This window comes from Mesoplodon densirostris, chromosome 1, assembly GCF_025265405.1.
Source record: "Mesoplodon densirostris isolate mMesDen1 chromosome 1, mMesDen1 primary haplotype, whole genome shotgun sequence".
In the NCBI taxonomy this organism is placed as follows: Eukaryota; Metazoa; Chordata; class Mammalia; order Artiodactyla; family Ziphiidae; genus Mesoplodon; species Mesoplodon densirostris.
In genome coordinates this window covers 217,189,219-217,765,934 of record NC_082661.1, presented here as the reverse complement: position 1 = coordinate 217,765,934, position 576,716 = coordinate 217,189,219, and the positions used below count along the sequence as shown (strand labels likewise).

General features: G+C 37.9%; 1 protein-coding gene and 1 pseudogene across 3 annotated transcripts; one reads left to right on the top strand and one right to left on the bottom strand.

Annotated features, from left to right (window-relative positions):
• The first annotated feature begins 170,170 nt into the window (after positions 1-170,170).
• UNC5C (unc-5 netrin receptor C) lies at positions 170,171-576,316 on the top strand. Of its 3 annotated transcripts, none has more exons than XM_060115244.1 (17): positions 170,171-171,175; positions 411,318-411,539; positions 439,050-439,193; positions 456,670-456,773; positions 503,765-503,945; positions 509,333-509,500; positions 512,455-512,619; positions 529,593-529,649; positions 531,643-531,834; positions 532,862-533,194; positions 536,256-536,343; positions 546,576-546,744; positions 550,919-551,152; positions 565,464-565,613; positions 567,568-567,732; positions 573,568-573,746; positions 574,510-576,316. In XM_060115244.1, exons 1-17 carry the CDS (start codon positions 171,052-171,054, stop codon positions 574,673-574,675), a joined length of 2,841 nt encoding a protein of 946 aa, XP_059971227.1. In that variant the 5' UTR covers positions 170,171-171,051; the 3' UTR covers positions 574,676-576,316. The 3 variants fall into 3 exon arrangements, with proteins under 3 accessions (XP_059971227.1, XP_059971221.1, XP_059971232.1); XM_060115238.1 differs by having other exon boundaries at positions 170,172-171,175; positions 532,850-533,194; XM_060115249.1 differs by lacking the exon at positions 170,171-171,175 and adding an exon at positions 313,189-313,271 and having other exon boundaries at positions 532,850-533,194.
• LOC132483179 (ubiquitin-conjugating enzyme E2 A-like) lies at positions 272,931-274,588 on the bottom strand (annotated as a pseudogene).
• Positions 576,317-576,716: the final 400 nt, after the last annotated feature.

Here is a 576,716-nt window from a genome sequence, read left to right as displayed (position 1 = left end):
TATTGGTTGAAGAAGTTACTAAGGCCTGCCTAGGTTCAAGGGGAGGAAACGTAGACTCTGCCTCTCAGTAGAGCAGCATCCAAGCCATATTGAAAGAAGATGTGGGATGGGCTGTATATTGATGCAGCCACTTGGGGGGAGGTGCAATTTGCAATATGTTCCATCGATCCTATACCAGAATGATCTTTTCCCCCAAAGCCAGACTGAACCTGACATCTATCTTTTATAATGACTGATTATTAAATTGAATGAGTTGGAAAGCCTTTGAAGGATTTTCATTGCAGTTGATCTCTTCCAAACATTCGAGGGCAAAAGAAAGCAGAGAAATAAAACAAGTGGGAAAAGTGATTTTAATCATGCATTCTACCATATTCACCTCTTCAGATTATTATAGCGTTTCCAATAACATTTCATCTCTTTAAAATTACTGTAGAGCTCAAATAATTGAGTTGCTATGTTTCATGTATGTTTTATTTAAACTGTAAAGGAAACAGCATAAGCAAACAGTAGCACCAATCTTTGAGAAACAAACTTATGTTCTCTGAATTTCCAATAATGAGTAAATTCCTTCTCCTGAGGGAATGTCCAATCACCCATACCTCTTCAGCATGATCTAGGGTCCATTATGACAAGTTGATCTTTTTTTTTTTCTTTGAGTGACTCCCCTTCCTCCTAAAACAAGTTTTAAGGAATTTTATGGCTTAGATTCCAAACATGTTTTTGACTCTTGAGTGAGTTTAAAGGCACTGGATCATATCTGATACAGGCCTAGGAAACTAATAAATTAATTCAATTTATGATTCTTATTAGTTGTAAATGATGCTAAATATGATTGTTTTATTTTTAACATTTTCATATTTACTATTTCATTTAACATTTTCATATTTACTATTTCAAAATGATAATAAATCTCCCCCAAATATAATCAATTTAAATGAAAACTAGCTGCATACTAAAGACAATGAAATATTGAGTACTCAAAAGTGAGTTTCGGGGGAGCTTCAAGATGGTGGAAGAGTAAGACGTGGAAATCACCTTCCTCCCAACAGACAAATCAGATATACATCTACATGTGGAACAACTCCTACAGAACACCTACTGAATTCTGGCAGAAGACCTCAGACCTCCCAAAAGGCAAGAAACTCCCCACATACTTGGGTAGGGCAAAAGAAAAAAGAATAAACAGAGACAAAAGAGTAGGGACGGGACCTGCGCCAGTGGGAGGGAGCTGTGAAGGAGGAAAGGTTTAGATACACTAGGAGCCCCTTTACTGGCAGAGACTGAGGGTGGCAGAGGTGGAAAGCTTTGGAGCCACGGAGGAGAGCACAGCCACAGGGGTGCGGAAGGCAAAGCGGAGAGATTCCCACACAGATCATCGGTACTGACCAGCACTCACCAGCCCAAGAGGCTTGTCTGCTCAACCGCCGGGGCGGACGGGGGTGGGGAGCTGAGGCTCAGGTTTTGGAGGTCGGATCCCAGGGAGAGGACTGGGGTTGGCTGCGTGAACACGGCCTGAAGGGGGCCAGTGTGCCACAGCTAGCCGGGAGGGAGTCCAGGAAAAAGTCTGGAGCTGCCAGAGAGGTAAGAGACCTTTTTTTGCCTCTTTGTTTCCTAGTGCGCAAGGAGAGGGGATTAAGAGCGCCGCTTAAAGGAGCTCCAGAGACGGGCATGAGCCGCGGCTATCAGCGCGGACCCCAGAGACAGGCATGAGACGCTAAGGCTGCTGCTGCTGCCACCAGGAAGCCTGTGTGCAAGCACACGTCACTGTCCACACCTCCCCTCCCAGGAGCCTGTGCAGCCCGCCACCAGGGTCCCGTGATCCAGGGACAACTTCCCCAGGAAGTTGTGCGCCTCAGGCTGGTGCAACGTCACATTGATCTCGGCTGCCGCAGGCTCGCCCCACACTCCGTAACCCTCCCTCCCCCCAGCCTGAGTAAGCCAGAGCCCCTGAATCAGATGCTGCTTTAACCCCATCCTATCTGAAGGAAGAACAGACACCCTCAGGCAACCTACAGGCAGAGGCAGGTCTAAATCCAAAGCTCAACCCCAGGAGCTGTGCGAACAAAGAAGAGAAAGGGAAATCTCTCCCAGCAGCCTCAGGAGAAGTGGGTTAAATCTCCACAATCAACCCAATGTACCCTGCATCTGTGGAACACCTGAATAGACAACGAATCATCACAAATTGAAGAGGTGGACTTTGGGAGCAATGATACATATATTTTTTCCCCGTTTTCTCTTTTTGTGAGTGTGTATGTGTATGCTTCTGTGTGTGGTTTTGTCTGTATATCATTGCTTTTACCATTTCTCATAGGGTTCTGTCTGTCCGTTTTTTTGTTTTATTTTTTTGTTTTTAGTATAGTTTTTAGCACTTGTTATTGGTGGATTTGGTTTTTTGTTTGGTTGCTCTCTTCTTTTTATTAACATTAAAATAAAATTTTTAACACTTATTTTATTTTAATAACTTTATTTTCTTTTCTTTTATCTTCTTCCTTCTTTTTTTTTCTCCCTTTTATTATGAGCCGTGTGGATGACAGGGTCTTGGTTCTACAGTCAGACATCACAGCTGTGCTTCTGAGGTGGGAGAGCCAAGTTCAGGACACTGGTCCACAAGAGACCTCTCAGCTCCATGTAATATCAAATGGCAAAAATGTCCCAGAGATCTCCATCTCAACTCCAAGACCCAGCTACACTCAACGACCAGCAAGTTAGAGTGCTGGACACATTATGCCAAAAAACTAGCAACACAGGAACCAACCCCACCCATTAGCAGAGAGGATGCGTAAAATCATATTAAGGCCACAGACACCCCAAAATAAACCACCAGACGTGGACCTGTCTACCAGAAAGAGAAGATCCAGCCTCATGCACCAGAACACAGGCACTAGCCCCCTCCACCAGGAAACATACACAACCCACTGGGGACAGACACCAAAAACAACAGGAACTACGAACTTGCAGCCTGCGAAAAGGTGACCTGAAATTCAATTAGTTAAGCAAAATGAGAAGACAGACAAACACAGCAGATGAAGGAGCAAGGCAAAACCCCACCAGACCTAACAAATGAAGAGGATATAGGCACTCTACCTGAAAAAGAATTCAGAATAATGATAGTAAAAATGCTCCAAACTCTAGGAAATAGAACAGAGAAAATACAAGAAGTGTTTAACAAGGCCCTAAAAGAACTAAAGAGCAACAAACAGTGATGAACAACAAAATAAATGAAATTAAAAATACTCTAGAAGGGATCAATAGTAGAATAGCTGAGGCAGAAGAACGGATAAGTGACCTGGAAGATAAACTAGTGGAAATAAATACTGCAGAGCAGAATAAAGAAAAAAAGAATGAAAAGAACTGATGACAGTGGCAGACACATCTGGGACAACATTAAACCCACCAACATTCGAATTACAGGGGTCCCAGAAGAAGAAGATAAAAAGAAAGGGACTGAGAAAATATTTGAAGAGATTATAGTTGAAAACTTCCCTAATATGGAAAAGGAAATAGTTAATCAACTCCAGGAAGCACACAGAATCCCATACAGGATAAATCCAAGGAGAAACACACCAAGACACATATTAATCAAACTATCAAAAATTAAATACAAAGAAGAAACATTAAAAGCAGTAAGGGTGGGGCCTCCCTGGTGGCGCAAGTGGTTGGGAGTCCGCCTGCCGATGCAGGGGATGCGGGTTCGTGCCCCGGTCTGGGAGGATCCCATATGCCGCGGAGCGGCTGGGCCCGTGGGCCGTGGCCGCTGGGCCTGCGCGTCCGGAGCCTGTGCTCCGCAACGGGAGAGGCCACAACAGTGAGAGGCCCACATACCGCAAAAAGAAAAAAAAAAAAAAAAAAAAAAACAGCAAGGGAAAAACAACAAACAACACACAAAGGAATCCCCAGAAGGTTAACAGCTGATCTTTCAGCAGAAACTCTGCAAGCCAGAAGGGAGTGGCAGGACATATTTAAAATGATGAAGGAGAAAAACCTGCAACCAAGATTACTCTACCCAGCAAGGATCTCATTCAGATTTGATGGAGAAATTAAAACCTTTACAGACAAGCAAAAGCTAAGAGAATTCAGCACCACCAAACCAGCTTTACAAAAAATGCTAAAGGAACTTCTCCAGGCAGGAAACACAAGAGAAGGAAAAGACCTACAAAAACAAACCCAAACAATTAAGAAAATGGTAATAGGAATGTACATATCGATAATTACCTTAAATGTAACTGGATTAAATGCTCCAACCAAAAGGCATAGACTGGCTGAATGGATACAAAAACAAGACCCGTATATATGCTGTCTACACGAGACCCACTTCAGACCTAGGGACACATACATACTGAAAGTGAGGGGATGGAAAAAGATAGTCCATGCAAATGGAAATCAAAAGAAAGCTGGAGTAGCAATTCTCATATCTGACAAACTAGACTTGAAAACAAAGACTATTACAAGTGACAAAGAAGGACATTACATAGTGATCAAGGGATCAATCCAAGAAGAAAGTATAACAATTGTAAATATTTATGCACCCAACATAGGAGCACCTCAATACACAAGGCAAATACTAACAGCCATAATAGGGGAAATCAACAGTAACACAATCATAGTAGGGGACTTTAACACACCACTTTCAACAATGGACAGATCATCCAAAATGAAAATAAATAAGGAAACACAAGCTTTAAATGATACATTAAACAACATGGACTTACTTTATATTTACAGGACATGCCATCCAAAAACAACAAACTACACATTCTTCTCAAGTGCTCATGTAACATCTCCAGGATAGATCATAAAGTGGGTCACAAATCAAGCCATGGTAAATTTAAGAAAATTGAAATCGTATCAAGTATCTTTTCCGACCACAACGCTATGAGACTAGATATCAAATACAGGAAAAAATCTGTAAAAAATACAAACACATGGAGGCTAAACAATACACTACGTAATAACCAAGAGATCACTGAAGAAATCAAAGAGGAAATCAAAACATACCTAGAAACAAATGACAATGAAAACACGACGACCCAAAATCTATGGGATGCAGCAAACGCCATTCTAAGAGGGTAGTTTAGAGCAGTACAATCCTACCTCAAGAAACAAGAAACATCTCAAATAAACAACCTAACCTTACACCTAAAGGAATTAGAGAAAGAAGAACTAAAAAACCCCAAAATTAGCAGAAGGAAAGAAATTATAAAGATCAGATCAGAAATAAATGAAAAAGAAATGAAGGAAATGATAGCAAAGACCAATAAAACTAAAAGCTGGTTCTTTGAGAAGATAAACAAAACTGATAAACCATTAGCCAGACTCATCAAGAAAAAAAGGGAGAAGACTCTGATCAATAGAAATATAAATGAAAAAGGAGAAGTAACAACTGACACTGCAGAAATATAAAGGATCATGAAAGATTACGACAAACAACTATATGCCAATAAAATGGACAACCTGGAAGAAATGGACAAATTGTTAGAAATGCACAACCTTCCGAGACTGAACCAGGAAGAAATAGGAAATATGAACAGACCAATCACAAGACTGAAACTGAAACTGTGATTAAAAATCTTCCAACAAAGAAAAGCCCAGGACCAGATGGCTTCACAGGTGAATTCTCTCAGACATTTAAAGAGCTAACACCTATCCTTCTCAAATTCTTCCAAGGTATACCAGAGGGAGGAACACTCCCGAACTCAATCTACAAGGCCACAATCACCCTGATACCAAAACCAGACAAAGATGTCACAAAGAAAGAAAACTACAAGCCAATATCACTGATGAACATATATGCAAAAATCCTTAACAAAATACTAGCAAACAGAATCCAACAGCACATTAAAAGGATCATACACCATGATCAAGTGGGGTTTATTCCAGGAATGCAAGGATTCTTCAATATACGCAAATCAATCAATGTGATACACCATATTAACAAATTGAAGGAGAAAAACCATATGATCATCTCAAAAGATGCAGAGAAAGCTTTTGACAAAATTGAACACTGATTTATGATAAAAACTCTCCAGAAAGTAGGCATAGAGGGAACTTACCTCAACATAATAAAGGCCATATATGACAAACCCACAGCCAACATTGTCCTCAATGGTGAAAAACTGAAACCCTTTCTACTAGGATCAGGAAAAAGACAAGGTTGCCCACTCTCACCACTATTATTCAACATTGTTTTGGAAGTTTTAGCCACAGCAATCAGAGAAAAAAAAGAAATAAAAGGAATCCAAATAGGAAAAGAAGTAAAGCTGTCACTGTTTGCAGATGACATGATACTATACATAGAGAATCCTAAAGATGCCATCAGAAAACTACTAGAGCTAATCCATGAATTTGGTAAAGTAGCAGGATACAAACTTAATGCACAGAAATCTCTTGCATGCCTATCCACTAAAGATGAAAAATCTGAAAGTGAAATTAAGAAAACACTCCCTTTTACCACTGCAACAAAATGAATAAAATATCTAGGAATAAACCTACATAAGGAGACAAAAGACCTGTATGCAGAAACTTATAAGACACTGATGAAAGAAATTAAAGATGATAAAATAGATGGAGAGATATACCATGTTCTTGGATTGGAAGAAGCAACATTGTGAAAATGACTATACTTTGCAAAGCAATCTACAGATTCAATGCAATCCCTATCAAACTACCACTGGCATTTTTTACAGAACTAGAACAAAAAATTTCACAATTTGTATGGAAACACAAAAGACCCTGAATAGCTAAAGCAATCTTGAGAAAGAAAAACGGAGCTGGAGGAATCATGCTCCCTGACTTCAGACTATACTACAAAGCTACATTAATCAAGACAGTATGGTACTGGCACAAAAACAGAAATATAGATCAATGGAACAGGAGAGAAAGCCCAGAGATAAACCCACACATATGGTCACTTTATCTTTGATATAGGAGGCAAGAATATACACTGGAGAAAAGTTAGCCTCTTCAATAAGTGGTGCTGGGAAAACTGGACAGCTCCATGTAAAAGAATGAAATTAGAACACTCCCTAACACCATACACAAAAATAAACTGAAAATGGATTAAAGACCTAAATGTAAGGCCAGACACTATCAAACTCTTAGAGGAAAACATAGGCAGAACACTCTATGACATACATCACAGCAAGATACTTTTTGACCCACCTCCTAGAGAAATGGAAATAAAAACAAAAATAAACAAATGGGACCTAATGAAACTTAAAAAAGCTTTTGCAAAGGAAACCATAAACAAGATGAAAAGACAACCCTCAGAAGAGGAGAAAATATTTGCAAATGAAGCAACTGACAAAGGATTCATCTCTAAAATTTAGAAGCAGCTTATGCAGCTCAATATCAAAAAAACAAACAACACAATCCCAAAATGGGCAGAAGACCTAAATAGACATTTCTCCAGAGAAGATATACAGGTTGCCAGCAAACACATGAAAGAATGCTCAACATCATTAATCATTAGGGAAATGCAAATCAAAAGTACAATGAGGGCTTCCCTGGTGGCGCAGTGGTTGAGAGTCCGTCCGCCTGCCGATGCAGGGGACACAGGTTCGTGCCCCAATCTGGAAAGATCCCACATGCTGCAGAGAAGCTGGGCTCATGAGCCATGGCCACTGAGCTTGTGCGTCCGGAGCCTGTGCTCCACAACGGGAGAGGCCACAACAGTGAGAGGCCCACGTACCGCAAAAAAAAAAAAAAAAAAAAAAAAAAAGTACAATAAGATATCATACCAATCAGAATGGTGATCCTCAAAAAATCTACAAACAATAAATGCTGGAGAGGGTGTGGAGAAAAGGGAACCCTCTTGCACCGTTGGTGGGAATGTAAATTGATACAGCCACTATGGAGAACAGTACGGAGGTTCCGTAAAAAAACTAACAATAGGACTACCATACGACCCAGCAATCCCACTACTGGGCATATACCCTGAGAAAACCATAATTCAAAAAGAGTCATGTACCAAAATTTTATTGCAGCTCTAATTACAATAGCCATGACATGGAAGCAACCTAAGTGTCCATCAACAGATGAATGGTTAAAGAATACGTGGCACATATATACAATGGAATATTACTCAGCCATAAAAAGAAATGAAATTGAGTTATTTGTAGTGAGGTGGATGGACCTAGAGTCTGTCATACAGAGTGAAGTAAGTCAGAAAGAGAAAAAAAAATACCGTATTCTAACACGCATATATGCAAAAAAAAAGGAAAAAAAAATTCCTAAAGAACCTAGGGGCAAGACGAAGACAGAGACCTACTAGAGAATGGACTTGAGGATATGGGTAGGGGGAAGGGTAAGCTGGGACAAAGTGCGAGAGTGGTATGGACATATATACACTACTAAACTTAAAATAGGTAGCTAGTGGGAAGCAGCCGCATAGCACAGGAAATCAGCTCAGTGCTTTGTGACCACCTAGAGGGGTGGGATAGGGAGGGTGGGAGGGAGACGCCAGAGGGAGGGGATATGGGGATATATGTATATGTATAACTGATTCACTTTGTTATAAAGCAGAAACTAACACACCATTGTAAAGCAATTATACTCCAATAAAGATGTTAAAAAAAATAGTGAGTTCCTTTGACAATATAATAGTTTTAAGCTATTGGAAACAAGTTAGCTGTTAATATTCATGTAAAAAGAAAATAGTTAACAGAACTATTAATAGGTATGAAAATGAAGAGCAAATAGCACATTTATTAAAATTATTATATCTTAATGGAATAAAAATAAATTATTTTTGTGACAGACTCAGAAACAATGTAACACACTCAGAGAAACATGGGTTATGTAGAAAGTTTTGATTCTTTTCACACCTAATCTCATTTCTGAAACTACCTTCTAACTATTCCCAATTGCTTATAATTTTCCCAGGCAGATTGTCCGCAGCATCTTCATACTATATACTTCACCCTCATTCCTTGAATCAAAATTGTTTTGGACGATTCAAATTGCTTCTTGAACCCTCATTTACCCATCCAAAGTAAAACCGCCAATTATTCTTGTTAACCATGAATGTCCCCAAACCTGGATTCCTTTTCTCCTTGCATAAAATTACCAAAATGTGCTCAAACCATTTCTATGACCCCCTAAAGGAGATTATTAAATGCTTTTTGTTTAATACTGATTTTTCTTACTTTCAGAATGAGTCTTAAAGCATGGGCCTCTGTGTTAGTCTTGATGGATGTTAGACTGATATGAGGCAAAAAAATACAGTGTTCATAAGTCTGGGTGGCTTACCTGGCAACTTGATGATGATGAAGGCCTGCTTATCTTCTGACTTACTGCTCTGCATCCTAAAGATGCAGCTTTGATCCTGAGGTTCAAGCAAGCTGTGATAGCTTTGGCTCCCTCCTTCATAAAGGTATTCTGGCCAGTGGCAAATGAGAAAAAATAGAGGAGAGCACATTCTCTTTATGATCATAACTCACAAGTTGTGCTACCATGGCCCACAAGTGGAACCCAGTCACATGACCTCTCCTTGCAGCAAAGAAAGCTGTTACATAGTTAATCGTATGAAACTTCCATTAACATAGAGAAGGGGAGGTCTGATAATGGGGAGCAATCAGCAGTCTCTGCCAAAACTTTAGAACCAGATGGATTTGCACTTTAATCCCAGCTCTGTAATTTATTGGCTATTAGGGCTCATGAAAGTCTAAAAAGCTTCAGTATCCTTATCTGATTTATTTCAAAGCGGTATTAAGCAGATTGCATCCAAAATGAGTATAAAGCATTTAGCCCTGTGTTTAGAATACAGTATGTGCTCAATAAATGAGAGCTAGTATACACAGAAAAAGCATACTAACAAAGAGATATAAGGTTGAAGACTCTGCAGACAGGAACTATGTTTAAGAGGCTAGGTTGGAGAGATGAAGGCAGGAAAGAAGGATCTTTATTTAAGGTATAGGCAAATATGCCAAGAACATCAAGACTGAAAGTAAATCAGATGAGTGAAATATTGGGACCTAATTCAGGATTGAAATATATCCTTAATTTTTTCATTGATTTTTATTTTCTTCTAGTTATTTGTAACCAGTTGCCAGAGGTCAACATTTTTTTCCTCTTATACATATTGAATACGACACTCTGCATTAATCATGATTTTCTTATGCTGACTGAATATGGCAATTGCCAGCCACATTCAGCAAGTTCAGAGGAGAGTCAAAACTCAGGCCATTCTCCCCCTCCCATAGCTACTAACTTCTGTTGAAAACTGACTGATCTGAGCTCTCAAAGCATGGTATAGAAACACATCATACATCCAGAGTTGGTGGCAATTAGATGTTTTCCAGAGAGTTCTTAGCGGTTGGCCCCAGGGAAAATTATAGGTAAAAGGGGAAGACCAAGTAATCAAGTCAACCCTTTCAAGCAGAGCAAATCTGCTTTAAAATATTGGAGTCCTCCTTTAATTTTCTTTTGAGTTAAAGCCTTAATTCTCCTTTTAGAAAATAATATGAAACATTTTCTGTCACAAAATTCGGGTTCTAAGTGTTACACGGATTCTATGAATAATTTCTTAGGTCTTCACTTGTAAACTATTCATGCATTAACTACAAAGGGTAGTTTCCTCTACAGAAACTTTTTCATCTCCCACTATTCACTCATTTCTCCCTAAACTGTGCACCTCCTCCTTTGTTACACCTACTCTTCTCAACACAATACCTGGTATATGAAAATCTCACTACATTTTGCTGAACAATTAAATCCAAAAACCAATTAATATTAACTTTCACTGACTGAACAAAACACTATCAGAAGAATCTCACTAAAGATCATGGCCTAACTAAAGTGATTTAGCATTATAGCGTAGGAAGAACTCTGGGCTTGAGGTTAAAAAAATAATCTTCGTTAAATTTCTTACTTCTAAAACTCATATGAGTTCTGACATTATAGACAAAACCCTGTCAAAACTTTAAGTAACACTAAGCTTCACTGTCTTTTTCCGTAAAATGGAAATTCAACTAATGTATATAAGAACACTTTGTAAGTTGTAAATCACAAACCAAAATTAAGACACTGTTCATTACATCCAAACTGGAATCAATTTTGCCTGTGGCTGCACAGATCTTATGCTGATGTAATGCAGTCAAGTAAGTTTTCCATTATAAAAAGCCCACGTGTATGCTTGGTGCTAGGAGAAGCATGTGATAATATTTCCACTCTAGATACAATTTTTTTAAGGTCCACAAAGATTCTTATTTGTGAGAAATCGGTGCTCATACAACTAGACACACGAGTATTGAGCCAGTAAAACCAACTGAAGGGGCTTCCCTGGTGGTGCAGTCGTTGAGAGTCCACCTGCCGATGCAGGGGACACGGGTTCGTGCCCCAGTCCGGAAAGATCCCACATACCGCGGAGCGGCTGGGCCCGTGAGCCGTGGCCGCTGAGCCTGCACGTCCGGAGGGAGCCTGTGCTCCACAACGGGAGAGGCCACAGCAGTGAGAGGCCCACGCACTGCAAAAAAAAAAAACAAACAAACAAAAAAAAACAAAAAAAAAAAACCAACTGAAGAATGGGAGGAATTATCTTACACTTGAAGTCATTGTTTCACATTTCTAAAGCTCCCAGTGGGTTCTAAACATGGATGTTTGTTCCTCTCTGCCTTCCCATTATTCTTTCCCATAAGGCAATCCTTTTGATATCAGCATGGAATATATAAAATGCTTTGAGGCTAAAAGTTGGTTTTTCTTTATAGTAAATTTTTGTTTATCCAATTCAGTTCTAAGCAAAAACAATAAAATCAATAGGGGCATAAAAAAGAAAAAAAGTTCACTGTTAAGATCTCAATTATGTTTTGTTTATGGAATGTAGAGAAACTCTTTCCCAACACATTGTTGCTGTAGCCTGTTTCTCTTCATACATGTAATGCGAATCCCTGTGGCTTTGGGGGCAAACAGACATCTTGACTCTATCATATACTACTTTTGTGATCTTGAGTATGTTGGCTAAATTTCAGAACTTAAGTTTTCTCATTTTTAAAATGATGGTAATTATCCCTATGCTCTGATACTTTAGCCCCAAGATTAAACAAAACTTTTAGCACATAAAAAACTAATCAATAGCTTCCGGGTAAGATGGCGGAAGAGTAAGACGCGGAGATCACCTTCCTCCCCACAGATACACCAGAAATACAGCTACACGTGGAACAACTCCTACAGAACACCTACTGAACGCTGGCAGAAGACCCCAGACCTCCCAAAAGGCAAGAAACTCCCCACATACCTGGGTAGGGCAAAGCAGAGAGATTCCCGCACAGAGGAGCGGTGCCGAGCGGCACTCACCAGCCCGAGAGGCTTGTCTGCTCCCCCGCCAGGGCGGGCGGCGCTGGAGCTGAGGCTCGGGCTTCGGTCAGAGCGCAGGGAGAGGACTGGGGCTGGCGGCGAGAACTCAGCCTGAAGGGGGCTAATGTGCCACAACTAGCCGGGAGGGAGTCCGGGAAAACTCTGGAGCTGCCGAAGAGGCAGGAGACTTTTTCTTCCCTCTTGGTTTCCTGGTGCGCAAGGAGAGGGGATTAAGAGCGCCGCGTAAAGGAGCTCCAGAGAAGGGCGCGAGTCGCGGCTGAAAGCGCGGAGCCCAGAGACGGGCGTGGGACGCTGGGGCTGCTGATGCCGCCGCCAAGAAGCCTGTGTGCGAGCGCAGGTCACTGTCCACACAGCCCTTCCGGGAGCCTGTGCAGCCTGCCACTGCCGGGGTCCCGGGATCCAGGGGCGGCTTCCCTGGGAGAACGCACGGCGCGCCTCGGGCTGGTGCAACGTCACGCCGACCTCTGCCGCTGCAGGCTCGCCCCGCACTCCGTGCTCCTCCCTCCCGCCCGGCCTGAGTGAGCCAGAGTCCCCGAAGAGGCTGCTCCTTTAACCCTGTCCTGTCTGAGCGAAGAACAGACGCCCTCCGGCGACCTACACGCAGAGGCGGGGCCAAATCCAAAGCTGAGACCCAGGAGCTGTGAGAACAAAGAAGAGAAAGGGAAACCTCTCCCAGCACCCTCAGAAGCAGCGGATTAAAGCTCCATAATCAACTTGATGTACCCTACATCTGTGGAATACATGAATAGACAACAAATCATCCCAAATTGAGGAGCCAGGAGTCAGTGCTGTGCCTCTGAGGTGGGAGAGCCAAATTCAGGACACTGGTCCACAAGAGACCTCCCAGCTCCACATAATATCAAACAGCGAAAATCTTCCAGAGATATCCATCTCAACACCAGCACCCAGCTTCACTCAACGACCAGCAAGCTACAGTGCTGGTCACCCTATGCCAAACAACTAGCAAGACAGGAACACAACGCCACCCATTAGCAGAGAGGCTGCCTCAAATCATAAAAAGTCCGCAAACACCCCAAAACACACCACCAGACGTGGACCTGTCCACCAGAAAGACAAGATCCAGCCTCATCCACCAGAACACAGGCACTAGTCCCCTCCACCAAGAAGCCTACACAACCCACTAAACCAACCTTAGCCACTGGGGACACACACCAAAAACAACGGGAACTACGAACCTGCAGCCTGCAAAAAGGAGACCCCAAGCACAGTAACATAAGCAAAATGAGAAGACAGAAAAACACACAGCAGGAGAAGGAGCAAGATAAAAACCCAACAGACCTAACAAATGAAGAGGTAATAGGCAGTCTATCTGAAAAAGAATTCAGAATAATGATGGTAAAGATGATCCAAAATCTTGGAAATAGAATAGACAAAATGCAAGAAACAGTTAACAAGGACCTAGAAGAACTAAAGACGAATCAAGCATCGATTAAAAACACAATAAATGAAATAAAAAATACTCTAGATGGGATCAATAGCAGAATAACTGAGGCAGAAGAACGGATAAGTGAGGTGGAAGATAAAATAGTGGAAGTAACTGCTGCACAGCAAAATAAAGAAAAAAGAATGAAAAGAACAGAGGACAGTCTCAGAGACCTCTGGGACAACATTAAACGCACCAACATTCGAATTATAGGGGTTCCAGAAGAAGAAGAGAAAAAGAAAGGGACTGAGAAAATATTTGAAGAGATTATAGTTGAAAACTTCCCCAATATGGGAAAGGAAATAGTTAATCAAGTCCAGGAGGCACAGAGAGTCCCATACAGAATAAATCCAAGGAGAAATACACCAAGACACATATTAATCAAACTGTCAAAAATTAAACACAAAGAAATCATATTAAAAGCAGCAAGGCAAAAACAACAAATAACACACAAGGGAATCCCCATCAGGATAACAGCTGATCTCTCAGCAGAAACTCTACAAGCCAGAGGGGAGTGGCAGGACATACTTAAAGTGATGAAGGAGAAAAACCTGCAACCAAGATTACTCTACCCAGCAAGGATCTCATTCAGATTTGATGGAGAAATTAAAACCTTTACAGACAAACAAAAGCTGAGAGAGTTCAGCACCACCAAACCAGCTTTACAACAAATGCTAAAGGAACTTCTCTAGGCAAGAAACACAACAGAAGGAAAAGAACTACAATAACGAACCCAAAACAATTAAGGAAATGGGAATAGGAACATACATATCAATAATTACCTTAAATGTAAATGGACTAAATGCTCCCACCAAAAGACACAGACTGGCTGAATGGATACAAAAACAAGACCCATATATATGCTGTCTACAAGAGACCCACTTCAGACCTAGAGACACATACAGACTGAAAGTAAGGGGATGGAAAAAGATATTCCATGCAAATGGAAACCAAAAGAAAGCTGGAGTAGCAATTCTCATATCAGACAAAATAGACTTTAAAATAAAGACTACTAGAAGAGACAAAGAAGGACACTACATAATGATCAAGGGATCAATCCAAGAAGAAGATATAACAATTGTAAATATTTATGCACCAAACATAGGAGCACCTCAATACATAAGGGAAATATTAACAGCCATAAAAGGAGAAATCGACAGTAACACAATCATAGTAGGGGACTTTAACACCCCACTTTCACCAATGGACAGGTCATCCAAAATGAAAATAAATAAGGAAACACAAGCTTTAAATGATACATTAAACAAGATGGACTTAATTGATATTTATAGGACATTCCATCCAAAAATAACAGAATACACATTTTTCTCAAGTGCTCATGGAACATTCTCCAGGATAGATCATATCTTGGGTCACAAATCAAGCCTTGGTAAATTTAAGAAAATTGAAATTGTATCAAGTATCTTTTCCGACCACAATGCTATGAGACTAGATATCAATTACAGGAAAAGAGCTGTAAAACATACAAACACATGGAGGCTAAACAATACACTACTTAATAACGAAGTGATCACTGAAGAAATCAAAGAGGAAATTAAAAAATACCTAGAAACAAATGACAATGGAGACACGACGACCCAAAACCTATGGGATGCAGCAAAAGCAGTTCTAAGAGGGAAGTTTATGGCAATACAATCCCACCTTAAGAAACAGGAAATATCTCGAATAAACAACCTAACCTTGCACTTAAAGCAATTAGAGAAAGAAGAACAAAAACATCCCAAAGTTAGCAGAAGGAAAGAAATCATAAAAATCAGATCAGAAATAAATGAAAAAGAAATGAAGGAAACGATAGCAAAGATCAACCAAACTAAAAGCTGGTTCTTTGAGAAGATAAACAAAATTGATAAACCATTAGCCAGACTCATCAAGAAAAAAAGGGAGAAGACTCAAATCAATAGAATTAGAAATGAAAAAGGAGAAGTAACAACTGACACTGCAGAAATACAAAAGATCATGAGAGATTACTATAAGCAACTCTATGCCAATAAAATGGACAACCTGGAAGAAATGGACAAATTCTTAGAAATGCACAACCTGCCAAGACTGAATCAGGAAGAAATAGAAAATATGAACAGACCAATCACAAGCACTGAAATGGAAACTGTGATAAAAAATCTTGCAACAAACAAAAGCCCAGGACCAGATGGCTTCACAGGCGAATTCTATCAAGCATTTAGAGAAGAGCTAACACCTATCCTTCTCAAACTCTTCCAAAATATAGCAGAGGGAGGAACACTCCCAAACTCATTCTACGAGGCCACCATCACCTTGATACCAAAACCAGACAAGGATGTCACAAAGAAAGAAAACTACAGGCCAATATCACTGATGAACATAGATGCAAAAATCCTCAACAAAATACTAGCAAACAGAATCCAACAGCACATTAAAAGGATCATACACCATGATCAAGTGGGGTTTATTCCAGGAATGCAAGGATTCTTCAATATACGCAAATCAATCAATGTGATACACCATATTAACAAACTGAAGGAGAAAAACCATATGATCATCTCAATAGATGCAGAGAAAGCATTTGACAAAATTCAACACCCATTTATGATAAAAACCCTGCAGAAAGTAGGCATAGAGGGAACTTTCCTCAACATAATAAAGGCCATATATGACAAACCCACAGCCAACATTGTCCTCAATGGTGAAAAACTGAAACCATTTCCACTAAGATCAGGAACAAGACAAGGTTGCCCACTCTCACCACTCTTATTCAACATAGTTTTGGAAGTTTTAGCCACAGCAATCAGAGAAGAAAAGGAAATAAAAGGAATCCAAATGGGAAAAGAAGAAGTAAAGCTGTCACTGTTTGCAGATGACATGATACTATACATAGAGAATCCTAAAGATGCTACCAGAAAACTACTAGAGCTAATCAATGAATTTGGTAAAGTTGCAGGATACAAAATTAATGCACAGAAATCTCTGGCATTCCTATATACTAATGATGAAAAATCTGAAAATGAAATCAAGGAAACACTCCCATTTACCATTGCAACAAAAAGAATAAAATATCTAGGAATAAACCTACCTAAGGAGATAAAAGACCTGTATGCAGAAAATTATAAGACACTGATGAAAGAAATTAAAGATGATACAAATAGATGGAGAGATGTACCATGTTCTTGGATTGGAAGAATCAACATTGTGAAAATGACTCTACTACCCAAAGCAATCTACAGATTCAATGCAATCCCTATCAAACTACCACTGGCATTTTTCACAGAACTAGAACAAAAAATTTCACAATTTGTATGGAAACACAAAAGACCCCGAATAGCCAAAGCAATCTTGAGAACGAAAAACGGAGCTGGAGGAATCAGGCTCCCTGACTTCAGACTATACTACAAAGCTACAGTAATCAAGACAGTATGGTACTGGCACAAAAACAGAAAGATAGATCAATGGAACAGGATAGAAAGCCCAGAGATAAACCCACGGACATATGGTCACCTTATCTTTGATAAAGGAGGCAGGAATGTACAGTGGAGAAAGGACAGTCTCTTCAATAAGTGGTGCTGGGAAAACTGGACAGGGACATGTAAAAGTATGAGATTAGATCACTCCCTAACACCATACACAAAAATTAGCTCAAAATGGATTAAAGACCTAAATGTAAGGCCAGACACTATCAAACTCCTAGAGGAAAACATAGGCAGAACACTCTATGACATAAATCACAGCAAGATCCTTTTTGACCCACCTCCTAGAGAAATGGAAATAAAGACAAAAATAAACACATGGGACCTAATGAAACTTCAAAGCTTTTGCACAGCAAAGGAAACCATAAACAAGACGAAAAGACAACCCTCAGAATGGGAGAAAATATTTGCAAATGAAGCAACTGACAAAGGATTAATCTCCAAAATTTATAAGCAGCTCATGCAGCTCAATAGCAAAAAAACAAACAACCCAATCCAAAAATGGGCAGAAGACCTAAATAGACATTTCTCCACAGAAGATATACAGACAGCCAACAAACACATGAAAGGATGCTCAACATCTTTACTCATTAGAGAAATGCAAATCAAAACTACAATGAGATATCATCTCACACCAGTCAGAATGGCCATCATCAAAAAATCAAGAAACAATAAATGCTGGAGAGGGTGTGGAAAAAAGGGAACACTCTTGCACTGCTGGTGGGAATGTGAATTGGTACAGCCACTATGGAGAACGGTATGGAGGTTCCTTAAAAAACTACAAATAGAACTACCATATGACCCAGCAATCCCACTACTGGGCATATACCCTGAGAAAACCATAATTCAAAAAGAGACATGTACCAAAATGTTCATAGCAGCCCTATTTACAATAGCCCGGAGATGGAAACAACCTAAGTGTCCATCATCGGATGAATGGATAAAGAAGATGTGGCACATATATACAATGGAATATTACTCAGCCATAAAAAGAAATGAAATTGAGCTATTTGTAATGAGGTGGATGGACCTAGAGTCTGTCATACAGAGTGAAGTAAGTCAGAAAGAGAAAGACAAATACTGTATGCTGACACATATATATGGAATTTAAGAAAAAAATGTCATCAAGAACATAGGGGTAAGACAGGAATAAAGACACAGACCTACTAGAGCATGGACTTGAGGATATGGGGAGGGGGAAGGGTAAGCTGTGACAAAGTGAAAGAGCGGCATGGACATATATACACTACCAAACGTAAGGTAGATGGCTAGTGGGAAGCAGCCGCATAGCACAGGGAGATCAGCTCGGTTCTTTGTGACCACCTGGAGGGGTGGGATAGGGAGGGTGGGAGGGAGACGCAAAAGGGAGGGGATATGGGAACATATGTATATGTATAACTGATTAAATTTGTAAAATTAAAAAAAAAAAAACTAATCAATAAAAAGTAACAATTAGAATTATGCTCTGTAATAGCTGGAACAAGAGCCAAAGTAAAGGTTACATGGCAACAAAACTGTAGCATTATGGTAAAAATCAGGAAGTCCCCCAAACATGGTTTAACTTGAACAACTTCATCAGGATGATTATACCACTGGTTAAGAATTCCCAGCCCAGAAGGCAATCAGATTGGATATTTGTGGTTCTAATATAAATGCAATTGTTCAAGAAATATCATTACTTTATACACAGAGAAACCTTCACACAGTGGGTATCATATATTATTATTCCATTTATTCATGCCTTAGTCTAGTTTAATTTCAGCAGAACCCTTATATTGAATCCCTCATTAAATTTCTCTTCTTTAATCCAGAGATAATATTTACCCATTCATAAATCATTTTATGATGCTTGAAAATCAGGAACCATAAACATAATAATTATAAATATTTTTAAGCACAAAGGGATAAATATAACTAAGTGTCTTAGATTAGCTTTCACTTCTGTAAACTCAGAAGAACTGCACAGCCCTCATACATCTCATGTTCTCTATCAACACATAACTTGATATTTGTTATAGGCTATTATTTATTAGACCCAATAATGATTCCTAACATTTCTCAAACTTGAGTAGCTTATTGCTGTTACTTTAATTTCTACCTCTTGGTTTGTTTATTATTAATTAAGATTAAAGTTATTTTTAAAATCACCCAATCACTTCTAAGAATGCCATGTCCGAAATGCTGGAAGAAGTCATTCTGGTTTTGCATGTAATTGTACCTCAAAACAGCACTATTTTTCTTCTCCCAAGATTCAGAACAACTTTCTAACAACAAACTTCACCCTTTTATACCGGCACAGGACAAAATTCCTTTATAGCGTGGAAATATATGTTACCTTTGAAGTCAGGATATTCTGTGCTGATGAGGATTTTACTCCTGATTATTAATCTCAAGTTTGAACTACACACATTTCTCTATGTGTTTTAGATAATAGCAGTGTCGGCCCCAATCTCAGAATTTAGCTGACATACACAATGCATGCCCTATTCCAAACGTATGAGGGAATTTGGACGGACGAATCAATAACTCTGTATGTAAAATACAAAATGAAGCTCCACATATTTCCAATAAATATACACACCAAATGGTTTTTCTTGGTATCATGTTCCCTCTAATGTGGAGTGAGTGGGGTGAAATAAAATGGAGGCATAAAATGCATAAAATAAGATTTCTTTTCCAACCTAGAGGAAAACAGACTCCCTTTGAAGAATTTACTATCATCAGCAAATTTGGTAGCAAATCCTCAAATATTTAATATTAAATCACTGTTCAAAGACAGTATAAGCAGAAGATATCCTGTTTTTACAGGCAAAGCTAAATGACAGTCTCTACACTGGGAAACAAATTATAGCATTTGACTATTTTATTTATTAAAGAGTAGGAAATTTAGTTTGTTGGTGGAGGAGTTCTCTTCGCCTACAATGACTATTAAAACCTCTTTTTGTTTATGCCATGTTAAATTTACTTCTTGAACGTAGGCCAAACAAATGTCAGGTCTTCATAAAACACATTAGTTGAAAGATCACTTGCAGGAATAGGAAAGCAGAGATTTTCAAGCAAGAATGGACCATGGAGCATGTTGAAAACTGCTGAAGTTGTCTTCACTCAGCTAAGTCACTGATAGCTGTCGTTAACTACCGTGTGTTCATTGATGTTTCAGCCATAAGAGAACAGCCATATAACCATTAAGATCAGTTGCAAACGGCTCTTTTATTTTTATCAATTTTATGACTGATCAGTTCTCAAAGAAACATTACCAAAGCTTTGGTTTTTTATATAATAACTACAATAACAATAACAGCAACAAAAACAAATTAACATTGTCTAAATAAGTCCTTTTGATTTAAAATATGGTTCTTGAGGAATTAGGTAATCCACCCACCTCTTCTCTCTACTGGGTGGTTTTGAGTACAGAGAAAGAAATGCTTGTAGATTGTTCTGAACTTTGTTTCCAGCACAATGGAACAGCTTATTACTATGTTTTCCACAAAGAGTGCTTTGTGGTCTTAAAACACAATAGACACTATATTTTTATTAGCTGAGTAGATATCTAAAGCCAAATTGCACACAGCCACACTCAGTGAGAAGAGTAAAGCCAACGAACTTTACTCTCCTCCTTCCTCTGTGATCACAAAGCAATAGGCCTATTTAACCTGATTCTCCTGATCTTCCTCTTCCACCTTCTTCTCTAGAGTGGCTTTTACTAGTCCAGGTTACTGCCCAGACTAACAACTGGGCCAATTGTATTAGAAATTCAATAACAGAAATCCTGTTTGCAAGTCACTGGAAATGTCCTGTTTTTCTTGAGATCACTGGAGATCCTGGAGTCTTGGCACAGAGGAGTGAGAGGAAAGATAGAAATGTGTGAAATCCTTTCTGGGCTTGGTGGCTGCTATTTTGCCTAAACCAAAGTTCTCTTCAGATGTTTAATATCTATTTATCCATTTAACAGCTAGATATGGCCTTCAAGTCTTCACAGAACACGAAACATACATGTTATAGTCACAGACTATAAAAGTAGCATGTAAATTCTATTTTCCTTAACATTAGTAAGCTTACATGGAGAACACACACAAATATATGAAATCTTATGTCAAAAATTAAGTTGAAGTATTGATTTCACTTCATTAATAAAATAAGCTCTCACCATAAACCTTATCATTAATCATATATTTAAACTTGTGACAAAAATTATTTCATATTTTTATTATTTTTAAAGGTTATACTCCATTTATAGTTACTACAAACTAACTATAAATGGCTATATTCTCCATGTCGTACGTTATATCCTTATAGCTTGTTTTATCACTAATAGTTTGTACCTCTCACTCCCCTACTCGTATATTGCCCCTCCCTCCCTTTCCTCTCTGCATTGGTAACCACTAGTTTGTAACCACATATTTTTTAAAAGAGAAAAAATATATCGCGATTTTTCTTCTTGTTTTAGATGCTAAATTAAGAGTGAACTATCCTGGAGAGTTCTTTTAAGAATATTTATAACATAAAAGAAACAGCGAAATCGATAGTGAGATAACACACAGGTATAATATTGATTAGAACTAAGAATTCTAATAATGGAAAATTATCAGTCTTTGCAGGTGGCCTCTAGTCCCATTTTTCAACCTGTAGACTAATATATAAACATTAAAAGTCCTAAGTATTTTATCATGGCTTTTAAGGAGAAACAACATGCTACAGTAAAACGTATATGTAAGATCATTACACTCACAGTTTAGGGTCATTTAGAAAGTTCTAAATAGAACTAAGACTCCTCTGGTTCTCAACAAATGCTTCTAAATTCTTATCTTCCTAGCAAGATTAAATGCCTTTAGTATGAGAGATTGAGTCCTGTGCTAATTCTCAGCTCCCACATTGCCTTGCATTGTGCTAAACCAAAGAAATGAAATCAACAGATATTTGTTAAGCACCTATTCTTGCTTTTGTTAGGTCATATGAGGAACAGAATAAAACAGTATTTTGTCTGCTAGAAATTTACAATATCTCAGGGACGTTAGTTAGTTGATTCTTTACTTCTTTCTAAGCTGATCAGTTTACAGAAAGCCAGGGACTGACCTGTCCAAAAAGAGATAAATTGAAGCAAGCTCAAGTTTTATGTTGCCATTATCTATCCTTAGGACATCCAAGCTGTATTTCCCGTAATTCATCAATCAGAGAATACTCTTTTGTTTCACCAAATTGCAAAATATGTAACATACATTACATTATAAATATGACGGTTCTCATTCCCTAGGCCTTTAAGTGTAGAACTGTGTGTTCCTGATTTCTAAACCTTCATTATTTTTTTGATGTCGCTCAAATACAGCAGTATTGTCCTTTAATACTAATGAAAATTATTCCTCCTGATCTGTGAAATACTGCATAATTTACATTTCTGTCCCCCCCCCCCCCCACTTCCTAAGATTCTAGACATACAGAAGAGCTATAGTATCTTAACCTGGAATCTTTCCCTCTTTAAATTTTGACAGAAGTTGTTTCAATAACTTCTGAGAATTAATCTTTCCTGTGACTCTATCTAGGATGCTAGGTACCAGAAATGCAGAGTCAAATAAAATAGTATTTCTACCCTGATTTAGGATAGGCATGGCTGGAGAACAAGTTACAAGAGATTAAAGGATAAGAAATGAATCACAGAATCTAGGTCACATAACAACAACAAAAAATAGTAAATGTAGAAGTAAGCCAATTTGGGCTCAGGAAGTCTGCTATAGAGCCTGTACTCATGGGAACACTGGGAACATCAAAATAAAAGAGGTAGAAGAGAAAAGTTTGCTATCATAGTAAAATCTTGGCATTTTTAAAATTTCAAAGGTGAAAGAATTTCAAAATATGACAACACATTAATCATGAAGATTAATATGGTACAAAGAAGAGTAAATTACTTGTAACATACAATTGATGCATAAACTTCACTGTCCAAATTCATCCAATTTCCATATACCCAGAATGCAGACAGGATATGGCTCTGCTCCAGATGACTCTCTGTAGGGATGCTCTATAGTCCTTTAAGCCAGATTTGCTGACTTGTGAATAGCCCTTTGTATTTTCTTTTCTGTTTCTTCCAATCACCTCTCCCAAGCCCTCATTAAGTTATGTGATCTCAATATTCTTGGAATCACTCCTGTTATCCTCTGAAGCTTACTATCTATTTTCTCAGGCTGATTGGCTTCTTCTAGGTGACTCCCACACAAATATATATTAACTTGTCTTCCTACCTATAATCTTCTGCTTTGGGCTTTGATCTTTACCATATTGTTTACAATTTGTAAAAGTAATTTCCCTTTATTTTCAAATCACATGTAGGTATCATCACAGTCCATATTTGTTGAGAAGGAAAAAGACAGAATTGATAGAAATCATTTCCTTAAACATGGTCACGGATTGAAATATGGAGAATGATATCTCATCAACCTCTACCCTGGCATATGGTGATATACAATTGAGTCAACGTGAGAATGTTGAGATGATCACAAGGATAGTCTCTTTTTATCAGACATTCATGTACTTTGAAGAAACAAATCGCAAATAAAAGTGGATTCTGGGAAATTATCTTGGGAAGGAAGGAAAAATGAATAGTTTTCATAGTAAAGATCTGGATAACAGATATCCTGTAGAATAGCAAATGTAATATATTAGGGCAAGCTAGACTAATCTATGGTAACTATGATCTCTGAATATCAAAGACCTAACATTACAAAAATTAATTTCTTACTTAACGTGTACACCTTGATACAGGTTGAGCACTCTCAGATTTGTGACTCTCACCATTACATGTCTCTACCACCTCAAAGTCATTTGCTTTCAGTCACAAAGATGAAGCTGAAAGAAGATAGTGCAGAAAAGTTCATTGCCAAGCCAGGAAATGGTATATGTAACATCTATCTACATTCCATTGGCCAGAACTGGTCACACAAGAACTGGGAAACAGAAATACAGGGTTTTTTCTTTCTTTCTGTGTTTTCAGGAAGAGAACATTTAAATTTATAAAAAATTATACTTTTGTATTTAAAATTATCAAAACTACTTTAAATGGTAAATGACAAACTTGAGAAAACATCTGCAACAATTTTGAGTGATAAAAATGAATGCCTTTAATATATGAAGAGAACTCAGAGATTCATAAAAACAAATGTTAATTCTCAAATGGGTATTGCTCATAAATAAACAAACTGACATCACAAATATATGAGATTTTATTAGCGATCAAACAAAAATAGGAAAAAAAGAAGAGGCAATTTGTATTCATCTAATTATTTGCAATAACTTTTAAATGGTAATGCTAAATACTAATGATTATATAGTCAGATAGGGATTCTCAGACATTATGCTGGTAAGAACTTTATAAACATTTTTCTATGCAACATATGTTTATATGTTTTCATAGTGACATCCAGCAACAGCTTTATATTTTTCTCTAATGCAATAAATCTAGTTCTGAAAATCTAAGGAAATAATAATTGGAAAAAAGTTTATGTACAAACATGTAATAAAAGCAAAATGAAAAAACTGGAAAATAAACAAAATCTTCTAATCCAAATCTTCAAGCTAGTACCTTTTCATGGAGTTTTTCCAGAATATTTTTTTTTCTTCTCAGAGTCCCATAGGTTCAGTTCCTTCTTCTAGTCTAACTTTATCTAACATTATGGGCCCATATTTCAATGTGGGTTAACAAGATTTCCTTTATTGAAAATAGCTTACATTCTAATTTATATTTTTACTAATTATCAAATTGAAGGCCTTCTTTCTATTTTGATACATTAAACTTTTTTTCAAACACTGCACACTTTTTCTGAGTGGGTTTTCTAGTCTCCTGCAGCCTCTTGAACCTGAGTTAAGGGGTGGGGGGCATACAGATTTTTCAAAAAATACTGTAAAAACTTCACCAGTTCAATATCATGAAAATATTACCTTTAACTCACCTTATTTTGTAAAAACTAAAGTCACCAAACCAATTATATTAACATATTTCATTAGGTAACTGTTATCACTGTGTAATCAGGAGACAGTTAAAAGACCCTTTCCTTTAAAATGGTTATTTTTTGAGAAGGCAGAGTAATGATTTTAATAGCTATAAATATTTTTAAGGCTTAAAAACCCTTAATTCTTCTTCTTCTTCATGGAAAATGGCATTTGTTCTCTTTTTGTGAAGATAAAAATGTTAATAAGAAATGATAATGTGCACAATAATATAAAATGTAGAGACAATTTTTATTCATTATGTATAAAGGGGGAGACAGGAAATGTTAAGTCAAAGAATAAAAAGTAGCACAGGAAATGTAAGGTCAGCTGCATCAAGAGATATTTCTCACAGCACACTGCCTTTATTAAGAATTCTAGATTCATGCAACCATGGTACAATGGAAATGTTTCTTGAAGTAAATAACATTCTTACTCACTTTACAATTCAAAAATCACAAAATGACTATGAGTTCTAGCTGTGCCACAAAATGAGACTTTTATTCTTTTCTTCTTCTCTTTTATAATAGTTCTGGTACTCACAAAGAGTCTGGATGTCCAGTTCTCAAAATGAAGAGTTCTGCATTATGTCTATAAAGCAAAGCCCCAGAAGATGCAGCTACCTCCCATCTGTGTTCTACTATTTTCAGGGCTTCTTTCTTTTAGTTACTATTCTCTGTTTAGCTGGTATATGATGGGTACTTACAAATATTATCTTATTGTTCAATCCATTTTATAGGTATGTAATCAGAGGCTCGGAAAGCCCACAGAATGTATTCAAAGTCATACAGGTGATACATAGGTTTCTGTGACTCAAAGTTCTATTCCTTCAGTGTGACCAGAGGGAAATCATTTGCATGATTGTTTCCACTGGTTTACTGTTGCAATGGGTTCTACTGGACTGGTGTTAGGATGAACATTTAACTGCAAATAAACCAGTCTGGTGTATTTTCCCTGGAATATGTTTTGTAAATTTTGGAAACACAAACATGTATCAGGCATCATAGAAATATCACCAGGACCACAAATATTGGACACTGAACAAAGCAAATCTGGGAAAATTAATCCAATCCAAAGAGCTATCAGTGAAGTTAAGCTGATAGAGCTTGATTCTGATATGTGTCCCATAAAATGTTTATTGAAAGAAAACCCCCCTCATATATAGAAGGATTCTGACAAATGAAAATACAAAACAAAAAAATTAGGCTTAGTAGAACTGCTGTGCATCTAGAAACCCCTTTATATGCAAAAAGACTAAACTTTCTGAACTAAAGTCTTTTGTAATTAAAATACCTGTTATTTAAAAATGCAGAGTATAATTTTTAGTTTACAAAACATATTCTAAAAATATGTTACTGTAAATGTTGATTAGCAAGGCACAATACGTGATATTGTCCCTCTTTTTGCCTACTAAGATTTAAACTTAAGACTCTGGAAAGGCATGAACACGGAGAATAAAATCTGTGAGCACACTGATTAGAAAATGCTCTCTCTTAATTTATAAAGCAAAACAGGTCCTCAGATTGTAGGGTGTATAAGAATTACCTGTGAATCTTGCAAAAGCTGCAAATTCCTGGATTCCCCTTAGGGAGATTCTGGTCCAACAGAATGTCTTTGAGGCCAAGGGATCTGCAATTTAACAAATGCCCCAGGTGATTCTGATGAAAGTGGTCCTGATACATATCTTCTAGAACTCTGCCTTATAAAACACTGACTGCTTCATGAAATATTAACTTAAGTGGATCTTCCTTCTACATTCTTGGCACCCTTGGCAGTCCTTCAATGTCGTACTAATCTTTGCAGGGAAAGTTTCATGTAGTGACCAAATTTTCAATTAAACACAATTTTACTCAAATTTAAATCACATAGGCCAGTTACCACAGCTGCTCAATCTGCTGGCTAAATAGTTTTTATGTTCCACTCCAGAGGTGCCTCATTTCAGTGATAAATTAAGAGATCCCTATAAAGTAGCCTACCTACCATTCCTAGCTGTTGTGAGATATGTATATTATCCTCAGGCGCTGGTGTTGAAAGTGAGAGTAGAAACAGGAGTATGAGGGGAAACCTATCCACTGCTTAGGCAGGCCAGCAAGAGAGTAAGTGTTCCATTATCTAATTCTCAGATTTTCAGGTTAAAGAATTCAATTTTGTCAGAATGGCTCAAATTCAGAATGGAGATGGAAAAGGATTCAATAACAACAAAACAATGATAATATCAACAATATGACTCAAAAATTAATGGTTGCTTATATGGAAGGCATTTTACTAAGCAAAAGATATGCATTTTGTCACTTATTTTAATTTCGAGACTAGTATATAAGGTGGGTAATAAGATTACAGGTATTTGGCGAAAAAAGAAAACCAGGTTAACCAAATGCCTAAGAAACTAGTGAGTAAACCAGAATGCAAATCTATGAATTTACCATGAGAGCTATAACTAGCAAAGCGACCCTAGAGTATTCGCTTTCTACTGAAAAATCTGCAAGGGAAATAAAATTAATCAGAGCAAGGAGAGTTAGCTGAATGAACCTGAGAGTTAATGACATCAAGCTATGATAGCCTGAGGCATCTGTGGAGAGTGCTGGGGAAATGCTGACAAATTATCCTTCTCAGGGTCTGTTTTCTTCACACTTTGGCTAACTATACTGTCTTCAGGAATGTTAATGTCATTGATCCACCTATTTTTCTTTCATAACAATTCTATTCCCGTTATGCACTCCTGAGCCTACTTCCCAATCACCTTGATTACGTAGACCTTTCTCAAATCTCCTCCAAGATAAACTGAGACCATTTCACCAGATGAATTACTTCACCGGATGACTAACCTACTATATTATTTATTGATTCTTATTAGCATAGTTTTTAGGGATTAATACTTCCATATTTGTAAAAGCCTCTCACTTATACCCATCTACTTATTACATAAGAAAACCAGAACAAAGTAATAAGTACCTTAAGCCAAGGTGAAAAATAATTTGCAATCTTATTCAATCAATTGATAAACATTTATTGAGGGTTTACTTTATACAAGGCAATGTGCTGAGTGCTGTTTCACTTACTTCATTCTATAAACATTCTTTTCTAATACTAGAATGTGCTGAACAATGGAAACTGGGAGTTTGTATAGAGTTTACTCAGTAATACATTTTTTTAAAAAACCTATCTTATGGGCCTCCCTGGTGGCGCAAGTGGTTGAGAGTCCGCCTGCCGATGCAGGGGATACGGGTTCGTGCCCCGGTCTGGGAGGATCCCATATGCCACTGGGCCCGTGAGCCATGGCCGCTGAGCCTGCGCGTCCGGAGCCTGTGCTCCGCAACGGGGGAGGCCACAACAGTGAGAGGCCCGCATACCGCAAAAAAAAAAAAAAAAACCTATCTTATAATAAAAATTTGGTTAGGACAGTAAAGACCTCTAGTAATCTCTCTGATTTTTTTTCCTGATTTTTAAGATAAACTTTTAGTTTTAGATTTGTTTCATCTTTACAGAAAAGTTTCAAAGATAGTACAGAGAGATCCTACATGCCCCTTGTTCAGATACCCCTATTTTAATACCTTATACTACTACAAAACATTTGTCTTAACTAAGAAGCCAATACTGGTATATAATTATCACCTAAACTCCACACTTTATTTGGAATTCACCAGTGTTTTCCTCATGTCCTTTTCTATTCCAGAACCCCATTCGGGATAGCACATGGCATTTGGTCATCATGTGTCTTCTGGTGTGCGACTGTTTGTCATATTTTCCTTGATTTTGAAGACCTTGACAGTTTTGAGTCGTACCCGTCAGATATTTTGAAGAATGTTCCTCCAACTGGGTCTGTCTGATGGTTTTCTCATTTTTAGACTAGGGTTATAGATTTTTTAGAGGAAGACGACAGAAGTGAAGTGCCATTCTTATCACATCATATCAAGGATAAATTACTTATCACTCATGACAGTTATCTGGATCACCTGGTCAAGGTAGTATTTGCCAGCTTACTCCACTCTAAAGTCATTCTTTGTTTTTCAGCTATTTTCATACTGTCCTTTTTGGTAGCAAGTCACTAAGCACAGTCCACACTGCATAAGGAAGGGGAGGGTGGGGGTGTCAATTTCCATCTCCTGGAGACTGTGGGTAATAAATGTACATAAATTATTTGGAATTCTTCTGTATAGGAAATGTGCATCTTCTTCCTCATTTAGTTTTTTTATTTTTTATTTTATTTTTTTTTTATTTATTTATTTTTTTTGCGGTACGCGGGCCTCTCACTGTTGTGGCCTCTCCCATTGCGGAGCACAGGCTCCGGACGCACAGGCTCAGCAGCCATGGCTCACGGGCCCAGCCGCTCCGCGGTATGTGGGATCTTCCCGGACCGGGGCACGAACCCGTGTCCCCTGCATCGGCAGGTGCACTCCCAACCACTGCGCCACCAGGGAAGCCCCTCATTTAGTTATTTGTTTAATCATTTGTTATATTAGTATAGAGATTTGTTCTATGGATATTCATTTTCTATTGTGGAGTATATGTTTTTTATTTTGTTGCTTGAATTATTCCTGCCTCAGCCATTCAGAGTACTTTCACATTATATCCCATCCTTTTAACATGCTACCAGCCTTTTGTTTTGAGTATTTCCTTACTTTCTGCAATTCCTTGATTCTGTTTCTGAGTTGCTCCCTAACCTGCAACAAGTCATTTTACCCCTTCATGCTTTGTCATAAATCTGTAAATTCTCGTTTGTTATATTAATGGAAATCGCAATGTAGTAAATCTTGAGGAAAAAAAGGCTGAATTCATTTCAAACTTTTGCTGAAAGAAGAGACGGCACATAGAAATGCAACTTCTTTCTTAAAAATAAAGTGCCAGGATTATATAAAATGGAAGAAGAGAAGGGTAGAACTTAGATTAAATTTAAATGAGGTAAAACATAGTCACTTATTGTGTGTGTCCTCTGATCAAACAGGCTTGCTGAGTGTGGGGTACTCAACTCAAAATGGACTTTTCTGTGCCTTCTCATGTAGATGTCATTCATATCCTTCAGGACATAATTTAATCTACCACCCTGGTGGAAACATGGATCCAGGTCTTCTGGAAAAAATGAATGTTTTATTGTCAGTTCCCAATTTGATCCTCTGCTCAGGTCTGAGAAGCTAAAGACATGGTCCTGATCTCTCCACAGTCATGTTACTTCTCAGGAAAGGAGACAGTGGTTTGGTGATTTTATTCCATTTCTACTCATGACCATCTATTGTATCATGCGACGAGACAGCAGCTATGGGATGGCTTTTAAGACTCTGTACACCTAACAATTATTACTGTATTACAAATAAACATAATAGTCTATAGGAAGGGCCTGGAAATATTTTGGAATCATGACATTAGATTTCCCACATTAAACCAGAAAAATAGGTCTTACTCTTCCTCAGAATTTGTAGAGCCAGATGGTGGGATTCCAATAATATCCCCATGTCTTAAAAATCGTATTGGCTCTGTCTTTATTTTTAGTGATGGTATTAAAAAATTCTAAGACAGCTCTTGGGAAGTAGGTACAGTACATTTCTTCCAGTATAGGACAAATTCCATTTGTGAAGCAAATATACTAATGAAGTGGCTCTAAATGCTACCTGTTCAATCTCAGTGAATCAGTGGTGATAATTTGGGGACAAGTACATCACCTACATTGTGTGGCAAGTTGAGGGCAAAAGGACTGAGTGTTCAAGAAATAATGGAACTACACTGTAAAGCAACTATACTCCAATAAAAATTAATTAAAAAAACCTGCAACTGGAAAAAATTAAAATAACGGAATTAGACTTTCTTGCATACTTGTTGAGTATATCACATGGAAAAGAATGGAATTTTTTGGTTTATTTACAATACCTACCTCAAAATTAATAGCAAGAAAATAAATGGATTTTTATTATGCATGGTGAAATATTATTACAAACAGATCTAGGTAAAATTCCTATGCCACTACTTACTAGTTGTTTCACCTTACCCAAGTAACCTTTTTGAGTTTTTCTTTTCTTGTCTGTAAAACCCTTTTAGGGTTAATATGAGGACTAAAGTGAAATAAATGTGAAATGCCTAGCATAGTTTCTGCTGGATAGTTCAAGCTCAATAAATGGTGGTTGTTATGATAATTATCAGTCAACAAATATTCACTGACTGCCTTACAAATACTCATCTCAATATTAGGCCTGGATGAGACAAAGACAGATAGACAGAAAGACATACTCTCTGGATCTGAGTCTTGCAGGAAACAGATTTCTACTCAGATGATTTAACCGTAAAGCCTCCATTGAAACAATATTTAAAGGGATAGATTTAACGCAATCAATAAAAAGTGAGCAGGCATCCAGGTGAGCCAATTCTTTAAAATAAATCTCTCTCTCTTCTGGATATGTATCCTATTGGCTCTGTTGCTCTGGAGACTCCTAATAGCACCTGAATTTTCCTGGAGTTTATTTTTTAACCCCTGGCAAGCATGTGTCTTTCTAAGGCATCTAGGATATGTACTAGTTTCTGATGCCCAGGTCTCATTAGCATAATTCCATTAACATAGGTATTAGTATGATGTTCTTTGGATTATCAAGGTCATCAAGATTCCTGCAGACTCTATTATGACAGATTACAGGATATTGCTGCCACTGCTGGGTAAGTGCAAATGACTGTCTATTGTCTTTTAAAAATAGAATTGAATATCTGCTAAGTCAATGTTACATACCAGGTGTAAGGAACTGAGTTGATTTTCTCCAAGAAATAATACCTTATAGTTGAGATTATCACCATCTGATTAAGTTTGTGATTATCCAGTCTTTCTCAAAATCTCATTTAGCTTCTTCATAGATCAATCGTATACATTAGGAGGTGATATAATAGGAATCGCCACCTGTGTGTCTTCAAAGTTTTTACGGTGAAACTAATCTCTAAAATCCCTCCCTGGAAAGAGGATTAGTATTGGTTCATTACATTGATAAGTTTGTGAGAGGAGGCAACTCCAGGTACTTATACTTGGCTCTTCCTTCCATTATAATCATTACTTCATAAGTCAGGGAACCAGTGTGGAGATCCTGTTGCTAAATATGCATAAGGAACTAGAAAAACAATGACAGGATATCTGTGGGTCTGCTAGGCCTATTTTACAATAACCCTGAGTTAAGACTCCATTTATCTCCATACTACCATGGACTATGGTAGAGTTTTGCATGAGCATCTCCTCAGAACCATGTTTCTACCAATTCCTGGAAGATCTGGGTATTTTCTCAAATAGGCTGTCATCTTAATAAATGACCTTTCTGGTGAAGTACTGGAGGAAGAGTATATACACTTGGCCAAGTTGCAAGATCCTTCTGCAAAAGGATTCAACCCTCCTCAACTGAGGGCCTCTGAGTGTACAAATAACCTTAGTTCTGGAAACAGGAGGAACTACCTTGAATTTCCACACTAGTGACTCTCACCAGGATGCTATCCACCAGATCCCAGACCTAGATTATTTTTCCCCTTCTTGAAATATCAAGCAATACGGTGATGGTCAGTTTTGTGAGTTAACCTGTCTAGGCTATAATACTCAGTTTTTTAAACAAATATTAATTTAGGTGTTGCTGTGAAGGTTATTTTGTAGATATGGATAATATCTGCAATGTAGCTAATGATTTACAATCCTTTAAGCGAAGATTACCTTTGATAATGTGAGTGTGCCTCACCTGATTAGCTGAGGTCCTTAAGAGCAAAAACAGGTTTCCCTGAGAAGAAAACCTGCCTCAGGACGGCAGCATCATCTCCTGCCTGAGGGTCCAGCCTGTTAACCTGCCCTACAAATTTCAAATTTGCCATCCTGCAATTATGTGAGACAATTCCCTGAAACCTCTCTCCCTCTCTCTCTCTCTGCTTCTCTCTCTGTCTCTCTGTATATACCTCTCAAGACATGAAAATGTGGCAGCTATTACTGAGCAACTTGGTGAAGCAGGGAGGCATTGCTTAAATGTACCCATCAGTTCTCACAGGCCTTCTTGACCTTGTCTAATAGTTCCCTAATGAGACTACTGATGAAACTGTAGTCTGGTTTTTCAAGTGTGCCGAAGTTCCTAATAGCCTTCTCAACTCCAAAATGTGTGCTTCTCTAGTTTGTCTTCTTGATTTCCTTCACTCTGGCTTCTGTCCCCTTAAATAACCCTGCCTAACTAACCTTGAGAAAAGTAATTATGCCCTCACTATTGATTAGGAAGGATCCATATTTAATTATGTGTTAACATGTTCCACTATCAAACTTTCAGCTTGGTTCACCAATGCTTAGCGAGTCCTATTGCCATGTGCTATATCACCCATTTGGTTAATGAGCTTCCTTACAAGATGTTGAATTTTCCCCAGTCCCTGTATTCTATGAAAAATATCATATCTTAAGGTCATGGTTGGACCCTTTCATGAAGCTTTCCTTGAAAAATGTTTCTTTAATGCAAACAGAATCATTATTGAGCACATTGTGCATGTTTTTGCCTCAGCCCTGAGTGATTCACATGTGCCATTAGGTAAAATCCTGAGATCACAGTGCTTCAAGTTCAAATACTAGCTGTAGTCAGAATCATTGGCAAAGTAACTGATTCTGCTAAACCATGAATACAATCAGTTTATTTAGAAGACAACTGCTTCTTGCACAATACCTTTTTGTATGAAAATAATAAGATGCCAAACAACTGAATTCACTTCTAACAACTGAATTGAAATTTCAGTTTTCTTTACCTCTAGAACTTACATCTAAATGTTGTTAGTCTCTTTTGATGAAAGCTTGCAATGAACTATCCAAAGTAGTTTAGCTATAATTAATACATAAAAATGTTCAAATAATATAAAATGTCATGCTTTTACAGAGTTTGTATGATATGAATAGCATTATATAACTCTATTCTTGCCAGATAATAATTTTCCACTGATGCTCATTAAATTGCTTTCAATGCAGTAGACATTAAAGATGTCCGAAATATTCGATGGGTGGGGTAATATACAGTAGATCATAATGTTTGTAAGCAAATGAGCTCATTTATGATATTTAAAATTCTGAGCATAAATTTTAAGTAAATTCAGGCTATTTAATTTAGATCAGCTGTTATTTAGGGCTAACATAAATACAGAAAAGGAATCATTAAATTAATAGATAAAACTTTGATAAAAGATCTATGTTTTAGCAGTATAATCATTAAAAATATCATATTATTACTCAGAAAAGCTGAAAATTAAATTATTCAATTCTATCTTTGTATTAATTGAAGTTAATTGTATGATGAGATCCCTTAAAGACCACTTTATACTTACATTATTGTTACTGGATCCAGTCCTACAATGGATTGTAGTCAAACTCATTTAAATTTTTCTAAGAACTCTTTATGAACCATTTGACTACAGGTTAACTGGAAAAGTTCATTCACCCTGAAGAGATGAGCCCTTCACTTAGGCTTCATTTGTATATAACATCAAGTGTAAATATGACAATATTCCAAATACTTTGATCAACTTGGACAATCAAAATTTTATGTTAGAACCATCATATGGAACTGCCTACACTAATCTAATCTGACATACATTTACCAAATATGAGTCGACCACCATGAATATAACGAAACTTGGTGCTCAAATTTAGGAAGTTCAGTTGTTGAAACCACTAGGATACCATTTAATACCATCTTTCCCTATCAGCAAGTTTCACAAAACTTTAAAACTTCATAAAAATTATCTTTTTATCTTCAGACATCATATATTTCCTTCCCTAATTCTCCCCCATGTGTATCTATCTGTGATTTTGCTGGTTTCTGAGACTTGTAACATTCACCTCCTTATCAAAAAAATACAGAAAGCTGAAAAGGCCTTTTAAAGCTCCAAGGACTAATAATGCTGTGCCCACCAGTACTTCATAGTGTTGCTGCAATTCACACTCATGGGCCACCAGAGTCCTAAATTCTTTTTTTTTTTTCTTTTTGCGGTATGCGGGCCTCTCACCGCTGTGGCCTCTCCCGTTGCGGAGCACAGGCTCCGGACGCGCAGGCCCAGCGGCCACGGCCCACGGGCCCAGCCGCTCCGCGGCACACGGGATCCTCCCAGACCGGGGCACGAACCCGCATCCCCTGCATCGGCAGGCGGACTCCCAACCACTGCACCACCAGGGAGGCCCCAGAGTCCTAAATTCTTGATTCTTCCACTACCATGTGAATATTGTTTGTTCCTCAGGAATCAAAATCCCCAGTCAAAGCATCCAATTGGCTAAGCCATATGTCCTTGCCTTGGCTGCCAGGGAGCAATGAGAGGTACAGTCTGTCCCATTTCAGCCACTGTGGTAGGATTAAAATCCTGCTATGCTATTTGGGACTCCCCAAAATTTTTTGGTTCTGTAGTGACAAAAAACAACAAACATCCACTATCTTCTCTTTGCTTAAAGCTCTTTTAATATCACCCATCCCTTACTTAGATTAATCCCCAATAATTTAAGTATGGCCTTCAAAGCTACAATACCTGGGATGTGATCATTTTCCACCCTTATTTCTTACCTTCCAATTTTCCCTAATCTCCAATCCCGTGGTTTAGTATTATTAATTATTTGTAGTTTTCCCAAATAGTCATGATTTTTAATGTCAATCTCTATGCCTGGAGTGTCTGTTCAACTCACCTCTGCCCATTTTCTTCTTTTACCTCCTGTTCTGTCACAGAAACTCCACTTTCAAGAACCCTTCAAACCCAGATCTGTTGATGACATCTCATTCTTTTAAATAGATTAACCATTTTACTCTTCTTATTGTCTTTTTGATAATAGAAATGTTGACATTTTTCATATGTTTTCTAGTTCTTCATCTTACCATATTATAGTACAATATAACATAATGTCAGTACAATGACAATTTCACAAAGCAGAATCATCCTTTTTTCTTTTCTCACCACTCTTATTCATAATGCCATTGTTAAGCCTTCAACATTTTACGTATAAAAGATTCACTCATTTAACAAATATTCTTTGTCTGCCTTCTATCTACTACTATGCTTTTTTTGAGCCCAGTGCTTAAGAAAAAGTAAACAAGATAAAGTACTTATTTCTAAGGAGTTTATATTCCCATGTGGAAGAGAGACAATACATAAGCTAGTTAATACCTATATGATACAATTTAAATGTGATAATGCTGTGAATAAAATAAAGCATGGTAGGGGAGTATAGGGTAACATAAAGGAGAGAGAACTGTTTAAGTAAGGTGCTCATAAAAAGGACATTCAAAGAAACTTACATATGAACAGAGACCAGAATAAAATGAATTAGAATGACATGCTGCTATCTGGGAGAAGAGCATACCAACTAGAGGAAGCCATAATTCCAATCTCTGAAGAAGAACAAGCTTGATGTTAGGAGTCCACCACAGCTGAAGCAGTGGAAATAAAGTATCAATATAATTACAGAATATATTGGCAGAAGAGATAGAAGACTCTGTGAGCCTTGGTAAGGTCTTTAAATTTTATTTTGAGTAAGATAGCCATAGGAGGATTTTGAGCAGGACAGTGGCATTTTTATGTTCTTAAAGGTCACTCAGGATCACCATGAAAAATTTACTATATGAGGCAAGAATAGAGACAGGCAGATCACATAGGAGTCTATTGCTATTGTCTAGGCAATAGGTGATGCTGGCGGCTTGAACTAGAATGGTAGCCATGGAGTTAGTGAGAAGATGTAAGATTCAGGATATAGTTTAAGGAAAGTTCCAGTGGAGTTGCTGATGGATCAACCATGAAATATAAAAAAAAATAAATTAAATTAAAAGAGAGAAAGAGAGAGATGAAGGGAGGGAGGGAGGAAGGAAGGAAGGAAGGAAGAAAGGAAGGAAGGAAGGAAGAGAGGAGATACGATTACTAGGTATTTGGCCTGATGGAGTAAGGGTGCCATTACCCAAGATGAGTAATACTAGAGAAGGAGCAAGTTTGGATCTAGAGTGATCTCCCTTAAAGCATAAATATTTGAAACTCCATCTAAACATCAAAGGAGAGATTTTGAGTAGACAGTTGAACATATAAGTATAAAGGAAAAGGAAAAGAAAGGGTCTGGAGATAGATATCTGAGGTCTAATTATATGAATAATTTAAAGCTACTATTTCAGAGTAAATATTGAAAGACAAAAAAAAAGAGGTAAAGATTCTGGAGGATGCAATAAAGCAGAAGTAGAAAGAGAGGGCTATGAAGCAAATGAAAATGAATACCAGGTGGTTTCTTAGGGACCAAAAACATTCAATGTTTTAGAGTGGGTATTCAATTTTTTCAAATGCTGCTGAGATGTAGGTTGAAAATTAGCAATGCGGAAAGCTAAAGTTTCTTGGTAACTTTGACAAGTGTTTAGGAACTAAAGTCTGATTAAAGCAGACTGTAAAGGGAAAGGGAAGTAAGGATCACTGTATCAGAATTTTAACAGGTTACTTTCCTTCATTTTCAAACCTCTCATTATTCATAGGCCATCAGCATATTCTTTATAAGTGTAAAACAGATTGTGAAATTCTGTTGCTTGAGTCCAAATACTTCTACCATCTATTCCAACAATTCTCAAATCTTAATGCTTACAAAAACCTAGGCGTGCCTTTTAAAACAGCCTAGGTGTGCCTAGTAAAATGTAAATTCTTGACTTATGCTGTCACTGAGTATGACTCACTTGGCATGAAAGACACTGTAACCTCATTTTTAACAAATACTCCAAGTGATTATACTGTAGCTGATTAAAGATCCTCATGTAATGATTGGACCCTTCATTATTTCTCTGCCCTTTTCCCCTGTTCTTTCCTCTGCCTAGAATTCTGATTCACCTTCATATTTCTGGAAAACTATTGATTCTTCAAAACTTTTGGGTTACTCCCTCTTTTAAGCCACCCTCATATTGTCAATCACAGAGCTCAGTAAATATTTGATAAATAAATGGAATATCTATAACTAACTTTCCTTTGCTTTTTTGTTAAAGCCTCAGCTGATTTATAAATTTTTGCCTATCTCAAGGGTTCAGATAATTCAGTAAACTGAATTCCAGTTATATGCATCATGTCAGTAAATTTCCTCAAATGAGTGCGATTAACATTCTTCACAGAGCCGAGACAGACTCACTATCTTTAAAGAGGCTGTTTCTAAATAATTCCAAACATCTCTCTGTATATCTGAAGGAGATGTCAAATGAGTTTGTTCTGGAGTGCATTAATAATCACAGTACCTGATCAGACTTGTCTCATGAGTGAATCTAGGGACACTTCTTTGATACTGACCTATTTTAAAAATGGTTTCCCTCTAGTCTCATTGAAGAACCTAAAAGAAGTCCTCCAGCCATAAGTTGGCTTCCTTGGGGTTTTAAAAAAGGAGGAAATTACCTGACATATTTAGTTTTACTCTTTTGGAAGCAAGTTTTTTCCTTCTTCAGTCTCTTTTTGTTGTTATTCTTTCAGGTCAAAACTTCAAAGGAGTGATGGATCAGCCATTCATTTACTGGAGCTGAATTTTTGCTTTCCACTAGCTTTTCTACTCTGATGCTCCTTTGATTCCTATACTGTCTGCATCTTTTATGCCTTTAGTTCATGCATGTGAAGAAAATTATAGTGCACTCTTTGCTCAAAAAATTATATTCCATCATATCCCAAAATCTTAGAAAATTTAAAACACTTTTCCAAGTCTGAAAATACCTTTAGAAGCCTCCAGCACAGAACTTAATAAATATGTCGTTACTGTATTCTAAATAATTGAAATTTCAGAAGCTAGGCTTCAGAACAGACAAGAATCAATTTCACCAAGGATATCGCAGTCTGAACATCAAGGTAATGCACAGTTCCATGTATCTATCGCCTGACTTAGACAATACTCATTAAAAAAATAACAAAATAAAGACAGGTTGGGCAGGAGGCAGTACAGTAGTGACCAAGATCTTGGGATTTGGTAGTAGATAGATCTGATCCTGTTTCTGCCACTTCTAGCTATAGACCTTTTGTTAGGTTAATAATAGTATCTTTTTTTCTTCTGTAAAATGGTAATATAATAATACGGCCTATTTTGTATGTTTACATTGAGGTTATATAAGATCATAGTTTAGCACAGTCCTTAACTCATAATAATTAACAAACATTAAATATTATTGTTATTATTATTAGAAGGTGTTTGCTGAAATTGTGTGTGACCTTGTTTGTCCCCCATCAGGACCACCATAAAGCCAGTAGCTGCTGCCCTAGCCCTCAAGAATGTCCGCCAGGCAGCCACTAGACCCCAACATATGAGTTAAAAAGGACTGAATAAAAAAGATATTAACTTTATCATGTCTTCACAGAGGCAGGAGATCACAAATTATCCAGCACTATTTTTCTCCAAATTATGAGTCAAAGGGCAATGTTATATGTTATGTATGTTATGTATGTCTATGGTATATATGATAAACATTATTGAATTCTTGAGCTACTGCTGTGAATTCTTGACAGTCTCTGATTAGGTCTCTTTGAGCTGGAAACAAGCCCACCAAGGAAGTTGTCAGGGTGTAACTATCCTCATATTTCCCTTATGGCATCTTCATCCTAAGATATACCTGAGGATATACCTTAACCTCAGAATAAAATCAAATTTATGCAGAACTCCAGGACACGAGTTAGCTCCGAAGTTTATATGTCCATGACCAACAGTTTTTACTATTATTATGAATAATACATAATAGTAATCATTTTTAACACCAAAAGTTTTGGTCCCATTGTAGAGTATGGTTTTAATGATCATAAATTAGATATGGGTTTTAACAGCTATTAATAAATAATTTTTAGTCCAGAATACATATAGTTCTATGGCATGCATACACTCTGCATATTTTATCAATAATGACAAAATAAAGACACAGTGAGGGGTCACCAAATTTGTAAAGGACTAGAAATGTAAATATCAACATGACCTCTGAGGTACATGTAAAAGATGGAGTTAATACACCATACAATTAGAAAATAATTCAGGAAATGTAGGGAAATATAAAATGAACCAAGTAACTTCTACATCTTATGATCTTCTCTATATTTACTTCAAATGGTAGATTTTCCCAGATGACCAATTACTGAGCCACAACTGTGAACCAGGCACTGCTGGCACTTCACTTTACAATCTCTAAATCTTAAATATCTAGTGATCCTCGTTTTAGATAAATTATCTATTTAGTACATGAATTCTCAGGAATGTAAGGCTCTTGATCAAAATCTAATAGCTTAATGGGCAGAGCCTGAATGTGAACCCATCTCTACCTAGATCTAAATATCCATGTTAGAAGCTTCGATAGCTTACATGTAATTGTAAGAATTAATTTACTTATGACAGGTGATTTACATTGCTGAGTTGGCCTATATTCAGTTCACAAAAAGCAGACTTTTGATCTGTATACCAAATGTTTTAGGGAAAGCTATTCGGTCCCTCTTGACTTCAGGTTTTTTCCCCACTTGTCCAATAAAGAGGTTAGACTACATTGTTGGTGGGAATGTAAATTGATACAGCCACCATGGAGAACAGTATGGAGGTTCCTTAAAAAACTAAAAATAGAATTACCATATGACCCAGCAATCTCACTCCTGGGCATATACCCAAAGAAAACCATAATTCAAAAAGACACATGCACCACAATGTTCGTTGCAGCACTATTTACAATAGCCAGGATATGGAAGCAACCTAAATGTCCATCAACAGAGGAATGGATAAAGAAGATGTGGCTCATATATACAATGGAATATTACTCAGCCATAAAAAGGAATGAAATTGGGTCACTTGTAGAGATGTGGATGGACCTAGAGATGGTCATACAGAGTGAAGTAAATCAGCAAGAGAAAAACAAATATCGTATATTAACTCATATATGTGGAATCTGAAAAAATTGGTATAGACGATCTTATTTACAAAGCAGAAATAGAGACACAGACATAGAGAACAAATGTATGGATACCAAGGGGGAAGGGGGGTGGGATGAATTGGGAGACTGGGGTTGACATATATACACTATTGATACTATGTATAAAATAAATAACTAATGAGAACCTACTATAGAGCACAGAGAACTCTACTCAATGCTCGGTGGTGACCCAAATGGGAAGGAAATCCAAAAAAGAGGGGATATACCTATACATATACATATAGCTGCTTCACTTTGCTATACGGTAGAAACTAACACAATATTGTACAGCAACTATATTCCAATAAATTTTTTTTTTAAAAAAGAGGTTAGACCCAACTGAAGTTTTTTTTTTGTTTGTTTGAAATTGATGTCTTCATTGATGGGTGAGCTCTTCAAATGGAAGGACTGGCATAAGAAGAGCAGTAAGGGAATATCTGTTGTTTTACCTCACATAAGGTATTTAGGTTTGTCATCATGTCATTTCAGTTAATCTGCCATTTATTATGTTAACCCACATACATGATGAATAAAAATATTTGCACAAAAGATTTATGTTTTATTTTGAATTATTGAAGAGTAGTCCCTTCCTTTCTAAATTTAAAATTTTGAATAAAATTATATTCTTTAAAACGTTTCCTTCAACCCTCCCTGTGCTCATAAATTTCATCCTTAGAAATACTGAGTGTACACTTAGCCTACATCTTTCTACTCCAATATAAATCATGTTTGCTTACACATTTAGTTTAAAAGCCTGGAATATGTAAAGGCAAGATGTGCATTATATTTCCTTTCAAAGACACTGACTTAAAAACGTAAGTTTAATTCAAAATTGATAGTGAATTTGGATATCCCTTTGGCTATTTGCATCATAAAGACGAGACAGTATACATTTTTATAACAGGTTATCACTAATAAAGAAACTTCATGGATTAAAATGATATCAGTAGGCCCTCCCTGGTGGCGCAAGTGGTTGAGAGTCCGCCTGCCGATGCAGGGGATACGGGTTCGTGCCCCGGTCTGGGAGGATCCCATATGCCGCGGAGCGGCTGGGCCCGTGAGCCATGGCCGCTGAGCCTGCGCGTCCGGAGCCTGCGCGTCCGGAGCCTGTGCTCTGCAACGGGGGAGGCCACAGCAGTGAGAGGCCCGCATACCGCAAAAAAAAAAAAAAAAAAAAAATGATATCAGTAAACAACTCTATCACAACTTCAAAGACAATAAGGACATACATATATGTCCTTGTATAAAGGACAATAATTCTGGTCTAGGTGTTTTTAGCGTAATTTTAAGTCAATTGAAAAAGTAACAAGAAAAATACTATATTCATCCATTTATATGTCAGGATTCAGCTAAGAAAATAAAGTATTATAATGCAAAAAAGCCATACATATACCCACAAGTTTAAAATTAATATCTAATGGTAATATGGTACCCCAGTATGAAATTAATTTCAAAATCTCCTAAATATTTATTCAATTGTCAAAATAACCAAGATTGCCATAGGTTAGCTTTTGTAGTCATATTAAAGGTATAGTTATAGAATAGAAAAAAATTGGGAGAAATTTCAATAGAAAGCAGTAAGGATTTAGATGATAAAAACATATAATGAGTATTAAAGTAAATAACAAAAACTAAAATATTTGGTACTATTATCTGTCCAGCTACTGAGATTAATTATTTTACTCCCACTGAATTCTGTATTGTTTAGAGACACAGTCATGCCTCAAAAATATTATAAAATATACAATTGTGATGGTAATTAGTAGAAAATCCTTGTTTACAATCTATGCATTTGCTTGGTTTTTTCTTCACATGACTGGAAATAAATAGCATAATTTAACTCATTCATATAATTTTTATACTGTTGAGAATGTTACCAGGTGTAAATGCTGAGTATAAAAAATATTACAAAAATATGTGCTAACAATATTATATATAAAATACTAATATTTGTCCATGTCCATGATAGTTTCTGGCCACAGTGGTTTTTTGTACAGGTATTTCAATGGTGAAAACATTGTTTCTATCAGCTGGATGATGGTCACAAACGGTAGCATTTTCCATTTAAATATACTCTGAACTGCCAATTTTCAAATTATAAAAAGAATCTCAAGTGTCAGGCTCAATGCATTGAAGAATCATTTTTTCCTATAAAACAGTTTAATGGCACAGAGCTAGCATGAGTCAGACATATCCAGACCTTGAACTCACTGGTGCATTCAGAAGCCAGAGATCAATGATTAATAAAGAGAGGGTCAGCTCTGGCCATTTTAATTGCAGGATGATGGTTTGCGATCATTTGGTGCCTTAGGCCACTGTGAAATTCTTGCTTATGCCACAAAAGAAATCAATCTTGCTTTTCTAAACTGTTCTGATAATCAGTAGTAGAGGACTAGATTTTTAACCAAATTAGAAATTATTGTTCAGTATGATGTCATGTCATACATTTGTAAATGTTTCTTTTCAAATGAATTCTTTTCAAAACTTGCACATTGGTCCATAATAAGCCACAGGAGCAATCACTGTAACTTGTTTTGTGTTTTCAAAGTAATTAAAACAATACAGAAACCACGTGGCTAATAATAATAGGTAGTTTTTATTGAGCATGTACTCTGTGCCAGCAACTGTTGTAGCAACTTTAACTTTTATTACTTTAATCTTCAGAACACTTTTTGAGGTAGATATGACAAATATTCCTATCCTATAGATGAGAAAATTGAGCACAGGTTGGTTAAGTAATTTGCCTGGCTAATAAGAGGTGGAGTCAGGATTCAAATCCAGGTCTTCTGACTTTAGAGGCCACATTCCTCATGTTAGCTATGCATTAGATATGTAATCATAAGCAAATTACTTATCTTTGCTGATCCTGCCTTTCTTTTCTGTAAAAATGTGGGTAATAACATCACATTAGGTTATTTTGAGGACTAATTTTTTTTCTTAATGGTATTAAGGACATTTGTATTTGTGAATTCTTGTTGTAATGAACAAGAGTATACTTCACGTAGTTGTGGCCGTTCAAATACAACCATAAACCATTCTATGCATTTAAATTAGATGGAAATAAAGTAGAGCCTTTACTGCCCAGGTAATAAAAAAGAGGTGAAAAGCCAAAAGGGATGGTGGACAAACCAAAGATTAACAACAGCAGAGAGCAGCCTCCACTGCTAGGCTGGCAGGACTTAGGAGGCTGGCTGTGCTACCTGAGCTCAGTCTGCAGGAAAGGCAGAGAGGAGCTGGAGCCACCAAGGAGAAGGAGCTGCTGCTGAAGACACCTCCCAAACAGAGAGAGAAGGAAAGATGCACCCTTTCCCCCAGCGTCTCGGCCTCCTCCAGTCTCTCTCTGCAAGTCAGCTGACACAGGAGACTGGAAAATGAAAACTTCAGAGGTCAGCTCTCCTCCATCGGGCTCAGAGCAAAGCAGCCAGAGTGAGGCAGCGGTCAGAGTGCAAAATGTCCAGGATAAGAATCACAAGAAAATTGTAAACCCTAACAGTTCTCATGTTTCAAGTCTAATTCTTCTGTATTTTATTTCAATTTTGCCTGAGGACACTTTCTAGACTCTCTTCCATCTCTCATCGTCTTAACTGCCACATTGCACTGTAAAGATTTGTGTGGATTCCATCTTTAAAAAGTAGGAAAGTTAAGGGACTTCCCTCGTGGTCCAGTGGCTAAGACTCCATGCTCCCAATGCAGGGGGCCGGGGTTTGATCCCTGGTGAGGGAACTAGATCTCACATTCCACAACTAAGAGTACATATGCTGGAACTAAACATCCTGCAAGCCACAGCAAAGATCTCACATGTCGCAAATAAGACCCGGCGCAGCCAAATAAATAAATAAATATTTTTAAAAATCTTTTTTAAAAAAGTAGGAAAGTTATAATATATAGTAATCATATTTTAAGGATTGTTGTGATTGATATATAATGTAATAATCTTTACTTGCAAACAATCTCCATATTTAGTACTAAGGGTTTTGATGTTTTGTGTATTCTTTTTGTTTGTCCCAGTGATTTCCCACAGAAAAGTAAAAATTTGCCCCATGGTCTAAGTTAGAAATATGAAGCATATCAGTACATAAGAGGAAATAAACTTATTCACCTCTAATACTGGGTGAAGGTTTTGCAACCAAAGTTTCATTTATAAGGGACAGAAAGAATATAATGAATTAGATTTAAAATAGCTTTTATAGTAAATAAAAATGGTTATGTCTTATATAATCATTAGTGAACATCAAGGGCATGTTCCTGAATTCTGCTTAAATTATGCAGTAGGCCACAGTGCAAATTTCTGACATCTCGGCTTGAGATTCTTATAGAATCTCAAACATCCCTTTTAAGAGGTTTATAAGTAAATAAATCTCTACAGTCTCTATGTTAATATTCAATATTTATATGTTAGCTATTTCCCCCTTACATAGAAAAAGTTAAAGTATAGCTGTTACAGGTTGGGTTTCCTAGGAATCAGACTGCAGGTTAACAGATTTGAATCCAGAAAGTTTATTGAGGAGTGCCCGGGGGATAACCATTTATAAGGCACTGAAATAAGCCAGGTTGAGTGGAGAGAGGAGTTGGACAGCTATTAGGTTACAACAAAGATTTTAGCTGAATCTAAAAGCAGCCCTGCAGGTAAGATGGGGCTTCAGAGCTGTCCAACACTGAGGCAAGGGAGCTGGGCCTTTAAAACTCAGCATTGATTAGTCATTAGATGTAGGTTATCCCCAGGAAGGGGAGTGACCTTTGGCAATACAGTTGTAGTCAACTGAGGCCAATTTCCAAAAAGACACAGTAGAGAGGTGTCATCCACCAACACTCATGGCAGCTGGAGGAATGAGAACTTTAGTCTTCAATACGGCAAGAGGGTGGTGATTTGGGCATCCACTGCAATAGCAATGCTCAACATTCAGCAGGTACATCATACCAATGGAAAGATGAGGAACAAAGTTCATTAACTGTTATAAAGAGTGATTTATATTTTATATTAGATTTTTGGTTAGCTAGCATTTTCTTAAGGCTGGGTACAATTAAATGTGGTAGACAGCCTTCTAAGACAGTACTCAATAACCCCTGCCTCCTGGTATTCATGCTCTTGTGTAACACCCTCCTTTTAAGTGTGGGTTGGACCTAGGGACTTGCTTCTAACAAACGAAATATGGCAAAAAGGATTATGTTATAAAGTCTGTGACTTCCTAATGGCCCTCTATGTCTTTGTCTTGCGCACTTTGATGAAGCCAGCTGCCCTACCCCATGCAGAAGCTCACTTAGTGATGAACTGAGAGGGTGACCTCTCAGTAGGGAAACTAAGGCCTTCAGTACAATAGCCCACAAGAAGCTAAATCCCACCAAGGAGCACTAGTGAACTTGGAAGCTTATGCTACACTACTTAAAACTTGAGATATCTGTGAACTTGGCCAACACCTGATCGTAGCCTTGTGAGAGACCCTGAGTAGGAGGACCCAGCTACACGATGTCTGGATTCCTGAAATAGGAATTGTGAGATAATAAAAATCATTTTAAGCCAGTGAGTTTTGGGTTAATTTTTCATGCAGCAACAGAAACCAGGCAGAAATCGCTCTCCTTTAACTTTATTATATATTTATTTTTGGCCATGCCACAGAGCTTGTGAGATCTTAGTTCCCCAAAAGGGGATCAAACCCATGCCTCCTGCAGTGGAAGTGTAAAGTCCTAACCATTGCACTGCCAGGGAAGTCCCTTAACCTTATTTTCTTTCAGTGCCTGGCATGGTATCATATCAAAGGGTTGTAAACTAAATTTCACTTTTATCTTAGATTTTATTTATTTTATGTGTAGTTATATTGAGAAGATAGAATTTATGGAATTCCTTTTTGGGAATAATTTTTCTGGGAAAAAACACCAAATTACATACTTATGGTAGATGGATATCATCCCAAGGTCTCACTGTAACTGTAAAAGATTGTTAAAACATTGCCCTGGATGATAGAGAAAAAGAGGAATTTGAAATTTGGGGGAAACCCTGTAAGAAAAATAGTTGAAACTTAAAGACTTTGTGCTGTTTGGGGAAGAGAAATCCCTTGCACATTGCCAAGAACAAACAATATTAAGCAGAAATCTTTTAGTGGAATTCCATGTACTGCCTTAGGTTGTCCCTCTAGCAATCTCACACATTTTTTGTTAAGAGTACAGAAATAATGAAATACTTGGAGAAACAATACTTTTTTTTTTTTTTTTTTTTTTTTTGCGGTACGTGGACCTCTCACTGTCGTGGCCTATCCCGTTGCTGGGCACAGGCTCCGGACGCGCAGGCCCAGCGGCCATGGCTCACGGGCCCAGCTGCTCCACGGCATGCGGGATCCTCCCGGAACGGGGCACGAACCCGTGTCCCCTGCATCGGCAGGCGGACTCGCAACCACTGCGCCACCAGGGAAGCCCGAAACAATACATCTTGAAAGATGTTAAAAGGCATAGTCCTGTGTCAGAATTGTGGAGAATCTAAAGTTCTCATCCAAAGTGAATGACTGGGGTTAAGAGTCCCATGTATATTTATTATTTAGTGCCACATGGTCGCTGGTAATATAGTGTCATATCAGTGACCATAAAGACCTTGTGAAAGATATTGTCTGAGATGTTCTAAGTTTTGTGGGTCCAAAAGCTGGAGATTCACCCAATGAGATAATAAAGTTGTAACAGAAATTATTATTAAGTACTGTCATGACCATAGTGGTAATACAGTGCCTGCATCAATATTCACAAAGAATTTGTAGCTATGTCCACATAGATGCCACAAGTTCTGAATACACAGAAACTGAAAAGATCCTCCAGAATGGGCAAGAAATTTATAATACAAAAAGTCTGTAACACCTTGAGCTAATTCAGCAGGATAATACCTTCAGGGGTAAACAGAGATATTTTCTGAAAATTATATAGCTTCATTCCATCTTATATGGAACTTAAGTACAATATTTAGTAACTAAATATCTAATCTCAACATAATTCATCACTTAAATACTGAGAAAGAAAAAATCTAGAAAGATAACCTATGTGACTACTGGTTCAGTTTATTTCTGTTTCCCAAGAGGGTCTTTTTTTTTTTTATTTTGGCATGACCCACAATTTTATCCTTGGTTCCCCTTTTTAATTGCACTGCTCAAGACTATCTCAAAATCTTCCAATGAGCAGTGATGTAGGAAAAAAGAATGCTTAAATAGTGAACATAAACAAAAATTATGGAGCTAAAATCCAATACAAGAAGCAATGAAATAGTACCTGAAATGGGAGACAATCTAAATGGAATTTAACAGAGGAGCTAGTTTTTCAAGAAAGAACAGGTTTGATCTTTAAAATTCTAATAACAAACGCTGTATTTTCAATAGATCCTCACCCGGAGAGGAAAAGGTTTTGATTTCATTCAGTAACGGTCTCACCAAGTACCTCATTTCCACACTTGCTAAAGTAAGGGATACAGATCTGAGGAAGACTGAGATCCCACCTCCTAAGCCACAACCACTGAACCATATAGGGATTTCTGAATGCCAAGAACTGAAAGATTTCCAAAATGAGGCTCACTTTTAAAGTACAACAAGAACAAATTATTTGACTAATTCTTGTTAGCAGTAATGAGAACTGTTTACCCAAATGACAAAGCATGACTAAGGGGCAAGAAGGTGTTTTAAAATGAAATAATGCAAACAACATCATAGGTATAGCAAGCAAAATAATAATCAACTAGGATGCTCATATAATTATAGTTTCTCTGGATTGATATAAGGGTAATGATCATCTTAAAAACAATTTTAAGGTAGTAGAAATAAAGCAGGACTAGAAACAGCAACATAAAATTGAGTAAAAGAAAATTTAGGTTGAGAATCTTGGAACATCTCTGTATACTAATGTATCAGCCTATGGGACACTTTTTCAAAGGAAATCTTCAAAGTCCCTGTGGCTGAGTAACTTAAATATGAAGTAGGCAAAGGATTGGGAAACACACTATGAAGAACAACTTCTATTCAGCAAAGAAATATAGTGGATGACTTAACGACCATCTCTGATGTTGCCACTACTACGATTTTTAGTATACCAGTATGAATGTATACATCTATATGACATATATTAATATGACTATATATGCAAGCATATATATTATAATTATGTCTTTCTTAACTCACTTTATAATTTGAAAATGAATAGTCCAGGGAAAAAATATTTTTCTTGAGAGATTAGCATTTTCAGAGAAATATTTTATGAATGTAGGGTGGTTTTTTTCCTGCTGAATTTAAAGGGAAATGTAATTCCCTTGTCTATTTTCCTAAACATCATTAAGTTCCAGCATAGCTAATTTAAGTCACTATCATTAACAGAGATGCAGTGTTACTTGGCTCCTCAAATCTGTGTCAGAGATTAGTGTCAACTGTGGTACCCTTTCATCCTGGACCTAAAAATGAATTCTAACTTTATAAGTTAAACGAGATGAACCAAAGGTCATCTTTATTTAATCTTATCTCTCTTTAACAGCTATGAATAATTAGAGAACAATTATAATACATGAGAACAGTTGTCTGCCAGTTCTAAAGAGAAAAAAAAAGAGTACAGGAGAGACCCTAAACTATTATTTATATCATTGTATCTGCTGTACTCATTTGCAGTCAAATTGAATCTATCTATCTATATATATGGCATATATGTATATATATGGCACACATATATATACACAATAATCTTATCATTGGTATAAACTTCACATAAATATACTTAACTTATATGTGAGACCAGAGTTGGAAAAATAATATAGTATTCCTATGTCAGAATTTAACATGTGATATCACTAATGTTTAAATTTATTTGAAATATTACCTTATTTTTCTAAGCGTAAAGTTCACCCAAATCAAAAAATCAGTGAATATCAGAACTTTGTTCTTGTTGGCTTTCTCCAATGTAATTTATTTTTAATTAACAAATGGAATATGGTAAGTTGAGAATATGAGTTATTCTTAGATAGCTAAAATACAAACTTTAATAGCTTTGGAAATTTGTGGACAAATGCCTCCAGTGGGAAAGTTTTTAAGTAGCTGGACCTTTATCATTTGACATCATTGACATTTCATTCTTGACATCATTATTAATCATATTAAATTATTGGTCATATTAAATTCTAACAATATAGCATTCTCCACTAGTCCTTTTAAAATAATCAAGACTAGGTCCAATTTGAGATCACCTCAGGCCTAATTTGTTGACACCCTCAACAATTCTTATTATTCTTTGAGATTAGTGCTCCCATTTACTTATAATGAGGCACCTAGCATTACATAATAGTCAGGAACTTTTTCTATCATTTTATTTTCTTAATGCTTAGAGAGAAGTTCATAAAAGCGTCGCTGTCACCTCATATATTCACAAGTGACAATCCAGGAAATGAAGTGTTTTTCTAGACACTTACAGGACTTTTCTCTCCATTTAAGTTTTTGGTGTAGTATTATGTCACTTCCAGGAGAAGAACCAGGGATTTGCTTTGCAGAGTTCACTGCTCCACTCCACCAAAATGGGCAGAGAGGAACTGAGTTGGGAAGAGAAACGTACTTTGCCATTTTAATCCTAAATCCCAAAAAGTAGGAAAATGGTGATGATAGGGAGGAAGGAGAGCTACGTAGTGTAGCAGAAGAATCAGTGGAAGCCTGGCTCCTCCTCCCATCTCTCCAATGCCCTAGTTCTGTATAACTAAACTTCTGTGTATTCTGAATTCTATTGCACACAGGGGAAAAGATGGATTTGAAAAATAGTAATAACTGACTTCCTTATTGGCCACTGTATTCCACCAACCTAAGAAATAGTGCACATAGCACAGAGAGATGCTCAATAATGACTTAATGAAAGAAGAAATAATCTCACAAATGAAATATATTCCACTTAAAGATAGTTATTTTAGCTTCATGGACTCCTGGAGTATATGTTCTCTGAAAATATGGGTAGTTTCTGTCTTTTTTATTGAAAAACAATACCTAACATAATATCCTAGCACATGGTAGTAAAATGAAAATAAATGATCAGTTGAAAGAATTAATACTCATATGATGAAAAAAAAATATTTTGTATCTTGCTACTAAATCTCTTGCATTCTTATACACTAATGATGAAAAATCTGAAAGAGAAATTAAGGAAACACTTCCATTTACCATGGCAACAAAAAGAATAAAATACCTAGGAATAAACCTACCTAAGGAGACAAAAGACCTGTGTATGCAGAAAACTATAAGACACTGGTGAAAGGAATTAAAGATGATACAAACAGATGGAGACATATACCATGTTCTTAGATTGGAAGAATCAACATTGTGAAAATGACTACACTACCCAAAGCAATCTACAGATTCAGTGCAATCCCTATCAAACGACCACTGCCATTTTTCACAGAACTAGAACAAAAAATTTCACAATTTGTATGGAAACACAAAAGACCATGAATAGCCAAAGCAATCTTGAGAATGAAAAATGGAGCTGGAGGAATCAGGCTCCGTGACTTCAGACTATACTACAAAGCTACAGTAATCAAGACAGTATGGTACTGGCACAAAAACAGAAATATAGATCAATGGAACAGGATAGAAAACCCAGAGATAAACCCACACACATGTGGGCACCTTATCTTTGATAAAGGAGGCAATAATATACAGTGGAGAAAAGACAGCCTCTTCAATAAGTGGTGCTGGGAAAACTGGACAGCTACATATAAAAGAATGAAATTAGAACACTCCCTAACACCATACACAAAAATAAATTGAAAATGGATTAAAGACCTAAATGTAAAGCCAGACACTATCAAACTCTTAGAGGAAAACATAGGCAGAACACTCTATGACATAAATCACAGCAAGATCCTTTTTGACCCACTGCCTAGAGAAATGGAAATAAAAAGAAAAATAAACAAATGGGACCTAATGAAACTTAAGAGCTTTTGCACAGCAAAGGAAACCATAAACAAGGTAAAAAGACAATCCTCAGAATGGGAGAAAATTTTTGCAAATGAAGCAACTGACAAAGGATTAATCTCCAAAATTTACAAGTAGCTCATGCAGCTCAATATCAAAAAAACAAACAACCCAATCCAAAATTGGGCAGAAGACCTAAATAGACATTCCCCCAAAGAATATATACAGATTGCCAAAAAACACATGAAAGGATGCTCAACATCACTAATCATTAGAGAAATGCAAATCAAAACTTCAGTGAGGTATCACCCTCACACCAGTCAGAATGGCCATCATCAAAAAATTTACAAACAATAAATGCTGGAGAGGGTGTGGAGAAAAGGGAACCCTCTTACACTGTTGGTGGGAATGTAAATTGATACAGCCACTATGGAGAACAGTATGGAGGTTCCCTGAAAAACTGAAAATAGAACTACCATACAACCCAGCAATCCCACTACTGGGCATATACCCTGAGAAAACCATAATTCAAAAAGAGTCATCTAACACAACGTTCACTGCTGCTTTATTTACAGTAGACAGGACATGGAAGCAACCTAAGTGTTCATCAACAGATGAATGGATAAAGAAGATGTGGGGCTTCCCTGGTGGCGCAGTGGTTGAGAGTCCGCCTGCCAATGCAGGGGACATGGGTTCATGCCCCGGTCCGGGAAGATCCCACATGCCGCGGAGCGGCTGGGCCCGTGAGCCATGGCTGCTGAGCTCGCGCGTCCGGAGCCTGTGCTCCGCAACGGGAGAGGCCACAACAGTGAGAGGCCCGCGTACTGCAAAAAAATAAAAATAAAAAATAAAAAAAAAGCAGATGTGGCACATATATACAATGGAATATTACTCAGTCATAAAAAGAAATGAAATTGAGTTATTTGTAGTGAGGTTGATGGACATAGAGTCTGTCATACAGAGTAAAGTAAGTCAGAAAGAGAAAAAACAAATACCATATGCTAACACATACATATGGAATCCAAAAAGAAAAAAAAAAAGAAAAAATGGTTCTGAAGAACCTAAGGGCAGGACAGGAATAAAGACACAGATGTAGAGAATGGACTTGAGGACACGGGGAGGGGAATGGGAAGCTGGGACGAAGTGAGAGAGTGGCATGGACATATATACACTACCAAATGTAAAATAGATAGCTAGTGGGAAGCAGCCGCATAGCACAGGGAGATCAGCTCAGTGCTTTGTGCCACCTAGAGGGGTGGGATAGGGAGGGTGGGAGGGAGATGCGAGAGGGAAGAGATATGGGGATATATGTATTTGTATAGCTGATTCATGTTGTTATAAAGCAGAAACTAACGCACCATTGTAAAGCAGTTATACTCCAATAAAGATGTTAAAAAAATTTAAAAATAATTTTTAAAAAAAGAAAAGTGTTTGCAAAAGGCATAATTTTTTTCTTCAAATTAAGATGTGAGCAGTTTCAAGGTGGAATGATATTAAAATAAATAGTATATAAAAGGACAGATGTGTTCTTACTTTAAAAATATGTATATCACATTTTGGGGGGAACATAAAAGGAAAATTGCATGTCATTTTTGTTTTTACAACTCAAATTTTTATCAAAAATTATATCAAAGTTAGAATACAATGTTACTGTTTACTGTAACCATTAGAACATGAGGTAAACAAAAGCATGACTTTATCACCATTTATCCTATGAATTTTTAATCTTATAGATGAGATGTTACTAAATCTGATATATAGATTTTTAAAAAACACAATATAGAAAGGTATTACCTGAAAAAAATTATATTGATAATACAATAATAACACTTGTGAAAGATATAATTTATTTTTAAACTGGTGTCTTTTACAAAAAGGTGAAGGGAGGCCAAGCTACATGGAAGACACTAGGGTAAAAATTCAGGACACTCTCAGGGCAGAACAAGTGACCCAGAAAAGGATTTTAAATCAAAGAGTAGTTCCAAAAATTGGACCTTAGTAACTCCAGTCCATTGGCAGCCTTTTCTGAGATGGAAACTTTTTCTGATAGGACGCAGTAGGGTTGACTATTGGGACCAGTTGTAAATTAAGGAGAAGTGCTTGAACTTTGTCTGGCCCCCAGAAACTGTTTCACAAAAATGCAGCTGCAGAGCAAGTGCCATCTGACTTTCAGGGATCATAGGGCCAAAGCCTAGGAGGCCGCTGTGAAATCTATACCTCCCCCAAAACTAAACAGAGGGTCCAATCTCCTACAAACTTATTTAGGGACCTGCATTTAGTAATGTAGATGAAACACTAAGTGGTCAACTGAAGTTTCAAACATTTCATCCTAAACTGAGAACTATTTTCCAGATACCACTAGTAGCGGAATAGAAGGTTTAAGAAATTATATATGTACATGTAAATATGTACATATATAATTTATCTATATATTATATTCATCCATAAGATACATATATACATATAACATACCTATATAATATTAATAATAGTAATAATTTATGATTGAACAGTAACCATGTGTTAGCTTCATGATCACCACTTTGCATAGATTATCTCATTTATTCCTTACAATAATTTTATGAGGACTTACTGTCATTCCCATTTTATACATAAATAAATTGAGGTATAGAGAGTTTGAGGAATTTGCAAATTCCCAAGATCATTCATCTAATTAGTACTGCTGGCCTTCCAATCTGGGTCCACCTGACAATATGCGCCACACTAACACTTATTAGGCTTTATTTCAGGCTGGGCTTCAGAGCTATCCAGGAAAAGATAAGGCTGTCTACAGGCAGCAGAATACTCACTGTACACAGTAGGGCAAGGATTGGGTAGGGACTAGGGAGAAGTAGATAGCCAGGCACATTGTGAACTTAAGACTTGTTCAGATTTGATTAATATTGTTTTCTACAAAGATTATATTACTGATAATTAGTCCTCATTTATTCCTAATTATCTTTTTACTGTTTTGCTACTAAAAATATAATTTGGATTCCTGTAGTCCCCTATAACTTTCTTATTACAAGCCTATGAATGCATATACACCAAGAATACAGATAATCCAAAAAAAGATGAGCCTGAAAATACACCCTTAAAAACCTGTAAAACAAAACTGAAGAGAAATTTATTTATAGGACTGATTCAACATGTCGGGTTTATCCACCTCCATACATTTTCATTTGAACCATCTGTAATTCTATTTCTAGAATACTTAATTGCATTTTTTATTTGTAAAAACTGGGGGAAAATTATTAAATTATGAAGCAAGGAATTATAATAATCCTTTTAGTGTATGTTTAATTTATTTACTTTATTTATGTTATAGTAACGTGTCTCCAAATATTGTAGGTACCTTTAATCTTAAAAGCATTGGTAAATGACCATTTTCTGTACTTGCATAATGCCAAACAGCTGGATAACAACTGAAAATTTCAGTCAATCTTTTGGAATCTCTTTTTACTTGATGCCACTTGATCTAATACTGACATCTGATCTTTTGCAAGTGTGGTAGAGATGGCCAGCTATACACCAGGATCCATTTTTCTCTTTTTTGGGACATGTAGTTCATGTACATTTATTTGCCAGTCTACTTTGCAATTGGGTTGGGTCCAGTGACTGACTCTTAGCCAATGGAAAGTGAGTGGAAAAAATAAGTGCCACTTCAAGGCCTTGATCATCAAAATCTCCCGTATATATCTCTCCATATTTTTTCTCTTCTGACCAACTAGGGTTGTGACTGCAATCTCCCCGCTAGGGCAAACTTGGAAGCCACATATTTAATATAGTGGAGTTACTGTTGCTTGTGTGTCTCCTTGTTTGTGAGGAGCAGAGAAGAGCAATTTCTTCACCCCCACTGCCAAGTTTCCTATCACTAACCTGCCTTGTCAGCAACAAAAGTTTCTATTGTGTTGAGCCTTTATTTTCACAGCCTGGTCTACCCTAACCTATGTTCTAGATGACTGATTTTTTTCTATTCTTATACAGACATTTACATTCAATTCATTTTCAAGGACTGAATTCTGTATCAGTTTTTCAGTCACTTGAGCAGCATCTCTGAGGGCCATGAGCATGTTCTTCACAGACCTCCTTCTCCAGGGAGTGGAATTAACCAAGGGCCCTGAATTGCATTTGGAAATCCATCACTTCATTTGAGCTGAGGATCTGCCACAGCTACTCAAAGTCAGTGAATGAGAATGGCAAGAATACTAAGCCAACCTGTTCCTGGAAAACCCAAGATATCCCTGACAGCTGACAGCTAACTTTGACTAGAAGACAGTTCAGTGATTTTGCCAACCTGAACCTTCGTTAGACTGCAGGGCAATCTAGGATATATCTGTCCATGGTCTTCTCCATCTTCCTTTCACCCAGACTTGCACAGTGATCTGATGACTCTCCTAGCCTTCCCCAGCTGCCCTAGTCTTACCTGACTCCTCCCTCTTTTCTTTCACACAGGTATTTCTTCCACTAAAAGACCTTGCCTGTTCAATCCCTTCCTGGCATCTGTTTCTCAGAAGACCTGAACTAATGCAGACCCCCGCTATGAACAAATGATATATTGGGATACTTGGGATTCATCTTTTTTTTTTTTTTTTTTTGCAGTACGCGGGCCTCTCACTGTTGTGGCCTCTCCCGTTGCAGAGCACAGGCTCTGGACGCACAGGCTCAGCGGCCATGGCTCACGGGCCCAGCCGCTCCACGGCATGTGGGATCCTCCCAGACTGGGGCACGAACCCGTGCCCCCTGCATTGGCAGGTGGACTCACAACCACTGTGCCACCAAGGAAGCCCCGTGATTCATCTTTTATTACTTCCCAAGGGCTGGTATAACAAAGTATCACAAACTGGATGAAAATTATTGTCTCATAGTTATGGGGGCTGGAAATCCAAGATCAAAGTATTGGCAAGGTTGGTTCCTTCTGAGGGCTGTGAGAAAGAATCGGTTTCTTGCCTCTCTCCTAGTTTTGGTGGTTTTCCGGTGATCTTTGGTGTTTCTTGGCTTGTAGATGTATCACTCCAATCTGTCTTCATCTGTCTTCGTCTTCACATGACATTCTCCTTGTGCATTTCTGTGTACAAATTTCCCCTTTTTATAAGGACAATAGTCAAATTGGACTAAGGCCCAATCTAATGACCTCATATTGACTTGACTACCTCTGAAAAAGCTGTATGCCAAATAAGGTACTGGTTGTTAGGTCTCCAACATATCTTTTTTTTTTTTTTTTTTGGTGGATGGAGGGAGTACAAAATTTAACCTATAATACAGCTATCAACCAACCACAGGATTATGCTTAGGAATTAGTAGATGATACACTCATGGAACTGCCTTTTTGTAGCAGATAACTCAATGTGGTAAAATCCATAGATTATCATAAAGGTGAATATAAAACATTGTCTTTTATCTCTCAAAATACTTTAAAATCCTGTGGTAATATGACTAAATAGTTCATCAAGCCAATAAAATTCTTTCCATGATACAAGTTTTACTACAACACAATCCAAATATAAGAGCCAAAACTCACAAATAGACCAACTTGCTGAAGAAGTACCTAGGGGATAACAATTTTTAACTTGATTTGAATTACTTATCATAGATTTTTCCTTGATGCAATATGGTAAATAGAACCTTTAGTGGAAGTTTGAGGTGCTAAAAGTGATATATTGTTTACTTTTTACAACAAATACATAGTATGTGCAAGACGCTGCCCTCTCCCTGTCCCTTTCCCTTAGGGTTTAATCATCTGAAACAGACAAAACAGAACAAATGGCTAAGTGTGTATTGTTGGGGTTTTTTTCATAATGAAATGAAAACTTGTAAGCATACCATAAATCATAACATTACTTCAGGCAAACTGGGAATTCCATTCATTTATTCAAATACACCTTGGGATATCTTTTAAGCCCCAGTCTCTGGGCCAGGATCTAAAGATAAAAAGACTAAACAAACATGTTCCCTCAATGAGCTCACAATTCCTGTAGAGAATAAAAACATTAACTATATCATAACCTGGCAAATGTGATACTACGGGATTGTACCAGGATCCCACAGGGACAATTAAACAAAATGAAGAAGATCACAGTATCATTCCTGATAGTTTAAAATTGTTTTGGTTGCTGTCACTCTACAATCTGTCCAAACTTTCCACTAAAACAACAAATGAAACAAACACAAAAAACTTCACATGAATATTTAATACTAAGACCAGTGGTTCATATGCCTCAAGAAATGGTGGAGAACTTTGATAAACTTCAAAGTAGTTTAAGTTGGCCCATCAGAGTTCTACAGCTATGAGCACAAGGTCCATAGCTATTTGTTGCCTTTATTTCAATACTGTTTTCCACATTTGTGTGTGTTTTCTTTACAGGTGCTTTATGTCAAGGATTATTAATTTTATGTAGTCATATTTATTGATATTTTATTTTGTGCTTCAACAGCTATTTAAACTTCTGACTACTTCTAAAAGAGCAACCATTTTTTTCCTAACAGTAAAATATATTCAAAAGTACCATGTCTATTAAACATTTATTGTGCCCCAACTGTGTTTCAGGTATTGAATTATAACTTTTGTGAAACATAATCCTAGCTCTGAGAAAGTTCAGAGTCATGTGTTTGAGACAAAGAAACCAACAATAGCAATATAGAGTCATAAAGCCTTCAAAAAATGGTAGATTCATAGAGAAATAGTGTAATTTAGAAGAGAGTCCCATAACTTTGGGGAGTGATACTGTTGCTTTGGAAATACCACTCTGGCTATGGGAAGTAAAATACTTCAGGGAAATTCAGGTGGCATGATAAGTATCAATTTAGGAATTAGGCATGCAAGGATTGAGAACAAGGGCCATTATTGGCAGAGAAGATGCAATTTTCACAAGGAAGGAGAAAAGGAGAGAGACAGAGAAACAGACAGAAGAGGGGGAGGATAGTGGAAGGGGAGGAGGGGAGGCAGGGAGGCAGGGAGGCAGGAAGGAGAAGAGAAGAAAAGGACATGTGGTACAGCTAGAGAGATGGCAATTATCTGGAGAAAGGGGAACAATGTGTGGAGAGTGGAGAAGGGGTGTATGATGAAACTGGAGACAAAGCTTGAAGCTGGGTCATGAAGGGCCTTGCACACCATGCTAAGGAATAGTGTGTTAATCACGAAGATATCGGAGCCATGGACTGCTTAGACCAGAAAATGATACTGATGTTTTATGAATATCTCCCTGATAAATGATTCAAGTGGGGAAATCTGGAAGCAGGGAGATCAGGAAGGGACAACTGTCCTAATAAGCTAGGTGAGAGACAGTAATGGCCTGAACCAAGTCAGTGACAGACAGTAGAGAAGGAAGACCTAGATTTTAGAGTATTAAAAATAGAAAACTGGGCTTCCCTGGTGGCGCAGTGGTTGAGAGTCCGCCTGCCGATGCAGGGGACACGGGTTCGTGCCCCTATCCCGGAAGATCCCACATGCCGCGGAGCGGCTGGGCCCGCGAGCCATGGCCGCGGAGCCTGTGTGTCCGGAGCCTGTGCTCCGCAACGGGAGAGGCCACAGCAGTGAGAGGCCCGCGTACAGCAAAAAAAAAAAAAGAAAAAAAAAAGAAAACTGACTGGCTTTAATGACTGATTAAATACACGTGGAGTTAAGGGAAAAAATGAGAATGATTTTCAGAATTCTAACTTGGGCAAATGGACAGATTGTGGAAGCATTTAGGAAAGAAAAACAGATCTATATGAGGAAATAATTTATTATGTTGGTTCTTATTCATCTACAACACTAGCTTTTTCTGAAAATAAAAATGTGTCTTCTGTTTATTTTTAAAATTATCATGATTCTTTTCTATTTTCACTGCCAGTAGGATAGGCAAGTATTTAAGTATTTAGCATGCTTTTAGTAAACTGCTTACTGTTCACTGTTGTGCATGTTTGTACCTAACCAGGAAAAAGTATATGTGTAAAGAACAGTAAAATCTCACTAAAGGACTTCAAGGTCTTTGTTACATTTAATAACTTATCAATGCTAATTTAACATAGATGGTTCCATAAGCGTGCTTTCTCCAGAATATCTTCCAGTGTACTTCAGACTACTTACTATGCATAGCCAGAAGTAAAATTTCAGTAATTTAGTAATTTCTCATGAAATACATTTTCTCCCTTGAAAAGAAAACATTTTCCTTATAGACAAAATGTATTGAAGTAAATGGTTATTTTATTTGGCCAGAACTTTTGGCACATTCAAACTAGCTCATTTAATTCTCAACAAAGAGCAAGAGTACTTTCAAGGAAGTTAATATAATAATAATAATAATGATAACAACAACAATAATAATAATAAACAGAGGGTTTATGGCAGAATAAAATAACTATTTATACTGTGAGGAATACATTAAAATGCATGTAATATGCCATATGGTTAGGGATTATTCTTCTATAATATTTAAGCAGAAGGACTTAAAACATCTAATGTACTATTTTCTACCTATAATACAAAAAGTTCAGCAAAAAGACTGATCATTATATAGGGTAACAAACCATTCTTGGGGGAAAAAATACAAACTTCAAACTGTGTCATACATAGAGAAGGATTGGGTACACTGCAATCATTACTTTAAATTCATTTTATATGAATGCACACTATACCTTTTAAAAACACTAAGTACTTAGTACAGGTATAATAGGAAATTTTTCCCCAGAGATTACTTCTCTAGCAGACCAAGTGGTGCTTACAGTAATTTAAAGCTGAAGTGACATCTCCTCAGCTGTTATCAATTGCACTTTTTTTTTTTTTTTTTTTTTTTTCTGTACGCGGGCCTCTCACTGCTGTGGCCTCTCCCGTTGTGGAGCACAGGCTCCGGACACACAGGCCCCGCGGCCATGGCTCGTGGGCCCAGCCGCTCCGCGGCATGTGGGATCCTCCGGGATCGGGGCACGAACCCGTGTCCCCTGCATCGGCAGGCGGACTCTCAACCACTGCGCCACCAGGGAGGCCCTATCAATTGCACTTTTATGACTTAAATGTTTTCCTCAAAGACCAGATATAGCTAGTAGAGTTTCTAGTGTGTATACTTGAAAGCCTTCTATACTGGAAAGAAAAATTACCTTAGTTTATATGGAAATTCTCCCATCATTGAAGCCTAAATTTTCAAAAGAGCAGCCAATAAGCTTTAAAATAAATAAATATGACATTAAATAAAGGCTCATAATAAAGGCTTCCCTGTTTCTCCTAGCACCAGAGAACAACTAGAAGTCACTATGAGTCCTGGTCTATGCATAGTGAGGAGAATGGACATTCAGTCAGCAATTACCACTGTCATCATCAGTCAATTATGGGTATCATATCAACAGAGACTGACAGTTTAACAGAGAGATCAGGGAAAGAGACAAAGAGAGTTTTGCAAACCACTGTCATCCCAAAGAGATTGGACACATTCTCAATACTGTGCCTTCAAAGGAGCGAAATCAGAGGCTGCACACTGCAGGGGAGATAGACTTTACCAAACAGTCCAACCAAGTCACTAAACAAAAAAAAGAAAACAACTAACCAAAACAAATCTGTTAGGAGAGGATGATAATTATCCAGAGTTGCTACAATATACTATCTAAAAACCCCAGATTCAACAAAAAAAATACAAGACATGCAAAGAACAGGAAAGTCTGATCTATACACAGTGGGTGGAAGAGCAAGCAATATAACCTACCTCTGAAGGGGCCTACTTGGGGACCTAACAGGCAAAGACCTCATGGAAGCTATTATAAATATGTTCAAAGCTAAAGGAAACCACATTTAAAGAAGTAATGGAAAATCTGATGACAATGTTTCATCAAATAGAAAATATCAGTAAAAGACAGAAATTATATTAAAAAAAGGAAAAAATAGAAATTCTGGAGCTTAAAAATTACAATAATATAAATGAAAAATTCACTATCAGGATTCAAAAGTAGATTTGAGCTGGTGGAAGAAAGAATCGATGAACTTGAAGATAGAACAATGAAAATTAGACAATCTGAAGAACAGCATGACTAAGAAACTTTTTAAAAAATGAACAGAATTTTAGAAAAATGTGGGACACCATTATATATACTCACATATGCATAAAGAGAATACAAGGAGGAGAGAAGGAAAAAGGAGAAGAAAAATATTTAAAGAAATAATTGCTAAAATATCCCCAAATTTGATTAAAAACAATTCACACATCCAAAAGCTCAACGAATTCTAAGTAGGATAAACATAAATTGAGCTACATGCAGACACATCACAGTAAAAATGTTGAGGGTCAAAGACAGAGAAAATGTTGAAAGCAACAAGAGAAAAATGATTCATTAACTCCAAAAGAAACCCAATATCTGACTTAACATCGGAAAGAGAGGAGGCCACAAGGCAGTAGGATGACATATTCAAAGTGCTGGGGGAAAGAGAACACCTGTGAAACAGCAATCTTATATCTAGAAAACTATCTTTTATAACAGAAGACTTTGTCAGATAAACAAAAATGGAGAGAATCTGTTGCAAGTACACTGCCTTAAAAGAAATATTAAAAGTCTACTGCATAGGGTTTCCCTGGTGGCGCAGTGGTTAAGAATCTGCCTGCCAATGCAGGGGACACAGGTTCGAGCCCTGGTCCAGCAAGATCCCACATGCCGCAGAGCAACTAAGCCCATGCACCACAACTACTGAGCCTGCACTCTAGAGCCCATGAGCCACAACTACTGAGCCTGCATGCTGGAAGTACTGAATCTCATGTGCCTAGAGCCCGTGCTCTGCAAGAAGAGAAGCCACCACAATGAGGTGCCTGCTCACTGCAACGAAGAGTAACCCCGCTCACTGCAACTAGAGAAAGCCTGCACACAGCAACGAAGACCCAACATGCCAAAAATAAATAAATAAATTTAGTTTAAAAAAAAAAGAGTTTGCAACAATACTACAACTATAATTGTTGCAGGCAAAAATCATCAACCCTAGTTGCTGAAGAGTGGAAAAGTCATGATTGAGATACAGAGTATTCATACAGTTTCAAACTATCTCCCTATAAGCTACTTATTAATAACAAAGTGAGAAGTAGTAACTGTACAGTAGTGAATCCAGGCAGCCACCATCCTGTAAGGAAGCCCAGCTTGTCACACGTAGAAGATCTGAAGCTCCCAGTGACAGATGTCAAGTACGTGATGTATGTGAGTAAAGGAGGCTTCGGGTGATCCCAACCTTTAGATTTCAAGTTTTCCAGCTGAGAACTCCAACATCATGGAGCAGAGACAAGCCTTTCCTGATGTACCTTGTCTAAATTCCTAAACCCTAGAATCCACGAGCATAATAAATGGCTGATTTAATGAAAAATATGTGTGTTTGTATATATATATATATATATATTCCATTTATATGAAAAGTCCACAATAGGCAAATATGTAAAGACAAAAATTAGACTGGAGTTAGGGGATAGGAAGATTGGGTGGTGATAGTTGAAGGGTACAGGGTTTTCTTTTCAGGAGATGAAAATGTTCTAAAATTAGATTGTGGGGATGTTTGCACAACTCTGAATACACTGAAAACCTTTGACTTGTATGCTCTATAAAGGTGAATTAGATCTCAATAAAGCTATTAAAATAAAATCCAAGACAGAAAAAAAAAGAATAATCTGAAATTTCACATTACTTGCAAACTAGAAAATTAGCCTGCCACAGTCTCAAGGATGCTGGCAAAAGATACAGTCTTCCTGGGTGAGAGACAAAGACCTTTATTACTCACAGTGCAGAAAATAGAATGAGTACCATAATATTTGCCTTAATTCTTCTCAACCCTGAGTTCCATGTAGTGACACAGGAGGACCTAGATAGATACCTGCAAATGTGAATTGCATTACATGAGTGGAATCCTGAGCTCAGGAAACCTGAATTTTCTATAATGGGGCATTAAACCTGGCTGCTTTGCTCTTTGCTCTAGAGAGACATTATCTCCATCTCCCAAGGCTGTAAGAAAACTTGCCTTTTGTTCTGGAGGGAGACACTATATATAGTTTCCAAGGCTTTTTGCTGTAAATACATACATGTAAAGATAGTCCAAAACAAAGGGCAATCAGTGCCTCATTCACAAGACATACAGAAACATGAGAGACCCATGGAAAATTGTTCCCAAGTAGATGGTAGTTCAAGAATACTCCATGTTAAGAGACAAAGTTAAAAATTGAGTCTGGAGGGAGACCCAGAGCAAAAGTCCAAGAGAGTCTTTATATTTTCATGAAGCTGATACATAAGGCAGATGAATAGTTGAGTTAGAGGCAAGATGTAGTGAGGAACTGTGAAAGTCAACAGAGAAGAAAAGAAGAGGATGGAGCAGATAACATAGAGTAGTTCAGGACACCAAGTTGGTTGTTATTCTTCATAACATCTACTCTATTACTTGTGAAGCTCAGCGTGTGGCTCCCAAAAATACTGTGCAGTGTCTAACTGGTTACTCAGGCTGTAGCCACAGCTCTCCTAGTTCTAAAATAAAACTCTAATTCTATCACCCCCTTCACATAAAGTTCAAATTTCTTATTAACCCTGAAGTCCTTCCTTATTTAATGGGACATCCTCATAAAATAAACACAGCCCTTTGTATCTTAAACTCACCACTCACTGATGCATGAAATTTATATATTTAGTGTCAAATTTATTTTTCATAATATACAATATTTTCTCATCTTTCACAATGATAGCCTGCCTGGGACACCTAATCAACATTCAACTAAAAAATAAAGATTACAAAACCAGAAATGAATTAAAAGAAATTCCAGTGCTCCACTTTATTTGAACATACATCCTTGGCCAGACTGCCAACTAGTTACACTGTGAAACAAAACAATATTGAGGACACAAATGATGTAAGGTAGTAGGGGAAAAAGTAGAATATAGTTACCTTAGTTTACCTCTGTTTTATGCCCTTATCCACAAATTACAAGGTTTTTTTTACCATTTCTATGGCTAGAATATTGTTAAGACTAGTCTACCGTATCTTTAGCAGTCATTCCTGGTTTTCCCCTTCATCTATAATGAAGGCCTAAATCAATTTATCATAGGCCTGATTCCTGTTAATCTAATGGCTTCACTTCCTTTGAATTACAGCCTAAAGACTCCTTTTCAAAAATCTATCTAATGATTAAGTCCCCATCTGACCAAATGGCTTTTTAAGTGAGTGGCTTAGTTCCATCTTCATGAGGGGAAAAGGAAAATTTTGCATACAGCAAACCTGAAAAACTGACCATAATAAATGAAAGGAACCAACTAGAACTTGTTCTTCAATTTTATTAAATTCTACTCCTGTATATTCTCTGGAAGTAATTTGGATCTCTTTCACAGTATTGACACTAGGGAAGATATTCTTCACTATGAACCAGAGCTGAAGAAGGTCTCTTTAATTCTTGAGGGTAATTTCTCCAGTCTTATTTTCTATTTCACCATTTCTCACATGTTGGATATATCATTCCCCTTGAATATATATTAGAAATGGGACTACAATAAACACTCTCCCCACTACGAGAAATTATTTTTCATCTAATGCGCAATCATCATGCATTCCAATTAGGTTCTAATACACAAAGGCAGCGGAGTTTAAAACACCATATCCCAGTCTCCCATGCAGTTAGGAATCTGGATAATATACAGGTACTGCTATTTAGATCACATACGTGAGATTTAATTCAAATTAACAAGAGGATAGAGGTAGGATATAACACGTCTGTTTTGTTAGTATGGATTGTGGTTAGAAATTTGAGGTTCTTGAATCAGCTGGGGTCTCTGATTCAACAAGGAGCTTCCAATAGCAGCTTCACGCTAAAGGATTGGAGAAACGAAGGTAGCAAGGCTCTGGTGCAGTAAAGTCTGGCAGAAGCTTCTGTTTCTAAACTTAACATGGCAGAAGAAGTGGCAACTTTAGTGGCTTAGTTCTGTGATATGGTTTTGAAAGTTTATCACGGAATTATCACAACTTCACTCCTGGGCTCCTGCCTGATATTATGCAAAAGCATAGGCAGCCATGAGGCTAACGGAGGGAAATAAAAGCAATTTTAAAAAATCAATTATAATTACACAAATTTCATAATGTACAGAAATTTCAGAATAATAAAGACAAAATAATTCTACATAGTGTCATCAAATAAGACACCACTGTTAGAAATTTAGAATATTTCCTCTAGTCTATTCAAAAGTTTGTTTTACAGCTATTATATTGTAGAAACTATTTTATAAACCACATTTTTCCTAAAAGAGTAAGAACTTCCCATGTCATTTAAGCTCTTCAAAAGTTACATTTAATTACTGTATAATATTTTATAAAAAGGAATGCTTCTTTCCACTTACAGTATTTTGTATAGTAAGTGGAGCAATTTTCCAAAACACTGTGTCATTTGGAAACACCTCTTACTCTTCTCCATGGAGATTGAACAAATTACCTGGCTCATCCCCTCATTCATTCATATATTCATTGCTTCAGTCAAGAAATATGTTTTGAGGATCTGTACAACAGCAAGAACCATTTCAAGAGCCAAGGAGAGAGTAATGGAGAAAACAGAAAAGAACTGTAGTTTTATGTTGCTGGCATTTGGGGTAGGGTTTGGCGGTAGTTTAGAAAAAATATATACAAAATAAATAAGTAGAATATTGTAGGTTGGATGATGTCAAGTGCTAAGGCAAAAAGTAAAGCTGGTTAAGGGGACAGGGGATCCCAGGAATTGCAGTTTCAGGTGGGGCAGCTGTATTTGTTTCCTAGGGCTGCTGTAACAAAGCACCACAAACTGGATGGCTTAAAACAGAAACTGTCTCAGTTCTAAAGTCTGAAATTAAGGTGTCAGCAAGGTCACGCTCCCTCTGAATCTTTCCTTGCCTCTTCCAAAGCTCTGGTGGTTTGCCGGCAATCCTTGGTGTTCCCTGGCTTGCAGCAGCATAACTCCACTCACTGCCTTCATAGTCACATGGTGTTCCCTCTGTGTCTCTGTGTGCACATGGTTGTCTTCTTATAAGGACACCAGTCATATTGGATTAAGGGCCCTCCCTGCTCCAGTATAACCTCACCTTAACTAATTACATCTGCAAAGACCCTGTTTCCAAATTAGGTCACATTCTGAGGTACTGGGTATTAGGATTTCATTTTTTTTTTTTTTTCAGGAGGATGCTATTAAACCTATTCAACAGTAGTGAAAAGAGACCTCATGAAGAAAACTGACATTTGGATAATGGCCATAAAAAAAGTGAGAGGATGAGCCATGGTATATCTTGGAGAAGAATGTTCCAGGCAGAGAAAATGGGAAATGCAAACTTCCTGAAGCAGAAGCACTCCTGGTATGTATAAATATCAACAATATGAGCCAGAATAACTGAAAAAGATTGAGAAAAAAAGGAGATTGGTAGGAGACTGGATCAGGGAGCTAGCAGGGGCTCAGATGGTCTGCCTTTCAGGACACAGTAAGAACTTTAGCTTTTATTGTGAAATAGACTAAAAGGGCATTGGGTGACGTTATATAGATGAACAACATGATGTGAAGGGAACCCAGTTAGCAAGCCAAAGCAATATGCCAGGGGAGAGAAGGCTGTGCATGGACCAGGATATTAGCAGTGGGGGAGGTGAGGGGTGGTTGGATTCTGAATATTTGCTGATGGTAAAAATACAGTAGAAAGCAGTGAATTGATGATGCTGGAGAGAGACATCCTAGAGTCAGTGAGAGGATAGTATTTTGCACAATTGGAAGAATTAACCTTTGCCATGAGCATGGGTGTTGTTGACTGCCCATGGCCCAAAATTCTCAAGTGGATAAGGGTAATGTATCAAAGATCCAGAGAGCAGATTTTGGTGCCCTTCTCCTTCTCTCCTATTTTAGTCCACTTGTGCTGTCATAACAAAATACCATAGTTTGAGGGGTTTAAACAACAATTGTATTTCTCACACTTCTGGAGCCTGGGAAGTCTAAGAATAAGGTGCTGGCAAGGTAGTTAACTATTTCCCTTTTATTGGAAATTTTTGTTTTTTTCAAATCATTCATTTATCAAAAGAAGTTTTATAACTTGCTTCACATATACCCTACCGATTTCCTGCTAAATTTCTTAGTGTTTTGTAATTTATCGTGCTATGAATGAAATTTTTTTAACTTTTTAATGTTCTGATTGATTTTTTTTTTTTTTTTCCCGTACGCGGGCCTCTCACTGTTGTGGCCTCTCCCGTTGCAGAGCACAGGCTCCGGATGCGCAGGCTCAGCGGCCATGGCTCACGGGCCCAGCCGCTCCGCGGCATATGGGATCCTCCCAGACCGGGGCACGAACCCGTATCCCCTGCATCGGCAGGCGGACTCTCAACCACTGCGCCACCAGGGAGGCCCTGATTGATATTTTTAATAAGAGAGCTATTGTTTATTATACTTGACCCAAATGCTTTACCGAATTTTCCTATTGTTGACTATTTTTTTCAATTAAATCACTTGTTTTATAAGTATATATTAATATACTCTGTAAGTAATGATTTTTCCCCTAATTTCCAAAATTATAGTTCTTGTTTCTATTTCAAGCTAAATTATATTCTACAAAATCTATTCCCAAAAAAGTATAAAAAATAATGGTGTTACTGTCAATCATTATATATTGCTGATTTTATGGGGAATGCCTTTAAAGTTGTACTGTTAAAAGTGATGTTAGCTGCTTATTTGAAGCAAATGTTTTTCATAATGTTAGTTTAGAATCCCATTCCTGGGTGGGTTTATTCTTTAGTAGAATGGATTCAGTTTATAACAGGAATAGTTTAAATGTTATCAAATGTTTTAGGGGCTCTCTTGAAAAAACTGATTTTAATATATTTGATCTACTGATGAATTATGTAATATTAATCAATTTCTTGACATTCTACCATCCTTGCATTCCTGGGATTCTCTCAGGTCACATATGGGCATACCTCTTTTTATTTATTTTTTAAAATTTTTATTGTAGTATAGTTGATTTACAACGTTGTGTTAGTTTCAGGTGTACAGCAAAGTGAATCAGTTATACACATACATATATACTTTCTTTTTTTAGATTCTTTTCCCATACAGACCATTACAGAGTACTAGTAGAGCTCCCTGTGCTATACAGTAGGTCCTTATTAGTTATCTATTTTCTATAGAGTGTATATATCTCCCAATTTATCCCTCCCCCATCCCTAGTAACCGTGTTTGTTTTCTACATCTTTGACTCTACTTCTGTTTTGTAAATAAGTTCATTTGTACCATTTTCTTAGATCCCACATATAAGCAATATCTTATGATATTTGTCTTTGTTTCTGACTTACTTCACTTAGTATGACAATCTCTAGGTCCATCCATGTTGCTGCAAATGGCATTATTTTGTTCTTTTTTATGGTTAATATTTCATTGTATATATGTACCACATCTTCTGTATCCATTCCTCTGTTAATGGACATTTAGGTTGCTTCCATGCCCTGGCTGTTGTAAATAGTGCTGCAATGAACATTGGGGTTCATGTATTTTTTTTAAGTATGGTTTTCTCCGGGTATATGGCTAAGAGTGGGATTGCTGGTAGTTCTATTTTTAGTCTTTTAAGGAACCTCCATACTGTTCTCCATAGTGACTGACTTTACCAATTTATAGTCCCACCAACATTGTAGAAGTGTTCCCTTTTCTCCACACCCTCTCCAGCATTTATTGCTTGTAGATTTTTGATGATGGCCATTCTGACCAGTGTGAGGTGATACCTCACTGTAGTTTTGATTTGCATTTCTCTAATAATTAGTGATGTTAAGCATATTTTCAAGTGCTTTTTGGCCATCTGTATGTCTTCTTTGGAGAAATGTATATTTAGATCTTCCCCCCATTTTTTGATTGGGTTGTTTTTTTTTTGATATTGAACTGCATGAACTGTTTGTATATTTCGGAGATTAATCCCTTGTCAGTTGCTTCATTTGCAAATATTTTCTCCCATTCTGAGGCTTGTCTTTTCGTCTTGTTTATGGTTTCCTTTGCTGTGCAAAAGCTCCTAAGTTTAATTAGATCCCATTTGTTTATTTTTGGTTTTATTTTCATTACTCTAGGAGGTGGATAAGAGAGATCAAGGTGGCAGAGGAGTAGGAAGCACAGTTCACCTCCTTCCACAGAAACATTGAAAATACAGCTACAAGTGGAACGATTTACACAGAACAGCTACTAATCACAGACAGAAGACCTCAGACATCCGAAAAGACAAGAAAACATCCATGAAACCGGGTAGGACAAAAGGAAAAAGAAAAAGAAGGAATCAGGGTGGGAGCTGTACCCCGGGGAGAGAGCTGTGAAGGAAAGTTTCCTGCACCTTGGGAAGTCTCCTCACCAGTGGGGAGATCAGACTGGAAGGAGGGGTCGATTCGGAGCCTAAGAGGAGAGAGCAGTAACAGGTTTGTGGAAAGCAAAACGAAGAGTAACCTGCACAGAGGGTCGGAACCACCACCTTGTGCTCCCCAACCTGAGACACTCCTCTGTCAGTGGGTGCTGGGGTCTGGTGCTGAAGCTCAGACTCCAGAGCTCAGTCCCAGGGAGAGGACCAGGGTTAGGTGGCGAAACAGCCTGAAGAGGTCAGGCTGTGTTAACTGAGGGTGTACTAGGAAGAAGCCGGGCCCTCCAGAAAGGCAAGGCCCCATTACTGGGAGGCCCATGAGGAGAGGGGTGGATCACCATACCTCTTTTTATAGCATTTCTATTTATTGTGCTTCCCAGATACTGCATTTTTTTTAACAAATTGCAGGTTTGTAGCAACCCTGTGTCAAGCAAGTCTATCAGCACCATTTTTCCAAAAAGCATTTACTCACTTTGTGTCTCTCTATCATATTTAGGTAACTCTCATGATATTTCAAACATTTTCATTATTATTTTATTTGTTATGGTGATCTGTGATCAGTGATCTTTGATGTTACTATTGCAATTGTTTTGGGGCTCCAAGAACCATGCACATGTAAGACTGCTAACTTAATTAATAAATGTTGTATGTGTTCTGACTGCTCCACCAACTGAACATTCTGCCATCTATCTCCCTCACATTGAATGCTTCTAATCCGTGAGACAGAATACTGAAATAGGCCAATTAATAACCTTACAATGGCCTCTAAGTGTTCAAGAGAAAGGAAGAGTTGCATGTCTCCCACTTTAAATCATAAGCTAGAAATGATTAAGCTTTGAGAGGAAGGCATGTCAAAAGCCAAGACAGGCTGAAAGCTAGGCCTCTTGCACAAAAGTTAGCCAAGTTTTGAATGTAAAGGAAAAGTTCTTGAAGTAAATTAAAAGTGCTAATCCAGTGCACATATGAATGATAAGAAAGTGAAACAGTCTTATTGCTGTTTTGCAGAAAGTTCTAGCTTAGTCTAAAAGTCTAAATAGATCAAACTAAGCACAACATTCCCTTAAATCAAAGACTAATCCAGAGCAAAGACCTAACTCTCTTCTCTGTGAAGGTGGAGAGAGTTGAGGAAGCTGCAGAAGAGAAATGGGAAGCTAGCAGAGGTTTGGTTGATAAGGTTTAAGGAAAGAAGCCATCTTCATAACATAGAAATGTACATAGAAGTGTAAGATGAAGCACTAAGTGCTGATATAGCTGCAGCAAGTTATCCAGAAGATCTAGCTAAGATAACAAATGAAGGTGGCTACACTAAACAGATTTTGAATGTAGACCAAACAGCACTTTGTTGGAAGAAGATGCCATCTAGGACTTTCATAGCTAGAGAGGGGAAGTCAATGCCTGGCTTCCAAGCTTCAAAGGACAGGCTGATTCTCCTGTTAGGGGTTAATGTAGCTGGTAACTGAGGATGTGACTGAATTTGCTACAATCTCATGACAAACCCCTAACAGATAAGGAGTTGCTTCTTTATCAATGAGCAAAGAAAGTGGTTTGTTGAGATGGAATCTACTCCTCGTGAAGATGCCGTGGAGACTGTTGAAACGACAAAAAAGCATTTAGAATATGACATAAACTTAGTTAATATAACAGTGGCAGTGTTTGAGAGGATTGACTCCAGTTTTGAAAGAAGTCTGAGTGTGGGTAAAATGCTATCAAACAGCACTGCATGCTACAAAGAAATCGTTTGTGAAAGGAAGAGTCAATAGATTCAGAAAACTTTTTGTTGTCTTATTCTGAGAAATTCCCACGGCCACCCCAACCATTAGCGACTATCACCCTGAGCCATCAGCAGCTGTCAACATAGAGGCAAGACCCTCCACCAGCAAAAAGATGATAACTTGTTGAAGTCTCAGATGGTGGTTAGCATTTTTTAGCAATAAAGTATTTTTGAATTATTGTTTTTTTAGACACAAGAACTTGTTGAAGTCTCAGATGGTGGTTAGCATTTTTTAGCAATAAAGTATTTTTGAATTATTGTTTTTTTAGACACGAGGCTATTGCACTCTCAACAGACCACAGTATAGTGTAAACATAACTTTTATATGTGCTGGGAAACCAAAACGTTCCTGTGACTCACTCTACTGTGGTATCTGCTTAATTGGTGTGTTATGGAACTGAACATGTGAATTCTCCATAGCATGCCTGTATGATAATGAGCTAGGTTAAAAAAGCATATAGTCCATGTAATCAAACTCACATTAACTGCCACTTCCACATTTAGGCACTTCATTATTTTGATAAACAGCTGGATGGATATTTTCAATTCTATATTCATGAGTACTAACTGTTGATTTTTGACAAACATCTAAATGTATCCATTTGCAACAATAAGGGAAATCAAGTTACTGAACAGAATGAGTCAAATAATGGTGTGAGCAAAATAACTCAATGACTGGATTGTTCATTCGCCAAGGCTGTTTAAATGAATATGTAAGAAAATGCATGACTGATTCACTTTGTTATAAAGCAGAAACTAATAAAAAAAAAAAAGAAAAAGAAAAAGAAAATGCATGTGAATATGCCTTTTTAAGGAGTTTCTTTTTATTTCAGCATTCTCTAAAATTCACAAAGATAAAATATTTATTGATCTAAATTATAGAGATGCATTGACTAATTCTTTGAAATGTTTTACATCCTTATAATTTAAGAAAGCTAACTATAATTCCTAACTGTGATACAGAGCAAAAATAATTGACATCATTGAGTCTTTTATATCAGGAGAAATTTGGGCTGTGACATCTCAGAAAATAATTATCACTTTGAATTATTTAATTTATCTGTATATAACTATTCAAAACCCTGAGTTTAGTAACACTGGGAAGGTAAATAGATCTAAATTCTTCAACTGAAGTGTGTACTTATCTATTCGGCAGGTCCCAAATACAATTATCTTTATGCAATACCATATGGAATGCCAATACTCCCCAAAGTTTTATTTTGAAGATATTACATCTACAGAAAAGTTGAAATATTAGTACATTGAACACGTATACACTCTTCAGATAGATAAATCAAACTATAAACATTTGTTTATCTCTTCCTCTTCCTGTTTGTGTGTGTGTATGTGTGTTTCGGGGGATGGTATTTTGGAGATGAATCATTGGACAGAAAGTTGCAGACATCATGATACTTTAGCACTACCTCAGCATACATATCCTAAGAATAAGACAATCACCTGTGTTACCACAATACCATTCTCATATTAAGAAAATCAATATTCATGCAATACTATCCAAACTACACTATACATTTCAAGTTTCTCCAGAAGAAATATTTCATAGTCTCTTTTTTTGTATCCAAAAATTAATCACTGCCTTTGGTGTTCTGTCTCTTAAATTAGAACTGTACCTTCCCTTTTCATATTCTGGAATTTCTCTTTTGTTTTGTGTTTTATGACATTGTAGGGTTTGGGGGGGATTTGGGTTTTGCTTTAGCACTCAGACCAGTTGTTTGTAGACTGCTCTACTTTCTGGAATTGTCTGCTTGCTTCCTTATCATTAAATTCAGCACAAATAGTACCTAAGTGATCTTATATATTTCAGCACAAATATTACCTGTGATGTTATATATTTCTTACTGTACCATATCAAGAAGCATTATCAGTGATGGTGCTAAATTTGATGAGCTATTTAGGGGTCTTATCTATAAACATCTTCATCATAAAGTTGTAATTTTTTTATCAGTATTTAGTAAATTTTCTACTGGATTATACTTTGGTATCATACCAATACCTATTCCCTAAAAACCTTTCGCCCCATGGTTTTATCATCTACTTTCTTGCCTTTCGCTGAATCAATTATTATAGATAATGCCTGGTTTAATACAATAAAGATATTTTTTCAACATCCAGGGACAACCAATGAATTGTGTTTACAGCTGTCTTATTTATGGTGCCTCTTTGTACATTGTAATAGGTAATCGCATGCCAATCCACAAATTTATCACATCAATACCATAAACACACAACAGAAGTTTAGAAATGTTTTGTTAGCTTTTATATCAAAAAATGTAAATATTCTTATGGATTTCTCTGAACAAATTGAGCTTTGTTTAAATGACTATTACATGCTAAGAATGCTTTTCTCTCAAATTATGGAAAATAAAAATAAACAAAAGGCATCTCCTACCTTGGAGAAAACATTTGCTCCTTCCTATTTCAGTGGCTTCATCCAGGACATCATTGCTACATGACTCTTTAATTAAACCAATTATCACAAACTGATCCCAATTTCTTCATTACAGTCTTTTCCTTTACTTAGTAGTGCTCAGAATTTACATTCTCTTGACAATTAAGTCTCCAAAACAGTTACTAAAGCCTTTTATATCTGGTTTTCATTAGTTCATATTAAACGATTCATTGGCTTGATTTTCACTTCAGTGAGCCCTCTCATAAAATCTGGTTAGACATGATGGTGATATAGCACGTGAAACGAAATGAATTAATACATCAGCAAAAATACTACCAAGCAGACTATTTTAACACACTGTTTCTCATGTATATACTTGTCACTCAGACAAAAGATATATCAAAATGAGAAGAGTGAGGACTCTAAGCAGTTTTAAGATTGAAGATATTAAGTGAAGCACGAGTTCTGCATTCATTTCCTGAAGCATGTGTGTAGTCAGAAAGTCTCTCTGGAGAGGCATTATTCAGTGGATAGTTTCCTAGCATTATAGAAGTTCCCGTTAATGCCTCTGCAATTAAGTTTTTTATAGCATTTTACTATTTGAAGCCCTAATTTCAGATTAGTACATAAGTGGGTATGTGTATGTGTTTGCGTGTGTGTGATTATTTTAATTTACATAAAATACTATTTGCAAACTCAGCTGTACTATGGAATAAGAATATGTCTATATGCACGGCATATGTATATGTGTTCAAATATATATGTGTGTGTTACACAAATGTATGCATTTTTATATTTGAAATCATAAATATGAACAATTTAGAAATTTAGTAATGCTAAAGAATTATATTTTCTTAAGTCTGATTCATGGGAACTTAGAGAATGTACCAAAAACTGTACTTGTTCAAAAAACAATTAAAGAAGAGGGGAAGACAGAATGTCTGGATAACCTTCTAAATCTAAGTAAATCATTTCTTATAAATTAAGGAAGTTAATTATGAAGATAATTTAAATATTTTTGCTGATCATTAGTTGTGTCTGACAATATGCCTGGGTAAGATGGAAAGCAGGAAGAACATAGAAACATAGGTCCAAGAAATAGCATTCTATGAGATATAGCAACCATATCTATCATACTCTAATTTAAAAGAAAAAATCTGCTTTAGAATGACTAGGTCTTCAAGTCATCAAAGATATGACTAGGAAATTTTCACATATTCTAAGAGATAGGTATGGGTTTTTTAAACTCCAAAAAGCTGCAAACCTTTATAAGAATATAAATACCAGCAGCTGTATATTAACTCACCAAAGGTAAATTGCTTTCACATTTTCCAATCAAGAACACGAGTGGTTTTTTTGTCTGTAAATTGAATCTGGCAATAATGGCACAAGTAAGAGAAGCATCTTCATTTTACACTGATATGACGGCATAGGTTCCTTCCTGTGACCAAATATAAAGTATGATCATAAGGATATTTTTAAAAGCCCGTTTATTAATGAGTGTTAAAAATCCTTAAGCCTGTTTCTTGAACTTCTTTAAAGTATAAGACTCTTAATGGAGGCCGTTTTTTTCCATTTTTTACTCTTTATCCCAGGCTAGAAAATGGTATATGTTCAATAAATATTTGCTAAATGAGCATTTTTTCTCATTCTCAATGCTTCTTCTCTTGTTATAAATCCTCTTCTGATTGCTTAAGTATTGAACTAAAGTAGTCATCAGACGTTTCTGGCTGTTCTTCCTTCTCTGATCTCTCATCATTAATATTCCCATCAACTCACACAGCTTCCCCTAACTTCTCTTTAGACAAAAGATCCAAAAGATCCATCCACCTTAACTTCTCCCATAAGTTCTATTTCTAGCTTCATGTTAAAGGACTTCAGGACATGTCATAAAATTTCCCATGAGAAAGGTACACTCCCTGCACCAGGAAGAGAACATCCCCTATCACCAGAGACTGGGAGTCGACACTGAAATAGATCTATACAAACTTACTAAAATAATACTTGTCTTCCACTAGTTTTGTACCCACCCCATACACTGCCTAGTCACTTCCCCACAATTTACTTCCCCAGCCTAATCACTTTTGTCTTGCCATTTCTTCACAAATTTACTGTTTCTTTATCTAAAAGATATAAAAACTTTCTGTTCTGGTCACTTATTTGATAGAGGAGAATTTTTCCTCCCTTACAATATGTATCAGGTAGGCCCCTGGGCAAAATTAGAGGTCTAAATGGCTTCATTCACACAGTTGACAGCTGAGATTGTCAGCTAGGGACCATAGTTTTCTTTCACGTGGACCAGTCCACATGGCTATTTGGCATTCCTCATATATATGGTATATGAAATCCATGAAGAATATTCCAAGAGGAGAGATTAATGTTCAGTGTTAGTGTTGCATTGGCCAAAGACAGTCACATGGACATGCCTGAAGTTGATATGGGAGGGGACTCACAAAGGTATGACTATCAAGGGACATTGTCACTGGGGGCCTCCAAAGTTCAGTCTCCCACACACTGCTAAGATAATACAGGGAAAAGTGATCCATCAAAATTATATTCCTGAAGTAATTGCAAGGATATAATAAAAGCATCGATGAAATAGGAATAAAGATGAAAGATTTTGAAAATTTTTTGCAAAAAGAGAATAGGCTATATGATTTTGAAGGCCACTACTTTTTTATTATATATAACATTTTAAAATTATATAACCAATTCTGCATGACAGTGACATAAATCTCAGTCAATAAGACTTAAACAAAGAACATGCTTATTGGGGAAATGTCCAGAGTAAAGATAGAGTTTTGTCAAATACCCCTAAAACACAGACACAGACACACACACTCACACACACACACAATTTGTTCCTTGAGAATCGCATACAATAATAATATCAGGCATACAGTTTCTATGTAGACTGGATTTTATTAAAAATTGTAAGGAATAGTGAGACCAAGCAGGATCCTGTGGACCCCACTTAGGTAAAAAAGCCTTTCCATGTCTCCCGTTTCTTGTTTGTAAGAAAAAGGCTTCCATCTCCTAGACCTTCCCTGAGCTCCAAAGGGCAGATTCAAACAGTTACTAATTAGGGAAGTGAGTGAATGCAGAAACAAAGGAAAGACAGTCAAGAAACAATAGTGTAGCAATGAGGCAGGGTCCTGGTTCTTCCTTGGGGGATGTGCATAGCACTCTGATACATATCTTTGAGTTCTCCTACAGGAGTCAGGGTCGCCACTCAGGTGGAGGATGGTAACTTCAGGCTGAGCATAAGCATGCAGACCCCAGACCAGTTGGAACCAGAAGGCTGATGACTGAGACTTTTGGAACACCACCACATTATCTCACCACCAACCAATCAGAAGAAAGTCACATACCCTGCAGCCCTCCCCCCAAATTTGCCTTTAAACACCCTTCCCTGAAACCCATCAGAGAGTTTGGGCTTTTTAAGCATGAGCTGCCCATTCTCCTTGCTTGGCCCTTGTAATAAACTTTTCTCTGTTCCAAATTCTGATATTTAGGTTTGTCTGACCTCACTGTGCATCAGGCACATGAACTTGGTTTCAACAATAGGAACAGTATTTAAAAATTCAGAATACAATGAAAAATAGGATGACAAATTATGAGAGATATTAACGTGAGTAATTTTAGAGTTTTACTGTCTTTGTCCGATTTCATTCCTAAGAGTGCTCAGCCAAATACAGCAACTATATAAATAACCAAATAGAGTAGAAAATAGATCAAGATAAACTTTTGTCAATGTCCTTAGTGTTTAAAATCAGTAGAGTTTCAAGCTACAGGGCAACTGCCCTAGAAGGATTCTCTGTACCCTTAGGAGACAGGAGTTAGTAATGAAAGGCTGTTGGGCTATTTTGTAAATTTAGAAACGTAAGATATATAAGTTAAAAAAGTAAAGCAAATCACCGTGATAATTTGCTTTTGCCTAGTGTTATATCAAGCCAGTATAATAACTTTGGTTTTTATTTAATAATGAGAAGCTGTTAGAAATTTGCTCATGTCTTTGATTACTGTGAAATGAGGAAATATTTTTACCTCCAGAAGAACTATGTCCACAGGTCCTCAAATAGTGCTGGTTAATAGTAGGTAATCAACAGTATTTGTTTAATAAATAAATGCTGCAAATTAATATGGTGATTTGGTAGAGAAAATATCTTCAAACACAGGATGTATAAGGGAAAAAAACAAATGAAAGCTGTTGCTGAGAATATAGGGAGTTTCCTACTGTCTAGATACTGAAATATCCCATGATACATCACTAGAGATGTGGCTAAATATGAATCAAGGTGAAATTAACTGGTATCCCTCAACAGTTCTAAAGGATACCATTCCCTTATACTCCCAAAACCAGTGACTTAATGTTCACAGTGACAGACTCTAAATGTCAATTTGGGTATCACTGGACAGTGAAGAGCTGTAATTATTATCCCAGACATGATTTTATGACTCTTTTTTTTTCTTTTTGTATTGGTGCTGTGGAAGTTGAGGCAGAAGGCTTCCCATATTGCAACTGTGTGCATTAACTATGGCCTAACTGTATATCTCACACTTCATTACTGCTAAGGACGTAGAACTGTATCACTCCCGCCTTTGCACATAGCTACACATTGTGATTTGATCCCTGAAGAGCATTTAGATGTGAGAATATATTTTTTCTTTTCTTCAAGGAGGCCAAATTACTTAAGAACATAATTCCTTATATTTTAAAATACCCATTTCTAAGCCACTAATAATGCTTTTGAGGCAATATCTCACAATATCATCAAAAGAGAGAGATCATATACAGGTCCTCCTCATATAGCTCTAAGCAGCAGCTTGATGACTTGTCAGTAAGTCATTCTTGGAACCAACTTGAGAACATCACCTATTTTAGCACAACTGTCATAAACCCTGGATATGTAAAGTACTGAAAAGCATCACACCTGTAATTTTTTTACTCATTTTACTAACTTTACTCATTTTAACCAATGTATTAATTCAAAATATATGCATTTAAAGTATTATATCAGACATGTAATAAAGTTTAAAAATCAATAGCCAATAAACACTCCCAAGTAACAAAAATATGCTTTGTGAACTCATAAATCCTAATTCTGAGATGATCCACAACATACATAATGTATACATTTTTCTCAACTAAATTACGTAGGCAAACAAAATGTAAACAAATAGTTCTGATACTTAATGCAACTATAAAAAGACTTAATTGCTTAAATACATTTTGATATTTATCTTATATTTACATGAGCACCTGGAAAAGCTCTGTCAGCAACATAATAGCACATATGTTAAATAATACTATAGAATTTAAAAACTATAAATATGTACATTATCAGGAGGCAACTGCTCAGGTACAACATACATTTCAAAAGTGCATTATAAAGTATTAGTCTATCTTATATGATAATATATTACTCCTTTTATAACTTTATGTGCAATTTTTAAAGATATAGAAAAATCATAAAAACATGTAAGTGCTTCATGGACATACCCTTGAAACATCTTAAATATCTTTGCAAAAATCAGTGCAAAAATGTTTGCAGAACTGGGCATAAGCCCTTCCAATACACAAGTCTGTTCATTCAACAAGTAATATTAACTCTAGTAGAACATGATTAAACATAATTAGAGCCCCTTAACAACATAAACCCTGAATAATCCTTGTCAAATTGTTAAAGCATTTGAAAGGTTAAATATTGTAATGAATTATTTTCAAGTTCTGAATCTTATTTTTAGTGTTGACTTAAATATTATTGGGAAGGAAGGCTAACTAAAGGAAAATCACTCCTTATCTGGGAAGAACAGTTACAAAATTGATAAATCAAAATTTTACCTTAAAGGATAATTATTTTTATGTAAATTAGGATTCTTTAACTTGATCAGCTATTAGAGTATAGCACTTTTAAAATAAATATGTGCACTAAATGGAAATAACATTCGTGAATATTAATATATTTGAGTTGTTTCAAAATTAGTTATGGAGAGGTACTTTAACATCAATGAAGGTAAATTTGATTTGAACAATAGGAATTCCAGTTCCAGATACAATGGAATAGAATCCTTTCACCCTATTACTTCTACTAAGTACAAGTAAAACACTGAACGTAACAAGACAAATAACATAAGAAGAGTGTAAAAGGTGAAGAAAAGAAGACAGATCTTGGGATTTGAGGAATAACACAGTAGTGTGTTTTCTGGGTTATCTTTTTGCTTTTCATATATTCCAGACAGGGGTCTATAGAAGATGGCAACCCAGAAATGCCAATAGGTACGGACAAAAAAGGGCCAAGGAAAGACTGCTCTCTCTAGCCAAAGAATCAAAAAAAAAAGTTACCTGGAAGAACAGAAAACTTCTTCAACCAACCACACACAGAAAAACGTATTTTTACCACTTCACTACCACCATGTCTCCCTTTTCTCCTACCTTCTCCCTCTCCCCCTGTGACATCATCAGAGGCCAAGTAGAGAGCCTGGGTTTCCACCACCATCAGGTGGTAGTAGGCAGTGCTCTGCCTCTTCTGCTGAGCTGGTGTCAGTGGTAGCTGAGTGGGGAGTCTGGACTTTCAACCCTGCCCAGCTTTGGTGGGTGGCATTAAAATACCCCAATTATGCTAGTGTCTGCCGAGGCCAAATGGAGAACTTAGACCACCTTCCTGCATAGGCAGGAGGAACCTGCTTCCACTCCCAACCAGACTTTTAGGGGAGGGAGCTAGTGAAAGGGATTTATTAAACCTATACATGAAGTTCTATGCACACTCCTGAGTAGCCCACATAAGAAACTGACCAGATTTAGCATAGCAGAATATTTGAGAGCTGGTTTACTATTTGGAAAACCACTGAGGTTTTCAGACTAACCTCTGATACCACACAGACAAAGCAGAGCAGACTAGCACTGCAAAGACTGAAAACTAAACAGACCTGTATGCCAAACCTAAATGTGGTGACTATCTGATAAAACAGAAGATTTAAACAGGATCCAGAGTCTAATAACATAATACCCCAAATGTCTAGGATATATTTAAAAATTGCTTGTCATGTCAACAAACAGGAAAATCACAACTGGAATAAGAAAAGACAGTTCATAGACAGCAACCTGCAGGTGAATCAGCTATCAGGCTCATCTGATAATGACAGCAATGTAGCCATCTACAAATACTTCAATGAGCAATTACCAACACTCTTGAAACAAGGGGAAAGAGTAGAAAATTTCATTAAAAACTTAAAAAAAAATTAGAATCAAATGGAAATTAGGGAATGGAAAAACACAAGAATCAAAATTAAAATCTCATTGTATATGCTCAATAGCAGAATAAAGTGACAGAAGAAAGAATCAATAAATTTGATGACCAATCAATAAAAATTACCCAATCTGAACAAAGAAAGAAAATAGATTTAAAAGTAAAAAATGAACAGAGCCTCAGGGACATGCAGATGATAAAGAAGATCTAAAACTTATTCACTAAAGTCGTAGAAAGAGAAGAAAAAAAAAGTGTCAGTCTCACAAAACATTTGAAGTAATGGCTAAAATTTTCCATAATTTGGCAAGTGAAACAAACCTTCATATTCAAGAAGATGAATTCCACAAAGTATACATTTATAGAAATCCACACCAAAATATATATAATAAGATTTCTGAAAACTAAAGATAGAGGAAAAAATCTTGAAAACAGCTAGCACAATATGACACATTACCTAAAGGGAACAACAAATCAAAAAAACAGTGAACTTCTCATCTGAAACCATGAAGGTCAGAAGGAATTGGCAAAACATTTTTCAAGTGCTGAAAGGAAAGAAATTCAACCCACAACAAATTTCTTTAAACCTCAGAAATGAAAGGGAGATAAAAGACATTTTCAGATGAAGATAACTAAGATAATTTATTGCCGGCAGACCAGACTAAGTGAATGGCTAATGGAAGTTCTTTGATCAAAAAGAAAATGATAACAAAGGGAAACCTGAACCATCAGGGAGGGAGGAAGAACAATAGAATGGATAAATACAGGGGAATAAAAATGAAACAATTTTCACCTTTGAGCTTTTAAAATTAAAGAATTTTAAAGACTTAAAACTGCACTGTCCAACACACAAGCCACTAGTCATATGTGGCTAATGAGAACCTGAAATCTACTCTTAATGGAGAAGTGCTGTATGTGTAAAATCCACCCTGAATTTCAAAGACACAGTACAAAAATGTAAAATTTTCCATTAACATTTTTGTTAATTATATGTCAAAATGGTATTATTTTGAATATGTTGCATTGAATAAAATGTTATTAAAATTGAAATTAATTTTGCTGTTTATTTTTCCTTTCTTTAGTGTGGCTACTAGAAAATTTAAAATTACATATCTGGCTCACATTTGTGGTCTGCACTGTATTTCTACTGGGCAGTGCTAACCTAAAGTGCTCAACATTCACACTTACTCATGAAAAACTACAAAAGATGCCCTTTGATAAGAAGAAATCTGAAACTAGTGGGATCCAGTAAAATGAAATTTTTTGTTAAAACATTGATATATTTAAATAACTCTTGGCATAAAATTTTAGGAGTGTGTGATAGGGGACTGTTCACTGGGCATGTAAATTATCCTAAGTTAGGTGAGAAAGCATTGCTGCTAAATACAGGCCTTGTTTTTTAAAAAAACCTTTTTGGTAAAGATTTTGCATTAAAAATTTTAGGATAACCTCTAAAAGAACAACTGCAGATTGCTTTACACCATTCAAGGAAAAGAGCAGAGGGAATGTAGAAAGCTTCTCAAAAAAAAAAAAAAAAAAGTGAAAGACAATAGAAAGGAAAGGGAAAAAAAAGATTATAAACAGAAATAAATTGATGTGCTAAATGTAAATATAAATATAAAAGTGACAAAAATAAACCCACATATTAAAAGATGGAGCCTATCAGATAAGGTGAAGAGCAATAATCACACAAAAACATTTCATTCCACTTTATCAAATAAGTGCAAATGAACAAATCAATGAAATACCATTTTACCTATTAAATTGAAAAAATTGTGGTCAAGGTTATAAAAAGTGGACCTGCTTAAACAATACTGGTGATAATATAAATTGTTACACCCTTTTACCAAAAAAATTGGCTAAAAGATGCCCATTACATGTACTATATAATACCTAAAAATCGGATTTCATACAGATGCCCAACAATGGAATATGGTTAAACGTCTATAATACTAAATACTACAACACCATTAAAATCATGTTTTCAAACAAAAGGGAGCAAGATAGAAAGTGCTTAGAATTTAATAATTGAATAAAACATGATGAACAATTGAATCACAAGACTGTTAAGGAAACTACATATTTAATATAGGTAAGAGTGTGTTCATTTTTTAAAGCTAGTATAACACAATGTTAAAATAAAAATATTTTAGTTTTTGCTGAGGACCCAGGAAACAGATTCCATAATGAATCATGAGACCATCATGTAGAAGTTGCAAAAGGAGGTTGTGCAAAACAATTTGTTTCCAACCCTCTCATTCACGTCAAGAGAAGGAGAAGATTAGAAGAGTTAGCTAGAGTCTTTGGGGTGCTGGTGTATGTGGAGTACATACACCAAAGGAAGGACAATGAATGGGATTCTCCCTTGTCAACTAGAGAGAGTGGACGATGAGGAAACTATCAAGGGGCTTAATATTTGTCACCTGCAATTACTGTACATGGTGGGCCGGTATCAGAATGAGTTTGAGAAATCTGAGGATGAGTAAATTCCCTGACAAGTTTATCTGCTGAGGGAAGTAGGGGTACTTTTACATGGGTATCTGCCTGTAGCCTCAAGATTGTCCTGACCAGATACGGCCCTCAAGTGGGAGACAGCCTGTTGGGCTTCTGGTCATTGCAATCCAGAGGGACAAGGAGACCCCAACAGTGAGAGAAAGTTTATGTGGCAGTGGAACACTGAGAACCAGGGAGAAAAAGAAAGCAAGAGGGAGAGGCGAGGCCATTACCTGGGCAAGGGAATTTCAGGTAAAAACTCCCATTAGGCAGAGGGGTCATGCAGAGCAGTCTCCAAAGAACCCAAGAAAGTTTTCCATGAGGGAAAGTTTTAAATATCTCCCTGATAAAGAGCACATTCCACCTCTGAACAGTATCAGTCAGATAAAAGAGTGTCTCATTTCCTTTCTTCCTCCTCTCTCCCATTCCCCTGTAGGGATCAAACGCTGTGACTGACAAAGCTAAGAAAAAGGGGTAAAGACATCAGTCAGGGAAAGAGGGGAAAGCACCCTTCTCTCCCACTGCAGTCGCCTACCCTACAGCTGGCACAAGCTGGGAAAGGGGAAGTATCTAGTATTTTGAATGAGCTTAAAATGCTGAATATTACAGTGGACTGAAATATTACTGTTTGGAGAAGATTTCATTATCTGAAAATGACTTGATAAGCCTGGGGACTTGCCCTAAATTCCATCCAGGAAAAGAACTAGGACTAGGAGAAAAATTAGTCAACACACTAGATGAAGAAAGATAGCAGGAGACAAGAATGTGCTTTGTGATTATATCCCACAAGACATGCTTGATCCACATGGCAGTTACATCTGAAATAAAGAGGAGAGACTAGAAAGAAATCTACCCTTATTAGCAGTAATATTTGGGGAAGATAGTAATGGGATTACTTGTGACTTTTCTTTTTCTTTTCTTTCTTTTTGATTTTTATAAAATCAATAAGATGTTTTTTATCCTGTAACCAAATGGGATTTGTAGTGCATGGCTGCCTGGGCCCGCAGATCATAATGAATTATTTCTTTTTAGTTAACTACATAAGTTTCTTTCAGAAGATGGATGGTTTCACACTGAAGAACGATTGCAATCCTTCTAGAAAAATGCTAAGATGTATGTAAACTACAATTTCTTCTGTAAAATCTCAACATTATACATTAAACATATATTTTTTACTATTATATAAAAATAATAAGTTGCATTAACAAAAAACAAATCATTCACAGCGATAAAGAGGTTCATTTTTAGTCTGTAGTTACCATAACTGAGTCAGGAAACAGGGTTAGGCTCAAGGGAGAGGAATCTATCATATATGCACAGAACTAACGCTTCATAGTTCCTCATTCATGTTTTCTAAGTGCACTTAAAAATGTTACACACACACACGCAGTATTTTACATATTCTGTAACCTCTTTTAACTCACAAAATTATCACATACTTTTAGAAATTTACTATAGAAATAAGTATATTTTATTATATCATTTGCTATCAGTGAAATTTTTTAAATTATATTCCTATAAGTCTTCAATTTGGAGGCATGTATTCCTGGACAATCCAGATGCCTTGATTTAAGACCTTAGCTGTAATTTTTCTCTTTATAAAAATACCCAATCTCGGGCTTCCCTGGTGGCGCAGTGGTTGAGAGTCCGCCTGCCGATGCAGGGGACACGGGTTCGTGCCCCGATCCCGGAAGATCCCACATGCCGCGGAGCGGCTGGGCCCGCGAGCCATGGCCGCGGGGCCTGTGTGTCCGGAGCCTGTGCTCCGCAACGGGAGAGGCCACAGCAGTGAGAGGCCCGCGTACAGCAAAAAAAAAAAAAAAAAAAAAAAAATACCCAATCTCCCTCATAAGAGTGTTAGGAGTTAATTAATCACCTGACACATTGAGAATATAAAGTGCAGATTCGTGTGAAGATTTTTCAGTTACAGTTTCTTTTGTCACCAGAAATACAGAACTGTTAATTAATTTTTACATAACTCTCACAGATGAAGAAAATTCTTTAATAAATTAATATTAAAATAGATTATCTGAAATGTTAGTCTCAATAACTGTGTGGTTTTTGTGATTATGGGTATGCAACTGAATGCCATGAGGGAAAGAATGCAGAGAAATTCTATATTCTTTACGGTGTTTTCATGAATCAGATGGGATCTGATAATTTTAAACTAGTAAAAAACATTTAAAAATCAATATAAGAAGGTGATATGTCTATACTGATAAAATAAACAAATGTGTGTGTGTGTGTGTGTGTGTGTGTGTGTGTGTGTGTGTGTACATCTGCATAGAGAGAAAGAGAGAGACCTAGACAGAATTCTGAGAGTGCCCCCAAGGTTCCTGTCCCCTGGTGTAGTCGCCCTGTATATGTATTCCTCTTGAGCGTAGGCAGGACTTATGACTATGAAGGGATAATTGCTTTGATGATTAAATTACATTATACAAGGCACTGTTGTAGCAGGCTGGAAAGATTCTCCTGCTAACTGAAGAATTAAGCTGTGTTATGAGAGGGCCAAAAGGTTAGGACCTGAGGGCAGCCTTTAGGAACTGGGAGTGACTCCTGGCTGACAAGAGTGTCAGCACAGCTGTGTTCCTTTCTTCAGGGTCTAGGAAGAATAAGTTTCCTTACTTTTTCCAGCTTCCAGAGGCCATTCACATTCCATGGCTAGTGGCCCATTCCTCTACCTTCAAAGCCAGCAAGGATGGGTTAAGTCTTTCTCATACTGAATCACTCTGACCTCCTCTTCTAGCTCCCCCCTTCACATTTAAAAATCTGTGTGATTACATTAGACCCAATCAAATAATGCAGGAAGAGCCCCCTATCTTAAGGTCAGCTGACTAGAAACTTTAATTCCATCTGTTACTTTTATTTTCCTTTGCCATGTAATGTAATATATTCAGAAATTCCTGATATTATGGTGTGGACATCCTCGGGGGACCATTATTCTGGCTATCAAATACTTCAACAAAAAATGGGCATTAGAATGATGAAAGAAAAACAACATAAACATTAATTTTAACGTTTTATTCTAAAATTTTAATCACACTGCTAGGATGAATATTTAGAAAATTTTCTAAGTTACTGAAATGCAACAAAACTGAACTTTCTTCATATCTATGTAAATTATTCTACACTGGTATAGTTTTTAATAAGTTAAACCAATATTATAAATAAAAATAATGTTCATAACACTTTCACAAAAATGAAATATATTTAAAATTCAACTAGTATTTAACTTTATTATCTTCCAGTTGATTTGTGTACCTTAGTAATAGAACCAAAAGTCTTTCCTTATTGCTCAGAGTAATTAGGAATATTGGTAGGTACATGTTTCAGCAAAACGTTCCTTTTTTCATTGAAAATTAATAAATGTAACTGTGTAATAACAATATTATCACTTAGCTGTTTAAATGAAAAGCCAAATAAACCATTAATTTGGATTCCTTAAGATAAAGTATTTATGGTGAAAAGAATAGGAATAAAAGGTATTATGTTATTACTCCAAAATTTTCCTTCATTAAAAAATCCAAGTCAATACTACTTAAAATTAGCACTAATGATATTTGTTATTTTATAAAACTATAAATCCATTGTTTCCAAAGCCTAGTGGAAAATTTCTGTTTAGTGAACATTATTGAATACATATACATGGTCTCAGAAAGCTTGGTTTTTCTGTCCGTCTCTGTGAACCAGTTTAACTATGCTCATAACACATCATGAGCAAAACCTGCTCTAGCTCAAGCAGTGTTTCGTAATAAATACATTCATGAAATAAAATAAATCCTTTGATGAAAACAAATTGGACAATGGGGCCTTTTGCTCTAAATAGGTAAAAGTAAGCGTTACCTCAAGGAAAGAAATACATACAATTAGCTCAACAAATCCCTGTGGTCCTAGCCACAGGCAAACAAGAAACATGTATCAACCTTTGGGGATATCTCAATAATACATAGTACCTAAAATATTATCAAGCATATCAGGCAAAGGAAAACTTACTTCAGATTGTACACTCCAAAGTAGGTGCAAAGAGGGAAGAAATACTAAGAGATTCATTATAATTTAAACTATACAAATACTATCTTAGAGGAAGACAAATTTGTATTCTAAGACTGACATGATCATTATAAACAATGCTCTAGTTTGCAGTCTCTGATGAGTGTGGCATGGTTTTGTGTTTGCATTTTTGCTTGGTTGCTTTTATTTTTAATACTGCATTATGCCTTTTTGCTTTATTCATGCAGATTTGAAATTTGAAATTTGAAAATGCCTTGAGAGATGACATCAAAGGCTTTTTAAATCTACAGTCTAGCTAGATTAAACAATGGTGTGGAATTATAGGTCTCAGAGCAATTATTGCTCTGCTGTAGCCCTTCCAGTGTTCAACAACTATCGGGTTTTGAGTTCCAATCTTATACAATGATATCCCGACTACAGGCAAGTTCTTGTGGTTTAGAGTTCTCAAGAAACCCCTGGGACAGTGAATAAAATAAAATAAAGTCATATTTTATTAAATCTTACTCATTATGTCCCCATGAGTAGGAGTGGTTCCCCAAAGAAAATTTTCAATCTCACTTAAGTTAGTATGAATTATAGAGTGCTAGAAGTCTACTATGTGCTTTAAATGAAAAGTGTCTACCATTAATATAGGGCAGTTCTCCCGGGACTTTGTCTTCCTTCTGGCCAATTAACTTGTTTTGTCCCCCTTGGCTAATTTGTTTCAGGACCCTCCCGCTAGGTGTGCACTCACCTCTCAGCCAAGATGGATCTTGATGCAAAGGCGTCTGGGAGAAGCAAGATTCATTATGGCCTGGTGCTGTCCCCTGACTTTTGACCCCCAAGGAGCCTTTCTGCCCATGTGTAATGTCTCCCTTGCCCCAAGGAAGGGCGGAGGGAGTGGTGTTCTCTTGATCCTTTACTCAAACAAGGTTTTGCCTCTCTTTGTTCTTGCCATGACTGTTATCTTAAGGTGTCCACAAGAAACAAAGCCTGGCTATTTACCCTGTTTCTGTTGTTACTTCCATTTTGGAGGGCAAACAGGAGGCTGATTGTAAATGCCTAACCTGGAACCCACCTATCTCCTGTCTCAGGAAATACAAACCAGAGGCTAGTTGTAAGTGTCTGGCCTGAAGCCCCTCTATGTCCTCCTGCCTTAATGTTAGGACCCAGTGAGACGGTACCTGTCTGTACCTGTCTGCAACCCAGGAAGAGAGCTCTCGCCAGACACCAAACCCTCCTGGACCTTGATCTAGGATATTTAACCTCCAAAAATATGAGAAATAAATTTCTATTGTTTAAGTCATCCAGTCTGTGGTATTTTGTTGCAAAATAATATAATGTTGCAAACTAATACTTGGCTCTTCAGTCTAAATGTACATATATATGCTTATTTCAAATTTCGTCTCATAATTTTTCTTTATTGGTTAAGTCATTGTTTAATTCCATTGTGGACATTATTTTCAAACCACCACTTTATGGGCTTCTTCTTACATTTTCTTGGAATTTTCCATTTTATGTTATAATCTTATGAGTAATGGCACTGCTTTTTTATTGACTCTCCCCTAGTTCATTTTCCCAAAGCAGCCCTACAGCTTTTGGCAACAATGTCAAATACTTTCAGAGAAAATTCTTACAAAATCCCATTGAATCAGCCACGATTATTTTGAGGCTTCTAAGAAACTTTATCAAATCTACAGACTATCTCCTTTTCTTATTCCCTATGATTTCCCTAGTGCCTAATAGCATGGTAAATCTTACATGATATTGGCTAAATCAATGAACAAAGAAAAGAGTATGCTTTTTCATCCTTCTCTTGCTATCAAAGGTAGCATCAACCCAATCTAGTTTCCAAAAGCAGCACAAGTCAAATTTTCTGCAGTAGTTTGCAGTGTTGGTGATACAAGCCCTGGGTGGGCAATGACATACAGTGGTGTGTTTGGGGCACTGTTCTGAACTACATAGCCACCAAGCCTAATTCTCTGACCCACTCAAAGATTCTGTAAGCTACTTACAATCTTTTAGTAAGTCGTGTCTCTGCTTTAGCTAACCAGAATTGGTCCCGGTGGTTCACAGTGAAGACTTTGGTTGACATAGCACTTTTACCTAAGCAGAGGAGTCACCACTTTCAACAGATATCAAAGAGGATCAGTGACCCAATAAAGGGTAAGAACTACAACTTAAAGGAAAACAATTTGCTTGAGAAAACTGTGGTGAAATTTTTTTTCCAATTAAATTGGGTTTTAAAACTTTGAATGTGAAACATTTAAGAAAAGAGACTGTAGAGACAAAATGGCAGGCTGTAGTAAAAAGATTAATACTGGAATACCTTCTCTATTTTAACCAAATAAATGCCTTTATTCTTTTAATCACGTAACACATTAAAAATGTGAATAATTTTATTTTATAGTCACTCATTCATTGTGAAACACCTGCCTCTGTTGTATAATAAATGCTTTGTCTTGGGTTTGAACCTGAGTTCAGAGTCCTATATATAGTGGGAACACAAAATATCAATATACTTGAAATTTCATAATACAGATTAAAAGAAGGCAAGTAAATTCTTTATCTTTACATCTCTAGCCATTTACAAGTGAGCCTGAATCAAATGACAATTCCTTTCTCTAAGGAGCTATAGGAACTTGACAGGCATTATCTAATTCATGTTCTCACTAATCTTGGTGTGATATTAGTTTCTTATTTTAACACTGGTGTAACTAAAGGACAGAAAAATTAAACATTAGTCCAAAGCCTCCCTCTCACATACACACTGTCTACTCCTCTTAAATCCAAGCTCATGAGAAAGGAAAGAACAAGTGAAAAATGAATCCTTTCTACAACATCATCTTCAGTTAGTATGAGTGTACCTATGAGTGTACCTAGTGGTAGGAAGGAAAATTATCTGCTCTGAAAACTTGAATTTTATTGTTAAAATTTCATCTTGCTGATTGAATTATGAGACTACTCAGAACATGTCTATACTGCAGTTAATTTTAGGTTTCTTGAGTTAACAAACTGTTATTACGTTTACTCATCATCTTGTACCATAATTGCTCCTCCATCAATCCATGAAGAATAGAAATTAACAGACAGTTCAATAACATCCAGAGCTTCTGATCTAGTTTCCTGTCTTCTTGCTTATCCTAATGTGACAGCTAGCCCACAAAGCTAAAAGTCTTCTTTAAGCATGTAGAAAAGTGCATGACACAGTGACTGGCACACAGTTAGATTTTTCTTTTCTGTAAATCTACAACCATATCTAAGCAGTTAGCTCTTCATTTTATTTTAATTTGGTCTACCCCAGATAAAAAGAAGAAGGTATCCTACCTTATACTATATAAGAATAAAAATAAGAAAGGAAAATACATTGTTTGTTTATTTGTTTGTTTTTTAAGCTCCTAATGTTTCAATTAATAGCTGAAGCAAATTCAGAAAACTCAGCAGGAAATTTCAGGGGAGTTACCTGTGTGGCTGAAGGCACTGGACTGCAGGAAGCAGTGCGAAGAAGAGAGAAGGAAAGGGGGTGATGGGAGAAACACTTCAGCCTAAGATCAACTGACAGCTTTCATCACACTCAGAAGTCAAAAGGGAGTTCTGAACAAGGAGAATAAATTTATTCAACAATTGTAATTTGAATCTCAGAAAGGTGAAAATAGAGCTGCCTTGTTCCTAATTTGTACTAGAGTCCCTCAGTGTCTACTAAGTGGGACAGACAGGCAAACCTCCTGCAGCAGAGGAAGAAACAAAAATCCAAGAACAAAACTCCCATGCCCTTGGGTTTGAGGATCATGGGCAGTAGTGTGGTGGCAGGAAGTATGGAAAAGGGAGAGACATGATAGTAATTCAAATACTCAACAAACTTCATAAGCTGAAATCAAAATTAGTCATCATTCCATTTAATGGGATATCTTTGAAGTAAGTGGAGCTTATAGGTTTTTATTCTCCCCCTCTTTCTCTCTCTCTCCCTCTCCCTCTTTCCCTCTCTCTTCCCCTTTCTCCCTCTCTCCCTCTCTCTTCCCCTTTCTCCCTCTCTCCAATCTTGGCAAAATTCTACAACCTTTACATTAAAACAAAAACAAAAAAAGGATGTGACTTAATCTTTCACAATTTCACATAGCCAGTTTTTGGAATATTAATATTTCTTTTCTTCTTCAGAAATGGTCAATATGCAATTGACCATTGAGGGAGGTGGACTGGAGAGAGACTGAAACAACAAAATTGTGATATGCAGGTAACCTCAGGACTTTAAAAAATTTAGCTAATGTGTTACTCCTAAAGAGATAAAGGTTATGTCAATTAAAGTATTTTGAAGACCCTTCTTACCATGCAGCTGTCTATCTCCTAATGCAGTTACATTTCCTAACCATCTCAAATAGCCCCTGGGTTCCACTGAACATCAACAGAAGGATCTCATTTATCACTTCCTAATCCAAACCATAATTCATGTTTTCAGTGCTGTACCCTCTTCTTAGACTAATCTTCTGGGACAAAGGACCTCTCTCCTTGAGGCTATTCCATTTAGTGATCACTCCTGTATTGTTTGTGACTTTCTATAATCAATCATATCAATAATGGAGAAGTCAGCCATCACTAGGTTCTTTATATTTCTGCTCATGATTGTTTGTGGGAGCTTTATGCCTATTCTAAGGCTTTGCAAATCAACATCAATGACTTGTTCTTTGAAAGGCCCTGTAGCCATTTTGACATGGCATAACCTGGCAACCTGTGCCCAAAGAATCACATCTTAGAAATTAGAAAGAGATATAAGTGTGCCAGACATTTAAAACTACAGAAATACATCTGGATGCAAGGTCAGTTCTCTATTTTTACCACATTATTTGGCCCTATTTTTACCACATAGATGCCTAGATTTCTCTATACAGACAGAATGAGTCTAGTTAGCTCACCTCATATGTAACTTCATCTATTCCCATTAAATATGGTGTGTTTACTCTTCAAAGGGATGATAAATATACTTAAAAGTACTTCACCTCTAATCCTGCATTGAGACTGCAGAGCTATATTTAAAAAGGAGCAGAGCAGAGCTCTGAAATCCTATAAACATTGTTTGAATCTTTGCTCTGCCAATTATTTCTCATGAGACTATGAACAAGATCTTCACCTCTCTGAGCCTCAGTTTCCTTAATATGGACAAGTTAATACCAATTTTCAGAGTAGTGAGAGCTCTGTGAGACAATGTATATGAAGCATATATCCTATATTTTTTAGTTTCAAAATTTATTATTATTATTAATGACACGTTTCAGAGTTCATTGTTTCCTCATGTGACATTCTAAGAAGTCAAAGTTCCCAGAGCTCAGAGTCTTTTAAAAGGATAGCAGTCATATTATAATGCAAATTATTTACATATGTAAACATATATACACAAATGTATATAATATATAAATATAAAGTATATACATGTAAATATATATATAATATGAATATATAATATATTCATATATATATGTGAATATACAATATATAGATATGGATATCTATATGCATATATATATACATATATACACATATGTATAAATACATATGTGCAGAACCTGGTTTAATTATTAATAAACTCAGGTCTACAAAACTTGGAAATTAAATAATTTTTAACTGATCAAACTGACTTTCACAATATAGTCAGTGATATAAAAGTAACATCTAAGAAATTGTATTTTTAATGATGGATCAATAACACTGCAGTTCTTTACTCAAGAAAGCTCATGATAAAGTATGCATTACTGAAAGTGCTGTTAAAAAATGTATAAACAAGCTTTTTTTTCCTTGTCGCTTTAAAATGTCTTCTATTGGTCCTAAAATGGAAGTGGCTCCAAAGTCATTTTTAAATCCCTCCATACCCTCCTATAAAAACAGAGTAACTAAGATAACTAGACTAAAATTAACAATAAACAAAAGCACAGGCCACAAGCACAGGAAATAAAAATTACGCTGGAAATGAATAAAATGGAGAATAGAAAAACAATAGTGATAAATAGACAAAAACAAAAATTGGGTTATCAAAAAGATCCACAAAAATGACTCACCCTAACTATACTGACAAAAAAAAAATCCATATTAAGAAAATCAGGAATGAAAGAGGTGACATCACAACTAACTTTACAAAAATAAAAAATATTATAAGGAATACTATGAATAGTTGTATGCTAACAAATCAGATAACACAGATAAAAAGGATTTATTCCTAAAGGGACATAAAATACAAAATTAACTCAATAAGAAATAGAAAATATGACTAGACCTATATCAAGTAAACAGAATTAATTAATAATTAAAAACCTTTCCACTTCAAAGAAATCCAAAACCCAGATATTATCACTGGTTAATTTTACCAAACATTTAAAAAGCTATGACCAATTCTTCAAAAACAATAAGAATGGAATGCTTTCCTACTCATTCTATGGGGCTAGTATTTCCATGAAGCCAAAACAGGATATTACAAGAAAAGCAAAACAAAACAAATTTTTAAAAAACTACAGACCAATGGCCTTTATAAATATAGACAGAAAAAAATCTTCAAGATAATACTGGAACATCAAATCCAGAAACATGTAAAAAAGAATTATACACCATTACCAAGTGAGATTTATGCCAGGAATGCAAGGTTGGTTTAACATATCAAAATAAATCAACATAATATGCCATATTAATAGAAAAAAGTGCAAAAAACACACGATAACTTCAAAAGACACAGGATATATATTTGACAAAATCTCACACCCTGTCATGATAAAAATCACTCAACAAATTAGAAATAGAAAGGAACTCTATTAGTCTGATAAAGGGATCTATGAAAACCCCAGAGCTAACATCATACTTAATGGGACTGACTGCTAATAGGTTTCCATTGGGGTTGATGAAAATGTTCTAAAATTGATTGTGGCGCTGGTTGTAAAATTCTGTGAATATAATGAAACCCATTAAATTGTACACTTTAAATGGATGAATTGTATGGTATGTGAAATAAAGCTATTAAAAACAAAGAAGACATGCAGATGGCCACCGGGCACATGAAAAGATGTCCAACATCACTAATAATCAAAGAAATGCAAATCAAAATCACAATGAGCTATCATCTCCCACCTCTCAGAATGGCTATCATCAAAAAGACCACAAATAACAAATGTTGGCGAGGATGTGGAGAAAAGAGCTCCCTTATACCCTGTTGATGGGAATGTAAATTGGTGCAGTCACTGTAGAAAACAGTATGGAGGTTTCTCAAAAAAACTGAAAATAAAACTACCTTATGACCCAGCAATTTCACTCCTGGGTATTTATCCAAAATAAGCAAAAACACTGATTGAAAAAGGTACATGCACCCCAATGTTCAGAGTAGCATTGGTAACAATTGCCAAGATATGGAACAACCTAAGTGTCTGTCAACAGATGAATCAATAAAGAAGATGTGGCATATATACACAATGGACTACAACTCAGCCATAAAAAAGAATGAAATAATGCTACTTGCAACAACATGGATGTACTTGGAGGATATTACACTAAGTGAAATAAGTCAGAGAAATACAAATATTGTATGTTATCACTTATAGTGGAATCAAAAAAATACAACAAACTAGTGAACATAACAACAGAAACAGACTCAGAGATGTAGAGAGCAAACTAGTGGTTACCAATAGAGAGAGGGAAGGGGGGAGGGGCAAGATAGGTATAAGGGATTAAGAGGTACAAACTACTGTGTATAAAATAAATGATACAAGGATATACAGTACAACACAGGGAATATAGCCACTACTTTATAATAACAATAAATGGAACATAACCTTTAAATATTGAATCCCTATATTGTACACCTGAAACATATAATATTATAGATCAACTATACCTCAATAAAAAAAGAAAAGATACATGCAGCCCAATGTTCATAGCAGCATTATTTACAATTGCCAAGATATGAAAGCAACCTAAGTGTCCAGCAACAAATAACTGGATAAGGAAGATGTGAGATATACACACACACAGACACAGACACACACACACATATACATGCAATGGAATACTACTCAGCCATTAAAAAGAATGAAATTTTGCCATTTGCAACAATATGGATGAACCTGGAAGGTATTATGCTTAGTGAAATAAGTCAGACAGAAAAAGACAAATACTGTATGTTATCAGTTATAGTGGAATCTAAAAAATAAGACAAACGAATGAATACAACAAAACAGAAACTGACTCACAGATATAGAGAACAAACAAGAGGTTACCAGTGGGGAGAGGGAAAGGGTGAAGGGTAAGATAGGGGTATCAACTATATTTCTATTTTTTAAAAATCCGACAGACAACTTCTACAGCAAGATCAATGATAGAGTATTCTCAAAATAACAACATACGAAGGTGAGGCCAAAGCACAACTGCCAAAAGGACTGTGTGGTAGCAGCAACCATGCAGGAGGACACAGAAAGAAGCCAAAGAGATTCCCATTGGCCGAGAGTCAGAGACATCATGAAGGGAACTATCAACCATACTCTTTCCCCAATAAAAAGAGTCTGATCAGCATGCAAAATTTCACAGGTGAATAAAGGAGACACTGGAAAATGTGGACAGTACATGGCAGTCTGGACCCTATAAATTCTAGAAACCAACCAAATGTAGCTGGTTTAAAGGATTCAGTCCATTTTGAAAAAAAACTCCTGGAAAGAGAAACTTCATTGAGCAGGAAGGAGACGCTGGTGCAAAGGAAAAAGAAGTTCCATGTAAAAGGAGGGAGAGAAGCAGATGACACAGATCTCAAAGAACACATGTCTATATTGTTGAACACCTAGTGTTAACAACAGAGGAAGGAGCCCTAGAGATGTGAAGCTGGAGAACATATCCCTCCCCAACTAAGAAAACAGAAAACCGGTAATCGTGCCAGTCACTGATTTATCAACCTTTAGTTTCAAATCTGTCCTCCTGTACTCCCCCCTTTGATGCTGTATCGGGGACTCTGCAAACTATCGTCAAATGGCAACCCATTACATTCTATCAATAGTAGTAGGACTTGAAGGCAGAGGAGGGGAGAATGAATTTACTCTGTTCCTCTCTTCATACTGTTCCTGATAGAAATGCCCTAGTCGGAACATTTCAACACAACAGTAGGAGCTGGTTCCAGCCTCTAACTGCCTTGAGCATTCCCAGAACTGCTCCATTGTCCCCACTCACCACTATCCTTGGCAGTTGGACAGGCGTCCCATAAGAAATTCTAAATTATAGCTACATGATGCCTTCCCTTAATCGTCTATGTACTGAAAACCTCAAGCTCTTGCCTGTAAATGTAGTAGTTATTTTCTGCAGTTATTATCATCATCTTACCCAAGGGTTCCATTTCTCATTCAGACTTTCAACACCTGTGTAATCAATTAACTTATTAAATTCCTTCTGTTGAAATACCTAGTTTGGTTGCTCTATTCCAGTATGAATCTTGACTGAGAAGATTACTGGGTTGGTTGGCAATGTGTTTGAATGCAGGCTAGATTCCATGTCAATGTGAAATAAGATTCTAGCAATCCACAGTATTCAGTCATCATGGTAAATTAAACTGTAAGCAGTTGTTTGTAACGAAGTGCCTACTGAAGTAAGTACCTTAAGAGATCAAATGGTTGTTGCACTTTACAGTTGTAAAGTGGTGGTAATGGTCACTTTCAAAGCTGTGAGGAAGGATAGATATTTCTTATTGCACTAGAGAGCTTTACAAAAAGAAGACAAGATTGGGGCTTTAAACTCTATTTAAATCAGATTCTATGGCAGACCTAAAGAAATTACTTATACCTTACAGCCAACAGAGCCAAGCCTGCTGAATATAAGACCCAACATTTAATTGTGCAAGTTAAAGAAGTTCAATGTAAGTTGAACTAAGAGATTCAGCAACTGAAGGTTAGAGCATTGATTGGGAAATATCGGGACACTGTGATCTGAAATGGGAACACATGGGTGAACTTGAATAATGGTGAGCATCCTGAACCCCCCAGTTCAGGGGGGGTTGCCACAGTATTTAGAGCTGTGGAACTGACACTCCAGAAGAGAAAAGAGCAGCTGTAAAATGCAAAAGATGTGGCAAGGAGCTTGAAAGATTCAAGGGAAAGAGGAAAGGGCAGTGTGTGTGGAGCACTGTGAATGAGGCGAGGCTACGAAATGAGACCTCTTATCTCCTGAGTTCCTGTCACGTTCTAGGCAATTTTCTGGGAGCTGGAGATTTTGTCTGAAAATGAACAGACTCTGCCACCACCACAAACGTTCAGACTCAGGTACAGTTATTGCAAATAAAGAACAAACATTTAGTGAGCTCCACACTCTCAGGGACTGTGCCAGGAACATTATAATATGAAGTCCTCAAAGCAGCCTTGTGAACTGGGTTTTATAGTATGTGTAAAAACACATATAAAGCAAATAAGTCTCAGAGAGGTTAAGAAAATTGTCGAGTGCAACCACTTCAGTGAAACTACAGCCCACATTCTTGCTTCTACACCACAAGCAGCTGGAAGTTTGGAGCCTATGTTCCTGGCAAAGCCCACTGAGGTCTCCGGGAAAAATAAGATGGAATCTAAATGATAAAATAAGGTCTAACCTCTTCTTTTGTCCTTAGTCTAGTTTCACTTGCCTGTAGGGGGCCGTGTGCAGAGGCCTTGCACCTGACTCGTCGGACTGGCTTTCCCAGCGCAGAACCGCCGCGGGGACACACCTCGGCGTCTGTGTGAAGAACCGCGGCGCACACCACCTCAAGCCAAGATGGCGGCGGCCGGCTGTGCGCAGGGACGCTGCGTCAGCTCTGCGCGCAGGCGCAGGTGCTGTGAGCAGCGAGACTGTGCCCGCCGAGAGCTCCACCCCCTCCCCGCGGAGGAGAACCCGGGAAAGCATCTCTGCCTGTGGGGACAGCAATGTGCTAGAGCGTGAGCTCGCACCTCTCCATTCTCTGATCAAAGAATAACGCTGTCCTTTGCTTCTGAACCGAACTCTGTCTATTGGCGAGAGTGACACCGGGCAGGAGGGCCCTTGTTGGAGCCCTACTTGAAAGGGTAGGTAACAATGGGTCATTACAAATTAGGGCGCAAAGCTAGAGAAGGCCCAGGCACTCAAGTGACGTGCTGTTAAGCTTCTTCCTCTTCTCTACCTTTGTTTCAGGAGTGATTTGCGAGTGTTGGAAGATGCTGAATGGATGGCAATAGTCAAAGTGGCTGATACCGCAAACGCTAGAAGCTGCTTAAGTTGGTAAGCAGATTGTGACTCCAGTGAGCCTCACAACAGCCCACAAAGTGCCCAGGTCCTTTGCCCCTGGACACCGTGAGATCCTATGCCTCACCCTGTACCATGACTCAATTTTATGCCCACATGGTTTCAGAAACAACGCTGTTTAAGCGAACATCTTTAACTGGAACACAGTCCTTTTTAGACGGATTCATAACTGATTAAAAGAAAGAAGCAGGGGCTTCCCTGGTGGCGCAGTGGTTGAGAATCCGCCTGCCGATTCAGGGGACACGGGTTCGTGCCCCAGCCTGGGAAGACCCCACATGCCGCGGAGCGGCTGGGCCCGTGGGCCATGGCTGCGGAGCCTGTGCTCCACAACGGGAGAGGCCACAACAGTGAGAGGCCCACGTACCAAAAAAAAAAAAAAAAAAAAAAGAAAGAAGCCGTAGGAAGTGACAGAATAAGCAAAAGCCTAAGACTGAAGAGCTCGGTGTTATTAGCCTGCCTCAGAAATTAATTTCTGAGTCTTCCTTGGTGATTTAGTACATCTTCTCTTCAACTTTGGTTCTATTTTACTAAGAATGTTAACGTATCAAGCCATGGCAAAAAGAAATGTGTCTTAATGTTTTTATCTTTGAAATGGGAATGCTATATACTTACATTAGAGAATCTGGGTGAGATAGAAGCAATGCGTGTTGCCTAAGTACAGAGGAATCTGATTATACAATAATTAGGGTCTTTTTCTGGTCTGAATATTTTTCCTCATTGCTTAGAACATTTCCTAAGGCTCAAGGGGAAGGTCCCTATTACCACCTGCATTTGTTATAATATTTTTTTCTTGCATACCATCTTCCAGGCCTACAAAGAGAATGATTAATATTTTAGAGCAGCAGCACACAGTGTTATTATAGACTGTCATTCTACCCGGGGCATTTTAATGCAATTTTGCAATGTGACTGGAGTGGAGACCTCAGGTTAATGTCTACTGTCTTTCACTTTCAATTTAAACAGTAGATTAAAGATGATTTGCTCTTTTTGAACATGACAGAGACCTTTTGAGATGAAATGTCTTTAAGCCAATTTGGTTGCTGGACTTGTTGGGCCCAGCTCCCTGCGGGTAAACATTATGGTGACTGCTGGGGTATATCTCTCAAGTTCTTAGAAATGACTGCGTTTCAACTGTAGCGGTGACAGACAGGAGCACCAAGACAAGACTCAGCATCAGCTCCTTCTTTTACCAACTTATCTATTCATATCAAGAGAACGTTTTCCTTAGGAAAAGAGGTTAGAGCTTCTCTCCATTCACCACGTCTTTTACTTTTCCTTGTACTGATTGGCGCATCACTGATTCCTTTTTCTTTCCTGAAAATATGCTATACATCCTTATCCACCATAGTTATTTAAGCCTGCATCACCCAATTCTTAGTTGGTTTCCTATTCAGTTAATTCAGTGTTACCACAGGCTGTCAGGCATTACTCATGCAAGCTTAGGCAATTAACCCCTCTTTTGTATTGTGTTTTTCTCAATTCTTTCAGTGGGGTGAACGAATATAAACTCAAAAAAAAAAAAGTCAAGACACCATGAAGTAGATACATTTTGTGCTAGAAAACCATAGGAAAAAATAAATTATTCTAGCTATTCACATGCAGATTGATTTTTTTTCTACTGTTGTAGAAATGTGCACAAATGAAGTGCTCAAAAATTATCTTTTGCTTTATTTTGTTTGTTTTTAAGGAGCATAAATGAATGATGCACTTTTATCAGAAATTTCCCTGGATTAATTTAAATAAATCTAAGCCTATACATTTGATCTCTGATGTTTTAGTTATTATAAGCATAATCCATTCAGTGACTAAGTCACTTATATTTCATAATCTAAAATCCTTTAAGAGTCAAGTTTCATGACATTCTCACTACTGAACAGCTTTCAAACAAAAATGTTGACAGTGTTTAAAATTGTTAAAAACAGTGTTTAAAACAGAAAAGAGAATACAACATTAGAGAAAGTACTCTAAAGAATTACAATGAAGGGGGGAAAAGCTAAATCCACATAATACCTAAGACTAAAATAATCTAATCTTTTCCAACTTGCTCAGTGAGAAATGAGAAAATCCAGCAGAACTTGATTACAAAAGATTCATTAAGGAAAAAGGTAAAACCGTGCCATGCATTTGCATTCTATCTTAATTTTTTTCTTGCAGTAAGTTTAATATATTGTTAATTGAATCATAAACATTCCATAATAAAGTTTTTTAATTGCTTTTATACTTTTTAATTTTTTTTTTTTTTTTTTTTTTTTTGCGGTACGCGGGCCTCTCACTGCTGTGGCCTCTCCCCCCACAGAGCACAGTCTCCGGACGCGCAGGCCCAGCGGCCACGGCTCACGGACCCCGCCACTCCGCGGCACGTGGGATCCTCCCAGACCGGGGCACGAACCCGTGTCCCCTGCATCGGCAGGCAGACTCTTAACCACTGCGCCACCAGGGAAGCCCTTTAATTTTAATTTTGAAAGATAGCTTATTTTAAAAAATCAAATGTGGATTAAGAGTTCCTACTAGAAGAAATCTAGACTAAGAAAAATAAGTAATGGCTTAAGTAAGTTCTTATTGGTTTAAATGACATTATTTCTCTTAATTCACACAATCAGATGTACATCCTTTGTTCCTCTTGCTTCTAGTTTCAGAAGTGTTAACTTCATATCACATGCAAGGTAGGATGTTTCGTAGTGTAGTTCCCAGTTGGAGAGGGAACATGGGGTGACTTCTTGACTACCTCTCCTGGGCATGCTCCTTCTATGGCTTTTGACTATATCACAGTGAGGTAAATGGCAGTGGGCCTTTTTCATCCTAGTTTCCTTGTGATCAGACAAGTAGCTCAGTCAGAGCAACAACCTCTGGAGCTCAAAGTTCTACACCTAACTTCAACTTGATCTCAAAGAGTTTTTTATTTGAAAAGAAGCTGGCAATACTATTACTTCATAATACACAGTATTGTTTAGGACAATATTTAAAGGTAGAAAAAAAATCTCTAACTTACCTATGCTGTGACTGTCTCCTCTATATTCATTCTCTCTCCTCCTCCCTTCCTTCTCCCCTTACCCCTCTTGATGATTGAATTCCTGAAGGATGCAGAAGGCACACACAGCTGGGCCTAAGAAAGTTGTATGCAATATGGGTTGTGTGTGTTAAACTATTTACACTGGTGTGTGGGAGGAAGCGAGAGATTTTGTTGCCCGATAAAGAGCAAGGATAACACAGAAATGGGAATTGGAATAATAAGTGTTAAGAGCCTCGACAGCTGACATTTAAAATGTTTACAAACCACAAAATTTCCATTAACATAAGCAGTGTTATTATAAAGCAGTAAGGCACCACATAAAGAGACACACATGCACAAATAATCTCTCTGCATTTCGTACATCAGAACAAATGGTACAAGATGACCTCTAAGATTCTTATGGGGCGACTCTAACTTACTCTTAGTTCATGTGTAGTGTGAGTATTGGTAACGTTCAGAAAAAGCATAAAGCATGAGGACATTTTCTTTTCAGATTGCAACTGATTTTTTCCACAGAGCATTATGTTCCTGTGTTCCCTAATGGCACAGTCAACCCCTATAAAGTATCTATTTATATTAGAAGATTAAGCTCTAATAATGTGTTTAAATTTTTTTTCTTAGTTCTCAACAAAGTACATTAGTTCAACGCAGACTCCTTGATTTTTATAATCATGTTTGCTAATCTGCAAAATTCAGTAATGTGCAATGGATCTCCCAGTCATTAGTGTCAATTAAGGAGGCGCTCCCTTATACCAGATGGTACAGAGGGAACAGAACAAGAGAGTGGGAATAAAATGTGTTTTCTAAAACCTCCTACATACCAGTTTAAACAAAACCTGTGTGATTTTTTACGGAAAAAAATATAGTAAGACTTGAGAACATAACGCCTTGTACTTATGGAGCATCTTAAATCCAGGAAATCCACAAAAAAAGAGTTCACTAATGCCACCCTTATGAGCTGGGTGTAGAGAGTCCATATGGCAATGATTTCCCTTTGCATATGAAACAAAAATGGTAGTCTACACAGACAGGGTCCTGTTTTAGCTCTGCCCTGTGCTTATGTTTAAAACCTCCATTATTTGTAAAGGAAGAATTAGCAAATCCCCCTTATTCCATCTTGTCAATTTAGAGTTTGGTTCCTAGCACAGGGGAAAACATTGTAATAGTGTCAGCCTTTTAAAGCCTTTAAAGGCCAGATATTTTGTTAACCGTGAGCTTCCCATGAATGAGAGTGAAGTATTATTAGTCATTACAAGGTCTACCTTAATTATGGTAGCATTACAGACTCTTTTCAAGTAAATGATGAATGAGAAAGTGAATGAATGAATAAATGAACAAATGAAATGGTCTACCCTTATCCGTAAGTTACTCTTTCTGAAATCCTATCCACAATGCTTCTGCATCTTTTTATGACTCCATGTCTTCAGTTAGGATCCCTCTGGGGGGAGAGCTAAAGATAATTATCTGAGTGAAATATCAAGAGTTTATTTGATAAGTGATCCCACGAAACGTAAGTACTGGGGTAGAGGAGTGAGCCAGGAAAGGAAGTTTATACGGAATGTGTAATGGGTAGGTTGTCAATGAGCAGATTATCACAGTGTGCTGCACAGCTAGGGCTCAGTCCTGTTGGGGACTTCTGGGAGACCCAATAATGTAAGCATCATAGTTATCCCACCCAAGGGGAAAGAATGCTGGGGTATTTATCCACCAACTCCTATCCAGCATTGGTTAAGGTCTACTCCTGGAATTGTTAACAACCAGGCAATTCAAGCTTGTCCCACAAAAAACAGAGAGACAAGAGTCACAGGTGTTTGTATACACCATTAATGTATACAGATGATGAGAAGAAATGGGCAATGCATCCAAATTAACTGGTATACTCTCAAATTTCAACAGACCTTGCAGCCTTTTTCCACCACTCTATGACAAAAATGGCATAGACTTAAATTTTGGCAATCCAAACCAATTACAATTTTACTATCATTTTGAGACAAATTACCTATACAGGTATAAATATGTATGCAGATAAGTGCAGCATCCTTTTTGCCCTAATAAGCAAACAACTTAACTTCATTGCTTCTTAAATTGTTTTCCATTAAGACCAACTGAATCAAGGCCCAAGTGTAAACATCATGATAGCAAAATAGGTCAAAAAATAAAAAAGACCATTTTCTTTTGTCATCAGTCCTGTTAAAATCTGTGAAGTCATGGGAAAATGGGCATCACATCACAACTCCTGTAGGAAGATCAATTTCACAGACTCATCCAATACTGGTAACATTTTCCTAACCCTTTTTAATTCTACCACTCCACACGCCTCCACCATTTTAGGACCCGTCATCCCAAAAGACTTCAATAAGATATGTTTAATTAGTATTCCAAAGTGAGAAATTAACTCCACCTTGGCACACAATTGACTTTTGGACTTTCTGTTCCCATCAAAGTTTACTAAAATAGCATCTATAATAACTTGATTTTCTCCCAGAATTATCCCACATATCTTCATACTTCACCTTCCTATTGAGTAAGTTTAGAGCTCTCAGCATGGAATGATTTATCTGCTGTGGTTTAAAGGAGGAATGTGCACCAAGTAGGAGTTTTTGGATGGAAGAACTAGTCTGAGAAGGTGTGTTAGTATGCCACTATACTTATAGTCCACGGGCCCATCTGGCCCCAGCAATCTGTGTCTGCCCACGTAGGAGCTCCCGAGGTGCTTCAGAATGTAGTCAAATGTTCCCTGAAGAACACACATATTTGAGGCATTTGTTAAAGTCCAAATAGTAAGAACAACCACAGAAGGGCTTATTGATGTAGTTACTAATAGATATAACAGCTTTTTTCTATTATAAAGGCTGCTGCTGAAACTTAAACCTGAGATCCATGTCATGACTTTAAAATTCACTCCTTTTGCTAATTGTCATCAAGGTTAGTCTGTGAACACTCCTTTTTATGATTTTCTAATCCCCACTGTCTAGCCAAGGTAAGTTTTGTGATTCCCTTTTTCCTATATTCTTTCTCTTGCTCTATTCTAAACTGAAAAATAAATTTTACAGGTTAGAAAAGACTAAGGCTTAAAAACGTTAATCAAGTTTTCCGAGGACACACAGCTAGTTAGTGGCCGAGTGAGGAGCTCACACGTGACTGACCACAGAGCTTGAGCCATTGTCACCACGCAGCTCTGGCTCCTGCGTCATGTTTGCAGCAGTGACATGACAGTGCCCAACAGAGATGAAAGAGGAGATTTGTGGTGGAAGTAATAAGAAATTAAGGGAGCACTCATTAACAGTTGGGAAGAAAGGAAAGGCCCACAGGAGAAAAATAATCAAATAACAGAGAAATAAGGAAAGAGGTAATTGCAATAAAATTTTTCATGTAAATGATAATATTTTTCCTTCATTGTATCAAAGCATTTTGTTCATGTAAATTATCCAACATCCATACAACAATATTTGTTAGTGCCTACTGTGTTCCAGGCACTATTCTAGACACTGCTGATACCAAAAAATACCCTGACTTCATAGATTTTCCATTATAATGGGGCAGAGAAACAACAGGCAAAGAAATAAATGGATAGCTTATATAACTTCGGATGGTGAAGAATGGATCATGGTCAAGGAAGAAGGGATTATTGAATTACGCAAATTTATTGAACTAATTATTTAATTTATTTAACTATTGAATTAAAAGTACTCAGTGCATCTAGTTTACTACTCCAATTCCAGTTCTAGTTTAAGCATCTAGTTAAAAAGCATCTAGTTTAGGCATCTAGTTCATTGTTGCATTAATGAACTTGATTCTGTTTCAGATAGGCTGGCTTCACTGAAGAAATAGCCTTTAAATATCACTTTATTGTTATTGTTATTCACACACTGCTTCTGGGAAGCAGAGCAGAGGAGAGGATTCTTATTTTCCTAAGAGGAACTGAGGTCCCAGATCAGTAAAATGACTTGCTTACTCTGTCATTATAAAACCTAGAATGAAGTAGAGAAATTCAGAAATTCAATTTGCTGTTAATGATAATTGTGTTTGTTTGTTTGGTATATATATTGTCTCATTTGCAAATGCTTAGTCAGAGCTTATACCATCATCCAAAATTTTTTTTTAACTGAGGAAAGAATTATTAAGAAACTTACCCCAAAGTCAGAGAGGGAAGAGTCTGAGTCCAAGTAGAATTCAATCCTCACACCTCTGTGTTCTTACCACACACTCCAGTACCACCCAATGGAGCAACAGGCTTCTAGTGAATACTGACTTGACCTTTGTCCCATAGTAATTTAAAGTAGTGGATATATTTCAACAAGTCTCACCCACTCACCCACTCAAGTTTCTTAAAAAGAGCAGTGCCGTGTTTCAAAGGAATATATGAACATGTTTCTTACCAGCTTGTCATGTTGATCATTCACGAATATTTATTGATTTTTCTAGAGTTTTAGGTGTTTAGTCATCAAAGATCCTTGTAAGAATCTGATAAAGGCTATAAACATTCTCCCTAAATAAATGTATAAAATTTCAGGAAGTTCATAGGCACAAAGCATATTCTGGAACCCACTGGGGTCAATGACCTCAAGTGAAGAACTTTTGATAAGGTGTGAACCCACACCTTCCATAAAAGCGGGGAAAAAAATTAGCCAGATATCCTTATATATATTTTCTGGGTTTTTTAATTAATGTAATGTCCATCAAGACAAATGTCCATCAAGATTAGGGGAAGGCAGGCAGATATGCATGCAATCTAGAACGGGATAAGACCTGAGTCACAGAGACTTGGTTTGATTCGGTGAGCTTTATATTCTTGGATATAACGCTTAATAGCTTTAATTTAGTTTCCTCATCAATGAAATGTGAAAATGATCACCAATCATTTTCAAGTAGATAATGCATGTCAAGTACCAAGGTCACTGCCTACACTTCTATAAATGCTCCATAATTGATTGTTATTTGGTTTATTTTTTTGTTTGTTTGTTTGTTTGTTTTTGCTGTACGCGGGCCTCTCACTATTGTGGCCTCTCCCGTTGCGGAGCACAGGCTCCGGACGCGCAGGCTCAGCGGCCATGGCTCACGGGCCCAGCCGCTCCGCGGCATGTGGGATCTTCCTGGACCGGGGCACAAACCCGTGTCCCCTGCATCGGCAGGCGGACTCTCAACCACTGCGCCACCAGGGAAGCCCTATTTGGTTTATTTTTAATGTTGTCATGGTTTTATGTCTGTATGAATATGGATTATGTTACTACATTACTGTACATCAATGTGATCGAATTTTGACAAAAGCTTCTATTTGAGATGAGAAGTTATTACTAAACAAAAGTTCCAAATTTGCCCAAAAGGAAAAAAAAAGGACATGATCAGAAGATAAACCTCTACACATTGTACAGATATTTTGTAAGCACAGAATGCTATTTAATTGTAATAAGTTATAACAGAACACACAAATAGTGCATGATATTTCAGCCTTTCATCTTTAAAATTTTGTGAGCAAAACATGTTTATGTGGATGAGATTTTAATTAGGCACATTTTCTATTAGCAGGATTATATCTCCAAATTTTGAAACATTATACAATGATAAAAAGGATTAACCGAGGGGCTTCCCTGGTGGCGCAGTGGTTGAGAATCCGCCTGCCAATGCAGGGGACACGGGTTCATGCTCTAGTCCGGGAGGATCCCATATGCCGCAGAGGGGCTGGGCCCGTGAGCCATGGCCGCTGAGCCTGCGCGTCCGGAGCCTGTGCTCCGCAACGGGAGAAGCCACAGCAGTGACAGGCCCCGCGTACCAAAAAAAAAAAAAAAAAAAAAGGATTAACCGAAAGGAAAGAACACCCCCAAAATGTTTTCCACTGCATCTGGGGATATGCTAAACAACATCTGAGCAAAGATAGCTGACTTTTCACTGCCCCCCTTGATATGTTTGGATTTATCTATGAGAAAGATGAGACAGTCAGTGTTTATATATTTGGATATATTTGTCTTAAATATTTACACTGTCCAAACTGCTTAAGCATTTTGAGGATGTTTTATGAATTCCTCATTAAGTTTTAGTTCAACTGAAATTTGTTGAAAATGTCAACATAAATGAAATCATTTGTTGACCAGAATGAGCCTTATGTTATTAGGGTGACAGGAAATAAGCAAGTGTGTAGGTACAGATATTCATTCTAACTGACCTCATTTTTTCATTTATAAAATGAGATATAGTGGAGCTCGTCTAATCAGAACTGAGTGCTCAAGACTTCTAAAAGGCGGCTCATATTTGTTCTACTCTCTCTGTTTTCATTATAGCCACCATATGGAACAGACTGCTAATGGTCCACACCCACACTCTCATTCTCTCCTTCTTTCTTGATAACAGAACCCCAATCGTTTCTGGGAAAACATACTCCTAGAGCCTTTGAAACTACTTATGACCACTTAATATTTGTCCAACACGATGTAAAGAGACGTGTTCTGTGGAAGTTCTGGAAAACCTTAAAGAGAGGGTGCATGCCCTTTGCCTCCCCTTCCATTTCTCTACTGCCTGGGATGTAGCCCTGTTGGTAGAATTTGTGTGCCCATCTTGGTTCAGATAGTGGCACACTTGGGAAAGCAGGGCAGTAAAATACATGGCAGCTAGGAATCTGATGAGTGTGGAGCCGCTGTATTTGTCTAGGACCACCTACCTCATGAAATGAAAATGATAATTTTTTTTTTTTTTTTTTTTTTTTTTGCTGTACGCGGGCCTCTCACTGTTGTGGCCTCTCCCGTTGTGGAGCACAGGCTCCGGACGCGCAGGCTCAGCGGCCATGGCTCACGGGCCCAGCCGCTCCGCGGCATGTGGGATCTTCCCGAACCGGGGCATGAACCCGTGTCCCCTGCATCGGCAGGCGGACTCTCAACCACTGCGCCACCAGGGAAGCCCGAAAATGATAAATTTTTATCTTGCTTTTCTATAACATACAATTGCACCAAATTCCAACTTTCACTATTTTTTATTACCAAGTTTTTTAAACAGATTTTCTTTCTTCAAACTCGATACCTGGCTTTCACATCATGGACTGTCATTCCTTTATTCACTTATTCATCAAGTTTTAAGAAGAACCTACTTGTGCCAATCCTTGGGATAGCAGCTAGTGATTGATCAAAAAACAGAATAGATATGATTATGGAGTTTATAATCTAACAGGGGAGCCAAACATTAAATCAGCAAATAAATTAATATATAAGTATAAGCTGTGGTGTAAAAAAGGAAATGATGTGATGAACGTTAAAACAAGGTCTTAATTTGAATTGCGATTCAAAGCAGAATTCTCTAGGAATGATATTAATTGAAACCAAAGGATGTTTAAAGTTACCAGAAAGAGAGTTGGAGGAGAGGAATATGTGAAAATACCATCAGCTAGGAAAGAGCTTAATTCATTTCAGCAACTGGAAGAAAGTCGGTATAGCTGAAGATTAAAGGGTAAAGTAAGGAGAGGCAAGAGATGCCACCGGAAAGGTATGCAAGGGGCATATAACACAGGGCCTGTTGGTAATGTTGATTTGAGATTCTTTCTAAGGATCATAAGGAGAGACTGAAGGAATTTAAGCAGAGCATGCATGAGCTTACTTTGGCTTTAGAAATATTCTTGCTGTCATGGGAAAAATGGATTGAAAGAGGCAAGAGTAGAAGATGGAGAAAACTAGGTTAGAGTCAGTTGCAAGGATCCAGATGAGAGCTGGTGACTTGGGCTAGAAGTGAAGGCAGGGAAGATGTAGATAAGTGTGCATATTTGAAATCTGTTTTGCTAGTAATGTTGGCACAATAGAAAAAAAAAAGCTAAATATAGAGGGGTAACTGGAACAAGGGCATTGTGGCATGAACATGTAAAGGAAAGGAAGTGCCATTTCCTGGAATAGAGAAGCCCGAGAGAGAAGATATGGAAGGAAGTCAAGAATTTACCCTTAAACTGGTTTAGTTTACCTGTCTGTGAGACATCCAAGTGGGAATGTCAAGTAGGAAGTTGGATAAACCAGCATGGTACTTAGAAGAGTAACTTATGAAAATGCATGCAATTTATATCTCTTCCCTGCTCAGAATCTTTCAACAGCCTCTCATTGTCTGCAAGTAGGAAAATATCCAAACTCATAAGAATAGTGTTCTTTTCCATTCATGATCAAACAACTTTTCTTGTTATATATCCTGCTATGCCCTCCAAAAGCCCTATGCTCTAGTCACACTGGTCCCTGAAGACAACAATTTTCACAACTATGTGCCTTCTTTGTTCATATTGTCTGCAGCTGGTATACAGTTTCCACCCCTGCCTCTCTCCCATATTCTTTTGTCTAATCTACTCACATTTCAAGGCCCAATTCAGAACCGAAATCCTCTGAGAAGTTTTCCCTAATTTCTCAATATAGTCTTCCTTCTTTACTATGATGTTGTTAGTCTACTTATCTGAAAATACAGAAAATATTTAACTGCTTTATATTTTCCAAACCGAACTCGGTTTCTATTTCAAGCCCTTCTTCCACATGATGATAGAAAACTTAACTCAGTTAACTCCAGTTTTCCGAGTCAGTTTCTCAAACATAATAGATTTAATTCAATTGCCAAAATGTTTTCAGTCAGTTCAAGATGGATGCAGTCACTTCAGGATCTGACACCCCTTCCTCTTTTCTCTGAAACACATTTGACTTCCTCAAGTACATACATGGTAATTGGGAAGTCAGTTACCTGTTATTCTATAACCTCCTCCATATTGACTGATAGTTCTGTATTTCTTCTGACATCAGGTTATCACCATCCACCTTTCCCGGTCCCTCTATTTGATGCCCTTTTACTCTGCATTCTCCTTATCCTAAACTTGAGTCTACCCCCAAATTAAAGTCCCTCTTACCTAACTTCCACACACTCTGTGACGGCACAGGAAAAATGAAGTGTTCTTCCATGTTGACACAAGTTCAGAAATTTGTGGAGTTTGCCTCCGACCCCCTGGTTCTTCTATGGAGGCATATTCACTCTAGATATCTATTTCATAGATATCACCATTCCATGAGGATCTTCTGAGAGGCTGACACTCCCAGGGTTCCAGCCAAAAATATCAACCTACATCTCCACTACTCTCTAGTTCCCTAGAAGAGTTATTTGGGGCTTCTATCACTTGCTCCTTCTCCAAGATTTTCAGACTCAGGAGAATAGGTCATAGATCCCTTTTCCTCAGCTCTAGCTCCCTTCCTTCCTTTCTGACTCTTCTCTCTGTCTAGGCTACGGTACCTCCTAATTTCTGAGTAAGATGTAGACTGGTTCTCATGCCCTTTTAAATCCATTGATAAAGACATGAACTTCATTTCAATACTCCCAGGAACCTAACTGTTTAAAAGTTTAAAATCCTGGCTCTTACATATCACAAATGTCTGACTCAAAAACTAATTAACTCACTATAGTTTAAAAAGTCAATTTAGATATTCAGAAGCCAAAAATCTGGCTCATTGTCTATAGTCTACATAATCATTGCCCTGAAGAAATGCTTGCCTCTTAAGACTAAGAGTAAGGAAATTACCAGGTTTATAAAGTCTCAAAATTTAATCCCACCACAGATATTCATTAAACAGTATTTCATTCTACTTATATTATAATTCACTCTACAATTCTCCCCACTCTTTGGGAGAGGTAGTCTTATGAGATGGTTAAGAGATCTCAGCTTTTGTGTCAGATGGCCAGGTAAGCTCCACCGCTTACCAACTGAGATCCTCTGAGCATTTTAAGTAGCTTTTTAATTGTCAGTGTCTTTATCTGTGATATTAATTGTACCAAAATTCAAAGGGTTGTTGTGAGGATTAATTTTACATAATCCATATTAAACACTTATAACCGTGTTCTGAAATGTAACTAGAAGAGCTGAAAATAAAAGGTTAGTTTTAAATATTGTTGGCCAAAAAAATATTCCTTGAGTTTCAGAGTGAAAAAGAGCATATGGATCATCTAGTCGAACACTGTCAATCTGTAGAGAAGGAAAACAATTTTGTAAAGGACAAAAACAATTTTGCAAAGAACATAAAGCCTGGATGCACTCAGCCTCCTGAGTGTTGTGCTTTGTTTTCTCTGCTTTATCTATTATACCACACTAACTGCTGTACTTAGTGGAATGATCACAAGGTCTGATTCCATTTGAATGATTATATTATATTTGTCAGTGACAGTCATGACCTAAAGATGTATAAAAGGGTCATTTTTAATACTGAACATTGATAATGAAAATATATAAGAACATTTGGCTAGATCCTGAATATGCAAATCCATGAGCAGTCCTCTTCTCTATATCCATGAGGAAAATGTGCTCAAGGGCACTCAGGGCAAATAAATCCAGATTTGTTGCTGACCCAAGCTTTGGAGTTAATTCCCCACCCTCTTTTGAAATGTTTCTCAAACTCTAGTCCTAGATTTAGGAATCTAGAAATTGTGTGAATTTTAAATATATTTTCCTTTTGGTGATAATCTAATAATATAAATGTGTTCTTGGTCAATCTTTTAACAGAATGTGATCTATGTTTAGAATTTATATATACAGTGCATAGAAAAAAGTTGGGGCCATGATATTCCATTAAGTGACCTTGTTAATGCATATGTGTTGGCAATATGTTTAATTTTAATGTCTAACTGAAGTAAAATTAGAACGATTGAAAAATGAGGGTAACCAGCCCTCTATTAATTATGTGTATGTTGTTTGTTTTGCATGGAAAATATTATATTGTGTTTGCAAGCTAGTGGGAATAATCCTTTAATAGGAAAATTTTGATGATGCAGAAAAGAGGTAATATATTTGCAGGAGCAAAAGTCCTTGAGTAGAAGAAATTGAATGAGATCAAATATGTAAGTATAGTGCCCTCAGTAAGAATAGGACTGTTCAATGCTTTGTAGCAGGAGGAAACATAGAGTATACAGATACATAGGTATGTATGTGGTAAAGTTGTTGGCAGGAGGATAAAGTTTTCTTCTCACTAATATCATATTCTCGGTGAAATAAAAAGCAAAGTCATCAGCTGAGTCTACTTTAAGAATGTTAGAGTGAATTGACTGGGAAATACTGTGGATATTACCTGGAAGTGCTGAGAACCCACTTGAAGTTTGACCTAAGCCACAGAAATGTTCCTGTAATAAACAGAAGTACTCACTGAAGGAAAAGAGAGAGTATGAATAGAAATGTAACCAATCTGCTGTCCCTAAAATATAAAATGTTGACAAAAATAATTTGTATATTTTTTGGTAATAATGTGGTAAAGGCTGAATGCAGAACAGCGAAAGCACTCAGATTGACAGTAGCCTTGCAAAGGTTGTCTGTTGCCAGTTGATGATGTACTTGAGAAAAATGGGGACAGCAAAGTAATCTACTAAATGGCTCAGACAACTGACAAGTATAGGAAGTGGCAGAAATGCCAAGCCAGGAATATAGACAAATTCGTCCAGACATATACTAGAGGCATAAAAGCAAAATCAATGTTTGCAGTGGTTTGCAGCAAGTGAAGATCTTGATGTAATTGATATCCATGACATGTTTATTCAGTTTCAGAAAAGAGAATAACAAAGTAAAAGTTAAGCATTTAATAGGAGAAAAATGAAAAGAGTGGCTCTGACTATCTAAAGAAACTTTTACAAATAATAAAGAATAGCAAGACGAGTGTGAACATTTAGGCACCCCTAGCTGATACTTGCTATGTGAGATACAATCTTTGAAAAGACTTTTCTCTAAATAAATTGAAAGGTGGAATCATTGGGACCATTTGGTCTTTATGGTACCAAATTTGTGCTCAGGAATGACAAGGAAATAGCAAACACTCTATAAACTCTATTTTGTTACTTATTGAAGAAAAATTACAGAGCATTCCCATCTCAAATAATCTTTTAGCAGATGTACAAAAACTGCATCTCTAACCAAAATTTTGGGAAAACCATAAGTATATATGTATAAAACATGGTTAATATACATGGCCTTGATCATACAAGTAGCAACTTTCTGAGAACCAGAGACTTGCCAAGATATGCCCCAACTCTCAGAAATCTTCCAGAAAAAACAACAGATAACACAATTAAATTAACTTTACCTCCATGGCAAGGAAGTTATAGGCATAGAGCTATTTTTTGAAATGCAATCTACTGATATAAAGCAACGTTAGTTTTCACTAAGCTACTATAGTTCTTTAGAAAAAACAAGTAAATGGTTGAAGAAGGAGGAACTTGAAGGTAATAGTTTTTGACAGGAAAAATTTTCAAAATGTTATTAAACCTATAGTAGAATAGATTATATAATAAAATCCCTTTTGTTGTCAAGGCAAGAGAGAAAGTAATTTTAAAAAAACTCTGTAGGGCTTCCCTGGTGGCGCAGTGGTTGAGAGTCCGCCTGCCGATGCAGGGGACACGGGTTCGTGCCCAGCCTGGAAAGATCCCACGTGCAGCAGAGCGGCTGGGCCAGTGAGCCATGGCCGCTGAGCCTGCGTGTCCAGAGCCTGTGCTCCACAACGGGAGAGGCCACAACAGTGAGAGGCCCGCGTAATGCAAAAAAAAAAAAAAAAACTAAACTAAAATAACCAGGTGAACCTAGACTTCTAACTCACCTCACCTCCAACCCATTCCAGATCCCAAAGGAAATTTGTAATATAATATAAAAATAGGGATCAGTACTTGAAAATATTACCCATATTTCAAAAACTTAATGAGAAATAACTACAATATTGTAGTGCAATTAGTTTCAAAATATGTCATAACTTCTTTGCTTAAGAAATGAAGGAAGCAAGAAGAGGCAATTTTGATCCCTATAATTTGAAAATATAAGAGCTGGAGTTGAGAGAACGTCTTAGTACAAATTGGATCCACTCTTCCTGGTTCATTCTCCCCACTAGAATTCCACAGCAGTGTGCTGGACAGACAGGTTCTATAAGCCTCACCTAGTTGAACGGCGGTGGGCTTGCACCAGACATGAGAGTGAAAGTAATATCAATAAGGAGGTCAGATATCATCATGCCACACATTTGGGGAAAAAAAGCCAGCCCAGACAGAGTATAGATATTTGATCTTTCAACATAAATTCACTGAGCATGAAGTCTCCTGGAATTACACACCTAGGCTGTGCTCCCTTCTCACACTCTGGCTCCAGGATCTCTGTACTAATACTATAAGCTTACATCAACCAGCCCTTCAGTCAAAAACAATGAATTAATTTTAAAAAACTTTAATAAACATGCACACCAAAAGGCACACACACACACCCCTACACACAGAAATAGAAACTATATAGATCACAATCTGCGACTTATATTCAAAATAGAGATCACAGAAGGAGAAGCAGTTTTAGGAGCAATAACAATGAAGTCACTTCTGGACATGTTGAGTTTCAAGTACCTGTGATACACTGGAAAGAAATGTTCGGTTCATACGTGTGTTAGGCTACCTCTACGATGGCCCTGGATGCTCCACTTCCTGGTATTCAGGCCCTTGAGTAATCCCTTCACCTGAGGGGGGACTGGACCAAATGATTTACTCCTAATGAAGAGAATATGGCAACAGTGATGGGGTGACACTTCCAAGACTTTTTTTTTTTTTTTTTTTTTTTTTTTGCTGTACGCGGGCCTCTCACTGCTGTGGCCTCTCCCGTTGCGGAGCACAGGCTCTGGACGCACAGGCTCAGCGGCCATGGCTCACGGGCCTACCCGCTCCACAGCATGTGGAATCTTCTCAGACTGGGGCACGAACCCGTGTCCCCTGCATCGGCAGGTGGACTCTCAACCACTGCGCCACCAGGGAAGCCCCCCAAGATTATATTTTAATAAGACTGGCTTGTTGCTTGCTCTTCTCTCACTCTCTTGCTCAGAAGGAAGCCAGCTTCCAAACTATGAGCTGTCCAATGGAGAGGCCTATGGGGGCAAGACACTGAGAGAGGCCTCAGGTCAACAGCTTCATAGAAGTGAATCCTGGAAACAATCATGAGAGTGCTCTTGGAAGCAAAGCCGCCTTCAGTTGAGCCTTTAGATGAGTGCAGAGTCAAGGCCTACAAGTGATTGCAGCCTTGTTTTCTGCAAGAGACCCTCAGTCAGAAGACCCCGCTAAGCTAGGCCCAGATGCCTGACTCCCAGAAAATGTGAGATAATTAAAGTTTGTTGTTTTATGCCCTTAAGTTTCGGGTAATCTGTTACACAGCAGTAGATAACTAATACAGTACAGTACAGGCATACCTTAGCGATATCCAGTTCCAGACAGTTGCAATAAAGTGAGTATTTCAATAAAGTGAGTCACATGAATTTTTTTGGCTTCCCCAAAAAGCATATAAAAGTTATGTTTACACTATATTATAGTCTATTATGTGTGCAATAGCATTATGTCTAAAAAAATGTACGTATATTAACTAAAAAATACCCTATTGCTAAATAATGCTAACTATCATTTGACAATGCAGATTTGTCACAATCTTCAATTTCAAAGAATGCAGTATCTGTGAAGTGCACTAAAATAAAGTGCGATAAAATGAGGGATGCCTGTAATTGAATATAGCAGTTTGGAGTTCAGGATAGCGAATGATTTGAAATCTTAGTTGGCATTCTAGGAGTATCAGTGTATAGGTGATAGCTGAAGTCACGGTTGAGAATGAAATAACACAAGGAAAAAATAAGAATGGGAAAGGACCAATGATAGAAGCTTCCACACTAATCTTGTCAACTTACCTGCTAACAGCTTAAAAAAAATAATGTCTTTGTCCTTCTATGGGGTTCTCTTGTTTTAAAATGGATTCACCACACATGTGAATGCACAGTGATAAATAATCTCATTCAAAGACATGTCAACTTCACGTGGTTCATGAATCTTTAGCTTTAGATCATACTCTTTCATAAGTATGTAATGAGCACAAATATCACCCTGGGTTTTTCCTCTCAGGACCAACTATAACATATAAAATTGCTAACATTGGGATGTCTTTATTTGTGGACAGAGTGCTCACCAAAAGTGCCTTTGAGTTGTTCTTAATCAAGGCTGCTTTCTGAGAAAAGGCAAAATGTCAGCAACAGCCAGTTAAACAGGGTTTTTTTGTTCTCTTTATTTTGTGTTTTTGGATCATATGCTATGCTGTTTTGGGAAAACAATAAAGAATAGAAAAACAATGTCAGTGAAAATTAAATCATTTCACTTTTTTCCTAAATGATGGTAGGAACAGTAAACCTTATACTATGATGAGACTTTAATTATCAATATTTCCATGCTGACATCCACAGCCCATGCTTGCTTAAAGCTACCACAACTGCTGACATTTAAATTCCAAAAATACCATAGAAACAATCTCTATGTGATAGATAACAGCTATTTGTATAATTTATTTATCATTAATATGTCAACTAGACTGATTATATTGCAACAATAATTTGAGAAAAATCTTAAGCCATGCTGAGTATCTAAATGTTTGTTGCAAAAACTTAATTTTCCTGAACTTGTTGTTCTTTCTAGATTATGAAATAGACTGTTATGATCTACCTGTAAAATGTTCACATCTGCAATATATACTTTCATTAATCATAATTTACCAAGATATATAGAAATTGCTATTTCCCAGGGGATTCTATTTTGATTCTTATCTACTGTATAATGTTCCAGATGACCCTGTATGTAGATTATAAAGGAAGTAAAGTACAGAACCACTCCTCCTTCTTTTATTCAAATGTCGACCCATCCTTTCTCCTGTGAGCCAGTAAATAAGCAAGCTGGAGCTCTATGTTCATTCATCAAATAACATCTTCATTCTTCACAGTAACACCTAAGAATTCTGAAAATTTCTCAGTGCTGAATTTGAGGCTTGGTGTTTTCTCCAGGAAAAGTCTCTTTTCTATGTCTCTAGTTGGCATTTAAAAACCTCAAACAACTATGCTATGAACAGCAACGTAAATGTGCTTTCCTATAAAACATAATATATCAAAGTGATATTTACAGAACTGTAAAAATTTTCCTCATTGAATTGGAATTGTCATAAGAAAGGGCAAGAAGTCACTCCTCAGTAATGCTAGGAAAATTAGAACAAAGTGAAATAGGCAAGTTTTCAGTCACAGTTCAGTCTCACCACTGCAAATGTCATCATGACAAAAAGTCAAATAAGAAACAAGCGTGCTGTGGCAAGACCTAAGGAATCATTCTTCTTTCAATACGTGGAATCCTGGCCTGGAGATTAAATTTTATCAGAATTTTTTCGAAGTAGAATTCAAAACATCAACAGTTACTAGACCTTTCTGGGCCTCCCTCTCTGTAGAATGAAATTAATGCTGTCACATACAGTTCTTGAGAAGATACTGTGCTTGCTCCGTTGGAGTCCTCATTAAATGTTAGCTCTCTTCTCCATCACAATTTAATAGATAAGACATGACCACAGAAAACAAATTAAGTGAACTATACTCCATAAAAGATATATACCTTCCTATTAGAAAGGAGGTAATAATGTCAGATATTTATTTGGGTAAGGCTAGGTAATAGAGAAAGGAAAAGAGAGAGAGCAGATTAGAAAACCATGTGACACATTTTTTTTAATAAAAAACAAGATATTTTTAAGAAATGGAAATAGTCTAGTTTACCAGCTGAGTGGGCTACTTCCAAAAAGAGCTTGTGGAAGACTAGCCTAGAAAGATGAGTTTGATTCAAATTATGAATGGTCTTGATGGTTTAAAAGAGTCCTTGTAAAATATTGATCTAAAGTTGGTAGGTAGGTAAAAGGACCCTGTAGTGTTCACAGATTGCTTTTGTTCTTTCGTTTTCTTTTAAATAATTAGAGATGGACTTTAGGATAAAGCCATCTGGAAGTTATACATTGATTGGATCAAAAGAAGAGAAGCTAATAGATGAGGGAGATGAGTCAAGAACTACTGAAGATAGCCCAGGAAATGATGTTATAAGCCAGAATAGATGCAGAACTAGAAAGTGGAGGAGAAACGAGAGACGCACCAGTGGAGGCGATAAAGGAGGGCTCACAAATGGCTGAGTGTTACTCTCCAAGAAGAACACATCTTAAGAAGTTTCTTAGGTTTTATACGCAAGTAATTAGGAGAATAGCAATATCCTAGCCAGAAGAAGGAGTAGTTTTGTGAGGAAAGATGAGTTTAGGATCTGACATAATGACTTGGAAGTGTATGAAGACATCAAGGTAGCTCTATTCAGCAGGTAGCTGAAAATAAGAATCTGAAGTACAGTAGGGCCCTCAAGTCTGGAGATGTAAATCTAAGAACTATAATGGAGAATGCTGAAGACATGGATCTAGATAAGATCATAAGACAAGGAGAAAGAGGATAAAGGGCTGGGAGTTTAAGAAATGTCTATAGTTAGCAAGTAAAAGAGAAGCTATTAGAAGAGATATAATTAAAGAGTTCATGGGATTAGGAAGAAAACCAGGATATAATATCAATAGTACTATGAGATAGCACTGCATAGCTTTAAGAAATTAGAGTTTCAGTCCTAGCTCTATTGCTTCATCTGAATAATGGGGACAATACTGGTACATACCCATGAATTTGGGTGAGATTAAATCCAATGACTCAAGACAAACATTTAGTAGCATGTTTGGCACAGAGTTAATAATCTATAAATTTTAGTAATAAAATAATAAAGAGTATTTTTTTAAAAAAATTAAAATGTGAAACTGATGAGATAAATATCCTTATTGTCCCCATTTTACAGATGTGGAAAGAAGCCAACAATGCCCAAAGTGTGATAAAAGATGACTCCAGGCTCTAACCTGGATCTGTCTGATTCTAGAACTTTCTTGCTGGTAGTAATTATTCTTCAGTGAAGCAATGTGGACTCAAAATTCTTTGGAATATGATTCTTAATTTTAAGAGTGTATATCCCGACTTGCTTTCAGAAACTTCCATTTTTGTTTACACAAACTGAGTTTTGCTCAGAAGTCTGGAAACCTTAGCTTAAAATAGCATTTATAGTCAAATGTGTTTGTATTATTAATACACACACTTGGCCTCTGACATCCACATATTTTGCCTCTAACAAGTTGCCTAAACAACTTAAATTTGTTTCTTAGTACTGTTCCAGGGTTTACAGGAAGCACTAGAAATTGTGTGCTTCCAGTTTGTGAAACATTTATATTCAGGGTTTCCATTTTGAGATTAAATTGGGAAATGAATTAAACTAATACCATTAGCTCTCCTTTGATTAGACATCTGCTTTGATGAGATATAAAAATATTCTCAGCAAAGGCTAGTACATCAACCACCCAAAAACCTTTTTATTATGTTCCCTACTGACCAGGTATGCCAACATAAGCCAGGCTAGAAAACCTAAGATAAATATATGTAGATCCATACACAGCCGTATGTATACATCTATAAGTTGATTAAATCTCTACTCTGAAATGCTCTCAAAAGAAAAATATGTTTTTCAAAATCTAATAAATACCAGCCAATATACTCTTTATAAGAAACACACCTAAACATAAGTAAAAGTGTAAAAAAAGATATTTAGGCATACATTAGTCAGAAAAAACTTTGATATAGCTCTATTAATAGCAAATAAAAGAGGGCTTAAAGCAAAAAGCACTTCAAGAGATATTGATCACTATATGAAAATAAAACTTTCAAATCACCAGGAATCTAATCATTCTAAATGTGTATGTCCTTAACAATGTGGCTTCAAAATTGAAAAATCAATCATAATCAGTGGAGATTTTAATACATCTCTCCCAGTAGTTCATAGATTAAGCAAAGAAAATCAAAAATGAAAATAAATTAATGTTACTTGCATCAACATAGATACATTTCATAAGCATAATAATGAGTAAAGCGAGTCACACAGAACATAGATTAGTGATTGCACAGGGCTAGGGGCTCTGAGGAGGTATAGGGAGTGAGTGTTAATGAGTACAGGGTTTCTTTGGGAAGTGATTAAAATGTTCTAAAATTAGTTTGTGTCCATGGTTGCACAAATCTGACTATACTAAAAACTATTGAATTATACACTTTAAATAGGTGAATTTATACTACATGAATTACATCATAATAAAGCAGTTTCTTTTAAAGTCACAGAGAATGCCCAAAGTGTGTTATCATTTTAATAAAATTTTAAATGTATTATTCATGGTAATAAATACATGCACAAGATAACAATAAGCATAAAATCAAAATCATGATGCCTCTTATCTCTGGAGGCAAGCCAGGAGAGGGTTATGGAAACACGGCACACAGGAAGCTGCAACAGTAATGCTCTGTTTTTCTGGTTGGGTACTCTCATAATTTTATTATTACAAATTTAAACTTTATATATATATTACATACATTATGTTCTTTCATGTGTGTACACTCATAATTTTAAAATACTGATAATATAACTGGTTTCACATCAATTCTAAGCATTTTTGTATTTGAGACTAAATATGATGGATATTGATACTTCTCAACACAAATTCCCACATGTTATTTTACTATCCTCACAACTAACTGAGTTGGGGGCTCAAATATCATCATCCTATTCTACAAATCAGGAAACAAAAAAAGCCCAGTTTAACTGATTTCTACAGAGTCATTGAATGAACCTGTAAGTTCTTCTTGGAGTCAAAACTAACACCCTATGTTCTGATTTTAGTTTAGTGCATTTCCAGTACAACTGACATTCTGTCGTTTGTTTCCTTTAATTTTCACCTCTAGAAAAACTCTGTAAAGATTATAAATAAAATAATCACAACAAAAATAAGTACCACTCACTGAGTCCTTACTATGAGCAAGGATCTCTACTCTTGTTGTCTTACTTAATACTAAACAACCCTGTGATGCTGCTGTTGATATCCTGAATTTGTAAGTGAGGAAAAGGAAGAACAGAAAATTTTACTTAACCAAGGGTATAAAACTAATAATTGGTAAAGATGTGATTCTGAAACCCAGGCTTGCATTGCATTAAAACCAACATTTTAAATCACTGTAATGGATTATCTGCCTAAAATTCAGTTCCAAAATCCACACTGCAAGTTAGGAGTGTGCAAAAAAATGTTATAGGAACTCTTTGAGAATACATTACATGCATGTAATTGACAGTACATAGCAATAATACAAGAACTGGTACTCTAGAATCTGAAAGTTTTAGTTTGTCTTCTGTTTACCTACTCTTAAGTGGATAATTTAGGCCCAAAAGAGAACACTGACCACATCTACTCCCTGATACAGATTTGTATAGTTTCTAACGTTTAAGTTTACATGTCTCTTTTAACAGATGAAGTTTATAAATTTCATTTATATCAATATAATCTCCAATGCCTGGGATAAATAAATGTCTCAGTTTGGAGCTTAAATTAATTCATTTTAAGTAGTAGTTTAATTGTTGTCCTAAAAGAAATGCCATGCATTAGAACATGAGATTGGCAGAGTCAACAAAAGATAAGCGATGGGCTTTCAAGACGAGATGGAGCCGTTGGGTTAGACTGCCTATGTAAATCAAAGCTCTGTTTAAGCCAAGGAATTTGTAAAACACCTGTTTTTTATAATGTGTTTTATTTTGAGCCATACAAGCTATATTTTGAGGGATAGGTAATTTGGATAGTATATTTGTCTTCTCCCTAGGGTTTACTACTGTCAATGAGAGACTGTGTTACCTGTAACTTCTAAGATTAAGTCACTAGTACCCTTATCACATGTCTAGATATCAAATTCACACTCAGGCAAATTATACTTGAACATTTGGAATTTTAAGAGCATTTCCCATCATTGCTTTTTAAAAACAGTTGTAAAGTGCACCAACAGAATTGCAACAACATCAGTGACTTTCAACTGTATTTGGAGATATTGGTGAAGAGGGAAATTACGTTTTCAAGTGACACATGCTTCATACTCCCTTAAGTCCTCTCCTGCCTCTATGAGACTGTTCTGCCCAACTTGAGAATAAAGAGATAAGATTACGTCCTACTATACTTGGTGAGTAGTGTTTTGTCAACAAAAAGATTGTGAATTATATACTTTGCAATTATTCTGTGAAGACTTTAAGTTGTCTTCATGGAGAATAGCATGGAGATTCCTTAAAAAACTAAAAATATAATTACCATATGACCTAGCAAATATCCAGAGAATTACCATATGACTGGGCATATATCCAGAGAAAACCATAATTCAAAAAGACACATGTATCCCAATGTTCATTTGTAGAGACATGGATGGACCTAGAGACTGTCATACAGAGTGAAGTAGATCAGAAAGAGAAAAATAAATATTGTATATTAATGCATATATGTGGAATTTAGAAAAATGGTACAAATGAACTTGTTTGCAAGGCAGAAATAGGGACAAGGATGTAGAGAACAAATGTATGGACATCGGGGTGGGGAAGGGGATGGGATGAATTGAGAGATTGGGATTGACATATATACACTAATATACATTTTTTATACTGAAATATGTATAAAATACATAACTAATGAGAACCTGCTATATAGCACAGGAAAGTCCACTGAACAGTAGAAACTAACACAATATTGTAAAACAACTTTACCCCTATTAAAAAAAAATCATCAGGCTTATTTAATCACTCTGACATAATCAGATAATAAAAAAAAATGACCATACAAAAGTTCAAATACTTTTTTAAATTAAAAACTTTAAAGGGAATGTTGGTATATTCTACTTCAGTGGTCTATGATATTAATAAAGATACTAAAATTTCCTTTGGATTATATTTCACTAAGTTCCACTTTATACAGTAAAAATAATTACTTTGGTAAAATGCCTAGAAATTATTTAAACATGTTTGCTCTAGTTTAACGTGTATGCTTAGTTTTATATTATTGTTTCCTAATGTATTTATTAGAGATTTTTATTGATGCATTTTAATTCTATTTGACTAAATTTGACTATGAAATATAGATATATTAAGGGATTAATGTTGAATAGGTAATAATTTTGGAGTTCAGTGCAGAGTGAGAAAAAGAACAAAATATAAAAGTTTGAAAAATTATATTAGGTTCTTTTAAATATTTTTATGTAAAATAATTCTAGGACTAGAAGAGTATATGGGCCAGAGACATGACTTCAAGATAAATGCTTATAGTTAATACAGCCAAGAAGAAAATCCCTGGAACATTTAAGAGGATTAAAAACTTCATTACCCAGGAATATGCCAGGTCAAATTCAAGGTGGATTGTTCATTGACATTTTAATAGGTCCCAATTAAATACGGTAATGGGTACATTTTACACGAAGTAAGATCTCTTACAGTCAAACTACAATGAAGCTCTTTTTTTTTTTTTTTGAGAAGAAAACAAGATAAACACTCAGGAATGTCTAATGCAGAAGGAAAGGTGACCATAAAATGACAAGATTTTGGTAATCAAACCACATTTCCTGTGTGGACATTTTGTCTGAGGGATGGAGAGGAGACTCAGCTATGCAGAAAAACTCAAGGACTGTATTTTGAACACCTTCTTGAATTGGATGTTTGAGAATCAGGAAATCCGGTTTACTTCTTATCGTAAAAGGCTTCCATGATGTGGGAATAAAGAGAGTAGAAGACTTCCATATTGACAGCTTTATCTTCAGAGGTCACATGGCACACCAAGCTTAAGCTGAGGAAGGCAGATCCATTGAGTGATGGAGGTGAACAACTGTGATGTGATAACAGCTGTAAATGCAAAGTTTTCATACCTTTAGGAGTAGACTTTTAATTCCTTTGCATAGTGAAAAAGAACTTGGGGCTCCCTAATGAAGCTTAAACTTAACTGCTCTACTTAAGCCTAGTACCAAAGGGATTATAATTGTATTGGAGGTTTTCAGAGGCTGTGACTTCCTGGAGCAAAGTGATCAATTGCAATGGAAACCTTTGAGGAAGTTACAGATCCCGGTAAATACATACTAAATGTATTGCAAAGTGAGCCTTAGAATTGTGTAAACTGCAAATAAGTGATATGGCTGCTTTGAAAAATGCGTCAATGAAAGAGAACTTGAAGGCCAGTTGAAGGGGACCTCAAAAGACATCTAACATTGGTTATGTCATGGAAAGGTGAAGAAATAAATTCCCTGGAGAGAGAAAGTAAAACTCAAAAAGAAAAGAGTTTGAGAAAGAGAAGTTGATGCTTAGTAAAGAAAAGAAAGAAATCACATACGGGACAGGAAAAGATCAAAAAAGATGATGGCAGGGGGCTTCCCTGGTGGCACAGTGGTTGAGAGTCCGCCTGCTGATGCAGGGGACACGGGTTCGTGCCCCGGTCCGGGAAGATCTCACGTGCTGCGGAGCGGCTGGGCCCGTGAGCCATGGCCGCTGAGCCTGCGCATCCAGAGCCTGTGCTCCGCAACGGGAGAGGCCACAACAGTGAGAGACCCATGTACCGCAAAAAAAAAAAAAAAAGATGATGGAGTCTTAAAACAAAATCTACTAAATACTGCAGTATCTCATTACACTAAAGTTGAACTGTAATGTCCTCGGTCCCCAGGTAAGAGGAGCTCCTGCTCTGGTTCCCATGTTTTATAGGTCCCCATGTTATCACATGCACACTCACACACACGTGCACACACAGTTGTTTTGAACCACACATAGGCAACTGTGTGCTTGGATATTATGCTTAGCACTGGCAGAGTATGACCATTGACATACCACAGAAAGTACTTCTCCACATCTCTTGCCCTACGACCTCAAAACAGGTCGTTGTGTACAAATGCCATGAGGCCTGCAAGTTGTCCTGCTGCAGATGTAAGAGAAGAACACAGTTATTACTAAGTGGGGAGGATTGAGCTGTGTCATTGTTCACATAAGAAAAATGGCAAATTTTCTTATCAAATCTTTCCTCTCAGATAGCATGAAGAAATAAATTCCTGTGTAAAAAAGTATCTGCCTCAGTAATGCCAAGCATTCACTTTATTATTTTGCTTGGTATTTAAAATAATGTCTCTGGCAGTAGTCTTGAATTTGGGCGATATTTACCACAGTTGCCCATGATGGCTGAGAAACATTTTGCAACATTAGACTATTTATTTATATTACTCTTAAATATGCATATGCCTAGGTCTAAACATAACTAGATGGATATTGAATACTATAATTGATAATTTTTATAAAATATTTAATAAGATTTCATATTATCTTTTAAAGATAAAATTAATTGTAATATAGAATTTGAGTACTTTCAAAGAATATATATTTATATTTAATAGCATAGTAGTCAGGGTGCAATCAGGAAAACAGAATACACACCAGTTATTTTCACAGAAAGAATTCAATATGCCAAATGAGTTAAATAGATTCTAGAGAAGAAAAAGAGCAAAAATATAACACTGAATAACACAGAGATAGTTACTGCTTAAATCAGCCAATACTCCTAGGATTGGGAGAACAAAGAAAAGAGATTGGGTGTTTAGAACCTAGAAGTTTATATGGAGCCCTACAGAGCTGGGACATAAAACTTTAAAGCCAGTTCTTCAGGAGCTTGGAAGAGTGCCCCCATGGAGCTGGAACTAAGATATGTGGAGAGTACACTAGCTTTCTGGAGCTGATATCTCTGAAGGGACACAAAACCAAATTCTTCATACTGAATAAAACAAAACATAAAGATGAGTTTATGGCAAGGCTTTTGACCTGCAAGCCAGGAAACTCAAGGCTGAGGGAGCATTGAATTCCAAGTTGCTCACAGACTAAGGGATTTTTAAGGAATCCATGTGGAAGTTATTCGGCTTTTTCAGCTGATTGGTTACCTAGTGGTCTTCTTTCTTACTTGGATCAGAGTAGCTGAGCCAGGGCAATAAGGAAGTCCAGAGATGGCATGAACAGACTTGGCATTTGGGCAGTGGCTGGTGTTCTCTGCTGCTTTCTGAAAAGTGTTGTAAATTCCTATAAGGCTAGGTTAAGATTCCTCTATGTGCCTGAGCTGATCATCTTCATTTTGACCCTGACATAAGTGGCTCCATTTTAGTTTGGTTGGTTTTTTTTTTTTTTTTTTTTTTTTTTTTACGCAGGCCTCTCACTGCTGTGGCCTCTCCCATTGTGGAGCACAGGCTCCGGACGCGCAGGCCCAGCGGCCATGGCTCATGGGCCCAGTCGCTCTACGGCATGTGGGATCTTCCCGGACCGGGGCACGAACCCGCGTCCCCTGCATCGGCAGGCGGACTCTCAACCACTGCGCCACCAGGGAAGCCCGTTTGGTTGGTTTTGAATGTGAAACAAGCAACAACAATAACAAAGGAATTGAGGCCCGCAGCCACTACTAGGTGCAGAAACATTGCCAGAGAGATTCTGACAGCAACAGGGATTAAAGTCATAAGAGACCCTAGTCCTTCTTCTTCCGGTTGCTTTCCAGTCTTCCCTAGTGCCCCTACTGGGACAACCTAACAGGGAACCAGCTGACAAAGAAGAAATGGGCATTGCCAAGTCCTAGACTCAGCATAAAAGTATAGTGTAGAAAAGGGTGATTTTGAAGCAGAGAACCAAAAACTTAGTAAGTAACCTACATGGTTCATACCCCTTGAGTACTCATATTATCTTCTGCATATATTTGAACTTTCTTGTAACAATAACAGTTTTTTTTAGCCTACCAAAATACATCTCTTCCTTAAACAAAACTCTCACTTTCTCTTGTAAAAGGAGATATATATATATATACATGTATGTGTGTATATATATATATATATATATATATATATATATACACATATATATATGTGAACAGTCATTGCTACTCAGTATAGGTACTTTAGTGTATTCTGTGACAATTGCAGTATTTGTCTCTGGAAATTATTTATACCTCCTTAAAAATCAGTCAAGTTTCCACCTGAGTATTCTGTAACCTAAAGATTAAACGGCAGGATTAAACAATGCCAACCAACCTTATGGAAAACAATAAGGTGACGTGCACACATAAACAGCAAAGGATACTATCTATGCCTAGAGTTTAAATCCCTCATTCCAGTCATTAGCCATGAGGACATAGTTATTCCTCTTTCACTATTCACTTTATGTTACCTTTGCCCCCCTGTCATAATCTTGGCTAATTGGGGTTCTTTACGTGGTGAGGTGATCCCAAACTTCATTCCTAAAGAGTCTGAATCTGCAGTGTTTCTACCTCTTTCTTTTTCCCCCGGGTATAGTTTTTCATTAACTTTTACTATTTGATATGGAAATAATTAAATGTACCTCAGGGAATCTACAGGGTGGCAGATACAGTCTACCATACCTCCATTGTAAAGAGGATTCTAATTTCTTCTTGATTAATACCACATCCATTAGAGTGGCATCCAGCCCTGTTTTCTTTGCCTGTTGGTTCAAAACAATGAAAAGTCCAGAACGGCCACAAAACTGTCCAGTTCACTGGACTTCTTGTCATGACCCCTGGTAGAGGCAATCCCTCCTTTAGAAACTAAGAGCTCCAAAGCAACATAACTCCAAGTTGCAGGAAATGGAAACGAAAAGAAATTCTGTAAGTGGATTGTAAGGTGTAGTATGAGAAGAACTATTACCGTATTTAGCCTTGATTCGAAGACCAGTATTCTGGCTATAGGAGTAAATATTGTAATGAATTTGTCACTGATTCAAGCATAGACTGCACCCTCTTGGATAGAACTCCGTTGTTTCAGGATACTATCTCCCAACTGCTGCAATCACATATTATTGAGAAAATAACTTACTAACCAACACATATATGGAATATAATTTTTAAAATTTGACATTTTCTGTTTAATATGCATTTTTGATAAAATATATTCAATTCTGAATTCTTTAAATGCAATTACATTTTATTTTTTAAACCTTTAGGTTATTGATCTCAAGTTGAGATCATGATAGCAATAAAAGATATGTAAATGGAACTCAAAAATAAGATGCAGAAAAGAAAAAAATAGGAAATCTTCCAAGAGTTGGTCTTCTCAAGTTTTTAAAATTCTAACAATAAAAATGAATAATATGGGGATATATGTATATGTGTAGCTGATTCACTTTGTTATAAAGCAGAAACTAACACACCATTGTAAAGCAATTATACTCCAATAAAGATGTTTAAAAAAAATGAATAGACTTCTGTCAAATATGACAGATAAAATCCACAAATGAGACGTTACTAAATATTTAATTATGCTGTAGTTACTAATCAAAATAATAAAAATAAGCATTATAAAATTATAAAAATTTATCATCTAATTTTCAACTTAAATAAGTCAGCTGAAACCAGACATATTATACTATTTACTAGATGATGTAAATGATCAAAATAATTTTAATAAAAAAAGAATTACTCATGTCAAATTTATGATTCAGAAGCAACAAATGCAACCCTGGACTGCCTGTTATAATATGAAAAAAAACATATTCATGAAGTTGGTAAATTAGGCAGGAAAACACAAAAGTTCTTGATGATTTACTGTGTTTACTGGGTGTTAATTCTGGAAAGTAGTAATCATCATTCTGAGAACATGAAAATATTTCTAACAAAACATAATCCTATTCAAATTTACTATCACAATTTTCCTTTCTATTATGCTGACAGAATATTTTTATTTAAATTTGTCAAAATTATTTCAAATGGAGAAACAATAGAAATGGGTTTTTTAAAAATTGTGGCAAAAGGTACATAATATAAAATTTGCCATTTTATGCATTAAGTGTATAGCTCAGTGGCATTAAATATATTCATATTATTGTGCAACCATCATCACTATCCATCTCCAAAATTTTTTCATCACCCCAAACTGAAACTCTGTACCCATTAAACAATAACTTCCCATTCTTTCCCCCCACGCCCCCGGAGAAACAGGTTTTTATATTATAAATTCCAAAGCAAAATATTTTGTTTCTACCATTACATTTCTCACAACCAATCTTAAAGATCAACTTTGGACTTCATTTATAACTGGAAACATTTAAACTAGCAAATAAAAGAATAAAACAGGAAATATCGCTTGCGCAGAAATACACACAAAAGCAATTACTAGGACAGGGTAGGGGTAAGTGAATAAACAATAAGAAACCAATAGTATTCAACACAGACAAGTAATTGCCAAAAGAGAGCAATGTTGCTCTTAAAGATTAATAATGTTTCTTCAATATTTAGCTAAGCACAATAGCGTTTTGTGGCAATAGCAGTACAATATTTTTGGGAAAATTTGGAAAATTTTTCCATTGGAAAAAAACAGTGGAAAATGACTAGCTTTAATAGAGATGATTTAGAAATATGATGGTAGAATGATCAAATATTAAGACAGGTAAAATATTAAGACGGACTATTACTATCTAAGATAATTCAGAATGATATTAACATAAAGGGCATTAAAGTGAGAGAATGTATTATACATACAATAAAAAAAGAAATAGTACACAGTTCAACTAGTTTGTAGCAAAAATCATGTTGAATAATATTTATGGTGGTGTGATGAATTGGGAGATTGGGATTGACATATATACACTAATATGTATAAAATGGATAACTAATAAGAACCTGCTGTATAAAAAAATAAATAAAATACAATTCAAAAAACCCCCCAATATTTATTATCAAAATATTGAACTACCAGACAAAAATATGGAAGTCAAAGTTAAAGAGATTTTCATTGGATTTGGTTTTTTGCCTGATGTAAAAAGGATATATTTTGAATGAAATGAAAAACAGAGAAAACAGCTTTCAGTTTTAGGCATTGATTTTCAACATAATTGCATAATGGTTCAAAGGAAAGTGTTTACAAGCTGGAATTTTGGCTAAAACTCTAGGTATATTCTAGGTGCCAAGCATGGCTTATAGTTTGAAATTGTCACACAGAAACATGGTCTCAATTATGCCAGTAGCAGTAACGATCTTTAGAACAAGTCAAGATTATATGATATTTTCCAGATCTCTCCAAAGGTAGAACAGCTTGGTGAAAAATGTATCTTATTCAATCTTATAATGACTCTCAGACACATTATGGAATGCTAAGTTTGGTTAATACCATTAGAATTAATTTAGACAAGACAAAATTCATTAGCAGAATTAAGGAAATATACTAACAATCCTCAAATCAAAATTGAATCATGTTTTTGGTAGAAATTAAATGAGTTTTTAACTTGAGCTACATGCAGTTATTTGTTATGAAGTACTAATAATATTAATCATGATAGGAATAGGCTATAAAAAGTAATTAAGCTTTATTATTTTACCTTACATTCCTAAATTTTTTTTAACTTGGGGGATTTTTTTTCTAAATTGAAGCAAATTTTATGTGAGCTATGACATTTCAATAAAATGTAAGGAAATTGGATCATACAAATCCTGAAATTAATTTCTATACAGACTTTTCTATTACAGATCAAGATTTAATCTTAAGTTAAGATATGTGGCCAAGTTTAGCAATATGTTGTTATTTAATTCCTCTACTACCATAGCTTTGAAATACTTAAAAGAAAAATATCAACAAATACTGTGATTTATATACTGCTTTGGCAGTAAAAACTGTGATGTGCATTGAACTGTAAGATAAAATATTTTGTAGTATTTTCTGTGATCATGAAAATTTATATTTGATTCCATTACAATATATGATCATAGTATCAAATTTATTGTATGTTTCCAATTTTAAATATGGCTTTAGTAATTTTATTCCATCTGCTACTGCCTGAGTCAAGAGAAAATTCTCTAACTTGAAATTAATAAAATAAAACTGTAAGAACTGTAATGCTTCAAGAAATGTTCAATATAAAAATATGAACATCTTAATTATAATAAACTAGTCAGTGATTTTATTATGATGAAGGTAAGAAAATTAAATGTTATGGAATAAATATATAAAATATGTGAATTATACATGATTTTATTACTTACCCAGATGTTGCCAACCTATCAACAGACCACCCAGTAATGAACAATAATAATTAATTAAACTCTCAATTATTTTACTGACTTTCATTGATAAGAAGAAAATAATGTCACTACATTTGTCATCAATTTTGTCATTATGAAGGTATACTTGCCGAGGTTGGGGGAAGTAGAGACATCCCCAGGTGTCCTCAGGTAGCATTGGAAAGTAATTACAGTGGCCTTACTAGAACACCAGACCTTTTCCAACTCACCTACCTCACTCTTTTGTAGCTCCGGGACAGGCAGGAGGGAGCAGGTAGAGGTGGACCAAAGCCAGCAGACCCAACACAAAACATACAGGCTGTTGAGTCCAATTTAGGGGCACAGAGCATTCGCACAGCTTTCAGATTATTACAAGCACTGAAACCAGCAAATGCAAATGAAATAGCTGATGCTGGCCATTTTCTGGAATTCTATCAGAAAACAACCTCGTAGTGGCCCAGGAAAGGCCCAAGGCCAGGGATTAGGAAACAGATCAAATTCCGAAAATTCTCCAATAAGTAATTGATGAGGATAATTAAGTTTTTAAATGAATAAGAAATGTGAGAAAGGAAAATGAGAGAGGAAAAGTTATATCATTATAGATGTGCTTAATTAGATGAAGTTTAGTCTGTGTGGTTTCAGTTTAGGACAGTTTTTTTTAATTAATTAATTAATTTTATTTATTTATTTTTGGCTGTATGGGGTCTTCGTTGCTGCCTGTGGGCTTTCTCTAGTTTCAGTGAGCGGGGGGCTACTCTTCGTTGTGGTGCACGGGCCTCTCATTGTGGTGGTTGTGGCGCGTGGGCTCAGTAGTTGTGGCTCGCGGGCTCTAGAGCACAGGCTTCAGTAGTTGTGGCGCACGGGCTTAGTTGCTCCGCGGCATGTGGGATCTTCCTGGACTAGGGCTCGAACCTGTGTCCCCTGCATTGGCAGGCAGATTCTCAACCACTGCGCCACCAGGGAAGCCCTAGGACAGTTTTCAAACTGGTCAGTTACTGGTCAGTAGAGAAGCATAAAATGGGATTATCATCCTATGGGCCCTTAGTAGAAGTCAAGAAGCCTCTGGCCCATGGGACAATAGAATTTGTCTTTTGAGGCCAGAACTCATCTAAGGAATAAACAGATCCCTGGGCTTCTGAGCTTTACTCTTATACTCTGGATACCTACATCTGTACCTAGTTTTAAATTTTATATCTAAATTATGTTTCATTAAATGGTGTGTATTTAATCTTTTGTAAAAGCTGTTTCTTCAGTATAAAATAAACTCGCCCTTAGAGTTTCTATGGTTTACTTAAAAAGGTATTAAGGAAATCATTCAGTATTCAGAAACTGCAGAGTAAAAATAAAAAGGAGTTTTCATGTGGAAACAGAGTTCTATTGCTAAATTTATGAAAGCCCTTCTCCTATGAGCATGTGGTTTGTAACAATTATGTGGTCTGGCTGGGCTGCTTACCCATGTTTGTTTGTTCTCCATTTCCTTCTTTCACATGGGCTGAGAACATACATTCAACATTAATTCTTCCTAACGCTAGTGAAAATCACACAACTTGAGGTGGCTTTGTGTTCAGATTTGCTGGAGAAATATCTGGTCTTTGAATAATTAAACCAAAATTAGTTTACTCACATGCTTTGTTGTGATTTTCTTTTCCTGTTTTAGGTGTAGGAAATTCTCCTTGTCTGGGAGAAGATTTTTCTTTTCATTTATGCATATGTTTCCTTTTGTGAGAAGTGGGAGTAGATAGACTGTTTAACACGTCAGTAAAAATTTGTTCCTTGTATTATTTGGGAAATGGGACATTCTTTTTCTTGTTAGGACTAATTTCCATATCTGTCTCATGGAAGAAGACTCTTAGTACCAAAAGCAGGCTCTAGTGACCCAGTGGGGTGGATGACAACTATAAAAAGGCAAATGTGTTAGAAAGGCCATATGCCTTCGATTAGTTATTAGGTGAAAGATTTGTGCCTTTGGATTTTTTCCCTGAAGACATTGTCTCTTACTCTGAAAGAAAAGGGAAACAGAACATCAATTTTCCTCTTTTAGAGAATGCCAAATATAAAGTATGTTTTAGAATTTATTATATTCTTAAAGATTACAAAAGTATATGGCATAAAGAACTGAGAAATATATCACCCCTTAGTTCAGAGTTTCTTGCCTGATGATCCCACCTGAGGTAAACTTTTCTGAGGTGAGAATGTGCTTCACCTCTGTGGTAACTTGTGACTAATACTGAACACAAAATTCAAGGAAGTAATGTGGGTTTTATAATTAATGAAAAATAAAAAGCTGATGCTTGCTCTGAAATTTTCGGTGTTTGTGATACGATTCACTATAAACATCTAGAAAGAAATGGAGGGAGGGTGGGAAGGAGGGAAGAAGGAGAGAAGAAAGCGAGGGAGGGAGGGAAAGGAAGAAGAAATTAACCTTCATGGGGTTCCATGTAATGGGATTAGGATATTGTAAAGTAAATGTACAGTGTAACTATGATTTTGGCAATTTGATTTTTTGTAGAGCTAGGTGATGTTTAAAAGATTGTATGGAAATTGTTTCTTGTGAATTTTCTAGATGAGAATTTTTATATTCTAGCTCTACATTTTTCCCCCAGAAATTCTTAATATGACTTCAATGTTGTCCTCTAAATGCCTCTAAGCAACTAAAGTTAGGTGAAAGTTTCACTGGAAAAACCTCAGTAGCTCAGGTACCTTAGTCGCTCACCTGAAAAGATTAGCCTAATTTTGTATGAAACAGAGTTTGCCTAGGACTTGCTTTGCCTGGTAAGATTTGAGGCTTTAGATATGGGTAGGAAACCTTTGATTTTTTTTTTTTTTTGACTCTATAGTCAAACTACAGACCTTTATACTATTCAGGGGAAAAGGGCACAGACACATACATAAGAAAAATTGAAATGATGTTATGGGGGAAAGAATGGGAAGGGAGTGGTTTTATAGTGATGCTAAAAGATACAAGTTTTTCAAAATAAGAGAAATAAGCATCTCTAAACTTACTTCTGGAAAAAGAAGGGAAAAGGACAATCCTAATGCAATCGATAAATAACACAGGTGCAAAAAGTAGGGGCTCTTTTGTCAGCCTGGGGACTTATGTCCTTACGGTTGGGAACCAGGTTGGGAATTTCTTTTTCTTTTCAGATAGCTAGAAGTTGACTCTGGTAGGGCTGACAGAAATAATCAGGAGAATCTGCACTCTTCTGGGCCACTTTCCAAACACATAACTGAAGGTCAAGAAAAAGAAAAGAAGGAACAAGAAAAAGCAGACAAGCATTTTACCACACTATTTCCATGAAGGCTCTACTCATACATTCTATGTGTAAGTCATGTTAATCTTCAAAAAGCCAATCATAGAATGGCTAATGCACAAGCGATGGTCTGTTTTGGCATAAGTGGATGATACCTAAAACTCTGAACAACACTCTTTAATTTAAACCCATGGATTAGGGAGCAGCTTCTAACATTATAATGTTAAATTTACCAGGATAATTAATATATGTATGATGCCTTAACCAATCATATTGAAAAATTACTGGAAAAGAAATTGTAGAGCTTTGTTCAGGTAACTTATAAATATCAACTCAAGTGCATCACATTAAAGAATTTTCTTTTCTCTTCTTCCTTGTCTACCAACACAACCAGACAGTTCTATGTGGTCTCACCCAGTGACCAATATGTTATGTCTATAGAGGCCAGCTACATCCAGATTTTTTTCCTTCCCTGCACCACCCTCCATTAACGTAAACCAGGTCTTCTAGGAAGGTGTTTGAAACCAGATTTGGGGGTAATAAAAGAGGAAGAAAATGGCAGAAAATTCCTGTTGCTCTCACACATATGAAAAAATAATAAAAAACTATAGTATTATAGTATATAAACTAGTGAATTATAGTATTACAAGCTATAGTAACTCCCCTGGTAGGACAGTGATATACTGAGGATTTAAAATAATAACACAGTAATTATAATTCTGTAATAAATAGAAATTGTTGTATAATCAATATTGTAATCATTTGGAATTGTTGAGTCTACCAAAAGAGATGTGCATACACACACACACACACAAACACAAACACATACACACACACAGTGTGTGTGTATGGATTTTCTAGTATTTACATAATTTTCAATGTTTTTATTCAAAAGTTTGTATCTTAATCAAAACAAACTATTCATTTATTCAACAAATTTTATTGCTTTCCTGCTAAATGCCAGGCACTGTTCTACTGGTGATACAACAATACACAGACATAAAATCCTTACCCTTATCAAACTAGTATTCCATTATAGACTTTATTCTCTGGATTTGATCAACATTCATCCTCCAAATTATAATTGGTAAATAGAAGTAGAAGAGAAATAAAATTAAGTGCCTTCAGAAATCAAAATATGCTTATAGTTGTAGCATAGTCTATTCATTTTAAGTTAGGATGCGTAAGTGCATGAGTGTTAGGACATATGAGGATCATTTAATATTGAAACCAGTTAACTTCAGTCTCTGATAAAATTCAGTGTGGTTCCAAGCAGTAATAAGTTGCAGATCACTGGCCATATCCAAATCTCTTAAGAGTTCTAGGGAGAACAGCCCCCAGTAAAGCTGATCAGAAAGCTGTGTGTTTTTAAGAGTTCATTTTGGCTCTATGTACAAGTTGACCTCTAATACCCTGGATGGTTCTCTACTAACCTAACTACAGCTGTCACACTTTAAGACCAGTTCACTTAACATTACGTATATGAAAAGACAACCATCAAAAGAAGAAATCCAGGGCTTCCCTGGTGGCACAGTGGTTGAGAGTCCGCCTGCCAATGCAGGGGACACGGGTTCGTGCCCTGGTCTGGGAAGGTCCCACATGCCGCGGAGCGGCTAGGCCGTGAGCCATGACCGCTGGGCCTGTGAGTCCGGAGCCTGTGCTCCGCAACGGGAGAGGCCACAACAGTGAGAGGCCCACGTACCGCAAAAAAAAAAAAAAAAAAAAAAAAGAAGAAATCCAATTCACAGCTGAAATACAAACTGGATCTCCCTTTAGGGAACTAAATAAAATTCATCCATAATCCATTTTGGGTTATTGACCAGAGAGAAAAGTTTCCCTTAGCTGTCTACCTGCCTTGGTTACCACTGTAAGCAAATACAGAACTTGATGATAACCATTTGGGAATTGCATGGTATAAAAAGAGGAGACAATAGAACATGGATTTTATGATCAACTTTTGATTCTTAAGTAGGGATTGGGCAATGACCACAAATGTGAATCCCAAGAGGTCAATCCATGAGGCTTTCTGCATTGGATTTTCTGAGCTTTCAGAGTCTTGTTACCACCTGTTTACCTTCTTCTGTGGAAGGTCACCCTGGAGTGGAGACAGAGAGCCCAGGACTTCTCAGAGGTTAAAGGCTTAGATAACTTGTATTTACATGAATGTAAGAAGCCTCTAGGCTCTCCAAACTCAACACATGTGGGGCAGTTGTTTTATGCTGTGGATATGAAATAGTGACAACAGCTAAGTCAGTGAAACCAGAGCCACACAATTTAAGAGAATATGACTGGTCACTCTGACTGAAATGTATTAAAATATCCCAGCCAAATACAAATTCCATTTTCAATGATATACATATAGAGAGGCTACTTTTCATAATATCCACATCTTGTCTTAATACCTGTCTTACTTTTAATTTTTCTTGTTCTATTTTCATTGGTGAAAAGTTGACCTCCATATTTTATACATATATATATATTATATATATACATAATATATATACACACACATAACTTGTGTATGAAAATTGCTGTCACTCTTGAGCCCTTTGTTTCCAATGTCAAATAAATTGTGTCTCTTCTTATACTCTTTTAACCATTTTTTTCACTTATATTTTGTCAAGAGGTAATTCATTAAAACTTGTATTTAGAAATACTTAATTCTGATATAAAAATTTTTCAGAGAGAAATGTATTTTATAGATGAGTTAAAAGTTGCCCCAGCTCAATGTTACAAAAACTATATCTGCTCCATTTCACATTAATTTTTCTACCTTTTAAATTCTGCTTAATATTGCTAGCACTTCCATTCCACCTCTACTCAGACTGAAAACTTTCAGGTTTTCAAAATGGTGCGTTGCTTCTTATCTTTCCTTTCTATTTCCCCCAAACTTCTATCTGTATCTCATTACTAAATCTTAAATGAAATCTTCCCTGTCTCTAAATTCCTTCCCAAGCTTCATCCTGAGCCCAGTTTCTTGGACTTCTGTAATGTGATTTACATTCTTGCTCATTCTCTTGTCTCTGCACTATTCTCTGAGATTGCTTATCTCTGAGGTGGGATTTAGTCCTTTAATCCAACCAGTTTATACCTTTCGGTAGCAGAATTCCTAGTTAATCCCTGCATGGTCTATGTCTCAAAGATGGCTTTCAGATCCTCTGATTCTTAGGAATTAAACACAAAGCATTTGGGTTTGACCCTCAGTTGACATAACAAAGTGGCACCAGTCTCAGCTCCTTAATGTTGAGCCTGTTCCACAGTGCACGCTAAGTGCCTCTCTGGTTACTCTTTAAGTTCTGGAACCAGGCCACCTGGATTGGAAATCTTGGATTTGGAATCCTGGATCTACTGCTCACTAGATGTGTGACCCTAGGCAAGAATAGCACCTCCCTCATATATAGTTGCTGTGAGGTCTGAGTTAGCACGAAGTTCTTAGAACAATGTCTGGCATTTGAAGGCACTAATCAAATATTTTATTTGAAGGATAGATGAATTAGAAACACCTCAGTGTTCTATTTTAGTTGAGACCTCCAGTTCTTCTTTACAGAACATTCATGCCTCTCCTTTAACTCTCATACCCTTAAACTCAAGTGTCACTTGTCACCTTAATATATTGTAACACACCTGCTCCCAGAAATCCTTCTGTGTATACCACTCTCCCTCTTACTACTTTGTTATTCTTAGTCCTCATTTAGAAATGTATCTGGGGCCTCCCTGGTGGCGCAAGTGGTTGAGAGTCCGCCTGCCGATGCAGGGGATACGGGTTCGTGCCCCGGTCTGGGAGGATCCCATATGCCGCGGAGCGGCTGGGCCCGTGAGCCATGGCCGCTGAGCCTGCGCGTCCGGAGCCTGCGCGTCCGGAGCCTGTGCTCCGCAACGGGGGAGGCCACAACAGTGAGAGGCCCGCATACCGAAAAAAAAAAAAAAAAAAAAAAAGAAATGTATCTGTATCTGTATATATGTGTGTGCATATATATGTGTGTGTGTGTGTATCATTGCATAATTTTTAACATGTATTACAATTGTCCTAAAATCATTTTATATTTTGGTCTTTTGTCTCCTCAGATTTTAAACTCTCAGTCTACTCATCTCTCCTATATAGTATAGGACTCAATCCTAATAAGATCAATAGCATAATAATCCATTTTTAGAACTCTTCCTTACTATGTGTCAGGTACTATCACATGAAATATCACAATCTTTATGGTGGCCCATGAGGTGAGCATTATTACCCTCACATTGATGAGTAAACTGAAACACAGAGACATTAAGTTATCTGCTCAAGCAGGATTTATACCTAAGATTCTGATGCCCTTAATCATTTCTTCTCCTACAGGGAGTTCACCTAAGGTACTTAGAAAGCACTCCTAGACCAAATGAGTAACTAATCTGAATGCTGTCATGATGTAACATGATTTTCTCTTGGACGAAACCTGGAGAATTAAATTTTAAAAGTTTATGTAGTGGTAGGAGTATGAGTTTTAGAGTCTGAATGACTTAAGGTTAATTCCTGGCTCCAGTACTTTCTGGTGCATAAGCTTAAAAAAGTAATCTAATCTCAGCAAGTCTCAGTTTCTTAATTTATAAAACAGAGTACTATTCATCTCATGGTGTTTTTTGAAAATTTATTTTATTGAAGTCTAGTTGATTTACAATGTTGTGTTAATTTCTGCAATACAGCAAAATGATTCAGTTACACACATATATACATTCTTTTTCATATTCTTTTCCATTATGGTTTATCACAGGATATTGAATATAGTTCCCTGTGCTACACAGTAGGACCTTGTTGTCCTTATAGTGTTCTTTAGGGAATAAATGGACTAATGTTTTAAAGCACAAAGCATGGTGCTTGGCTCTTTAAGAAGTCTCAAGACGTGAGAAAAAAAAAACTCCATGGGGGACTTAAAGGTGGATTGATGTTTGAAATGAACACTAAAATATAAATAAGAAACCCCTGGAGGGGCAGGACAGTAGGATGTGGGAGGGTAGCGGAACGACAGAGGGCAGAGGTGTGGGAGAATTTAACAGAATTGTCTCTACCTCAGGAACCCAATTTTGCTTCTGTATGAAAAAGCATTAACATAATTTATCATTTGTTTAAATATTCTCAAGAAAACTTAATGATTCATTATATAATTTCAGTTCCATGTAGTTGTCATGGAAATACTCGATTTGGCTTATGTTATTTATTTATATGTTCTTCCTGTCAGTAAAAACGGAAAGCTTTTCTCCAAGAGGCAACCAATTTCGCAACTTGGACAATTCCTCCCACTTCCTGAAACTACAGATTATTGAGTTTTGATTTCAATATAATGGGTCATACTGAAGAAGGGAGAAAAATAGCAAATTTAAAGTCATGGGGAAGCAAAGAAATTCTGAGCTCCTAAGCAAATATAAACATGCTTCTGGGTATTTTCCTTTGACGTTTTTCTTACCAAACTCATCCTAATGTTATGAGTCACTAACGTGGTAAAACGCCAGAAAACAGATTGCAAAATCACATAATCTCATAAGTCTTTCTCTTCCAGACTCACATTTAGAGTCCTAATTGTTTCTATGTACAATATACACTGGAGAAGGATGATATGATTAGATAATCAACAAAAACCAGCCTCACTCCAGTGCCTTCCTCTGCGATGAGGCAAGTGAATTTTGCATGTTTGCGATGAAAAGTACTTTATATATGAATGTAGAGCACAATAAACTGACTGATACAGATAACACTTAACATGTTTTATTTCAATCAATAGCAAGATTATTACTTAGATATCTTTCACAACATCGAACTTGGGCCTCACACACTTGTGTCATCATTTTCTGCATCTTCACTTTTGCAAGAGTCCTGAGCATTTCCAAACAGAAAAAGAGATTACTTTTGGTAAGTGAAATATGCTGCTCAAAAAAGCACAATGTTTGACACAAGTCATCAAAATTACATATTATATCTTGCTCTTATCAAAATATTAATACTGCTTCACCAAACAAACATGAACTTATTACCCATGAAGGGAAATTTCTTTTTCTTTTTTAAACCCAAAGCAGCAACAATGCTATGCTTAAAGATTGTGCTAAAATTTGTAATATAATATTCTTATCTCCTTTCATCATAGTGCAATATATTTTTTCACGTGGATAAGACTGAGAGGAATATACTATCATTCTCTTTGTTGTAATATTCAGGAAAGGGGTATTTTGATAGTTTTCAATATTCTAAAAGTATAGCACAGGTATCAAATTTAATTATAATAAATATGTACAAATAAAAGTTGTAGAAAATCAATTTGAATGTATATTGACCCCAGATCTTATATTAGAAATGTTATTTTTAATTTAAAGTAGGAATGCTTAAAAACCTAATTTTCTGATATCTACTTATTTTCCTGTGATTTTCTCCTGAAAAATTCAGTGTGGATAACAATCTGATCAACTGAGTGTACTTTCGTTGAATGCATTCATGTGTATATGTATACATATGTCTGTATGTATGTATGTATGTATTTGACAAATGTCATATACATGTTAGTACAGTGCCTGACATATAGGAATGACTTAATCATTTTAAATAATTAAAGTTGGATCTTTTGGATGTGGAGGGGCATCCAATAATGTTTATATAAAATTAAAATCTTTGATTATACAGCGAAATTGGGTAATTTTAAAAAGTCCTAAAAATTCTAGTTGGTTGACAGGACATATTTTTCAACATTATTTAAAGTAGAAATACTGGGGACAGAAGTTCTATACAGCTCAAATATTTAGACAAACCTATAGAGTGAAGCCTATGAAATACACCTAATGGATATTTTATATGAAACATGCAATACATTTTTTAATCCTAATTTTTTTCCTCTTATTTTTTGCATTGTTTGCTAACCTACTTCATGCATATACTAGATAAACATAAAATTGTCTGTTGTGAACAGAGAGACTATAAAGCCTAACATTCAGATGATAGATTCAGATAGATTCTTCAGGCATTTTGGTATTATTTAAACATGAATTTAATGATCAAAGCAAACAAAACATGCATTTATCTAGCATATGGTTTCTCCTCACAGATTAATGCTCTTTAGGCACTCTCCTATCTTAATCTCTATAAGACAATATTACTACTAGTGAGATTTCATAACTCACACTACCTTTCAACCCATAGACACCTCTTATTACTGTCCTTCATTGCCTTATCCTAAACCACAGCATTGTCCTATGCCCTATTTCACAAAAGGCTGAAAATTGTCAGGAATGAACTACTTCAAATCAATATGCTTCTTATTTCCTAAAGCCACCTTCTGTAAGTGTTTTATGCTCCCTTCCCACCCACCCCCGCTTTTTTTTTTTTTTGGTTAAATCAACCAGGATATTTTATTTAATTGATGGTTTTTACGGTCAGTGGCTCTTCTAAAAAATACTTCTATTATTTGGCACATATTTTGAACTTTTATTTGCATTTTAAGTCAAATTTCTATTGGCCTCTTCTCTTTTCATGGAGTCACTGGAATAACTAGGAACAAAAATCATATAATTTGATATATTGGTTCACAGGAGATTTAATTTTCTATGGGTCCCTGCTTTTACATTTGGTACGGTTTAAGATCTCAAAGTATTACTCCTGACAACATGTTAAATGTTTGAGGTATGGATGTATAATGAAATAAAGCAATAAATGTCTTGTGTCCATATTGATTTTGTAGATGAATCTGCTTTGAAAAATCTGGCACCCAGTAATCCAATATCATTTAACTGGTAACCCTTTACTTTTTTAAAAGAGTGTGGCACCTCCATACCCAGGTATTATCCCCAGCAGACTCTTAGTGACAGGAGGAGAACTGATTCTCATCCTCTCATGCTATAACGTCATTTCAAGGAATCTGGCTCTCAAGAGTTGCACTTCCAGAAAAGCTAGGCAGTGCCAAAAAACTGAGAGATGATCTGAGTTCTCTACAATATCTGTTATTATTTTCAAGAAGAAAATGTTCCTCAAGAATTAAGGAATTACTGTGTCATGTGGCTTTGAGGTGTGACAAATAGGAAGCAAGAGTTCATGCCTTGGCCTTAGACATTCCTATGAGGTTTTTGATGATATTCTGATATCCATCAAAGATGTGGATACACCTGATGGAACCAGTGAGAGGGCTCTCTTTTCAGTGAAAGTAACTGAAGGACCAAGAAAATGTGGAGAATCGAGGAAGGTATTTATCATGCACCATAGATGCTTCAGGATTAGTGTAAAAGTGTAATAGGAGAGACAGACTGTGAAGGGAATGAGCAAGTCAAGGAAGATAGGGGAATTTTAGAGTTCCCTTTATTTCCAAATCCCTCTGTTTTCCTGGCTCATATCCTTGGCACCTGTTAAAGTGAATAGATTCCTCTAAAAGTGTCTTAGGCCTGTCCAGCTCTCAAAGCAGATGTTTGAATCTTTTTATAAGGCTTCCATTTGCCTGGAGTTCAACAGGGAGGAAGGAAAGAACAAAGAGAGGAAGGGAGGGAGGGAGGAAGGAAAGAAGAAGGAGCAAACTAAGGAACAAAATGGTCTTTATTGAGAAATTTTGATGAAAGAATTAAAACCAAAAACTATGTTGCACTGTAGTTTTGCTGTGGATCCACCACCTTTTTATTTCTGTCTTCTCTTGGTCACTTTTCCTATCAAGGTGAAATTTTCCAAAACCAAAACATAACAAAAAACAGTAATGTATTCCTTTTAAGTATTTCCCTTTATCTGTTCCTACAGTTAGGATACGTAAGTGATTTTAAGTTCATATTTAGAGTACTTTTTATTTTTTATTACTTGCTTTTCCCTACGGAATTGATGGTAGAAATTGTTTGGGAGAATTATAATATCTTCTACTCATGATCAGTTTGGCAAAACTCTGCTTTCATCCTCCTGAACTCAATTTTTCATATCCATATCATTTCTATCCATTCATATCTATTCAGAATGCTTCATATGCAGTCATATCTTGCTTTTCTATGCTCATTTTCTTACTAAGGCTTTTATCTATATATTCAACAAAAATGTCTTGAGGGTTTAAGGGTTTATTGTGTGCCCACACTTGTCCAGCTCCTGGAACTACAGCAGTGAGCCACACCCCTGCTCTCAGATACTCAAGAGACTGATCCAATGGAACAGAGTGATTCAAGACATAAATATTCAATTTATATGAGATCTTTTCAATAATTCACCTAAATCATTAGGCAGTTAATCACACATACTGTGCTCTCTTTAAAATACCATAAGTAAGCAATTTAGAGAAATAATCCTAAACCATTTCCCTGAAATAGGAAAAAAAAATTTTTATAAACTTCTAAACTTTGCTTCTAATACAAATAAAATTTTTGTTTGTTTGCTTTTCATTTTTCAACTTGGTAAAATGTCTCTAATGTTAATTGGGCCATTTTTCAGTTGTCAGCATGTTAGTTTTTTCAAATTTAAATTCTGTTCTCAGCATTCATTTTTCATATCATTTAATATTACAGAGTGCACTCTTTTAAACTGTATGCCCTACATACAAAACCATCTAGCATAAATAATACCTGAAAACTGGAGTAACGCTGAATTCTTCAAGTAATAGGATTGCACCCTATGAAAGCAATATGTAGGCCAATGAAAACAAGTTTGATTGGCCAATCCTGAATCAAAGAAAGAACTTTTTAAAGTACAAACATTATCCATATCATCAGCAGTAGAAATAAATAATAACTTTTAAATTTGTATGTCCCCTTGGCCTAAATTTTATTGGATTATGTGGCATTTAAGAAAAAATAGATATATTCAGTATCCCTTTTACACTGTTTCACAACTGCTAAAAGATTTTAAACTATCAAGTGACCCAAAGAAAAAGCATTACAACTATGAAGGACTCAGAAGCAATTTGGTGAAATATTATTTGAAGTCTCTGAGGCTGCTAAACACCAAACACATGGAAGTTTATTTTCCATTTTTATTGACTGTAGTTTTATCCGGACCAATGATCCTTTCATTTCATGGTATTTTCTCAATCCATTTCTCTAAGTTCTCAGCTCTCACCACAATCAAGATGACGGAAAAAAGCAGAGCTACAATTATCACCGCGAGAGCCTATCTGCAGTGGCCTCAATTGACATCACTACTTTCCAAGCTGCTATGAATGTGTTGGGCTGCCTTTGACCTTTTTCCTCATTTCAGTGAGCTACAAAAGAGAAACTTTCACTGAACTGTTATTTTTCTCCTAAGATCCATAACTTGTAAAGCCTTCAAACTGACATATCCTGATCATAAGAGAATATAATCACAATCTAGTGCCTCCAGAAGCTTCCTGGAGATTCCAGCTTGCTGCTTCTACATTTGTTTCTTTTTTTTTTTTTTTTTTTGAGTAATACAAGACTCTACTTAGCAGTTATTTCTCACCAGAAATCACAGCCTAACTAGTGAATTTTATCTGGTGTAACTTAAATTTGTGGCTGGCTGTGCTGCTTTTATCTTGCTGAATAAGGAGTATATTGAAAATAATTGGGGTGAGGAAAAGTTTCCTTGTTTTCTTCTTTTATGTTCACTTTTTACTATACTTTGTTGTACTTTGTGGAGATATAGCCTCATATTGTTTCATTTATGTTGTCTCTCTATGTGAACTATAAATTCCTCAAACCAGTGAAGAGGTTTCCTAATTTGTAAAACCTCTCTTCATGCTCAATACTGAACAAAATGTGGTGAATACTGGCTTCCTGAAATAGTTAATTAATTAATGACCACTTGTTTTAAAAGAAGTAAAATTTACAACCATTATCTATAAAAGTTTAATTTCCCAAATAGTAAGACTAATTTTGAATAAATCCATTGATGCTTTCAAGGTAAAATATTAGTTTACATCCTTCTGTGGAGGATAGTATATAACCTACTTATGTTGTCATATATAACATACATGTGCACTATACATATTTATATATGCATAAAATATACATGCACAAATATACATGTATATTGTAGTGTACTATCAACTAAGTTGTGAAATCATAAGGCATGAAATGAGCCAAGTTCTCTGTAAATTGTAAATGTAGAGTAGTGTGTATTTTTGTCAAAGGACCATTTTTATATAGTCTTCTATCTAATCTTACATTTCTAAGAATTATTAGAAACCTTAACATTGAAAACTCTGTGGGAATACAGTTGTATACCCAGTGAAATTATCAATCTAATCTAAGCATTCAGATAATGGCTTAACTTTCTAAGTATAGTGTAAACTAGCAGGAATCTTTGTTTAATCTCCCTTGAGGGCAAGTTCTCTTTGACCTGTTTTGTTTGGTCCTGTAATCCAAACAATTAGAATAATGCTTGGTTCATATTAGGAGCTCAATAAATATTTGTTGAGTAAATGACTGAATGGCTTGTGATTGTGTACAAGAGGGCAACTTGTGAGTTTATATTGATGGAGTTATCTAGATGAAGGGAGAAGGGCTGAAGAGCTTAGCAAGGAGAGAGAACTGGCATGTGCCAAGGCCCTTTTGCAGAAGATAATATGTAATGGTCCAGTGCTGAAAATCCTTAGAGTAGCTGGAATATAGAAAATGGGGAAAGTGATTTGAGATAGCCATGGAGATAGAAATGGACTATATTATAAAAATCTTTTCAGGCTGTCTTAAGAACAGTGGTCTTTATCTTTAGAACAATCAGAAGCATTGCAGGATTTCGGGCAGGGTGGATTCGTGATCTGATTTGCATTTTGAGGAAATTATGCTTGTGGAGTTGAGAAAGGTTTAGAGTTCAGCATGAGTGGAAACAGGGAGGGCAGTTAGTAGGCTGTGTGGTACTCCAGGTAAAAGATGATGTGGGCTGCACTAGATGGTAATGGTGAAATGGAAAGAAGCTTGTAGCTTTGACATAAGGTCACAAAATACTCTGCACTTTCTGCATACCATTTATCAAAGTTTGTAATTGCCCATTTGTTTATATGACTATTGAGTAATGTCTGCCCCTACTAACCTCTGACCTCCATAAGGCTGATTCTGTGTCTAGTCTGGTTCCCCATTCTACACCAGCATTTAACTCCACACCTGGCATGTAGTAACTGCTCCAAAAAAAATTGTTGATTGAATGAATGAAAGTACATTCAAAATTAAAACTGTTTTGTCATCACAGATAAAAGTAAAGAGAGATTTGCTAAACAATCTATGTGTGAAACACTGAATTTTAGAATTTTTAAAGAAATTTCAAAGAACTATAAAAACCTTAAAATATATAGGAATTCTAGAGTTTTATAATGTTTCTAAAAGATGATTGGCTGGGATAGCTCCACCTTGAGTAGCCCACTATCTTATCAGGCAATTTATTCCATTGCCAAAGAACTGGGCTTTGAAAGTAATTCTTTTTTTTTTTTTTTTGCGGTACACGGGCCTCTCACTGTTGTGGCCTCTCCCCGTTGCGGAGCACAGGCTCCGGACGCGCAGGCTCAGCGGCCATGGCTCACGGGCCCAGCCACTCCACAGCATGTGGGATCTTCCCGGACCGGGGCACGAACCCGTGTCCCCTGCATCGGCAGGCGGACTCTCAACCACTGCGCCACCAGGGGAGCCCTGAAAGTAATTCTTATGATAAGGCAAAGTCTATATTCTTTTCACTCCCACTGTTAATCCTAGTTCTGAATTCTTGGAGCATCATAGGAAAAATCTAATTCTTTCATTATTTTTAAAATTGTTTAAATATTTAAAGGTGGTTCTGTTGAGTCTACTCTTTCAAGGCTAAATAATTTCAGTTGCTTCCAGATGACATGCTTTCTAGACTTTTTATAATCCTAAATGCCGCCTTCTGGAGGCATTCTATTTTGCTAGTGCTCCTAAAATGTACACTTACATTTGGAGAGCACTACATTGTATATATACACAATTACACAGTTTTTAAATTTGTGAGGCAAAGGGTCAACACAGTACTGCAATTGCGATTTGACCAGCCAAGTGTGTAGTGGGTTTATAGTTTCCCATGATCTGAGCATCATCTTTAAACAATATTAAAAACTAAAATTGAGGATAAGTCACATGCCTAAGTTGGGATCTCCTCATTCAGAGCTCATGCTTCTACCTACATGATTATTTCCCACTACATGTGAACCTCAAGATTTTCACGGTAAAAATATTATGATCAGAAAAATAAATGATCCTTGCCATAATACACTTACACTGATTAAAAAACAATAATTATCAGTATATTTCTAATTTCCAAGCAGGATCTCAAAGCAATTAATTTAAATGCAAATACTTTCTAATAAATTAGGCTGGTTTTCACATGGAAGCATAGATAATGTTGCACTTGTAAGTTATCCTCTTTATATAAAATATGGCTCATCCAAGGAATGCACATGTTTTCTGAAAGGCAATTCTAAACTAAGGACGTTTTCAATTTTAATTAGGATAATAATACACACCACACTAATATGGTTATTTTCTCACATCTAATAAGCCTGTCACTAAAAATCTAAAAATGTATTTAAAACACATAAAATCATGTCCAGTTATTAAGGGCAGCTGCTATTTTCATCCGTTTGCAGTTTTTCAACCCAAATACAAATAATTTTTTTAAGCCATTATATCTGATGTACTGAAGTCTAAATACTATAGGATAATTGAGTAAGTTGTTAACTGTGGAATATAACGGAATCAGAATCAATTATAAACTATAGTACCTATTATTAAATGATAATCATGGCTATAAATATTAACATTGTCATAATAAATATAATGAAAAATATTAAGAAATTTCTAATTTTGAAGTGTATTTCTTTGTATCTTGTCTTATTGGATCTTCTAATAATAGATAAAATAGAACTTGCATGAATTCTTTAAAAGGAACTGATACGGATAGAAACAGAAAAATTGAACCTGCGTAGGAAAAATATATGTCATAATATATCAAAAACTAACAATTATTTTACAATCAACAATTTTTACTGAGTAGGTACTATATGTAATATATTATCCTAACAAGAAATTTAACATCTATTGTATGTATGTATTATATCATTTAATAATAACTAATAATGTTTAATAATATACCTATACTATATTTAATAATAGTATGTAATCTCTACATACTATATATAAACATATATATGTTTTCATAGGTACATAATTTTTTTGTACTGGATCACATTTAGGTTCAGTAGTCCCCTCTTATCCTTAGGGGATTAGTTCCAAGACCCCCCAATGGATGCCTGAAACAACAGATGGTGCTGAACCCTATGTACACTACATTTTTCCCTAGACACACATACCTATGGTAAAGTTTAATTTATAAATTAGGCACAGTGAGAGATTAACAACAATACCTAATAATGATATAGAATAATTATAACAATATACTATAATAAAAGTTATGTGAATGTGGTCTCTCTAGCAAACTATCTGTGGTACAAATATAATGGCTTTGTCATCTTAACTAAGCACTTACCACACACTGTGGCCATAACTTGTGAAGTTTGAAGTGCGACAACAAACCTGGTACAAATCTCTTTTTCCTTCTTTGCAATTCCACGGATAGAAGATTCCTTCTTACCATAGATTTTAGCAACCTCAGCACACAATTTTTTTCCCTTTCCTTACTAAGTTGAGAACACTCACCTTTTAATTTAAAGGAAACATTTATAGCTTCTCTTTGACATATGTGAATTGCCAGCATCATTACTCTTGTACTTTGGAACCATTATTAAGTAAAATAAGGGCTACTTGAACACAGGCACTGTGATACCAAGACTATCCATCTGATGACCAAGATGGCTGCCAAGTGAGTAACCAGCAGGATACACAGGACAAAGAGGGGTCATGTCCTGGGAGGGATAGTGTGAGATTTCATCACACTACTCACAGCAGCACACAATTTAAAACTTATGAATTGTTTATTTTTGGAACCCTTCATTTAATATTTCCATACTGGGGCTGACTGCAGGTAACTGAAACCTCAGAAATCGAAACTGCGGATAATAAGAAACTACTATAATTACACTTATTCATTTTTCTATAGGCTGAGCAGTTAGTTTTTCAGTAAATAAGTACTAAGTGTAACTAAGTTCAGATTCATATTCACAACAGATTCTTTTAACATAACAAGTCCATTTGGTACGACAATTGTTAGTTTGTACAATAAATAAGTCTCAGCTCATAAAATTAAAAAAATAATACCATCTGGACAGTCACCTAAAAGCTGGACCAGATGGTCACTTGAGGTTTCATTCATTTGTATTAGTCTTCATTTCTGGGTTGTAATTTCTATTAGTTGAATAAATTTTCTTTTATTGTGGATAAGAAGCATCCCATAAATAGATCAGAACTAGCCCAAAGGTCCTTGAACTTTTGCTTCAATACTTAGATACTATGAATTTTGAATGACTGTATAATTCCTGCACACAGTTTTTAGTCAGTGTTTAATTTCTTCATAAAACCTTAAGTACCTGAAATTTATACTTTCTAACATGCTATAATTATTGACATTTTTTTAAAAGTCCAGTGTCATTTTAAAATGTAACAAATGGAATCTAAATATCATAGCAGCATTATACTTGTTATCATTCATATTTTAAAAATACATGAAAAAATTTCAACAGTCAGAAATTTAACATCATGAATTTTCTCTTGAACTCATACCTCCATTCTACTTACCCAGACAATTTGATTAAGATGTAATAAATTATTAGGTTTTGTCTTTTACTGACCCACTATCATAATTTTCAACAATAAAATATTTATATAAATTAAAATTTAATTTTAAAAAAATTTTCTTGTGACTACAATGCTCTCAAGTCCTAAAAATTTCTTTTGGGTTGAGTTAGAATTATTTGTAATACAACCCTGAGTAATACAACATGAACATATTACATGTTTTGTAATAGTTATCTGCAAAATTTTATTAGAAATGCATCTCTTAATAAGATGAATGCAGTTTTATTCCCCAATTAATTTGTGTATCCAGGGATGAATATTATTTATTGCTAGAATAGGATAGAGTTCACTATCAATTCTATTCTATTTGATCTATCATCAAATAGCAATCAATTAGGTACTTTTTCAATTTCGTTGAAAGCAAAGGATTAGAAACCATGTGATTTGCAAATGGATTTGGTGCTGTTATTAGATTCATTTACTTCATCAGTACAAATACCAAAATTTGTAATGGTCATTTTATTTAATGCAGAGAGTGGGGCTTCTACACTAAGACAGTTCAACAGTGGCTGCAACACGGGATGGAAGAGAAGTGTGATTTTCTTTTGTGAAGTAAGAAAAGGGCAGTTGTGAAGGGAGAAGTGGGAAAGGAAGCCAGGTTGGATACAAGTATGCCTACTCAAGCTGATCTTTCATGTGTGTATATGTTGTTGTTTTCTAGTACTTAAGGAAGTTTGAAGACCTCTGATCAAGTCCAGTGTTCCACTAGCAAAATAATGCATTTTAAGACAACCTTGAGAGATATTAATAGCTACTGGTAGCCCTCCATGTCCACATTACCTCAATTGGTTTCAATGTCAAAGATACTCTCAGGTTTGAGAAGAGGAAAGAGTGTGGAGAAAGTAATTTTATTCCACTCACTGGTACCCAAACTTTCCACACAAATGTGCTGAATTTCCAATTCCTCTTAATTGTTGTGGACAATAGTGGGTCTGAGCACAACAGTAATATGTATCACACCATTTTGAGGATTCCCTGCCTCAAATGATTTTAACCAGAACTAACATTCTGGAGAAGCAGTCTGTACTTTTAAGAGGAAACTCTACTGCTCTCAGCCCCAAACACACTCACCACTCAATATCAGAAGAATCCATTTCTGCAATCACTGAAGATTCAACAACATTTGGTGGATTGACTTTGTTTTACTAATAACACTGATTATAGTTACTCCCTTTAGTTATTACGTAGGTCACATTTTATCATTTTGTTCAAACATACATCAGAAAAAATACCAGCCCTATATGTATGGCATTCCCTTGAGATAATCTAGACAACTGTCCTAAAAGAAAATGGTGTTACTTAAATGTAAAGTTTCTTAAAGATTCATGCTGACTACTAGTAAGCTTTAACTTATATATAAGCTCACAACTCATTGGACCTAGAATTTTTCCATGGATTGATGTAAGCTTACCAAAATGAAATATGTAGAATTTACCTATCTCCTTTTTTGGAAAATACTGTAACATTTGCCAGTTTTTCAGCCTTATGTCATCTCTACCACTTATATTGATTTAACAGCTATCACAAGAGTTTATATGAGAGTTTATATATATACATATATGTATATGTGTATACATGCATTCTTCTGTGCTCTAGGATTTGATTTTACATGGACACTGCTAATGTATGACATCTAGGTGATTTATCATCTGTCTTGATTTTAATATCTTTTAAAATGAATAATTAATACTCTCTTCACTTTTAAGATGTCTTTCTGACAGAAAATGAGGAAGCAAAATACTAATTTTATTAAATGAATTAGAATGTGCTGCATCTCTATACTAATGACAATATTAGAACTTTTTTGTTTTAATCATTTGAACAAAAATATATTTGAATATGGCATTTTAAGTATTGGGCATCATCAACTTAAGCCAACATTCAAGCATGGATGATTAATGTGTGGACTGTAAACCCCATTCATATGCACGTTTAAGCCACTGGTGTGTATTCTGTTCAGTGTAGTCCAGTGAGGTTGTTATTGTCTGAGTACATAATTTCCCTTAGGGTAGTTCTCACACTATAACATGGTCATTATCATAATAAGTTCACCAGGATTTTTTTTCTTCTCTTACCTTGTATGATATCTGTTATCAAAACTCTATCCTAAAATGTTCTTCTCCGAATGACATCTTTCTTTAATAGTGTTCACAAAATGAAGCTAGTATTTAATTTTAGTAATTGTTTGTAATGAATGGAAATATCAAATTATTGTCAATGTCCCAATATTTAATAATTATAAATATTTAATAATTCAGGAAAGACTAAGAGTGAATGGAGAATTTAAAATTCCAAACTCTTAGAAAGTTCTGGAAATGGAAAAGGGTTCTTTTCCATTTAGTAATTCAGGTAGTTACTGGGTGCCTACTATGTGTCAGGCACTGTGAGAGGTACTATGGAGTGTGTGGGGAATACGATAGAAAGATCCATGGCTTCATGACACTTTCATTTAGTGAGAGAACACAGAGAGGTCTGGTGGTGGTTAAGTGTGATGAAGGAAGTAAACAAGAAAATGTGATGAAGAGTGGAGATGGAGGTGGGCACCCTCTTTAGGTAGCCAGTTATGGATGACCTCTGAGATACTGGAGGGCAGGAAGTCACAGTAATGAAATGAAAGGTCCCTGCCAAGCCTTAAACATTTCTGACCTACAAGACTGCCATCTTTTTAATTGACTCAGTCTAATTTTACAATTTGTCCTGGCCTATCCTTTTTAAACTATATCTTCTCTCCATGTCCTTCTGTGTTTCCTTCTGCCAGATCTTCATTTTTATTTTATTCCTCAGTTATATGGAGAAATATAGCAGTCCTGTAACTCTCGAGTTTTATCTTGGGAGATTATGGAAATGGGAAGGCTGGCAAAACTCAGAACCAGTAATCTAGCCAGCATTGGCTAGTATGTCTGATATGGAAAATCTCCATGGGCAAGGAAGGGGTCCCACACCAGAACTGTAGTTTTTATAGGGGAGACGCAAGAGAGTAGAAAGGCCAGAGTTAACACCAAATCCAGATCTGACCTGAAAAAGCAGAGCCATACAAACAGGGTGAGTTGGAGCCCACGGTCCTTCTGTTACTATGTGTGCAGGTCTTGGATGGATGAGTATCAAGATTAGCATATTTCTAAGCTATTACACAAATAAAGTGCTATAGTATTTTGGGGGACCCCACTCTGCTGTGCTGGCATCTGGGGATACAAAGCTCAAAACCATGGAAGGTATCCACAATGTCTTCACATTAAAGAAGTAGGCACAGATATGCAAACAAATAATATGCCCAGGGAAGGGAGTGGCTCTCTTTCTCTCTCTCTCTCTCTCTCAGAGGGGTCAGTGATTATTTCAGAGACAGCTAAGCTGATTTGGCATATGAACAGTAATTTGACGGGGAACTCTGTAACAAGTGGACATTAATGAGTTCTCTTCTGCTCATGTGAGGTAAAAAGTGTCTTAGGAAGTAAATCAGGAAATTATGCAGGGCTGGGCTAAAGAGATAATCTGAAGAAGGGGAATAAGATCACACATTTCTTCAAACTCCACAGCCTAGCCACAGATTACGGAGCACATAATTTGGGACTGAAGATTTGTACTGATTTAGAAGGTATAAAGGAATTGGGATGAAGCCTTCTACCTTTGACCTTGAAGGGAAAGAGATGTCCAGGTGTCCCCATGCATGGCAGGAGAAAAGATGTCATCCAATGAATCCATCTATGACCCAGGGGAACATGAAGTTAAAGGAGATGCTTAAAAAAGCAAAGCAGCACCATCCAGAAGGGATAGGAAACTACAGTTTTGAAACATGACTATTTATCTACTGTTTGTATTATATTTTGTTCTTCCTTATTATGTAGCGAAGGTACTTTTGAAAATGTCATATTGTCTCAACTGTTTTAAGGGAAATAGGCTGCTCTCCAGGCTCAGGTCAAAATGCAAGCGAAGGTATAGACGGCAGCATGAGAAAAAAACTCCGTAATGAAATGGACTCTAGCTGTATGTGAGAGCTGGGAGTGCGGAGTGGAAGGTTCAGGAGTAGGTGCTCAGAAATGACCCCAAAACATGACCCTGACTCTGCCCTTGAAGTTGACAGTGTCCTTATAGAGACCTATCAAACCTTGGTATCTTGGCCCTTCTGTGAGGTTAACAGTACCAGGAGGGGCTGGAGAAACAGCTGCTTCTAAGATGTTAAGAGAGGCTGCTGTTTCATCCAAGTCCTACACAGACGGGGCCACAAGTAAATCACCAGATGTAAAATCCTGCATAAAAACACTTCCTCCCCGCTCTGCTTAGTGAGAGAAGCAAGGACTAATATATTTATTCAATCATTTATTCCTTTATGAATTTCATAAATATTTATTGACTACTTGCTAAGATTTGTGTTTTCTGCCAGTGGCCAGAGAAAGGCAGCGCCCCTGTGATGGTGCTATAGGTAAAAGTCAAGTCCTCCAGAGAGTTCAGCAACTGCAAACACTTGCAAGAGGGGGAGCCACTGCAGCTCTGGGCTGCCTCAGCATGCAGAGGTGCAGGATGCTCTGCGAGGCCCGTCACTGTATGATTTTCCATCTGCTCAGCTTCAGACAAGCCTGCAGACAGGAAACGGCTCTGTCATTCAAGACGTCGTTAAGAGATTTGGAAAAGATTCCTCCAGCCTCTGAAGTCTGAGCATGGACATTGAATGAGAGAAAAGACAGTAAACTAATGAGAAAAATAAGAGTAATTTTTTCAGAAGATAAAAGAGTGAACCAAAAAAAGGAGATAGCAAGGAGGTGATGTGGCCTAAAAGACAAAGCATTGAACTTGGTAGGAAAATCATATTTATCGTGCACTTAGTATATTCCATGCATAGTATTAGGTCATTTGATATCCATTCACACAGTGATGCTTGATAACAACTCTATTTATTCAGGTTTTATCATTCCCTATTTAAAGATAAGTGAACCAAAGTTTATTTGGTTGGGTTAAGTAACTCACCCAAAATCATATCAAAATCTAATATCAAAAGTGGAACTGATATCAGAAATCTCTATTCTAGGATCTTTCCAATATGACCAGAAAACAGAAGACATGGTTACTGGTACTGATTCTATCATTAAAATATCTTGATTTGGCTAAGTCAATTTGACATTCTGAAGCTCGGTTTCCTTATCTATAAAATTACATTTCCTAGGGTCATATTCTAATCATGATAGAAAACTAGGTCATGCTTTGGCTCTCTAGAAGCTTTGGCTCTTTAGAAGCTCTGGCTCTTTAGAAGCTCTGTAGAAGACAGATGGAGAGAAAAGGGGGAAATGTGGAAAGAGAAAGACTAAAGTAGTAGTAAAATGGGTGGTGGAAGGACACAGTATAAGCAATTAAAAATGTTAGAAGGGAACTGGGAGTCCTAGGTTGCAAGAGGGGTAAAATTGTGAATATATATACGTGTGTGTGAGAGGGAGAGATCTACTGAAGCATTACCTCTTAATGCTGGAAAATGGATGATAGAAGGGCATTTGGTCTGAATCTCAGGAGAAACAGCTAGTTGACGTACCCTCTATACATATAAGCACACACACTCACCCCACCACCACCACCAGCATACACATGCATCACTAACCTTGAAAATCAGGGCAAGTTACCTTACAAGGCAAACACAAAATGCAGAGACCATTGCAGGCCGTGTCATTTGGCCTGGAGGACAGACATACCCTCAGTGATAAGCTAGAGTTTCTATGCCCCAGCACGGTCATGGATTCTGGCATGGTTCTCAATGGCTTCAGTCCTTTTCTCTCTTTACATATACAGTCCCCTCCAGAAAACAGATGAGCTCAGAACTGGACTAGAAGGGCTCTTGCATCCACTGCCTTATCAAACCAGGACTTGAAACACAACCTTTCCTGTAGTTTACTCATCCAATTCTGACCATTTCTTCTCTTTAGATATTCCACATTCATCTGATTACAACACCATCTAAACAAAAGAAAAGGAGTTGTCCTCCCATCCTCCTACCTTCCCAAGAATGGGAAAAGCTGATGCCTCCAAGGGAACACAGGCAACTCCTTTTGGGTGTAGCAAAGGTTACTTACCCCCTGATGGAAACCAGGGTAACTTTCTGGCACTTCATCCTGGCATCTTTCACTTCTTTGGATTCAATAATCACTTGAAAGTCATAATGGTTTAAGTGCTCGTACATATGCATATAGACGTTTTCCTCTTATCCTTTAGTTTAACAAGATCTTAGATTTTTAGAATGCATAAGAATTACTGGGCAAATTTGTCCACACAAAACATATACCATGCTTGATATATACCATAATATGACAAAGGATTTTTCAAAGGTAATTTTGGTAATTACCGAAAGGTAATTATTTTAATTACTCTGATTCTCAAACTTACTTCAGTGGCTCTGCTAATAAGACTTGTGGATGTGGTTACTTCCATTATAATGCCGTATATGTTTGATCCATTTTATTGTGACCTATATATATGGAAACCTATCTAAAATAAAAATTATCTTTGAATGACCATGTGGGACCTGCCATTTAATGCCACCATACAAATGGAAATAATGTAGTATTTGAACTAATCAGAAGTTTTAAAATGAGTCAATTTTAGGACATTTTTGGGAGGTTCAGGCTTTGAAAATTATGGCATAAATGCAAAAAAGAAATGCAATCAGACAAGTTTCTACCAGGAAAAGAGTTCATTTTTTACTCTGCAGCTCAAATTAGTGTCTTCATGACATTTATGTATCCTTAAGCTTTAAATCAGTGCTGCACAGTAGGGGCGAGGTGGGAGGCTCTCAGAATCACCCAGGAAGGCTTTTCAAACTACACCAGCCCTCCTCGTCCCGCAGTCCCCCTCCCCCTGAGATTCTGCCTATGACGTGTCTCTGAACTTGAGCAACACCATCTGTTCACTTACAAATAGGCATTTTTATCTCCAAAAGGGCAGGTTTCTGCACATGAGCCTCTTAACATGTGGGGGAGGATGGGGGCTGAAACATACATCAATGACATAATCTTTCAATCGAATGCTGACATGTTAAAAAATGGATACGTCTATATTTTCTGAGTGATATATTCAGTCGGTGAGCCCCTTGTACTAATGAGATGAAAATTGCTGCTTTAACTACTCATATAGGTCAGTAAGCTTCATTCTGGGAATGTTCCGTGAATTCAGGCTTCATTCTGTGAGATTTTCATAAATGTAAGCATTTGTAAAATTAAGTAAAAAAGTGTGGCAGACTCAGCTCAAATCAACTACTACTATTAGAAAAGCATGGCGAGTAAGTAACATCAACTTTATATCACAAGCAGTGTTAAAAGCCATTTTTATTATACACATGTTTCCCATAGCTAAAATTCCTATGACAACTGTGTTACATTCCCTGGAGTGCATTTTTTTCCCTTTAAAAAACATTGTGAGGCTTGGTAGATATTGTTCTATTCTCCATGGAACTGACCTTTGAGGCCTCCTTTGCTGCAAGCGTTATCTTGACTTTGTGAACATAAGGTACCAACATAAACACATAAGCTGCTCACATTTTTATGTTGTAATCACATAATTGAATCATTTTATTCTAGCATGCTTTTGCCAAATATTTGGAATATGGAATACGTTGAGCTTTTTAAACTAATTATTCATAAATTATAATTTTCATTTTTGAAAGTAAAAATATTCATATGAATGGAGATAACACATTAAAGTACTTACGGAATTAAAATATTCAAAATGTTACAAATATATTTGATATAACAAGTTTCTATATTGGTGAAATGACTAAAAGATTTCTGAAACTCTTTGACAGATGGATACATATTTACTGAAATTTCAATAATAATATTTTAAATATAGCTAACATTTATTAATGTTTATTCAATCCCATGCGTGGTTAGTAGTTTTTATGTGAATTAATGTGTTCAACTCTTACAACAGTACTATAAAGTAGGTACTGTTAGTATCCCAATTTACAGACCAGAGTGCTGATGAAAACCAGGAATTTTTCTAATGTCACAGGGTTAGTCAGGGGCAGAGCAGGGGTTGGAACCCAGGCGCTTTCACTGCAGAGCCTGTGCTCTGAAGCACTTGATGACTTTCAAGGTCCTCTGGTGCTCTGGGGCTCATCCTCAGGTTGAGCTCTGCTAGCCCTGCAGACCACTCTGATTCCCACTCATGCCCATGGCATCCCAGAGTGGGTATTGTGGAAGTTACCATGGCTTTCAAATCAGTGCTACCCTGTGTGTCTTTTTTTTCATTAAGGCCACTCTGGGTGCCTTTCTGACACAAAACTCTCTTTGAAATACAAAGTAGTTTCCATTTAAAATTTGTTTCCACCAAGGTACATCATGCTGACGCAAGGTGATCTTGTTGTCTCCTCCTCTTAATCCGTAGGGTTTCTATCCTCCTCTCCCTCATATGTAGACACCACGAAAAAAAGACACCGGAAAAAAAGACCTGACATCCTGGCTCTTCCTTACTCTTTCTGCCTTTTGCCACAATACCTGGAGATAGACATGGTGAGATTTGGATTTCCAGTTTTTTTACTTCCCCGTATTATATCCTCTAAATCAGCAAGTTCAATAGCCTCGATCTTACTTAGAATTAGCATCTTCTCTACACTATAGAAGCTAATTTAAAAATCCATTGTTTGGCTACAGACATAGAAATGTTACCTTGGTGTTCAGAAACTAAATATGAATTGTTTCCCATATGCATTTCTGCTCTATCCATAAGTATGCCCATTTCCTGCACCTTTCCCCTCTTCCTCAAATCAATGAGTGCCTTGAGATGACAGGGAGGACTATTCTGTTCATGAAAAGGCAAAAGAGAACAGCCCATTAATACCTAAATAAAACTATTATCGATTTACTATATGTCAACCAACAAGTTAGCTGTTGTTAGAGTCCAAAGGTGTCTGAGACCCAAACTTGAATCATACGGGCCATATAAATTAGTAAAAGGAAGATATACATTTGTAGAGGTATGAATAGAAGGTGATACAAATGCATGTGGACATCAGAGAAGGGCTGAGCACTTCCAGCTGTAGCACCCAGTGAAAGCTTGACACCTGGGTTAGCATTTCAACTAGAACTTTTTTTTTTTTTTTTTTTTTTTTTGCAGTACGCGGGCTTCTTACTGTTGTGGCCTCTCCCATTGTGGAGCACAGGCTCCGGACACGCAGGCTCAGCGGCCATGGCTCACGGGCCCAGCTGCTCCGCGGCATGTGGGATCCTCCCAGACTGGGGAACAAACCCGTGTGCCCTGCATCGGCAGGCGGACTCCCAACCACTGCGCCACCAGGGAAAACCTGGTGGTTTTGAAGACTTTGAAGAACCGTTGGTCTATTTGTCAGGAAGGAAATTTCAGGTAGAGTAAGGGTCATGAGAAAATGCAGAGACTTGAAGCTGTCAATTTGCCAGCTTATAGGCTGTGACCAGACAAAAGTCTTGATTCTTGGGAGAATGAAAGTTGGCCATGGCAAGCATGGAGGCAGAGGTATGGTTCCCACACCAGGATCCAGATGCTAACACACCTCCTCAAATAACTTATTTTCAATTTCTTGAGAGATTTTAGCCTTCTCAGATATTCAGATAGATTTTTTTTCAAGTTATTTGGCTCTATCTCCTACAATCACAAATTTGCTCAATAGATTCCTCAATCTATAAACCAGTACAATTGGTAGTCTTTGGTTGGACTGGTCAATAAAATGAAAAGTAAACCATTGCCTGTAAATGGTCTCCTTGTATTTTAAAAAAGCAATATATTCACAAACAAACAAAAAGTCTGTGAAGAATGAGGTCCTCTTTGATCTACTAGTGTCAAAAATGTAAGGTGAAATTTATCTTTGAGAATAATAATCATCAAAAGATCTTTCTGGTCCTAAAAAGAAATAAAATAGCAAGCAACAACAACAACAGAATAGCACTGATTAAATTAAAATGTACATAAATTATTCTATCATTTACTTATTTTTAGACTTATTTTTTCATTATGTGTTCACTCTTAGGGTCTTCTAACACTTAGGCATTGGGTAGGTGATGTTGATGATTCAAATATTATTACAGGAGGGGAAAATTCTTCTTGAGAAGCTCAAAGTCTAGAGAACTAACACATGTAAACAAGCAACAAATAAGCTGCAAGGCCTTTCTTCTTAAGAGTGGTTATTTATAATATTCTCATAAATCTTAATGCTAGGTTGCCCCGTGAATTCTACTCTACACCACCAGGCTGTTCTTGACCAGTGGGGCCATCTGGTGGACCCTGTGGGTAATCATCTGAACCATTCTTGCTTCCTCACTATTCATCTCAGGCTTTTTAACTTCTGTTTCACACAGTTCTGTTTAAAATACTTCCAGAAAATTCTCACTTTAATTATTTTACTCCTTCTTTCTTTCCCTGAATTTTTCATTTGTTTTCCTCAATTTTATCAAAAAAAAAGTATTCCTTCTTTACCTTCTTTGTTCCTTGTAATGAAAACTGTTAACCAAAAAATAAACAAAAAACAACTATGATCAACATGAGGCTAGTTAACACTAATGCAACATCTCTGTTAAAGAAAATAAAATGTCCCTATTTCCAACTGAAATTAAACATGAAGTAGAAAAAAATGGCTTCATTGTTGAGCATTGTTGGAAATATCATGAAATAAACTTAGGAATCTCAATAATATTTACCTTTTTTTCCTCATTCTTCTTTATTTATACCATAAGCACAAAGATCAAATGTCTTGCTTTTTGTCTGACTTAATTATAAATTATTTTTTAAATTTTTTGGTAAAATTGCATATGCTCTAATATCATTGTTTTCCATATAATTATGCATGATGAACGTGATTTTGTGGGCTGAATTCTAGATTATAATTTATGTTATGTTTCTGTAAAATAAAGCACAACACATTTATAACAGTGAACTCACAAATAAATTTGGGAAAAAATTGGAAGTAAAAATCTCTAGTATATAATAACTGATTTAATTTATCATTTTTTAAAGTTTCTTATAATTGTTATCCATTTATTCTTTAAATGTCTATCAATTACATTTTCTGTGCCAGTCACAGTATTAGGGACTATGAAAAAATTCTTGTTATATAATCAAAATCTCAGTGAATCATTACAATATTGCTTGAACAAACCACTTCAAGTCCCCAGTAGTCCTAAGAAATTAATGTGACCCTCTCACGCCTTAAATCTTATTTCTAATTCTTTAATGCCTTTAATTAAGTTGAGGATAGTTTACTGTTGCAAGTAGCTTTGGGGGAATTACATAGTTTATTCTTAATTATATCCTGAATATTTAATGATATAAATTTGTCACCCTGTGTTCTGGATTAGTAACCCACCATCCCAACTGAATGTCCCATTCTTCTGTTTGCTACTTGTTAGGTTCAGGCTTTCACTGCTTTTCATCTTAATTATTAGAAAAGACTCCATGACTTTTCTTCCCGCTTTAATTCATTTTGCCCATTAATACAAGACTTGGTCATGATAGTATCTCATTGCCCAAAGCCCTTTGGTACCTTTGTAGTATATGCATGATGTAGGATAGACCACTTAGCAAACTACAAAGAGCCTTTCAAAAATTAGCCCTACCTTCCTGTCCAAATTTAGCTTGCTGTATTTGTCTGCATCCAGACAAACTTAAGTTCAGATCCCAATGTGACACTAATTTAGGTATGCTAGTTACTCAACTCCTCTAAGCCTTGACTTCCTTATTCATGCTTGAAGTGAGGATATTAATAATACCTACTTCATATAGAGTATTGTAGTGTGTATCAAATGAATATATATGTAAGATGTCAGACTACTGAGAGTCCAAAAATGTTAACTGTAAGAATTTTTTAAAAATGATAATTAGTGATTACATTAAGCATAATGCTTTCTGGACTCCAAACAAAGCCACTCAGTATTTGACATCCACGCTCTACTCTTCTTTCCCACTTTTGTCCCAGTGGTTTCTTCTGCCTGAAACGCTAACCTTTCCAACTTCACAAATTCTATTTATTTTTCAAGGCCTAGGCCTAATGTGCTCTCATTTAAGTCATTTCAATTTGAAGTCCTCTTTCCTCTCACCTACCATAGCTATGTTTCTATACCTTCCTACTGCACTTCTCAGAGTCACCCTATTTAGTTCTCTATCCCGTCTTATTTTCTACTAGCTTATTAGCACCACAAGGGAGATTACCATCTGATTTATCTTTAACTTAATCTGAGGACATGATTTCTCACACTATGCATATCAGGGACTTCTTGCTATGATAACGCTGCATAAAAAAAATCACCCCAGAACTTGGTAGCTGAACTCAACAAGCTTGTTTTTGTTTTTGTTTGTAATTTCTTGCTTGTGGGTCATTGGGTCTGCTACAACTCAGTTAAGCTGGGCTGGCTGTAGGCACCAGGCTCCAGGCTTCACATCTCTTCATGGGTCTTTCATTCACTCTGCATGGCTACCTGGGAAATGTTCTTCTCATGACTAGTGGCAGGAGCACATCAAAATGAGTAGAAGTATGCAACGGAAGGAACTGGCGCTCTGTAGCATCTGCCCACGTTCATTGGCAAAAGGCAGTCCCGTGGCTAAGCTGCCATCAGTGAGGCAGAGAAGTCCATCCCACTGTGGTGGGTGGGACTTCAAAGGCAAAAGGCAAATCTATTAACAGAGAAGGAGTAAAAATCTGGAATAATGCAATCTAGCATGATATGCTTACTCCAGAACTCCTTTTTTAAGGACAGGAGCTTCCTGTAATGGACTTTGAGAAAGGGGGCCTAAGACGATGAGGAATCAATGGACAGGTTTTTGGGACAGTCAAATGACAGGATTGGCATTTTATAAGGTCATTCTGGGGTGTGTGGAGACGATGGATTGGGTTGTGAGGGCAGACTAGCTACTGAGGAAGTAACTACGAGAGACCACTGAAAACATGCCAATATATTGTGTGGCTGTGGCATTGTAGATAATGGGATAGGTCTCCAAGACCTATCAGGAGTAAAACTGGATTTTAGTAATGGAATAGGTGATGTGGGAAAAAGTGAGGAAGATACTGAGAATAGCCCCAAGGTTACACTTAGAAGGTATAATTCATGTATGGAGAGCCACATCACTGATGTTATTCCCTAGATGATTATGCAAATTAAGTACTATGGACAATACAGAACATATCATAATAATGTCCTAAGTACAGACACATTACAAAGCACCTTCACACACATTTCATCTTCAGGGCACTTTATGTGTTCATATTGTTTCTGTTTTTTATAACAAAGAAATTAAAGTGCAAAGAAGTTTCAGGAATATCTGAGCAAATAACTTAGATAAATGGAGACTTAAATCTATATTTCCTGATTCAGAATCTTCCCACTATGCCATAAAGTATCTTATTTCTTCAATCTGTAACATGAAAAAAAACAACTGTGGTCCAGTTTGGCAGATAAATTTAAAATAAAATGAAGTATTTGAAGGGCTCTAGTCAGCAAGAAGTTATAATATCTATCCCCAGTAATATTCTAAATTACATATTCTATTAGTTTTCTTCTAATTTTTATTGGGTCTTTCATTGTTTTCTCCCTCTTATAGTAATTACAGCCTGCTACACAAATGCAGAAATCACCCTGGAATTTCTTTCTCTTCCTTTATTTCTTGTTTTTATTCTCTTTCTACTTTTCCTTTTGCCTTTCTTCCTTCCTTTGTTCCTTGCATCATTACTTCCTCCTTTCTCTCTCTCCTTTCCCTCTTCTCAATCTTTTGTGTTATCTTTCCTTTTTTTGTTTTATTTCTTCTTTTTTGTAAATATTATCTCTACACCTCAATTATAAAGTCCTTGAGGAGAAGATGCTATCTCAGGGCTACACACCTCCTAAATTTTCAAAAATACTCTCTAGTGGACTGAAGAATACAGTCTGTTTCATCCTTTTATTTCCCAGTATGATAGAAAATACTTCCTCCCTTTTACTCAACTAAAAACAGAAGAATGACTTTCCATCTACTTACAATTCTCTAAATAAACTGTCATCTTCTGTCTTCATGTTTTTCTCTTTGTGCCTTCCTCTTGTCCTTTCTCTCCAATAGAATTGTCTCCAACATAGATGATCCAGCCAGCATTCACAGCACCCTTTTCCTTATTCACTACACATGACTGGTCTAGGAGGTTCATTTGACAGGCCATTGAGAAAATGCAAACTTCTTGGGCTGAGAAGTTCCAGAAATCTGATTTGGAAGGCAGCTATACTGGCTGTATCCCCTAGGGCCTGTTGTTCCTTCTTCTTCCTGCCTGGGAAGTGGACCATGATGCCTGGAGGAGGAAAAGCCATCAAGAACCTGTGAGAATGTAAGTCACACATTGTGGAACACGGAGCCAAGCCATGAAAAGAGCATAACTGAGCTGCTTTCAGTCCAAAGTGGCCCTGAAGTGCCCACTCCCAGATTTCTTATTGTTTGAGATGAATACACCTTTTGTGTTAAGCTTATCACTACTGATACACAAGTGCTTAAGTCTTCCTTCTGGGTAATTTTCTTCTCAGATTCCCCTAGTTAAGATTTTCTCATATCTTTATATTTCCACCTTATTTTTGTATTTATGTGAAATCCTTTTGTTTATTCATCTATATTATCTGTTAGACTGTAAACCCTTGGTGCACAAGGACACTTACTGATGAGTATTCTTTGCCAGGGACCCTGGAATGGAGCCTCAATGTAACAGGGGCTGAGTGAAAGTTTTCTGAATTGAATTGAATTGAGTTGACTTGAACTTAATTGAATTGCTTTGAACCAAATGGAACTGAATTGAATAGTACTCAATTTTCCCAATTAATGGAAAAAGCAATCTACTAGGAGCTGTCCTTCAGCTCTTCATTTGGTGCAGTGATGTGTTATGGCACAAAACTCAAGCTTGGAGAAGAACGCATCCTCCCCTTCCACACCACAGAATAGGCATAGTTATTTTGTCTGCCCTACATCCATTTTCTTGGCATCTGTTCTTTCATATTAATTATTCCTTCTCAGTATATTGATTTTCCTCTTGGGGAACCCCTTCTCCCTGCTGTCAATCCAAGTTTCCAGGTCCCAAAAATTGGCACATGATCCAGGCCTTGCCACTCAGTATATTCTAATCACTTGGCCACGGTGATGGGCTCAGGTTTGGGTATGTGTCCCAAGATAGGCCAGGGTCATGATTCTGGTATTTTGTCTGCTAGATGGGAATGAGAGTGCTCTTTTTGCTGAGACTGATAATGCTAAAGACACTATACACCTGGAGCTGCCAGACATCCCAGTGTGGACACCATGGGTTTGTGAAAACAGAGGAGAGCAGAACTAAGAGACTAGGGGGAACTGGGGAGGGACTAAGTCCTGTGAGTGGTGGTATTTAAGTTCTTGGATCTAGAACATGATCCCTGAAATCAGATTGGGCAAAGTTACTTAAGCTCTCTGTTTCCTCATGTATAAAATGGAGATAATAATAGTACTTTAATCTTCATTTTGAGGATTAAATGAGATAGGACACGTAAAAAGCCTAGCACAGTGCCTGACACACAGTATGTGACCAATAAACACTAGCCATTATTAACGTAGATATTTTTATCTATGTCTTTTGAGTTATGTACAGCAATAAATTATCTTTTTTGCTTAAGGTGGTTTGAGTTGGGTTTCCTTCACTTGCAACCTAAAGGGTCTTGTCTAATACAATTAATATAAAGCATAAAGCCCCAGAGTGTATGGGTTTATGGCAGGCCAAATTTCCTTCTGTGGGCTGAGGCAGAGAATGGGCATTGAATCAATTGAATCTGGACCATCTGGCTCTCCTCAGTTGATGTCTCTCAGTAATTTTACCTGAGGCTTATGAACCCCCAACTCCTAAGTGAGTTTCCTCATCACTATCCTCTTTATATTCACTAAAATCCTCCTTCTTATGTGTTGCCAGTTAATAATATCTCTGATATGATTTATTTTTAAAAATATATAAAGACAAAAAATGGGGAATCAAACATATGAGATAAAATGAAAGAAAATATTTCTATAATTAAAATACATTTTCACTGTTTTTTATGTCTTAAGCCTTAAGCTGGAAACTTTTTCCATACTAGTTTAGAGTAAATAATACTATACCTAAGCAGCCTACATGCTAAATAGCATACTTTTCTAGGTGTAGATTTCTGGAGGGATATGCAGGGATTTGCATGTTTAATTCCCATTAGCACCTGTCACTCGTGTTTATTATCCCAGAGCTAATTCTCCACTCACTGCAGCCGAGAAAAAGGAAGCCCTTGTACACGGATTTAAATGAAGCTTTTTATTTTTCAAAATGAGATGAATTTCATGTCTGTTCCTTAAACACCTGCAGTATTCCAATCTTGAAAAAGTCATAGTTAAATTCATTTTTGTTAAAATTTGCCCCAATATGATTTTAGCCAATGACTAGAAAACCTTATTCATAATTTGAAAATTTGTCTTGGGGGAAATAAAAGAAGTTTTAATCAAGGACTTAGTTTTAAGATCCATTGGCTCTCATTCATCCATTCAATGTTCAAGAAATGTTTATTGACCAACTATTATGAGCCAGGCAGTTTTCTAGGTTCTGGGTATAGACCAGCGAAAGTGTTAAGAAAAAAACTCCTCCCCTTGAGAAGCATACATTCTTTTGGAGAGTATTCAACAGATATACATATACCTATACACATACATATACATATACATACATACATCTATGTATACTTGAACATAAGCATATATGTTTTATAAAATAAGTACTATATGGAAAATCAGAGCAGGTATATGCAGTTGAGGGTGATATGGTAGGTGCTATTTTAGGTAAATTGGTCAGAGAAGGAATCGCTAAGTAGTGACACCTGAGCCCAGATCTAAGTGAGGTAAGTTAGCAGTTCTAGCTCAGAGGCCTATGGAACACTGCATTCTCTCTTCCATAAAGAAAAAACTAGGCAGGCTGTTGATACACAAGGCAAGTTCCATCTGCAATTAGATTTCAGAAAAGTCACCTGTTTGGTAAAGCTGATTGATTTGCTGGTACTTTTCCTGTCCTTGTTCTTGTGCACTAACTCTTCCCTCTCTTTCCCACCTCATCTCTACATACCATTTCTCAAACCATTCTCCTGCTCTCTATAGACTGAATTTCAGTATTGAACTGAAACCCCTTGTCTCTTACTCTTTCTTTCAAAGCATTAATTTTATGCAGTTTTTGTCATTGGGCACTTCAATAACCCAAATAGAATTATGTAACAATTTAATTCTATTTAACTAACTAGACTTTGAGGATTCTTCTCTATTGAGCCTTTCTGGCAATCAATCAACCAATACTGACTGAGCACTAACTCTACATTAGGTTCTGTGTTTAGAGCTGGGGCTGAAATGGTGAACAAGGCAAAGACTCTGCCTTAAAGACTTAAATTCTAGTTGGAAAAAATAACCAATAAAATTGCAAATGAATAAACAAATTTTAGATGTTAATAGAGTGAGTATATGTGAGGGTTTCTTAGTATTTAAGCTGCTGTCCTTCTTGGAAAAAATTGTAAAGACAGGTATGAAATATAAACAGAACCCTTTCTATTGATGCCATCCTCAAAATAAATGACATGTTATAAGTGGCCGAGCTGCACTGTCCAACATGATAGCCCCTAGCCATGTGGCAATTAAAATTAATTAATTACATAAAAATTCCCAATTCACACTAGTCACATTCCAAGTGCTCAATAGCCACATGTGTCTAATGACTACCATTTTGGAAAGCATAGATACAAATGTTTCTCATTGCAGAATGTTCTGTTGGACAGCACTGGTCTAGCTAGCATGCAGGTGATGGGAATCTTTCCTCAAAAATAAGAACAGCAGCTAACAATTTTATGTGTCAGGCACTTCACGTATGTTTAACTCATTTATCTCTCATAAAAACCTAGAAGATAGCTACTGCAAATAGACCCATCTTACAGATTAAGAAACTGAAGCTTTATTTTTCAATGTCAGTCAGCTAGTAATACGAAATGCTAAGAATTAAGCTCAGACAGTCTGACACAGGAACTTCTGATCTTCTTACCAAAATATCTTGGTATCTTGGTGTAGCGAAGCTGAAGAGGGAGAAGTGATTTTAGCAGGGCAGGCTGTGCCTCCGCAGAAATAAGAAGTGGCCAGATTTGTCAATGTCTTTGCCAAGAATGACCTTTTCAGATCTACCAGACTCATCCAAGACAGGTCTTATTGGCTAGAGGTTTAGATGGAGGTTAACTTTGAAACTATCTAAAAAAACATTTCACAGATGGAGAAGCTGAGACATGCAGTTCACCTGACCTGTCCAGGTTAACAGAATGAGTTAGGACCACAGCCAAGATGAGACCACAAGCTTCCTGCCTGTGTGTGTGTTTACACATTTCCCCCTTGGCACCAAGAGCTTAAAATTTCTCTGATATATTATTTAATATTAGTTTAGAAATGTAATAATCTTGGGAAGTGGTTTTCTTCTTCCTGGAAGGTCAGTGTGCCAATGTGTATTGGACTTTCCATCCATCCACTTTCCTTTTGTCCAGCCTTTCCTTATTTTATCCACCGGTTCTTACATTTCCCCTTCACCATTACAACAGGGATCCACAACTTAGCTACCCAGGCAATTCTTTCCTGAGGAAAAATAATAAAAACGCACTGCAGTTTGAGTCCTTACACACACACCGTTAGGAATCTGGAAAACATGTCACAGGTTCCACCATCACTTTAAGTGAGTAGCTACAAATTTTGTTGTGCATTGTTTCTGGGAGTTTCTCCGGTATCATCTGACCACTCTACATACTCAACGTTGCCAGCCACCAAGGTGCACGAAAATAAAGCTCTGTTGAAGAATGAGTTTTCCTTGAGCTTTTGGTTTCTGTTGCACTACAGAGGAGTCATAGGCACCCAGAGCATAAAGCAGTCTGAGTGGCGCTGACCACTCCAAGACTGCCGCGGGCTGGGGCTCTGCAAAAGCTTTATGCCTTCCTCCCGGCCCCGCAGGACCTCAGCTCGAGCCCGACACCCCCAACAGACCCCACCCCCACCCCCGCCTAATCAACCGCAAGACCCGAAGTCGTAGAGCGGGTCCAGTCCCGGGGAGTCTGGCTCAGGCTCTGGCGGCGCCGTGGAGGAGTTGGGAGGAGGCAGACTGAGCTCCACTGGACACAGCCAAGGGGCTCGGGGCGCGCCCGCTGCGCTCTCGAAGTCCGGATCTGGCGCACGGCGTGAGGCCGGCGCGCTCCCACGCTCCCAATACGCTTCGTTCCTCAGGTCGCTCTCGCCTCAGCTTCCTCAGAGAAACCAACAGCCGCTCTCCACCTCCGGCTCCGGGCACGCCGCTCCCGCAGTCCTCGCTTCCCTAATGCGGGCGGGCGGGCGCGCTCCCGCCGCCTCTTACGTCCCAGCGGTGTTGGGCTGGGCCCTCCACGCCTCCTGGGCGAGCCCCTCGGCGCGCCCGTGCGCCCCGCACTACTAGGTGACCCTCTTCGGCCACCCAGCAGCCGCAGCCGCAGCCGGGAAGTCTCTCCGCCCGCGTGAGAACCCCGAGACTGGAGACGGGAGCGCCTCACTGGGCACAACTCCCTCTCTCCGCTCCCTCCTCCTCTTGCTCGCTCTTCCTCTCCCTCCGCCCGCCCCCCGCCCCGCGTGCCTGTGTGTGTTCGGCACAGGCGAGGGGACCCGGGGAACAGTCCGGGCTCGGCGCGCGGCGGAGCTGCGGCTGCTCCCGCTGCTGAGGGGAGCGGCGAGGTGGCCGCCCTGCGCCTTCCCGGACTTCCCAAGTGGGGGCAGAGCCGCCGCTCACGGAGCCGCCTGTTAGCAGGCACAGCGAAAGCGGGACCTCCAAACTCCTCCTCAGCGCCTCCTCTCCACCCCCTTTTGGCCCCTGCCCTTGGAGAAAGTGGAGTGTGGCGCTCGGCCGTCGTTACTCCTTCAGACAGCTTCGCGGTGCACGGATTCCGCTGCTGCCCGGTGGGGCTCTCCGCTGTCGGCGCTCCTCCGTGTGTGCCTCCCCCCGGCGCACCTCTGTCGACGATGAGGAAAGGTCTGCGGGCGACAGCGGCCCGCTGCGGACTGGGGCTGGGATACGTGCTGCAGATGCTCGTGCTACCTGCCCTGGCCCTGCTCAGCGCCAGCGGCACCGGCTCGGCCGCTCAAGGTAAGGGGATCCGCCGAGCTCCGCGCCACCTCCCTTCGCTTCTTCCTCTCCTCCTCCCCACTTCCCCTGGCTTCCTTAACCCGCCTCGTCTCCCTCAACTGGAAACCACTTTAAATTCTACTTTCCCAACTAGTCAAGAAGCTTTGGTTAGGATGATTTTGAATCTGTCTTCCGAGATGGGCATGGATGGGCCCGGACGCGCGGGGTGTCGGACCCACGTCTGTCTCCGGGCATGTGTCTCTTGCGTGTCTCTTGCACTTTCTGCTGCACGCTCACACGTTGTTGTACCTTGCGCACAGCGAGGTTTGGAGAGACTCTGGGCGCGGGTGGCTGCGTGGCCTGCAGTAGAGGCCCCGTGACGCGCAGAGTCTCCCCGCGCTGTGCCACGTCGGGGGTTGCCGGATCCTCGCTGAGTCTCTGAGCGCCACACGCCGAAGGGCGCTCCGCTACGGAAACGTGTCCGTGGCGGCCGAGGACCCGCTGGCGCCGGTGGCCCTCGGCTGCTGCTCGGGGCGCTGCGGAGACTCGCGGCGCCCCCGGACCCGCGCGCCGCAGCCCGCAGCAGGCCCCGGAGCGTGCGCGCCTCCTCCGCCATCCTACCCTCTCCTCTCCGGCTCTCCCTCCCAGCCGGCGACGGAGAAACGTAACCCCCCTACTCCCCCCACCTCCCTCCCCGGCTCTAGAGGAAACGGACTGGTTGTTCAAACCAAAGCCGAAACTCCCCGGGGTAACCGGCCACTTTATAACTCTGACATTTTAATTTGATGCGTCTGAGCTTGAAAATAAGTGTCCGGGGCTCTGGGCAAAACCGGGATGGGGGAGAAGCTCGGCCAGGAGTTGCGGGTGGGTAAGGGAGCAGGGGAGGCCCGGGGGCTGGTTGCCTAGTTTCCTTCTCGCCCCCCGAGGGTGAGGTGATAGAGGCAAATCCCAGCCTTCCGAGCCTGGGAAGCTGAGTGGAAGGGAGACTGCGAGGAAGGAGCCCAGGCGCCCCTCTCCGGGGTCTCTCTCGGGTCGTCTGTGCCCCCAGCGCCCCCGCCACCTTCTGGACAAGCCGAGGGCCCACCTGGGTCTTACCGCCCAGTTTTGTGGCGGTCGCTGGCTCAGGGGAGGGAGCTCAGCTCTTCCTTGGGATGGGGGGGCGGGGGATGGAGGAAGCTTCTGCAGTGTTCGGAGGTAATCCAGGCATCCCATCCTCTCGGTTACACTCGCTCCAAACTTGGAAAGCAGAGGAGGTGCGGCGATAGCCTCGACTCCCCGGAGATGCTCAGACGCTCCGGAGGTTACCGACAGCATCCCCCTCAGATCTGCGGAGGCGCTGGGGACCAGGGCGTTGGAGGCGGAGGGGGGCGCTGAGCGTAGGCTAGTGTGTTCCGGGTCGGGAGGTAAGTGATCAGCGAGGCTCTGCGGATTAGCCACAGCTACTTCGGGAGTAAATTGTCCTGCTGCCTCGCTAAGTAGCCACGCTCATAAATCCTTCCTTCCCTTCTTGCCAGATGCCTCCCATCCCCGAGGTTCGACCCTGGTTTTTCTCAGTCATATGTCTAAAGCTCATCTGCCTGTCCGTTTTACAAAGGAGTCTCCCCTGAGAATCATAAACTTATTGCAGGTTTCTTGAAATTGGGAGAAGTTCTCAGGACGGCTGCTGAGGGTGCTTAGAGGGGGTGTTTGGAAGTTGAAGGGAGCAACCTGATGAATTGTTGTGGAATCAACCGCAAGACTCCCTGTGGAATTCGCCTGCTGTTATGGGGCGCACAAAGGACTAAGCTATAGGGTGCGAGTGGGAGGGGGACCAGGCGGTGAGAGAACTGTTTGGGGAAAGGACAAGTTAAAGTCCCCAAAGATGCCAAATAGGAGACGTAGGATCCCTGCCGAGAGCTTCTTACAGCCAAATTAAAAAGACTGGGTAGGAAAAAGGATCAATAAAGATAATCAAACAGGAGATTGTGAGTGGATTAATATTGAAAGAAGAAGGGAGAAGGGATGAAAAGAAAAAACGGTCAGGACAGACTGAGCGTTTGCCACTTACACTTTTTTCATCTTATAGACCAGGCAAGGCAGAGATTGAGGATTGAACCTACTCTTCTGATCTTAAGTGGAAAAATTAAATGCATTCTTTTGGGTGTGTGCATTTCACTGCTGTTCTTCTCCGTTTAGTATATTTATTTTCTTTCAGTTCCTGGTGAGCAAACTATTTATGTTTGAGTCTGTGGTCTTTGAGAGACACTATTCCACCACTTTAATCTTTGTTTTCCTCCATGTTGCAGGATACCAGCTATTCCTGTGCTGTGTGTTAGGTATCAAAAATATAGAAAGCACCAAACCCTACTTTCAGCTTCTATCACTATCACTCTATTCCATACCCCTAGCCTGTTTACTATTGAACTACTCATACATACACTTTCTTCTCAGAGTCACACTCCTATAATTCTCTGATAGTCAGACCTTCCTTTCCTTCTAATGTCTTCTCCTTTCTCCTCTCTCTTTGGACTAGATCACTAGGTAAATCAAAGATGCTGTTGCTCCCTCAAGGTATGATTTCCTTATGCTGAGGACTTAAAGATGGGAATAAACTATTTTTTATGGATGGAAGTATGTATGCAGTTAAGATGAGAAAGTTAATTTAAGCACTTTACACTGTGGAAAAGGTTTTTATTCTGTTGTTGGAAAGATACTAGAAAATTTGAAGTTTTAGGAAATATGTGTCTCTTCAGAGAGAGTCAAGAAAATAACAGATGTTTAAGATAAAAAAGCAGAATGGGTGTTATTTGTGAGTGTACTTCATTTTGTAACTGTGGTTTGAAGAAAGACAGCAGTTATTTTAAACAGGTCCTTGGGAGATTCTCTAGACTTTAGGCAACAGCTTTCTCCTTTCTGGCTATGTTCTAATTGTTTCGTTCGGGACTGCTGGGAACTCCTAGCTCCAGGGAATTTGTGGTGTTTCTGACTTTCAAGAATGAAAGATTTTACCAGGAAAAGGCAACGTGTGTGTGTGTGTGTGTGTGTGTGTGCGGGTGGGTGTATGTGTGTGCACGCACGTGCACTTGATCAGTTTGCTTCAGAATTAGTGCCCTCCTGTTTTATAAATGCATTTTATTTCTGGATTTACACAGCATTGATATTCCGCTTATCTAGCACCAACTAGTGTTATGAGTGTTAACACCACCAAACTCAGAACAGGAAATTACTGAAGATTCTAATTATATTGGGATAATTCTCTATTATTGTAAGATAATTTGTAATGTTTTTAAAACAATATACTTCTTCTGAGAAAAGAGTAAAAATTACTTTCATACATTATGCATATTGGTGTGGTACAAATAGACAATTGGCATGAAAGGTTAAATTTCATGACGAGTATACCATATATTTTTCTATTTTAGGAGCAGAGTAAATTCATAAATTCACGTTTGGAATTTGCAGTAAGGGAAAGTAGGCTAGTTTACCTTTGATTAGAACAATAATTTCATGTATTCTAGCTTAGGGAATACTTAAAAGGCTTCAGAGAGCAAACTTTTCAAGTACTTGCAGAGAATGAGGAACCATTAAATTGTTAACATTTATTGACTTCCTGGCCTTCTGTGTTCTGGATACTGGGGATTCCAAATTCAACAAGACAGGGTCCTAGAGCATCTCCCATTGTAGTGTGGTTGTCCTGATCAGAATACATACTGATCCTTTTTTGAGCAACCCCCCCCTAAGGACCTGAAGGAGGCACCGAGCTCTCCTAAACAAACTCTTAGCTTGCTTAGAATTATTGTTGAGACTAAAAAATAACTGTTCTCTAATGTATGCTGGGTTCTCCAATTAGTGCAAATAGCCAGAGTGCCTTAACTGCGTTTAGCACTTTTCTGATTTAGGTCATGGCTTTGCTGGAGCAGCAGAGGGAGTCACTCTGAGAAGAAACATTAAAATTACAGGCTGCAGCCACTTCAGGGAGATAATGGGGACGCTTGTGGGGTGGGGACTGAGGCAGTGCTCTTCCCTTGCTCTTTTAGCCTATATCTTTTTTAGTTTGACTTTGTCGTTTGTGGCGGCTAAAAACAAACCTGTTCACGTCCCCACGAATTAGAAATCCATTAGCTCATTTGGATAGTATATGCTATCAGAAGTAAAGTTCTGAACAATTATTGTGCATTTATTATGCCCCACACTGTATGCTATGTGTTAGGGACACAGAGTTGAGGAGACAGTTCACCCTTCGAGGAAGACTGACTTACAAGCATATAATTATAATTTACTTTCTGAAATATAACAGTGGGAATAGGTATAGTATCTTCTGGATTTAAGCATCCAATGTTAGTCAATATAGGACTAGCTAGGGTTGTAGTGTGAATGGTGTCAGGAGTTCCATGATTTCTGTGCAGAGAAACTTAAGGGTGGCAGTTTGGTTGGAAGTGGGTTGTTCTTAAAGCTGAGTCTGCATTGTAACTGTCTTATTAAATCTTACTTAGGTTTAATATATAATCGGTCTGGCTTTGGGGAGACTGTTAGAGACTGTTGGTGGTGTGTGCCCATCCTCCCTGGTAGTTTAGTGGTTACTGCCGCCTCCACCACCTCCTAGCTGTGTGGCCATTGGTGAGTTATTTAGCATCTCCGTGCCTCAGTTTCCTCAGATATAAAATGAGGATAAGATATACTGTAAGTCATACTAGGGTTGAATGAATTAATACATCTAAAGTATGTAGAGCAGAATTCTTTGGCTTCCAACTCTGTAAACCATGGGCAAAGACATCTAGAAGTTAAAGAAATTAAAGGTCAATAATTTTGAACTCGGAGTCGAGGGATTGCTGCAGACACTGCTTCCCCCAAAGCAACAAATGGAGCTGTCTGAAGAGATGCTCCAGAGTACTGTAAACTCCTGGGATATGATGTGGTTCTTTGAACAGCCTGTGGGAAGCTCTCTCTTTTCATAGCCACATTTCTTCCTTTCTGCACAATCTGGGAAAATTAACCTAACACCAGTTCTAAAAATGCCATTTTAAATCAGAGCCTGTTAAGTCCTGGCTACAACCTCCACTCTTGACTTTCTATCTTTACAATGAATATTGAAAGATAACTTTGCATAAATCCGTAAACTTTTATGAAAAAAAAATGCAAGTTCCATGTTTTCAGATAATGGTTTTGAGAAAACCAGCCCTTTATGCAAATGTGGATTGTTTTTCTTAAAAAAAAAAAAGACACAAGTGTGTCTAACGAGCATAATTCAATACATGATAAAACAACACAAAAAAATAGAGTATGTCTCCTATATACCGAGTTCTGTTCCAAGAGTGCAGTCGTCAAGTCCAACAAAGTTAGCCGAGGTACCCGACTAACATAATAGGCTATATAGTACTGTAGTATAATAGGTTTATAATACTTTTCACACAAATAGTACATTAAAAAATGAACAAACAAAAAATAAAGAAAACATTTTTACTTTTACAGTATGGTACCTTGTAAAGTACAGTAGTACCAGCTACATCACCGCTGCTTTTATGCTTGCTTCCGGGCATCCTGGGCTTGAAATAAGGATATTGTACTACTGTACTCTATACAGTAAAGTACACAAAAGCACAACCACTTGTAGAGGATGCATGCACGTGACAGTGTACACCAAGCATGTGAATAACTTATGTGATTGGACATGCGAATGCATGTTCGCATCTTTGAAAAGTTCTCAGCTTGAAGGTTCATATGTAGGGGACTTACTGTATAGAAAAAATAGGTTGACTTGAAGGCAAAGCAAATTCACCAGGACTTTCATATATTCAAATTATATTTGCAATAGAAAGTTTCAGCATCATAATTTAGAACAACATGGATAATCTAGGTAATATATATTTTGAAAGTGTCACATTTAATTACTTCTATTTGTTTAATGGTTATTGCTATTTTTTTCATGTTTGGTGTTTTGTTTTGTTTTTTATTTTTTTTGGTCGAGCTACGCAGCTTTCAGGATCTTAGTTCCCCGACCGGGGATGTAACTCGGGGCCCTGGCAGTGAGAACACTGAGTCCTAACCACTGGACAGTGAGGGAATTCCCTTATGCTTGGTATAAATGTTGTTTTCTAGAAGAATTTAAGATAAAACTAGACATTTGTGGAGCTTTTATGTTATTTAGAGTTAAGACACATCTTTCTCTTACAGTATTTTCATTCTGCTTTTATTTTTGGATTGTCTGGTCTGCCGTTACAGAGCCCCAAATTTCTCATTCTTTTTCTTTCTTAACTTAGCTCCTTAGAGCAATGTATGGGCTCTTCTTTGATTTCAGATTTTATTTGGTTTTGTTACTGCTTATATATTTGTGGAAGAGAGCTCCATGAATCTGAGACCTTGGATATTGTTCCGGTATCACTCACTTAGCCCAAGGATGTTTAAACTAGGACAGAAACTCACAGAAACTCAGTACTGTGTTTTATGTGACTTTTTTGAAGTACCATAAGTTTGCCTTGAGCAATATTAATAGATCTACTGTCTCCTTTTTTCTAGTTTTTAAAAAGAAGTCCAATAATTTAAAAATTTATAGTTTCTCTTATTTTAAATATTTATAATCTCTAAATTTGTGGAGATTTTAATTTAAAAAACTTTATAGTAATAATTTTATGAGCTAACAAGATCAAAAATAGTAGCTTTTTTTTTTTCCTCTTCTCTACCTGATTAGAACTCTCAGAAGAATTTCTGCCTTTTCATGATAACCCAAAACATATTGGGTTGGCCACAAAGTTCCTTTGGGTTTTCCGTAACATCTTACAGAAAAACCTGAAGGAACTTTTTGGCCAACCCAATATACTCTGTGGCAAATATTTGGATGCTTTGTAAACAAAATGTTAGAAAATATTGTTATAATTTTATAATTAAAAACGAGTTTGGGGTTGAAGTTTTAATGTGGTTTCTCACTTTGAGTATTCCTGCCCCCCAAAAAGTTGATCCCTTAGGTTTATATAATGAGGTTTGAAAGACACAGAAGAGTATCTCCAGGTACTTAAAACATATCTAGGCTTCTACACATAGTGTTAGTTACTGTGACATTAAATTGAAGTTATTTTGGAAAGTGAGCTGTAGCTTTGAAAATGCCAAATATGCAGATATTTGTCCTTATGTAAGTATACCTTTTATGAGCAGTGAACAGTGATTCAAAAGTGCTTTGTGTGGCAAAAGTATAAGCCTAACATCTGAAAACTCCAATGTTTGGGGAATACCCTCTTCTAATTAAATAACTAACCATGTCTCATTGCCAGTGTGGTAGTGGAATGAGAGAGAGAGAGAAGACATGTGAGACTTCATTTCATTGATGTGCCTGTTACAGTTCTTACTTAAAATATGAGGGCACCAAATAATCATGTTAACAGATGATACTGATTAATCAAATTTAACTCCAGAGTTACCAGTCTTATTTATTTTAAAATGTTGTGAGGATAAGGGTTTTATCTTCATTAATCATTGTCATTTGGGTCCTGTGGCTAGATTCATTTCTCAGCAATTATGAGAGCCATAAAAGTGCCTCATGTAGGTGAACGTGTATTATCTCTTCTTCTAACTAAGGATGTTAAACAACAGAAACTCCCTCAGCACATTTAACAAGTTTGTTGATGAATGCTAACATTTCTCAGTTTTAGTCAATGTCTTAATTGATTATTTAATCATGGACTGACTGAACTCAAATGTAATTTATTGTCTTCTCTTTTTTTCTCTGTTCAGAATAAAAACCTTATATATGAACATTCATTTCCAGTAAAAACATATTAGTACTTGCACATTAAAATGCGTCTGGAGCCCAGTTATAAGGGTAAATATATCTGTGAGTAGAAATGGATTCAAAAATTCAAGAAAATTAGTGTGCCTAATATAAAATATGAAAGAGCAGTGTAGAAGTAAAGTATACCATTTGTACAGAATAGTAATTATTTTAAAATAGTGCATATGTATATTCTCTTAAACAATAAAAGTTTAGTGCAATATGATAGGGCATGTGGTGTAATAATATCCTCTTATAAAGTACAGTCATAGTGAAATATGTTCATGTATCAGATAAAAGTAAAGGGGAACAGTTTGGGACTATTCTAGTCTCTATGAATTTGCAAGTTCATTTTTTTGTATTCAAATTGAATATTTTAGATGATTCTAATATCTTTTTGGAATTTCAAGAACCTAAAAAAATTATTTCAAGATCTAGATCAGAGACTACACTTTAACAAATGGTATTCTCTAACTTTTATAGGAACAAAAAGTGACATTCAGTGAAGAAAACACTGTTGCTATTTTATTATACGTGATTGTCAAAGACCTGTGTTATCCCTGATCCAAACCAAACAAATAACCAGATTACTACCACAACAAAAACTTTATGATTGGAAAGACATAGTAAATAATGGTAATTTCACTTTAAGCATTATGTCTGTGTGAAATATGTTGACATTTGAATTTAGCTTTTGCTAAGGGAAAATGATATATTTTATCTTCCATTGAATAAAGAGGTTGCCAAATATCCACATTGTAGCCACCCAGTGGAAAGAGGCAAGTTTGGCAAGCAGCAATCTTGGAGTCATTCTAAATAAAACAGTAATTACGTTACCTGTCATTTTCTTTAGCAACTTTCCTTCTTCCTTCTGTTTATCTCCATAAGGCGATGAGACAGTATGAGCTTTAAAATGTGTTAAGGATCAAATTCAAGGACTGAAAGAGCCTAAGACATTTTCCTCCCAACCTACTATAGCCATCACCCACAGAGCATGCAACTTGGTGGAAAACAGAAGCCCATTTCAGAAACTGCTCTCAGAAGCTGAGGAAAAACAGGCATGTTCAAATGATTTATTGCTTGTGCTATCGGAATAGAGACCTAAGATCAGTATTTCATCATAATATTATTCAACGGGCACTCTGACTTGAACCTTTATATAAATAGAGTCTTGATACACACCTACTTCAATTAACAGAGCAAAAGAGTTTCTAAAGTATTTAAAAGATGTATTTTTGAAAGAAGTTACGTTTGGATTTTACTTGAACCTGTTTGAGCAGGATGTACTTGTTTGAGAAATCTAGACTTAAATCAGTGGTATACTGATACACAGAATCCTTCAAAGGTCTTTATAAAATGCATTGATATTTCCTCAGCTACTCTTAAACAGTGTCATTAGTAATGTCAGCGTTGTAGGTTAAATCTCACCTGTACATCAGAAACTGAAAAGCATTCTTAGGATTATATGGGAGTCATTAGGGACAATTGTCCCAGAAAAGAATTTGCTTAAATGGAGTTTTATCTTTAATATAATTACATTTTTAGGAAATGTTGCCAATATCTTTCTCTTATATATTGATCAAAATATATGTTTATTTTTGTTATACACACACACACACACCCACACACACCCACAGTGGAGAAAGTTAGAGCTTACTTACTATAACCTGATGAAAAAATAGAGAAGAAAGATGGCAAGAAAAAGTTTTAACAATAGATATGTTTTCCCAATAGGGATGGGGGTAATCAGTTTATTGGATTTATTAGAAATGATGATCACATGAAAGATCTACATATTTTTTAATCAAATTAAATAACTATGGAATTATTTCCTAGCAGGGAATTTCCAGGCAGAAATGGAGTAAAGAGTTATAAGAAGTAGACATATACAGTTCAGTAATTCTCTGTGAGCATATATATATATAGATGTGTCTATATATATATATATATATATACACACACACACACACACACACACATGCTTGCACAAATTGTGTGTGTGTGTAACATTTTTGATTTAGGAGAGTTTATTTTCAAACAGCCTTGGCAATATCCTTAAAAAACAGCAAAACCTATCAAACAAATGAAAACAAACTTTTACTAAAAAAAATTCGTAAGTAGTCATTGCATAGGGAATCAGGTTTCATCACTGGTTTCTAACTGCAAAATTATATTCTTTTGTGCAAAAAGTGCCTTGTTGTGACCGGTAGCTAAGTTGTTTACAATAGTGTACAGTAGAGATACCTTTGCCTCATTCGTGTGGTGGCTTATCTGATAGAAACAATTTCTTCCTGTCCTCCAGATGACAGAGACTGGGGGATCTCCACGTTCACTGGCTTATTTCAAACACGTGGAGAAGAACTTCTGTATTTTCCTACACGGTAGACTATAATTTTTTTTTTTTTTTTTTGCGGTACGCGGACCTCTCACTGCTGTGGCCTCTCCCGTTGCGGAGCACAGGCTCCCGTCGCGCAGGCTCGCGCAGGCTCAGCAGCCGTGACTCACGGGCCCAGCCGCTCCGCAGCATGTGCGATCTTCCCGGACCGGGGCACGAACCCATGTCCCCTGCATCGGCAGGCGGACTCTCAACCACTGCGCCACCAGGGAAGCCCTAGACTATAATTTTTTGACCAAAGGAGGTCAGCTATCCTGTGTGCATGAGTAAAGTCCTTCATTCACATGTGGGAACCCCCTCTTCAGGAGAGACAAAGTTTCCCCTGGTAAGCACCCTGCCTGAGGTGACCTCTTAGGATCGGGCTGATTGAAGGCAAAGTCAATTGTGTTGTTTTTCCCTGAATTCGGTGATGATTTGAATAATATTTTTTTATAAAAAATAAAGTGGAGTTAATAAAATGGAGTTATGTTTCCAGGCTACAGAATGTTTAATTTTCTTGGAGTCCCTCAGGTGCCATACAGGTGGCTTTATTTCCAGATGTCTCCATTATATCCATTGATACCTTGATTTAAATGAATAATGATAAAGTTAGTTGAGGGGGGAAGAGAAAGTTTGTTACTAATGAAAGAATATAAAAAATTTAATTACACATAGAGGGATAATGTACTTTCTTGCTTATTTTTAGTATTATATTAAATGCAGATTAATATATATTTACATGACACATCAGTATGTAAATGTTAATTACTGCCATATGTTTCCACATCACTTGGCATTTATGAGCTAGGATTTTAAAAGATGCAATAAATTCTAGTGTGCAGGGAATTGTTTCCTGTGTTCTCTGTCTTACATATCATATGTTCATGGATGATATGGGGTTTTCATAAGAAAATATGTAATACTCTGTTAAGAAGAGCAAAATAATAATAATGTCCCACAAAGTTTTCTGACTGCAAGTCTAAATGCTCATGAGAGAGGTTTCCTGTTGAATGCTGAATTGCAAGGTTAAAAAGAGGGTCTTAAAGATAAGAGTGGATTCCACAGTCCTTGAGTTTGTTTTGCATTCAGTGACAGTCACTAAATTAGGGAAAGGAATGTTCAAACAACACACTTGAGGAAAAGTGATTTTTATAGAAAAGAGCCATTTCTGCTAATAGCCAGTAACTGCACGTAACCCTGCTGACATTAAAAGTCCATTAGCTAAGCCCAGTTTAAATAGCAGCTAATGCAGTGTCAGCTAAATGTACCTTGGAATTTTTTCATATAATGCAGTAATAGCAGTTCCATAATTTTTTTCTAAAACTACATGCATTAAGTAAAACAAATGTCATCTGATAGTAGTGGCAGGGCTGCTAATAAGCAGGCAGAGATTTGTGATGAAACAAAAGTAACAGTCTATATAACAAGAAGATAATAAATGGTAGTGATGGTTTTAAAAGGGAGCCTTTGAGAAAAATCATATGGAGAAGCTTAAGCTGAAATCCAGAAAGAGTTGTTTCCATAGAAGCGCATATTAATGTGCACTACTTTGAGATGCTCATTTGAAGTGAAGTGACTTTTTACTGTCAGCCTCAGAGTTTAGTATCTCAGTGTATTTTGAAACAGCAGGGAGCCCTCTCCTTAGACCCTGATATGTGTGTAAATGGCAGGGAAGTGGGGAGAGGCGGTAAAAGGGGATTGAAAAAGGAAAACAAGTGAAAACAGAGATATAACTTCATGTGTGTTAATACCTTTAAGGTGATTACTATGGTACTATTATTTTAAGCAATATGATTTATTAATGCTGCCTACAATGAAATCAGAGGTTGAACTGTTGATATTCTTCCCCTCTCCTGTTTTTCCATCCTTTGAATATTTCCCAGTCTCCATTTTAATCCTCTGAAAGACAGGAAATTTTACTGCAAATTTATAGTAGAATCCAAGAATTTTGTATAACTCCTCTTAAAGAATTCTCTAAGACAGTGTTCTGTAACTGTGAGACCACTGTGAAGACAGTGAGGGTTGTTCAGTAATCTAGTGTGTGAGTTGACAAGAGGGCAGTAATTAATGAGTGACTGTCGTACTCACACCACAATAAAGTATTACGAGAACCTCCATGCTGACCACCCCTCCCCATTATCAGACCATTAGTAAAAGCCTGTACAGGCAACAGTGGGGAGCTCTGCTTAAGCTTATGACCCTAATCACTTGGGTATAAGCTTCGTGCATATTTTCAGAATGGTCACTCGAATTCTCATCACACTTTCTAGTACTCAGAATTCTTTATCATTCTAACCTGAGAATTTATTTATAAGTCTAACCTGAGATATCACATCTTTTGTTTATTTTTATTTTAAAGTTAACTCAGTTTTCTTTATATGATTAAAAAAATACCTCACATAACCCTGCGTTGCTTGAAAAGGGGGGAAAAAGAAAAAGAAAGGAAAAGGAAAAAAGAAAAAGACTACTGTTTAATCACAATGTGGTGGCAGAGATCTCCCTTTTATGTTCACAGATTTTCATACAAGCATTTCATAATAAAATCAAGAAGTTCTCTTTGGTGTTGGTAACTGTTTTAATTCAGTTCAGGCCACTGTAAAGGCTTATTTTGAATAAATTGGAAGCTTCTAGAGACAGACTTTATGCAATTAAATTCCTAACCAAAATCCCATTTACTAACATATTGTATGAGGGACTGATGAATAATCTTGTCTTTAGTATGTAACTCAAACATTAATAACAGATGCAAATATGCCTCAGTTCAACCAGTGGGCTTTGATTTTTAATTCTAAACTGACTTAAGTTTTTTCAAACTAAGACATATGTTAAAAGTGACTATTTCCTGTCTGTTTTTCCTTTTCTGTTGCATAAATCTATTGCAGGAAGAAAAGAGAATGCCATAATATTTGGCCGCACGGTAAATTTGTACGCATCTATGAATGAGTGTTATGAAATTGAATTATGTTGAAAATTACAAGATGATGCTAGACTGATTGAAATAAGACAATTATTACATTAGAGTTTGGAACAGTTTTTAGAAAAAAATTACCCTGCAATGTTAATATACTGTTACTTTCTTGGAAGTTTTGCAATGTATCTTTTTTTGGATAAAGAATTACATTTAAAAAATTTTTGAGTGAACACAATATATAGTTTGGTTTGGTGCTAAATTCATTCATTTATGCTTGGAAAACTTTTCTTAAAATAATCTTTAATAATGTCTATTCTTTACTGTGATTTTATGGCTGTGTTTAGAATAGTGAATAGTTTAGATCACTTCTTTTTTTTTCTGTTTAACATTTCTTTGACTGTTAGGGAATTAAAACATATTAGATACATGCACATATGTGTGGGTCTGATAATTTCCTGGTATAGGAAATTAATCAAAATGCATTGAAAAAAATGAATCAATCAAATCAATTGTTTACAATTAAGTGTATTCTTGGCAACTATGCTAGGGAAATACTAATGCAACCTTTATATAAATAAGTCTTTTGGTAAAAGTGAATAAACTGTGGTAAACTCTAAGCTTGAAAATTGCGTACAAGTTTAAAATCTCTTAGCGTCACTCCACATTTGTAAGTAGAATGTCAGAATCATAATACTATTAACATCACAGAATTGTGAGGATTAACAGGGTTATCAAAAGTGAAGAATTGAGAGCAGTGCCTGGCACCAGATAAGCGCTTAATGCCATTAGCGACTGTCATTGCTGTTGCTGTTGTATTTTCATTATGTAAGTCTATACACCATACAACAACTTTCACTTGGCACCATTATGAAAATAATTGAATATATCACAAGAATGAGAGGATTGCACTCAATTGGGGGTACCATCAGGTGGAAAAATATCACATGAACCAACAAAAGCATGTTGCCAAAGGTGAAATACTTAAAAAGGAATTGGTAGATTTAAAAATCACATTTAAAAATACCCTGTTAAATTATCAGATTTTAGTTGTGCATTAAAACTATGTGGAAACTCAACACAAGTGTGTTTGGTTTTATGGACAAGTTTTAGATGATTTTTTTCCTATGCTTGATTCTGAAGGTAGAATATATTCCATTAAAACTAGTATCTAATAAATGTTAAGGAAATAATCAGTTTATATTTTTCTCTCCTATACATTGGCTATACTTATAAAGACAAATATAAGTACAAAGACTGGAAAAAACAATTGGCAAATTCTTTTTTTTAATTGAATTGAATTGAATTTATTTTTTATACAGCAGGTTCTTATTAGTTATCTATTTTATACACATCAGTGTATACATGTCAATCCCAATCTCCCAATTCATCCCACCACCACCACCACCCCCCTGCCACTTTCTGCCCTTGGTGTCCATATGTTTGTTCTCTACATCTGTGTCTCTATTTCTGCCCTGCAAACCGGTTCATCTGCACCATTTTTCTAGGTTCCACATATATGTGTTAATATACGATACTTGTTTTTCTCTTTCTGACTTCACTCTGTATGACAGTCTCTAAATCATCCACGTCTCTACAAATGACCCAATTTCGTTCCTTTTTATGGCTGAGTAATATTCCATTGTATATATGTACCACATCTTCTTTATCCATTTGTCTGTTGATGGGCATTTAGGTTGCTTCCATGACCTGGCTATTGTAAATAGTGCTGCAATGAACACTGGGGTGCATGTGTCTTTTTGAATTATGGTTTTCTCTGGGTATATGCCCAGTAGTGGGATTGCTGGGTCATATGGTAATACTATTTTTAGTTTATTAAGGAACCTCCACACTGTTCTCCATAGTGGCTGCACCAGTTTACATTCCCACCAACAGTGCAAGAGGGTTCCCTTTCCTCACACCCTCTCCAGCAATTGCTGTTTGTAGATTTCTGATGATGCCCATTCTAACTGGTGTGAGGCGATACCTCATTGTAGTTTTGATTTACATTTCTCTAATAATTAGTGATGTTGAGCAGCTTTTCATGTGCCTCTTGGCAATCTGTATGTCTTCTTTGGAGAAATGTCTATTTAGGTCTTCTGCCCATTTTTTGATTGGGTTGTTTGTTTTTTTAATATTGAGCTGCATGAGCTGTTTATATATTTTGGAGATTAACCCTTTGTCCATTGATCCGTTTGCAAATATTTTCTCCCATTCTGAGGGTTGTCTTTTCATCTTGTTTGTAGTTTCCTTTGCTTTGCAAAAACTTTTAAGTTTCATTAGGTCCCATTTGTTTATTTTTGTTTTTATTTCCATTACTGTAGGAGGTGGATCAAAAAAATCTTGCTGTGATTTATGTCAAAGAGTGTTCTTCCTATGTTTTCCTCTAGGAGTTTTATAGCGTCTGGTCTTACATTTAGGTCTCTAATCCATTTTGAGTTTATTTTTGTGTGGGGGGTAAATTCTTTACTTTTTGCTAATTTAAACTTTTCCTAGAGGAATGGAAACAACCTTCATTTATGTTAGAAATTTTAATATAACAAAGCATTTACTGATTCTAGGGTGGAAGCAAGATTTATTAAACTGAAATTCCCAAGCAAAGTTAAAGTTCTTATATGTGCAAGGGACATGTTATAATATAGGCAAAAAGAGAAATTAGATACCAGACTGTTAAATATATATGTTGTGATTGACACTTACATTTAATAAAGTATTATTCTAATGGATTAGTTCATGAACAAACTGTAGCTGAACTCATAGTTTCTCACAGGTATACACATATTAATTATGAAATATAATAAGGGAAAGGGGAAAAAAGTGCAGATCATAGTTTGGCTTGAAAAAAGTTTTCTAGTGTGCATTTATAAAATGAAAGTGTACTGTTGCTTAAGTAACAACTATTTTGAAAACAGTGGGCATAGAAAATGCTTTCAGCTATAAACAATTTTCAGTACTATATTTTTTAGTTTACTGTGTCATTAAATAATCTTGTTTGTTCTTCTTTATAATACTCTTTAAAATGCTTCATTTTAAAATTAAAATAAGACAAAACGTAGAGAACTTTTTCCTCAAAATGTGTCAACTTGACAGGAAGAGTATAACCCAAAATATTTATAATGGAAAATAATGCAATTGCAGACCCTTAGCAAACAGAATGTAATAGATGCATTAACTAACTAAATAAAGAAGGATAACTCCTTCGCCACACTAAAATGATACCCACACAGGAAGCACTTTAAAAAGCCCATTGAACACTGATCCCATTACCTTTTTCTTTGTCCAAAAAGCAGAGTTTAACACTCTTAGTTTTTAACTTCAACCCTCCCCCCACATCCCCCTCACTTGCCCAAGTCCAGCACTGTAGGAAACATCTCACTTTTAAAAGATAAAATTAATAAGAACTCTGGAATCAACAGCGTGGTTTAGTTCCTATGTAACTATGAATACTTCTTATCTTTATAGAATCTTAGTCCGTTAAAAAAACCCAACAGAAGCAACCTATAATGTTTTAATGATTGATTAAACTGCTTATTTCGGGTTTTCTGCTGTATATAGCATTTGGTTTGTAGTAGTTTTCTTTGAAGATTTCCAGGGGAAATCAACCATTAAAAAGATGAGACTGGGGCCTCCCTGGTGGCGCAGTGGTTGAGAGTCCGCCTGCCGATGCAGGGGATACGGGTTCGTGCCCCGGTCTGGGAGGATCCCATATGCCGCGGAGCGGCTGGGCCCGTGAGCCATGGCCGCTGAGCCTGCGCGTCCGGAGCCTGTGCTCCGCAACGGGAGAGGCCACAACAGTGAGAGGCCCGCGTACCGCAAAAAAAAAAAAAAAAAAAGATGAGACTGTATTTATAACCCCTTCTTCTAGGCTATACCTGTTTTTCTATTTATTTGCTTTTTTTAAAATAAAGACAAACTTCTCAAAACTTTAATTTTCTGAACATTAAACAGTCTTAGGAAGTTCTGTCATGTGATTACTGAGGTTTTGGAGTTTTAAAAAAATTGATAGAACAATATTTATTTTGTGCCAGAATGTATTTTTATTTGTTATTATTTTATTGAGGGAGGAGAGGAACAATTTAGAAAGCCAAGTTGTTAAAACAAACAAAAAATTAAATTATTTCAGTCTCATATATTTAGAGATTTGCATTTAAACATATTCAACCCTCTAATGATGTTATATTAGCAACGATGACATACATTACCTAAACATGTTTCGAATATGTCCATTTCTCCCAACTGGATCACTAAAGAAGGTTCTTCCTGTTTCCTGTCCTGCCCCACTCTCCTCTATCCTCCCCACACAGAAGTGAGGCAAATCCTAGCAAACATCATCAGTAAAGCTCTTTTCCTGAAAACCCTTTGATGCCTTTCCATTGCCTCTAGAATCAGATCTAAATTTCTTCACATAGCTGATGGAGATATTTATTCTTATACCTCTAATTCCATTCCTGGAACTCCTCTGTGGTTATAGTCTCCTCTGACCATGCACCTTACCCAAACCTGGCACAGGTTGTTCCGGTGCAGCCCTAGAAGGGGACATCCTTCAGGTATTTTTAACAAGCTGGCAGTGAGTGAGCATGCGGCTTACACTCATTCCTTTGCTATGAACAAGTGTTCAATCCTCACATTCTATCACTTTCTGCTGGCTGACTTTTGTTCCATCTTGATGTTTGGTTTAGATCTTTATTTCTTCATAAAGCTACCTTTCACACCCAACGGCAACACTGTTTCCTTTTCCCTGTGTCCCCAGCTAGCCTGTCAGCATGGGGAGGGCAGGAACCATTTCACTGTGCTATCTCTAGCACGTAAACTCGTGCTTCACACAAACAGTTGACATGCAGTATAGATCTTTTGAATGATGTTGGATGAATGCATATTTGCTCATGCATAAATAACACGTCATAGAAGGGCTTTTGGTGACTACTCATTGTGGTGGAGTTAGCAGGGACTTTCCAGGTTCCCTCCATCACCCGCTTGGAGAGCTACTGGACAGAGTGAGCTGACTATGAAGTTGTAGGTGGAAAGGACAGTCTCAGGAGTGAAAGTTCACCATCTCTTAGGTGCCTAAAAGACCAGTCTCCTTACCCTGCTTTCAGAAATCCATTCTGATCCATTCAGAAATCCATCCAGATCGTCTACCCTATAATTTGGGGCTGTTAAGTAATGAAGAACTTGGATTCTCATATAGTTGAAGGAAATAAACCTGAGACAATTGATGGGTAAGCGGTGTGAGCACAACTAGACCGTTAACCGGTTTGGTCAAGTTGCCCAAACATAGAATGGGGAGTTAAAGAGGTCTACAAGTCAAAACAGCACCCTAGCATGCCCCAGAGAACATTTCTGATTATTCAGTTGTAGAATTCTATTGTATGGAATATGGTTAAAATAGACTTTCTACTGGGTGATGAAATTGTTTGATATTAGGATTATTGTTGTGTCAAAACTTGCCCTATTGAGTATTTCTTCTTCTTTCTCTTCACTACAAAGTAAATCAGTCTCTTGCAGGGTATGTGTCTTAGTCTGTTTGGGCTGCTATAACAAAATAACGCAGACCGGATGGTTTATAAACAGCAGAAATTTGTTTCTCACAGTTTTGGAGGCTGGGAGTCCAAGATCAAGACACCAGCATGGTCATGGGGTAAGGATCCACTTTCTGGTTCACAGACAGCCATCTTCTCTCTGTGTCCACACATGGCAGCAGGGCATAGGGTCTCTGTAGGGTCTCTTTTGTAAGAACACTAATCCCATTCATGAAGGCTCCACCCTCACGACCTAAGTATCTCCCAAAGGCCTCACCTCCTAAAACCATCAATTTTGGGGATTAGGACTCAGCATATAAATTTGGGTAAGGCACAAACATCTGAGCTGTGGCAGTACAACAGTATGAATATGAGGTGACGGCCGGGGGAAGGGAGAAGAGTAGCCCAGAGTCAAGAAAAATCAATCTGTTTGGGAGTGCATATTAAACCAGTTGTCTTCCTGTAATTGACTCTTGTCTGAAAGTTATTTTGCTAGGACCACAGTCTATTATATTGAGGCAGGATATTTTGTTTCTTAGACTAGGAAATAGTACAGTGAAATGTAACATTATAAAGCATTATTGAATCAGATATTCTCATAGGCACTTTTTTAAAAAATACATTTATTTATTTATTTTTAGCTTCGTTGGGAGTTTGTTGCCACATGTGGGCTTTCTCTAGTTGAGGTGAGCATGGGCTACTCTTCATTGCGCTGCGTGATTTTCTCATTGTGGTGGCTTCTCCTGTTGCGGAGTGCGGGCTCTAGGCCCCATGGCCTTCAGTAGTTGTGGCCCACGGGCTTAGTTGCTCTGCGGCATGTGGGATCTTCCCAGACCAGGACTCAAACCTGTGTCCCCTGCATGGGCAGGCGGATTCTTAACCACTGCACCACCAGGGAAGTCCTCATAGGCACTTTTAAGGTCACCAAGATAGGTTACGGATTATGCTACACTGCCAGCAAAGAGGAAATTATAACAAGTAACTACTTCTTTTTGTTAAGACTTCAGTAAACACAGGCCAAACTTGCCCTGAGTAATTACCACAGAGAGCTATGCAGTGGTGTTTAACTGGTAGTTGTATGTGATCAAGAAGCCTGAATCTTGCCTTGACATAAAGCAAAGGAAGTGGTTAGGAGACAGACCTGTAATTATCAGCAGCAGGTGCCCATAATGGAATGCCAGAGAGATGTTTAAAGAGGCAAATATTACTTTAGGAAAGCTTTCAAGACTGGCAATTTAGACCAAAAGACATCTAAATAAAAACTGGCTTGAGAGCAGTATTAAAAGAATGCTTCTTTGAAAACAAAAGAAAATGTAATAAATTCCTTCTATGCAGATTAACCCCTTCTTCCATATGCCGAAGTATTATCAAGATATGAAGTCTGGGGCCTCCCTGGTGGCGCAGTGGTTGAGAGTCCGCCTGCCGATGCAGGGGATACGGGTTCGTGCCCCGGTCTGGGAGGATCCCATATGCCGCGGAGCGGCTGGGCCCGTGAGCCATGGCCGCTGAGCCTGCGCGTCCGGAGCCTGCGCGTCCGGAGCCTGTGCTCCGCAACGGGAGAGGCCACAACAGTGAGAGGCCCGCATACCGAAAAAAAAAAAAAAAAAAAGATATGAAGTCTGAAACAGAACTGGACTCCATATTCAGAAAAGGGGTAATTTAACAACTTTAGACATTTTTTGTTTATTAAAAGGTTTATGGTGTAAACAAAAGCTTTGCTCTTTAAAGTATCACATGAATAAATTGAATGAAAAATTAGTTTTTCTAAAATGAATTTTCATGGCTTCAAAGAACACTGGATCATTGATTCCATAATCATATAAGACCAAAAGTTTTTACTTTAATTATATAAGTTAACAATCTTCTCCATTGTAACTTTTAATTTGAAGAATAAAAACAAAAGAAACTCAGTATTAAATGGGAACCAAAACCTTAGTATACATTTTACTAGTTTACTATATATTAATTTATTAGACATTTGTCAATTGTTGTACAGAATTTCACCCTTCAGTGATAACGTTTTTCAATTTTCACCTTTTTCCAAAAGAAATAAAATATTATCATCCCTTCTGAGTAGTACTATGAAGGAATAAAGATCTATATGATAAACTATATTCAGTAAAAACTTGTAATCTAGTTATAAAACAGATGTTAAATGTAGGTTTATAATGCCAATTCCCCTTTAAGAAATGCACTTAGCTAAGTTGTTTTGATAGTGCACTATTATTTCAATATTTTACTTTCATCTTAAACTGCAGACCAAAGGCTGTGGTTTATATTAAAGGAAATTCTACTCTATGAGGCATAGACAGACTAAAGAAAACCAACAAAATGTAATTGCCTGGGTAGCTTTTTACCTTTTTAAACGGGGAGTTTTGCTTTTTCTTTCTTTTCCAAGTAAGCATACACTTTGGCTGTTTTTATGTTGTGGGAGTGAATGAACTGAATGGAACTGAACACCTTCTAATTGAGAGGAGTCATGATATCTCTGTAAGACCATATTCATTCTCAGATGTGCTTAGTATGTATTTTGGGGAATATTTGTTTTCCTGCCTAATGCTAACCATATATTTACCACTGTGAAAACATGTGGAGAAGTCAGTCATTCACTGCTCTTGCCAGAAATGCCTTGAGCTCCCGCAGTACTTGTAGGTCGAGATTTTGCCCTACTTAAACGGAAGACATAAGATTTATTCTGGAAATTTACCAGGACAGACCAGCCCTCAAAAATGTGAAGGAAAAGATCTCTGTACCTAAATTAAAATAAACATAAGTCACACTTGACGCATTATGCTTAAGATAACTCCATCTAAAAGTATATATGTAAGTTGTAGAGGGTGTCAGTCCTTGTTCAAAGTGGACCCCAAATATGGAAGAGAGGTTCAAGAATTACCTAAAAACGGATGGATAAAAACAAGGAAAATGATAGTTTTATGACTTGAAATGTATCTGCATGTTTTGACTTATCTGGAGTTCTTTTCCTTCAGATTGTGAAATAAAATTAAACCAAGCTGGACGTAGGGCTCATTTTATATGGGTGTAACAAAGCATCCAAGTACTTACCTGCATTCTCACTAACAAAATTTAAAATTTATATAGAGGAGAAAGATGTGGTTAGAGCTGGTGGATGTGTAAGTCAGAATATATTTCTAGCTATTTTAACATGTAGTATATCCTCTCAAACCACAGTTCCATTTAACCTTTTTTTTTTTAATGGAGAAAAAATTCCAGTACAACTGAGATCAGTTCAATTTAGGAAGTATTAATTGCTGTAACCCATAGAGATAAATGAGATAGAATAGAATAAGATGTGGTACTCGTTTTTAAGGAACTTAAAAATCTTGTTTGGAAGATGAATATTGCAGATAAAATATACAAAACTACAAGATAGCAAATAAAAAATATTTTGAAAGAGATAAAAGGAGAGATAACTGTGATTTGGTGCTAGAACTTTCCACTGGGATAAACTCTTAGCCAATTTTAAGAAAGGAATTAAAGCAACGTATCTCATTCCCTTTTATAAGTACTGCTCCCACTTAACTTAGAGGCCACTGGAAATGTTTTGTTGTAGCTGTGCAAGATTCTATTCTCTCTTCTCCTCTTCCCATTTTCTTCCCCTTTCAGTTTTGAGAGCAATTCTTCCCTCGGGCTTTCTCCTATTAACAGCACTTGTCTTTGCCTTGAAGTGAGGAGTTACAGAGACCTGGTTTCTGATTTCTTGAGTAGCTCTTGCCTTTGCTGTCCCAGGGCTACGTTACACTTCTTCACTGCTCCAATCCAAATTTAGCTGTTTTATTACATACTCTGTAGCCAAGCTACTTTAGGCCAGACATTACCGCATCTCTCAGCAACAGAGTTTGAATTTGTCAAGTTGCACAGGTTTGTTGTCTCCTTTTAAATACAGTTTTACATGTTTTAAAACTTGTTTGGCTTTTGAGTAATGGTCTCCTTGGTGCTCTGATGTTTATAAAATGATGTCAGTGCTTGAAGGTAGACGATTGCTATGGCAGATATTTGCCCTTCTCTATAAAGGATATATGAAGGCAAGGAGGATCTTTTGCATGAACCTCCAGGGTGGGAAAATGGATAAAGTTAAGCATATGTAACCTGAAGAACTACTTCAAAGTCAATTGTAGAGCCTTCTATACTTAACTAAAATTCTTCAGGTAAATTTAAATTGAAAGGGCCAGAGGGATCTATGTGAACAGTTCTGAAACTTTGATTTAAAATTTAAAACGTAAGAATATCTTACCTAACATCTTTCACAAATGTTTGAAAATGTAGATAGATGGTTAGATAGATAAATTGATAGGTATTAATTTTAAATTAGGTAGTATAATAATTTTTAGAAATCTAATGGTCTTACTCCTTAGATCTCCCTTTACTAAAGGCTTTTTAACTTTTTCATATGCTTTTTGTCATTTGGAGAAACCAAGAGTATTGCTAGGGTAAACTATATGGGATGCCAATGAATATTTCTGAAGCTGTGGTATTTTCCAGTTTTAGAATTGTGAAAACGAAAATGTGGGAAGAATGTGGGAGATGATTGTAAAGTGATTTTTCAGTATAGTGTGACAGCCATGCGTGTGGTAGGATCTTATTAAAAGTTTCTGAAATAACTGGATTAAAAAATACATATAAAGAAAGTTCATGTTTTAGATTAATAAGAAAACCACCTCATAGTCTTTCAAATGAAGCATTCATAATTTTTAACAACTGCTTTTCTTCTCATCTGCCCCACTAATGAAAAACAGTCTTTGAAAATAGACAATTCAATTTTCCTAAATATATGAAAATAACAGTCATAAGAGCAATTATAAATGCTTTACTATGTTAAATGATATACATAAAAATATATATTGATATTGATAGCTCTATAGAATACCAACTTCAGGACTATGAAGAAAGATATGAAGGATGAGAACTACTCCAATATTTCAAAAATCCTAGGGTTGCACAGCTTGCCAAACAAGAATCTGGAGTTTTTCATTAATTTAACAGTATTAACTCAATTTGATAACACTGATCAGAAACCCTAATTTGTAGCATATCTTTGTGATTAAAAGTGAGTTAATCTATTATTTTTCAATAATTATAATTATTAAGTAGTTAGTATAAAACAATGTCAAAGGCATGGAAAAATATGAAGAGTCCTAAGTAGTGTAAAATATGCAAAATACAGATATATTTTGTTTATTAATGTGTGTGTTTTTATCATTTGTTGTTAAAATATTTGGAATTGAAATTGACCACATTACATTCAGTCAATTTTTGTCATTTGGTTTTGTTTATTTGAATTTATTTGTAGAACTTTTTATACTGAATTTTAAATATTGTCACTTGGCTCAAAATTTTATCCTAAAAAGCTGTGGTACCATGTCTGTATTAAAGATATGTTTTGGTTCCTATTATTGGTTTCTTCAGTGCTACATTTTCTTTTAAAAAAACTAAAATTGAACTCTCAGCTACTTTTATTCATGAGGGAATTAATGCAAGTAATTATTCTTCTTCACCTTCATTGTTAGTCTAATGTTGGTAATATAACTATATGTTAGGATCATTTTCCAATCCACATGATCAGTTTCAGAGACCCCAACACAGAACAAAATTGGCTTATTGTGAGTATCATTTCAACTTTGGAAAATGAGAGGCCCATTTAGGGCACATATTCAACTTTTTAAAAAACTTGACTTAATTATACAGTTTTTGGAATATAGTTCTTTTGTGGAGATTACTTAAATAGTTTGGGCTTTAATTTTGACTTTAAGATGCAAATTTAAAACTTCATAGATATTGCAAGTAATGCATTTGTTCTTATATTACATACTAGTTTAGTTATTTTGAACTATTTCTGACCATTCTTCATTAAAAACTTTTATTTTCATTATCGAACTAACCTAAATTTAAGTATATCTTAACTAAAATTTGTATAGGAGTATATTTATTTATATTTTATATCATAACCTCTTTTATTGAGCATTTTCTTTTATCAGATACAATTTTATCACTGAACCTACATGTCTGTCTATCTGCAGCATGTTGAATGGAAGACTAAATTCATTACAATGATCCGGAGGTAGGGAGACCACATAATTACTGACTAGGTCATTTCTGTGAATGAATGGGAAAGCTATTAAGTATTATTTCTGGAAACAAGCATAAACTGGGATTGTCCTGGGTTAACAGGATGAATAATTACCCTACCAGGACACTGCAGGGTCCTGCAGTACCTTCTAAATCACTAGGTTAAAAAGTTAGTTTATATTCATAGTGGTTTTATAATTAAAAATACTTTATTCCCTATTTTTGAAGTGATTTCCCTTTCTTGATGTTGAAGAAAATAATAGATAACCAGAATAACTACTTTCTTGCCTGTGTCAAATAATAGAGTGTGCTTTACGTGTGCACCTTCACACTTTCATAAAACCTATTTGAACGTTTTATTAAATGTATTGTAGGACGTAAAACAGATTGTTTCCAGTAACAGATTATTTTTCAAAAAGTATTAAAAATCAAGATTTGTTTTAAAACACCTAGTAGATTCTTTGCCAGGGTTGGTCTTGCCCCCTTTTCTCCCATTTTTGTTAGCTGTCATTCTACTGCTTGGACTTGTCACCAAATGGCCATATGATTTGAGAGGCTCTGTCAACACGTTCATTTAGGGCAGCTCCATAGATACTCAACAACAGAACACAAAGCAGAGAAAACCTTGACAGTAACCTTCTCTAGGTTGGTTTATTTGTCTTTGTTGATTTCTACTTCAGAGCATATTGAAACTCCACTGAAAGGAACAAAATGCATTTTTGAACTGAAAAGAAGTAATATTTGCAAGCAAGTATCTTGGACAAAGGCAAGATATATTTGCCATATACTGTATTATGTCTTCCAGTCTTAACTCACTGATATGAGAATTGCACAAGGTTGTTTTTTTAAACAGTACTTATCTTGGATGCAAATTTTGGTGAAACATATTTGAGCTACATGTGTTTCACATCTTTTTATCTTGTGGAATTTTTAAAAATTTTTAAATAGTCATTTTATTAAAATTTTCTAGAATGAAAAACACACACAAATAAACACACACAATCATCAAGTTTCAAAAGGTTGTTCTGCAAAGTTATAGGAGGATAAGGTTGGAATTTCCCCCAAGAAGAATTATAAAACTGATCTAATTACTTTAGTACTTGAGCATTCATTAGTATTTTAGGAAGAAGAATAAATGTGGGGAAACAATTAGTTATATTTACTCAGTTAAAACTAATGCATGAGGCCAGCAACACAGGGGAGAGCATTCTCAAAATTGCTACTATTATGTATATTATACTTCCTTTTGGCATTTGAGCTTCCAAATGTATTCCATCAAGTCGGTGTGCAATGCTTCTTTTTTTGACAGGGGCATGTGGAGGGAGGGCTTTCTCTAATTCAGCCAGGCTTCAGTGACCCACTAATTTGGCATCATCTTTAAAAAAGAACACATGAGAAGCTGAAACCCAGATGGGGAACTGACTGGCCTTGTGTTCAGAAACTTGACCTACCCAGAACATATATTTTACAGATGAGGAAACAGACCCCCATAGAGCCCAGAGTTCACACAGGTGTTAATGTAGACGGGGGATACAGCTCAGGTCCCCTGACTCCTGTGGTTCCAGCTGCTTTCTGCCATACAGCACTGCATCTGCAACTGCCCCTGTGCAGATTTATATTTCATGCCTCTGAGTCTTATTCTTCCTCGGCAGATCCCACAGTCACAGGCTCCAGTGCCTACTGGGACCAGTGAAGTTACGTAAGTGGGCTGAGTGGAGGATGACAGATAATGCTGGGGAGTGTGGCACACCAGAGAGCACACGCCCTGCCTGACAGAAGGCTCTAGTCCTCACTGAAGGAGTGTGGGCCTGATACGGTGACGGCTTCCAGTTTTTCAAGAAAAGCCAGAAATCTCAATTTTTATTTGAAATTTCTCGGGCACACAGGCCAAAGAAAACTTGCACTCCCGTGGACATCTGCCAGCTGCCTGCAGATTGCAACCTCCATTTCAGTGCATGCTTCTCATCTCCCTAACAGCAGTCATAATAGGCCCTGTTGTTTAAAACATACAAGGCACCATTTGTACATTATGTCTTGTAATCCTCTCGATATCCCAGGAAAATATTGAAGGTGAGGAGACTGAGGCTCTGACAGTTTGAAATCATTTTCCAAAGTCCAACAGCTAAATGCAGGGCTAGGATTGAAGCCTAGCCTTGTCTGATCCACAGCTTTTAACCTTATTCTCACACCCTACATCCTCCCTGGTAGTTCAGCCATCACTGGTTGAATTAAAGCTACTGGTGAATCTATAGAGTTTTCCAATGTCCATTTCATCTCAGCTTTTCAAACATGTATTGAATTATCACTATCTAAAAAGCATTTTGGGTAACATTGCATAAAGCATGATATTTGGCCTGGTGAACAAGCTACATTTGTAAACTAATAATTATTTTAAACACGGAGAGTGATAATTTCTAGAATTTAAATCACATCTCTGGTGTAATAAATTTCTAACTGGCTATTAAGTTGAGTCCTAGCTGGGATGACACATTTCTTATATTAAAAAAAAATTAATAAATTATTTGTATACATGTAATGGAGATGAAATCCAGGCTTTTAAAAATCTTATTAAGCGACTGATACTTTTGACATTTATTGCTAAAGGTAACATTGTTTCCATTTGATTTATTATGTATTTGGAGTTGGAACTCTGACTCTAAGTTCACTTTTTTTTTTATTGCACCTCGTTTTAAAAAAATTATAAAAATTATTTTGTTATTATTTTGATCTTTCAGCTTTGAATACAGTACTGTCATTGTCAGTTTAGTGGAACTAGTAGAATCATTTAAAAATTTATTTCTAATATTTTTATTATTATCTTCTTTCTCTCTCTCTCTCTCTCTCTCTAAGCATGGCCACACATTCTTTCACAACGTATATCCCTAATTAATTGCACAGGCACATTTCATTTCAACTATAGTCTTAACTTTTCATCTGTCCTAACGTCTGTTTCGGCTACATGCAGAGATGATCAGTTATATCAGAAGAGAGGTGACAGGAGATCTCTGAGGAATGGACACCACAGTGGATGATCTTGGTTCCCTGTCATGATCTTCTTTACTGGCCCAGTGCACGCATCCCTCAGCTGCTATGATGTTGGCGGCTAAAGGCTTACAGCTGTCCCTTTCTCCAAAGAATTTCCATTGGCTGAAGCAGGAGCTGCCTTGCCTTGTAGGTTTCTTCAAGGTGGGAACAGCACTGTGGGGCAGTTCATGCTCCCTGTCCACAAGGCTGAAGCCTGACTCTAGCTAAGGGCAGATTTTTGCTTAGTTCCTCCTCTGCCCTGTCCTGCTCCCTCAACTCCATTTCTTCTGAGAGTGTCCTTCAGTGAATCAAAGGCACAGGAATCATTGTATCAGGCTCTTCTCTGAGGGAACCCAGGTAAAGAAGACACAAGGGTACTCATCAGTGTTGTGGAAATACACTGTAATTTGCTAGAAAATGTGCCTACAAGTGAGGGGGCCTTTAATTTCTTGTGCTTTACTCTGGTCCCTGGTGTTGTTCAAAATCAGAAACTATACAAGACTTTGGGGTATTTGAATACAACAATTATGAGAACATATGGCTTGAAACACAGGCTCTTCTGCTGTGTGGTCTCTAATAGAGATACAAATCCACTATTAGGAGAAAAAGAAAGGTTAAGATGAAAATACTGAAGTGATTTTAAGAATTCTGCTGGGGATTTCAAGAGCCCTTTGTTTTGAAGGTAATAACAGAATCCACTGTGATTTTGGATGTTGACTCTCAACTCTAAACCTTAAATGATTGATTGAAAATGCAGAACACTTTATTTACTACAAGGGCAAAAAAAAAATTAACAGTTTTTTTGGTAGTGGTTTTTCATGTTAATAACTTGTTAGTAATGATGAAATTGTTAAAATTTTAATAAAACATCTCTTTCTCTCCCTCCTCTTTCTCATTTCCCCTCCTTCCTACCCCCCTCTACCACTCTCACCTCCTCTCATACACACCTTTCACTCTCTCTCATACCTTCTTTCAGAATGCCTTTCATCCAGCTTTGTTTATTTTTACTTAAAGAAATATTACCATTGCACTTTAAAAATGATTATTTAAATTCTCTGGCCATTTGTAAGGTACCAATATATGAATAATTAAGGGATTTTTGTTTTTAATTCTTTTATAAAAAGGTATTTTACAAAACTTGTTTTACATATAATTTAATATCTGTAAATCAAATATATAAACTATACCTTAATAAAATACTTAAATAATATCTTTTTTCACATGCATTGGTCCTGCCAGGGACTATTTGTAGATGATCTGGGAAAATTGAATATGATATAGAATGTAATATTAAATATTTCAGAAATAAATTACTAGAAGAAATTTGGTCATTTTTTTCTTAGGAAAAAATGCACATTTCTGACAGTTATTTTCAGTTTGATATTCATTAAGTTGAATTACATAATTTGTAGCTGCCAGTTTTCTCATTCACCATGCCAAGATCAAATTGAATGATAAAATTAAATAGAGAATTATGTTTACTTTTACATAATTTTACTCATTTTGTTCTCCCTTGCATTCTGTAATATATAAAGATGGGTAGGAACTTTTAAAAATAAACAATTATTTCCTTCTAGAGTTCATATTTTTAACCAAGTATTTTGGGAAATTTATGAAGATCTATGTACCTTTCTCGCATTTTTCACGTGGATATTTCTACTTAGGGTGCCAAGACAGAGAGGGGAATTATTGCTTTATAAGGGTACGTAGTAAAAGATACCCAAATTACCAAAAAGCAGCATTTACTTTTTTTTTTTTTTTTTTTTTTTTTTTTTTTTGCGGTATGCGGGCCTCTCACTGTTGTGGCCTCCCCCGTTGCGGAGCACAGGCTCCGGACGCGCAGGCTCAGCGGCCATGGCTCACGGGCCCAGCCGCTCCGCGGCATATGGGATCCTCCCAGACCGGGGCACGAACCCGTATCCCCTGCATCGGCAGGCGGACTCTCAACCACTTGCGCCACCAGGGAGGCCCTACTTTTAAAAATTTTTCTGAAAATAGTTTTTTAAATGCAGCTTCCTCAATGACTAAAGAAATCTCACTTTCATGTTCTATTTTTAGTCACTTATCCAAAGAGATAATGAATATCTCTTTAGATCAAGCTATTTATATCAGAGTTCAGGTATAAATTTCTATCACGTTTCACCATTCTGGATTTTGGAGTTTGTTCTAGTAACTAATATAACCTGAACAAATACAATGAGTCAATTAATTATAAAAAAATGAAAAGGATAAGTCTTGAATTTTACTCTTGACTTAGGTTTAAACCTTACTTAAAATAGCAACTATCTTTTTGTCTTGAATTAATTGGAGTATCTTAGAACAATGACATAACAAAGCGTCAGTACACCTACAAATATATTTCATATTCTGTATGTGGAGGTGGTGTGATCTATAAAGAGATCTAGATATCTCTTTCTAGGTTGGGTATCTAGAGACCTGAGAAGCTCTGTGACTTTGGGCAAGTCATTTTACCTTTTTGGGGCCTCAGTTTCTTAACCCATCTCAGTGTTTTAGGGGGTTGATAGAGATCCCTGTATACTTCAGCATGTCTGAAAGGCTAAGAATCCATTTTGGCATCACTAACAGAATAGTTTCCCACTGGTTCCCAGTGGTTCAGGCACTGGTGATGTCTGGGTTAATGACTCCTCTGAGAGTAGAGCTTCTTTATTATGAAGTCAGCATGCTCCAAAAGCTCTTCATAAATAATTTCTATTAAAGATGCAGGCATTAGGAGCTATGCAAGACAAAAATACCTTCAGCTATGTTTGCAATTTAGGTTTGAAGATAAGTAGGGCAGACAGTGGAAGAAATGGGAAATTCATAAAAGTCTCCTCTTTCTGTTCCCTTATGCATTCTGGACAATTAAGACATTTATTGAATGCTTCCACAATTAATTCCATCACTTGTATTGATATAGGAAAGTGTTTGCTGTAAGGCAATTAGACAGGTAGGTTGATTGTACTTTATGCCAGTGAATTCCAGTCAAAATGTTGCCTGAATCATCATTTGAAGGAGGAGAGAGTTAAAGAAGAAAGGAGGGAGACACAAGAGGGAAGAGATATGGGGATATATGTATATGTATAGCTGATTCACTTTGTTATAAAGCAGAAACTAACACACCATTGTAAAGCAGTTATACTCCAATAAAGATGTTTTAAAAAAGAAAGAAAGAAAGAAAGTGTGTGTGTGTGTGGGGGGGTGTATTTATTTTTGCTTTTCTGTTGAAGTTTTCTGAACTAGTAAGTGAAGCAATGTTTTGGGTCATTGGGTGTAAGTAATGGTGATGGTAGTGCTGATGAAATAATCTTAAGTCTTTTTTATGGTCTATAAAGGGGAGAAATCATTTAATCACTCTGGAATGATAAGGTGGTATTATGGCCTGAAGGGAGATCTCTAGTTTCTCCCACCAAATGATTCTTAATTCTCTGGGGGATTCCGGCCTTGCTCTAAAGCCAAGCACCCAGTCCCACTTCTCAGTGGGTTCAGGTGTCAATTACCACTCTCCTAGTATGTTTTTTTCTTAACCAGCTGCTTGCAGCTTAACAGTATACCCAAGCAGCATCATAAAATTCTCTTTAACTCCCTTTTTTCTGTGTCTTTGAAGCAACATTCCCCAAATGTTTAACCTTGAAGCTACATTTCCCAAAGTGTGTGACCCTTAGAAAATAGGAGCTGATTCTCTAGCCAAACTTCTCCCTCTCTCTTTCTTTCTCTCCCTCTCTTTCATTCTTTCTCTCTCAGCTTCAAAATGAATTTCAAATAAGACACTTTCCGAAATAATACTCTGAACCGATCTCTCTAATTCTCTATCCCTAAGACACCCAAGTCAATATATTTTGTGTGTGTTGCACATGTATTTTTAAATATTAAATTATATTTCTCACTACAGTCTCATCTATACCTCCTTTAAAAAAATTGCATATGTTTATAAGGACTTATACCTTAGGAAAATAACCTCTTCATCAAAGGAATGGTCTTATTTTACTTAATTGTTCTTTGAACTCAGTCACCAAGTAAACCCTACACAAAACTGATATTATTTAATTACTTTCTTATAAATGAAATAAAAATATAATTCTTCTAGACTAAATGGCTGAAAAGCACTTTTTAAAGTGAGATGGTTATTCTTTTGCATATTGAAAATGACAAAGTTCTTCCAACTGTAGTGAGCTACTACAGTCGTAGTTAATTTCCTAGGCCTTCCCCCATATTTACATACCTGACATTGGATCTCCATATAGTTTTCTCTATAAATGTGCATATCTAAGGTCAATATTTTAAAATATTTTAACTATATTTCGTAGCATAATTACTAAGTCAGGTTCTTCTGTGTGCGTTATAAAGAGCTTAAATCTTATCATTGTATATGGAATCTTGTCTGTAGTGACCTCTTCTTTAGGTTAGTCAGTTAACAGATGAATGAAGTGTTGCTCGAAGAAAGGGAACAAAGATCATCGTCTTGTTCAGTGTAAATATGGGGTGCTGTGTAGCTGATGATTTATTTGCAGTAAGAAAGTGGGCCTTGTTTTTTCAGACACCATCACCAGTGACATGTAGGCCAAACATAAAGGAGATTGTGTGGCCTTAGTTCTGGAAATCTGGTGGGGCAAGGCCTTCTTCTAGTGCTTTATCAGTTCTCGGACAAGGACTTCAGGGTTATGTTGAGTAACACATTCACTATCACAGTCTTTTCTCCTCATTAAGGAAAAAAAATTCTGCCATAATGTGATCCATGATTAGAGTTAATGCAGTCTCTAACATCTCCCAGATGTTTTAACGTCACTCACGTCACTTGCAGAGTTTATAAATGTGATTTGTCTACTGGCTTTTTCTTTTTTGGACCAAACATTATCTTTCTGCTTAGGGGAAAAAAAGCTAAATCAGAGACTCAGTGAGTTACTTAACATAATTTACAGTATGTTTAGAAACAGTGCTAAAATGCAGAGTATGTAATCCATGGCACATTCTCATAAAGAATGTATTTGCACTCCCTAACGGAAGTGTGATCATGCCAAAATGATGTCTCTTCTTAATGGTATCCCTTTTTCGATACTGTGCCTCAATTCCAACTTTTCATGACTATAAAATATTTTTCTTTTCCAGTACAAGGATAGAAATAGCATAATCCCAACCTGGAAGAGTATATATTTGTGGTGTTGAGTTAGTATTTTAATTTTCAAAATTGTTGTCTTGGTCATGATATTTTTAGGAGCACTTTACCACAGTTATCCTTTTTGGTTATGTTTCAAGTTTCTATGTTGTTTCAGTTTTTAGGTGTGTGTGTGTGTGTGTGTGTGTGTGTGTGTGTTTATGATACAGATGGAACACCCTCTTTTTCCTTTTTATTGTATATGCTAGGCACCCTATATCAGGTAGTTATATATTTATATGTAGTAACCATGACTCCAACATAAGGTCATTGGAGCTTAGAAACCCCCTAATTCATAGATTAAAACATAAATCAACAACAGAATGAGGAAGGTGCAACTTTCAAAGAATTTTCTGAGTTAGATTTAAGGAATAAGATACTAGTATCTTGCATTTGAAGAACACTTTAATATTTTTATCACTATTAGTTTTTTATCTAACTTTATAATTTATAAAGCAATGTCTATATGTTATTACATTTAACCTTCATAATTAATCTTTGAGTCAGGTAAAATAGGTATTATCCTCCAATCTATAGAAGAGGAAACTGATCAGTGAGTGACTGAGCCATGTACATATCCTTTCCCTTCTTACACTCTTTCATTACTTCATGGGACCTATAAACCTCTATGCTGGGGACTTCAGTACTCTTTACCTAGTGCTCTCCATGTGGATGTGCCTTGGGAAACACAGTAACTTGGCACTCACTGTATGTCCTTTAGGGCACACAGGAAGTGTCATTCCAAGTAGAGATTTTAAAATGCGTGGTTGAAATGAAGCCTTCTGTTGCTTGGCTCTCCAAGAGATAAACACCAGATGCAGACATTGATGTAACAATGATTATCCAGGCTGATGAGCATGTTACTTTGATTGCAGGGACGGTGGACTTAGAGGCAGTGCTTGGGAAAGCTTTGGGAGCAGTGGGAGATTTTGCAAATCCATCACTTCCTCCACTCTAAAGGGTCATGTGCCCACTCCGACCAGGGCAGCTGACCAGCACTGTGTGTTCACACATACTCCTCCCCAAACTTTTACTGTCAACCACCTGAAAATCTTGGAAAACAAGGTGCTTGATCTTCATAATCTGAAAAACTGGCCCAACTTCCAGCAGTTTCACTAAAAGTATGGGCCATGTGTGTTTTTACTCTTCATTGCACATTCACTGCTGACTGTGTTTTGGTTAAATGAATAAAGGCTATTCCAAACCATAGAATATTCTGTCCTTGTCAGTACTGTTTTCATTTGCGTAACATTTAGAACCTCCAGTCCAGAATTTATATATAAAGATTTTCTGTGAGGAGCTGTATTTTGGGGTCAATTTGTGATATCACATCACATTTTAGGCAAGTATCAAATATTTCTAATTTTAATTACATTTTATTCTAGTCCAAATAAAGTGATTGACAATGGCAATTATTTTTAAGGATTAGGTTTGAACATTTAGGTAAACATTATTACTACAGTATTGAGAAAAACATAATGAAGATTTTTCTGCACAGGTGATCCAGACCAAAAGCACAGACAGTTATAGTTGTTTAATTTTAAGTTGTCCTATGTAGGCACAGTTTATAAGTTGTGATAAAAAATTTAATTTGTGCACACATGCATGCACTTATAGAATATGTATACATGCACAATGCCACATTATTTAAAGATTGGTTAATATTTATAAAAATTTTGCAACATCTATATACACTCTTAAGACCGCCAAGTTTTACTTGTCTGAAGCCACGATACAGCCCTACAATAGGAAAATGTGATCTCTAAAAGTATAAGAATTGCTGAAATTTATTATTTTTTGGTGAAAATTGTCCTTTTTTTTGAGGTGCATTGTTTTCTTAAAAATCCGATTAGACATGTAAGGTGTTTTTTCCTTTAGATCTTTGTTGAACATCTGTTGACTATTGGCTATGCATAGTAGATGATTAGAGCTACTTAACTGCATTATTCATTCTTAACATTCATTTCTTTCTGTCATAAAGGAAATTTTAGATGCTTTTAGTTATCCATTTTATTCAGCTAACTAAAACTTTGGCTCACTGAGGAAAACCTAAGAGGCTAAGCACAAATACCTTATTTTAAGGACAAACTATGGAATACTCTTCAAATTCTGTTGTTGGGATTTCAATCAGAATATAGGCTGTGCAGATTTTATTCCATCATTATCACTTACCAGTTGTTTAAATTTGGGCAGGTCCTTAACATTCTGAGACTCAGTTTGTCCATCTGTAAAACAGAAACCATAAAACCTTACCCTAAGACCCTTGTGATAAGTTATTGAGAAGACATATGTGAAAGCAGCATGTTCCTTGGAATTGGATTACAATCAGTAAATTCACTGCATGTATACCAGTAGAAGATATACTGCAAAAGAGAAATATCCTTGATGCTATTTTTGAATTATTCTTAGTTTTCCATATTACTTATGTAAAGCAATTGACTTCTTTCCTGTCATCTGTATATAAATAGTCCTCTTGTCTTTCTCTACAAATTGAGGAATGCCTCAAGAAATTGAACCATACAGTCTGTATGTAAGAATTACTTCCTTCAGAAACAAGAAATTAGATACATTTAAAAGAGTACATTATTAAAATGGGGGAAATATCAAGGAATAAGTGAGCATTCATATGTTTATTCATTTGATAAATATTTATTGACTCTCTGCTGTTTGGCACCTTTCTTGTATCTAAGGATTCACTGTAACTAAGACATGTGTAGTTCCTGCCCTCATGGTAATGTAGGAAATAAGCAGTGAAGAGTGGTATAGAAAATTATTTAATTGCAACTGTGGTAAGTGCCTTGAAGGAAAGGTACAGTAAATTATAGAAACATATGATAACTTGTAGAGACTGCCTAGGAAGACTTTTGAGAGGAGGCTTTTTGACCCCTAGAAGAGTTCTAAGAATTAACCCAGCATACAGGGAATTCCAATCCACTGCGGGGACCAGTAGAACTACTATAAAATTCTATAAATTTGTCAAAGCATACTAAGGTCACGCATATTTTTTTGAAGTCTGGATTTATTCTATGTTTGTACTTAATTTAGAGAATACATTTTTTAAAAAGTTAGATACACAAACTGTATATAGCCATTTAAATATAAATGCATATTTTGTTAGTTGAGTTACTCCTTAGCTAATCAAGCTAATCTATAACAGATTTCATCTTGAGTTATTATATGCTCTCTCTAATTTTTGAATGATTTTCCTGTATCAATAACTTCTGGTGAAAGAGACCATGGAAAAATGAGAAAAGTGGTACTGGGACTGGCAAAACTGGTTAATCTCAGAAAGCTGCTCGGAGAAACAAGTTAAGAGGTTTGTCATGATGATTGGCAGTGCCTGAGCATCCAAGAAAAACATCCTGAGGCTTGAATTTTCAAACTCCCAGAATATTCCAAAGGGATTTGCCAAGCTGTTCTACAGCTATTGCCTATTCTGCTTCCCACATTGCCTGTCTCTCTTTTAAATTCGGTGTGATCTATCTAATATATTCAGCTACAGAAATAAAATCGTTGAGGTGAACATTTCAATACTGTTTGGTTCATGTGTCTTGATAAATATATAATAAGCTTGAACTTTGTGAAGAAATTAATATGTACTACTATTAGAATTTTAACATGAGGGGTCTGCTTGTGAAGGAAAAGGAAAAGTAGTACTGATACATAGTAATGCTGGCAGATCTTTATGTGTCTAAAAGATTTCAGTCTGTATCCTGAGATGGTATTACAGAAAGGGAAGTTTGTGAGAGAAAATTGCTCCCTGATGCGGTTGGATCATAATGTATTTGTTTCTCTAACCATTACCTTCTTATCACGTTATGAATGGAGGCACCACTTAGCACACCAGGTCTGTGTGCGCCTGGCATTCTGAACCTTAATCTGACTAATGCCCCCATTGCAAGATGTAAATAGATTACAAAGAAGAATTCAATATTTTCGCCTTTCTCCCACCAGAGCAGCCCACATTAGTTGTTTCCTGCCACATAATTGCATTACCTGCCAGGATGTGATCCATGGTTAATGGCAGTCACAGTCAACTGTCACTTTGCTTTTAGCCTCGGTCATTCAGTGTGATTTACATATTTAGCACCATGACAAGAACTAGTTCTGTCAAACCACTTGTGGAGGCTCGATACCAGGCTCTATCAAGAAAATAGGTTTTTAAATTTTTTCCAGAGGGGCACCTTCGCCAGGGAGTAAAGAACATATACACACAGCATCTATAGGTAGATTAATTAATTTGTGAAGGATTTTTATGTCCTTAAAAATACTGACTAGATTTCTGGGTCAGCACTTCTGAGAAATGATTTTTATTACCTGAAAAGGTAATTTTTGTTTTAACCTAATTTTTAAGAACAAAACAAAATTACTTTTAAGTGGTAGTGGCACATACCCAAGCAGTTTTCTATGAACCTGGCATGAAAAAGTTGAAAATCTAATTTATCATAGTCGTTAACAAAACAAATATAATTTCAGGTAGAGAATCTTTAAACCCTATTGAAATGTAAGAAATGGTAAATTTTAGGAGATCTTATTTTTGTGTGTAAGCAGGTATCAATTTAAATGTACTTAAATCGTTCAGGAAAGTTTCCTCCCGGGGGGGTGACTTGAATATCAAAAGATTTTTGAGGATGAAAGGTGAAGTTCTTTCATTGTCTTATTTTATATTTGGATTCTTCAGAAGCATGCCCAGTTTCCCTCACTACATTGTCTGGGGGAAGAGGATTAGACAGTTGCTAGCTGTGAATGAGAAATTCTCCATGCTTGGTTGAAAACAGTCCATCCAATTTCTCTGTCAATATCCTGATCTGTAAGCATAGGAAGAACTGCCTGATTCTAATCTGTTTTTCATACTTTCATCAGGGTAATTTTTTGTGTATGTGAAATGCAAATGTAATGATTTTTTTTCATGTGTTCCCTCATAAAGTTCAAGCTTGACTCTCTAGTTTAAATCTTAAAATGGTCCTTTATCACCAACTAAATGAAGACACAGTTCCCTGTAGTCATGGGGCATGCGAGGTCCTTCACATTCTGGTCCTGCCTCCTGCCCTCTTTTCCAGCCCCATTTTTATTTCCATATTCCACTTGTATCACTATGCTGTTCAACCACTTGGTGCCCAGTGCCTGGCATCCTGCTTCCTCCCTGTCTAACAAATTATTCTTCACTCATCCTTCAAGTTTCTTCCCAAACGGGATGAACTTGACAAAGCAATCTCCGTCCCTCGTCCCCCCCTTGACAAAGCAATCTTCCAGACAATGCCCAGAATGTTACCCCCAGCCACACCCCTGAACTCCTCAGAAGAAAACTCCCACCACTTCTATTCCACAGTTGTTTGTACACATTGCTGTTTTTCTCAATTTTTCCATTGCATAGTTCTGAATCCCTGTGTCTTTCTCCCACACGTGCGAGGAAACCCTTCAAAGGAAGGGACCAGGGACCATTTGATCAGTTTATATCTTGTGCATCTAGTGAGGACCGTACAGGTTCTCTCTCTAGGATGTAGATAGGAGAGCAAATCTGCTGTCCGTAGAGCTTAACTAGGAGCTCTGTACGTATCTTCTGAAGGTATGAATCAGTGTAAATATTAAGTGAAGAAACCACTAGCTAAGCAAATGTAGATTGTTGTCTGGTGGTTAAACATTTCTCTATCAATTTCTACATCTTGGGCTTTTTTCTCCCTAGGTAATTAAATTACGTTGAATATTTAACATTTACAACATTAGTTCTGTGTGCCTCATTTTTGGCATGTGGAAGAGAGGCAGATTCCATTTTCCTTAGTCATTTGGCAGAGCTAGTCTGGAATTCTAGTGTGCCATGAAAATGTTGAGGTTAGAAAACGCTCTGAACCGGAGATGAATAAGAATTAACGGCAATCTCTTGTTAGAGAAAACACACACATGCGAACACAATTAAAAATATGTGTGTATTACTAAACTCTCCTTTGCGGTATTTGGGTTGGGCTTCTACCCTGGAATTCTTAGCTCCTGCCAATTTGACAGGGTCATCAATGGCACTGTCTGCCTTGCAGTTATCAAGGGTTGTAAGGAGTTTCTCTTGAGTGAATCACAAAATCATTAGCTTTTCTATCATTGAAAGAGTTTCCAGCTCTTCTTTCTGTTTTTCTGGACCGGTATCCCCAGGGTATCAGTGTCCTATTATATTCACTAGGAATTATGAAATCATTTCTCCTGTTTCTCAGGGCACTGGCTGATGGGGACCTGAAGAAACCTTGAGTTATCTCTGACAATAGCTCAACCTCTTTTCTCTCTGTATATCAGTTTATCTCTCTGGACCACCTAATAAAATAAGGGACAAACTTAGGAAAATGCTGAGGTACAAATTTTGTACAGGGTTATAGAATGTTCTATGGGCTATTGATTTTATTTATTAGTAAACTTGATACCAAAAGCTGCTCTTTGCTTTTCATCATTGGTGACGTCCGAGTTTCTCTATTACAACCTGTCTGCTAAGTCTGAATTCTGATTTTGCTATCACACACTATATTTATGATAAATTTTTAAAAGTAAGAAATTGTGATGGGATAAAAAAACACTGAAGGAATGTATTAAAAACATTTTTCAAATATATATATATGCATATAGTACATGCAGAGAGAGAGAGACCCAAGGATAGAGAGAGCCATATTTGATTGCTTTAATTCTGGATTCCCAGTGCCTGGCACACAATAAGCACTGAAAAAATAGTTGTTGAATGAAAGAATAAAGAAAAGAAGGAAAGAAAGAGTGTGCATTAGGTATAACTAGTTATTTTAAAGACCTCTATCCATTTACTTATTTATAACTGAGATCAGAGTGTTGCTTGCCCTCTAGTGGTCTGTTTTAATGAAATAGGAAAATAAAACTTTAACCTGGCTTTTAAAAGATGAACATATACTTGATAATATAAAGTATTTATAGATGGATAGTAGGGTCATTTTAATTTTTAATGAATATATGTCTAATAAAATTTTCTTTTGACAATGTTAAATTTTTTGCAGTGAAACATGTCAGGGAGAATTTGGGAAACCAAAAAGAAAAAAGGGGGTGGGCTTTTCCCTTTAGAAAGATGCAGATATTTGATGTTTGATGTTGATATCTTAAACCTGATATTATTATATTTTAGGTATATCCCCAATTTGTTTTGCCTCAAAAAATATAGATGGACTTCAAATTGTGTTTCATGTCTTGCAAGAATCAATCAGGTATTTCACAGGTGGAAAACAAAATCTGTCTAACACAGTATTGTAATTATAGACATGAAATGCAAACACACTCTTCTTGTGGAACATTCTGATTATAGATATTTAGAAAACTACTGACAATTTAGGCACCAGTGTGGCTGATTAATACTTACTTAATTTTTTAAATATTATTTCTATTGTTCATGTTTGGTTACTATTATGCAAATAATTATTTGGATGAAAATGGCCTTCTAGTCTAACAACTATAATAATCTAATGAGAATAAAATTAAATGAACATTCATAAAAACTTACATTATGAAGAATGTGTTTTTCTCTTAACAACTCTGATTGTCTAATAATTGTCTTCAGCCTACACAGTTGCAATTATTTTTTAATTGAATTAATAACAGGGTATATACATTTTTAGTCAGCAGCAGTGGTTGAATCAGTTATTTAAAAGACTGGATGTCAGTCTTCAAATTTTCATTAAATCTCTTTCTTTGCTTCAGTTTATAGCTTATATAATAGAAATAAAGATGGATTTTTTTCTAGCTATAAGGCAGTACCTAGAAATTAGGATGAAGGATAATGTCTGCAAAAGAGCATAGAATTATTGACTAAGAGTCTGTATGAAATCAATCCATCGATAAGGAAGCTTAGAATAAAACTTTAATAAACATTGGATTATATTTCTTTGACTAACTGCCATCAGATACAGCAAAATAATGACACTGAAAAATGTGGGCAGATAGTTTTATGGGTACTAAAAGAAAGCTTTTAAAATATCTTTCTCTGGGCTTCCGAAGTTTTTAATTGATATAGTAACATAAGTGAGGAGTATACTTAATTAAATGTTATTAAACACTTTTTATTTGTATCATATGATATGTTGACCCTTTTACTGAATTGAAAATTGTTTCCACATTCTCAATTCTCTAGGATTTACTTGAACTCACTTTTGAAATTTAGAATTATAGTGAGAAACTGTGAATACAACAGCTTAAAAATTTAAAGATTTTCAGTTCTTTTCTTGACTCTTGAATGTTCGTGTCCAGATTTCTAATAGTTTCTAGAAGGAAAAAAATGTTTCATCTTCAAATAAATTTGGGACACTGTGTTTAATAAAATCCGTTTACGATAGGACTTCACAGATTATTATTAACACAATAATATTAATATTTAATTAAGTAATGTGCATTATTAAACTCCAAGATGGGTTATAACATACAGCTCTGTCCAAGTCTGAGGAACACTTTTCCTAGAAACTTTGTGCCACAAGAAATGCTTATCTGGTTCACCCTCTTTAGGAACAAAGAAGACTTAAGTAGGGCATTGAAGAAAGAGTAGTAAAGGTGGACAGAAAAAGAAATGTTGAGTGAAGAGAGAAACGTCAGAGTCACAGCAAGAATGAAAATATAATTTCCAATATGTTTTATTAGTTCACCCTGACTGGACCAGAGGATTCATATTAGCAAATACTGTTCATTGAATATGGACCATTAACAGGGGCCAGACTGTCCAGAGCCTTGATGCCAGGTTAAGGGATCTGGACTTTATACATAGTATACAGTAAGCTGTTAAACGTTTTTAATGAGGAAATTGATAATAGTAATGATAACAGTAGTCATCATTTATTGAACACTTGTCTAAGGAACTTTTCTAATTGCCTTTCTTGTATTAACCCATGTATTTCTCTCAACAACGGGAAGTGGCAGGTAGGAAATAAGGCAACAAAATACCAAGTAAATTTGACAAGATTAGTAACCTAGTGAAAGTTGGACCTGGCATGCATTCCCAAGCAGTGTGATTCCAGAACCTTTGCTCTTAAACTCTATTCCATGGTACAAAAACAGTGTTGTATAAGGAGATTAAACTGGAATCATATGAAGGATGGATCCAAGTGGAAGTAGACTCGAAGAAAAATTGGTCGGTTCAGAGGTTCTTTCAGTAAACCAAGTGTGAGATCCTAATACAGAGTATTTTTCACTAATGGTGGTAGTGGACATGTACAGGAATGGGTGAAGTTCAGAGATTCTAAGAAGAAAACATTAATGCTGAATATTTTGACTTAATTGACGGCTTCACATTGATCTAGGGAAATAAACGAGTTCCCCGTATCGGTTACAGCTGACTGTGGCCTTTTGAACAAGACGATGGGAAGGATTATGAAACCACTGACAAAACTGAGGAACTCATACAGAAGAAATAGTTATAGGGGAAAATGATGCCTCTGAATTTTAAAGCTCTGTAGTTGGAAATGATGTCAGCATACTAGAATCATGCGACTGTATACTGGGAGGGAGAAATGGCTATACAAAGAGAATTGGAGTCACCAGCACCATTGTGATAATTGAGATCAGCAGGAGGCATGAGGCTTTTTTAAGGCTAAGGAGAAGAGCCAAGGTTAGAGAAATGGGTCTTGGGATCTGCTCAGTGTTACAAGTCTGTGGAAGAAGAAAAATCAGAGAAGGAAACTAAGAATGTATAGAAAACAGAAAATGTAATGTTGCAGAGGTTACATAGAAAAAGGATATTTAAAGTGACGACATCCAACATTGTTAAAGAGGACAAAGCGGGGGTGTGGAAAGGGAGAGAACTGGAATGAGGGAGGAAGGGTTAAGCCATTTCATTGATTGGTCTGTTTGGCTGTCATTAGAAAGAACTTAGTCACTCCAGAGTTACCAGCTGTCAGTTATCTATCCTAATTATCTAATGGTGTATCATTAGCTCATTTTCTTCAAGCAGTTTAAATAGATGATCACTTTCCTTTGTCAGTTAATTTGCTCAGTATGATATTATATTAGAGAAGAAATGAAATTGAATGCTTTATTTTTTTGGTATGTTCGATAGTCTCAAATTCATGAGAGTAAAAACTTTGAAAACTGAAAAATGCAACACATTTATTGGACTCTTACATCTTTATTGAATTCCTAACCTGTACCTCAAAATAAAATTGTTAGAGTACAATTTCTATTTATTTAGTGTATATGTATGTGTTGTGTATACACCTATATAAGTACACCATTTATTATGTCACTCATATTATACCTTGTTTGTATTATATTTATTAATATACTTGCACTCAGAATCTAAGAATGAAGACAGTAGAAGACAATAAGAATGGAAGAAATTGAGATATATCCTGGATATTATCATTGCCATATACATAAGCAAGCATTTTATTCTATTTCATTCTTCTTATAGATATAGTACAACTTAAAAAAAAAACAGATTGGTGATATGGTTTCTGATTAATTTTCCCCAGATGTACCATCTGTGTAGACCAACTACATAGTCGTTTTGTTAGGTCTTCTTTCAAATTAGCCTTTACTCAACATGCTGGTTTTTTAAAAAATATAAGTAACACCTAATATGTTATTACACCAAAGGCCACTCAAAATAGCAACTTTCAAATGTGTGAGTGACAGGATAAATTACTACTGAGTATTAGGGTTAATATCACTATCACCTAGGGGCAGAAAGCATCATGCAATGTTGATGGTTTGGTGACATATTTTGACTGGAATGTGCTGCACTATTGGGCATCAGTCAAATGTAGTAATTTATGATAATTACTGAATCTGAGGCAGATAAAAGCAACATCGTAAATACAAACACTTTCATAGCATTATTGCTCTGAAGTTAGTTCCCCAGAGTTGAATATCGTGCAAGTACCTAATGGTTTTGCTTCTAAATTATTTTTTGATTGTTTTCATATAACAGAATGTTTTTACTTTGTCTGTATTTCTTGGGAAGGCCATAAAAATAAATTTAGCTAGTTATTGAGATTACAATGAATTTATAATGAAAATACAAATTCGATGAATGAAGTAAATAAATGAAACATGATTTTCGTCCTCTCCTTTTTGCCAGCTATTAGGAGAAAGGATCCAGGTCAGCACATAGCCTAGTCTTCTCGTAGCATTCCCAAGAAAAAAAGCCCTTAAGAGTGACTCTTCACCCTTGAAATGAGTTCAGTCTTGTGTTCTTTGAATCTGCTCTTGGATTTCCTCAGAGAAAGAGATAAAATCAAAGTTGTGACCTTAATGCTTCCTCTTTGCAGAAGACATAGTTTCTCACTTCTTGCAGAAAATATGGTGTTGCTTTTTCAACATGCCCTATATTTCAAATACAGGGACAGCAGTTTCACCATTAGATATAAGGTTATATAGACACATATTTTTCCCCAGTAGCATAGTAAGTGATAAATTCATTTGGATATCATTAAAATTTCTAGAACACAAACACAATGTGCTCCCATAACCTAAATTTGACATGTGTTGAGGAGGAACTTTTCATAATAATGATCAAACCAATTTTCTTTACCTGCTTAAAATATTATGTCACCCAATGACAGGGAAAAAAAAAGTGTTTATAAGGCATACTGCATAATTAGGAAGTAAATTCCTAAGATATGTGGCTAATACAGCAGGGTTTGAATAGCACCATTTCTAAAGCTGAATCATGGTCTTTGATGAGAGTGGGCTGTAACAATGCAGGCTTTGAGAGCCTTGCAAAATCTCAATTAAGCTGCTGAAATGTTTCCACAGTTTATTTTTCTAGGATCTTTTCCATGACTGCTTGCTCATAAAGACCTGGTTGTGGAAGGAAATTGGGCAGGAACTCTTGAATTGGCCTCTTGTTTGCCTAGTTCTGTTGACCTGTACCAGGGTGGTAACACTTTGGGGGCCTTAAGTTGTTCATTTGCTACTGTTCTTAATCGATAAATAGTGATAAATTGTTCTCTGTTAACGAATAATTAAAATCAAATTCTAGTCATGGACCAATTGAAGCAGGGAGCAAAATTTCAAAATTGAGAAGTGAATATTTGTTGATTTTTCTCTTTGAGTCACTGCCATAGCTAGCATTGTTATTTTCATTTTTTAAAGGAGAATATCAGGAATATTTGGATAAATAAGCTAAGCCCCTGAGCTTTAGACTGCTTGAATTTGAATAATTCAAAAATATAGAAATACTTTATTGAAAGTAATTGTAAAAAAATGAAAATTAAATATCATAAGAAAAGATCATCAAAATTATAAAACAGACCACCCCCAAATTTAAACTGAAATATATGACATCATGAAGCAGACATTAGTCAATTATTCACATAAGTGAGTGTATTGCACACATATATGCATATATATCTTTGCAAAATACATTTTTAAAAATTTTGGCATAAGGGTTAACTTTTCATTCCCTATTCTAATGTGTCAGCATCTCTTTTGAAACCACAGCTTGATTTTGATACTGTGTGTGTAGACTTGAAGTAATGTGTGTTTTTCTCCCATTAAAAATATTTTTTCTACTCATCTTCAAATAATAGGGGAAATCAGTAATGAAATACTCCCTAAATTATTCAACACCATGGTTATGATTATGATTCATGCTAGTTTTTTCAAGAGTACTATTAAGAAGTTGGGTTCACAAAGATGTGATTCATATAACAAATGTATATGTCCTTTATATATATTTGCCACAGACATGGGGTCGGGAGGAAATGAGAGGTGCCCGAAAGGGACAACTGGGGATTTAAACACAGGAGGTTAAAGAAATGCTTAAAATTTTCAGTTTATTTTGTGCTATATTTAGAAATGAGTGGTGGGGAAATTTGCTCAGAGGGGAATTCTGTTTGCAGTAAGAAAGGGGAAGAAGTCCTAGTGTAGAAAGGCAGAGAAAAATGGAGAACCTTTTCCAGGATCTGAGAACCGGGAAGTGCCATCTTATATTACCATACATTGAATGTTCATTATTTCATAGAAAATGTCAGTGGGATTTCAAGAACAGATGTCTTGGCTTTACTGTATATTGTGAATGGGGTTAGGATAAAATCATATATCGTAAAACCTGTAGGAAATAAATTTTCAGGATTCTTACTGATACTAGATAACAGTGATTGATTAACGTTAATTTGAAGTTCCTCTTAGGTTGATATGAAGTGATAATTAGGGGCTGAGGTGAAAGAGAAGAAAATGCCATAGGTCGGAAACTAAAGTTACATAAGGATACTAGTGAAAAATTTCCACTGAGTATAAGCAAAATGAAATTGGAGAGGATACAAGCAGTGTTCAGTGTCAAACAACAGTAAAGAATTTAGAGGATTGGGGGCGGGGCGTGCTATTTTATGCTTTTTAAGAGTTGGCTAGATGGTTTTGCATATTCTGCAAGTGAAAAGAGCAGAAAGAAAATAAAAAGTACATAAATCATATGGCTTCTATTCTGTCATTTCAGTGCCTCTTCATAAATTTGCTGAAGTTTTTATTTCATTTGGCTTCTGTTCTTCAATAACTTTCAGAAGGTTTGTGTCCTGATGGCAGCCAAACACTATTAGAAAAAAAAGAAACTGAGTTTATTGCATTAAGAGAAGAATTATGTCAAATCACTCTAGCAGACAATAAATTACAATAAGAATCTAAATGAATGTCAACCTATTAATGTTCAGAAAGAGAAAAGTTAGATGTAGTGTCCAATAATTACAAATTTGAAGATAATAGAAGACATATGAATTAAACTTTTTCCTCAATAGGAAGTTAAGATATGGAATACATTTTGGCAATATTAATAAAGGTCAAATGAATTTTTTTTTTTTTTTTTTTTTTTTTTTTTTTTTTTTTTTTTTTGCTGTACGAGGGCCTCTCACTGTTGTGGCCTCTCCCGTTGTGGAGCACAGGCTCCGGATGCGCAAGCTCAGCGGCCATGGCTCACGGGCCCAGCCGCTCCGCGGCATGTGGGATCTTCCCGGACCGGGGCACGAACCCGCGTCCCCTGCATCGGCAGGTGGACTCTCAACCACTGCGCCACCAGGGAAGCCCCAAATGAATTTTTTTATGAAGAAAGAGGAAATGTAAAACTAGTTAGAATCCAGCGTAACATCATTTGAAAAACCTTGGATAGGAGATGTGTGGAGTCTTGGCAGGGTGGAAATTTTAAAGATCCTGGTGGTAACATTTCATAACACTACAATATTCAAAATAACCTGGACTGAAATTTATGTTTTACCCTAAAAGGAAGCTATGGGGGACGATTTTATTAAGCATTTAATGTAATGAAAATGTCTACTTCCATTGTTAATAATGTTAAAAATGGTGACAGGTATATACTGAGTGCTGTCCACAGGCAGTGAAGCCTGTGCTGAACATTAGAGGTTGTCATGTAATTATGTTCTGTAATTATGTCATGTAACAGTTTGCAATTACGTATAAGTCAAAAACATGTTTATGTGAAAATTATTTTTGTTACATTTCTAGCAGAGTTTCTGATCCCGTTTTTACTAAGTGATCAGGGCTGAATCAAATCCACTGTAATAAAACAACCAACCAAACTAGGAAAAATTGTATTTGTCAGTAAAAGATCAAGTGCAAGTGCTCATTAACTTGTGTCAAAATTAGTGATGAAGTTTGAATACACCACCATGGTAAGAATTTGAAAATATGAGTATTCTTCAAACTAATGAACCACAGTTTTTGAATTAAAAAAAATACCAGTTCTTAGAACCCTAATTTGTCAAAATAAGAGTAGGATTCATTTGTAGTATTTACTTGACATTTTTTATAAACTGAAGGAAATAAATCTCCTCTTTCCTCTTACAGTAGGGTTTATGTGTGGCTGCATCACCACAGGCTTCCAATCAAGAAACAAACATTTCAGCATTTCCAACATAAGAGGAAAGGAGCTTTGTTAAATGTACATATATTTCAAAAACTGTTTTATATGGAAGAAGTCATTCATCACTGTGAGAATATTGTCAAAGGTGGTATCAGATGTGAAATTCAAAACTGCCTCAAAGTTGAATCCTGAAAAAGGAATTGTAATAGACAAAAGAATCCTTGGTCCTACTCATGTTCCTAGGATTCTGATTTGCCTTTTTAATATTTGTACAAGTTATAGGGTGGTATTTTAAAAGCTATTTCACTTCAAAATTATTTTATTTCACATATATATGTATTAACAAGAGTCAAAGAATTTATTAATTTAACAACAGTGATTGAGATTTTTACAGTCTTTAGTATGTATCAGTAATAACACTAATATTTGACAGGCTGGAAATGACATTTCAGCTATGAAAGGGTTCGTTAAGCTAACCAGTAACAAAAAATACGTTGCAAGTGGAGATGGTTAGACTTCTTAGAAAGCAAACTCCTTTCAACTTGTCTTAATTAAATAGTAAAATTATACGTAAATACCATATTTATAGAATGGTTGCTGACAATAAAAGCCTTATATAATGGTCTGATTCTAACAGTGCTGAGCCAGTGAAATTTGCCTCGAGCTGGTCCTTCTTTTAAAGGGCACAGGCACATTACAGAGCAGAGGACTAGCTGCATGTATATCTTTAAGAAGGAAAATCTAATTGTACTATCTATTTCAGTATTTCAAACACAAAGCACTTTCCAAGAAGTAAAATAAGTACATTAATTTGTCCCACTGTGTCAAGGCAGAACTAGAATCACATCTCTTTTAGTGTCTGTGAATAAGGTTTTTTATCTCTAACCCAAATTACCTAAATTCTGCAAATACTTATTAGCACATAGGAAACAGCATTATTCTGGGAGTTCACTAATGGTCATGTAGTTCTATTTGTAATAGCTATTAATATTAGAACGCTGGAAAATTTATGTTTCCATGTAATAGCACATGGCTTGCCCAAGGGAAAGAATATACCATACTTGTATGTAGACCCAATCAAGGTGATATCAATAGGACTGAATTTTCCCTCCTTAAATAATCAGTAAATGAAAATTACTCTCTAGTATTTCAAAGAAGAAAGTGCTAAAAACTATTAGCTAAAAGAGCTTTCTGCCTGACTGCATTAATTTCCTATTCATTTCATTAAAGAGAAAGTTTTGATAGAGCTTATAAATTACAGCATGTTCCTAGAAGACTAATAGCTTGAGGAAAAACATGTAATGGTTCTCCGTAATCAAAATAAGAGCAAGTTGTTGTTTATCCAGCGGAGGAGCCCTGGATCAAGGGAACTCATTTTATTATTTCTATGGCCAATCAAAAGTAACCCATAGATACATGACCAATGAAATAAATATAAAAAGTTAGGAAAAAAACACTAATGTGGCTATGATAGACATAGTTTCTTGGGAAATCATCTATTCATTAACCAGCTTATTTATTTAGGACTTAATGTAGAGGCCATTTATTGTGCTATAAGCACTAGGGCTGTCATGGTAAGCAAAACACTTCTAGTCCCTGTCCTCATGAAATTTATTGTCTGGGAGGACTTTGAATGGGTAGGATGAGGCTTGTAGAGACTTTTGACTCCTTTGAAACTAGAGAGCCTCTCACTAATATTCTTTGCAGCATAACAAAGTGCTAAGAATGAAACCATAATGGAAATTAATTTTCTATTAAAAAGAAAATATTACAGCACTTCTGTGAACTAGGGGTTAAAGGATTGGCTGCTCCAAAAACAAAATAAACCTCCAAATTTTATATAATTTATATTGTCTCCATGTCAACTGGCTTTACAGGCTGCCTTTAAAGTACTTTAGCTACTAGTGAGTCAGACACTAAAGGTGTATTAAGTGTTCGGAGGATGGAAGGATTCACCCTCACGTGCCTTCTGTTTTCTGACATGCAGGTCTGCACTTAATGGCCTAGGAGGTAGCCAGTTAACCTTTCTGAAACACAGCCCTGTCTGGTCACGTTAATCACAGTGAATGACTGTCCTTTCACTCCTGCTTTTTCCTCCCCAGCGTCTTCACCTTCCATATGTGCACACACATACCAGCTTCTAACTGGACATCACCGTAAACTCACCTTAATGGCTTAGGCAAATGTCTGTGAATGAGGAGAGGGGGCATATGGAGTGCGTTTAGTCTCTTTACAAGACTTACAGGCGTTTAGGCTTCCTGTGATTAACTGCTGTGCTCCTCCCTCCATCTCCCCACAGCTTCACTTCTCTGGCCCAGATCAGTGTCAGTAGTTAAGTGAATCTGTTCTATGAACGCTGTCTGTTGACCTTGCCTTCCTCATTGATTGCATGAACAGTGCACAGGAGTGAGGTTTCTAGGGAAAGAGAGCTGTCCTGCCACTTGCCCTTGCCACCCTCCCTGAGATCACTGGGGTTTCCCACAGAGGTGTGGGCTACTTGTGCAGAAGCAGGACCTGAGAACACTCAGGTAACCACAAGGAAGCTGAAAGCCACATCCAGCCTTTCTCCATAGCCTGTGGGAATCAGTTATAAAGGGAAAACAGCAGTCGAGTGGTTTGCTGGCCTTCAAAACATTCCTGAAAGAGACACTGACCGGATTCTCAGTTGCCTAAGGGTATCAAGCTGACTTTTTAACCTACACCCATTACATCCAGAATATTCCTCCCACCTTGAACTCTGAGGATCACTGGAATTTGTGCTTTTTCAAGTTGGAAATAACATAATGAATGGGACTTGACCTAGAATAAGAAGTACGTTTTGAAACTGTATGTCTGAAAATATTTTCCTCACTTGAGTGCATTTCACCTTGTACTTGATAAACTTACCTTTCCCTCCATTTCCATGAGGGGAAAGAGGTTTTATTAGCAAAACACTTTACCAGTATAGAAGGCTGTAAGCTTGCATTTTTTTTTTTCTTCTCTAAGCATAGGGAAGTGCTTTTTTTCATTTGAAAAGGACAGCAGATTTATGGCAGTCAAAGAAAAGTATCAGTTAAAGTAGCATTTCTCTGTCTCGCCCCACCTGAGTTTTCATGAAGTTTTACATGTCACTTCACATAAATCAACTCTGAAATAAAACATTTAAATGTAAAATATGAACTTGGTTATAATGATACATGACCCCCAGAAAAAATTATATTTCCCAATCAGAAAATATTTTGGAAGAAATAAAATTATGTAACAGAGGGATTTTTGTCACAGATTTTTAAAATTCCAAATATGTAGAGATTGGCTCAAAATTTGAGCTACAACCAATCTGTGGAGAAAAAAATGCTACAATTAAATGATAGTATTAGCTAACAATTGTGTACACATTTAGATTTTTAGAGCACTTTGACAAATAGTATCATTTGGTATCTTTAGAGAAGATAGAATGCTTTTCTTATGTAATACTTGTCAACTAGTCAGGGAGAAATGTTGTATTTTAAGTACAGCTACTCTTGTCCTTCTTCCCTTATGACTCCCTGAATGATCTTTCTTTTTGCCAAAATAACTACTATATTTCTGATTTGAGGTTAGAAAATAAGAAATTCACTGATTCTAAAAATGGTAGGCAAAATTATGCATGTTCCTCAATAAAACAATCTAAAAGGATAATTATTTAAAATATTGTAATCTAATTCTACAACATTCAGGGAATAATAATAAGTAATAGCTGCTGTTTCTTAGTTCTTTACTGAGTTTCAGCATCTGCGATAGGTGCTTCATAAATTAATAGACTCTGATGTTTGAGAAGCCTGAAAGGTATATATTACCATTCCCATTTTATAGAGAAGAAAACAGTCTAGTTAAGTGATAGTGGAGCAATTACGAAATCTAAACCCAGGTTCGTGAGATTGAAAGATTGTGGTTTTAGCATTATTCTATGATTATGATTTATCTGATCACTGAATGAAATATTATGTAGCTACTTAAAAGGTTATCATAAAATTATGTGAGATTATCTGAAAATGCCTATGAGGGAGTAAATAAAAATGTAGGTCACAATAAAATGCATATTTTTAGAAAGACTGGGGAAAAACATGTAAGATGAAAGTACTTTCTGTATTATGCTTTCTTTTCTTTGCTGTACTTTCTAAACTTTCCTTAATATCATTATAATTATATTGTTCATAAATACCTATCTTTAAATAATAAGTGAATCAAATGGCTGAGTGATTAATGAGTGTGTGGAGAATATTAATTATTATTTGTGTTTCCTGTGTGCCTTTTGTACCATGAGTTTACACTCACTACATTAAGCCTTAAAATTTGTTTACACCCCTTAATGATTAAACCGTTAATGATTTCCACACGAGTGTGGGATCCAGGATCCAGCCTGGCCTAGAGTGTTCACTAAATATACCCCAGGTGAATCACTGTTGAATAAACAAAGGTCTTTCTTAAAGCTCATTAACAATACAGAGTTCATGGAATAAGCATAGAATTAATGAATATAATCTCTCATAAATGCCTTACATTACATATATCAGTATGGGTTTGTATTTCAAAAAAAGTATAAATATATATTTCTTGTTATACTTGTTTTCAATGCTATCGTCACTTAGCGCCCAATATTTATGCCACTTGATCAAATTAGAGTTATCCTGGATATGAATAATGTCTCTATTTTAAACTTACAGTGGGCCAAAAGTGATTCTTTTGTTAGTAGCAAACTTGAAACTATTTTAGGTTAAAACTTACAAATGGGCTGAAAATGTGCAGTTTATAGTTTCCTAATTAAAATAAAAACAACCTATAATTATTTCTAGTTCTGTATTCTTCAGGTATTTAACACACCACAATATTCAGATATGGTACAGTTTGAAATACAGTCAATACTTTTAATTTCTTATCGGATACTAATATACCTTTTCTTGGCCCATCTGGGTCATTCACTAGTTTGAAAGAGAAAAGAAAAAGGCCATTAGACACATTTGGTTAAATCCTAATTTCTGAGGCTCACTAAATGTCTCCGTTGAAAATCGGGAAAAGCTAAAGCATGTAAGTAGTGTGCATTCACAGGCAACAGAGGAGGCCACTCTGCTAAGTTGATAAGTAAGGATTTATGCAAACTACTTTATGTATAGAATGGCCAATACTGTTTTTCTCCAGAATAGTGTAATATCCCAGGCCTTGGATTTTCAGTTTTCTTGTAGTAGTTTTCCACTTTAAAAATTTCTTTAACATTTATTGAATTGCTCCTATGTGCAATATAAATGGGGTAATGTATGTATGACACCTTGGAAAGGACAAAGTCCTATACAAATGAAAAGTCTTGCTATTAATATTAATATTATGTCCCTGAATAATTTCTAATTTCTCCAGATTACAGAGTGTTGCCTGTAATCCAGATCCTTTGTCATGCATTTGAACTTTGATAAATCCTTACATTAAAGCTTCTTATTTTGGGCCCTTTATGTTGTTGCTGCTGTAGTCAACAGAGGTTTCCACTAGATTCATAATTTAAAAGTGAAGATGACTTGAATTGGCCACTAAAAGTATATGAGCTTTACAGTCAGAACTCCAGATTTTAAGTCCTGGATGTGCCATTTAATAACTATTCAAACTTGGGCCTCTGTTTAATCTGCTGGAGTCTTAGTTCCCTGTCCATAAAATATGAATTATAACCTGTGTCTTAATTTACTCACTGATATTGTTGTGAAAGTGCAGAGAAATAGTATATATGAAACTAATGTTATCTTAATGATAAGTACATATCAATTATTATCTTTTTTATTTTAAATATGTGGATCTCAACTCCATATAATGTCCACCCTTTTCCTCAGAGGTTCTATAAATGCCAAAAAAAAAAAAAAGTCAATGCTTAATTTAATCTTGAAATTGACAAACTCCTCCCTTCTGGTGTTAGAGACAATAGCTTTATCAATTTCAGGGCACCCTCTGTAGACCAGCAGAACCTGATCTCTATACTGGTACAATTTGTCTGTCTTAAAAGTGACCAAAGCTACAGGTGATATCCAAAAGGAATATCCTATTGTTAAGAACTTTCGCAATAGAGGAGAGTGGGAAATGTGTTACAACCTTCATTTCAGTTAGGCTTGGAAAATACAGTATTATGTAGAAAGAGAAAAATAGAGAGCAATACTTTCTTCTTTCCAGCTTAATGACTTGCTGATTTCCATTAAAAATAATTAGAGGGCTTCCCTGGTGGCGCAGTGGTTGAGAGTCCGCCTGCCGATGCAGGGGACACGGGTTCGTGCCCCGATCCCGGAAGATCCCACATGCCGCGGAGCGGCTGGGCCCGCGAGCCATGGCCGCGGAGCCTGTGTGTCCGGAGCCTGTGCTCCGCAACGGGAGAGGCCACAGCAGTGAGAGGCCCGCGTACAGCAAAAAAAAAAAAAAAAAAAAATTAGAAATACCCGTACAAATGACATGCACAAGTGTATGAAAGTGGGTCACTTTTGTTACATTTGGAGAAATATCCTATATAAATGTAATTTCCAAATAGCTCTATACATGGGAACCATATGTTTTATTATAAAATACTCTAATTTTTAATGAAATCAACTTTTTCTCAATTTTTTTCAATCAGTTTTAAAGAAAGGTAATAGTTACTTCTGAGTACTAAGTTTAATGAACACTCACAATAGGTACTGACTTAAAAATTGTGTCAGTTCTGCACTTTAAGAACATATGAATACATTGTATGAGCATCTTCATTTTAAAACTGGATTTTAAAATGTTTTAAGTTTAGCTAAGATTTAGTTTCATAAGTTTTAATTTTATCATTGTCTTTTTGAAACAGAAAACACCCCTCCTTCCTTCATCAAATTTGCTTTTTCTCATCTAAATTTTACATCTGTAATTTTGAGAATTCCATTTAATGTGGGAAAGCATTCTAAACAGACGTACATTACATACACTTTATTTGATAAAAGCATTGAATTCTCGTAACTATATATAAAGGTGGAGGGGCGGGGAATAGCAACAAGATCTGAAAAAGATCTCTAAGGCCCGAAGCAAATTATGGGGCCCTTTTTGGTCTAATTTTTAACATCTGAAAAATCTCATCAATAGTAATTTTTTTTTTACAGTTTCTGAAACCTTTGAATGAATTATGGGTTATTATTGTATGCCAGTTGAATATCTGAATATACAGACCCACCTTGACACTGTCATAAATTATAAATGGTTTGATCTTTTATAAAATGTAAATGGATTTAAATATCATTAGATTTGTGCCTTTACATTCTCCTAATAGTACCTAAAGCCTATTCAGTGATTTAAGCTCTATTTAGTCAATCATCTTTTTTTTTTACTCACTGATCATATGAGTGATTTTTCTTTCTTGCCCTTTTCAATCTGGGGAACATTTTTTAAGAACCTTAGAGTGAGTCAAGATAACTGACTCCTGCAGTTTTAATATCTCCTTATTGAATTTTGATATCCTACTTTTGATTTAATCATAAAATACACCATATATTTGGCATCTTTGGCAGATTCAATTTTTTAAAACTTAAAAAATGGCATTGTAGTTTAAATAGAATACTAACTGGGAATGGTAGTAGAGATTTTCTATCTATCATTTGCTTTTAGATTGTTTATTAATAACAGGATTGGCCTTCAGGTTGGAATATTGTTGATCAGCCAGACATATTTAACTTTGAATTTAAAAATTAATGGTTTGCAAAGATCTCTGAAACAAGCAGGAATACGCAGCAAGTTTTGTCAACATTCTAAAAATTCCTAACCCAGTTACTAGATGCCTTAAAAATGTAGACAACTTTAGGGGCTTCCATGGTGGCGCAGTGGTTGAGAGTCCGCCTGCCGATGCAGGGGACGCGGGTTCGTGCCCCGGTCTGGGAGGATCCCGCATGCCGCGGAGCGGCTGGGCCCGTGAGCCATGGCTGCTGAGCCTGCACGTCCGGAGCCTGTGCTCTACGGCGGGAGAGGCCACAACAGTGAGAGGCCCGCGTACTGCAAAAAAAAAAAAAAAAATGTAGACAACTTTTGCCCTACAGTACATGTTGGAAATTAAAAGAAAGATTTATTGAAAAGCAAGTAGTGTGTTTATTTTTCACCATTTATATTACTATTGGCTTTTTCACAGATTAAAAAAGCTGTTCAAGTTTAATAAAACTCACCATCTATTGTTTTCATCCACTGACTAAAAAATGCATTGTTGGGTAAAGACATTTAGAAAACCCTCTTTATTTTTTTATAAATTTTTTATTGGAGTAGTTGATTTACAATGTTGTGTTAGTTTCAGGTGTACAGCAAAGTGAATACCTCTTTAGAAAGAGTGTACACACTAGAACCTTAATTTGAAATTTGGTGTATAACAGTCTGTTTCTAACTTACATTTCCTGCCATCTTTCCAACCATGAAGTTCTGCATAGTAATTGGATTGTTGTACTCACAGTTTTCCAAAGAGGTTTTGTGAATTCCTCCTTCAAAACTGTGTCCTTAATCTTGGTTTGGAATTTTTTGCACCTTGTTTCCACTCCATTATGGTCTCAGATTCTAGCTTTGGGAGCAGCTCATCCCTGCTATCCCCAGCCCATTGTCATTTCACATTTATCTGAAATTATATTGCAATTATTATCTCTGTTCTAACTTGGGATTAAGCTTATATTACCATATATTAATGCACCTCTAAAGCTGCCCCCCCAGTAAATCGTCGTATGTACTTATAAATTCTCTCCAACATATATCCCAACATTTAATAGCGGTTTAATAAATATGTGAGCTATTCTCTAGTTGAAAAGAGTAGTATGAATCAGTCAAAATCAGACTTATTTATTAATGTAAAAGAAATAGAGCTGTTTACTACTATATATATGTCTAGCTATCCGAGTACTACCTAATAGGAATCCTCGGACAATTAATACATAAATGAGAATGAAGTAAAATAAACCTAAAAATCTTATCTAAGTTAATTGAAAAGCTTGTTCTAAGTTAAACATTGCATTTGTAGGAGTTTACTCTGCTGATTTCATTATGTGATGAATTTATCTTAGAACAACAGTAAACTTCACCATGGGCCTCTCCACTAGTAAACTAATGTGCATTAAAGATGAAGTTCACATTTTTTTTGCATGATAACGTGGATGAAAGATTAAATTTATTTTTTCCTACATTGAATAAAATATACTTTTGAATCTTAAACAGGGTTAAAAATATTTAAGGCACAATGCTACCTAAAGACAAAATCTTTAAGCTATCTGGTATATGTTTTGAGAGTATCATAAAAAAAAAAAAAGAGCAGAAAATTCAGGTTTCTAATGCTGGAAAAGGAAGGCTCATAACTGTGGATAGTTTCTGCTAAGTTGATTACCTATTATTTTTAACAAGATGCAGAAACAACTTTTTAAGTTATACAACAAAGTATTGCAAACAGTTAGTCTTTTAAAAAAAAACTAACAATAAATAAACTTCCATGCATGTGGAAGCATGATAGAAACAAACACATAAAGAGTCCTGAGCTATCATAATCTTGGCTACTCAGATAGTGCAAGAAAAAAAGTCCTTTATTAAAATCATGTGGGTAAGCATAAAATAAAAGTATAATTCATCCAAAACCCTATGATTATATAAACAGCATAGGAAATATATCCCATTTTACATTAGAGATTTATTTTTGTCATTCATTTCCTTTCTTCTTCTCACAACTACACCATCTCCCTCACACACACAGACACAAGCAAACTTTCCTATAAAATTTTGCACAATGAATGGTAACTAGATAACTAATGAACTAATGTCAAGAGTTTCAGTATATTTCCTTAATTTTATATGCACGTATTGATATAAGCCAAGATTTTCTGGCTAATCTTGATGTTAACTAAACAGTGCTGGGGATAATGATATTTTAGTATTTGTACACATATTGATATTCAAATGGCAATTTCTGTTTGAGAGTAGAACGAATCAGTAACTGTCTCAGGAATGTCTTATTTAAAAAATGGAACAAAACAAAATGCAGAAATAAAATCATTTTCTTTGGAGCTCAACACTAACATTTCAATATTTATAATTTATAGAGTACTTTCATGTAAATTATCTCATTTGATCTCTGAAACTATCTTAGGTGGTAATTATCATTTCTCACTGGACAGCTTGGTAAACGGGTTCACTGACGAGTGAATGAATCCGGATTTGGGTACATGTTCTTTGTGATTATCTAGTGGTCTTCTCTCTCTATCACAACGTCACAGTAAACAGAATGAATTGTCTCAGAAATAGAACGCCTTTTTCTGACTTGCCCAATTTTCCACATGTAGGTCTTCAAAATGTTCATTAAAATCACATATCTTTGGCCTGTTTGCCGAAACTCTGAATGTTATCCTAAATTCTGCATATTTTTTCCCTATCAGTGAGTGACTGAGATCACTTCTACGAAATACTGACCCTTTTCCATCTTTAAAATGGCAATACAGTACTATACTGCATTTGTGCCTGTGATTATTCTGTCAGTCTCCAGTTAAATATTACTATGTTCACATTTTTCCTTGTTTCATGCAAATAGATAGATAGATAGATATTGGGTTGGCCAAAAAGTTCGTTCGGGGTTTTCTGTAAGATGGTATGAAAAACCCAAACGAACTTTTTGGCCAACCCGATAGATAGATAGATAGATAGATAGATAGATAGATAGATAGATAGATAGGTAGGTAGAAAGAAAGAATAGATAGACAGAATATACATATATCACATTTTTGGCCAGTCATTGAAAAATGTTTTATTTGCCAATATTATAACCTTAGAAAGGACGCAATTTGTATATTCCCTCTTATTTTTGTGGTACCACCTGCCTATTCATTTGTTCATTCACCAGATATGTATTAAGTCCCTACTCTATCCCATGAGCTAAGCACTGGGGAATTAGATAAACCTAGTTGCTGCCATGAAGACCCTTTTATCTAGTGGGAGAAAGAGGAAATATATAAAAATTACAGAAATAAAGTATATTCTATAATTGATCTAGTACAGTAAAATGAGACCTGCCTGGGTATGTAATTCAATAGTTGTTCAGTTTAAAGCATTTTATACTTACAGAATATTTCATCTTTTAAAGTGTTTTGTTGTTTATTTTTTAGCACAAATTAAAAACTGAGACAATGGACTAGGTCTTATATATTCTTTTAATCAATATTACTAATGGATACATGTATTCAGAAACAAAATTTTCCTCTTAGTAGGAAGATTATTGACAGACAACTACTGAATGGTAATTTTCTTTTCCATTTATATTTGTAATTATGCTGACATTTCAGTAAGGTTTTTTTCTTTTTTTTTTTCAGTAAGGTTTTATTGAAGCAATAAGGTCACTCACTAAAATGCAGATGATGAATCTAATAATAATGTTAATTATGCTTTATTTCATACATATAGACATTCAGAATCTGAGTCATAGTCAAGATGTTAATTACTTTATAAGGATTAGAATAAATTAATGTAGGGGCTCCTTTTATGTATTAATTAATAGTTCACAATGGGATCAGCAATTCAGATAAGCAATAAAATGTGGTTGAATCCTTATTTCACTATGAACTTCAGGATGTTTATTGGCAGAAATATCTTGAAAATTTCAAAATATTTAGTATTGTCACATTTTAATGGCTTTTTCCCTTTGAGTTACTTCTATAAAGACTTTTGGTAACTTGCTGTATTTGAATTTGACCCTTTCAGCCCCTTCCATCTTCTTGAAATACTTCTTTTGACTGCTCTGAAATCATATTCAGATCTTTTTTTCAGTCTCCTTTTCTGACTCCCCTTTTCCTTTACAACTCTTAAGTGTTGAGGTCTGAGAGCTCCATCCTGAGTCCGTCTCTGGTCTCTATCTATGTATTAAGGCTTCCGCATGTATTATTTCAGTTGTGTGCCATGACTCTGATTATCTTTTTTAGGTAATCTCATTTAGTCCCGTGGACTGAAATTTCAACTCTATGATGATGCCTCCTAAATTCAAAATTTCAGCCTGAAATCCAGAATCATATAGTCAACTGCATATTTGATACCTCTATCTGGAATAGGCTGTCCATGACAGAATTCTTGATTTCTCTCCCTTCTTCCTTCACCCCAACACTCATCTTCTGCATCCCATCCCGCTCCTCATTTTCTCCCTGTGCACTTCACCATTTCTCGCTGAGCTCCACTTGCCTTCACTCTGTTCCTTATAAATGCCACTGTACTTTCCATCTAGAGCCTTTGGTTCTTCTGCCTGCAATTCCCTGTCACCAGAAATTGACCTCTGCCTTCTTAACAGGCATCACTATTGCATTACTGTATCATAACTTCTTAGATCTTGAAAAGTGTATTTCTTACTTATTTCCTCCCTCCCTCCCTCCCTCACCTTCTTCCTTTCCTGAATTCTCTCATTTTTATTACATTGTTATACCCTCATCCCCTTTGTTCATAACACAATTTAATGTAGCAGAGAATAAATAAATATCTGCCAAATGGCATGGTTTAGTCTAATTCTCATTTTTCTAACTGATCTTTTCTTTTCTGAGGCTACCATAGAAAGCTGGAGGGCATGCATATCCATGTGAGAGTGAGCTACTACTTCACCTAACATTATCGTTATCTAAAGTTATCTAAATATTTGAAATATTCTGTGCTAACAACTCTTGCTTCCTCCTGAGACTGTGAATAGAATTATTTCCAGATGGTCCTGAAGTTTCAGCATATTGCTACAGTTAACAAAAAGCTTTTGTAAATGTTATATTAACCACTAAGGAGCATGTGCTACCATTAATTTGTGTTATGAGTTCCTGTTGTTAATGGTAGAATTTGCCTGTACATGCATTTTTCTCCTTAAAAATCATATATAATAATTAGAGTACTGGTTGCAAAGAATCACAGATTCCAAAGGATTGATGTTGCAGTACTCAAAAACATATTAGGTATGCCTCTTAGCAAAGAACTAATTTTCAGAAGTTATGGAAGTATTGCACTGTTTGATCTTAAGAAAAATTTCTTTTAAAAATCTCCTAAAACAAAGCTAGGAAGACCGGGATTATTGTTGTTAGGGAGTATATAAAGTGTAATTCATTTATCTTTTTCTTTTCTTACATTTATATCAAATAAATTAATGGAAAATTCTCTTCAGAACATTATATTTCTCTTTGTTAGTATGAATAATAATATTATGAATAATAGTAGCAGCATATTGCATTCAGTAGTTCAGTATTTTTTCAAGTTCTTTAATGTGAACATAAAAAAATAAGTTTAGGGCTTCCCTGGTGGCACAGTGGTTGAGAGTCCGCCTGCCGATGCAGGGGACACGGGTTCGTGCCCCGGTCCGGGAAGATCCCATGTGCCGCGGAGCGGCTGGGCCTGTGAACCATGGCCGCTGAGCCTGCGTGTCCGGAGCCTGTGCTCCGCAACGGGAGAGGCCACAGCAGTGAGAGGCCCGCGTACCGAAAAAAATAATAATAATAATAAGTTTAACTTCAATATTCCTGCTATTGCCTTCATTATTTCCAGAACATTTCCAGGATAGAGTATTTAAAAAGTCCTTTGGGCTCACTGTAGTTTGACTGAAGGAAGCTAAAGATTGCTTTATTGATTGGAGCAGTGTATTAATCGAAGAAAGAAGAAAGGTGATGACAGAACATCTGAAAAGTTTTAAACAAAATGGGATGGGATTTACTAAAATTCTCTTCCACCTACCTGTAAACAGGTAATTTAAATGAAAAAGACAAACTTAAAATCACCAGGAGGAAGGAGTTAACCAATAAAGAATTCAAGGTCATAAAGTATACTTACTATTTCTTTACAAGAACCTAGGGCTATAGTTTCTTTTGCTGCTTGCCAACTTATACATGGTTACCAGGGAAACTTCCTGTTCTAAATTATGCTGCATGAAACTTACATGTATTCTCTTAATTTAGACCCCATATTTAGATTCCATTTAAAATAACTAGGATGTGGTAGGAAGGAGTTCTCTAATATATCATTTAACATTTGTAGTTTCTTTCCTTCTTTCTTTCTTTTTTTTTTTCTTTTTGCGGTACGCGGGCCTCTCACTGTTGGGGCCTCTCCCGTTGCGGAGCACAGGCTCCGGACGCGCAGGCTCAGCAGCCATGGCTCACGGGCCCAGCCGCTCCACGGAATGTGGGATCTTCCCGGACCGAGGCACGAACCCATGTCCCCTGCATCGGCAGGCGGACCCTCAACTACTGCGCCACCAGGGAAGCCCGGTAGTTTCTTTCTTAAAAAGAAAAACTTTGGTGGCACATGAGTGTAATGCTGTAAATCAATACATAGCACTTTTAACCATCTCATAAATCTAACCAGTCTGGTTTCTTTGTCTAAAGAGAATAAATTAGGCAAAAAGCAATGTTTTACTTTGAGTGATTTTATGTATGAATATTAAAAAGTATACCACAGGGGCTTCCCTGGTGGCGCAGTGGTTGAGAGTCCACCTGCCGATGCAGGGGATACGGGTTCGTGCCCCGGTCTGGGAGGATCCCACATACTGCGGAGCGTCTAGGCCCGTGAGCCATGGCTGCTGAGCCTGTGCGTCCGGAGCCTGTGCTCCGCAACGGGAGAGGCCACAACAGTGAGAGGCCCGCGTACCGCAAAAAAAAAAAAAAAAGTACTTATGTTGTGAAATGCACAGAGAAAATATGAGTACTCCACTGACTTGTGAGGAGGGAGTCTATATTATATAATGTTATGACACTGTTAATTTACTTTGGGACCACATGAAAGTCCTTATACATCGTGTTTTTCTAAACACCATAAAGTTCATACTTCAGGCTGTAGGCATTGATCTTAGAAAGTTCAATAATTTCTTTATTTGATCATGACTCATGTGCCTAGCATAGATTCTCACACATCATTGTTTCCTTACTACATTTTTGCTAAATAAATAGCTTATGATATTTAACTTTAGGCACAATTTTAAGCATAACTCACTTAGTATCACTATAATAGACATTGTCATATTCTGTCTCAGCATAAAATATCTAGTAATTCCCAATGCAGTTCAGTGCAGTGAGTTTTTTAAAATTAAATGTCTTTTTATTGGAAATCGTTGCTGGAACATGTAATTAATAACATACCATGTTGTGTTAAATGGAAATTTATGTATTTTTTTCAAAATATATGCTCATACTAAAGAAAGGAAGGCAGAATATAAATGTCAGATATTTATCACTGCATTTGTTTTGAAACCACTTTATAGGACTTGCATCAACCGAAAGAGATTATATACGCTTGGATGAATTATATTTGTCATTTGCTAAATATTTTGTAAGCAAGGACAAAAGTTTAGAAAGTGTTTTCAGGTTTAAAACTAATTTCTTATCAAGATAACAGGAATTTGTCAAAAGGTTTGGTTTTACCTTCAAAATTTATCGAGAATCTCGCCTCCACTCCTTTCACCTTGGCCTAAGCTACTGGCATCGCTGGACTGAGTCATATTTCCTAACTAGTTCATTTCATCGGAATAGACGAGGCTTTTGCAGCAATGACTCTCAACTCTCCAAACCTCACCAGCTTAATACAAAAAAAATCGTATATATTTTTTAAAAACATTTTATTGGAGTATAGTTGATTTACAATGTTGTGTTAGCTTCTGCTGTACAACAAAGTGAATCAGTTATACATATACCTATACCCACTCTTTTTTATATTCTATTCCCATATAGGTCATTACAGAGTATTGAGTAGAGTTCCCTGTGCTATACAATAGGTTCTTATTAGTTATCTATTTTACGCACAGTAGTGTGTAGATGTCAATCCCAATCTCCCAATTTATCCCTCCTCCCCTTCCCCCTTGGTAACCATAAGTTTGTTTTCTACATCTGGGACTCTATTTCTGTTTTGTTAATAGGTTCATTTGTACCATTTTTTAGATTCCACATATAAGCAATATCATATCACATTTGTTTGTTTTTATTAATTTTTTTAATTTTTGGCTGCGTTGGGTCTCTGTTTCTGCACGTGGGCTTTCTCTAGTTGCAGCAAGCGGGGGCTACTCTTCCTTGCAGTGCGTGGGCTTCTCTTGCTGTAGAGCACAGGCTCTAGGCACGGGGCCTTCAGTAGTTGCAGCACGTGGGCTCAGTAGTTGTGGCACGCAGGCTCTAGGGCATGCAGGCTCAGTAGTTGTGGCGCACGGGCTTCGTTTCTTCGTGGCACATGGGATCTTCCTGGACCAGGGATCGAACCTGTGTCCCCTGCATTAACAGGCGGATTCTTAACCACTGCACCATCAGGGAAATCCCTCATATGATATTTGTCTTTCTCTTTCTGACTTATTTCACTCAGTATGACAACCTCTAGGTCCATCCGTGTTGCTGCAGTGGCATTATTTCATTCTTTTTATGGCTGAGTAATATTCCATTGTTTATATATATACCACATCTTCTTTATGCATTCCTCTGTTGATGGACATTTAAATTGCTTCTATGTCCTGGCTATTGTAAATAGTGCTGCAATGAACATTGGGGTGCATGTATCTTTTCGAATTATGGTTTTCTCCGGATATATGCCCAGGAGTGGGATTGCTGGATCATACGGTAGCTCTATTTTTAGTTTTTTAAGGAAACTCCAAACTATTCTCCATAGTGGCTGCACCAATTTACATTCCCATCAGTGGTGTAGGAGGGTTACCTTTTCTCCACACCCTCTCCAGCATTTATTATTTGTAGATTTTTTGATACAATTTTATGATACAATTCATATATCTTATTCACAAATGTCTACTTTATTTCAACAAGATGAAAGGGGCTGGGGACAACTTCTTACGGTCATTCAGGGATCCAGGCTGATGGAGGCTGCACCATTCACTGTCACCAGCTGAAGCAGTAGGTGATGAGACTGGAGAATCCTAGAGCATAAAAATGACACAGGCCACTACTGCTCCCATCTCATTGTCCAACCCCAGTCCTGTGGCCCCGCTAACTGCAGAGGGGCTCAAAAATGTACTTCTTGTATGCCCAGGCAGAAAAAGGGGGCCGGAAACTCCTGAGCACGGATAATGTCTTTACACCTGTTTGGAAGATCAAACCCTTCCTTGCTACAAGACAATCTCAATAGAATGGTAAAACGATCATTTTAATGTGTCAGATCATGTCACTCTTCTGCTTGGAATCATTGAATGGCTCCTTATTTCACTCAGAGGGAAAAACAGTGTCCTTACTATGAACCACAAAGCCTAACATAGACCCTCCTGCATGGCTCACTCCCTCACTTCCTTTAGGTCTCCTTGTCAGAGAAGCCCTTCTTCGTCACCATTCTTTATTTTTCTCAGTGGCGCTTACCACTCTTTGATGTACTATGGTTGTTGGTTTTGCCTATTTATTGTTTGTCTCTTGCTACTAGAATATAAGCGACAAAAGGGCAAGAACTCTGTTTACTTCACCCCAATGCCTAGAATGGTGCCTGACATGTTAGAACATGAATTAATGGATGAATGAATGAATGGGCTGCCCCTAAGAATTGTATGGAGAATCTCATTTTCTCTGTATAGTTAACTTGTTTGTCATAAATTATTCCTTTTTTTTTTTTTTTGCCATACGTGGGCCTCTCACTGTTGTGGCCTCTCCCGTTGCGGAGCACAGGCTCCCGGACGCACAGGCTTAGCGGCCAACGGCTCACGGGCCCAGCCGCTCCACGGCATGTGGGATCTTCCCGGACTGGGGCACGAACCCGTGTCCCCTGCATCGGCAGGTGGACTCTCAACCACTGTGCCACCAGGGAAGCCCCATATATTATTCTTCAAGAAACATATTTTCTTTTATTTTTTCCTTGATTTTTTTCCTTGTTTCTGAGGGTATCACTAAAATTAGTTATACACAGATTTGCCCCATGCTTAATGGGATCCAGGTTGAAAACAGTAAAAATGAGAAATCAAAGGAAAACCTGAGGGTACATTTACTTTATTCAGAGATTGTATCAAGGGGAGCAAACCTGCAGGTCAGCAGAGGCCTGATTTGGGGTGATTTTTTTAAGGTAGCTTTTGAGCCGTATAGAATCATTAATAGAATATAGAACCATAAGTGGATCTTTTTCTTAGCTTTATTTCATTTATTCTTAGAATGGGACTGTATCTGATTGTTGAACTAAGAAAAGCTTCTCACTGACACTTTTTTATACTAAAGACATATTCCACCAACTTAAAATTATAATTGTTTAAGATTTCTAGTAAGCAGTTCCTAACATAACGAGTAGAGAGAAATATACATTCCTGTACATATACACATTTACATTGGTAGAGTTAAGGAGTACGTCTTTATTGTATAAAGAGAAGGGGTTAAAGGTAATATGAAAAATGCTGATTTGACTTTAATAGTTGCAAAATGAAGAACGTTAATATCCTTTTTAGTTCACTTGACAGGAGATGAACTGTCAAAGAAGGGAAGACAGAAGGGAGTCTGGGTGAATTATTTGCTAGTGTGAGACTGATGATTTATTATGCCTGAATGAAACTTGAGTTCTTTGCCAGGGGACAGTCTAATATACCAGAACCAAACCCAGGCATTGACTATTAGCAGGAGGTCTTGAAAACAAGGTAGTGATGGGCTGGTGCTTATAAAGGGCTGGCTTGTGGGAACTGCTGGAACTCCCTGATGCTATTCCATCGAATTCCATTGTGGTCATCTTAACATGCCTTTTTTTTCTTTTTTTTTTTTTTCCCATCTGAGGCATAACAAGCAGGCTGTGTGCAATGGCAGAAAAATGACAGGGCGTGATCTTTGAGAAAATTCTCAGCCAGATTCCGTCATACATACATGCAAATGGTAGCATTTATTGCCCATTTCTGAGGGCAGGGCAGCTAGTATTTTTAGGCAACTGTTTCCTAAAGTAACAAGTATCTCAGAAGTAATAAACCGATGTTCCTTTGTATGTAAGAGTTCTCCAGAGACACAGAACCAATATATAAAAAAAGATTTTTATAAAGAATTGATTCACATGATTATGGAGGCTGAGAAGTCCCCAGATCTGCAGCCAGCAAGCTAGAGAGGGGAGCTGATAGCAAAGTCCCATTCTGAACTGAAGGCTTGAGAAACAGGAGAGTCAATGGTATATGTTCCAATTCAAGACTGAGTATAAAGGCAGGAGAAGACTGATGTTCGCAGCTCAGAGATAGGCAGAGAGCTAATTCTCCCTTACTCAGCCTTTTTGTTCTCTTCAGGCCTTCGAAGGGCTCCGTAAGGCCCACTGACATTGGGGAAGGCAATCTGCTTTACTAAGTCTACCTCTACTGATTCAAATGTTAATCTCATCCAGCAACATCCTCACAGACACACCCAGAATAATATTTAACCAAATATCTGGGCACTCTTTTGCCCCATCTACTGACACATAAAATTAACCATCACATCCTTGAAAGGTAAATTACTTTTTGGCGGAGAGGGAAGGTTTCTGGGTGGAAAATACATTCACATTCTTGGGTCTCTTATAAACTAAGCTATTCCTTAGAGTATGAGGACTCATCTCTGTTAAATACAGTTCATCTGGCATTTCAGACCTTCCACTGGGTATTGTAGTTGTTACATTCTAAACCACCATATTGTTTCAAATATACATTTAGGTAACTAAGGGGGAAAATACTGTCCACTCAAATGATAACATAGTTTCTATCCTCTGTGGTGGTTTACACTACAAGATCTCAATCCTGGCTGCATGTTTGTACTATCTAGGGGAGCTTTCACAAATACCCAGCCTTGGTCTGCCATCCAGAACAATTGGATTCATTGGGGTGAGTGAGACCTGGCATCCATGTTTGGTAAAAGTCCTCCAGGTGATTCCAATGGGCAGCCAGGATTGGAATCCCCTAATTCCATAAACCAGAGTTGATGTTGCAGCCCTTTACTGTGAGTTGCCTTCTGCTTAAGTAGTGCCCTGTGCTGTGTGTATTGTCTGGTAGTCTAGAGGTCCCACTTCACCTCCTTAGATTCTAATGTCTGCACTTTGTCAAATAAATGCCAATTCTTGGGCTCTCAGATGCTCCTACAGGCTATGTTGGCAAGTACTTCAAAGTTTCTCACCTCTATCATTATTTCACAAAGTCTGTCAGTGGCTGACTATTCCCTAAACTCCTCAGGTCATGATGGTTGGAAAACTCAGGGAACCTCTAAATTTAACACCTCCAAGTCCAGATTAGGCTTGGATTCCATCTCCCGCTGAAAGAAGATTTAAACTCTAGTGTTGCATGACAGTGTCAGGAAGCAGAGAACGGTTTCTTTGAGGAGTTTGCTCCAGTCCTGTGGAATTTGGAAAATTCCAAATTCCAAATTTGCTCCAGTCATTTGGAAAACAAGCCTGAGGAGTATCTCTGTAAAACCTTAATTTCTTTGTCCTATGCCTTGATTATAGAGCTTAGCAGTCATTCATCTTAAGAGTGACTGACTTTCTTTCCCATATCACAGAATACAAAACGTATCTCTTGCTTCTGGCATGATCTTTAGTCATACACTCGGGGATCTATCCAGTGGCCTAAAACTCCATATCATATAAGCTCACACAGGAACAGTGATAAGTTTTTTTCAACCAAAAAACAGAGACACATGACAAGAAAGAATGTGCATATAAAGATAATGGGGGAGACTATTTAAAATCAAGAATGACCTGGAAAATAAAAATTCATGTAAGTCTGCATACAAATAGACATAAGAATAAAGCTGCTATTTATCTATGCTGCTATAACAAAATACCACAGACTGGGTGGTAGCTTATAACAGAAATTTATTTCTCATGGTTCTGGGGGCTGGAAGTCCAAGATCAAGGCACCAGCATAGTCGAGTAAGGGCCACTTCCTGGTTCATAGCTAGCAACTTCTCACTGTGTCTTCACATGGTGGAAACACTAGGGGTCTCTCTGGATCCTCTTCTGTAAGGCATTAATCCCATTCATGAGGGTTCCATCCTCATGACTTCATCACCTCCCAAAGGCCCCACCTACTAATACCATCACCTTGGGCATTAGGATTTCAACGTGTGAATTTGGGGGGAGTGGGGACACATAGACCATAAAAAGCATACCACAGTTCTTAAAGGTAGATGTTCAAATAAAATATAAACCTAGATTCTGGACATAATAGACCCTTGTGTCTGTTATGGACAGAACTAAATAATAAAACAATAAAAAAACAGATCAGTTAAAGAAAAGGCACTTGTGCCAGTTTAAACTAACTGAACTGTTTGTGGGGGAGCATATACATCAGTTTAATTTACAACAAGGGTGTGGAATAGAAACAACCACCCAGATAGTAGAAGGATCATCAGTGCCAACAATATTGTCCAGAAAGATGACAGGAGGGATATATAGGGAATGTGAAGCAGTCCCGAACCACTGAAATACATGGAAGAGTATCATTAATTGATTATGGGAAGTAAATGTCAGGTAGCACAGATATTAAAAGAGGAGAGGATGGGGGCTTCGCTGGTGGCGCAGTGGTTGAGAGTCCGCCTGCCGATGCAGGGGACACGGGTTCGTGCCCCGGTCCGGGAAGATCCCACGTGCCGCGGAGCAGCTGGGCCCGTGAGCCATGGCCGCTGAGCCTGCGCGTCCGGAGCCTGTGCTCCGCAACGGTAGAGGTCACAACAGTGAGAGGCCCGCGTACCACAAAAAAAATAATAATAAAAAATAAAAAAAGAGGAGAGGCTGGTGAGTGACCTTGGGAAAAGTGATAGCGAGAAACAAGAAGAATGACAATCTCTCACCCTTGTCCTGTGAGTCAGGAAGACTGATGACAGAGCCACTAGGCCCCCCCTTCGTTAGCAAGGGTTATTACAGGAAAGAAGCGATGTTGATTGAGAACGAATGACGTGGTGGAAGGAGCTTTGGGAGCAAAAACCAAAAGGTAGGAGCTTGTCAGTATAGAGAGGGGATGGTGTAAGGACTGAATAAAGGGTTGAGGTTGGGTATTGGGTTTGGAGAGTGGTAGAACTGAGCTAAATAAAAAATCTAGACTAGTAACAATACAATCAATATCAATAATAATAGTTAAAATGTATCAATATCAACAAAATATGAATAAATTTAATTAAATGTATCAATAAATTTAAATATATCAACAAAATGTATCAATATCAACAATAATAGTTAAAATGTGTTGCGCACTGTTCCATGCACCATTCTAAGCATTTACACATATTAACTTATTTAAATTGCATATCAGTCTATAAACTAGGTACTATTATTTGTCCCAGATTGAGGCTACATAATTGGTCAGGATCACATGACTAGTGAACACTAGGACTGCGATTCCAGCCCAGGTAATTGAGCTACAAAGCCTGTGCTCTGAAGTATGAGAATGTGTGCTTAGGTATGAAAACAGCTGAAAGCAGTTGTGTCTAGATGACAGTTTTTTTCACAAAAATCATGCTTTTTGCAAAGACAGTACTATTCTAAATTTAGGAAAGTTCTAATGTAACATACACTTGATGAAGAAAAAGGCTGGTGTGTGGTCTACCCTTTTGGAAGGTTGTTTGGTGAATGTGGATGGATCAGAGTGGGAGCATCCAAATGAGTTTTGGTTAGAAGGTGGCAAGCTCTGACAGCTCAGAGTCTCCATCTCATGTGGGGGTATACCTGTCTGGCAGATCACAGAGCCCTCTCCTCAGACAGTACTCTTAGCATGGTTACACCAGCTTCAGTTTCTCAGACTTTTTCCCTTTCTTCGATCCACATTGTTTACCCCCTTACACTGACATATTCTTTTCTTGGTTATGTCATCACTTAAGTCTTTGGCCTGGGAAGCAGGAGTCTTTTTAATTTCGCAGTTTTCTTTCCTGTGATCTATTTTTGTATTGATCTCATAGTTTTAACTCTTACAATGCAATCTTATTTCCAAATTAGTAGTCTGCCTATGTATGTAACATACAAAGAATAACAAAATCCCTGGGCGAAAGGGGATCTCAAGAGGGTACCTAATCTGTGTCACAACCAGTTGGCAAAATTGTTCTCCAGTGTTTTAGGAAGATGGCTCCCTGCATCCTTATACCATCTGTTCCTTCCCCAAATATATGAGCAGTCTGACTTAATCATCCTAATGGTTAGCTTTAGACATTTTTATTCAAGTTAAAATCCATATTCTGTTTTGCTGGCTGTCTTTCTCATACTTGTGCCTGTTGTGTGTGCACAGGAACACATACACATGGTCACAAACTGTCATAATTCAGATTCTGGATATGTCCAAATGAATGAATTTGGTATCAGATTACTTTTCCCCATACAAGGTTATAGAAAAGAGCACAAGCTCTGGAGGCAGGCAGACCTAGATGAAAAGACTCTGGGTGGCCCCGAAGAGCTACTTTATCGCTACCAGCCTTGGTTTTCTTTTCTGTAAACTTGGGATAAGAATAGTATATACCTTGGAGGGTTAAGAAGATTTTTTAAAAAGTATGGAAAATTCTTACTGCTATAATATGTATTATTTAATATTAAACAACTATAATTTTTTTCACATATCACCTCCACCATTTAATATGTGATCTTAGACAAATTACTTAATATTACAGAATTTCAATTCTCCAACTTTTTTATTGGAGTATAATTGATTAGTTAATTTACAACGTTGTGTTAGTTTCAGGTGTACAGCAAAGTGATTCAGTTATACATATACATATATTCATTCTTTTTAGATTCTTTTCTCATATAGGTTATCACAGAATGTTGAGTAGAGTTGCCTGCACTATACAGTAGGTCCTTGTTGGTTATCTACCTTATATGTAGTATAGTTTTTATTAGTAGAGTCATATGACTTCTCTTCAAAGCAATGCTGTTTTAAAAATAAATAAATAAATAAAAGGGAACTCTTCCCAAACAGTACCAACCACGTACGTGATCACATTGGCTTGATCTGATCTGAACAAAATTCCACCCCAAACCAATATGTATTGGGGATCTTTTTCACATACACACACCTGAGTGTTTTAAGTTCCCAATTTACTAACAAATGATAGTCTGCTTTCATTGGGCGCTTAATCTTGTTGTGAGACACAACTTAATATATGTAAAACAATGGATAAATAAGCCATTGCTAAATCTTCATGCCAAATTGCAATTCAAGTCTCCCTGTTCTTATTTTATGAATGAGGATGTGAGAAACTTGCCCAAGTTCCCATAGCTAGGAAGGGCCATGAACTTGGAACTCAGGCCTGGTCTGGGCTGTTCTCATTACATCAGTTGCTTTTCAGCCTGTGCAACTTTTATGTCATACAGGACTTTTTGGTATATTTTGTTTTTTTCTTTCTTTTTTTTTTGATTAATATGAGATGTATGGTTCTTTGTAGCATATGAAAAAATTATAACATTTTAGAAACTATATCAAAATATCAATTGTGTTTTTTAATTTAGGAAAAGTGATAGAGGTAAAGGAAATGTTCTCTGACAAAACTAATGGACACCCCAGTTCTAAAAAGTTCTATTGTTTTTCACTTGGTTATGTGAAATTTTATGTCATTTGTGCAATGTTTTATCTGTAATCTACTGTTACTTTCTGGGGCAAAGAAAATAACTCACTGTCTGTCATCTCCAAACTGCCATTCCTTTTACAACTGCAAAATACCCTGTGGAGATGGTATATGCCAGGCCTTTTTAAGACTTTACAAAAACTGGAGACCAACTGCTTTCAAACAGAAATATTTACTGAAAGGCTAATCCATGTATCAGAGATCTGAAGCAAGAGAGCATAACTAACAGCTGAAAATAGGGCTTATTACTGGAGAAATCTGCAGTGAGCCCAGGGGGAAGTTCTCTAATTCTAGAAAGGATGTGTTTAAAAGGAAAGGCCAAGAAATGGAGTGAGATCGAATGATACATTTGAAGTAAGAAGTTGGACAAACTGACTTCAGTTAGTGAATATTAATACAAGTGAATAAAATGGGCCCTATTATTACAATGCATCATATGATCTTTAATCAAAAGTATTTGCTTATCTGACTGGGAATCTTGGCCTGTACTCAATAGTATGTAGTAACGCAGGGAAACATAGTATGTGCCTGGCATAATTACATGAACTTTTAAAAATACGTCATTCCTCTGAGAAGTGTAGTGGGGACCTTCTTGTTATCACTAGTGATCATGCCGCCTATTCAGGGAATGAATAAGCTGGTAATAGTTTTTATTCAGGGTCAAGCATTGAGAGAATTAAAACAACTAATGAATTAATCGTATGAAAAATTAATACTAACCATGGAGGTTTCCTAGGAGCAAGTTGTGCTTGCTGTTTTTCTTTTTGAATATTCTGAATGTCATAGAACAAAAGTGAAGAGAAAGGGCCCGGCATGTAAAATTCATAGTGCCACTTGTATTTTTAATATATGCCATCATTTAGTTTTCTCAGCAACTCTTCAAATTGGGTGTCATTATTACTTCCTCTTTATAGATTGGGAGATGGAGCAAAGAAGAGGGAATGACTGAAGCAAGACCCAAAATAGGTCTCTGATTCATATTCCATGTTCTCATATTTTCTCTTCAATCATGGGTTTTCCACAGGGTCCCTGGAGTTTCTTATCATCCTTAAGTCAGTTTTCAGAGCACAGAGTATACAGACACCTCCTAATTTAAAATTAGATTATGCCTTTGTCTTCGGGAAAGCGGAAACATTTGACCTCAGATACGAGTGAACAGAGCAGGAGGTAGAACCCCAGGATGACTCCCAGCTGCGGCTGCTTGTTACAGTGCAGGGCAGGCTGTGGTGAAGACAAGAAGGTGGAAGCGCCTTCACCAGGAATGTGCTTGGTTTTGTAGGTAAACCCATGTTTATTAAACCAAGGCATTGTAAAGCAAACACAGAAAATTCAAAAACGGGGAAAACTAATCTGTGGTGTTAGAAGTCAAAATAGTGACTACACTTGGATGTTGTGAGTAGTGACTTGAAGACAGCATGAGGGGGACTTCTGGGATTCTGGTAAATTCCTCTTTCTCGCTCTGGTGCTGTATGGGCAAATGGGTTCAATTTATGTAATTTAATGAGCTCTACATTATAATCCGTGCATTTTTCTAAGTGTTTTTTATTATTTATTTTTATTTTATGTTTTTGTTTGTATATAATTATGTATTTGTTTCTACATTTTCTGGTTCTTAGGCTTTACTCTTTATCCTGTTGTTCCATGTCTTTTTTTAACTATATGTATGACCAAAAAAATGTGTGTGTGTGTGTGTGTATGTATTTATATGTATGTCTATGTTTGTGTATATATATATATGCATATATATGTGTGTATATATGTGTGTGGGTGTGTGTGTATTTATGTCAAGCCCAGTTGGACTGCATCTCAACTTTGTGGCTGAGGACCAGTCACAGAAGACAAATCAACTCTGAGGAATGCAATATAAACATAAGAGTGTAAAAATAATAACACTAGTGCTTTCTAAGTGAAAGGAAAATATCAAGTACAGAACCATTGAAGGTAGAATTTATCGCTGAAGGTTTAGGGGATATAAGTAAGCAATTTGATTGTATGAAATATCATTGTCTTCAACACAGAAAACATTGAAGGCCAAGGAAAAATGTGTTTTGTGATTGCAGCCTATCAGGGTTGAAAAACCCTGTGATCTATGTGAGGGAGTTGGCCTCGAAAAGAAACAGACTGTCAGGTGGGAGCTATTATCCTAACAAACATTTCCCTTCCAGAATGCTGCCCTTCTGAGACACTATACTGACCTCACTCTCTCACAATTAAGTCATTAATGGCTACTGTCTCCCCCATGAAGAAGTCTTCAATGCAAGTGATATTAGACTTGGAATATGCCACAGACGAGTGGAGATCTTAATATTTCTGGAGTAATTTCAGCATAGGTCACTGACTTTGAAAATCTGCCTGAATGTGACCATCTCTAGTAACATTTCATCTTTTGATAGCTTTCTTGAAGATGAATACTTAAGAACAGGTCACCTCAATTTAACATAAAGTTATACTTGTATCAGGAGAAAATGAAAGAAAATTAAACCATTGTTAAAGACATGAATTCTAAATGGAATTTTCTCTTTTCATGAAATATAAAGATAAATGCAGGGACATTTCTCAGCAAAAGGAAGAAAGGATGCAACACACTGTTCATAAGGCACAAAGAAGCAGCAAGCTCTCAAGAGAGAAAAAGGGCATATTTTGCTCAGCTACGTAGTGAGAACTTCAGTATTCACAAGTGAGCTTCCCATTCGTAGATGTTAAAACAGAACCCTGGTTACCCTGGATGGGGATAGGGCAGAAATCTTAGGCAAGCACATCTTTATTAAAATCATGTTTTAGATATTTGTGGTACAACAGGTCCCTGATCACAATTTCCAAGGGGAAATTTTAAGGCAACTTGTAAGGAGAAAGTCAAAACCAAAAGAAGAGGCTTCATCATTAATTATCACTGGGTGAGTCTATCATCAGATTATATTTTGAGGAACCTAATAGAAGTTAAATTCCAAATGCTGTGTACCGTTGGCAGCAAAATATATTTGAGTAACAGTTTTGTCATTAACCAATTTATGATCCTTTTATTTCAGTGACGCATAAGGGACATGATAAGAATTTGCTATAAATAAATGACAGCTTTGTTGAATAGGGGCATTTTTTTATATTTTAAAACAATAGAATGGGACAAATATCCTTGTAAATTACATTAATGAGATGGATTGCTGCTTTTTTTTTTTTTTTTCTTTTTGCGGTATGTGGGCCTCTCACTGTTGTGGCCTCTCCCGTTGCAGAGCACAGGCTCCGGATGCGCAGGCCCAGCGGCCATGGCTCACGGGCCCAGCCGCTCCGCGGCATATGGGATCCTCCCAGACCGGGGCACGAACCCGTATCCCCTGCATCTGCAGGCGGACTCTTAACCACTGCGCCACCAGGGAGGCCCATGGATTGCTGCTTTTAATGGAGGCTCTGTGCTGTATGCTGTGCCTTATGCAGATTTGACAGTTAATAAGCCTGAACAGTGTTTCTGTTGGTGGAAAATAAATCTGAAACGATTGTCAGATTATCTGTTTGGCATGCCTGGCTGGTGTCTGGAATGGCACTTTGCTAATGTGCTATTACTCAGTGTCATTAACCCACACAAATGATTGAAAGGTGAATTTATATGTGTACCATGGGGCTCAGCACAGGGAACATGATGCAGTGAAATGATGCTACAAAGGATAAAATGAACCATTCATTCTGCATTTCCATTCTTTTTTTTTTTTTGCGGTACACGGGTCTCTCACTGCTGTGGCCTCTCCCGTTGCGGAGCACAGGCTCTGGACGCGCAGGCCCAGCGGCCATGGCTCACGGGCCCAGCCGCTCCACGGCACATGGGATCCTCCTGAACCCGGGCACGAACCCGCATCCCCCGCATTGGCAAGCAGACTCTCAACCACGGTGCCACCAGGGAAGCCCTGGATTTCCATTCTTTAGTCTTCATGTCCTCACTAAAGAAACATATGATATTGAAATAAATGGAGAATAATGAGACAAAACTATTACCTAAAAATCACAACTTAGTATTGCCTCAGTGGTTGAAAAGTTATATAGTTGAAAAGTGAGTAGTCATTTGTCTCTCATGATTCCCATATTGGAGGAATATTTGTGAAAAAAAAGTCAGATAAAAACTTTAGAACTTATTTCATACCAGAATATTTTGGAAAACTTAAACAGAAAAGTAGAACTTGTGATGGAAATGTGAAATGAAAGGCCTCTCACTCCTTCATCACAGGAATTTAATTTATACTTTTGTGGATTAATTAAAATACTTTAGAATGCAAAGTATTTTTTCTTTAAATAATATATCTATGACAGACTATTACAGCAAAGCCATAAAATGAAAACTACCAAAGATTTTTCATTTTGATCTTTTTGGTGAGTTTTGCTTAATATTCCTTTAGCAGATATTTTAATATACACCAGTTCTTTTAAATTTCAGTCTCTGTAAATTTTGAATAGATTTATAAATAGGTTGTGTCCTTATTCTTAAGGAAATAAACAGAAACTATGCAAAATATGCTCTGACTCTGATTCCCATTATCTGCAGAGCTAGATTTTGTTTAGATTTAACAGAGATGTTTGAGGCCTTTATTTATTTATATTTATAACAATATAAATGTAATATAAATATAATAATATATTTATATTATTTTTATTAATCCAATTTCAAACCAAAATCAATACTCTCAAGGAAAATCTTTTTTTCTGCTTTAAATTCAAGCCTCCTCACCACTGGCTTACTGTATGTCCCTCCCTCATTCTTGGCCCTCAGAAATAAAGAGTTTTAAGTTTCAGCCATTTTTCCTATATTTAAATTTAAGAAGTTGTATGAAAAGTATTTTTAAATTTCCTAATTTGGCTTCATTTTACTTGGATAATGGTTACCATCTTTGTATCTTTTCTTTGACAAGGTTAAAAAAAAAAAAATTGTTTCCCGACATAGCAAGAACTTTTTCAGCACCATTAATCTATCTTGTTAAGAGATTAAATATTTCATATTTTTAAAAAAACAAAGCAGTTTCTTGCAATTTAAAAAGAATAATTAGTAATTTCTGCTTAGCTAAGCAAATAGACCATAAGGGTAATTTGGCCTTGCTAGAAATGGGTTTTCTTTATCACCTCTATAACATATTTATCAAACCAGAATGTTGCTTATTTTCCTGCTCTAGTTATAAATGTTTGTTAAGCATAAAATTTGATAAATATCTGACCCATCTCAAAACCTATTATGAAATAGCCTTACTTTGTTTTGAGTCCTCACTTTATTCACTCTTATAATTTATTGCCATCACATATTGCTGCAGTTTTTTTCCTGGCCCTTCTCTCTGCCCTTTATTATCCATCAGCTTTCCTTTATCCCCACACTAGAGCTACTCAAGGAGGGTTCCCCCTTCTAGGGCAGTATCTCATTCAAAAGTGCAGTCCCCATCTTCCCTAGTGTTGTGATGTCCTTGTGGTGTGTTCCATCCTCTGCTGACCAGGCAGTACCAGCTAAACTGATAAATGGATCCACGTTACATTGCTCACTTATCCTTCCCTTTAAAATATTGACCCTTCCTCAGAGGCCCTCCTGGAAACAATACTTTATGCAGTGAATATTTGGACACAGGGCTTCACTTAACTTTCACATAATTTTGTGGCTTTTCAAAACAGTTTTAGAATCTATGCAGCGGTTTTGGTCAACTATGGGAATGTTGCTACAGAATAATGATTGTAAATTCTAGGGACAATCTGAAAAGAAAATAAATATATATTGCAAAGCTCCTATTCTCTCCTCTCTCCTCTTCTGTTTATATCTATGATTGTTCTTTATGTGACTCTCTTTACGCACGCATACACACACACACACACACACACACACACACACACACACACACACACATCGATTGCATTTCCTGGAATCCTATGCCTTCTCTACCCTCCAAAAATAGTGTTATTGCATTAGTTATCTATTGCTGCATAACAAATTACCCCAAAATTTAGCAGCTTAAAACGAAAACATTTTATAACATTTATAAACAATATGTTTATACAGGTTCTGAAGATCAGGTATCATGGATGAGCTTAGTTGGTTGGGTCTAACAGAATCTCTCATGAGGAAGCAGTCAAGCTAACAGCAGGGACCAGAGTCATCTGAAAGCTTGACTAGGGCTGGAGGGTCTGCTTCCAAGTTGGCTACTCCAAAGTGTGTCAGTATGCCAGTTTTCATAGTTAAGCCTCTTCATTCCTTCTTTTTTTTTTAAATTTTATTAATTAATTTATTTATTTTTGCTGTGTTGGGTCTTCATTTCTGTGCGAGGGCTTTCTCTAGTTGTGGCAAGCGGGGGCCACTCTTCATCGCGGTGCACGGGCCTCTCACTATCACGGCCTCTCTTGTTGTGGAGCACAGGCTCCAGACGTGCAGGCTCAGTAGTTGTGGCTCACGGGCCTAGTTGCTCCGCGACATGTGGGATCCTTCCAGACCAGGGCTCGAACCCGTGTCCCCTGCATTAGCAGGCAGATTCTCAGCCCCTGTGCCACCAGGGAAGCCCCCATTTCTTCATTTTTTTGGGAGACGGAAGTTATAGGCAGCAATATGGCTTGAGAAGCTATCCCCTGACAGGGATGGATAATATAGGGAGTCTATTTAAAATAATTCATCCTCTTCCCCTCATGAGTGTTCCTAAGTCTTTATGGCCATTTGTTTTAGATTTTTTATTATTTACTTAACATGGCCTGCAAGTGACCCATACAGTTTCATTTGGGTCTCTGTGCCATGGTAGTAGGATGTCAGGCAGTCACGTGGTTCTCGGTGAACCACGTGAAACAGGCAAACCACGCTGGGAATGCATTGCTGGGAATGCATGTTCGGCCTGGATCATCTCTCTGTGAAAAGCTCCAAAAGAATTTCTTTTTTATTATTTAACACCTGATTATATTATTTCATGTGAACATCAGAACTCTTCACTTATTTTTCCCAAAGTTAAAACATAGCGCTTAACCCTATTCAGAATACTAATAAATGTCCTAAGTTCTGAAAATGATTCTTTTATTTATTGTTTTAAATCATTATTATTTTTTTTTTTCCGTTTCACAACTTACAGGAAGGATAGGTGGGAGGATACTCTTCAGTAGATTCAGGTTGAAGCAAAAGCCAATTTGGAATTTTTTTCATGTTCATGATAAGAAAGTAAGACAATGACTTTTAAGAGAACTTCAAATAAATAACTCCCATAAGTCATTTCAGTTACAAAATGATGTGAATTTATTTATATTTAAGAAATGCATCTGTGACATTTGGAAGTATTATTAGTGAAATGGTGTCCTGTATTTAATTATACTTTCTGTAGATAACGCATGAGAGTACACATATTATGTTCATGAGTTAAAGAATTTAAAATACTACTATTTTAGATTCTCTTACTTTTCTAGCTTAAAAAAAGCCTTTCACGTACCACACAGGATACTGTCAAATAGTAATTCCTAAGGCTTGGAAAGAAACTTCTCTAATCAGACTCTTCTTAATGATGCTGTGCTCGATACTTGTCATCTTTTAACTGTCTTTAACTAATTCTCATGTCTTAAAGAAAGATGGAAGGGCTTGCAGATGCTAAGATTAAAATGCCAGATGCAGCACATGAATCAATTGTAAATGACAAAAACGAACAGTAACAATTTCACTTTGGTAGGAACCAGTTCATTATTATGCAGCCTGCCAGTGACTTCCACCTCCTCCCTGCAGCCCTTCTTAGCCTTCACCAAGTATTTTCCTTAAAAGTAAAAGCTAAACAGAGCTTTTTAGATGAGCCTTATGCTGTAGTTCACTCTCAGTAGTTTCCACATCGATTGTATTAGGTCACTAAAATGAGATGTTTCTTAGCATCCACATATCCAGTGCTTGTCTGTGATGTGGTAAAAATGGTACCTTGTGAATAATAAAGCTCTATGTAAGCTCATGTTTTCACCTTACATAAAAGTACTTATATTGATGAATTTCATCTTGTACTTCCTGAGAATGCTCATTTATAATAATCATCAGCGGGCTTCCCTGGTGGTGCAGTGGTTGAGAGTCCGCCTGCCGATGCAGGGGACACGGGTTCGTGACCCGGTCCGGGAAGATTCCACATGCCGCGGAGTGGCTGGGCCCGTGAGCCATGGCCACTGAGCCTGCGTGTCCGGCGCCTGTGCTCCACAACGGGAGAGGCCACAACAGTGAGAGGCCTGCGTACCGCAAAAATAATAATAATAATAATAATAATATGGTTGTAGAGTTTAAAAATACTTAGGTGAGAAACCTCCGGTTTGTTTACATATTTCTTTCCCTCCCTAGACTATCCCCAGAGGGCAGAACCTGCTTCTTATTCATCTTTGTGTAGGAAGTACCCAAAACTGTGGTTTGAAAATAAGGAGTCAGCATAGGCCTGTTGATCAAGTGAATGAATGGTTAAACGATGTAAATGTTGCTATAAGACTTATGCCTAAGATTTACATTTACAGTGATATAAGAGTTATAATCCCACATTTTCTTAAGCCCCATCACCGTTTCTCTCTGTCTCAAAAGTCATGTAAGTCACGGGGATTATTTGTAGTTTTGACTTGGAGGATTTTGCAGTACTAAGGTTCTGTAGGCTTCCAGCCCTACCCTCTACTCCATCTTCTGTTTTCCTGCTTTCCATTAGAGTGGGTTTGTGCATCCTTCTGCTTCATGGTTTGTCACCTGAGCATCAGCCTCTGCTTGTGCCTCATCTGTGTCCACCACTGATTGCACACTTGGGCCTCTTGCCCTTTGAATCAGAAGAGGCTGGTGTCTTCCTAAGCTGAGACGTCTCCTGCCCCTACTGCTTCCTGAGAACCCTTCCTCTTAGCAGCAGAAGCTTCTTGTTCTCACTTTTTACCAATGCTTCTACACATTTAGCTGCTCCACTGTCCCTGTGACCTCTTGTCCCAGGACAGAGGTTGTAACTGGATCCTGCAGCTTGGTTGCCACTCCAATCACTGACTTTATTCATCAGCCCTTTCTTTAGCCCTCTATGTGACTGGAAGCCTGGTTTTTCTCCAACGTAAAAACCCAGGGTTTAGCCGGTGGGGAGCCACAGCATGTTGGAGGGTGGCAGCCGGAGGACTACCTGCCCCACCAGAAACAGATCAAATGATCATTGGAGATTTTTCCAGGTTTCCTGTTTAAAAGGCAGACAGATCAAAGACACTGCCACCCTCTAAGATTTGAAGACTAGCAGAGCAGCAAGTCCTTCACCCCTCAAGGCCTTCACCCCTTTGTGACCCCTAAATGTTCACCAACTGTGTGTTATTTCACGTTCAAGTGCCTGAATGCATGTGGTGACTTTGTAGTATGCGATTTGAGTATCCACCTTAATCAAGTAATCTGGAGAATCAAAGAGCACACTTACATATACATGTAAATTTCTTGAATACACTTATCAATGAGAGAAAGGCCATTCATTAATTATTTGAATACATTGGAAGAAAATCATCTGCATAAGTTGTTTTTAAATTTGTCACCTAAACCCAGGATGCTTGCTAGTAATAACTGTATTTTTTCGGGAAGGTCTAAAACATTACAGACTTAATTCTTACTCATATCCAGAAAGCTTTATCTGACTTTCCCTTAAGACAGTTACCTCCTGTGTGTTTCCATATTACAAGAACTTACCCTTGAACTAGGAATTTCTCCTGAGGATTTCATTTTTATATTCAAGGCTAACTTGACTATATTCTCCACTAGAATGTTTTTAGGCTGATAAGGGCCTTTATGGGCAGGGAAGGGATCTTGTTTTTGATTTTATCCCTAATGCCTAATATAGTACCAAGAACATATTTATCACTCAATAAATATTTCTTAAATTTATAAGTAAATCCATAGTGTACATTATGCCATTATCCTGTGACTGGTTTGAGTGTTTTATTTTTTGTTGTCTAAATTTATAATTACTTACTGTGTATCCACTTAGGTATAATCTGTTTACGCATGCATATGTCAAAGAGAAGGTATTTATGTAGAGAGAGGGAGGGAAAGTGAGCAAGTATTGAGGAAATATTTTACCTATTCAATAGCAGTTTAAAAGCAGCATTAACTGTTTTTGAATGTGGTTATATTTTATGGTAGTACAGCATATCATCTTCTTTCTATTCCCTCACCTAAAAAACCCCAAGGCTCTATCAAGTTGATTGAGGGAAGAATTGTGGGAATCAGTAAATAAATAAAAAGTCAATAAGTAATTCCAAGTGCCAATCACATAACCACAAGATAAAAATGAGAAAATCAGGGCTTCCCTGGTGGCGCAGTGGTTGAGAGTCCGCCTGCCGATGCAGGGGACATGGGTTCGTGCCCTGGTCCGGGAGGATCCCGCATGCCGCGGAGCGGCTGGGCCCGTGAGCCATGGCTGCTGAGCCTGCGCATCTGGAGCCTGTGCTCTGCAACGGGAGAGGCCACAACAGTGAGAGGCCCGCGTACAGCAAAAAAAAAAAAAAAAAAAAAAAAAAAAAAAAAAGAGAGAAAATCAAAAGGGGCAAAGAAATGTTTCCTCTTATTTGGCCAAATTCCCACACATGAAAGAATATCTTAGGGGAGGAAGCAGCCTGATTTTGCCAGCAGCATTACAAGCACCATCAGTATCATCACATGCATCAACTCTGACAGACTTCCTCCTGTGTGGCAGGCACTGGGACCAACAAAGGATTAAGAAAAACACTTGGTTTGAGCTGTGCAACTGCAAGCTGAAGGTGACTTGCCCAATGAAAGACCCAGTGTTTTCGCTGGTGTTTTTTTTACTAGAAAAAGACTAAGTAAACACCTTAACTGACTAGAAAATAATGAGAATGTATTGTTTTCATACTACCATTAATCCCATTTTATCACCTTGAGATATTTCTAAGGTAAAACTGAAATTTTATTTAGATTAATGTGAATACTTGATTCTCTCTCTTCTGGATGTTAATTGTATTTTGAATGAGCCAACAATAATTTATAATTTTACTTAGGAGAATATTTTCATATCGTCATTTGTTTATAATGTGTTCATAATACAGTATTTTAATCACAAAGAAAGCAAACATTTCTTTCTCTGATTTCTCTCTTCTGACATCTATTCAACTAATTTCTGCCTCTGCTCCAAACTGGAAAAGGACTGTGTCACATCTTAACTTCACAGGAAGATCAGTCTAATAATATGTGAGGTATTATAAATTTCATGCCTTACATTGTCCTTGGAGGAAGAGATATTTTGTTTTAAGAAGTCTTCAAGTTTTTCTGAAAAATAAACAGAGGACCTGTTTACATCATCAGAGTACTTAACAAAGTGAAATAGTTGTCACTGTCAATAATTTAAAATCAATACTTATATTTTCTATGATAATAAAATGTGACTTTTCAGAATGTAATATGCCAAAATATCAAAAAATATCTGAAATATTTTAAACCATCTGCTGTGCCTGTGTAGAAAATATTACTCTGTTTATAATTTTTGTAAATAATAAGAATCTTTTGTTTACATATGGTAGATAGAATTCTAAGATGGCCTACAAGATTACTTCCCTCTGATATATACACCCTTGTAGAATCCTCTCCCATTGAGTGTGGGTGGACCTATAAAAATGATGGGAGGTCCCTCCCATGATTATGTTAAATTATTTGGCAAAAGAGATTTTGTAGCTGTAATTAAGATCCATAAACAGGGCTTCGCTGGTGGCGCAGTGGTTGAGAGTCCGCCTGCCGATGCAGGGGACGCGGGTTCGTGCCCCGGTCTGGGAGGATCCCACTGCCGCGGAGCGGCTGAGCCCGTGGGCCATGGCCGCTGGGCCTGCGCGTCCGGAGCCTGTGCTCCGCAACAGGAGAGGCCACAGCAGTGAGAGGCCCGAGTACCGCAAAAAAAAAAAAAAAAAAAAAAAAAAAATCCATAAATAGTTTGCATTGACTTAGACAAAAGAGAAACAAGCAGATTGCTAACTGTCTTGGTTATTCTACAAAGAAAAATTATTATAATATTATTTAAATTAATATATAAAAAATATATGTTTATAAATTATATTTATATATTATATAAAAATGTATAATAGTATAACATATATAAAATAATTATAATATTTTAAATTTAATATTTACATATGCATAAGTATAAATGGATAGAACTCTTCAAAAAGCAAGTTTATTTCAAGGAAATATGAAAAACACACTTTATCCTTAATTGCCCCCCAAAAGTTTGAGTTTTGATACCATCCATCCAGACAGTTTCAGAAGCAGGCTTGTAAGATGTACTTACCCACAGCCAGCCCTCATGAGGGGGCTCTCTGGTCAGTTGTTACTCTTACCCTTTTTTAAAAATGCAGATTTCTTGTATTTGATCCAAAGAAAAACTCATTTTCGCAAGAAAGAAATGGAATCTGAATCTAGTACCTGTCAGTAGATTTTGACTCATTGGCTATTATGAAAAATAACTTCAGTCACTGTTTAAAATAATTGGTAAAGTGCTTAATGTTATATGAATTATAGTTCATACAAATTCTTAATCCATGAGTAAGTAATTATGGTACTTATGTAGAAAATTATTGAAAATACTTAGATATTTATAAGATTGCTGTTGCTCGCAAAGTTGAGAACAGCATTGTTACTAGCTCACCACACTGTATTGCAGTAAACGGTATCATAGTAACTGATTGCTGTTCTGCATGAAGAGTCTTCTGGGGGAATTGTTTTAGACTATCCTGGAGCCACATGATCTACCACCATTCCAATGTGTTGTGAGTTATTGCCACATTCAAGACTGTTCATTTATTTCCAAAGGAATTGGAGCCCGCATTAACTGCTCTGCCTCTAATTCTGTTATCCTTGATAAAACTGTGGGCAGAGACATTAACAAGGTTGTAAGAATATTTATAACTTATAAAGAAGTATATGAAATCCACTGTAGTATTGAACTGGGTTGTAATTATAGTCTATTTGTATATATTGATTGTATTTTGTCCATTTACAATGTGACTTATGGGTCTGATATATTCTCAATCAATAATATGTGCCTAATCATTATTGAACCAAAACAGACAATGGCAGGTCTGGAGCCAGTATAGTCTGATACCCTGATGGGCCTTTGGGGACTTTTAATACACTTATTACTGGAATGATACAGCTTCAATCTACTGAATGACTGTGCATTTTGATGTTGTTTTAATCTTCAGGTACACACCAAAGTCAGTTCTTAGGAACATAAAGTAACTATTACAATGCCATATGAAAGGAATTGAATTGAATTCCAGGTGTATTTCACTATACTAAATATAGGAAGGGATTAGGGATTTGAAGGGAAATTCAAGAGTTGGAAGGAACAGGAAAAACACTGCACCATTGTAGTACTTTTGCCTCCAATGGAAGATAATTTTCAAATGGAACACAGGGTTCCTTTTAACTGTAATTTTTTCTTAAAATAGATGTAGTGAGTAAATAACCCAGGAAAATTCCTAGGTAGTTAGCTGGGCTTAAATGAGAAGGTGCTAGGAATGTCCACATTACTTTTCTGGAATTGTAAGAGAAGTTGGAAATCTTTTTACAGCAAGCTGAAGGAAATTGTAATTTTAGAGTTCAGTCATTCATTGATTTATATATTAATGAATAAAAGCTTGGAGTAAAAGACAAACTAATGGTTATAAATTCCTGCCATACAATTTAAATTTGGGGGCCACTGTGAACTTCAGTGTTCTATTAAATAATAGAAATAATAGTAGTCACTCATTCAATCATTATGAGGATTAAAGGAGTTAACGTATAAAGCTAGAGTAGGTACTCAGTAAAATTAAATCATTGTTACTTATTTAAACCAAATCTTTTGTGAGTACTAATTACCTGTCTGACAGAGAAGATCTATTTTTGCAATCAACCTACTCTGAAAAAATAACGGTAATTTTGAAAGGCTTTAGAAGAGATCTCATTGAAGTCCTTTCCTTCTTCAGTTAGCTCTGGTAGGAGGCTATATATTTTGAGGTTGAGAACGAAAAAAGAGACGAGTTTTATAACTTTAGGGAAAAAAAAGGAAGAAATGGAAAAAGCAAATTAAAACTATGTGTTAGCTTTTGTGGAAAGAAAAACAGGTATGTAAGGAAAACGGCAGAAAATTCTATTCTCATGTTTGTTTTCCACCTGACTGAAAAATCATTCAGCAAAAATGCTGTTGGTAGAAAGATGTGGTATAGACATTCTCTAAACCATCTTTTTTCTTTTTTAAACATCTTTATTGGAGTATAATTGCTTTACAATGGTATGTTAGTCTCTGCTGTATAACAAAGTGAATCAGCTATACCTATACATATATCCCCATATCTCCTCCCTCTTGCATCTCCCTCCCACCCTCCCTATCCTACCCCTCTAGGTGGACACAAAGTACCGAGCTGATCTCCCTGTGCTATGCGGCTGCTTCCCACTAGCTATCTGTTTTACACTTGGTAGTGTATATATGTCCATGCCACTCTCTCACTTCATCCCAGCTTACCCTTCCCGCTCCCCATGTCCTCAAGTCCATTCTCTACGTCTGCGTCTTTATTCCTGTCCTGCCCCTAGGTTCTTTAGAACCATGTTTTTTTTTAGATTCCATATATATGTGTTAGCATATGGTATTTGTTTTTCTCTATCTGAGTTCACTCTGTATTACAGTCTCTAGGTCCATCCACCTCACTACAAATAACTCATTTCGTTTCTTTTTATGGCTGAATAATATTCCATTGTATATATGTGCCACAACTTCTTTATCCATTCATCTGTCGATAGACACTTAGATTGCTTCCATGTCCTGGCTGTTGTAAATAGAGCTGCAGTGAACGTTGTGGTACATGACTCTTTTTGAATTATGGTTTTCTCAGGGTATATGCCCAGTAGTGGGATTGCTGGGTTGTATGGTAGTTCTGTTTCCTAAACCATCTTTTTTAATCTCAGTGATCCCTATTTCATGGCCAACACAGAGGTAAAAATGTAATATTTAATGCAACAAATACTATTTAAATATTATTGTAATATTTAAATATTTAATTTTATGGGGCAGGCTCTCTTACTCCTGCCCTAGGTTCCATTTTTGGTACTTTGAAACTCCTAAACCCCTAAAAAAGAATCCCAGCCCTAGATTAATAATGTGTAGTTTGGAGCCTCATTTCTTTGTAAAATGCATTGAAACAATGTAATAAATAAGAGGGTAATATATACACACACACACAGCCCACATGTTCAGGCAGAAACAGAAATATAAAGGAAAAGTAGATGAAAACACAAAAATATCTCCACAATAAGTAAATATTCTTAGACACGAGATACCATATCATATATTACATGCTGTTCACTTTTTCTCCTATTCCTTATGAAACAAACACACTGATCTTAGACTGGAAATTTTGAACTCACTTCTAAGGATTGATTCTCCTAGTTTAGCACCACAAAGAAAGCTGTTCACATTTCTGAGTTGTGTAGGACAGAACTCTGGGAATGGGCTAGCAGGATTCTTGGCCCAGAGTCTTCTTAGGCAGAAATCAAGGTGTCAGCCTGACCTGTGCTGGAATGCCTTCTAGGGTATAAGTCCTTGACCAGGGTCTTTGTTTGTTGGCAGAATTCAGTTCCTGTGGTTGTTAGACTGATGTCCCTGTTTTCTTGCTGACTGTTAGTTCTTAAAAAGTGAATCTCTCTCTCTATCTCTCTTTCTCTTTCTCTCTCTCCCCTCTCACTCACTGTCAATCTCAATCTCTTTCTCTCCAATATGACTGAGATTCAGAATTAAATAGATAAAAATTTCAGTTTGACCCTAGTACCGCAGTTGCTGAAATATTAACATTAAATGTATAAATAGGAAATGTGAGTGCTCTTGTCTGGTTGGTTATTTGGAGTTCCCTTACCAGACAAATGAAAAGTGACAAAGATGGTAAGAGTATTTGATATGGTCACCTCAATTCTTTGACAGCACAATTTGGTAAATGCATAAAGAGGACAAGGCAAGTCACTCTTTTCATGTTTGCTTATTTCAAGAGACAAATTTCTTAAAAGAGTGTCTCACAAAGCAATGTTCTATATGGAAAATGGTTCCCTTCTATACTTTAAAAAACGTATTTGCTTACAATCAGTGAAATAGCAGGTGTGAAAAAAGGAAATAACAAAAAATAAGTGCATTCCTAATGTTTCTGAATTCAAGTTGAATAAACTCAAAAAACAGTATTGAATAGTGTGACATAGATTATTTTTTAAATGTGTACATAAACATGTAGGTGAAGACATTTTAAATTATGTCAACTGATTTGTAATTCATTCAGGAGTATCTATTAAGTATGTTAAAATGCATAGTATTTTCTGGGAACATTGAAGTTAGAGATGCTTGTGTTACTCTTATTAAATTTCTTTGATTTTAAGCCCTTATGGACTTAGAAACTACTCTCATTTGCTTTTAATTTTCTAAACAATTTCATGTTTATATAGGAAATATAATTTTAATAGTATTTTTTAAAATCTCTTGTCAATTAATTTGTTATACCTATTAAATATGTAATTATATTTTTAAAAGAAAACCTTTCTGTTTATATCTAGGTACATAACTTTACCTTCTTCAACTTACCTGAACTTTCCAATGTCCAAATTTTGGATAAGTCCTTGAATATTTGTAATCTTTATATGCCTTGCTTCCAATATTTTTTTTAATCAGAAAATACCTGTTATCTGAAGATCAAGTCTAAAAAAGCCACTCACTTCATTTTCAGGATTTATATTGAACATAAGCACCAAATTGCTATCTTGCATCCAAAAATTGAGAAATTTCTAATGACACAGTCAGTGAAAATGTATAGACTTATGACAGTTGAGTTTACCAAAGCAAATTAGTTTATTTCTACTATTGCTGTGGTTGAGTTCCTTCAACTCGTTGAGTTCTCTATGCCTACAACTGACTTTCCTGCAGTCCTATTATGCTATTTGTGCACAGTCCTCATACCTGTGGAATTTAAATGTGAAATTAACTTAGCCTGTAATTTTATTTTACTTGAGCAGATTTTCTTTTCCTGATTTTGTGATTTTAACCTCTCTTGGATAGTTGGTGGTCTGCTCTATTTGTTAATATTATACTCTGAATTAATGTTGCCTTATTATAATCATGACCATCATATAGAGAGCAATTAAAATGGGGAGGAAGAGATACCTCTACATAAGGGGAGGCTGTATGTTGTTAACCTGGGACAAAGCCCCTAACTGTCACCCACAAGCCTCGAGGGGCAGCAGTCATTATCTTAGCAAATAAATTAGCATCTGGGGCCTGGCTCTCACACTTGTGGTTTCAGACACCGGTGGATTCAGTCCTCTCTCGTGGGTATACTAAGGTATCAAACCAAAATTCCAATTTAAAATGGAAAACATAACCATTATATGGAGTGGAGTACTCCCATGGACCATAGTGGTGCATTCTCTCCCCATAGTCTAGACACGTGGGAAGTCAAATGAATGCTAAGTTATTCAAATCTAATAAGAACTAATATCTCAAGGACAAGATTATCAAGGTCTGTATGACAAAAGCATTTTGTCTCTGTAGGCAAATGTGCATGGAAAAATAAGTAATAAATGTTGCTTGGAATCAGGGCAAGGAGAATTAGGTAAATCATATGGCTCTGGGCCATTGCACAGAGCTACCAAATGCAGTAGAGGAGGTTTTGCTAGTGGAAAGGGAACAATACAAGCCCCTCATCTATCTCCAGTTTAGACATGACTTTGCCAATGGGAAGAAATTCATGAAGTTTATTGCCCAAAGCTCATACTCTTCTGAACAAAGTTTGGAAGATACTTTGAGTACTGACCTCTGTGACTCCTCTTTTAATATGATCTTATGGATGATTAATGGTCCTCTGCCTTCTCCAGGGATTGAGACACTTTTTTTTTTTAATGTGCTGTTGGACTCTGTTTTGCTAGTATTTTGTTGAGGATTTTTGCATCTATGTTCATCAGTGATATTGGCCTGTAGTTTTTTTTGTTGTTGTTCTTGTTTTTTTAAAGTATTTATTTATTTATTTATTTATGGCTGTGTTGGGTCTTAGTTTCTGTGAGAGGACTTTCTCTAGTTGTGGCAAGCAGGGGCCACGCTTCATCGCTGTGCGCAGGCCTCTCACTATCACAGCCTCTCGTTGCGGAGCGTAGGCTCCAGACGCGCATGCTCAGTAATTGTGGCTCACGGGCCCAGCTGCTCCGCGGCACGTGGGATCTTCCCAGACCAGGGCTCGAACCCGTGTCCCCTGCATTGACAGGCAGATTCTCAACCACTGCGCCACCAGGGAAGCCTGAGACACTGTTTTTAATACATGTATACATTTTGCATAGCCCTTTCTTATTCCATTATGTTTCCATTTTATAGTTTAAGAGGACAATATTTTATTGCTATTTTCAGGTTTGGGGGAATATCTCATTCTGGTCTGCAAATATTGGTAAATATATATTTCTTAATGTCCTTTCCATAGACTTAATTATAAAATTAGAAATGTTCAGCAGATATTTGGGTACTGATATATTCAAATCATTAGAAAATGAGTTTTACATATACAGAAAATGTATATATATATATATATATATATATATGTAAAAAATATATGTTATTAACCACAACTGCAACCAGAACATGATTAATTCTAAGTCCCATTCTATGTTCAAGAACACCTAGTAGATATTTTCTGCTGGGTTAAAAAGTGAATCAGCTGGGGCTTCCCTGGTGGCGCAGTGATTGAGAGTCCGCCTAACGATGCAGGGGACGTGGGTTCGTGCCCCGGTCCGGGAAGATCCCACATGCTGCGGAGCAGCTGGGCCCGTGAGCCATGGCCGCTGAGCCTGCGCGTCCGGAGCCTGTGCTCCACAACGGGAGAGGCCACAACAGTAAGAGGCCCGCATACCACAAAAAAAAAAAAAAGTGAATCAGCTATATCTGCAACGTATTATATTACTTCTAATTCTCCTCTTCCTCAGTACACAGTTTCCCCTCCTCCACAAATCCCAGTTGCTTGTTTTCTTGCAAAGCTGCCAAGAAACTGTGAACAAATTTAACGTCTGAATAACTGCTTGCTCTCTCAATGACCTTGAAACATTACTTGCATCATTAAAAATTCATAGAAAAGAATTTTTTTGAGAAGACTGACATATGTAATCATAGTACCTCCTGTTATGCTACTGTACTATTCCAGTCTTATGAACTTTAAAAATTATCTCAAAGACATTAACTTTGCTCTCGTCACCCAATTCTATCAAAAGTTTCTGATTTTTTTCAGAGAATAGCACTATTTTCTGCTAGACAGTAAGAAAGGTCAAACAGAAGACTGATTCTATAAATTTTTGTGGTATTTCACAATGACTGTTTCAAACAGTGACACAAAATTTCAAGTGAAGTATTTAGATTGTTTTTTTCATTGAGGTGAGGCTCACATAGCATACAATTAACCATTTTAAACTGTACAATTCAGTGGCACTTAGTGCATTCACAGTGTGTCTCTCTAGTTTCAGAACCTTTTCATCCCTCTAGAAGAAGGCCTTGTAATCACTGTCCAGGCCTCTCTCCTCCCTTCCCTTGGCAACCACTAACGTGTTCCCTGTCTCTATGGATTTACCTATTCTGGATTTCAACGGTTCTAATTGTAAATATGTATAAATTTTAAAATCTGTTTATGCGTTGATTTTATTCCCCATTTTTCTTGAGGAAAGAGATAGGGAGGAAAAGAATATAAAATCCTAAGAATAGGGCTTCCCTGGTGGCGCAGTGGTTGAGGGTCCGCCTGCCGATGCGGGGGATGCGGGTTCGTGCCCCGGTCCGGGGGGATCCCACGTGCCGCGGAGCGGCTGGGCCTGTGAGCCGTGGCTGCTGAGCCTGCGCGTCCGGAGCCTGTGCTCCGCAATGGGAGGGGCCGCGGCGGTGAGAGGCCCGCGTACCACACACACAAAAAAAATAATAATAAAAATAAAAATAAAATCCTAAGAATAAGTTATGAAACATCTGACACGGTGGTAAAATGTCATCAGAAGAAGCCTTCTGATACCCCTTCCAGAGCGGGTACCACACTGTATTGTAATCATCTCCTTACTTGTCTGTTTCTCTTCTAGACTGAAATCACTGAACTTTTTTCACTTTAGCCCTAGTGCTTGGCGCTGTGCTTTCATACATTTGAATGCTTGCTGTTTGCTGAAGGGGATGGGAGGTGTGAAGAGAAGACATAGAGCTCGTTGATAATATTTTGCACTAAGTTAATAAGTAAATAATCATACTGGATCCCTCTTCTTTTGTCTTTTTTTTTTTTTTTTTTTTTTTTTGCGGTATGCGGGCCTCTCACTGTTGTGGCCTCCCCCGTTGCGGAGCACAGGCTCCGGACGCGCAGGCTCAGCGGCCATGGCTCACGGGCCCAGCCGCTCCGCGGCACATGGGATCCTCCCAGACCGGGGCACGAACCCGTATCCCCTGCATCGGCAGGCGGACTCTCAACCACTTGCGCCACCAGGGAGGCCCCTCCTTTCCTTTTTGTCTTTCTTCATTTCTTTCTCTCCCTTGCGTGTGCGTGCGTGTGTGTGTGGTTTTGTTTTTGAGGTTTGTTTTCCAGAAGTTACTTTGAAGAATATAGACTTGGTTCCAAAATGTATTTATAGAATTAAAATCGGCCTTACCTTCATTTGTCCAACATTTAGCTTTATTGGCATACCGGCAGTAATTATGATCATGTAGATTACTGTCTAACATGTGACAGAGCATCAATTATCTGGGCAACGCAGTCTGGTTTTGTTCTGTCTCTTTTCTTTCTTTAGGCGTTCTGTCCTCTTGGTACAGCCTTTGTCTTCCAACTCCAGCCCCATCCCCTTGCCCAAAGCATTAATACTCAGTCTGGTGGGATCAGTCACTGAACACTAGGTGCTACATTGAAAGACACATAGTTAGAATAGTGCCTATGAAAAAGGGAGAAAAACTAGATCTAAGTCACTTCCTTCTGTATAATTTCCCTAAAATATGATTTTTATTTTGCATGGGATAGTGGGAAACACGATCATTTAAAAACCCAGTGTCGGGCTTCCCTGGTGGCGCAGTGGTTGAGAGTCCGCCTGCCAATGCAGGGGACATGGGTTCGTGCCCCGGTCCAGGTAGATCCCACATGCCGCGGAGCGGCTGGGCCCGTGAACCATGGCCGCTGAGCCTGCGCGTCCGGAGCCTGTGCTCCGCAATGGGAGAGGCCACCACAGTGAGAGGCCCGCATACCGCAAAAAACAAAAAACAAACAAACAAAAACCCAGTGTCGATCCCATTCAGTTTCCTACAAGGCAGCTCTCTTTGGGTAGACAAATTGCCAACCATGGAGAACCGTGGCTATCATTTCAGCAATGGCTAAGATGAGCATTTTCCTTTACCTTACCTTATTTTTCACTTCATGCTTGAGGATAATTCCACTAATGCTGGCAGATCTGTTTGTTGTGTCTGAAAAAAGTCAGTGGGATATAATAGCCTTTTCCATAATTCTTTAAACATCAGTGTCTATGAGCCCTCATTCTGTGTTAGTTTAGACAGACCGCTCCTTCACAGGTGGGGCGTTAGGAGTGTATTAATCTTCCGTTTCCAAGGTTCTGTGAAGATACCTCTGATTTATGGGCAAGAATAGGTCATTGTTGATTTCACTGAATTCCTAAGGAAATTGTTTTCTGCTCATTTTGTCTTTCCTCTGGTAACACATCACATTATCATGTTTGGGGGTGTCTGCTTCTTGCTGCTCAGCACCATTAACATACATCTGGGCCACCCTTTGTGTGGAACTGTCCCCTGGTGAAACCCTCAGTGGTCTGGGATAGAGGAAGACTGCAATTTACAGAGTCCATTATCACCTCTGGACGTGTAGAATGATAATGGAAGTGACAGAGGTGCAGCTGAAAATTGGCTCTTAATATTTTATGTGCTCAAACAAAGGATTAGAAATCTCATGCTGCTCTTTAGGGAAAATGAAGTGTGGGGGATTTTTTTTTCTATTAGCAAAAGGTTGACTGCAGGGTTTCAAAGAAAGTATTATAGCACATTCATTTTGTGTTAACCAATACTTCTCACTGGAGGTTTAGAGAGAGAAAAAAAAAAAAAAACTTCTGCATGAAACATTAAAGTATGGGAACAAAGTATATCCAACATTGAAGCAAAGTTTTAGAACTAACAATTCTAAAATAATGCACCATATACATTACCACCTTGTTTTAACTGCTGTGTTATGTCTAAAACATCATAAATATTTGCCTAAAAAGATTATCTTCAAATTTGGGGTTTTTGTTTCTCATTTTTCCCCCAACATATATTTCTTCTGACTTACAACTTAGGATAAAATTTCAAGAGCAGTCATTGTCACATTGATTTTGAAAACAGAAATTCTATCAGAATTTTTAAATGTTTAAGACATATAAGATAGAAAATAAATACAGTTTCTGAAACAGTCATATTAATAATTTAACATTTATCTTAGTATATTACAGTGCTTATAATAGCACTGAAGAGATGCTTGTTAAAATAATTCTTTCTTGAAAAATGTAGTTTCTGACTTGACTAAGATGAGACACAATACAGTGCCCTTTTCATAAGTGTTTTATTACTTGTCACCCATCTTATTTCAGACAAAACAAAAGTATCAAGGTAATAGATTTTCTTAATAATAAAAGACTAAATATTATTGAAATTTAGCAAATGTTAAGTCCCGTCTGTACTTCCTTGATGGATATTTATGATATCAAGGATTTCTAAGTTGTCTACTTTACCAATAGAGTGTACATTAGTGACATTACTATATCACTGTTACCTGATGATTAATATGTCTAGATTTTACATTTTGAGGCATTTGGAGATGATGGAATAAGCCTGGTGGGGTGTTTCTTCAGTTGCTTTTCAGAAATGACAGCCTGCTTTCTCTTATATGTTTCTGTCAGTGTTTCTTTTCTGGATATGAAGATCAGTTTACTCAACTGTGCTTAGGAAAAGTTTCAAGTTGCTATGGTGGATTCCAAGCCTCATTTAAATCAGCAATGCCTGCCTTTTGAATAAGGTCTCTGTAGATCAGTTTATTTAGATGTGTCATTTGATTTAGTTGCCACTGACAGGATCAATGTAACAAGACTCCAGACTGAGATTTAAGGAGAATTCTAAATACTACAAACACCCTGTCAGTGATGCTCAAGGAACTACTTGGATTATAAATTTCTCATATTTTCGACACAAATGAAGTCTTTATATTGTATGGAATCATTATTAGTTAATATCATTCAGTTTTATCACTACAAAGTTATTGAGCATTATATGCCAAGCAAAATTTTAGGCACTTTTATATATATTCTCTATATGACATTAGTCTTTTGGGGCTTCCAAGTTTATGAGGGAAAAGATGGTTACCTTGGGCACTGTTAGCCTGAGAGCTAATCCAGTTCCTGGAAATTAATAAGAACTCAACAAATATTTGTTAATGAGAAAAAGCATTACTTTATTTAATTCTAGGCATGATAACAGGATAACTATGTAAACATTTTAAGGGGCAGTTTCATTAAAGATCTGGAGTTCTGGTATTGATGACAGGGCAGTGGTCCTCCCTTTGCTTTTGGGTACCTAGAATGTAAACAAATAGAATTCCAGAGATAAAAACTTCTTCAACAAATTGGGGCTTAGCTGGTTTGCTATTTAGCGGTGAGCCAGGTAGCAGTGGTCTTTCCTTTAGTTATCAGATACAGTTGCTCCCTCTGGGTCTTGCCAGGTCTAGAACAAAGTGTCAATATTTAAAGTGTCTTTTTTTCCTTTTTAAGTAATTGAATCGTACGATGAGAAAATATTCATCTCAAAAGAGTGTATCTGTTGCTGACAGCTTTTCTATGTAAAAATGTATTTCCCAGGTGTTATTACATTACCATACCTCTGTGTTAAAAATCTGCAGGCATTATTGGTAGTTGTAATTTATCAAAGGAAAATATGTAGAAAATCCCATTACTTCACACTTTCTCACCCTACTGAACGTTATGAAGACTTGGAACAGGTCTGCATCCATTGCCACCATTTTCTCTCAGCTCCACGCTGAGGTAGAGCTGCTCTGTGCACTGTACATCTGGTAAAACCAGGCCAGGAAAGCAGGATATGGAGACTTTTTTATAGTCTATCCGTAAATTGCTCCATTGTGTGGCATCATTAGAATTTATTTTATTTATATATGTTTAATATATATGTAAACTACATATATAGTCCACAGATGAGGGAAGTAAGGCCCAGCTAGTCTGTATGGTTTGCCCCTGATCACGAGATTTTCAAATGTTGCACATGGGGCTAAAACCCTTGCTCAGAGTTCTTCTGCAGAAGCTATAGTGCAGTGTCCAGAAATCAGGCTTAGGTGTCTTTTTTGAGTGAGAGAAGGTCTTGACCATAGGAGAAGTTACATTCTAAACTGGACATTAGCTAAAAAATTGTGAGCATGGAAGTGATTGTTTCCTCTATGGGCAAAGTCCTCCTTCTCACTTTTACTGATCGAAGCTGTATCCATCCTATAGGATCAGTTCCCAAGCCCCTTCTTCCTGGAAGAAGAGCCTTTTTCCTGCAGATTCCTTTTCCTCTGTTATAATATTCTTCACAGGCTGCCTTGTGGTAACCTTTTTTGTTTTCTATCATTGTGTCTCAATGAATCTACAGTTAGGCAGGCCTGAATTTTAATCTCAGATCTGCCACTTTAAATTAGCTGTGTGTCACTGGGCAAGTTGCTAAATTTTCTAGTGTAACTTTCCTTGTTTATAAATTAGGTCACCTGCTTCATAGTCGAGTTTTCAAGCTTAAAACATGTAAATAGCTTTGCAAAATGTGTGACACAGAGTAAGTGCTCAGTAAGTACTAGCTATTATTATTTTTGGCCTTTGTATCTCACTAGAGTTTAATTCAGATATTCATCTGTCTATGAATCTAACACACTACTTGGATATTGGCTTTTTTGAAGAATATCTATCTAATCTCCAACTATTCAGCTATTACTAGACAAACTAGATTCAGGTCTAAGCAAATGTTTCTAGATAAAATGTAATATTTTCAACATGCTATATAGGAACTCTTTTATCTTGATTCCATGGTTCAAGGTACTATGAATATATTTTAAAATAATTTTTATATAGAGTTAATTCTTTTTTTTTTTTTTTTTTTTTGCGGTATGCAGACCTCTCACTGTTGTGGCCTCTCCCGTTGCGGAGCACAGGCTCCGGACGCGCAGGCTCAGCGGCCATGGTTCACGGGCCCAGCCGCTCCGCGGCATGTGGGATCCTCCCGGACCGGGGCACAAACCCGCGTCCCCTGCATCGGCAGGCGGACTCTCAACCACTGCGCCACCAGGGAAGCCTAGAGTTAATTCTTGACTGGGGTCAGAGAAAGAGATGAGCATAGACAATGTTAAGCCCCACTCAGTCTACTGAACTGTGCATAGGGAATGAGAGAGAAATGCAGCAAGGACCACCTGGTGAATGGATAGCCAAGATTCTGCAGTGGTGCCCGAGCCATACTCAGTCAAGAGACATATTTAATGCTCCACTATTTACAAACCAGAAAATGAACTGATTTTTAAATTGTGGTATCATTTACGTAGAGTCAAATCCCCCTTTTTAGTTTACAGTTCTGTGTGATTTGACAAACACGTTCAGTTATGTAACCATCACAGTTGTGTAGCCAACACAATCAAGATATACAACACTTATCACTGTCACTGAATCTGGAAATAGGCAGGCCTAAGTTTAATTCTTGGATCTGCCATTTTCAGGCTGCTGGTCATTGACTACTTCCCTCACATCCAAAATATGGCTTCATGTCCACTTTTTGCCAGTCCCTTTCTTTACTCCCAGCTTCTGACAATACTTAGCTGTTTCCTGTCCCTATAGTTTTGCCTTTACCAGAATGTCATATAAATATAATCATATAGCAGCTTATTTCTCTGGTTTCTTTCATTTAGCATCAATATTTGATATTCACCCAAATTTTTGTGTATGTCAGTAGTTAATTCCTTTCGTTCCTAAGTAGTGTTCCATTGTATGGATGTATCATGGTTTGTTTATTCACTCACCAGTTGAAGGTTGCCTACAGTTTTTAGTAATTATGAGTAAAAACACTACAAGCATTTGTGGACAGGTTTTTTAAGTTTTTATTTCTCTTGGGTAAATACCTAGAAGTGGATTGCTGGGTCACATGGTAAGTGTTTTGGACTATTTCTTAGAGTGATTTTTTAAAAAAATATAATGAAAGACATACTGATTTTTTAATTGAAAAATTATAGATTTACTCTGACTCATAATATTAAGCATCGGGTAAGATTTTCTTAAATAGTCATCATCTTGAGCATTGCTTATTGAGTATTGAGTAATTATTATATGTAGGAGTTTGTATTATGTGATCCTTCAGATCATCACCATGTAGAGTGCTAATTTTCCCTGATTCAGGCAACTATGGATTCTCATCTTCTATTTTGTAGATTTTTTTCCTTCTGTCTTTACAACCTGCTTTCAGTTTGCCCTCTGGCTACCTCTTGCTGCACTCTGCCCTTCTTATTTACTATGTTTTATCTATTGCTTAACAGTATATTAGACTAAATAACTTGTTAAATTGTTGGTTACTTAAGAACAGATAAGCTGTGAACAAGGGCCTGTCTCTTTTAGTCACTCTAGAGAAGACGTCTCCTTTTTTCATTTTAAATACTTTTCATAAAATCTTCTTTTGTAAAAACCAACCTCTTCTTTGCAGGTTCTTTGTCATCTTCCAGAAACTTTATATTCTTGATAAGTAACTCCTGGTGGTACTATCTTAATGATAACATAAATTCACATCCCAATTGTACCCTCTCTTCTACTCCAGCAGTGAATACCCATCCTGCCCAAGGTTACTTAAGACTTACTTCCTTCCTCTTCAAGAATGTATCTGGATGACTCCATTGATCTTGATTTCTCTAACTCAGATTGTTTAGAAAACTTATCTACTGCTTTATTACAGACTCTGTTTCATAATAATTTTAGGCTTATCTTAGCAACCAAATTGCCAAAAACTTTCACATTCTTCTCTGAAATGCTTCCCTGTGCACTAGATATATCAACCAATTGTCAAACCAATAAATATTTATAGATATTATTATTGATTAGATAGTATAAAGCAACATTACTGAGAGCATTTTCTTACTGAATTTGCATACCTAATGTTCTGAGTCTATCACAGGGTGCTATTAAAAAACAAACCCTACATTCTGGCTGTTGCTGTCACAGGGTGATAAAAAAAAGCCCTATCTGATTCCAGATGGAATGCAACAGACACCTAAGCCGTATTCAGCTACACCCTCCTCCCTTTTTCACCATTGCTCACCTAAAAGAAAAAAAAAGAATCCATTCCTTTAACTAATGTGTCTAAGAAAAGAAAGAAGGGGGGACAGATGGAATTAAGGAGTAAAAAGTAAGAATGAAAATGATATATACTTACATGTAAGGAGGGAACATAAAACCTTGCTTATTTAGTTTGCAAAGCCTACCCTGCAATTTGATACATATTTGATATATGAATTGTCTGTAAACTCTCTCCTTTGCAAAAAGAGAAAAGCAAAAGACAAATAATAATGAAAATAAGTTGAGTGAGGTGACAACTTTGTCATTTTGTTAAATTGGATTTGCTCTCTACTTGCCTTCCAGAATGACCCAAGCACCCAAAGCTCGGCCTCCACCACCGTCAGTTTAGTTTCCTCCAACGTTATTAAACCCTGCCGTGAGAATTCCATTATAATAATTCTACTAAGAGGCACTATTTATATGCTTCTTGGTACATTTCTAAATATATCTGAAGACTGAGTCTAATATTTCAGTTAATTTTTTAATGGAAACAAAATCTTGGATTTGCACAATGGTGATGTTCCCCCGAAAACACATAAATATCAGAGCTAGACCAGAGGCACTGAGTACCAGTAGCCACTGGAAGAAAGAATTATTAATCCACTGCTCCAACCTGAGTACCATTCTCCTTAAACCTGTGGTACTTTTAATGTCCCCTTGGCTAATCGTACAGGTTCCTAAAGGACTTCACAAGGCAATCCATTCCTGCTACCTGTTGTCAGACAACAGGTTTTATAAATGGGATTGCTGAGGCCCAGAGTTAACTTCCCAAGATCCTGTAGTGAATAAAGGAAGATGAGGTTAATGAGAAGCAGGTCTCCATCTAACCAGTGCTGTTTTCACTGTAAAAACCCCTGTTAACAAGGGTAACCCCAATTCTGTTGCTTGTCATCCATTTTCAATATAATGTATAAAGAAATTTTTGTGCTCTCAAACTTTCAGTAGACTATCAGTATATATGGAGATGTACTATTTTAATAGCCATCACCATGATAAAAGACTAAGGAATTCATTCTGAAGTAATTAAAAAGGCTGATGGAGTCTTTTTTTTAAAGGTTATTTTTATTTACAAGTTTTGAAAAATGTACATTTTTTACATGGGTTATTCGTGCAAAGTTAGATTTAGAAGAGTGATAAATGCACAAAAGGTGGCAATGGACCGTCAGACAAAACATTTACAAGCCTTGTCCCACACTGCTACTTAAAGATACTGTCCATCTAAAAATATACATATCAAAAGAAAGATTGCAAGTATTGACTGTAAGGTTCTTACAGTACTGAAAGGGAGGAAGAAACTAAAGCATGCAGCATTAACTGAGGATTTGAGTGGAAAATAGTTTGCCACAGATATGTTCCCTTCCTTGGGTTAATTAAAACTAAAAAAAACAAGGAGGGATTATAATTTGTTTTTCTAAGGTAGCACTGCTCCTTTAAAAAGATTAAAGGATCTCCAACCTTCCCTAGCTTAAAAACTAATGATTGGCTCCAGTCCTCTGTTCCCACACCTCTTTAAAAAGTGAAAATCCAGAAGACTTCAGTACTCTGAAACTTAGCTTGGATGTGTCCAGTGAATACCTTGCAAGGGGAGGATTTGTCACTTATTATGATTGCTGCACTCCTTTGACTGAGTCCTTTAACATTCTCCTTCCTACCAATAAAAAACAAAATTCATGTTGTTTAGATCTTAGTATCGTAGCCTTTTTAGCTTCCATTGCTCTTTTAAAATGGATGTTTATATGGATTTGTTTCCCTGTTTTCTATAGGCCATATTCCAAAAATTCACTTCTAAATCCAACACAAGTGAAGGACCAGCCAGGGAGAAACGCTTCAGCAATCATTCTGTTAAAAATAACATTCCGGTCATCAAGCTATGCATAAGCACCACTTGTAAAACAATTCATTTGAAAAGCTTAGTGTAGGGCTTCCCTGGTGGCGCAGTGGTTGAGAGTCCGCCTGCCGATGCAGGGGACACGGGTTCGTGCCCCAGTCTGGGAGGATCCCACATGCCGCGGAGCGGCTGGGCCCGTGAGCCATGGCCTCTGAGCCTGCGCGTCTGGAACCTGTGCTCCGCAACGGAAGAGGCCACAACGGCGAGAGGCCCACGTACCGCAAAAAAAAAGAAATAGCTTAGTATAAAGTACAATAACACAATACTGCCCTAAAACTGAAAATGAGATACAACAGAAAAGGAATGAAGCATTAGTCATTTTTGCATGTAACCCAGGTACAGTACCTTTGATCTCGTAGAGGGTGTGTTCTGATGTTTAAGGAGGGGTTAGAAGGGGTAGGAAAAGCTTGGTAAGGGAGGATGAAAACAGCACAACAGCTATTTTGCTTTTAATAAAGCAAATGTAATGACACTGAAGAATAGGAAGGTGATAAACACATCAATATATATTTTTCTTATGACCAGCTTCTTCTCTTCCTGCACCCGGGTCAACAGTCACACCAGCTCTGTTCTACTGTCGCAGAAACATGTTTTTCATACTCCTGCTTATTCTCCTGGTGCAACTGAGCAGCCTGGCTGTTTGCTGGACTATTGGGATTAGGTTTATCCAACAGAGACTGTATGGATGTTAAAATGGAAGACACATCATAGGTTGGACTCCAACAGTTCTGAAGTATGTCCAGACATATACTACCATCTGCATAGACATTTGGATGAAACATCTTAGAGACAAATCTAACCGTAGGTGGCTTATTCGGATATTCTTCAGTGAATTCTGTTGTAACAGGGTCCCCCTTCAGGCTCAAAAATGACGGTGTTCCAAACCATGACGTTGTTCTCAGACGAAGCCCCGCTGACTCCGGCTGGAGGATCCTCCTGTAACCCTTTTTTTTTTTTTTTCTGTGGGCCTCTCACTGTTTTGGGCTCTCCCATTGCGGAGCACAGGCTCCGGGTGCGCAGGCTCAGCGGCCATGGCTCACAGGCCCAGCCGCTCCGTGGCATGTGGGATCTTCCCGGACTGGGGCACAAACCTGTGTCCCCTGCGTCGGCAGGCAGACTCTCAACCACTGTGCCACCAGGGAAGCCCTCCTGTAACCTCTTGAAGTCCCTCACGAGGTGCCGCTGAGCCGGGGTGGACGCGTCTCTAGCGGGGTCAGGGGTGGGGCATACACCGAGATCTGGGGTCCCCACGGGCGGTAAGGTAGCCGGGGAGGCTGAGGAAGCCGAAGGAGCTGAGGGGGAAGTGCCCAGAAGAACCACACTGCCTCTCCAAATGGGTGATGGAGTCTTAATGGATTAATATAAGATTATATATGTAAAAAACATTCATGATTTAATTTAAAAATTTTCTAAACTTGGCTTGAGTTTATCTTTAGTGAAAAATATAGTATTTGTATCATACAGGAAGGAACAGTTCAAATCCTATTAGCATTTAGACTTAAAATTCAATAATCCCACAGAAACCCAAATAAAGAACGATATTTTAAAACAACAGCAAATATATAACCCAAATAAACTTTGCTATCCTCCCTTAAAACTGGTAAAATTCTATTTAGAAACATCAGTTTTCACACTGTAGTCCTGAAAAAGTATAAACTTAAAATAAAAGAATAAAATAACAAAAGGGAATATTGATGAAACCCAAATTTTCAGTAAGTTCCAAAAGGAGGAATTACTTATTAAATTCTCAGAGGTTGTAGATTCCACCGAGGCTGGGTAGGGGAAAGAGGACCAGCCAATTGCTTTGATTGTTCATATAATACCTAAGTATATTTAGGTTAGCAGATAGCATTAGATCATTCACAGGAATCTCTTGAAAGTTAGTAAGGCTTAAGGAAAGAGTATTTCAAACACTAATTCATACTGTGAGTAGAAAAAAATAGGTAGCTTATTGCCCTTTTGTAACTTCTAATTACACTTGAAAAATAACAAAAACAAGCAAAGGCCTCTGAGCCTTCTGTAATCTTTCAGTGGCCTCTGCCTGACTGTGTCCTGTCCAATCTGGTCAGTACCATTCTCTTGCTGTGTCACACTGGCCTCCTGATGTCTCTTGGCCTATCCAAGCTGGTTCCCAGTTCAAGCCTTCTGCATTAGCTGTTCCCTCTCCTGGGGATATTCTCAGGGCAGAATGCTTCCTTATTACCATCTAGTCCTTTCCTGACCAGTCCCACTAAAATATCACCAACTTCCAACTTGCTTTCCCTCCAGTTAGCTTACTTCTTTATATGTTCCCTCCAACTAGAAAGTAAGCTCTTTGAGGGCAAGGACTGTCTTGTTCATCATTATGTCCCCTAACCCTAGGAAACACCTGCCTGGATTATTAATATGATAAATAGTACAGGAAGAAACTATTCATAGTATATATTTATATGAATATGTGCACGGGACTTCTATGAAAAAAGTAAAGGACACATCTACATATATTACTAATTATTTAGAATATATTGCTGATTATTCTTTGTTGGATAGCTATTATTTTACCTCACCAAAATTTTTCCAAGTACAAATGTTAGAGGCAGAAGAGAACATACATTGTTAAAAAATAGTAGGGACCTTCAAGACTTTGTAATTTGGTTTCTTTCTCTCCACCTCTGTTGTACGGTTAAGGTAAATGGGATCCAAAAAGGTGACAATAGTGCACTGGGTCACATGTTTGGTAAACTAGACAAGCCATTCTCCAAACTGGGCTTCTGAATGGAAGTCAGTTGAACATCCTTTCTGCTTATCCAGGCTGTCTTTCTTTCCTCTGTGCAGGATGAGCCATTGATCTACCTGCCTGGCATCTCTTGGTCTAGGTAGTTTCCTATACTAGTTGGCTTCATGTAAGTGACTTATTCTGAAACAGTGCTTAAGAGTCCAGACTTCAGAAACAGACTGTCTGGTTTGAATCCTGACTGTACTATTCACTAGATATAATATCCTAGTTAAGTACGTTACGCAACTGTGTTTCAGTTAATTCGCCCATAAAACAGTGATAGCAGTACTTATTTTTTTCTCTGAGAATTAAATAAAACAATTTATGTAATTAAAACAGTTATTATATGTATTTTTTATAAGGGCTTTAAAACATTTGTAGAGTTATTTTGGATAAATAAAAATTGAGTACTAACATATCAAACAAATAATACCTGGCGAAAGTAATTTAGAAATTTCTTTGTTAAATATTGATTTAGGAAAAAAGCACCCTGGACAGATTTTTTACCACAAACCAAGGAGTTCTCTTTCACCATTCATTAAATGTAAAACAATTTTAGTATTGTCTTTTGAAACATACAGTTTTAAATTTACTACAAGGAAAGTAATAAATTCATTTGAAGTCCATTATGAATGATTTTTATATTATGTCTTGCATTAGCAGTGCCATTGCTTCTTTTCATTAAGCCAGGTAATGAGGAGATAGATGTATTTGACTCTTCAGGAAATGGATAGAAACAAGATGCAAAAATGGAAGTCTGCTGGCTTTAAATTGCAGTTAGCCCCTTTGTGTCCATTTTTGAACCAGTTTCTCAAGCACTCTTGAATTTAAGCAACCTCCATGAAGGAATGCTTTTGTGTCAAAAACTAAATTTAGATATCAGGAATTCTAAATTCTAATATTAGTTACTAAGTCTATTTCCAATGGCCTGATAAGGTTTTTTTTTAAGTTTTTGTTCCTCTTCTTTTTAAAATCAGTTGAGTATGGCTTAAGTTTAATATTTGTGAAGTCCTTTTATATTCTTCAGATGAGTGACTCTATATAAATGCAAGATATTGTTACTTCTCAGGAGTGTTATAAAAATTACTTAATGTTTGTAAAATACATTGAAGATGAAAATTGAGATATAAGCACTAAGTGTAAGTTTTTTTTGTTTGTTTTTTTTTTCCATTTTTTTTTATTAGTTTCTGCTTTATAACAAAGTGAATCAGTCATACATATACATCTGTTCCCACATCCCCTCCCTCATGCATCTCCCTCCCTCCCACCCTCCCCATCCCTCCCCTCCAGGCAGTCACAAAGCACCGAGCTGATCTCCCTGTGCTCTGCGGCTGCTTCCCACTATCTATCTAGCCTACGTTTGGTAGTGTATATATGTCCATGCCTCTCTTTCGCTTTGTCACAGCTTACCCTTCCCCCTCCCCATATCCTCAAGTCCATTCTCAAGTAGGTCTGTGTCTTTATTCCCGTTTTACCCCTAGGTTCTTCATGACATTTTTTTTTCTTATATTCCATATATATGTGTTAGCATACGGTATTTGTCTTTCTCTTTCTGACTTACTTCACTCTGTATGACAGACTCTAGGTCTATCCACCTCATTACAAATAGCTCAGTTTCGTTTCTTTTTATGGCTGAGTAATATTCCATTGTATATATGTGCCACATCTTTATCCATTCATCCGATGATGGACACTTAGGTTGTTTCCAGCTCCGGGCTATTGTGAATAGAGCTGCAATGAACATTTTGGTACATGTCTCTTTTTGAATTATGGTTTTCTCAGGGTATATGCCTAGTAGTGGGATTGCTGGATCATATGGTAGTTCTATTTTTAGTTTTTTAAGGAACCTCCATACTGTTCTCCATAGTGGCTGTACCAATTCACATTCCCACCAGCAGTGCAAGAGTGTTCCCTTTTCTCCACACCCTCTCCAGCATTTATTGTTTCTAGATTTCTTGATGATGGCCATTCTGACTGGTGTGAGATGATATCTCATTGTAGTTTTGATTTGCATTTCTCTAATGATTAATGATGTTGAGCATTCTTTCATGTGTTTGTTGGCAGTCTGTATATCTTCTTTGGAGAAATGCCTATTTAAGTCTTCTGCCCATTTTTGGATTGGGTTGTTTGTTTTTTTGCTATTGAGCTGCATGAGCTGTTTATAAATTTTGGAGATTAATCCTTTGTCAGTTGCTTCATTTGCAAATATTTTCTCCCATTCTGAGGGTTGTCTTTTGGTCTTGTTTATGGTTTCCTTTGCTGTGCAAAAGCTTTGAAGTTTCATTAGGTCCCATGTGTTTATCTTTGCTTTTATTTCCATTTCTCTAGGAGGTGGGTCCAAAAGGATCTTGCTGTGATTTATGTCATAGAGTGTTCTACCTATGTTTTCCTCTAAGAGTTTGATAGTTTCTGGCCTTACATTTAAGTCTTTAATCCATTTTGAGCTTATTTTTGTGTATGGTGTTAGGGAATGATCTAATCTCATACTTTTACATGTCCCTGTCCAGTTTTCCCAGCACCACTTATATGGAAGAGGCTGTCCTTTCTCCACTGTACATTCCTGCCTCCTTTATCAAAGATAAGTTGGCCATATGTGCGTGGGTTTATCTCTGGGCTTTCTATCCTGATCCACTGATCTATCTTTCTGTTTTTATGCCAGTACCACACTGTCTTAATTACTGTAGCTTTGTAGTATAGTCTGAAGTCAGGGAGCCTGATTCCTCCAGCTCCTTTCTTCGTTCTCAAGATTGCTTTGGCTATTCGGGGTCTTTTGTTTTTCCAAACAGATTTTGAAATTTTTTGTTCTAGTTCTGTGAAAAATGCCAGTGGTAGTTTGATAGGGATTGCATTGAATCTGTAGATTGCTTTGGGTAGTAGAGTCATTTTCACAATATTGATTCTTCCAATCCAGGAGCATGGTATATCTCTCCATCTGTTTGTATCATCTTTAATTTCTTTCATCAGTGTCTTATAATTTTCTGCATACAGGTCTTTTGTCTCCTTAGGTAGGTTTATTCCTAGATATTTTATTCTTTTTGTTGCAATGGTAAATGGGAGTGTTTTCTTGATTTCATTTTAAGTGTAAGTTTTATTTATTAAAGAAAACCATGTTAGAGCTAAGTTTGCTGATGAACACTTTTTAAATTTCATTTCCCTGAACTCCTTTCAAAAGTTCACTGAGGCATGCATGCCATGCTATTCAAGCACTTCAGGAGTCTTTCCCTTCTTTTTCTTTCCCCCCTTTTTTTGTTTTGTTTGTTTTGTTTTCTTTAGCATCAGGTCTCAGGAATTTTAATTTTCTCTTCTTAACCATCACCATTATAAACATCTAGAAACCTATATGTAACATTTTAACATTGTATGCAAATGAGATTAGCTGTGTATGTACTGTTGCCTTTTTACTATAAAGAAATAAGTAGAGTTTGCTACTCAGACTTTATTTATTAATTAAAATCATACCGATATTTGAAATAATTATGAGAGTATTGAGAGAGACTCTTAACGTCCTCTCTTGATGGTAAATGATGTGAATGATCACTACTAACTGTTGAAAGTTATGAAAAAGTCGTCTGTTTCTCACATTTCTCACATTTAGAGAGCAAAATACCTTTTTTTTTTTTTTTTTTTTTTTTCGGTATGCGGGCCTCTCACTGTTGTGGCCTCCCCCGTTGCGGAGCACAGGCTCCGGACGCGCAGGCTCCGGACGCGCAGGCTCAGCGGCCATGGCTCACGGGCCCAGCCGCTCCGCGGCATATGGGATCCTCCCAGACCGGGGCACGAACCCGTATCCCCTGCATCGGCAGGCGGACTCTCAACCACTTGCGCCACCAGGGAGGCCCCAAAATACCTTTTTTAGATGTGACTAAGTTCACCTGGGGTATCTCTTTTTTTGTTTTCATTCCTTCTCTAATACTAGTGGTGGTGGTGGGGGGACCAATAAACACAGATAAGTGACCTCCCACTGAAAATAATCTGTAATCTGGTATCTCCATTTATCTATCCCATTACATATATTTCTGGCATCTCTGTCCATGTAGAACAACAGTGAGCCTATCTGTGATTTTTACCTGTCCAAACAGTAACACAAACAAAAATCACTGAAGGTAGCTGCCCTGCCAAACAAAGAATGGAAGTGGCAGAAATGCCAATAAAAAGCAGAAACAGCAACCATTGGCCAAATCTGTGGCCACAGAGAGCTGGAAGACCGGAGAGAAATGTGAAGGAGAGAAAACAGACAATCGGTATTATGGGTGTGGAAGCCTTTGGCTTGTCTTCTCCTTCTGCACCCTTCTCTCTCCCTTTCTAATATTTCAACCTCTGGTAAGGGGTGGGTGAAGGAGCAGTGCTATGAGATGACAAGAGAAAGACTGACATTCCATTTCCTTGTGCTTGTGGGGTCACTACACACTCTGACATATGGGTTTATGTTTCCCACCCAGTTAGCCAGCCAAATGGGAATGTTGATTGTTTTAAGAAAATCCAAGTTGACATCAGAATCTCCTAAATTTATTTGACCTCAGAACACTTTTTTTTTCCTGAAACACCATTAACATCCTACTTCTAGAGCTAGTGTTCCATAGAATGCACCCGGGGGGATGATGCTTTAAGTAATCAAAAAAGTTTTAATTACATTTTCAACATACCACACAAACAAGGAAGTATGTGATATGGTTTTGGAAAGTTTCCTTCAAAAAAAGTTTGAATTAAAATGCTTGTTTCTAAAAGCGTTTCTCTTTCATCTATCAGAAGCTTATCTATAACCCTAGCCATATCAGATAATTAAGGGGATGCATATGTGTTGTGTTAAATAAACTTTGTCTTAAAACATAAAAAGGAAAAGAGGAAAGAAAGAAAATGAAAACTCACATAACACTCTTCTTTTTGCTAAACGATTCAGATTTTTCATCTTGAGTTTATGGTTCGAATGGCCTCTGAATCCTTCTTCGTGTCATCCATGCCAGCCGTGCTTATAAATCTTTTACATTCTAGAAGCTTAGGATGTTTCATTATTTATTTGTATGTGTTGGGGCCAGCCTTGATGAAGAAGACTGTTTATAATGGACTGCTTATCGCAAGGGCCTGTAAGAGAAAAATAAGCTGAACTTGGCCTGTGAACTTGGATATGCACCAGAGGTGCAGTTTTTCTTACGACATGACAGGGCAGAAGGAGACTGAAATTACTGATGGGAGTTTTTGAGGATTTTAGGGATTAAAAACAAAGCTACCTTGTATCATCTTCACTTGGGGAGAAGGAAAGACATTTAGCATTTAGGGATGACCTAGTACTACATAATGGCCCTCAGTTTATTGCTGAGTTTCCTCACTGTTTATGGATAACGTAAAAAGGAGATGATATCTGTAGATCATTTCTGGAAAACAATATTTTCAGAAGTTAGAACTACTATTTGTAAATTTTTCAAATAAATCAATCAGTAAAAGCAGCTGTTTAGGAAGCTCCACATGTGCTGAGCGTTTTCTATTCCAGCACATCTCAGATAATGTGTGCTTAGATTCCTTAGATGCAAAATGCAGATAATAAGAAATACCTATCTGTCTCTTAAGACTGTTTGAGTGATAACTGTATTTTTGCTCTTATTATTTATCAGTGAAAAGTTAAAAGCATTTTTCACAAATTGTGTTTTTCTGTTTTAAAGAATATGTTTTTGCCTCATACTATACTTTTTAATATATTTTTAAGATCATTTCATTTACAGATATTTTTTAAAATTTACATGGTTGAATTATTAACTAAGAGGGTACTTATTCTCAGACAGTCATCTTGACTCCAAAGCCACCAGAATTCGTTCTTCTAATCTGCACTGCTAAATAGTGATATGTGGTTTGGGGGAACTTTGTTTTAATAGAGGAAGGAGAGGTATGGTTTTGATTTTTACTTGTATTAGTTTAAAGTGCTCATGAAATCTCTAGGTTTAGGTCTAGCTAGGGCCATCTGTGTGAGGAGTGACTTATTAAAAATAGAGCAATCCCTGGAAGAACAGATTCTATTTTTTAGTTATGTTGGTAGACTTCAAAACTCTGATCTAGTGAAACAGTGGCAATATCTGTAAATGGAGTTCCTTTGTGGCAGTTTCTTTTACCATGGGTTTTGTTATAGTAATAGAAAAGAAAACCCAGACGATTATTAATGAATTTAGAAGCATGAATGTGCAAAGCTTACCTGCAGCTCTGCCTTTATTTCTACACCTAAATAAACTCCAGCTAAATTGTGAAATTAATCACCCTGAAGTCCTAGGCTCTGATAAGGATCCTGCCACTCAATTTTATTTCTTTTGATGGTGCAAAACAATTTAGCAAAGTTTTCTTAGTTGGGTTTTTGCTTTTATTACAGAATCGTATAGCATCACATGAGACCTTATCTTGATGCTGTATCATTCCAGTGATTGGATCCAGCTTATTCAACTTCTTTGCTAAATTGCCATGTTGCAGGAAAGCTAATTATAATTCTCCATCGGACTGGCCCTTATTATCTACTCTACCCACTACAAAATATGGTGATCTCTATGATAATCAAAATTTTTCAGTATTTTATTTTATAGTTTCTCGCTTTATCATCTCTATTTATGAGAGGACTATATTGTTTATTAAAGATTATTTAGCACATCTTCAGAATTCTAGAGTTTCTCCCTAGTGTTCCATGTTCTTAATACAATATGTCACAGAATAAAGACAGACTTTTATTTTCTCATTTATATGACTCTATTATTTATGAATCTTCAATAAATAAAAATATTGAACTTAATAATTTAAAATCTTTTGCATTTCTTGAATCCTTGAGAATTTTAGGTTATACAAAAAGAACTGTGGTGATAAAATACCACCAGTTCAAGTATTCAGGGCCATCTAAATATGAATTTTTAACAATATTTTTAATAAAATATAATGAATATATTAGAATTGACATGATATACTTATGTAAATTTCACAATTAGAGCTACATAATTTATTCACATCAATATTAAACCTATATTTGATGTTCAGCTATGCTTTTATTCACTTTAAAATGGTTTCTGTTCTGCTTAATTGGTTTGGATTTGCTCTGTCAGGTTTTTTTCCTTAGTGAGAAAGTTGCAGACCTGCTGTTTTATATTAAGTCTCTATTTTTCTTTAACAAAAAAGAAAAAGGCAAGCAAAAATCCAAGCCTGATTAAAAACAGTTTATTCAGAGTTTATGAGCACTTCAAAAATTACTTCCGGCCTTCATTGAAGCATTATGAAAATCCCATGATACATCCTTCATAGAAAATAGACACGAGAAAAAACATAAACCATAAAATTCTGTTAAAGATCATTATTTCTAAGATCATAATATTGACTGTGTTCTAGAAAAATAGAGCATAATGTCATGGGGACACCTCCCCCCCACACCCATCCTTAATTGGTTTGCTAACTATTTCTGTATTTCTATTGGCTATAGATCAATTTGCATTATTCTAGTATATATTGGTAAAATATTCTGTTATCCTAGTAGCTTGAAAGTGTTTATATAATTCTGAGTTATTCTTAGAGTTAATTAGCAGAAACAACCTAGAGCCTTTTGTCATGAGTGACCAGTCTTCACACTTTTAGCAAGATGACTGCTTCAAAAATGTCCAAACAAGAACTGTTCATCCATTGCAGTTTCTGCAGTTATTTGTATATCTTTGCAATATTCAGTGTAATATTTGAACAATCACCATAGTTACAATTTTCCTTTAATTTCATAATTGTGATTTTTTTCCACTCTGTTATACTGAGGAATCTGTTTTAGTTTCAAAAGGGTTTTGGAGTTCACTTCCAAGAAAATAATTCATGAACTTTTAGAAGATATTATTATGTCATAGAGGAGGATTTTCTCAATTTCAGAGAAATAGACTATGGGTTATTATTTTTAATCCATTAGTTAATGATTGCTACAGCTAATTTTCTCTTTGGATTGTTTTTCTATCAAAGAAATTATAATTTCTTATATCCCTAGTTATTACCAATCCTGCAAATGGATAATCACAGAAAATTATTAGAATAAAATTATTCTTATTTTATTTTTTTATTTTTTTGCGGTACACGGGCCTCTCACTGTTGTGGCCTTTCCCATTGCAGAGCATAGGCTCCAGACGTGCAGGCTCAGCAGCCATGGCTCACGGGCCCAGCCGCTCCGAGGCATGTGGGATCCTTCCGGACTGGCACACGAACCCATGTCCCCTGCATCATCAGGCGGACTCTCAACCACTGCACCACCAGGGAAGCCCTAGAATAAAATTATTTTAAGTTAAATTTGCATTTAATATCATAAGGCACTTTTAAACCTTGGAGAGGGTCTTCATAAAAATCACACAAAGAACAATAAGAAATTGTACAATTGGTTCTGCTACAACATAATTTGTATGTTCCTAAAATTCACCTCTCTATGCAAAATCATGAAATTAAAAATCACAAGCACTTAATGGGAAAGGTGGGGTTGGGGCATAACAGTCAAAATCAGAATTAGGCGCACACACATACAGAGACAGTAACCTAATAAAAATGGTAGCATAGGGACTTCCCTGGCAGTCCAGTGGTAAAGAATCCACCTTCCAATGCAGGAGATGTGGGTTCGATCCCTGGTGGGGGAACTAAGATCCCACACGCCCCGGGGCAACTAAGCCCACATGCCACAACAATAGAGCTCGTGTGCCTCAAGAGACAGCCCGTGTGCCACAATGCAGAGTCCACATGCCCTGGAGCCTGGGCGCCACAACCAGAGAGGGGAAACCCGCATGCCACCACTGGAGAGAAGTCCACGCACTGCAACTAGAGAGAAACCCTAGCAGACCGCACGCCGTAATGAAAAAGATCCCACATGCCTCAGCAAAGATCCCTGTGTACCGCAATTAAGACCCAATGCAGCCAAAAAAAAGGAAAATAAGTAAAATAAATAGATATTCAAAATAACAGCTAAAAAAATAATTATTATAAAAAAATGGTAGCATAGTTTAACACATGTAAATGGTTAAAGAAATACATGAATGCTACAATAAATATGGACTTTACCTTGAAAGAGACATAAAGTTTTTCATGTAGAAGAGTTGCACATAGAGAGTTATTGTGAAGGAGTAGAAGGAAGGTTATCCGAAATCTGTTAGGAAGCTCTAACACCAGGTGTGGGTGGATGTGCTTCTTAACACATGTGATGAACTGCAGTAGCTGGTAGATGTTTGAGGGGCATTGTGTGTGTGTGTTGTGTGTGTCTGCATTTGCATTTTGTGGATTCCTATATAACCAATTCAGTTGGATGCAGTTTTCTGTGTTCCTCTATTGTCTGTCACAAGCAAAATAATGCATAATCAAATAGGAAATTTGTGTCACCCTCCAATTATTTCCTGTTGGGAGTTTGCATTTTCAAAACAAGAGTTACAGCAGAATTGACTATACATTTAAAAGATAGGCACAATAACGTTCTAACTGAAGATGATGAGCTTTATGGTAAAAAGAGGTGACTGTTCAATATTGTCAAAACCATCAGTACAATCAGTATGCTGCATTTTGATTTTTTCCCTCAACTGTTATGCAGAATTGAACTTCAGCTTCACTGTCCAACTTGATTCATTCATTCAAATTGTTTTGCACTGAGAAATAATATCTCACCTGGAAGAGATATCAGAATTGGGAAGACTACTGAGAATTCATGTAACATTTTAAAATCTTTTGTTTGTCTGCTTTCTTTTCTTTTTATCCAGAGATAAATTCTTTTATCTCTGGAATTTATGCTTCCCACACTGGTCAGTACAAGTAAACATGGGATTCTCTATTCATTTAATGAATGAATGAATTTAAAGGACTAAGTGAAAGTATGGGAAATGCAGAATTTATTCAACCTATCCTACTTCTGCAAGAACAAGAATGTCCTGTGATATATTTCTGTACTATGAGAGAACTTAACAAATATTGGAAAGAATGGGCTGTGACAGACTTCAGTGCTTCTGTGGCCCTTGAAATGTGCTTTCATATTATGGAACTAGACTCCAGTGCACAGAGTAGAATAATAATAAGTTCTTTGAGCTGAAACTTCATAGTCACTGTGGGATATTCAAGAAGGAGACCAATGGGGAGAAAGATAACATAGTCTTAACTTTGAACTTGTCCTGGGTTTTACTTGCTACAAGCCAAGTGAAAGTCCCTCTGATACCTTATTATTACTAACTCTTTCTCCATATAGGGAAAAGTGCTCTACAGTCCATGCTGATAAAACTGAAAGGGAGTTCCACACATGAGAAAGTAGGTGGTCTTGATTTTAGTGTGTAAAAGAAGGATAGTACGGCTAAGATCTACTCCAAGCCTCAGCTTGGAGGCCACTTTCAATGGCAAGTCTTTGCTACCCATCTGATCCAAGATAGGTATCCCTTCTTGCATTCCCAAAGCACTTTTCAGGCAGTAGTGTATTTCTCTGTTTCTTGTGTCCTGTTGTGGAATGAGAATAGATACATTTCTGTCTCATTCCGTATTTATTGCCCCTGTTATTAGTTGTTTAGTTAATTGTCTGGGGCAGAGTAGGTGCTTAATAAACATATTTGAATGAATATGCATTGGAACTCAAAAGCTTACTGTCTAGAGAAAGAGAGAAAAGATAAACATACAAATTGGCTGGAAAGAATATGGCTCATTATTATAGAATGAACAAGTAGTGTCTGAGAAAGAAGCAATCAAAGATACTATAATTCATTCAGTTAATAGTTATATGCTATATGCCTACTGTGTTTCAACATGTTAGATGACATAGTGAATTAGAAATATATAGTCCTGGTATTGAGTGTGGTGGAAAATGTTCTCCAGCTCCTGCAGCTGAAAATGGGTGAACGCGGTATGGTAGCGGCACTGCTTTCTCATTACAATCTGTGGCCCCTCAGTGGCTGGGAAGGGCCAGCTCCTCCTGCTGCTGCAGGGGCTCAAGACCACTGCCGTTGCCCTCAAGGTTTTCATCCAAGGGGCTGGGCCCGGCTTCATCAAGGTAGTCTGCTGCTGCTGCTGCTTCTCTGGGCTCAAGTTTGGACAGTGTACCCTAGACCTCCTATCCTCCGGTTACAGCCTCCAAGGTCGAGGTTCTAGGGGAAGGATATGAGAGAACATGAAAGAAAGAGGAGTTCATTTTTCAGATTGCAGTGAGTAAATGAGCCACAGTACTTGAAAAATGATGTACCATTTCCTTGTGGCCTCCTTGGTTTTGGATGAGACGTCTGCTGTCATTTGAAATGCTCTTCGCCTACAGCTGCCAAGGAAAGTGAACAATGAAGCCACCATTTCTTTTGGCCCTTGTGTCTATTCTAGAGTCAACATAAATTTGAAGATGTTGTTGAAGAGAAATTCTGCCGTGAGGCTCACAGGGTCTTAATGCTCAGGCCAGGTGTCAGGCCTGAGACTCTGAGGTGGGAGAGCTGAGTTCAGGACATTGGTCCACCAGAGAATCCTGGCTCAACATGATATCAAATGGCGAAAGCTCTCCCAGAGATCTCCACCGCAACACTAAGACCCAGCTCCACTCAATGACCAACACGCTACAGTGTTGGAAACCCTATGCCAAACAACAGGCAAGACAGGAACATAACCCCACCCATTAGCAAAGAGGCTGCCTAAAATCATAATAAGGTCACAGACACCCCAAAACACACCACCGGACGTGGTCCTACCCACCAGAAAGACAAGATCCAGACTTATCCACAAGAACACAGGCACCAGTCCCCTCCACCAGGAAGCCTACACAACCCAGTGAACCAACCTTAGCCACTGGGGGCAGACACCAAAAGCAATGGGAACTACAAACCTGCAGCCTGCGAAAGGGAGACCCCAAACACAGTAAGTTAAGCAAAATGAGAAGACAGAGAAACACACAGCATATGAAGTAGCAAGGTAAAAACCCACCAGACCAAACAAATGAAGAGGAAATAGGTGGCCTACCTGAAAAAGAATTCAGAGTAATGATAGTAAAAATGATCCAAAATCTTGGAAATAGAATGGAGAAAATACAAGTAACGTTTAACAAGAGCCTAGAAGAACTAAAGAGCAAACAAACCATGATGAACAACACAATAAATGAAATTTAAAATGCTCTAGAAAGAATCAATAGCAGAATAACTGAGGCAGAAGAATGGATAAGTGACCTGGAAGATAAAATAGTGGAAATGAGGACCACAGAGCAGAATAAAGAAAAAAGAATGAAAACAATTGAGCACAGACTTAGAGACCTCTGGGAGAATGTTAAACGCACCAACATTCGAATCATATGGGTTACAGAAGAAGAAGAGAAAAAGAAAAGGACTGAGGAAATATTTGAAGAGATTATAGTTGAAAACTTCCCTAATATGGGAAAGGAAATTGTCAAGTCCAGGAACTGCAGAGAGTCGCATACAGGATAAATCCAAAGAGAAACACGCCAAGACACATATTAATCAAACTACCAAAAATTAAATACAAAGAAAAAAATATTAAAAGCAGCAAGGGAGAAACAACAAATACCATACAAGGGAATCCCCATAAGGTTAACAGCTGATGTTTCAGCAGACACTCTGCAAGCCAGAAGAGAGTGGCAGGACATATTTAAAGTGATGAAGGAGAAAAACCTACAACGAAGATTACTCTACCAAGCAAGGATCTCATTCAGATTCGACGGAGAAATTAAAACCTTTACAGACAAACAAAAGCTAAGAGAATTCAGTACCACCAAACCAACTTTACAACAAATGCTAAAGGAACTTCTCTAGGTAGGAAAAACAAGAGAAGGGAAAGATCTACAATAAGAACCCAAAACAATTAAGAAAATGGTAATAGGAACATACAGATCAATAACTACCTTAAATATAAATGAATTAAATGCTTCAACCAAAAGACATAGACTGGCTGAATGGACAGAGAAACAAGACCTGTATATATGCTGTCTACAAGAGACCCACTTCAGACCTAGGGACACATACAGACTGAAAGTGAAGGGACGGAAAAATATATTCCACACAAATGGATATCAAAAGAAAGCTGGAGTAGCAATTCTCATATCAGACAAAATAGACTTTAAAATAAAGACTATTACAAAATAGACTTTAAAATAAAGACAAAGAAGGACACTACATAATGATCAAGGGATCAATCCAAGAAGAAGATATAGCAATTGTAAATATTTATGCACCCAACGTAGGAGCACCTCAATATATAAGGCAAATGCTAACAGCCATAAAAGGGGAGGGAAATCGACAGTAACACATTCATAGTAGGGGACTTTAACACACCACTTTCACCAATGGACAGATCATCCAAAATGAAAATAAATAAGGAAACACAAGCTTTAAATGACACATTAAACAAGATGCACTTAATTGATATTTATAGGACATTCCATCCAAAAACAACAGAATACACTTTCTTCTCAAGTGCTCATGGAACATTCTCCAGGATAGATCATATCTTGGGTAAGAAATCAAGCCTTGATAAATTTAAGAAAATTGAAATCGTATCAAATATCTTTTCCAACCGCAATGCTATGAGACTAGATCTCAATGACAGGAAAATATTTGTAAAAAACACAAACACATGGAGGCTAAACAATACACTACGAAATAACCAAGAGATCACTGAAGAAATCAAAGAGGAAATCAAAAAATACCTAGAAACAAATGACAATGAAAGCAAAACAACCCCAAACCTATGGGATGCAGCAAAAGCAGTTCTAAGAGGGAAGTTTATAGCAATACAGTCCTACCTAAAGAAACAAAAAAACATCTCAAATAAACAACCTAACCTTACATCTAAAGCAATTTGAGAAAGAAGAACAGAAAACCCTGAAGTTAGCAGAAGGAAAGAAATCATAAAGATCAGATAAGAAATAAATGAAAAAGAACTGAAGGAGACAGCAGCAAAGACCAATAAAACTAAAAGCTGGTTCTTTGAGAAGATAAAATTGATAAACCATTAGCCAGACTAATCAAGAGAAAAAGGGAGAAGACTCAAATCAATAGAATTAGAAATGAAAAAGGAGAAGTAACAACTCATAAGAGATTCCTACAAGCAACTATAGGCCAATAAAATGGACAACCTGGAAGAAATGGACAAATTCTTAGAAAAGCACAACCTTTCGAGACTGAACCAGGAAGAAATAGAAAATATGAACAGACCAATCACAAGCACTGAAATTGAAACTGTGATTAAAAATCTTCCAACAAACAAAAACCCAGGACCAGATGGCTTCACAGCTGATTTCTATCAAACATTTAGAGAAGAGCTAACACCTATCCTTCTCAAACTCTTCCAAGATATACCAGAGGGAGGAACACTCCCAAACTCATTCTACGAGGCCACCATCACCCTGATACCAAAACCAGACAAAAGAGAAAAAAGAAAACTACAGGCCAATATCACTGATGAACATAGATGCAAAAATCCTCAACAAAGTACTAGCAAACAGAATCCAACAAACACATTAAAAGGATCATACACCATGATCAAGTGGGGTTTATTTCAGGAATGCAAGGATTCTTCAATATATGCAAATCAATCAATGTGATACACCATATTAACAAATTGAAGGAGAAAAACCATATGATCATCTCAATAGATGCAGAGAAAGCTTTCAACAAAATTCAGCACCCGTTTGTGATAAAAACCCTCCAGAAAGTAGGCATAGAGGGAACTTTCCTCAACATAATAAAGGCCATATATGACAAACCCACAGCCAACATCATCCTCAACGGTGAAAAACTGAAAGCATTTCCACTAAGATCAGGAACAAGACAAGGTTGCCCACTCTCACCACTCTTAGTCAACATAGTTTTGGAAGTTTTAGCCACAGCAATCAGAGAAGAAAAGGAAATAAAAGGAATCCAAATCAAAAAAAGAAGAAGTAAAGTTGTCACTGTTTACATATGACATGATGCTATACATAGAGAATCCTAAAGATGCTACCTGAAAACCACTAGAGCTAATCAATGAATTTGGTAAAGTAGCAGGATACAAAATTACTGCACAGAAATCTCTTTCATTCCTATACATTAATGATGAAAAATCTGAAAGAGAAATTTAGGAAACACTCCCATTTACCTTGCAACAAACAGAATAAAATACCTAGGAATAAACCTACTTATGGACAAAAAAGACCTGTATGCAGAAAACTGTAAGACACTGATGAAAGAAATTAAAGATGATACCAACAGATGGAGACATATACCATGTTCTTGAATTGGAAGAATCAATATTGTGAAAATGACTGTACTACCCAAAGCAATCTATAGATTCAGTGCAATCCCTATCAAACTACCAATGACATTTTCCACAGAACTAGAACAAAAAATTTCACAAGTTGTATGCAAACACAAAAGACCCCGAACAGCCAAAGCAATCTTGAGAAAGAAAAACAAAGCTGGAGGAATCAGGCTCCCTGACTTCAGAGTATATTACAAAGCTACAGTAATCAAGACAGTATGGTACTGGCACAAAAACAGAAATATAGATCAATGGAACAGGATAGAAAGCCCAGAGATAAACCAACATGCATATGGTCACCATATCTTTGATAAAGGAGGCAAGAATATACAGTGGAGAAAAGACAGTCTCTTCAATAAGTGGTGCTGGGGAAACTGGACAGCTACATGTAAAAGAATGAAATTAGAACACTCCCTAACACAATACACAAAAATAAACTCAAAATGGATTAAAGACCTAAATGCAAGGCCAGACACTATCAAACTCTTAGAGGGAAACGTAGGCAGAACACTCCATGACATAAATCACAGAAAGATCCTTTTTGACCCACCTCCTAGAGAAATGGAAATAAAAACAAAAATAAACAAGTGGGACCTAATGAAACTTAAAAGGTTTTGCACAGCAAAGGAAACCATAAACGACAAAAAGACAACCCTCACAATGAGAGAAAATATTTGCAAATGAAACAACAGACAAAGGATTCATCTCCAAAATATACAAGCAGCTCGTGCAGCTCAGTATCAAAAAAACAAACAACCCAATCCAAAAACGGGCAGAAGACCTAGACACTTCTCCAAAGAATATATACAGGTTGCCAACAAACACATGAAAGGATGCTCAACATCATTAATCATTAGAGAAATGCAAATCAAAACTACAATGAGGTATCACCTCACACGAGTCAGAATGGCCATCATCAAAAAATCTACAAACAATAAATGCTGGAGAGAGTTTGGAGAAAAGGGAGCCCTCTTGCACTGTTGGTGGGAATGTAAATTGATACAGGCTCTATGGAGAACCGTATGGAGGTTCCTTAAAAAACTAAAAATAGAACTACCATACGACCCAGCGTCCCACTACTGGGCATATCCCCTGAGGAAACTATAATTCAAAAAGAGTCATGTACCACAATGTTCACTGAAGCTCTGTTTACAATAGCCGGGACATGGAAGCAACCTAAGAGTCTATCGACAGATGAATGGATAAAGAAGATGTGGCACATATATACAATGGAATATTAGTCATCCATAAAAAGAAACAAAATTGTGTTATTTGTAGTGAGGTGGATGGACCTAGAGTCTGTCCTACAGAGTGAAGTAAGTCATAAAGAGAAAAACAAATACTGTATGCTAAAACATATATATAGAATCTAAAAAAATGGTTCTGAAGAACCTAGGGGCAGGACAGGAATAAAGAGGCAGATATAGAGAATGGACTTGAGGACACATGGAGGGAGAAGGTTAAGCTGGGACGAAATGAAAGAGTAATATGGACATATATACACTACCAAATGTAAAATAGATAGCTAGTGGAAAGCAGCCACATAGCACAGGGAGATCAGCTCAGTGCTTTGTGACCACCTGGGTTGGGGGCGGGGGGAGGATAGGGAGGAGGGTAGGGAGACGGAAGAGGTAGGAGATATGGGGATATATGTTTATGTATAGCTCATTCACTTTGTTATAAAGCAGAAACTAACACACCATTGTAAAGCAATTATACTCCAATAAGGATGTTAAAAAAAATAAGAAATATATAGTCCCTGCAATCATGGAGCTTCTAGTCTAGTGAAGTATACAGACATTAAATAAAGAAAACCTAAACAAAAGTGTAATTCAAAATTTGATAAGAACAATTACAGAGCATCACTGGGAAGACAATCTACATGAGCAGGCAGTAAGGGCATTTTTTTAAGGAGGTGATATTTAAAAGTGACAATTGAAGAATGCAGAGGGGCAAAAAGAAGAAGGATTAACCTGTGTGTAGGCTGTGAAGGTAACAGGAGCTCAGCTTGTGTGAGACAAAGAAAGAAGGCTGGTGTAACTGGAGATGAGTGAGCTAGAAATGATGGACTGGAGTTGCAGTTAGAGAAACAGCCTGGAGGCAGATCATGCTTGGTATAGAGGGTTTGGATTTTAATCAAGATGAGTTGCATGCATTTGGCAAAACATAGTGAGTTTTAATAGTTTGGGATTAACAGTTACACACGACTATGTATAAAATAAACAAGGACCTTGCTTTATAGCACAGGGAACTATCTTCAATATCTTGTAATAACCTATAATGAAAAAGTCTGGAAAAGAATACACACACACACACACACACACACACACACATATATTACTGAATCACTTTGCTGTATACCTGAAACTAACACAGTATTGTAAATCAACTATACTTCAATTAGAAAAAAGAACTTTTACTCAGAAAAAAAAAAGTGAATTTAGTCTTAGTATTTGTGAATTCTATTTTGTGTAAATGTTACATAAAAAACTAAACAAATATTGAACATATAATGATATGCATTCTTAAATATTTACAGGGAAGTGTACTAGAGTCTGTAATTTACTTTGCAGTTCATCCAGAATATAAGATTGATTGATAGATAGAGGAATGGATAGATGTATAGAAATGTGTTAGGTTTTACTAGTAAAATATAGGTGGTGGATATGTAGAAACTTTACTGTAAAGTTTCTTCAACTTTGCTGTATGTTTGTATTAATATTCATAATAAAATGTTGGGAAAGGCAAGGGAATGCTCAAAATGATAATAAGGAAAGACATAATAATCACAAAATCTTACAACCATAAGGAAGGATTATTCTAGCATATGACCACTTAATTCTTTTCCTATGATTTTTTATTTTTATGGAATTGGTACCTCTTTCATGGTAATAAGCATATCTCCTAGCTTTAAAAAACATTTTAAATTATTTGCATGATTTACCTCACTTAAACTATCAAATCTTTTGATGAGGTATTTCTCTGAGTAAGTACAAAAATAAATCTGTTAGACTAAGAACTCATGAATCCTCAACTGTCCACAAGCACCTACCAGTACCTGCCAGTATAGTAGAAAGGAAATGAGCACACTTGAGTCTATTAGTGTGATCAGCTATCTGCAGAAGATTCTACTTAAAATTATTTTTTTTAGTTTTGTGGTTTACTTAAATGATATAAAAGGAAGAACTACTGTTTTTTTGAAAGTGTGCCTGAGAGGCTTGGTGTACTTAGGTGTCTGGCTTCTAACCTTTCTGTGAGAATTTAAGTAGCATGATTCTGAGGCTGTGGAACAGAGATTACTCTTCTCCTCGATTCCTTACCCACCATGAGCATTTCACTGATAAATTAGTGCATCACAGAATCACATCAGAAACCTCATGCTTGATCTCCCTGTGTTTTCAATAAAAACATTTCTCTTTTATTGATGTTTGTTCTTATTGACCCTTTGAGGTCAGAAGACAGAGTTTCTTTATTAAATCAGTAAATCAGGGGTATTTAATTGGCTCTAGAAACTTCTGAGTGATCTTGGCCCATTCCAGCCCCAAACAGGATTCTGACCAACCACTGTGAGTTCTGCTTTTCCAAGGAGGTAGGGGGTGAGAGATTATAACAGACTCTGTGTAAGTAGTCAGTCACTTACTGCCTTCAAAGCACTGATTTTTTTGGTATAGGCAAAATGCCAAAATCAATGTTTTTGTCACATATAAAGAAATAGTGTAGCATGTAGAAAACTATATGGTTATTTCCTTTTTTCTGAAAAGCCATCAGACATTTTAAAAGTAAAATATGTGGTAGGTTTTACAGAGGAGCTTATTTTTATTCTCCGTGTTGCAGAGAAAATAATTAGATGCTTGTTGGTATTAGCAACTGCGCTAAGATCAATTATACTGCAGGAACGATGAGCGCAGACTTTCATAATGAGAGCAAATGGCCTGGAGTCTACATGAAATTGCTGAGAATCTTTTTAGGGTGACACCATTGCTAATTAAAACCTGAGAAACAACACCAAAATTGTTCAGGAAACACGAATACTCATTTTAGAACCAACCTTGAGGGTCATTCCAATTTCTAAACTATCTTCATTGGAATTTGAGTTTTAAAAAATGTCTTAAGGGCTGCATAACCTCATTTATACTCATTTCTGCTATCTTTTTTCATTTGGTTTCCTTGGTTTTCTGTTCTTGTGCTTGACATCATTATTACTTGATATGGGGCATTGAGAAGCGAGGGAGGCAAGTTGTTCAGAAATCATGCCTGTGGCAATTATTTTAGACTGGAGAATGTAGCCTCATTTATCATCATCATTATCACTAAAAAGCTATAGGTCACAAGTGTCTTAAGTCCCCTGTGTTTCAGCATTGTCTGCTAAATTGGGGTTAATTAAAATGTCTCTTTTAAAAGTATTTCACTTGAATACACACACACACACACACACACACACACACACACACATTTTTGCTCCAGTCTTCTTTAAAGGAGTCATTATTCTGTGTCTTGCAGGGAAGAATGAAATGGACATGTATAGGGTATTATTTCATTTTTCTAGACTAGAAAAGGAAAGAAATCATGTAGAGAATTGTGACTTTCAGATGTGTGTATGGTTCTACCCCCCTGTAAAGGCTAGATTCCATTTTTAAAATAGTATGTTTTTGAGCCATTACCCTTATTATTCTCTTGATATTTTAAAACAGCAAAAGTACCTTCAATCTGTGCTTTTACTCCTCCAAAGAATGTAGCCTCTGAAGCAAGGATGGGTAAGTATTATCTGGGAAGTTTATTTATAAAGTGCAGCTTTCTCAGCTCCATTCCCAGAGATTTTGATTCAGTAGGACAGTGGTGGAACCCAGAAGGCTGTGTTTTAACAAGCCTTTGAGGAGGTTCTGAGGCACGTGATATTTGGACACATTTTGAAAACCTCTGCTTCGTACCCTCACTCTTGAGTGTTATGGGAGTGAGTGAGGGGTGCTATTAAACTGCACAGGAGGGGAACCTAAATTGACAAGGCGGTAGCACTGGATTCAAGTTGAGTACTGAAGGTTGAGTGACAGTTACCTAATCAGGAAGGTGGGCTTAATAAGAATGAGAAGGTGAGTGTATTTTAGGTAGAAATAAATTTAAGTGCAAAGACTTAGGGGCTAGAGAGAAAATGGTGCTTTCTAGAGTCCACAAATAGATCTACCTGGATGAAATATGTCATATGAGTGGTTGAGGAGGCGTGACATAAAGCTGAGGTTGGAGAAGTGGCTTGAGATCAGATTACAGAGTTCTTGTAGCCAACTCAAGGATTTAGGGCAGCATCCTGCCAGCCATCACAACTACCGTAGGCTGGGTGCCCTTGCCAACATTCCTGTGCTTGTTCATGTTCTTAAACTCCGTATAATCTTGGGTCTATCACCGTCTTAAGAAGATGGTAGCTTTTGGTACGGTTACAGTACTGCAATTTCCAAGGGTGGAAACCCTACAGAAATAACAAGTCATGATGTAACATGCAAGAAGAATGACTTTTTGAATATATTTTATTTGCAGATAACTTTTACCTAATAATTCAGACTGCTCTCTTCATTAACTATGTTTATAAATATTAGGAAATGAACAGTAGCACTATGGCAAAACAATGTCTTGTGACAAAAGGAAAAGGAAAAAAATGATCTAAAATTCTGCCGTTTAGGTCCATGGCCTGAATTTTTAAGTGCATTTCTTTTCTACTTAGTAATAGAAGGTAAATAAGACATTTTTTAATATTTTATTTTGAATACATTTTATATTGAAATTTAAATAAGTAAATATCACCATCCTGCTTCACAAATTAACATTAAGATACACATTAACCTTCAGACTGAAGAAATTTCATGTTTTGTTCATGTCATTTGGCCATTAGTTTTTCAGTCAATTACCCATACCTGTTTTCTTTTCCTGGTTAAGGACATGTATGTGTTTAAATGTGTACTTATGTGTCAAGAAATGGCAAGTAAATGTGCACTAAATATAAGAAAAGTAAGAAGACACCTACCTTGAATTTAAGCTTGATGTGTTAACATCAAGCAGGAAGCAACTTTTTTTTTTCCTCTCCTTTTTCTCCATTTAACTTTGAAAGTAGGAGATTTGGTTTTTTGATCTGCCAAGTAGCTCTCAACTCAAAACAACTAGATTTTATTTTCTAGTGTTTGATTTCTTGATCTGGATTTAGACTTGAACACAGAAACATCTACTAATCTAAACAGGTATTGGGTCAAGAAAAACTAAAGCTTTTACTCTGTGAGTTCTTGATAGAACGCAGACACAACCTGTAGTCTGTATGATTAGACAGTAAACTCCAAGGTTTTTTTTTTTTCTGAAAGGATCACTAAGTATTACTTAAAGGAAGATGTAAAGTATTCCTTCAAGTAGAAATTAAATTCTTCAGGCAGTTTTTAAAGACAGTTTCAGACCTGTCATCTAGATGCTACTTTTAAAGTGCCACCTAGTGAACTGGAAAAGGCCTTTATTAGCAAATTTACTTGCATTTGGCCTACCATAGTGAAAGGCTTGTTTAGGGTGGGTTCTGCTTTCTCAGATTGCCCTCTTTAAATAAACAGAGCAAGGGAAGAAAGCTTTTAGATGTATAACATGAAGCCATTACAAAAAACTGAAAGTCAACCCATGAAAGAAAGGAGCTGTTTAGTGCATTTCCAGTTAAGGATCTGGGTGGTGCTGGAGGGAGAATGGAAGATAATAGACTCCTTGAGATGGGGCTGTCAGGGGACAGAAAACTGTAGCAGCTTTGTGGGAAAACAGAATTGCTGGCTTTGCCCACTTGACCTTTAGTCTGAATAGATGGGCTTAAGAAGATCACAAAGGGCTTTGCAAAAAAGTGGTCTGCTCTGTTCTTTTGGTTCCTGAAACAACTCTTTTATTCAGGGGAGTTTTAAGTTTGTTTCTTGGTATCCTTAAAGGAATTCCCTGAAATGTCTATTATCATAGCATAGATATGTGTTGCTCACTGTATGGCCATCATGTTTCCTGTGCAGCAGTGGGATGGAGTGTGTTTATGAGGAAGAGTTACTGAATAGGGACTCCAGTATCTGTACACTCCACATTATCACTCCTATCAAAGGCATGCATTGGGTCCCCTTCTGTGTTTCTGGGTAAATGCATAAGCTTATTTAAATCAGAAACGCAATCACCATTTGAAAGCACAATGTATATCAAATGCATATGCATCTACTGCTATGTAGATGAAAGGCTTGTAGATTAATTGCCAGCATTTTCAGAAAATGGGGCTTGACGGTAGTGGTTCATGTGAAAAAGATCTGGGAGACTTTAGTTAAGTACCAGTTGAATTCGTGCCGAGGTTATGATGTGGTAGCCTACAACTCTATTTAATCTTAGTTGCATTTATGGAATTATAATTTCCTGCCCTAAGATACATGGACACTGATAGTGCAGTTAAACAATTGTATCCAGTTGTGAACATTCCACTTCCAAATAAAACTGGCATATCTGTGAAATACAGAGGAGACTACTTTCCAAACCCCATTCGAAAAAAGGAGGAATTGATCGTATTTAACAGAGACGATTTGTGATTTGAATGGAAGAAAAATGATCGGCATGATCATAGATTTCAAATATCTGAAGGCCTGTTATATAGAAGAATATCATTTGTGGGGTTTCAGAAATTTATAGTTTCTCAGCCCATATAAATATATGCCAGAATAAATAACAGATGGATTAAAGAGATAACACAGAAAATATTGAGAAACCATAAAAATTACACAAGAAAATAGAAACAAATATATAACTTCTTTTGGAGCTGAAATGGATGATACTAATGAAGAAACCATAAAGAAAATATTGAGAGTTATGAGTAGGATTATCTGATTTACTCAAAAATTATTAAGTTATAATAAAAAAATTTTAAATATAAAGAAGCTAAAACAATTTAAAAAATCATATTCACCAACAATAGTTAATGGCATGAATAAATGTTCACATTATACTGTTGAGTAAAAAGATCACTAGGTCAAAGTTTAATTCTTAAAGTTGAAATATGTATATTAAAATAACTGCTAAAATATCCTTTTTAATGGATTTCTCTGAGTGGTTAAATTTAAGTTTTTAAAATTTATTTTTAGTATTCCTGTATTTTCCAAAACTTTACATAATAATCCTGTTTTCTTTATGTTTGTAGAAAGTTATATAAAAAGCAAAGGATACAAAAAACAAAAGAAGTGAGTTAATATTTAAGCCTTAAGGGTAGATATAGTTAAGGTAAATAAGAAGAAGAGATTTCTAACAATTAAACTTTTAACAGTGTCTCTTGTCCTATGGGCTATATGCCCTTCATTGGAAAAATTCATGTAGAAAAATCACAGTAAATCAGAGATAATATAAGATGAATTAATTGCCTTAGTGGAGAGAGGGACTCTGGATTTGGGCATCTCAAATGCCCTTTCAGCACTAAACTTCCAGGGGCAATTTACAATTTGAAAGATTATGCAGATTGGAGGTGAAAAGTGACATAGAAATCTACAACTTCATGTTATTTAGATATTTTTGAAGTGAGCAGATGGAGGTTCAGAGAGTCATTATAATGGAAAAGAAAGCAGCTAATTAAAATTTCCTGAGCCCTATTCCAGTTCTTTTCCCTCCAGTAGAGACAGAATAATTGTTTGGTAGTTAAAAGTGCATGGATTTGGATCCCATTCCAGTCACTTCCACTTTCCATACTTCTCTGTGCCTCAGTTTCCTCATCTGTAAAACTAAAAGAGTTATTTTACTTGTGAGATTGCTGAGGGGATTGAATAATATATATAAAGCACTCAGTAGAGTTCCTATCATATATGAGCAATTGATATTACCTATTCTTCATACATTAAAGATACACATATATATATATATATATGATAAGTTTAATATTACAATTTGGGAGGAGAGGAATGTCAAGGGTTATTCCTATTTATTTATTTATTTTAATGATATCTTAGTACCTTCAGAAGTCTCTTACCACGTTTCTCATCCCTCAATCAGATTTAAAATTTGAAAAATTAAAAAAAAAATTTTTAATTTAAAATTTTAAAAATTCATGAAAAATTTCATCAATCAGGGAGAGAAAAAGTGGAGCCTGTTATGTTGCCCTCATGGAAAATAAAAAAAAAGATGGCAGTTTTTTATGTGTGAATTCATGCTTTCCTTTCATTTAGTGTTTAACGTTTATGGAACTGACTAATTTTGTTGTATAGTTATCCATGCTGAGAGCTTCTAGCTTAGGCCATGAGCATATTTCTGTTCATTCTAGAAACAATAATAACTCTATTGAAATGCTTGTTTCACTGCCATTTGTGTCTTCAACTTTAGAAGATTATGGAGGTGTTATGGAATGTTTACTTTAGAGTTAACTAGAGCCTGGCTCTTAATCACATCAATACAGATGCTCACTTGTCCCAGTACTTCTTTCTCAGGCACACAGAAATGGGCATAGAGTCTGTACATTTAAAGGAAAAAACTGAGATTACTTACAGCTTTGGAAGTCTACTCTCTATTTTAAAGGACATTTCTCCGTAAGTGCTTTTTAAAATACCTCTTATTTGTGATTTATCTTCCCCAAGTTCCAAACATATTTTAAATATTAAAAGCTAAAACAGAAAATTTATAGAAAAGGACAATGTAAAAATGTTCTTTTCTATCTTGAGGATGTATTTTCTTATGAAAGCTTTTTCAGATCTTATAGTGGCCTGTGGATGGAATCCCTAACCTGCAATTTCATGACCTCATAATTCCATGGTGTTACTTACAGGTATTTAAAATTTTAAAGCACAACTGCATAGGAAAAGGTGAACCGAGAGCAGACACCTTGCTTCCTCCTGCCATATAAAAGCACCCACTGGGATAAGCTGCCAGTGAACACAGGTGGAGGTGATGCCCTTGTATTCTGGGTAGCATGGCCAAATCACTGTTGTCTTAGTGTCACAGAGGTCCAAGATGCAGTACTGTTTCCTCCAACTCCCAGAGAGCTACTGCTATTGGGATGCTCAGGTGATATTCAGCTCAGGAAATTCTCTTCTAGCAGAAGACATAGTCATTTCATATAGAAAGTATCATCATTGTAGTAGGGTTTGTCAGAGGATTTATCTGCATTGGTAAAGGTATTCCCTGGAAGTAGCAGGGGGACGTCTCATTGTTGAGCCAAGACCACCACTACTTTATGTATATTTAATAATGATGTTCCTGAGATTTAAAAATCAGCAACTTTATAGTTCTGAAATTGTGGATTGATATTTTTGTCTCATACGCATGATGCCTGTAGTCATCCTTGGGATTCCATTTTCAAGAATTCTGTTCTCAGCAACTTCCCTCATAGTTCTGTTGTTGGTTTGTATCTGGAAGAGGAAATACACCTAACCACGCATGTGAGTACAAACACACATATAAGTACAGCAGAATCATCCGCTGACAGCCATTATCTGTAAAACTAATTAAACAGAATAGCATATTAACATGCACACCGTGAAGCAAACTCCATTCTCTCTAGAGTATTCTCTCATTGAGATACAAGGACTTTATCTTTGGCACAGTGGGTCCGAACTAATTGAGATGTCATTAAAAAAAGAAGTCAGTTAAGAAGGTTAGAGGAGAGGGATGTTCTTGCAAAACTGTCAGTTTGCAAGAATACATTTTTTAGTAAAAATACAGCCCCCAGTTGCAGATCTGATCAGTGCCAGGAATGGGGGAGGGATGAGGGAAAGATAACAGAGAAAAATAACATCTCAAAGAGAAAAAAAAAAAAAAGCAAGACCCTAATTGAAATGGGAAGCACTCTCATTTTAGAAAATGTTTCCTTAACAGATTGTTCTAGTCCTCTGCCTCAAGGTTTTTGATTAAATTAATGATGGTAGTGATAAGCTCCATTAGTGTTGCTGTTTCCAGAGGGACATTTTCTACCTTCTCTTCTCTTTCCTTCCCCAAGTCTCAGGTATGACAGTAGAATTGCTAATTGAGGCCAGAACAAGCTAAGAAGGCGAACTTATTATTACTATGCAAATGCAGACGATCCAGGAAATTAATATTTCATGTGTGCCTACCTAAACGAGTAATGTTTCCATCATAGGCTTCGTGTCACTCAGCTGGGAAGCTGTTGCTGCAGCTTGTTGTCGTCAGTGAGGTCTTGAACTTCTCTTTTTTGTTGCATGTTGCCTGCTGTCTTGGGACCAGTCAGCACGTCTGACATGTTGTGTTCAGCTGGCCCTTGCTGTTTACCACAGATCTTCCACCAGTGCAAACAGATGAACTTGTTATGATCCATAGGCCACTATCAACTTGATTTCCTGTCTTGGTAGTAAAGTATTAGAGGAAAGAAAGCATCCAAGTCTAGATAATAATGAAAGGAAGAAGTATTTCAGTAAAATGAACCATAAAATTCATAATAGGGAATATGTTAGGGGCTCTTTCGTGCAGCATAATTATCTTACTGAGAGCTTTGGAAAACACAGTAAAAAGAGTATTACATTGGGGGCCTGAAATAGTTACATTAAATTATTCATAAACATTTTGCTAAACACCATTATATTTCATATTCTCATGAAAACTATTGTAGTTAACAATTAACATTGTGTGTGTATGAAAAACAGAGTGTGTAGTAGAAATGAGTGAGAAGTAATTTTGATTTTTACTTTCTGATTCTTGTTTTGTATCAGGTGTCTAATAACAGATATGCTACTTAAGAGCAGAAACCAAAAGAAAATTTCTTTTTCATCACCGTAATGCCTGAAATAAGATTAAACATTCAAATAGATGTCCAATAAATATGTTGAATTTAATTTATTTTTACTTCCCTAACCATGTTGAAAAGTAAATTCCAGAAATGGAGGAAGGAGACGAGTGACAGAGAAAAGTGGGCTTGTTGAGGTGTCCACTATTCTCTGTCACTCCGTCTGCAAAGCCATTGATTCAGACATTATCCTTCACATTTTGCTAGGTCTTTCTTTACCTTTATGAAGAATACTCTACAGTTGTAAGTGGTATTCAATAGGAAAGAGACTTTTACAGTAACTAGAGGCAGGAAAGTCTGTTCCAAAAAGATCATGTGGAAGTTTTGAGGATGCAGAGTAATTTGTTTAGACAGAAATGAGTGAAAAGTACATGTGTGATAACTGGGAAAGGGAAAAGCATTACTTACATTGATATTTGCCCAGATGAAGTAGAAAGACTGAACTAGAGCATTATAGAGATTGAGGTTAGTTAGATCTTTCAGAGAACTGGCCCTAAATCTCAACATCTAATACATGGTAGACCTGAAATTAAATTCTGGAATGGCCTTGGTTTGCTAATCTCAGGTGTTCATCATGTGATTTATAGAATTTGATCAAAGTAGCTTTTTTTCTTTACTGGAGAATTTTCTTCATTTAAGCTCTTTTAAAAATGTAACCCAGATTATATATATTTTCCTTTTCTGGTCCTTCTTTGAGTCTCATGTATCTTTTCCATGTTACTCACAGAACAAGTATATAGATGCCTCCATGAAAAAGTATGTTTTCTACTAAGTTTGCAGGACCTCTGTGTTGAAGGCAATTTTTGTTACATTTTTTAAAATTATTATAGCTCATTGTAATAAAAACTGAAAAAGATTCCCATTTAAAGTAAAGGAAAACAAAATGAACAAATAAATGAATTTAAACCAATACAGAACTCTAAAAAATATTTCATATGTTTTAGCATATGCATCAATAAAACATACTTGCATAAAGTTTTCCTGGGAAATATTTATCAATCCTCTTTTCAAAAATAAAAGTGTGCAAGTACTGGTAGCTAAAACAAATTAAATTTGTTGAATCTCTAGACTTATGAAAATATTGATTTTTTTGGTTATGTGTTCTCTTTGATACAAATATATCTGACATTCTCAATGAAATTGCTTACAAAATAGACTAAATCTGCCTGAATTTTATGTCAGACATCCCCAATGAATGTAACAAGGAAGAAGAGCTGGAATTGGAACCTAAAGATACTGACTTGGTACTTGTTCAGTGAGTTTTCATCATATTTTAGAGGGTAGACATTTGTAATACTTTTCAAATAAGACTAATTTAACCTGATCCATCTTTTTTTCAGACACACAGTAAGTGCAGAATAAACTAACAAATTCTAAATGTTTACTAACGCTTTGTTTTTATATTTGATTCTTTGTATTTATTCTCAGGCCCTCTCAAGTGGAAATGTTGAAAATGCCATTTCTTCATAAAAACACCATCAAAATTATGGAAATATTGTGTTGCATGTCAAGTTCTTTCTATTTATCTTGTAACCAAGATCATGCTACCCATTTCTAAAAGAACTATGGAATTATTCTGGGCTTATATTTTAGAAGGCAAGAATCCTATGGGGCAAGAATCCTTTGTTTTACATATTTTTATTATCTAGTATATCCATTATAGCATCAGGAGTAATTAGTATTTTATAAATGTTCAACATGTACCAGAAAACCACTCCAGGAATGAATTCCCTGGGTGCCGAGCTCTGAAAGAAGAAAAGTTGAGGGTCTTTAGGGTGGGAAGGTGGTGACTGCATTACCACATTACTGCAACATTCTGTCTTCTGTACAGCTCAATAAATATCCGTTTACTTTAATTGAGTGGGCATAAATAGCATTTACCAGAAATCCTTTGCTGGCAGCCAGCTGCATTAGGCTGCAGAGAACCATAGAATATTGTCCCTGGAGTTGGAGGGAACACAACCTCTTTTTAGTGTTCACCTCTGCTTAAAGGGAAGACTCAAGTTGAAAGATCAATTATGATTTCATTCTGATCACTAGTAAATGGTTTACTAGAAAACAAAGTTCATATTATCATAAAGAATCTATGGGCAAAAAGGCAAATGGAGTAAAGTACTGGGTTTTCAGATAATTATTTGAGTTTTTTGTGGTTTTCATCATCTTAGGAAATTAAGAATTACTTTATATATGTTTACATAATAGCCAGGTTACTTTGTCATCTGAATTTCCCTGATATAAAACCAGGTGAGCTAGAGGGAATATTTAGAAACCAACGAAAAAACCGCATGGATGTAGTTTACTCCATCTCCATCAATCATTTATCACAAACTTGATATCCTAATGTTTCAGCTGGCAGAATATTGACTTTAAGGAAGTCTATGTTTTTGTTTACATTATCTCAATTCCAAGTATCTATGAGAAAAAAATTAAGGGATGTCAAAAATATCAAAGATTATTATGTCTCACCTAATGAAAATGGATGCTCCCGAAACAAACTCAAGTCAATGACACAGAAAGTGAGCAGCAGAAAAACATTCTGAAGTCCAGGAAGGCTGGCCTGTGGGGAGGGCGGTGGTTTAGGGAGGAGTGGAGTTAGTCTGAGATATTTGCCTGGTGTTGGCCTCTCACTGTCACTGGAAAAGTTTCTCCAAAGTTTTACCTTTTCTCTGTATAAATGCTCAGGAGTCAGAGCCATGGGCATCTGGTGCTTGTTCAATAAACGATATTCATGTTAATGTAGCAGAAGACAGTTGTGCACATACTCCCCATCCCCAGCTGGCATCCCTATGCAGATGGACTGAGATCGCAGCATGATTACCTGTAATACATTTTCTTTTCTTTTTTTTTTCCCGGTACGCGGGCCTCTCACTGTTGTGGCCTCTCCCGTTGCGGAGCACAGACTCTGGATGTGCAGGCTCAGCGGCCATGGCTCACGGGCCCAGCCGCTCCGTGGCATGTGGGATCCTCCTGGACCGGGGCACAAACCCGTGTCCCCTGCATCGGCAGGCAGACTCTCAACCACTGCGCCACCAGGGAAGCCCAATACATTTTCTTTTTGTTCTTTCTTAATTTTGTGTTTCTTAAAATTCCTAACCAAGTTTATTCTAAAAATTGCCTAGGGCTTCCCTAGGCAATTTTGAGAAGTAGGCGTCTTGAGAAGTAAAACTAAAAATACAAATAGACTCATAAAGCATTTAGCTAATGCCTTGGATGAACCGTACTTATTTATTTAGGGAGTGCTTGGGTGTGTGTCACTAATCTCTTGCCGTTGATATTATGGGAGAGAAAACAGGTATTGCTTATCTCAAAGCTCCATTATATCCAAATTCTTTGCATAAAATTGACAGAGCATTCTTGGATTTTTAAGGACTCTCTTGTGCTTTGCATTTCGTATATAGTTTTAAATGTGCTTGGTACCAGGTCAGGGGAGAGGAAATGACTGGTGTGGCTCTGATAGAACAACAGGTAACAATGACGTGTTTATTCAGACTTGGTATAGTGCCAGAGGCATACCCTCAGTCCTCGGCATGCACGTTCACTTATTCATTCCCTTGTGCCTGCCCCCATTTCCTTCCTGCCTTGGCTCTACTTCATGAATAATCACCGTATGAATGATGAAATACAACTATGAAATGTTATGTCAATTCCAGAGACTTTATATTAGGCTAATCAGCTTAGGAACTGAAGATGCTTGCCTCCTTTCTCCTCTAAATTAGTTTTAATCAATCTAAACAACATCCCAAGGACACATTTTCAAGGAGAATTACAAAATGGTCATCAAGAGGATGATTTTTCCTGCTCACTAAATGTGAAAATCACTATGCAACAAGTGCACGATGTCAAACACTGGAGTTTATTAATAATGAAAATACAGGTCAAAGAGTTCTGTCGTGGAGGGAGGCACGTTTAAAACAAATGATTAAACTTAATGCACATTTAGGACTTACAGTGCTAAGTTATGTAAAACAATGTATTAAATCTCTACCTGGCAAAATCATTTTCATACACAATTCATTTTTCTGTGTGCCATTAGAGCTATAGTTTCTCAGACTTACAGAGGGCCTGATGGGGCTCCTTCTGAAATATATAAAAATAAAATATGCTAGAGCAAGAGGAGTCTGAAGATCACTCAGCCCAGACTTACAAGTGGGTAAGCATGTGGTTTGGGCTATTGAACAGACTTGAGTTCAGTTCTTCTTTCTAGCACTTAACTTACCTTGGGCAAGCTCCTTGGCCTCAGTTTGTCACCAATAGGAGAGTTTCATAGAATCTACCTCATAGGGCTATTTAAAGAAATAAATGAGAGAATAGATTTAACACCCCTTGAATTCCTAGAACAGAAGTTTGAGCTATCACAAGCACTCATCTAGTTCTACTATATGCATTCCATACATCTTTATGGAGTATTTACCTTGTGCAGGATAGGCATTCTGCTGGGTCCTTTCAAACAGCTTTAAATACTATTTATTAAATACTATAAATGCTTATTTTTCTGAGAAGCACAAGCTAATTATGTCATATATTTTGTTCTGCTGCCCAGTGACTTGCAAGTGGTATGCAGACATTTTGATAATGATGTCATAGAAGTTTTGGAAGTGAAAGCATATTTCTGAAATGCTGATAAAAATATATTTAAGCGAACTGGACCTAACTTCTAATTGCCCGAGAAATCCAATTTCTCTTGAATCAAATTGTATCTCTTCTTAATTTTCACACATTAATTTTCTTTCTATCCCCTAGAGCCAGGGAATCAAGGTAACACTTATACATGACAGCAGAGATTTTGTATCATATCCACACCCTTTATTGCCCCATTTTTTTTGTTGATGTTTCAATCACTGTCCCCAGGATAGTCTCTAGTTATTTGGTGTTCCACTTGATTCTTAAGGATGCACTGAAGAGTGAACTTTCCTTAAATTAAACTTTCTAATTCTCTAGGGATGCTGCAGTGCACACCACCGTTTCAGGTGCTTCCTTACTCTAAAAACTCATATTTATTTAGCCAGTAGTCTTTCAAAACCCTTAGTCCGAGTGCCCACAGAAACACTGGGAGATGGTACCCTTGTTTCTGCTGACATGCCGGCCCATCCATGAAATAAGTGCTTAAACGTTCTTCCTTACATTGACTTAAATCTTTCTAAATTCCATTCACCATTCTTTTTCTAACTTCCATTCTATTTCTGACCTCTGGGCGTTCATAAATAAATTTATTACAAAACCCCCTTTCTCCCACTTATTCTCTGCTGTTTTAATCTTAACATGCCCAGCCATCAATGTTTTTACATCATCTGATGAAGTTTTAAGTTGGGGTTGAGGGACATAGGGACATTATTATCTTTCAGTTATTGCCAGAGTAAAAAACAACAATTTTAAGCGATTTTCAAAACACTTGAAAACTGGTCTTAAAGCAAGTGCCTTTTTTCAGAATGATGGGTTCACACTTCAGGTTGCCTTTTAAACACCTGCATTTCCTGAACTCAATAAGTTCACCCTGTTTATCCTGTACTTTCTAATGACTCATCATGGACACTTTTCAAGGTTGTTAATCATCAAGGTTATTTAGGAAATGAATTCTGATACATGTAATAAGGCTTATTTTAAAAATCATCATTGCTTTCATGAAAATGAGACATTGAACTTGTTAAAACTAGACAATTAACCTAATGAATAGTGTGTAAATAGCACCCAGGGACTAGAAAAGAACTGACACATGAAAGAACCTCAATAAATATCAACTCAATCAGTGAACAATCATTTTAACATATTCGTTCTATTTTTCATTGATTTGCTTTTTTATTTGTTGTTTTTCTTAGAAACCTGTGTTCTGGGAGCAAACTCCAGGTGTTTGCTATGAATCATCTGTATTCCCAGCCCCACCTGAGATTTGGTTTCAGAAAGTCAAATTAGGGCTAGGAAGCTATAATCACGGAAACAATTCCAGTGATTCCTTTTGCCAAGTCATTTGAGGATCATTGTCCTAATGTATTTGTAAACTTGAACTGAGAAGTTGTGACTAGAAGAAGGAAGTAGGGTGTAAGTAAAAATAGGCTAGGTTGAGACAAGTATTAGTGGCTAATGAACCTTTTGTATGCCTAGTATTTTAAAAAATTATTTACGTGGTACTTTCACATTTATTTTTCTGGTACTCCCTTTAAGAGTTAAAAGGGTCTGTGACAGCTCAGGCTAGAGTATCAAAAAGATAAGGAAAGAAATAAATCTTTAGTTGTGGTGGCCAAGGCTCCGATGGATTTATAATCAAGGAGGAGACTTAAGGTTGTATGAATTTAATATGATGAGTAAATATTATTGTACTGAAGATTTGGACTTTATTTCCCACTTGTAAAAGAAAGGTCACAATAATCTCCAAAATTCTTTTCTTTATATTTTCAGCATAATTATCCAGATCATTTTTTCTCCTTCACTGCACTATATAACCTCCTTGAAGAAAACGTGTTTAAGTTCAAAGGCATATTACTGAACCTAAAAAAATTACCTTAAAATATTAAGTTATGAGTTTCTACCTGCCTAATTACAAAATGCAAAACAGTTGGGTCTAAGCACCTTCGTTGCTAAGTATTTTCTTTTTACTCTGCATTTTGCCATCATGTGCCAGTAAGTTCAGGTAATACCACCCATTGCCTGACAGAATTCAGATCATTGCTGACGATCTTCATAGTAAAGCCAATTGAGTTCCACACTCAGCTTGTGTCTTGAGAAACTCATAAGCAATCATGGAGGTGCTGGGAGCACAGAGTCAGCTTTGCAGGCAGGGTAGACCTTTAGATGCATGCCTAATTTCTTTGTTGGTACGACCTTCTACATTTTCATTTCATCTGCCCTTTTTTCTTGGAGGGGTGGTAACTTTCTGGAAAGAAAAAGAAATGGAAACTGAAACAGGAAATTTGAGAGTTTATAAAGAACTAATGAAGACTCTCTCCTTAATTTCGGAATTTTTACCAACCATATGAGTGATTCAATAAGTTAATTTCATGTGCTATTTAAGGTGATACTTCGATCTGATTGTAAAAAAAAAAATCCATATTTGTCTTTGTGCCTCCACTATTTAATAAGATCCAGAGAAGTTTTACAGTGTCTTTGGGCCTCAGTGCAAATTAAGAAGCAGCTTTTCTCTGAAGGTGAGGACTCATCCTTCTCATTTTCAGGCTGTGTCTCTTGTTCTAAAAGAAAAACCAGAGAACCATTCTGCACCTAATTGAACACTATACATTTGCAGGGTTTGCCGTGGGGAGCTGTGTAGTCTAATAATGCAGGAATGAGAAATGTATGATCTTCTGATTCCTTGGCTGTTGCACAGACTTACAAATAGATTATGAGGAAAGGTTTTCAACTCTTTGGAAGCAACCTGTTTTTACATGCAGAAATTATTATTGTGATAAGAACAAAAATGAGGTATATGACAGAGCTGCAAAACAACTTCTCCAATCTGTGTAGCTTTAAAACCTTCATTCCCACCACTGGGAGAGTGAATTCAGTTGATTATTCTTTATTGCATTGTCTTCAATAAAGTACGAAGGTAATAAGACCCTCCACACAAATGTGGTATCATCAGAATAATTAGATGTTAGATCCCAATGAATGATGAGGCAGATGAATGGCAATTCTGGAAAGCAGTGTAACCTGTGGGAAAGTGTTGGAGGCCAGGCTCCACCACGGGTGGCCTTGAGAAGGCAGGGCTGAGGAGGTAGGCAAGGAAATATGGGTCAGGGCTGTCTCTAGCCGGCATCTCTAGAGAGCACAAGAAAAAGCCCACTTGGCTTCCATTAGTGATGTTATGAGAGATGCTGGAAGCAGAGGAGGGGCCATACCAAAAATTGAACAGGATATGCCTCAGGTATACTAAAGTAGTAGCTCCGAAAAAGTCAATGAAGTGTAAGACCAGGAGGCTGGAGTATGGCAAGGGCATTGGGATTTGAGTTTGGGGAATTGAGTTTGGTGAAGAGGGAAGGTGGGTTTATCAGAGGTTCACATGGGATTCTCCATTCTTTGTTTACCAAGATTTGTTGTACCTTCAAAAAAAAATTGCCCTGTTCACTTTTGTTCAATTCCCATAAGTGAAAGAAGTCAGGGAGAATCCTGGCTTTGTAGATGGAAAGCAAGAGCTGATGCCGGGGAAAATTCTGAAGCTGAAGACTTTACCTCTTCTCCTCTGCTCCGTGTGCAGTTTAGCCTCACTCTTGCTGCCCTTTCTCTGATCTCCTGTCTTATGTTCTCAGTTCTCTGTGGTGACTGTGGGAACCTAAAACTACTCAAGGTCAGGAGTTGGTGACTTTCTTTGCTAATTCTCACACGAGTATTTACACTTTCATACTCTTCCAGGAAAAAGGCAATAAATCATTTACGGAGTAAATCATGAATGATAGATTTTCAGGCATCAGTATAACTTTGGGGGGAGACATTTGACTTTTCACTGCTCATTTTATACCAAATACAGTGAATTTCAACTCAATATACTTTTTTTTTTTTTTTTTTTGCGGTACACGGGCCTCTCACTGTTGTGGCCTCTCCCGTTGCGGAGCACAGGCTCCGGGTGCGCAGGCTCAGCGGCCATGGCTCACGGGCCCAGCCGCTCCACGGCATGTGGGATCCTCCCGGGCCGGGGCACGAACCCGTGTCCCCTGCATCGGAGGCGGACTCTTAACCACTGTGCCACCAGGGAAACCCAATCAACTCAATATACTCTTAATATATTCATTTATCCAACAAACATTATCAAGTGTCTACTAATATATATCAGGCACAACTTTTGGTACTTGAAAAACAGCTATAAGATAAAGGTTGGTTCCTTCAGGGAGCTCACAGTCCAGAAAAGGGGGAAAAGGCTACCATAAAATTATAATAAAGTGTGAGAAAAGAAAAGCAGATCCAGTGGGTACCCCCAGTGGGACAGTTGCACCACATGGAATGTGTTCAGAGAAGGCTTCATGGAAAAGGTAATATCCGAGCTGAATTTTGTGTAGTGATGTGAACCCAAGGAACAGAATTGAGGAGGGGGCGTCTTGAGAAGGGGGAGACGTATGTATGAACATAAAAAGACTTCAAGAGCGTATCACATTGCAAGTCATTTGGCCTGAGTCAAACATGAGATAAGGATAAGGACACAGGCAGGAGGGGACCTGCTGGGGGAAAATAATGACTCGTTTAGGATCCATGATTGCCCCTGCTGAAAGCCATCAGAAAAGCTCCAACTTAATAACCAGCTGTATTCTCCTAGACATCACTTAGTCAACTATGAGGATTTAAAACTTATGAATAGAGAGAAAAGACAGAGATCCAATTTAATTGCAGCTTTTTCATTTGCCTAATTTCCCCTTCAGTGTAATACAAGCTCATATTGTGTGATGTGAATTATTTAAAATATATGTGCTTTTCCTCTCGTGTGCAGATTTATGGGTAGGTGTGAGGGAGCCTGATGTTAAAGACATGCGTACATTCATTTTTGAAAATCGGGAAACTAGAGAGTTACTGTTTCTTGCAGGAACTTCTAACAGAAACCAAAAAGTAATATAATGTGCCAGAAAGGTCAAGGGAATGTATAAAAGCAAATTGCAAGGAAGAGAAACCTGGCCACCCAAAGGAAGATAACTTTCTCTTTAAAATCCTGCCCCCTGTGCCCCTAAGCAGGTAGGCTGAGTGACTGACACAGGACGCTTTATGGACGTCCAAGTTTCTTTTGCCCCCTAGACCAGAAACATAAATCTTATTTCTCTAATAGGGACATGTAAGGCAGAAAGTTATGATAGTATCCTCAATATCTTAAAGTTAGATGTGTCAAGACATTGGAAGACATCCATCTTCCTTGTTCTGGCCATTCTCTGGTTTGTCCTGAGGGGCTGTGACATGTGTTTTCCTTGAAATTTTCAATAAAAGATAAGAAAATAATTTCTTTTGGATCATCAGCTTTCCAACTTAACTCCTGCGAGGTTGACTTGTAGAGACAATTAAACTAAGCATTTGCTCAGTTTACGTGGACATTGTTATTGCAGCATTTGTCCCTTTCCTGACAAATTGCATTATTCCTTTGCCCTCTGAACCATTAGAAGGTCCAGAGGGGATCAGGTGGTGATGAGGAGGGGCCGATCTCACATTTGTCAACCCTGAGGCAGAGCCAGGCTGAACTCCCTTTGATTCTTTCCAGTGGTGAAGGGGGCAGGGGCTGAGTTTGGGGGGAACACACATTTGAATGCTGTCATTTGCCTTTGAGCAGAAGGCCATCATCTCTTTAGTGTTCAGAGTGAATGCGATGCCCCAGATTTGTTCAATAATTGCCCTGATTTCTGCCTGAGGCTTGACTTTCTTCTAGCTAAATGTTGTGTCCCCTAACCCTCTCCCCCATTACTAACAAAGTGCCTCTTTCATTTGCTCTGGGCGGTAGCTGCATCCTCTGCCTGTGCTTCAACTCTGAGGCTGATTCAACATCACAGACTTCCCTTTGTGAGCATCCTGCCTCTCTTCCCTCTTCTCTCCCCTCCTCCAGGAATTGAAAAAATAATAGGGGATTTTAGTTAATGCTGAAACATCTGTTGAATTCTAAAGGAGTCGAGTTTGTAATGAATGCACAGAAGTAGGAGAGGACAGGTAGCCCCTTGAATGGAATCTGTTGGTCTTCTCTTTTTTATTAAAAAGCTGTGACCTAGTGTGGGATGCCATGTATTTGGAGTGGTACCAGGGACAATATAACCCAGTGGGTTAGGACAGTTTTTAGGAACATGCAGAGGTTGTTAAGAGGTGCATTAGTACCTCTTCCTGGTGTGGTCCAGGGTATGGTGTCTAACTCCTCTGAGAATCAGTTTGTCATCTGTAAAGTAGAGGTAGTAATACCCATCTTACAGACCAGGAAGCAAATACAATACATATGTAAGGTACTAACACGATGTGCTAAGCGCCCCAAAACTATCAGCAGTCACCATTTTCATTGGCACAGTTGTTTTACTACTTACGCTGTGATCATCAGCTCTCTAAGAGGATAGAGCCTGGAGCCAGCTGGGAGAATGGGTGTGGCAACATTCCTTCCATATGAAGTCTGCAGAGCTTGGTGAAGCCCATCCTTTGCCCCAGGCCAATCCTGGGTGCACACAACACTGACTCTGCCCTCATGGATCACACCCTTTTGTGGCAGGTGAGAGATGGATCCAAGTGGACTCCAGAACAAGTCAGAAGGTAAAAGGAATGCTTGTGAGTGTGGTGAATGCTGTGAAGAGAAAAAGGGGCTAAGCTAGAGAACAGTGCATGGAGTGGGTGCTTACTTTAGTTTGGCTGGTCAAGGTGGGCCTCTCTGAGAGCATGGTGTAAAGTTCCCCAACTTTATTCATATAGCATCCCTTTCAACATCCAAAACTGTGACCACCTCCATAGAATTAGTGGTACTTTCAATTTTCATTGATTTGAGAATACACAGAGATAAAAGGCTATTGTGAATTGAGTAAAAACTTTTGCACAAATGTATATTTTATTCATCAGAGCAACATCAATGTATACTTGAAAAGTAAAAGTACCCATGTGTGCAGGATATGTTATTGGTTCTTCTGAAGGTAATGCCAGGATTGCACTTGGACCTGAGGATTTGAACACTAAAATTAGTCTCAGTTTCTTGGCTTGTTTGAGGACAGTATGTTGGAAATCACTGACAGTGTGAAAAAAGATTTGGGTGGAGAAGATAGGAGACCTGAGCCCTATTTTCTGCTTTTTTGAAAACTAAACAAAGAGCAAAGAAGCCAGTTAACTTTTTTGAGTCTGTTTCCTCATTATTGGAATGAGGATAATAACATCTGTCATTTAACCTCCTAATGATTGTGTGAGGTTGAACTAATCTGACAGATAGGAAAGTTCTTACAAAGAATTTCAAATTATATGAAGATATTAGCAGTGGCTTGAAATAAGAAATTCTATAATCTAGAATGCAGTTCAAACGTTAAAAAAGCTAATTTGTCAAACTACCTACGTTACCTGCCTCTTCTTGGATTAGGGTCCCAAGAAACTATACTGGCATCAGCTGCTTTAGCCTGTGTCCGTTTCTCTAATGATGTGAATGTGGGTCAGATCATGGGCTCAAAAGAGTAGATGGATTATTATCTTCAACTCTCCAATCTTTGGGGAGGTTATACTATGTAGGCTACTTAAATGCTGCAGAAGAAGTGGCATATTTGAAGTAGCTAGGAATGTCTCTTTCTTTCTACATATATATAGGTGGATAGAGGTTTATAGAAATTAACAATTTATTTAGCAATAAATGTATTTAACAATACATTTAACAAGGCAGAGACATTTATTTTAATTTACATATTAATAAATGTGTAATATATTTTTATAGTAATAGTGAAAGGTAACATTTTCAGAAGTCAAATTATTCCTTACCTTTCCCTTTCAAACCTCTGAGCCAACCACTTTTGACACTTTTAATTGTTTCTTCTGGTTTTTACATATTTATTCCTAAATAAACTGTTGGTTCTATTATTTCTTAGCATTTTTAGCCATCCGTGATTGACTTTCAACTATTGCAAACTGCAATTCAGCTCTATTATAGCTCCCTTTTCCACCCCACATGCTCCCCTCACTTATCTCCCCCATCTAGTTATAAAACACTTTTTGGTTAAATTAGTATTGCTTACAGCCTCATGATTGTGTATATATCATCATATTAATTTATTTATTTTCTTGTCCAACTTTTTGTTTTTATTGAAATAATAATTGCCTCTCTCTCCACCTCTCTCTGTATTTCTCTCTCTCTCTCTCTGTCTCCCTGTCTTTGTTTGTTACCCCCTCACTTTAGATTTCTAAGTACTAACATTAATGTATCCCCAAAGCCTTCCACCAAATTCTAAAATTCCTCCCAGCAAGGCCAGATGCATCGTGTAATCTGTCTATTGTCTCTTGGAAACAACTGTTTTGGAGCCCGCTGTCCTCTGTCCCGGCTCCAGTGTTCTTGGTGCCCCTCCAGGCTTGCTACACAGCTGTCTACCTAAGATTCCCTTGCCTGTTGCCCCAGAAATACCCTCTGCTTTTACTGGACATTCTGCCTCTTGAAATACCTCACTTCTTCTTGTCTGGTTTACTCTCTAGTGTTGGTGAAATACACCCTTTAGCATCTTCCTAAGAGTAAATGTGTAAAAGATAAAGATGAGGGGCTTCCCTGGTGGCGCAGTGGTTGAGAGTCCGCCTGCTGATGCAGGGGACACGGGTTCGTGCCCATGTCCGGGAAGATTCCACATGCCGCGGAGCGCCTGGGCCCGTGAGCCATGGCCACTGAGCCTGTGCGTCCGGAGCCTGTGCTCCGCAGCAGGAGAGGCCACAACAGTGAGAGGCCCGCGTACCACAAAAAAAAAAAAAAAAAAAAAAAAAAAAAGATGAGAAAGATTAAATTTCAGTGTCCTTGGTATATATGAAAACATCTTTATTCTCTTCAGATAGTCAGTTGGTACTGAGCTGTATATAGATTTCTGGATAAGAAGTTTATTATCTAAAACCTTACCTTTTAATAGTTCATCATCTTATTTCCATATTACTTTTTTTTTTTCTTACAACCAACACCTACTATGGCCTATTCTCCCATTCTCTTTTTTTCTAGTGTGCTTGTAGCTTTTCATTAGAATTAGGAGTTTCAGGAGTGAGGTGCAACCATCCACTTATAATCAGTAAGTCGTTCCTCCTTCATGAAACCCCTAAAATATGCCCATTTAACATCATATTTGTTGAATTTCCCATCAATAACCATTGAATTATTTTAATTTTAAAAGCAAATGTTTGAAATTTTGAATGGACATATTTTTCAAATAATTAAATTGCTGAAAATATAGTTGGGCGTGAACCAGCTTTTGAAAAATATAAAAATTATTTTTAGTTAACAATTTTAACCACTAAGAGTTAAATGTCACTTTCATTCTCCAGGAGTATATCACTATATTTCTCATTGTTTGAATTGCTTTATAAATTATACTCAGAAATTTAAACTTGGAAATAAGGAATGAATATACTTTGTTAATGAAGTAGAGTGGCTTAAAGGACTAAGAGTAAAAGAAGTCAAGGTTGTGACCTATTTTTTGTTACATAACCTATTTTTTTGCCACATTCTGATAAATTTGGACTACGAATCAAGTCTGCCCTAGTTACATCACATATAAGCCATGCCTAAGTCACAGTTGTCAGGTTTCATTTTAGAGAACTGAGATCAGGCCTGGCCCTAATGGAATCAAACAGTAACTTTTCAGAGGATTTCAAGGTCTTTGAAAAGCCTTCCACAGTACCTGCAGATTATGGCATTGTCTCCAAGAAGCTCATGCTATATATTGCAGCCTATTAACTGGAGGGCAGGCAACTTCTCACCCAACTTAACATTGATATAGATGATGTATTCCTACAGGTGGGCAGAACATTGGAAAGCAGTGAAATGGGAAATAGAACTAGTAAATGATTGATGTGGGAGTAGAGTCAGAAATCAAGACATTGGGAAGTCAAGTAATCTTGGAATCATACCTTGATCTAACATGTAAGTAGAGTTGTTTCTGTTTCTCAGAACTCATTAAGACAAGAGTTTCTCTTTTTTGCTCCTTGGCTGACATCTCCTAACATTTGCTAATTTCTGGTTTTAACCAAAAGAGTCTGCCATAGGCCCCAGGCTTATGGCAAACAAAAGTATTTTCCTAAATGACGAAGCATTGTTTCGTGTTCATTTTACATATTATGGTAACCTTCTGTTGATGGCAGTTGATACTGTTTCCATTTAATATGATGATATACAGAATCCTCTTGTAATAAATATGCTGAAGTAAAAACATGAATTGATTTCAATAAAAAAAATCACAAATAATAGTTTAAGACGAGCAAATATATCAGAAACTGTGAACATGGAGCTAAGGTTTAGAATGCAGGACGAGAGGATGGGAGGCCTGGACTTCGGTTCTGTCCATAGCAAATGTATGGCATGGGCAGGCCATCTCACTTCTCCAGCTAAAATGAGGCGTCAGACCAGATTTCTTTTTTTTTTTTTTTTTTGCTGTACGCGGGCCTCTCACTGTTGTGGCCTCTTCCGTTGCGGAGCACAGGCTCCGGACGCGCAGGCTCAGCGGCCATGGCTCACGGGCCCAGCCGCTCTGCAGCATGTGGGATCTTCCCAAACCGGGGCATGAACCCGTGTCCCCTGCATCGGCAGGCGGACTCTCAACCACTGCGCCACCAGGGAGGCCCAGATTTCTTATTTTTAAACCCCTCATATTTCTTAAATTTTGTGATTTAAAATATTTTTTTCTGACACTTAATATACGTATAGGTTGTTTTTAGTTTGATGCATCTGGGGAGGAGTGAAAAATTATGAAGAAGCTGGTGATAACCATCAACAGCATTGCACTAAGGAACAGAGGAATTATAGAAGAACAAACTGACTTCGTTTCATAGAACTTTAGAGCTGGTAGCACCCTTAGCGAACATAAAGACTAACTTCCCCGGTCAATACTCATTTAATAAATGGGAAAACTAAAGTATCTCAGAAAACTTACGAAGCTTGTTATCATACAGCTTAGCAGTTAGAGGCAAAAAAAACTCCTTGGATCCTTGACTTTGGCCTAGAACCTTGGGCCCACTTTGATCCTCTCCATACGATATTGTTATGGCCTTGTGATACGATTTTCTCAAACTTGTTGAACTTAGTGTGGATCATGCCAGGATGCTAAATTTTTTTACACCCAACACAATCAGAAGTGAAACAAGGCTCAGCCAAGTAGGCACTTGAAGAATCATGTGATTTGCTTCATCAGTACCAGCAGCTAATAAAAATAACTCAAGACTACTAATTTTTATCTAACATACCTTTGGGTAGTTTTGTTCAAAAATGTTCCATTTCCCTTCAGTGGTTAGATATAAATGAAATATGAGCAGGTATAATCAGACCTCCTTCCAGGAGAACATAGAAAGATTATCAGACATTGTAAATTACTTCAGAATTGTAAACAGTTGCATTATTAATTTGTTTTCATAGTTGACATATTGACAAAATGATATTGTTTTTGTAGTAACATAAAATAAGTTACTTTTAAGGAAAAATAGAGAAGGGGAATGTTTATGTGCTTTTTTATTTTTTCCTGCCAGTCTGTTAGAGTCTATTGACTCTTCATCAATTTAATTATTGTGTTATATATGTCTAATGTACTTGCCACACAGGAGGCTAAGTAGTTTCCTTCCCCCAAGGTAGCTTTCTATTGCTAGAAAGCGATCCATCTGTGAGCCACACTGGCTACTTTGGAAATATGCCCCTATTGATTACAAGAAAGAACTTTAAAAGATGACTCAAGAAACACTACTGAGGACGCATACCAGTGTTTCCTTCTTTAATTATGACCTAAAGGAAATCCTTGAAACAAGTAATTGTAAAAGATCCACAGAGCAGTGCAGTGACACAGACACTGAGGAGAATGGAAAGAGATGGACTTCGGCCAGAAGAAAAGAACTTGTGAAATAGCGATTGATCTGCAGCTGACAATGAGTATGGAAATATATATATTTATTTTATTTCAGCAATGAAAGTATTATATTTAAAATGTTTACAGTGACTCCTGAGGGGGAGCAAGGCATTGAAAGTTAGTAGAAATAAAACAAAAATATTAAGAAATATTTATTGAGCACTGTTGACTTCCTGAGTAGAAGCTTTCAGTGGCTTCCCACTGTCTGTCAAATTAAACACCTTCTCTTCAGCTCCACACTGAGCGTCTTCCCAAGTGTGAGTCCCAGCCACACTGACATGTTCAAGAACATGCTCTCAGTTGCTCTACCAACACATTTTTTCTCAGGCTGTTTCCTTAAATGTTCTCTTCCCAGCTGACTCCCTGCCTCTTACTTTTGAAATGTCATTAATACTGACAGGCTTATTTAAAGACCTTACTCTGAGAAGCCTTACCTGATTCTCCCAACCAGATGCAATCTATTGCTCCTTTTTTATTTTTAATGCCTACTGCATTTACTCTTGCATTCCACTTATTAAATATTGGTGCCCTTGTCTAATTCTTTCTCTCTGCCTCTAAGATTGTGAAGTTCTTGACCTCCTGAGCATAGAAGTAATTTATACTCCTGAAGTTGAAAAGACATCTTAAATACCTTACAATGTATTTTAAAGAATTGCTATTTTATACATGAAAAAGTAAATAACTCAGAGTTTAGATCACTCTTAGGAGCACAGAAGAAATGTCCCAAGGAGACTTTAGATTATTTAATAACATTAGAAAAAAAGGAGCAATCTATTTAGACTAAGGGACTCTAGAGAAATTGCTGCCAAGGAATCAAGATTTCAAATAGGTTTTGAAAGCACTAGCCTGAACTAAAGTGGAGAGGAGGAAAGTATAGGGTACAACCATGAAATAGATAGTAAATACTTGTTATAGTATATTCATATAGTGATAGAGGGTTTTTATAGTTTGTAAATTATTTTTGTGTATATATTATCTTTGTCCTCAATACCACCCTGTTAACACTGAGGTACTATAACCCTTTAAGGCTATCTGAGATTATCTGTTTATTCCTCTCCCCTATTGGTCTTACATCATCAGAAACAGGGAGAAGCATTTGTGTGCATTTTTATTCCTTCAAGGCTAAGCAGTTCTTCAAGAAATAAACAAATGGAGAAAGATTATGCCTATTATACAAAATAAGTCCCTGAGAGAAGTGTGCTTGATCACAGAGCCTAGATTTAAACATAGGTCTTCTTTGTCCATGCCCAGAGCTCTTTCTTCCACATCAAGGTCTCTGTGTGCCAGGACAGCAGGCCCAGGCAGAAGAGAGAAACATGGAAATGCATAGCTGATGGATGCTACACAGGGGGTAGGAGTCATTTAAAAATTATATCCAGCAGAGTGAAACATACATAATATCTTTAAGTTGCATAATAGCATTGATCAGAAAGCATTCTGAAAAAAATTACCAGGAGGTTGAGGTGGAATTAAGTGAAGATATTACATTAATAGTATTACATTTCACCAAATGAATAAAACTACAAATGATACATTTTTAGAAACAGCTTTTAAGGAAAAACTAGATAATTATTACCTGAAGTTACATAAAGACAGGAGAAGAGCTATTTCTCAAATCTCTCTATTAATAACTGCTGTCCATATCTTCAAAAACCAACTAGGACACCACTTTCAAGATGCTATCCTTGATGTGCTCCATCATTCTCTGATATCTCTCAGACTTTCAGTTAAAAATCAGTACTTCCTGAATATCAAACACTCATCTGGAGAATACACAAGTGGAAAAAAAAATCGTTCCTGGCCTCATATGAGAAGGACTCATATCAGACAGTTCTGCATGCTGAGGTCTAATTAGCCTCACCTCTCTCAGGCCCTTGACCACTTGTTCTGCCCCAAATACCAGCAGGGGCTCCACCCCAGCCTCTTATGGATGAGGACTAGAATAAAAATATCATGAAGAGGCACTAAATATATATGATTGAGTTCTTTGTATTACTCTCTAGTCTGTTTTATATTATTGAATTATGTGTTTTCTCCAGCAGCTTCAATACTCCCCCCCAAAAGAGTGCACTCTAACTTATGCATCCTGTAGTGCACTCAATTATTAACAAGTTAAAGCCCCCCAATCAGAAAATATATTGAGAAGAAAAATACCTCTAAGATTATATCTTAAGGGAAAAAAATATTTCTTTTAGTGAGAAAATCCTCTCTTAAAAAATAAAAAAGGAAAATGCCCTACCATCCAAAACTCAGTTGATAAAGTCAGAATAAAAAAGAACACATTTGATGGTTGTTTGGCTATGGAGGTGATGAAATTTAGCAGTTATATTAGTTTCCTGCTACAGAAAAAAATACCACAAAAGTAGCAGCTTAAAATAGCACCCATCTTCTATCTCACACTGTCTGCAGGTAAGGAGTCTAGGCATGGCTACCTCGGTTCCCTGCTCAGTGTCTACCAAGCTATAGCACAGTTGTCAGCCAGAAGGGAGTTTTTATCAGAGGCTCCATGGGGTGGGAGAAAGGTCCACTTCTCAGCTCCCATAGGTTGTTGGAATAATTCCTTTCCTTATGGCTATTGGACTGAGGGCCATATTTCTTTGCTGACTGTTGGTGAGGTCTGCTCTCAGCTCCTACCACCTGCCCACAGCACTTTGCCACCTGCCTCTCTCAGACCATGGCAGCCTACTTCTTCAAAACCAACACAGGGAGTCTCTACCTGCTAAGACAGAATCTTTTATAATGTAACCTAATCATAAGAGAGGCATTCCATCACCTTTGCTATATTCTGCTGGTCAGAAACAAGTCACAGGTTTCTCCTGCACTCAAGGAAAGGGGATTATACAAGGATGTAAGTCACTGGAATTAGTTTAGGATATGTTCACTACAAGAGTTTTGTCCACTAGAGTGTGTGTGTGTGTGTATGTGTGTATTTCAAAAATTGGTTACCTTTTTCTATAGCAATTTTAGGAACCAAATCCAATGATTGAGAAGTTAACCATTATTTCAAGAAATATATGCAGACAGCAGAAGCAAGAAGAATTGCAGTTCTGCAGCCTGTGGAAGGAAAACCACATTCACAGAAAGATAGACAAAATGAAAAGGCAGAGTACTTTGTACCAGATGAAGGAACAAGATAAAATCCCAGAAAAACAACTAAATGAAGTGGAGATAGGCAAACTTCCAGAAAAAGAATTCAGAATAATGATACTGAAGATGATCCAGGACCTTGGGAAAAGAATGGAGGCAAGGATCGAGAAGATGCAAGAAATGTTTAACAAAGACCTAGAAGAATTAAAGAACAAACAAACAGGGATGAACAATACAGTAACTGAAATGAAAAATACACTAGAAGGAATCAATAGCAGAATAACTGAGGCAGAAGAACGGATAAGTGACCTGGAAGACAGAATTGTGGAATTCACTGCCATGGAACAGAATAAAGAAAAAAGAATGAAGAGAAATGAAGACAGCCTAAGAGATCTCTGGGACAACATTAAACACACCAACATTCGCATTATAGGGGTCCCAGAAGGAGAAGAGAGAGAGAAAGAGATTGAAGAGATTATAGTTGAAAACTTCCCTAACATGGGAAAGGAAATAGCCACCCAAGTCCAGGAAGTGCAGAGAGTCCCAGGCAGGATAAACCCAAGGAGAAAAACGCTGAGACACATAGTAATCAAATTGACAAAAATTAAAGACAAAGAAAAATTATTGAAAGCAACAAGGGAAAAATGACAAATAACATACAAGGGAACTACCAAGGTTAACAGCTGATTTCTCAGCAGAAACTCTACAAGCCAGAAGGGAGTGGCATGATATATTTAAAGTGATGAAAGGGAAGAACCTACAACCAAGATTACTCTACCTGGCAAGGATCTCATTCAGATTCAGCGGAGAAATCAAAAGTTTTACAGACAAGCAAAAGCTAAGAGAATTCAGTACCACCAAACCAGCTCTACACGAATGCTAAAGGAACTTCTCTAAGTGGGAAACACAAGAGAAGAAAAGGACCTACGAAAACAAACCCATTACAATTTAAAAAATGGTCATAGTAACATATATATCAATAATTACCTGAACCGTGAATGGATTAAAAGCTCCAACCAAAAGACACAGGCTCGCTAAATGGATATAAAAACAAGACCCATATATATGCTGTCTACAGGAGACCCACTTCAAACCTACGGAGACATACAGACTGAAAGTGAGGGGATGGAAAAAGATATTCAATGCCAATGAAAATCAAAAGAAAGCTAGAGTAGCAATACTCATATCAGATAAAATAGACTTTAAAATAAAGAATGTTACAAGAGACAAGGAAGGGCACTACATAATGATCAAGAGATCAATCCAAGAAGAAGATATAACAATTATAAATATATATGCACCCAACATAGGAACACCTCAATACATAAGGCAACTGCTAACAACTATAAAAGAGGAAATAGACAGTAACACGTTAATAGTGGGAGACTTTAACACTTCACTTACACCAATGGACAGATCATCCAAACAAAATTAATAAGGAAACACAAGCTTTAAATGACACAATATACCAGATAGATTTAATTGATATTTATAGGACATTCCATTCAAAAACAGCAGATTACACTTTCTTCTCAAGTGCACACTGAACATTCTCCAGGATAGATCACATCTTGTATCACAAATCAAGCCTTGGTAAATTTAAGAAAATTGAAATCATATCAAGCATCTTTGCTGACTACAATGCTATGAGATTAGAAATCAATTACAAGGGGGAAAAAACGTATACAAACACATGGAGGCTAAACAGTATGTTACTAAATAACCAAGATATCACTGAAGAAATCAAAGAGGAAATAAAAAAATACGTAGAGTCAAATTACAATGAAAATACAATGATCCAAAACCTATGGGATGCAGCAAAAGCAGTTCTAGGAGGGAAGTTTATAGCAATACAAGCGTAGCTCAAGAAACAAGAAAAATCTCAAGGAAAAACTGTAACCTTACACCTAAAGGAACTAGAGAAGGAAGAACAAAGAAAACCCAAAGTTAGTAGAAGGAAAGAAATCATAAATATCAGAGCAGAAATAAGTGAAATAAAAACAAAGATAACAATAGCAAAGATCAATAAAACTAAAAGCTGGTTCCTTGAGAAGATGAACAAAATAGATAAAGCTTTAGCCAGACTCATCAAGAAAAAGAGGGAGAAAACTCAAATCAATAGAATTAGAAATGAAAAAGGATAAGTTACAATGGACACTGCAGAAATACAAAGCATCATAAGAGACTACTACAAGTAACTCTATACAATAAAATGGACAACCTGGAAGAAATGGACAAACTCTTAGAAAGGTATAACCTTCCAAGACTGAACCAGGAAGAAATAGAAAATATGAACAGACCAATCACAAGTAATGAAATTGAAAGTGTGATTAAAAATCTTCCAACAGGGGCCTCCCTGGTGGCGCAGTGGTTAAGAGTCCGCCTGCCGATGCAGGGGATACGGGTTCGTGCCCCGGTCTGGGAGGATCCCATATGCCGCGGAGCGGCTGGGCCCGTGAGCCATGGCCGCTGGGCCTGCGCATCCGGAGCCTGTGCTCCGCAACGGGAGAGGCCACAACAGTGAGAGGCCCGCATACCGCAAAAAGAAAAAAAAAAAAAAAAAAAATCTTCCAACAAACAAAAGTTCAGGACCAAATGGCTTCACAGATGAATTGTATCAAACATTTAGAGAAGACCTAACACCCATCCTTCTCAAACTCTTCAAAACATTGCAGAGGAAGGAACACTCCCAAACTCATTCTATGAGGCCACCATCACCCTGATACCAAAACAAGACAAAGATGTCACGAAGAAAGAAAACTATAGGCCAGTATCACTGATGAACATAGATGCAAATATCCTCAACAAAATACTAGCAAACAGAATCCAACAGGACATTAAAAGGATCATACACCATGATCAAGTGGAATATATCCCAGGGATGCAGGGATTCTTCAATATACACAAATCAATCAATGTGATACACCATATTAACATATTGAAGGAGAAAAACCATATGATCATCTCAATAGATGCAGCAAAAGCTTTTTAACAAAATTCAACACCCATTTATGATAAAAACTCTCCAGAAAGTGGGCATAGAGGGAACCTACATCAACATAATAAAGGCCATATATGACAAACCCACAGCAAACATCGTTCTCAATTTTGAAAAACTGAAAGCATTTCCTCGAAGATCAGGAACAAGACAAGGATGTCCACTCTCTCCTCTATTATTCAACATGGTTTTGGAAGTTTTAGCCACAGCAATCAGACAAGAAAAAGAAATAAAAGGAATACAAATTGGAAAAGAAGAAGTAAAGCTGTCACTGTTTGCAAATGACATGATACTATACATAGAGAATCCTAAAGATGCCACCAGAAAACTACTAAAGCTAATCAATGAATTTGGTAAAGTTACAGGATACAGAATTAATGCACAGAAATCTCTTGCATTCCTATACACTAATGATGAAAAATCTGAAAGAGAAATTATGGAAACAATCCCATTCACTGTTGCAACAAAAAGAATAAAATACCTAGGAATAAACCTACCTAAGGAAGTAAAAGACTGTACTCAGAAAACTGTAAGACACTGTTGAAAGAAATCAAAGATGACACAAACAGATGGAGAGATATACCATGTTCTTGGATTGGAAGAATGAATATTGTGAAAATGACTATACTACCCAAAGCAATCTACAGATTCAGTGCAATCCCTATCAAATTACCTGTGTCATTTTTACAGAACTAGAAAAAAAGTCTTAAAATTTGTATGCAGACATAAAAGACCCTGAATCACCAAAGCAGTCTTGAGAGAAAAAAACGGAGCTGGAGGAATCAGACGCCCTGACTTCAGACTATACTACAAAGCTACAGTAATCAAGACAATATGGTACTGGCACAAAAACAGAAATACAGATCAATGGAACAGGATAGAAAGCCCAGAGGTAAACCCACACACCTATGGTCAACTAATCTATGACAAAGGAACCAAGGATATACAATGGAAAAAAGACAGTCTCTTCAATAAGTGGTGCTGGGAAAACTGGACAGCTACATGTAAAAGAATGAAATTAGAACACTCCCCAACACCATACACAAAAATAAACTCAAAATGGATTAGAGACCTAAATGTAAGACCAGACACTATAAAACTCTTAGAGGAAAACATAGGAAGAACACTCTATGACATAAATCACAGCAAGACTTTTTTTGATCCACCTCCTAGAGTAATGGAAATAAAAACAAAAATAAAACAATGGACCTAATGAAACTTAAAAGCTTTTGCAAAGCAAAGGAAGCTAGAAACAAGATGAAAAGACAACCCTCAGAATGGGAGAAAATATTCGCAAACAAATCAACAGACAAAGAATTACTCTCCAAAATATATAAACAGCTCATGCAGCTCAATATTAAAAAAACAAACAAACAGTCAAAAAATGGGCAGAAGACCTAAATAGACATTTCTCCAAAGAAGACATACGGATTGCCAAGAGGCACATGAAAAGCTGAACAGCATCACTAATTATTAGAAAAATGCAAATCAAAACTAAAATGAGGTATCATCTCACAGCAGTTAGAATGGGCATCATCAGGAAATCTACAAACAACAAATGCTGGAGAGGGTGTGGAGAAAAGGGAACCCTCTTGCACTGTTGGTGGGAATGTAAATTGATATAGCCACTATGGAGAACAGTATGGAGGTTCCTTACAAAACTAAAAATAGAATTACCATACAACCCAGCAATCCCACTACTGGACATATACCCAGAGAAAACCATAATTCAAAAAGACACGTGCACCCCAATATTCATTGCAGCACTGTTTATAATAGCCAGATCATGGAAGCAACCTAAATGCGCATCGACAGATGAATGTATTAAGAAGAATGTATATATATATACAATGGAATATTACTCAGCCATAAAAAGGAACGAATTTGGGTCATTTGTAGATACGTGGATGGATCTAGAGACTGTCTTACAGAGTGAACTAAGTCAGAAAAAGAAAAACAAATATCGTATATTAACGCATATATGTGGAACCTAGAAAAATGGTACAGATGAACCAGTTTGCAGGGCAGAAATACAGACATAGATGTAGAGAACAAAAGTATGGACACCAAGGGGCGAAAACCGTGGGGGGGAGGTGGTGGTGATGCGATGAATTGGGAGATTTTGATTGACATATATACACTAATATGTATAAAATATGTAACTAATAAGAACGTGCTGAAATAAACAAAATAAAATTTAAAAAAAAAGAAATATATAAGTGAATATATGCAAGCACTGTGCTAGGTTAGGGTAAACAATAAAGACAGTCCCTACAGTTGAGGAGCATATACTCTAATGGGGAAGACTAATATTAAAGACAAACAAAAAATCCTACTCACATATATAATTATAGTTCCTAGTAAGTGCTGAGAAGGAAAATAGCAAGGTTCTCAGAAGAAGATTAATGAAGGAAACCCACTTGGGTGTTATGAGAGAATAAAAAGCAAAAAGTACTCTGGATTTGGTGATCATGGCATGCTTCCTTAAAGAAATGTCATCTGACCCCCTAAAGAATGCCTAGAAGTTATTCAAGAGGAAGGAAAGGGAACTAAGTTGGAAGAACAGTTGTGCAAAGGCCTTGAGGCAGAAAAGACTAAGCCCGTCTGAGAGACTGAAAAAGATCAGTGTAACTAGAGGAGACGCACTGTGGATATAGATGAAGATAGGGAGGTAAAAAGGGGCTGCGGTCCTTGATGAGGATTTTACATTTATCCTGAGTGCAGTTGGAATCCACTGAAGGGGTTTTCAGCGGGCAAGTGACATGATTCAATTTGAAAACACTAATGGGGAAAAAAAATATTTTGCATGTTTTTTTTATCCTCAATAACTTAATGATTCTTGCCTGTTGTATGCAATACAATGTCTTTTTGTGAAGTTGTTGACAAGGTTTCCCCGGTAGCCTCTAGGGAAGGCCCTACTTAAAGTAATTGCTACTTAATCATGTCTCATTTAACATTTTTAGAATACTTTTTTGGCATGATAATTTCTGTGTCTTGGGTTTTTTCTTATTTTCTTCTGATTGCATTTTTATTTTAGGGGCATAGCATTGCAGGTGAAATACTTCTATTCATATTTGTTATCCTAATTATGTTGAAGATGTTAGAAACAGCTGTGATATAGATAGCATGTTTAAAGTAAATTGACCTTATTTACTAAGATTTCAGTGGAGAAACACAGAACCTAAGTTCTATATTTTTCCAGTATTATTCAGGGAATTCATGGAGTAAAATAATGTTTTTAGTTTCCTCTTAAGTAATTAACAGTATTTTTCCTGTGATTTTTACCTAATTAATTCCAGAGCTGCATTTATATCTGAAAGCCTTCTGCAGCAACCTCATTCCCACATAGAATTCACCGTTGGCAGAAAAAGGACATGCTGCTGAAGTTTTTTTTGCTACCAATTAAATAGCAAAAACCATCCCACTGAGAAAGCACAGACTAAACTTTATCTCATTAAGACAAAGTCCAGATGCCTTGTTTACTTGCGTCTGAAAATCAATGCCCTATTGTCTTCTAGAAATACATAATTTGCAACAGAAACAAGAAATAGGAGGTATGTATTCATTGCTTTGTCTAAACTAGTAATTAAAATGCAAGTTTTTATTTTCAGATGGACCGTTTTAGCAAATCAACAATGGTTTAGAATGATATAAACACTCAGTGGGGAGAATCCTCTGCTATGGTAGAACTTCACTTACTACCTTGTGCCTAGGCTGACACTCAAATAACTGTTGAATGAATGAGTAATGAGTGGTTGAATGAAATTAGACTTCTGACTTGCAGCTATTATTCTCACTAATTTGGTAGACAGTTTACAGAATCTGGCAGCCGAAATTGGGCAGGACTGGTATCACAATTGGGGGTGATCTTGGTTGCAACTTTGGTAAAATGCAGAACAGATTCAGTTACTCAGCAGTACAGAATACCTTTCATTAAAATTCTGGAGAGATAATTTCTTTTGATTACCCAAGTCATTTTGATGTCCCAAGTAAACGGTTTTGATTATAACCATGGAACCCTTTATTTCAATTTGCATATGGTTAGAAATATAAATTTTCTTCCTGCCCTTTGGGAGCAAGGATGTATATTATCCACTGTAGCATCTTACATAGGAAGCAAAAAGAGCTACATTTGGCTAGTCCTTCTTGGGAAATTGTGTCCCAAGGGTGCAATAAAGATGCCAATTTTATGAACAGACTGTAGAACTAGACACACTGAATTATGAAGATGGAGCAAAATGCAGACAATTAATAATACTACTGCTCTAAAATATAGATGAGAGTTTCCAAGAAGTGTTTTTGATTGTTGTCTCAATGTTGTGTGATCAGATGATCTCTGCTCTCTGCCTTGCACAGCTAATTTAAATGTGCTTTATTCCCTGAAGTCCATGTCTAAAAATTTGAAGGACAGTAGAAACACATACATTGTTTCTTCAGTAGATGGACATTTGTCCAAAGAACTGAATTTTAAGGAATTTACTGGGCACATTGTATACATTCATGTCCTAGGCATCGGATGATATAGATAAACAAAAGCCATCAAAAGAGCTACTTAAGTTTCTACTTGTAGTGTATCCTGTACAGTGTACTTTTTTCTATTTTGGCAGACTATATTTGGTGTTTATTTGAAAACTAATTGTTAGTGTAATGTCTAATGAAAAACCAGGAGGGATATAAAGATATCAGTTTCTTTGTCGAGACCATAATTACGTAAATCCTTTAGATGCCTAAGTGTTTTCTTACTAACTTTTCTTTAATGTTACTGTTTAAAAATCATTAATGGAATGAGATTAACAGAAAAACAAATGTGAGTTCTCATGTCCATGGTTGTTTAGTTGAAAATAATACTGATTGGCAAAGATATAAATACATCAATTTATTAACCTCGGAATTTGGTAGACATTCTTACTTTTTGTAAAGCACTTGGGTTTCTCAGAATCATAAGTGAAATTTATTTTATATTCATTGGGAAAATTCTTTCTTCCCACTTGTCAAACCCCTACTTTTTCCTTCTGTGCTCTGCTCTTCCCCAGGGCACCCAGACAGCACAGGTAGATTTCTCACCTTTCCTCTTCTTCCCCTCGCTTCTCTGGCACCCAGCCTCCTGGCTTCCCTTTCTGAATGCACTGAACCCATGGGCTCTGCCATAAATCCTAGCACACAGGACATAGGAGGTGAATGTCAGGGTCTTTAAGCTCTTTGGGCCTCAACTCCCTTATCTGTAAAACAGGCATAATTATAGTACTTACCTCACCAAGTATCTATGAAGATTAGATGAGCTAAATATAAACTAAATTAGTTAAATGTAACATGTGAAGCACTTAAACAAAGCTTGGCACATAGTTTTATCATCATCATCATTACCCTTCTACAAACATAAATGCCCATTAAAAGTAGAGGTGTTATATATATGGAATCTAAAAAAGAAAAAATGGTTCTGATGAACCTAGGGGCAGGACAGGAATAAATACGCAGACGTAGAGAATGGATTTGAGGACCCAGGATGGAGGTGGGGGGTGTGTGGAGGGGGAAGGGTGAGCTGGGACGAAGTGAGAGAGTGGCATGGACATATATACACTACCAAATGTAAACTAGATAGCTAGTGGGAAGCAGCCGCATAGCACAGGGAGATCAGCTCAGTGCTTTGTGTCCACCTAGAGGGGTGGGATAGGGAGGGTGGGAGGGAGACGCAAGAGGGAGGAGATATGGGGATATATGTATATGTATAGCTGATTCACTTTGTTATAAAGCAGAAACTAAGAAAACATTGTAAAGCAATTATACTCCAATAAAGATGTAAAAAAAAAAAAAGTAGAGGTGTTCCACTAGGATGGCTATAATGAAAAATAAAAAGTGTTGGTGAAGTTGTAGAGAAATTGGAATGCTTGTACATTGTTGGCAGGAATGTAAAATGGTTCAGCCATTGTGGAAAACGGTTGAGCTGCTCCTCAAAAAGTTAAACATAGAATATTCATATCACCCAGAAATTCCACTCCTAGGGATATACCCCAAAGAATTGAAAACATGTATTCAAACAAATACATGTACATGCATGTTCATAGCATCACTATTGACAACAGCCAAAAGGTGGAAACAGCCCAAAGGTCCATCAGTGGATAAACAAATTGTGGTCTATACATACAATGGGATACTATTCAGCCATAAAAAGGGATGAAGACGTGATTCACAACATGGATGAACCTCAAAACATTATGCTGAGTGAAAGAAGCCAGACATAAAAGGTCATATATGACTCCATTTATATGAAATATCCAGAATAGGTAAATCCACAGGGATAGAAAGCAGAATCGTGGTTGCTAGGGTCGAGGGATGAGGAGAAAAGGGGAGGAACTGCTTAATGAGTACAGGGTTTCCTTCTGGGGTGATAAAAATGTTTTGGAACTAGATAAAGGTAGTGGTTGTACAACATTATGAATGTACTAAAATACTACTGAATTGTTCACTTTAAAATGATTAATTTTATGTGATGTGAATTTCACTTTAAAAAATTGGGGAAAAAAGGATGAAAAAAAGAAGTCAAGAGTGGACCAAAATACTGTACAAAATGTTATAATTTCCAAAAAAAAAAAAAAAGTAGAGGTGTTTCCCTCTTTGAGAAAAGTGAATACAGGTCATCTCTCTTTTTTTCCTCATCTCACAGATTTAGCAAATATTCCAGGGACCCTTGGAATCACGTATCTGACAGTTGTACTTTATAAGTGAGAAAAAGGAGCTCCAGAGAGCTGGAATATCTTTACAAGATCACATAGCTAGTTAATGAGCACCAGATCCTGAATCCAAGTGTTCTGATATCTATAGGGTCAGCACATGTTTTCTACTCATCAGAATCTCTTCCTTTCTTTGTAGCTTCCCAGCGTCCTAAAGGCACAAACCCTCAGGGTCATATCCTGTGAGTTTATCTCAGGCTGAAACTCCTTGCCCTATTTATCAGTTACCTGTTTATAATAGTCTGCAGGTTATTTCCTAGGTCTCTTACCATAAAAGTACCATATTTTTCTGATTCAGAAAAATAAAGAAATTGCTTTGGGATGAAGTCAGAGAAACTATGCTGCTCTGAAAGCTGCCCACATCCTCATGCCAGGTCAGTGAGACACAGAAACAGGGCCAGCTTCTTGAGTGTGCCACTGGAAGGGTTGTGGCCCTTAAAAGGGTCCCAAGATTAGTTTAATGCTCGCCGTTGCTATCTTGAAATTTGTAGTATTTTTCAAGTAAGGAATACCACATTTTCATGATCTCTTGGGCTACAAATTATTTGCCCAGTCCTCTGATGAAGTAGCAGATCTTTGTGGTAAATCCCTTGGTACTCAGGAAACTTTAGATCTGCTCTGCATGGAAGGAACTAAGATGCAAAACTCAGGACTATTAAACCCCTCAATTAGTACTATAGATAAGAAATGTATTTTCGTTAAAGCAGCATGCTGCATTTTATTTCAAAAGAGGATTCTTTAGCTTTGATATGGCAGCTAAGGAGGAAGAAACCTGCTCTGTGACAGCTGTACCCTTTGACAGGTCATGAAGGAAACTAAGACTTAGAACTCTATAGATTTAACCTGGACTAATTCCTCTCGAACTCTATTTAAAGGGACTTTGGGGCTTCCCCGGCAGCGCAGTGGTTGAGAGTCTGCCTGCCGATGCAGGGGACACGGGTTCGTGCCCCGGTCCGGGAAGATCCCACATGCCGCGGAGCGGCTGGGCCCGTGAGCCATGGCCGCTGAGCCTGTGCGTCCGGAGCCTGTGCTCCACGACGGGAGAGGCCACAGCAGTGAGAGGCCCGCGTACCGCAAAAAAAAAAAAAAAAAAAAAAAAGGGACTTTGTTCCAATTTTTTAAAATAATGAATATAGTTTTACATATAAGAATAAAGTTAATAGTGCTTTATTAGAACCTATGCAGAAGAAAAATTGCTTTACTGTGATGATCAGCATTTAACCATACAACTGAATTAGCGACTCTATTTGAAAAGTAAGGCAGTAACTAAAGAAAAATCACAGAAGTACATTGCTGAAAGGCAAATAACTTTGGATCCAGTTAGCAGTCAGTTAGCTTTTCAATGTAGACCACTCACAGAGCTCAAACTAATAGTCTACAGTACAAGGGGCCACTTTTACACTGATGTAAAGAGAGACTTGGCCAAATGACCTGCCCACCGTGGAGGGCTCCTCCAAACCATTTAGCTCCTGGGCAGAGAGGAGGGCTGAAGAAGCAAACTGGTGGGAAATGGGGGGCTCACTGTGAATCTTTGCCCTTTGAATTAATTCTAGTTGACTTACTTGAGCAATGATTGAGGAATTTTTGATTCAGTTTGCCCTGATCTATCCCCTGGTGAGCCTGGACTTGTTATTTTTTAATGAAACCATTTTCACTGCCTGTTGTTTTAGGTGTCAGCAATAGAAGAGAGTAAGGTTATTTTTTTGGTTCTTACTCCATTTTTTCATCAGTTTTTCTAGTGCTGTTTGTGCTGTCGAATTGCTTTGAACCAGCTTCTTTCTGCAGAGCATATTTTCTAGAAAACAGCTGGATAATACTAACAAAGGATAAAAATAATCCCAAATAAGGACAGATGAGAAAAATTTATATAGTAAATACCTTTTTGGAATTATGACTGTATATTTTTGTCATCACTTCTGATTTATGTAGAGAAATCTGTTGGGAGGTACTTGTCCCAGTACTGAACTTTTCCAGCTCAACTCATAGCCTATCTCTGGAAATCAATGGGAAAATATTACATTATATTTTTTGCTGTTAAGGTTTATTTACTCCAGTTTTCATCCTTTGGCAGTCAGAGTAAGTAAAGGTCAAACCTTGTTTTACCAACAGGAATTTTCCAATTAGAAACGTTTTATTCATAGTACAGCAGGGACTGACTGCACAGTTAGCTCCTCCTGGTTTGTGAGATTTCATTACTGCCTTTCAAAAATTGCGTTAGTAGGATTGAAGGTGCCTTCACAAATTATTTATAAAGCTTCAGGAGTTGACAGAAGTCTCAGTTAGATGGTTAGAAAGCAGCTGGGTACAGAAGTCAAGCTTAGCTAACTCTTAAAATAAAACAAATGGAGTAGCAATACTGCAGAGAATAGTGGATTTATTTCACTGTATCAGTATGAGCTTCGGTCCATCAAAGCACCACTAAGGGCAAAGCATTAACAGTACTTGGTACAGGTTTGCAGATAAGATGTCCTTAGCCACTCAGCCATACATCTTCATTTATTTTTCTATTTCTTAATAAAACTATCAGATAATAGGTTTTCAAAAGTGAGTGCCATTATCATGTTTAATCTTATTTACATTCAAAACTGTCCCCCAGGGTTGATGCCTACAGAAGAGACATATATAGTAAGCTGTCTTTAAAAAAGAAGATCATATAGGAATTGCTTTTTGAATCCTATTTTTTAAAGCATCTATAATTTATGGAATAGCTCATTATAATAGAACATCAGAAAAATGACCATTTTAGGTTTTTAATTTCAAGTGAATAAGTAATCATGGGAAGAAAATATCAGCATGCTAAATGTTCTCCACATAAACATGGTAAAATGACACTCATGTCCATATTTCAGGGAGGTGGACAGTTAGACCACAGAAATAATATTCTCATTCAACATTTAGAAGCGGGCTTCCCTGGTGGCGCAGTGGCTGAGAGTCCGCCTGCCTATGCAGGGGACATGGGTTCATGCCCCGGTCCAGGAAGATCCCACATGCCGCGGAGCAGCTAGGCCCGTGAGCCATGGCCGCTGAGCCTGCGCGTCCGGAGCCTGTGCTCCGCAACGGGAGAGGCCACAACAGTGAGAGGACCGCGTACCGCAAAGAAAAATATATATATATATTTAGAAGCAACAAAAAATTAAATATTTGGAAATGTTAATGGTGCCTAGTGAAACTTCCCAATCAAGTCTAGAATGTCAGTTGGAGTTACTGTAATTTAGAAAATACTCCAGGAGAACCCCAAGATATAAGAAGTGTCCTATGGGGTTATCACTTCAGCCCACATAGTTGCTATAAGCATTTTAAAGGAAGAATCTTTTGCTTCCTTTTTTTTTTTTTTAAGAGAATTAGGTGTCTCTCTTTTATTTGTTTACTTATTTATTTATTTGGTTATGCTGGGTCTCTCACTTGCAGCAAGCAGGCTCCTTAGTTGTGGCATGCGAACTCTTAGTTGCAGCATACATGTGAGATCTAGTTCCCTGAGCAGGGATCGAACCTGAGCCCCCTGCATTGGGAGTGTGGATTCTTAACCACTGTGCCACCAGGGAAGTCCCTGCTTCCTTTCTTGGTATTCCCCCCTTGATTCCTCCAACAGTGTTCTACAGCCAGGGAGGAGGATCAGGTCACAAAAGTTCCATCTTGGAAAATTCAAATTACTTACATTCACTCAACATTTTGTTTTATCCTTTGACCTTCTTAAAATAGTAACTCCTAATATATTGGTGTGGGGGAGTTAACATTGCAGTCAACAGGCATGACTGTTAGATTCCTTCTGAACCATCTAGTTCCTCCATCTGTCCTACTCCCACCTTGCATTTCATCATGAAGTGACACATAATAGAAGAGCAGTATAATAAATCTAAGCCTGTGACTATTACTATGTTTCCCCAAGGGTGGAGATCCCTTCTGTTTCTTTTCTCTTTTGTTTCCAGGTTAAAGGGTGCATTTGTGAACATGTAATACCATGAATGTTGAGCTGAAGGAATTTCCCCAGGGAATGTGAGATGTATATATCTTATTTATAGTCTCCTGGGAGATTTTTACTTTTAGATAGTCACAATTAAATCAATATGGCCTCAGTCCTTCCGAACAAGTAATGTACATTTAGCTGAATTGGTTTATAAAACATCTGATAAATTGAAATTTTCTTATTTTCTGTCTTGTGACACTTTTAACCACTTTTCAGTGATAAGATTTTTATGGTAAAATAGTTTATTGGAAAAGTGTTTAGATAATTCAAACTCTTTTAAAAACAGCTTTGCCAATTGTTTAAATTTTACCAAAATTTGTACCAGTTTTAGACTAATTAATGACTAATCATTTACTGGAATGCTTTGTCCCTGCCTAAAAATGGTATCAGTTATATAATTATTTTCTACTGACTCACAGAAAATGTTAGAAGTAACTGTGTAATTACTCATTAATGAACCTGGTTTCTGGGGGGAGGAGGTTCTTGGTTGAAAATTGGGTAAATTTTTAAGCAATTTAGTTCTTCTAGGTCTCAAAGATATAATTCTGTAAAAAAAAATCATTTATTTTTCAACCTACATTAAAAAATATTATGAGTGCCTATTACAAAGTACTGCTTTTCCTCATGTAAAGAACATGGCTCACACCATAGTTTGTGTAACATGGTAGTTGAAAAAGTTAAGAGATTTGTCATCATTAAGATAGTTATGATACTGTCTACCAAATAGTTTTTATCCATATTTAATAGATATTCTCACTGAGTTCTAATAGTTTACGTGTAAAATAAGTGATGTTGACAGTGAAAGAAAAGGAAAGAGTGGAAGATATATTTGAGAGAAAGAAATGACAGCTATCTGACTGTCTAGCTCATCTCTTGTAAATGATTTAATATATGGTAACTGTTCAGCATAATTTATGCAATTGTCAGAGAATGACAATCAGTATAATATACTAGAAAGTGATTTAGATTAGTTGTTGTCCCAGGCTCCCTAGTTTCTAAAAATGTGTCAGTTTGGAGGACATTTAGCCACTTTGCATCTCAGATTTCTCCTCTGTAAAAGGGGGTTAAAAAGCCTGTCACCAGGTTGTTGTGAATTAAACATGGAAGGTGCTATGAAAAATGGAAAGCATTCTGTAAGAGTTAGCTTTTTAGAATCCATTTAGAATCACCCACTTTAAGAGCTATAACGAGCCTTTAGAGATAATGAGCCTCCCGGTCTCCATTTGGGAAATCAGAGAACAGGCCAGTGCGGTAGTGATCTTTGCTCCATGGCACACTGAACTTGGACCTCAATTTAGACCTGTTGATACACTGAGCCATCTCATTTGTTTACTTGTGTGTTTATTTGTTTTGTTTGATTATATCTACTTTTAGAATGTAGCCCAAAAGATAGAACGCCATTGGGGTTATTAAGAACTGTATTAAGGGTATTAAGAAGTTCAAGCAATGAACTTTTAACTTTACCTTCTAGGACAGCTCTATCCAGTAGAACTAGAATGCACACTGAATATGTAATTTAAAATTTTCTTGTAGTCACACTAAAAAAGTAAAAGGAAGCAGTGTTAAAATTAATTTTAACATTTTTAACTCAATATATCTAAAATATCATCTTAACATGTAATCAGCATTTTAAAACAATGAGATACTTTACATTCTCTTTTTTAAATAAGTCTTTGAAATCCACAACACATCTTAATTCAGATGCTAAATTTTCATTGGAAGGGCCTGATCTGTATTTGATTTCATAAAATTTGCATTTGAAAAAAATAACTTTGCACATTCCAGCTGTTCCAAAGATACTTAAAAAAAAAAACCCTATTACTGAATTAAATATCAATTCAGTTTGCCAGTTATATTAGCCAGATTTTCAGTGCTCAATAGCCACATGTACCTAGTGGCTACCATATAGGATAGCACAATTTCAGAAGCCTGTGCAATGCTCTTATTTTAGCATATTCCTATTTATGTGAGAGAAGAAAAGAGTCAAAAATCCATCTATCCATCTACTTTATTTCATTGACTATTGCTTTATTTTGTTATGCAGACACCTTCTCCATACTTTCGGTAGTAAATACTTAGATTTTCCTTTTCATATTGACTAGTAAAACATCCATTATAAGAACTGATGGGAAGCTAAATGTTGGGAAATTGCCTTAACTGTGATTGTTAGTACTTGAATTGACCAGATTTCCTCTCCCACAGCTTTGAATGCTTTGTAGGTTCGTATAACTGTGTGCCCTGCTTTATAAGTACTTTCAATGTAACCTGCTTTGTTTCACTTGATTGCTCTAGTATGGTTAAGGACAAATGTTTTGGAATAATAACAGACCTATCAAATTGCCAACTGGGAGATCCATGGAATATGCTTTAGGGCAGCTTTTTGTAGCATTTCCTGTACCTGGCAAATCATTTTAGAAAAAATGTTCTTAACTGGCAGATTCTAGAAAATACTTTTTAATATAATATATAGGCGTATGAGTTACCATTACCTTCTTAAAAATTAGTGTTCTGGGGCCATGTATAGAGATGGTATAACAAAGGAATTAAGAGCATGGTTCATGAGTCAGGCTGGCTGTGTTTGTATCATGATTCCACTACTTATAAATTATATGAATTTGTGCAAAGTTACTTCACCTTTCCAAGCTTAGTTTTCTCATTCTAGAATGGAGACAGGAATTGGATCTACTTAATGGGGTTGTTAGAGAATCAAATGAGAATATATCTTCAGCCCTGTGCCTGGCACAGAATAAGTGCTCAGAATATGAATTATTACTCTACAAAACTGTTACAACTATAGGCATTGTCACACTTTAAACCCATCTCCAAAGGATAAAAAGAGGAACAGCACATGCTATACATGGCCATGGTGAAGGAAAGTCAAAGGGTATAAACCCTGAAGAGTGGAGTGTCAAAGTGGAGAGTCTCCAATTTCTTTTTTTGTTGTGTTTCTTTTGAATTAGGGTGCAAGTTCTTTCTCCCAAGACACAAAAGGAATTGTTCATCACTTTTACTGTGAAAATTTTGCTTTTCCTACCTGTTCCAAGATGACTAGTTTGCATCTGTTTTGAAACAAGACTTTATAAACAACTTCTCAAAAATGATTCTATGAATAATAGATCAGACTTTTAATCAACGTATGGTTTTACGTTCTGAAAATTATAGCAAAGATAAACATCATGAAGTACATTTGCTAGTTTTATGTAGTGCCAGACTGGTAAATTACTGTACTTTTTTGCTGTCCTATTATTGTTGTTGTTGGTTGTGTTTTAATTTACATCATTCTTCATGTTCCTCAGCTCCTATTTCTCAGAACTCTTTTCTGTAGTAGTAGTAGTAGTAGTATTAATGAGGCATGTGTTATGTTTATAGTGTTTGCATAAAAATAGATCATCTCTTTTAGGTAGTTTTCAATGTTTAAAACAAGTTTGCTTACTCACTGACTATGAAAAATATCCTGGAACAAATGTAGAACCATCCATCTGCTGAACGGAATTCTTACGGGCTTTGCTTATCTACCTAACTGCCTTGAAAACATAGCTTGGAAATCATTCCCATGCTTTTGGAGAGGAGTCAATCATTTTAAGCGTTTTCCACTAAACAGCAAAATCCTTGAGATAATCAGGTTATTACAAATAAAAATATTTTAGGAAGGGGGTCTTTGTCAGCTAAAGTGAAAACCTACACTGAACCAATGTTTAAGATGCATTATCATGGGCAGAAAAAAAATCTTACTTCACTCTTTGACAGGGTTCGTTACAAAAGTTCATAGTCAGGTCAGCAAAGGAAGAAACAGGGTTTTAGAATTTATTCAGCATGATTTTAAAATATTGAGTTGTTAGCTTTGTATGTGGATGGAGCTTCAGAACACTTTTTTTTTTTTACATTTTAAAAGTAGAACTAAGTCAGAAAGATGCACAAAATTAGAAATGTCAGGATACTTAATTCAACGTATGGCTGTTTATCCTAAAAGATACTGAGTTCGAACAAATAGAGCACAGAGTCGCATAAAACATGAACACATTTTTTTAAATATTATTTCTTTGAGTTAGAATACATGTTTTTTCTTCTGTATTTGAATTAATATTCTTTAGATTTGACATTTTATTTGTGTGAGGAGTGAAAGAAAAGTGAGTGTATCTAGAAGACCAGAGTTTAGATTAAACATGATCATAAATGTCCAAGCCTTGGTAATATACCTTGTATTTCATTGATATCTTGTGTAGGTTTCTAATCTTGGATTATAACCCATATGAATGTCCATTAAGATCCACAAGAAGATTTTCATGGAGAGAAAAAAAAATACTACATTAAATTAAGTATAAGAGGAGCATAAGACAAGGACATTTTTGGTGGGAAGTGAGAACAGCTCCAGCATTTGCCATTCCCAACAAGGCAAGGACATGGTCATGGTGTCTCCTGCTATCAACATTCTTGTCCCCAAGAGCGACTAGCAAGTCACAGCCCTGCAGAGTTTGTCCATTTTTTTTAAAGAGAACATCATCACCAGGGAGACTGAGAGATCGTCTGCATCTCAAAGTATAAACAGGCATTAGATAGAGGACAGAGGGCTTCAGAGAGAAACAGCGGAATGATCAAAGGCATTCATGTCCAAATTATGCAGCTGTGCTAAATGTGCTCAGAAGAAAGAAATATTTGAGTGCATCAAAGGATGAGTGCTATAGTGAGGAAGGAGATAAGACTGAAAAAATCTGGAGACATGAATGCTTGACCAGCAGTACATGCAAACAGAGTATCTGGGCATAACGGTAGTGTCAGAGAGACCAGTTAGAAATTGGATGTAATAATACAAGAGTGAGCTGGGGGAAAGAAGAAACAGATGGAAGAAGCATTAGAAAAATTGCAGGGAGAGACATTGCAAGTTATGAATGGATGATTAAAATGAGTCAAGATGAGTTTCAAAATGGGTACCAGCAGTAACAGTGGCACCATTAACAGACTCTTTATGTAGAGAATGTTAAATGTCTTTTGAAGAGAATTGAGGCTTTTTGATGTTTCAGCTTTGTATAAATCTGATTCAGCCCTTGACCAACTTTTTGGCTTGGGATTATGCAACAATTGTCATCCTAATAGAGCCTGATTTTTCTCAGGTCACTACTAAAATATAGGCAAAGAAAAGAATTCTGGACATATCAGAGCGCAAAAGGATATTAAATAAAAAACAAGACTGACATGGTGTATTTCTTAAATATGTGTAATTTGAGGTCCCAGGAGGACATCCAGGTAGGTTACCTACTGGAGTTGTTTGTTATCACGGGACTAGACCTGCAGCTCTGGAGATAAAGTTTGTATAGCCATTAGCAAAAAGTAATAATTTTGTTGTAAGAATATAAGTATTTGCAAGTTTATAAGCACTTTTTTGTCTCTTCTTTTTCATGTAAAAACTGTCTACTTGATAGCAATAGAAACTTCTGACACTTTTAATTGCAGAACCCTGGAATAATACACTATACTATTAAAATTCCTCTTTCTATGTTCTGTAGTTCTATGAAGTATCACTGAAAATCATTTGGCTTTAGTTCTTACTTGTTTAGTGATGATAAAAATGAATTTTAATGAAAATATAAATTTTTTATAAGAACAAAATGAAATTGAGCAGTACAACATTATATATTCTTCTATCTTCCTGCAAATGGTAATCTACAACTTTCTGTAAGTATGAGCAATTCAACATATCTACACAATAGGGAAAAAAATATGAGCAGCGCAGTTTGTTTTCAGAGCATGTGTGAAATAAAATGAAGTCTTTATGTGCATGAAAAGTTTTTCTTTCTTTAATTCAGAGTCTACAAAGCACTGAGTGAATGAATGATATAAACAGGGACCCATAATCTTTCTAGTGATTGAAGACATTTCACTTCACTCTGGGAGAGCTCCTACTGCCACTTCCAAATGGGTACCAGACCTCCCTCTGGGCATGAATGCAATGTGAGGGAACTCATCTCCCTTCTCCCCTCTTTAAACTCTGTTCTTCTTACATTCTTTCTCTAATTTATTGGTAGCACTATTGGGCCAAGTCGGACACTTCATCTCTCTTCTCCAGTATCCATATTCAATCGAATATCTAACCACCTCAGTTCAGCCTTTATGGATCTTTTAAATTTTCTTCCTCATCTTCTTCAAAGCCACTGTTTTGGTACGGGCCTCCATAATCTCTCACCAGATTTGCAATATCCTGCCTACTCATCCCTGTTTCTCTCTTCCACCCCTTTCAGTCCCTCCTCCACACAGCTTCCAGAGTAATTATTTTTAAATGGAAATATGAACCTGTCGCTCTCCTCTGGAAAATTCTTTATTGGTCTCTTGCCAGGATGTCATTCAAGTTTCTTGGTTCCACCTGCCAGGCCCTTATCTATTCTCTAGCCTTTACCCAAACTCATACACATGAGGCCTGTGTTCCAGCTCTGCCAGATTTCCTGTGCTGCTTCACAACGGCTCTGTTTGGCCCTACTTCTGTAACATGGCAAGTGTGTAGAGTGCCCTTTACCCGCTTGCTGACATAACCAGGTCATCTTTCAAGATTCTGCTAAAACATAATCTCCTCTGACCTCCTCCCTTGTAGGCACAATTTTTTCCTTTTGCTTTATACTTCTATCTATTATTCCTGTAATGTTAATTATTTTTCAATCTCTCCTTCCATTTTACTGTGAATTCTTTAAAGACTTTCCATAAGCACATTGTATATATGAGCCCAAGCACAGGACCTGGTACATAATAGTTACTCAATAAATATAAATAAACTCCCTCATGAGTTGATTTAAGAAAGTAACCATAGATGGGCTTGATGTGGGAAAATATTCAGTTCTGTTCTTAAACTTACCATTGACAAGCTTTCATATAAAGCTTATTGGAAAAAAATGTGTATATCCATATATACCTATATATATTACATCTGTATTTGGGATATATATATAATTAGTTATAGTTATATACAGTAAAATATTTGGGTTTGAAATAGTACTGTTTTAGTTATTACTTTATTTTAGAGTAAATTATTTTTTTTCAACACTCTACTGCTAATAAGTGACACTTTATGAAGTAAATTAGTTAATGCTATTTACAAAAGTGTATAATATACTAAAGTAAAATGTTTGGAAAGAATCTAGTGCTCTTATTAAAATGAAAGATGAAAGAGACAAATTAGAGTATCCTGACGTGAAGAGGAAACCTGTGGTCTTATTGAGAATTAAGATGAAAAGGTTATGTGTACAGTTATTTGCCAGTGTAATGAGAATGTCCATGTCTCAGCTTGTTAAAAATTGGGAAGTTTATATTAAAGCTAGTTGTCATGCTTCAATTAAGTTAGCAAATATGAATGTCAGTATTATCACAAATGCAATATTAGAACTGATGTTTAGTCCTAACTTGAATGCAATGAGTGATTAAGTCTAGTACTCAACTGCCTCATATTGAATAAGGAGTAAACAGCTTGTTTTCCTTATCACAGAAATCTCTCTGGTGTGCTGTTGTTTAGTATTTATATAAATCAGCAGTTAGAAAAAGGTAAATAGACTCATCATTAAGTTGTTGTGTTGAATCAGTAAAGTGATAACTGAGTCTTAACATCCAAAACAGAAATCTTGAGGATGACTATTATGGATATAGTTTTTAAAAGGAGAAAACATTAAATCACCCAAAGAGAGTTAACATCCCATTACTTTTATGCATTTAACAACAACAATAAGGAAAATCCATACTCATAGAGTTTATAGTACTTATCCTTTTATAACTGTTTATCAGTTTGAAAAAGATGTCTAACTAAAGGTAAATATATATATCTCACAGATAATTTGCTTGTCTTTTTTTGGAAGAAGAAAAAATGAGAATGTGGTGATGATTTAGCTTTTTTTCTTCATCCTCTTCTTTTGATTTGTTATTTTCACACTTATCTTCAGCTTTGATATTGCATTAAGCTTTGGCAGCATTGTTTACTGTTTATTCTAGGGATGCTTCCTGTATAGAGCCTCTGTTATCGTATCCTGCTAACAATACAGTAAATGGAAATTTGGGAAAAGCAACAGTAGGAACTGCTGTGTATCTGCAGTAAGTTAATCAGATTTAGATACCCACAAACTAACACAGCCCACAAGACTGATAGCCAAATGCTACAGTAAATTGTTTCTTAGCAGGAAATCTACAGTACCAGTGTAATTTGGACAATGGAGCATTTGACAGCTAACTCATCAAAAGCAGTGCACCCTGAGGAAGTTGCTCACTTCTAGTTTTACATTCAGCCAAGCATTGATAAAGCAGTGGCTAATAGGAGAATCAATTTAGAAGCAAATGATGGCAAGGCTACTTATCCCATTGCCAAAAGGAGACACAAGCAGATTAAGTAGATTACTCTGCCTGGGGACTCTATACCATGTACTTACCCAAATTAGAAGGCGGGTCACCTATGCCTTATGAATTCCTTTTGAATGCCAGTTTGATCATATATTAATAAGCACGATTAAAAGCTAAGCTATTTTCTGTTCCCAAAAGGTTGACTTATGCAAAATGACACAGGATAGTTCTGAGTTGTCTCTCATGCAAGTGTCCTAGAAGTAATCAAATAAGCAAGATGATGTTTGTGACTTAAAAAAAAATAGATCTTTGGAGAATATGTACATTATGTTTCTATATGGAAGTTTATCTTATATAGTGGGCCAAAAACTGTTAAAATATTTAAAGCAAATAAAGATGCTTCCAATTCCCAAATTTGGGAGAGCACTTCTTTGAATGTGAGCTTTTATGTTTTATCATACTAAGCAAAGTACACAGAGTTATCATCTATTCTTTTCTGCTTAAAGAAAGATTTCAGGTTCAGGTTCCCCACTCTGTATCCCAACTTGCTATAAGGAAAGGCCAGAGATACCAGTCACAGTGGAGTCAGGAGGGAGAGCAAAGCTGTCACAGGGAGAAAGCCAGTGGTGGCAGTGAAACCAAACCCATTGTCACATCTGCCGGGCAGTGTAACTGAGAAGAGTGATTCACTGAAGTAGGTGTACTAACCAGGCCAATGACCTCCTGCCATCAAAAGTAGAACAACAACAAAAAAGATGTTTGGAGAAATTAAAAAGAAAAAAATCTTCTCTTACAACTGTAGACCTTATGAAATCCTTATACAAATCAAATATAACTGATCAAATTTAACTTTTGAACTGAGATGTGCTATAATCGAAGAACAGTGTATTTCAGGCTCAGAAAGAACAAAAGGATGTAATATACCTTGTTCTTCATTCTGATGTAGACTACATTTTGAATAATAATGTTTAGATTTATTTGGTTAAATAAAAATGTTATTTAAAAAAAGTAGAACCAAGCATGTGTGTTTAGGAATAAGAAGCTAAAAGGAAGTAGCATTGAAAAACGTTTCAAAGACCAACATGAAAATGGACTTCAAGCTTGAAATTATAACCCAAGGAAAGGAGACCTTACATTGATATATACTAAACACAAAACCTTTGTTACATGGAAAAGCCATCAAAGAGCAGGTAAAAAAAAAAAGCAGAATAAAAAGTATTATAGAAGTGTGATACACAGTTACTTAACTGTGATACACAGTTACTTACTACAGCCGCTCCACGGCACATGGAATCCTCCCGGACCGGGGCACGAACTTGTGTCCCCTGCATCGGCAGGCGGACTCTCAACCACTGCGCCACTAGGGAAGCCGCTTAATGGCTACTTTTAAAAAGTTATCTTGGGCTTCCCTGGTGGCGCAGTGGCTGACAGTCCGCCTGCCGATGCAGGGGACACGGGTTCATGCCCCGGTCCGGGAAGATCCCACATGCCGCAGAGCGGCTGGGCCCGTGAGCCATGGCCGCTGAGCCTGTGTGTCCGGAGCCTGTGCTCCGCAACGGGAGAGGCCACAACAGTGAAAGGCCCGCGTACCGGGAAAAAAAAAAAAAAAAAAAAAAAAAGTTAAAGATGGTTACATAAGGAATATAAAGGTCTTAGACATCAGGAAACACAGTAATTTGTAATCATAATTATATTAGTGATTTTGAGTGTTCTTTATAATGTATTATTTATATTCTGCCCAAATTTGACCATATTAATGAGCCATAAAATACAAATTGATAACTTTGATTTTGTTTTAAATAAATTTAAATGTTTTATATTGTTTTAATTATTAAAAACAAAGTAATTTTAAAAACACTTTAAAAATACTTGGAAAGAAACTAGATATGCAACTATAGCTCAAATGAAAATTCGTGCATGAGAAAATGGGACAAAATATGATTGCTTTTCATTGAAGAGAGTTAAGTCAACATGGAGGGCATGAAAATAAAGTAAGGAACAAAGAGAATCATCAGATCAGAAACTTTAAAGAGGATATTTCAGAAAGCTTCCTAATGGAGGAGGAGCAGAGTGATAAATGCAACGAATGCTATAATAATACATATTTTTTGGTCATCAAGCCACAAGTCTTTCAGGGACTACTCATGGCTCCTATCCATCTACTGGCCCCATCTAAGGACCCTCTCCTAGGAGTAGTTGACAGAACTAACAAAGACAGGAGGCAAGGCTGCCATTTTGTCACCTCCTTATCTTCTGCCTGTGCTCCCTGAGGTTCCTTATCACGCCTCAGAAGTGCCAGGTCCTTGTTACTCTGTTGGCTGCTGAGCACTGATCTACCGCCATGTGAAACTAAATCATGTGAAACTAAATCCAAAATTCCACAAGGAATGGGGTCAACCTATCAGTGAAAACAATAGCCCAGTTGAGTGCTTCTTCTTTCTCTGACCGGAAGGCAAGCTCTCCAGAGTCCACTGGGGATATTTCCTAAAAACACTTTGAAAGCTCACACATGTGTGCTGTGATTTTTTAGAAAGCAGGATGCTCTGCTTGGGGAATAGGAAAGCCTCTGCAACAATGAAAAACGGTAGAAACGGGAAAGATCCATGAGCATGTTCAGAGAGGTGTTTGCATAATTTAATGTTGTTTATGTTTTCTAAAGTTTAGATAATTGCTCATTAAAGATTTCATCGAGTTTATAGATACAGTGCTTGCTACGTGTTAGTCACTGAATGGCATAAACCTATTTTAGCAAATGTTCCGATAGTGCACAGCATGCATCTGTGACTGAGACAAAAATCAATGCTTATGGATTTAGCCGTGTAATCCTATCACTAGTTCTGTAAGATATGATTTGAAATGTAAAGTATGTTAGGACTTAAGTGAACTTGGAGGCGTGGAGTCTCTGGGGTGTTTCTTGGTGTCCTATTTATTATTGATCAGACTATTTCTTTATTGTCTCTCTTCTCCTGGCCCCAGTTATCCTTCTTCCCCTATTCACCAGTAGTTTTTCAATTATGTGTACCAGAACCAATACGGTATCCTCAGTAAGACTATTTACTTCCTACTTTCAAAACAAGTAATAATTTCTAAAGTTTTCAAAGCAAGAACATTATCCTGTGACCAATTGGGTTAAGTCTTAAAACAAAGATACTAGTAAAATGTTAGGTGTAGCTTCTAAGTTTTACCAAGAAATTTTAGTGTTTTCTCTAGAAATATAACACAAAGTAAGTCAACTACTTTTAAGTAACCTTAAATAACCCTAAATTACTGTGTTTTGTATTTACAGGAAGTTCCTAATGCAAAATTAGAGAAATTGTGGGATATAATCTAATGAAGATTTTAAAAATTAGATGCTTACCCTCAAATTTACTATGAAAGAATAATTAAATACGGTTTAAAATAGTCATAGCTACCTAGAGTCATTCGTTCATTCATTCAAGAAATATCTACAGAGACCTGATGTTCCAGGCACTGACAGAAAGTAGAACAAGGTCTCCTACTATTATAATGATGTTCTAGTGATTCCTCATAAGCTTGGTACCGGAGGCTATTACTAACTGGAATTTATAAAAGTCATGTTTGTAACATGCAAAAAGTTTGACTTTCTTTTTGCTTCTGAAATGATCATTCACCATAATAGCCTTAGAGTATCATAAAAATTGTTAGAGTTATGTAGGTTTTTATCAGTACTTTAACCTGATTTGTGATAAAATTCTGCCAGTTTAATAAAATGTTCCTTCCATTAATAGATTATATCTCTATCTGGGTATCTGAGTTTTAGTCCCTATTCTGAAAGTGGGTTATGTTTTCCATTTACTGTATTCTTTTGACATGGATGATTCATTTGCAAAATAATCTCTAGTCTAAAAGCTATAATTTTCATTTTCATCAGCATATTCTTAATTTGGGGAAGAGCATGAACTGCCAATGAAAGTTAGGCCATCATCTACATAAACTACTAAATCTTGAGTCTAACTAGGTGGCTTTGAGATGTAGACAGAGAAATGACCAAAAAAATGTAGGAAAATCATTCAGAACACTTCTGTCCAGACTCTGTGTGTGAAAATAATTATGGGGAAAAAACCTGCCCCACCGATGTGAGAGCTTCCTTCTTGGATACGTGTGGATATATTTAACGCCTGTCACTTACTTAGAAGGAATCCTGAATTCGATTGGATAGTATCTCCTTACACATGCAGTCTGAGTCTTCTAAAAGTTATTTTGACTTTAAAAGAGCAAATTCACAGAATGACCTTCAGCTACTATTAATCCATCTAAATATAGGACGTGAATGCAGAACACATCTGCCATCTGTCAGCTGAGAACTCCCCTGCCACTACCTCAGCCTCTACTCCCCACAACCTCTTGGGGCTGAGATAACTTAGGGAGAGGTCTTTCCTGGCTGGCAAGGAAAGAGTGCATTTAGACTAATCATTAAAATCCATTACCTAACAAAGTGCATGTTCTTAAGGAATACAGTGATACTTGCCAATGAATTAATCAGCAAAATAGACTATGAGAAGGTGAGATTAGCAGTCTCAGAAAAGATCACAATCCATGAGAGGCCAAAGCACTTTCTGGTAGCCATAAATCTTAGCCCAATTAGAGGGATTTTTCTCTTAGCAATTTAGAATTCTATCTGGATTTGGTCTCTTTGTTGCTCCACCCTGTGTTTTATATCGGAGGCTGGAACAATGACCAGGACTTTCCTGGAGCTTGATAGGGAGAATCATTTATTTGAATAATTGATCATTTAATTAGTAGAGCAAATGTTGAACAGTTAGACAGCTCTTTTTATCAGTGTTGATGGGAAGTAATTGGCTGTAGTTCCTTATAAAGCAGAAAATTGAAAAGTGTGATTTTAAAATAATAATATTAAAATACAATTTTCCCCTCACAATAAAACCTTCCTACCTGCTCCTTTTGTCATAGCTGTTTGATTTTCTTTTCCCTCAGTGTTATTACATTCCAAAATATAATCAAGCAAGTAATTACATTCCCTGAATATTACTGAATACTGATTTGCTTATACAAAGTGTGTCTAATGTTAACTAATTCTGTAGAGTTGAGGGCTATGAGTAGAGAATGATATTAGCACTTCACTGGGTTTAAAATACCAGAGAAAAGGCAGGCAACCAAAACTGTTGTCTAGGGGCCCTGGGGATACCTTTGGGCTATGCTTACTCTCAGCTCAATTTGTAGGAAGAAACAATATTTTCAAGAAAAATTCATACATCTTAAATGGTCAAATTAGAATTTTTAACAATAAAATAATGGATGTATGGTGTGTTATGGACAATAACATTACGTTGTCTTGAAATAGTTTGAAAATACTTAATCAAGGAAAACCCTATGTTATTGCAGCCTACACTTTTTTCATGTTAAGTTTAATCTAATGTCAAAGACTGTAATTTGACTTAGGATAATAAGCTCATAACTCAGTTATCATACTAAAAAACTTTAAAAACATATTGTATTTAAAAAAAGAGGAAACTTCTAAAGGTATACATGATAGCTAATTCTTAAGCTGACCCTGTTTTAAACCAACATAAATATTGATACAACAGCATATCTACTTGTTCATATAGAACATGGGAACAATCTTAATATTTAAAAACAACCTATTTCCTTCTAGTTTTTAATATATAACCTGCTTTTATTTATTTATTTATTTATTTATTTATTTATTTATAGATCTTTATTGGAGTATAATTGCTTTACAATACTGTGTTAGTTTCTGTTGTACAACAAAGTAAATCAGCCGTATGTATACATATATCCCCATATCCCATCCCTCTTGAGCCTCCCTCCCACCTTCCCTATCCCACCCCTCTAGGTCACGTCTGCAAAGCACCAAGCTGATCTCCCTGTGCTGTTCAGCTGCTTCCCACTAGCTAACTGTTTTACACTTGCTAGTGTATATTTGTCACTGCTACTCTCACTTCACCCCAGCTTCCACCACCCCACGCGTCCTCAAGTCCATTCTCTATGTCTACGTCTTTATTCCTTTGCTGCGACTAAGTTCATCAGTGCCTTTTTTTTTTTTTTTTAGATTCCATATATATGTGTTAGTATACGGTATTTGTTTTTCTCTTTCTGACTAACTTCACTCTGTGTGACAGACTCTATGTCCATCCACCTCACTACAAATAACTCAATTTCGTTTCTTTTTATGGCTGAGTAATATTCCACTGTATATATGTTCCACATCTTCTTTATCCATTCATCTGTCGATGGACACTTAGGTTGCTTCCATGTCCTGGCTGTTGTAAATAGTGCTGCAATGAACATTGTGGTACATGTCTCTTTTTGAATTATAGTTTTCTCAGGGTATACGCCAAGTAGTGGGATTGCTGGGTCATATGGTAGTTCTGTTTTTAGTTTTTTAAGGAACCTCCATACTGCTCTCCATAGTGGCTGTATCAATTTACATTCCCACCAACAGTGCAAGAGGGTTCCCTTTTCACCACACCCTCTCCAGCATTTGTTGCTAGATTTTTTGATAATGGCCATTCTGACAGGTGTGAGGTGATACCTCATTGTAGTTTTGATTTGCATTTCTCAAATAATTAGTGATGTGAGCATCTTTTCATGTGTCCCTTGACCATCTGAATGTCTTCTTGGAGGAATGTCTATTTAGGTCTTCCACAGATTTTTTGACTGGGTTATTTGTTTTTTTGATATTGAGCTCCACAAGGTGTTTGTCTATTTTGGAGACTAACCCTTTGTCTGTTGTTTCATCTGCAAATATTTTCTCCTATACTGAGGGTTGTCTTTTTGCCTTGTTTATGGTTTCCTTTGCTGTGCAAAAGCTTTTAAGTTTCATTAGGTCCCATTTGTTTATTTTTGTTTTTATTTCCATTATTCTAGGAGGTGGGTCAAAAAAGATCTTGCTGTGGTTTATGTCAAAGAGTGTTTTTCCTATGTTTTCCCCTAAGAGTTTTTTAGTGTCTGGTCTTACACTTAGGTCTTTAATCCATTTGAGTTTATTTTTGTGTATGGTGTTAGGGAGTGTTCTAATTTCATTCTTTTACATGTCCCTGTCCAGTTTTCCCAGCACCACTTATTGAAGAGGTTGTCTTTTCTCCATTGCATGTTCTTGCCTCCTTTATTGTAAATTAGGTGCCCATATGTGTATGGATTTATCTCTGTGCATTATATCCTGTACCATTGATCTATATTTCTGTTTTTGTGCCAGTACCATACTGTCTTGATTACTGTAGCTTTGTGGTATACTTTGAAGTCAGGGAGCCTGATTCCTCCAGCTCCACTTTTCTTTCTCAAGATTGCTTTGGTTATTCAGGGTCTTTTGTGTTTCCATATGAATTGTAAAATTTTTTGTACTAATTCTGTGAAGAATGCCATTGGTAGTCGATAGGGATTGCATAGAATCTGTAGATTGCTTTGGGGAGTATAGTCATGTTTGCAATATTGATTCTTCCAGTCCAAGAACATGGTATATTTCTTCATCTGTTTATGTCATCTTTGATTTCTTTCATCGGTGTTTTATAGTTTTCTGAGTACAAGTCTTTCGCCTCCTTAGGCAGGTTTATTCCTAGGTATTTTATTCTTTTTCTTGCAGTGGTAAATGGGGGTGTTTCCTTAATTTCTCTTTCTGATTTTTCATTATTGGTGTATAAGAATGCCAGAGATTTCTGTGCATTAATTTTGTATCCTGCAACCTTACCAAATCCACTGATTAGTTCTAGTAGTTTTCAGGTGGCATCTCTAGGATTTTCTATGTATAGTCTCATGTCAACTGCAAACAGTGAGTTTTACTTCTTTTCCAATTTGTATTCCTTTAATTTCTTTTTCTTCTCTGATTGCCATGGCTAGGACTTCCAAAACTATGTTGAATAAGAGTGGCGAGAGTGGACATCCTTGTCTTTTTCCTGATCTTAGAGGAAATGCTTTCAGTTTTTCACCATTGAGTATAATGCTTGCTGTGGGTTTGTCATTTATGGCCTTTATTATGTTGAGGTAGGCTCCCTCTATGCCCATTTTCTGGAGAGTTTTTATCATAAATGGGTGTTGAATTTTGTCAAAAGCTTTTCATGCATCTATTGAGATGATCATATGGTTTTTATTCTTTAGTTCATTAATATGGTGTATCACATTGATTGATTTGCATATATTGAAGAATCCTTGCATCCCTGGGATAAATCCTGCTTAATCATGGTATATGATCCTTTTAATGTGTTGTTGGATTCTGTTTGCTACTATTTTGCTCAGGATTTTTGCATCTATGTTCATCAGTGGTATTGGCCTGTAGTTTTGTTTTTTTTGTGACATCTTTGTCTGGTTTTGGTATCAGGGTGATGGTGGCCTCGTAGAATGAGTTTCGGAATGTTCCTCCCTCTGCTTTATTTTGGAAGAGTTTGAGAAGGATAGGTGTTTTAGCTCTTCTCTAAATGTCTGATAGAATTCGACTGTGAAGCCATCTGATCCTGGGCTTGTGTTTGTTGGAAGACTTTTTTTTTTTTTTTCTTTTTTTTGTGGTACGCAGGCCTCTCACTGCTGTGGCCTCTCCCGCTGCGGAGCACAGGCTCCGGACGCACAGGCCCAGCGGCCGCGGCTCACGGGCCCAGCCGCTCCGCGGCACGCGGGATCCTCCCAGACCGGGGCACGAACCCGCGCCCCCCGCATCAGCAGGCGGACTCCCAACCACTGCGCCACCAGGGAAGCCCTGTTGGAAGACTTTTAATCACAGTTTCAATTTCATTACTTGTGATAGGTCTGTTTATATTTTCTATTTTTTCCTGGTTCAGCCTTGGAAGGTTGTGCTTTTCTAAGAATTTGTCCATTTCTTCCAGGTTGTCCATTTTATTGGCATATAGTTGTTTGTAGTAGTCTCTTATAATCCTTTGTATTTCTGTGGTGTCAGTTGTAATTTCTACTTTTTCATTTCTAATTTTATTAATTTGCGTATCTCCCTTTTTTTCTTGATTAGTCTGGCTAAGGGTTTATACATTTTGTTGATCTTCTCAAAGAATCAGCTTTTAGTTTTATTGATCTTTGCTATTGTTTTCTTCATTTCTATTTCATTTATTTCTGCTCTGATTTTTATGACTTCTTTCCTTCTACTGACTTTGGGTTTTCTTTGTTCTTCTTTCTCTAGTTTCTTTAGGCTTAGGGTTAGATTGTTTATTTGAGATTTTTCCTGTTTCTTGAGGTGAGATTGAATTGCTATAAACTTCCCTCTTAGAACTGCTTTTGCTGCGTACTGTAGGTTTTGGGTCATCGTGTTTTTGTTGTCAATTGTTTCTATTTATTTTTTATTTCTTCTTTGATTTTTTCAGTGATCTCTTGGTTATTTAGTAGCACACTGTCTAGCCTCCATGTATTTGTGTTTTTTACAGTTTTTTTCCTGTAATTGATTTCCAATCTCACAGCATTGTGGTCAGAAAAGGTGCTTGATACGATTTCAATTTTCTTAAATTTTCCAAGGCTTGATTTGTGACCCAAGATGTGATCTACCCTGGAGAATGTTCCGTGTGCACTTGAGAAGAAAGTGTATTCTGCCACTTTCGGGTGGAATGTTCTATAAATATCAATTAAATCTCTCTGGTCTGTTGTGTCATTAAAAGTTTATGTTTCCTTATTTATTTTCTGTTTGGATGATCTGTCTATTGATGTAAGGGGGGTGTTAAAGTCCCCTACTATTATTGTGTTACTGTTGATTTCCCGTTTCATGGTTGTTAACATTTGCCTTATGTATTGAGGTGCTCCTGTGTTGGGTGCATAAATATTTATAATGTTAGATCTTCTTGGATTGATCCCTTTATCATTGTGTAGTGTCCTTCCTTGTCTCTTGTAACATTCTTTATTTTAAAGTCTATTTTATCAGATATGAGTATTGCTACTCCAGCTTTCTTTTGATTTCCATTTGCATGGAATATCCTTTTCCGTCCCTTCACTTTCAGTCTGTATGTGTCCCTAGGTCTGAAGTGGGTCTCTTGTAGACAGTATATATATGGGTCTTGTTTTTGTATCCAATTAGTGAACCTGTGTCTTTTGGTTGGAGCATTTAATCCATTTATGTGTAAGGTAATTATCAATATGTATGTTCCTATTACCATTTTCTTATTTGTTATAGATTTGTTTTTGTAGGTCGTTTTCTTCTCTTGTGTTTCCCACTTAGAAGAGTTCTTTTAGCATTTGTTGTAGAGCTGGTTTGGTGGTGCTGAATTCTCTTAGCTTTTGCTTGTCTGAAAAGCTTTTGATCTCTCTGTAGAATCAGAATGAGATCCTTGCTGGGTAGATTAATCTTGGTTATAGGTTTTTCTCTTTCATCACTTTAATTATATCCTGCCCCTCCCTTCTGGCCTGTAGTTTCTGCTGAAATATCAGCTGATAACATTATGGGTATTCCTTTGTATGTGATTTTTTGTTTTTCCCTTGCTGCTTTTAATATTTTTTCTTTGAATTTAATTTTTGTTAGTTTGATGAGTTTGTGTCTTGGTGTGTTTCTCCTATGGTTTATCCTGTATGGGACTCTCTATGCTTCCTGGACTTGGATGACTATTTCCTTTCCCATGTTAGGGAAGTTTTCCACTGTAATCTCTTTAGATATTTTCTCAGACCCTTTCTTTTTCTCTTCTTCTTCTGGGACCCCTATAATTTGAATGTTGGTATGTTTAATGTTGTCCCAGAGGTCTCTGAGATTGTCTTCAATTCTTTTCATTCTTTTTTCTTTATTCTGCTCCTCAGCAGTTATTTCCACCATTTTGTTTTCCAACTCACTTATTCGTTCTTCTGCCTCCGTTATTCTGTTATTGATTCCTTCTAGTGTATTTTTCATTTCAGTTATTTGTTGTTCATCTCTGTTTGTTTGTTCTTTAGTTCTTCTAGATCTTTGTTAAACATTTCTTGTATCTTCTCAATCTGTGCCTCCATTCTATTTCTGAGATTCTGCATCATCTTTACTATCATTACTCTGAATTCTTTTTCAGGTAAGTTACCTATTTCCTCTTCATTTTTTGGTCTTATAGGATTTTACCTTGCTGCATTATCTGTGACATATTTCTCTGTCATCTCATATCTACTTGTTTTATAGAACATGGGAACAATCTTAATATTTAAAAACAACCTATTTCCTTCTGTTAATATATATCCTGCTTCTTAGAGTAGAAACTGTGAATCACCTTATAGCTCAATAATACATGATATAGAGCTAGCATATTTCACTGAAAAATGTATGTGTTTGTATACATATATATGAGATATATCTATATGTCAAGGGAAAAAAATTTTAAATACATATATATTTATATATCAAGGGCATTAAAAAAATGAATTAGTGGATCAAATATTATTTTTGTTTATTCTCTTTATTTTAAAAGCATTTTGTGTAAGAAATATTAAATAATATATTCTAATTATGTAGTTTAAATTAATATAATATAAAATAATGTTAAATAGTGAGCCATCATATTTCATTCCTGCATTTAAAGGGACTTTCTTAAGAATTTTGCCATTGAGAATATTGCTTTTAATTTTAAAATAGACACTTTGGTCTTAGAAAATTGTCCTTCTAATCTTATTTTCAGTGGTTTTATTAGGGATAAGTGTTAAAAGTTATCAAATACTTTTTTGGCTTTAGTTAATTATACGATATTTTGGTTGCTGTTTAATTAGCATGTTACATTAACACATTTTCTTCATAATAATCACCTTTGCATTTCTACTGTTGTTTCTTCTTCACTGCAGAAAGAATATCTACACATTTCTTGATAATGGTGTCTGTTAAAATAATCCATTGTTGTTTTTTTCACCCTGTTTGGGAATGTGGAAAATTATTTTTCTTTGAAGTTACAAAATCTTAAGAGAAGGTGTTTTGATAATTTTTTTTCTTGTTAATTTAAACTAAGTTTTAAAATATTTTCTTCAATTATGTCCTTAATAACCAGTTCTAATTCATCTTTATATTGATTTAGAATCCTGATTATTTACTCTTTCTGTCTGTCATCTTCTCTCACCTTTTTCTTAATAACTTTCTCTTTGTTTATCCACTTCTTACCCAAATGTTAATTGAAAAGCAGCTGTGACAAGCCACTACACAAGGTGGATGAAGGAAAGACAAATAGGATAAAATGCTCACTTCCCAGTTTCTGTTAAGTATTTTTGGTGTATATTACTCCAATCTATGTTGTTTTCCATGTCAATTCTATTATTTAATACTTGAGGTGCTGATTTAAATATTCAGTATTACAATTCAACCTATTATATCATTGTAATTTAGCTTCCATGATGTTTTAAACTTCCTTATAATTAATAACCTGATTCTAAACTTTGTATTTACTTTATATGACCTATGTACTGTGTTTGATTTCCATACTTTTCTGCTTCCATCTTTCCTTATTGTACAGAAAGCTTCTGACTGGTGCTGGACCATACACCTTCAGGCCTGGATGAGAGGGCCTTGCAGCCCTGTGCCTCCCACTCTAGAGGGTCTCCATTCTAGTCCTCCTCTAGCTATGCCTCTCCTTACCCACCTCCTCTTCTAGATTATGCTGTGGGCACCCAGGACTCCAGAATTCCTTGCTCAAATGGCTCTAGCTTGATTTCAAGGATGGCCATGTAAGGCAAGGCCACTTATGGCAACAGGGGATGTGCAGGTGGAAAGAGAATAATCATTTCTTCCCATGCCCCATGGAACTCACCATGGAAATCAGAGCACTTAAAGAATGGTAATTTAGAATTTAGCCATATAGTAAATCCCTGGAAGGTATATTTGTCAAGATCAGAGATACCACATATTTTATTATTAGTTTGTTAGCTTCATTTATAACTTTAAACTGTTTAGACATATGGTATGCAGGCTTCCATTTGTATTCTTGTCCTGAGTCCTGCAAATGTTGGCGACAAGTCTGTGTTGAAATATTACTTTCCTTTGTTTTCTTGGTTATTTTCTTAATTCATTGACATCTGTACTGAGGGAGGTTGCTTTGACATCACTTTCCTCTTTTCTTAACATCAAACTGCACACTTCCTGAGTTTGCATTGGGATGCAGACCAGCTTACAATACAAGTGAAGGGCTGACTCAGACCCATTCTTCAGACTTAAGGAGAGATGACAGTTGGGGGCCAACTAGAGAGCTGGTCTCATCTCTGGTGATTTGATTAGAGATTGTCATCAAAAGGACTCAGTTATATTTAGAAGTGCTTCTCAAACCAAGATGAAACAATGTATTTACTCTTGCCTTTTATCTTGAAGCTTAGCATATTTCAGGGAACAAAGGGGAGTTAATGGATGTATTCCCTCATCTTCCCACATTTGTAGAAAGAGTCAGTGTCTTTCAGTCTCTATCCCATAGTCCAACAGCTAAGCCATTTATTTCCTGTAAACTGGAGATCGGTTCACTTACTTATGGTCTTCTGTTGGTATCTACTATGTGCCAGACTCTGTACTGGTGCTGAGGAGACAGCAGTGAAACAAATACTTTTAGGACATTTGAGAGGAGGATCTAGATGAAAATCATATTAACAAATCAACATATGTCATAATGTTGGGTGAAGAATAAGGCCATGAAGAAGAATGAAGTAGCAGATAAGGAGACAGAGAAGAGTCAGGGAAGGTTTCTCTGGGTAAGTGAGAAGGGGAAGGGGATCCTCTATGAGTTGAGAGAGCAGAGTGGAAGGAGACATGTCCCAACCAACAGAACCACAAACAACCCTGAGGCAGGAGATTGTTTGGCATTTGTCAGAGGAACACCAGAAAAGCCCAGTGGCTGGAACTGAGTTGAGGAGGGAGAGAGTAGTAGAAAGGATGGGAAGCTAGTAACAAGTTGTGTAGATATAGGGCATTCAAAGGCCTGGTGAAATAAAGCCATCAGGGGTCTTAAGTGGCATGTGTTCATTTATGTTTTAAGAATATCACTTTGTTGTTGGGAGATAGTGGTGTTTCGTAGTTTGACGTCAAAGTAGGGAGAGCTGAAGGAGGCTCCTATAGTAGTTACAAGACAAAAGATCATGGTGGCCTGTACTCTGCTGGTAGCAGAGGATGCTGCAAGAAATGAATTTGAGGATATCTGGTTTGCAGAAGTCAGCTCTTAATTCTAGCTGCAAGGAGTGTTGGCAGAATCCTGCTACCTTTCTTTCTTTTTTTTTCACTCTTCTCTCTCATGTGGTAGTATAGCTTCCTGAGGGCCTAGAGTCTGATACTATCTCTTACACGCAACTGTACAGAAATCTAGACCATACTCTTTTGTTATATTTGCATTCTCTGAGTGTGATAGAAGGATTTTGGGGTACTTTACTTAGAAGCAGAGCAAGAGAGTCTCCTCTGTGTTAACAAACCAGCAAATGCACATTAGTTCCAGCATTAGGTCCTATGTTGTATATCTGTTTTTGAATGTGGAATGAATACTGATTCTTAATAAAAATGTAGTATTACCCAAAAGAGACTGAAGAAATTGAAAATCAGGATGGTTTACCTCGTAAAATGTTTTTCACTATTTCTCAATTTTGTAGACTAAGAAAGTAAAAGGAAGGATTAAGAAATCTCTTTGGAATCAGTGGTGCCTGTTAGAGCAAATACTTCCTGTTTGAAAATTAGTTTTGTGTATGTGGCTGGGGAGGGAGGACTAGATACAGAATCTGAAATACCGTGGAGACCATTTTGTCTGCACTTGTGCCTCTGAGTTCATCTAATTTGGACCTCAAATAAAATACATGGATGCCAAACACTTAGAAGGCAGCTGTTCTTCTAAATATATTAAGCAATTTACCTTAGGTAATGTAGCCTATAAAATTTTAATTTTGGATTAAATAAACCATATCCTTCACCATGCCTGTTGCACCTTGATATTCAAAAGATGAAATATGGGCATATTTAGTGAATTTCTTTTCAGGATGCTCCACTGAAGAAGGGTCAGTCGTTTCCTAATGAAAGTCATCAACAGCAATTCCTCTTCGGAAGCTCAAGGAAATTAGCATTAAACAACAAGCATGGGTGTCTTGGGTGTTACACAGTTATTTGATAGGATTGTTACATGTTTTAGGAAATGGCTTCAGGAGTCATTGCATTGAAGAGGTAACTGATAGGTAATTGTAATTTTCTGGGCTCTGGTGCTAGTTGCATTATAATCTAGAAACCAGGGAGACAGATAGCTTGAAAACCTTTACTAAGAAATGTAGAACACGGTTTTTATAAATAAATTGCCAAAGTTTAGTAAGGGTTATTGCATTTTAATGTTTTATTTGGATGGAACATATGTTATACTGGATAAAATTGGAAATAAATACCATTTTGATGTATTGCTTCTCATGTATGCCATATGCTGTAAGGTTTTGAGCTTGCTTCCTTCTATGAAAAGCTGTTTGCTTAACAAACACTGACAGACTTCTTGTGTTCCCAGTGCTTTTACACATTAACTCATTTAATCCATATAACAATGCTTTGAAATTGGTAATAAAATTATCCCTATTTCTCAAATGAAAAAATGTGGAACAGAGAGGTTAGTTAACTTGCCCAAATTCACACAGGTATTAGATGGTGAGCTCAGGCAACGTACATGCAGAGACATGGCTCTTAACAGACAGACTATGCTGCCATCTTCCTTATGCTTTAGAGGAACCAAAGGGTTTGATCTTTTCCAATTCTAATCTCAATTCCATCTGCTTTCACCAAAAGCAACAACAACAAAACCCTTAAGTGTTTTTATTTTCTTTCTTGTCATAACTATAAGCTCAGCAAATGCTGAAGCACAATGGCAAATCTACCTTATGCAAAGTGTGTTTGCATCAGTTTAAAAAGCAGTCTGGATTTTCTTATCTTTTGCATTTCTTACGTATTTTATGACACTATTTCTGCAAGGTAAAACCCATGAAAAAATAATCCACCAAGTGGCACTATGGTGAGGAGCCTGTTGTAGCTGGGAAAAAGCTGTTTAACCGAAGCATTCTTGAAAACAGACAGGCTTTCAATTGGCCTATGAAGACACTTGCTTTTATGAAGACACAGTTAAAAGAGGAAGATAGGTCATAAATATTTTTTTAACATCTTTATTGGAGTATGCTTGCTTTACAATGTTGTGTTAGTTTCTGCTGTATAACAAAGTGAATCAGCTATATGTATACATATATGCCCATATCCCCTCCCTCTTGCATCTCCCTCCCACCCACCCTGTCCCACTCCTCTAGGTGGTCACAAGGCACCGAGCTGATCTCCCTGTGCTATGCGGCTGCTTCCCACTAGTTATCTATTTTATATTTGGTAGTGTATATATGTCAACGCCACTCTCACTTCATCCCAGCTTACCCTTCCCCCTCCCCGTGTCCTCAAGTCTATTCTCTATGTCTGCATCTTTATTCCTATCCTGTCCCTAGGTTCTTCAGAACCTTTTTTTTAGATCCATATATATCTGTTTTCAAATGGTATTTGTTTTTCTCTTTCTGACTTACTTCACTCTGTAGGACAGACTCTAGGTCCATCCATCTCACTACAAATAACTCAATTTCATTTCTTTTTATGGTTGAGTAATATTTCATTGTATATATGTGCCACATCTTCTTTATCCATTCATCTGTCGATGGACATTAAGGTTGCTTCCCATGTCCTGGCTATTGTAAATAGTGCTGCAAGGAACATTGTGGTACATGACTCTTTTTGAATTATGGTTTTCTCAGGGTATATGCCCAGTACTGGGATAGCTGGGTTGTATGGTAGTTCTATTTTTAGTTTTTTAAGGAATCTCCATAATGTTCTCCATAGTGGTTGTATCAATTTACATTCCCACCAGCAGTGCAAGAGGGTTCCCTTTTCTCCACAGCTTCTCCAGCATTTATTGTTTGTAGATTTTTTGATGATGGCCATTCTGACCGGTGTGAGATGGTACCTCATTGTAGTTTTGATTTGCATTTCTCTAATCATTAGTGATGTTGAGCATCCTTTCATGTGTTTGTTGGCAATCTGGATATCTTCTTTGGAGACATGTCTATTTAGGTGTTCTGCCCATTTTTGGATTGGGTTGTTTGTTTTTTAGATATTGAGCTACATGAGCTGCTTGTATATTTTGGAGATTAATCCTTTGTCACTTGCTTCATTTGCAAATATTTTCTCCCATTCTGAGGGTTGTCTTTTTTGCCTTGTTTCTGGTTTCCTTTGCTGTGCAAAAGCTTTTAAGTTTAATTAGGTCCCATTTGTTTATTTTTGGTTTTATTTCCCTTTCTCTAGGAGGTGGGTCAAAAAGGATCTTGCTGTGATTTATGTCATAGAGTGTTTTTCCTTATGTCATACAGTGTTTTTCCTATGTTTTCCTCTAAGGGTTTTATAGTGTCTACCCTTTCATTTAGGTCTTTTTAATCCATTTTGAGTTTATTTTTGTGTATGGTGTTAGGGAGTGTTCTAATTTCATTCTTTTACATGTAGCTGTCCAGTTTTCCCAGCACCACTTATTGAAGAGACTGTCTTTTCTCCATTGTATATTCTTGCCTCCTTTATCAAAGATATGGTGACCATATGTGCATTGGTTTATCTCTGGGCTTTCTATCCTGTTCCATTGATCTATATTTCTGTTTTTGTGCCAGTACCATACTGTCTTGATTACTGTAGCTTTGTAGTATAGTCTAAAGTCCAGGAGCCTGATTCCTCCAGCTCCATTTTCCTTGGCGGAAAATGGGTGGAAAAAAGGGTGATGGTGGCCTCATAGAATGAGTTTGGGAGTGTTCCCCCCTCTGCTGTATTATGGAAGAGTTCGATAAGGATGGATGTTAGCTCTTCTCTAAATGTTTGATAGAATTCGCCTATGAAGCCATCTGGTCCTGGGCTTTTGTTTGTTGGAAGATTTTTAATCACAGATTCAAATTCAGTATTTGTGATTGTTCTGTTTATATTTTCTATTTCTTCTTGGTTCAGCCTTGGAAGGTTGTGCTTTTCTAAGAATTTGTCCATTTCCTCCAGGTTGTCCATTTTATTGGCATATAGTTGCTTGTAGTAATCTCTCATGATCCTTTATATTTCTGCAGTGTCAGTTGTTACTTCTCCTTTTTCATTTATATTTCTATTGATCAGAGTCTTCTCCCTTTTTTTCTTGATGATTCTGGCTAATGGTTTGTCAATTTTGTTTATCTTCTCAAAGAACCAGCTTTTAGTTTTATTGATCTTTGCTATCGTTTCCTTCATTTCTTTTTCATTTATTTCTGATCTGATCTTTATGATTTCTTTTTTTTATTTTTATTTTTTTCCGGTATGCGGGCCTCTCACTGTTGTGGCCTCTCCCGTTGCAGAGCACAGGCTCCGGACGCGCAGGCCCAGCGGCCATGGCTCACGGGCCCAGCTCGGCGGCATGTGGGATCCTCCCAGACCGGGGCACGAACCCGCATCCCCTGCGTCGGCAGGCGGACTCTCAACCACTGCGCCACCAGGGAAGCCCAGATCTTTATGATTTCTTTGCTTCTGCTAACTTTGGGGTTTTTTTGTTTTTCTTCCTCTAATTGCTTTAGGTGTAATGTTAGGTTATTTATTTGAGAACTCTTGTGGTAGGATTGTATTGCTGTAAACTTCCCTCTGAGAACTGCTTTTGCTGCATGCCATAGGTTTTGGGTCATTGTGTTTTCATTGTCATTTGTTTCTAGGTATTTTTAGATTTCCTCTTTGATTTCTTCAGTGATCTCTTGGTTATTTAGTAGCATATTTAGCCTCCATGTGTTTGTGTTGTTTACAGTTTTTTTCCTGTAATTGATATCTAGTCTCATAGCATTGTGGTCAGAAAGATACTTCATACAGTTTCAATTTTCTTAAATTTACCAAGGCTTGATTTGTGACCCAAGATATGATCCATCCTAGAGAATGTTCCATGAGCACTTGAGAAGAAAGTGTATTCTGTTGTTTTTGGGTGGAATGTCATATAAATATCAATTAAGTCCTTCTTGTTTAATGTGTCATTTAAAGCTTGTGTTTCTTTATTTATTTTCATTTTGGATGATCTGTCCATTGGTGAAAGTGGGGTGTTAAAGTCCCCTACTATGATTGTGTTACTGTCGGTTTCCCCTTTTATGGTTGTTAACATTTGCCTTATGTATTGAGGTGCTCCTACGTTGGGTGCGTAAGTATTTACAATTGTTATATCTTCTTCTTGGATTGATCCCTTGATCATTATGTAGTATCCTTCTTTGTCTCTTGTAATAGTCTTTATTTTAAAGTCTAGTTTGTCAGATATGAGAATTGCTACTCCAGCTTTCTTTTGATTTCCATTTGCCTAGACTATATTTTTCCATCTCTTCACTTTCAGTCTCTACATGTCCCTAGGTCTGAAGTGTGTCTCTTGTAGACAGCATATATACCGGTCTTGTTTTTCTCTCCATTCAGCCAGTCTGTGTCTTTTGGTTGGAGCATTTAATCCATTTATATTTAAGGTAATTATCGATATGTATTTTCCTATTATCATTTTCTTAATTGTTTTGAGTTTGTTTTTGTAGGTCTTTTCCTTTTCTTATTTTTCCTGCCTAGAGACATTCCTTTAGCATTTGTTGTAAAGCTGGGTTGGTGCTACTGAATTCTCTTAGCTTTTGCCTGTCTGTAAAGGTTTTAATTTCTCCGTTGAATCTGAATGAGATCCTTGTTGGGAAGAGTAATGTTGATTGTAGGTTCTTCCCTTTCATCACTTTAAGTATATCCTGCCACTCCCTTCTGGCCTGCAGAGTTTGTGCTGAAAGATCAGCTGTTAACCTTACAGGGATTCCCTTGTATGTTATTTCTTGCTTTTCCCTTGCTGCTTTTAATATTTTTTCTTTGTACTTAATTTTTGGTAGTTTGATTAATATGTGTCTTGGCGTGTTTCTCCTTGATATATCCTGTATGGGACTCTCTGCACTTCCTGGACTTAATTGACTATTCCCATATTAGGGAAACTTTCAACTATAATCTCTTCAAATATTTTCTCAGTCCCTTTTTTTGCATCTTCTTCTTCTGGGAAGAAGATAATTCGAATGTTGGTGCATTTAAAGTTGTCCCAGAGGTCTTTGAGACTGTCCTCAATTCTTTTCATTCTTCTATCTTTACTCTGCTCTGTGGTAGTTATTTCCATTAATTTATCTGCCAGGTCACTTATCTGTTCTTCTGCCTCAGTTATTCTGCTATTGATTCCTTCTAGAGTATTTTTCATTCCAGTTATTGTGTTGTTCATATTGTTTGTCTGCTCTTTAGTTCTTCTAGGTCCTGTTTAAACGTTTCTTGTATTTTCTCCATTCTATTTCCAAGATTTTGGATCATCTTACTCTCATTACTTTGAGTTCTTTTTCAGGTAGACTGCCTATTTCCTCTTCATGTGTTTGGTCTGGTGGGTTTTTACTTTGGTCCTTCATCTGCTGTGAATTTTTCTGTCTTCTCATTTTGCTTAACTTACTGTGTTTGGGGGTCTCCTTTTCACAGGCTGCACGTTTGTAATTCCTGTTGTTTTTGGTGTCTTCCCCCAGTGGCTAAGGTTGGTTCAGTGGGTGGTGTAGGCTTCCTGGTAAAGGGGACTTGTGCCTGTGTTCTGGTGGATGAGGCTGGATCTTGTCTTTTGGGTGGGCAGGACCTCATCTGGTGGTGTGTTTTCGGGTGTCTGTGAACTTATTATGATTTTAGGCAGCCTCTCTGCTAATGGGTGGTGTTGTGTTCTTGTCTTGCTAGTTGTTTGGCATGTTGTGTCCAGCACTGGAGCTTGCTGGTCGTTGAGTGGAACTGGGTCTTAGCGCTGAGATGGAGATCTTTGGGAGAGCTCTCACCGATTGATATTACGTGGAGCCGGGAGGCTTCTAGTGGTCCAGTGTCCTGAACTCAGCTCTCTTGACTCAAAGTCTCAGGCCTGACACCCCGCCAGAGCATCAAGACCCTGTCAGCCACACAGAGGTACTAGAGAAGAGGTGCAACAGGGTACGCCATGCAGGGCCACGTGGAAAATTACCCGGATGTTCTCAGGCAGAAGACAGGAGTTCAAAGAGAGCTTAGGCCTCCACCTTTATTGGGGTTTCTTTCTTTTACAGTCTGTCTCTCAGGGCATTTTTCCCTTTTTGATCATAAAAACTGAGCCAGGAAAGTTTATCTGTTTCCTCTTTAACATTTTAATAAAAAAGTGAAAAGAAAATCAATGCTTGCCTATTTTCTAATGCCAATTCTGGTTTATTTCATTGTCTAATTAACATTTGACTTACCATGTAGAGACTTAGAGCACACAGAATTGACTAGTGGCCTGAAGCAAATTCCATTGCTGTGATATTGTTAGATCACTTAAGCTAACCTGTGATAGATAAAGGTAGTTGCAAAAACACTAAGGACTATTTTAATGCTCTAGAAATCTTGCTTTCATAGATGGCATTTGTCCTGTTAAGTATATCCAAAATTAGTATCAGCTGTTCTAAAAGTATTAAATGATGATGAGTCTCCAAATATCCTGTTATTGGCTGAATACAGGTCATTCGATTTAGTCCTTTCTCCCTGAAGAGTGAATACAGATTTAGGAAATGACAGCTTGTCTCCCTTTGTCCTTGCTGTTTCTCAACCAAAACTGTAGCCTTACCAAGATTCCATTTGATAAACCCGTGTCGTATTTTCCTCAGTTTATTTCCCATCTAGACCTCTGTTTAAAGTCAATTTACTGAACATGCATTAAGCTCCTACTGTGTGTAAGCCTGGGCAGATGGGAAGATACATTGCTCAGTTTGATAATGGAGCATAGCCCAAGGTAGACTGGGTTAAGTGCTATGGAGGCCTAGGATAAGTATTGATTAATTACACCAAAGGAATCAAGGAAAACCTCAAAAATAAGGCAATGTTAGATTTATGAGTTTAAGGATAGGGGAGATTTTTGCCAGCTAAAGGATGGGGAACTAGGCAAGGGATGAGGGTGCCTTGGAAACAGAAGATGCAAGGAACAGTGTCATTCAGGGAATTTATTTATTCATTCAACAGATATGTATTGAATACTCACTGTATTTTAGATACTGTTCTAGTCATTTGCAATGATAAGTATATAGGTAAGCAAAACAGACAAAAATGCCTGTTTTAGTGAGGCCTGAATTCTAGTGAGATAAAAATGAACAGTAAATAATAGAGAAATAAGTAAAACATTGATAGGTTAGAAGGTGATAGATGTTGTAGGAGGAAAGGAGGGAGCAGAGTAAGAGGAATTAAGAGTGCTAGATAGGGGACAAGAGTTGTAATGATAACAAGTTAAACGAAGATTGAAAATAAACATTAGAGGCCAAGAATTAAGGATTAAGGCCAGGATTTAGATTAAGGCCAAGAATAGAAGTCCTATAAGACCAAAGTAGGGCGGAGTGGTGTCAGATGAGGCTTGAAAAGTGAACCAGAGCCGTATTATAAAATACTTTGAAGGTAAATACAAGATGTTTGACTTTAATGCCAGAGATAAAGGGGAACATGAAAGGATTTTGGAGAAAGTTAGTAATATGATTAGATTGCATTAGAAAAACAAACAAAAAACCACAGGCAGTGTGGTGTTTCCATTAAGGCAAGAAGAACAGATAGGCGGTTCTGGTAGTAATTCATTCAGGTGAAGCCCGGGAGGATCCAACTAAAAGTTGGTGGCAAAGGAAAATGGGTGTGAAATGTGGAAACCTGTCAGGTGTACAATGGACAGGACTTGAAAATGGAGTGATTGTGAGGAGTAGGGAGAGGGAAGAATTAAACTTGATTCCCATGTTTCTAACTTTGTTGACTTAAGAGAAAAGGTATTTTTAATTTAACTATATTTGAGCTAAGGAACACAGGAAGAGAATCAGACTGGGGGACACCATATAAAACTTGTGTAAATATTAATTACCTCGTTCGTGGTTTTTTTTACACCCTCCCTTCTCTCTACCTTGGACAGGTTGAATTTGGCGATGTGAGTTGCATATTTATGTAAAGGTGTCCAATAAGATGGCAACTTGCACTTGACCCATAGAGGTTTAGAGACATAGTTTATGAGTTATGAACTAAAGTCAAGGAAGGGAATTAAGAGCATGCAGGGAAAGAAGAGGGAAAGAAGTCAACTTTAAGGAACAGAACAATCTTCAGCCAATCGCAAGAATTGAAACGTTAACTCAAATTTCAAGTCTTTGATTTGATTAAAGAAATTTTCCTACCAACCTTTCCAACAGTTTTCCTTGGTAACTCTATAATATACAGTTTGTACTATGTTATCAAATATATGTAAAATCATAAATTATCCACCTAGTATCCCTTCCACAGTTCTGAGCATTTAACATGCTTCCATTATAAAACTTTTTTATTTCTTTTTATCCAGATCATCCAGGATTGGCTCAAATTAACAATTTTGAGTCAGAGAAAAAAAAAAAACACCTAAGTTTACTCTTTGCCTTACTTTAACTTAATAATCTTAAACAAAGCTGGCTTATTTTCCTTTAATGCCGTCATGCTACCTGAAGAGTGTAACAGAAAAATTCATATATACATAGAGACATGTACATATAGAATTATGAATTACTAGGAGAGTTATGACATTTCCTTTAGAAGGCCATAAACTTGGACAATTCAGCATTTGATAGGAGGTTATTCACTGAACAGTCTTTCAATTTGTTATCAGACCAAAGACTGAAGGGATCCCATGGTTAATGTCAGCCATGTGCTGTTTCTTGCCTGACTGATTTAAAGATTGTTCTGTTTCATGACTAGAATAACCTATATGTGAATTGCTTAAAATTAGTGTTAAGGGTTAGAGAGTGAGTTATGAGCAAAAAATTTTGTAGCTTTGTTAAGTGTCACTAAAATATGGACATATTGTGCTCTATATGACTAAAAGCATGTGGTAGTTTCTTTATAGGTTCATTTTTTATTTATCTCTACAGCATTTAGAACATTATGTAAGCAAAGGGTAATGCCAAGGACTTAGAGATTAGTGACTTCTGTTTATTGATAAAGTTACTGTGAACATTATTCAATCCAAAAATTTTATTAGCTCACTAAAATCAATCCTAAGCTTAATCAACATGCTATTTCAAGCAATTTAAAAAAAATCATAGTATCACCAAGCTTGAAAAAGCAACCTCAGTACTCACTTTTGAATAATTGCTACAGTAATGCTAGTAGGTAATAGTCACCCAACTTTATCTCAGGTGCATTTTTTCAACATAAAGAGCCAGTCTGTTGGCTCAGTAGAAATGGGTGATAGAAATCATAACTTTGAGTTGAGTGATAGAAGTAAGGACATTACAAGCTTCAAGCCTTGGAATCATATTTTTGATTCTTCATCTTGCCGATTCTGGGAAGGAAAACTGAGAAACATACTTCTGTCTATCACCAGAGAGATTTGACATTATTTTCTATTACCAGGGAACAACTGCTTGAGGGCCTCCGCAGCCTAGATTAATACTCTGTCTGATGATAACAAATAGTAACATATCTCTAAAATTTCATATTTATCATTGCATAATTCCTTTCGTGGTAGCAGTGTAGCTTAATGGAAAGCCCCAGGCTCTACAGTCAGGCACAGCGGCATCCTGTCTGCATTCTGTACATACAAGTTATGTGGCCTTGGAGAAACTGCTCTCACTTACCCTTTGTTTCCTCATCTATACATGAAGCTCATATTTGAGCTGATTGTTGTAAGGATTAAGAAAGCCAGGTACTTAAGTGCCAGGTACTGTGCCTGCATACAGGAGGCTCTCAACAAATGTAATATTATTTAATTCAAAATCTTGGAAATTCTCTCTGAGAAAGTAGGCCCAATTAAATGTGGCTATAACAACAAAGAAAGAATATCAAACTGTTTAATGATGTCAGCTATATATTATTCAAGCCATAAATTAATTGACAAATGTTAGACGTGGTCCCGAATGTATTCCTTCTTTTCTTGTCCATCTCTACCAACACTTGTTACATTTTTATTAGAAAAACAAATGTATTAAAATCCCATGCCTTTCACATTCTGTTCCCAAGGATATGCCTCTTCTGTTTATAAGTGAGATTTCGGGTAAATAATTATGAGAGAAAAAGGCAGATATTATGTAATTAATATGCCAGTTTGACTCTTCTAGAAATTCACTGGAATTAGTAATTAGAAACATAATTATTTCTTAAAACTAGAGAGTGTGTTGTTATATGCATTTGAAATACACATAGGTACCCACATGGGGCGCTAAAGTCAGTGTTTATATAAACTGCCTTTCAGCTTCTTGTCTTCCAGCAAGATTAACCTTTAAAAAGGTGAATTACATTAGCTATTTTCCGTTTCAGTCATACACAAAGCCTCATCAACCCTTTAAAAGGAAGTACTGAAGTTGATGGACCTCCAGTGGGCATTCTGTATAACTCTGTCCATTTATGTTTCCTGTTGAAAGTCTGTGCTTGTAAATGGTGCTGTTAAATGGTATATTTTTAACGAGGTTTGACTGTTTCATATTCTAAGGGCGCCCCGTCATGGGATCCTTAGAGGCACATCACCACAGTATTACAGGGCAGGGAGAGATCTGCTCCTTATTACCTGGGCCATGCAAGAGTGTGTTGTATTAGAACCCCAGAGCTACAGTCAAAATTCCTTTCTAGGGCCAAATGCAGAGAGTCTGTGGTGTGGAAGCAAACTTTCTATCTATGTTCGTGATAGGTGCCAGGAAACATCATAAAGGGTGAATGAGCATCAGGTGTGGTGTTGGCAACTCAGCAAAATCAGCAAGCACCCTCTGTGTCATTTTGCACTGAGGAATCGGTGACAGTGCCCTGTGCTAAGACAGAGTGCTGAGGCCACATGTGATTGAATCACTTATCAAAGAAGGCCCAAAAACCTGCTGTGAAAAGGCCACTTTTAGAGATTTTCCAAACTGAAGTTCCCAGAGGCCACTTCTTCAGTCTGTGTATAAACAATGTAAGCAACACAGACTGAAACAATCACTAAGCACCTTGGTATAATACTGTTGAAGCTATTTTCCCCTCCTTCCCGACCATCGAGGGTGTAGTAGAGTGGGCAACAGGAGAAGTCCTTTCAGCTCTCCTGACAGCCTCAGGACCATGCTACAAAGATCATCTGATAACCAGATAGGCAGTGGAAAGACTGAGGCTTAAAGAAAACTATAGCTTTCCTTCTAGACTGCCTGCCTGTTAAGGCATGCATGACCACTTTGAACTGCATATTCTTTTTAATTACATGCTCTTCTGAAAAACCTGATTTTTCATTATTTCATTTCATTCATCTAATCATTCACATAGTGCTTTTCTTATGATGCCTTTGTCCTACAGTGATAAAAATGTAAAACTGCATGCAATAATTGGATGGTGTCACCTACAATGGGTGGTGCAGTTTGTTACTTTTGCAACTCCTAAAGGATGAAAAGCACACATCAAGCTGCCAAACATAAGTGAGCAAAAGAAGGTTAACAGAACAAAACAGCAATTAGTTGAAAATGAGTACAGATAAACCTTCCTTTTCATGTAGGCCCTGGAGTCCACCCTTACTTTGCTTGAGAAAGCCAGCAACAGGAAACCAGGTCATAAAGCCCCACTGTGGCCTAGAATATGCATCCTTTTCTTGGCAGCATACTGGTAAAGAAGAGTTCTGGGAATGTCAGAAAACACATGCCCAGAGTAAACCAAAAGCCAAGCAATGCAGCCTCAGGAGTCAACTCTCTGATGCAAGCAAATGCAAGCTCTCTCTCTAGACAGTGCTGTCCAGTAAAAATATAATATGACCACATATGAAACTTTAAATTTCTAGTAGCTGTGTTAAAAAATAAAAAGAAACCAGTAAAATTAACTTTAATAATATAATTATATAGTCTAATATATCCAAACTATGATTATTTTAGCATGTATTCCATCTTAAAACACTATTAATAAGACATTTTACCTTTTTGTGTGGTGTGTGATAAGTCTTTGAAATCCATTGTGTATTTTATACTTACATCACTTCTCAGTTTGGACTAGCCATGTTTCAAGTGCCCAGTAGCCACATGTGGTTAGTGGCCAATGTATTGGACAATTCAACTGTAGACTAAATTTTTCTTATTGATAAAATGGTTTTGAAATGGATGCTCATTAGCTCCATTCTAATCTTAAAACTGTGTTCTGTATTTTCTTCTGGATGGCAAATAGACAGATGACAAAATTATCCTGGAAACCACAAAATGCTAGAATAATCCTAGAAACAGGTTTTTTTTTTTTTATTTGGCTTACGAAAGGTAGCTTTATCCATATTTACCATTTCTAATTTTTTTTCTTCCTCTAGAATGCCATCCTTCATATTTTGTCCTATTTTACATACTGATCCACTTGAAACTTCTGTTTAATTTGTTTAGTTTGTGCTGTCTAATACATAACCCTAGCTACACTGAATGACTGAGGACTTAAAGTGTTGCTAATATGACAGGAATTGAATTCATTTTATTTAATTTTCATTAATTTAAATTTAAAACTGTTACTGGAGTCAATTGTTAGTAATATTTAAGTACGTTTGGAATATTTTGGGTATGTGAATCTACTATAGTAATTGAACTATAAATTTTATAAGAACCAAATTTCTAGTGAAAATTTAGCTCTCAAATTAAGATTGCTAGAATTACAAATATAATACACACTGGATTGCATAGACTTAGTGCAAGGAAAAGAATGTAAAATGTCAATAAATTTTTATGTTGAGTGTATACTACAGTGACAATATTTTTGATATATTAGGTTAAGTAAAATATTATTAAAACTAATTTCATTTGTTTCTTTTTACTTTTTTGTAATATGACTGCTGAAAAATGTTAACTTGCCTATGTGGTTTGCATTATATTTGTATTGGGTAGCTCTGGCTTAGGTTCTGATACTTAGCTGAGCTTTGGGAAAGTCTCAAACACTTGGTTTGAAGCATAATGGCTAAGAGTAGAACACATTCCTGAAATTTACAAATCATAACTGGTTTATAGGTGGCCCCTTGAAAAAGTCAAAGGGTTTAATGAAGTGCATTATAAATAAACATTAGCAGTCAACAGAGCTGGCCTAGCTTTCAACATACTGCTCTGTGAAATGTTCTTGCGTCTTTTGTTCCTGGGTTTTTTTATGTATTCATATTTTTAAAGTCACTTAATAATTCTTACCAATTCCATAAAGCAACCTGAAATATAGTAATAAGTCTATATTTTGTTAAAGTGTTTTGAAATTAACAGTCCAAAAAAAGCTACTATAATAACACAAGTTTTTACTTAAATTCTATGGGTAGAGGGAAAAAATATAGACTTATTATGCTATTGAATTTGCTTTGCCAAATACCTCAGTGTTCAGTCGAACTGCTCAGTTATGATGTATTATAATTTCATACATCAGAGATAACTAGATTTAATGTTATTTTAGATGTCAAAATGTTTTTAAATCATGAAAGGGGTATTCATACACGAGGCTGAACAGGCTGTCAGCACACCAGAGGCTAATTTAGACTGTCTGGGTTATTTTCATGGGCTCCAATGCTTCTGTGAAAGCATCTATTCAGTGCACCGTATCTGTCTTTCATCAGAATGAATTTGTCAGCCATTTCTAGGGAAGATAATACAAAATAATTTTCTGAATGTTCTATTGCTAACACGTATTCCATTGCTAACACAATCTATAATCGTGTCCTTAGATAGAAGCTGGTCAATTAAAAAAGAATTTCTTAAACACCTACTATGAGCTAAGTATGGTAGGCCATCTAACCATTTCCTTGAAACAACTAAAATCTATGTGAATCATTCAAATTAATCTATGTGAAAAGTTTAAACATGAGAGCAAAGAAAGATAATATTAGTATAATATATAGTAATGTTCAAAAATTTGAATATAATAAGGAAAACATCATCAATCTTAGAATAGTCCAGTTTTCTTGGAGTAACCATGAGATTTATGAGGAGAGAAGATCAAAATTTTAGAGGAGGGGCTTCCCTGGTGGCGCAGTGGTTGAGAGTCCGCCTGCCGATGTAGGGGACACGGGTTCGTGCCCCGGTCTGGGAAGATCCCACATGCCGCGGAGCGGCTGGGCCCGTGAGCCATGGCCGTTGAGCCTGCGCGTCCGGAGCCTGTGCTCCGCAACGGGAGAGGCCACAACAGTGAGAGGCCCACATACCGCAAAAAAAAAAAAAAAAAAAAAAAAAAATTTTAGAGGATAAGTATAGATATTTAATATGTAGAATGTTTAGAATATCTAATATCTAAATTCAAGTAAAGTGGCACAAGACATAATATTAAAAAGTACTGGAGAAGAAGTGAGAAGATCCAGATTTGAGTTCTGACCTACTATTGATCAGAAGTATGACTTAGGGATTTGTTAGTAAGCTTTCTGAGCCTCAGTATCATTACATTAAAATGGGGGTTAATAAACACTTCCCTGCCTGATCTTACAGGGTCTCACTGAAGAGAAAATGAGGTAGGTTTTTGAAGGGTTCTTTCTGAACTTTAAATGACTAATCAAATGCAAGATATTATTACCTATCTAACTTCTTAAATTCCTTTAAAGGTTTATAATATTCCTCTGCTTTCTTCAGCTGCTTGTAGAGCTGATATCATTGCAAATTATACTTGGGCACAAATAGAAATGTTTTGGCATAAACTGCCTCACAAAGAAAAATTATTTTAAAATAACAAACAGTGTTCAGCTCTGCTGTCAAGTGTGACCAAAATAAGTTGAACAATTAAAACATACAAAGTTAGGTTTGACTGGACATAATCAGAAGATCACAGAGGGTTTTAATATGGAACTATAGTTGGCCCTTGAACAACATGGGGGTGAGGGGTGTCAGCCCTCCACACAGTCGAAAATCTGAGTAGAATTTATAATCAGTCCTCTGTATCTGAGGTTCCTCTGATCCATGGATTCAACCTACTGCAGATCGTGCAGTACTGCGGTATTTACTTTTGAAAATCTTCATGTAAGTGGACTTGCACAGTTCAAACCGCTGTTGTTCAGGGGTCAGCTGTACTTTACAAATTATTTTACAATCAGGTTTCCAGCTAGCATTTTACTTTAACAAAGGTCCTACCAGTAATAGCTTCTTGTTACATTTTATAATGAACTGTATGTCTAGTTTAGTATTTAATTTTTTATTTAAATGAGGAATTTTAGACTCTGAAGCAATTTCTCAAGACTTAGAAAAATCCAGGAAGAAGACTGGGGTTTTAACTGTGTTGTCTCTCTTATTGTTGAACACTCCAGGCAGTTTAGATTTCTCAAGAAGTTTAAGATAAAAGGATATAGTGACTTATCCATTTCTTAATTTGTAGTGAAATATAATTTGTAAGTTGATTAGTGTTTTCAACATCACATGTATTTTATTAATATAAAATTAATGCTTACCTTGACTTCATTTCTTTAAAAACGTAAGCTTGTACCTTTCTCTTTTGAAAAGTAGGTAATTCCATGCCCTTTCATTGACAGGATCAGACAGTGGGTTTGCATTATCTTTGCTCCATGATATTCTACAGAACCAAATTTAATTTTTCTTCAAATAGAAGAAAGACATAGATTATTGCTTATAATTTGGATATGAAAAAAACTACTTCTCAGGAAATTCCTTAGAGTGAAGAAATCCTGGGGGGAAAAGCTACTTGGTACATAACAGTTAAATCCTGGATTAGAAGGAAGATACTACCCTGTAGATGAGTGCCACTGCCAGAGCTCAGATCTCTAGAAATGACAAGTCATCTCAGAAAACCCGGGTCCTGTTATTTCACTTACCTTTTATGTTATTTACTTTCAATAATTTTTCATATGCATTGGCATTTAAAGCATGTGTAGTTTTAATTTTATGAATATTAGAAATTGATCTGTGTTTGAAAAGACCACTTGACACTTCAGCACATATTTGGGTGTTGAGAAGACCAGTTTTAAATATGGTATGAGCCATTAGAAGTAGCATTATGAAATAGAATCTTCAAATTTTATTATGAAATAAAATTTTCAGTGAGGATGTGCTTGTAAAAGCAAAGTGGAGTACTATTTCTGTTAGAAAATTGAAAGAATAAATTATGTTGTTTTATTTTGTTTGTACTGAACTGTGCTCAGTAAAGAATTTGGCAATGCTTAGAAAAATACATAAACCACAATGAATAAGGTAAATCATAGAGGAAGTTGGTAAGGCAGGAAAATCATCAAGGCTATGATGATAATGAATTTATGATGATGATGACATGTTTATTCCGTGTGTACTCAAGGCCAGGCCCTGTTGTGAACACTTTTCATGTAGAAACTCATTTAATCCTCACAGTAACCTTAGCTGGTCAAACATCTTACAGATGAAGAAGAGACATTAAGATGCATGTTCTAAGCCACAGACTTAAAGAGGCAGAACCCACGTTGGAAACTTGCCACCTGGCCTTTGAGCCTGGGCTCCGGGTCACTGAGCTCCGCTGCCTTCTCTGTAAACCCAGCATGCGGTTTACCCACAGGGTACCACAGATTTGGCTCTAAGACTTCTAGCAGCTAAACCAAAACTGCAAATATAATCATAGTGTCAATAGGAATACTATGTCAATCATCCCGGGGAATTAAAAGTCATAACACGTTATAGATGTATTTGAAACTACCTCACTGCACCATGTATTGAATCATATCAAGAGTCAAATTATGGCCCCATATCAATAATGGGACATAGCTCTTGAAAATATCCATACCTCTAAACAGCAGCATATTAGTCCAAGCCAGCTGAGCATAGTTGTATTTTGCTAGCTCAGCTGAGTCAAATCTTGCAGCCTCCAGACCAGTGGTATTTTGTGGCATGCAGGCCAGAAGGTATTTTAGAAAATTTCACATCCTGGGTAAGGATGGCAGCAGGTTGGACTAGGAATGATGGAAATGGGTAATTTTGAACATGCAGCCAAACTAGTGGCAAAGCTTACTATGTTGATAAATACAGATGTGAATGTATATGGATTTGCCATCCCAGTACTTTATCCAAAGAACTTGGCCAGCATGGTTGAAATGCTGGGTTACAATTGCTTCCTCCAAAAGAGTTAGATTGACCATCTAAGTAAAGCAACCATCCAAGCCCAGGGGCTGGAGCTGTCTTGTCCTGTGAACTAGAGGTGGCCTAGTCTGAGTTTGACTCCAGGAGTGAGGCATCAGGCAGGCTCACCCAGGTTACCAGGGGAGCTGCGGCTGTTAATCCACCAGAGAAGAAAAGCAGCAGCATCGCCCTGAAGGTCTCAGAGTATTTTTTTGTAAATAAACAATGAACTACCTTGGCACTGCTTCAGAAGAGGCATTATATCAAAGAACTTCTTTTCTCTCTCTCTCTTTTGTGGCTGAGAACAAGAGAGAAGCAAAGCCTCTTTTATACAGTGCATATTAATCACTATCAAAACACAGCTGTTGGATTAATTTGGGTACTAATTTACTTATAGTTTGATTTTGCCACTTAAAATGAAGTACTATTGCTGAGGCAACAGTGTGAAAGTATGTTGTTGTAAATGACCTTTGAGTCATAAAAGCTCCACTTGTTTTGCCAAATAATTAATCTGATGTTCAATGAATCTCCTGCTGCCCAAAGACCTCTGTAATCCTGAGATGCAACATTTTATGTTTGCAGATGCTTGATTTAGTGGTGCTTCTGCTAGCTGATCACTAACAAATGATAGCACAGCCAAGGAAGACCAGTGAGATTTGTGTCTCGTTTGTGTAATTGTAAACCTGTGGGTGCCAGCTGCCTGCCAGAAACTCTCTTTAAAAACTCAAATATAGTGGTTAATAATCAGTTCATTAAAACATGCAACAGCCAAGAACTATTATGGAGATTGAAGATACTTGCTTGTGCAAGTGTTTGGCTGGCCCAGTCTACCAGCTGAGAGAGGTATAGTTGAGTTGGGTTTCTATGTATGACTCCAGGGGATGACCCTTACATAAGCTATGGTGTGAATGGTGCCCCCTAGAGTTGTGTAATATGGTAGTTCTACATTTTATATTGTCCATGGTTTTTACTGTTTTAACAGTATCCTGTAATTATTTAACACGTTTGTGTCCCTACTTGCCTATAAACTCCTTCAGGATTAATTTTGTTTTATTCTTAATATTGCCAAGCTGTGGCAGAGTCCCTATGGCATAAGGAACTCTTTAAAAAGCTTATACATTTAATTGAACAAAAGTGGAAATATATTTTATAAAGCCAGGGATTTTAACTTTTGTGTTTAAACAAAAACATTTTTCGTATTTGTATATCAGCTCAGCCTTCACACTGTAATAGTTAGGAATCTTTAGGATGCAAGTGAAAGAAGACTAAATCAAACAAGTCTAAGTCAAAACAAGAAAATGAATATAGGGGTTCACATAACAGAAAATCCCAGAATTGGACCCATCTGACTTCAGCTGCAGCCAAGTCCATTGACCCGAGTGATGATCTCAACACATTCTCCCTACAGCTCTCAGCTCTGCCTTTCTCTGCGTTGGCTCCATTCAACCTGGCTCTTTCTGTCCCACATCAAGATGGCCACTAATAGCCAGTCCTTTTAGCAATCATTTTCCTTCCATGACAACAAAATCCCAGATTTCATTTTGATGACACTACCTTGGGTCACATGCTCACCTTGCACCAGTAATTGTGATCACAGGACTGGAATGCTGTGATGGGCTGGAGGAGAAGTGAATGGGAAACTGAATCACATGGCCTGAGAGTGTAGGAGACATTTCTGTCGCAAAAAAAAAAAAAGAGGAAATGGATGACGGGCAACGAAAAGCAATATGTTTCCACTACAGTATCTTCCATTAACAGGTGATGAAACTAAGGCTCAGAGAGGATAGGTGTCTTGACAGTGTAGGTCTTCTGACACTGAGTCCAGTATGTTTTGTGCATTTTCTCTCTTTCATTCAGTCATTCCTGTGAAGATTCAGGTTTGTAGGTAATTTATAGCAAGGACTTTTTTAGACCTGCAACATGGTACTCCGAGATACTGAAGAATCAGAAGTAGTGCCTGGGTAAATTGACAATAGGAGACGTGAGAATATTTTTTGAGTCTTTGGTTCAGTAGGATTCAACCTGATTTCCTGGTTTATGGAAAAAGGCACCTTGATTTTCCTGACAGATCATACAAGTGAAAGCTGTCCCTGAAGTACTGGCAGTGATTTCAACAGAAACAAGTTCGGATAGCTTCTTTCTTTCTCTGCTCTCCTGACTATTGAAAGGATTTTATTTGCTTTGCTTTGGATGTGGTTCTGGTTTTGGTGAGAGTGAAGTGGCACTTTGGCTGAGGAACTTGTGTGTGTTTTAAAGAGTCACAGACATTCGAGCTGTCTGCAGCTCCCACTGCATAGCAGACATCTTCATAAATTCTGCATGATTCTGCATCCACGTTTGCACAGAGCTGCACATCCTGGATAACCACATTTTATTTCAGTTTAGTTTTGTTGACTTCCTGATTCACTTCTTGCAGCAGTCAGTCTGGAAGGTAGGAAGAGGATAATGATTTCACAAGAACTTGAGTTGAACCCATACAGAGGAAGAGGGAGTTGGGGGCGGGAGGTCTGCCCTGAAATCAACCTGCTTATTTAAGTAGATTTGAAGGAAAACAGAGCATGAAAACAACAAATCAGCTTGACTTATCTAGGAGGAGTGGATAAAATAGTCCCTGCAGGAGGAAACGTGTAACCCGATCCAGTAGTTTATCACATCTTCCTGAAACCTTGAAATAGCTCTATGAATTTATATTGTTTCCGAAAGCCATGTGAGCCGTGCTGTCTTGCCCTGCCCCTCTGTGAACCCTGAAATCAATCCACTGCTCTCTCAAACTCTGGGAAAATGATATGCCACTAATGTCAATGAACAAGCTGCATTCACAGAATGGTTTTTCACTCCCCGAGTTTACTGAAGTGGAAGACAGAGCCTTCCTGAAAATAACCACATGTGCTCCAAGACCTGGATTTTCTAGGCATGAATGCATTTCCGATAAAATACCTCTTTAGCATGAGGTAACCTTGTTATTCTTCCTCTCCACAAATCGTTTGCCTCCTTTATATTTGTAAAGATTGTCAACTCCTATTTCTCTTTTGGAGGTTTGATAAAACAGAGGCCTTGGTGAAAGGAAAATGGATGCCGTTCAAGGAAATCTACCTCCTGTAACAGAAGAGGTCAGAGGTGTTTCCTCAGTGCCCGTCTTTCCAATAATCTCCCTCCTCTGCCTCATTTACATTAGTTCATAGTCATTATTTATATTATAGATGTTCTGAAGGCACTTCGTAAATGGATAAAATGCAAGTTAAGATTTCTGGCTCAAGAATAACAGCTAAAAGTTGTCAAATTTTTCATTTGAGTTGCACCACATGTGTTAGAATATTTTCCTTATATTCTTTTTGCAAATTATCTTAGCTTGCTATTACTTGTTTGACAATAATTTTAACAGTGCTAATACCTTATTCTGAGGAATAGTTAACAATTTTCAAATTTCTTACACATATCATGTGCCACTATGTTTTATTGTTCCTCTCTGTATTGTGGACAATGATTTAAGTTTTTTTCCTTTAAATTAGATTACATTGGATTGGCCAAAATGTTCCTTCGGTTTTTAAGTAAAAATAAAAGACACATTTTTCATTTTCACCAAGAACTTTATTGAACACTGTATTCACCCTTTTGTTCCACTACCTTCTGCCATTTTTCAGGCAACTTCAGAATTCCATCTTCCCAAAACATTTTATCTTTTTGAGCAAAGAATTGTTCTAGGTGCTTTTTACAGTCTTCCAGGGAATTGAAATTTTTTCCATTAAGAGAATTTTGTAAAGAACAAAATAAATGGAAATCCGAAGGTACAATGTCTGGTGAATACTACCGATGAATCAGAACTTCCCAGCCAAGTTGGTCATCAAAGAAACATGCAGACTTGCGTTATCCTGGGAAGATTATGCGTTTTCTATTGACTAATTCTGGATGCTTTTCCTCAAGTGGTACTTTCAGTTGGTCTAATTGGGAGCAGTAGTTGTTGGAATTAATCGTTTGGTTTCTGGAAGGAGCTCATAATAGAGGACTCCCTTCCAGTCTCACTATACACACAAGATCACCTTTGGATGAAGACCGGCCTTTGGTGTGGTTGGTGGTGGTTCATTTCACTTGCCCCACGATCTCGTCCATTCCACATTATTGTACAGTATCCACTTTTCTTCACTCGTCAAAATTTGTTTTAAAAACAGAACATTTTCATTACCTTTCAGTAGAGAATCGTGTGTGGAAATATGGTCAAGAAGGTTTTTTTCATTTAACTTATGTGGAACCCAAACATCAAAGCAATTAACATAACCAAGCTGGTGCAAATGATTTTCAACACTTGATTTGGATATTTCGAGTATGTCAGCTGTCTCCCGCTGGTATAACATTGATTGTTCTCAATTAATGGCTCAATTTGATTGCTATCAACTTCAACTGGTCTACCCAACCATGGTGCATTGTCCAGTGAGAAATCTCCAGCACGAAAATTCACAAACCGCTTTTCACACATTCGATCAGTCACAGCAACCTCTCCATACACTGCACAAATCTTTTTTTGCCTTTCAGTTGTGTTTTTGCCTTTCTTGAAATAATAAAGCATAATATGCCAAAAATGTTGCTTTTTTTCTTCCATCTTCAATATTAAAGTGGCTACACAAAAATTCACCAATTTTGATGTCTTTTTTTAATGCATGTTGATATGACAGCTGTCATATACAATCTAACAAAATTGTTTCAAATGAAGTTAAAGACAACAAAGTGCTACTAGAGCCATCTTACGGAAAAAAACCAAATGAACCTTTTGGCCAACCCAATAGTTTTTACAGATAATTTAAAGCAATTATTATAAATATGTTTGAATAAATTAGAAAGTAAACAAAATAAGAGAGCAATAAGAACACATCATTGTGATCTCTGAAGACACTAGCAGATAAGTAGGTATAAAATTATGTATTGAAACAGTAGCATCTATATATCTCATTTTGACCTATAACTAATAAATAGATGTTGGTACCTCCGTGAGAAACTCCACAGAGCTGATTATTCATCACGTGATTCCCTAAGTCTGTGAGTTGAGTGTCAGTCAAAGGAAATTTCTGCTACTTATTAGCTATGTGGACCTAGGGTGCGTTCATTCTCTGTGCCTCTGTTTTTTCGTCTTTACAGTGAAGATAACTATTATTACCTATGGTGCTGTTGTGTGAATTAAGTGAGGGTGTAAGTCTAAAGCACTTAGTGGGCCACCTGGCATTTTGTAAATGCTTTTAAAGTATTTGTTAGTTTTTCATAGTTTCTATGTTGTTGTTAACAGTAGTACTGTAAGAGAATTGGGGTCAGTGATGTGCTAAGTTACAAGTTTTCACATTGTGGGAAGCAGCATCACTCATAAAGCACACAGGCTTACCAAGCCAAGAGTACCTGGATTCCTTTCCTAGCTCTTCCATTAAACGGATGGATAATCTTAGGAAACATATTCAAAATTTCAAAATCCAAGTTTTCATCTGAGAAGAACATAGGGAGCTCATTCTAAAAAGCCACATCCCATAGGGTAGCTAAAAATTAAACAGCAGGGCTTCCCAGGTGGCGCAGTGGTTGAGAGTCCGCCTGCTGATGCAGGGGACACGGGTTCGTGCCCCGGTCCGGGAAGATCCCACATGCCGCGGAGCGGCTAGGCCCGTGTGCCATGGCCACGGAGCCTGCGCTCCACAACGGGAGAGGCCACAACAGTGAGAGGCCCGCATACCGCAAAAAAAAAAAAAAAAAAAAAAAAATTAAACAGCAATATAATGTTATTACATAATATAGGAAACAATTGGTTTCATGAAGAAAACGTCACCTCTTCTTAGAAAGTTTCTGGCTTTAAGCAAGTGATAGTGGAGCCATCATTAAATCTCATTCAATCTTTTGCCCTGGAGCTGAGTATCCTGGATCAACAACAGATGGTACATGCCTGATCTTTACGTTGTAAAACAAAATTAAAATAATATTTTCTGTTTATTTATAAAACGTAGGAATACATTTAAAGTAACTGGCAACTTGGCAAGTTTTAATTTTATCTCAGCAGAGAAAATACTTAAGCAGTGCCATATTATCAATCTTAATCCCTTATTTTAGTTGATCTTCACTTTTGTCTTCTAAATAGATAACAACAATAAAAGTGCTGCTTAATTCTTCAGTCCAATATGATTTCCAAAACAAACTTATCAGGAGTGAGTTCAGCTATCCTGGTTGGTTAATCTTTTTGTGTTTTTGTTGAAGAATTTAATTATAGACCCCAATGAAACTCCTTATAAATATAATAAAACATTTTTAAAAGTTTAACTGTTTTTACGTGAGACCATAGTCTTTGGAACTTTTTGTTTACTTGTAAACTTCTAGAAATGCTGAAGCATTTGTCATGTATCAAAATATACTCTTTATCTGAAACATCAAGGTAGATTTTGATTTTGAAAGATTTTTTATTTTATAAAAATAGATCACCTTTTTCACCTTCATGTAAAGATGGCAGGCTAGGCTAAAGTGACAAAGAATGCCTTAAGGGGAACTTTGACTGAATAACTTTGAAGGAAAACTATTTTCACCAAAGACTTGTCCAGATTTAATTAGTTATGGGAGTTAAAAGCAGGGAGAAAAGGCCAGGAGCCTAAAGGGATTTCAGGAATAAAGTGTCAAGGAGAAGTAAGGTCTCACATAGAGAAGGAAGTGTTGCTGCTTTAAGGTTTAATAGTTTTGTGACCTAGTGTCAAGTGTTGTGATTTCCAGTGGCAGAAGAGGTGAAAATGTGAAAAATTAACCAACCCTGTATCCTGCTGGTGGTGATTCGTACCCTTACCATCTTCTTTAGTATGCTGGGTATATTATCTTTCGAAACAATAAACTTTGGAAGAATGTCATTTGCTCCATCAAAAAGGATAAAAATGTATGTATTGGTACATAATCAATACCCTCACTTAATAAGCAGAATCCATAAAATATGAATTTATATCACATGCCACATGGAAACTATGATTTTAATAAAAGACACATATGGATCCAGAATTCAACTATCAAATCTAAAGATAACAATGGCATTAATAAATGCTTGTTTGTTTTTGTTATAAAACATCTGCAGAAATTTTGGTGTCACGCAAACAATTCCAAAGCCTTAAATGGACAGTTTTTTTTCACACTGGGTGTTAGCTTATACTAAACATAGTAGGATAATGGTTGGCACATATTAGGCATATCATAGCACTCACTTTGGCAAGTGATGGATCAAGTGAGGCAGAGAATCTACTATAAAAAGCAGTAGTCAACACAGAGCAACACGTATAGCATGATCCCATTTGTATTTCCTTAATGCCATATATATATATATATATATATATATATATGGCACACAAATTAACACACATAACCTGCATAAGTAACTGAATAGAGAAAGTTCTGGAACAAAACTCACTAGTGTTAACAGCAGGTAGGTGTGGGGAGTGGAATGGAGCTCGAAGAGTGACTTTCCATTTTTGTTATTTGTTGTAGAATTTTAGCAACTAAAATCTATACGTATTATAACTTTTTAGTGAAGAAAAATAACAGCATAAATAAGCAATGCCCATGGAGTAAATGAAAAATAAGAAGACAGCAAATAAACTGTCAGGTGAATTAGAAGGCGATGTTGAGACAGTGCCACAGAGTTTACATAATCAGAAAATACATACTAGAGTCGTGAAATTTCAATATTGCCCTGGGAGGTCTGTTTCTGCTACTTAGTAGCTGTGCAATCTCAGACAAAGCACTCAAAGTGCTGGGCCTCAGTTTCCTTTTCTATAAAATGGGCCTACTCTGAAATTTTATTTAGATATTGAATTATGCAGCAAGTTACTTCTCTACAACTGCAAGCAGCACTCATCATGTTTTCTCCACCCCACAGTTCAGTGACAGCCACCTAGCCAGTGAGATAGGGCACAAGGAAATGAGAAAATCCCCTTAGCATCTTTCTCCCACCATTGTAACCCTGGCCTCCCTCACATAGTCCTGACACACAGTTGTGATGGAAGCACAGGCTTCTAGACTAGAGGACTTCTAGAGTACTCTCACTTTTTGGAAGCTCTGCTATTTTCACGTATGGTATTCTCACGAATTGGATTTTAGTTCTCATGGTACAAACCTTCCTATCAACCTACCTAACCACACTTACAAAAAGCAATAAATCTTTGGGAAGTGACTGGGACCAGCACCAGGTTCCCAACTTACAGTACAGTGTTTCTTTTACCACCTCCTGCTGGCTCCTCCAAAGCAGCAAAATAAACATATTTTGGGAAGTGATATGGTAACTGAAGTTTGTATGTATGGAGACTATTATGAGAAAGCAAATCCAAAAATTTTATTTATAAATTATGTCCAAATTTCTGAAAGAGAGAATTAAGGCAAGACAAAACTATTTTACATACCCACAATAAAGAAGGACTCTTAAGAAAGTGATAACCCAAAATCTAGTCTCATTTGTTACAAAGTAGAAAAATGAAGAGTATTGACTTTAACATTTTAAAAAATGTATAACTTATAGTTTCAGTAATTTCTGTATCTCTTCATCAATTCATTCAGTAAACATAATCTTTTATTTATATTTTGGTTCTGCTGTGTGCCAAACATGGCTGGGTACTACAACTTCTTAAATGAAATACACATAATCTTGTTCAGAGAAGCCCTCTGTGCAGTGGGGGAACAGAAGAGGTCAGGATGACATATTACTGTGTGAGGAGTGCAACAATATAATAGTGCATGTTGTGCCTTGGTGGCAGAGAGGGAGGGCAACAAACGCATGCTGGAAGGGTCTAGAATGACTTCCTGGAGGAGAGAAAGCTTAAGGTAAACTTGGAAAGAAGAGTTTATTAGGCACAGGAAGAAAAGGGCATTTCAGGAAAACGGATTAAAGAGATACTAGCACTAAAGTGTGTTTAGGAAAATGAGAGAAGCTTAGTATCCACAGTAGCAATTACAGCAAGAAAATAATACAAATAGTTACCAGATATGAAGATTTTATCTGTAGTCAGCTCTATGCTCAGTCGTTCCTATTACCTTATTTTATGGAACCTGCACCCATCACCACATTGCTATACCTACCCATCTTATAGCTGTGTAAGCTGAGATTGGGTGAAACCCCGAAAGTCATACATATAGTAAATAGAGGTGCAGAGATTCAAACCCAAGTCTGTGGGGTCCCAATAGGGGTTTCTATTTTTGTGGCAATTACACAATTCATAGTCTATGAGAACCCAAAGTCTGTGGGTTCTTCCCTAGATACAGACAGCCCTGCAACCATGTATTCAGAAAATGTATATTCAGCTCCGAAGACTATAATAAGCACCAAGTATACAAAGATGAATAAGAGCCAGTTAGTTAGCTACAAAGTTAATTATAAGATGCAGTGCTAAAAATATGTATACGTGGGGCTTCCCTGGTGGTGCAGTGGTTGAGAGTCCGCCTGCCGATGCAGGGGACACGGGTTATTGCCCCGGTCTGGGAAGATCCCACATGCCATGGAGCGGCTGGGCCCGTGAGCCATGGCCGCTGAGCCTGCGCGTCCGGAGCCTGTGCTCCGCAACGGGAGAGGCCACAACAGTGAGAGGCCCGCGTACTGCAAAAAAAAAAAAAAAAAAAGTATATGTTCCTACCAAAGTTGAAGGTAGGGGTGGGGAGAGGTAGGTGCTAAGCTGGCAGAGGTGAGGAAAGCAAAGAAAACTTCCTGGAAAAAATGATGCCTGAGCTGAGGCTTAGAGGATGAGGAAGAGCAGGTAAAATAGGAGAGGAGTGTCACTGAAGATAGAAAGGGTAGAAACTGCATATTGTGTCCAGAGCAGGGTAGACGGTCCGTATTGTTGGAATGCAGAGGCCAAGGCAGGGAGTGGTGAGAGAAGAAGGTACAGTGGTAGTCATGCTTCAGATTAGGAAAGGGTTTGCATACCATGCAGATGAGCTTGGATTTACCTCATAGGAAATGAGGAGCTTTAGGATTTTAAATAGAGAAGGAAGTATAGACAGGAAACAAAGGATACCAGTTACGAGGCTGTGAAAGTGTTCTGACAAGAAATGGTGATGGCAGTGGAATCAGAAATGGAGAAAAAGAGGCAGATTCAAGAAGCATGTAGGTGGAAAAATTAATAGGACTTGATTGTTTTTATGTTGGAAGTGAGGGAGAGGAAAGACTCAATGACAATTCTTTAGATTTCTGGCTTGGGAAAGACTGAGATTTCATAATTGTGAAGTTTCCTATACTCATGAACTTCATCATTGACTTATGGACTACTGTATTGTTCAGCTATATTATTAATTATTTCATTAAATTTAAGGGATAATTTCTTCACTTTAAAGTCACTAAACAGGGTCTCTTAATTTGTGTGGGAAATCTCAGATAAGCGTTTTTTAATGGTTATGTCTTGTCAAATATACTTTAACCTATGTGGTCTATCATTGATCATTATTATTTTTAGGTCTTTAGTTTATGGATGAACACTGTACCCCCATAAACCACGTATTCTTATTTTCCATGTATTACCATAAATTTTATTTTCATAGTTTCTGATATTATGAATTTAATTCTTATTTTTAATTTGGTGATATTTCTCCTTCATCATCTCAGCCTAGTACTCTGATATGTTGTTTCCCTTATTTATGAATTCTAAATGCTTAAAAAATTTTTGTGTGTGTATATAAAACAAAATTAGCACACTGTTGAAATTCTTTGAAATTAGGCTATGGATAATTGAGGTTCTTTTCTATAATTTTGCATAGACTTGAAATTTTCCATCATAGTTTAAAATATATACAGATTTTGATCAGTAGATATAGATTATATTCTGATAATTTGAATTATACTAATATATTATCTATGGAAATGACATTAATTTTCTTCATAATTCTTGAAACAAGTAATTAATTTTAGATATGTTCACCTCAATTGAGAAACAGTTTTAGAGTCTACTTGGATGTATATTTGAGCCAGGCTGCAGTAAGGAATACAAAAATGATTGGGACTCTCAAATTGCATTAAAGATTTTTACAATTGAACAGCAAAGAATGGTTTTCTCTGGAGCATTAAGAATAGATTTTTGGGTGGTATTGAGATAAGCATTGAAGAGTCAATAGGGAATAAGGCACTATGTGCAGAGCAAATGTATGGAAGTGAGAAAAAATTTTAAAGCTACGTTTATGGAAAACAGAATTACCAAATTTAGCTTTGGTGAAGTGGTGGGTAAATAAGCTGAAAATTAAATTAATTTGGGGCCATGTTTTGTTGAATACTGAAAGTTTCCAGTAAAAGCTGTTATGATTCCATTTTCTGATGAGAAATGCTAATATAATGATGTGATATAGATGGGATTGAGAAAGGAAAGTCAGGAGCAAGCCAAATCAGTTACAAGGGTCTTGTAATAATCTCAGTGAAGATGGGAGGACCTCAGCTTGAGTTCTGGTGATGAAAAAGGAGAATAAGAGTTGATTGTGAGAGAGACAATTTAGAGCAGATTTTATGCACTGTACATGTAGGTGAGTTCAACTTGATGGAGAGATGGGACTCCAGGCTTTTGACTTGAGGATATTATAGTCAGAAATAAGGAGTTGAGTCAAAAGAAGAAGCTAGTTTTAGAGGGAAGATAAGTTTATCTGAGGTTGATGCTGAGGCTAGAGTGTTAAACAAAATGAGTAAAATTTCTGATCTCACAAAGCTTGGAGTTTTCTGGGAGGGGAAAAGAAAATAGCAACTAACTTGGTAAACAAGCTAATGTGAGATAGTGATTGCTGATAGTGTAATAGGGAAGAATATTTGTATTCTATTACAAGTTAATCACTAAAGGGATGTTGCCTATAAGCTTAAATTATACATAATGGCCCATCTCCAGGACCCCTGCTTCCCAGGTAATGAGCATTAAAGTAAAATGCCTTTGTTCAGCTCACAGGAAACATCCTGACCAGGCCCACCTGTGAATGACTGCTGGAAGGAAGAAATTAACACATACCCTCCAGGGGCTGACCAGAATCAGGAAATGTTTGACTTTACTCCCTCTGCTTTTAGTATGAAAGAAGCCTGAATTCTAACTCAGGCAAGATGGTTCTTTGGGACATGACTTCACCATCTTCTCAGTCTGCCTGCTTTCCAAATAAAGTCACTATTCTTTGCCTCAACAACTCATCTCTCGATTTATTGTCCTGTTGTGCAGTGAGCAGTATGAGCTTGGACTCAGTAACCATAAGAAGAAATCAAATAGAATGATGTGTTCTTGGAGAGAGACATCAAGAGATTGAAATTGGGGGGTCAAGAATATCTCTTCATCCAGAAGGCGTCTTGACTGAAACTTAAGTGGCAAGGAGAAGAGGGAAGATCTTTCCTAGAGAAATGAGGTGCAAGTGCAAGTGACCTCGAGTGGGACTGAGTTTGGTGTGTTCAGAGATATAAATACCAGCCTGTCTGTCTCGAGCATGGTGAGGAAAGGACAGGAGGGTTGGAAAGGAGACATAGAGGCTGGCAGCAACCAGGTCATGTGGGTCCTTCTTGGCCTTGGTAAAGAATCTGATTTCATTCTCAGTCAATGCAAAGGCATTGAAGGATTTTAAGAAGCAGGGGTGGGGGTTGGAATGGAAGGTTGTGTGTGTGACATGATCTGATAATTTTAGCCAGAGTTGTGGATGAGAGGCCCAAGGGAGGGACTAAAGGAGAGAATCTTGCTAAGTATCTCACTGTATTCGAGCAGCAAAGAAAGAAGAGAAAGGTCAAAGAGATAGGATGGGAAGCAATCTAGTGCTAATGCGCAATCCCCAAGAGAGGAGGAAGTTTCAAAAAGGATGGAGTGGTGCAATGATGTCAAGTGTCAAATGAGGCCAAGAGGTTGAAGAGGCACTGTCATCAGAGGTATCATATTATTTCTCACTCACAAAATGTTTTAAATTCAACTTTGATTAGTGAGGGAATGTATTTAGTCGAAAGCTGTGCACACCTCATGATATATGCCATTTACACTTGCTTAGAGGATAGATATAATTTTTTATACAGGAACTGGATCCGTACTTATAAACACTAAAGGACCACCTTTCAAATATGTATATTCCTGGTGTATTTCATGCAAGGATTTCTTCTCATGCTTTCTATTAATAGAGTAATTCCTATATACTTCTATCCTATAGAACTTCTTTAGGAATGACAATTCAAATGGAAAAGAAAAAATAACCCTGAAGTTCATGCCAGGCACTGGACTAGATGTCAGTTATGCAGAAATGAGTGAGATAAACACTGTTCCTAACTCTTGAACTTGCCTTCTAGTGGGGAAGAAATATAAACAAGAAGAGTAGAGAGCAATGGGAGATGATCTCAGGGGTTTATGTCCAGGCTTTGAAGTGAGGAGGCCTTCAGAAGAAGGGGTGTTTGATGTCTGAAGAATGAGTAAGAGTTACAAAACAGATGGTGATGAAGTTGTGGGAAGTGTGATGTCCAGCTTCATGTGTCAGCTTAGCTAGGCTACAGTCCCCATGATTCAACCAAACATTAATCTAGGTGCTGCTCAGGGAAGCCTTAGCTCTGCTTACTAGGCCTTTCAACTGATGGAATCAGGCACACACATTATCTAGGATAATTTCTCTTACTCAAGGAAACTAATTTTGTACTTAATCACATCCAGAAAATACTTTCACAGCAGCATCTAGATTAGTGTTTGATTGAATAAGAATGTATTCCTAGCAACTTGATGTAAAAAATTGACCATCACAAAGAGTTTTCCAGGGAAGAAATAAGCATGTGCTATGTGAATGTAGTGTTGAATTTTCAAATCTTTATTGGATTCTTTTAAACTATAAATCATTCTTTTAGTTAACAAGTAAGGGTTAACTTTAAATTTATGCTGTCTTATTTATCTATTAACAATTGTTTAATTTCTTTAATATTCTTCTGAGTGATCTTGTTTTATTCTTTAGATTCTTGAAGTTCAAAATAATAGTACAGGATTTGTAACTCTAACCATTAATAGAGAGTAAGAAAACAGTAGACCTTTTCCTTAATTCACTGTGTAAGTCTCTACACGTGTTAGCAAACCTTTCTGAAAACTTAAAATTAAGCACTTTAAAGTGAAAGTCAAGTACTAATGAATTATAAACATGTTACTTACATAACCAGACTAATAGGCCAATTTTTATTATAAATTTGGATTTTCATAAATTTAGTATCTTTTATTTCATTATTTCATTTTATAAGAGAAAAAGATGAGGGATAAAGTTCAGCTTGGCTATGACAGGACAGTCCTAGCATATTGAAGGTGATCCATCAATATTTATTTTTGAATGAATTTTGAGAAAGATAGTAAACTAGTCTAGTTCAAAGTCAGAGATCACAGAGATGAGGAAATTACAACAATGGAATATAAGAGAAAAATGATATGAAACTAGGCAGAATGAAATAAATGCTGTACAGCTACAAGTAATATGGTCTTTGAACACAAGTTGTAGTGGAGACATCACATAAGGCTTTATGGAGTCAGGATCATTGATTCGGTAAGGTTTAGTTTAGTGCAGAAACCTGTAGTGGTTATTCTAGGCTGAAGTAATAAGTTGCACATGAGATTATTTAAATTCTCCGTCTCAATTTAAATAAAAACTCAAAAAACACATTAAAAAATAGAAATCATCCATAATCTAGCATTTGGAAAACCCACTCCAAATAGAGGATGAAAGTTCTCCCTAAAGCTCTTCAATTCTTCTCCCCAGGAGTAATTACTGTTACTATTTTTGAGCTTTGGGTTCTAGGCTTTGCCTTATGCTTCTTGTGATTTATTGATGCAGCCATCTACACACACACACACACACACACACACACACACACACACACACACACACACACACACTTCTTTCTCCCCTCTCTCCGTCCTTTTCTTCCTTTTCTTTCTTCTTTAACAAAAAGCAACATCACTCTATACAGATTGACCGAAACCTTGTTTTATTTGCCTACTGAATAATGCATGCCCTTCTAGTTTAATACATACAAATCTGTCTCCTTATTTTTATTGGTGAAATAGTGTTCTCTTGAACGGATGTATAGTAAATAATTATCTAATCATTCCTCAGTTTGCTGTTAAGTTGTTGTCAGACTCATTTAAATAGTTAATTATAGCTGCCTTTTGTTGCAGTATATCATTTATTTTTTTAAATAAACAATGCTGCAGTGAACATCTTTGTATACATTTACATTTTGATGCCATATGTCTGTAACATGGATTCCAAGAAGTGGGATAACCTATTTGGAGGTTTGCATAGATTTAATTTTTACTTCTATTGTCAAATATTCTCTACTGTGATACCAATTTATACTACAGTCAGTATATGCAAATGCACATTTCCTCAACACCTCATCAGTCATTCAGTATTTTTTTAGCGAATCTGATAAACAAAAAGAAGGTTACTATCTTGCTTTACACTGCATTTATTAAATTGTTTGAAGAAGGGAGCAAATGTATTTTTGAAAAATTTTTCTAAGAGCATGGTGTATAGACCACATGGCAAAAGTAGACATTGCAGGCAGGAAAACACTTAGGAAGATTTTATGTTAGCAAAAGTCAGAAATAATAAAGGCTTAAACTGGGACAGAAGGAGGTGCCTCTGTTTCACAGCTAAGTGCATGTCAAATAGCATGCTGACTTCATGTCACTATTAATGTATGGGCATTATTTGGAGATTATTTCTTTAAAAGCAGAAAAAAAGTTTTTTCTTTTGGAGTTAAAAATCATGCAGTACCTTCAAATTGTGCAGTACATTTAAGGCATTATATCTTCAGCTACTTAAATTTAAATGATGAATCCATCAATATGTTACTTGAAATATAAGCCATAGTCTTTGTCTTTCAAAGGATATTTTAATCAAAATATTAAAACTAAGCTGGAGTCTCATTCAGATAGTTAATTCTGGTTGCCTTTTGTTGTAATATATCATGAATTATCTCTCTGATGGATGGGCAGCCAAATGCAGATAAAATTAGCTTTGCAGTCATTCATTTTAAATTGCTCTTGAATTATTTGGAAGTAAACTCCATTTCAGAAGAATATGCTTCAGGTCTCAGACAAAGAGATAATAGTCCTATATTTTATGATATAAGCAATAATAGTTTGTCTTATGATTTAGAAATATAGAAACATGTATTAAGTTGATGAAAATTAAGGCTTTATATATAGCAATAAAACCAGAAACCTAAAGCTTCATAGATGTCTGTTCATGGCATAATATTTTCCTGTCAAGAATCAGGTGGAATGAAAGTCTATAAAAATAATACATGGTGCAAAGCTTCCTCTTCTTGTATGTAATGAAAAAACAAAAGTCTATATGAGATAATGGAAGAGGAAATGCTAAGATTTACCTGATATTAAGATAAAAATGGCAATAGCATTACTGAGTAATGCTAAAAAGTAGAAAATGAAGTCAAGTGTTAGGGGAGGGTCAAATGAATAACAATGTTGCATCTAAATCAAAAAGGCAGTGTAGCTTTAAGTTGATACTGAATTCAGTGTACAGAATAAAACCAACTATGGAATTTTTAGTTTGTTAATTTGAATGAAGTACATGTAGAAAAATTGTTTAGCAATTTAATTAATCAAGTCAATTTGCCCAAGTAGCATAATGCAGGCAATATCAGCATCTGGAATGTGCCTTTATACAACATGTAATAACTTAGGATAGCTGTGGCACATTGTCAGAAATAACTTAACAGTCTGAAGTAAGTGGCTATTCACAAATCGGGTTCCTATCATCTCCCCGAAGACTTCAGGAGGCTATTTGGATATTTATATTAAGAAATAAAGTGGTAAGAGGATGCACTCACTGGTCTCCCTTGCTGGAAAATCAAATTGTTCTCTTATAGCTTCAAGTTTTGCAGCTTGACCTTAATAGTATCAAAAAGCTAGTTTATTTGTGTAGTAAAACGAATTGCATGCTAGGAAATGATCTCAGTAAACAGTCCACCAGTTCAAGGTAGAACCTCAAACCTTCTTTATTATTCTTATGTACTAAACAGCCCTGTAGTGCCCTAAAAAAGTTAACTTCGATGTGACAGGAATTTTACTTGTTTTGAATCAGGCCCTTGGATGGGCACTGGAGTATATCCAAAGGGAAAGCCAGGAACAGATAAAATCACACCTTTCCCTTGAACACCATTGCAAACACACTTGCTTAGAGAATTGATGGGCAGCTGAGTCTCTCAGTCTGAAAAGCCATTTCATCTTCTAGAAAACATCTGATCATTGTACGAAGCCAGAAAATACTAAATAAGTTTTAAAGCGGATATCCACTAAGATGTAATTTCAGTTCTCAGACTTCACATGAAGTGGGACAATCAACTAAATGACATTTGTATACAGGGCCAGCTTCGTGGTATGTGACCTGTGCTGTCACACAGGACCTGTGCTTGGTTAAATACTCTGCTGTCACATCTCAAATTTTTTTTAATAGATCTTTATTGGAGTATAATTGCTCCACAATACTGTGTTAGTTTCTCTTGTACAACAAAGTGAATCAGCCATATGCATACACATATCCCTTTCCTCTTGAGCCTCCCTCCCACCCTCCCTATCCCACCCCTCTAGGTGGTCACAAAAAACTGAGCTGATCTCCCTGTGCTCTGCGGCTGCTTCCCACTAGCTATCTATTTTACATTTGGCAGTGTATGTATGTCGATGCTACTCGCACTTCGCCTCAGCTTCCCCTTCCCAGCCCTTGTCCTCAAGTCCATGCTCTATGTCTACATCTTTATTGCTGCGCTGCAACTGGGTTCATCATACCATTTTTTTTTTTTTAGATTTCATATATATGCATGAGCATATGGTATTTGTTTTGCTCCTTCTAACTTACTTCACTCTCTATGACAGATTGTAGGTCCATCCCACTACAAATAACTCAATTTCGTTTCTTCTTATGGCTGAGTAATATTCCACTGTATATATGTGCCACATCTTCTTTATCCATTCATCTGTCGATGGACAATTAGGTTGCTTCCCATGTCCTGGCTATTGTAAATAGTGCTGCAGTGAACATTGTGGTACATGACTCTTTTTGAATTATGGTTTCTCAGGGTATATGCCCAGTAGTGGGATTGCTGGGTCCTATGGCAATTCTATTTTTAGTTTTTAAGGAACCTCCATACTGTTCTCCATAATGGTTGTATCAATTTACATACCCACCAACAGTGCAGGAGGGTTCCCTTTTTACCACACCCTTTCCAGCATTTATTGTTTCTAGATTTTTTGATAATGGCCATTCTGACTGGTGTGAGGTGATACCTCATTGTAGTTTTTTTTTTTTTTTTTTTTTTTTTGGTGTACGCGGGCCTCTCACTGTTGTGGCCTCCCCCATTGCGGAGCACAGGCTCCGGACGCACAGGCCCAGCGGCCATGGCTCACGGGCCCAGCCTCTCCGCGGCACGTGGGATCTTCCCAGACCGGGGCACGAACCCGTATCCCCTGCATCGGCAGGCGGACTCTCAACCACTGCGCCACCAGGGAAGCCCCCTCATTGTAGTTTTGATTTGCATTTCTCTGATAATTAGTGATGTTGAGCATCTTTTTATGTGCCTCTTAGCCATCTGTATCTCTTCTTTGGTGAAATATCAATTTAGGTCTCAGCCCCCTTTTTTTTTTTTTTTTTTTTGCGGTACGCGGGCCTCTCACTGTTGTGGACTCTCCCGTTGCGGAGCACAGGCTCCGGAAGCTCAGGCTCAGCAGCCATGGCTCACAGGCCCAGCCGCTCCGTGGCATGTGGGATCTTTCCCAGACCGGGGCACGAACCCGTGTCCCCTGCATCGGCAGGCAGACTCTCAACCACTGCGCCACCAGGGAAGCCCCTTCTGCCCATTTTTTAAGTGGATTGTTTGGTTTTTTTATTTTGAGCTCCATGAGCTGCTTGTATATTTTGGAGATTAATCCCTTGTCTGTTGTTTCATTTGCAAATATTTTCTCCCATTCTGAGGGTTGTCTTTTTGCTTGTTTAGGGTTTCCTTTGCTGTGCAAAAGCTTTTAAGTTTAATTAAGTCCCATTTGTTTATTTTTGCTTTTATTTCCATTACTCTAGGAGGTGGGTCAGCAAAGATCTTGCTGTGGTTTATGTCAAAGAGTGTTCTTCCTATGTTTTCCTCTAAGAGTTTTATAGTGTCTGGCCTTACATTTAGGTCTTTAAACATTTTGAGTTTATTTTTGTGTATGGTGTTAGGGAGTGTTCTAATTTCATTCTTTTACATGTAGCTGTCCAGTTTTCCCAGCACCACTTATTGAAGAGGTTGTCTTTTCTCCATTGTATGTTCTTGCCTCATTGTCATAAATTAGGTGCCCATATGTGCTTGGGTTTATCTCTGTGCATTCTATTCTGTACCATTGATCTATATTTCTGTTTCTGTGCCAGTACCATACTGTCTTGATTACTGTAGCTTTGTGGTATACTTTGAAGTCAGGGAACCTGATTCCTCCAGCTCCTTTTTTCTTTCTCAAGATTGCTTTGGCTATTCAGGGTCTTTTGTGTTTCCATACAGATTGTAAAATATTTTGTTCTAATTCTGTGAAAGATGACATTGGTAGTTTGATAGGGATTGTATTGAATCTGTAGATTACTTTGGGGAATATAGTCATTTTCACAATATTGATTCTTCCAATCCAAGAACATGGTATATTTCTCCATCTGTTTATGTCATCTTTGATTTCTTTCATCAGTGTTTTATAGTTTTCTGAGTACAGGTCTTTCTCCTCCTTAGGCAGGTTTATTCCTAGGTATTTTATTCTTTTTGTTGCAATTATAAATGGAAGTGTTTCCTTAATTTCTCTTTCTGATTTTTCATTGTTGGTGTATAGGAATGCCAGAGATTTCTGTGCATTAATTTTGTATCCTGCAACCTTACCAAATTCATTGGTTAGTTCTAGTAGTTTTCTGGTGGCATCTCTAGGATCTTCTATGTATAGTCTCCTGTCATCTGCAAACAGTGACAGTTTTACTTCTTCTTTTCCAATTTGTATTCCCTTCATTTCTTTTTCTTCTCTGATTGCCATGGCTAGGACTTGCAAAACTATGTTGAATAAGAGTGGTGAGGGCTTCCCTGGTGGCGCAGTGGTTGAGAGTCCATCTGCCGATGCAGGGGACACGGGTTCGTGCCCCGGTCTGGGAAGATCTCACATGCCGCGGAGCAGCTGGGCCTGTGAGCCATGGCTGCTGAGCCTGCACGTCCAGAGCCTGTGCTCCACAACGGGAGAGGCCACAACAGTGAGAGGCCCGCGTACTGCAAAAAAAAAAAAAAAAAAAAAAAAAATTAGTGGTGAGAGTGGACATCCTTGTCTTGTTCCTCATCTTAGTGGAAATGCTTTCAGTTTTACACCATTGAGTATGATGCTTGCTGTGGGTTTGCCATATATGGCCTTTATTATGTTGAGGTAGTTTCCCTCTTTGCCCATTTTCTGGAGAGTTTTTATCATAAATGGGTGTTGAACTTTGTCAAAAGCTTTTTCTGCATCTATTGAGATGATCATATGGTTTTTATTCCTTATTTTGTTAATGTGGTGTTTCACATTGATTGATTTGCAGATATTGAAAGAATCCTTGCATCCCTGGGATAAATCCCACTTGATCATGGTGTATGATTGGTTTAATGTGCTGTGGGATTCTGTTTGCTAGTATTTTGTTCAGGATTATTGATCTATGTTAATCAGTGATAGTGGTCTATAATTTTCTTTTTGTGTGCTGTCTTCTTCTGGTTTTGGTATCAGGGTGATGGTGGCCTTGTAGAATGAATTTGGGAGTGTTTCTCCCTCTCCAGTATTTTGGAAGAGTTTGAGAAGTATCGGTGTTAGCTCTTCTCTAAATGTTTGATAGAATTTGCCTGTGAAGCCATCTGGTTCTGGACTTTTTGTTTGTTGGAAGATTTTTAATTATGGTTTCAATTTCATTACTTGTGATAAGTCTGTTTATATTTTCTAATTCTTCCTGGTTCAGTCTTGGAAAATTGTACCTTTCCAAGAATTTGGCCATTTCTTCTTGGTTGTCCATTTTATTGCCGTATAGTTGTTTGTAGTAGTCTCTTATAACCTTTTGTATTTCTGTAGTGTCAGTTGTGATTTCTCCTTTTTCATTTCTAATTTTATTGATTTGTATACTGTCCCTTTTTTTCTTGATGAGTCTGGCTAATAGTTTATCAATTTTGTTTATCTTCTCAGAGAACCAGCTTTTAGTTTTATTGATCTTTGCTATTGTTTTATTTATTTCCATTTCATTTATTTCTGCTCTGATCTTCATGATTTCTTTCCTTCTACTGACTTTGAGTTTTCTTTGCTCTTCTTTCTCTAGTTGTTTAAAGTGTAGGGTTAGATTGTTTATTTGAGATTTTTCTTGTTTCTTGAAGTGAGATTGAATTGCTATAAACTTCCCTCTTAGAACTACTTTTGCTGCGTACCGTAGGTTTTGGGTCATCGTGTTTTCATTGTCATTTGTTTCTATTATTTTTTATTTCTTCTTTGATTTCTTCAGTGATCTCTTGGTTATTTTGTAGCGCACTGTTTAGCCTCCATGTGTTTATGTTTTTTACATTTTTTTCCCCTGTAATTGATTTCCAATCTCATAGCGTTGTGGTCAGAAAAGATGCTTGATACGATTTCAATTTTCTTAAATTTTCCGAGGCTTGATTTATGACCCAAGATGTGGTCTATTCTGGAGAATGTTCCATGTGCACTTGAGAAGAAAGTGTATTCTGCCAGTTTCAGGTGGAATGTTCTATAAATGTCAATTAAATCTATCTGGTCTGTTGTGTTAAAGCTTGTGTTTCCTTATTTATTTATTTTTTGGATGATCTGTCCATTTGTGTAAGTGGCATGTTAAAGTCTCTTACTATTATTGTGTTACTGTCAATTTCCCCTTTCATGGTTGTTAGCATTTGCCTTATGTATTGAGGTGCTCCTATGTTGCAGGCATAAACATTTATAATTGTTATATCTTCTTCATGGAATGATCCTTTGATCATTATGTAGTGTCCCTCCTTATCTCTTGTAACAGTCCTTATTTTAAAGTCTTTTTTATCTGATATGAGTATTGCTACTCCAGCTTTCTTTTGATTTCCATCTGAATGGAATATCTTTTTCCATCCCTTCACTTTCAGTCTGTATGTGTCCCAAGGTCTGAAGTGGGTCTCTTGTAGACAGCATATATATGGATCTTGTTTTTGTATCCATTCAGCCAGTCTGTGTCTTTTGGTTGGGGCATTTAATCCATTTACATTCAAGGTTATTATTGATATGTATTTTCCTATTACCATTTTCTTAATTGTTTTGTTTTTGTTTCTGTGGGTCTTTTTCTTCTCTTGTTTTTCCAGCCTAGAGAAGTTTATGGAGCATTTGTTTTAAAGGTGGTTTGGTGTTGCTGAATTCTCTTAGCTTTTGCTTTTCCTGAAAAACTTTGATTTCTCCCTCAAATCTGAATGAGATCCTTGCCTGGTAGGGTAATCTTGGTTGTAGGTTTTTCTCTTTCATCACTTTATGTATATCCTGCCACTCGCTTCTGGCCTGCAGAGTTTCTGCTGAAAAATCAGCTGATAACATTATGGGGATTCCTTTGTATGTTATTCTTTGTTTTTCCCTTGCTGCTCTTACTATTTTTTCTTTGATTTTAATTTTTGTTAGTTTGATTAATATGTGCCTTGGTGTGTTTCTCCTAGGATTTATCCTGCCTGGGACTCTCTGTGCTTCCTGGACTTTGGTGACTATTTCCTTTCCCATGTTAGCGAAGTTTTCCACTATAATCTCTTCAAATATTTTCTCAGACCCTTTCTTTTTCTCTTCTTCTTCTTGGGACCCCTATAATTAGAATGTTGGTCCATTTAGTGTTGTCCTAGAGGTTTCTGAGATTGATTTGAGTTCATTCTTTTTTCTTTATTCTGCTCCTTGGCGGTTATTTCCACCATTTTGTCTTCCAGCTCAATTATTTGTTCTTCTGCCTCAGTTATTCTGTTATTGATTCCTTTTAGTGTATTTTTCTTTTCAGTTATTGTGTTGTTCACCTCTGTTTGTTTGTTCTTTAGTTTCCTAGATCTTTGTTTAACATTACTTGTATTTTCTCAATCTGAGCCTCCATTCTATTTCCGAGATTCTGGATCGTCTTTACTATCATTACTCTGAATTCTTTTTCAGGCAGATTGCCTATTTCCTCTTCATTTATTTGGTCTTGTAGGTTTTTACCTTGCTCCTTCATCTGTGACATATTTTTTTTGCTGTCTCATTTTTTTTTTTTTTTTAATGAGTGAGACTGTGTTCCTGTCTTACTGGTTGTTTGTCCTGAGGCTTCCCACAGTGCAGTTTGTAGGCTGTTGGGTAGAGCTGGGTCTTGGTGCTGAGATGAGGACCTCCGTGACACCTCACTCAGATGAATATCCCCTGGGGTGTGAGTTTCTCTGTTAGTCCAGTGGTTTGGACTCAGAGCTCCCACTGCAGGAGCTTCAGCCCGACCCCCAGCTTGTGAAGCAAGATCCTGCAAGCTGTGTGGCATGGCAAAAAAAAAGAACAATAACAAAGTAAATAATAAAATTAGACATGGAAACTAACAGATACTTTAGAAAGAATATAAAAATAAAAATACAGATAAATCAACAACCGGAAGATACCGCAGTGCCACAATAGTAAAAAAAGAGGAGGAGGGAAAAGAAAAAAAGAAAAAAGGAATGGAAAAAAAAGGGGTGGGGAAAGCCTTGGCTGTGGAGGGCGGGGACTAAGCCAGGGTGAGGTTTGGGTGGTGGGTGGGGCCAATGCTCAGGACCCACAGGGCTGGAAAGGGCCCTGGGGGCCGTTGGGTGTGGGGCTTAGGCTCAAGGAACAGAAGGGGCCCAGGTGTTCCCCACAGCCCTGGTCTCAGAGGGCAGGGGACCTCACCTGGGAGCCCAGCAGGCTTCCTGGGCTCAAATGGCCAGGGCAAATGCCCTCCTCTCCTCTCCTGCCCCTCCCATCCTAGAGGGCCCCTTCCGCCTGTCTCCTGATCTCTCCAGCCTCCCTCCTATGCCCCCCAGGACCCACACAGCTGGCATGGGGCTTTGGAGGGCAGGGGACTGACTGAGAGCTCAGCAGGCTGCCCGGTCCCAGTGGGCCAGGCAATCGCCCTCTGCTCTTCTCCCGCTCTTCCCAGAGCGTCCCTCCCACCTGCCTCTCCTCATCTCCCCGTCCTCAGGGGCGCCGATCCTGTCTGCCCTCCAATTCTCCTCCCCCTTTAGTCCCCCCATGTCCTACCGGTTCACTTGGGGGTTCTTCCCTTCTCCTTGGGCATCAGGGTACCCCACCAGTGGTTGGCAGGCACCCTAGTTGTGAGGAGATGCTAACTCAGTGTCTTCCCACACTGCCATCTTCACCATCTCAGAATTCTTAATACATTTTTATACAAGGATCCCCAAATTGTCATTCTGCACTGGGCTACACAAATTTCATAGCCAGTCCAGTTTGTAGATATTACTATTGTTATGACACCCTCTATTTGTAAATGAATTTGAAGCACTATAAACTCTAAAATATCTTGTGGATCTGTTAAGCATGATCAACGTTACCCTTAGTGTAAGCATTTTATTGATCTGTAAGTGCCTGACACTATACTAGACTTATGGAAAATAAAAATGAAAACTCAGCAGTCCCTGTCTTCAAAGAACTTTCATACTAGAGTTAAGCATTTGTTATGTATTTCTGGCTTTTGAAAATCAGGAAGAGTTGCATTACTCTGGTTTCCAAAACTGAAAAGTAGATTTCTCCATGTGTGAGAGGCAAATTTATAGTGCAAAACAGCTAAATGTTCATTTGCAGATAATTTTTTCCTTATTAAATACACATACTTGGAGATGATCACTTTTTCCTTGTTAAATACACGTAGATGTAACCATACTGGAGACTTAAATACTCAGCCATTTTCCTTTATAGATTTTGGTTGAAGAGAATTGACTTGCTTGTTTGGTTTTTTAAAATTACTCCAGAAAAAAATAGAAGATGAAATTTCAAAAAAAGGAAATTTACGAAATACCACTATATCTGGAAATTAATGCTGACACTTACCATTTTTTGTCCAGAGCAAAGAAAGTATTCTCTTAGCATGCTTAACGTGATGGTGGGGGAGTTGTTATCTGGGCCAGTTTCTATGGTTGAGCATAGTACCCAGGCCATCTGTTGCAAATGAAGAAGGGAAGAATTTCACAACAGCCTGTGAGCCCACTGGTAATCAGTTCATTCGCATTTTGTCATGTAATTTTCACTATGTATATTTTACTGACTCAGGGTCTTGAAAATTATCTTTATAAAAGTCATTCTTACATCTGACTTGAGTACTAGAAGTGATATACCATATTGCCTGATGTGAATTAATCTAGGGCATAGACTTAAATATACTGTATATGTATTACAAGAAATATTAATAAACTAATATCCTGTGGCTGGTTAAGGCATCTCTGTAGATCAAATTTAAGAGATGGGGTTCATACAGAGACTAGGGTGATATATTGACAAAATACTGGATTTATGACATGATGAAAACATTCCAAATGATAGAAATCTTTCTTAATAAGTTACATATTAAGTGTCATTTAACAAATACCTTGAAAAATCAATACTTTATGAAGTCTCAAACCAAGACATAGAATTACTTCTCTTTCCTTAGAGTGATCCTCTTGTTTTAAAATTCCAAATTAAGGAAATGCAAAATTAGTTTATCTATACATTTTCTAAATATATCAGATCATTACTGTTTTTTTTCCCCAGCACTTAACAGAACCCCGTTTGACTTGAAAACACACATGTGACTTTTTCTCAACGTCCATTAGTCTTCCCAATAGTTTACAATAAAATAATCAGAAGAAATTTTTTTGAAAGGAGTTCATATCATTTTATCCACATTTGAACTTCCCTGAAGTCAGGGATGAAGTGAAGTATGAAGAGATATATGCATTGGCCTGGCAGGGTAATCAATTTTTAGTGCTTCTCTATCTTCCTATAGGATGTGAATATATAAGTACTTTTGCTACATTACTGAATAAGGTAAGGTGGTAGACAATCATCTTTCCTGCTAAAGGAACAAGGTGTCTTACAATCATCCTTCCTTCTAAAGGAACAAGTCTCCCCTTCTAAAACAATAACTGAAAGAAAGGCTTTTTATATTTTACATACCTGAATAAACATATTGTTATGAAATACATACATGTTGTTGTATGTATAAATATACACCAATAGTAAAAAAAAAATCAAGTTGACCCTCTGCCTTCATGAGTAATAAAAATTAAAAACAACAGTAACATTTTACAGGATTTGAGTCTGATATTTTGTGGCACTTTATTGATTATCAGCACTGTCCGTCATTACATATAACAGTAAGTGCTTTGGAAGAGAAAAACAAGAAAAAATGGAATAAGGCCTTCAAGACATCAGCTTCACGCTGATGGATTTGTCAATACCTCAGTTCTCCATTCCTTTGCCTTTCTGAACTATGTTTATTTAAGCAGTCTTAAGTGTCTTTGCATTTTGACTAAAGCTGAAATTGATGGAAATCAGGTTATCCTTTAGTAAGCTGACAATTTGGGTCCTTGATGTTCAACAATTGAAAAACCAGAAATGATGCCTTGCCAGAAGAAAGTAAATTAAGGAAGTAAAGTGAGAAAGCAAGTTAGGGACAGGAAACATCATTTACACTGTAGGGTCAGTAATTTATAATTGTGGAGCAGTTTTGAAAGTTAGTTTTGTTGGTGATGCAAGTGAAGCCAGTTTTGACTGCAAAACAGATTGGTAGAGGCCAGATGTCATTACTGTTTGACAGCTGTCACGTAACCTAGATGAAAAAGGTCCCAGGCCAGGATTCTTCATGAGCAAATGTCCCCTTTACCAATGGCCATCTCTCCAAGCAGGGCAACAACTGAATGAGCAATGCAATGAGTTCCAAGATAACATCTTAGCAACCAGTTTTCAACTACCAACACCATAAACTGAATTTGCTGCTGAATCTATGTGCTTTTAAAGGACTTGTAAAAACTTTTAATTTTGGCCTCAGAGTTTTGACCTTATATATTAGCCCAGGGTACTTAATCAACTTAGGGAATTAATAGTAGTTTTGTTCTCCACTATCTCTCTCTCATAGGAGGAAAAATATCAGGCCTAACTTAAGTATAGTGTATTAGACTCCGTTGACTTTTGTGAAATATAATAATAGGGTTTTTAAAGGCACTTTTATTATTTTCTGTTTTTTATTTGGAATCATGCAGAGCCCAAGTTAAAGGAAAACATACCTCAAAGCAGGCAAATATCTCTGATGGTTTGGGGATTTTGTTTATTCTGTGGTGTTGGGACAGCAGGGTGGGAGAAATATGTTTAATAAATTTCAGTGGTATAAAAAATGAGACTTTCGTTCTTCATGTTATTACTCTAATATTATTAATATTCTAATGAGAATAGGTGTGACTAGTCATATAACACATATGGAATTTGAGATATAGTTTCCAAATAAGACTAAACAGCATTTCTAGACTCTAGGCTCTACTGTGGAACTAATAATGGTTGACCTGATGCTGTCATCTATATTTCCAGTGTTGAGAATAATTCCGAACTTAATATGTTTGGTTGAATGAATGAATATGTCGTGAAGTGGCATCTTTTGAAAATAATGACAGATTTGAGTCTGAGCTTAAAGATTTTTAATTCATATTTCTGTATTTCTTTTCAGCTCCTTGCATAGGATTCAAGGTTTACCTAAGAGACTTATACTTTTCTTTTTTTTTTTTTAACATCTTTATTGGAGTGTAATTGCTTTACAGTGGTGTGTTAGTTTCTGCTTTGTAACAAAGTGAATCAGCTACACATATACATATGTTCCCATATCTCTTCCCTCTTGCCTCTCCTTCCCACCATCCCTATCCCACCCCTCTAGGTGGACACAAAGCACCGAGCAGATCTCCCTGTCCTATGTGGCTGCTTCCACTAGCTATCTGTTTTACATTTGGTAGTGTATATATGTCCATGTCACTCTCTCACTTCATCCCAGCTTACCCTTCCCCCACCCCCCCTCAAGTCCATTCTCTGCGTCTGTGTCTTTATTCCTGTCCTGCCCCTAGGTTCTTCATAACCATTTTTTTAATTTTAATTTTTTTGTTTTCTTTAGATTCCATATATATGTGTTAGCATACGGTATTTGTTTTTCTCTTTCTGACTCACTTCACTCTGTATCATAGACTGTAGGTCCATCCACCTCACTACAAATAGCTCAATTTTGTTTTTCTTCTATGGCTGAGTAATATTCCATTGTATATATGTGCCACATCTTCTTATCCATTCATCTGTTGATGGACACTTAGGTTGCTTCCATGTCCTGGCTGTTGTACATAGAGCTGCAATGAACATTGTGGTACATGACTCTTTTTGAATTATGGTTTTCTCAGGGTATATGCCTAGTGGGAATGTTGGGTCATATGGTAGTTCTATTTTTACTTTTTTAAGGAAGTTCCATACTGTTCTCCATAGTGGTTGTATCAATTTACATTCCCACCAACAATGCAAGAGGGTTCCCTTTTCTCCACATCCTTTCCAGCATTTATTGTTTGTAGATTTTTTGATGATGGCCATTCTGACTGGTGTGAGGTGATACCTTATTGTAGTTTTGATTAGCATTTCTCTAATGATTAGTGATGTTGAGCATTCTTTCACGTGTTTGTTGGCAATCTGTATATCTTCTTTAGAGAAATGTCTATTTAGGTCTTCTGCCCATTTTTGGATTGGGCTGTTTCTTTTATTGATATTGAACTGCATGAGCTGCTTATAAATTTTGGAGATTAATCCTTTGTCAGTTGCTTCATTTAGAAATATTTTCTCCCATTCTGAGGGTTGTCTTTTCAACTTGTTTATGATTTCCTTTGCTGTGCAAAAGCTTTTAAGATTAATTAGGTCCCATTTGTTTATTTTTCTTTTTATTTCCATTTCCCTAGGAGGTGGGTCAAAAAGGATTCTTGCTGTGATTTATGTCATAGAGTGTTCTGCCTATGTTTTCCTCTAAGAGTTTTATAGTGTCAGACCTTACATTTAGGTCTTTAATCGATGTTGAGCTTAGTTTTTTGTATGGTGTTAGGGAGTGTTCTAATTTCATTCTTTTACTTGTAGCGGTCCAGTTTTCCCACCACCACTTATTGAAGAGGCTGTCTTTTCTCCATTTTATATTCTTGCTTCCTTTATCAAAAATAAGTTGACCATATGTACATGGGTTTATCTCTGGGCTTTCTATCCTGTTCCATTGATCAATATGTCTGTTTTTGTGCCAGTACCATACTGTCTCAATTACTATAGCTTTGTAGTATAGTCTGAAGTCAGGGAGCCTGATTCCTTCAGCTCCGTTTTTCTTTCTCAAGAATGCTTTGGCTATTCGGGGTCTTTTGTGTTTCCATACAAATTGTGAAGTTTTTTGTTCTAGTTATGTAAAAATTGCCATTGGTAGTTTGATAAGGATTTCATTGAATCTGTAGATTGCTTTGGGTAGTATAGTCACTTTCACAATGTTGATTCTTCCAATCCAAGAACATGGTATATGTCTACATCTGTTTGTGTCATCTTTAATTTCTTTCACCAGTGTCTTAAAGTTCTCTGCACGCAGGTCATTGTCTCCTTAGGTAGGTTTATTCCTAGGTATTTTATTATTTTTGTTGCAGTGGTAAATGGGAGTGTTCCCTTAATTTCTTTCAGATTTTTCATCATTAGTGTATGGAAATGCAAGAGATTTCTGTGCATTAATTTTGTATCCTGCTACTTTACCAAATTCATGGATTAGCTCTAGTAGTTTTCTGGTAGCATCGTTAGGATTCTCTATGTATAGTATCATGTCATCTGCAAAAAGTGACAGTACTTCTTGTTTTCCAGTTTGTGTTCCTTTTATTTCTTTTTCTTCTCTGATTGCTGTGGCTAAAACTTCCAAAACTATGTTGAATAATAGTGGTGAGATTGGGCAGCCTTGTCTTGTTCCTGATCTTAGTGGAAATGGTTTCAGTTTTTCACCATTGAGAGCAACGTTGGCTGTGGGTTTGTCATATATGGCCTTTATTATGTTGACGTAAGTTCCCTCTATGCCTACTTTCTGGAGGGTTTTTATCATAAATGGGCATTGAATTTTGTCGAAAGTTTTTCATCTGTTGAGATAATCATATGGTTTTTCTCCTTCAATTTGTTAATATGGTGTATCAAATTGATTGATTTGCATATATTGAAGAATCCTTGCATTCCTGGGATAAACCCCACTTGATCATGGTGTATGATCCTTTTAATATGCTGTCGGATTCTGAATGCTAGTACTTTGTTGAGGATATTTGCATCTATGTTCATCAGTGATATTGGCCTGTAGTTTTCTTTCTTTGAGACATCTTTTTCTGGTTTTGGTAACAGGGTGATGGTGGCCTCATTGAATGAGTTTGGGAGTGTTCCTCCCTCTGCTATATTTTGGAAGAGTTTGAGAAGTATAGGTGTTACCTCTTCTCTAAATGTTTGAAAGAATTCGCCTATGAAGCCATCGGTCTCAATTTCAGTGCTTGTGAGATCTGTTTATATTTTCTATTTCTTCCTGGTTCAGTCTTGGAAGGTTGTGCTTTTCTAAGAATTTGTCCATTTCTTCCAGGTTGTCCATTTTATTGGCCTATAGTTGCTTGTAGTAATCTCTTATGATCCTTTGTATTTTTGCAGTATCAGTTGTTACTTCTTTTTCATTTATAATTCTATTGATTTGAGTCTTCTCCCTTTTTTTCTTGATAAGTCTGGCTAATGGTTTATCAATTTTGTTTATCTTTTCAAAGAACCAGCTTTTAGTTTTATTGATCTTTGCTGCTGTTTCCTTCAGTTCTTTTTCATTTATTTCTTAACTGATCTTCATGATTTCTTTCCTTCTGCTAACTTTGGGGTTTTTTTGTTCTTCTTTCTCTAATTGCTTTAGGTTTAAGTTTAGGTTGTTTATTTGAGGTGTTTCTTGTTTCTTGAGGTAGGATTGTATTGCTATAGACTTGCCCCTTAGAACTGCTTTTGTTGCATCCCATAGGTTTTGGATCATCTTGTTTTCATTGTCAGTTGTTCCTAGGTACTTTTTTATTTCCTCTTTGATTTCTTTAGTGATCTCTTGGTTATTAAGTAGCGTATTGTTTAGCCCCCATGTGTTTGTATTTTTTACAGGTTTTTTCCTGTAATTGATATCTAGTCTCATAGCATTGTGGTCGGAAAGGATACTTGATATGATTTCAATTTTCTTAAATTGACCAAGGCTTGATTTGTGACCCAAGATATGGTCTATCCTGGAAAATATTCCATGAACACTTGAGAAGAAGTGTATTCTGTTATTTTTGGATGGAATGTCCTATAAATCTCAATTAAATCCATCTTTTTTAATGTGTCATTTAAAGCTTGTATTTCCTTATTTCTTTTCATTTTGGATGATCTATCCAGTAGTGAAAGTGGGGTGTTAAAGTCCCCTACTATGATTGTGTTACTGTCGATCTCCCCTTTTATGGCTGTTAGCATTTGCCTTATGTATTGAGGTGCTCCTATGTTGGGTGCCTACATATTTACAATTGTTATATCTTCTTCTTGGATTGATCCCTTGATCATTATGTAGTGTCCTTCTTCGTCTCTTGTAATAGTCTTTATTTTAAAATCTGTTTTATCTGATAGAGAATTGCTACTCCAGTGTTCTTTTAATTTCCATTTCCATGGAATATCTTTTTCCATCCCCTCATTTTCCATCTGTATGTGTCCCTAGGTCTGAAGTGGGTCTCTTGTAACAGCATATATACGGGTCTTGTTTTTGTATCCATTCATCCAGTGTATGTCTTTTGGTTGGAACATTTAATCCATTTACATTTAAGGTAATTATTGATATGTATATTCCTATGACCATTTTCTTAATTGTTTTTGGGTTTGTTATTGTAGGTCTTTTCCTTCTCTTGTGTTTCCTGCCTAGAGAAGTTACTTTAGCATTTGTTGTAAAGCTGGTTTGGTGGTGCTTAATTCTCGTAGCTTTTGCTTCTCTCTAAAGGTTTTAATTTCTCCATCGAATCTGAGTGAGATCCTGCTGCATAGAGTAATCTTGGTTTTAGGTTTTTCTCTTTCATCACTTTAAATATGTCCTACCACTCCCTTCTGGCTTGAATCGTTTCTGCTGAAAGATCAACTGTTAACCTTATGGGGATTCCCTTGTATGTCATTTGTTGTTTTTCCCTTGCCGCTGTTAATATTTTTTCTGTGTATTTAATTTTTGATAGTTTGATTAATAAGTGTCTTAGAGTGTTTCACCTTGGATTTATCCTGTATGGGACTCTCTGTGCTTCCTGGAGTTGAGTGACTATTTCCTTTCTCATATTAGGGAAGTTTTCAACTATGATCTCTTCAAATATTTTCTCAGTCCCTTTCTTTTTGTCTTCTTTTTCTGGGATCCCTATAATTCAACTGTTGGTGCATTTAATGTTGTCCCAGACGTCTCTGAAACTGTCCTCAATTCTTTATTTTCTTTATTCTGCTCTGCAGTAGTCATTTCCACTATTTTATCTAACAGGTCACTTATCCTTTCTTCTGCTATTGTTTCCTTCTAGAGAATTTTTTATTTCATTTATTGTGTTGTTCATCATGGTTTGCTCATTAGTTCTTCTTGGTCCTTGTTAAACGTTTCTTGTATTTTCTCCATTCTATTTCCAGAATTTTGGATCATCTTTACTATCACTACTCTGAATTCTTTTTCAGGTAGACTGCCTATTTCCTCTTCATTTGTTTAGTCTGGTGGGTTTTTACCTTGCTTATTTAACTGCTATGTGTTTCTCTGTCTTCTCATTTTACTTAACTTACTGTGCTTGGGGTCTCCTTTTCACAGGCTGCAGGTTTGTAGTTCCCGTTGTTTTTGGTGTCTGCCCCCAGTGGCTATGGTTGGGTCAATGGGTTTTGTAGGCTTCGTCATGCAGGGTACTAGTGCCTGTGTTCTGGTGGATGAGGCTTGATCTTGTCTTTCTGGTGGACAGGACTGCGTCCGGTGGTGTGTTTTGGGGTGTCTGTGACCTAATTATGCTTTTAGGCAGCCTCTCTGCTAATGGGTGGTGTTGTGTTCCTGTCTTGCTAGTTGTTTGGCATGGGGTGTCCAGCACTGCAGCTTTCTGGTCGTTGAGTGGAGCTGGGTCTTAGAATTGAGATGGAGGTCTCTCAGAGAGCTTTCGCCATTTGATATTACATGGGAGCCGGGAGGTCTCTGGTGGACCAGTGTCCTGAACTTGCCTCTGCCACCTCAGAGGCACAGGTGTGACATCCAGCCAGAGCACCAAGACCCTGTCAGCCACACAGCTCAAAAGAAAAGGAAGAAAGAATGAAAGAAAGAAAGAAAGAAAAAAACAAAATAAAGTAAAATAAAGTTATTAAAAGTAAAAAAATTTTTAAGTAATTAAAAAAAAGAAAAACAGAAAGAAAGAAGAGAGCAATGAAACCAAAAACCAAATCCACCATGGTAACAAGTGCTAAAAGCTATATATACAAAAACAAAAATAAACTGAAAAAAAAAAAAAAAAGGACAGAGCTATACAGACCAAATCACACAAAGAAGCATACACATACACACTCACAAAAAGACAAAAAGGAAAAAAGTATATATATTGTTGCTCCCCAAGTCCACTGCCTCAATTTTGGGATGATTTGTTGTCTATTCAGGTATTCCACAGATGCAGGGTACATCAAGTTGATTGTGGAGATTTAATCCGCTGCTCCTGAGGCTGCTGGGAGAGATTTCCCTTTCTCTTCTGTGTTCACACAGTTCCTGGGATTCAGCTTTGGATCTGAACCCGCCTCTGCGGGTAGGTCGCCTGAGGGCGTCTGTTCTTCGCTCAGACAGGACGTGGTTAAAGTAGCAGCTGCTTCGGGGGCTCTGGCTCACTCCGGCCGGGGGGGAGGGAGGGGCACGGAGGCGGGGCAAGCCTGCTGCGGCAGAGACTGGCGTGAGGTTGCACCAGCCCGAGGCGCACCGTGCGTTCTCCCGGGGAAGTTGTCCCTGGATCACGGGACCCTGGCGGTGGCGGGCTGCACAGGCTCCCGGGAGGGGAGGTGTGGAGAGTGACCTGTGCTCGCACACAGGCTTCATGGTGGCGGCAGCTGCAGGCTTATCGTCTCATGCCCATCTCTGGGGTCCGCGCTGTTAGCCGCGGCTCGCGCCCGTCTCTGGAGCTCCTTTAAGCGGCGCTCTTAATCCCCTCTCCTTGCGCACCAGGAAACAAACAGGGAAGAAAAAGTCTCTTGCCTCTTCGGCAGCTCCAGACTTTTTCCCCTTTTTCCCGGGCTCCCTCCCGGCTAGCCATGGTGCAGTAACCCCTTCAGGCTGTGTTCACGCAGCCAACCCCAGTCCTCTCCCTGCTCTCCGACCGAAGCCCGAGCCTCAGCTCCCAGCCCCGCCCGCCCCGGCGGGTGAGTAGACAAGCCTTTTGGGCTGGTGAGTGCAAGTCGGCACCGATCCTCTGTGCGGGAATCTCTCCGCTTTGCCCTCCGCACCCGTTGCTGCGCTCTCCTCCGGGGCTCCAAAGCTTCCCGCCTCCGCCACCCGCAGTCTCCGCCCGCGAAGGGCCTTCATAGTGTGTGGAAACCTTTTCTCCTTCACGGCTCCCTCCCACTGGCGCAGGTCCCATCCCTATCCTTTTGTCTCTGTTTTTTTCTTGCCCTACCCAGGTACGTGGGGAGTTTCTTGCCTTTTGGGAGGTCTGAGGTCTTCTGCCAGCGTTCAGTAGGTGTTCTGTAGGCGTTGTTCCACGTGTAGATGTATTTCTGATGTATCTGTGGGGAGGAAGGTGATCTTCATGTCTTATTCTTCTGCCATGTTGAAGGTCGAGCCTTACACTTTTCCAATAAATTTTTCTAATGAAGTTCCTGTTGCTTTTGTCAGCTCTCAAGGCTAACACGGTGTAGTGGGAGGTGCAGTGCTATGTTGGGAAGATCACAGTTTTCGAGGGAGACAAAATTGGGTTCTGATCCCAGTTTAGCTATTTACCACCTGTGTTTTCAGGCAGTGAATAGCAGAACTGGGATCAGGTATCCTCCTGGATGTTGAGTTGTGCCATGTGTAAAAATGAGAATAATCATCTAAATCCTTCATTGAACAAGCAGTCAGTAGACCTAACATACTGCCTGGTTCATAGCAGGCACTGAGATTACATAACTGGATGATTTATGAATCATATTGTTATCCAACCAGGTTTGTTTGCCCAATATGCGGCAAGTCAAAATGCAGAGATGCCTAGGTTTGCAGGAAAGAGAGGGTTTATTCACGAGGCAGCCAAGTAATGAGGAACAAGTCTCAGAACCACCTCCACAAAGGCAACGGCTTGGGGGTATTTATGAGGAAAAATAAAGAAGCAGGGTGGTCTAAGGCATGGGGAGCTGGGGAAAGGTGATTGGAAAAAGGTGCAGTAATTGTTGTTCCACACAGGTAACTCATCTACAGGCTTCTGTTCACTCAAAAATGAAGGCCCTTTGCAAGATCTGAGGGTGGAGTTTTCAGCCCTCTGATGTCAAAAGATCACCCAGTGAACACTCACATGTGCCCAGTTGAAGGGTCAGTGGTCCTATCCAGTTTTAACCAGCTCAGTGCAGAGTAGACACAGCTAAGTGCAAGTTCCTGGAAAATGACTCAGGCAAACATCTTATTGTTTAGGCGAGGTGCTCTTGGAGGACATGCAAGTCTTTTGTAGACCTTGATTAATGAAGGCAGGTGAAATGGATTTGACTAATGATTACTCACAGTTTCATTATTTTTGAAAGAGTAGCAAGTGAAAGGAAAATGGCTACAATGTTTTGAACATTTTTCACTTTCTTCTTGTTTTACCAGAGGATGACTTTTTTCATGAACTCCCAGAAACCTTTCCATCTGATCCACCTGAGCCTCTGCCACATTTCCTTATTGAGCCTGAAGAAGCTTATATTGTGAAGAATAAGCCTGTGAACCTGTACTGTAAAGCCAGTCCCGCCACCCAGATCTACTTCAAGTGCAATAGTGAATGGGTTCATCAGAAGGACCACATAGTAGATGAAAGGGTAGACGAAACCTCTGGTGAGTTTTCCATTGCATTTCGATTGCTGTTTAGGATTCACTTACTACTTTGGCATGTTGTCATATTGTTCTTTCAGTTATTTAAATTGAAAATAGAATTATTATCCTTTGGTAAAAAGTTTTAAATCAGTTTGGTTAAGACGTGGTGATCTCTTTCCATGCATTGCAAAGTAAAATGTGATGAATAAATCTTGACTTGATTCCTGTTAGACTGCATAGAATTAAGGCATGGTTCATGCTTAAGAAGGTAAATAATGAGAGTGAATAGACTGAATTATGGTAAATAAATACCCCAGTAGAAGATGACCTTGAATTTCACTTGTGCGTCAAGTCTGGTGTCAGGTCTAAATATCCTGGGATTGAGGAACATGTTCAATTAAGGATAAATGGTAGATGTTTACATGACTGTCAAATGTTAATTTCCATGCATAGTTTCCCCTTATATATTTTTTAACAATTTTTAAACATTGTAGACTCAAAATATTCTGTACCTTTAACTTACATCTAAAAATGAATCCTAATTACCTAATTCTTGGCTAAAGTTAAATCAAGAGTGATTGAGAATAGTGATATTGTGGGATCCACAAAGAGAAGTTGTGGGTGTAGACTCCATCTGGGTGGGTCTTGTCAGAGTATCTTTGCTTCTGGCATTGTTAAAACTCCTGGCTTTATTGCTCTGTAAACATCATTCTTAATAGTAAAATACTAAAGGCAAAGAGGATGAAGTAGATCTTAATAAACGGTGGGATTTACACTGGCTATAAAGGAAACTTTCTTGGTAGGAAATCTTTATTCCACAATGGGTAAGTTAAGATAGTTCTGGAAACCCCTAGAGTTATTTTAAACTTAAAAGATATATATCTTTCTATAATGATTCAGCAGTTTTTGGTCTCCAGTAGGGAGAATCACAATTTGAACTTTCACATCCCTTCTAGATCTGTGATTTATGTTGACATGTATTTTAAAAATTAAGACTTTATTGATCAATATGTCCAAGCTAAATAGTGGCAAGTATGATAAAAGTGAAAGCATTTAAATATCTTCATTTTCTTTCATAAATATCTCTACGTACCAAAATGGATACATGTTTTCAAAATTCAATTGTAATTAATTCATATTTGTATCCAAATGTTGGTTAATGAGGGGCAAGCAGTGACCAGCATTTGAAGGAAATCTGCTTTCAGTGTCTCTAATAATAAAGAGCTCTTAGGTGATGGAGCATAAATAGAACAGACTGTGAGAGGCCTGAGAAGAGGCATCTTTTAAAAAAAAAGCATGCAAGACATATACTTATGTAACACAAATGGTCTTAGAAAATCAGGTGGCAGCTCTACATAATTGTCAATTTGTGAATCAATATGCTCACTGCATGCAAGCTGATGACTATAGAAATAACTGGGTATCCAACTGTATGGTCTCTTCCTTCAGGGAATTGGTCTATTACACATCTTGGTCTAATTACTGAGTAAATAACTCCACCAGATGTCTTCAAAATCTCATGAATTGAGTTTTATTTGTTTCAGCTCATTTATTTGTAAAGATTTCAAACACACACGTTTTAATAGTAAGAGGAAAAGAAAGAAATCACAAAACTAAAATGAGAGTCATAAACATACTTAGGCTTGTCTTTACTAGATTAATGAAAAAGCTTTTATAGGAAGATTGTGAATAAAGACAAAAGTGCCCTGATCTGGAGCACCTCTAGCAGCTTTATGCTATCTTGGTAGTGTGTGTGTGTGTGTGTGTGTGTGTGTATTTTTCTTTTCTTTCTTTTTTTTTTTTTTTTGCGGTACACGGGCCTCTCACTGTTGTGGCCTCTCCCATTGCAGAGCACAGGCTCAGGACGCACAGGCTCAGCGGCCATGGCTCACGGGCCCAGCCACTCCGCAGCATGTGGGATCTTCCCAGACCGGGGCACGAACCCTTGTCCCCCTGCATCGGCAGGTGGACTCTCAACCACTGCGCCACCAGGGAAGCTCTATTTTTATTTTCTTTTTAAAGGACATTTCCTCTCCATAAAGCATTATATTTTTTACTATTTCTACATAAAATTAATTACTATTGCATATACCCATGATTAAAAATACTTCTTAAAGCAACTATAAATGAAAATATATGGCATGTTTCAAATTCAGAAGGGAATAGATTAGAGCTAAGGAAAGATTTATCAGCCCTAATACTTGCATAGTATTCATATTTGGAGTGGAACACAACATATTTTTTTGTTGTCTTTTGTTTTTATCCAAAACTGTACAAGATAGTGAGCATCCAGGAGAATGATTACCTTTAGATTTAGAAAAAAGACAGAGATACCCACAGATACTAGTATTATTTGGTATTGTTCTTAACACACTAGCCAATGCAATTAGACAAGACAAATAATTGAAAAACATAAAAATTATAAAGCAAGTTGAAAACTATCATTTGGACAAATATGATTTTGTAGGTCTGGAAAACTTATGTAGTTTCATAGGAAAAAATTGAAAAAACATTAAGAGAATATAGAAAAGTGGCTGATAAAAGATATACATAACCCATCAACTTTTCTAAGTACGGTCGATTCAAATTATAATGGAATAAAATATATAATTTACAATAACAATGTAAAAAATGTAGATACAAAGCTATCAAGAAATTTGTAGAATTTTAGAAGAATATAAAAATCTACTCAGAGACCAAAAAAAAAATAGAATGACTTGAATAAATAGAAAGACATATCTTGTTCTTAGATAGAAAGACAATATTTTTTTTTTTTTTTTTTTTTTTTTTGCGGTATGCGGGCCTCTCACTGTTGTGGCCTCCCCCGTTGCGGAGCACAGGCTCCGGACGCGCAGGCTCCGGACGCGCAGGCTCAGCGGCCATGGCTCACGGGCCCAGCCGCTCCGTGGCATATGGGATCCTCCCAGACCGGGGCACGAACCCGTATCCCCTGCATCGGCAGGCGGACTCTCAACCACTTGCGCCACCAGGGAGGCCCGACAATATTTTTAAATGTTTGCTATTTGTAAATGAATCCATAAAGTCACCAACATTGTATGAAAAATAATTTGTGAAAATAGCTGGAAGAATTATAAAATAGTGGCATAATAAGGAAATATCAGCTTTTTATAAGTGTATTATAAGGCTAAAGAAGTTTGATCGTAGCAAAGAATAAGATACACAGATTAATGGACCAAAATAGAAACCAGGAAATAAAATCTAAGGCATTTTACAATATGTTGAAGATGATTTTTAAACCCACAACGTAGGCAGTTGGAAAAGTAATAAATAAATAAATAAAGTTTGAGTTCTAGATCATTCTTTAGAATAAAATAAATTCTAGATGTTAGGGCGTAACATCATCATCATTATCATCATCACTGTCATCATTGTTGTCATTCGTAGTCATCACCATCGTCACTGGGAGAACATTTTGGCAATTTGTTAGTTGGTTGTTTGGTTTCAATGGTGATCAAAGCTTTTTTAATGAAGACAAAATCCAGAAGCTTTATAAGAAAACATTATTTTTTTAAAAGCATTATTAAATTTAAATAAAGCAAGAAAACTACAAAAACCAAGGGACAGATACATACTAATCAAAGGGCTAATTTAATTAATATATTACTAGCTCTTAAAATATGTTTAAGAAAAAGATCTGCAACCCAGTATAAAAAATTGAGCAGAGTTTGGAAATGGAGGTATAGGAAAAGAAATGTAAATGGTAAATACACATCTAAGAAAATGTTGTCAAGATCAGCACAGTTCTTAGTATACAGTGTTGATGAAGGAGTGGGATAGGGGTATTTCATACTTTGTTGATGAGGTTGCAAATTGATATAGTCTTTTTGAAGATCAATTTGAAAATACCTATCAATATTTAAATGTATACACTCTTTCACTCAGTAACTACAAGTTTAGGAACTATCTAAAAATAAAATTCCTGGGCTTCCCTGGTGGCGCAGTGGTTGAGAGCCAGCCTGCCGATGCGGGGGACGCGGGTTCATGCCCCTGTCCGGGAGGATCCCGCATGCTGCGGAGTGGCTGGGCCCATGGGCCGTGGCCGCTAGGCCTGCGTGTCCGGAGCCTGTGCTCCACAACGGGAGAGGCCGCAACAGTGAGAGGCCCGCAAACCGCAAAAATATATATATAAATAAAATAAATAAAATAAATAAATAAATAAAATTCCTAATGAGCACAAAGACTTGTATGAAAGGTGGTCCATTGCACCCTTGTTGCAATTAGCATATCAAGGGCTGTTCAACTCTAGGATGGAATACTGTGCTGCTTTGTAAAACAGTGAGGTTTCTCCATATGTGAAGCTGTAGAAAAATCTCTCAGATAAAATATGAAATGAAAACCAAAGTACAGAACATTGTGTGCAATATGTCCTTATTATGGAAAAAAGAGAATGCACATGTATTTGTCTATGCATTGGGATTTTTTTGAGAAACATACAAGCAGCTGACAGCTCAGAATCTGGGGCAGTAAGATACTTCTTTTATTGTTTGATTTTTGTTCAATCCTGTGAATGTTTTATTTTCTTGATAGATAATGAAACCTGAATTTTAAAAGCCCCAAACTACTTTATTGCGTCTCTTTGCCTGTTATCATAAATCTCCAATCTGTACAACTACTGGAAGTGGGGAGATTTGTAGGCCTCATATTAGAGCTCTTTGCTTTCCTGTGAGATCAGAACACTGTGAATAGAATTGAACTGCTCGGTTTGGGGTTTTTTTCCTCTGAAGTTAGATTCACCTGCAACTTTGGTGCTCAACTCTTCATTTAATACAGTCTGAGTATTGTTTTGTTATGGGCCTTAGAGATTCTTAATATCAAGAAATGTTAGGATACATTGTCTTGAAATATATTACAAATTAGAGAAATTTTCTTGGCATTTTAAAAATCAAATTGGTTCTCAGATGATAGGACAGAGAGAAGTCATTGCAAACAAGTTTGTTTTTATAGGTCCCTCTACTTTAGAATAATGTATAATAATCCGGAAGCATGTGGCAATCAGGTACATTGCCTTGCAACTAAGAAAAATCAACCGCATTCAGTAAAATCTCCATCAGAAGTACGTTTTAATTAAAAAACTACAAAATAACAAAACAAAAAAGAACAAAAGTTTCTCTCCAATTCACAAAATTCTTACTTTTAATATGCTCTCTTGCTCTGAAGTATTAAGTAAATGATTATTTATATTCACTGAGCAAAGCTATTCCATTGATCATAAAATATACTGATTAAAGATCATTCATTACTGTTACTGTTTGCTTTTCCATCATTTAAATCACATTTGCACTTCTTGCAAACATGTAATATTAAGAAACAGAAAAGTGGAAAGCAGCATATATTAGATGGTTTAGAAATTTTCAATGTTGAGAAGCTCTTGATTTGATAATATAGTAATAAGTACCCATGTTCCTTTCAGGATTCCAAAGAAATCTAGATCTACTCAAAATTTTATCGTTACATTTTTACAAAAAGCTCAGGCTTGGTTGCTTGCTTTCTATTTACTTGAAGCCTTTTCAACCCTTGTTTCCATGGTACCTAAGATTCACCATTGAAAAGTAAATATTTCCCCTCTGTGAAGAAGCAAGGGAGTTTAGAAAACCTCCGTTGGCTTGAAATTTTACTAAACCCTAGGTTTTTCCTTTTCATCTTGTTTGCTCACAATAGCAGAATATTATCAATAGGACCAACATGACAACAACACAGAGAGTTCCAAGCTTTATACTGAATGTCATGTATTATGACATTTAGTCATCACAGCAATCTTATGAGATAATTTTGTGATTCTCCTTTTGCAAATGAGAAAACTGAGGCTCAGCAGAATAAAGAAACTAATTTGCCCCAGTTGCATAGCTAGGAGGTGACAGAGTCAAGATGTGAACCCAGGGTTCTCTGATTCCAAAGCCTCTGCTCTTGGCCCTGTAGTCAGTGTCTCCCTAAATTCTGCCATAACTTTGAACACAGAACTAAATTGAGCTAAAAAAAAAGAGCTATGTAATACAATTATCCGTTTTCTCAGGAAAGAAAATCTGGTTCTAAATGTCAGCTAAACATTTATCTTTCATGCTATTCATCTCCCTTCTTGCCTTGTGTCAAGTTTTTCATATGTGACCCTTTGTGGTTCTTTAATAATTAAGATAGTGCTTATTAGGATTTGATTATTTTTATTTGTGAAGGTATTTAACATTTGGACAAATAGCAAAATTGGAAAGAATTTCAATTGGTGAGCAAAAGGTGAGCCTTAACAGAAAAAAAGAAATTGATGAAGGGAAACTATACTTGGATACAAATTAAAGTAAATTGCCTTTACTCAAGACAGAGCTTTTAAAAAATATATTGTGCTCACTCAGATCCCCATTTGTTACAAGAGTGTCACAGTTGAAATTCTTTGTCCTCGTCTGCCTATTTTACCTTTTTATTCTCTTTATTTTATTCCTCTTTATTCCATTCCATCAGCAAAAACAGAAATCTCAGCTTTATCCCTTCTTTCAGTCGCCAAAGTGATCATCAAATACTACTAATTCCTTCTCAGAATTCTCCCATAAAACATCCTTCTGTTTTTAATTCTTCCTGCTACTCCCCTAGTATAGGCCTTAATTATATACCTCTTAGATTATTTAAATAGCCTCCTACACTTTCTTGGTGTCAGCCTTTCTCCTCAGCAATTAATTCTCCAGGTAGTTATAGGCCTAAAGAACAGACCCGAGTGTTTATATCATTCCATTTCTTAAAATATATGTCTTTCCTTTGTCCATGGAATAAAGCATATCCTCCTTGGTCATATATTCAAAAGCTTCAGTACAGTCTGTTCTTAATCAAACTTTCTAGCCTTATTTTAATAGTTTCCCCCCCACCGCATTCTCTGTATGCTAGGCCAGTTTGGTTTTTCCTCTTAAACTGTGTTCAGTGAACCACCAGTGTCTTATAAGTGCTATTTGGGAAAAAAACAAAAAGGAAACAAACAAAAAGCTTTGCAGTCAAATAATTTTGGAAACACTGCAATAATTATATTCCCCTTTTGGAGAAAGTATAAAGTATATTTGCATGTAGAAGTCCCAGGAAAGCGCTGAAGTGGAAAAATATTTTTTAACCTCATATTGTTTGGTAGCTGAACTCTTTCTCTCAGAACCTCTGTTAAAATATCATGAGAACTTAATGTCACACCAAGACATGATTTAGAAAATGCTGCTCATACATTTTCAAAGGGAAATTATGTAAGATTTGTTTAAATTTTATTAAAATGAATGCAAACACTCTACACTTTCGTGTCTTAGGATCCTAGAAGGTTTAAGCTGTGAGACTGAAACAGTCATTTAAACTCTATGAATTATTGGCCTGCTTCTCATTAAATTATATTAAAGTGAGCATAATCAGTTGTTTTTTTTTTGTTTGTTTGTTTTTGTTTTTTTTGCGGTACGCGGGCCTCTCACTGCTGTGGCCCCTCCCGTTGCGGAGCACAGGCTCCGGACGCGCAGGCTCAGCGGCCATGGCTCACGGGCCCAGCCGCTCTACGGCATGTGGGATCTTCCCGGACCGGGGCACGAACCCGTGTCCCCTGCATCAGCAGGTGGACTCTCAAACACTGCACCACCAGGGAAGCCCTCATTTTCTGTTATCATGACTTAATGGTGCTACTTTTGTCATATGGAACTTTAGAAAATAGGTCTGGTCATCTCCTGGCCTATTCCTAATTTTAGTTATTTGAAAGGGACAGTTATCACTTCTCCTTTCCCAAGTTCTCTCTCCTCTTCAGTCTAAATATTATGAGCTGAAGAGTAAGCTCCATGAATTCAGGGATTATGTCTATCTTTTTTGCTATTCTAGTTCCATGCTTAACTTGGTGTTGGGTTCTTAGTAGGTGCTCAATAAACGTGTGTTGTATGAAATAATGTTTCTTTATACCGTACTTTCCTCCATCCTACCTCTGTTAAAATCCTACTCATTCTTTTTTTTTTTTTTTTGCGGTACGCGGACCTCTCACTGTTGTGGCCTTTCCCGTTGTGGAGCACAGGCTCCGGACGCGCAGGCTCAGCGGCCACGGATCACGGGCCTAGCAGCTCCGCTGCATGTGGGATCTTCCCAGACCGGGGCACGAACCCGTGTCCCCTGCATCGGCAGGCGGACTCTCAACCACTGCGCCACCAGGGAAGCCCCCAAAATCCTACTCATTCTTAAAGAAGTATCTCAAAAGCAATATCATAGGTGAATCCTTCTATAAAACCCCAAGTCACAGCATAAACATGTCTGCTTTTCACTTATTTGTGCTTCCATTTTCATTATACTCATAAATGTGAAATGTATATGTGTATTATACATAAGAAGTTATCAATATTCAGTAATTTTTGAGGTACAAAAAGGGCAGTTTCTTGTAATTCAATATGATATGTTATTTATGATATATATAAAATCTCTGTCTCTTCAACTAGATTGGAATGGTATGGTAGGGCCTGTGTTTTGTAAAGCTTTGTCTTTTGTAGTTTATAACATATGGCATTAAGCACAAGAGATGATGAATAAAAGTTTGTTTGTGAGATTGTAGCCATTCATCCTACTAAATTTGGGTAACTGAAATGTAGTGATACATACTAATGATGTTTTTATTTGGAATACTTCATGAATAGGTAATTTGAGAAATGTACAAACAAAGCATAATCTTCTATAAGAGTAGTTATTTACACATTAAATACACACAATTTTCAGACCAGTTGTTATTCTCCATGCAAAATAATTACTGTAAACTTAGTTCTCATTAATAGAGTTAATATTTTCAAAAGGAAGTTAGGTGGGCTTTGTTTAAATTTTAGTAAATGATGCATAAAATTTGGAAGCCCTATTTGAACTTTGTTCCATATTTTGTTATGTAATTCAGTGGGAGTATTGCCTTTGCAAGAATAGAGCCTTATATTTGTAATATGTTTGTCTGCCAATGAAGATAAATGATTCTGGAATATAAATCAATTATTTATTTGATTTCCTTCTCAAAGGTCCTTCTTTCAATACTAGAAACTAACAATTTTTCTTTTTGGTATGAGGCTAGCCCCAAAATAAAAATAGAAAACTGGCAAGGATCTATGTAGTACATTAAGGCTTTTCCACTGAGTTAATCAGGTAACTTGGCAAGAAAGTAGTTACTGGGCTTCCCTGGTGGTGCAGTGGTTGAGAGTCCGCCAGCCGATGCAGGGGACATGGGTTCGTGCCCTGGTCCGGGGAGATCCCACATGCCAAGGAGCAGCTGGGCCCGTGAGCCATGGCCGCTGAGCCTGCGCGTCCAGAGCCTGTTTTCCGCAACGGGAGAGGCCACAACAGTGAGAGGCCCGCGTACCGCAAAAAAAAAAAAAAGAAAGAAAGTAGTTACCAGTTACTGATAACAGAATATTAATTATCCCGAAATATATACTTTTTCATATTCTTCATTTTTTAGTGCTCACAATTGATTTATCCTAATTTCACATCGATGTTTTCTTTAAATACCTGGGTTCACATGGCCAACATAATCCCAGCTGCAATTACAAAAGTTGGTTGGATTGGAGTTCCAGAACTTGGATTTTAGTTGCTTTCATTCCATTCTAGCGTGAAAATAGTCTTGGCTAGCTGAGTGATTTGGGCTCTCACTGTATATAAAGCTGGTTTTTGTTTCCATTCTTTTCCTAACTTACAAACAGAAGTGAGTACTTGAAAAATTTGGGGCTACACATTTGGATTCCTTTTGTTTCTAATATGTCGTTGTCATGAAGTTTTTATTGTTGTTGTTGTGTGTTTTATAATTCCAATATTTGCAAACATCAATATTATAGATTCTGTACATAACGAAAAACACCCTGACTACACCGTATTTACAGAGCTATATAATTTTAATTCAGCTTTTTCCCATGGGGAAGATTTTTAAGATTTAAATTACATACTGTATAGAAAAATGTAACACCATGTATTTTTTAATACATGATTGTATTAAACATGATTGTAGAGTAAGAACATGATTGTAAAGGCAAGAACACCTCACATCTTTCAATGTAGTTTTAGCTAGCTATGTTTCATTAGAGGAAAACAGAAATTTTCTAAAATTATATACAGTGAGAGTTTTTAATGTAATGAACACAAAGGAATTCTCCCCTGCCAGTTAACACTTAGGGCAAGGTTACTTGTAACGCATTACTCCTTTTTCTTCCTACAGTTAAGATGAAAGCATTGATTAATACAGTGTAATCAAGGATATGCATATAAGTTGATATGTAAGTACATACATATGTATATTTGTGTGAGTGTGTTTGTGTGTGTGCCTTTCTAAATTTTGAGAAGAGAAGATCAAACGCTACCCACCCCTAGGCTAATACAGAGACTACAATAAAAAACAGGAGTCCAAGAACCGTTCTTCACTAGATTACTTGCTACCCAAATAGGGCATTTCAGGAGCACAACTAGTGATTGTGTTGCTATAGCAGTTTTGCCATGTGCCCAGCACCATGCATATGCCGTGGCTTAGAGTTTTAATATGCCCACTTCAAAGTGAGAATAGCACAAGTGTTAAAAGCCATGATGTATTTTTAATCTAATGTTTGGCTAAAATATGTAAGTGTTTTAAAGAGAGTTCTTTATTTTCATGGGAAGGAACATACTTAACAGAGTTCCAGATTATAATATGAAATGGATTTATCAACTTATTTAAGGAAGTTTGAGAACAATTTCAGCTTAAAAAAGAAGGTTAGGGGCTTCCCTGATGGCGCAGTGGTTGAGAGTCCGCCTGCCAATGCAGGGGACACGGGTTCATGCCCTGGTCCGGGAAGATCCCACATGCCGCGGAGCGGCTGGGCCCGTGAGCCATGGCCGCTGAGCCTTCGCGTCCGGAGCCTGTGCTCCGCAGCGGGAGAGGCCACAACAGTGAGAGGCCCACGTACCGCAAAAAAAAAAAAAAAAAAAAAAAAAAAAAGAAGGTTAGCTTCCTAAAGAGCATGAATTTCTCTCCAAATTTAAATGTTCTTTTTTGGTGTCTGTACCTATTATGCTAAATATAAATAAACCTGGTTGATAATTATGCAATAACGACCCAGGTTGTTGTCCTTCTTATTTTGTGATGTCAGGAATTGTTACCCATTCTGTTTGAGGTTCTGTATCTATCACTAAATCTTCCTATTCAATATTCTCCCAATACTTGGCTCAAAATTTTCTCTCCTCACCCCACATTTTTTAGGCATCTTAAAAAACGGAACAGATAAATTTTTAGTTAAAAAAATATTGCAATCAGTGAATAATCTAATGCTGAAACTTGAGGGGTGAAGCCTTTACTTGCTCTGGATTCTTTAGTCTTCTCCCGCAAATATCATCAATCCAGAATCATCCCTTAGCTAGGGATTTTCAGAGCCCTCTTAGGGATGCCTGTTGAAATAACCAGTCTTGCTAATTCCTCTGAAAAGCACTATTTGGAGATACAAAACCAGCATATAAAACATGAGAACTACAATTAGCAAAATATCAAGGTCTGGCAAAAAAGCAAGCACAGCATGTAGGAAGTATAATATCTAACAATGAAAAACAATTCAGATTAGGGAAGTCTTAGACTCATTCCTAATTTCATTGAGGGTTTAACCTGATTTTTAAAATCTGTTTCGGAAGAAATCTCCAAGAACATGAAAGCAAGAGCAACAAGGAAATATTAAGGCATTTGCTGTCAACCCTGGCTGCATTTGACAGTCATCAGTGGGAGATTTTTGAAAATACATATGTCCTGGCCTCACCCCCAGAGAGAATGGTTTAATTGGGAACAGGGCATAGCTTTTTCTTTGTCTGTCTGCTTGTTTTAAGCTCACCAGTAATGCTAAGGTACAACCAGGCTTGAAAACTGTTGAGACACTGTTGTGAAAATGCAGCATAGAGGAAGTACATAGACTTTCTATTCAAAAACCATGACCCAGATACTTTACTTGGTGCTGTAAGTAGAGATGAAACTAAGACCTGATGCACTTAAGGAGATCACAGTCTAGAGAGGGCAAAATAGAGGAGGGAAAAGAGAGAGTGGAAAAGAGTATGCTTTACTGTTTGCTTGGGTTCTCCTTTCATTATGAGAATAAATTTGTGAAACCCCTTGATATTTCCATGGTATAGAGTTACATGGTAGAGAGCCCCTGCTTTCTTCAATATCCTTTCGCCTGTCTCTGCCTATTAAACTTCTCAGGCTGAGAGATAGCAGCCTCCTGACGGAAGAGGGGGGAACTCCAGGGCTTGAGTGAATTAAAATTTAGCTGGAAAAGCCCAGGGGAATGTTCTGTACAAGGCAGTTCCAGGAATGGCAGGGAATGAATGACATGCCTCTTTTTATAGCTACAGCCTTGATGATTCTAGACAATGATGCCCTCTGTTTGAAATGACGTTAGTGACTAAAAGGCTACCTCCCCACACCCATTCCATGGGGCATTTGTGAAACCAGAAAAACACTGCGTGGCAGACAGCTTTTCCTCACCTTTTTGCTCTGTCAGATTCTTGAGTCTACTCTTTGAATGTACAGACAGAGAGTAAATGCCCTTAGTCACTGTATTAGTTTCTGAGGGCTGCCACAATAAATTACTATGAAATTCGTAGCTTAAAACAACAGAAATTTATTCTCTTACAGTTTTGGAGACTAGAAGTCTGAAATCCAGCAGAGTCACACTCTTTCTGGGCACTGTGGAGGAAAATCTGTTCCTTGTCTCTTCTAGCTTCTGGTGGGGGTCCTGGCATTCCTGGGCTTGTGGCCCCATCACTTCAATCTCTGCCTCTGTCTTCACATCACTTTCTCTTCTTTGTCTGTCTTATCTGTATGTCTCTTATAAAGGCACTTATCACTGGATTTAGGGCCCATCTTGATAATTCAAGATCTCAAAATCCTTAATTCAACTATATCTGCAAAACCTGTTTACCAAATAAGGTAACATTCACCTGTTCTGGGGATTAATATGTGAACATAATCTTGTTAGGGACCACCATTTAGCCCACTATAGTCACCAAACATCTGTCAAGAGGAAGTCACTTAATATGACAGTTCAAAAGGGCAACAAACCTTAACAGACACCACACCAAGGGGACAAATAGGTGGCAAGTAAACATATGAAAAGATACTCCACATCATATATCAGGGAAATGCAAATTGAAACAATGAAATACCACTACAAATCTATTCAAATGGCCAAAATTCAGAGCACTGACAACACCAGTGCTGGCAAGAATGTGGGACAACATGAACTCTCATTTATTTCTGGTTGGAAAGCAAAATGGTACAGCCACTTGGAAGGCAGTTTAGCCTTTTTTACAAAACAAAACATACACTTACCATATGACACAACCATTGCACTCCTTGGTATTTACCCAAAGGAACTGAAAACTTATGTTCACACAAAAACATGGATGTTTATAGCAACTTTATTCATAATTGCCAAGACTTGGAAGCAACCAAGATGTCCTTCAGTAGGTGAATGGATAAATAAGCTTTAGTCCATCCAGACAAGGGAATATTATTCAGTGCTAAAAAAAAAAAAATAAGTGTCATGTCATGGAAGGATAGAGAGGAATCTTAAATGCATATTACTAAGTGAAAGAAATCAATCTGAAAAGGCTACATACTGTATGATTTCAACTATTTGACATTTGGGTAAAGGGAAAACTATGGAGACAGTAAAAAAATATCAGTGATTGCCAAGGAAGGGAAGGATGAACAGGTGGAGCACAAGAGGATTTTTAGGGCAGTGAAACTACTCTGTATCATACTTAATGGTGGATACGTGTCATTACATATGTCCAAATCCATAGAACGTACAATACCCAGAGTGAACCTTAATGTGAACTATGGACTTTGGGTGATGATGTGTCAATGTAGGCTCATCAATTATAAAAAAAAAATGTACCACTCTGGTGGGAGATGTTGACAATAGGGAAGGCCATGCATGTGTGGGAGCAGTAGGTATATGGGAAATTTCTGTACCTGTCTCTCAATTTTGCTGGGAACCTAAAACTGCTCTAAAAAATAGTAGTAGTCTATTAAATACCAGGACCAGAAAAGGCCATGATAGTAGAGGCATGAGTAGGGCTGCTGGGGGCTGAAAGAGAAGGCACTTACCTGGCTATTTCTCCTCGTTTAGTCAGTATTTCTAAGTTAACTATACATGTAGCTGGCAATGAAAGCATTTCCTCGTGTTCTTTACCAGCTTTCTGAAGCCTCTCCCAATCTGTTGCATTGTACTGTGGGCCAGATGCAGGGAAAGAGCTGCGCAGCCAGGCTCTTGTATCGCTCAGTTTTCTCATGCCACGGCATCCTTGCCAGCCTCCGTGCTCTAACAGTTGTCCTGTCTCATGGAAACCTAAAAATTCTCACAGCTACGTTTCTCATGAAAATTCTTGCCCCACAGAGTTGCCAAAACCAAGTCGAAATAGCCAATACAACCAAAAGAGCTGCATTTCATAATTTCTTCTACACACACACACACACACACACACACACACTTTTTTGCTTGGCCTAGCAACACAATGGGAATGTAAACACATTGTTAATGCAGTTGCTCTCAGTTGGCTTCCCAGATGGCTTAAGTTCAATAGATTTTTCCCCCTGATTTCCTCAGCTTCTCCTAGTAAGTGCTAAACAACCATTATGCCTTTTCCTGCACATTGAGATTCATCTGCAGCTACTAAACTGCCTCCGAAGTGATTCAATTTTGCATGAGTGCTAAGCTGGGGACTGGGAGACATTACCCAGTGCTGAAGGCCCAGATCATTAGAAAGAACATGTAAATCCTCTGAACCAGAAATAAAAAGTGCAGAGATTTCCTTTGTGAAGTCCCAGCTGCAGCTTTACGTAAAACATGAACCTTTGGCAAGATTTTAGGTGTTTCTTTTTACCTTCTCAACTGTAGTTTTGCCTGACTTTGGCTTATGTGTTCTCATTTTTTTAAACACATTTATTTCACAGTCAGAAGCATATGAAATAACAGCCATGCACTGTCATTATTTCTCTTCTTAGGACACTGGAGCCCTCTTCACTTTTAACGGGGATGGAACTTCAAAGTATTGCTAAGGGATCACCCACATGATATATTTTTAAAACAAACCTGAAACCAGCTTTGGGGGGATGGGTGGGGATATATGAGATATGTGCAGGGAACATAAATCTATATTATTTAAGTATAGATGCAGGAAGTGTACCGATACTGGATTATGGAGAGACGTTGGGGTAGAATCAGAAGAGGATAGTGAAAATTATTAATGAGAAAGAGGTGGTTGTGTTCTCATTTTGCAATAGATACATCCCTGTACATTATTACCTAAAAGTCTTATTTGTGTTTTTCAAGGTGAACATCATTTTATCTGTACTTGACCTGTGTTTCCATCTCTGCTATCCTCCCAGCCTGCTTGTCAGACTATCTCGCTGCAAATTAGAAGCCTGCATGTGGTCAGCTAGAGCAGTACCTGTGGGAGAGCGGGCCCAGGAGGCCTGGAATCCTGAGTGTCCTGCAGGTCTGCCTGCTGTGGGGCTGGGCTGGGGCCCTAAGCCTGTGGAGTCGTGACAAAAGCTCTATGATGGGAAGGCTGACTCTCCATCCTCATTCAGTATTTCCTTTGCAGCAAAATTTTGTGAACAGTTATGAGAACATTTTACTTGTTTGTCTATAGTATATCCATTCAAGAGTATTAAACCAGGCTCCTTTTACATGATTGTTCTGTAATTATTTCCCTTTTTCCATATATGTATGTAATAACTCAGGCTATCTTTCTTTTAAGATTCTGAGAGTAAAAATATACATTTAAGATGAGATACAGCAGTTTACTATTTATCTCTAAACATATTTCCAAGGACATTTTAATTTATTTTAATTAATTAATTAATTAATTATATTTCTGGCAGCGTTGGGTCTTCGTTGCTGTGCGCGGGCTTTCTCTAGTTGCGGCAAGCAGGGGCTACTCTGCGTTGCGGTGCACGGGCTTCTCATTGCGGTGGCTTCTCTTGTTGCGGAGCACGGGCTCTAGGCCTGCGGGCTTCCGTAGTTGTGGCTAACGGGCTCTAGAGCGCAGGCTCAGTAGTTGTGGCACACGGGCTTAGTTGCTCCCCGGCATGTGAGATCTTCCCGGACCAGGGCTCGAACCCGTGTCCCCTGCAGTGTCCACTGCCCCACCAGGGAAGTCCTCCAAGGACATTTATTAACCACGGATTTATTCAACACTGCATATGCAAGTGGGATCTGACAGAAATGTGACTAAATGGGCTTGTAGGGTAAGAAGTAAATGCATTCCAACTTGGAAGTAAAAAGAAAATACTAGATGAATGATATGCATGTAAATATACATAGTATTATTTGGTGCATATGTATACTGTCTATATAACATACCCACTTTATGCTGAAACCCGGTTTTGTTTGTCAGTATGTTGTATCTATCCTTCAGACTGAATAGTCCTATCCATTAATTTCATTTTACTAATTTTTTCTAAAAACCCGGCTAATCATGCAAGTGTCATCTTTATTAGTGTATCATCACAAAATATTAATTATTGTGATTCCACACCTTATGACACTGAACTGCACATATTAAATAGCTAGCTTTCCTGTTCTCCCATAGAGATTGTTTATCCACTAGGGTATGTATCCTTTGAAGGGAATACATGTATAAAAGAAAGGAAAAGAACAAAACTTTACCTGGAGATATGAACAGACATGATTGAAGCTGTTTGTTCAGTTGGCAGTATTATACAGTTACACAAATATCTAGGAAATCGGAGCTCATGGTGGGAGACAATCATTTTTCCTTCTTTATTTTTCTTTGTGGTGCTAGTGCAGAATGGACATGAAGACATTACAAGTTACACACGACATTCAGAATCAGGCATCACTCTTACATTATTTCAAGTTTTAGTTTTCCTATCTCTTGTGAAAATATCAAAATAAGATGTTGGACTGTAAAGAAAATTATAATAGTAACTAAACATTATAACCTAGATTTTCACATCAATTTCTTCAACATTTATTTTAGAAATAGTATTTTGAAAAACTGCAAGCGCACTATTTGAAAATCTTTTTCTTACATGATAAGCCAATTATGCTGTTTTATAGCATTTGGGACATAATATTAAAATCACACGTTCGGATATTTGAAAACTGAATTATATTGTAGAAGGCCATCTAATATTTATGTCGTATTCTCTCCTTCCTGGGCACACAGGAATATTACAATTCCCACTTCCTTGCTGTGCAGCTTGGCCAAGTGATTACTTCTAGCCCATGGGCTATGAGTGAGCTATGTTGAACTTCAGAGCCAAGCCTTTTAAGAGCAGGTGTGAGCTCTCTGTGCTCTCTTCTCCTTGCTTGGAGACCCTGGTAGCCATGGTTGGGAAGATGTAGGTTGAAGATAGATGTAGCCTGAATTACTAAGAAAGCTCATACAAAATATCTGCCCTGAAGACTTCTGTGATGGAAACATAGACTTTAATTTTGTAAAGCTCTGAAATGAAGGGTATTGTGTAGTACACAGCATGGCATAAACTATTTTAGCTTCTGAAATCACATTAGTTACGCTTAGTTAGTATCGTATTAAGGGCTTACTCTGCTAAGAGTTTTACATGTATCACCTCATTTAATCCTTAAAATAACCCATTGAGTTAGGAATTTTAATTCCTATTTTCTTGTTGAGGAAAGTGCAATTTAGTGAGGTAGAGGAATTTTCCCAAGGTCATACATCTAGTCATTTGAGGAACTAGAATTTGAACCAAGTCCTTCCCCAAAGATCATACTCTCAATTAAGTTAATTGCCAAGGATGAATTAAACATAAGGTTTTACTGGCAAATAATGTTGCAGTATTGTCTTCTGGAATTCTACCTAAAGCCTTATGTTTATCAAAAACTAAGTATATGTAACTTAGAATCGGCAGAAGGTCAAAGAGACATTCTCTGCATTTAAAAAAAGGAAAAAAGTTTAAGTGCATTATACTCATTGGCATTATTTTATTACATCATCTTTCCCTTTGGAATAATAAAAGAAAGATTTGAGGCGGGGATCTCAGAATATATAAAATATTTTGGAAATACCAGAACAAATAGTTATTTCTCAGTCTCTATGAAGTTAAAATTGAAAATTGTTGTTTCAGCAGGAGTTCAGTACATACTCCTGGCTTGAAAATATGAAATGCTAATATTTTTCATCTCTACTTAGAATTTCACAAGTTAAATTTTTTTCCTTCTTGTAAATTGAGTCATTCTCGTATACTAGAATTCTCTTTTAAAAGGATAAGAAAAAAGGATCTTCTCAGTGATATTTGATCTCTTTTCACTCAGCTATTACTGGAGGCCCAACAATTTTGGAGGCTCTAAAAAGCATTACAATAACTCCACTTTTTGTTCCCTGTTCTTAGTGCGAATACCAAACATGTTCAAAATTTAAATCAGAGCTGTGTTTGATTATGTCTTTCTGGCTAGGATAGGAGGTACAACTTCCATCATGACTGAAAGTTCCTTTCCTCTAAAATCTAAGGGAACACAATCACATATCTTTTAAATAAGTATCTCATAGTGTCCTGGGGGAAATATTCTTTCATTTATTCAACAAGTATTTATTGTATGCCTACAATATGTACCAGGTATTATTCTAGGCCACTGCAACATCAGGTAACACACAAAAATTTCTACCCTGATGGAGCTCACATCCTAGTTGGAAAGTGAAGAAAGACTCTAGAAAACGTGATTGTGTTTATCTATTTTAAATCTTCTCTAAACGATGGAAGTTTGCTTATTCTGCTCCAAATTAGTCAGAACTACCCTAGTTAGTTATTTCTATTCAGTTGCTTAGTGTCCCTGCCTCACCGGGGAACTGGGATAGGGATGTAAGAAATTCCTAATGGGTGAACTGTGCAAGCTTCTTCGTTACTGAAATCAGTAGACTCTTCACTCATCCCATCAGGGTAGCTTTACTTTATCTGTGCTTTAATATAGTAGGGACGTAGGGGATGAGTAAAGTCCTGGGTGATTTGGCTGAAGGACAGGAAACTTAAAGGCAAATCACTAGAACTTATTCCTGCTGTTCAGATTTCATTTCTAAATATCATAGCCACATCTGCATTGCCCTGGACAGTTCACGTCCCCACCCAGACTGAACTCTCCCAACTCTGTTGAAAATTTCCCAAACCAGCCATGTCTTTCTCATCTGGGTATGTGACTAATACAATTTCCAGTCAGGGTGTTCTTCCCCTCCTTGCCCTCCCTTAAAACTATGTTAGTGCCTCCAATGGTAATTTTGTTAACAGAATATAGTTTTATTCTCAATTACTATTTTATAGGATATTTAAAAGGAATTTTATAGATTTCAAGAACTTTTGTAGCTGTTATTCCATTTCTTTCCTCACAAACCAATGGAACGAACAAATTCTTAACTTTATTTTACAAGGTGGGAAACCACGGCTTGATGGATTTAAGACTTTCCAGAAGTCAGATAGTATATACAAAGCAGGAATTTATTCTCTTATCTAAATAAATCACTGGGTTGCTATGTATTAGACAAGTATTTGTCTAGTCCCTCAGTTGTCATAATAATTGTCTGGATGATTTGAATTTTTTAAAAATGAGCATTTATAGTTTGACTTAAAAATTTTTTTAAAGAATATGAAATGTATTGCTTTTAAGATAAACAAGTAGCTGTCCCCAATATCCTACATATGAACTGTTGTAAGTGGCAGTCACTCCAGAAGTGATGGCTCTTAATGCTTGTTTCTAAATCATTTGGGATAAGAAAAAAATAAAAGCCTGACAGTATGAGTAATTATTATTCTGAATATATGTACCTGATTTTTATTATCAGACTGTTTTCAGAGGGTCACCAAGAATATTGCTCTTAACACTTATGATTGATGACTTGTAAGATCATTGATCTGAAAAGAAATTTATAATGATAATTAAAATTAAAATTAGTAAAATTCAATTTAAGTAAATCAGATTAGTCTTGCTTACTAGTAAAGTCATATTAATCTTCCTAAAGGATATGTCATTTTTTAAAATGTCATTTCACCACTGTACAGTTTTCACAGGCTCCCTTCTCCACAATGCAGTCTTCTGTCACTTGCATACAAGGCTCTCCAGGAATCTCTCTTCTAATTCCATGGTCTTATTTCTTTACTTAATTCATGTAAACTACTCTGCACGGTGGTCACCATGCTTTTTCATCTCTGCCCTTTGGCTTCTTGCTGTTCTCTTCTCCTCAAGTGTCTTTGATTCCTCTCTAAATTTTTATAAACCCAAACCATGCTTCAGCTTAAAACTCAAATATTCCATTCCCCAGGTTTCCCGTGATCTCTCCTTCTAAAGCAATTTCAGTATAGCTTTCTTTATGGGGTTTTCAGAATTTTCCAGACAATGGATTACTTTTATTCAATAGATCAACATCTGGTGAATGCTAAACAAAACCACATTGAAAGCCATGATGAAATGGGCTCTGTGTTTATGTTGTCTGTAGGGTTCTAGGGTTTAATAAATTTGGGGGGAATGGTGGCAGTCCGAATTAAACCTACTTCTTTATGTCAGAACTTATGACCAATGCCTTCAGTATAATTATGGGCACTCTGAGTTTCTAAGAGAAAGTTGTATTAAGCAGAAATCCCCGAACTTATTTGAGCAAAAACCACTTTTTAAAGATACAGTTTAAGGAATATTGGTGTAGTGAAAGGAATAGGAACACTGGATTCAGACTAATGTGGATCTAAATCCTGATTTCAGTAGTTATTAGCTGTGTGAACAATTGTTTAAATTCTGACCTCAACGCCTTACCTGTATTAGAGGTGTAACAATATTAATCCCAAGGATTATTATGCAGATTAACTGAGACCCATGGTAGATGTTCAATAAATACTGGTTACCTTTACTGTTCTGAGTTACAATTAAATTTACCTATAGCTTGGATTTAACACTACTTTGTATTATAGCTCTAACAAACAAATCATTCATTCATTTAACTTACATTAACTAGACAAACATTTGTGCCAATTACTATACTGATGGATATACAGTGCATATGACAGAGCCCCTTTACTCAGTAAGCTACTATTTTTATCTCTAGTATCAGACAGTAAACTTCTGAAAAAGGGATCCATAAGCATTTCATCTCTATGCTCACCTTGGAAACTACTATGCCGGAAACAGTTGCTCAAGAACAAGCTGCACAATAGAATGTAACCCATAGGAGGATAGAATCCTTATCTATCTTCTTTACCACTGTGTCCTCAGCACATAGAAGAGTGCGGGGCACATAGTAGAGTCTCAACAAATACCTATTGAATGAATGACTGGACAAAAGTAATAGTAAGGTCTATAATTCATAAGTCCACAGTTAACTAATCTACAATAACATGTTATTATTCCTCACCCTTATTGATAAGAATCTTTTTTAAAAATTTTGTTAAAATTACTTCTATTGAAATTACTAACAGATTACTTGAAATAGGGACAGAAAGGAATGCATGTAGTTAGATTTAAATAATGATTAAGAATTATACTTTTAAAGAGAAATGTTGGAATATACATTCAAATATATATACTGTTAGATGTTTTAGGAAAAATATTTAGATGAGTAATATGTTTGCTTTCTCAGTGGAATGTTCTTTGTGTCCTTCCAGACTGAACACATTGCCATCATCATGTTTTCACAGAATAGCTTCTTTATATTCTAAAGAACATTGACATATGAGAAGAGATTAATTACAGAAAGCATTTTAGTTCCCATTTTGGTCTCAGAAAGGCTTCTTGGAACAGAGATTCAATAGGTTTTTCATCACCAAAGTCAAGAATTGGAATTACATGATGGGCCAAAGCTGGTAAGATTAATTTCTGTCAACTCATTCATACAACTCTATAAGTAAGAGAAAATATTTCGTATACCCACCACTCCAATTATCCTTCATACTTACAGCCCTAGGTTTGATGGGGTTAGAAAGTCAAATCAAAAGTAGGAGCACTGGTTCTCCCGTAACATCTAAAACCTGACACTCCTAAAAAGAAAAGGGAAAAACAGTGTTAGCATTGTCAGGGTAAGTATCATTTGTCATTCTATTTTAATATCATCTTGCAATTAAATTTTCAAGTTTCAGGGGGGAAGACTACATTTATCTATGGTTGTCATATAGCTTTCTAGAAGCACTAGATGTCTTCCCACTCCAGAAACATAATCCAATGAATAATTTTTTCTCAGCTCTAGACAAAACAAAAATATAACAAAACAAAACACAAATCCCCATTGGACACAGAATGCCAAACCAGAACCAAATGACTAGAAACTATCACATAAAAGGTAATCAAGTCAATGGCCTAGGTATGAAATGCTTCCAAGCAAATCTCTTGAACCACTCAGTCCCAGCCATGTTATTCCTTGACTTTTAGGTAAATTCATCTTGATCACAAAGATAGTAAATGTAACTTTAACAAAATTATACTCGTAATAAATCAAATACACTGGTAAGTTGCAATTCCCAATTACACAAAATAATTTTAGTTAATTAGATGGACTGTTTATATATTAAATATTATATTAAAAATTCAAGGAAAACATTTCAGAGAGAAGTTGGTAAATTTTGCGTTTACAGTGTCTTCTTTTCCTGATGTACTTTAAAGATTGTCAAATGACTTCATGTAACATAAAACAATGTCTTAATTATAAAGTTCTACCTTTTGAGTTTTCATATTTTGATTATCTTAGTAAGAGTTATAAGTTGCTAAAATAACAATCAGGTTTTTTATGGTATGACATCCTTTTAAACAATGATAGCATTTTGTGTGGTTAAATTTATATTAAGACATCTTGAGCTGATATGTTTCATATTTTAGATATTAGTGAAAACTAATAGGGTTAAGTTCTGGAAAAAAGCATGAAAAAGAGACCACACTAATTCAATAAAATGTAATATATTCCAGAACATCCTTCCCTGCAGCTCTGTGCATTTCCCACCAATCTGTGTACTAACTTTGAATATACTGTAATGAGATTTGGTAGAGTCACCTTTGCAGCTCTTCTTCCAATAGGGAGAGTGCTGGAAGAAATAGAATTGCCAGGTCTGCACAACATGGTGTCTCAAAACTTCCCTTTGTGTATGAAAGATAAAGTAATTGGGAGGAATGAGAAATGAAACTCAGGCACACATAATACTTAAGTCTAACATGAGGTGAGGATGCTTTTTAGTGAAACATACATGGGGTATTAGAAGATGCAGATTTGATGAGCATATTTAAAAAATCTTTAAGATAATGCATGATTTTTGAGTATCACCTAATAAACATGATAAATAAATAGCACAAGGCTGGATGTGATATTTTATACATCTTTATATTTCTGGAACAACATAATTTTTGACATTAGTGGACTTCTAATATTTGTTGACAGCACTGCAGATTACATTTCTGGGGAAATATGTGGATATTGTTTTAAATAATTATGCAACAGGATTAATCATGGATTTTTGATCACATTATAATAATCTCTAGAAAGACACTATTTGTGGTGCTTGACTATTATTAAGTTAAATTTATGCTAAAGATAAGGAATAAATGTCAATTACCAGATTTTATTGCCAAATTCACGTATAGCCTCACAAAGATCCAATCAGAAGGTGGCATTTGCATCTGAATTTCTAAAATCATGTGAAACTCCCTATTAACAAGTACATGTTCATGCTCATTATAAGACTTCTTGGTAAAGTATGCTAATTACTTTGCTGCACTCTGGATCCCAAACCACAACGATTCCTATTATAAAAGCAAATCACTGCAAACTTCAAACAGCATGCATCCTTGAGATGCCGCTCTTAAAGGAAGAACAGTGATGGGAAATCTTTGACGTTATCAGACAGGATGAAAAATACACATTTGTATTTGAGTAAATCCTGTAGACCGAAGCATTTCCCCCCACCCTTAAATACCCTGAAACCAATTTCAAGTTCCCAAATGCTCTTCAAAGCAACCTGCTTGGAAGTAATGCTGATGGCATTTCAAATTTCAAGGCAGGTTGCTTTTTCCATCTCAAGACTTCAAGCAGATTGGAAATTGCACTTTCAAAGAAAAAGGATATTACCTACTTTTAGCCAAACCACTAGCCTCTGGTTTGATGAACAAAATGTCACAGATAACGAACTTACCTATGGTAATGAAAAGATGATATGTAACCGAGTAACTCAGAGTCTGAATAATGCAGCTAAGTCTAGAGAATTCTAAAATGTAAGTGTTTAGATAACTTCATGCTCCAGTTTTTTCTGGTTCTGGTGATGTTGACCACACGTTGGAGTGTAAACTTTGGGCCTGTGGCATGTCCAGTGTACAGAGCTGTAATGAATCCATCTCCTCCTGGATGGGGCATCTGTGAAGCTGAAGACAAAAATCGGTGTGTGCTTGACTCCTGTGCCCATGGGGAGCCTGGGCCACACAATTCAGAACATTCATATGATGAATAATCCCTGTAGCAGGTGGGTCTGTGGCTTCTTAAAAGGATTTAGATTTGTGCTCAGTAGAAACATCCATGAGCCTCTTAGGGCAAAAGGATACAGTGGCCCTCATGAAGTTCTCCTAGCATTTAATTAGGTTTCCTGTAATTGCTTTAAGTAAAAGGTGGCGGGGGGCGGGGCGGGGAATGAAACCTGAAGTTATCATCTTGGGACACAAAATATTTGTATGCGGTTTTACTATCCTGAGCCCGTTTGTTGCTGCTCTACATTTTGGAAAGAACCATTATAGTGCTAAGGAAATACTGCAGGCTTATCCACCTTTTGGTGACTGCAGCAACCTTTAGAGGAAGAGTTTCGTTTCCAGTAACTGACTTTCTGCATGAACAGAGAAGGTATAAACAAGTAAAACAGACAAAAGTATTAAACACCAGAGAGTGGAGTAAAAAGAAAGGAGGCAGGAGAGGAGGGAAAGCTCTGCCCCACCTTTGCACAGATTTCTAGATATCAGAAAAATGAGAACAATTACAATGAGACAGGAAACTGAAAGGCCCAAGCAAGGACCAGGAAAAAGGAAGGAAATTAGTGTTATTTGTTAATAAGTTGGTTTTTTACTGTGGAGACTTGTTTTATTGGTTGGACATTGGCTAAAATAATATAGTAATCTTTTCATAGAAGGGTGAGGGATTGGGATATGCCAGTTACTTGAAAATTCTTTTTAAACTGATCATTCTATAAACATAAAAACGTTACTGGGCTTCCATGGTGGCGCAGTGGTTGAGAGTCCGCCTGCCGATGCAGGGGACACGGGTTCGTGCCCCGATCCCGGAAGATCCCACATGCCGCGGAGCGGCTGGGCCCGCGAGCCATGGCCGCGGAGCCTGTGTGTCCGGAGCCTGTGCTCCGCAACGGGAGAGGCCACAGCAGTGAGAGGCCCGCGTACAGAAAAAAAAAAAAAAGTTACTAATTTCCAAAATGTTAAAATAATACTTAATAAACTTTTGTAAATAGAGTTGCCCCATCAGGATTTTGCCGTGCCTTGGGCTTATCAAACCCACTTTCCTGGGCTTCATTCCAGTTCAGGGACTCACAAGTGGACCTAAGGACTTAGTTGTTCTGTGACTCAACTCCCATCAGCTTGTGATAGGAAGAATTGTTTATCCCCCAATGGGTCAGCACCTACTATTGTTGGGTGGTTGTTAATTTCCCTGAGTGCTTTTACCCATATGAACATGTCCTAGATTTGAGGGTAAGTACTGGAATACCCCTTTTTAGGCTCTCCAGATGACACCTCTTTCATGTTACTTATACCAAGAAGTTGTGATCAAACATTTTAAAATATCATAACTTTTAGGAACTAGTTAAACTTTATGTCTTGTACATATCATTATATCATATATATAGTATATATATTTATATATGTATATTTTTAAATTCTCATCTGATTATGTCATCTTCTTGCTTAAAACACTTGGTTCTCAGAAAGAAATCCCAGATCCTAAACATGGTGTACAACAGTGGTTCTCAAACTGTAGCATGCATCAGAATTCTTGGAGGGCTTGTTAAAATATTGCTGGGCCAAACTCTCAATTTTTCTTGTTCACTGAGTCTGGAGTGGAGCCCAGGAATTTGCATTTTCAACAAGTTCCTAAGTGATGTTGATAAAGCTGTTTTGTGGGCCATACTTTGAGAACTGCGGGTTTACAAGAATGTATATAAAGTGGTCCCTTTCTTGTCTCTAGTTTCATCTCATGCTAGTATTCTCTGTGTCCAGTGCTCAGTTGTCTTCTCCTGGGTTCTCAGTCTCCTCCTTCCCTTTCCTACTTCTTCCCATGTGCCCTGTCCCTCTCCCCATAGGATTTAATCAACCTGACTCATGTTGGAGCCTTTTATGTATCCTCCTCACAAAAATAAAAGTTCATGGAGGGCAATGACTATTTTACTCATCAGAGTTTCACAAGTACCTAGTGCAATATGTTCTACATAATTGATACTCAGTAGATACTTGGTGAATGGATGAATGAATGAATAAACAGTACAGAGTAATACATTTAACTTTTCTTACTGTGCTCATACTTGACCCAGAGCAAATTCTCCTACTCCCTAAATGGTGCCCCTGCCAGTTCTCTCAATAGACACTCCATGCTGGAAGTATGTGCAAGAGAACTGGCAGTTGCCCACATATATTGTTCAGATAATCCTTCTTGCTCTTTCAAAGAGGCATATTGCAGGATGAATACCCCTAAAATGATAATCCCAGATTTTTAGTTCAATTTTTGTTATTTTAGGATTACATAATACTGCGAAATAAATTCCAATTATTTGAGCATTTTAACTAGAAGCCACTTTATTTTTAACAGGATTTGGTTACATTGTTTTATAGAGAAACAGTTGGGCTTTCAAAACATTACTCATGAAAACCTTAAAGTCATACATTCTTTGGATAGAACAGCAGAGGTTTGTTAACTAAGGCTAGTATTTCTTTTAAGAAAAACAATGTGCCTTAATAATAAACAAAGCTGTTTAAAATGACTTAGTTTTAAAAAATCACCACATATTTATAAAGTACTAGGTCATGTAATAAAAACTGATACACATATTTGTGCATATAAATATATATATTGACAATTTATATACTTATGATTATAGTTTCAGGTCATTCTCTCTCATTTCATGTAAAGATTTAGGTAGACTTAGTTACTGTAAAGCTGTGTACAGCATATGGGTATCTTACTCACAACCTGTATAATTAAGATAGAATCCTTAGAAGATGTTAAATTCAAGTTACTGTTTCAATACACAGAGGAAGATACCTTGGTGGAGGGTCAGTGTTATGCTATAACAGGAAAGGTGTAATTCTGTGGAGTGATAGACCAACTCCACTTTCATTATCTGGTGAATCCAGAAGATTTGAAATAGCAAATAAGAGAATGAAAAAAGTGTGGACAAGTAACTGGATCCAGAGGAAAATCAGAGGAGATAAGAGGCAATATCTAGTATGTTGGTCTATGGCATCAAGAAGGATCACTGGAGGAAAAATATATGTATGGTGTTTTGTATTTTGTTAATACAAGTCTTCTCCTGACTTAAATCTTCCTTTGCCTTGGCAGGTCTCATTGTCCGGGAAGTAAGCATTGAGATTTCACGCCAGCAAGTGGAAGAACTCTTTGGGCCTGAAGATTACTGGTGCCAGTGTGTAGCCTGGAGCTCGGCGGGTACCACCAAGAGCCGGAAGGCCTACGTGCGCATTGCATGTGAGTCATAGTGCAGGGACACTGTGGATTCCAGAAACTGATGGAAAATTTAGACCATAAGTGCTCTAGTGTCAAAGAACCCTGGTTAAAAATTGCTCCTAGATTTCTGAATTTGAGCTACACTTTCCCTTTAGGTCACCAGAATATCATTTTATTTTGTTTCAAGCACTGAGTAATTTTCCTTTATGGGTGTGAAAGAATTCGTGCTACTTTCAAAAGATTGAATTTTCTTTTTTAATCTGGTAGTAATTAGGCTATGGGAAAACCAACTATATTCCTTTCATGAGTTTATTCTGCCAATTTGTTAGGACAGTGTTGACTAGTTTTGCTATTAGAAATAGAAATTACCCAGACAGAGTTTCTCTGTTTATTTTAGAACTGTTCTAGTGCATCAGAATACACCACTATTTTCCAAACTGTGTTAATTTCTAGAGTATTTGTGTTGAGGGAGAGGTTAAAAGGTGCCTCACACACACACAAAAGGTTCCATAATCAATAAATGTGGGAAATACCTTTTTTTTTGGACAAAGTTAAAGAGGTTTCTTCATTGCAAAACTTGCCAGATTCCTTAATATGCTAATGTGCATATTATCCCCAAGGAGGAAATGTAGTCTGCAGCTCTTTCTGCAGACCCTTTTCCCAACGAGTACTATTCACACCTTGAGCGGCATGAATGCTGCTTTAATCTGTCTTTAGGTTCCATACTGAGAAATTTTCTCAAGTATGAGACCACTGAAACCCATGTAAATTTTATTATCTGAATTCCTTTGCATGTCTGTATTTTACTAAATTTCAATTTGCATTGATGTCAATGTCCCTTACCTGTAATATGTCACTAAGTCCCAACAATTTTGGCTCTGGTGCTTCCCCCAATTCTATTCTCGCCTCTTCCTTCCCTTCTGCTTGATCTAGATCCCAACCGTTGCAAACACTTCCCGGTTAGTCTCCACGACTCGAGTCTTTTCCCTTTTCTAATCCTTCCTCCATATTACCACAAATGCAAGATTTCAGAAGATTCCTAAAACTCAGGTCTCAGCTCAGCTCACCTCCATCTCTGGTACATTTTTATAGTGGCTCGTGAGATAAAGTCAAAATTTCTAACAATGGTACATATCACTGTATTAGTTTGCTAGGGCTGCCATAACAAAATTCCACCGACTGGTGGCTTAAACAACAGAAATTTATTTTCTCACAGTTCTGGAAACTAGAAGTCCAAGATCAAGGTGCTGGAAGTATTGGCTTCTTCTGAGGCCTCTCTCCTTGGCTTGTACATGGTCATCTTCTCCATGTCTTCATACTGTCTTCCTTCTGTAACTGTCCACATCCAAATCTCTCTTCTCATAAGGATGCCAGTCATATTGTTTAAGGCTACCAGTATGGCCTTAATGGCCTCATTTTAACTTAATCACCTCTTTAAAGGCCATATCTCCAAATAAAGTCACATTCTGAGGTACTAAGGGCTAGGATTTCAACATGTGAATTTTGGTGGGGGGTACACATTTCAGCCCATAACAACCATATTTCATTGTTTACATAAGGTAACCTAAATTTCCAGCTCTGACCACAAAGAATGTCTCCAATCGAGTCACACTAGATTAGAAATACTTCCATTTCTATACTTTCCAGCTATTGTTCATACTGAAGGGCTTCACCTTTCTCTTACTTCCTTTCATTATTTGTAAAAACTCATTTATTCAACAAATATTTAGTAAGCAGTTACTCTGTTCTTGGGACAATTGTAGGTATTGGGTATGGAGCCAGAATCAAAACATATAATGATCCCTCCCCTCAGGAGGCTTATGTCTGGTGAGCAAGGGCACACTCTGTATGAAATAAATAATCAGAGACAGAGCAGATGTTAAGTGCTATGAAGAAAGATAAGTGGGAAAAGGGGGTATGTTGTGCTGGGGAGGGTGGTCAGGGAAGGCCTCCAGAAGAAGTTGACAGTTGAAGAAACCTGAAAGAAGGGAGAGAGGAAGTCAGGCAGAGGGGACAGCAAGTGGCATAAGTACAGATGCCCTGAGGCAGGAGTGTGCTGGCGGGTACCAAGAAGATCGAATTAGCCAGAGTGGCTGGAAGAGAGTGAGCGAGAGTAGACCCCTAGGTGAGCTGAGAAAGGTATGGACAGGAGGGCAGTGTGGAGATGGCCTAGGCCCTGTGGGTGTACCACCTTTGGTCCACAGTATGAAATGAGAACTTCGGAATGTTTTCAGCAGAGGAATTCATGACACGACTTCCATTTTAGCAGAACACCTGATGCTGTGTTGAGAATAGACCATGAGAAGCAAGAGTAGAAGCAGGGAGACCAGTTACGAGGCTGTGGATGTGGGAGATGTTAGGGTACATAGATTAGAAGCTGTGGCGCAGTGAGACCTGGATTCTAGATATATTTAAAGGCAGAGGTAGTAGCTTTTCTTTGAGAGGTTAGATGTGGGACGTGAGACAAAGAAAGGAGAGAATGATTCAAAAGGCCTGAGCCTGTGGAAGGATTTCTTTCAGTTGTCCTTAGTGAAGTCATTCCTGCCTCATCAGTCTCCAGAATGATAGGTGTTCCTTTCTCAAACCTTTCAGAGCAGTTCGTCCATCCTCTTAATACAGGCTTGTCTCCTTTGAATTATATTCACTTGTCGTAATGTCTGTGTTTCATGCCAGCGAGTTCTCTGAGATCAGTTTTGCTTAATTCAGATTTGCTTAACTGTATATCTTCAGTACTTAGCACAACACCTAGAACATCAAAGATGTTTAATAAATTTTGTTGAATTAAAACCATTATAAAGGGCTTCCCTGGTGGCTCAGTGATTGAGAGTCTGCCTGCCAATGCAGGGAACATTGGTTCGAGCCCTGGTCCGGGAAGATCCCACATGCCGCGGAGCAGCTGGACCCGTGCGCCACAGCTGCTGAGCCTGCGCTCTGGAGCCTGCGAGCCACAACTACTGAGCCCACGTGCCACAACTGCAGAAGCCTGTGTGCCTAGAACCCATGCTCCGCAACAAGAGAAGCCACTGCAGTGAGAGGCCCGCACACCATAATGAAGAGTGGCCCGCACTTGCTGCAACTAGAGAAAGCCTGCGAGCAGCAATGAAGACCCAGTGCAGGCAAAAATAAATAAATAAAATAAATTTATTAAAAAAAATTATAAAGACTTGCTCTATATTAATCATTCCTCTCTGAGCATGTCTAAAGGGATTTATCTCTTTGTCTTATGTGGATTCTCCATGAAATAGACTCTGAGATGGAGACACGCACGCGGGCAATGTATTAGTGAGGGCTCTCGGAAAAATGTCTGTGGAGGAATAGAAATGGGCAGAGGGAGAAACTGAACTGCCTTACAGGTACAACAAAAGATGACCCCAAAGGGACCTCTGGAGCTAGGACGGCCCTTCAGAGTTGTCCCACCTTGAGGCACAGGAGGTGAGCAGACCTTTCTCCCCAACATTGACTAGTCAATGGATGTGGGCCCATCCTTTTCTCCTCACCCTCACCAACTTGTATGACCTAGGTCAAGTCAGCTCTTTTCAACTGAGGGCAAGTCCAGGAGGGACAGGCTGGGAGCCTTCACCTTCAACACTCCCAACAGGTGGGATCAGTCCTGAAAATGTATGTAATCCACTACAATTGTCTACCATGAATCTTGAAGATTTATGTTATTAATTTTATTTTGTGTTCTATGTTATGAAAGTATCTTGAACATACTTTCAAACATTTTAAAAAGAAACAAAAAACATACTGTTTTGGTCAGATAATTAAATGAATTCAAAATTAGCTTCTAGTTATAATCAAAAGGGGCACAATGGTATAAAACTCTATCTTGCATTACTATGTGGTCATTAATATCAAGTATAATGAATATTTAAAATTGCCAATCTACACTCTGCTAAATTGGCTTGCCTAAAAGCTGAAGTTTAAGGGCTTCATAGTTACAAATGATGACTCGTGTGTGGTGCCAATTTTATATATGTATATATAAACAATATATAGTATTTAATAAAATAGCATATATGATATTATCTTTTTTTTTTTTTCGGTACGCGGGCCTCTCACTGTTGCGGCCTCTTCCGTTGCGGAGCACAGGCTCCGGACGCGCAGGCCCAGCGGCCATGGCTCACGGGCCCAGCCGCTCCGCGGCATGTGGGATCTTCCCGGACCGGGGCACGAACCCGTGTCCCCTGCATCGGCAGGCGGACTCTCAACCACTGCGCCACCAGGGAAGCCCTATAATATTATCTTTATATAACCCTATTCACCACATTAAAAATTAAAAACATGTAAGAACCTCATCTTTCTTTGCAACATATTACATAAACTTTGCCATTTACTTCACAGTTTTTATACGTAGTTTGACATTTTCAAATAATAAGACAAACTCTTCTTCTAGTAAGACATTAATTTGCCCATAGCACGTTTTTGTCTTTCATGTATTAAGACTGAAGAGAGGTTTGCTTGTACTTCCATAAATAAATAACTGAACTCATATGTGTGTGGCCAAGGGACAACATCCAATATATAAAGATTTACTCATATAGATTTACATCATGATGAAAAAAAAGTTAAATTTCAAATTCTCTCTGTCAGGGCTGATCCCTACCAAGTGAGTATCTGCTGATGTTGCAGGAAGGTTGCAGATTTTCTGTTTTGCTCTGTTTCAAGTGAGCTGTGGTGCTTTGCCCAGTAATATCTGACCGATGGCTGTCACATCAACTGCAATTAAAGTTTAAATTTTTCTCAGGTAAAGGTAACCATGACGCTAAAGTTAAATAAGTGCAATTACCTCTCACCTAATTCGATCTATGCTCATTATGTGTTCTGTGGAGAGGCCCATAGTTCTTTCATGAAAAAGCTCTATTTTCAGAAGTTTATAAAGCAGAAATGAATATTAGCTATTCAGTCATTTAAGTTTTCTTGTATTTTATACATTCAAACTACATAAAATGCAAAAATAAGTTTGTGAGACAATCGGGGTGGAGGGAAAACAGGAAACGGAAAAAAGTTAGGATTCGGCCAGGTATGAGCTGAGAACATGATATGCCTGCTCTAGAACTGAACACATTTAGCAGAGGGCAGTGTCAGGTGTCCTTAGTGGGTGCTGCATCTTCCATTGCAGAGAGAACAGTTCCTTCTGAGGGGACTCAAGTGGACACTATAATGACTGTCCAAAGTAGAACCCTTATGGTGACGCGGCTGCCAGTTTCATTGGGTTGTTTCTTCCAATGTCCCTTGTTATAGGCCAATGGGAGAATTCTGAGTGTTAAGGTAGGAGAACGTAATTCAGGCAAAATGTCAGCAGACACTGTCTTCCTTCAGGAAATGTCTTGGCTGCTGTTGCTGATGTTGGTTGTGATTGTTGATGATGTCGTTCATGGTTGCTTTTGTCAGGGGATGGTGGGTATAATGGGAAAAGAGTAGCAGAGTGGAGTAGTTAGAGCACACGTTTGGGGCCAGGTGGACTTATGTATTCAAACCTTGGTTCCATCACTTACTAGTGTGACCTTTGTCAAGCGACTTAACCCCTCTGAGACTTAGTTCCATCAACCATGAAATGAAAATGATAGGGTTATTTTAAGATTAAACTAGAATAAACTTGTAAAGCATGTGACATAGTGCCAGACACAAAGCAAATGCTCAGTGTATGATAATAATGTCATAACAACAGAGATAATGATTCGTACAACTTTATTTGTGCATGTTGAAACTTATCAATACTAAGTTAACTTTAAAAACTAAAAAGTTTTTCCTTCTTTCACCACTTCCTGTACCAGGCCTGGGCTGTCAGTCCTAGAGGTTGAAGTTCTCTGCCGATTCAAGTATAATTAGACTGTAATTTTGTCCCTAAGCCTGAGGCTAGAGGAGCCCTGTATACGGTCACCCTTCTCCTCAATTCAGTAGTTACAATGGATTTATGTGCACGGACAATCCATCTTCCTGGGAATGTCAGGATAGTTCCTCAGGAGTTTCTCTTTGTTATGTGTGCAAAGGCCACTGACTACAGATTGGAATAGGATAGTTTCTGAGGGGAATTAAGGAGGATCAGAGTGGTCCTCTCTGCCCTCCTCTCATAGCTCACTCATCCTTTTCCCTGAGATCAGAGCCACCTTGTGAGCCATGTGTAGGTTTGCACCAAGCCATGTTTACATCTTTGAGTCTGTAGTGTCTAGCATGCTGTCCAGAACAACAGTGTACGAGGAAATATAATGCCAGCCACACGTTATTTCAACTTTTCTAGTAGCCACTCTTGAAAAAGTAAAAAGAAAGAGGCAGAATTAATTTTAATAATATGTTACTTAGTCTACTATACTTAAACTATCACTTCAATAAAATAACCAATAATCTTTGAGATCTGGTGTGTTTACACTACAGTACTTCTCAGTTGAGACTAGCCACATGTCAACTGCTCCATAGCCACGTGAGGCTCATATTGGACAGATGGGCTATAGAATAATAATAATAGATACACTGTTTCAATCACTTTTTCACCTTACATAGTTACCGTGTATGTTTGTGCGTGTGTGTGTGTGTGTGTGTGTGTGTGTGTGGTGAAAACACTTAGGCTCTACTCTATTAGCAAATTTTAACTATGCAATACCGTATGACTAACTATAATAACCATGCTGTACAAAAATATCCCCAGAACTTTTTCATCTTGTACCTGAAAGTTGGTACCCTTTGACCAACACTTACATGAATTAGCTCATTCAGTACTTGCAACAATTCTGTGTGACAGGTGTTATTATCCTCATTTTACAAATGAGGAAATGGAGGACAAAGGGAGTTTAAAAAGCTGTCTGAGCTCAAAGCTCATATATGGAGAAGTAGGTCAGACCAGCAAAGGAGTCCATGCTTTTAACCAACACACTGGATACAAATAAGAGAGGAGGTGACCATGATTTTGTGTCAGGTGGCAGTTCACAAAAACATCTTATTTTCCACATGCGTAATGATATAGGCTCACTATTATGTACAATGCAGAAGTGAAAGAAGGCCTTGGGTTCCTGCCTCTCTCCTGTTGCTTGGTCTGCTCCAACTATACCAGTTTGTTTTTAGAATGTTTAATACACTCATTCCAGATACGGACTATTTGCAATAACTCTTCCCTCCCACCTGGAATGTTCTTCCCCAACTCTACCAGTGGCTCACCTCCTTCTTTCATTCAGATTTCTGCTGAGACATCAGCTCTTCAGAGGGATTAACCCTGACCAATTTACCTAACACCCACTGTCGCCAACTCTGTCACTCTTCTAACCCCAAGCCTGCTTTATTTTTCTTGAGAGCATTTCTCTTCATCATTATTCATGATCTTTTAGGCTGACTAGCTCCACCACTGGAATATAAGCTTCACTAGAGCAGGCACTTTGTTTTCTTCATCATTATATCCCCAGTGCCTAGAAACAGTGCCTTGGATGTGGCTGGTGCTAAGTAACTGAAGACGTAAGTCAATGGAATGAAACTGAATTAAATTGTCAGCATATAATAAGGCAAAGTGACGCTGCTATTTCATGCCAATGATTTGTTGTTTCAGTAAAAATGTTTTACCACCCAAGGAATTGGAGGACATCAGAAAGACTGAACTGATTGCCGCTGTGTCCCCCCACTTCAAATTCCCATTACACTTTTGTCTTATTTATTTTCTCCATAACACTTATCAACTTCGAACCTACTATATACTTATTTATTATGTTCATGACTAGTGGTCTGTTTCCCCCAGCCCCTTAGAAAGTAAGATCCACATGGGCAAAGATTCTTGTTTGGTTTGTTCACTCATGAATTCGGAATGCCTACAGTGATGCCTGAGTTCCTACTGTGTAGGAACTCAATAAATATCTTAAAGGAACAGATGAACTAGTATTTCTATAGCAGGGGTAGTAGTATCTCCAGTTAAATATATATGTGATCTTGTCGATTATTGTGTTAGTTTATATATACAGAGGTCATTATTTGTGGCCTTGTATGTTACTTTTCCATTTCCTACCTGTCTACTCGCCATAATCAAAATTAAAAATACAGTTTAACCAAATAATGCAGGTGTTCTGCGTTAACCAGGTGTTCTGAAAGACTTAGGTTATACCATGACAGGATCTGGCAGCCTAACACCAATGTCTTGGTAGAGCTCAGCGAGCTTTTCACCACACCAGAATAAATGGCCCGTTTACTAACGTACACTTCTGAGCTGTGGTTTGATCCCCTGTATGACCATTTAAGTCCCCAGTAAACCCACTCTAAGTTACAGAGGCCAGTTTTTGAATTAGATGAGATTAATTGCACAGTTTAGACATTTTTAGATAACAAGACAAAATTCTTAACAATAAATGTCTCCTTGTTTCGTATAAATCTCAACCGTTATGTTAATTAGTCCATCATGTGGTTCCTATTTCAAAATTAAAAACCATAGCACATACTTGATTGCATCAGTCTGTATTTTTCCAAACTTATTTGCTTTTGTGTTTAGACAGAAGTTCTCAAGATTCATGGAGGCTCCACAAATCCATAGGCATTTATAGCTCATATTTGTTCTGAGAGGTAGCCATCTAACTGATAAAATACTGTCTCATAAGTTATAGTTTGGGAAAAATCATCCATCTATGTGCTATAGGAAGGGCTGGTAACCCACTGGACTAAAATATGTCAGTAAAGTAATGTTTTATGCTGTATGAAATGGGAAGTTTATGGCTAAACTGCTTATTTGCAAAAAAGCTTGTCTGCAATCATTGTGTTCTTTTTTTGTACTCTGAGAAAAGAGCCTTAACTTTTTGACATATCGGGTTCCTCATCCATAAAGTTGGCATGTTTCTTATTATTTACCCCTAAGACATACATTAAAAAATATTTTGATGACATATAATCGTTTTTTCTGAAAATAAAGATGCAATGTGAATAGAAGAGTAGCTTATATGTTTTTTTTTTCTTCCTCTTCTCTGTAATGGATGTCTTTGGATTTCTAGCTGTAAAATATTTATTTTTTTAAAAAACTTTTAGCAAAACTATCTGAATACAATATATTTGTCCTATAAATGCCCCAAAGCCAAGAAATAAAGAAGAATGGCTGAAATTGTACTTCCCTTTGCAGGGACTTTGCTTACTCAGGATTTCTGTTTAAATGACCCGGTGCAGTAAGGGATAGTCATGCCTTGGCAAAACTAAAGCCATTGCCAGATAATCTTTCTGCTGATTTGCTCAAATTATTCTAACCTCTGCCCATAACTGTGATATTATGAAAGTGTTTGTGGTAAATTCATAAGATTGGTTAAAAACATTAGTTTTTTAAAACGTAAAAAGAGGTTGCAAAACAATAATAGGAACAAAATAAAAATCTTTCATCTTCATTCTTTTGTCTTTAAAAAACCCTGTGTCCTAGTAACCAACATTTATGGCATGCTTACTGTATGCCTAATTCTATAAGCCCCTGTGCATGTTAACTTTTGTGATGCCTCCAGCAGTCCTTTCGGTAGAATCTGTTATTATCCTTATTTTGCAAATAACGAAACAGAAGCATGGAAACGAAATATTAGATAACTTACCCTAGTCACTTGTTTAGGAAATGGTAAATCTGAGTTTTAAGCTTTTCTTTTTACAGTCCAATTCATTGTACAGGTTTGCAGAAATGTGATAGTTCACTTTGCAATCTAACCATAGTGGAAACTTCATGTTTTTGTTGGTTGGTTTGTGGATTTTTGTTTTGTTTTGTTTTATCTTTTACAATATTTGAGAAGAAAAAGCAAGTTAAAAAGAAAACTCCTTCCAACATTTTTTATATACTGTGTCCCTTCCTTTCAAAAACCACATTAGGAGTTGCTGAATATAACATTTTTTTTCATGATTTTTTTTTTTTAATTCCAGCAAGGATACTCTATTCCTGGAAAAGAATACCATGGCAAACTTTTTAGGGTTCTATAGCATTGTCAGGACTTTTTCACTTTTAATAAATGCTCAAAGCTCAGAAGTCTAATCTAGTTTTCCCAAAATATGCTATACTGGGTGGTTCATAGCAGTTATTTCCTGTTAACAGCCAGATTTGGTGATTTAAGCATAAGTTATACTCTACGATGACAACATAGTTATCCCCTTTTATCATTATTGGAAGAAAGGCACATTTTTTCCCTCTAAGAACACAAGTATTGTTACTATATGTGACCATAGAATTATTTTATTTGCTAGAGGAACACTTTGAAAGTACAGTAAAACAGAATTTTAAAAACTAAAAAATGTTTTTACTACCTCTGTTCATTGAGCATGAAAAGAATTGATTACTAGTTTCTGTCAAATATGGGGTCTGTGGCCCACCAAACCTGCACTCCTATATGCCAGCATAGAGCTGAGTAGCAAGTAAAAAGTTAAGTGAATTGGTTTTGTACCCATGTCTCTATTAAAATTTGGAAAACCTAAGACAGCCCAGGTTGGTGCTATGTTTTAAGAAAAAAATAATTCTTGTGCCTAACTCTCTTTCATTTAAGTTACCTGCCTGTCCCCTAGACACATATGAAATTTCAGTGTCTGTGTTAGACAATGTCAGCCATCAACCTGCACAAAAGTAAGTACTGACACTGGGGAAACACCAACAAGGACTCACTGTCTTAAGAGCCACAGTGTAGAAGCAGGTCTTCTTGGTTCTCACAGCCTCCCAGGCCTCTCTCTCCCTCTGCCTACAGAGTCTAGCACAGTGCCATGCATATCATGGGTGTTCCATAAATAATCAGTCAATCAATCGGTAGTTCTCAGATTTTAGTGCTCTGTGTGAAACACACTTGGGGGCCAATAAAAACTGTGGGTTCCTGGAGCCAAATCTGATTATGAAATCTGCATTTTTTCAAGCACAGCATGGTAATCCCTAAGTTTTTCTTTGTGACACATCACTTGCAATCATTAGTCTCCCATGCTCGTAATTACTTTGTCTCACTTGTTTATGATTATTCTGACTAACAATGATAATGCCTAATTTTGGATAGCATACTAAAATTCACTAATACTGGGGGGGGGAATGGTGTGGGGATTACTATCTTTTGAGCACATATTATATTTAAGGCATGATGCTAGAGTTTTATAGGTGCTTCTTCCTATAAAACCCTGTAAAATAGTTACTATTATCATACCCATTTCTTAGCTGAAGAAACTAAAGTAAGAAGAGGTTAAGCAGTGTGCTCAAGGGCACACAGCTAGTCAAGGGGTAAAGTCAGAACCGGAACCCAAGTTTGTCCATGCTGAAGATCTTGCTCTTGGCTGCAATGTTATCTTGCTTTGCAGGAGCTTTCAGACCTCTTTCACAGTGACCTATAATAAAAAATACGTTTATGTCATGATCCACTAAATAAACATATACCCATCTCTTCATACATACAAATACACAGAGGTGTGTGTGTGTACATATAAACATACATAATACTACTATGTATGATCACTTGACATTTTCTATTTATTCCATTTCATATTTTTAATGCTGGTTTTTAATCCCCTAAATTGAATCCATAATCCTCTAAGGGGTCATGACACACAGTTTGAAAAACTCAACAATAAACCTTAAATTCCATAAGAATAGTAAGGAATATTAGATCCTATAGTTTATAGACCAAATGGCCCAAGTGTGTAAGAGAATGACATGTTGAAATTTACTCAGATGAGTAATCATCTTTCATGCCAGCACTCTCTAATAGTAATAGAAATAGTTGTAATGATTTATTACATGTGTTTTGTGCTTCATAATCTTCCAAAACCTTTTCAGATTCAATATCTCTTTTAATATTCACAAAACTCTATGAGATCTAATATTCACAAAACCCTATCAGATCTAAAACAAAAAGCACCCAACCTTAATAAGGTAATACTATGTCATTTATATCTTATTACTCAATGGAATTTAAGGACTTTAATTTCCATTAGAATAATCTATTGAAGTATACCCATCAGCGAACTCTTAACTTCATAATATCAGCTTATCACATTGTCTAGATTTTGTCTTTTAAAAAATATTTTATTCTAATCTTTCTGCATAATGAAGTAGCATTGCTAAGGGAATAAACATTTTTAATAAATGTAAGTTGTTTTTTTTTTAACTTGGAGTGAGAACCTGTTTATTTTCTTTTTCAAAGACAGTAGTATCAGCAACCTGCCTGCTTAGACACCATAGGGAGATCTTTTGCTGGTAGTTTCTCCTGGTTTCCTTCCCTAATCAGCAGGGCTCACAGGGGCTTCAAAGCTCCCACCTGTCCAGCCTCGACTTTCCCATTGTAGGCCACTTTCACCCTTTTCAGATGGTGTCAGGCAAAGATGCTCGAGGGAGGTCACTGTGGAGGAAACTTGATTTTGGGCCCCTTTCATAAATATGCGCTTTGGTGTGACAGGCTTTCTTGCATGCTATTTTGGGTAGGCATTTCCTTCCCATCTCTCCATGGAGAGAGAAAATTAGTTTTGTCAAAGTAATTCTCAATGCATTGATAATCATCAAAACTTTAATATTCATCTGCTTTTGTGATGTATATTATATTGCTCCCTTGGATTTGTACAAATAATTTTCCGATATTTTTAATATGGAATCTTCTGGAATCCGTCCATCATCCCATTTTTCTAACTCTTACCCATACCTGTATATTGAATTGTACGAAAGTTGCATGAAGATTGTCATAAGAGGAAAATATATAAGCTGCTCTTTTCAAAGATGCATCATCTCCTAGATTATTGAAAAATAATTTCTTCTATTTTTTTCTCTTTGATAATTGGTATAAATCCTTAAAGATCTTATCTTATTTCACAAAGGATAGGCTGTTTTCCCCTAAAATGCATATTTAAAATGTTAGTCTACTGAGGCATAGGCCCTTATGACAAAAGAGACCTTTAAAAGCATCCCGTCATTTACTTTCATTTTACAAATGAGGAAGGTGAGGCCACAGAGTCTTCAAACTCCCAGGTAGCCTTCTTTTCTGCCGACCACATTGTCAAAAAGCAGAGTCCATGTTTGTAGAATGCCATGAAATTAGTGGGTTTCACATCATACATAATTTGTAACCACAGTGTTATTGTGCAAAAAAATTCATTGACAGCATCAAAATTCTACCATAAAAAATGAGATGCCATGTACACCACACGTGTGTATTCTAAAAGGCTTTCTTTGATTACTGTGTAAATGGTAAATAGAAGTCCATATAGTTTCAGGTCTGATTCTACATCTGCTAATTGGATTTCTCTGTATGGATTTAGTAAGCCAATATTCATGTTCTTAAGTAAACATCTCTCTGAATGCATGCATATGACAAAGCTGATTTTTCTTTTAATTGATGGAGTCAATAACTAAATCAGAGGTAAGCCAAGTTTACTTTGCAAAAGTAATCTAGGTTATAATGAAAGGACTTTATACTTATTTTAGTAGCAGCCTTAGAACTAATGGAAAGAAAACAGAAATGTAGAATCCTAAAGGTCTTCCAAGGGCAAAAAATTCATCTTTTTCCTGACAGGAATGCCCACATTATTCTAAAACATTCTGTTTTACATCTAATTCCTAGCTGACAAGTGTCCGTTTTTCATGCTTATCCATTCGTCACCCTCGGGTTCTCTCTGCCTGCAAGTCATCCAGCCTGCCTTCTATCACATCTCTCCGAATGATAAAGGATATGCTTACAATGCTCCTCACCCCCTTACAGAGTACCGTGGAGGCATATGAAAGGATCAGCTGCCATGCTGGACAGCACTATATATTCTGTGCTCTTTACATAAGCTGAAAGCTAGAGAAGAGGTTTTGGGCAGGAATGAAAAGGATTTTTCAGGAAGAAGTACTCCTTTGTGGGGGGTTAAATGTGAATCATTTTAGAAATTAGATAAACTTTACATAGAGTTTAAAATTAAATCACATCAAAACAACAGAATTATATGGTATTCAGTGATGGTTCAGTTAAACCTGTCTTTTGAAGTACATGACTCCGATGTGTGGTCACCATTCTCAGGAAATGAGGATTCTCAAAAGGTGTGCCTTCATGTGGCAGGAGTTTGAAAACTGTGCCCAAAACTGTACCACATCCTAAGAAGAATTATAGCCTGCTCCATTCGAGCCCATCTTCCCTTAATGGTGCTGCTGACTTCCGTCACCATAAAATCTTGCAGAAGAGTAGGAGTTCTCCTGATGGTCATTTTCCCAATTCCTGTGCACCCTCAACTCAGCTGGGCTTCTACTGCGCCTTCACTCCTAAATTCCCCAAACTTCTCCTTCTGAGTCCTTTGCTGCATTTGTCCTGTTGGCCTCCCAACTTCTTAAAACTTTATTCTCCTCTTGGCCTCTCTGACACTTGTCTCTTGGTTTTTCTCCGATGTCTTTGCTCACACCGTATCATTTTTGCAGGGAGGTTTTTTTTTTTTTTTTTTTTTTGCGGTACGCGGGCCTCTCACTGTTGTGGCCTCTCCCGTTGCGGAGCACGGGCTCCGGGCACGCAGGCTCAGCGGTCATGGCTCACGGGCCTAGCCACTCCGCGGCAGGTGGGATCCTCCCGGACCAGGGCACGAACCCGTGTCCCCTGCATCGGCAGGCGACCTCTCAACCACTGTGCCACCACGGAAGCCCCGTGCAGGCAGGTTTTCCTCTTGAATGTTGGCGTCCTCTTTTTTTTTTTCCCTGCCCTGGTAGTGTCATCTATTTCTAGTGCTTCAGCTATCTCCCAGACAATGAAGCACAGATCTTTTACCAGGCCTTCTTTTCCAAACTCTAGACCAGTGGTTCTCTACTTGAGGTGATTTTTCATGTCAGGAGACATCTGGCATTATCTGCAGGCGTTTGTTTTTCCATGGCTTGGAAGGGTGCTACTGGTATCTGCTGGGTAGAGCCCAAGGATGCTGCTAAGCAACTTACTGTGCACAGGGCAACCTCACAACAGAATTATCCAGTCCCAAATGTCAGTTGTGCTGAGGTTGAGAAATCATGATATGGACCTACTGGACTTTTCCACTTGAATAGCCTACAGCTGCACCAAACTGAACATGTACCAAAATAAATTTGCTATCTTTCTCACCACTTTCCTGCCCAATTTGGTATTATTTCATTTAATGATGGTATCAACTTAACAATTGCAGTAGCTAAGAATATAGTATTATCTTCTCCTCACTCTCCAAATACCTAGGTCTTCCTCAACGTATGATCTATTTATTACTAGAATCTGCTTTCTCCCCTTCCTGTCCACTGTCACTAGCTGAGTTCAGGACCCCGTCAGCCCTCCCGATCTATTCAAATGGGTTCCTAACTACCTTCTGCTTCTTCACCACCACCTCAATCACACCGAGGGCAATATGACATCCTATCTCCCTCCTCTGCTTAAAAGCCTTTGAGGGTTTGCCATTCCTTAGCATGGCAGGAAGGCTTTTCATAAATAGATCTCAGCTTACCACTCTAGTCTTGATTCTGAATCTTATATATCTTCATCCTAAGTACCTAATAAAGGGTCTACCTTAAGGAGATAATTTACAAATGTTAAAGGAATTTGTTTTGACTCTTTGGTTATATATGTGCCTCACTCTTTCTAATTCTCAGTCCTTATTTTGTGATATGCTGGTTAGTTTAACTGAGAGTCATATGTTATTTGGTTTGAGAACTAATTCCAGTCTTTAGGTCTTCACCCTACCCTGCATCAGATGGGAGTTTTTTAGAATCATTTTTCACCAACAAGATATACCCTGTCAAGAACATTTTATCCCATTAAAGTTATTCACTGCTGCTATTGCTTTTATTAATATTTGGTGTTTTGCCAAAATTTGATCTTAATGCAGATTAAAAACAAAGAGAAGCTACTATATGAGAAAAGAAAGAGTAGAAGAAGTTTTAATCTTTCTGTTGAAAGGACACAAATCAACCAAAAGAGATGTGAAGGGATGTATGGGATAGAAAAATATGTATCAAATCAGCAGGTTCTAACGCAGCATCAGTTATTTTGCTGTGAGGCTTTGAGTAATTTGAGAAATGTGTTTCTCATATGTAGACTAAGGACCTGGTTTAGATAACTTTGAAGTTCTAATAACTGTAGATTTTAAGTGTTCATTCCTGCAACATACTCGATTTCTTGATAATCAAATTAGAAATGCCCTTCTGACAGAAATTGTGTCACCATTTGTAGAGTCTCTTGTCTTACTTCAGACCCACATAGATCCAGTTATCTTTTCACAACCCCTAAGCTCTTGAAGGTTTTCTTCTGCCAAGAAATTAAACCAAATGGCAAATATATGACAATGATTTTTTTTCTCACTGCATTTTCCAAGTGGTGCTTTCTAATAGCTCCTTGAAAGACATTAGAGGCACACCTCCAGAGTCTTCAGATTTCCACTCATTAGTTCAGTAGGCTGAAATGGTGCTTTTAGATTCTGAAGTCGTTGCTGGGGACATGGGATGAAAGGAAAGAGGCATTAACTTTTTACTAAAATCAACTGGGTAAAATTCCAATAACTTTTAATGGGAAGGAGCTGAAGAGTACATATATGAAATAATTTTTTTGCTTTGCTTTAAAAAAATGCTGCTTCAAAGCTCTGTGACTGACTCATGTACTTTTTAGCTTTGGTGTTTAAAATGACAAACTGGTTTCTAACATTTTCGTGTCCATCAATAGCAGTTTTTAAAATTGTACTGCATATTGCTGTAGCAACTATAACTATATAAATCAGGGGTCCCCAACCCCTGATCCGTGGCCTGTTAGGAACCAGGCCGCAGAGCCGGAGGTGGGCAGCGAGCGAGCAAAGCTTCATCCGCGGCTCCCCATCGCTTGCAGTACCGCCTGAACCATCCCTCCCCCGCCAACCCTCCCGCGGCCCTGGTCCGTAGAAAAACTGTCTTCCACGAAACCGGTCCCTGGTGCCAAAAAGGTTGGGGACCGCTGATATAAATACATAATTAGATTCTTGGTATATTTGAGCAGAAATGACTGTTTAATCTTCTAATTGCAGAATGGCCACATAATTACATATTGAGATATTTCTGGACTCATCCCAATAGTTACTCTTTTCCCTGTCTTGTGTTTGAGACACCTCAAGAAGCTCTATGCATGCTTTCAGGACTCCAGCATTCTGTTTTTCACTCTGAACAGAAACTTGCTTTTGAGTTATTTATCAAAAGATCTCAGAGTTATTACAACTTCAATAGTTATCTATTGGGAAGAAAGAAAAAATAAGAATATACCTAAGGGACTTTATGAATAAGCATCATGACAATGGGATTCTCTTGATTAAAAATGTGATCACTATAGTTGATTATTAAGAAATAGTAAGGAAATGCAACGAACGAGTTTCACTAATTGTTAGAATGAGGATCTCCAAAGCATTCCAGTGAAGATTAAAGTAGGAACAGTTAATAGCCTCCAAGTTTCATAATTTCCAGGACACAGAATATAATCACCCACATTATGGTACAGTACTAACATGATTATAAAATACAAAGAAACATAAAATAAGAAGCTGCAGAATGTTTATTGTACTTCCAGTAAATGAATAAATGTTAATTAGTTTTGTCTTATATTTTATTACTGGTGCTTTCCAGATCTGCGGAAGACATTTGAGCAGGAACCCCTGGGAAAGGAAGTATCCTTGGAACAGGAAGTCTTGCTCCAGTGTCGACCACCAGAAGGGATCCCAGTGGCTGAAGTGAGTAGCAAAAATTCTTCACATTTAGCAATTGGCACTTAAGTTATTCTAACAGAGGCCTAGTCCATGGCTAATGGTGCAGTGAATTAGGGTATGGCATGATGAATGGTTGGTAATGGAGTCCTAACTGCTTGCTACTGGCAAAATAGATTGATTGGGAACTGATTAATGACTTGGAGTCAATTAGAATGCCCCACTGGACAAAGCCACAGGCAGCTTGGTTTAATTTTGTCATTGTCTTTTAAGAAATCAGAAACACTGTTTTATTTTATCTGGCACTAATCATTGAGAAAGGTGGTATGACTTAATAATGTGCCATCAATTTTATTATTTTTCTCGATACTATGCAAAAAATGTAAGAAAGGCATGTGTGTGTGTGTGTGTGTGTGTGTGTATGTATGTGAGCCTGTGCACTCGACGTATATATTTCCTGCTCTGTGATATATTTATGGACATACCTAAAAGCCATAGCCACACACCATGAATAAAAACATGTTTGAGGAATGTCAGTTAGTTTCATCCTGTAAGCTTTCCATTAGCTCTTTATTTTCATTTTCTGTTTTTGGTGAAACAAAGCCTATTGATAGTTAATGAAATATTACAAATCAGATTTATACCATGACTTTTTATTAGCACCAAACAATAAAATGCCCATTTTTCTGTCAGAGTCATCCATATCTCCAATGTATCAATGCAAAGACTCTAAGTGGCACTCTTAATGAAATTTCCTTTTTTCTTTGAAAGAAGAGAGCTGTTTTTTGCCTTGTTCCTGGCATCCCATGGCACTTTCTAGCACTGTATCAGAGACTTTGTATGATTATTGCTGTTTTATCCAGCCACTCCAAAACCTTATCTTCCAACACTGACACACAATGTGATTTATTATGATTATAAAGTAGGCAGCTCTTCTCTATTCAATATTTCCTTTCACTTAGGACAATAAGTGCATCTGTCTCCTTAACTGTATTTCTAAAATTCTAATGCAAACCTCCACCATTAAACTACCTTGAAGACCAAAACATATCCTGAGTAACATAGGTATCCATAGACTCTTCTTGACTTGATGTTTCTTAAAGAGAGCAAATCCCTGCAGAGATTTTCAGTGAGGAGATTCTGTAACTTCTTCATTTTTTTGGTCTCCTCAGCAAAGTGGTTCACTTTGTCAAGGAGTAAAGATTCAAGAATGCAAACTAATTGGCTGTGAATTTTATCTGTATCATCACTGGGGAAGAGACCAATTAACACTTGGCAAGCTCAAAAATCATATACACAGTTGACATGCACAGAACTATAATGTGAATATTTTTTCTTTTTTTTGAAGTCAAGAGAGAGATCAAACACACATGCTTGAGAGCAGGCTAATAAACTCCTGTGTCGATTATTTTCAGCACCCTTAGAATCACCAAGATCATAAACCTAATGAATACCTTAACGTGACACGTTACAACTGTCATTTGCTCAAGAGGGGCAGATAAATTAAAGAAGAAAGGGATGAAATGTAACGTGGTGAGTTAAGGGATTATAAGATTATTTTAATTTAATGATATATATGGTCATCATTTAATATTTTATTTATTTATTTGAGGAATTTAAAAGCATGAAAATAGCATAAAATGGAATATTGATCTTAAAAGGAAACCAGCAGGTAAAACTCTCATGTTTTACTATAAACAAAATCAGTCCTTAAGACATCAGGCCATGCTGACAAGGATTTATGCTTCTTTTGTATGCAAGGCAAATGAATCTGAAAAACTCAGTGAACGCTCAACAAATACACAGTTGACTGATTCAATTTATCTTTGTTTAATAAGTATATATCTAGCATCATTGAATAAGTAGTCAAGTTCATTCTTTGCAGAATATCAGGAGACAATAATTTCCTTCCCATAAAAGTCAGTAGGTTTCCAAAGAGCTCTACTAATCTTAAGTTACAGAAGCATCACCTTTGGTGCAAATAATGGCACAGGCATATCTGAGGTAATAAATAACATTTAATTTTCTCCCCTATTTTGGCTTTAATTTCTGCTACAGAAAGTTAAACTAATTTCCTTACAGAACTCTAAGTTTAAACTCAAGTGTCCCCATTTTTAAGTCTTGGACTTTAAGCAAGGTATTTCAGCTCTCAGTATCTAAGTTTCCTCAATTAAATTACAAAATGGAGATAATAATGAATGGTGTCTCTCCAGAATGTAGCTGAAGGTTAAATGAGATATATGCAAATCACTTAGACCATGTAGAAGCACTCACTAGCATTATTAGTGCTATTATTATATCACCTATTGATTCACAGAAAACTCAGTTCGACCTCTTGAAGTCAGAGTGGTCACTGAGCACCGTGCAGCTCTGTTGGGCGCTGTGGGGTATGCAGAGATGAAGCTTCTGCCCTGTGAAGAATCACAAAGATGCCCTCCTGTGTTTTCTAGCCAGTTACTTTGGTTAGAGTCCATAAATGCTCTAAATGAAGATAACGTTTGAGCTTTAAAACCAGGAAATTCTCTTATTTATGTAACATATTTACTTTACAAAGGACTTGTTAACGTGAATATCTACAGCAAGTCCTGATGTGCTGCTGTCCTTACTCAGATTTTTCAAGTTGTCCGTTTAGTCATAATGGACCCAAGACATTGGACCAGACTTCATATTTTCTCCCAAAGAGGAAATTTGGGCTGGGGCTACTGTTGGTAGTTCTCCTTTTCCAAGCCAAAGGAAAGAGAGGGACAAAGAAAGTGTCAGAGGAGGAAGAGGCCAACCCAGGATTCCTTACATGCTATCTCTCCAGGTGGTAGCAGTGTTGACTAAAAACTCTCAGGACTCATTGGTTAAGAAAAGAAATATGTCAGTTATTAAGTAGCGGATGCAGAACTATTCAGTATTTGACATCTGGTATGAAGGAACCAGTATAACTGCCTGAACATCAGCCCCTAGGTACCCTGATTTTTTACAGCTCCAACTATTATCTGTGTTGAAATGTATCTGTTTACTACTGTCGTACCTGATTAGACTGGGATGAAATAAGGAACAAAACGGGATTTTTGTTCATGTTTCTCTCTAACACCAGCAGACTGTAGGTTGCATAGTAGATTCTCTAAGTATATTTAACTAAATGAAATAAAGAGTCCCTGTTGGATGTGAGAGGCTCCACCCCTCAGGAAATGGAACTTCTCAGAGAAAGGATGTTTGTCACCTCTGAAGACTCATACTGAGAGAACTCAGTGAGGGTGGAGTAAGGGAATCTATCAGTCTAGTGCTTCTGACCCACTAGATGGGAATAAAAGGCCATTGAGAGTTACTTTAGTTCAAGGACTGTAGGACAGGTTAATAATAATTATATTTAAATGAAAAGTAGACTACATGAAAGAAAGAAAAATAAATCCCAGAAATACTCTAAAATGGTATTGCTCAGTATTTTTTTTTCTTTTTTTTTTTGCGGTATGCGGGCCCCTCACTGTTGTGGTCTCTCCCGTTGCGGAGCACAGGCTCCGGACGCGCAGGCTCAGCGGCCATGGCTCACGGGCCCAGCTGCTCCACGGCATGTGGGATCTTCCCGGACCGGGGCACGAACCCGCGTCCCCTGCATCAGCAGGCAGACTCTCAACCACTGCGCCACCAGGGAAACCCTGCTCAGTATTTTTAATACCTCTTTTGCTAGGATCAAGCCAAAAATACAATGCTTTGCTCCCATGTCTGGGGAGGCATTTGCCTGCCTTTTGGCAGAAACCCACCATCTCCCCAAAGAAGCCAGAAAAATTAATATGCCTGTGCACGGGTGCTGGGTTGCTCCAGTGGCATAACAGCAGCATTCTATGAAATGAACCCCTCTTTGCTCATTTTAGTTTATGCCTGGAAAATGTTGCTGTCATATGGTGAGCCAGAAATATACTCAGAGATGCTTTATTTCATCAGATTATCTCTTTTGGAGAGTGCTGGTATCAGAACATCAGTGGATACAAGATTTGTTGGCATGGCAGAAGGAGCAAAGCTGAATTTTTCACTAAAACAAACCTGTGATTTGTTTCACCTTAAACAAGGGGATAATTGCTCCTCTAATTATAATCGAACTATTTCTCATAGGAGTCTAATTGGAGGAACAGGGCACAGTGTTCAACATATTGACCCAGTTGTGCTTAAAAACCGTCATCTTACTTATCCACACTTGCATCTCTAATTAGCCAGTGGGAAAATATGGGGTGAAGTGCAAAAGAATAGATGATTTTGCTGAGTTTAGTCTTGCTAAACAGGAAAGAGATTTTTTTAAAGCAGCATCAGCTTTATCAGGGGAAAAAGCTGCTGGCAGCTGGAAGCCTCACCAGATGTACAGCATCAGGTAGCTCTCCATCTAATTGATTATTAATATGGCCAGTGAACATTTTGTTTCATGAGAGGAGTGCATGTTTTGCGGCCCTCCCCTCATAACTGGAACTTCATGTCGACGCATTTCCGTGCAGGTGCATTTTCTCCCAAGCTGTGCTTTATATTCCTTGCAGACAAAAAAGGTTTACAGAGAAAAGAAGAGTTTGAATACTAATTTGGAGGGAGACCTTGCTTTCAGTGCCCGGTGACATCTGCAGGAATTTTCTCCTACCATGTGTGTAGCAACAAGAAGGGGTTTTGAGGGCTTCCCTGGTGGCGCAGTGGTTGAGAGTCCGCCTGCCGATGCAGGGGACACGGGTTCGTGCCCCGATCCCGGAAGATCCCACATGCCGCAGAGCGGCTGGGCCCGCGAGCCATGGCCGCGGAGCCTGTGTGTCCGGAGCCTGTGCTCCGCAACGGGAGAGGCCACAGCAGTGAGAGGCCCGCGTACAGCAAAAAAAAAAAAAAAAAAAAAGAAGGGGTTTTGCTTATGAGATGAGTATCAGCCTTACAAACAGGTTTGCCACAAGTATCAGGTTCCCTGACTGGTAGTCAGCTTGCAAGCTTTGCATTGGTCCAGTCAATATTTGCCAACGTCATCTCTGTATTTTGGTCACTTGATATGTTTTTCTGCCAATGAAATAATATGCCTCTAATAGTTATGCACAGAGAGCACCACAAGCACAGATAACTTTGTGAACCAAGTTAAAAATTATAATAAAATTAAACAGGAATAAATAATAAACCTCTGATTTATAATAGATTTGTGGCTTGACTTCTGCATATACACAGTGGTTCCTTTGAGCCTACAGTACAAAATCCCGTTTTTATTTTTATTTTTTGCGGTATGCGGGCCTCTCACTGTTGTGGCCTCTCCCGTTGCGGAGCACAGGCTCCGGACGCGCAGGCTCAGCAGCCATGGCTCACAGGCCCAGCTGCTCCGCGGCATGTGGGATCCTCCCGGACCGGGGCACGAACCCACGTCCCCTGCATCGGCAGGTGGACTCTCAACCACTGCACCACCAGGGAAGCCCCCCATTTTTATTTTTAATCATGAATTCATTTATTCAAGGAGTATTAATTGTCCACTCACCGTGTGCTGGATACTCTTCTAGTTGAAGGAGATACATGTCAGTCAAAGTCCCTAAAGGGTAACAAAGCCATAAACAAGAATAGAAATAAAAGAGCAAGATATTGTCAGATAATTGCAAGTTAAAAGAAATAAGACAAGGTCATGTCTGAGAGGTTGACGGTTGTTGGTGATCAGGAGTCACTTTAAAGTTTAAGGAGAATCTATATCTGAAGAAATAACATTTGAGCTGAGATCTGAATGACAGGAAACAGCCAGACTTGAAAAGATCTGGGTCAGGAAGCTCCAGGTAGGGGAGCAGAATACCTCAGAATGTGGTTATGGTTTAAAAAGGAGGCCAGTGTCTCTGAGACACAGTGAGCCATCAGGAGGGCAGGAAGCCCTTCAGTCAAAGGGCTAGGATGAGCTTGGGGACTAACACGTGGTAATGGTAAGGGATTTGGAATTGTTTCTGAGTATATGCAGAGTCATTGGAGATTGTAAGTAAGGAATTGTCATGACCTGATATATATTTATTTCAAAGATCATTCTTGCTGCTCTAGGGAGTATAGATTTTAGAAGTGTAAAAATGGAAACAGAGACACCATTGAGGAGATCTTGCCTTACTTCAAGAAAGAGAAGATAGTTGATGGTCTTAGGGTAGAAGTAGAAGAGAGAGAGGAAGGTGGAGAAATAAAGGATATATTTTAATTCCTGTGGGAACAGAAAGTTCTGAACTTGGATTTTACATCTGATTTTATTAAATGAATAAAATCTAGAAAATATTTGGTCCTTCAGAAGAAAGTGAAATCTTCCATGCTAACGGTCAGCAAACCCAGTAGTGAGCTTTTCTTAGATGGCCTAAAATCAGTGGTCAATAGACTTCAACTGTTTTCAGATACATTCTTTCTCTCTCAGTGATGCTTCAGCAACAGGCAGTGACCTAGCCTGAGTACATAATTGCAGGGCAGGAGGGTCTTTTATTTCCACAGCCTTTATTTCATGAAAAAAAAGTTTTTTTCTTGGGTAAGTTCTTTGCTTTTGAAATTTATTTCAATGATTCTTCATATGCCTAGAGGCACTATTTATTGTAAACTGATTGTGGATGAAAAATGACAGTCATAACCAAAAGAGCAAAAAGCCAGTGTTTTTTAAAGGCGGTCAGATTTAGCAAGAGTCCCAACACCCTTAATTGCTAAATATGAGGAAATGCTGAGAGTTACTTAACCTGAAAGACAAGTTTATAGTAAAGACCAGTTAGGAACTATCTCAGGACTAATCAATTTATAGTCCTTTTGCCCTGGAAAATTTAGCATTTTAAGGATATTTCAGTGCCATTTTTCTCCCTTGTAAGATATTATGAGATTGAGTCATTCTACTTTGGGCTCTTTTGGTGGTTGTCACTATTAATTCACTTACCAACGTGCTTTCATCTCCTCATAGTTGAATTTAAGGCTTTAGAAATCTTAAGTTTTCAGATTTCAATACAAGTTCACCTCTACCGCGTGGTCTGCACACATTCAACTCTCAAAAGCAATGAGCCAGACATATGTGCAATTAAGGAGGTGTTTCCCCAGCAGGAAAACAACATCCCTTTCTTAAAAAATTCCTTCCCTTTGCAGAAGTTGCAACAACTGAGCAAAATGTCACTCCAGTTTCTGTTAGGTTACTAACCACGTCCCTACGCCAGACTTGCAGTGAACCAATTTCTGAGACGCTGAGGTTTGCAGCTGAGAAGAGTTTCCTCACAAGGCAGCCAATTAAGAAGATGGAGAACAAGTCTTAGCTCCGCCTCCCCGACGTCAGTGGGGTTGGGATACTTATGGGATAACCAAGGCGGTCTTAGGCTGGGGAAAGCTGATTGGAGGTGGGAAGAGAGGAGGAAATGGGTGTATTGCGCAGGCGCATCGCCGTGCGCCTCTGCTGCCCGTTCACAATGGAGGCTCCCAGCGCGAGCCGAGGGTACGTTTCCAGGCTTCTGAAGTCTACAGGACACTCATCGCCTGAAAAACTGGCCTCAGGCCCAGCTTTAGGGTCAGGGGTCCCAAGCAGCCTTAGCCGCTCGCACTGGTCAAGAGCTGACTTCAAGTTCCTGTGGAACAGCTGGACTGAGTGGAAGCTGGGGAGGTATGTGATTAAAGAAGTGAAAAAAGAAAGAAATACTAAAACGGGCTTAATCAGTGAAGGAGTTTACAAGCAAAGGGGTTTGGACAAGCTGTTGCCGTATCTGCGGTTCTGTAAGATAAGCTCAAGAATTTCTATTAGTTATCAGCTTCTGTTAAGTCTGTGGGACATGGTTTCATTTTTACTTGCTTTTTTTTTTTTATCCTTTGGCTATTTTTTTGGGGGGGGGTACAGTTGACTTAAGATATAATTTCAACTTGCTTGAAGTCCAATTTTTACAGTATAAAAATACAAATACTTTCACAAAGCTACTGAAAGGCACAGAATATATTGGACAGTGGTCAATGCAGAAGTGAATGAGTGTCTTACGGCTGTTGCCAATCTGAGAAGCAAATAGCTGCATAAACAAAGTAGCCTTCTAGTCTTGACAAGAGACAGCATCTAGAGCAGTGTCTCCACAATAGACCTGGGGTCGGGGAGAGTTTCTTTGTACACTTTTTTTTTTTTAATGGCGTTTTGATTCTTGTCTTTTAAGATACTTTTCACCCACAAGTTTAATGGGTAAATAACATTCATTTGCATTCTATAATGAAGAGTTTCTTGGTTGGTCATATGAGACACCTGTTGTCAGTGTGAGACACCGGCAGAAAATGATTTTCTGATTTCGAACTCTGAAGCAATGGAGCTAAATCCTGCCTGGTGAAAGTCTACAGAAGGCTTATTAGCTAGAGGTATCTCTTAGCATTGTGAAGGCTTTACTATTCAAGGTGCGATGCATAGATTATCTGTACTGACTTGACCTGGGAGCTTCTTAGAAAGGTAGAATCTCAAGCCCCATCCAGGGCACTTAATCAGAATCTGCATTTCAGCAAAATTATCAACCAGTCTGCAATACGGTGTTCAAACTAGGATGCACATTGGGATCACCTGGGAATCATTAGAAAATACTGATGCTTATAGCCCACGCTAAAGATACTGATTTAATAGGATTTTATGCAGCCTGTGTTATCACTATTTTTAATAGGTTTTTAATAGCTCCGGAAGTGATTCTAAACTGCAGCAAAGTTTGAGAAACACCGGTCTAAAGGGCAAGGTTAAAACAAACGAATACAGGAAAAGCTTCAAACTTGTGACTTCTAAACCATCCAGTAAAACTTGGCCGACTCCCAGCTTCTAGCTAATGCTTCTTCTAGAATCTTGGCTTGGCTGAGTGTGCATTTGATAATTGCCCCATAATTGTTTTTCCCATTTATTTGATTAAGGTACCTGCATACAACAATTCTAGGCTGAATCTCTGTTCTCTTAGGTGTACACGTGCTTCTCAACTCTGTTGTGTCATTTTCAACCTCAGTGTTGGGACTTGAGGGACTCCAGTTTGAGTTTAGCAGAGTAACCTTTCTGATTGACATGGATTTTTCTAGCTAATGCTTGCTGCACTCACTTTTCATATTGGGTGGTATGTGGCAATTTCCCTTTGTTAATTAGAACAAATGTGCTAATTATGTTAATGTTTCTCCGGATACCAATCAGTTAATAATTAGATGCAACACATCTGTCTTTCACAGGGGAGTAGAATAGAAAACTGCAAGGTGCTTTGCTCTTTATTATTGACATATATGATTAGATTCCTTAGCCAGTCACATGGTTAACAAGTTCATGTATCAAAAGGGCAAAGGGTGAGAATAGCTACTTGGGGGTCTGAGCACCTCTCCTTGTTAGCAATTTCCTGACGGAAGTCTGACTATCTCTGTTTGTTTGTTTTTTTTTTTTTTTTTTTTGCTGTACGCGGGCTTCTCACCGCTGTGGCCTCTCCCGTTGCGGAGCACAGGCTCCGGACACACAGGCTCCGCGGCCATGGCTCGCGGGCCCAGCCGCTCCGCGGCACGTGGGATCCTCCGGGATCGGGGCACGAACCCGTGTCCCCTGCATCGGCAGGCGGACTCTCAACCACTGCGCCACCAGGGAAGCCCAGTCTGACTATCTCTGAAGGATCTCTGCAAAGAATTTAAGTGGTCTGTCTTTCCTTTTTTTAAAAAAAATAAATTTACATTTCCTCATCAGTAAAATGCAGGTTTGTCATTTACCTTGAACTACAGAAAGAAACAAGGTCTTAAGAAGTATTTACACCTTTCAAAAAGAATTCAGCTTAATTGATATGAAAGATCACACTGAAAGAAATCACAAAATTGAGCCTATAGGATTATATCAAAGGTATTGTAAACGTGTAAATCACCATTGGATTTATAATTTGTTACAGTTTCTGCTTATATGTCTCCCTGTGTCTTAACTTTGGAGCTTTCTGATTAATGGAAAAAAATTGATTTTGCTTCTTTTGTTCCATTGGTATTTGTGGTTCATACTTGGCAGGGGTTTAGAGAGAAGTAGTTGTAGCCAAATTATTTCATAATGTGAGTAAAGCCTGTACTCTTGTGTTGACTCTGGCAGTGTGGAGAAGAGACTTATGTAACCAACACATTAGCCTTCTTGAAGGTAGTCAAAACGTATCCTAACCACTTTTCGGATAAAGCTTTTTGTTTAGTTTAGAATTTAAAGTATATGCACTCTAGCAAATATGGTTTACATTCCTAATGTTTGATAATATTAAATTATATACTTTGTCATCTAAAAGTAAAACATTATCATTGTTTTTATAATGTCTATATTATTGTGGTTCCAAATATATTGTCACTATTGTTTTTATAAACAGTTAGCCAGAAAAGAAGAATGAATTGCAGATTATAAATTCTTTTTTCTTACTGTGACACTTAAAACAAAGGAACAACTGAGCAGACATTTAATATATTTGGAAATAGTTGTGCTTGCTAATACTAGTGCCAGACATTTCTAGAAAGCCCCTAATACATGAATCATCCTGTGATATGTTCCTTTTGCCCAGGGGGTTGGAAGGGATGAGGCAACAAGGAAGTGGATGTGGTTGTTGATTTATTTTTATTACATCATGCTGCCCCCAATATTTGTCTTTTATTTTTGAATAGTAAAACATGAACAGAGGTAGGTTTTAAACAATTTTAGTAGTAAGCCAAGAAATAAATTCTGGATATAAGTAATTTTTGGAAAATAATTGTCTTGTGTAAATGGGTCCCCCACTTTACGTACTTTTTTTTTTTTTTTTTTTTTTTGCTGTACGCGGGCCTCTCACTGCTGTGGCCTCTCCCGTTGCGGAGCACAGGCTCCGGACACACAGGCCCCGCGGCCATGGCTCGCGGGCCCAGCCGCTCCGCGGCATGTGGGATCCTCCGGGATCGGGGCACGAACCCGTGTCCCCTGCATCGGCAGGCGGACTCTCAACCACTGCGCCACCAGGGAGGCCCCTACGTACTCTTAACATTGGGAGTTTTGGAATCTGTTTTAGGTAGCCTAGTTTTATGATGTTTAATCAGAAAGAGAGGAGGAAAGTGAATAAAGGTGAGAAAGTGAGTATAGGAAGTCAAGATTAAATGTGGGAATTATTTACCCCATCTGGAATGTTAATCTACTTTTCTCTGTGTTTGCTGATGATATAAATCAAAAATTAAATTTAAAATGAACAATAAAGTATTCAGGGAAAAGATGATAGAAATTTTGAAACATGAATGTTGTTGAATGCTCAAGGAGCTGCTCAGAAGAGATTATGCAAGCCTGAGCCATTGAAAAAATGATCTCCATGTTTTTCTGCAAAACTTCTCTTCCCCTGACAGCCCTTATATAGCCAATAGTTCTGAATTTTATAAAATATCAGTAGCAGTAAAACTATAAAACCATGCATGTAAGAGCCATAAAAAAAAAGTTGATCCTTAAATCACACCACACACAGGGTGGGATGGCAGTTTTACACACCTTTTCTGGGAACACACAATATGGGGTCAGTATACTCTAGTCCTAAAACTTATAATGAAATTGGGACTCACTCATCTTCATTAATAAAATCATATTGGGCACAACATTGTAAATCAACTATACTCCAATAAAAATTTTTAAAAAATCATATTGGGGTTTTCAGAACTCTGTGCCAGGCTGAAGGCATCAGTAGGACTGAAAGACCTCACTGTTGGAGGAATTTCTAAACAGTTTTTCCTCTTACTGTCCTTATAGTATAAGAGCTGGGAAGCAGTCCTCTTATAGGATGGCTAGAAATATGACATCTCTTCTGGTACATACACTAGGAGGGATTGAGCTTCTAAATAAAGAGGAACGTTCCTCACCAAGGGAGGTTTGTGAATGAAGCCTCATAAACCCATACCAGTAGTCCTATGTAGTGGAAACTTGAAAGATTTCTCCCAGTTTTTTTTTTTTTTTTTTCCTGATTGGTATTATGAATATAGAGGTATGTACTTCTTAATAAAGACTGAGGAACACTGAATCATCAACATTTAAAATACATTTCATGGGCTTCCCTGGTGGCACAGTGGTTGAGAGTCCGCCTGCTGATTCAGGGGACACGGGTTCATGACCCGGTCTGGGAGGATCCCACATGCTGCGGAGCGGCTGGGCCCGTGAGCCATGGCCGCTGATCCTGCGCATCCGGAGCCTGTGCTCCGCAGCGGGAGAGGCCACAACAGTGAGAGGCCCGCATACTGCAAAAAAAAAATAATAATAAAATAAAATAAAATACATTTCATGCAGATATAGTTCTGTTTGGGATTAACTTAGGGAAGAGGCAATTAAATTAAATTTATTGACTGTCTCCTAATTCTAAGTGCTTTACCTTCCATATTAAATCCTCCTACAACCCTGGGAGGGATGGTCTCTCCCTTTGCACAGGTCAGGATTGTGATTCTAGGAACTTAGAGCCTACAAGGCTGCAGACTCAGCAGGTGGGGGAGCCAGAATACAGAGCCAGGTCTAGCCAACTCCAAAGCCCATGTTTTACCCTGCAACAAAAAATGTTTTATTGACTGTATGTTTTTGAAATTTAGTTCATTAAAATGATGCAAATTGTGTGTAGCCTTATTTGATCAGTTTTCATAAATTAAATCATATAATATCCAAAGATATCTTTTGGGAAAAGTTCTTTATTTTAAGTGTTATATCATCTCATCGATTTTCCAAAAGTGGAGTACTCACATTTATTTGAATTGTTACTATTTACACACACTTCTTAAAATAATTAGAATTTTACAATGTAAAAGAGAAATTAAACTCAACTTCAGGTCCGTTAATAAAGAATATCTCGGTGATTTTTAAACATATTTGATGTTCAAGAATTTTTCCAAAATGAAATTAGTTGGTATGTACTATAGGTTCACAGGTCACTTTTTTTTTGTCTGTCATAGTACTGCTTTTAGTTTTGTGATAAATAGTACTAAGAAAAAATAGTACTTCTTAGTACATAGAAGTCATCTGAATATTTCAGCTTCTAGAAATCAAAAAATATATATATATAGCTAAGAATTAATGGAATCCAGCATTGTAATTGTCTAAACCTTTAGAAGTCATAATTATTAAACATTTTGCCTAATTTCTGGCACCTGCGGTAGTGCTTGGTGCATAGATATTCAGAGTAAACTAATTTTGAGTAGATCCTACTGACTTCTGTTTTCCTGTGCAGTCATGTCTTTGTTTCTTCTCTTTGAATGTGGCAACATATCTCAACTGAGGGAATGCTTATTTATTGCTTAGGATAATAGTTTTTATTTTCCTTATGGATAAAATTCACTCATACCTCTGTTTATATATTCATCCATCCTTTCTTTCACCACACTTCATCATGAAGGCTTTGTTTCTGCTTCTCAAACAACAGCTTTTGCAAGTGCTGTTCCCTGTACCTGGAACATTCTGGCTGAGGATTGGCTCTTTCTAGGTATTCATGTCCTAGTGTGTAGTCATCTCTTCAGAGAAGCCATGCCTGTTATCTAAAGCAGAAGTTAGCAAACCACAGTCTACACGCCAAATATGGCCCACCTCCTATTTTTGTAAGCAAATATTTATTGGAATACAACCATGCTCATTCATTTACATATTGTCTGTGGTTTTTGTTCAGAGACCATGTGGCCCACAAAGCCTAAAATATTAAATATATATAGTCCTTTACAGAAAAAGTTTTCTGACTCCTGATCTAAAGCACTCTATAATGCTGATTTATTTTTTTCTAGACCTTAAGACCACTGAAATTATCCAGTATGTTTATTTGTTTATACATTGTTTATTTGTTTATACGTTGGTTTTTTCCTCTTGAGAATAACTTTGAGAACAGTCTTTGTTTGGTTTATTTATGCATCCCAGGTACCAGAAATAGTGAGACCACATTGTAGATGTTCAACAAGTATGCATTAGATAAACAATACATTTTTGAACATCTCTGCTAGGGCAATATGCTTGATTCTGTGCATACAAAATATATTGTTCAAAATGTATCATATTGTATGTATCATATATACATATACAAGGTATATATTATAAATACATATTTTAAATATAATATACATATATGTAAAATTGTGCTCTCAGGAGCTTTTATGGTAGGAGTCCACAAACTACATAAATTATTACAGTACAATATGATAAGTGGTTTTAAGAGAGTGCTAGAGCTGCTCATGAAAGGAAAACACTGACTCTGCTGGGGAGCGGCTACAAATACAGATTGTCATTAGCAGAGAGGTTTGACTTCACAGAGACCGTAATAAGTCAATTGCTTGCAGACTCATATCAAAACCCTGTCACTGGGTGGCAAGTAAAAACAAGCTCAGGGCTCCCACTGATTCTGCATTATGTTGAGTTGTATAATTATTTCATTATATATTACAATGTAATAATAATAGTAATGAAGTGCACAATAAATATAATGTGCTTGAATCATCCTGAAATCTTCCCCTCCCTGCTGTCCGTGGAAATACTGTCTTCCACAAAACCAGTCCCTGGTGCCAAAACGTTGTGGACCGCTGCTCTGTAGGGTTCTGCTAAGTTCCAGTAGAACCTATAACTTAATGGAATGATTTTGAAGAGAGCTGTGTGGATTACTAGAAGCTTTGAGTTTAGAAATGGGAGGATAATGACTGAATTAAGAAGACCAAGGTTATAGGGAGAGGACCAGTGTGAGGAGATGCTGAGACCAATTCAGTTTAGTGCCTCAGGCTTTTCATATTTGTTGAGCGTTCAGATGGAAGTATCTAGAAAGTAATTGGAAATGTGAATGTAGTTTAACAAAACTTGGGACTGAAGTTAATGGTTTAGGGTTAGAAGCCATGAGAGGGAATCACTCAGCCAGTGCATAGAGGCTGGTTGTTTGAAAACCTGGCTGTACGTTATCATCACCTGAGGAGCTTTAAAAACACTGATGCCTGGGCCCTTTGTCAGACCAATTAAATCAGACCCTCTGCAGGTGGGCCCAAGCATGGGCAGGTCTTCACAGCTCCCCATGTGATTCTGGGGATTCTCAACAAAGTTGAGAACCACTACTATAAAATTAAAAGGAGAGAAAATCAAAGAGAGATCCCTGGGGAGGACTATGTGAAAAATGGTGGATGAAATGAAGGGATCAGTGAAAGAGGTTTGAGAAAGAACAGATAGGTGGCAAGAATACAGCAGAGGGAGAGAAAATGCTCTTGGACTGGGCAGTTGGGGAGGTCTCTGGTCACCTCTGAAAGTGAAGTTTGAGTGGTGAGTGTGAATCCAGACAGCAGAGTGAATGGGCAGGGGAATAGCTGGAGGCTGAATATTCTGCTCTTTCAAGCAGTTCGGCCACTAAGGGAAGGAGAATGCAGAAGCATAAATGAGAAGGGGTGGGCTTGTTGTGGGTAGTTTTGTTGGTTTGTTTTGGGGCTGGAGGAGGTGTACATGTTTGTGGGTGACCTGACAGAAGAAAAGAATAACTTTGAGATGAGTTGGTGTCTTTTTTTTTTTTTTTTTTTTTTTTGGCGGTACGAGGCCCTCTCACTGCTGTGGCCTCTCCCGCCGTGGAGCACAGGCTCCAGACGTGCAGGCTCAGCGGGCATGGCTCACAGGCCCAGCCGCTCCGTGGCACGTGGGATCTTCCCAGACCGGGACACGAACCCGTGTCCCCTGCATCGGCAGGTGGACTCCCAACCACTGCGCCACCAGGGAAGACCCGAGTTTGTGTTTTTTAAACACATACATCATCTGCTGTGATTAAGGAAGATCACAACAATATTGAGTAATTCATTGATGACTGGGGCCTGAAAAAGCCTAAGAGGTGGAGGAAGTGACTAGTGAGTGCAAATCTGAATGCAAGATTCAGCAAGGCAGAGCTGAATCTTTTTCCTTTTCAGCTAGGTTAAGATAATCTTGTTTACATTTGTCTTTCCTTGACTGAATGTTAACAAGGTCTCACAATGTGAAGATCTGTCTCACAATGTGAAGATCTGTATCACATTGCTCAGCATCCTTGCCATGTACCACGTTGCCTAAGAAAATAACATACGAGAGAGTATTAAGTTAGATTTAATATAGGTGAATCTGGATAGGTGCAAATAGAAGGTGTCTTTAGGACAGTTCAGTGGAATGCTGTTAGGTAAAAAAATATGACCGTTAAAAATATTTTAGGGCTTCCCTGGTGGCGCAGTGGTTGAGAGTCCACCTGCCAATGCAGGGGACACGGGTTTGTTCCCCGGTCCGGGAGGATCCCACATGCCACGGAGCGGCTGGGCCCGTGAGCTATGGCCGTTGAGCCTGCGCGTCCGGAGTCTGTGCTCCGCAACGGGAGAGGCCACAACAGTGAGAGACCCGCGTACCTCAAAAAAATAAAATAAAATAAAATAAAATATTTTGCATTAGGTATTATTGTTCCCTGTTTACTAAGCTTAAATCTTAATTTATGAAAGTCATTTAAACTAGTAAAGACACTAAAAGTTAAGTTATAACTTAATTTTAACAGAAGTAGATTATTTACTCTGTAGAAGAAGACTCTTAACACCAGCTTAAAGTTGTATAGCGGTAAGTTTCATATATATTATGTTTTTTATATCTCACAGGACCTTTATGAAGGAGTCAGGACAGATATTAATATGTCGAGATAGAAAAATAAGATTAATGATGTTAAGTGACTTGCCTAAAGTCAGACAATTAGTGGATGGGATAGCTGGGTCTTAACTCTAGCCCTTCGAACTTGAAACTAAAGTTCAAGTTCATCTTTTGGTAAGATCTCATTGGCCTTAGGTAAATGAGAAGCAATATACATAACTGTAGAAGTACCCAGGAGAAATACGCAGAGGGTTCTGTTCACTGGTCCCCAACTCCCACTCCTATTATCCTGTTCTTTGGTCCTTTTGCTTGTCAGCCTCGTTCATTGTCCCCTGGTACAGTTCCTTTCTTGATGACAGAATCACCATCCTCGCATGCCCTAATGTAGTGATGTTCAAGTTTTTTTTAACATATTTCTAAAAGACTTGCATAAAAGTAGACAGATAGATAATATGTATCTATATATCTCCCTAACATTTTTTTTTTGTGATAAAGCTGATTTAAAATTTTAATGAAGTACTTTGGTATGGCAGTTCATGTTTTCTCTCTTTGCTATTTGTTTTTTTTTTTAATTAGTTTCTGCTTTATAACAAAGTGAATCAGTCATACATATACATCTGTTCCCACATCCCTTCCCTCATGCATCTCCCTCCCTCCCACCCTCCCCATCCCACCCCTCCAGGCGGTCACAAAGCACCGAGCTGATCTCCCTGTGCTCTGCGGCTGCTTCCCACTATCTATCTACCTTACGTTTGGTAGTGTATATATGTCCATGCCTCTCTTTCGCTTTGTCACAGCTTACCCTTCCCCCTCCCCATATCCTCAAGTCCATTCTCAAGTAGGTCTGTGTCTTTATTCCCGTTTTACCCCTAGGTTCTTCATGACATTTTTTTTAAAATTCCATATATATGTGTTAGCATACAGTATTTGTCTTTCTCTTTCTGACTTACTTCACTCTGTATGACAGACTCTAGGTCTATCCACCTCATTACAAATAGCTCAGTTTCGTTTCTTTTTATGGCTGAGTAATATTCCATTGTATATATGTGCCACATCTTCTTTATCCATTCATCCGATGATGGACACTTAGGTTGTTTCCAGCTCTGGGCTATTGTGAATAGAGCTGCAATGAACATTTTGGTACATGTCTCTTTTTGAATTATCGTTTTCTCAGGGTATATGCCTAGTAGTGGGGTTGCTGGGTCAACGATCCCTAACATTTTTAAGTTGATATCTGAAATATTCATCATAAAATTAAATAGTAGGAAAAGATTATATCTAGGTATATTATAAATATTTGGCATCTTTAAATACAGTGGTTAGATGACTTAAGATGATACAATGGAATGCACACACCAAACACCATAATGATTTTTTATCCAAAATCATCCATTGGCAAAATATGAGTACAAGTTCTTCTTTAATAGAAGGAGATATTTACAGTGTTCCTTTTTCTATCGTAACTTCTATTTCTACGCCACTTCCTCCACGGATTATTTTTTACCCTAAGATAATAATTTGATGCATAAAAGTTTTTGTTAATCACAACTCCATACTTCTCTCTTTTTTTTAGTATATCTGATTTATTTATTTATTTATCTTTTTATTGGAGTATAGTTGCTTTACAGTGTTGTTAGTTTCTGCTGTACAACCAAGTGAATCAGCTATATGTGTGTATATATATCCTCACCCTCTTGGAGCTCCCTCCCACTCCCCCCGACCATCCCACCCATCTAGGTCATCACAGGGCACTGAGCTGAGCTCCCTGTGCTATACAGCAGGTTTGAACTAGCTATCTGTTTTACACATGGAAGTGTATACATGTCAATCCTAATCTCCCAATTTGTCCCACACTCCCCTTCCCACCCTGTGTCCACATGTCCATTCACTACGTCTGTGTGTCTGTTCCCGCCCTGCAAATAGGTTCATCTGTACCATTTTTCTAGATTCCACTGCGTTAATATACAATATTTGTTTTTTTCTTTCTGACTTACTTCACTCTGTATGACACACTCTAGGTCCATCCACATCTCTACAAATGACCCAGTTTCATTCCTTTTTATGGCTGAGTAATATTCCATTGTATATATGTGCCACATCTTCTTTATCCATGAATAGATAAGTGTCGATGGACACTTAGGTTGCTTCTATGTCCTGGCTATTGTAAATAGTGCTGCAGTGAACACTGTGGTACATGACTCCTTTTGAATCATGGTTTTCTCAGGGTAAATGACCAGTAGTGTGATTTCTGGGTCATATGGTAGTTCTGTTTTTAGTTTTTTGATGAACATCCATACTGTTCTCCATAGTGGTTGTATCAATTTACATTCCCACCAACAGTGCAAGAGGGTTTCCTTTTCTCCACACCCTCTCCAGCATTTATTGTTTGTAGATTTTTTTTTTTTTTTTTTTTGCTGTACGCGGGCCTCTCACCGCTGCGGCCTCTCCCGCTGTGGAGCACAGGCTCCGGACACACAGGCTCCGCGGCCATGGCTCGCGGGCCCAGCCGCTCCGCGGCATGCGGGACCCTCCGGGATCGGGGCACGAACCCGTGTCCCCTGCATCGGCAGGCGGACTCCCAACCACTGCGCCACCAGGGAAGCCCGTTTGTAGATTTTTTGATGATGGCCATTCTTACTGGTGTGAGGTGATACCTCATTGTAGTTTTGATTTGCATTTCTCTAATAATTAGTGATGTTGAGCAGCTTTTCATGTGCCTCTTGGCAATCTGTATGTCTTCTTGGAGAAACGTCTATTTAGGTCTTCTGTCCATTTTTTGAGTGGGTTGTTTATTTATTTTTTTTGATATTGAGCTGCATGAGCTATTTGTATATTTTGGAGGTGAATCCTTTGTCAGTTGCTTCATTTACAAGTATTTTCTCCCATTCTGAGGATTGTCTTTTCATCTTATTTATGGTTTTCTTTGCTGTGCAAAAGTTTTTAAATTTAATTAGGTCCCACTTGTTTATTTTTGGTTTTATATCTATTACTCTAGGAGGTAGGTCAAAAAAGATCTTGCTGTGATTTATGTCAAAGAGTGTTTTTCCAGTGTTTTCCTTTAAGAGTTTGATAGTGTCCGGTCTTACATTTAGGTCTTTAATCAGTTTTGAGTTTATTTTTGTGTATGGTGTTAGGTAGTGTTCTCATTTCATTCTTTTACATGTAGCTGTCCAGTTTTCCCAGCACCACTTATTGAAGAGACTGTCTTTTCTCCATTGTATATTCTTGACTCCTTTGTCATAGATTAGGTGCCCATATGTGCGTGGGTTTATCTCTGGGCTTTCTATCTTGTACCATTGATTTGTATTTCTGTTTTTTGTGCCAGTATTATACTGTGGTATCGTCTGAAGTTGGGGAGCCTGATTCCTCCAGCTCTGTTTTTCTTTCTCAAGATTGCTTTGGCTATTCAGGGTCTTTTGTGTTTCCATACAAATTGTAAAATTTTTTGTTCTAATTCTGTGAAAAATGCCACTGGTAATTTGTTAGGGATCACATTGAATCTGTAGATTGCTTTGGGTAGTATAGTCATTTTCACAATATTGATTCTTCCAATCCAAGAACATGGTATATCTCTCCATCTGTTTATATCATCTCATTTTTTTCATCAGTGTTGTATAGTTTTCTGAATACAGCTCTTTTGCCTCCTTAGGTAGGTTTATTCCTGGCTATTTTATTCTTTTTGTTGTGATGGCAAATGGGATTGTTACCTTAATTTCTCTTTCTGATCTTTGGTTGTTAGTGTATATGATTGCAAGAGGTTTCTGTACATTAATTTTGTATCCAGCAACTTTACCAGATTCATTGATTAGCTCTAGTAGTTTTCTGGTAGCATCTTTAGGATTTTCTGTGTGTAGTATCGTGTCATCTGCAAACAGTGACAGTTTTATTTCTTCTTTTCCAATTTGTATTCTTTTTATTTCTTTTCTGATTGCTGTGGCTAGAACTTTCAAAACTATGTTGAATAATAGTGGTGAGATTCGATCTGATCTTAGAGGAAATGCTTTCAGTTTTTCACTATTGAGAATGATGTTTGCTGTGGGTTTGTCATATATGGCCTTTATTAGGTTGAGGTAGGTTCCCTGTATGCTCACTTTCTGGAGAGTTTTTATCATAAATGGGTGTTGAATTTTATCAAAAACTTTTTCTGCATCTATTGAGATGATCATATGGTTTTTCTCCTTCAGTTTGTTAATATGGTGTATCACATTGATTGATTTGCATATATATATATATATATATATATCTCAAGTGGTAAATCCCACTTGATCCTGGTGTATGATCCTTTTAATGTGCTGCTGGATTCTGTTTGCTAGTATTTAGTTGAGGATTTTTGCCTCTATGTTCATCAGTGATACTGGTCTGTAATTTTCTTTTTTTGTGATATCTTTGGTTTTGGTATCAGGGTGATGGTGGCCTCATAGAATGAGTTTGGGAGTGCTCCTCCGTCTGAAATTTTGGAAGAGTTTGAGAAGGATAGGTGTTAGCTCTTCTCTAAATGTTGATAGAATTCGCCTGTGAAGTCATCTGGTCCTGGACTTTTTTTCCTCGAAGATTTTAAATTACTGTTTCAATCTCATTCCTTGTGATTGGTCTGTTTATATTTTCTAATTCTTCCTGGTTCAATCTTGGAAAGTTGTACCTTTCAAGAATTTGTCTATTTCTGCCAGGTTGTCCGTTTTATTGGCATATAGTTGCCTGTGGTAGTCTTTTATGATCCTTTGTATTTCTGCGGTATCAGTTATAATTTCTCCTTTTTCATTTCTAATTTCCTTGAATCATCTCCTTTTTTTCTTGATAAATCTGGCAAAAGGTTTATCAATTTTATTTATCTTCTCAAAGAACCAACTTTTAGTTTTATTGATCTTTGCTCTTGTTTTCTTCATTTCAGTTTCATTTATTCCTGCTCTGATCTTTTTGATTTCATTCCTTCTACTAACTTTGGGTGGTTTGTTGTCGTTGTTGTTGTTATTGTTTTGGTTTTCTTTCTCTAGTTGCTTTTACGTATAAGGTTAGATTGTTTATTTGAGATATTTTCTTGTTTCCTGAGGTGAGATTGAATTGCTATCAACTTCCTCTTAGAACTGATTTTGCTGCTTCCAACAGGTTGTCGTGTTTTTGTTGTCATTTGTCTCTAGGTATTTTTTGATTTGCTCTTTTATTTTTTTCAGTCATCTCTTGGTTACTTGGTAACATATTGTTTAGCCTCCATGTGTTTGTTTTTTTTACAGTTTTTTTTTTTCTTGTAGGTGATTTCTAATTTCATAGTGTTGTGGTCAGAAAAGATGCTTGATATGATTTCAATTTTGTTAAATTTTCCAAGGCTTGATTTGTGACCCAAGATGTGATCTATCTAGGAGAATGTTCCATGTGCGCTTGAGAAGAAAAAGTATTCTGCTGCATTTGGATGGAATGTCCTATAAATATCAATTGAATCCATCTTGTATAATGTGTCATTTAAAGCTTGTGTTTCCTTATTTATTTTCTGTGTGGATGATCTGTCCATTAGTGTAAGTGAGGTGTGAAACTCACCTACTATGATTGTGTGACTGTCGATTTCCCTTTTTATGGCTGTTAGCATTTGCCCCTTGTATTGAGGTGCTCCTATGTTGGGTGCATAAATATTTATAATTATTATATCTTCTTCTTGGATTGATCCTTGATCAGTACGTAGTGCCCTTTCTTATCTCTTGTAACAGTCTATTTATTTTATTTATTTATTATTTTTGTGTGTGTGTGCAGTACGCGGGCCTCTCACTGTTGTGGCCTCTCCCGTTGCAGAGCACAGGCTCCGGACGCACAGGCTCAGCAGCCATGGGTCATGGGCCTAGCCGCTCCGCAGCATGTTGGATCTTCCTGGACCAGGGCACGAACCTGTGTCCCCTGCATTGACAGGCAGACTCTCAACCACTGCGCCACCAGGGAAGCCCAACAGTCTATGTTTTAAAGTCTATTTTATCTGATATGAGTATTGCTACTCCAGCTTTCTTTAGATTTCCATTTGCATGGTATATCTTTTTCTATCCCCTCACTTTCAGTCTGTATGTGTTGCTAGGTCTGAAATGGGTCTCTTGTGGGCGGCATATATATGGGTCTTGTTTTTGTATCCATTCAGCCTGTCTGTGTCTTTGGTTGGAGTATTTTGTCCATTTACATTTAAGGTAGTTATCGATATGTATGTTCCTATTACCATTTTCTTCATTGTTTTGGGTTTGTTTTTGTGGGTCTTTTTCCTCTCTTGTGTTACCCTCCTAGAGAAGTTCCTTTAGCATTTGTTGTAAAGCTGGTTTGTTGGTGCTGAATTCTCTTAGCTTTTGCTTGTCTGTAAAGCTTTTGATTTCTCTGTTGAATCTGAATGAGAACCTTGCTGGGTAGAGTAATCTTGGTTGTAGGTTTTTCGCTCTCATCACTTTAAATATATCCTGCCACTCCTTTCTGGCCTTCAGATTATCTGCTGAAAAATCAGATGGTAACCTTATGGGGATTCCCTTGTGTATTGTTGCTTTTCCCTTGCTGCTTTTAATATTTTTTCTTTGAGTTTAAGTTTTGTTAGTTTGATTAGTATGTGTCTTGGTGTGTTTCTGCTAGAATTTATCCTGTATGGGACCCTATGCACTTCGTGGATGTGGGTGGCTATTTCCTTTCCTGTATTAGTGAAGTTTTCAACTATAATCTCTTCAAATATTTTCTCAGGCCCTTTCTTTTTCTCTTTTCTTCTGGGATCACTACAATTCATATGTTGGTTCATTTAATGTTGTCCCAGAGGTCTGTGAGACTGTCGTTGTTTCTTTTCATTCTTTTTTCTTCATTGTTCTCAACAGTTATTTCCACAATTCTGTCTTTGAACTCACTCATTTGTTTTTCTGCTTCAGTTTTTCTGCTATTGATTCCTTCTAGTGTATTTTTCATTTCAGTTATTGTGTTGTTCATCAGTGTTTGTTTGTTCCTTAGTTCTTTTAGGTCCTTGTTAAACATTTCTTGTATTTTCTTGATCCATGCCTCCATTCTGTTTGAGATTTTGGATCGTCTTTACTATCATTACTCTGAATTCTTTTTCAGGTAGGTTGCATATTTCCTCTTCATTTATTTGGTCTTGTAGGTTTCTACCTTTCTCCTTCATCTGTAATGTATTTTTTTGCCATCTCTCTTTTTTTTTTTTTTCCCCGATTGTTGGGTCTGTGTTCCTGTCCTATTGGTTGTTTGTCCTGAGGCATCCAGTACTGGAGTTTGCAGGCAGTTAGGTAGAGCCGGGTCTTGGTGCTGAAATGAGGATATCCGGGAGACCTCACACTGATTAATATTCCCTGTGGTCTGAGGTTCTGTTAGTCCAGTGGTTTGGACTCGGTGCTCCTACCACAGGAGCTCAGGCCCGACCACCGGACCGGCCACTTGGGGATTTCTCTCATCCCTTAGGTGTCTGAGGTTCTCCACCAGTGACTGGTAGGTGCACTAGTTGTGAGGAGACACGAACTCCGCATCTTCCTACTCCGCCATCTTGAGTCCTCCTCCATACTTCTCTATAATAAAAATATGCGTATAAATTTTGTTTCTTATGACCATAGAGATCTAAGTGTTAAATTTCTTTTGGATTAAGTTTTCAGTACATTTTTTATAATTGGTGCATGATTTGTCTAAAGAACTCAAATATATTGCAAATTTTGATAAATAATTATTTAGTGTAGAGACTGAATTTTTATTGGAATTACATCTTTAAGTAGGAGCAATGAGGTTGTCCTCCTCCCCATTTAGCTCATTTAACCATGTTTGAATGTTACTTTGCACTGAAATGAGACTGGATAACATCAATTTTATTTCTGTCATTGATTCAAATACTGAGATTCTTTTCATCCATAAATAAGTAAATAGGAATACATGGAGTTATATTGTAACAATGTCCCCCCAACTTTTTGCACATTTTCTGAGTTATACACCAAAAATCTTAGTGATCTATCATCAGAATTTATGTTCAGTGACCCACTGGCTGGCATATTAGGTCCTCCTTCAATTTTGATGAAAACAAAAGAATTGTAGACCACTGATTTTTTTTTTTTTTCTTTTTTGCGGTACGTGGGCCTCTCACTGCCGTGGCCTCTCCCGGTGCGGAGCACAGGCTCCGGACGCGCAGGCTCAGCAGCCATGGCTCACGGGCCCAGCCACTCCGTGGCATGTGGGATCTTCCCGGACTGGGGCACGAACCCATGTCCCCTGCATCAGCAGGCAGACTCTCAATCACTACACCACCAGGGAAGCCCGACCACTGATTTTTAAAAGGGTTTGTTTCCCTGTCATTATAGTCCCTTACTCTCTCAACTACCATGCTAATATTTCTAATTATTTCCTCGTTTGGCCACCCTGGGGTTCTTTACACCCTCACTATGCACCATGGTAAGATTGCGATACACAAGAGGTGCCTTTATTTTGAAAAGTAGAGAGCAGCTTCTCAAGGCAGTTAGTTTTAGGATGTATATGGGTGTTCAAGAAATATTAATATTAATATTAATTCCCTTAAATACATTTTTGCTCATGTAACCCTCAGAAAATCTTGAATGCTGCTGGGTACTTGAATCCCAGTTTGAAGTCCTCATACCTTCAAACTCTTCTTTAAGTTGAAAACGGTTTTCCCTTAGTTGTTTATATACTATGTTTTATAATATTTCATATGGTTTAACATGTTATTTCTTCAGGTCATTTGCACGTGAAGAGGACCTTCTAATGGTGGAATTAAAAACCAGCTCCCCTTAAATACATTTCAAGTCACTGCCAAAAATTCGGGGGACAGTTTTGGAGAGCAAGGAGGTTTTCCTGATACCCCTGAAGTACACCTAGTCCTAGTGTTAGCTCTGAAAGTAAGTCTCAGTTGGTCCTTGAAGACAGGTCAGGGTAGTGGTGATAACAGAGGGTGGATTCTCTGTCTCTTTCCACTGGCTCTCACTGCCTCCCTGAAGAACATCAGCCAGAGGCTAGCCCAAGCCCATGTCCTGGAGTAGCTAAGGTGTTTTTTGGTGTCCCAGCTTCTTCCAGCCACCGTCACATGATCTGGAGCACACTCTGTCAGTGCTGAGGTCTGTGGCACTAGGGTGGCCTCCTCTGAGTTCTTTGCTTAGTAGACAAAAAAGAGCCCAGAGCGCAAGTCAGTCCTTAATTCAGATCTATACTGCTTTACAAGCTTTGTAAGCCTGTGCAAGTTCTTCTCTGTGAGCATCATTTTTCTTACCTGAAAAATAGGTGTATAAATACCTGCCTCACAGAGCTGTTGTGAGGAACAGAGGTTGTTATGTACACAAAGTACCCTGCTAGGTGCCTGAAATGCCCCCAAAGTGCTGTTTTCCTCCTTTTCACTCAAGGCCAACATGCTCCATCCCTCTCACCCCTTTCTGTTCTCTAAATTATAGCACAGGGAAAATACTTTGCTTCTGAACTCTCCTTCAATCAGGTCACTATTAGTTTGCAACGTGCTCAGGAGCTTCCTGGGTGAAATTCGAAACTGGCCCCCATAGGGGGAGGTCAGGAAGAGACCCAAGAAAGAGGTCACTCTAGATCGGTATGTGGCAGGTTTAATAAGCAAGGAAACCTACATACAAGGCTTGTCTTGGATGGCCCCAGTATGAGATCTCCACAACTGCACACCAGAATCTTAAAAATTAATATAGAGGCCTAAACTGGGTTCTGTCATGTATACCATCCAGATGGTCTCAACATCACATTACTGTCTCAAAGCTACGTCCTTGGGCAGCTTCTAGTGTGAGAAAGGCAAGCGGAGCATACATTCCAAGAACGGGAGTGGGTGAAGGACCTCCAGTAGCCCAGGTCCAGCTCACAGGTCAAGCTGTGGGCCCGTCCTCTTGATTACCTCCCCCAACAGTCATGATTCGCATTAGAGACTAGAAGGTGCCCTCTCCACCTCCAGGTTGAACCCCTACTTGCCCCATTTGTTAACTTTTGCTATCCTTTTCCTTTGCCTTAGGAGACAAATCAAAAAAATATTGCTATGATTTATGTCTGAGAGTGTTCTGCCTATGTTTTTTTCTAGTATTTTATGGGTGCCAGTCTTACATTTCAGTTTTTAATCCATTTTGAGTATATTTTTGTATATAATGTAAGAAGATGTTCCAATTTGATTGTTTTACATGTAGCTGTACATTTTCCCCAGCACCACTTACTGAAGATATTGTCTTTACTCCATTGTATATTGTTGTCATGGATTAATTGACCATAGGTGTGTGGGTTTATTTGTAGGGTCATTATCCTGTTCCATTTATCCATATGTCTGTTTTTGTGCCATTCCCATACCAGATTTTTTACATTAAAAATTTTTTTAAATTTTATATTGGAGTACAGTTGATTAACAATGTTGTGTTAGCTTCAGGTGTACAGCAAAGTGATTCAGTTGTACATATACATGTATCTACTCTATTTCAATTTTTTTCCCCCATTTAGGTTATTGCAGAGTATTGAGCAGAGTTCCCTCTGCTATACAGTAGATCCTTCTTGGTTATCTGTTTAAATATAGCAGTGTGTATATGTGAATCTCAAGCTCCCAGTCTTTCCGTCCTCCCCATCCTTCCCCCCGGTAGCCATAAATTCATTCTGTAAGTCTGTGAGTCTGTTTCTGTTTTGTAAATAAGTTCATTTGTATCATTTTTTTTTTAGATTCCACATATAAACGATATCATATGATATTTTTCTTTCTCTGTTAGATTTACTTCAAGTAGGATGATAATGTCCAGGTCTATCCATGTCGCTGCAAATTGCATTATTTCATTCTTTTTAATGGCTGAGTAATATCCCATTATATATACGTACGTCTTCTTTATCCATTCATCTGTTGATGGGCATTTAGGTTGCTTCCATGTCTTGGCTGTTGTAAACAGCACTACAGTGAACATTGAAGTATCCTTTTGAACCATGTTTTTCTCCAGATATATGCCCAGGAGTGGATTGCTGGATCATATGATAGCTCTTCTTTTAGTTTCTTAAGGAACCTCCATACTGTTCTCTATAATGGCTGTACCAGTTTACATTCCCCCAACAGTGGAGGAGGATTCCCTTCTCTCCACACCCTCTCCAGCATATATTGTTTGCCCATACTGTTTTGATTACTGTAGATTTGTTGTCTAGTCTGAAGTCAGGGAGCATGATACCTCCAGGTTTGTTCTTCTTTCTCAAGACTGCTTTGGCTCTTCAGGGCCTTTTGTGGCCCCATGAAACATTTAGGATTACTTGTTCTAGTTCTGTGAAAAAATGTCATGGGTGTTTTGATTGGAATTGCTTTAAATCTGTAGTTTTTCTTGGGTAGTATGGACATTTTAGCAATATTAATTCTTCCTTCCATGAAAATGGGATATCGTTCCATTTATTTGTATCATCTTCAGTTTCCTTCATCAGTGTCTTACAGTTTTCAGAGTATAGGTCTTTCACCTCCTTGGTTATATTTATTCCTATGTATTTTACTCTTTTCAATGTGATTTTAAATGGCATTGTTTTCTTGCTTTCTATTTTTGATAGTTAACCATTAGCATATACAGAAGCAACAAAGTTTTGTATATTATCTTGGATCCTGCAACTTTACTGAATTCATTTATCCTAATAGTTTTTTGGTGGAGACTTTAGGGTTTTCTATGTATAGTATCATGTTATCCGCAAATACTTCTTCCCCTCCAATTGGGATGCATTTTCTTTTTTGTGTCTCATTCCTGTGGCTAGGACTTGTAATACTGTGTTAAGTACAAGTGTCAAGAGTGGGCATCCTTGTCTTGTTCCTGATTTTAGAGGAAAAGCTTTCAAGTTTTCACTGTTGAGCATGATGTTAGTTGTGGGTTTGTCATAAATGGTCTTTATTATATTGGGATATATTTCTTCCATACCAATTTTGATGATAGTTTTTATCATGAATGGATGTTGAAATTTGTGAAATGCTTTTTGTGTCTGTTGAGATGATCATGTGATTTTTATCCTTCCTCTTGCTAATGTGGTTTGTCACATTGATTTGCAGGTACTGAATCATCCTTACATCACTGGAATAAATCCCTCTTCATCATGGTGTATGATTCTTTATATATATTGTTGAATTCAGTTTGCTAATATTTTGTTGAGAATTTTTGCATCTATAATCTCAGCGGTATTGTAATTTCTTGTAGTGTCTTTGTCTGGTTTTGGTATTAGGGTCATAGTGGCCTCATACAATGAATTTGGGAGTGTTTCCACCTCTTCAAATTTTTGGACTACTTTGAGAAGGGTAGGTATTAGCTCTTCTTCATATGTTTGGCAGAATTCCCCTATGAAGGCATCTGGTCCTGGATTTTTGTTTGCTGGGAGGTTTTTTTGTTTTGTTTTTACAAATTCAGTTTTACTGCTAGTGATTGATCTGTTCAGATTGTTTCTTCCTGGTTCAGTTTTGGAAGATTGTATATTTTTAGAATTTATCTGTTACTTGTGGGTTGTCCAATGTGTTGACATATAACCGTTTATAGTGTGCTTTTATGATTCTTTTTGTATCTCTGTTGTATTGGTTGTTATTTCTCCTTTTTCATTTCTTATTTTGTTTGGGTCTTCCCTCTCCTTCTTGATGAGCCTGGTTAAAGGTTTATCAGTTTTGTTTACCTTTTGGGAAAAAAAGGTCTTGGTTTCATTGATCTTTTCTATCTTTTTAATCAATATTTTTAAAAATTTCCTCTTTAATCTTTATTATATCTTTCTGCTGACTTTGGGCTTTATTTGTTCTTTTTCTAATTCCTTAGATGGTAAATTAGGTTGTTTATTTGAGGTTTTTCTTGTTTTTTGAGGAAGCCCTTAATTATTATAAACTTCCTTTTTAGAACTGCGTTTGCTGCATCCTGTAGATTTTGGAAAGTTGTTTTGGTAAGTTTTGTTTTCATTTGTCTCAAGGTATTTTCTGTTTTCCTCTGTGATTTATTCATTGACCCACTGGTTTTGTAGTAGCATTTTGTTTAATCTCCACATTTTTGTGTTTTTCCCATTGTAGTTACTGTAGTTGATTTCCAGTTTCATATTGTTGTAGTCAGAAAAATGCTTGATATAACTTCTGTCCTCTTAAATTTGGTGGGACTTGTTTTGTGGCCTAGAATGTGATCTTTCCTGGAGAATGTTCTGCATGCACTTGAAAATGTGTATTCTGCTGTTTTTGTATGGAATATCCCATAGATACCTATTAAGTCCACCTGGTCTGTTGTGTCATTTAAGATGGCTGTTTCCTTATTGACTTTCTGTCTGGGTGATCTGTCCATTGATATAAGTGGGGTGTTAAAGTTCCCTACAATTACTGTTTTATTGTCAGTTTCTCCCTTTATGTTTGTTAATATTTGCTTTGTATATTTTCATGCTTCTATCTTACATGCATATATGATGATGAGTATAATATCCTCTTCTTTCATTGATCCCTTTTTCATTATACAGTGCCCTGTAAGTTTTGTTACATACTTTGGTTTAAAGTCTGTGTTGCCTGATATGAGTATTGCTGCCCCTACTTTCTTGTTGTTTCCATTTGCATGAAATATCTTTTTCCATCCCCTCACTTTCAATCTGTGTGTGATTAGCTCTGAAGTGTCTTTTAAATAGCATATCAGTGGTTCTTGTTTTTTATATACAATCAGCCACTCTACGTCCTTTGATTGGAGCCTTTGGTTCATTGACATTTAAAGTGATTATTGATAGGTATGTTCTTATTGCCATTTTGTTACTTCTTTTCTTTTTTTAATTTTTATTTTATATTGGAGTATAGTTGATTAACAATGTTCTGTTAGTTTCAGGTGTACAGAAAAGTGACTCTGTTATACAAATACATATATCCACACTTATTTTAGATTCTTTCCCCATATAGGCCATTACAGAGTACTGAGTAGAGTTCCTTGTGCTATACACTATGTCTTTCTTAATTATCTGTTTTACATATAGTAATGTGTATGTGTCAATACCAGTCTTCCAATTTTTAGCACCCCCCCCAGTAGCCATAAGTTTATTTTCTACATCTGTAACTCTATTTCGATTTTGTAGATAAGTTCACTTGTAGTCTCTTTTTAGATTCCACATAAAAGCAGTATCATATGATATTTTTCTTTGTCTCATTTCACACAGTATGACAATCTCTAGGTCAAACCATGTTGCTGCAAATGGCATTATTTTGTTCTTTTTTAGGGCTGAGTAATATTCCATTATGGATATGTACCACATCTTCTTTATCCACTCATCTCTCGATGGACATTTAGATTGCTTCCATGCCTTGGCTATTGTAAACAGTGCTGCAGTGAACATTGGGGTGCATGTATCCTTTCAAACCATGCTTTTCTCCAGATATATGCTCAGGAGTGGGATTGTTGGATCATATGGTAGCTCTGCTTTTAGTTCCTTAAGGAACCTCCATACTGTTCTCCATAATGACTGTACCAATTTACATTCCCACCTACAGTGTAGGAGGATTCCCTTCTCTCCACACCCTCTCCAGCATATATTGTTTGTCAATACTGTTTTGATTACTGTAGCTTTGTTGTATAGTTTGAAGTCAGGGAGCATGATACCTTCAGGTTTGTTCTTTTTTCTCAAGATTGCTTTGGCTATTCAGAGCCTTTTGTGGTTTCATAAAACATTTAGGATTATTTGTTCTAGTTAATTCTGTGGGTTGTATTTTTGTTTTGTTTATGTTTTTCTTTGCTGTGCAAAAGGTTTTCAGTTTAATTAGGTCCCATTTATTTATTTTTGGTTTTATTTCCATTGCTCCAGGAGATGTACCTAAAAAGATCTTTCTGTGATTTATGTCAGAGAGTGTTCTGCCTATGTTTTCCTCTAAGAGTTTTTTTAGTATCCAGTCTTACATTTAGGTCTTTAATCCATTTTGAGTTTATTTTTATGTATGGTGTTTAAGAGTTTTCTAATGTCCTTTTTTGTTACATGCAGGTGTCCAGTTTTCCCAGCATCATTTGTTGAAGAGTATGTCTTTCCTCCATTATATAGTTTTGCCTCCTTTGTCATAGAATAATTGAGCATATATGCATGGGTTTATTTCCGGGCTTTCTATCTTGTTCCATTGATCTATATTTCTGTTTTTGTGTTAGTACCATACTATTTTGATGACTGTAACTTTGTAGTATATATAGTCTGAAGTCAGGGAGCCTGATTCCTCCAGCTCCATTTTTCTTTCTCAAGATTGCTTTGGCTATTTGGGATCTTTTGTGCCTTCATCCAAGTTTTAAGATTTTTTTTGTTCTAGTTCTTTGAAGAATGTCATTGGTAAGTTGATAGGGATTGCATTAAATCTCTAGATTGCCTTGGGCAGTATAATCATTTTGACAATATTGATTCTTCCAATCCAAGAACATGGTATATCTTTCCATTTTTTTTGTGTTGTCTTTGATTTCTTTCATCAATGTCCTATAGTTTTCAGAGTACAGGTTGTCTCATGAGGTAAGTTGATTCCTAAGTATTTTATTCTTTTTGATGTGATGGTAAATGGGATAATTTCTTGAATTTCTCTTTCTGATCTTTTGTTGTTAGTGTATAGAAATGCAACAGATTTCTGTGTATTAATTTTGTAACCTGCAACTTTACCAAATTCATTGATGAGCTCTAGTAGTTTTCTGGTAGCGTCTTTAGGATTTTTATGTGTAGTATTATGTCATCTGCAAGCAGTGAGTTTTTCTTCTTCTTTTCTAGTTTGGATTCCTTTTATTTCTTTTTCTTTTCTGATTGCTGTGGCTAGAACGTCCAATACTATGTTGAATAAAAGTGGCAAGAGTGGACATACTTGTTTTGTTCTTGGTCTTAGAGGAAATGCTTTTACATTTTCACCATTGAGTATGATGTTAGCTGTAGGTTTGTCATATATAGCCTTTATTATGTTGAGGTATATTTTCTCTGTGCCCACTTTCTAGACAGTTTTTATCATAATTGGGTGTTGGGTTTTGTCAAAAGCCTTTTGTTCTATGAGATGATCATATGGTTTTCATTCTTCAGTTTGTTGATGTGTTGTGTCACATTGATTGATTTGGGGATAATGAAAACTCCTTGCATCCCTGGGATAAATCCCACTTGATCATGGTGTATGATCCTTTTAAAGTATTGTTGATTTGGATTGCTAGTATTTTGTTGAGGATTTTTGTGTCTATGTTGATCAGTGATATTGGCCTGTAATTTTATTTTTTGTGTGTGATATCTTTGTCTGGTTTTGGTATCAGGGTGATTGTAGGCTCATACAATGAGTTTGGGAGTGTTCCTTTGTCTGCAATTTTTTGGAATAGTTTCAGAAGGGTAGGTGTTAACTATTCTCAAAATGTTTGATAGAATTCACCTGTGAAGCTATCTGGTCCTGGACTTTTGTTTGTTGGAAGTTTTTTAATCACAGTTTCAATTTCAGTATTTGTCATAGGTCTGTTTGTATTTTCTCTTTATTCCTGGTTCAGTCTTGGGAGATTGTACCTATCTAAGAATTTGTCTGTTTCTTCCAATTTGTCCATTTAATTGGCATATAGTTGCTTGTGGTAGTCTCTTATGATCCTTTGTATTTTTGTGGTGTCCGTTGTAGCTTCTCTGTTTTCATTTCTAATTTTATTGATCTGAGTCCTCTTCCTTTTTTTCTTGATGAGTCTGGCTAAAGGTTTTTCAATTTTGTTTATCTTTTCAAAGAACCAGTTTTTAGATTCATTGATCTTTTCTATTGTTTTCTTCATTTCTATTTCCATTTATTTCTGCTCTGATTTTTATGCTTTCAGTCCTTCTACTATGGGTTTTGTTTGTTCTTCTTTCTCTAGTTGCTTTAGGTGTAAGGATAGGTTCTTTATTTGTGATTTTTCTTGTTTCCTGAAGTAAGATTGTATTGCTATAAACTTCTCTCTTAGAACTGCTTTTGCTGTGTCCCATAGGTTTTGGATCATTGTGCTTTCATTTTCATTTGTCTCTAAGTATTTTTTGATTTCCTCTTTGATTTCTTCAGTGATCCATTGGTTGTTCAGTAGCATATTTTGTAGTCTCCATGTGTTTGTTTTACAGTTTTTTTTTTTTCTTGTAGGTGATTTCTAATCTCATAGTGTTGTGCTTGGAAAAGATGCTTGGTATGATTTCAATTATCTTAATTTACCAAGGCTCACTTCATGGCCCAGCATGTGATCATCCTGGAGGATGTTCCATGTACTTGAGAAGAATGTGTATTCTGCTGCTTTTGGATGGGATGCTCTATAAATATCACTTAAGTCTATCTGGTCTAATGTGTCATCTAAGGCCTATGTTTTCTTATTGGTTTTCTGTCTGGATGATCTATCCATTTATCAAAATGGGGTGTTAAAGTCTCAGCTATTACTGTGTTACTTTCGATTTCTTCTTTTATGGCTGTTTGTATTTGCCTTATATATTGAGGTACTCCTATGTTGGGTGCATATATGTTTACAACTGTTACATCTTCTTGGATTGATCCCTTGATTATTATGTAGTGTCTTTCTTTATCTCTTGTAGCAGTCTTTATTTTGTAGTCTATTTTGTGAATGAGTATTTCTGCTCCAGCTTTCTTCTTATTTCCATTTGCATGGTATATCTTTTTCCATCCCTTCATTTTCAGTCTGTATGTGTCCCTAGGTCCGAAGTGGGTCTCTTGTAGACATCATGTATATGGATCTTATTTTTGTATCCATTCAGCCAATCTATGTCTTTTGGTTGGAGCATTTAATCCATTTATATTTGAGGTAGTTATTGATATGTATGTTCTTATTGCCATTTTGTTAATTGTTTTGGATTTGTTTTTGTAAGTTTTTTTTCTTTCCTTCCTCTTTTGTTCTCTTGTGATTTGATGACTTTAGTGTTGTGTTTGGATTACTTTTTCTTCTGTGTGTGTGTATCTATTGTAGATTTTTGGTTTGTGGTTACCATGAGGTTATGATATAGCAGTGTGTATATATATAAGATTGTTTTAAGTTGCTGTTCTTTTAATTTCAAATGCATTTCCAGTATCCTGCATTTGTGCCCTCTTCCTCACAATTGCTGGTTTTGATATCATATTTGTGTGTGGATGATTTCCTACCTTTACTGTTTGTCTTTACTGGTGAGCTTTTCCATTCGTAATTTTCTTGTTTCTAGATGGGGCCTTTTCTATTCCTCCTAGAGAAGTTCCTTTAGCATTTGTTGCAAAGCTGATCTGGTGGTGCTGAATTCTCTTAGCTTTTGCTTGTCTGTAAGGTTTTTGATTTCTCTGTCGAATCTGAATGAGAGCCTTGGTAGGTAGAGTATTCTTGGTTGTAGGTTCTTCCCTTTCATCACTGTAAATATATCATGCCACTCCTTTGTGGCCTGCAGATTTCTACTGAGAAGTCAGCTGATAACCTTATGGAAGTTCCCTTGTATGTTATTTGTTGCTTTTTCCTTGTTGTTTTTAATTTTTTTCTTTGCCTTTATTTTTTATCAATTTAATTACTGTGTGTCTCGGTGTGTTCCTCCTTGGGTTTATCCTACCTGCGACTCTGTGCTTCCTGGGCTTTGGTGATTGTTTCCTTTCCCATGTTAGGGAAGTTTTCAGGTTATTATCTCTTCACATATTTTCTTAGGTCCTTTCTCTCTCTCTTCTCCTTATGGGACCCCCATATTTGAATGTTGGTACATTTATTTTTGTCCCAGAGGTCTCTTAGATTGTCATCATTTCTTTTCATTCTTTTTTCTTTATTCTGTTCTGTGGCAGTGATTTCTGCTCTTCTGTCTTCCAGCTCACTTATCCTTCCTCAGTTATTTTGCTGTTGATTCCTTCCAATGTATTTTTCATTTCGGTTATTGTATAGTTCATCTATGTTTGTTCTTTAGTTCTTCTAGGTCTTTGTTAAACATTTCTTGTATCTTTCTGATCTGTGTCTCCATTCTTTTTCTGAGATCTTGGATCACCTTAACTATCGTTACTCTGAATTCTTTTTCAGTTAGATTGCCTATCTCCACTTCACTTAGTTGTTCTTCCAGGGTTTTATCTTGTTCCTTCTTCTGGCACATAATCCTCTGCTATCTCATTTTGTCTAACTTTCTGTGATTGTGGTTTCCGTTCCACAGGCTGCATGGTTGTAGTTGTTCTTGTTTCTTCTGTCTGCCCTCTGGTGAATGAGGCTGTCCAAGAGGCTTGTGCAGATTTCCTGGTGGGAAGGACTGTTTCCTCCCCAGTTGTGGGTGGAGCTGGGTCTTGTCCCTCTGGTGTGTTGGGCCATGTTGAGGGGTGAGGGGTGTGTTTAGGGGACATCTGTGTGCTCAGGAAGACTCTAAGCAGCCCACCTGCTGATAGGTGGGAATGTATTCCCAGCCTTTCAGCCATTTGGCCTGAGGCATCCTAGCACTGGAGCCCACATGCTGTTGAGTGGGGTCAGGTCCTGGCGAGAAAATGGCAGCCTCCAGGAGGGCTCACGCCAATGAGTACATCTCAGAACTACCACCGCCTGTGTCTTTGTCCCCTCAGTGAGCCATAGTCGCCCCCCGTGTCCACAGGAGACCCTCCAACACTAGTAGGTAGGTCTGGCGCAGTCTCATATGAGGTCACTGCTTTTTACCCTGAGTCCTGGTGCACACGAGACCTTATTTGCGGCCTCCAGTGGTGGAGTTTCCGTTTCCCCCAGTCCTGTGGAATTTCTGTGATGAAACCTTGGTAACCTCAAAGCCAGATTCTCTGGGGACTCCTCTTCCTGTTACCAGACCCCAAGGCTGGGGAACCTGATATGGAGCTCAGAACTTTCACTCCTGTGGGAGAATTTCTGTGGTATAATTATCTTCCAGTTTGTTGGTCACCCACTCAGTAGGTATTGGATTTGATTTTATCACGATTGTGCCCCTCCTACTGTCTTTTTCTTTGTCTTTGGATGTAGGGCATCTTTTTTTGGTAGGTTCCAGCATTTTTTTGTCAATGGTTTTTCAGCAGTTAGTTGTAATTTTGGTGTTTTTGTAAGAAGAGGGGAGCTCATGTCCTTCTACTCCGTTTTGTCTCTGTACCCTTGTTACTTTTTTTCTGGTTGTTTTTGTAGTTCTTCTCTGTTCTTCTCTTTTAGTTTCTTCTCTTGTGGTTTGATGATTTTCTTTATTGGTATGCTGGTGTTCCTTTCTCTCTGGCTTTTGTGTATTTGTTGTAGGTTTTGATTTGTGGTAACCATGTGGTCCATATATGTTGACCTATAACTATATCTACTTGTTTTAAAATAGTAGTCATTTAAGTTCAAAACCATTCCAAAATATCTACATTTTTTTATTCCTCTCTCTCACATGTCATGTTTTTGATGTCATATTTTACGTCTTTATGTTTGTCTGTTCAGTGTCGGTTGTAGTTATACTTGATTTAAAATTTTTTTTCTTTTAGTCTTCGTACTAGCTTATTTAAGTGGTTGATCCATAGCCTTTACTATATGTTTGCCTTTACTCGTGGGATTTTTCTTTTCCTTTAGATTCTTACTAATTGTTGTAGTCTTTTTACTGACCCTTTAACATTTCTTTTAGGGTAGGTTTAGCACTGATGAACTCCTTAGTTCTTGCTTTCTGAGAAGTTCTTTACCCCTCCTTCAATTCTGAATTATAATCTTGTTGGATAGTGTATCCTAAGTTGGAGGTTCTTCTCTTTCAGCGCTTTAAATATATCACGTCACACCCTTTTGGCCTGCAATGTTCCTGCAGGAAAATCAGCTAATAGCCTTGTGGAGGTTCCCTTGTATATGATTCTTTTTTTTTTGTCTTGCTGCCTTTCGAACTCTCTTTAACTCTTGCCATTTTAATTATGACGTGTCTTGGTGTGTGTCTGTTTGGGTTTGTCTGTATCTGAATATCTGTTTCCTTCAGGTTCAGGAAATGTTCAGCAATAATTTCCTCAAATGCATTTTCAGTCCTTTTCTCTCTCTCCTCACCTTCTGGGCCCCCTATAATTCTCGTATTGGTACACTTGTCTCAAAGGTCTGTTAAATTACTTTCATTAAAAAAATTTTTTTTCTGTTCTGATTGGGTGACTTCCATTCTGTCTTCTAGATCACTTACGCATTCTTCTGTATCGCTTAGTCTGCTGTTAATTCCTTGTAGTGTGTTTTTCATTTCAATTATTGTATTCTTACGTTCTGACTGGTTCTTTTTTATTTTCTAGTTCTTTGTTAAAATTCTCATTGTGTTCATCTGTTATTTTCCCTAATTCAGTTAGCATTCTCATTACCAATCTTTGAACTCTTTATCTGATAAATTATTTATTTGTTTCATTGCTTGCTTTTCCAGGGTTTTTCTCTTATTCTTTCATTTGACACAAATTTCTGTCTTCTCATGTTGCTTAACTTTCTCTGTCTCTATGGTATTAGGTGAAACAATTACCTATTCTGGTTTTGAAGTAGTGTTCTTGTATGGGAGCATCCCTATACAATATGTGTGTGCCCAGTGGCTTTGGTGGAAGAGCTGGATCTGACATGATTATGACTCACATCTTCCCTGAGGGTATGGCAGCTTTCACCTTTGTAGGAGGTGGGGCTGAGATGGAGGTGCTAGAGCCAGAGCCAAGTGTGAGCTGGGGTTTCTCCTCTGCTCAGTGGCCAACACCACCCTATTAGGGGCAGAAGCAGGTCCCAAGTTGCTGGAGCAGAAACCTTGAGGGTCAGTTCCCAGCTGGTTCCATTTCCTCTAAGTGTCTGCTCTCTCCCCTCCCAGCACCTGCACCCTCACCCCATTGGGGAGCAGTGCTGGAGCAAGAGAAGTAGGTGCTTGGTGTGGTTGGGGCACAGGCTGTGGTGGCTCCAGCCCCATGCAGGGTCCAGGACCACTCCCCATGCGCTGCCTCCGCAAACACCAGCAATGGCTGCCCTCGCCCCATTCGGATGTGTTCTGGGTCCCAGTCCGCTCTGTGTTTCATAGGTGTGTGCTCCCCTCGGCCACTGCGGCACTCCTCCTAGTGTGGAGCTGTGCTGTGGAGCAGGAGGGGCCAGAGCAGGTGCTTGGCTCAGGCTTCGGCATGTGCTGGGGCAGTCACAGGACACTGGCCAAGGCCCCGGCAGTTTCAACCTGCTTCTTCTGCCTTGTTTCTGGGGGTAAGGAAGCATGTGCACAGTCTTCACAAGCAGAGTTTAGGTTCCTTACAGCCCTCCTGCTTGTCCCACTTATTTTCAAACCAGCTAAGGGGACTTGTCTTCCCACTGTTGGACCCTAGGGCTGGGGCACCCAATATGTGGCTTGAACTGCCCACTCCCTAGGGCAGATCTTTCTCCTTGTAATCTCCTTTTTTCTCTATGTCCCCTTCCAGGGGCACAGATCCTGACCCGATTGTGCTTCTCTTCCCTTCTTACTCGATTCTGTGAGGATCTTTCTAATAGCCTTGGCGGCACAAGAGTCTTCCTGCCAGTCTCCAGTTTGTTTTCAGTGAGAATTGCTCCACATGTAGATATGTTTTTGATGTGTTCATGGGGGGAGGTGAACTCCACATGCTCCTACTCTACCATTTTGATCTCTCCCTTCCTTTGTGTTTTTAGATGAATGCCACTTCTCTCTTTTTTTGTAGAGTTGTTTGGATTTTGTCCCAGCTCCTTTAGAATATTCTTAATGTAATACTAATAATAATTTAAGAATATTGACTATATGCCAAACACTAAGTAATTTGTGTATTAACTCATTTGATCCTGAAAAACCTTATGGAATCAATTTTATAATTATCCTCATGTTATAAATAAGGACTCTGGGCACATAGAAGAAAAGAAATATGCCCAAGAGAGGCACAGAAATGGGTTTTGACCCCAGGCAGTCTGGCCTGAGAGCAGCCCTCTTATCTGGTACAGGAGGAACTGCTCCTTACAGTAAGATTCTCAGTGGCACACAATGGGATAATCAATACCAAACATCAACCAAATATGCAAACAGGATGTCCTAACATTTCCTCATAATTATTTTTATTACCTGTTAACAGAATCCTATGTCTTCATAAACACTTCAGTAAATTACTTCAGATATGCTCCAAATTATTGAAAAGACCGCAGTTACTGAGCCACAAGGACAGAAACAGTGCTTTGCCTCACTGCAACCCTAACAAGTTATGGTTTATGGGCAAAGCCTTTTATTGTTTTCTGAACTTCAACCTATTTTTCTCTCTTTCTGAATGTTTTATACATAGCTAAAAATAACTTCTAGCTCAGAAAGACTTCTCCCTTGTATAAATCAAATGGTTTGCTAAATGGGAGGGGTGAGAAGAAGCCAAGTCTCAGGGTAAAGTCAACAAGAAGCACTGAAATGAACAAAATATGAACAGAATTCAGAGGCCAGACCCAAGTACTGACTCCTGATTAACCAAGATTAGCATAAAAATAAGTAGCATTGCAAAAGTATAATTAAATACTTAAATACTCAATACAATTAATTTCTAGCGCTACAAAAGATACTGTATTGTTTCTTGGGATTTTACATACAGTTGATGTAAGGAGACTCACTGTAAAATTACTTCAAATGGAAGAGTGTCACTTTATTTGATGGTGTTGAGTGCTGGAGATACTGCATGAAAAGGATATATATATATATATATATATATATATATATATATATATTTTTTTTTTTTTTTTTTTTTTTTTTTTTTTTTTTTTTTGCGGTACGCGGGCCTCTCACTGTTGTGGCCTCTCCCGTCACGGAGCACAAGCTCCAGATGCGCAGGCTCAGCGGCCATGGCTCACGGGCCTAACCGCTCCGCCGCATGTGGGATCTTCCCGGACTGGGGCACGAACCCGTGTCCCCTGCATCGGCAGGCGGACTCTCAACCACTGTGTCACCAGGGAAGCCCAGGATATATATTTTTAATAAAAGAATATATCTGTAAGGCTTTTATATTGATTTATCTTGACGATTCAGACCACCCTTTACACAATAAACAGAATTATTCTCACACATTGTTTTCCCTCCCATACATCCTCTCCTGAGTTTTTAATTAACCAAAATGGGAATAAATGTTGTTTTATCCTTTTAATCAATATCTGTGTTCTGTTCTTAGTGCTGTGATCTAAGAGAAGCAGAACTAATGAAGGTCTTATTGTTGTTTTTTTTGTATTTCAAAACTTTAGGGGAAAAAAAATCACCCTTTTCATGGAAATAACTGGAGAATTTTGAGCAATTTAGCTGTTGTAGAGAATCATGCTGTACCATCTGGATTCCTTGTAAGATCAGCCAAATCAACTCATTATCCTTTCAGCCCTTAAATCTTGTCTGCCTCCTTTATCCCTGATCTACACACAGGTCCCCAGGCCAGAAACGAGATGGTTTCATCTTGCCCCCTCCTTTCCACATGCAGGCAACTCATCTACCATATCCCTCGCCCCTTCAGATTACATTCTGTATCCATTCTTTTCTCCCCAGTCCCCTTGGTCCTTCCTTCATTCAGTCTTCATCGTCTTTCACCAGGACTACGACAGTAGCCTTTTTAACTGGTTTCCAGCTTCCACTGTGCCTCCCTAGTAATCCACACTGCCCCCTAAAATAGTCATTCTTAAAGCAAAGCATCGTAATGCCTCTTCTCTTTAAACCCTTCAGTGGATCACAGCATGGGAGTCCCTCAGTGATTTCCTGAAAGCAGCTTCTCCATCCTTGTTCTGCTTGCCCTGGCTGTGCAGCTGAGACCACTGTCCAGTGCTCAGACTCCCCAAGAGGATTCAGGCCTGTGGGAAGCACCTGCTGCTTCCTCTTCCTGAAATATCCTCTTCATCCTTCACCCCACGCTTCCCTTTGCCTTCCCAACAAGCTTAACTCCATCCTTGAGAAACTGGTTCAGATGTCCTCTCCTCACGTAATTTGAACCCCGATTTGCTTCCATCCTTGCACATGTCTGTTGTTTCTCTGTCACATTGCTATTGCTAGTTTATAGGTTTGTCTTCTTACGTAGCGAATGCTACATAAGCATAAGGGAAGCACTTATCTGATTTTTCCCTTTATTCCCCAACACTTGACACATAGTACGTACTCAGTGTTTGCGGAATGGAATTGAAATAACAAGGTGCATCTTTGTTTATTGAAGTTGAAAGTTCTTGGGAAGCTGTGTTACAGTCTCAGGTTTCCTGGGATCACCTAGATTCTGTGCTTACTAGATGAAATTCCGCCATAATTACTCAAACACCTTAAAATTCTGCAGCAGACATACAGGTATAATGTGGGCTAGAGTTCGTTCCATTTTCAAAGATGCCTTAGTTAAAACATGTTGGCCACTGGACACTTCAGACTCATACTTCTAAATGGCAGTGAAACACTGGAGGTCTCCTAGCATCATTCCAGAGGCCCTCTTCTATGTCATGATTTCTCCAATGAGTCCACTTGGAGGCCAGGCCAGCTCTGTAGGATTTGACCTTAGGCAGTGGAGATTTGTGTTCTTAATCTCCTGCAGAACTTAGCTAGAAGGGATGTTTAAAATTGCTCTCACCATATATATTCATTATTAAATTTGACAGTTAAAGCACCAACTTTAGGGAGATCTAAAAATATGTATAACAGACTTGACCCTACTACATGTGTTGTTTTGTCCATACATTTAGCAAATACTAATTAAGCACCTACTATCTGCCAGTTCCAGGCCATGGGACTATAACAGTGATCAAAAAATAGACCCAAATCCGTGGAGCTTACATTCTGGTAGAGGAGACAACTAACAAGTAAAATACAGTCTATGTGAGATGAAGAAAGTAAAAGAGAGTGAGGAATTGCAAGCATACTCAGAGGGAGATGTTGCAGTTTTAAAGGTTGATTAGGAAGTGACTCACTGAGACGGTGACATCTGAGTAAAGACCTGAAGGAGAGAAGAGAGCAGACTTATTGGGGGAAAGATTATTCCAGGCAGGTGCACCAGTAGACTCAGCATCCCCAAGGCAGGAGCGCCCCTGATGTGTGTAAGAACCAGCAAAGGAGTCAGCATCTAAAAAGATGAGAGAAAGGGAGAGAGTAAACTAGGTGATCTCAGAGAGGTCAGGGTTCCTGGTGGTGCAGGACCTTCTGGGTCCTTGTGAGGATTTTGGGGTTGACACTGAACAACATAGGGGGCCACTGGAGGCTTGGAGATGAGCTATAGCATGATCGGACTTAGGCTTTAAGGATCGCTCTGTTGTGTTGAGAATAGATGTTAGAACCAAGGGGAAAAGTAAAGATATAGACAGAAAGTTGTTGCAATAATCCAGGAGAGAAATGATGGTGACCTGCTCGGGGAAGGGAGTGGTGCTGAGGGGACAAGAAGTGGTTAGATTCTGATATGCTGCTCTGACATCAAATCAGCAGAGGGGAGAGGAAGAGAGTGGTCAAGGCCAAGCCTGAGGTTTCTGTCTAAGTTACCAGAAGGATGGAGTTGGCCTTAACTGAGACGGGTAAGGTTGTGGGAGGAGCAGCTTTGGAGGGCAGTTCGGGAGATCATTATTAGACAACCCAGTGGAGTTGCAAGAAGGCAGTTGGATATATGAGTCTGAAGTTCAAGGATAGGGTCTAGACTGGAGATAAATTTAGGAGTCATCCGCATGAGACTGGATGAGCTCACCAAGAAAGTGAATATGGATGGAAAATAGAAAAAAGAAGAGGTCCAAGGACAGAGCTACCCAGGGAGAACAGACCTAAACCCAAGGAAGCTGTGGGGGAATGGGGGGAGATGGGACAAAAACTAAGAAAGTGCCCCGTCTGGAGAAAGCAGGCGAGGAGGAGGGAGAAACCGATGGGGTCAAATGCTGCTGCTGAGTCAAGTAAGTCAAGTACTAAAACCTCACCAGTCCATCTAACAAAGTGAAAGTAATTGGTACCTTGGAAAGAGAGCAGTTCTAACAGTGGATGGAGGTCAATGTGAATTAGAGTGGATTCAGTAGAGATGAAGAGGACAGGAACTGGAGAGAAAGTACAAACAGGTATTCCAAGGCGTCTTTTAAGGTGAGCAAAGGAACGTGGGGGTGACTAAAGGCAGAAATGAGTGGGGAGGGATTTTCTTTTAAGTTGTGAAGAGTAACCACGTGTCTGTATGCTGGTGGAAATGATTCTGTGTAGTGGGAAATTCATGATGTAAGAGAGGAGAATTCCTGGGGCTTGCCCTTGACTAAGAGAACAGGAATGGGATGCAGACTCCAAGTGAGAGGTGACACCTAGGAGCAGAGAGCTGCCTAGTAACAAGAGGGAGGGTGCAGAACCGGGGTGGTAGGTGGGTAGTGGGAGCTTCGAGAGATGTCTGGTGATGGTCAGTTTTCTCCGTGACATGGAAATCTTGGTCATTGGCCGAAAGTGAGGATAGCGGGGGAGGTAGTGTTTAAGCAGAGAGGAGAAGGTGTGAAATAGCTGTCTAGGAGTGTGGGACAGTGAACAGATGATGAAAATATCGTACCATCTTTTGGCAGAATTTAGGGCCCCCTTGAGTTCTGTCATCATGAACGTAAGATTACACCACTCAACATGGCTTTGCACCGCCACGTTTCACTGCAAGGATGCGAAGGTAGAGCAGACAGTGTGGATCAAGGAGGACACTTACTGCATCCCCAGGCCTCGTGGGACGTTGGGTTTGGGAAATCAGAAATCCCCACTTGAGAGGACTCTAGAAGAAACAGCAGCATCATGAAGAGCTAGGATTTAGTTAGAGAAAAGCGAAGAAAACAATCTGAACAGAGGTTGAAGTTTTGGAAGATGTTGGTGCCGTGTTCCAAGGTAGTGAGGAAGGGTTTCAAAAGTTTTGGAGGGGGCTTCCCTGGTGGCGCAGTGGTTGAGAGTCCGCCTGCCGATGCAGGGGACACGGATTCGTGCCCCGGTCCGGGAAGATCCCACATGCCGCGAAGCGGCTGGGCCCGTGAGCCGTGGCCGCTGAACCTGCACGTCCGGAGCCTGTGCTCCGCAACGGGAGAGGCCACAACAGTGAGAGGCCCGCGTACCGCAAAAAAAAGAAAAGTTTTGGAGGGTGGGTGATGGAGACATGCTGAGCAAGATGGTGATTCTAGTGCAGGAGGTGAGTGATGACCTGTGGTCCAGACCTGAGCTTCTCCTGGAGATCAGGTCTCAAAACAGGACTTGGTGACAAGACTGGGAGTTCTGGGGCATAGGGAACTGGGAAGGGGGGGCATCTTGCTAAAAGCCCAAGTCCTTGGGTCCTTTCTTCATTCCTACAGCTCTTTTCTCTCTGTAGATGTCATTGTTTCTTCAAACAAAGGCATACAGGCAAGCCCTGTGTAGAGAATAACTCGAAGCAGAGTTTCCCTGGGTGAAAGCCAGAATTAGGGGAGGAGGGCCATGTCCCTCACAGGGTCCAGGGTTACCGCCTCAGCGAGAGACGAGAGACACCTGAGGAAAATAACAGAGTCGCGTATGAGAAAGTCGAGATCATATACCCAGTAATCAGGCAAGTCTTTTTAAATGTTTTGCCAGCAGTGCAGAATCCTTTTTTTCTTCCACGTAATAAACTTTTCAAATAAACAGGTGGTTTTCAGTATCCCTTGGGATCTTTGTATCATTTACGATCAGTATAGCATTACTGTTGTTAACTGTTATGTATATAGAAGAAACCATAGTTTCGAACAGTCCTGACTTAGATCAGGTTCTCCAGAAGTAAACCACGAGGCAGAGGTTTGAATGCAAATGGTTGGTTATAGAAGTGCTCCCAGAAGAGTCCTGTAAGTGGGTGGAGCAAGCAGGAGAGAAAAGAGAAAAAAAGGAGCCCAGAAAGTATACATTTAGGAGATGTCTCAAGGAGGTAGCTTCAGCCGCACCCTGCAGGGCAGCTCTGGAGAGTAACAACTCAGGTTCCAACCTGACTGGACACAGGGCTTGTTTCCACACCTGTGAGGTCACAGCAAAGGAGAAAGTTGGTGGGGGAGCTGTGAACCCCTAGGTACTTGGAAGCAGAACATCTAGGAGCCTGAGGGCCATCCTTCAAAGCAAAGTAGAAGGTATGGGTCCTTGAAAGAAAATTGCACGTGCCTACACACACACACACACACACACACACACACACACACACACACACACACACACACACGCGATCTAAGAACAAATCAGGGGAGCCCAACAGGACCTTCTGTAAGTGGAAAGCTTTCTTTCGAACGGCAAAGATAATCTGTGTAAAGATTAGCTTCAGAAGATATTAACGTCAGCTTTCAATGATCATCAAGCAGTTTTCTAATAGTCTGAATCTTGCTCCCTTTCCTCTTGCACTTGTAGCAAGATCATATTACCACACATGTAGGGCCGAAGTTTGAGAAAATCCAGGTCAAGTGAGTGTGCATCTCTCATCAAATGTATCCAAGCACAGGATTGAATGTGCTGTCTTTATTGAAAACAAAATGCATGTTTTAAAGCTCCACTATTTTAGATGGATTTCACGCTTTCTCACTTCCATTAGTGTAAATATCAACACTGTTAAGCTATTTCAGAATTTACGTCATTACAGATTGTTACTCTTGTCTATATCCTCATATGTTTATTTCAAGATGATTGTATTTTATTTTTCCCTTTAAATTTTGTCCTCTCTTCTAAGGATTAGGGAAGCATTGTTTTAGAGTCCCTGTGTTAGATGTAATTTAGAGCTGTGTAACATCCAGCCCACTGACAGATTTAGAGATTAATTTCCAGACCTCTTGTGGTGCAAGGGAAGCTCCTTAAGATTTTGAAAATGGCAATACTATTGACACCCTACCACTAAAGGTTTCTTGTATGGGTATCCACACTAATGTAAAAGGAAAGTTTAAGTGTGGTAAATATCAATGTTGTTTTGCTTTATGGAAAAACCTGTGCGTAGGGGAAAAAAGCAATTTATGGAACAAGAAATAGTTTATCCTTCATCAGGACATCTTATACAGATATATTTCCCTCCTTTCATTCTGTAAGGATAACATTGCTGTTGCTAAACTGATATTTGCACAGGAAAAATAGTTCAATAGTTTTGAACAGTCATGTCTTAGGTCAGGTTCTCCAGAAGCAAACCATGAGCCAAAGATTTGATGCTAGAGATAGACAAAAAGAGAGATTTGACTATGATTTATATGCTAAAAGGTTATATTGAGAGTTAGTAGAAAACCTTTTTTTTTTCCTCCCAAGATTTTGGCTTAGATACATCTCTAAATATGTGTTTGCTATATTTTAAAGTAAGTGCACTTTTAGGGGAATTTAATCCATATGTTACACATAAATCATCCAAATGTTGTTTTATTAGAGCTACACGATGTCTAAGATGCCTTTTGAGCTTTTTTAATAGTCCTTATATTCTCTGCTGAAAAGCAGCAGGTAGGTTGCCAAGAGTAAACAAATAAAATAGCAAAAGGTTTGAGTTCAGTTTGAAATGCTTAGCCTATTATTTTTGATTGGGTTCTGAACTTGGCAATGCACATCCCCAATTCCTGCCTGGAGGGCAAAGTGAAAACAATTTGAACACTGTATTTCCCAGTTGGGTCATTGACATTTGAGAATAATGTAGTACAGACAGAATCAGCATGTTTGGCAGGTGAGTGATACTTAATGTGACCTCAGAAAGTTACTTTCTCCAGTTTGCAGAAGTTCATGGTGTGGAAAATGTTATTCACACTGCAAAACAAAAGTTAGGACAGACAGCCATCAAGGGATCCATACTGGGAATTTATCTGTTTCTCTCGTGCATCTTTAGGTGGAATGGTTGAAAAATGAAGACATCATTGATCCCGTTGAAGATCGGAATTTCTATATTACCATTGATCACAACCTCATCATCAAGCAGGCCCGCCTCTCAGATACCGCAAACTATACTTGTGTTGCCAAAAACATTGTCGCCAAGAGGAAAAGCACAACTGCAACTGTCATAGTCTATGGTGAGTGAGCTTTTGGGGTCTCAAATCTAGTTGAGGTCAAACTGCAGTTTCTCATTTTAATCTTAAAATACCAAGTGAAGAGGCCCCTTTTCTATCCCCACTGCGGCTCTCTTCCAGCTTCTCACGTGGACAGTGAGGTTTAGATACTTATAGAAAAACTAGACTTAGAAATCCCTGGTCCTCTGTCAGTCAGTTTATAGGAAAATGAAGGAAACCTACCTAAGTACCAGGACGGTTCCCTGCTTCCCTAGGCTCTCCCGCTCTCCATAGCCTGGACTACAAAGATCTAGAGGGAGTTCCAAGATGAAGATGCTGCAAGCAGCCTGCTGCTCTTTCTGTGGGCCTCAGGAGAGTGATTGCAAAACCTCAGGTAAACTGGAGCCGACCTGTTCTCCGAACACATCAGAGCAACTTTAACTCCCTAGAACTTGCTTTACACTCCACCAGGGGCATCCAGAGTGAAGACAAGGGCTCAATCCTAACCCTGTAGCCAGTTTCAACATGATGACTTCTTCAGAAAGCTTCTCTTCCACTCTCTGGCCCTATTCTAATCCATCTCATCTCTAAGCCTATCATTTCTCCAGAAGTACTAAATGATTCTGACCCCAGTTTTGCTGCAGCACGTGATGCTTTTATCTGCCTGTCTGCTTTAGCACTCAGTGGTTTTCTCATCATTTCACTAGTAGTTCCATCTCCCCAGCTAAGCTTTTAAGCTCCTTGGTAGACTAAGAGAACAGCCCTATACATTTATGTATTTCTCACAGTGTTAGATACATAGTAGGTCTTCATATTCCTGATGAGTTACTGTCTCAGAGGAAACTGAATGACCCTGAGAAATATTTTGAGGTTCTGCCACCTCCAGAATGACATGGCTACCACTTAGAATGTAAGGAAGCTCTTCATGGCCGCTTCAGTGTTAAATGACACTCCAGGAGATTTGTCTAAATGACTACGAAGGAAGGACAGCCACGAGTATGTGGCTCGTGGCCCTTGCTTACTGCAAGTAGTACCATTTGGCTGGATGTGTCCTCATGCTATAGGGTGTTATGAGAACAGAAACCACTGTGATGTGTTCGAAAGGCTGAATGTAGTGATGCTTTAAAACTGTCATTTTCATTACAGGACAGATGCTTAATATTTTTTTTAAATCCTCTGAATACTCTGAAGTGAAATTTCCTTAAGTCACAGTGAAACGTTTCCCACTTTGTCTTTTTCTAAACTCTCTGAACGACTTAATTAACAGCATTGGAAATGGAAGAGAGAAGTGGGGCACGTCACAGCTTGTACCAGTCATAACTAACTAATGAAGGCAGACTCTAAATAGATGTATTACATGGATGTTTCATGTACATGCAGATCTCTTCCTGTGTATGGCATGCTTTCAGTATCCATAAGCACAAGCTGAACATTGTCTTTAGGAAGAATCAAACACAAGTAACTAAAGCATTTTGAGTTTAGAAAACATCATGGGACTAGGGGTCAGGAGTCTTATGTTCTAGGCCTAGGTCTATCACCAGCTGACCTTCAGTTGGTCACTTAAACAGAATGCTCGGAGCCCGTATCTCCTTCTCTGTAAAATGAGGGAATAAGCCTAGGATCTTCAAGACCTGTCTTTTCTCTAAAAGTTTATGATATTGCCTTGCCAGTGTGTTGGTAAGCAATTTATACTGACAATTCCATGACATTTGGAGTTTTGTGAAGCTGAGTGGCTTAAATTGCTTTTTGGAATGCTAAATGCAACTCTACCTGTCAAACATCGGCTTGTCCTTCTTTTCATGGCCTCGTAAAATAAGTTGTCCAAGGCTCATAGGTTGGACTCACTAATAGTCCACAGAAAAACATATATATGTAACCAGTATTTCATTTTAGAGTCTGTTGTATATATTTAATTTTGTTAGCATCATTTTTAGATTGCAAATATATATTCATTATAGAAAATTTGGGAAACACAGAAAAACGTTCAAAGAAAAAAATACCTATAATCCTGTCATTTTGTCATCCAGATGTAGCTTTAAAAAAGATTGACATGTATACTACTGGAATTTTCTTAGCATAAATAGGATTTTAAAATAAGGATTCTAAATATTTTTTTTTTACTTAAAACATAATGTTGCGGGCCTCCCTGGTGGCGCAGTGGTTGGGAGTCCGCCTGCCGATGCAGGGGACGCGGGTTCGTGCCCCGATCCCGGAGGATCCCACGTGCCGCGGAGCGGCTGGGCCCGCGAGCCATGGCCGCGGGGCCTGTGTGTCCGGAGCCTGTGCTCCGCAACGGGAGAGGCCACAGCAGTGAGAGGCCTGCGTACAGCAAAAAAAAAAAAAAAAAAAAAAAAAAAAACATAATGTTGCAATATCCATGTATTATTAAACAGACTTCTACAGCATCATTTTTTTAAAAATTATTTTTTAATTGAAGTATAATTAAATTACAATGTTGTGTTAATTACTGCTGTACAGCAAAGTGACTCAGTTATACACACATATATATATATATACACACACATTCTTTTTCATATTCTTTTCCATATGGTTTATCACAGGATATTGAATATAGTTCCCTGTTCTATACAGTAGAACCATGTTGTTTATCCATTCTCTATATAATAGTTTGCATCTGTTAATCCCAAACTCCCAATCCCTCCCTCCCCCACGCCCCTCCCCCTTGGCGACCATAAGTCTCTTCTCTATATCCCTCATTCTGTTTCTGTTTCATAGATAGGTTCATTTGTGTCATATTTTAGATTCCACCTATAAGTAATATTTATCTTTCTCTTTCTGACGCATTTCACTTAGTATGATGATCTCTAGGTACATCCATGTTGCTGCACATGACATTATTTTGTCCTTTTTTATGGCTAAGTAGTATTCCATTGTGTATATATACCACATCTTTTTTTAAATAAAGCTGTGATGGCTAGCCCTTTTTTCCCCTTTATTTATTTTTTTTTTGGTTGCATCGGGTCTCAGCTGCAGCACACGGGATCTTTGTTGAGGCACGCAGGATCTTTTGTTGCGGCACGCAGGCTCTTCATTGTGGCGCGCAGGCTTCTCTCTAGTTGTGGCATGTGGGTTTTTCTCTCTCTAGTTGTGTGTGGGCTCCAGAGCATGTGCACTCTGTAGTTTGCAACACGTGGAGTCTCTTGTTGAGGTGCACGAGCTCAGTAGTTGTAGCACACAGGCTTATCTGTCCCATGGCGTGTGAGGTCTTAGTTCCCCCACAAGGGATCGAACCCACGTCCCCTGCCTTGGAAGGCGGATTCTGTACCACTGGACAACCAGGGAAGTCCCTGTACGTCTTCTTTATCCATTCACCTGTCGATTGACATTTAGGTTGTTTCCATGTCTTGGCTATTGTGAATAGTGCTGCTGTGAACATAGGGTGCATGTATACTGAGTCATTTTCAATAGCTGCCTAGGAGTCAATCTCACGAACATACATGTTTACCATGTTCCTATTTTTGAACATCACAATTGATTTCACTTTATCTTTATATAAAAAAATAACTCTCCAGTGAAAAATAGTCTATGTCTGTATGTATAACACATTCATGATTATTGCCTATTGCATAAGTTTCTAGAGAAGGAGATGATAGGCCTATGATGTTCACATGTAAGGTTTGTGTTATCTGAGTAACACTCTTCTTTACCATCAGGAAGCAGATACATATACTAGTTGTGCCATGTTTTAACCACCAGCAAATAATTTTTGTTAGAAATTGCTTAATTAAAATGATTTCACAGACTCGTATATTGAAATACAAAAGTATGTCAGAGTATTTTCTAGAGCAAGATCTACAGAGGTAGTGAACATAGTGTTAGGGAGTAGGTTGTTTTTTTTTAAAATATATTTATTTACTTATTTATTTATTGGCTGTGTTGGGTCTTCGTTGCTATGCGCGGGCTTCCTCTAGCTCTGGCGAGCAGGGGCTACTCTTCATTGTGGTGCACGGGCTACTCTTCATTGCGGTGCACGGGCTTCTCATCGCTGTGGCTTCTCTTGTTGCAGAGCACCGGCCCTAGGCACGCAAGCTTCAGTAGTTGTGGCTTGCGGACTCCAGAGCGCAGGCTCAGTAGTTGCGGCACACAGGCTTAGTTGCTCCATGGCATGTGGGATCTTCCTGGACCAGGGCTCGAACCTGTGTCCCCTGCATTGGCAGGCGGATTCTTAACCACTGCGCCACCAGGGGAGTCCCAGGGAGTAGATTTTATCATCGCACCTATACTGACAGCTCCACCAAACACCGTAAATACCCTTTATACACAAAATAGGTGTCCGTTTCAGTTACATCAACTAATCACTAATTCATTCAAATAGATACTCAATTAGTTAAAAATCCAGCTATCAAGAGTTCTTTAAAAACTAGATTCACTTATTAATGAAACTAACTAAAAGTCCTTAAAAGGTTATAAAGTTTACATATGCTAAAGAAAAATAATCAGTCATCTGTTATTAAGAAAAGGCTAAATGATTTTATCAGTTCCCATGCTTCATAGTCACTCACAGCCTTGGTATAAGGATGTAAACATATGTTATTTGAGATAAGTTGCCAAAAGTAATTTTTGGAGCTTTACTAGGTAAGAGGATTTTTTTTTAAAACAACACTGACTAAGGAGAGGAGAACACAGTCCTATTTTCTGAATAGGTAAATAGATGTTGATAATTCATTTTATTTATCTCTGTGCTTAGATTCTTCAGCTCTGCAATGCAATTTTATTTTTTTAACATCTTTATTGGAGTATAATTGCTTTACAATGGTGTGTTAGTTTCTGCTTTATAACAAAGTGAACCAGCTATACATATACATATATCCCCATATCTCCTCCGTCTTGCGTCTCCCTCCCACCCTCCCTATCCCACCCCTCTAGGGGGGACACAAAGCACCGCGCTGATCTCCCTGTCCTATGTGGCTGCTTCCCACTAGCTATCTGTTTTACATTTGGTAGTGTATATATGTCCATGCCACTCTCTCACTTTGTCCCAGCTTACCCTTCCCGCTCCCCATGTCCTCAAGTCCATTCTCCACGTCTGAGTCTTTATTCCTGTCCTGCCCCGAGGTTCTTCAGAACCTTTTCTATTTTTTTTTTTTTTTTTAGATTCCATATATATGTGTTAGCATATGGTATTTGTTTTTCTCTTACTTCACTCTGTATTACAGACTCTAGGTCCATCCACCTCACTACAAATAACTGAATTTCATTTCTTTTTATGCCTGAGTAATATTCCATTGTATATACGTGTGAAATGATATCCAGGGTCTCTTATAGCTTTGAAGTTTTCGATTTTTTTATGGTCACTTGGGATACAACTATTATGTACTGTGTGTGGTTTGTGTGTCTCTGTGTGTATGCACATATGTTTAATTCACATTTTATTTTTTATCTCTTTCCAGTAAACGGTGGCTGGTCTACCTGGACAGAGTGGTCTGTGTGTAATAGCCGCTGTGGACGAGGGTATCAGAAGCGCACAAGGACCTGCACCAACCCAGCCCCACTCAATGGTGGTGCCTTCTGTGAAGGGCAGAGTGTGCAGAAAATAGCCTGCACCACGTTATGCCCAGGTAAACAAACCAGCGCTCCCATCCCAAATGTCTCCTCCCGTTCTAGAAATAAGTTTTAGGGTATATATACAAATCTTTATTCTTTTTTTTTTTTTTTTGGCTGTGTTGGGTCCTCGTTGCTGCTCACGGGCTTTTTCTAGTTGCAACGAGTGGGGGCTACTCTTCATTGTGGTGCACAGGCTTCTCATTGCAGTGGCTTCTCTTGTTGCAGAGCACAGGCTCTAGGCATGCGGGCTTCAGTAGTTGCAGCACACGGGCTCAGTAGTTGTGGCTCACGGGCTCTAGAGCCCAGGCTCAGTAGTTGTGGTGCACGGGCTTAGTTGTTCCGCGGCATGTGGGATCTTCCCGGACCAGGGATCGAACCCATGTCCCCTGCACTGGCAAGCGGATTCTTAATCACTCTGCCACCAGGGAAGTCCCACAGAGCCTTATTCTTCACAGGAGTGTGTGGTAAACATTGTTTAAATCCATCATCCCATTCATTGCTTACATTGCTGGGATCTCAAGTCTTTTCCCCCAAAAGAGTACTTAACTTTATTACCCTAACATACAAAATAGTATAAAACAAGAGATTAAACACACATGAACATAATCCCTCTCTGTTACTCAACAAAATGGTTGGAACCAAGATTGCAGGACCTGTAATTCAAGGCATTTGAGCAGCATTGAAAGCCACACATTTAGGATAACAACCCTTGATCTCCAGAAAGCCATGGAACTTAATTGGAACTGAAATTTAGAAAATGTTTTAGGTGAAGTACTTGGTATTTGGTGTCAGTTTCTGGGCAAAGGCAAATAAAACATCTGGAATGAATTAAAAGGAAGTCTAAGCTTTGTGACACATGAGCTAATGGATTTTGAAAACACAGTGCAGTCATCTATTATCTGTACATGTTGGTCACCTATTTTTGAGTTATTTGCAGTGGTACCTATAGCAAGATCGCATCCCTTTGCCTCTGAACATCTTTCTGTGCTATCTCATGTTGTCCCAAGCTCTTACCCTTTGGTAAATTGAAGTTAATATTTGCCAAAACCAAAACCCACTAAAATGTCCAATTATACAATATATTAGGGGCTTCCCTGGTGGTGCAGTGGTTGAGAGTCCGCCTGCCGATGCAGGGGACACAGGTTCGTGCCCCGGTCTGGGAAGATCCCACATATCACGGAGTGGCTGGGCCTGTGAGCCATGGCCGCTGAGCTTGCGCATCTGGAGCCTGTGCTCCGCAACGGGAGAGGCCACAACAGTGAGACGCCCGCATACCGCAAAAAAAAAAAAAAAAAAAAAAAAAAAAATATATATATATATATGTATATATATTAAAAAAAATTAAGCTAACGTTATTTTGAAATAACCCATAAATTTATTGTATTCCATTGGGGTCGCTATTATACTGTCACTTTCATTATTTAGATACAAAGACTACTTACTTCCCTTTATTGTGCCTAACTTTTGTCAGGTTCATCCTTTTAGTAGAACTTCCTCAGAGATGGATTGGAGAAGTGAACTGGAGAGAAAACCATAATATAAATTTTATATTCCTGTTTTCATTTCCGAATATCAAAACAGTATCCCACACTGAACCCTTTGAGAGCTTTTATGCACGCAACAAACTTTGACACTTAGCTAGGCTAAGAATTTCAGTATTTTCTCTTGTATGCTCCTATATTTTGTCTGCATACTGACTCCCACAATTAGAAATGCACTGAGCATTTAGTTGAAATAGAAATGTGTGTTTGTGTGTGTACTTTGGGATGGTCTAGATCAAAGCAAATGTCTTTTCTTCAGGTAGCTGGGAGTTGCTTATATAGCTAACTGTACAATTGAAATATTAATGCTTCCATCATTTTTTCATGTGGGCATATTTATATCTCTATACATATTATACATAATACATATAGTTACACAATAATTTGAATATGAAATCACACAGATTTCCCAAACTATGTAGATTATTTAAATTGATCTAATTTCTGTCAATATGTAGGTATAACACATGTACATTGCATGTTCAATAAATGATGTTTGCGATTGTCTTACATTGAATCCTAGATGATTATTTATGTATTTCAGGGAAATTTTTAAAAATTTAACTCTTATTTTAATATTTTCCTCTTATTTATGTAAGAACCTTTAAAGAATGTACTAGGGTATTTAAGTTGTGTGTTTTTAAAGTAGAGATATCTTAGCTCATTATCACTGAAGTTTACTAACAAGTCAAGCACAAAAATTAAGAAAGTGAATCTATTCTAAATGACTGAATCACAGGAAAAAATTAGGAATGTGCTTAAATATTATTTTTAAAATAAAAATAGCAACATATATCATCAAATAATGGAATGAAATCATCAAATAATAAATGGAAAATAATGTAGTCTTTTCAAGAAGTCATTGCAGAAGATATTAGAATCAAGCAGCATGGATGAAAAAATAGAAAGTGTATAGGATGTAGATGAAGGGTGCAGGTAGGTGGGTTGATGGACGGATGGATGGATGGATGGATTTCTTCCACACTCTACCAGCCTCTTCTGAACCCCACAGAGGTTTACTTGCACTACCCACATTACATTATGCAGGAAGGAATCTTGGATCCAAAAAGAGTTTCCCTAATTTTCAATCCAAAATCCAGACTTTTCCCCTTTAATAGAAAAAGGGTCACCACCAGGATTTATTTTTATGCAGCTCCTGGTGACAGCTTTGGTTTCTATGTGTCCCATTAAGCTTCCGTTTGCTTGGTCAGTGAAGAAGTAGTCACACACCTCATAAGGGAAGTTCGAAGAGCCCACGCAACGTATGTAGAGCATGCACTACTTCAGCAGTTAAAATGAATGCAGTGTTCCTCGGGGGGCATTTTCTTCAGTGTTTGGTGGTGTTTTGTTTCTGCTTGTGCTCTCCTCCTCTCTGCCCTCAAAAAGTTCCTTCTTCCTTTGACCCGATGCTGGTTTTTGTGTGGCAGTGGATGGCAGGTGGACCTCATGGAGCAAGTGGTCGACTTGTGGGACCGAGTGCACGCACTGGCGCAGGAGGGAGTGCACGGCACCAGCCCCCAAGAACGGAGGCAGGGACTGCGACGGCCTCGTCTTGCAATCCAAGAACTGCACGGATGGTCTCTGCATGCAGAGTAAGTCTATTTGAGCAAACGACAGACACTGGGGAGGTCTGAGGTTTAACCATTTGGATTTCTTTAAGGGAAATATCAAAAAATAAAAACTTCTTAAACAAAAATGCAATACTATACCAATATCATGGGTCTCTGTCAAAATTGAAAAAAATGAATCTCCCAGAACCCGGAATGAAAAATAACTGTATCCAGTTAACAAATGACACACACAGTATTGCTTTCCCATGAACAAAAAGGGATTGAGTTGTTTCCATGGAGGGGCTGTCATTCTTTTCAGGGCGGGGAAGTGCTACTCAGTTTTATTATAGTGCACAAAAGGGCACCCTGAACTCCTCACAGAGTCACATGACTTCCAAAAAGTAAGCTATTTATTTCTAATTCATGGCTGTTACTGAACCAGAGTCCACGAAATTTAAAATACATGTATAAGGACAGGAAATATTTCTGCAAGTAGATTTACCAGTTTACAAGTGTTCAGTGTGAACATATTCACAACACCTTGAAAATGCTGGGTTTGTATTAGAAATTATAACATTTATCTAAAGGGACTAATGTTTATAAAACATAAATTTTTAAAAATGGGTGTAGAAGATTGGCTCAGGAATATAATAGGTGCTATAAGCTAAGTATTCCACATTTTTCATGGCTTTTTTCCTTAGATTTTCTTAATGAGATGGTGGTTTGATTTCCATATTTGCAGACTCTCACTCCTCTCTTGAGGAGCCCTTAGATGTACAAAATTTACCATCCCTTTTATGACCATGCATTAAGGTCCTAAGAATTGTTCTGAAATCCCACCTATAACGGATGAATGGATCAAGCAGTGTGCTGTCTTTGGATCTTAACCAATGGCAGCCAACTGTTGACGTTTCTTGTAACACATTACAGATTGCTTGTGGAATATAAGCCACCAAGTGTATTTGTATGGAAGTATTTGTGTTTGTCATTTAAGAATCAGATATTTTATTTTCAGCACATTTATGAAATTCTGTTTACTTTCCAGAGTCTATACGGGACAGGGACCTTTAAAAAGAAACCTTACTTAACATACAAATAGGGAATTACATTGCTGACACAGAATAAAAAGCCAGTGGGCCTCTTATTTTTCTGTCCACGGTACATGGTATTCTTTGCGAACAGACTGCAGCTGGGTGTAAAGCATAGCTTCTGGTTGTGATTTGGGAACGACTGCTGTGCCTCTAAGTTTGTACCAGAAACACAGAATGGAAAGAATACAGCTCTTTTACTAACCATTTATCCAGAGATCCAGGGTTTGTTCCTCTTGGTGTTAGTCTGAGTTGAGGATTCAAATGAAAACGTACCATACACAAGTTATTTTTTAACATTTTTATAATTTAGTATTCTTTTAGTGCTGAGCAAATTGATTCATGTGATTGAAAGTAGCAATATTTGAAGTTTCTCTCTCTCACTCCCTTTCTCAATATTATACTTTTCAACTTTGGGTGATTTAATGCCTACTGTTTCTATTGTGCATATTTTTAAATTCCTAAAGCAACATATTTAACAAGGAGTACAATGCTGCAGGATGGAACATTGGGCCTTTTATTAGTTACACAAATGACACATTATAAATTATAACATTTGTCAAATACAAGCATGAAATATTCAAGTTAAGACTTTCATGACATAGCATCCCCTTAGCATCTAGTTGATTTCTTAAAGCATTAATAGAATTTTTTCTAATGATTGGATGTTTACCAATAATGGTGGCATGAGATGTGTGTGTAAGGAAGGGAAATGAGGCTACAAGAGGTGTGATTTGTTGTTTGTTTATTTCTTTATCAAGTCTCCTATTAGCCTGGAACATTTGGGTGTTTGAATTAATTAGTTAAAAAGCTGTTTCCTTTCATAATTCTGATTTGCTGTAGTAACAGTCTCTACTAGGTCAATAAACTCTTTCATCTGCCCTGCTGTATCTACTCTAGTGCAAAAGAGAACTGTAGTTTGTGCTATTATTGATTTACTCGGTGATAAAAACCTCAGATACTGTTGCGCTGAATGATTATAGTATTTTACAGTGAAAGCTATAGTTTCTGTTTACCAGTAAGCTGGGTGTTTCTGGCATAGTATTGCTGACAAAGTTTTGCAAAGAAATGATAATGTTCTTGGTCCTTATTTTGGAAAACAAAAGGCTTTCTGATAGTGTAAGTACCAAGCTTGTAAGAAGGACATGGTCTGCATTAAGAAAAAGAATGGGAGTAGAAAAGACTGCTAGAAACTTGCAGTTGACAATTAGGAGTTTTCATTTAATGTTTATGTACTTTAGGAAAATTAGTGTCTTCAATGCACTGATAATATTGCAATACTGATAAAGAGCTGTTTATCTCAAAGTAAAGCTAGCCTACTTACCCTTGAACTAGGGAGGCAGTACAACCTCTGAATCTACTCAAAATTGTCTACAAATGATTTGGATATAAATGTAGATATACTGCTAGGAAGGAGAAATTTGGAGTCCATAATGGATGTCAGTAGAATTCAGAGTTACCTAGATAACACAGTGTAGTATATTTTAAAAGTCAGCTTGGTACTTAAGAGCAATACAATGTGAAGTATATAGAAAATAATGCTGTCCGTGTTTATTCACTAATTTGTTCAAAATAATATTCAGACATTTCTTCCTTAGCCATTTCTCTCATTATAAATATCTTTGACTCAAAATATGTAGAAATATTGGATAAAATGTTTAAACTTAAAAGACATACACACATTTGGAGTGTGTGTGTGTGTGTATGAGTGAGAGAGAGAGAGAGAGAGAGAGAGAGAGAGAGCGAGCGAGCATATCAAGTTCAAAAGAAAGAAATCCTCAAGTGGCAGAAATGAAGTAGGAACTCAAATCTAGAGAAGTATACCTCTATGAGTGGACACCAGAATAACCAAGAGGAGCATTAGACATGGATGTAAGTCCTAGGGATTAGGCTTTAGGATTTCAGTTCTGAGGCTGAGTTGAAAGCCAGAACCTTGCATAAAACTGGGTCTCATGAATGGCTGCTCTCACCATGAAAACTAACTAGAAATTTTTTACCCGTCAGCCCAGCGAAGCTACAGGAAAATTCACGGTAGAGAAAAGAAAAATGAAGTCTTCACTTAAACCTGTGATAAAACCACACTCCAACACCCAGTTCTGGGTATGGAGTCTAAGATACAGTACAGGGAACAAAAAGCAAAGTATGTGCAGTTTATAAAGTTAGTAAAACTGGGGTACCAGCGGAAGTGAACAGCAAGCCATTTTCTAGAGTTCTTTTCACAACCCAAGTGCGTTGGTCTATGATAAAGATAGCCCACTCCTGAAAATGAATTTACAAAATAAAGTTTTATATCACCCAAGGGAATAGTCTGCTGTAAGAGAGAGTTGGCAACATAATAAATAGGTGAGTTAGTACTTTAATAACATGGACTCCTACAACAATCTGAGTGAGGCTATAAAATAAATAAAAATAAAAAGACAAACTTTTTAAAAGGAATATAAGCACAAATGAAAGAAAAGAATATTATAAAGAGGACAGACAGATTTGGGGAAAAATCAAATGGAATGTGATTCATTGAAAGTTAGAACTCAATGGAAAATTAAACATCAGATCAGGTCAGAGACAGCATTAGATAAAGCTGAAGAGAAAATTGGTAAACTGGAATGTAGATCTCATGAAACTTTTCAGAATACAAGGAGGAAAGATAAAATGAGTGATTATATAAAAGGTAGGTTAAAACACATGGAAGATAGAATGAAAAAGTCCCACATTTATTATTCAAGAGAGCAAAATTTAAAGTTTTTGAGATAATCAAGATAGAGCTTACTACTCACAAACTCTCAATGAATAAACTACTAAAAATATGAAAATCGATTCTTTAAAAAATTGAGGGACCAGTTAAGGGGCAGTTAAAAATAAAATGGAACTAAACTGTAGACAGCATTAACACAGAATATGGGAAGGTGTAATCTAAGTTAAAATGTTCTAATTTTTGTGTGTTCAGGAAAAGAACAGTAATACTACTTGTGTTAAGTTTTACTGATTCAAGTGCTCCAATTAAAATGTTAAGACTGACTACACACATAAAGGTTGAATATATAAATTAAAAATAAGATTTTTAAGGGCAGAAAAGGGGCAAAAAAGAAAGAAAAAGTATAGTTAAATGAAAACAAATAAGATGGTATATATTAGGGATTATCATATATCAAGGATAATAATGTAAATGAATTAAATTTATCTGTTAAAGGAAATTCAAAATTACAGGAAAAATCCAGTTTTATATTGTTTATGAGAGACATACTTAAATCACAATTATAGAGAAAGATTGAAAGTTAAGAAATGGAACTTACAATGTAGTTCTATCTTTATTTTAAAATGTCCAGTTAATGGCTTTGACTATCTAATTGGGCCATTCTAAATTCCATTTCCCATTTTGCCTAAGTAACACATATTAGAGATTGGTTTTGCTCATAGTTTTAATTTAGATACTTTTTTTTTCTTAGACTTTATAGTTTTTAGAATGTTTAATTTTTTGTTGGATAATTAAAAGTTTTCTAAATTGTTTACCAAATTTTTTGTGTAAGACATCTTAAAAATACAGATATTTCCTCAATGCCAACTGAAGTTTTTAACCAAAAGACTTCAAGGTTATTTATTTACAAAATTAATCAATATTTTAAAGATATAGGGCCTCCCTGGTGGCGCAAGTGGGCCTCCCTGGTGGCGCAAGTGGTTGAGAGTCCGCCTGCCGATGCAGGGGATACGGGTTCGTGCCCCGGTCTGGGAGGATCCCATATGCCGCGGAGCGGCTGGGCCCGTGAGCCATGGCCGCTGAGCCTGCGCGTCCGGAGCCTGCGCGTCCGGAGCCTGTGCTCCGCAACGGGGGAGGCCACAACAGTGAGAGGCCCGCATACCGCAAAAAAAAAAAAAAAAAAAAAAAAAAAAAGATAATAATGCTGAATGTTAGCAAATGTGCACTAAAGTAGAATCTCTTGTATTTTGTAAATGGGAACACAAATTTTTATGATGATTTGGGGAAGCAGTTTGACAATATGAGTTAAGAGCTTTAAAATTATTCCTCTCCTTTGATCCAGGAATCCTATATCAGTGAATAAGTTTTCAGTAATTAATATGAATACCTAAAATATATGTGCCAAATACATTCATATTCTTTGTAGTTTATTGTAAAAAATGTAAAACACAAAAGTCCAATACTAGAGCAATGATTAAGTAGTAAATGCTATTTCCATAAGGTGGAATATCATGTAGCCACTAAAATATTTATGGTGGTTTAACATGCAAAAGCAGAATATGGATTTATGTATGCATTCAGTCATAACTATATAAAAGTAAGCTTAGGAAAAAGATGAATGAAATTTATTTATTTACGCTAGTGAGATTACAGGTACTTTTTTTCTTTTTCAATATGCTTTCTATTCTCAATATTCTTTATATTTAGTATTTCATTATGCTTATAATTGTAAATGACTTTTTAAAAAAGGAGTGTTGAGGATTGGCTAGAACAACTGCATGATCTTGGAAACAGGAGTCTCATTTCGTTATTTGAGATGTAGCAATATCACTGATCTGTCCTGGGAATTTGGTCACATTGATTCAAATTAGATTAGATTTAGATTAGGTTACATAAAAAGTATTTGCATAAAATACTTGTATAAAATCCTTGGCGGCGGGCCTCCCTGGTGGCGCAAGTGGTTGAGAGTCCGCCTGCCGATGCAGGGGATACGGGTTCGTGCCCCGGTCTGGGGGGATCCCATATGCCGCGGAGCGGCTGGGCCCGTGAGCCATGGCCGCTGAGCCTGCGCATCCGGAGCCTGCGCGTCCGGAGCCTGTGCTCCGCGACGGGGGAGGCCACAACGGTGAGAGGCCTGCATACCGCAAAAAAAAAAAAAAAAAAAAAAAAAAAAATCCTTGGCGGCAAGTTACTTATAGCCAGTAAACCAAGTACATATACAAAAGGATTGTGAAGACGGGGGGATTTGGAACTGAATTACAGTTTTGCATTATTTCCCAGTTGCTTATCATATGCATATCACTCTGTCCTTGCAACCATACTTATTCTTAAACTCTTTAGTAAATTGGATTCATTATGTGATGCTATATAATTTCATTTGTGAAAAAAGGTCATGGTCTTTAAGCAATTTCAGAAGCTCCACTAAATTTTTAAGCTGTCCAGACACATTAGTTATTGAAGTATAACATATATCATGTATATATTACACTGGGTATATCCTCAGTGGTCTGGAAAAGTAGTTCTTACACTGGAGACACCACTTTCAAATTAAGAACTTCCAGGAATTGGTGTAATTTCACTAGAATGCATTATTAAAGGATCATTCAAAACTGTTAAGAGTCACTTAATATACCAGAAAGAAGTTGGGCATTATTGGTTTATAAGCACATTGTTAATTAGAAAACAGAATTTAATATTGGAGTTCTTAGGTATGCTAAGAGATATGGATTGCATTGAACAAGAAAGGGTAGATGACTTGGAGTGTTTTCCACTACTGAAAATAAGCACACGTCTGATATCTCGGATACAAGAAAGTTAACATTAATAACAGATAAGACCATTTTTTACTTAACAATACTAAAGAATACTGTATCTTATTCAGAAGGCAGTAACGGAAGGTCTCTTGTGCTGTGTACCCATTTAGGTTTCTTTATATCATCTCTAAGATTATATGAAAGTGGCTCCAAGTCTTGCCATATGGGTTTTTGGGTTTTTTTGGGGTTTTTTTGCGGTACGCGGGCCTCTCACCGTTGTGGCCTCTCCCGTTGCAGAGCACAGGCTCCAGATGTGCAGGCTTAGCGGCCATGGCTCACGGGCCCAGCCACTCCGTGGCATGTGGGATCTTTCTGGACCAGGGCACGAACCCGTGTCCCCTGCATCGGCAGGCGGACTGTCAACCACTGCGCCACCAGGGAAGCCCTGCCATATGGTTTTGAAATAGGATTTGCATAAAATGGTTTTGGGGAGAAAGAGAGCAGACACACTAGACACAGAGAGAAAGAGGTACAAGAGAATTAAAAAAAAGCACTTAAGACAGTCCCCCAAAATGCTAAGCCAATAAGTGTATTTACCATGTATGTTGAAATACGATTGTATTACCAAGACCTGATAACTTTTAACTTTTATAATCTTTATAATGAATTTGTAGTAAGATCTGCTCTGTTATGGTTGGCATGTAATGGTTTAATCCATGCTTACCTCTTCCTTTTGAAAATAGCAACCTAAGGACTATGTATGTGGTTTGGTCCAGAAATGGTACATTATATATACTTATGAATACCCTCAGGTAGATTATTACGTTACCACAGCTATTCCTACAGACTTTGGTTTCTAATCCCATTTGAAGATTGGAGTCTCACATAGAGATATGTAAGAGTTCAAATCTGAATTTAGAATTACTCCTTCTTGCTGAAGAGGGTTTATGCCAACAGTAGACAAATTAGAAATTGCAATTTACAAACAAGAACTGCCTAGAATTGTGTCTGCATCAGTGAACTTCCTGACTTTGGGAAATTAAAATGTTATGCAGTCTGCAAATTTAGCACTTTTTACTCATTAAAAAATTTACATGTCACCCTGCTCTTCCATTCATTCTCACTTACAGAGGAAGTGGCAGAACTCTGTGTGTGAATTGTAGTGGGACACACTGCATACCAGGGCCCCCCAGAATCCCAGGTGCATTTAATGTGAGGAAATAATTTACGTTACAAATAGGCTGCTCTTCACGTGAGCATGATGTGTTTATCACCGCCATGGTAGGCATTGGAGAAGGCGCTAGTCAGTTTCCAGTGAAATTCTTGTCAACACAGCAGTTTGATAGGAGAGCATAATTGTGAGTGTCAGACAGTGAGTGCTTGTATCTATAGTTTGGAAGAAGTTGATGTCATAGCTGTGTTTGTAGAGTCCTTGATACGCGTAGTGTCCCAGCTGGCAAATAAATATTCTGTCCGTGGACTGGCTGCCCAACACAGTGCTGTGCTGTCTCTGGTATAATGAGTGTGGTTTACTTGTTCATTTTTTCCTTTCTGGTAAAACATTTTCCCGATTTTGAAAGCAGGGATGTGGTTAGGAACTTTAGCCCACAGAAACCTGCTGAACACCTAAGGGAGCCCCAAACAGATGGGTGTGAGAGGACAAATGCAAAGTCTTCAGCTTCCAGGATGCAAAGTAAACTCCGAGGGGATTAAGGAGGGTACCACCTTTCACAACTGCAGCAAAGCTAGGACTCCTTCAAGATCACATAGGGCCAAACTTAGCTTCTAAGTGAGACAAAAGAAAAAGAATGTATCTGATGTTATATAGACCCTATTATTGTTGAGTCTGAAACTGTGTAATGTGTACTAGGCCCCAGCATACATCAAATAAAAGTCATTTGACTGTAGCTAACTTCTAGTCCCATTTTTGCATTTATGCCGTTTCAGATAGATTCATTCATCTCCTGTCTCTCTCCTTCCTTTTTGAAAAAATCATAAGGCAGAGTTGAAGAATATCTTAATTTGATATGCTACTTATTAAAGTTATTTGCTATATTTTCTTAACCTTTAAAAAAAAATCACATAGGGACAGGGCCAGCGCTTTTGCTTGTTTTCTTTTTGCCTAAAAACCCAGCAGATAGGGTGGTGTATGCTAGGAATTGGCCTCTTTACTTCAGGACTTTTCATCACTTTACTTTTTCTATCAGATGTCTTTAATACTATGGATTTATTTATCACTGCCTTTGGATTTAATAATTTATCCTTTTTCTGAAGGAGTGTTGATGAGAATAGAAAATACTGCACTGAAAATGCTTGGGCAGCTGATCTGTGGGTTTGATTTTACTCAACTGTTGGATTAAATTTCAGACATTTATTCGTCACCTTCTGTGGGTCACAAGATAAGGGTTTTATATTTGAGATGTCCATTCCCTGCTGTTCATTTTCAGAAGGGTGTGGTTGTCAATGTTAGGAACAGGGCTGTAGATCAGTTAGTGAAGCATGGCCCACTGTCCTGTGAAGGCTGGAGCACAAATTACCGTGGCAATTTAGATATCTGACATCAGTGATAAGCAAATGTTCTTTTCAATTTTTGTTGTCATGTCCTAGGATTTATGTATTCATTTATTTGGAGTTCCTTAAGCCCTTGTCAATAAATAAACCCTCAGAAGAGTGGTAAATTATAATAAATGACTGTGAGGGTCTTTGACAGACCTGACCTTTGACATCATTAGTGCAGTCCTGATGGGCTGGTTAGATAAGACACAACCTTAAGGAAAAAAAAAAACAAAAAACAAAATCTGGTCATGTTTATTTTGAATAGCCCTTGAGGTTTTTTTTTTTTTTTTTTTTTTTTTTTTTTTTTTTGCGGTATGCGGGCCTCTCACTGTTGTGGCCTCCCCCGTTGCGGAGCACAGGCTCCGGACGCGCAGGCTCCGGACGCGCAGGCTCAGCGGCCATGGCTCACGGGCCCAGCCGCTCCGCGGCATATGGGATCCTCCCAGACCGGGGCACGAACCCGTATCCCCTGCATCGGCAGGCGGACTCTTAACCACTTGCGCCACCAGGGAGGCCCGCCCTTGAGGTTTTTAATGAGAACATTTGCATCAGAAGAAATGTAATTGGAATGAGAAAAGTCACATATGTTGGCTTGGTGTAAGGTCACCGGCAAAAAGAAAGACCAAGCAACCAGGTCAAGGAGAGAGGGAAATCCATGGAGAAGAGAGATTCTTCTAATGCTAGGGTCATAAAAGTGAGGACAGATCTTCTGAAGTGGCCTATTGTACTTCAGATAGATAAATATTCTAAAACTAACCAGAAGCTTGATGATTTCAAAACATGGGCTTTTACAGAACACACGTAATGCTTTTATAAATTAGAATTGAGTTATGTCATATTCATAATTTATATACTACTCCCCATATGAGATATGAATTCATCATCTATTTTATTTAATCCTCACAATATCATAAAATCTGTTTACATGTATTAAGGCCATAGACACAGCTCCATATTGAAATATAATGAGTAACCTTGAAGGCAAGCAGGAACACCATAAAAAAATCCACCCATCTTCCTTTTGGCTACAAACTTGATAGCTAATCTAAAGACAGAGTTAATTCCAAGACAGCTACATAAAGACTTTCCTTTTATGTCTCTCTTAAATCTGGCTCAATGGTTCTCAAACTCTAGAGAGTGTAAAAATTACTGTATCATATATATATTTTAGTTTAAAGGAATTGCAGATGTAATTTTAATTTTATTCACTTTCCACCTAATATAATGACTTAAGGCCCTGGCATTAATTGCTTCTAACTCCAATCTACTATGTTAGACGTGGCGAAACTGAAACAAAATTGACCTGAGTTCAACTTAATAAAACTCAAAAGGTACAAAAAATAATCTTACAAACAGAACTTTTGATATCCCGCTAATAATAGCTCTGTCTTGGTAAGGAAGGAACCGAGGCATAAAATTGAAAGAGCCCACCAGCATCCACAAGTTAGTATAAGAGCCAGTATATGAACCCACATCTGTCTCATTTTGAAATAAGCCTTTTTCCATGTGGGCTCTTGGAGGCTGAAAGCAAATGGTGATCAGCTTTCATTGCTTTAAAATGTGATTTTCTTCTTATGTGTAGTGTCCCTACAATTTTTGATGTTTATTCCTTTTTTCCTGTTGGCATCATTTTTGAGGGAAACAATGTTTCCCTTTTAAATATTTACATTTATGGTAGGTTCTGTGCCAAATACAAAGTGGTTATCATACATTAACAACTACATCATTCTAGCATGGCTCGTCAATTACATTAGAGATGCCCAAATATGGTGCACCTCTTTGCTTACCCCACACTTGCAACAGAAGACACTATTTAGAAGTTGTTTTATTTAAGGGCGAAAATCTCTGTTTTAACTTTCTCATGGGTATCAATGATAGCATTTCACATGGAGAGGTTATTTTCTAGTCTAAATAATTAGCATTACCTCATTCAATAGCTGAATTGCAAATTAAGCCATGAACATATCAAGCCCTTTTCTATTATTTCCTTGTCTCTCCTCATTTAAATCTATTCATTAGACAATACGTATAAAAATGACGGGGCTGTAGCCTAAGAGCTGGGATCTGCCCCTCGCTTTGCTGTTTCACCAGCTTTGTCATGTGAGGCAAGTCACTTCATTGCTCTGTGCTCTGGCTCCTCCGTCAGCAGGTACAGAGGGGTTAGAAGAGGGAATTCTAAAAATGATCTATTTTAACTCTAACATCCTGGGGGTTTGCGAGTTAGTAAGGGCATAGACTTGGTTTTGAGGAATTTAAACCTGGCTAGTGATGCTCGGAAGTTCTAATGTTTCTCACATCGGCATATTTGCTTGATAACTTTTCTATTAAAACACTACTTATGGAGCGGCTGGGCCTGTGAGCCATGGCCACTGAGCCTGCACGTCCAGAGCCTGTGCTCTGCAACGGGAGAGGCCACAACAGTGAGAGGCCCGCGTACCACAAAAAAACAAACAAACAAAAAAAACACTACTTATGGCATAAAAACAGTTCGCATTATCTTTTAAAAATTTAGTCATAAAATCATTATTTTTACTATTGTCTATTATTCGAATTGCATGAAAAGAAAATTTAAAAGACTAGAAATATCTAGTTAGTGTTTATTAGGGAAATGAAGATTTGTATATAGCTCCTGGTGTTGTTCCTGAGATTTCCCAAATATAAACCCACCAAACAGGCTATATTCAGACATTACACAATTAAGAGCCATGTACTTACAAGTAAGGATAACTTGATATTACTTGCTGCTGTATAAAACCAAGGAAGGCTCACTTTCCTTTTTAAGATGCTTGGGATGAGCTCTTGTCTCTTATAACAGTTGAACATCAGCTGGAAAATATGCGCAAACCCCATCTCTAGTCTAAAGGATGACTTTGTGAAAATTAGGAAAGTCATTCCTTCCTCAAGTCATTTAACTACCATCAGCCGCAACATTGTTACATTAACAATCCACATCCACAATCAACACAACGGTGAACAGGGCCTCCCAGAGCTGGACAGTGCAAAACCTGCACATTGCCAGCTTTACTCACAGGAGGACGGAAACCAAATTTGAGTCTCAACACTTTCCTTAACTTTAAAATATCACTTCCCATTTTGGGGACTGATTCTCCTCGTCTGAAAAACAGTTGAACTAGATAATCTCTTAAACGGATGTTTTGAGCACTTATGACATGGCTTAGCATAAGAAGCATTTCACTAACTATTTAAGAACAGCCCACTATTGCTCTGTGCTCCTTCTGTCAGTCCATGGGAGGTGATTTTCAAAGTTGTTATCCATGGGGGCTTCCCTGGTGGCGCAGTGGTTGAGAGTCCGGCTGCCGATGCAGGGGACACGGGTTCGCGCCCCGGTCCGGGAGGATCCCACATGCCGCGGAGCGGCTGGGCCTGTGAGCCATGGCCGCTGAGCCTGCGCGTCCGGAGCCTGTGCTCCGCAACGGGAGAGGCCACAGCAGTGAGAGGCCCGCCTACCGCAAAAACAAACAAACAAACAAAGTTGTTATCCATGGAGGTACCTCTTGTTCCAGACAATTCTTCCATGGCAAGACTGTTCCTCCCATTGCAGGACATTTAGTACCCTTGGCCCTCACTCACCAAATGCCTCAAACAACCCCCTAATCATTATGAGAAGCAAAAACACCTCTTCTGCCCTATTTCCAAACATCCCATTTAGATGTGGCACCACCTCTGGTTGAGAAATCATTTTAGTATCAAATTGCTCTCTGGCCTTGGAAATTTGCTTCTGAAACATGCCCTTGTATCTTTGCCAGAAGCCACAAAGGCCAGGAATAAACCTCCTTAAAAGGGGAGGGTGAGGGCTTCCCTGGTGGCGCAGTGGTTGAGAGTCTGCCTGCCGATGCAGGGGACGCAGGTTCGTGCCCCGGTCCGGGAAGATCCCACGTGCCGCGGAGCAGCTGGGCCCGTGAGCCATGGCCACTGGGCCTGCGCGTCCAGAGCCTGTGCTCCGCAATGGGAGAGGCCACAGCAGTGGGAGGCCCGCGTACCACAAAAAAAAAAAAAAAAAAAAAAAAACTGGGCTCCTTGTCTCTGTCATAACTAGGAATCCTGAAATTCAAACAAATTTCCTACTCGTTTTATTGAATAATAGGCTGTGTCAACTCTACTGCTCTTAAGAGCCATTGTCTTAGTGTACTTATAATGTGCATCATAAGGATATTGATATGGTTGTCACTTATTGATTGCTTTCAATGTACCAGCACTTTATAAATCTCATTTATCCTTTCCACAACTTCATGGAAGTGCATATTCATAATCCCTTACACAGATTAGAAAACTGATGCTTAGAGAAATGAAGTATTTAGTTTGACCAAGCTCTCATCGTTAAGGAACTGACAGGGCTAGGATTCAAACCTGAAGTCCATGAGATTGAAAAACTCAGTTTCACTGCCTTGGCCAACCACTGAGGTGCTTTTTCAATTGACCTGCCTTTCAAGTAGTAGGAAAGTTAACTGAAATCCCTAACTTATGAACCAGAGTGTTGATAGTGACACTAAAAACAATTATTTTGCACTGTGTTCTGCCAGAGATGCGAGTTCTCATTATTGCTAGGACTGCTCTCAACAGGATCACCTCATTAACTGAAGAAGATGTTCCCTGTTGTTCCGTGAAAGACGGATCAGATGGAGAAGTATAAAAGCAAACTCTAGAAAGTGATTCTATATTGCCCTCGTTTGGGGGATAGAACAGTAATCCCCTTCTATTCTGATGCCCAGCTTCCTAAGTGATGTTTTAGTTGTGTAGTTGCAGAAGGGTTTTGAAAAGGATGGAAAACGTTTTCCAGAGTTGCCTCTTCCAAAGCTCTTCATCAGTGTTTCTTTAACAGAGTAAACTGGGGTGTTGAACCATTGGTGAGTGTACTTAATGCTTGTCTGTTTTAAATTTTCCCATGTCGGAAAATAACAGTGTGGCTAGATTGGTCACTATTAGCTGTGAGAAATAACTAATAGACTTTTTTTTTTAATTTTAGAGGAACCTCACATGCAGACACTTCATTAAATATATTGATACACCCATTGATAGACATCTCCCAGGCCAAATTTTGTAGAAACCATCCATAAAATTCTGTCACTTCGCTGCCCAAAGTGATCTTTTCAGCATTACGTCTGATGACAGGATTTGCATTTCAGTAAGAATAAAATTGGAACTCCTCATGGTGGACCACCAGGCCTACAAGATCTGGCTGCTACCCACTCTGAGCTTAGCCCCTCCCTCTTTCCTTTCACTCACTACCATCTGACTGCTTCATTTTTTGTTGTTGTTGTTGTTTTTGCGGTGCGCGGGCCTCTCACTGTTGTGGCCTCTCCCGCTGCGGAGCACAGGCTCCGGACACGCAGGCTCAGTGGCCATGGCTCACGGCCCAGCCGCTCCGCGGCATGTGGGATCTTCCCGGACCGGGGCACGAACCCGTGTCCCCTGCATCGGCAGGCGGACTCTCAACCACTGAGCTACCAGGGAAGCCCTGCTTCGTTTTTGTGTCAGGAATTTCGCATCCACTGTCCCTCTTCGTGGAACATTGTTCCCTCCAGATCTTTACTTGGCTGATTCTTTCTCCTTGTGCAAGCTTCAGTTTAAATTTCATTTCAACCGAAAATTCTTCCCTGATTCCCTAAGTTGGTCATTCTTTTATCTCCAATCACATTACATTTTTTTTTATTTTCCAAGAGGACTTTTTTGGCATTTGAAATGACCTTGATAATTTTGTTTACTTGTTTATTTTCTGTTAAACAAGAATGAAAGCAGTGACTTTTCCCATCTTGTTTGTCATTGTACCCCATGCCTAAAATCGAACCCAGCATATAGTAATAGGGTTCAAGAGTATTTGTTAGGTGAATGAATGAATGAATGAATAGATTCCAGTTCTGTGCCTGGAAATAGAAGTCTCAGATAAAGTACCACAAGGCACAAAAGTTTTTATTGAGCAGTCCAGATCTACAGAAACATGGGAAAGTAGAGATTATAAATTTCCTTTTTATTATTCCTTGGTCTGCCTGTCAAGAACAGGGATTCTGTTGGGAAGTAGAGATGAAAGCCAAGGAAAACGAAAAACTGCTTCACAGGGTGAAATTTCAGACCCATCTCTCTGGAGATAGGCTTCTGGTTTTACAAGATACCGCTCTTCTGCTTACTCCAGCAGGCCCACCCTGATTCTTATCAGAAATTTCAGGGTGAACATCAGACCATCCCCAAATACCCTATTTTACGCTTGTTTCTGGGCCCTCTCACGTGCAAAGAAAAAAAAAAAGAAGAAAAATCTTTTGACATCCTTCCACTTAAAATCACCCCTACCACAATGACATCACTTATCTGGTCCCCTGTACTAGCAGTGAAATTATATTGTCTTAAGTCTTTGGGTTTCAAAAATAACCTTTTTTCTTGTGCCTGTGTATGTCCCAGATGTCCTTTTATTGAGTTCACAGAATACAGATGGAAAAAGGTTATTACCAGACAGAAGTGTTTAAAAATGAAAATCAAACCTAATACATGGACTCAGACAACTGGAATAAGGAATATAATATTTATAAAACTGATAGGAGGTTGCAATCATTGCTCTAAAATAAAGCATTAAAAATTAATTGAGAGCAAACCTGTCTGGGCTACAGCAAACCTCTCTTTCATTAAGGTAGCACTGCATGTTTCTCCTGAATTAGTTCCCCAAAATAGGTAAATAGCTTGTAAGAACTGCGTGTTCAGCAAATTACGGAAGATCTACATAAGGCACGATTTAGAGTTACCTTTAGTGTTAAAGCATTAGAGGCCTTTAATTTTGAACCAATTAATTGTGATTCTTGCAGTTTCTTTACATTTTTTGCCCTTAAGTATTACTCAGAAAGTTTAATTCACATGGTTCTTATTCATCTTCATTCCATTAATCCAAATGGTGCTGTGTCATTTGATTAATTCATATGTTACAGAATGTTAAATATTAGGAAACTCTGGGTGCCAGCTATGTGATACTTTAAATTTTTCCACAGATTTTCATTTCAAAAAGTTTATGTTCCACATTTTAAAAATGTTTTCTCCCCATCTTCTACTTCACATTATTGCTATTATCTATTGTTATTATCATCATCATCATCATCATCATCATCAGTTTCCTCCTTGGAATACACTAAAAAGAAAGAAGAATAAAACTGCTAGTGTTGTTTCTGCATTTACTGTTGGGATGAGGTTTTTATTTTGCCCAATTTACACTATTCCTCTGAAGCCCTAAAATAAATAGCCTTATAACCTCTAGGCCCTATTGATTTTTGAATGATTTCAAGTAAAAAGCATCCAGTTTCCATTGCATTGACAAACTGTTCAGTCCCTGGGCAAAACCTATTGGATTCCTATTAAATGGAGGGGCAAGAAACAACTGAAAACCCAAAAGGTAGATTTGAGATGGAAGGAGGAGAGGTGGTCTTGCTCAGCTCTGTAAATGGGTATTTAACCTTTGACCAATGACGACAGGCCTTCTTTAGTTCTATTAGACCGAGAGCAAGCTGTTATGATTAAATAAAAGAGGAAAAAACTGTTTAGACCCTTACTGAATATGTCCTGGGAATTAAGGCATATGGCAGGGATAAGGAAAAAAGATTTTCCTTATGCTAATGACCCTTGATGTCTGAAATAAATTAGATCCATTAGAGTTTATGCTCAATAAAAGGAAGACTTTAAGCACTGCAAAGTTAGTGACTCGAGACCAGTTTTGGCTCTGAAATTCAATCTGCCTACTTAGTAATTCTTAGTGAGGCTCCAGAGCAGACAGGAGATGCAAAATCATAATTCTGTACTGAACCAGAATTTTAAAGGACCCAGGTTTCTTCTCCTTTTATTTTAATTAAACCATTTTTCATGCTTCTCATTTTGTTTCCCTCATTAATTTGATTTTGTTCCCATTTTTGTTTCATTTTTTTGTTTCTTTTCAAGGTTTCATTTATCCTATTTCAACTGAGCAGAGAACCCAGAATGAATATGGATTTTCTTGTAAGTTTGATGTTTGGTTTTTATGTTGCTGAATAATCGTTTGACGTTATTGCCCCCAGTTCAAGTTTACCTTTCTTTGGATCACAGATGTGCACACAGGAAATAGGCGCCTAATATATTCTAACATGAAAAACAAATTAGATTTTCACTGCTGAAAAGAAGAAAGGGTCATTTCAAGCCTCTGCCAGCTTTAAAATCTATCAGTCTATCATTCAAAGCTTAAGTCCCAGTAGCTGACAAACCATATCATGAAATATGTGGATCTAAATAAAGGGCAGGGTTCGAATGCTAAAAAGAAAAAGGTTGAGAAAATGCACATCTGTTGATTTAGAAATCATGAATATTGAATAAGTAATTACAGCCTGGTAAAGTCAAACATTAAGGATTTAGATACACTTTCTGACCAGAGTTCAGAATGCTGCTGTAGGGCGTCAGATAAAACCCAGCAGCAAAGGGAAGTCAGCTCACACAACCAGGAGGGCTTGGTATGTCACTGGTTTCCTGAAAAGATCCATCAATATTGACTTGATTGATGCTTGAGCAGGTATTACAGAAACTTTGGGAAAGACAATTGTTTAAAAAGAAGGGATTCTTTTACATACAGTACATTTAAACACAAAATCCTAAAAGAGATGGAGCAATTTCCCATAGGGAATTCTTTTTTACTGTTAGTGTGTTGAAGATACATGACATGAGAGTGTGGGTGATCACGTGGGCCGCTGGCAATCAAAATGAGGAGTCATTTCACTGCATAAACCATGTGGCTGTGAGTCTTAGGAGAGAGTAGTGGTTCCATGACTTTTAGGAAGCCATGGAACCTACAAACCTGAAAATCCTCTTCCTGCAAAATGCACATGTATACAATTGAGCATAAAAAGGTGGTTCTTGACCATCTGAAGTACCAGTTTAATCACCTTTCACAGTGACGGGAACAGCTTTGGTTAATTTTGCTGACAGTTTTTGTGGGTCACAGAAAACTAAAAATAGAGACTTAAAGATGTCTGAGGGATTCAGGAAAGATTTAATTTTATTGGTTTGTTGTCTTTAAATTATCAGCTTTTATCACCATTTGCCATTGGATCAGAGCATGTTCTAATGCCACTAAGGCAACATGCAACATTTATAGGATTTTCTTCTTGCTTTACCCAGAGACAGACCTCCCAGCTGACCTCACACCATGTTAATCAAATGCTTAATTGCCTTTTTGGGGAGTAGGCTGACCTTTCTGATCGCTGAACCAGGCCTTTATCTTACTGGGTACACCATAGAGCTGTATTTTATTCCAGTAATGAGTAGCTCAAATGTAAATCTCTGACAAGAAACCGTGAGAAGCTCAGGGTTCTCAGAGGTAATACTGAATCTGTAGCAAAAGCCTGGAGTTATCAGCATTAACCTCTGCTCCCCAGATCTGGGTCTTCTGAAAGCACACCTTTCAAACCCAACATGTTTGCTCCCAGTGTTTGCTTTGCTTAGTTCCACTGTTCCCACCCACCCCTTCATTGATTTAGGGGAAAGTGAGAAGAGTGCTGTGGAAAGTAATTTGTGACTTGGAATGATACTTAGAAAAATATTCTGGTTCAATAAATATACAGATTCAGAACATGCCAGATGTTTCTAATAGAGTGTTTATGTTTATAAAGAACTATAAGAGAATTCAAAGCTGGCTTCCAAACTTTTCCACCTGAAATTAGTAATACACTTTTTTTTCCTGTGGGTTGAGAGGGTTTTAGCTCCAGTTTCTTTTTACGCCTTGTAATAAATGGTCTGTTATGTTGCCCAATTTAAGATAGATTAGTGAGTGGATAGATGCAGAGTGAGAAAGAAAGAGAAAGAAATCAGAGATAATTTCCCCCTGAAAGACCACAGTTTTATAGAGCTTTGAAATTAACCTATAAAAAAGGCAATAAATGTCTAAAAAAATTATAGCAATACGTATGTGTACTGTGGGAAATTTCTCTAACCATTTAATTCAATGTTTCCTTTTCCCCTTTAGCTGCTCCTGATTCAGATGATGTTGCTCTGTATGTTGGCATTGTGATAGCTGTGATAGTTTGCCTGGCCATTTCGGTAGTTGTGGCCCTCTTTGTGTATCGGAAGAATCATCGTGACTTTGAGTCTGATATTATTGACTCTTCTGCACTCAATGGAGGCTTTCAGCCTGTGAACATCAAGGCAGCAAGGCAAGGTCAGTTGACATTGCACTTCACACTTGGACTTATGCATGTAAGCAACCTCCCTGTGTGTCTTCAAAATCAGTGAAATCACCAGGTTGGAATGCAGTCACATCAGCTGGAATGTAAACTCCATGAAGACAGAGATTTTCGTCTGTTTTGTTGATTATAACAAATTAGAGTTGACAAGGTGCACAGATCTTTTTTTTCCCCTTCTCTAACAGGTTGCTCTATCACACTTTTTTTTTAAATATATTTTTTAATTTTATTTTTGGCCACATTGGGTCTTCGTTGCTGCACGCAGGCTTTCTCTAGTTGCGACGAGCGGGGGCTACTCTTCCTTGCGGTGCACGGGCTTCTCGTTGCAGTGGCTTCTCTTGTTGTGGAGCATTGACTCTAGGCGTGCAGGCTTCAGTAGTTGTGGCTCATGGGCTCTAAAGCGCAGGCTCAGTAGTTGTGGTGCACGGGCTTAGTTGCTTTGCGGCATGTGGAATCTTCCCGGCCCAGGGCTTGAACCTGCGTCCCCTGCATTGGCAGGCGGATTCTTAACCACTGCGCCACCAGGGAAGCCCTCTCTGTCATACTTTTTAACGTTTATTTGAAGAGTACACAGATTGGTTGATTGATTTCTTGAGTTTCCTTTTTTTTCCTTTTGACAAGACATCTTGTATTGCTATGAATACAGTGGTCTACAGATGAACCCAAATCCAGGATAGACAAGAGAAACTATTACCTAGTCAGCTAGTGAGGATCACGAATCCAATTTGTTGAAATAACTAAGTACCATAGACACAATAAGGAGACTTCAAGGTGAAATACAGAATGAACTTGTCTGTTTGTTTGTAGCCAATAATAAAACAGATCCTAGTTATCTAATTGCCCTGTTCTCAGCAGAATTTTAGAGCCTATCCAGTGCTAATATTTGTTGACTTGCTTTGCTGTTGGCTCAGAAAGTGTCGGGGTCGTCTGGCTAGTGTAGGTTGCCTGAATGAAGAATGCAAATGGACGTTCCTTCTCCTTCTGACTCAGATCTCCTGGCAGTACCCCCAGACCTCACGTCAGCTGCAGCCATGTACAGAGGACCCGTTTATGCCTTGCATGATGTTTCGGACAAAATCCCAATGACCAACTCTCCAATTCTGGATCCACTGCCTAACCTGAAAATCAAAGTGTACAATACCTCAGGTGCTGCCACACCCCAAGATGACCTCTCTGAGTTTGCATCAAAGCTGTCCCCTCAGATGACCCAATCCTTGTTGGAGAATGAGGCCCTCAACCTGAAGAGTCAGAGTCTAGCAAGGCAGACGGACCCATCCTGCACTGCTTTTGGCACCTTCAACTCCCTCGGCGGTCACCTTATCATTCCCAATTCAGGTACTTCTTAAAGGTCTTTACGTTGCAGAGACAGAGCTTGAAAACTTATTCTTGTGCCAAAATCTTTATTATTCGTTTTCATGAGGCCTGAAAAGTTAAATGTATCCTGTCTAACACAAATCTACTTTCAGTGTAAACCAAACATTACCTCAGTCAAAATCAGCAAAACCGTTTATCTTTCTCCATCCAACTCTGAAAACACTTCCTCTAGAAATATTACACTCACAGCTTTCTGCTGAGGCATAATTTAGAACTGTCATTGACCTTCCTTTTAATAGCGCTTCAGAAGGCAACATTAAGCCAGAAGCCCTCACTGTTGTCATCACACTTTAAAGGGACAAATTAATTAGAAAACATATCAGTTGATTCAGTTCCAATTTCCTACAGGAAGCAGTACTTCAGAATACGAATTTTTAGATGATCAGAGGACATGATAATAGACATCAGATCTTCATTTGTTAACTTAACTCTTTATTACACAGTCTTCAGGCTCAAAGTATTTATAAGGTACTCACTCCAACCTCTGATATATCTACCGAGAATCACAGCTTCATCACCTGTCTTTTTGTAGTATTACTCAGCTTTCAGTTTGTTTAGTTATCTGCTTCTAGAGCATAAGTCCCATAATGCTCTTAAATAGTGAACTGAAGTTAGTGACTCATAATGTTTGATTAAAGTTTGGTATTCATTAATCAGTAGTAGCAATGGGCTGGGAACTATCAGTTATGAGAGGGTTTAATGGATTCCTTTGTAAATGTACAGTAGCTCTTTTGGATCAGACAGATTATTTTGTGAACACAGTAAAAAGAAACAATTTGAACTAAGGTTTATATGTAGCATAAGAAGAGAATATAATTTGTAAACAGCCATAGAGCCAAGTAATATACAGAACCAGTTGGTCTTCACATCTGAATATGAACTTGTCTTTGACTCTTCCTCTCATTCAATCCCCCACTTCAGCACCTTGGCAGTTTTTCACCCCATATCTTTAAAAGTATATTTTAATAAATTGAAATATTTAATGGAATATCATTTTTCCTTTTTTTTTTTTTTTTTGCGGTACGCGGGCCCCTCACTGCTGTGGCCTCTCCTGTTGTGGAGCACAGGCTCCAGATGCGCAGGCTCAGCAGCCATGGCTCACGGGCCCAGCTGCTCCGCGGCATGTGGGATCCTCCCGGACCGGGGCACGAACCTGTGTCCCCTGCATCGGCAGGCGGACTCTCAACCACTGCACCACTAGGGAAGCCCCCATTTTTCCTTTTTTAAAATATATTTTACATAGCTGAGATCACACATTACATAAAGTGCTTTTATTCAAAATTTTCTCATTCTCATGCTATTATAGCATGCCTTTTAAAATCATGATTTTAAATATATTTTTAATAGGCTACCAAATGAATAGATCAAAATATACTCTATTGTTCTTTCATTGTTTAAACATTATATTATTCCCAAGACAGTTTTATTTTTTCATGATATCCACTGGATTCTACCTCTCCTTTGCATTTCTACATCTGTCACTTTTGCACATATGAATTATTATAAAGGTTCTTAAGTGGAAAGGAGGGAGCTAGCATGTTTTAAGTATGTTCTGGGCATCGGTGATCTGCATGCACTATTTTATTTAATACAGTAACAGTAGTTACCTAATATGTGTCAGGCCTTATTCTTGTTACTTTACATCCATAGTCTGTTTCATCCCTGTAACAAACATAAAGGTACATTTCATTGTTCCCATTGGAAAAAATAAAAATACTGAGGCTTGGGTGCCTCATGTGTGGTCTCCCTGCTTCCACTCTGTGCCTCACCAAACCATCCTGACACGAGTGTGACATTCCACTTCCCACAGCACCACAAGGCTCATGTCACTTTGCTTCTCAAGAAGGCCATGCCTCAACACTTTCCACCAGATATACAAAGGCTTTGAATAATTATACCTCTTTAACTCTCTGTCCTTTACTCTTGAGACTTTGCAACGTGGTTGGGCAGGTTCCTTGTTGTCTTGTGCTCATATGGCGTATTCCATTGCCTTGCTAATTAAATAAGCTACTCAAAGACAAGAATGCTGTCTTTTACTTCTTGGCATTCACAGCATGCAAAATACTGTCCTCACAGTCTTGTCTGTAAAGTTTTATTGAGTTGAAATTAACTGCATTTATTAGAATAAAATCATGGAGCTAAGTATCTTCAAGTTGCTGCCCACCGTGGATTACTCTCTGATGACACCGCCGCGGTGCAAGCCCGCGGTTCCTACAGTGTGGTCTACCGACCAGCATCATTGCCATCACCTAGTGATTTGTTAGAACCACAGTTTCCCCAGACCTTCTGAATAGAAACTCTGGGCGTAGGATCCAGTAATCTGTGCTTTAGCAAAACCCGCAGGTGATTTTGCTGCAAGCCCAAGTTGCAAACCACTGCTATCAGCACAGTTAACTTAGAGCTCAATCCAATAGTCCTACAAAATGCACCAATTAGCAACTAAGTAAAAACTTGCTCGACCTGCTGTGACTAAAACTAGCAGTTGTGTTCACTCTCTGTAGAGTTATGTATGATGAAAGCAGTTCTTCACCAATTATTATTCTGTTGCAGGAAAACATGGATGCTAACCAGATACTTCAGAAATAAACATTTTTTGATACTGTTGAGGTTAGCATTTCCCTGACTTTGAATCTTGTGGGGATTTTCTTTTTTAATTAGAAAGGCTACATCATTACAGCTGTTTGAGATTTTAAGAGCAGTTGGTTTTCCCCTCCTTTTACAAGGAAAACAACAGTGAAACCATCTGTCTATTCCTTAAATAAAACAGGAGTTTAAAAATTACATCATTCCTTTAAGTAATTCCATAACAGTTCAGAGGGGGCTGTGGTAACAAATAAGGCCAATAAGGAAGGAAAGCAGGGCAGGTACGAATATTTACATGCCTTTAGAGGAAAAGCAGCAGGATTATGGCTATGTGGCCGCAGAATCTCCTCATTCCTTTTCACTTGCTTCAAAGGCATTCTGTGAAGTTCCCTTTGGATTCATAGGTCTTATGTGACTGCTTTTCTCTTTTGCTCTTCAGGAGTAAGCTTGCTGATTCCCGCTGGGGCCATTCCCCAAGGGAGAGTCTACGAAATGTATGTGACTGTACACAGGAAGGAAAATACGAGGTAAATACGCTTTTTCTGGTGCACTTGACTTTACCAATGTCTGACTTGGAGGAGAATTGTACATTAGAAAGAATAAACCCAACATATTTTTGTCTTTATTGCCCTGCTTCTGGCATGTCCTTTTTCACCGAGACCCTGTGAAAGGTCAGTTTTTACTTCTCTTTATCTTTGAAGCTTCAGACACTTTTGCAGATCTTAAATATGGGCAGAAGGCCAGAGATCTTTTCCCAAGTGGAAATGTGGCCATATTAACTGAAAAAAAATGGCCAGAAATGTGATCCATAGATTGTGCAAGAGATGCAAAGAGACATCAGCTTCACGTGGCCTGGTTCAGGAATCCATCCTGTTGCCATTATAGGGTTAAAGGCCACAGAGAATTAGACAACCCCTTAATCCCTGATTTGCCATCCCCACCTCAGCCTAGCACTTTATTCTCACCTGCAGATTCTTCTTTTTGGGACTTTCTTCTAGCTTTGAAGTGTTATCGACCTCCTTCTGATGTTTAGCACGTATAAAATCTATATTTCTAAATGGATCTAGGGTTGATTAAAACTAGATTGAATCTAAGGGCTATTTTGAATGTGTCATAATCGTAAAGATGAAGTTACTTTAAGTAAAAATAACAAGAGGAGTTTCAGAGTCCTACATTCAATTTTCAGTTTGGCTTCTAACAAATTGTTTCTGGTCTTTCTTGATTAGTTCTCACATAAAGTGTGTGTGTTAAATAGTGCTTTATAGGCCTGATTGATGAATGCTTCTAAAGTGCCCTGAGATCTTAAAATAAGAGATGATGTTGACATGAAGATCCTTACATGTAATTATCATTACTTTTCCTAAGGGGAAAGGCATTGGTTCCTCTGCCCTGAGCTCTGAATGCAAAGCATGAGTGACAAATGTAGAGTTAAGTTATCATTGTAAGGCATTATACCTTTTCTCTTCCCCTCTGTCATCCTCAGAAAAACATCTCTTTTTAGTCTTGTTCTTCAGTAGCTGAAAAGCTCTTCCATTGTGCTCTCAGGTGGAGATGCTGGTATTTATAATCTGTAGGAGCCAGAACATTGTTTTCTTCAGGTGGTGTACTTTCACCTACACAAACGCTAGCCTGTCTGAGAACATAATAAAAATTCCTTGAGCATTATTCATGGGCCTTAAATTTGAGCAACAGAAAATCACAAAAAGGCTTGTATTTGCTCACATCAAATATTCATTTTTCCATTCTCAATGCAAAGTAACATTCACAGGCCCTCAGAGTGCCCTTCTTTTGCAGCAGAAGAAATGAAGATTAGCAGACTCCAAGATCCCTTTATATTTTTGTTTACTTCTTTCTTTTGTCCAGAGTCAAGGTTAGCACTAAACTAAGTACATCCATCCCTCAAGGCCTTTTGCCAACATGGACATTTTGTTTAAGCGGAAATGAGTATTGGCTTGTGCTTTATGCTGAGACGTAGTGAGGTGTTCATGGTCTCTTATTTTTCATCTGATCACCATTATCTTTAGCTGAAGATCAAGCCTTAAGGGGCTGCTGCAGGGCATGCTGAAACTGAAAGACATGGGCACTCAGGTGCCTCATATGATTTTTCTTCCCACAATTTAGTCAGCACCCTGACCAGGATAATTTTACACTTTGGATGAAGGAGGGAGAAAACAGGAAATTGATAAAGCCAGGCACTTCTGCTTTTAGTTTCCTCTGCCTTTGACTTTAAAGAAAAGGAAACTATAAATCACTCTTGCTATGCCTACCACCTGAAGTTAGGTGCAGAGGGAATTACTCTATTAAATTTGGTATGCATCAAAGAAGTTCTGTTTATAAAAATGAAGCTAGAGGAACCTCAAGATCTCAAAAGAAAATACGCACAGAAGACCATGAAACAAGGAACAAACAAAAGACAATTGTCTCAAATAAATCAGAAAGTCCTCTCCACTAATTTTCTGTTGTGAACTAGATACGTTTTTCTTATAAAAACACAATGACAAGAATGTTGTCTTAGGGTATAGTAATAATACAAAACATAGCTACCATATAGTCAGCATACTTTTTTTTGAAAAATGATGATAAAATATACAATGCTTTTTTATTATAAATTTCGTATAGTCAATTGATTCTCCCAGAAGGCTTTCACTGAGTTTTGCCAAACTCTTTTATGGTTATAATTCAGCCACAATTTGACAAAATCAGGCTATGAATAAATGCTTTATTACTATCTGATTTAGCAAAGAATTTCTTATGTTATTGATGAACAAAGGCAGTTCTGACCTGCATGTTCATTGTTATTTTCTTTTACATTTAAGACCAAAGTGAAACAAAAAAGATATACCTTGGAACTTCACTTGTTTGTCAATGACATGAGTGAATTCTTTGGATAGTCTGATGATAGTTTTCGAATACGGGAAGAATATGCTTTGCCTCAATTTTTTGGTGCTATTTACAATGTACATCTACACACACAATGTACTTTTAACTGCGTTAACATTTTCTTAAGTCTAGGAAGTCAACAAAACAATAAACTTTAATTTCATTTATTCCTCACTACAACTCTGCAAGTTATGATGAGCTCCACCTTTAAAGATGAAAAGACTAGGGCTCAGGGAAATTGTCACATAGCCAAGGTTTCACAGTTAGCAACTGAGGGAAGGCAGAATTCACACCCAGGTTATCTCCTCGAAAAGCTCTTCTGCTGACATGCCATCCCTCCTCCATAGCACCCAGTACACAAACAGAGCCTCTGCCTTCTTATTACAGTGCAATGTGGGACACAGTTTCTTTTCATTGCTCACCAAAGACCCTTTCTAGCCTCACCTGATCTTAGAACTTCTTTCAGAGAAGACACTGAGGACAACAGGAGATATGTTACTTCAAGGCATTTATAGGAAAATTCGGATTGTTTTCCTCCATTTTCCCTCTCTCTGATTGCCTTTATTGCATCCAAAACTGGGTGTTTTTCCAGCTGGATGGTATCCAGCTAGTCATCTGGTGTTGTGAACTGTCTAAAGGGAGGTGTGAACTTAATTGCATGTGGCAAGTGAATGTGACAAGAGGGGGCCTTATCATTACGGAATACGCTCTAAGAGAAAGCACGGGATGGCAGATGAGCAGCCTGAATGAGCTGCAGAAACGGGACAGGCTGTCTCTGACCAAAAGGGATCTGAGCTGTGAGGCTGTGCTCGTAATTTCTACTTCTTCTGCTTTACACATCGCTGGAAGGGCTGCAAAGTCTCCCCACCACCGCCCCCCCTGCCATGGATAAAGTTCCCACAATTAACAGCACTAACATGGACCTTTTTGCCTTGTTTCCAGCAGCAGTTTAAAAAAATGAATCTGACTCAGCCTGAAATTTGGCCTTTCATCATTTCTTATTGAAAAATGAATTGAAGTTATGAACGTTAATTTTTTCTTTCTCTGTATTCTGTACTTGCCTAGCAGTTTTCTCAAAAGGCCAAAAAATCAATTTAGACATTCCAAATATAAACTGTGGGGAACCATGCAAGGTCTTTGAGCAGTCAAGTGCTGCAGGAATAACAGTGCTTTTAAAAGATTGATGTGGTGATGGTGTGCAGGATGAATTGGTAGAGGAAACAGAAAGACCCCCCCCCCAAAGGCTGGGGCCCCTGGTTGGCCCATGGCAATAATCAAGGTGTGAGGGGTAGAGGGAAGGAGCCAGGCCTGAGCCTGGAGAATGGAAAGAAAAATATGTTTCAGAAGAAAAAGTGTTTCACAACTGATTAGAAGTGTGGCAAAACACAAAGAATGTATTTAGGAATCAAGCCCTGGGCACTGAGAAAATTGTGAGAGCAATACGAAGGGGTCAGAAGCAGTAACTGGTTCAAGGAGAGAAAGGACAAATTCTGATTTAGCTGTGCACAGTGTGCGCGAAAGGGGACGTAGGATTCTTGCTGGAGACGCAGATGGGAAGTCACCAGTGAGTGGATCTTCCAGGGGAAAAGTTCAGAGGCAGAAAGAAGAGGACTGGGGAAACAACTTTGGGAAATAATCTTATTTAAGCTTTGGGTACGATGGGCAAAACTAAATAGAACATGAAAGGATAAGGCAGATAAATAGAGTTGGCATCTCGCGAGGTGCTTATTAATACATAGTTGCTTCTCAGTGAATATTTTTGAATGAAAGACTGAATGATTGTCATCATAATAGGAAAAAATCAAAGGTAAAAAGACTTTCAAGATGGAGGAGTGATTGACAGAGGTATTCCTAAAATTAAACTGTAAAGAAGGAGAATGATAATTTAAAAATTATTGGATTCATCAACTTTAGGACATTGGTTGCCTTTAGGATTTTTTTTTTTTAAGGATGAAATCCCAGTAGGAAGCGTTTAAGGTGTTAGTGGTGAGGCAATGAAGACTATCATCATAGTTACTGAATATAAATAATAAAGTAAAATGTTAGGATAGTGGGCCAAAATGTCTTTTGTATGTAATCATATAGCAGAAACTTTTCATTTATTTTAATGTGTTGTTTGGAACTTTGTGTAATAGTAGGTGACATTATTATTTCTCAGTGAAACTCAGTGATATTATCCTTTTAGGTAGAGTCCTGAATTTCTTGTTTGAAGTAACAGCTATAAAAAGACTGAAGGTAGAGGGCGGAAGGGTGTGGAATCCAGGTATATTTAAATCTTATTCTCTCACTGTTCTCCACAGTGTTTATTTATTGAAGTCCTACTTCTAAAGAAATGATTCAAGGTGATTCTTTTCAATGGGAGGAAAATTGTTTTTAAATAAGTGGATTAAAAAATGAGAAAATAGAAAAAATAAGATTAGAAAGATAAGATAAATTCAGGTGAGCAGTTAGAATATAAACTATTTGGTGGAATTCCCAGCATATTTCTTATTAATAGGTCATGAATTTACTATTTCAAAGCTTTCAAGAGGGAAACATAGTAGGTTATAAGATCCATGTGTCCAAAAGGGAAAAATATGCCTGGAGGAAGCTCAATTATTTCTCCTTCGGTTCCTCATAAAGAAAAAAAAAATTTTTTTTAATACAGTAAACAACATTTAAAAGATCAAAATAGCAGTGAGCTTCATAGGGCTACTTCTGTTAGTATCCCTCAGTGTGAGTAGATAATATAAAGCCCAGGGATAAATTCAGTAAAATAATTCCACAAGGATTCAGCAGTTCAGTCCAGGGCACAATATTTAAGCTGTTCAAGCTTAATCCAGGGACACATTTTGGTCTGTCTGGGGAAATGGGGGCACGCCCTTCAGAGTGGCTTCCATAAATATTTTCTTTTGCTCAATTGATCTTTTGATAGCAAGTGAGTTAGATATTCCTTGTCAGATACCTAGAGTGCAAGTATTTCAAGTTGCCGGTTATACATGAAACTGTGTGCTTTAAAAGGCAGCTAAGCCTAGGGTGGGATTGTCATCCTGAGGGACCTGACAAAAGACGTGTGTGTTAATAGAAGGCATCTCATCTCTACACAGAGGTAGATGGAGAAAGATTCTTTTCAGGAAGCAGTTTTGAGCTTGCTCTAGCAAACAGATCACAGAAATTTCTCAAGGCCGTAAATCTAGATAAGCAACCCAGAATATACCACTGTGTGAAAGAAACCAAATGACTTGTTTTTGGATCCTAGCTTTTCCTATGACTAGCTTTGTGGCTTTGGGCAAGTGTGTTAATTTCTCTAGCTTTCAGTTTCCTCTTTTGGGGAAAAAAAAAGTTAATATAAATACTTATCTTGACTACCTTAACAGGTGTGCCTTGGGCAGCAAATGCAATAGCTCTTATGAAAGTTTTGTGAATTGTGCACTTAACGTGTAGGAGGAGTTGTCCTCACTGATAACAGCAAGCAAAGGATAAGAAAGTCTGACAGGAAACTAAAACTCTCCGAGGGCTTTGTCCTAGAGTCCTCAGAACCCATGCGACATTTACCATGATATAATCCTTGTTGGACTTTGAAAAGCCTTTAAAACTAATCATTGTTCATTACTGGATTTCTACTTAATTGCTGTTTCTGCAGCTAATTTTTGCTTTGAGTTTATTTCCATATCATCTGCAATTAGTATTTACAGAATGCTTGCTTAAATATCTTAGAAAATACATGAGACATGATGAAGTAAAGCCCTTCTCTGCAAAAACATAAAACAGATTTTTTATATTTATTTTATACTATTTTTGTTTTATGTATTTTAATATTCTCCCTTTATGTAAATAAAGGAAATGTGGATTTTTGGTTTCACATAGTTAAATCTTAACCTTCCCTAGGTGGCTCCTTCCATATATGCTTGGAAATGTTTCCAATTTCAGTGCTACTTCTTTCATCTTGAAAACCCAAAAAGATTCTTATCATGATTACTTCTTTGTTTTCCATTCCCTGTTATGAATTCCACATCACCAATTCCCTATTCATTACATTCTTGCACCTCACTGGGTTAATAAATTCTTTTGACACCTACTGCCCCTTGCTAACCCTCCTCCAAGAATGGTGCCCATCAATATTGCATGCCAGGGGAGCGCAGGTCTGACAGCACCCCAGCGCAGCAGGGAGTCTTCTCCCTTCTGTTCCAACTCAGTGATGAGAAAAATCCCTCCTCCTCCGGCCTCAAGCACAGGCTGCTCACAGCAGACTGAGAGACAGATGTTTCCAATCCCCAACTCTATCGCAAGGGCCACTTGAAATGTATTCCACTTTAGTCTCTTTCTTTAAAAGTTTAATGCTTGCTCTCAAGGTACACTTGTAACTAAAAGGTAAGGGTAGCGCTCAGGAAAATGCAGCCATTGCTTTTTTTGCCCCAGTAGGAAAAGTAGAATTAAACAAGAGTACAGTTACTGTTGAAGGCAGATAGTGTACTATCAGCTATGGCACAGTGAAAGCAAGACGTCACTCAGATTCTAAGAGAATGAATTTCAGACTGGAACCAAGGAGGACAAATTGCGTTAAGGGGACATGAAAACCAAAAGGGGACAGTGACGGGTTCTCAAGCTGCCACTCGCCTTATAGTTCCACATATAAGTACACTTCCAAGTACTTTGATAACTTTAGGTTTCATAAAACTATGTTATTCTTCAGTGAGAATGGAGATGATATTAAAAGACTAAAAAGAGATAATTAAAAAAAATTTTTTTTCTAGATAGGAGGAAAAGGAAGTCACAGGTTGGGAGATTCTAGTGAAATTTTAGAAAAAAAGAAGAAGCACTGACAGCCAAGTTTTACTAAGGGGAAAATATGCCAAATTTTAACTGAGTTCTTAGAACTGATGATAATAATCACCAAGAACTTAGGAATTTCTAAGATTTGACCTTACTTGTGACCTACCAAGTTGGCTGCCACCGTGTTATAGATGCTGATAAATGACACAAGACTCCTGAGTCAGAGACAAAGGATACTTGATTGCTCACAGCAATAGCACTATCCAAAGTATTTCCATTTTTGTGCCAGTTTCCCAAGTTCTGAAAGGGTGATGTAAAGACAGTCAGAGGACATCTACACACTCAGTGGTTCCATTCCAGGAATATACCATTGAGTTTAGGGAACCTGAGGGTTTTATAATGGGAAGTAGACATGTCTGCCATTTGCTCCAGAGGTAAGCACTATCTTTATCTTCCAAGGAGATTGCTATACAGTTGTCTTGAAAAGACAGTCGGGACCATGCAGAAACATGAGAGATCCGTGGAGAACAGTTTTCCAACAATATTAAAAAAATAATAACAGCTTCTGTCATTCATTGAGTGTTAAGTGAGGGTAAGCCATAGATAGAAGCTAACTTCTAGATTATGTAGTATTTATATATTAACCATAGATAAAGACTAGAGGAAAATCCATTTCAAGTGACTGTGGCGATTGTAAAGGAATTTGATATGACCTTTGTAATATCCATGTGAATGAAATGGAAAGATATGCACTGGACAGTGTACATTTTAATGGGTTTATGTTTGAACTGAACTCAAAGTATTGATGTCAGACTAGAGAGAGGTTTCAAGTAGTGTCCTTGAAAAGGTCTCTGTCTCTGCCCTGTTCTTGTATTACAGTGTTATCAGTGATTGGAATGAGAACATAAATGGCAGACATATCAAATTTATGGAAGATAAAAGACTAGAAGAGGTAGCCAATATGTGGAGGAAAGACATAGCATTAAGAAATAGATGACCTGAAAAATTTCCTAAAACAATTAAAGTGAAATTAGATGGCTAAATATAAATTTCTCTATATAGGTTCAAAAGCCATCATTGCAACCACAGACCTATAAAGAGAGACTAAGAGCCTTTCATGTTAGGAATACATAGTGGTTAGCTTTAACAAATTACTTAACCTTCTTGGGGCTTCATTGCTTCCTTTTATAAAGGACATGTTTAACCATGTTATCTCTTATCTTCTCATCTAACTCACTTCTGCTAAATAATATTTTTAAATAATTGAGAATAACCTGAGGCAACAATTTTGTGAGGCATGGGTATAACTACATATCCCAAAGCAGAGAAAACAGTAGTCCCCCTATACTGTATACCTGAGAACAGTCAGCCTTCTGTATCTGTGAGTTCTATATCTGCAGATTCAACCAACCTTGAATCAATAATATTTGGAAAAAACAATTTTTTCCAGGAAGTTCCAAAAACCAGAACTTGAATTTGCAGCACACTGGCAACTATTTACATAGCATTTACATTGTATTAGGTATCATAAGTAATCTAGAGATGATTTAAAGTATGTGGGAGGATGTGCATAGATTATATTCCATTTTATATAATGGTTATATAATTTTTTGGTTATAAATGGTTATAAAAATTTTATAATGGTTATATAATTTTTATATAATGGTTGTATGCCGCTTTATATAATACTGTGCCCTTTTATATAGGGAACTTGAACCTCCAGGGATTTTGGTGTCTGCTGGGGGGTCCTTGGAACCAATCTAACATGGATACTAAAGGGTGACTGTCTTACACTCATTTCAAGATGCCTCACTCTAGGGAAGACAGTGAAACACTGACAGACATCTCTGTGAAAATAAAGATAGAATTATAGGGAGAGATCAAGAAACCATGCTTTTCTAGTTGAAATTGCAAAAATTGAGGAGCTTTCATCTGGAAGAAGATGACATTTTAGAGATACCGTAATAATCTCTTAAGTGCTTGAGAGGCTCTTTCATGCCAAAGTGGAGAGAAAGCCGGTCAGGATATGTGGAGAGAAGTGTCAGGAAGACAGATTGTATTCATTCTAAGTATTGAGTTGATAATAGATGAGTTGACCCCTCTGTAGTAGTGGACTGCAATTTTGGATGAGTTTAAAGCACTAACCACATGTCAGCATCTTGTAGAGAAGCTCTGTGCTTGTTGGCCCTGAGGGCCTTTCCTCCTCTAAAATTTTGTGAGTCCAGGATTTCTTAACTCATACTATTCTGACAACATAGTTGTATTGTTTTTGCAAAGGCATTGGTTTTAGTCCCAGCACCAGTGCTTGTTAGTTGTGAGACTTGGGGCAATCCACTCAACACTTTGGGGCTACTTCCTCACATATCAACTGACAGCTTGGGTTAATTTATTCACTGGCTGTTGGTTACAATCTTATTGAGGGAAAAAATAAGGCAATTAAAAAAAAACATGTAAAAATAAAGAATTCGGATCTTTGAAGTTCGTTCCACCCAAATTCTCAGAGTATGAAGTATACATGTAGAGAAACATCATTTTAAATTGCTATAGAAATACAGTTCTACATTCTTTCTTGGTCATGTTTGAAAAAAATGAATCTGCCATACTAGCCTGAATTATTCCTGAAAGTCATTTGGAAGAAGTTTAGCTCTAGGGTGTCCTTATTCTAAAGTGATGTTTTTGAAGTGTTTTTCAAGTTAGGTCCTAAAAACACAAAAGTATGGAAAACTCTGAAGCAACTGGCAAGTGTTATCAGAACAGATGCTTATGTAACTTCATAAGGACCCTGTTCCTTCTCATTCCATCCTGAAAGTATCAGTACATGAATTCAGAGGAAATTAGCAAAGGCAGACCTGTGTCTGAAGGGAGGGATCAAAGATAAGCAGGCAGATTCACTATTATTAGAAAGACCTCAAGTCTTGCAAGATCAAAGTCTTGGTATAAAGTGCATGTCTTCCCATTTAATTCTGCCTCAACCCCACCACCGCCCCCTGCCCCCAACAAAAAAGAAAAAAAAAAAAAAACTCCAGGAAGAAGCTATTCGTGCAACTTTAGATCTGAAATCTCAGTGAGTACGTAGTACATAAATACTATGGAACTTTCATGACGCAGATCTCTGCTCTCCTCCTAGGCCGCCCATGGAGGACTCTCAGACGCTCTTGACCCCTGTGGTGAGCTGTGGGCCTCCTGGAGCTCTGCTGACCCGCCCTGTCATCCTCACTATGCATCACTGCGCAGATCCCAATACCGAGGACTGGAAGATACAGCTCAAGAACCAGGCAGCACAGGGACAGTGGGAGGTGAGCTTCTGTTGGGCTAAAGATAGAACCCAGGAGCAACCCATGCAGATAAGCAAGGGCAATTATGGGAAGGCTTTTGTTTTTAAAGCAAAACATGAGTGGAATTTTAGCTTCTACTCAAAATGAAAGAGAGAGGAACAGAGAGAGGAAGACAAAGAGGGGAGAGGGGGAGACAGACAGACACTGGTTCCTGAGTATTTTATCTACTGACTGAGAGGCACAAAGAAAAAGATGGTCAAGCATTAGCTAACTCATAGGGAAAGTTTACTTAAGAGTCTTACATAAGACCTATTTGAATATACATACTGTCTTGGGAAGGGAAACTATATATATATATATATATATATATATATATATATAATTATTATTATTATTTTAATTTTCAGCTAGAGAAACATTGCACCTGGGTCAGAAAATGTTAGACACTTACTTGCTAACAGGTCCCAGGAATATAGGTCTGAACTTAACTTGGCAAAACAGGAAGGGTGTATCCTAAGCTCCAGTACAATGAAGAATGTCTTTGGCAACTTGACTCTCTGTAACTGTGGCCATCAGAACTTCTTAAGGACAGTGCCTTAAACAGATCCTGTTCTTTACATCAGAACCCTGCAGTTAGCACCTGAAATTAAGTGCAAAAGGATTTGTTATATTTACCATGAGGATTTTATACCTAATACCTAAAAAAAAAATGATTTGTGTAGTCATTATAAAGAGAATTATCCAATATGCATGTTGGATGTATTTTGTGATTACTTACAGTATTTTTCTCTTTTTTAAAATTAATTAATTAATTTATTTATTTTGGCTGCGTTGGGTATTCATTGCTGCGTGCAGGCTTTCTCTAGTTGCAGAGAGTGGGGGCTACTCTTGGTTGCGGTGCACGGGCTTCTCATTGCTGTGGCTTCTCTTGTTGCAGAGCACGGGCTTCAGTAGTTGTGGCTCGTGGGCTCTAGCGCTCAGGCTCAGTAGTTGTGGCCCATGGGCTTAGTTGCTCCGTGGCATGTGGGGTCTTCCCAGACCAGAGCTTGAACCCATGTCCCCCGCATTGGCAGGCGGATTCTTAACCACTGTGCCACCAGGGAAGTCCCTCAGTATTTTTCTTTTAGGAAAAAAAAATATGCATGAAGACTCAAACCCCTAATATTTTAGGAAAAAGTAGTAGTAGAGGTAGAAGCATAGCAGGGCATACCTGGGATTACCTGGAGTGTCCTCTCTATATGGATGTGCTCTCCTCGTGGCAACATGAAGGTGAAGGGTCACTCATTGCCAGAGGTCCTGGATTGAAGTCTAGGGCTATACATTTTGTTAAGAGTGGACTTTACCAGATCTAACTTCAATTCCATTTAAGTTTAAATGACTTATCTCAAAAACATCCCAAAGTCTGTATCTCAAGGGATCCTAAATTGTTTGCACAATTCTCTGCCTATTACCCTAATACCCTATTTCTGGATTTAAGTAATAACAACAATAACAACAATAATAAGAGGAAAAGAAAAAAAAGATGTGAAAAGTAGAAGAAGGAAGTCCTTATGAAAACACTCTTCTATTTGTGACAGGGACATGGAGCATCTTTATTCTCCACCATTTCTTCTAGGAGATTTTTTGTAACATGCCATCAGGAAATGACACTCGAGCCTTGACCTTGCCCTACTGGAGAAAGCAGCTTCTCTCCAGGTGTCCTTTGGGGCTGGAATAAATGTGGAGGTGCTGAGCTCCTTTTTCTCCTTTCCATTTTAGTTTAAGCTTTATCTTTGGGTACAGGTTTAACTGAAGAAATGATTTCATGGATGCTATTAAAACACAGTCCTTACTTTAGCTTGGATGATGTTGCATGGCCTAACTAACAAACAGCTACCTGAGGTGGCTCCTTTCATAGCTTTGTCCAGCCCCAGGGACTCAATTTATGATGAAACATTTGTTCATGTTTTTGACAAATAACCATTTGTTCATCATGATCCAGGCCCACTGAGATACAGTATGAAGCAAAGAAGCTATGGTTGCTGCCTCTGCAGAGATTAAGTAGCCTAATACAGAGGCTGAGTCATGCCCACACATGGGTTTTATTTCTCCCAAATGAAATTTTCTTTTAAATTTGAATTAGTTAAAAGTTGGAAGATTTCACATAATAATCTGAACTTACAGCTTCTCTTTTTTTTTTTTTTTTTTTGCGGTAGGCGGGCCTCTCACTGTTGTGGCCTCTCCCGTTGCGGAGCACAGGCTACAGACGCGCAGGCTCAGCGGCCATGGCTCACGAGCCTAGCCGCTCCACGGCATGTGGGATCCTCCCGGACCGGGGCACGAACCCATGTCCCCTGCATCGGCAGGCGGACTCTCAACCACTGCGCCACCAGGGGAGCCCTACAGCTTCTCTTGAAAAATTAAAGGCTGTGTCCTCACTGGTCCTGCATTCCTGCCGTGCCTGGTACTTTTACTGTAAGCATCTTTGCCATAGACATCTTTACCACAAGCATTTTTGCCACATAACTAATTGGCCTTAAGGCAATTTTGCTGTAAAAGATAACATAACTGGTGGACAGTTTGGTTTCAACTGGTTGACAGCTTGGTTTCATCTCTCCACTGACACGGTACTACCATTTTTATATTACATAAATCTGAAAGAGGCCAACGGCCAAAAAGGCACAGAGTCAAGCCCACATGTCCCATAGAACTTTGGAACATCTGTCAAGGGACATATAACAATATGTACCAACAACAAACAACAGTGTAGAGGCTTTCACACCATAATACAAAGCTCAGTTATAAATATGCATCCCAGTATGTGGAAACTGATACCTCTCTTAATGAAGAAGAAATTTTAGCAAAAAAGAAAAGTGGAATGCCAAATGAGGAGCTGAATCAACAAGCAAAAATATGTATAATACTACAAATGAAAGAGTTTGAAGACAAGTGCTTAGGTACAACCACAAAATAAAATCATTTGTTTGCACAGTACTGCCATGAATCTACACACATTTCAAATGTTTTAAAATATTTTGTAGTTCATAATAAAGTCTTTTTACTTTTGTTATTCATTTTTCATCTTTTATTATTTTTGTTAATGTCCCTCTTTTATTTATTGCTGTTTCATCTTTTACAGCAATATTGCTTTACAGCCAATCAGTTATGTGGCAAAAATGCCTACGGCAAAGATGCTTACAGTTAAAGTACTGAGAGCCCATCCCTGCATGGCCGCAATGGCTGAAGCCAAGCGGAGACTGAGCTCTTTAGACAGGCTTGTACTCTGCTTCACCACAGTCTCCACCACTCCTTATTACCTTCTGCCCTACCTGCTTCACGCATTCCTGCTACCTTTCTGCCCTGGGAGGCATGTGGAATTGTGACCCTTGTTTTATGGATTCTATGCTTGGTCTTTCAGATGATTTCTTCTGTGGCCTGAGTCATTTGGTTAAATCAAAACCTAGTTAAGTTAGTAACTATTTTTATAAAACTCATCAGTTTCACTTAGTTTTATTTCTTGCTGAATGTTAACAATCTAAAACATGAGACTGCTTAAAGGCTTACGTGAAAAATAAAGAGAAAAATAATGTGTCAAATGCATAGAGTTTGCCATACTGTGCTTTTAGCAAAGTCCAAGAACCCAGATTATGAGGAAAAGCAGTGTATTGCTTTGGAAAGTAATTGATGGGTGAGTTTGGAAGAACTTAGTAGAATGGTATTGCATAATTCTTTAACTTCCCTAATTCTTTTTTAAAAATTCTTTTCAAACCCCTAGATTTTCAGGGGAAAATACTATGCTAAAATAACATTGAAATAAGATAGTACTTTTGGATGAAATCAGCAATTTAGAGATTAAAGCAAATTATCAGAAACAGATAATCAACTCAAATATGCTGAAGTTAAAAGGATAACTTATACATTTCTTTTGGAATTTTAGGTAGATTCCAGCCATGTAGATGCTTAGAAGATTAAAAAAGACTAAATGAAGATCTTCTAAATAAAGCATGTTATCAGCATAAAGGCAAGGGAAGTAAGGGAGAGAATGATTAAGAATGGAAATATTGATAGAAGTATAATAAAGTCAGAGAAAGAAAAAAAGAGCAGGAAAAGGAATAATCAGAACTCAGGAGAAGAAGTCGTGATCCGTGCACCCCTGTTGGCCACCGTCATGGCAGCCTGGAGGCTCAGTCACTGCCCCTTCCTTCTCGTCCCACAGGATGTGGTGGTGGTCGGAGAGGAAAACTTCACCACCCCCTGCTACATTCAGCTGGACGCAGAGGCCTGTCACCTCCTCTCCGAGAGCCTTGGCACCTACACCCTGGTTGGGCAGTCCACCACCAAAGCAGCCGCCAAGCGCCTGAAGCTGGCCATCTTCGGGCCACTCTGCTGCTCCTCTCTGGAGTACAGCCTACGAGTCTACTGTCTGGATGACACTCAGGATGCCCTGAAGGTAAGTGACTCCAGCCTGACCCGCCCACCTCACACCTAGAGACCATATGCGTTATGTACGTGCACCCAAGTGCATGAACACAAGCGTCTGGCCCCAAAACATGGCAGTTACAGAAACCAATTAGACATTTCTTGAAGCCGTGCTGATAAATAAGCTGTTTCCATTATGCCGATTCCTCCCGAGGGCTACTTTTGTTTACCCTCCTTGATTTCTTTTAACGAAACATTTAGAAGTGGAAGAATTTGGCAGTGAGACCTGTGGATGGTAAGTAATCTGCTTCCTTGTTTATCTCAGCTGTGTTCTTCCTATAAAAGGAACTGGCATAATTGCTCACACTCTATGTTCCTCTTGTGTGCAACTTCCCTGTATGCTTTCCCATTCTTTTTACGAGGACCATGAGGAAGAGGGTTAGCATTTGACAACAGGCTGCTGCTTTACAGAATAAATAGGCGTAATTCCTGGTGCCATTATTGCCGTGCATTTTCTCCCATGTGAAGCTTTAAGGACATAGTAAGTGCCTCTGAAGAAGTTATGATCTGGAAAGAGGAATAAAAGAAGTATACGAAGCAAGTCAGAGTGTGCTACATGCCGTAGGTGAATGCAGAGCTCTGTGGGAATCCAGGAGAAGGAGCCATCATATTATTTTGAGAAAATCTGAAAAGGAGCTAACATTTGAGATTGACCTTAAAGGAAGGCAGGGTTTGACCAACAATAATGGAGAAAAAAATACAGGATTTCTGGGTGAAGGGAACAGCATGAAGAAGCACAAAGGGAACAGTAAATACAGATTCTACGTGGCATGTTATTTCCAGAAAGCCTAGAATGATTGATAGGGGGTTTTTTTGGGATGGACCTTGACAACCAGAGAGAGGAGTGGAGATTCAGTTTCTTGAGTTAATGGAGAACCACTAGAGAGATGTAACTAGAAGATAGACATGACTGGAAATACACGTTAGAAATACTAGTCTGCTGTCCGTGAAAAGATAGACTCGAGTCAAGAAAAGCATGGTAGAGCTGGAGTGAAGACAGGAGTCAGAGGAAGGGAGTAGGTACGAAAGGCCCTATTAAGTAGCTCTTGCAGGCCCCGGTGCCTAACCCTGAATGGGTGGAGCAGAATATCAAGTCTGCCTCTAAGTAACAGTAGCAAACTCAGGGGCAGGTAGCTCTGGACTGTGGATATGGTGACTTTGCCTTTGGAGTATTGAATTAGAGGTATGGATTAGACATCAGGACAAAGGTGCCCCATGGACAGTTAGAAATATAGGGGTAGCTCTTTGAACAGAGAGCAGCTCCTGAGACAGAGACTCAGGCACCAACTATATAATATTGATATTTGCCCTCCATGGTGATGGAGGAGAATATCAAGGGAGAGTAGAGGGAGAAAATAATAATAAAGCTAATAAACATCACCGAGAATTTCTTTTGTGCCGGGCAAGATTCTAAGTATCTTTTCTTAACTCACTGAATCTTTACGACAACCTGTAGGACACCATTATCCCTATTTTACAGATGTGCAAGGCACAGAAAGGTTAAGTAAGTTGCTCTAGGCCACACAGCTGCTGAGTGGAGAAAGCAGGCTTCATTCCCCGGGCAGCTGGCTGCAGTCTGGACTCTGGTCCTAAAGTGGGCGGCTCAGAGAGCCACACCCTAGAGCACAGGGACCAGGGGAGCCCTGCCATTGCAAGGGAGGAGGTGGGCAGCCAGCAAGAGAGCTACAGAAAGAGGAGTATCCAGAGGAGGAAGGGGAGAAGTAGGAGAAAGCATCTAGGAAGCCAAGAGAAGAATTTTTTTTTTTCTGAAATTCAGGGTATTTCCTTCTGTTTTTGTTTTTTGGTTTTTGAGTTTGTTTTTTGCTGTACGTGGGCCTCTCACTGTTGTGGCCTCTCCCGTTGCGGGGCACAGTCTCCGGACGCGCAGGCTCCATGGCCATGGCTCACGGGCCCAGCTGCTCCACGACATGTGGGATCCTCCCGGACCGGGGCACGAACCCGTGTCCCCTGCATCGGCAGGCGGACTCCCAACCACTGCGCCACCAGGGAAGCCCAGGGTATTTCCTTCTGGAGTTTCCATCCCGAGAATAGTTCTAGGTCATGAAAACTGAGTGTTGCAGGTTGTGTCCATGGAGGAGATGAGACATATTCGGTCCCTGGGTATATATATTTTTTTTTTTTTTTTTTTTTTTTTTTTTGCGGTATGCGGGCCTCTCACTGTTGTGGCCTCCCCCGTTGCGGAGCACAGGCTCCGGACGCGCAGGCTCAGCGGCCATGGCTCACGGGCCCAGCCGCTCCGCGGCATATGGGATCCTCCCAGACCGGGGCACGAACCCGTATCCCCTGCATCGGCAGGCGGACTCTCAACCACTTGCGCCACCAGGGAGGCCCACCTGGGTATATTTTTGATGGATGAGCCTGTAGGAGTTTCTGATGTCAAATAAATGATGTGAACACACAGCTCTAGTGTAAAGCTTAAGGTTATTTCTTTAGTATTCCTTGCAAATGCAATACTTTTAAGGCACCATCTGGATAGAAATCATCGTAGGCTTAAATCCTTCTTAGGAAAAACTGTATTTGTAGGCGAGCCATGGGGTCTGATTAAGGCAAATCTTTTTAATAATTCAAAGAAAAATCATTGCAAAAAGCATCTGTGGAAGATCTACATCATATTTGAAATATCTGATACACATTTTATATTCACACAAATAGTTCTTATACTCAGTCACTCTCGACCTTTCTTCTCAACAGACATACAATCCATGCAAAAAAAGTAATATTTCATAAAATAATTTTGATTATGTTAGTTAGTGAAAAGAGATGAGAAAGACTGACAAACAGGTTTAAGAAGTAAAAACAACCCAAGAGCAGTTTAGATCCTGGTCAGTGCTTTCCAAATAGACATATATAAACTCTCAGCATCTGGGGATCCAGCACTTAGCCTGAAAGAAACATGAATAATGGATAAGGCTTTCTTGTACCTCCTGATCGTTTAATAATGCAGAAATACCAAACTCCTAGTTATAGGTAAACCAACATACCGAAGAGATAGCTCAGTCCAGCCAAAACTGCCTCATGCCCACGCTTGAATTGGAACTTTGGGGCCGATTAACTCAGAAAGGCCCTTCAATACCTAAAGTCTGCCTTCTTGGCACCTTGCCTGCTAATGTTCCCACCAGCCTCTCTCCCATCGCCCTGCTCCTCTAATTTACCCATAAATACTGTCTTTTGCATCTCTTCTCCAAATACCTCCTCCTTCAGGCCCACCCCACTCCTCACTTATGCTCCTCCTAAATCCTAAATAATAATTCTCTATCCAGCGCACATAGGAGTCAGTTGGGAAGCTTTAAAAAGAGCCTTGTTTGAGGGTCCCAACCCAAAGGTTCTGATCTGATTGGTGTAGGTATCAGGTTTGGTTTTTTGTTTGTTTGAGCACCGCCTGGGTTATTCTACTGTGCAACCGAGGTTAAGATCTATTATGCTAAACAATTTCAGGGGTCTTTTTGGAACTTTAATCCTACTTAGGACAAACTTTCCTGTATCCTCAAACCATTTTCTCACCCATTCCTTCACCTGCTCACATTAACTGCAGCTGGATCTCCCAACTAACATGTATCACTTACAGTCCCTGCAGTCAGGACCACACCCCTAACCAGCCACAAGGCCAAGAGGAAAAGTTCCAATACTTCTCACATCCCTGACCACTTCTGGGGCATCGCTCTACTTCTGGGCTGGCCTTTTGGTTTGTTTTTCTTTATTCTGTTACTCTGTGATCCATTACCCACTTCAGTTCCTCAGCACAGAGTCCCCTTAGTACAAACCTCCACCCTAGCAGTACCTGCCTCGTGGTCTTTCTTGCCCCTCCTTTTATTCCCCTCATCCTCTCAAATTCAAAGTCACCTCTTATTCACAGTTCCTTTGCCCAGATGTATTCTAGTAACCTTCACATCATTCTTCATTATCTACCCGCTAGTGTAGATGGACTGCATCCTCAGTAGGAACTGCACCAAGATCTCCACCAGCCAAGGTCTCTATCTGTGAAAGCATCTGACCTTCCATCTCTCTCCCACAAGGTGCACGTAAGCTGCTCTTTGTTTTTAAGGAAGACCTCCGTCAACTGTCCCTGGTCTCATGGTCCACAGACCTTCATCTGCTCTTACCCGTGTCTACAGGGAACTCACTTCCACTCACAAATCTCTTGCCATCTAAAGCTGCTGCAGGCTTTTCTAATTTCCATAGCTACATATGACCTCCACTGAACAAGCCCTCTATGTCTACTTGCGGCCTGTTGAGCTTCTCTAAAAAAATCATAAATTCCTGATTGAGTCCATTATACCCTCAAGACATCTGCCCTAAGCTGTGGCTCTCCTGCTTCTCCACAGTCCTTTTATGTATTTCTCCTTGACTCATGAGATTTCACACAGCACTTCTTCCGAGCCTCTCCCACTCTCCCCAAATCCCTGATGGTACCGCAGCCCCTTCATGTGTTGCAGTGATCTAACACCTATGGTACCACTCAAGGGACACTCCCTCGGCTGCTGTCCTTTACCTTTCAAACCTTTTATTTCAGCCTCTTCTCACCTAGTCTGGGCTCTGATGAAAAGGAGCTCGACTTCCTTGTTTGGGCTTTAATCTAACTCCTCCACCACCTCTGTCTCTAGCTAGCAAGTGATGCCTGCAAGTGGGCCTTCCCAGACTTGATGTTTTCTTAGAGTTACTGCTGTGGACTGGGGATTCTTTCTGAATTGCAGAAACCCTCACAGAAGGTTGGACAAGGGCAGAAAGGGAAGCTCAGTGCAGCACTCATTCTCGAGGGTCAGAACTACACAGTCTGGAGAGCTGTTAGAAAAAAGACTGGCCCAGTGTCTGGATCTGAACATATTGATAATATTAATTCCCACTTATTATCATATTGTCCACGTGGATGGGGAAAGAAAAGATACCACATCAATCAGTCTCAGCAACCCTGATGCATTCTTTCATCTTCCCACCCACCTCTTTGAGTTTGGTAGCTTTTGTAACGATTTCCCTGAGTTTTGTTAAACCTGGAAGCAAAAATGGTCATCTGAAACTTAAAAGCTGTATTTAGCAAGGTGGAAGCATTGCTGAATTAGAATGCTGGCAGTGACTGCTGGAGTAAAAGTCAAGGCTGCCAGGAGACAGTGGAATTCTTTTACATACCTTTCAGGTGTTTTTTGTTTGTTTGTTTGTTTTGTTTGTTTTTTTCCATGCATGTGCTAGAAGGACCAGTGAGAGCAGTGTGTGAGTTGAGTTCGTGTAAAGGGATCAAGGTGCTATGACTACCTTAGAGAATACCTTAGAATCAGTTCCATTCTCAAATAGAGAGGTCACGTCTATTGAAAAGATTGAGTTGGGTATGTCACAGCTTTTCTCGTTACCTCCTCTTCAGGTGATTAAAGTAGTGTTTTTTTCCTTTCGCTGTTTGCAAAGACTTAAATCCTAATATAAATAGACCAGAAATTAAGAGAGAGCAAGGTTATATTTGGGGTAAGTTTAAAAACACTTCAGGGAGAAATATACATCAGCATTGATATAAGTAATTTCTGTCCCACTATCTTAGGGGTACAATTATAAGATTCTCCTTTCCTAATAAAGGGTTTTATACTAAACTCTGAACCTAAAAGAGGAGTGATTTGCATAAAATATGAGCAGTCTCACATATCCTAACATTCAATGTTGTTAATTGAATTTCTGACAAATGTATATGTGATACAAACCGAATGACGTGTACTAGCTTTCTTTATGCAGTCATTTGGCATGGGACAGAGTCGTCTTTGGATTCCTTCATTTTTCACATACCCTAATCTAGGCTGTAACATAGCAACTCTGTGAAAAATCGTTATTATGAGAAAAGATAAGAGAAAAATGAAAGAGACACTGAACATGAAAATAGGAATCCTAGTTGAGAATTGCATGATACTCAGTTTCTTGGGCCACAGTCGTAGGTAGTCACAGGTAGCCCATTACAAGTTCTATTTCATCCTGAAACCTGGTGCTTCCTCACCCGTGTCCTTCTGATGTCTCCTCCATGGCCAGCTGTGACCCTGCTGAACCAAGAACACCTCACGCCTGCCTCTTCTGGGCCAACAAAGTCTGGCCCTCCATTGGATTGGCCCCATTAACCATATCTTTTCTTTCACTTCCCACAAAGCACCTCAAAACTAGCATAACCTATGTTTCATATTTTCAGGATCCTAGTCTCTGGAATTATATTAATATATTCATACATGTAACACATGCATTAGATAGCAACAACAGCAAATGTGTTAAAGGTGACAAGTGTGTTTTCCCTGCTCAGTGTATGGAAGGAAGTGTGGTGTCAAAGGAAAGCCTGAGTCAGGCTGGCTGACTTGATTGCTTCCGCCCCTCATCGGCTCTGTGGCCCTGGTCATTGAACTTGACCTCTTAGGGACTTCATTTGGTCTGAATCAGGGACCCTTAAAAGATTCAAAGAGAGTAAAGTTATTAAAGTTCCTGGCATAAAGCAGTCACTACATAATGTTAATTGTGCCTAGGTGGGCATTTAGATTATAATGGCATTTTGCAGATAATGGCTCAGTGAAGATTTAACTCTAATTGTGATCTAATTGTGGGGTGAGTGTCAGGTTCCGTAGCAGGCTGGTTGGTCAGCTATTTAGGGACAGGGTTATTTTTGGTGCCTCTAAATTTACTCCATCTTTATCATCTTCTCATGAGACTTGGCTCTGGCCCCATCATATATTTTCCAAATGATCTGCAGTGCTGAATTTATGTTTTGAGAGAGAGGGAGGAAAGAGAGGAGAGGAAATAGAAGTTTTGGTAGATGAGATAATGAGTCCCCAAAGATACCTGCACACAGACGTGCTACCTCACATGGCAAAGGAGACTTTACCAACGTGAGAGTATAGACCTTGAGATGGAGGGATTATCCTGGATGGTCAGAATGGGTCTGATCTAATTCCTTTGTGCTTAAGAATGGGGAACCTTTCCCAGCTATGGTCAGAGGGAAATATGACCATGGAAGAAGGATCCGAGATGTGCCATTGCCGGCTCTGAAGAGGGAGGAAGGGGGCCATAAGCCAAGGAATGTCGGCGACTCTGGAAGGTGGAAAAGACAAAAAAGCAAATTCTTCCCTAGAGCCTCCAGAAAGGAAGGCAGCCTTGGCAGCCTTACTACCACTTGATTTTAGCCCAGTGGGACCTGCGTCAGACTTTTGGCCCACAGAACTGTCAGGAAACAAATGTGTGTTATTTAAGTCACTTAAGCTTATGGTAATTTCCTTTTTAAAAATTTATTTATTTATTTATTTATTTATTTATGGCTGTGTTGGGTCTTCGTTTCTGTGCGAGGGCTTTCTCTAGTTGTGGCAAGCGGGGGCCACTCTTCATCGCGGGGCGTGGGCCTCTCACTATCGTGGCCTCTCTTGTTTCGGAGCACAGGCTCCAGACGCGCAGGCTCAGTAGTTGTGGCTCACGGGCCTAGTTGCTCCGCGGCATGTGGGATCCTCCCAGACCAGGGCTCGAACCTGTGTCCCCTGCATTGGCAGGCAGATTCTCAACCACTGCACCACCAGGGAAGCCCACTTATGGTAATTTCTTACTGCAGAAACAGGAAACTAATATAGAAGTTAAAAAATGAATGTTCAAGGGTGAAAAGGAATACAAGAGTGACTCCAGAAGTTCTAGAACAATCTAAAAAGTCTTATTCCTAATACACAGATGTGTGAGACCATCTTTTCCTTAGAAGTAAACCCAGAGATGGACAAGCCACACAGCCACTTCCCTGGGTGCTACCCTTTGGCATTTTGCTTTAAAAGTGTCACAGACCGACCTGACTGGGCAGCTGGAAGCGGCAGCTCAGACCAAGCATCCATGGTGACAGCAGCTGTGGGAACAGCAGGCAGAGCCCTAGACATGAGGTGGCTTGATGGGAAATGTTTGCACGTGGTCACCCAAGTCCGACCTTGTTATTATTAGGGACGAAGTACGGTAGACAAACTCGGGGGGAGAGCGGAGCACCCCAGCATGAGCCCGGAAAGAGAAAGCGTGGCGAGGCTGGGCGCCTGTGACGATGACCCAAGCAGGTGGGAGAGGCCGGCCGACGGTCAGATGTTGCCGCAGCTGGCCGTGCAGCCCCAGGGAGCTGAGCTTGGTGTCGCTGGGAGCCGGAAGGGGGCAGGAGAGAGGGTGGCCCTGCCTCTTTGGCCTCTGCTTTGGAAGAGGACGGCCCATGGCTGTGATAGCGACAGCAGAGATAAGATAGCCTCTGGCAAAGAGAGACATTCCTCATCCCCAGATGACAGGGGCAGGTTCCAACACAGGTTTAAAGAGTGAACAGGAGCAAAGCAGGTTCCATAAAATCTGATGGTAGGAGGTGTGATTTTTTTTTTTTAAAACAGGCAGCACAGGCCTTGAGGGTTGGTCTTTTGAGGTCTGACCTGTGTGGCATGCTGAGCATCTGCCGGTGTGTTCTTTGTGCCTGGAGAGCCCTGAGTCCATATGGCAGAAGCTTGGCGGAGGTGGGCGCAGTCTCCAAGCACACGACTTGGCCTTCCGTGCTTGGTCCAGGGCCTGCCCTGCGCAAGCGTGGAGTGAGGGCTCCGACCCCTGGAGCCGCACGGCCAAACCAAAGGGAACACCCCTGGCGGGCAATGCTGCTCCATTCGCTGCCCTTGGTGATCTTGCCCTGTGGGAAATCTTAGCGGCGTCCCCACGAGAGCTGCGTCCACCTGCCCAGGCTCCAGGCGCTGCCCCCAGGCTCCCTGGCAGCGGTGAATGCAGCCGATCCAGGGCTCTGAGCTTCTGTCCAGAGGAAAGAATGCGAGGACAGGTCCAGACAGCACCGAGAAAGGAGTGAGAGAAAACGGAGCAAAGCCCTGGCTTCACCTCCCCCACCCTTCTCTTCCAGAAGCGATTTGAATGTGTCATACGGGATTTAAGTTTCATTATTTGTGTCTTCCTTTCTGTAGCCGGTAGCAGTCGTTGGAGGGAAAACGAGAGAAACAGAGAGAGAGGGAGAAGCTAAAAGCTGTTGAACCCACAAATTGGGTTGTATTCCTGAGAAACCAGATGTTAAAAAAAGTGCCTTCGGGCTTCCCTGGTGGCGCAGTGGTTGGGAGTCCGCCTGCCGATGCAGGGGACGCGGGTTCGTGCCCCGGTCCGGGAGGATCCCACATGCCGCGGAGCGGCTGGGCCCGTGAGCCATGGCCGCTGAGCCTGCGCGTCCGGAGCCTGTGCTCCGCAACGGGAGAGGCCACAGCAGTGAGAGGCCCGCGTACCGCAAAAAAAAAAAAAAAAAAAAAAAAAAAAGTGCCTTCAAGGAAGAAGGCACAGCTGGGAGCAACGGTGCGAGAGGGGAGGCGCGTCCTCGAGCAGGGGGGTCCGAGCGCAGGGCGAGGGCGAGGGAGGACGAGGGTGAGCACGGAGTGCAGAGGCAAAGCCAGGGCCCAGCGCCTCACGCAGGTCCTGGGACACAGTCAGTGCTTTGCACCCAGGCGGAGACTCGTCACGTTCCGAACATGAGCTTCAGGCATCTCAGTGTAGGCAGCCCCGCCACCCGGGCCACTCGTGTGCGCTAGCTGTGAGGCTGACACCTGCCCGGGCTGGGAAGGGCCCGGAGGAGGTGGAGGAACACGGGGGCAGCAGCGGAGGCAGGCGGGGGCTGGCCCGGCAGTAACGCGGAGTGAAGAGCCGTGGGCTTAGGGGGCCGGAGGGAAGGAGTCGCAGGGCTCCTCCCGCGCGCCGTAATGAGGGCAGATCCTGTCTTCGCGGCGCCCGGGGGGGAGGGCTGGGTACAGGCCGGAGGTGCGCCCTTTGTACGCGCAGTCTTTTAAAACAGCTTGCATTTATTGTGGCTCTTAAGTGGCCAGGGCTAATGGCTTCGCATGGATAATGTCTTGGCTTAATTGGTTATTATGAATGCTCCTTGTTTGTCCTGTGGAGTCCCTCATCCCTGCCTTTGGAACAGTCCCTCACAGGCTCCTTGAATCCATACAGCCCGTGCTCAGGGCCACCGGGGAGCCTGCATCCTCCGAGCAGCCACCACACTGGGAAGCGGCCGTCCCACGGGGTTGCCCAGATCCCGGCGGGCTCTGGCTCTGATGCACAGGCCTGCGCCCTGCGGCATGGGGTTCACGTGTGTGTTCCCATGGAAGGACGGGCTGGAGACATTTCTGTTGATAACTGACCCCTGCAAGAGTCTTCCAAGGTTACGCTGGAGGGGTGGAGATAGAACTGACAAAGGCAGGCAGAAGGGGACCCCTTCTCTAGAAGCAGAGCCCGAACAAGGCACCGAGGCAGGGGTGCTTCCAGCAGGGAGGACAGCCTTTGCAGAGGAAGGCGACATTTATATTTCTGAGAACAGAGAGCCTAGATGATCCTAATTCCTGTTACGGCATTTCTTTCCAAGGTCACGATATTTTTCTTAAGTCTTCCTAACTCTTTTGACCTTAAATATATTTTGTTCCTGTCCTCTCATAAGGTGTGTGAAATATCCCAACCTTTGGGACCCAAAAGCAGCTGTCTCAGAGCTGAGCACACTGTGTTGGGGTTACATGTTTATATGTTGGTCTCGCCACAGCTGAGGTTTGTGAGTGTGGTTTGAGGCTGGGACAGAGGCTGACTTGTCTGTGCGTCCCAGAACCCGATGTGGTTCCTGGCGGGCGTGTTGAATGAATGCTCCCAGGAAGATTAAGGGGAGGAAAGCATGTAACTCTAAAGCTATATTTTGTTGATTCACCATCTGTTTGTTTTTTTGCGGTACACGGGCCTCTCACTGCTGTGGCCTCTCCCGTTGCGGAGCACAGGCTCCGGACGCGCAGACTCAGTGGCCATGGCTCACGGGCCCAGCCGCTCCGCGGCATGAGGGATCTTCCAGGACCGGGGCACGAACCCGTGTCCCCTGCATCGGCAGGTGGGCTCTCAACCACTGCGCCACCAGGGAAGCCCACACTTCTGTTATTTTTATGTTTTCTGTATCATGTGTAATAACCAAAATGATTTCATGGAGAAGGAATTCAGAGAACCAAGCTTTTTTAAATGTTACATTAATTTTAAGTGGGATCAGCTATAAAATATCTGAAATTATGATACTTAAACCATAACAGTATAGAACAAAACCCTGAGTAGCCTATCAAGTGGGCTTGCCTCTTCTGTTTTCTGACGTAAAATTTATATATGGGATTTGCTGTATGTGGCAGGTCATCTCCCTCTCGTGTGGCTCTAGGTGATTTTAGTTTCCAAGGAGTTGTTTTATTTTTTGATCGTAATATCTTTAATTCACACTTCAATGTTTTTAATTTGTGCTTTGGTTACTGTCTTCTCCTTTATTTTGTTCTGTTCCCTTGAAGTTGAACATCCTGGGTGCGATGATACCAGTTGCTGCTTTTCAGAAAAAAAAATGTTAAGTTTAAATGTGGTAAGGATTCTTCTTACTGAATCATTTACTCCTGGCTGATTTCTCCCAAAGTCCTAGTGGAGGGACAGCTGCCCCAACCAGCAGTCTCCAAAATGGATTTCACAACCCCCAGGCCAATGAGATTTGGGGGGTAAAAATAGACACTATTAAGGACTTCTGTGTCTATTCATCTTAGCGCATACTTTTAACCTTAGGTATATTTTATAACATTAACATATTGATGTGTTAATGTAGGTATATAACTTATAAAGAAACAGAAACAAAATGCAGGCTTGACTTTTTTTTTGATTGATGGCGTGTGCAGTCAGATACGTTTAGAGACCTTGCTCAAGCATGGATGCGTCCTGGTGGACAGTTCATCTCTCACCAGGGTTCCTGTCCAACTGAACAGGACAGAGAAGTCAGGTTCCTCCCAGCTGTGTGCAGCAGCTTTGTGTCACTCCTGGTTAGTGGAGAGATGGAGAAATTAAGAATATGGAGAGTGTGTGTTCTCCAGCACCATGTTCTTTAAAATGGCACTTTACTTGGTACCTTCTCTCAAAAAAAGGCTTGAGCCAACCCAGTTTCTTTCCTCACCGGGAGAACTCTTTACCATGACTTTTGGGGGTCAGTGCCGAAGAAGCCAAGGACTGAGCCTTATTCTTGGGCTGCCTTTGAGTGCAGACTTTGCACTCAAAATGTGGTACTGTATTATCTTGACCTCAAGGTCATGGCCAATAGGCAGTTTAGGTTTTTTTCAGTGGTCATCCCTGCCAAGAAAACTGATCACGTCCTCCATCTCCTCTGGCAATCCGTGTTGATTGTAGGAATGGGGTGTGGATTATTCATTGTTGGGTACAGTTACCTCCCGGAATACAATGCGTCTTCTTTTAGACATCCCAGGGAGATAATTTGGACATAATGAAGATCTATAGTAATCAGATAATTACTATCGATTGCTCTTTAGATGTCTTGATGAGGTAATTAGGGTGTACTGGAGAGAAGCTAGAACTGATTGATTGGCATGACTGTAATCTCAAAGATTTCTAATTATGTTTCTTTTCTTCTAATGGCTTATAAACAAACATCATTTTAGCTTTAGAATTTGTCAGGTGCCAGGTTCACGGGGAACATCAGCTTTCTTTATTATGCTAACTAGACACTGAACGTGATCAACATAAGCTCATTACGCCTTCCTGCTGAAGCAGAAGAAACTGCAATTAACCCTCACTTTTCTTATTCGTCTTTATTCCCGCACGGCCAGATTCTCCTCGAGGACTGGAGTGTGAAGTGTTGTGGGAGGGAGTTTCATGAGGAGCGTGGACGGCTCCGTGCTGGGTACATCTAGAGGCCTATGGGGACCCTGGGAGCCTGCTGAGCTGCGGGCACAGCAGAGCCAGGGCACAGTGACACAACGCCTGTGTCGGGGTGGCTGAGCGCTCAGTCTCCCGTCACAGGTGACCGCCGCTCACCAGCCAGCGAGGTTGAACACTGTCAGCGTCAGTGCTCTCACGCGGCTGGACCGCTCCCGTCTGTCAGGGTGCTAATGCCTCATCTCTTCCATTACACACGAACTAGAGGAGTCCCTGCCCGAGACCACGTTACCCTCATATTCCCTACACCTCATAGGACCTTACGGCAGCTTGCGTTGTGCAGGATAGTGGCCCGACTCAAAGATGGAGGATGCTAAGAACCAGTAAAGGAGCAGTTTCAGATGAGCTGTTTCCATCGAATCAGTGATGCTGGTAAGCTCTGCACTTACTGGACTACAGTCCTGCACTGTGACCATCTATCTGTGCAGGAGTAGGTTCCCTGTACACGCCTGTGGAATGGCCTGAGTGATCACCTGTGTTATTGAACCCCATGCTTCCAACTGAAATCTCACCAAAGAAGAAAATCGTATATTGTTTTTATATTGTTATAAAATCCGTTATTTTCCTGAACCCCTTTGGGTTCACAGGTCACAGGCTGTCTGCATAGTTTTATCACTAAAACTTTTAAAGCACGAGAGGAACAAAGTGCACAAGGATGGTTCAGACAGCAGAGGAGACTCAGGATATTTGTTCATTGATAACTTACGGTTTGCTGATGTTTGGATAATTGCAGCTATAGTTGGAAATGCTTCATTAACTCCCATTAACTAGCTTGAGGAGTGGAAGTAGATATAGAATTTATCTTCATGTTACATCTTTATAGCATAAGTAAAGTTACATAGCAAATTTAATCAGCCATGGTTCTTGAAAAATGAGGTGGTTTTTTAAAAAATGTATTCTGACTATTTAGATCAATAGTTGGTGCTGGAAAATCCTCCTAATCTGTATCAGTGTACTTTCCTCTGTTAGAATATTTAATGAGCATATTTTTATTTTTTGATAATTGGGAATTGTGCAGTGGATAATTTTAAGCAAAAAATTTATTTCTCTAGGTAAAGAAACTAAAAAAAATAGAAAAAGTGCCCAAAACACATTCCAGATTTTTATTTGTTAGCTAGTATTTCCAGTCTAAGATCTGGTTTGTTTTCTAGTTGTTTGCCCCTTTCCCTAAAAGTTCATTGAAAATCTACTTACGTATCTGTTTATCTACCTTTCTACCGATTTTTTCTTTTTTGGGGGATTCTCCCCATTTTGGGTTCTGATGGTCGTTGCCCTGTATTTGATTAAATACCCCACTTGTTCGTCAGGAAGTGTAGACTGTACTGAATGTACCGCACAACAGTGTCGTGTGGCTTGCTGACACAGTCCATGGCCAGTAGGGCCCAGTCACGTGCAGACTGGCCGGGGCCTCAGTTGGAGGGTCTCGGGGCTACAGGATGGAGGTCACGTGCCGCACAGTTAGGTTTGGGGGCTGGGCGCAGAGTGAGGGAGCATACAATGGAAGTGATGCCAGTCATTCATATTTGCTTTTGGTTTGGGACATGTCGTCACAGGAAGTCTTGCAGCTCGAAAGACAGATGGGAGGACAGCTCCTAGAAGAACCTAAGGCTCTTCATTTTAAAGGCAGCACCCACAACCTGCGCCTGTCCATTCATGATGTCGCCCATTCCCTCTGGAAGAGCAAACTGCTGGCCAAATATCAGGTAAGGTTCCCAAGCTGAACTAAAGGCTTGGAGACAATCTCCAAGAGGACTAGAATGATTTAGACAGAAGATACTCCCTTCCTTGAAAGAAATCCTATCTTAGTACTTGTTTGTCCAAAGTAGTTCGGGGATATTTAGGATTTTTTGAAACATACTCTAGACATACTAGAATAAATGCTTTTTTCTGAATTCTCTTTCAGATAACTTTACTATCAATGTTTTATTTTTAGTAAATAAGATTTCCAGGTCCATCATGTCTGTGCATTCTCAGAGTAATGTTAACATTGAATTGGTAAAAACCAGCCTCAAATGCATTCATAGGAGAAAGGGAACATTGTTATCCCACGTGACACAAATTAGGCTTCAGCCTGGCTAGGAGAGTGCCTTTACATTGAAGGAACCTGAGCTTGGAAGCTGGGATAGCAAGTAAAAATAAAACCTGGTCAGGATTTTATTAAATAACAGCATAAAAATACTGGTCCCAAGTCCCACTGTATGTAGCTGTGTGTGGGAAAAACAAGACCCTCCAGGGGTGTTCACCTCCTCCTCCATCAGCCAGCCCAAGCTCTCAGGAGACTGTGTGATGGGATCCCGAGCCTCAGGCCCGTCCTAGGAGTCACCGACACCCTTAGGATCAGCAGTGAATCCTTGTCTACACACATGCAAATCCAATCCCACACCCTGCACTGTAGCTGCACTGGTTGTGATTTCCTGATGTAATAAGTCAGTGAACATACTAGAAGGGATGAAGGGAAGAGTTTCAGCTGCATTCTTACTCTCAGATGTCTGGTACTTACACAGAAATTGTGGGAAACCTACTGGTTTGCTTACAGTCTCGAGCTTTGATGGGGGTGCATGCTCAGCACTTGATTGAAAGATCGGCTTTAACTTTAACTTTCTCATTAAATCTCCTCCTTTGCTTTCTTCTTTCTCTGATTTTGCAACTGCCATAAAAGTCCACAGATCTTCCCCTTTTATGAACAATTCTTTTTGTGCAACCATAATGGAAAGTTGTTTTTATAATAATGATAACCTGATGTTAGTTTAAGCTAAGCCTGGCTGAGTTCTCACCATCTGCCAGACTCTGTACTTTGATTAATCTCATTTAACCCCCTCCATTCAGGTACTCTCTTGCTTAGGTACAGTCTTTCACAGGTGAAGAAACTGAGGAAAGGTTAAGTAACTTGCCTCAAATCACCAACTAAGCAAGGGGAAGGCATCCTATTTGTACTGGATTTGGCTCTAGAGCCTCTGTTCTTAACCAACATGGTCTACCATTTTGTATCAATCCTTCTTTTTCCTTTATTGAAAAAAAGATTCTTGGGCTCTGTGAGGTGATCTAGACTCATAGACAATTGTGTCTGTTAGAGGCTTGGTGCTTTTTAGGCCAAGAACTTTTCTGTGGCAGCTAATCAAGCCTCCGGTTTCCACCTTGTAGTGAGTTTTGGCTTTCCCCATCCTGTGCAGAGGGAGGGCGTAGGCATGAAAGGGAACTGGGTCAGTGCATCATCCTTTAGACTTTGCTTTTCTCCAGGGTACCATGGCAGGGATTCCTTTTAATGGGCATCGACTGGGGTGTGTAGGTTTTATTGGGGCAATTGTCTAAACCTTAAAAAAAAGATCATTTACGATGTTTTTTGGGGTTTTTTTGTAAGTGACTGAGAAGTGGCAGGCTGGTAAGGTATAAGGATTCTGGGGCTGATTCCCTGGGTTCAGACCTCAACTCTGCCACTTTCTAGCTGTGGGACTTTGGGTGAGTTCTCTAACATCTCTGGACCTCAGTTTTTTTCACCTGAAAAGGAGGTTGGGATGTGCTTGTGCATGGACCCATCCTGAGGATTAAATAAGGTCATTATCATGTGCAGTACTGAGAGGAGTACTCGGAAGCGCGCTGTCTGATAGCTTCCTTGAGCGTTAGTCCCTCATTTGTGGTTCACCCTCTTATGTGCTTCAGGAGATTCCTTTCTACCACATCTGGAGTGGGTCTCAGAGAAACCTCCACTGCACATTTACTCTGGAAAGATTCAGCCTGAACACAGTGGAGCTGGTCTGCAAACTCTGTGTGCGGCAGGTGGAGGGAGAAGGACAGATCTTCCAGCTAAACTGCACCGTGTCCGAGGTAAGAGGCGCTCACCGGTCTCAGACCCGAGGAGGGACCGACCTCCGGGCGGGCCAGCGGGGCATAAAGGATCTCTGTGTGGGAAGTCCTGAAAAGCTCTCTGGAGGGCCTGCTGGTTCACAGAATAGTGTATTTAATGAACACAGGGAGCTAAAATTATATGAAAGTGTAATAGAGGATCCTTTTCAAAAAACAGGACTTTGATGTTTTGTGACATGAACTTAAGGATCTTGTCCTAACTTTTGAATTTCAAGTATAAGGTTCAATTTAAATATCGCTCACATAGAGGAACTTTCCCAAAGCATCCCTGCTGTCCCCTGTTCCTTGCATCCTCCGCCGCTGCTCCTGTTCTGGTTCTCTCCTCGGAACTCACCTGCCTTTGCCTGATCGTGCACTCCCCGCCCCCTCCTTTCATCTCCATGTCGAACGGAGAAGTCTCTTGGTCTCGTCGCTCTCTTACACATCATCCTCCAAATAGAAGAGATGCCCCTCTCCCCGAGGTAGGAGAGACAGTCCAGAAATAGAAGTAAAATCTACGCATTTCCCACCGCCCCCCCCCGGCGCCCGTCACACGGCCTTTCCTCGCTGTGACCCTCACCTCCTTCAGGTGGGACTTTGTCATTTCTGACATAGAGACATACAGAGTCATCACTGCTATTTCACGCTTCTCTGTGTGGAAAGAGGGGGTGCTCATGACCTTACTGGTTACCTGGGACCCCAGGGCTGGGAGTTAGAACCATGGTAACGCTTCAGGCTGGAGGGACCAAAGGAAAAGCACAGGGTGAAAGCAAGCGGGCAGCAGCGTCCGGGGCCTGTGGAGCTGAGCTTGGTGCTGCTTTTTGAGCCACAGCACAGAATTGTCGTATTTTAGAACTACAGCCGGACGGTGTATGATTTAAAAGACTCCTCCTTCCTCGCTGTCTCATGCACAGTGACGAACGAAACGTCACCCCGTTCGGCGAGTCTCACCCCCCATGTCGTGTTTAAAGAGCGTCTTCCTCAGCAAACCGAGGGGGGGCACGTCAGCCTTGACGCTGCCGCCGCCTCCTCTCCCACAGCCTGGCGAGCTGCGGTCATCATCTCCTCCCTCCGTTTCGTGAGACTTTTGACTCATAAACAACTTCAGTCACAGGCCTCGGTGACATTCATGAGGCACGATCTTGGTGTCAGGGCGCCATGGCAACCGCCGGGCCTTTCAGTGCCCGGGCCCATCTCCCGGCCCGCAGCACCACCCCTGCTGGCTCGGGGGGGTGTCTTCACTTTCCAGGCCCAGCAGGTCTGCAAAGCTCAATACCCACCCAGCTCCAGCCACAACAAAGGCTGCGGAATTTTGGGGGGGGGGCGAGGAGGTCTGCTCCTTTGATGCTCGCTTTCTGTTCAGCGTGAGCGATGTGATGAAAAGGCAGATGAGCTGTGGCCGCGAATGAAAGCGCGCCGGTCAGGGCCCCCCCCGCCCCCCGAACCCCGCCAGGCCGGCCAACCCCTCACCGAGGAGACAGTGTCGCGTCATAGAGTGATTGGTTTAAGGACTTTCTTTCGTGTACCAGCACAGGGGAAAGATGATTTCTTTTGCAGCCTGGTGGCAGTCAGCTCAGGGAGGCCGACCCTTTAGTCTCCTCAGAGGCCTGTGACAGACAAGCACACTTAACGGGAGGAGGGGGGAGGCAGAAATGACCCGAGTCAGATGACTCTGGGGATTAGGGGCCACTCTGCTGCTTTTCCTTCTGGGTCACTGAGTCCCACCGTTGCTGTTAGCATTTGAATGCGGTGCATGTGGCCCGCAGAGCGGGCAGAGTTGGGCTGGTACTGATGTCGGGAGCCAGGCTGTGTGCTGGGGAACAATTGGCTCTGGAGAGCCCCGGGACCTGGACCCGCATCAAAAGCTCCAGGAGGGGTTCCCCGTGGCTGACAAGCCATAACCAACCAGAGAAAAGGCTCCATTGGTGGTGTCTGTCTTCTGGACAGGGCTCCTCCCTGGGGTCACACAGCAGGCTGGCAGGTGGCCCGGGGTTGCAGTTCCAACGTCCCATCTCCTGAAAATGAGCTGACTTGCCAGGAATGCGCTGCTTCCCCCCGGCCCCCTGCCACCCACTGCTCAAGGCGTCACCAGCGCTCCTTTCTAAAGCTCCTCGGCCCTTGGCCTCTGCAGTTCAGGCGCAGGGCCTGCTGGCCCCCAGCGAGACTAGGCTGTGCTTGACATAGACCGAGGTGATGTCCAGAGCTGGACAATTGTTCCTCTCTAGGTGCCTTGGCCAGAGATTCCTTACCTAGAGATAAAGCCTTTAGTCTCGCAGAGATGAAGTTTAAGAATGAAAATGCCTAGAAGAGTTAAAAGTATGAGGATAAATGATGATAAAAGGTTTTTCCTTAGAGGGACAGGGGAGGTAATAAAGGAGAAGCTGCCCGTCACCAGCAAGAGGAAAAAAAAGTAGAGAAGACAGAAACGTCAGTCTCATTAGGACTTTTAGTTTTAACTACAGTGTAGACAAAGACGTTATAACCCTGTTAACTATTGATGCACAGCACTTCCGTGCACACAAAGAACAATATTAAAAGTGTACAAAGCCTCACTCTGCTATAGCCACCCTCTCTATTCACCTCCTCTGTTTTCTATAACCTGTTCAAAAAGGACCCTTGGGAAAATCTAGTTTTTCTAAGTGACTTCAGGAAGAGTCAGAATACAGGAAAGGAAAGTCCTTTCTCCTGTGGAGTGTTGAAAATGTGTGCCGTAGCAGCTGTTTGGTTAATGGTGAAAAATCATATGTTTAACCAAGGGAATCATAACATCAAAGACAGATGGTACCAATATCGTAAACAATTATTATAATAAGTGCTCTGTGAGAGTATACCTGGAAGTAAAAGAAGAACTAACAGCAACAGGCATTACTAGATGAAATTTGAATGTAAATGTATATATGTATTTTTCTTTTACCGCCAAGGCTGCTGTCAGCCATCTGATAAGTGAGACAAGAAATCATGCCCTTTTGGGCTTGTTTCATGCACAAGGAAATAAACAGGCACAATAGCCAAGGTTGGAGACTCAGGCCTTGAAGGCCCACGTAAAGTGCTGACAGTTCTTTATTCACCAAGAAAAGGGGGACAGCGTGTATGTGTGAGCGGACCTTCCTGAGAGTCCTGCCTGCCTTTACCTTCAGGACTGAACAGTGAGGAGAGCCTTCCCTTTAGCCACATTTAGTTGGAAGGAAGCTCTGCGAGGTGGGCTTCTACTGGCTTCCTCCTCTTCCTACCAGAAAACATACCTTCCTCTTTCCAACAAATATGAACGGAGTATCTTCCACATTCAGGGCACTGCCCTGAGGGTCACAGAAGTTCTGAGGATGACAAAAATATACTCATCTCGGGCCTCCCTGGTGGCGCAAGTGGTTGAGAGTCCGCCTGCCGATGCAGGGGATACAGGTTCGTGCCCCGGTCTGGGAGGATCCCATATGCCGCGGAGCGGCTGGGCCCGTGAGCCATGGCCGCTGAGCCTGCGCGTCCGGAGCCTGTGCTCCGCAATGGGGGAGGCCACAGCAGTGAGAGGCCCGCATACCGCAAAAAAAAAAAAAAAAAAAATATACTCATCTCCAAGAATCTTGGGAAGTCAGAGGAAGTCGTCCGTAAGTACAACCAGCGTGCATAGAGCAGACGTAGGAGGGGGGCAGGAGCTGTCGGAGGGCTCCAGGCGGAGGGCTTTGGGCGGCTTTGCTCAGGGAACATGCTTTTCAGCTCACATTTTGAGGTGTTTGCCGGACAGAGGTTAAGGGAAAGGGCGGAAGAACTCTCAAAGGTACATCCTTAAGGAAGGCACGAGGAACGGTGGGTGCATGGTCCAGTCAAGCTGGTGCAGCCTGAGAAAGGCAGGAGCCAGGCTGTCAGGTGGAGGGAACGCATGGGACCCCTCCTCCATGGCAGGCCTGGCTCTGCAGGTTACAGGCATCCCTGGGGCTTCAGGCCAGCCCACCAGGCAGGTCCTGCAGGTGATCCTCATGGCCTGATAAGGAGCTGGGAATTCACGTGGTAGGAGAGCCATTTTAACACTTACTTGAGAAGGCAGGAGAAACGTCAGTGCTGGGCTTTACGAAGATGAGTCTGGCATAAGGCATAGACCGCAGGGAAGCAGCAGGGAGCTGGTGAGGCCACGAGGCAGCGCTACACCAAGCAGACCACCCCCGAACCCCGGGCAGACTCCGCCTCCACTGCAGGCCAGGGATGGGCAGGATGAGTTTCCTTCTAGGCCCCATTGTTATGGTCCAGACAAGAAGCAAGCGGGCCGTAGCGCTAAGCTGTGGATTGAGGTACGATTTCTCTATGCCTCTGCCCGCCCCCCTCCCAATTTTATACCTAAGAGACGTGTTGGCCACTTGGGTGCAGACATTCCCAACGTCAATCTGTTGAAAAAACACGAACGTGTGCCTTCAGTCCTCTCTTCCGGTGCCCTCTGTTTAAGCCCTATGCCCGTGAGGTCAGGAACCCTCTGTCCTCGTGGTCCCTTGGAAAGAGCTCTATGCCCAGTGCAGGGAAAGCTCTTTGGGATTCAGGGACTCCAACGTATTTCATACCAGTCTTTTCAGCCCTGCTGTGTGCTGGAGTTAACATAAAGGAGCCACTGGAATCCTCGGAGGCTCCGTTTGCTGAGCTTTGGGTTTGTGATCACAGCCAACACCACTTGATGTTCTATGGCAAAAACATTTGTTTTGCTCTAACGTGCCCTCCAGAGCCCCCGGACGGACCCTGTGCCATGTGACTGCACAAGCCTCGCAGTGGGCCTGAGCTGCTGATCGTGGAACACAGACAGTGGCCCCCAGGTGCAGGAACAGCAGGGTCTGGAGGCTCTGGAGGGCGGGGACACTGACATCTGAGCGGAGCCCTCCACCAGACCCCGAGACTTCCTGATAGCTGGACCTACGTGTGGCTGTTTTATCCTCCAGCAGCTAATTATGTTCACCACGGAGTTACCTGCTCTGAAAAAGAGAGATGACATTTAAAGTAGATTAAGTGGATTTTCTTTTATTGCTTTAATAGTCCCCAGGCAACATTTGCTTTTGCTTTTCCAACCAGCAGAAGTGATCAGAAAATGATTAGAGTTTCTCCTGCAGATGAATTTCAGGTTTTGCAATCGTGCTGTTTTATGAGCTGAAACCATCTCAAGAGCCAATCTGTGGTTTTCTCTGCTAAATTTAGATTTAAAAACAAATAAGGGTGTACAGCAATTGGAGGATTCTGTTAGCAGCTTTCCCTAAAGCCAGGTACTGTGTTTGCCATTTTCTTTTAAATAGTCTTAGTTTGATGTCATTTAGAGGAGAGCTGTGTTCCATTTCATTCAACAAAAGCAGGACCCAAGCCATCTTCTACAGAGGTTAGAGGGAGAATTTACTCAAGCGTTTGCCCAGGGCTTCCCCTCAGGGTCAGACAGTCTCTAGAATCTCAGCTCTAGATCAGTTCAGTCTCAAAGAGCTGCCCTTTTGAACATTTCTCCCCACCCATGAAATCTAAACCTTTAGGAGTATTGATATTCCCTTGCTCATCCTGGAGAATGAAAAGCTGTAGAAAAGCTGTAACTGAATTACACCCGAGCTTTCCAGCTAGCCCAGTCCTTACAGAAGATCCATAAATCCAAGGCTCTGCAAAAATCAGCTCAAAATGTACCTCTTCCTCTCAGCCAGGTTACAGAGAATCACAACTCTCAGCCAGAAAGAAGCCATTCTCACTAAGGAGAATATAATAACATTCATTCTCTTCTTACCGTTCAAAGCAGGGCATTATGTTAATTGGCTCAATAAGGATTGCTTTTGTCTTCAGAAATAATGCTGTGTTGTTCCCGTGCCTGAACTACAGGAACCTACTGGCATCGAGCTGCCTCTGCTGGATCCAGCGGGCACCATCACCACCATGACGGGACCCAGTGCTTTCAGCATCCCGCCCCCTATCCGGCAGAAGCTCTGTAGCAGCCTGGATGCCCCACAGACGAGGGGTCATGACTGGAGGATGCTGGCCCATAAGCTAAACCTGGACAGGTGGGTATGGCCAGGCTTCAGAACTAGTTCCTGTTAGACATCAGGCTCCAGGACTGATACAGCTGACTTAGGGCAACATTCATTGTTTTTCTCCATCTGTACATTTACTCACTTTTCATTATGACAACATGTATTAAGCCTCCTACCTTGTATCTTGCACCATGGTCTTGCAAACAGGTTGTTGAGAGACATCCTGGGCTTATCTGACACTTGTAAATATCAGGTTTTGTGATCCACTTCGCAAAGCTGACAGGCTAAATCCCCTTAAATGATATATCCATTCACTAATTGTTCCTCACCTCCTGTTCAGCAGCACCTGATGCTGGATGGGTAATGACCATGCTAAACACAGCGCTGCTAGGAAGTTACGAAGAGACCTCAGGAGCCTCTTCTTTGTAGAAGGTTGCCATCACTACCAAGCAAAAAGCATGGCATAACCTGTCAAAGACGATCAGAGCCTGGGCTGGAAAGAAAACATAAGTCTCTTGGTTTCCTGTTTAGGATGTGACCCGCAGACATCTTGTCTCTTAAATTATCTTACTCAGAGTTGAGGTTAAAGTTAAGGCATCGCGTCTCCTGTCTGGGGCTGACCTAATTAAGTATGGGCTAGTCGTTCAGAACGGCTCCCTGCAAGCCACAGTGTCCCAAGTGGGTCCAGTTATACTGACAGAAATGCAGTAACGAAAAGGTTTTAGTAAAAACTGAAAGGAAAATAGATCCGTAAATCACACCATTCAGCACATTTTCCCATTACCAATTACAGGTACTTGAATTACTTTGCCACCAAATCAAGTCCAACTGGCGTCATCCTGGATCTCTGGGAAGCGCAGAACTTCCCAGATGGAAACCTGAGCGTGCTGGCAGCTGTCTTGGAGGAAATGGGAAGACATGAAACAGTAGTGTCATTAGCAGCAGAAGGGCAGTATTGACCCAGGCTGGGGCTGAGAGTCACAGGGAGTCTGTGGACGTCCAGGGGCTCAGAGCTGAGGAGGAAACCCAGTCTAGACCAGTGAGCTCCACAGGCAAGATTGCAGCGGGAGAGAGAGGGAAAACAGACACAACTGCCAATACACACGCCCACTCCACTTGGACATCGTCACAGGAGTTAAGAACAATTGTACAAATGTGTATCTTGAATTTAGAAATCAACCTAATTTTCCTCTTAGTTGGGCTGTATGCTGTGTGGTACAGGATCTTACAGTTTCCTAGGAAACGCTTTTTATTGCTATCCAGATATATGGATAAACTTTCTTAACAAACCCAGTTTCTACAAACGTTGTTTACATCAAATTGGACAAGGGATGCAGACACTGTCCGTGGCTCGTTCTATTTTTGTTTAAATCATTTGAAGTTGAAGCTGTGGACGGTTTGCTGTGTCTCTCTCAGACTAGTAATTTACAGAGAAATCACAGACTTTTCCTACAAATCATGTGCATCAAGTGTCTCAGAGATAATCCTCCCATCAGTGTTCTGTTTCTAGAACTTGTAGAACCAGTGTTACTGTTTGTATCAGGGAAGTGGAGACTCTAAGTATAAAGGAGAGAGAGCTAAGACTTCCTTATTCCTTGAGGACACCCACCTCATGCCCTTGGGGAATAAAGCTAGAGCGTGGCAGGGAAGACAGGGATTCATGTTCAACCACACAAACAACCATTTTTTCCACAACATGTGTGTTTGTAATATGCAACTTGAAGTGGTTTTTTTAAAAAAAGGTATTATCATATTATTATTGATGAGTATTTACAAGTATTCTAGTAAAAGGATTTTCTTTTAACTTGTTTTTGTTAGCAGTACTGTTAGTATTTAGGTACTGACCTGACCCGGGCACCTTCTCCTAACAAGGTGGGCGTGGTCACCAGTTTAATTAAACAGGCATTGCTTCCTTGACCTTTTATCTTCCTTCCATCATTCAGCCTGGAAAGGAGGTAAATGCTTACTGCCTTTGTCAGTCTGGTCCCTGAGCTTGCTCCGGCAGGGGCTTTGTCCTCTGAGTCTCGTCACGAGAAGTGTTCTTCAAGTGTCCTGATTCAGGCTTACTCAGCATTGTGGTCACACAGCCCCACACGCCTCTCGTGGGTCCTCTGTCTACCTTGGAGGCAATGTGGTTGAAGGAACAGCCCCTGAGCTGGAAACCGGTTCTCATTCTGGGTTTGTCACTGTCTAGCTGTGCTACCTTGGGAGAGTCATTTACCCTCACTGGACCTCAGCTTCCTCACCTGTAAACTGAAGGGATGGGATTAGATCAGCTCAAGGTTCTAAAATGCTCGACTTCCACTGTGATGCCCCCAGTCTCCTTCATCAGTATGAAGACCACAATGGACGCTGACCTGGATCACTTAAAGATTCAGCTAGCCTTTCGCCCAGGCTACACATTATGCCTTTCAAATAGTTCCGACTTGGAAGATAATTATTCTAACCTGTAACATATTTGTTATGCTTTCAAGTCTTGTCTTTGTGTCATTGCATCATGCTGTTCACCCAGAGATGGCATCCCTTTATTATCACTTTCTTTCCTCTCTTGGGACCAGTTGCCTTCCTGACTAGTTGCAAATTATGTTCTATTATTGTCTTGGTCAAAATTTTTTTAATTAAAAAAATTTTTAACTGAAAAATAGTCAGTCAACAGACTACTTTGTGTAAACTATGATATTTCCTTAGGACCATCACAGGCTCTTCGTTTTAACACAGGGACTCAATTCATTCAGCAGATGGGGAATAAAGAGTCAACAGCCCAGGAGCCAAACCAAGATTGAACAACCAGCACCCGTGCGTATGAATCAGAACTTTCAAAACACGGCTGTGGTTAACTTTTGGGCTGGAGGTATCCAGGTTGCTGACTGGATTTGAATTAGAAATAATTTTATACCCTTTTCCTCTTCTTTCCACATATATTTCCTCTCCTGACTATTTTGGTAACTTTTTGATATTCCCAGGTTCCTCCATGCTCATCATCGAGACACTGTTGTAGGG

Excerpts from the sequence above, each read along its gene's own strand:
- UNC5C (XM_060115238.1), top strand. The coding sequence starts at position 171,052 with ATGAGGAAAGGTCTGCGGGCGACAGCGGCCCGCTGCGGACTGGGGCTG. Across the intron at positions 529,650-531,642 it reads GAATGAATATGGATTTTCTT|CTGCTCCTGATTCAGATGAT; the intron begins GTAAGTTTGATG and ends TTTCCCCTTTAG. Across the intron at positions 546,745-550,918 it reads CAGCACAGGGACAGTGGGAG|GATGTGGTGGTGGTCGGAGA; the intron begins GTGAGCTTCTGT and ends CTCGTCCCACAG.